Raw genomic sequence first — 560,438 nt, forward strand, 5'->3', positions numbered from 1 at the left:
TTTATTGTTTTTTATTAATATCTTGTTATCCTGTGACCTTAACTATAAATCAACTGGTGAATGTGGGCCCTAATACCTGTCCAAGTTGGTCAATAATACATTCACTTTTCTCATGTATAAATTGTTCTTTTTTACATTTCAAGTTTAATCAATACTTGTTTTATCAAAATTTTGTCAACATTTTGGTTTCAAAACTTATATTAATGAGGGAAGCCTGTATGCTTTTCAAGGCTTAACTGAGTATAAGTAAAATATTTGTTATTCAATTTCAGATTGATAACACTTAAAGTTTTGAACAGCATAGTTTTACTTGGAAAGTCCTGTTCATATGTAAAAGAAGCCAAAATGGAAGAAAAACTTTTTCAAAATCCATCGACTTCTGCACCAGGAAAACCTACAAGCAAAACAAATAATGTTTTTCACCCACCTACAGGTAGGTATTGGTTAGCTTAATGCTCATTATTCATTGCATTACTATATTGGGACTTTAATATATTGCATAGGAAACTTTTTTTATTTGTTGTCTCTATGATGTTAACATAATTTGTTTCCTGCATTGTGTTTTGCAATTAGAGAGAAAAATTTATCTTCTGATTTTTTTTTTTTTTTTTAAACATAGAATTGTTATTAGTTATTACTGAACTCACACTTCAGAGTAGTATGATTCGGTATGATTGATGTATAGTTTCTTTAGAAATTATTAAAACAAGGAATTATACATTTTTATGATTGTTTAGAATTTAACTGATTGTGTATTTCAATAATAAGTATACCATTTTTATAGAAATGTCATCAGAGAGGTCAAAGTTGCAATTCAAGCTGTTAGTATTAAAGGAGCTACAATTACGAGTGCTGTAGCTTAAGAAAAATTATTAAAAATAATAATACAAAATTTCTGTTTTATTTATCTGAGTAAGTGGCCATCTAGCAAGAGGTTTTCAGAGGTAAGGATGCCACCAGGATAGCACAAGGCAGGTCTTAGGTATGCCATAGTGGGAAGACAGCTTCTGTTATGGGTGTTAAGCTTTGTATGTATGTTGGATAATCCACAATGGAAACAGCTGGGTCAGGAGAGAGATGTGCAGTCGGGGCGCCCGAGCCTTTATTGGAAACAAAAAGATGACACAGAGGGTTGGAAGAAGGTCAACGTATTTTGAGGCTACGAGCGAGCAGTACATGGTTACAGGTCTCACAGGTTTTTGCAGTTGTTGTTAACTGAAACTACTCTTTACAACAGAGTTAGCTTATCAAATCTGAAGTCTGAATCAAAAATCACACCAAGGTTTTTGGTTTGCATTTTAACTTATGGTGACAGTTTTCCTGTTTGTTTGACAGACTATCCATACTTTTGGAACATCATATTAAAAGGACCTCTGATTTGTTTACATTTAACTGGAGAAAGTTATTAGTCATCCAACATTTTATTTATTCATATAATAGCAAGGTCAACCTCAAAAGGCTCATAAAAGAGATAAAAAGGAATTACTCCAAAAGGAGGTGTGCTGGGTTTTATGGCGTTTACAGTTTTTTCTTAATAAAGACAGAAAAGAATAGAACATTTCATGTAAGGAAGGGGATCAGAAGCAGAAGGTATGAATTTTTTTCATAAAACCTTCACAAATTTCATTAAGACATAGTGAGACTTTGGTAGACATGGTGGCTAACATGAAAGTCAATTGTACTAAACAGAACTCCATGTCCGTGTCAATTATTAGACATTTTTAAAATAATGTTTTATCCTAGCTGACAGCATATCCTTCTGAAATGTAGCCAGTTTATTTTTCAAAATGTTATAAGAGACTTACTGTTTATCCTTTTTCCATTTATGTTCTTCTAAAAGCTCAAGTTTTCCGTAGCTAGCCTTTAGTTCTGGACCATCTAAATTTTAAAAGGAGAAACAGAGTCCGGTTTATTTGGAGGAATAAAAAAGTCTCATTTGTTCCTCTGTTCTTCACTGACGAGAAATGCTCTCAACAGGACCAGTTAGAGGAGTACTTACACAAGTCTCTGCCAAATACCTAGCAGTAGAAGAATTTATAGACTGAGAGAACTGTTGTGGTTATGCTACCTGTGACCTGTGAAACTGAAAGGGCAGAGTCATATTAAAAGTAATTGGCCTGAAATCATCTTCAATTCAGTGCCAGTGATATATAACCCGAAGGACAGAATGCAATTAAGTGTATGGCCCTTATCATATGTGACATTATTTATAGACTGATAAAGGTTGAAAGAGTCCAGAATCTGAAAAAAAAAAAATTAACCACTGATTTAAAAGAAAAACAATCATGAATCTTAGAATTTACTAAAATAAATATATCAGTCATCACCATAAATAAAGATAAAAAGTTGGAAAAATGTGTTTATAAAGTCCTTGTTTGGTTTAGATGGTTTGAGCATTGTAACAAGGCGCTATATAGGCGTCTGACCCGACACAGAAGGACACAGAGGCACGTAATAAACCAATGGACTTTTTATTTTTCTTCACCCATGGGCGCACGTCTTCCCCATGACCCACAGGCAATACACAGTCCCACAAAGCACAAGTCCAACACAGCAACAATCCTTTATCCTCTCCCACCACTCCTCCTCAAGCTTAGTCCTCTTCCTCCCAACCCTGGCTTCCCGAGTGGTGGTGGCTGGCCCTTTTTATAGCCCACCCGGAAGCGTTCCAGGTGCTTGACCACCTGGTCCTAATTGCACTTCCAGGTGGGGCTGAAGATTCATCCAGCCTGGCTGCTGACTCCATGCACCTCCCCCTAGCGGCCACCCGAGCCCCCAACCAGGCTGTGGAAGACTCCATCTACCATGGAGCCATGCGACAGGTTGGGGGATCACCGTCCGCCAGGGAGGCTGCCACCAAGCGTCCCGGGGGAGGTATTGAGCTGCCCATGGTGGCTCCCCCGGAACAAATGCAGCAGGGGCGTCCCTGCCGGGCATGGGACCTGGCTGTCCTTCACAGCATATAACAGTGGAGTAGCGCCTTAAGTCGTCATTGCTTGTACCCCAAAAGTAGAATATTTTACAGCAGCAACATTTAAAACAGTTTTTAAAAATTATAGCAACTCCTCCACCTACCCCTCAGCCAGCGTACACAGGACAACTGGTAAAGCCACACTTCACAGGAGAAAGCTCTAGCAAAGGAGAAATTCACCAACCCAAAGCCAAGAGTGTGTTATAATTAAAACGTTCAGTCAATGTGACACAAAGTAATCATTCAAAACAAATGTATTGTTGGTGAGTGACTGTATATTTAGCCGTGCCATCTTCACTGAGGCAGAACCAGAATCTGGTGGCAGTATGTATCCCAGTTGTTACAAATTATTGTTGTGAACTCTGCCCTGCATATGTGCAGCTTTTGGCGAAGAATGCAGGAAGTTGAAGATGACTGATCCAGGAGAGTATTTGGGAGACAAACATATCACGATTTCAAGGAATGTTGTGAGATGAAGCGATTATGCCATAATTCGTTGCTTTTGGAAGCAGGGTTAGAAATCCATGGAAGTGCTCAGAAAATTGCCTAGATGTCTCTGAAGTGCTTACTTTCTTAGGCATCTTCTCCTATGGAAAGAGCAGGAAGGAGCAGAAATCACAATCTACTGAATTGCTTGACTTTTGAAAACTGGATTATATTGTTATAAATAGGTAGAAACTGTAAATGTATATTAACAAAAAAAAGTGAAACATTTATTCTCTTTTTTCGTTTTATAGCAGATGCTTCACAAGACTCATCAGAGTCTGTCACCAGCCAGCCAGTTCAGCGATCAAACATCAGTACCCCCATACTTCCAAACAGCAACTCTGACCAGTTCCTTACAACCCCAGATGGTGAGGAGAAGGACATAACCCAGGACAGATCTGAGCTGAAGCACAGAGCATCAAAGAAGGATTTACTGGAGATTGACAGATTTACAATATGTGGAAATCGCATTGATTAATAGATAACTTTCTACTAAAATAGCTCAGGAGTTTTGGCACGGCAAATAATATACTCTGGAGAATCGTTTGCCAGAGGTGATGGCAAAGTATTTATTAAGGTACAAATAATTTATTGTTCACTATAAACAAATGTTTATGTGTTCAGTTTTATCCTGACCTGAAGCATTTGGATGAATTCTACAATTAAAATAAACATTGGCATTTAAGTTACAAGAAGGCAGTCTCATTTTTCAGCTTGTCCTAGTAGGTGGACCAGTTATGACGCAGTACTCTGACTGCAATTGAGGCTGCAAAATAAATATCACTTTTTGAAGGATTGGTTACATCGGGCACTGTTCTTCCAGTAGGCTTTCGGAAGAGAAGGAAATGCCTGTGATGAAGAAAGAAAATAAAGTGATATTTGATGTTTAACTCTTTATGCTAAAGAGTTTCACGAAAACCAGACAAGCTCAGTAATATGGATTGCAAGCAAAATCAGTGCATCATTACAGTCAATCATGTTTTCATTTTCGGCCTTTTCCCCCCTTCATTTGACAAGGATGCTTTTGGCACTCGGAGTGAAGAATGTAAAGCCAAAGACATTGCTTAAGGTGAATGTAGAAGAAAACAATATTCCAGCTGGTAATGTAAGACTATCTAGCTTTGAAATGTTATTAACTTCAAAGTATAAATGCAAAGGATGGATCTTATATCAAATTATGTGTTTGTGAGTGAATGTACAAGTGTATGTGCATGTGTGCATATTCCTGCCGAATGCCAGTATGGAAGGTATTGTCAGTAGTCACTTTTTAATCTGTCTGTTTTAAGCCTTGATGAAAAGATTGTAGATGTGGGTACATACGTGCCCTTGTGCGATTATGCATTAACATGTATATAATCAAAAGCAATTATCACCTTCTATGACTTGTTCAATGTTGTTCGTCTACTTCTGAATGAACTGAGAGTATATGCAGTGTTTGCTGTAGGCTTTCATTCTGTTTTTTGCACTGATCTACCATACTGTCTTATTCTGAAACATACAAAAACATTTCTCAGGTGCTTTGTAATACTGAGCTTGCAAACAGAGTTTTAATCTGTGCCCTCAATGAGACATTAAGAAGACAGGTACTTGCTAAGTGAGCTGAGAATGCTTAAAACTCTATACAGTTTTGTAGAATTAAACTGAGGTTATAGGAACTTACATTTGCAGTTTGCTCAGTATATGTTGGTGCCTGCAGGGCAGACATTTATTGCAGTGTTTGAGGAGTCAAATCTTTTAAATGTCAGTTATGCGTTCCATTGCAGTTTTGTGTGGTTTACAATGTATAGTAACAGTATATTTCCTATTCCTAGGTTGTTTTTGCCATAGAAACACCGAAAATAAATCTGCCTTAAGACAATGAAACTGCAGATCTCACCCTTAGTAAGAGAACATTCAAAAAAAAAAAAAAGAAAGAAAAATTGGCACTTAATTAAACAAATGCAATGATCATACATTGACTGAAGCAGGCAGTTAGAGTTGCTTTTCTACCGCATATATTCCAGGTAATTTTGTAGTATACATTTTAGTTACAGAAATTAAAACCTATCAATATATAGCATACTCGTACCTTCCATTTTGTATGATCCATTTGCAAAAATGTTTGCATTTACTTCATTTCAAGCTTCAAGAAACTTGTCTGAAAGTTTTACTCTGTGATAAAAGGTTGGATTGTACTGTGCTTTAAATAGTAAATTCCGACATTTTTGTATAGTTTGAATGTCTTTGTAATTTGTGGTAAAGATAACTAAATTTTCATGATTAAAATAAAAGATTATGTAAATTTTTTAAAAATACAGCTATGCATCTTATTTTATAAGATTTTGGACTTTCTAGAATTGAATTCTGCATTTTGTCATGTACTACTTTTAATGCGGAAACCAGGTAAGACCCTCAGTGATGTGAATGCCAAGACCAAACACTCTTGCTGTGTTACTCCATAGCACTGAGAAGCCCTCTAGTTCAATCAGACATTGAAAGTGAAGAAACTGTAATGCCACAAGTGAATGTTTGCTGAAATGAACAGGTATGCCAACAAAAACCTAACTTTCACTGAACACACCATTAATGTTCTACAGTATCCAGTAATTGGATTTAACTGACATTAGTGTTTGAAGCAAGTCATTAAAAGCTTATCTCTGTGTATTTTCATGCCTCGAGCATTTCCCATTTATGGTTATGTTGGGAGCCTTCAGGTGCATTGGAGATGAGAAAGAAGAGCATTGACACCTTGAAAGAGGCTAAGGATGTTTTACCCAGGAATGCAGCATTGGTTCATTTGGGAACTGGGCTATTATCGCTATCCCAATTTAAGGCCAGTATCTTTGTTTTTTTTTGATTGGACCTGAGTATGCTGCCATGGATTTTTGCATATAGTTTTGTTATTTTTGTTCTTTGTGCATTTGGTTATAATGATTATTTATCATGCTCGACTAACATTTTTAAACATTTGACCAAGTGTTCAGGATTTGACTTTTACCCAAATTAATATGCAAATGCTACCATCAACTAACAACTGGCATGACACAACTTAGAATAAATGACCAAAGATAGGTAGGAAATGGCAACGAAGGGGAGATGTTCAAGTAAGAGCAAAACACTGGAACAACTAAACTAAAGAGAAACTCTAGAGGAAAAGCTACAAGATGGCTTTGAATGTGTTTAGAAACTCCTCATCAGATCTGGATGAGTTTACAGATGTCAAACAGGATTCTTTAAAAAAACTAGGGGGCTCTGCCCCCTGCTCACTTTGCTCACCCATCGCCGGGTCTGGTTTACCGGATATACAGTTTAAAGAGATTGTTATTTTTTGGGAATTGTTACATATGCATTATTTGCACTTTTACTTTAAAACTTTAGTAAAAACAATATTTGGAATTAACTTTCTTCAAGATCATATTGAATTTTGATTCCATGTTTGGACTTACATTGTCACAACGCAACGTATAACTGCCTGTGAATGAATATCGTTTCTTTCTCTCTAATAAATAAAATGACTTTCTCTAATGTTTTTTTCATGCTCTTTCTTCTTCGCTTTGTCGTGTCATCTTCAAGGTATAAAATTATTGTCCTGATAAAATTTATAAGAGCTGAGAGCGCAGGAAGTGAGTCTGACAAAAGCATTTACACGACTGATGTTAGATGACCGTGGTCTTGTTTGAAAATATTTGTAAGTAGGGCGTGACTTGAAAGAATCTCATGTTCAAAGTCTCCCTCTCACGGGACTAAATACCGCACCAGCGTTTTTGGAATCTTTTAATTCTCACTGGCAACACGAATCAGACGATGTACAAGTCTCCAACTTAAAAGTTTAAATCCAAACAATATAGTCAATCTTCATTCGCTGTTCCATTATTTCACCGAGTAATAATTTCTGTTTGTTTGTGCTAATGCGATCTTTACTATAATTTATTTTTTACTTTGGAATTTTTGCACTTTCGTTATCTCTAACCTGCTCTGTATGTGTACTGCGCCAATGTTTTGGAATTCTTTATGACGTTCTACTGTGTCATCTACTCTTTGTCCTTTATTTCCGGCCCCGGCCATGGTTAAATCTCTTTCTCGCGGGACGTATAAAATCACATCTCGTCTCCTTCCAAGATTTTGTTTTATAATAGAGAGATATGTGGAGAGCTATATGCTTACAAAAGCAATCTCCAAGAAACTATGGATCACAACAGGCATCAGAAATTTACTGAAAGCTTGCAGCCATGCATTTCATAATGGAGATATGAAATGTATAATAAAAGCAGATATGTACTCAGAAAAGCAATCAAACTGGGTAAATGTATGTATGAGAGTAAACTAGAGACCAAAATTAGCAGCTGTAATGATTCTCACAAAACTTTGGCAAGGATTGGTGATGGTTACGGACGTCTCATCTGAATGTACCCTTCCACATCAGCTTAATGCATTCCATTTCAGTTTTGATTGTGGTATCAAGCAGCTTGCTATTCGATTGACTGCAGCACTATGATTCATTCTTCTGTGTTGCTGTACATGACATAAGGAGGATTAAAAGTGAGTTAAAGCCCACAAGGTATCCAGTCTGGATTTATTTAGGACACATTTTAAAAACCTGCCAGCAACTAGTTGACATCTTCAGTGACATATTTTAATATTTCAGTATCTGTGGTCTCTGCCTGCTAAAAAACAGCAACAATTATCCCTGTGTCTTAAAAAAAACAAAAGTGGACAATCTTAATGACTGCAAACCAGTGGCACTCACTCCTATTGCGTTGAAGTGCTTTAAGAGACAGTTGCTAGGACATGTTGAGGTAGCCATGATCTCCAGTTTGCATATGGACACTACCGGCCCAAAGAGGATGCTTCATCCCTTGCACACATCATACCGTCCTGGTCCATCTGGATAATACAAACTGCTATACCACAGCCCGGTTTATAGATTACAGCTCAGTGTTTAATACTGTTGTACCAGCAATGCTGACCACCAGATTTCTCCATTTTTTACACCCTGCTGCCCTCTGCAACTTCATTTTGGATTCCCAAACTGGCAGACCTCAGCATATGCAGATTGACAGCACTGCATCCTCCATGCTGCCCCTCAACACAGCCACTTCTTACAGTATTGTGCTGAGCCCACACCTGTACTTTTTGCTCAACTATGACTGGCTAGACGCAGCTCTAACACCATTTGCCAATGACACCACCATCATAGGCCTGATCACCAACAATGACATAACAGCTTAAATTTTAACACAAAGCTGCCAGGACAACAATCTCACCCTTAAAGTCAGCAAAACCAAGGAGCTGGTCATAGAGTTTAAGGAAGCAGAAGGCAGACCAATTGCCATCTACACAGGAAGGAATGAACTAAAGTGGCCACAGTAGATTTCATCTCTTTTGAAAATGGTTCACCAATGTCTGTACTTCCTCAGATATCCAAGGACAGCTTGCATTCATCCATATTTTCTCACTAACAGGTGCACACTGGAGTCCATCCTCCCTTTCTGGTATGGCACCTGCTTGACTCTAGAAGTAAAGCCCTGCAGAGGGTGGTGAAGGTGGCAGAGAATATTACCAGCTGCCTTTAGTTCAGGGCTAATGCACCCCTTGCTATCTCAGAAAAGCAAACCGTATAAAAAAAGATTTCAACTAACCTGAAGTGCCATTTTTCTCACTGCACCCTTCTGGCAAGCAATGCAGGACCATTGGTGCTTATACTAGTAGATTCAGAGAAAGCTTATACCCACAAGTCATAAGGTTACTGAACAGTTAGTTGTAAGAGCAAATATTTGTAGCATAATGAATATTGTCTCTTTATTATATTAAAAAAAATCCTGGGATGAGACGAGACAAGACTTTTTCAGAGAGATAATTTCACGTCCCGCGAGACGAGACTTTGTGCCAAGAGATTTAACCACGCCCGGGGCCGCAAATAAAAGACAAAGAGTAGATGACAAAGTAGAACGTCATAAAGAGGTTCAAAAATGTTGGTGCGATACACATGCAGAGCAGGTTAAAGATAATGAAAGTACTAAAATTTGAAAGTCTCAAAAAAATGATAGTAAAGATAACATTAGCACAAACAAACGGAACTTAATACTTGGTGAAATAATGAAACAGCGAAAAGAGATCAAATATATTGTTCGGATTTAAACTTTAAGTCAGAGACTTGTAGATCATCTAATTTGTGTTGGCATCAGTGAAAAGTAGTGTTTCATCCCAACAAAGAGGCGTATCCGTGAGAATTAAAAGATTTATTGTTTGGTGAAAGTAAAATCCACATACGTGAGCGGCAGAAACGTTAAGTGGCTGGCGCGTAGTGCAGGCCAGGGATTTGGTGAGCGAAGCCCCCTAGTGTATAAAGATATAATACTTGTGATTGCCTGTTGTATATACAGTGCTGTGGAAAAAGTATTTGCCCCCTTCCTGATTTCTTATTTTTGTTTGCATATTTGTCATCAAACAAATTTAAATATTAGACAAAGAGAGCCCAAGTAAACACAAAATTCAGTTTTTAAGTGATGATTGTATTTATTAATGAAAAAAACTATCCAAACCTACATGGCCCTATGTGAAAATTAATTGCCCCCCCTCCCTTGTTAAAACTTGGAGTAACTGTGGTTAATCACATTTTTTGGAAAGCTGAGTTTAAATACTTTCTCACAGCACTGTAATTGTAAATATTTCTGTTGTATGCTATCTTTTGTTGGTATTGTATTGTTGTCAGCCCTTCTGAGGAGACATGTAGCTAAGAGTCATACTCTTCAGTTGTACTGAGATTAGCTTGATTTACTTACCTTGACTATTCAGGGGATGTCTGTTCAGTGCAAGGTATGACCAAGTGTGTCTACGGTACAGTGACTCCAAAGGGTCCACCTGCCTTTGATCTTTAAAATGACAACATTTCACCAAGCATCACTGCAAGCTGATTCTGAAGTTTTTTTGAGCATAGCTATACTTTTCTATAAGATATGTGCAAACCTGGATTTGCCTGCAGTGTACTGGGTGTTAGAGTAATGCCATTTGGTTTTGCACATGCAGACAAATCAGAAGAAAATATCAGATTTAGGACTGGCTGTTTACAAATAATGCAGCTTAACCGCTAAGACCAGTTTCATAGTTTCTCAAAGTCTACACGACAGAACTACAGAACTCCTGTGTCATTTTGGTTATGCCACCCACAAAATCTAAAAGCAAGAAATCATCATTTTATTCTTATTCTGCCCATTTATAGTTGCATCTGCAGCTTTACATCTTTGAGAAGAAGCCCATCAATTGGTATTTGTTTGCCCAGACCTTCCATATATTTTGGGATAGTAAGTAATTTCATCCAGCATGTGGAGGTGATAACTCTAGCCTCAGGCTTTATTACTAATTGGTCACCTACAAACTTCAGTTGATGCATACTGCAGACCCCAAAGCCTTATTTTTCAACACACATTAATGTACTAATAAACCAAATCCTGTAGTGCGTAGAGGCGTGCTTAGTGACTGTCAAGGCATTATAGTTTTAGGTCCCCAGAACAGATTGTAATGTTGAGGGCCAAATCCACTTAAAAAGAAATCAATTTTCTTGTACAGATGAGAAAAGTATCCATCTATCCTTTGTAGGAGGCGTACAGGATGGACAGGCATCCCGACAGGAAGTCGGAAAATCCTTTACCTGGACAGGAGGCCCAAGAATACAGAAAGGCATCCCGGCCAAGAAAAGGAAGGAGGTTGCACCCGGACAAGTCTGCTCTTGTGATGGATGGATGTACATCTCAGCTGGACGTGGTTCCAGAACCTTCCCTGGATGGGAGAAAAGGAAAGGACAGGGAAAAACTCTCACAGAAGGATATCTAGTTTCCTCAGGCAGCAGCCTTCCATGACGGTGCCCTGTAATCCAGGAACACAGTGGTGGGGACCATGGGTTTTGCAAGGGGACACTGCAGGGAGATGCACTCCCCAATTTATGGGACTTCAATATGACTCGGAAGTAATTCCATCGGGCAGCGGCCCTGGCACCGGAACTACTCCCGGGTCCTCAATAAAAGGGGCTGCACTCCTTATCCAGGAGAGTCAGAGCTGGGAGGACGTGGAGTAACATTCAGCTGGAGGAGGGCAGTGCGGTGGTTAGAGGAACTGTGGGGAGAGAGAGAAAGATTCATTATAATTGTGCTTGTGTAACTTTTGAGGAATTGTGTGTAATAAACGCACCATTATTTGAACTCGGGACTCTTTGTGTATTGGTGTTTGGGGCTCGCTGATGGCTCAGTTCCATTACACCTTCTTCTAACACATTTATGCCAGTGGAACACTGCATAACTTCTAGCTGGAGGGGATGTCAAATTTGACAACTACTGATCTTGTCGTCTAGGAATGTCAAATTACACAACGGAAATCTGAGGCATGACAAATTACATAGCTCCATGGCACCTTTCCAGCACATTCACACATTATCAAAGTTTTGCAAGCTTTCCCTCTTTTCTGACAGCCAATCCTGTTATATAAAAACGGTGACAGGGCAGATCCAAGCAACTATAGGCCAGTAAGCTAAACGTGCATCAGAGGAAAATTAATGGAAGGAATTATTAAAGATAAGATTGAGAAACACCTGGGAAGTACAGGAGTCATTCTGAACAGTCAGCATGGGTTCAGAAGAGGGAGGTCGTGTTTTACTAACATGCTGTAATTCTATGAGGAGGCAACAAAAGGATACGTTCAAAGTGGAGCTTATGATATTATTTATCTGGACTTGCAAAAAGCATTTGATAAGGTGCCACATGAGAGGTTGGCATCAAATTAAAAGAAGTGGGAGTTCAGGGTGATGTTTTTAGCTGGTGCAGAATTGGCTCAGACACAGGAAGCAGAGGGTGATGGTGTGACGAACCTCTTCAGAATTGGCCGATGTTAAGAGTGGTGTTCCACAGGGGTCAGTGCTAGGGCCGCTGCTATTTTTAATATATATAAATGATTTAGATAGGAATATAAGTAACAAGCTGGTTAAGTTTGCAGATGATACCACTGTAGGTGGATTGGCAGGTCATTTGGAATTCGTTGAATCATTAGAGAAGGACTTGGATAGCATACAGGCTCGTGCAGATTTGTGTCAAGTTTAATGTCAGTAAATGTAAAGTATTACACATAGGAAGTAAAATTTTTAGTTTGAATACACAACGGGCGGTCGGAAAATCAAGAGTACACCTTATGAGAAGGATTTAGGAGTCATAGTGGACTCTAAGCTATTGACTTCCCGACAGTGTTCAGAAGCCATTAAGAAGGCTAACAGAATGTTAGGTTATATAGCACCCTGATGTGTAGAGTGACAAGTCCAAGGAGGTTATGCTCAAACTTTATAATGCACTGGTGAGGCCTCATCTTGAGTACTGTGTGCAGTTTTGGTCTCCAGGCTACAAAAAGGACATAGCAGCACTAGAAAAGGTCCAGAGAAGAGCGACTAGGCTGATTCCAGGGATACAGGGGTTGAATTATGAGGAAAGATTAAAAGAGCTGAGCCTCTTTGGTTTAAGCAAAAGAAGATTAAGAGGTGACATGACTGAAGTGTTTAAAATTATGAAGGGAATTAGTACAGTGGATCGAGACTGTTATTTTAAAATGAGTTCATTAAGAACACGGGGACACAGTTGGAAACTTAAGGGTAAATTTCGCACCAACATTAGGACTTTTTTTGCACAGAAAACGATAGACACTTGGAATAAGCTACCAGGTAGTGTGGTAGACAGTAAGACTTTAGAGACTTTGAAAACTCGACTTGATGTTTTTTTAGAAGAATTAAGTGGATAGGACTGGCGAGCTTTGTTGGGCTGAATGGCCTGTTCTCGTCTAGAGTGTTCTAATGTTCTAAAATAATGTGCTGCCTGACAAAAATGGTGCTATATAAATGTTTTCCAGTTACAATAAGTTCAGCCACAATCTCTTAATTTTTTTTCTTTTTCCCATTCTATTGTAAAATGTAAAACACGACACATCAGACAGACAAGCCTCTCTTCTGTTTGCAAGGTCCAGAAAACACATATTCCTTGTTCCTGTTCGCTGTGTTCTGTGTATTGTACTTCAAAGTGAGCGCTCATTGTCTGTCAGCTCAATGTGCACAGACCCCACCCCTACGGATTAAGACAAAATTGAACTTCTTTTATTTTGTGGGAATGAGTTGCATAATAGTGTTGCAGAACATAATTGGTAGATGAAGTGTATTGAGTCATTGTTGCATATAAACTCCAAAATGGAGTACTTTATTTACACCAGCTGGTGGAGCCCCATGTACTTTGTTCAGTGCAACTTGGCAGACTGACAAAAATTGACACAGCAGTGAATATCATTTAGGTGTGTTTACATAACACATGTAGTCCATCATTTTCTAACCCACTTAGTCCTGAACAGGGTGGCAGGGGTCTGATGGAGCTTATTCCAGGCAGCATAGGGCTTAAGGCAGGAACCAACCCTGGACAGGGTGCCAGTCCATTGCAGGGCAAACACACACACACACACACCAAGCACACAACAGGGCCAGTTTAGAAACGCCAATTCACCTAACCTGCATGTCATTGAACTGTGGGAGGAAACTGGAGCACCCGCACATTTAAATATATTTTAATTTACACCAATCAGAATGCAGATAAATGGTACATTCTAGCAACATCCTTTATGCTATCAAATACAATGTATAGTCCCAAATTAGTTAAACATATTTAAAGTCTCAACTAAATACATGATTCATTGAAATAATATTTCTTATATGTAAACTATTATCACAGAACAAAGTATAAAGTTAAACGTTTTATGTATATATATGACCTTATTTTCTCATTCAAATATAATGGTACAAATGTCAGGCTGTTCCAGTTAAACAGGTATGCAGTTTCAGCTACATTTTCTCTTACACTAGTTGGCTTGAGTGGCCAGGTATGTCAGATTACATGACCGGCACCAACAAGATTGTGTGACAGTCGCCCCAACTTGGTATGATTATGTAAATGAAGTGTGTGACTAAATTTTGCTAGAAAAGTCACATAATATGAGAGGGTTTTTACCCAGTTAAGGGTCATGGGAGGCCAGTGCTTACAGCAGATCACAGGAATTTGACAGTCCCACTTACTCAATTGGGGCAAATTTGGAGTTAGGTTAGTGCCAGAGCCCCCTCTTGACCCGCGGTGGTGGTACATAGCTCAGATGATCCCAGAGAGAGATCCACAGATGTGCATGTGTGACAGTGTTTAATATGGTGTTACTGTATATTATGCCTGCAGCATATGCAGTGGTGTTCAAAGCATTTTATCCATTTTTGTTTTGGTCACTTATCTTAATGTGGCTCTTTGATTAGCTCTAGTTGGCATCTGAGTATAAGGTCTATTCTGTTGGTATGAGTTCATCTGCTAGATTGTCTCCTCATATAGGCTCTTATTATGAACCTACTCTTAAGTTCACTGCATGATTGGTCAGGCGGTGTGGCGCAGTGGTTACGGCTTTGGACTTCAAACCCTGTAGTTGTGAGTTCAAATCTCGCTACTGACACTGTGTGACCATGAGCAACTCACTTGACCTGCCTGTTCTCCAACTGAAAAACCAAAAGAAATGAAACTAATTGTATCATAAATGTTGGAAGTTGCCTGGCATTTTTGGCATGAAAATTCTGGTGGCTCATGCCAAAATTTCCTATATGTGTGCAGACGTCTGACATTAGCATTAACTCACTTCACTAATAATGTCTGTCCCTCTTTTGCTAATGACTAGCAAAACACAAAAATTCACGTACCTTATATGTCACAAATAGCAATCAAACAATGGTCTGATCTGTCTTGATCATCATCAGATCATTATCACATCCTCTGACATTGTTATCATCTTCAAAAAATATGGTCAAATAGATTTGAATTTTAAGTAAAGTATGGGTCTCACAAACAACTGGCTCCCAAGGAAATCTATTGGCTATGAACTGCCTAAATTGACATGGCAACCCCTCTAGTTTAGAATCAAATGGATTTGAGATGAAAAGCCAAGAGCTACTATAACATGGACAAAATGCCTAGACTACCTACACTGCAAAAAGCCGCACTAACTACTGTGCAGCCTGGTGCTTGCTGGTCAGTGTGGGGCCAGCAAACAATTGAAACATGATTTTCTGCATACAAACCTGCTCTTTCTACGCCAGGTTTCTGTGCTTCTTTGAAACAGGAGCATCCTACTGCTGGCTTCTGATGGGAGGAAAGTGGGGAAAAGTGAAGTATAATCATATTGAAGAAACAAGAAGTAGAAAAAAGAGACTGCAAGAGTAAGATCCTAAGAGGAACTGGTCACAGAGAGCAAGGTTAGTGGTGGAAATGTTTATGTGGACAGTTATAACCAAAAAGGGACTGATTTGCATAAGAGTCAGAAAGAAAGTGTTAGTTTTAGTGCAGCAGAGTGGCTGAAGAAATTAAATATAATCTGAAATCATCTTCAGATAGGGAAGAAATCCGGCCTGCTTTAAATGAAGTGGACATTTTAATGATAAATGTAGGTGATCATTGCAATGAAGAAAGATAACGGAGATGAAAATTAGTAGCAATTTGCGACTTGAAAAGAAACTGCTGTACCTGAAAGCAAAGAATGAATGGTGACAACAGTTTGGAATAAAAAGACAAAACCAGACTGCCATGGTTTCAGTTGGGGAAAAAAACGCTACACAGAATTAGACAAAAGAATGATGTCTTGAAGAATAAGAAAAAGAAGAAGACAATGATATTAAATTGTTTTTTCCCCAGTGTCATGCATGTGTGTCAGAGGGTCACCCTCCAAGTTCTTCCCAGGTATGTGCTACCACCCACAGCCAAGATGGGATGCTGCTACTAGCTGCCTTGTCTTCTTTCTCGTCCAAAGTGCAGAAAAACCACCCAGTGAGGACAACTGACCTTGCCCCTTCTGGCCCATAGGCCATAAAAGGGAGACCACCCGGAAGGAGGTGTCACTCCTGGTTTTGGTATTCTAAGCAGAAGAGCTCCACAGCCTGTTCATAAGCTCTTGCTTTATTGTAACTGAAATAGCCAGAGTTTTACTGGGAAGCCGTTTTTGTTTTCTCTTTTTGAGTGCCATCATGCGTTGTTTTTGTTATCCTTTTCTAGTATAAGGGAACAGCTGGGTTGACACCTCAAAAATTTGGGACTGCATCAGCCTATCATTTCACACCAGGATGACGACACTAGGTAAATACATTCATGACATTGAGCAAGACATTGATTGTGACTCTACAGTATGTGTATTTCATAATCTACGAATACACCAAGTTTTGTGAAGCTTTGTCAAACAGCAAAAACATTATATTCTTGTTTATGTATTTTTATTGTTGAAATTTCAACTTACAACCAGATGTCACTATTTCTGCTATCAGACAAAAATGCCTTGACAATGTACATCTTAAGATATCAACCTTTTCAGTTTCAGTGCTTGCCTTTTTACTGCTCAGTTTCACAGGCAATCAAGCAAATCTTAACTGTGGTAAGTGCAAGAAATCCAGAGCCAACCCTAGAAAGAATATCAGGGCACACTGATGCACATCCTTTATTTGTAATATATAATAAAGCGCTGCTGTCTGTCTGTCCAGTTTCTCTGAGCAATCTGAGCTTACCTTTGGTCTTATTGGTCAGTTTGGCTTTGGTGGATCAGTGGCAGGGATGATGACATGATATATTAGGGTTGTGGTGTTCATTTCCTGATTGTGACCATTTCTTTTTATATTTTTACAAAAAAGGAGTTAAAGTGGAGTATTCCAATGAGAACAAAGTGAAAAACACATTGAGTCACTAATTACTAACTAGGCACACCTCGAGTCACCTTCAAAGACAGGAAATATTCTCAAGCCTACAAATATTGTTTTCACAGCTGGTAATGGGGCCCATCTGCCGTTGAAATTAGTCAAAAAGCAGACAGGAGGCGTGCAAGAGGTCTCAAAATGACAGAGTTTAAGAAGCAGGCTTCGTCAGAATGTGATTAAGAAAGCAAGTGCCAGGCAAGAATACCGAAGATAGGCAGAGGAGGAATGCTGAACGTACACATATGGAAAGAGGATTCAAAGATTTTAAAATTTATTCTATTACACGTACCTGTGTTGGGCTGGTCACGTAGCTAGTCAAGAGTAAATTTAGAGTCATTAATCAACTGTATAGTGTATTCTTAGACTGTTAGATACAATCTACACAAACTGACTGGTCTGTAAGTTGTTCAGACATGCGTTGGAATGGGGAACTGAGTAAGAACCAGCCTGATGCTGCATACATGATAGTGTGTCACTTGGAAGCTGTCCTACCCAAAGAGCGGGGGATGAATTATGGGAAAAGATTAAAAGAGTTAAGCCTTTTCAGTTTTAGCAAAATACAGTAAGATTAAGAGGAGACATGATTGAAGTGTTTAAAATTATGAAGGGAATTCGTACAGTGGTTTGAGGCTGCTATTTTAAAATGAGTCCATTAAGAACACAGTGACATTATTGGAAACTTGTTCAGGGTAAATTAGGCACAAACATTGTGAAGTTTTCTTTACACAGAGAACCACAGACACATGGAATAAGTTAACAAGTAGTGTAGCCAGTAGGACTTTGGGGACTTTCAGAAGTACACCTGATGTTTCTTGGAAGAATTTAATCGATGGGTCTTTGTTGAGCTGAATGACTCATGTATTGTTCTCATGTTCTAAAAAACACCAACATCTCTTTTCTCTCTTAAACATTTCTCTCATCTCTCTTCCCAACTTACATCCAGCAAAGTTCATTTTGTCTAGGCACAGTAAATGTGTCTATAATCTTCTCACTGGAAAACTGATGTTTCTATCTCCTTTACATTCAATACAAAACAACGTATTTTTGTATAGCCCAAAATCACACAAGAAGTGCCGCAATGGGCTTTAACAGGCCCTGCCTTTTGACAGCCCCCCAGCCTTGACTCTCTAAGAAGACAAGGAAAAACTCAAAAAAAAAAACCCTAGTAGGGAAAAAAAATGGAAGAAACCTTCCGAAAGGCAGTTTAAAAAGAGACCCCTTTCCAAAAAGGTTGGGCATGCAGTGGGTGTCAAAAAGAAGGGGATCAATACAATACAATACACAGAACAAAACAAAAGTAATCCTCAATACAGTATAATAGTAAAATAAAAATACTACAAGTATAGAGCTGAATTTAACAGTAGATGATATCACGTAATGTAATATGATTTGGATTTGTTTAGAGTCAAGCTGCCTCTCCCAATTGGCCATTCCACAGCTGAAAGCGCTGGGCCAGCCAATCCGATGAAAGGACCCCTCTACCCAACGATTCCTGTGATCCTCCATCAGAGATGACTTTACCTTAGGCAGGCAAAACAACTTGGCAGGTGGCAGTGGCACCAAGAGCAACAATTGAGTACTGAGAAGAGAAACAGAATAGTTGAGAGTTAGTAACAAATTATAACTATCATATTGCTTATGTTTTAGTGGTAATGACCAACAACAGAGATGTAGTATGTACAGTTAATCAGCAGCTCTAGTCAGGATATGCTAAACTGAAGTAGTGAGTCTTCACCTGGGATATGAAAGATGTGACTGAAGGGGCATCTCTTATAGTAGCAGGCAGACCATTCCACAGTTTAGGGGCCCTGTAACTAAAAGCTTGACCTCTCACTGTTATTTTATCAATCCTTGGAATCATAAGCTGACCGACATCTTGAGATCTTAATGTACAATCTGGTTTGTAAGTCATGATAAGTTCAGACAAGTAAGACGGGCATTGGCCATTTAGGGCTTTATACATTACAAGGAGGATTTTCAAATCTGCCCTAAACTTAACTGGGAGCCAGTGTAAGTATTTAAGAACTGGAGTTATGTGTTCGTATTTTCTTATTCTTGTAATAATTCTTGCAGCAGCATTTTGGATTAACTGGAGGCTGTATAAAGAACAATTTGAACATTCAATGAACACTGCATTACAGTAGTCAATCCTACTAGAAATAAATGCATGAATTAATTTCTCAGAATCCTGTTAATTTAGAAAATGCCTTAATTTCCCAACATTTTTGAGATGGAAGAAACATGATTTGGACAACTTTATAATATGCGTTTGAAATGACACGTTAGAGTCAAAGATAACTCCTAGATTGCAGGCTTATTCAGTAAAATTAATGGTGATTACACCTGAGTTAAATGACAACAAAATATTGTTGCGATCAGCATCATTCCCTCCAATAACTAACATCTCTGTTTTATCTGTGTTTAAAGATAGGTAGTTCTCATCCATCCACTCCTTAGATTCACTAACACAACTAATTAAAAACAACATTGGAGAAACTTAATTTGATCTAAAAGAAATGTATAACTGGGTGTCATCTTCGTATGTGTGAAAATTAACATTATGTTTTCTAATGATACTTCCCAGTGGAAGAATGTAAAGTGAAAACAGTAAAGGTCCCAGTACTGAGCCCTGCGGGACACCATATTGAACTTCTGTGTATAATGATGGAGTACGGTCAGCACATTTCTGTATATATTGGAATCAATTTGATAAATAAGAACTAAACCAAGTGAGCACAGTGTCTGTAAGCCTTTTATTTTGGCAACCTTAATTTTTCTTTCTTAGGGGACTGTCTGTGGCAGTGGGGTATCTGGTTCCTATATTAGAGAATGGTGTACTCTGGTGCAACATCTGTGGGCCAAATATGTTCTTGTTATCATTGTCTGTTATGGCGTTTTATTTTGGGAGAAACCCCCAGATTATTATTTTTGCTTACAATTGCTAATGCTATAAATACTCCAATAAACAGTAATTCATGTTTTGCAGTGGTGGTACAGTATATCTTGTCTACTGACATCAGCTGTCAGTTTCTACCAAACACCATCAAGTGATCATACGTTCATTTCCACGGCTTTTTTAGCATTCTGAGCAAATCTGAATGCTTGGCACGACCAAATCGTTTATCAACTTTATCAACTGGCTTACATACATTTCAACAGCTGTGTCAGTGGGATTGCATCTCAGTTTGAGTTGGTTTCCTTTGGAGTGCATTATGTTCCAGTGATGGCATTGCCAACTTGCAGGAAGTAGGTTTGAGCTTGATGCTTCTGTAGCAGTTCCAAAAAAGAGAGAATTACAGAGAACTGAACTATTTTGCATTCTCATTGTGAAAGTTTAAATAAATACTGCTAATTAAAAGCTTCTTCGTGTTTTTTAGGATTGCAGATTATAGAATGTGAACCAGCCATTTTGTGAAGATATTGTGAAGTATGGGCAGACTTCCCATTCCCAGAACTCAGACCTTTTTACTGGTAAAACTTCATCAAATTGAAAAAATTCACAATCTTTTCTAGTAAATGATGCGAGAGGGGAAAATATAAATTAAGATGCTTCCTGAAGACCCGTTATTTTAAAATAATAATCGTTCCTTACAATCAAGTGCAGTTCTGTCACATTCCAAAAATCTAAGATGACTCATATGAGGTTTACAACTTAATTAATTTCTTCAAGCAAAATGATGAACGGAGTACTCAAGAAAACACGTAGTAGATAAGATGGAACCTAGGAAGAAGCCCTGCAGAAAGGGGCTATTGGAAGTCTAAAGGAAACAGCTCTCTCATTTACTCAAAGTAGACATGTTACATCCTTTTAAAAAGGGTGGATGTGGTGATTGCCATTCATATCTCAAATATTTGGAAATTAGAAACATCTTCTTTGAGCTTTGCTGAACTTTACCTTCTTCCACTTTACTTTTGCTGGTGGCCTCAGTTAGATACAGTGATGAGCCCTATTTATCTGTGCAATTCCTTCTCAGTGCTCAGCCAAAAAGGGGATATGGTGCATTACCACAGACTGCTTGCTACAATATTATTATCAACAAACAGTAGAATATAGAGCGGCTGATTTTCTTTTTTTAATATGTTGTCACCAAATTTCAATCAAGTTAGTTAGTGTTTTTTCGTGTTTCATATTCTGTATGTATACTCAGCAGTAAATGAATAAGAGCGTGGTCAGACACACCTAGTAGTGCTCTGAGATGGGATATGTAGACACCAGAAATGTTTCCATACCATTTGTCTCCAGTGTGTTGTCCCCACTAGTGTTAACATTCACACACTAATGGTAGTGTGGCAATATTGATTCCAGTTTTCATAAACTGAATCACCCATCACAGGTTTGTAACAGCCATGTAATTTGGTTTCCAGTTTCTGAACATTTTTAAAAATCAATTCAGCTACATCACCCTCATCACCACAGTTGTGCATAAACTGCTGTCACAAATATTTGATTAAACTCTGCTGTGAATAATATGGATTTAGTGCAACAGTGAACAGTTAAATATTCGTCATGCGGATGTGCTCTCTCTCACAGTGATATTATTACAGTAATCCCTCACCTATCGCGGGGGTTAAGTTCCAGAGCCCCCCCCCCGCGATAGGTGAAAATCCGCGAAGTAGCGACCTATATTTATTTTATTATTTATACATATTTTAAGGCTTTATAAACCCTTCCCACACTCTTATAAACACTTCCTATGCTCTTAAACACTTTCTGCATTCTTAAACACAGCAGACCAACACTGCACACTGCACGCAGCGATCAGACGTCAATGTGTCTGCACTCGCTTTGTGAAGGGGGGCAGCTGAACTCTCAGCAGAGCAGAAATTGACTTTGTGCTGCTTCTGCCAAAATGCCTGCTTGTCGCTCTGCGCGTTTGGAAGGAGGAGGAGGAGTGGAGGTGTGTGAGGGCTGAACACACGATCGCTCAAACCCCCCCCTCCCCGGAGGCGCAGTACGCTCCTGCCACTTCGCATTGTCAAGGGGGTGGGGAGCTGAATGAACGCTAAGGAGAAGTGGACTTTGTGCTGGCTTTGTGCTGCTTGTCGCTCTGCGTGTCAATAATTTAAAAGCCTGTACATCACCAATTTTCCTGTCTCACTGTCTTGTCTTGCGTGAAGTTAAAATGTTTTATAATAGTGAGATGTTACTCATATCCTTAGCCCGACATCCACATATCATATGTGTTAACAAAGTGTGTTTTATAAGTTTACATGTGTTTAAAGCATGTGGGATGGGTATTTTAAGGCCTAAACTATAAAAATGTTTATTTATATGGTCTTTCTATATCGCGGATTTTCTCCTGTTGCTGATGGGTCTGGAACATAACTTCCGCGATAGGCGGGCAATCACTTGTATTTAAAAACCTGCGAAGTCGTGAATCCGCGAAAAGTGAACCGCGAAGTAGCGAGGGATTACGGTACACCACTTTTTGTTAACGTACAGGCAGACCTCACTGCTTACCAGAAGGTGAGTTTCTGTCTTACCGTTCACAAATAAATCCATCTATTTCAACGCCTGTATCCATGTCAGTATTCTTAAACCAGGTCTCAGTAAAACACATTAAACAGCCTTCATGGTACTTTACAGATCTTATGCAGTTGCCCGTACCACATCCACTTTTTTCCGCAACGACTATGTATTTGTTCATAATAACCGTTGACAAAGGTGTTTTAAAACTTCTCCGCCTCAGACATACTCGAAGTCCACTTTTCTTTCCTAGCTTTTGGGGCTTTATAACTGTTAATTTGTCCGGGCGGCCTTTGGGGTGTGTGAGGCCTAGGGCTCACCAACCCCACGCGGGGCCGGTTACGTCAAACGCTGTTACCGGTATGTGAACTATATAAACTTGCGCGCGAATTTAATAAAAATAATGTTAACATACGATTTTCTCATTACAGTATTCAGCTAATTTTGTACAAGATAACGCGCGCACATTATCAAAATATAACGATATAATCTATTTTAAAAGTTCAATGCATAGTTCATGACAAAACCACGACAGTGCTAAATGCGCTGCGGTGTCATGCGGACATTAGCAGGGCTTCTTCTAGAAAAGTACCCAAATTGCAAGTATACTCCGAGTCTCGATATGCATGATGTCGTAGTCATAACTCACGTTGATGTCATGTCAGCCGGGTATCATTGGCGATATACTGTATGTTTTTATGCATTAATATTAGGATATGTTTATGGCCTGTAAATAAAATGTGAGTTTCAGTGTTTAGTTTAAGTGTGAAATTAACGTAAAGGTATCATCATGAAATCTCTTACCGGTTTCCAGGTTCAGAGACGAAAATCTACTTTTCTAGCCTTCCGATTGGAAAAGTCGTTGATGACACCTTCGTAGTCTAATCTGGATGCAATGTCTTTTTCTATATACTGTATATTATTGCCAGACCGCAAAGCCCGTCTTGAGACATGGTTGATCTATACTGCAGAATATAACTTGACAAATCCGCTCGAAAGGGACACGCGGACCTCAAAAGCGGGGCCTGGGGCGGGCGCCCTACTGGCCACCCCCAAACGCCGCTCTTGTGTCTTGTACATTAGCAGTACATGGTGCGTTACCGGTAGCTGGGCTCATTGACAGCCGCAAGTCCTCGCTATTGATAGATAGATAGATAGATAGATAGATAGATAGATAGATAGATACTTTATTATTCACATGAAGCGCACCAACCACGCACCTGGGATTTACTGTGTAGGTAGTAAAGTAACAGTCAAATTTGAAAACCTTCATAAACATTGCAAAGTGTCATATAAAAATAACTACTGACAGACTAGCAATAGAAAACAGAAGAAATGATTTAACAAGACCTAAAGACAAAAAATAGGCACAAGACATGGAGAGATGTACTGAGAGGTCTGCTACGGTGCAGTGACCAAGATGTAGCCCCAACGAAGAAGGCTTATGATTTAATAAAGAACCAGCTATTATTTGCATATGTAAAAGCTGTTGTCTGAATGGCTCATTATTTCTCTAATACGTGCAGGGCTGAGGGCACAGGGCATTACAATGTACAGTAATCAATATCTAGTCGGTACATTTCTATCTCCGGCACCTGCTCAGGCACCTTCCCTACTAGAAAGATTATATTCCAAGTTCCCAAAGCTAGTCTTCATTGCCAGGGTCTAGTCCGTATAGGTGTTCCCTGCCTAAGCTTGTGACTAAACTGGCATTGCACCCGAACCTCACCCATTTGTGCTGCTTGTAGTGAGCACACAAGAGGGAGCCACCTTGTGTCTTACGGCTGAGCCTGTCTGGATTATGCGAGTTGCCCGACCAACAGAAAAATCTCTCCCTTTGCAGAAAAATTGATCTGATGATGAAAATGTGATAGGTGGAGAAGGCTCCATTTGACCTACGTACAGTCAGAATTACAAAATAAAGATGAATAAACAAACTAACAGAAAGCTAAATGCACATTGTAGAAGGTTGTTTGTAGTACTAAATTTTGGATTAGATTCTCTCTTCGTTATGCTGGAATACCGAATGGAATGCTTGGTCTTGTATTGCAATAAACATAGAAAAGGGCGTATACTTGTACACTTGATATATGTATTTCATATTGTGTCCGTTTTTGCCGTACAGTACAGTACAATGAAAAATAAATTCCAAGGAGAGAAACAGAATTTTTAAAAATCAACAACGTTGTTCACCACATTAATATATAATCTAACTTGATTAAAATCTTTTAAAATGATAGTTGCTTGTGAGCAGTAAAACGAGCACGATCAAACCAAATAGACCATCAGAATACACAGCGCCTCACTCCAAAGGAACGAAGAGTACGGATAATATATTCAATTATCGTGACGCACATACTGTTCATTGGCTGTCACTCATAGTGGGGCAGGGCTCAGGGGAAGCGTTGTTGCTAACATGTGCGGATGATGGGTTCCGTGCCGAAGGCTTGAGCGCTCTGTGTTTTGTTTGCTGTTCTCTGCAGGAATTGCACTAAATGTAAGTGAATGTTCAAGTTGTTTTTTTCAGACCTGTTTGAGGAATAAAAGAACAATCACGTTGGGATCAATACAGTTATGTCTGACAATTTATCAATAATACGCGCACAGAGTGCAGAACAAACAAGCTTTGTTTGGTAAATTGCATGGAGTTGGAAAGTCAGACCCAGTTTGCGAACTCGTAGGCCAGTATGTCAGGATCCCAGTAGAGTCATTGGTCTTAGGCTGTTTATCGAGAATTAAAAAAAAAAAAAAGCTAAATTTGCCACAGAGACAAATGAAGTGCATCAGTGTAATGTGAATGGACAACTTGTTAGCTAGCTAGCAGGTGCCTTCAACAAGAAACAGAAGGGCAGTTTAGGTGCAAACTTGTGCTTGTGCTGTCAGGCGCAACTTTATTATTTTTGTCAAAATGTAACGTCGCCTCAAATTAAAATATGATCAAAGTCACTCAGACTATCAAATAAATTACATGCAGCTTTTTAGGGAGCTCTGATAAAATAAATGAATAAGAAAGGCTGCCGACTCTTAAGTATTGGCTGCCTTTCAGTTACGGTTAAACGGGATGCAGTGTGAATTTATCATTCCGTAGGAATAAGTAAATACTTAAATAAGTAAACTGAATTACCGTATGCCAGTCATTTTCGTGTACAGCTGAGACTGTGCTCGTGCAATGTGTTCCACGTTGTATTTTTTTTCTGTTTAATTTTGCTTTATGTTTTACCTTACCCTTACAGTGCTCTCCGGTAAGGATCGCGACGATTCACTGGTGATGATTTTTTTATTTTAAATTTATCGTAATCATTTTATAGAAATTGATTATACTAAACGAGAGTAAGTCGATTGTACTGATATTTAGTCATGCATCGTAACCACAGATAACGTAGAAAATTTTAACGGACACAGGAGTAAACTGTGGTCTTCTTTACTTAGTTGAGAACAGTGGCCCTTTGTTTTATATTCCATCTGTGGTTCCCAGGAGCTTAATTACATGGTTTGAGTAGATTAAATGGATACAGTCAAGCATTTCGAGACCCAACCCCCTCATCTGCCCAGTGCATTTACCAAAAGATAATTGAATCCACAGCTAGCAAAGCAGAAGAAAATATTCACATTTTTTACGTGGACTCCCATAAAAAAATTCTTGAATGGAGTAAAATTGAGTTAGCACAGAGGAGCCCGAGGACCCGAATCCTAAAACAGGAAAAAATAATCGGGGCGAGCAAATGTGCGCCACGGTGGTTAAAGGCTTTTAAACTGTAGCTAATGTGAAAATCAACAACTAATCGGAGTCCATTATCTAATTGCAAAATGTTTTTTTTTTTACTTTTACTGGTGTTGATATGAACCTTGCAGAGAACTTTTTGCATTTCTCAGGAGTGTCCAAATAGTTGTGTATTGAGTTTGCTATTTTTATTTTGAGATCAAGTAATTATGATTACTTTGCTCTGTTTTGGCTATATTATTAATTTACTAGCTGGTTTGAATTATACTGCAGCAAGATAATGTTATATAGTGTGCTTGGCTGTTAACGTGAAATGTGCTTTATAAAAATAAATTAAAGTAAGTTAATAAAGTGGCAATTGAATATGTGTATCCAATGCAGTAGTCTCCAGTGCTGCTGTACTTAGAATGTACAGACCCATCTAGAGTTAACATTTATCTTAGAATATGTGAGAACACTGTTATCTAGCTGTTATTTACTTCCTAAATTAGAGACATTATAAGGGACCTTTAAAAAGTAATCTGACTCGCCAATTAGTCCTCTCAAAACAGAACTAAGCTTCAATACACCATGCTTGAGTTTGTCCACCTCACTTTCCATCCCTTTTCTCAACTTTCTATTATAGGGTCTTTGGTGTGAATGAGCTTAGCTTAATGGTATTGAGTTCCAGGCCAACATTTTTTTAAATGTTCTAAGTACACTGTTATTTAGTATTTGTGGCGGGGTGTGGCATCAGCTATTCATGTTAACCAGTTTGGTAATCTCATTTTGACTAATTCCTTTTAATGAGCTTGATTGTTCAATTTCTTTCTAGATAAAATCCTACTTTGTGTTTTTTTTTTCTTCTCCTTTTTACAGAAATATAAAAGTGCTTCACACAGTGGCATAGACTATTTCTCAAAATAGACAGACAGATAATCAGTCTATCGAGTATATATATTTTAAACCTACATTCTTTCTGATTGTCACACACAGACTGAACAAGCAGAATAAGTTGTATCATTGTCAGTATGAGGTTTTTCTAATTGAAATAAAGAAGTAGTGGTCTTGACACATACGGCAATTAGTAAAAAGGGAACAGACGTTTCTATTTAAAAACAAATGCAAATTTAATCAGTACCAGGTATTCTAACGTTAGGAAATACGTACAATGTGTTCATCTATTTTGTCTTGGTTTTTTCAGACCCCAAAGGCAACAACCAATGCTGTACAGGTCAAGAGGTTAAAATTAAAATGAAAAGAGTTAGCAATGTTTTTAAAATATGAGTTACCAGCATCGAAGTTTGTAGCCTTTGGGTCGCTGAGGACAATGATTGAGAAACAAAACTTTAAAGTGTTATGCACCAGTTTAATTACAACTGCATTTTAAGTGGATGAACATTCTAAAATGAAGAAAAGTGGTGCAATACTGTTAAAGATGAGCAGAAGGAGGAGAGACCACTGAGTATAAAGACTTCACGAGTATTTTGTAACATTTCTGTGTATAATATAAAGGCATGTTCCTTAAATTTCTTACTGAACAGTAAATTCATCAATGGTAAATTAACTCTGGCAGTGTTCAAGAACACTAAAGGGTTAAAGGGTGTTTCCATCTATACTGTACACTTAAGTGTTAATTTAACACCACTGATTTGCTATGTGATGTCAATGCAGTGGTTCATACATTTGCTCTTCAGCTGAGGGAACATTCTTTCAGTTCTTGGCTCTAATATACAGTATGTATGAAGTTAATATTCTATATTTTGGGTGTTGATATATATGGGGTTATACATTATAATATTCTTTTTGTGTTTTATTTTTTTTTCCTTTCACATCCTACATGTTAGATTAAATGTCATCTTCCATATTTTAAATAGTTGACAAAGGTTTAATTTACTGCAGCTCAATCCAGCAAACTCAATAAGCTGGCCAGGAAGGTTGACTCTGTTGTGGTGGAGATTTAAGTGCCTTTCACATACATTGAGGAATCAATTATAATGTATGCTAGATTTCAGTTTACTATTTTTAATCAAATGATCTGACCAAACATCAGCGTCTTTCTACTGGAAATGCATGTGTGGTTGGTAAAATTGTTTACTGCATTTATATTCAAAATCAGTATATTATTTGATCCTAATTTTTTTTCTCCCTGCTATGCTTTACATGAAGTTTACTGCACATACTGACTAAGAAGTATTTTCATTTTTGTCTATGGAATAAAACAAGCGCAAATATAAAAATGATTAATGTCTACTGTGAATACAAATTGAACCATTATAGTTGTACCTTTTGCTGAAGGAGTTTCTAATTAAGTCGATTAAAAACAACAAAACATTTGGTGCAGATAAAGTATAAAAAAGAAGGGGCATCTTAATATATTGGGCAAAAAAGACCTGTGGGGTTGAGCTGAAATGACGCAGGCAAATAAAAAATATATCTGCAAAAGCCTCAAGCACTCCATCTGACACACACAAGCACACTTTAGCATGCCATTTTGAGGACAGCGTAATCCCACTATTATTGCAGCATTTAATGCAAACCCAGGGTTAATTTAATTTGTATTATAATTTGAAATAAGTTAAACTTTATAATTATGCCCTTTTCAGACATGCAGTCTGTTTAATACATTCCCTCAAAGCACCTTGAAATCAAAAGAAAATAAATGTATGGAAGAATAAAGCACTTTAACAATGAAGTGAAATGCATAGTGGAGAAGATTAGTCTAATGTTACAAACAGTGTTCATTAAGATTAAGGTCACAAAATAACCTATATGGACTATCTTTAGGTCTTACAGAATAACATGAATCTCACAGGGGAATTTTTTCACAGTGTTATAATTTGCATGTTAACTAGAAGTGTATTACCACATACTGTCTTTGGCGGCACTAGGCCAGTTAACACCACCAGAATCCCTTGTCATTTTTTTTTATCTTCTCTTTTTAATAATAATTTCCAACAGAAAGGAAGTCTAGTCTATGGCAGGCAGTAAAGCAGATGAAAATGATTCAACTTTAAATGTTATCCTCCAGCTTTGGAAGGAAAAGCATATGATTTTAGGATCTCTCTTTACTCCATGTTAAACTTTTTTAATTCTGCTTTTCTTTTTTCTGCAGTAACGTCTAGACACAAGTAGCCATAAAGAGCTAGATAGTTTTGACTTTTGCGCTTTGGTTTTGACGAAAGTTTTTCTGACTTTTGTTAATAAACACATGCTACATTTTCCTGAACAGATATTATCTTTCCGGTTCTGGTTACCCTGCCCTTGTGGGTGGCAACTTTTCCTCTGGACAGCAAGCCGTTTAAGGGGGTTGCCTGGAAAATGAAAGCAAGTGGAAATTGCCTATGCATCAGCCTAGCAAACTACCTTAGATAAAGCAACTGACACAACATAATGTAAGTGCAGAGTGAGTATCAGAAACTGTATCATAGGGCTAGCACCCTTGCTGTGAGTTGTTCCTGGGTAGGACATAAATAATTGCTTCATCCCAGCATCAAAAATAATACCCCCAAATTAAACAATTTTTCCTGATAAAATTCAAGGGCAGGGCTGAAAACTGCATCTAGAATTATACGTAATATTAGTGATAATTTAATAGGTATGACTTGTCATTTTCTTACTAAGTTTCAGCTTTGATGCTGATTTTTATCTAATGTTATGCATTTTACAGCTTCTACAAAGTAAGCCTTTGTGTGCCAACACTAAGTGCTGTCATTTTCTGTAGCTGTTGTATCACCGGCAACTGCAAAACCTGCTACTGCTCTAGAGAGGTGAGCAAAGGGAGGTCTGGGTCTGGAGAAAAAGATACAGTCAAGAAGTGAAGCAGAAACAAAATCAGTTCTAATGTGCTTTTGAGCCACATTCCTAAACCAATATCCAAGTCAGAAAATGGTGTTTCATTTCTTAAACTGGATTTTTTTTTTTTTTTAGAAAAGCACAAGCACAGTAGAAGGTCAGATATGTATTAACAATCATGTACAAAGAGTTTGGCAGTATCCAAAGTGATAGTAATCATAGAAAAATGCAAAATGATGTCACAGGAATTCCAAAATAAAACAGTAGCCCTAAATATAAGTTATTCATCGATAATAAAGATGCCATTAGATATTTAAAAACCAAAATAAAAAATTGAATGTAATAAAGAATATTTTTTCAGCCCAAAATACAGTAAATTAAAGAAACAAAAGACCTGGGGCCTCATGTATAAATGGTGCGTACGCACAAAAATTTTGTCCACTCAATCAGTCCATCAAGTGCTCCTTGTAGAACTGTTTGTACATATAAGTACAATTACCTCACTGTAAACTTGCGATACAGTTATAATATTGCACAACCTGAGCCACTTTATAAAACGCATATTTACATATGATGATGATATCATTTTTAAGATGAAATGCAGCAAAATATGTTTATTATATTATACAGATAAAACTTCAACTTAATTTAAATAATCTATATTGTTAATAAATAAACATGTAAGGACACGATGTTGCAGCGCTAGCAAGGAGCTGGCGCTCCGTTCATGGATTGTTCCTGCCTCTCGTTGTATTCTTGCTGGGACTGGTGCGACACTGGATGGATAGAATAATTAAACATGTACTACGAAGATATTTCAATGTTCCTTTAAAAGTTTTGAGGAATCTGCGTTCTAAGCTTGCAGATGGCTTAACGTCTATTACAGAGCTGATTGTGTGGCAATTTGGTATTTGGAGAAAGAAAAGTAAAAACAGGAATTGGGGGTTAGTACGTTTGAAAGAGACAGTACCTGCTACAATAAAGTATTTCATCGAAGGTCGCGCACGGCACAGCAAGCATCTTGCGTGAGACATGAACAATCACTGCGCCATCGTGTTACCATGTTTAATAGCATGCTTTAACTCCTATCATCATGAAAATGATATCACATATACATCTCAGTATTTTAATTATTCAGAGAGCTGTCATATTACGAATGTAATGGATTCTGTGTCTTGTCGGAGGAAGAGAAAGCCGGGAAGCACGTAGTGATTCACACACACAGAGCACATAGAAGATGAAATACAAAACAAAGCATTTAACATGCTACTTTAGTTACGATGGGATTTGAGAAACTAGTAAATTAAACGATTTTAAGATGAAGTTTATGATCTACTTTAATGATAAACTACGTGATTAAAGTGGAAATTTCAAGATTAAAGTTGACATTTAGAGCTTTTTACCCCACTGTGTGCCTATTTTTTTTTCTCTGTACCCTAATAAGCTTTCATATGACACTCAGATGGGGGGCTACAACTCTGCGACTTTGATATCTGACAACTTCTTTTTTATTTCAGGCACTGTGCGACTTTGTGAACTTGAACTTTCGAGTTTCTCCGACACACTATGTCACTCGATCAACTTCCTTTTGTTGTTTATACCACTGTTTAAACCAACAAATAGTATGTTTTTCCTTGCCTCCACTTGGTATTCGCTGCAATTCTTCTATTTTCCCTCGTGCTTTTGCCATTGTCTTTTCACAGAAGGCTGAGCTTAAGGGCTATTTATATTGATTTGCATATTCAAAGAGGTGTAATTCTGGGAGGAGTTTGGGCAGGATAGCAGGTGCGTGCACGTGCATTACTTTTCACACTGACCTGGATTTATGTAGCCGAAGAACGTGGAAGTTGGCGTTCGCACAGATTTATGCATCTGGATTTTTTTGTGCGTACGAACATTTTCGCTTTTGTGCTTACGCCATGTTATAGTGTGAGTTCTGTGCATGGCAATATACATGAGGCCCCAGGTCTCAGTGGCTTACAAACCCCAAAACACACTACGGCAAAAATTGGTCCACCCCAAGGATCGGGTGCCTCGGCACAGACAGAGTAATATAGTTTATGCAGTTAAGTGCCAAGAGGATTGCCCTGAATCATACATCGGGGAAACCAAACAACCACTGTCGAAGCGGATAGCAAAACACAGAAAAGCTACTTCGTCAGGCCAGGACTCCGCAGTCTATTTACATCTACAGGACAGTGGTCACTCATTCAATGATGAAGATGTGCACATCTTGGACAGGGAGGAACTCTGGTTTGAGCGAGGAGTCAAGGAGACCATTTACGTGAAAAAGAAATGACCATCTCAGAACTAAGGAGGGGGTCTAAAGGTACATCTTTCACCATCTTAAAATGCAGTGATTGCAGCCATTCCCCAACTCTCTGTGAATGGTACTCATGGCCATTGATCACTGGATAATTTGCATATCATTGATCACACGGCCCATTGTTAGTCAATGGTGCTAGTTTCGGTCATTATGCAAAGGTACTGTTTAAAAGGTTGGAGAAACCTACAGTCAACTGAGACTGAGGAAGTCACTTGGATGAGTGATGAAACGTATCGAAAAAACTGTCCAGATGAACAGAATCAACTTTCTAGGATTTCCTTACCTGGGTTATTGAGCATGCATCGAGACATTAATTGGACAGTATTAAAAGCAAATATGCTTTCAAAGGACAGACACCTGGCATTTGTGTCACTTTTCTTAAATTCCACAGCATTTTAGAATCTGTGGTATCAAACATTATTGGTAATGAATTATGAATCACAATCTATCTGTTCTTTCCAAAGATATACAATGAATACATTTGGATTTTTAAAAAATTCCTTAATGTGGCTCTCTCCAGTTCTTTTTGCCCAAAATAGACTCCAACAAACAAAATAAGGCCTAGGTATTTCTCTTAGTTATATGTACTAAAGCAGGGTAATAAAATTTAAACAAAATCCAAAGCAAGAATTATAATTAATACAGTATTCAAGCAAATTAAAGTAATAATGCAGTGCACAAGCCCTTTTAGCTATCTGTGTAAAAGCAGGATAATCTATATATCTTGAGTGTAGAAGAAGAAAATACAAAAAAGACAAAGGACAAAATGGCTTATCTTCTGCAAAAGGGACTCAATCGAGAGGCAGGAAACATTAATCTGTTCATGTGCATATCATCAAAATTATTCAAGTTAAAAACCCCAAGAATTTACCTTTTATTGCATTTTGTTTTGGCCTATCATTTCTTGACATATTTTAGAAGGGTAAAATAAATTGCATAGTCCAGTGTATTTCAACAGTCTTCCTAGGTGGTGTTGAGCATCCTTGTTTTTGGAGCACAATTTCTCATGTTAGCATTGTACAGCGAAATTTAAACTTTGTCTAACAAGAATATTAATGATAGTTTGATGCAAAAAAACTGGCAATAAGCACATCATCAAAGAGTAAAATATATGAACAAAACTGCAGAATGGTTGTGGTCTTTAATGATACTCTTTGTTTCAAAGGGAGTGTGTATTACTGCATAAATGTTCTGAACATGAGGGATCTGTGTAGCAGTAATATTCCAGATTGTCTTCATGATGTTTTCCTTTGCATTACTGAGCTGAGTGGTTGCTGTAGAAGGATGCACACAGTTTTTCTCTTTCTCAGTCCAGTATTCTTCCAACACTCCTAAATCACTCTCCATGTAAACGCAGACATACAGTGCATCCGGAAAGTATTCACAGCGCATCACTTTTTCCACATTTTGTTATGTTACAGCCTTATTCCAAAATGGATTAAATTAATTTTTTTCCTCAGAATTCTACACACAACACCCCATAATGACAACGTAAAAAAAGTTTACTTGAGGTTTTTGCAAATTTTATTAAAAATAAAAAAACTGAGACATCACATGTACATAAGTATTCACAGCCTTTGCCATGAAGCTCAAAATTGAGCTCAGGTGCATCCTGTTTCCCCTGATCATCCTTGAGATGTTTCTGCAGCTTATTTGGAGTCCACCTGTGGTAAATTCAGTTGATTGGACATGATTTGGAAAGACACCTGTCTATATAAGGTCCCACAGTTGACAGTTCATGTCAGAGCACAAACCAAGCATGAAGTCAAAGGAATTGTCTGTAGACCTCTGAGACAGGATTGTCTCAAGGCATAGATCTGGGCAAGGTTACAGAAAAAATTCTGCTGCTTTGAAGGTCCCAATGAGCACAGTGGCCTCCATCATCCGTAAGTGGAAGAAGTTCGAAACCACCAGGACTCTTCCTAGAGCTGGCCGGCCATCTAAACTGAGCGATCGGGGGAGAAGGGTCTTAGTTGGGGAGGTGACCAAGAACCCGATGGTCACTCTGTCAGAGCTCCAGAGGTCCTCTGTGGAGAGAGGAGAACCATCCAGAAGGACAACCATCTCTGCAGCAATCCACCAATCAGGCCTGTATGGTAGAGTAACCAGACGGAAGCCACTGCTTAGTAAAAGGCACATGGCAGCCCGCCAAAATTCTCTTGTCTGATGAGACAAAGATTGAACTCTTTGGTGTGAATGCCAGGCGTCTTGTTTGGAGGAAACCAGGCACCGCTCATCACCAGGCCAATACCATCCCTACAGTGAAGCGTGGTGGTGGCAGCATCATGCTGTGGGGATGTTTTTCAGCGGCAGGGACTGGGAGACTAGTCAGGATAAAGGGAAAGATGACTGCAGCAATGTACAGAGACATTCTGGATGAAAACCTGCTCCAGAGCGCTCTTGACCTCGGACTGGGGTGACGGTTCATCTTTCAGCAGGACAATGACCCTAAGCACACAGCCAAGATATCAAAGGAGTGGCTTCAGGACAACTCTGTGAATGTCCTTGAGTGGCCCAGCCAGAGCCCAGACTTGAATCCGATTGAACATCTCTGGAGAGATCTTAAAATGGCTGTGCACCAACGCTTCCCATCCAACCTGATGGAGCTTGAGAGGTGCTGCAAAGAGGAATGGGCGAAAACTGGCCAAGGATAGGTGTGCCAAGCTTGTGGCATCATATTCAAAAAGACTTGAGGCTGTAATTGCTGCCAAAGGTGCATCGACAAAGTATTGAGCAAAGGCTGTGAATACTTATGTACATGTGATTTCTCAGTTTTTTTTAATTATTAATAAATTTGCAAAAACCTCAAACTTTTTTCACATTGTGATTATGGGGTGTTGTGTGTAGAATTCTGAGGAAAAAAATTAATCCATTTTGGAATAAGGCTGTAACATAACAAAATGTGGAAAAAGTGATGCGTTGTGAATACTTTCCGGATGCACTGTAATTCATCCTAGGGCACCTATGGTTTTGGAGAAGTTTTTAGACAATGTAGCCCCTTCAGTTAAATACATCTTACTGCTGATTCATTGGTTTTCCTGTCTAAGTGAGGTTAGTGCTGGGGAAAGTTACTCTGAGATCATTTACCTGGCTTTTTGTAGTTGCTTTTTGTCATTACATTTTTAATAAATATATTAATGAACCTAAATTTCTTTTATCAGCATTCATTACCGATGCACATATTCAGACTATGGTATACCTGTATATAGCTGAATAAATTATTTGTTGTATAACAATATACGCATCTTTTATTTAAACTTTTAGGTTTATTTTGTAAACCTAATATATAATACAATAATATTTGTTATGTTTAACTATTAAGCTCCTGGTTTAAATAGCAAGTTTCTAAATTGACAGTGGAATTAATTCTGTGCTCTGTATTAATTAACATTCTAATACCTGCAAATGCTGCTGTTTTATTTATGAGACACTCTCATATCATATTTTATGGCGATGAGCCTTTGAAAGTGTCCAGTGGAAGCCATAGGTCCAAGTTTCTTGTGCAGTCATTACCTGCACTGGACTTGGTAAATGTGTGCTGCTTTATATTGTTCTGTCTTACACTCAGTTACATTTACCTAAAGTTATTGTCCTTTTTGTTTGGTGGTATGCACTTAAGGTGCTGGTCCAATTTTTATTCTTAGTTATTTTTCTGTATAATTTCCTTTTTTGCTCAAACTTTTCGTCTTTAAACATATCTCTCATTTTTTTGACAACAGAAAACGCATTGTCTGAAATTTCCTGACAAATTGCCTTTTGATTATAGCATATTTTCAATATCCGGCAATGTTTATTTTTTTACAAATCTATTACAGATTGCCTATCTTTCGTTATAGGCAGATTGCAATTCCTTGGCTGATCAGTAGAGGCCACTGTTTATTGTAATTGAAATTTTCTTTTTGTCATAGAGGCTGTTTATAGTAAGAAATGAAGCGACAGTTTCATCTACAATCTTGGGCATAAAGGGCAGATAAAGTGAGGTTAATTCATAAAAAAAAAAACTGTAATCCATTTTTACTCTATAAAGATAGTTAAAATGGATGACTAGAATTTTTTTCTTTAATTTTGCTTTTTAGTATGGTGTAATTGTGATTTTATGATGCCCTGTACGCAAATGTTCCAGCACTAGTTACCTTTTGATTAAAATGAATGTTCACTCTCCTGCAATACTTCTGTTCAGAAGGCCTGGCACAATTTTTATGGTTTACAGTGATGCAACCTTCTAGGAAGCATCTAGTGCTTGGCCATAATATACACTCATCTTTGGAAAGGAAAACCAGAGTACCTGGAGAAAATGCCACATGGGCATAGGCACTATGTGCAAACTACAAATACAATGACCAGAATAAAATTCAATTGCAGTCTTGTGAAACTGTAAGACAGCACTACTAACTGAGTGCTACTATTCCACCCATGCTTACTGTATTTGAAAACATCTTTATTTTTAGCCTTCTCTGTGCAACAAAGACAAGCTAAGCAAGTAGTCAATTACATTTTCATATATTTCACTACTATAAAGCAAATAGTATCATATAATAATTGTAATAATGATGTATACTTTGTGGTCTCTTGGTATTGTCCAGTAATTTTTGACAATACAGATGATAGGCATATACAGTACATAGTTTACTGTTGTATATCCTATATTTTATTGCATTAATCCTATTATAAATGACTGCTGCTGTAGTGCAAAATCCGTGAATTCGAAATAACTTGGAATGCAATAGCAGACTACAGTGTTTGGATAATGAATAATGTACTAAAAATTGCAAGCAATTTAACAGCTTCCAAGGATACCAATATGTTTTATGAATAATGTAATGGCAGCAGCATTTTAATTATTAACAATATAAATTTAGTACACAGTATTGTGATTTTTTTTTTGTCCCTTTAATTGAATATATTATGGTGAAAATAGTTTAAATCAGATTTTGTTAAACGATTTTTGCTATTAAAGGGTAGATTATACTGAAAGTACACATTCCGACTTAATATTCTATGGCTTGTTACCACTTTCATATCTGCATGACCTAATTAATATTATTTTAGATGTTTTCATAAATAACTATAGTACTATAGCCTTACTTAAAAACAAGCTTAAATTAAGTAAATTATATAATACCAGATTTTTCAAGAAATCCAAGAGAATAAAATATCCTCCCAAAAAAGATTTTTCTTTTCCTACTTGCGATATGTCTTAACTAATGCACACAAGGATAATGCTTTTACATTGTAAAATGGTGCTTTTTAATTAAAACAGACTTTTGTGTCTCTGTTGTGATGAAAAGTGAAAAGGGGGGTTGTTTTTGACAGTCATGGGTTTATTTTCCCTTTGTGGTTTATATGAAGTTGCATCTGAGATGGGCTTGATCAAAAAAGATTTCAATAATAATTTCAAATAGTGATGTTATTTTGTCAGCATACATACAGAGATAAAAGCTACTTTTAACTTTTTAAAATCAGTACTTGGTAAACCTGGTTACGGTCTTGTAAACTCCTGAACTACCAGAAATAACAATGTGTCACAAAGCAAGAAGTTGCTGTTTAAAAAAAAACCCTTTAACAAATTTATTTTTCTCTGTACTATATATAAATAAAACAGGGTTAAAAAGGGTAAAGTGCTACCTGCCAGGCTTAATTTCTGTCTGTAGCAATATATACAAAGGAGTTTTTCTTAAATTTAACTAGATTGTGCATTAAAGATAGCTTAACATGCACATGAGCCGCATATAACTCTGAAGTTCAGTTCTGTGATCTATGACCTTGTTCTCTACATAAAGTATGCTATAGTTACATGTTCTGTATGATTTTTTCCTTATTACTTTTTCTGCTTATTTGTTACTGACACTGGCAACTGCAGCTGAAGACAGAAATTGTAAAAGGCTTGGAAGGGCCTTGACTTCCTACATTCTGTTATCACGCAAGATGAGAACTTCTTCCTGTAAATAGATGCCTGACACACTGGCTCGTCCGTATTTTTCCATGAGGGGATACTGTGAACATAGAGGCGTAATGAATTCACTAAGTGACGTTTTAGGTGGTCTCAAAAGAATACAATGGATTTCTGCATGCTTCGGCTTCTCCAGCTTGCCTTTAGCCCATTGGAACTGTATTCAATTTGGTATTACTCTTCAGATTTTTATTACCCTAAGTTCTTGTCTATAAGCCGCGGCTTATCTAAGGAAAAAAGTTGTGAAAATGAAAAAATAGAATATCGGCTTATACATAAATCCGGCTTATACAGTAATCCCTCCTCCATCGCGGGGGTTGCGTTCCAGAGCCACCCGCGAAATAAGAAAATCCGCGAAGTAGAAACCATATGTTTATATGGTTATTTTTATATTGTCATGCTTGGGTCACAGATTTGCGCAGAAACACAGGAGGTTGTAGAGAGACAGGAACGTTATTCAAACACTGCAAACAAACATTTGTCTCTTTTTCAAAAGTTTAAACTGTGCTCCATGACAAGACAGAGATGACAGTTCTGTCTCACAATTAAAAGAATGCAAACATATCTTCCTCTTCAAAGGTGTGTGTGTCACATAGATAGAGAAAACAATCTCTAGCAAACAAATCAATGGTGCTGTTTGGCTTTTAAGTATGCGAAGCACCGCGGCACAAAGCTGTTGAAGGCGGCAGCTCACACCCCCTCCGTCAGGAGCAGACAAAGAGAGAGAGAGAGAGAGACAGAGAGACAGAGTTTGTTTTTCAGTCAAAAATCAATACGTGCCCTTCGAGCTTTTAAGTATGCGAAGCACTGTGCAGCATGTCTTTTCAGGAATCAGCTTTACAAAAGATAGCAACGTGAAGATAATCTTTCAGCATTTTTAGACGAGCGTCCGTATCGTCTAGGTGTGCGAACAGCCCCCCTGCTCAATCCCCATACGTCAGGATCATAGATAGTCAGCGCAAGAGTGAGAGAAAAGTAAGCAATCTAGCTTCTCAGCCATCTGCCAATAGCGTCCCTTGTATGAAATCAACTGGGCAAACCAACTGAGGAAGCATGTACCAGAAATTAAAAGACCCATTGTCCGCAGAAATCCGCGAACCAGCAAAAAATCCGCAATATATATTTAAATATGCTTACATATAAAATCACAATTTAAATGACCGCTACGCGCGCGTGTTGACTCGGCGACGCCCAGAGCAGAAAGAACGCGCTCCGGCCGCTCCAACCGCGCCATGCGGGGAGTGAGAGAGACGCCAATATCTCACACTCTCTCCCCCCTTAAAGAAATTAAATGGGTGCGAGTGAGACCACTGACCTCCCTCCCTTCTATTAGTTATAGGTTATAGTACGTTCGGCTTATCCATGAGTCCGGCTTATCTATGATACGATTTTATTTTAAAAATTCGTATGATTTTTGGTCTCCGGCTTATACATGAGTCCGGCTTATAGACAAGAACCTAGGGTATTAGCAATGACTGATTTGTCTTCTTAAATGTTGATTAATGCTACTCTGAAGGTGCCTTTTTCTCCAAATGTAAAGTAGATTCCCTAGTTCCCCATTGAAGACAAAACCACATATAATGCAGAAGGTTAAACTTCATTCGCAGGTCTGACTTTAATAAAGATCCAGTAATACATTCTGCAGTCTGATGGCCTAGGACATACTCAGGATAGACTCACTGAGAAGAGAAAACCAACATGATCACTCTGTGTGTCAGTGAAACTGCAGTATATCCCTAATCACTTTGTTCCGGGTTTGTTGACCATCCATTCCATATCCTTTATAAAAACCAACTTAATTCAGTTAGTGTTATGCTAACTTAGAAGAATATTCTATAAAAATTTTTGTCAAATATTGCTGTGTGGATGTTGTTTGCCAGGTTGGAATGAATAGCAATTCCTCAGTGGTAGCGTGCAAGTCAAATCAACAATTATCGGAAGCCAAGTTTGAAGATTTAGTAAAAGTTTACACATAGTTATTTGTTGAAATGTGAGGGTGTTTGTTGTTTTTTTACATATGGTGCCTGAATATGAAATGAAAAACTAAAATTTTGTGCTGGGTGTTTGTTTGCTCATTTTTTCTGTTTGCTGACAGTTTAAGTGAAGATCTTAGAATGTTTTTATTTTCAAAAATATTTAAAGAAGGGATGCTTAATACTTCAGATTATAATATCAGGTAATCATTTAAAAAACCTTTACACACTGACAGACACTCTTTATATTTGGTTACACTTTCATTATAACAATAAAGGAAAATTCTACAAATGTTTTTTTTTTTTCTTGCCTGAATGATGATGAAACATGTACTGGAATATGTCGATGTAGAGGAAAAAAAAATGTGACACTGAAAAGTAAATCTAATATTGAAGTTTAGAGATGTAAAATCATTAAAGTATTTAAGCACAAATGTAATTGGTCTGTCTGTGTCACTTTTTGAAGACTGTCTGTTTTGTTTGAAAATTGACCTAATACGAGAGTAAAATAGAGCCGAGTTTTTGAATCATTTTTATGGTGCTTGTTCCTTGCACAGTTGTAAAAGCAAAGATTGCAAAGATTGCAAATTTCACTTATGGGTGCATGGAACAAAAAAGATGTCCGCACAGTGTGTGCTATACCAACTGAAATGACATAGCTTGGAATTAGTGAGTGTGTATGTATGTGTCAGGTTTTAGTTATGTAACAGTTTAGGATTGGAAAAAACAATTGCCTTAATGCAGATATGTATTTATATGTGATACTTATTTTAAGAATTCAAATTTAGATAGATAGATAGATAGATAGATACTTTATTAATCCCAATGGGAAATTCACATTCAAATTTGTTTTTATTTATCTGCTCACAGAAGTGTTACAAGGCCAACAAGCTCAAAAAGTGTTATAGCTATGAGTGGTGCTTGTATATGATAGACTTTGACACGTGTTCTCTTGCTTCTATAAAGATGATGAATGCACACAGAAAAAATCCTCTAAATATGACTTAACTGCTTGTGCTTGTACCCATTAAGAAATAAGTCATTTTGATAAACCATTTCTACAGTTTGTAATTTTTTCTTTCTATGCTCTTACTTCATTTCCTCTTTTATGAAGACAATGCCTTAATTGTCTTCCGTTCTTAAGAAGCGCTGTCATCATCTTTGTGTTAATTGTTTATGGAATTGGGGTCTAGATTTATTAATTTTTTTATTTTGGAGGTAAGATTTTTTTCCATAAAACAGCAAAATGAACTTGTTTCATAAAGACACTTAGTCATCATACATGCACTTAATTTATTTAAACGTGTATTTGTATAATGCAGTCATTGACATTTTGACTTGTGTAACTGAAAATAAATAATGCTTAGTCATTTCTATCTAAATCCATATATCATAACACCAGAGCCACTTTAACTAGTAAACACTGAGAACTGATCATCATATTTTCATTTCATTCTTTAAAGCTCATTTTATAACAAGACATTTCAAATAAAGTTTATCCACAGGTGAGTTAATCCAGTATCTTAACATTTTGTGTTGTGATGTTGTTGCATTTGTATGCATTTGTGCATACTTTTCAGTATGGAAGGCAAATATTTCTGTATATTTGGTGAAGGGGTAGAGCTGCTTTCTCACAGTATGGCAACCAAGGTTCATGTCTCTATCCACTTTATGTGAAGTTTGCATGTTCTCCCCTTCTCTGTGTGGGTTTCCTCTGGATGCTCTGGTTTCCACCAAAGACTTGCTGGTTAGGTGGACTGATGACCTAGTGTGTGATCCCCTGCATACGACTGACACTCTATCTAGTGGAGAGTTCCTACCTTGTGCCCTATGCTTGCTGGGACTGGCTGTAGCCCCCCATGACCCTGCTCAGTAGAAGGTGAGCTTAGAAAATAGTATCCTCTAGTGTATTTCTTTATATAGTGAATGATTAACAAGGCTGGTATAGCTAGCTTATTTACACATACAGTATTAATACTATCTTTAGACTGGTATTTCTTATGCATCTGCTTCAAAGCAATATGATAAACTGACGACCTGAGTGTTAAGCCAGTGCAAAAAGTTAGAATCTTTTGGAATGAACACAGAAAAGCTAATTTCATTCTTCATGGAAATTTCATTTGAATGTCTTTTTTTTTCTTTCTTACAACTGTACATCTGTTACATTGAGAATTGAACTGTATATAAAGCATTAGTGATGATTTTATATAATTTCAAAAATGTCAGAGCAAGTTTTCTAGGAATAAGATATTATCACAACACTGCAGTTTATATTTTATGATGCATTAAAGTATTGTGCTTGATTCAAGCAGGTTTCATGGCAGGAAGAGGTACTAGAGACCGCATAGTCAATCTCAGGATAATAACTGAGAAAGCAAGAGAATTCAACCAAACATTGAACCTTTTTGCTTTATTGATTATTCAATGGCCTTTGACTCTCTTCACCATGATCAAATATGGATCATTATGTGCAGTATGGGATTTCTAGCACATATTATTCATCTGATTAGCAAACTGTGGAAGAAGTTGCAGTCATGTATCAGAATTGGAACAGAAGTCAGTGACTGGTTCAGAATATACTGGGTGGATACTCCTTACCTTCCACTGTAAATAGTAGTAATTTTCTGATGTTCAAATCCCAGATTGATGATTTGTTGAAAGCATATAGATTAAAAAGATAAGCTTGGCTAAATAACCTACTCACATCAGACCCTTTCATAGTATTCCCCGCTATGAAGCATTGTGACCTTAATTGTGCCCGTTTTCTTTCCAAGTTGCACTTTTGTACTTTAAATATCTTTGTGGACACTTGTGTGGGAATGAAAAGTATACACCTAATAAAATGGCTTCTCAATTTAATCTAATAGAAGGTGGGCTGTTCAGCACTGTTTACGAGTTTATCAGAGCATCTTTCATTATTTCTACTGAACTCTTGTTTATCTCTTAACTGCAGCATCTGTTATTTTGAGTGCTTCATCATAGGTTGCATTCACATGGGGCACAATAAACTATTACAATATACTGCCCCTTGCTGTTTCCTGAGCTACATGTCAGTACCATGGGGATAATTTTAATTAAATAAGCCAGTGTTATTTATTTATATGTTTGTGTGAGTTTACCATTGTGTTTGTTTTGCACTGTAATATATGTTCTTTCTGATGTAGATAAGTTTGCTTTTTTATTTTCATGGCCAGTTTAATCTTTCTGTGTTAAATGTCTATTCTGATTTATCAGCCTTATCAGATGCACGTCTGTTCTTGTTGATAATGTTTTCCATAAATATGGTGTAGTATCATTTAGGGTGCATAAAACTATTGGAATCACAATAAAAGTAGATTTCTCTGAAGCAAGAAAAGTAAATACCACACAAATAGAATTGTACTTAAAATACCCTTCACCCAATACTTGAATTGTTTGCTGATATTCAGCTTTTAGTTTGCTTTAAATTAGCCTGTACATGCATTTACATTACATTTGATTTATGATCTAAAGAAGCTAATTATGCATTTAAAAATAATGAACATTTTCAAAGGAACTATTCAGGAACTTATTCAGACATATAATCAAACCTTCTTAGTCTGCCTGAAAAACAATCCTACATGCATGCATACATGTATATACAGTACTTGTTTGTATGTTATTTATTAAAAACCTTTCCAAGTGTGTGGTGTATGCTGTACATGCACACTCAAATGTATGATATTTTGTTTAAACTGGCTTTTTTCTGTTTTAAACAAAAGTTAGAGTTCATTAGTAAGCTTTACAGTGCTGTGATGGAAGGTTAACAGAAAAAGATGCAGAGGACAGGAAGATATGGAAAAAGATCCGCTGTGGCAACCCCTAATGGGAGCAGCTGAAAGAAGAAGACAGTGCTGTGATGGAAGGTGCCTTTGAACATCTTGAGGAGATCAAAAGCCAGCTTAGGCAGCACTGAACATATGCAAGCTGCAGTGCGTCTGAAGTGTAAAGAGAGGGTTATTGAGGGGGATACTGATTAGTTTGAAAAATGTGTAAACCAAAATTACTTATGTGAAATGATACAAGAATGACATGATGAAGTAGCACTACTTGTGACGTAGGTTTAATTCCATGCCCAACCACTGTAATGGTGATGTTTGCCTGTTCTTTCTGTGCCGGCAGTGGTCTCGCATCTAGTGAGTTCAACTTAGCTTGGTAAAGTGAGCATGCATGTTATTTTTGCTTGAAGATTTTTTGAATCAGTTGACATTTTTGGAACAATCCCCTATAGTTATACACAAAGAATAATGGCCAGAACATAATTTACTTTTCAGAAAGCCTTTGATACAGTTGTGCTCTGAAGATTAAGTCTGAAACAAAATACTGGATTTTAATTGGGTGAAGGACAAGAGACAAACTACAAATAACAAGAGGATGCAGTTAATTGTAGAAAGATGCCAAGTGTTAAATGCAGGCAAAAGGGACATTCACGCTGTCTTCAGGAAAAAAACTCTGGATAAGATCTAGGAGTTAATGTTTATGCCAGATTTTCATTATTCAGGGACTGTGGAAAAAATTATTAAAAAAGGAAGTACATTATTAGGTTATATTAAGTTACTTCGGTTCTGTAATGCACTGATGAATCCGCCTCTGAAGTAAGGTGTACAGTTCTTGCCATGACTCTGCAAAAAAGATGTAGAAGTGTGCAGAGTAAACCAGTTTAGTGTATCCCCTTGCTGTCTGCGTTTTTTGAATGATCATACCCTCTGATGGACCGGCTTGCGCCCAGTTGTGTGAGACTAGACATTATCTGCCTGTTTATCTCTTATGAGCAAAGTTTGATGCAAAAATGTATCAGTACCTTTAGTGTCTATGATTTAGTCAAATGTCCATTATAAAATTTAGAATGAAAATGGCACATATGTGCACCTTTGTAATATTTCTTAGTGATTGTTTTCCAGGTTCTCTCAAAAACCATTAGGTACAGCTTTGCCATCTGATCTTGAAGATCTTGCATCCACTTTAAACCATTTAAGAGTTTTTGAAATCTCCAAAATTTCTAACCTGTTTTGCATTATCTCCAGTATGAAGACATTTTAAGCATAATACTATTTCTTTCTGTAAAGTGGCAATGTATCGAAATGACCGATGTTCGCCCATCTTTGATAAACAAACTGGATGCAGCATGGTATCCATGTGTTGAGTAACCTGTTTGTATTCCTGGCCTTGAATTGTTCCAAAGTATTCAGTCCTACTTTGGCATCCCTTCTTCTACATTTTTCTTCTAGCTGTAGCTGCATTCAGCACTTAGGGCTTATATCGTTTCACTTACATCTCCTTTGTCCTTTCATTCTCTTTTCTCTTTTACTATCTTCTTATATCCTATCAGAAAGCCGGTCTTGGATCTCTACTAGATATTTAAGGCTTCCTATACACCTCTACTCTTTATTTCTCTGTGGTCTGTGGGTCTCACATTATTGTCTCCTCTTTTCTGGGGTACAATGTTCAAAAATACCATATTTTCATCAAGAACTAAACATCAATTTACCTTAACTTGAGTTTGTGCATAGGTTATCTTAGCTTTTGTAAGCTACATTTAATGAGCTTCTGTCCAGATCCTTTCATGTCACTTTTGCTCACATGATGTCTTGGGGACATTTAAGCACATGTAATTGTTTTGTCTTCCTGTGCTGACATTGTGGTTTATAATCTAATACTCGTTCTGTAGTATTGTGAGTTCCTCCTTTGCCACATATTTTTACTCTTAGACCTTTCTAGACTCGCTGTTTCTGTGCACCTGCTTCTTTGGGCATAGTAGCTGCTTAATGTCTCCTTAGATGTAGATAAATGAACTCTGATTTGATTGTGGTAAAGAACAGACTGCCCACCTTTTATAATACCACTTATTTGGAGCTGTCTATGTCGTGAATAGGTGGAAATACAGTTAGTCAGTGCAAGACTGGGATTCTGATATTTCCACACTTAAATTTCTTATGAACACAAACTTTTGATGCAGTCACTCCCTTGGTTCGGTGTGGTAGCGTAGTTAGTTACCACTCTTGTGGTTCCTGGTTATGTTGTATGGCACAAAACATGGGATGGTTGAGAGGTGCTGTTTGGGTTTTTATATCACAAGTTGATTACTTCTCATTCTGACATGTTGATTGATTTTATTAATATTGATTGCAAAAAGTAACCCATAATTTTATTATGTTTTAGAAATGGACTAATTTAATGTACCTTGCAGAATCTTCCAGTACCTAAGAAATGCTAAATATCTGCTTATGTGTATAGGTGCAAATGTGCAGCATCTTTTAACAACCACTGAGTTAGTTTAGATTCCCCAGTTATGTAACACATTACATTTGTAGGAGGAAAACTCAAGTAGTCACAAGAGACATAAGCAAACCTCTTCTGAAAAGTGACCAGGCCAGGATTCAAGTTCAAACCCCAGAAGCTGCTAGGTAGCAACCCTTACCACAAGAGCACTCTACTACCATTTATAAGATTTTTAAACATTTTCATTTTAAATGAGCTTTGGCCTAGATTACAAGCTGTTTTGACCTTTTTTATTCATGAATCAGTTACCATCATATTAACTCAGCATCTCCATGTCTAATATGTTATTGTTACTTTTTGCTTTTCCACAGTTTGTTTTTTCTGATGATCCTTCCCTGTTGTACCATCCTGTCACATTCATCTACTGTAAGGAACCATGTTGTGACTGTGGTTCTCCAAACTGATCAAGTTCTGCCACTTCTTCACAACATTTACAAGATTAACCTCTTTTACATAAACAAAGCCTCTCAAATTCTTGTTCAAACTCTCGTACTTTCTAAATTGGATTACAGAAACTCCCCATTTGCAAATGTCATCCAACCTCTCTCATCTGTCGAGTCCTGTTGCCTGCCTGGTGTGTTCTGTCCTTTGCTACTCTTAGACTACCTTTCTGCATTTTGTTTTCTCCCGACTTATTTTTGCTGGGAACTATATCAGATTTTTTTTCTCCTGGCAGTACTTAGGTTTTTACTTTTTCCGGTCTTTGGTCTTTATGCGTCACTCTACTAATCCCACATTCTTCTTCAGCCTGCTTACATGTTGCGCCTCCTCTATTCAAATACACTTAAACAGATCACTCCTTCTTAGTTCATGTTTTCAGTTCGCTTCCTCTCAACATTACAGCCACCTCTGTCAAATGATATGCAGGTGCATTGAAAATTTACCTTATCGTGTGACTGCTTTACTTAGGATCAGAAAAGCTGTTATAAATCCAATCTGCTTTTAGCATATTGTGCCCTTGATTATAGGTTAATCTAATCTTGGTGCAAACTGTCTCAGTAGATTACCTGCACGCTAACAAAGATGGTGGTTTTTATGTGTTTTTAGCTTGTATTATTTTTCCAGGCTTTTGAAAGTATTATATAATTTGTGATATTCTTGGTTCTGTTCTTGAACCCATTACGTGCTGACTATGCTCCATATTTTCTCTGTGTTCTCCAGGGTATTTTTACATCTCAAAAATGAACACCTTTCCTTGGTGACTACCAGATGGCCAGAAATGATAATTGTGGAGTATGAGGTTGAGTGTTCCCATTGTTGGAGTGATGTCACATCCAGGGTTTCTTTCCTTACACCCACTTCATGTAGATTTAGACGCTGACTCCTCACTGTAACTTAATATATTAAAATGGATTTGCAAAATAAACAGGTGAATGAATATTAATAATGAATGATACTGTAATGATGTATCAGCCGAGGATGACATCAGTGCTGAGTTGGCAGCAGTATGAGCTGGCCTTCCATCTTCAAATTAGCAACTTCATTGCCAGACAAGCCTACCAAAGTTGCACCATTACTTACGAGTGTGGCTAAAGTGAGCGGTCTTCCTAAGTAGAGCAAGGTACCTAAAGGTGTGATACAATGAGTAAAAATCCATTGGGTCAATGCTGGCAAGCATAATGCAATGCAATATTAGTAAGAGAAGTGGGATAAGTAGATGATCTACAGTCACACTTGGCATAGTGCCGAGTGCTGTGGACACCCAAAAATGGACATGCTTGGCTCTTCTGAGTCGTTGATGGAGAGTCTTGACGCCGAGATTTGGGCCTGGAACATGGGCTGCTGCATTGCTAATTAAAGGAAGAAGGCCTTGAGACTACGACCTCTGCAGCTCAACACAAGAAGATTCAGCTGCCCATGTGTAATGGTCAGATCAGTGCTCAAAAGGGCAGCATTGAACACCTCTGATGTGCCACCTGACAACATAATGTTCAACACCCCTGCTGCTATCCCTTCATCACTGACTGCAGTGGAAAAGAAGAACATCCCATTATTTTGAAGAGTCTGTGTGCCATTAAAAGCAGTTGGAAGTGGGTATATTGGCAGCTGAGCTTTTAAATGGAGTAATGGCACTGACACTTACCTGAACTGGGGATGACATCAGCACTAAATCAGCGGCAGTATGAGTTGGCATTCCATGCTTAAATGAAAAACTTTACTGCCAGCTGCAGGAGAGCCTAAAGAAATGGCGAGCATGCAACATTTGCATAGTCACTAACTGTTGTAACTGAAATAAGCACTTATTATCGAACAGAAAACTACCTAAACAAGTGATGAACTGTGTAAAAACACATCGAATCAGTACAGGGAAGCACTGTGCAGTAATATGCCATTGTTTGTCGTCTTCTTCTGGCTTCTTCTTACTTCTTTCAGCTGCTCCTGATAGGGGTCACCACAGTGAATCTTCTTTTTGCATACCTTCCTATCCTCTGCATCTTGCTCTGTTACCCCTACCACTTACATGTCCTCTACTCACCACATCCATAAATCTTCTCTTAGGCGTTCCTCTTACCTGCCAGCTCCATCCTTAACATCCTTCTCCCAGTATACCCAGCATCTCTCCTCTGCACATGTCCAAACCAACACAATCTCACCTCTCAGACTTTGTCTCTCAACCGTCCAACCTGAGCTGACCCTCTAATGCACTCATTTCTAATCCTATCCATCTTTGACATACCCAATGCAAATATTAATATCTTTAACTCTGCCACCTCCAGCTGTCTCTCTTGTTTTTTGGTCAGTGCTACCGTCTCTAGCCCATATAACATAGATGGTCTCACTACCATCTTGTAGACCTTCCCTTTCACTGTTGCTGGTACCAGTGTTTATAAGAATTTTAATATACAGCATGGGCAAAAGTGGATTTATAGTTGTGATTATGTGAATCACAGTTTATTCTTTTTTATTATTTTATTTAAATGTATTATTTGTCTTATTATTATTAATCTGTGCTTGAGTGTAGCAAGTACTGTAGACTACAAGAATGTGTAAATAATGAAGGTTGGCAGTTTGAGCATTTACAAGATTGTACCCAAATACACTACCCCACACTTAAGATTCATTGTGGTAATGTACAGAACCAAAATTAGAAAAAAGTTCTTTCTGTCCAAATATTTATGGACCAACTGTAATTTATATAAAGAATGTTATTTGATATTGTGCAAAAACAGTAAATTATTATGTTTATATAATATATATTTTTTGATAGGCCATTTATTGTAATAATTCTTGCTGCAATTACTATTTGTAAATTTACTAGTTAGGACTTTAGGTACTTTACGAAATTTGTGGCATTTATGTGACTCTTGATGTGCAATATCTTTACTACAGTGTTTTCTTTTTTAAGTGAAGTGAGTTTTTTGGCCCTTTTATTTTAATCACCCCTGATTTTCTTCTGTGTTGCAGGGCTTCAGTTATGGTCAGCTTCCATCTTCTCCAGTAGAGGGAACTGCTCACCTAATGAACAGTTGTTTTCCATCAGTGCCAGAGATGTTGCAGTGCCTGTGTACTGCTAAGAGCTCCTACAGCAGTTCCCTTACCATTTAGATCAGAAGAGCTCAAACACTCCTACACTCGTGTTGATTCAGTGCAGGCAACGACTAAGGCATCCAGCCTTTCTTTTCATCATTGCTGATAAAAAAAAATAACCCGGGAGCATCTTGTGCCATGAATTTATATAAGCTACTCAGGACATAGAAAGTTTTCATTGAAGCTGGCTGATGATTTGGAGATAATTATCTGACAGATAAACAATCCTTATTTTTCCTGCAAAGGAACTACATCCTTCATCTGTTCATTTTTCCTTTTTGTGCTACTTTGTTTTGGTGGAAATATTTATTTTTTATATGAATGTTTCCAATCATGATGGGGAGAATGGGACTGGTCTTTGCACTGTTGTGGGGTTGTACTTTATGTGAAATGCCAAGCTCGGTGCATCAGACTGCGCAGGGAACTTTGAATTTTGGGGATGTTCCTGCTGTAGTTTATGAAACACATGCTTATTATGAACCAGGACCTATAGGAATCCTGTTTCACATGGTCCATGCTTTTCTGTATGTCGTGCAGCCTAATCCTTTCCCAAGAGGTAAGTATGCAGTGTTTTAATTATTTCTTAGTTTATTTTAAATCAAGAAATGCAAATATCAGATGTTTGTTTCTGCTGTTGTCTTAATCGGTTCAGATTCAGTGGTTTAAGCTTTATAATATAAATTAACTTTTCTTGGCTCATGGAATGTAGTAAAATAGTCTGGATTAAGTGAAATACATTTTTTAAATAGGATGCTGTTAAGATGTGCAATATTCTTTTTAATATTAATTGAGGGTACAAAGAACAGTTTTAATGGAATACTACCAACGGCGTTTTAGTGTATATTGTAAATTAAAAAGTATTTCCTTTGCATTAACAATGGGCTGTGCATTAATAATTTAGCTTGCATTTATGATGTTTTTGTCTCTTAATGATTCCATTCTGTTAATTAAAAAAAGGTTGATCCCTGACCATTTCTGAATCTTGCAGTTATTCTGTAGGGGGAATTTAAAAGTTAATAAAGAGAAATGGTGAAACTCGCGAGACTTCATAGAGTATATCTTATACAGCATTTAAACATGCTTTATATTACCCAGGTGAAGAAAGGCCAAGCAACAATAATACAGGCTTTACTTGTGTTCCATTTCAGTGCCCTTAATCAATTTAGAAAATCTCAGGATTAGGTGTGGCCTTCTGAGTCACCTGTCTAATTAGGTAATCCCCAAATCTCCTGAGCCATATGCCGCTGTGGTTAATTCACTGCTATCAATAGCTGCACACAGATTGTTTTCCTACATCAGTGAAGCTATCAAAAATGTATTACTTTTGTTCCAAAGTAAATCATGATAAAATACAATTTTAACAAGTGAGTGAAATCAGTATTTAAAATATTTCATCATTTTCTTTAGAGTGAATGGTGAAGAAGCCTTAAAATGTGGTTTAGATTGTGCTGTCAATTGATAATTCAAGCTTTCATTTGAAATAGTGTAAAGAACAGAGCAATATGTATTTGAAAGGTAACGATGAAAGTTTTTAGGGAATTATTTAAGGAAAACTCCGGTCAAAGTTGACAGAGTCCTTTTGATTCCATTTCATCCATAAAATAATAAATAAATGTCTGTCAAGGTAAAGTATGCAATTTATAATGTTATTTTGTAAATATTTTTGAATTTACTGTTACATGAAATTTATTTTACTTTAAGAATTAGTTGTGTACTGTACAGGAAAATATTCACTCCACACAGTGTAACAAATAATTTAACAAACAAAATTACTTGTTGAGTAAACTTTAATTATTGCTAGACTTTGTCAAAACTTAACACTATTTTGTAAAATTTGCAAATGTTTTAAGGTAGGGAGTGTTACTGAATTTGCCACTGAAGTTGTTTTGTACGAGTCCACTCTGGGGAAAATACAGAACCGTGTGGTCATAGAATCTCTAAATGAAAAAGAAATGGTATGCTGGGTAAAGTAATGTGGGAAAAGTACACACTTGAACATCAAGAAAGTGCTACAGTTTACATTTGTTAAAGAATATTTGAAACATTTGACAATTTCACATGTAACTTTCAACTGTGACATGTAAACATTACCATTAAAACATTATAGCGGGACCTCTAGAAATGTTTGGGGATCTCTAATGTTAGGTTAGGGTTAAACGATGGAGCCATGGTTAGTGCCGCTGCCTTTTGTCACCAGATTCCTGGATTTAACTCTTGGACCTTTCATTGTCTATTTGGAAATAGTATGTTCTCCATATGTCTGTGTGAGCTCTTCACAGGGTACCTGTTTTTTTTTTTTCTTCTGGTTATAAGAGTGTCTTGCAGAGGACTGGCTGTCTGTCCAGGTCTTTTTCCAGCTTTGCTGTTGATGCTGCTGGGATGCACTCTGGCCACTGTTGTTCTGATTTGGATTAACCAGGTTCCAGAATGGTTAAATATATCTAGATAAGATCTTGTGTATTCATTTTGATTAGGCAGTGTTACAAAAAATAAATTGCACAAAGAAATAGAAATATAATGCAATGAATGTGATGTTTCTTCCTAGCAGTATTGTGTTCCACACAGTGCCTGCATTGTACTAATTTTCTTGTACAGGTAAAAATGTAATTTAGTTATTTTTTCATTTATATCAAATTCATTATACCACAACTTTTTCACTTGGTATCAAAGGTTTGTGTGTGCTAGTTTTCTTTTTTGCTGCGGTAAGTTTGTTCTTCCTTATCGAGTTTGTAGACTGTTGCAATAAACCTAGTTTATAGCACTTTATTGAATGATCTGTGAAAAGCCACTAAACTGCATTTCTTCCATCTATCCATATTCTTATCCTCTTATTCCAAATTCACGGTCTCGGAGAAACTGAGTCTGTGCTGGCAACACTGCCTATTTGCGCACACATATCTTTTTCAATGTTTAAAGAAAACTGAAATGCCTGGAGGAAAATCCACGTAGACTCGGCAAGACTATGTAAAATGAACAGGGAGAGAGCAAGTTGAGATTCTGACCCAGTCGCCTGGTTTATGAGGTAACACGACAAAGTTTGCCATGCAGCCTGAAACCTCATATTGACTTTAGAAGTACATTGAAGGTCACTGACTTTCTAATGCACATTGACCATGTATAAAAATGTTTGTCATTCCTAAACTGCTCTTAGGATATTTTTGGTAAACTCCTTAAATTAAAACTGAAAGTCTACACTTCAAGCATATCATTGCTTTATTTCATATCCATTGTGATGACGTACAGAGCCAAAATTAACAAAGTTGTGTCACTGTCCAAATACATATGGACCTAACTGTATAATACTGGCAGGGCTAATTCTCATCTTGTGCTTATTGCTACAAAGAGAAAATATTCAGTATTATCAAAACATCCATCCATCCATTATCCAACCCGCTATGTACAATCACAGGGTAACGGGGGTCTGCTGGGATTGGCTCCAGCCAACACAGGGCGCAAGGCAGGAACAAATCCCAGGCAGGGTGCCAGCGCTCCGCAGGGCACACACCACACCCACACACCATTTACAATTTAGGATTGCCAATGCACCTAACCTGCATGTCTTTGGACTGTGGGAAGAAACCGGAGCACCCGGAGGAAACCCACGCAGACACAGGGAGAACATGGAAACTCCATGTAGGTAGGACCTGAGAAGTGAACCCAGGTCTCCTTACTGCAAGGCAGCAGTGCTACCACTGCACCACCGTGCTGCCCTATGATCAAAACAATTACATAGAATTTATCTGGTGTTCTTTAAGTGTTTTAAATAAAACAGCTCTTTTTTCCCTTGCAACTCTCTATATTTGAATGTAAAATGAAGATGTAGCTACACACACACACACAGTGACTTAGCCCTACCAAATCAACTTTATCCAACTTGCCACATATTTACCCACTGAACAAAAGGAACATCCTTCACGGACTGGTAAAATAGATCTAATATACTTTTTTGGTGTTTTTAATTGTTTGTATTTGCTGAGTAATATTCAAGATTCTACTTTTGCATGCCGTCATTTAACTTCTGTGGCTTCTTCCACTGTTTTCTGACTATATACTATGTGCAGATTTGCTAAATTCATGATTTTTTTTTTTTTTTTTTTTTAATTTTTCATTCAAGTCTACACACTTTTTAAAAGTCCTTGCACTATAGTACCTTTCACTGTTAGATCCATTCTCATTCCCTTATCAGCCCCATTTGAAAGGAGGTGTTTTTTTTGTACTGTACTCCATTTTATGCTTTCTTTGTATAGTTAATGAGATAACAAACTAATCAAATACTTCTTAGATTTTAAATTGATCCATAACATGCATCAAGTGTGAAACATTATTGAGAATTTGTTTCTATAATTTTTTTTTGTTTTAATGTATCAATTATCTCATTGATTATATGGATTGTATTGTATGGTGCATAGCAGCTGGCTCTGAAATAAATACACTGTAGATCTAGCTGTTGCCAAGGAAACAAGCTGCAAGTCTATGCATTAAATTCAAGTACGTTACATTTTTAATATATTTTCTGGCTTTACATATATTTTCATGATGTAACCCAGAAGCATCATTTTCTAGGAGAGATATAATAGTTGTCTCTTATTGAATGCTGTGCCCTTGAGCTCTCAGATTATTCAATTTATAACCAAGCTAACAAATCCCCATGTCACCGATGTATTTACTTTTTTTATTCTGTTTATCACAGATGACATTTTTAAGACAAAGGCTAAAGTTAGACTAAATGGCCTAGAGCATTCCAAATTCTAGAGAAACACTTTAAAATAAAAAACAGCCAAGAAAATGTCTTTTTGGTCAAGTATGAGAAATAGAATGCATGTTTAGTACTATTATTGGAAGTGACAGAAAAGAAAGCTAAATGCAGAAAATAATCACTTGGTTGGCAGTTTAGATAGCCTTCATAATTTCATGCTTAGTTTTTTTTTATACGCTGTTACATACTTTGTAATGTAAATAAACTGAGAATGAATGAACACTCACCGCACAAAAAATTGGTTTCTTCACAGCTGTAGTATATTGATGTGTAAAAAAGAACAATGTTGCTACGTTTCGGATGGTCACCTGATTATTCTACAGTGTTTCACAAGCAAGCTGGAGTTGTCCACTGTCATGGGTTTCAGTGGTTCTGTTCAGAGGATCCATATTCAGCTGGTATTTTTCTGCATTTTAACAAAAAGCTGTGTTTTCCTTCCTTATTCCAAAGATATTACTCCAACATTGTTCACATTACTGTATTGCCCTGATGACCCAAGTGAGTTTTGTGGTAAATGGGTGCCCAGTACATTATGGGTCCTACGCTGCATCTGCTGTAGTTCGTCACAATAAAAATAGTTTATGGATTTTAATCATTTTAGTTATTTGTCTGCGCCTGTTCTCGAATAGCTCATAAATGTTGTCACTGAATGAGGAAGTGGGTGCCGTTTAGTATGAACACAACTACATTGACTTTGAGCTTCTTTTTGTTTTAAGTTTAAAAATGTACTCATGCAGTAACTCGGCTATACCCAAGAAATCTGACACACAGTTTTATAAATGTCACATAATATATAACACACAATCCCAAAATACACCTTATGTAACATTTGCAAAAGAGTTAAAATACACTAAATCATTACCCTTATCCTACTGAATGGGTGGAAAAAATTTGGCCCCGTTATAAAATAGTTTCTCATAATAATTTAAATGCTGGAGATAAAACATGAACAAAGGCAGGAGCCCATCAGACTTATTTTAGAATGACCTTAATAAATTCTGGTCACATTCTGAAAATACTCTGCCCTGCTCCATGCAAAGATAATTGGATTTTTTTTCTTGTTGTTAGATAATATGTTACTTCGCCTTTGAGTTGTGGAGGATGCCTTGGATTCTTCTGGTTAGCAAAATCAGTTGATGTACATACAGTGTATTACAGGAAATCACTGAAAGTTTGTCACTGCATAATGTTGTCCCATTTGATGTTACTCAGGACAAAGTGCTTTTAGAGGATTATGAGCAATTGTTAAGTCTGCCACTTCCTGATAGATAAGACCATTTGGCAGGGAAGGTATTTGCTTAATTTGGGATATATGCCGTGGTGAGGGCAATACTAAATGTTGTTATACACAATTGGTGTCCAACGTTACTTTTAATATTGAAAGATGTATACAGTGTCAAATTTTAAAATGAATTGCATCATGTTATACACAGTTTAGTAAACAATGCAACTTTAAGCTTCTCTGTCTTGGTCATTTAGAGCAAGTTATAAAGTCCTACTTAAGCCTTTCATTCTATGCAAAATTGATTATTGAAACAGTTAAAATATATACAAATAAAGCATATTCTTTTAAAATTATTTCTCATGAGGAATAACCAATATTGTCTAGTGACCATATGCACAGTGTTACAATATATTTGATAACACCATATTTTTGCATGTGTTACCTTTTACTGAATTAATCCAATTCTTTAAAAATATTTTGTGATGACCAGATTATTCTAGTATTTTATTAATTAGAATAAGTACTTAATTTATCCAATTCCTGAAACCTCTTTTAACATTATCAGGGTGAAAGAAGTTGTAGGATATTATTACAACTCTCGATGCATGGTAGAAACTGTCACTGGAGTAGAAAGCTGTCCATCACAGGGGACAGTCAGTCTCGGGGAGGTTTGCACCAGGTTCATGTAAAGTCCACAATTAACCAATCATGGAAACCTTGGCATGTGAAGGCAAGTTTTTGTACCCGAAGAATGTCTGCACCATATGGACTAAGTCCAGATGGTGTCCAGGTCTGTGGCCCTGTTGAGGTAGCTGTCCTGAAAATCTCCCTGTAAATAGGACTACGGTTAGTAATTATGTGTAAACTATTTGGCTGTAGAAAACTCTTTGGCTAATTCTGGGCAGCATTTAACTAAGTCATATTTGATCATTTAAAAGCAAGGTTTGCATCAGATGTAGCTGAGCTGATTTCACAGCAGTTTTTGTATAATAACTATTCTTCTGGAACTGGTGACTATTTCTGATTGTTTTTTAGGCTAAACTCAACTGCCCATATACTGTATATCAGTATAAGTAGGGTTTACTATTGAGGAAAAAACAAATCTGTTTTTGAAATCATTAAATAGGCACTGTTGAGGTTTCTGGCTGTTTGATTCAAGGACATTTGTCATATCTGTAAACGTAGTCAAAATTGGTTTGATTTGTACAAATAATGGTGGTGTGATAAACTGTTTTGTTTAAAAGTATAAGAAAACAATGAGTAGTTTTATAGACTTGTGTCCTCCATGTAAATAAAGAGTATGGATTACAGGATTAGTCAAACAGTACAGATGTCTTGTCTGGCATAGCAGTATATTAATCTGTTGTGATACATACAGAACTGGGTCATTATCATTTCTATCTTTAGTGTGTCAAACAGTGATAGACCGGTGATCTGCACCCTTACTAGGATTAGCCTCTTTCTGCAAAGTAAATTAATCTGTAAATGATATTGGTAAAGTGGGTCAGTAAAGTATTTGGTTTTTGACACAGAATTTCAAAAAGTGCACCAAATATGTGAAATCAAACCGTGTGTATTGCCTTTCTATTAGAAACACTATCAATTAGCTCTTAAGAAGTAAAGTTATTTACTTGTATAGTGAGGTGAAAAAGTAAGAACCCACCCCGTACCTTCCTTTAGATCTACAGTTTTACATATTGAGATATAACATAACTAGAAATCATAGTAGGTATCACCAGTTCTTATCATTGGATAAATCTATCTTCAGGTGACAAACTGCATGTAACAGATTTTATTTTGCCTTTATTTGATCAATAGAAAATAGTTGACGTGTGTGTTTTTAAAATAAATAAATAAATAAAAATTTCACCCTTACTATTCCATAGTATTTAATATATTTATTACAGCCTTGTGCTGCTAATCAACTTCTCTTGGTTATTTGATGATCAGGAAATGCAACCGCCACAGCCATATTAAATAAAAGCCTTTGGCAGTTCTGTTGGGAGCATTGGAGCATCTGATTTATAATAAGCTAAAAGGGTAAAAGACATCTACAGAGATCACTGGCAGTGTTCCATGGTGTGGTTGTACCAGTAAAGTCACCCCATAATGAACACCCAGAAATTTACAAGCCTGAATGAACACAACAATTGTTGTTTATGAGTGTACCATCAGAAACAATCTGAATATGGAGAAACAGTCTAAACGTGCATGGCTTTCATGGGAGGGTAGCCAGGGCTTAGACCCTTTGTTACAGGAAGGACTTGGCAGCATCTCTTAGGTTTGATAAATTGCATCTGAGTGAATCACACTCTGGTAAAGTCTCTTCTAAATGAAACAAAGTGCAGATGTTTGGTAATTATGCACAACACTAAAAACTGTATCGTTACACATGGCTTTAATTTCAGCATGTGATGGCAGGAATTGTGTTTGTTATTTAAAAATTCAGCATGGTTTAACTTTAATACGGTGAGAAAATTACACTGCCGTTTCACAGCAAGCAAAATTTAAAAAAAAAAGCTTTTGTTATCGCCTTTGAAGCAGGAATCATCCTTGGATGGACACACATCCATACTTACTCATATTTAAAGTGATTAGCTCTATGCTTGTGTCTAGTATACAATGAAATGAGGTGCTTCATTTGTATATCCCAAAATAACATTTATTTAGTGCGTGTTTCAAAACCACTGTGTTTCTGTACATTTGTTGGGAACAGCTCATCCATTAATTAACCTGGCAAAGCTCCAATGACAAAAGTGTGATGTGTTAATGAAAGCACCTAATCACGGGAGGTGCATTTAGCAGGGCTGCTGAAACATTGAGCTCAATGTACTCAGACTTGTTTGAGAGCCAAGTCTGGTCACTTACATATAAGGCACCTTGAAAACAATCAGAGTCTTCTGAAATACCAGTATCTTCAATTGACAACTCTGATCAAGTTGGGACAAAATGTTAAAATATAGGAGGGAAAAATATGAAAAATTAAAGCATTACAAGTTCATGACATTTAAATTTAAATTTGACTTATCAATTAAATATTACTGTTTATTACATGACTACTTTGTTTACTGATGCAGACAGAAATCTTACAACAGTAAATGTTACAAAGCCAACAAAGTGATTTTCTGACAAACTTAATTTGAAAAGTGTGCTGTTACAAAAATTGTTTCAAAGAGTTTTTGTAGATGAAAATACCTTGAATAATGTTTGTATTCACCAATTCATGTATGCACTGCTATCATATTTGGGTTTTTTTAGCATTAATTTTAAGTAATACTTTTCAGTTAACTGAACAGAAAGTGTATGTGAATGAATTTGATGCATACACACAAGATCAATAAAGTTTAGTCTGTGATGTATCATATTGTTGTTCATACACCCTTCACTGAAATCATTGCCCATTTGTTTTTATATTGGAAGGATATATTAAGATTTACTAATTGTATAGTCCACCCCATCACCAGTTAATTTTTATATGAATAAGTTATGCACTATCAAGGAAACAATTTTGACACCCGCTGATCTGTATGTTTTTCATTTAGCAAAACCACTTGGTAGGAAGAAAGTAATATATGTAGTTACCAGTATTGCATAGTGTCACATGAGAAATTGTGTGCTCACTTAAAGAGCAGGGGATGAGAAATAGAAGGCAACCAAAAACAAAATGGGAGCATTCCCAGTTTTGCTTGTGTGCCATGAAAACCTGCTGTGTCACACACCATTACAATTTCATCACCAGTTGGTGGTGTTGACGTTAGGCAGAGTGTACTCTGGTGCTCTAATCAGTGTGAACATAAGATGCGGATGCTGCTTAAGACCATATAAATGTTTTCCTCTCTATTGTGTATACCTTTTTGTTTCTTTGCCCACTACGTATTTGTTAACGGGCATGGAACCTGGATGGTTCAGCTGTTGCTCAATCCCATACTTTGAAAGCCTTAATGAGTTTTGTGCTGTAATATAGCGTTTTTGGCACCACTAGTATACTCAACTATTCGCTGATTGACTGTGGCTCAGCCTTTGTTTTATTCAAATAGTATCGGCCTATATTGGCACTTTTTATCAGTTTTTAGATTTTTGAGTGACAGCTACTCTTTGATACCCCTGTGACTCATTTGTGCTGAATAGCCATTTCTGACAGCAGTTGCTGCCAGCATGTCTTTCACACACCTCCTTGTCACTTGTCTCTTTAGTGTTAACCATTCTGCATCCTGAATTGTGCACACACACAGAGTTCTCAAGTACGTGGCAGTCTGCTTCAGATTGCATTGTCTGAGTACATGATGCTGTCACTGACTGAGCAGTCACCTGTATAAGAAGTGATGATGTCCCTAAGGAAATGACCAGTCTGTGTAAAGAAAAATGAGAAACTTTGTCATTTTGAAGCAACAGACTGAATTGATGATGCATTGGTTATCCCAGAGCTGTGGGTCTTTCTCTGAATATTTCATTTTTCCTTCCACCTCCCAAAAGACAATGTGTGTAAGTGTGCTCCATACTTCTGACACCTCATCCAGAAATGGTTCCTGCTTTGTGCCCAGTGCTGCCAGAAGATAGGCTGTGATCTAGTGATTTGCAAGACCATTTTCTGGGCAGTCGCTCTAAAAGGGAGAAGGGGCATTTTATAGGACATAAATTTAATGCCCACTTTTATTGCTGCGTTTTTCATTTCATTGGAAACTTGGATATAACTTCAGTGACATTATGATATTCGTAGACTTGACAAGAAGTGTGTATTCATGATTGCTAATTATGTGAGATTTTCAGAAAAGTCATTACCCCCCCACTACTTTGCATGTGTTTTACTTCCCCAATATAACACATCTTAACAAGATGAAAAAGCTAATAAAAAATTCCCATCTAGTTGCATGAAATGCCAAATGGACCTTTTAAGGACCCAGTTTAAGGTTGCATCATAGCACATCAAATGAAAATGTTTTCTTACTCCTTAAAGTGCCAATTGTACAACAAATATTTAGAAAGCCACTACAATTGATCATCTAATGACCATTTTTTCTACCTTGAACTTTCAGCAAGTAATTATTATGATGCAGAACCCTGGAGGTACAATCTAAAATTGTTATATATACTATATGTATATATATACTATATACTATATGTGACAGTGGTTACGTCGCAGTCCTGTCAAAAAATAAATCATGTCACTGGAGACTTGATCTGTATTCAACAGATAGATAATAACTTGTTACTGGTGAGCTGTTACCTACTGGCTAAAGTGCAAGAAGCCAAAGGCTCAAATAAATAAAATGTGTTGTATAATTGGCAGTCATTGGCTGTGTAATGAGGACATTTTCATTTAGTTCAATAGGCTGTCAAAACTTAAAATGAAACTGAACTTTTCTAAATTTTCTTGCTGTTACAGCGGTACATGTAACAAGGAAAATAAACAACGAAATATACAATACACAACATCATCACAACATTATATACAGTCGTTGTGGAAATATATTGCACAGAAACCCCAATATATGAAACAAAATAGTAAAGTAGTATTAAATAAGTGTTTATAAATTAAACACAAAATAAAATAATGCAGATTGGGTGGAAGAGTTTAGAATCAGAGACTGTGTTAAATCATACTGACAGCAGTAGGAAAGAAATTGTATCTATGCCTAGTAGCTCTTGCCTTTAATGACCGATATTTTCCTTGATGGTAATAATTGAAAGAGATGGTTGCCCAGGTGAGTGTAGCCGTTCCTTATATTTCTGGCATGTTTTCTGACCTGTGATGCATACAGGACCTCAATCTACTCCAATTTCAGGCCTGCAATCGTTTCTACAGTCTGAATGACATCCTGTATTTTATGCTTCGAGTGAGCAGATGCATTGCCATATCAGAATGTTACAGATAAATGAGAAGGCTTTCAATAACATCTCTGTAAATGGTACCAGCTCTGATTGGGACAACTTAAAACTTTTTAAGTTGATGGAGAAAACAAATCTGCTCCTGAGTTTTTTTGATAAAACCAGTTATTTTCATCACATTTCAGACTGTGAGTGATATAATAATTATACTCTGTTCATAGTGACATCATTTATAACTAAGGGAATGGAAGACCAGGATGTACCAACTGACCAGCTGATCCAGCTGCGTCCGATTGTCCTAATCACAGGCAAGGATGAGGTGATATATCTGGACAGTGACATCAGCAGATTTGAACAGGTTAAAGATGGATCACTGGAGATGCAGTCATTGGTATAGAGCGAGAAAAGGAAAGGGGAAAATAAAACAATCCTGAGGGGACCCTGTGCTAAGGGTCAGGGGCACTGACTGATATTCACCCATTTTCACTGCCTGACATCTTTTCGTACAAAGTCATAAATCCAGCAATGTGTGGCATGGTCCACATTCATACTGAGAGGTTTGCTATATAGAAGCTCTGCTATGACTATGTTAAATTACTGAACTGAAAGCCACAAGTAAATCCTGAAATAAGTAGCTGAGGGGTCTAAGTGCTGCAGTTTGTAGTGGAGAGCTATGTGTACTTCATCTTCCACTGTTCTGTGTGCTTTCCAAGCAAACTGTTGTGGTTCAAGGAGATACTTTGTGACAGATTTGAGATGTTGAAGAATCAGATAATTTAAAGTTTCTTTAATATTACAGAGGTCAGGGCCACTGTCTTGTAATCATTCAGACAGGAAATATTTTGTTTTCTAGGCACAATAATTATTTTTGATTCTTTGAAACTGGCATGGACTTTTGCTTTGAGCAAAATCTGTGTAAATATAGGTGCTAACTGATGAGAAAAATGCTTTAGTGTGGTTGGGCAGATGTTATGTGGACCAGGAGAAGTGGCTTGTGATACACTGGTAGAAAATTTCGTATATAATTTTTACTGTTGTTTACCACATCAGGGCACCTTTGTGAATTGTTGCAGTAGACATGGGTTGGGGAGTCGGCGTTCTGTTACCTTCTGAAACAATGAGGCGTATTCTGGTACAACTGTGGTGATGGAAAAAGGTTGCCTCACATTCATATGATAAGCAAAGCGAAGAACTGGTTTGAAGAAAGGTACCTGGTCAGTGTACACAGGCTTCAGTTTGCTAGAGTGAAATTTGAATGTCCACATGCAATTAAGCAGCTTATCACCTACATGTCCTAATACTGATAGTGTGTTTTTTTGTGGGGATTGAATTTCTATTTAAAAAAAAAAAAAATATGTGGATCGGGACTGTGGACACTTTTTGTGACTGAAGACAGAGAAGAAAATTAAAATTAGTAAAAACCTTTTATTGATACATACCAGGCAAGGGTAAAATGACAGAGAAATACAGTCCTAGGACACCGCACTTCATCTGCCTCGAGCGCAGATGTCCTTGCTCTTTTATAGCTTTTCTAGTCTCCTGATCGTAGACCACGTAAGCAATAAAAATAGCGTCCTGACTCATTTTGTATTATTCCAATTGGTAAAGTCTTTACCCTAAAGGTACATTTTCTTGTCACACACATCATTGAAAGAAAACTTAGAGAAAGTATATATGCTTTTTGTCACGTACGCAAAACACAAACAAGTTTGATCATTCTGTCCTATTTTCTGTACTTACACACATACATTTTGTTCAATTACATCATTTTATGTTTTTACACTCCTCCCTTTTTGAACAAAATGATGTGGGCAGTAGAATTAAATTGAAATGGCTGATGAAGGGGAAGGGGGGGGGAAAGGGGATGGGGAGGAGAAAATGGAAGAAGCTATACGAGACATGTGCTCCTCATGTAGCATATATGCCCTTTCCATAGAGGCGGTAAAGTACTTAGATATTATGTAGCGAAACAAAGGGATAATACAACAACCAACCAGGAGGAGGAGGCAAAATGCCACAACCAAAGAAATAAAAACAGATCTTATCCATTGTCCCCAGGATCCGAAGGAGGATGCAAACCACTGATCCCAGGGATTTGTAATGCCAGAATTAGTGGCAAGTTCATTAGAGAGAGCAGTGAGACCTGCCAATGCACGAGTTATTGATCCATCTGGCGCGGTATTATTAGGAATATATGTACATGGCATGTGGTGTGGATAGAAGAATTTGGAATGGTCCTCTCCACCTAGGCTGATGCCAGTGTTTCCTCCGAGTATCTCGAACCAGGATCCAGGTGCCCAAGGGAATTGGTAAATCCTTAGAAGGTGGGCTGGTCCTCCAGGCTTGATTAACCTGCTGGTGGACTTCCTTCAACGAGGTTCGGAGACCTGCAAGACTAGAGAGAAGATCATTGTCCACAGTATGCAAATTCACATTTCCTACAACCATGCCAATGGGCATGGGACGTCCGGTCAGAATCTCAAACGGCGATAGTCCCAGTTGTCGGTGTGTCCGTCCCCTTAGTCCCATTAAAGCTAAGGGTAGTGCATCTGGCCATGATAAATTAGTTTGTTCACAAATTTTTGCGAGTTTAGCTTTTAAAGTGCCATTGCATCGTTCTACGATGCCTCCGCTTTGGGGATGGTATTTACAATAATGGTGCACATTAATTTGGAGCCAGGTGGTTAATTCATTTATAACGGAGTTCACAAAATGAGTGCCATTATCTGTTTGTAACTTTTGAGGGATACCCCATCTTGGAATAATCTCTTTAATTAGTGCTTTAGCTACTGTTTTGGCATCGTTGTGTTTTGAAGGGAAAGCCTCTACCCATCGGGAGAACACCTCAACAATCACAAGGCAATATCGATACCCTTTAGACGGGGTTAGTTCAATGAAATCCATTTGGAGGTGTTCAAACGGACCCATTGGATTAGGGGTAACGGCGGGACTTACCTGGGTACCTTTTCCCACATTAAACTTTTGACATATTGCACAGCGTCTGCAAAATTGCTCTGCATATGTAGAGAAACCTACAGCTTCCCAATGTTTTTCAACATCTCGAACCATGGCATCTCTACCTGCGTGATCGAGGCCATGGGCGATTTTTGCCATTCCTGGGAAAGAGGCTTTTGGGAGAAAAGGTTTGTTAGTGTGTTTATGAGTCCAGACTCCATCAGAGAGGGACCCTTCTTTGGACCATTTTCTCCTTTCGATATCCGTGGCTGTACTCTGTAAAGAAATAATTTGATTATCAGGGTCCTGGTCATTTCTCTGTTGGAATAAAGAAATTGGTGTGTTATTATATGCAGCCTCTTTAGCAAAGTGGTCAGCTAATTCATTTCCTTTGCTAACAGGATCCTGTTTTCCTGTGTGAGCTTGACATTTAACAATCGCTAGCTTCGATGGTTTGGTTATAGCTTCTAAAAGGGATTCGATCAATTTCTGATGTTGGATGGGTTTGCCAGTACTGGTCTTAAATCCCCTTAGTTTCCATAGTGCTCCATGATCATGGCAGACTCCAAAAGCATACCTGGAATCCGTATAAATTGTTACGATCTTCACTTCGGACAGCTGACACGCTCGAGTGAGTGCTACGAGTTCAGCTGCTTGTGCACTCAAGCTTGATGAAATTCGATTTGCTTCCAGCAGGCGGTCCCCTTGGACCACTGCGTAACTGGTTGAGGGTGCTCCATTTTTCAATCACAAGGAACATCCATCCACAAAAATCATTTCTCCAGTTTCTAAAGGTGTTTCCTGTAGATCTACTCTAGGTTTTACAACCTTTGCTATTTCATCATTTACATTTACATCATTTAGCAGACGCAATCGGCAATTATGTGGTTCTCCTTTGTTGTTAATTGGGAGAAGAGTGGCTGGATTTAAAGTGGAGCATCTTTCAATTGTAACATTTGACAAAGTACAGAGTACATTCTGATAGTGTATTGCCCTAGCAGTAGTGAGATGTGAAGTTTTGGCTTGTACTAGGATAGAATGTACAGCATGAGGCACTTTAACTGTTAGGGGGCTCATGAGAACTACATCCGTGCTTGCTAATACAGCTTCTGTTGTTGCAGCCACAGCACGAAGACACGGAGGAAGTGCTGCGGCCACTGGATCCAGTTTTTTAGAAAAATAAGCCACCGGTCTCTGTTTATCTCCGTGTTGTTGCGTCAGTACTGCATTCATAAATCCCTGCTTTTCGTCCACGAACAAAGTGAATGGACGAGAATGATCAGGCAAACCAAGCGCGGGGGCAGATAGAAGAGCAGTTTTTAAGTCACAGAGAACCTTCTCAGCCTGTTCATTCCATTGGACCTGGCCAGAGAGGGGGATGCCAGGAGTATTAGCCAATTGTTGCAACGGCTGTGCTCTTTCAGTAAAATTTAGAACCCACTGTCTGCAGTAGCCCAGAATACCTAAAACGGACATAACCTGTTGTTTTGTGACCGGTCTAGGAAGAGTTTGGATGGCTGTAATGCGATCGCTAGAGAGAGCTCTTGTTCCACACGTAATGTCATGACCTAGATATTTTACAGTTGTTTTGATTAGCTGCAGCTTAACTTTAGAAACTTTATGGCCATTGTCCCCCAAAAACAGCAACAATTTCTGGGTATCTTTTGCACAATCTTCTTCCGTAGCGCTACATAGCATTATGTCATCTACATACTGTATCAATGTACTACCTCTCTCCGGCCAAAAGCCTTCTAAATTTTGGGCAAGAGCTTGTCCATGTACACAAGGGGCTTCAGTGTATCCCTGAGGCATGACGGTCCATGTCCAACGGCGGTTTTGGAAAGGAAAAGCAAACCAAAATTGAGAATCAGGGTGTACAGGGATAGAAAAGAAAGCATTAGCTAGGTCAATAACGGAGAAGTACCGAGCGGAAGGAGGGATAGTAGAGAGGATAGTGGAAGGATTAGGGACGATAGGGGCCCTAGGGAAGATGGCAGAATTTACTTGTCGCAAGTCTTGTACGAAACGCCATGAACTGTCAGCCTTTTTTACAGGTAGAATGGGGGAATTGACTGGAGAGTATTCAATTGGAATAATGGCACCGCGTTTGACGAGATCGGAATGTACGGCGGAGATGCCAACCTCTGCTTCGGGAGACAGAGGATATTGGGCACGGTGCGGGCAGAAGGAGGATTTCGGGTGGATCACCAGAGGCTCACAATGGGCTATCCTTCCATAATCATTCTTTCCCTGGGACCATAGTGAATCAGGGAGCATAGAGAGCCAAGAAGGGAAAGTGGTTTGCAATGAACAAGCAAAAGAGGAAGGACGGCACAAAGCGCGATGTACTAAAAAATCAGTTTGAAGCACCACTTTAGTTATTAAACTGTCAGGAGTATCAAAAATACCTGGAGCAACTTGTAACCAGTCTGTTCTTCTACGGCATTGTTCTACCCATGGTCCTATTTCCCCCCATTTAACAGTGCGTGATTTAGCTAAGGAAATATGAGGCACTGAGCCGCCAAGATAAAATATATGTTGTGAGCATGTAAGATGAACAGAAGCAGCTGCCTTTGTGGATGAAATAAAAACACAGGAGATGTGAAGGGTTTCGGGGCGAGTACCAGAAGTAAGGAAAGATTGTAGCCAGGGGGTGTCTACTTCTATAGGGAAGTATTGGGCAGTACAGTGTAAAATGTCAGGGGCCTGTAAATTGGGAAAGAGACAGGGGGAAAAAGAGTGTAGGGCTTTGAGGAGAATGGTGTGTGGGGAAATATTTAAAGTCCAAGCTGCAAAAGAGGGTTTGGGGTAAGGGGCAATTTGACACAACAACTTGGGAGTAGAACAGAAAAAACCTTTGTCAGTCATAGAAATAGAAAGAGAAAGTTTTGTCATGAGATTTCTTCCTAAAAGGTTAACTGGACAGAGCTGATTTAAAAGAAAACGATGCAGTAAGGTATGTCCGCCAGGACGTGACTGGACTTGCAGAGGTTTTGATACTTGGAGAAGGTGAGGTTGTCCAGAAGCAGTAAGCACAGTAACAGTCTCGTTCGAGGCAGGGACCTTTGCCAGCGAGAGGGTAGATCGAGTGGCACCAGTGTCTATTAAGAAAATAGTCTCAGTGCCATCAACGAACAATGTCAGTAAAGGATCAGTCTCTGAATTATGGGTGAGCAAAGGTAGTTGAAAAGAGTGGCTGGAGGTCCCTGCGTTTTCCTATGGCCAGTATTGTTGGTCAGGGGTGTCAGAAAAAACAGGTGGAATAGGGGGAGGCGGGGGCTGTTGCTGTCTGTGAGGGCACTCCCGACGAAAATGTCCAGTTTCACCACAGGCGTAGCAAGAGTAGGAATTAACATTGGGATTAAAGGGAGAGGGAATAAAAGGATTCTTATTGTGGTCAGCAGGAGGAGCTCCAAAACCACCTCGTCCTCTTCCTCGTCCCCTTCCTCTAAGGCCATATCCTCGGCCTCGGTCAGGAGTATTCCTGGTATAATAGTTCATCTGTGCTGCCAATAATTTGGCATGAGAGTCCGATTCCTTCTGCTTAGCTTGTTTTTCGGCATGTTCAGCATGTCGTTTGACTTCATCAAACGCGGCACTTTCCCACCCAATACAGGAAGTGCGGACCTTGTTTTGTATATCAAGGCGCAAACCGGAAACAAAAGGTGGAACTGCAGCTCGGGTGCGGTCATCGACATTTTCCAAGCCCGAGTGATTAGCCATAAGGTCTTGAATTCTATGTGCCCATTCATCAACCGTCTCGTCTCTCTTTTGTTTTGCAGCAGAAATAAGGGACCAGTCCGTTCCTTTTTTATGTTTTTCTGCAATATTTTGTCTCAACGCCTCCCATTGTGGGTTAAATTCGCCTTCTCCACCAATCCCCTGTCCTCGAGTTAAAGCTGGGTTCCATACCCATGGAACGTCATTGCAGACACCCTTGCAAACAGTGGCCCATGTGGTCCCAAGCTTATCACCTACATGTCCTAATACTGATAGTGTGTTTTTTTGGGGGGATTGAATTTCTATTTAAAAAAAAAATGTGGATCGGGACCAACAAATCAGAGGTCATAGTTCTTAGCCCTAAATGGAATGCCTTGTCCGGGCTGGGTATGAGGTGCTGCCTCAAGTGGAAGAGTTTAGGTATCTTGGGATCTTGTTCACAAGTTAGGGAAAAAGGAAGCGGGAGATCAACAAGTGGATTGATGCAGCATCAACTGTTATGCAGACTTTTTGCCAGTCAGTCTTGATGTACAGGGAGCTGAGCCAAAAGGCAAAGCTCTCGATTTACCAATCTGTCTATTCTTCTACCCTCTCTTATGGCCATGTGCCATGGTTAGTGACTAAAAGAACTAGATCGTAAATAGTTTTGGATTGGTACTAATGTTTTGACTTTAATTTTAATACCAGTTTTTGGACCTCAGAACTGGTACTGAAACTGAAGCAAGTAATGGATAACCACCACCCCATCCTCGTACAAAGCTGTGCACCTACAAATGCACTTTTCACCTGTTGCATCACAAATTCACTTTGCCTCATTGCCTTGCTACAAGCTACAGTTGGAAGTCTAAAGCCAGTTAAAGTGGAGGGGGTGATTTTGGAGGATTGTTCAACACGAGTCTAGAGTGTGCCTTCCTGCTGGTCCAAACAAAATTTCATCCCCTGTCCATTTCCTCCCACTTGCTTTCTCTCGTGCCCACCTTGGGTTCCATTCCACTCCCAACCACATTCCTGCTTTTCCCTTTAAAAGGCTCTTGAGTTGGGTTCTTAGCATGTTTTTATTAAGGGGGTGGGGGGTCACACAGATGTGAGTACATTTGTTTATGATTTTTTTTTCCTTTTTTATAATACAGTTGATCTATTGATATCATTTTAAAAAAATTGCAAATAGATGAATAGATTAAGGGTGACCAGACATTCTCTTTTTTCTGATGATGTCATCTTTTTGAGACTCGAAGCAGTGGTCTGTCTGATACTGATAAAATATCAGAAATGGTGGGGTTTGATCATGATTACTACTTAGACTATGTAAATAAACAGCAGACCTTCAAATTATGGCCTATACATATGGGTTTTGTGGTCAGTGTTACTCAAGTGCGGCACGAAGTTTGTTTGAAAAAAAGTACACATGGAAATTTGACTCTAGTACTGTCTTCCTGATTAGTACAGATGACGGATATGGGTGTCACTGATACATTTTGATTAGAGAACTACTTAAAGTAGTTTATGATTTAGAGCTGGCTAATATAGAGCATTCTAAAAATTGTCTATGCACAGAGCTGTCAAATATAGCTTCAACACCCAAACTACTTTGGCATTTTTTATTTTTTGATGTAAAATATAGTGTGTCATATTTCATAGTTAGAACATCTGAAAGATTTACTGTACGTGGCAGATGGTATTATGTCAGATCTAAGATTAATTTGCAAGTGGGGATGTATGAAAAGTGTGTTAACTAACAGACTGTATTTAAAGGTGTTAATAGGACTGTCATCCTGTGACAGGGTTGTGACACACAAGGGCTGAGACGTTGCTGACGCACTTCTGGTGTTGGCAAGTTTTGCACTAGTTCTAAAAAAAAAAAAAAATACATGTATAGATGCATATAAAATGACCATGACAACAGCAGAAACCTGAGTAGTAAGCCAGCACTAGTCATAGTGAAAGATGCACATCAAATAAAGAATGTCATGCTTCTTATTTTAGCAGTCAGTAGGCAAATGAATACATTTTTTTTCCTTACTAAATGACAATTGTTACTTATTGTCGGCTCTTTTTGTGATTCATTTCATACTGAGCATTTTTCTCCAGTTTCTTTCTCTTCCTATAATAATTATAACAAGATGCAAGTAAACATTTACATGAATACATTCCAATAGGTGTTTTCCTCTCCACCACTGTCCTTCGCCTATTCGATTTCTTTGCAGGTATCAAACATTTGTGTTTAGTACATTTATTGAAGGGGTATGCACCTTGCATAAGCACCCATTGTAAGTGAATGCAGGCTCAATGTGTCTTACAATAAGCGGTCTCTGTGACAGAATGCTCTGTCGTAAAAAGGCCAAGTGTATTTTGATGGGCGATTTAGTTGGTGTTGTAAGCTTAAATATGGTGATGAGTTTGCAAAGTTATTTGTTGTTGTTTTATACATTATTACTTGATCAAACCACTTGATAGAAGTATTATGGGTAAATTGACTGACTTATTCTGTTATACAATTAATATGTGCCAGTATCTCTAAACAAAGAGTGTCTTCTTTTCAAGGACAACATAAAGAAAAACGATTAAATGCAGTTTGACAGGTTGACTGTTATGCTGCCAAGAAAAAGGAAATGTGGGCTTATCATTGTTGTGTTAGAGGATTAGCTGTTCGTAAATGTGAAACAAAAAGTCAATATATTGTTAAAGTAGTAATTGACAAGTTTTACTATATACTGTCATAAGGTTAAACAAATCATGTTCAGTATTGTGGAATACTTGAAGAGCACAAATTTAAATATTTATGTAAGTTGTTTGCAATATTTAATTACAGCTGAAAGTGAATGAGTTCTATATGAAAGTCTGCATTTGAACATATAGCTTGTATCAGTGAAGGACTATACTACACTACCACTTTCCCTCTTAACCCCTTTAGCTATGCTTCTCTACAAATTTCACTTTCAGAACTGTTGCTGTGCCTATACATATGGATATAGCAATGAATCCATATGATTCTATTGATCCATCCATTTATATACCCACTGTCACAAAAACGACCATAAAACGTTAAGATGGTTTGGGGCAGCCACCAGTATAATTGTTCCCGGCTGCAAAATTGATTCAAAAGAGTTGTCATATTTACATAACAGAGTCCAAAACAGAACTGATTCTCTATAGTATAGAGTCTATACACATGATGGCAGCATTAAAGGCCAGTGGAGGAAGTGATGTCATCAGGACTGGAACCGAAAGTGACGTCATTGGCTGCCCCAGAGCCGGGCGGGATTTCCCTAGAATGGTCTGCAAAAGATCGAGAGGGAGAATTAGTGCACTTCGCCACCCCCTGGTCTGGCATGGAATCACATGAACTCAAGCCCTTTAGTTGTCTCCTAAACATGCGTGTGTGACACCACACTTGCATTTCTGGGTTACAGTGATATCAGCACTGGCCATAAGGTAGGAACCAACCTTGAATGGAGTTAGCTCATGGCAGGACACACTTGTATTCACACTGACTCATACTAAGCTAGTTTAGAGTCGCACATCATCTTAATGTAAACTCCCCACCACTGTGACACCATGCTGCCCTATTTAATTTGGGAATAATTGCTTTGTATTTCCCAGTATGTATTTGGTGTTCTGATGCATCATAAGGAGATTTGGCTTTTCTACAAAAATGCTATTTTGTCTGTAGACTTACTCTACCATTCGAATGAAAGCAGCACATAATATGAATTTTTGCAGTGATCAAGGAGGCATGCCACAATCCTAACAGAATCTAGCAACTTCAACAAACATCTATATCATTTTAGTCAAAAATTTTATTTCCTTTGAGCTTATTTTACATTTCAATGTTAAATATAAATTGCATTACCCTAGTTTGTGTGAATTGCTTTGACACAGATTTTTGTTTCCCCATATTGTAGCTGTTTGGAATGTAAGCTGGAGATAGATGTGCTTTTCTCAAAGCTGAAGAGAAGCAGATTTAAAGAGGCTGTGTCTAAGATTAGTTGATGAGGTGAGAGAAGGTTGGGCTCAGAAGTGGAATTAATTATCCCGGTGTTAATGAGAGGTGTCATTGGTGTACTGACAGATTTAAATAGAAACCAGGAGGAGAGAAGTGCTGGAAAGGCAGGGAGACCGCCCTAGCTCAGGCCGAAGATGCATTTCAAGGGATTTTGAATAATTACTAAAGAGGACAGCCATGGTTAACAATGCATTGCTGAAGGGGATTTTTTTTTCCTATTAGCAGACCATGGATTGTGAAGCACTGAAACAGATTAAGCCCTAAAGAATTTCTATGCAGTATGTTACTATTGCTTTTGGTAATTTCAGAAGCGATAGGGTAATAATTCTAGCCTTATTTTTTCAAAGTCATAGAAACTGAGGAAAATGTTTTGATCAATAAAATCAACACTACACTGTGGCCTACGTGTGTAAATATTTCCTTTATGTGTGTTCTTTGGTGTTTTAGTAATTGACCTTTGTGACATTGCCCGCATCATGACAAGCAAAAGTAGACAAAGCTGTTGAGGTGATCTTTGAGCACTGGCCATAGTTTGACAGAGGGAATATTTCCACCTAGCACCTGTTCTTAGTCTAGTATGCTATTCCAGTTCTTTGGATTTTATTCAAATACAGGCAGACAGTTGTTCAGAGTCTTTTACTGCTTTTTTCCTTTTATTGTATTTTAGGGATTAGTAAATTTGTATCAGAAAAATACCTAATCGAATCACTGTATTTGACAGGTTACTTGGCCTGGCCTCTTTTTATGCAGAGTTTGAATGCACTCAGCATGTTGTGTGGTTTGTCTTTTTAGCATTTCCCCTATTATTGAAGTTAGTGAGCTGGCCGAACAGTAATCTCGATCACCCACCCAGTAATCCATATCCCTCCCACTCCAAGGATTTAGGGTAAAGGAATTGTACCATTCATTATTAAAGTAAATTGAATTCACTTGTCAAATTGCTGAGTTTTTTTCACCCCACTCGCCCCTAAAACAAATTAATTCCCTCAGCTATCACTTGCTGTCCATAATTATAATACAAGCGGACAAAAGTGTTCTGCCCTTTTACTGTAAGCAGGTTAGGTTGACATGTAACTCTACAATTGTCTCTCTGTGACTGATTGTGCCCTGTGATTGACTGGCAGCTTGCGGAGGATTTGTTCCTGCCTCATAGTCAAGGCAGTTGTGCCCATGTTATGGTCTTGTATTGGAGTAAGTATTTAAAAAAAAATGAAAAAATATATTTTGATTCCCATCCCTGTTTGAAGTGCACATATCAGCTTGCTGGGAATCTCTTGGAAGGGAATCATTTGATATTACCATAACCTGAAAAGCAACTTGATATATGTGGTATGTTTTAATCTCATCCTTACTTTCATACTTGTTCAGGAGGCAACTCCAGGTCATATGCTGAGCCATAAACAGATCTAAGTGGCACACAATTTCTAATCTTTAAAGGTTCAATACTTAATTTGTTTTGCCAGATGTTAAATATGCAAGTTTGGGTCAGCATATGTTTTACTACATAGCAAGATTTACGTCAGAAGCAATATTTAAAATATTAATGAATTTATTTCCTAGTAAGCATTACATATTGGGCTGTCTAACAATCTGTTCAAAAGACAAATGGCAAACTAGATCATTGTCACTCAAGTGTATATACTCAGTCGACCTCTGCTTTATTCCTCATGAGGCCCCTGTCTTTGCAAACAGATTAGTGGAGTGCACATGTTTCCATTTTAATGCATTGATTTTAATGAGCTTGTGACAGCATGGGATTGTTTTATTCACATCCGCCATATTCAATCAATGCCAAGGCAGCTTTTGAGTACAGAATCCAAATGCTTGCAAATGTTTATCAAGCTGATGTTCAGTCAACATTTGAGAGCTTTGCATTTTTAAGGTTAATTCTTTGTCTTTTGACACCTTTATTTCACAGTTAAGGGTCTAGGGTATGACCATAAATGTATATTTAATTCTTTAAGGATCTTTGTACATAAAGTAATAAAACTGTGTCTCCTCACTGGGTGGAACATCTAAAATATGTAAAAAAAAAAAAAAAAAACCAAAACCAACTGTGATTCAGCTGTATAAAATATGTAAACAATTGCAAATCACCATAGAGCTGCGTAATATGTGGTCTGCAGTTTGCTTATGTTTACACTTTGATTCACTTCTGTTTACAAACCCATAGCATAGTTTCCAGTATATTTACACACATGTAAGTAATACATAAAATTATGTGTAATGGCACAAAAAAAACACAGTTCTAACAAATGCAATGTGCATAGTTGAATATATAGCTGTAGATTTTATTTTATTACAGCGCATTGATTATAATTGCTGTTGTTTTTGTGTATAGTCATTCTTATGTCATCTTTCTGCATCGTGGGCTGCCAATCTCATACTGCAAAACACAACTGGGCTTTGAAATGCTACTGTGGAAAGACTTACTGAAAACCATATTTAATAATTTATAGTGTAGCTTGTTTTTTTTTTCCTTTTTTGTTCTCCTAAATTAGTTAACTATGTATTTTGATTGCTTGACTAGATTATTTTCTTTCTTAGTAGATGGTACACTCTGTAAATGTACTGGGTGCCTTGGAAAGGGAATAGATGGAGAGACTGGTATAGAGATAAAAAAAAATATTTCTTGGGGGAAAAAACATGCAGTGTTACCCCAGAACACTAGTAGGCACAAAGAAGGTATCAGGGACACAATTTAAGTGGCAACAAGTTGCCTTCCGAAAGGGAAGACAGGCCAAGCAAATGTCAGTTAGTGGACCAGTAGACGTGGGCACAGGGGTCCAAATAGGAAAGGATGGGATGATGCTTTCCTTTTTGATACACTGGACTGCTAAGAAACTGCACAAAGGTGGCTAATGGCTAAAGGGTGAAGTGGCAGTAAGAACGACGAGAGGGAATTCTAGCTTGATATTTCTGCAGAAAGATTAGTGCTGGAAAAGACTCAAAGGTGTGAGGAACTGGCCACTGTTGTATACAAGAGAGATGAAGTGTGATAAAATTGGCCACCATACATGACAGGTGGGCAAGGCATGGGGATGGTCATCTCTTTATTATAGGCAACAATTCAGGACCTGTGTAGAAAGGGCCAGGGGGACATCAGGATTTTTATCTTTGTTACGTTTGTACTTTGTGCTCTGTCTTTGTTTATTCCTTCCTTGTGTGATTTATGCAGTAAATTGACTATTTTGGTATTGGCCATCTTTGAGACTATTCTCAGTTGAGATGGAAAAGGGTGCACTCTTCTGTTTAAGCAGTTATCTTGTACAATTTACTATATTGTGTAGCTGGCTAAAAAATCCTGATTTTGTTAAGCAGTAAAAATTATTATGACAGAGAATGCCCAATGAATCAGCATTTTAAGATATTACAATTTTAGTAACATATTTGTTGAAACAGTGCATCACAGGAATGGACATACTGTTGAAATTTATGTTCATTGAGAGGTAGAATATTCATTTCAAAATGTCACAATACTGGGTGACAAATTATATGCTACAAATAAATTCAAGTGATTTCTCACTAGTTTATGTCACCTACAGTGACTCATTTTAAGCACTCAATTATATGCTGATGAAAATTGTCAGTAGGTGGGCAATGCTGTTTATGGTTGAGAGTCAGGAGCTCACGATATTTTACATTACATTACTTTAATGTTATATAACGTTATTGCAAAAGCAGATGCCACTTCTGTTGCTGTTGGCTTGATTTTCTTTTCTTGAAACTTCCCTTGATGACAGTAAAAATAATTTTTGTGAAGAGGGCAACACTGTAATCCCTTGGCCTCTGCTAAAGTATGATGGTGCACTTCTAGAGGTGTCAATCAGTATGTGACATCTTCTGACTTAACTGAAATGCAGTCCCACAGGTTGCTCAGATATATTAAAGAGCGTGCAGGAGGACTCGCCTTGTGGAGCTGCTATAGATGAATCTGACTGCACATAAATGATTATTTGCCTTTCATATTGTACTTTGTGAATGGTGATCCACATGATCCAGATAGAAGTGCACCTTTGGGTCTTATAGTTTGTGCAGGAGGTGTGCAGTTGCATGCATTTAAAATTCAGTAAGAAGTATTTTCACAAGGAAGTGTGGCTTTTCAATGTATATTCATTATACTTGTACCTTTTATTAATGTAAAATGTAAACACATATAACATGTAAAAGAACAAAATGGCATGCATTAAAATGTAAACGCACCAGGCAGTATATATACAATATATGGAAATGTACATATGAAAATGATGTTAGGAGAATGTATGCCAAAGAAGTTGCTGTTACGCTAAATGAAGTGTTTACCTGATACATTCAGGACCCTGACTGGAACAGGAGGCTGTGCTCCAGAAGTCCACATTGAAATCTATGACCACATACTGTACATCATCAGGATATTCTGTGTCAGAAGGGGGACACACTCAGAGAAAAGAATCTCATTCTCACTGTAAAATAAATAAGTGGAGTGTTAATATTGTGTGGCTTTTTTGTCACTGCCAGCCCTGTGGCCTTTGCTCAGATCAGTCTCATTCGGAATTGCAAGTCACAGAATATTCTGGGCAAAAATTTGATTTACTTTGTAACAAAGCTGCAACTTGGTCACAGTTTGACCTTTTAAGTAGTGATCCTAAACATTTCAAAAAAGAATTAGTGCACTGAAAGCTAAATTTTCATTTTACAATGGCCAAACTGAAAATGTATGCTGTTAATTGAAAACAGTAGCCTTTCCGTCTGGATCTTATCAATTATCTAGATTTATTGTCATTCACTCAGAAATTACCCTTGATCCTGCCCATTTGTAAGGACTACTAGATACAAAATTTTGACAGCTTCTGTATTTAAAATTTAAAAATGTGTTGCTCATTTAAATTTTTACCATATTTGGTCAATTTATATAACCAATTTTATCCCTGTTTTATATATTTGTAATCTTTATAAAAACAGCATGTACAGTAATTGCAGCCATTGGTGCTTCAACAGGCACAGTTTGAAACATGGCTTTGTTATTGTTGGTGGTATGGAATCTCCATGTTCTACTCTTTGTTGTTTGTATGGGTATTTTTCTGGTTGTCTTTATGAAAGCTAAAGACACATGTTTATTTGATTGGTAACTTTAAATTGTCCTACAACTAGTAAGTGTGGGTACATGGATTGGTATGGATAGGCAGTGATGTGGTGTACTAACTAACAAGCTGTTCAGTCCCCGTCTCTCTTTAACTGTTTGACCCTGAACAAGCCACTTAACCTCTTTGTGTCCTTAAAAACATATTTAAAGAGTTGCACTACATATTTGTGCTGTGTCTTTCTGTTTTGCATGCTGTCAAAAAGTGATATACTGTATAAACAAGAAGAGTTTTGTTTGAGTTTGGATTAAGTAAGTTTAGGAAGGAGGTGAATTGTTGGATAATCTATATCAAGGAGGCCATGGGCTAATTTATCAGCTGATTTCATAATATATGCTTATCCATAATGTAATCTGCTGATCCACTCAGGGTCATGCTGGTAACAAGTAACCTTGGCTAGGGCTGCAATCCATCGCAGGGTACACTGACTCATATAGGATCAATTTGCCATCACTAATTGCTTAACATGCATTTGGGACAAAATTTGGAATGCCTTAAAGAAAACCCAAGCAGTGCCTGGCCCAGGACTTAAACCTAAGTCACTAAAGCTGTGAGGGAACAGTGCTAACCAGTGATCCACTATGCTGCTCCAACTATATAAAAATGATGTTTAATTTTGTTGTTTGTTTTTTTTTTTCTTCTTCCAAATAATATTTCATTGTTTCCTTCAGATTACATCAGGTAACTCAGGTAACAGGTACTATTTTGCTTTCACTTGGAACTGCTATATACAAAAAAAGAACACCCAAACAAAATATAATAGAAATACAAGGAATTTAGACCTGGAAGAGCTGTACATGGTTTTTCTCCTTTGTTGACTGACATTAGAGTGTTAAGATTTTCCTGCCTACAGAAATGCGATTTGCAAATCTATGGGCTGAAATAATTGGTACTGTGTGATTTTTGGCAGGCAGGAATAGTTTGTAAACTGTAAGGACAAGCCAGACTGAAATTAGGAGGAAAAAATGCTGTTCATCTCAAATTCACATTAATCTCAACAAAAAGCTGAAGGTTTTGCTATTGAGACAAAATAAATACTTTTTTTTCGGTCTCATGTTAGATTGCATCCTAGCATGAGACACATTAGTAACATAATTTGATAGTATTGTTATTTTTATTTATTTATAGACTAGCCTCAATACATGCACATACTGACTGGAGCAATAAATTAAAGTAATTTCAAAGATTTATTAGAAATTCTTACTGTCCTGTAGTGGCCATCTTGTAAGACAATAAAGCATCCTTAGTTGCTTCTAGCACAGCCCAGACATTCCCATATAATCTTCTGGTGTATCCACACTCTGTTCCTCACACTGTGCCTTGGCCCAGATTATTTCTTCCAGCTGTAAGTCAATGGCCTAATGTCTTGAAGTTCATCACATGGAGTACCGGTACATGAGGCCATGGCTAGTCAGGAGCATGTAGAAGAAAATGAAATGCCTTGTTTTATAAGAAAGTTAATTTAAAATAATATGTTCAGGAATTTTTGTTTTATATTTGTAAAATATGAAAGCACAAACTAAAGCATTGCGTATTCCATTGAGAGATGAATTCTGTGCGTGTAAAGTGACATAGACTTGGATTTGTGATGATTAAGTTACAAAATGCATATAAAGCATCTCAAATACTTAACTCCAGCCCTGCAAAATAAGATATTGTCTATGAATACCACTGTAGTATACATTTCTATAAGAGTTCTCTCCTCGTGCTAAATATGCAAATAAAGGATTATAAATTCCAGATACCGTGCAGTTACAGAAACTCTGTGTTCTTTCTGTTTTTTTCTTTGTGGTTACTAGTCTTTGATTATTTTTTTTTTAACAATTTATTAGTGTTAAGATTTGATTTGATCCGACATTTGGCTTGTCACAAGAAATTTATACATGGATTTTAAGATGATGATATGCTACAGACAATACAAACCTGAGCGTTAACTCATCTTAAGTACCTTATGGACAAGCTGTAAAAATTGTAGAAAGCACAGAAAGAGGAAAAAGAATCTGTAGGCTACTATACATCTACAACTTCTCAAAATGTTAAAAGACTTGGAGGAACGTTAAGTGAGGAATATTAAAGATTCCCATAGTCCACTGATAGCATAGTGATACACCTTATTGAACTAGCAGTTTTTTGAAGATGGAAAGGGAAAGAGTTGAAATGAAACAGGTCTACCTGAATAAATCTGGGAATGTTCTATTACTTTCAGATAAGATGAAGGAACTGTCACTTGTCATGGTGAGTCATGCTGTGTTCAGGTACAATGATAGTTCGGGCATGTGTAGAACTAGCTTAAACTTCTTTTTGTAGGCAGTATTTTAATGCAAAACCAATTTCATCCAATACAATCGGACAGAGTGGAACAAAGGCAGGAAATGGAATGGGGAGATAAATGACATCATCTGGATTAATATTTATATTTCTCCCTTTGCAAATTGTGATTCAGCAACAGAAATGGCTCACTCTGTGACCAAATCTCTGAATATGTGGTGTGTTCAGCCATAGGATTTTGTAAGAAACAATGACAAACTTCCATCAATATGCATACTGTAAATGTTAAATACCTTTTAAATGTAACCCTGTGTCACAACAGGGCGATCTGACCACAACCTGATCCATTGTACTCCCACCTACCAGCCTGCTGTTGAACGTCAAAAGATTGTTATCATTCGCCAAGCCACAAGTTCTTGTGTTTTTGGAGATTGTTGTCTGCTATGATATTTCTATTTTTCTTGAGCCTCTGTAAAGTCTTAATTTCACCTTGGTGACAATTAAAGTATCTTTCTATCTATCCATCTATAAATGTAGGAGGACCTAACAATTTCCCGAATATGTCTTTAGCATGGTAGAAACATGTAGTTTTTGATTATGACTATAGGTATTGTGGAAGTTATAAAAAATAAAAACTTCCCCGAGGAAGACAGGACAAGTTCAATCAATTAGATTTTTATTCAGTCACAGATGAGTATGTGGATTCTACGTTGCAAGGTATAAGGGCAAAATGACATTTTTGTCCATTGGTTTTTATACCTTTTTCTTCCTTCCCCTTATTTCTTTAAATATTAACATAATATCGTTTACTTAAGCATTTTATTTAAGTACGCTAATGGGCCATCTGTTCTTATTTTTTTTCACTTGTCAGATGGACCCTAAAGAAGGAAAGGTCAGCTCTCTTGTGTCAAATAGACGCGTTCTTAAGAAACTGGAAATTGTCTTTGGTCAGCTTGCTGGACCCTGTCTTATGACAGACGCCTGTATGAATAATCTGCTGTTATAGAAAAACGGCTTTGTCAGCTATTAACCCTTGGTAGCTTGCAAGCAGTTAATTTTTCTTTCACAGTATCATAAGCCTACAGTCTTGTAATCAGTTCTGCAAGTGGCATCCCTGATTTGATTGTGTGTTTGTGACATTTATTCTACAAACACGTTCATGACATACTTTTTCAGCTTGGAGAAAAAAATAAATTAATTATGTCGGGTCATAATGAACATTAAGACAACAATGATCACATTTTTCAACATTGACAGACTAGTTAATAGTTTATTCTTGTAAAAAGACACTGAAATGTTCAGCCATCTGTGGGAAAGCACCAGGAAAAAATGGCCATAGCAGTGGAGCACATTGTCAGTCAAAGAGTTATTGACCAAAAACAATGTGGCTGTTATTTGTCAAACCCTCAAATTCACAAGATCTACAGTACCTCCCTTTGACTTCTTTTTATTTCCCTGAAATTAAAATTGAGACTGAAAGGGAGACTATTAGCTATTGTGAAAGAAATGCAAGAAAAAATTCACAAGAAACTTTAGACTCTGTAACAAAAGGTGAATACAGGAAATATTTCCAGGAGTGGACAAAGCACTGAGATAAGGGTACTTCATCTGAAAGGGAGCATTTTGAGAGTGACTAAAATGGAATTGCTGTAAGTTCTATACTTTGTTAAGCAATTCTGGGTTCCAATTATTGGGTCCTCCCTAGTATCTATCTATCGGTCTTATCAATCTGTAAATAAAAAAATAAAAACTGTTATTTTCTCAGTGGTTGACAATTTTATCTGTTCATATATTTTACCAATTTACTCAGTCTATGTATAGCCTGTATGTAAGACCTGACCTTGTTTTCTCTGTTTATAAAGTTTTCATTCATCAGAATTGTTGCCATTCTTGATTAATAGAAATGTTTTACTTTTAAGATGGTTCCTTTAATTGGAGTCATAACTTGCAAGCAGCCGTATCTGTTTACTCTTTGTGATCGATTTACTTCCACTGAGCTCAGATGATACACTCTTTGTCATTCCTGTCTTTGTGTCCTCTTATAGGTAAAACAGCCCCACTTGTATCATAACCATTTGTAGTGTCAATCATTTGAATAGTTCTAGTTGTATTTAAATTCCCTTATTGCAGCCACACATTATTTTTTTTCTAATTAATGCATTATTATAAATGAACACAGGTGTTAATACACTATTAATTAATACAGCTTCTCCTTTGAACTGTAGTTAAAAAAAATGTACGTACATTGAACTGATTAAAAATAAGCACATACCATTTAAGTGTACATAGTCTTGTTACTTTTCTTATTATTATAGTCTTATTTCTTTGCTGTTTGAGTGTGTTTTTTTTTTTTTTTTTTTTTTACTTCGACTCTTATTGAAAAGGCATGTGTAAGTATTTTGGCATTAAAGTAATAATTTTGGTGCCTTTATATTTTTAATTCTGAAGATCCAGGAAAACATTTTTTTAAATGCCCTTAAAAACCCCATATGATGTAGTGGTATAGCACTATCCTTTGATGGTGAGCACCATTGCACATTTCTTCATAGCCACATTCAGATACTTACTCAGAGCTGTACACTCTCAGTGGTGGAATCATCATATGAATGTGCACACTGTATGTTTTAATAAGGAATTGATAATTGTTTCTGTTAGTGTTTAAAAAGAGATGTGTAGGTTAATCAGCATGAAAAAATGATGTACTAGTTAGGACCAGTATTATGCCTAATGTGTTTTTGCTTTTTCAGCAGCAGAGGCATATATGTTAAGTGACTGCCAAATTAATGTTGGACACATTCTTGTTATTATATGGTATAAGGGTTCTGAGCAGTAACGCTTAAGCTGCAAATTAGCAATACAATAGTAAAACACATTTTTGTCCATAAAAGGTGTTGTGTTTGTCAGTGGTACTGAGAAAGAAATCCTGGCAGAGAGTCTTAAGATCAGTTAATTGTGTGTGTAGTTTACTATTTATATGTAACTATAATACATTGGAAGTATCCCCCCTTTTTAAATGGAGCAGCATTTAGCAGTAGAAGATTTAGTTCAGTTTGTTTTTAACCTCTCAATATGTGGCTCCTTCACATACCCACGAACACACATACAAGAATGGATTAGTATCTTTCCTGATCACTAGGGATGATTTATTTATAGAAATTTCAGTCTTAGTTACTATGGCAACCAGGTGTTAGTACCATAAGCTGCTGATAATCAGGGATTCATTTGGCAGTTTGATGTGCACAGCAAATCTTAGGCATTGAAAGACATTCTTCTTCCTGCAGGGCCTCAGCTGTCAGTTGAGAGAAACGGTCAGTGCACAAGATGGATTTAAGTGGTCCCAGTTAACTATTTTACAATATTAATGATTTATTTACCTCATTGCTTTAGCTATTCTTTCTGTATTACCAAGTTGTCTATTTGTTAATTATTGAAATCACTATTAAATGGTTGTAAAGCCCCCTTAATACATAATGCATTTGTATATGTTGCAGCACTTTCAGTTTTTTCTGCATTTTAATTTTCTAGCAACATGCTGCTGCCACTCAGTGTCATAAGGAAATATAATCCATATTAAATTGTGCAGCGATTCTTAAATGGGAAAAGATGAAAGTTTTCTATGCTTAAATTCCATTTTTTAAATTGAGATTTGCAAAATCCAGTTTTAAAAGGAAAAAAATATGCTCAGACTCAAACAATAAAACACACTTAAGTATTTAAAAGCATTTGTCTATATTACAAATCCCCTTTCCATCTTTTGATTTGCCATTTGTGTTCTGTGTGGCAGGCTTAAAGTTTAATGTAAAATGTTGGGTAAGGCTCCTCAGAAATACACCATTTTTTTTTTTTTCAGATATTTTTACATTTTACAGCTGCATATTACTTTGGGGAGAGAAAATGGGGGAAAATACTGTCAATTGAGAGCAAATCCAGCAACTTCTGCAATATCACTGCCTCACAAAATAAATTTAGCTAAATCCAACCAACTTGCAGGCGTGCTTCATGCATCCCTTTCCAGAAATGATCATGTCTTGTGTTTGCCAGTACGTATTCCTGTTTTGTTGATTGCTCCCATTGATATGCAGGCTTCTTTCTTTACAAACACACTCTGCCACTCAGTCCAACATAGTACTACATTTTTGAAGTCCTTATATTGGTGTTACCATGTTTTCAACTGTAGACACTACCCCCTCCATTCACTTGTTTGCCCGGATATTCAAATAAAAAATATAGGCAGGCACACTAATGGGGTGAAGATTATATGCTTGAGGATAAAGTAGGTGTTCAGTGGCTTGATGCATTTTTTGGTTTCCATTATTAACCTTTAAAGTAAACAAAGTCAACCATAATGATGCTTTTAATTAGAATTTTCTGCTCTTGCTTTTTCATTATTGTTAATGCTTACAAGAGCATGCTATATTTATAGTTGTGCTTACAGTATGGTTAATCAGAATCTTGGACTGAATCAATTATGCTCATAATATACATTGTATACAGAAAACAGAACAAATACCAGTCCTTCACGTTTCATCAAACACTGAATTCATCAGACATTGATACCTAGCTGTCAACTTATGCTGCATTTAAAATAGTTTTTGTTGAGGCCCACATTTAAACAAATTTCTGGATTTCACAGAAATTTAGGAACTCAAGCTAGTCAAAACTTCTTCCTTGTGTCAAATAATCATTGCATTTTCATCCCTATTTTAGTTCTGAACTGTTAATTTGCGTTATTGGTAAATGTTTTATTTAAACCAACCATAAGTACTCTTTTGTTGGATAATAAGAATAATGGAAAGTGCAAGGATATTAAAGTGCACCCTTTGGAAGTAAAAATAACACTATCAGTCTCCTCTTACATAGTAAATAAAACAGATTTATGGAGATGAAAGGAATATTTGGAAAGAAAATGCCACTTGTTTCAACCAGAAACTATTTTTACAAATGTTATATATGAATATTGGCAAAAAGTGGGCATTTTTTTTGGAAGAACGATTTTACTGAATAGGTTGCAAAATGTCATGTTAAAAGGTGCAGTCCATTTTGACTAGCAGATTGTGATTTTCTTCAGGCTTGCCATATGTAATTCAAGGAATTGAAATTTTTGTGGGTATTGCTTTCTTAATACCAAAAAAAAATACTATGAAGGGCAACAGAGACATCATATATTAGCTTTGTAACTTTTAACTACAAAGACAATACAGTAAAAGGCAAAGACATTAAAAACAGTAAACCATGACTTAAAGGATCAATAACTAAAGGAGCCTCAAACAGTTAACCATCTCCATCAACAAATTAAATTGATGCCAGCTAAGTATGGTCTTCCTCCCAATGTATATAGAAATATCCTCCAGGTTTTCCTCCCAACATACACAAAGATTTCTTCCATCGAGAATTTTTCTAGCCAAGATTTTTTCTCTAAGTGGGAGAGATTTGGGAATGGTGGATAGCAAAGGTCAACCTGTATATCTGCAGAATCAGTCATTAAGTGGTGCTGAATCTACACAACCTACTGGGTAATTCTTTGAGTTTTCCACCTAGCGAGCAAGTTATATTGGAGATGCCAGAGGCTGCTGACATGTATGCACTTTGACAAAAACAAACATACAAGGAGAAAGTCAGTATGAGAAATGTGCATCTTCATTTAAGCAATTTAATGTAAACCTTTTGTGTTCATAAGAGTTACTTAAGTTTTTTTTCTTCCGTGTTCCTGACTCACCAATACGAGAAAAATCCCACACATGTCAATGTCATTGTCAACTTTATTTATATAGCACATTTAAAACAACATCGGAATGCTGTGGCCAAAGTGCTTTACAATAATAGAATTAAAGAAAAACATACAATTAACATGAATGACATAAATAGAAATAAAATAAATGAACATAAATAAAATAAATAATAAATAGAAGTAATGTTACATAATCACAATGAGGAAACCATCAGTATTACTGAAGGTCACGGAATGCAAGTGAATAGAAATGAGTCTTTAATCTTGTTTTAAACAGTTCAATTGTAGACGACTCCTTTATGTGATGAGGTAAAGAGTTCCACAGGTGAGGAACAGCAGCTGCAAAAGTCCTGTCCCCCTTAGTTTTACACTTGGTACGAGGGACAACAAGAGACAACAGACCAGAAGATCTAAGCACTCTAGATGGCTGGTGTAAAACACACAATTCAGATAAACAGGCATGAGCAAGCCCATGTAAAGATTTAAAAACAAGCAACAAGATTTTAAAATCAATTCGAAAACTGACAGGCAGCCAGTGTAAAGAAGCTAATATTGGAGAAACAGAGTCATACTTTCTTGCCCCAACCAGAAAGCGAGTGGCAGCATTCTGGACCAACTGTAACCTGTGTATCAGGGATTTGCAAATCCCAGAATACAGTGAGTTGCAGTAATCAAGGTGAGAAAAAATAAAAGCATGAGTAGCTTTTTCTCAAGATCCCTAGAAGATAAAAAAGGTTTCATCTTACCTAATAGATGAAGCTAGAAAAAGCAACGCTTGATTACAGAATTAACCTGTTTCTCAAAAGAGAGGTTACTGTCAAAGATAACACCTAGATTGTGGACTTCGGGTTTGCAAAAAACAGAGAAAGAGCCGAGAAGTCCAAGACCAATTTGGACTTTAGCTGGACCCACTATAAGCATCTCTGTTTTATTTCGATTCAGATCAAGAAAATTATTAGCCATCCAGGATCTTAGTTCAGAAAGACAGTTGTGCAGTTGATTTATTGCAGAGTTGCAGATGGGAATATAAACCTGTGTATCATCAGCATAGCAGTGAAAAGAAATGTTAATTTTCCTAAATATAGCTCCAATAAGGTGAAGGTATATAGAGAATAAGATAGGACCCAAAATGAATACCTGAGGAACACCACATTTAAGAGGAGCAGTAGACGAAAAAGAGGAATTTAAAGTCACTGAAAAGTGTCTACCAGTTAGATATGACCTGAACCAGTTAAGAGCAGCCCCTTTAAGCCCAACAAGATGTTCAAGCTGCAACAGCAATATCTCGTGGTCAATAGTGTCAAAGGCAGCGGACAGGTCAAGGAGGACAAGGACCGCAGTGCCACCTGAGTCAGTAATAATAGAGATGTCATTGAATACTTTAAGGAGGGCCGTCTCAACACCATGATAACGCCTAAAGCCTGATTGGTAGATCTCAAATAAATTATTGGAGTTAAGGTGATCAAGGTGATATATAAATAATTATTTCTAATATTTTAGCCAGAAATGGCAATTGGGAAATCGGGCGAAAATTGTGTAAAACTACAGGATCTACTTCTGCCTTTTTTAGACCAGGACACACTGTAGCACAACCCCCGCACTAATAGAATCATTGATAATGGCTAGTAAAGATGGGCCCAAAACATCAAAGGCTTCCACTAAGAGACATGGTGGTACAATATCCAGAGGACTGGGGGCTGGTTTAAGGGTGTTAATAGTTCTTTTTAGCTGTGAAAGTGAGACAAGATCAAAAGATTTGAATACAATACCATGATTAACAGTAGGAAGTTTATAGTCAGTTGGAACAATACCACAGATAATTTTATCAATTTTACTGACAAAGAATGAAAGAAATTGCTCACATGAAAGAACAGTGCTATTTAATCCCATCCCATCACAGAATGAGGGTGAATGGCCGTATTAATTGAATTAAATAAGACCCTAGGATTCTTAGAATGATGGGAAACTAAATCAGCGAAGAAATCATGTTTAGATTTCTTAACTGCAACCTGGAAGTTGAACAGATAAGTCCTAAAAATCTGTTTAGAAACAATCGGACCATCTTTTTTCCAACGCCATTCCGCAGTTTGACAGGTGCGGCGCAGCGATCGTGTAGTTTCATTTAGCCAGGGAGCAGGTCTTCCCTTATTACAGCGTGTCTTGAGCAGAGCAATTGAGTCTAATACCGTTTTACAAGAAGAATTAAATTCTAAGACAGAATCATTGATACAATCATTTTGGACATGCACATCAAGACTAGAGAATATGGTTTTAAAATCGGATATAATAGAAGAATTTAAAAAGCTAGAGCAGTGTGAAGCACAATCAGTAGTAGGGACATCTACAGTAATATTCAAATCCATCATTATAGAAAAGTGATCAGTAAAAGAAACATTGCATAAATCAATATTATTAACTGAAATATCACGTGTAATATAGAGATCAAGGGTGTGACAGAGAGAGTGAGTTGGCATATTAATATGCTGGATAAAATCAAATGATTCCAATAGTGACAAAAAGTCATTAACCAAAGATTTTGATTGACAACAAACGTGAATGTTAAAATCGCCAACAATAAGTACTTTGTCATGGGAGAGGGTGATATCAGCCAGGAGATCAGAGAATTCAGAAATTAATATATTATTAATTACAGGAGGTCTATAAACCACAGCAAACAACAAATAAGGGGAGCTGCACACTTTGAAAAGTTGCAGTTCGAAGCTACTAAATGGACCCTTTGTAAGGCACCAATACAAGTACATACTTTTAAAAACAGTGGCAATGCCCCCACCAAGACGAGTCAGACGAGGAGAGTTTAAAAATGAATAACCTGATAGTACCAAGTCAGTAAAACATGAAGAGTCACCATTTACAATTCAGGTCTCAGTGATGAGAAAGAAATCCAGATTATTTGATATAATAAAGCCTTTCAGAATAAAAGTTTTATTAGACACTGATCTCGCGTTTAAGAGAGCAGCCTTGATAGAAGTAGAAGAGCTCGCTGCAGGATGAGCATGGTTGAGCTTGCGAAGATTAGCACCGTTTACTCCCCAAGAGCACACAGAGGAAAAGTGATGCCACCTTGAAATGGAGAAATTAAATCCAGTGTCCAGCGGCCATGAACCAGGGATGGAGTCCTGTGCAGGAGAAGATGGGTCGTAGGCAACTTGCAGGCATCGGGAAACCAAGCTCTGGGACTTAAGTCAGCGTTATTTAACAGCAATACCGGCTCTTTTTCCATGTTGACGGCGGGTGCGTTTGCGTCTCCGAGAGGCATTCAGCTCACTGATACAGGTAAACACCGGCGTCTAGGTGAAGATGTAAGCAGATAAATAAAACAAAGGTGGAGGATCACATAATATCCCAACAGGAGATGAAAATTGAGAGGAAAGCAAGCAAGAAAATATGTTAAGTATAGAATCACGATCGTAGGACAGTGGTCGTTGGGATAAACTAATACAAAAAAACAAAGATAAAACATATATTAGTGAGACGATCAGACGGCCAGCCACACCAGTCGGCGACATCTTTCTGATCATTGTGAAGTTCAGAGATGTGCTGTTCGACTTGTCTTGATGTCTAGCTATGCAAGACATCAAGCTTTTTGGGATTCCGACATGTATTTGGCCCTCTAGTTTTATGAACCGAACCCAGTGGTTCACCCCCTAATGAGAAACGAGGGGTCAAAGTTACTACTTTTCACAAAGCTTCAAAAAATGTGGATCAGTAATATAGGCATTTGTAGAGTCGCTTTATGCTATTTTGAGGTAGCTGATCACAAATATGATAATATTTTTGATATTTGATTCTTTACCAGTAGGCTATCGCATTAAAGGCCACACCCAGAAGGTTAAAAATGGCAAATTGTAAACATAAGATTGTTATGTATCATTATAGACTGTTTCAAAGTCAGTGATTACAAATATGTTTTTGTCATATTTTTGATTTTTTTTACTAGGGACCTAGCCCTCTATGGACCTCTATCAGAGGGTGAAAAATGGCTCATTTCTATTGCAATCGAGAAATTTAAAAACTTCAAACATTTAAATTAAAGCACACATTTTAATATTTGAAAAATTTGTATTCTTGTATTCAAGTATTCTTGTTAGTCACATACTTTTACCTCATGAAGTAAATCATTATATTTGTTATGAACACCCCAAATTTGGGTGGCTGATGCTAATTCACACTTTTTTTTTTCCTTTGTTTTTTTCTACTTCAGAATTACAACCTGTCATTACTGGATATCATTTTTATTATTGGACAATAACATTTCTGTTTTACCTATAAAAATGTGCCTTTATTGTTAAGGGTTTTTTTCTGTTTCCAGTAATTAAATACTTTGTTCATTTTTGACTTAACTGGATTTGAATGTTCTTCTTCTTTCAAGTTATGATGTTCTGTAAGGCCTGCTCTAGCATTGCTTTTCTTGGAAATATTGCTTTCGTCTTCAAATGTCTTAATGTAATCCCTAACAATTTATTGTATGTACTTTAGTGAATAACTGTATAAATGTTTTCTTTTAGTGTGCTTTATCATCTTGCTCACTTCCTTTCTTCAACATATTAATTCATGTCTAAATATTCATTTAAATTGAACTGCCATTTATAAGTGCAGTTTGCTATAGACTATTTATAAGAACAATATGAGTAAAAAATGAAAGAAAATGACATAAACACACATAACACATTAAAACATGAACAGAAAATCATCATACAGAATAAAAATCATAAATACAAGTTTAATCTTCTTTTTTTTTTTTAAATACTATTAAATGTTTTAGTTGTCAAGAGTTTCTTTAGTCTAATGTCCTAGGTCAGCCACACATGTGCATAATAGTGCAAGTATACCCACACAACCTCAGCAGCATCTCTGTGCTTACCTCTAATATTAGTTGGAAGAGGAGTCATAGTTTTGAAATCCCTAGAGCAAAATCCTCTGCCTCCTACAGTAGTTTTAGTTGAAACTTTTAAACAAATTTGAAATCGCAGTGTACCCACTAAAGTAATGGCATAAATATGTTTTGCAAGGTAAGGTTGGGAAAGTTATTTAAAATTTTATATGGGGAAAATGTGAATTTTGAAGTTGGCTACATGTAGAATTGAAAGCCAGAGAATCCTTTTTTGGTGAACAATTATTTATTTAGCATTTCCAAAATAGTAGCTGGAACAGAACTGCAAAAAAATCATTTTTCACATAAACCATACCCTGACAAATGCACACACGCACTCCTTCCACCACACCCAGAATTAGAGTTATACTTCATACAGTATTTATTGTCCACTGCCAATATCTAAATTTACGTTTACTACATTACATAGTTATTGTCTGTTTTTCTGTTTTTCACCTGCATTGTTATCATTCTTTAATTTAATATTATTTATTGTATCAGTATGCTGCTGCTGAAGAATGTGAATTTCCCATTGGGATTAATAAAGTATCTATCTATCTATCTATCTATCTATCTATCTATCTATCTATCTATCTATCTATCTATCTGTCTATCTGTCTATCTATCTATCTATCTATCTATCTATCTATCTATCTATCTATCTATCTATCTATCTATCTATCTATCTATCTATCTATCTATCTATCTATCAGAATTTTGAATCCATTTTACAGACTTTCTACAAGCAAAGACCCCACACTCTGCCCACAGAAAACACTTCATACCACTGCACTGTTTATATACCCACTTCTGAAAAAGCAAGCATTGGATTGAGTTTCTCACGATACCTTTACCACATGTGCCACACAACCATGCACCATCCCTTGCGTAATCCTATCGATTTGCCTTCAGCCATCACCTTGGACTCTTCAGCATCTTCTGTAATTCCATTTCACTTTTTGCCATTAAAACTAGATTATTGCCGTATAAGATGGTCAGGAAAGTCTAGTAAATATCAGGTATGCTGTTCTTCAGGTTGCATCCCAGTGTGTGAAGTGGTTAGTGCTTCTGGCTCTCCAAGCGAAAGTGTTGGGTTTGTATTTTTTTGTGATCAGTACCAGTTTAGGTGGCGTTTGCACATTCTTCTCTTGTCTGTGTTTTATTATGCTTTTTTTCTCCTTCATTGCAATGATGTGCATGTTAATTCAATAGGAAGTTGTAAACTGGGCCAGTATGAGAGTGTGTGTGCATGTCTATTGGCAAGTGTGTCCAGTGATACACTGATTGACTAGCCAAGGCTAAGTTTTGGGTTGATCCTGCTGCTACCAGTGTATCAACTGGCTTCGCAACACTAAAATTGAATCAAGCAGGTTCAATAAATTGGTGGATTGATATGTTTAATTTAGAATAAATAAATACAGCCTTCCATCTAAACATACATGTCTTTAATCCACTACATTCAATACATAAAGTTGCATTTATGCTTATGTATACTTAATTTAATAAACATTATTACACAATTGTAAACCAAAATTTATTTATACTTATTGTACTATGTTGGTTTGTTTTCCTGTGAAATTTAGTTAACCTTTTAATATGAACGTGCCATATATTGGAGTTGAGCCTTGGCATTTCAGTAGAAATGAGATTTTTGGATCATACTGGAAGTAACAAACAAAGCAAACATACTACAAACTTGCAGAGGCTAAGGGAGACCTGCTTGAAGAATAATAAGGAAATGTAAATTGTTTTCTGAACACTGACATTTTGCCAAATGCATTCTAAAAAATATAGAATGACATCTTCTAAACGATGCCACCTTGGGGTTGATTAAATTCTGACTGCTCAATGCATCTAAAATGAGGCAAGCTACATTACTTGGCCTGCTTATTTCAGCACTCGTTCTGGTAATTTATACAGTGAGAGAAGGAAATTTTAGAAACCACTTGCTAAGGGTCTTAAGGAATTTTAATTAGGATCTTGATTTACATTTAAAGAAATCTGTAAGCAATCTTGGGCCTTTTCTGAAGCTGTGTACAAGTCATTCTCTTTAAGAAACATGCAGGACACCAGAGTTTTAAGGTTTTCTGTCTTTTAGGTTGACATCTCTCTTTCAAAGGCAGAAAGTCACAGGGTTCTCCCTTCTGTAATCATTTTGTATAGCATTTCTTATAGTTTTAGTGAAAATTACGTCCTTTTTTTCCTTTTAATATTCAGCCTTTCTGCAGGTAGTCCTTCCGGTTTTTATAGCATGTTATAGTGACTTTATGTGCCAGATTTAAAAAAAAAAATACTAAATTAGCATGTTTGACTAGCTGACAGCATTATGCGGCTCCTTCTATGACCATTATTAACAGAGCATCTAATAAATATGTCTTATTCTAACTAGAGTTTTTATGTTTTCTATTGCTTCAAGTGATGCTTATATGTGTTTATTTGGATTATTCGTTTGCTTGTACACAGAGGCCACAAACTGGCCATTCTATTAAGTACATTTAGCTCTTATGCTTTTGATAAGTGGCACAATCATGTGCAGAGAAAACGGGTAGCATTGAATCATTTCTGTGTGGATTTGTGTGTTAAATCTTGATTTCTCCCCACATAGTCTGCTCTACCCTCTATCCTATTTTTTGTACATTTTTTAAAAAAAAAGGACTTTTACAAAGATATTGTGACTGCTGCCGCAGGGGGACGTAGCAACCCTTCAGAAACACCCTGTTAAACAAACTCTTTCAGTACCTCTTTGCAGGAACAGCCGTTGGCTTGCTGCGCAACATGTTCAAAGTGCGGAGCCACAAACATTTAAAAGAGGTCTCTCACTCTCTTGGCCATTGCTGCAGGCCCACTGGATCCCCATGATGAAGAAGAATTTGTATTCTTTTGAGCAGGAGTTGGGGCCGGTGTGTCACGATTAACAGCTGTTCCTTGTGAGGCCAGATCGCCTCTGTAAGAGACTTCTGTTTATTGCTGTTGTGCCAGTTACAAAGTTTCTACTCCTTGGAAAAACCTGCTAAACTCTCCTGTGCAACTTTGTGACCCAAGCTTGACAATATGTAGATTCCTTTTCTATTTTAAAATAGCTTGGCATGACTACTGAAAAGTGTACCTTGTGAGTTAATATTTTTATATTTGGACAATAATATTGATAATTTGTTTAAGCAGAAAGTGAAAAAAGCTCTGTGCAACTGCAAGTATAAATTTTTAGGAATATTATGTAGGTATTGATTGGCTATAGATGTTTTTGCTTATAAGAGATAGGAACAAGTTAAAATCAAATGCATCTACCACAAAGTACAAGCCTGTCTCTGAGTTATACTAACGTACCACACTATAGCCTGCCATTTCTGATGTCAAAAGCATGCTTTCTGAAAGCAGCTGATTTTGGAAACAGGGAGATACAAGACAAAGGGTTTCTTGGAGGCAAGATGACCACATTACACTTAACTTTATAAGATCAGTAAAAGTGCTGATCATAGAGAAGAGGAGGGAGAAGAAGTAAAACTGAAGGAGCTATAAGTCACCTCTGAAATTTTGTGTAACAGCAATTCAAGAACAGAGCTGCCTGGAGGAATAAGAATAGCACTTCAAAGTTGTCTGGTGTTGATTGTCACACTCTGCTTTCATATACGGCACTAGCTATTTGAATAATTCTTGAACACTAGAATCCCTGCAAAAATTTTGTTCTCTTATCGATCACCCTAGTTTTCCTGACATAAGTGAGGAAATTCATATGCCCTTATCACCTCATCAATTGCCAGCCAATAAGCGCTTTTATGAGAATAGAGAGAGTAGAGAAAATGTGTGTCAGGAAGGGCATACAGTTGGCTGATTGGGGAGGGGGTTGAGTGCAGGCTGTGTGCAGCTAATTGACACATTTGCAAAACAAATGTGATGAGGTGATAAGAGCATGAGAATTTCCTTGTGTATGTCAGGAAAACTAGGGTGTTAAAGGAGAATTACATTTTTCACAGGCTTTTGGTGAAACTAGTGTTAAGGATCACATTTTTTTTAAATCTGCTCTTCTGCCTGCATTTTGCTGTATTCCACCAATGAAGGCTGGGAATTGACAACCCTTTCATAGTATAGGTAAATAAGGGTGAGGATTGACACTTCCAATAGAAGGCAATATGGGAGGAGTAAAGCAGCATTGGACACGTGTGTGTTATTTATGCTAAAACTGTTGAGTTCATGTATAGAGTACTGTGGAGTGATGGGATTTGCCGAGATCACTCAGGATGAGTCTGTTTGTGTCTTTCTATGTATATGTTAAGGTTAAGTTGCAAGATTAGGCCAACTCAAAATGGACTGGGTGTGTTCCAAGAAATTCACAAGTGGACAGGACAAACAATATACAGGTGCATCTGGAATGTGACCCAAACCAAAAAATATCCCACCACCTGGTAAAGCTGTACTTGGAAATAAGACACTTGATGAAAGGGACCAGCGAATGCTTACATAACTTGTTCACAGTAACAGAAAAGATGCATCAACACTATAATTCCTGAAGCCTACGAAAAAACATGTAATCCTGGCCCACCTTAAATCCCTCTGCACCTTTCCATTCAGAGTCTTTTGTTTCATAAATGTATCTATAAGAACAAGCAGCAAGCAGCCTTCTATCCCATCCTCCTACCGCCACATAAAGGGCAAAAAAAACTTCCAGCTCAAGCCTTGATTATCTGGGAGTTAGGTACCTGGAGCTGTATAGGGTAAATAATATATTGTTATTTGGAACACATGCATTTCAGGTGTGTTCAGTGTATACAAAGATCTATGTACTGTAAGTGTAGGATGACAGGAAATGCAAGAAATATTGAACACATACCTAAAAGACTAACTTTTTCCATGTTTTAGTACTAATGACAAAATTTTGACATGAAGTGTATAATGTGTGAAGCCTGAAGTCCAAATATCAAGTAAGCACTTTCACAAAAGGTACAAGTATAACAAAACAAGTGTTTTTATTCAAGAACATAACCAAAGAAAAAAAAATCGGGTTAGTGTACTTCATTGACATGCGTGCTTTGGTAGTACAGTGGTAAGAACTGCTGACTCATAATCAACAGGTCGCAGGTTCGATCCTGGTCACTTCCCAGAATTAATGTTAATGTAGTGAGCTGCTCTTATTGTTATTATACAATAAAAACATAAATTTGATTTGAGTCTGTAACAGCCAGTGTAAATGTATGGTACTTGTAAAGGTTAGCATTTTTTTTTTTTTTTATCATTCAGTTTTATTCTCTCAGTCGCGCTCACGCTTACGCCAATCTGACACTGATGTTTTCAAATAAAGAGGCACTATAACAGAGGTGAACTTGGATGAGGTTTCTACATCAGAGAATGAGAACAGAAGCCCTCCCTGCAAGAAACGTTCACTCACATATAAGAACAATGCAGCTGCACCATGCGTAAAGGTGAAAGATGGTACCGTTTAGATGCAGCAACAGGTTGGGTATCATCCTGCCAGTCAGTCTGCCCCACACCTGTCTTTCAATGAAACAGCACGGCTTACAGAGCTCGCCAAGATAGCATGCAAAGTCCAGTTTGTGATTATGTTTTGTGATGGCCTTTATATAAAACAATTTATATGTTACTTGTATAAAAGCCAGATTGAATGTTATTTACCCTGATTTATTTACGTATCTTCCTACAGCGTAAAGTCACAAGTAAACTGCAGAGCTTCCTATGTTTGATCGACATAGGCATGCTCACAAAGTACATGTGTACTGAAGTGACTTTAGCTGTAGGTGGAAGCTCCTGTTGCACCCTATGCAACTGTGTTTGATCTTGTTCAGCAAAAGATCCCAGTCGCCCCACTGGAGAGAGACTTTCTAAGGTCATAAAGCTTATGAAACAGTTTCTGAACAAAGGCAGAACCGTAACAACAGTTGCGTGGATCATCTAATATACAAGTACAACAGTGACAACAAAGAGATATATCAGGTATCATTTTCAAACTTTGCCAGTTGTATGGGAGAAAACAACAGTGGTTTGAATGCTGTAACTAAAACAAGAACATGTGGAAGTAGTGAACTCAGAAACATTCAAATCTAAGATGTCCTATGCTACCTTATCATCATGACTAATCTGGTGCATCCCTTCATAGTAGGTTACCCATGTGCAAATGGGCTTCTCGGTAGGATAGGCATTCATGCTAATATGATAGGAAAATATGGGAAGGCTTCCAGTAGCATTCTTGTAAATTGGACTCTGTGGCCTCCTTAGTCAGCAGATCCAAGTCTGATTGAACCTGTATGAGATTGCATGAAATGAGCTGTTTGCATGAAAGAATCACTACTAGCAAATTTGCAACAACTCTTGGACACAATGGAAAGCTTCCCAGTTGCACACTTTTGAAACCTCATCAGAATAATTTTTTATGGAAATGGGACTTGAGTACATTTTACATAGGTGTACGTTATCTTCCCTTTCTGTATATTAACTGAAGCCCAAAGTGTAAGATGGTAATGGTTAGGTTTATATGTAGGCAAAGGTTTATATTTATCTTTTGGTATATATATATATAACCTCCTTGGCATTAACCCCAAACATGATTCAGGCTCAGATTTCTATGCAATTATGGGTGATCCTGAGTTGGTTTGGGATGAAGTGTAATAATATGCTTCATAGTGTTAAGCCTGAATTACTCTCAGGACAGTATTCTGCTGCCATCTAGGGATTAAAATAACATCATGCTGGAGAGAAAGAGAGCAATGCTATTTCTTATTTATCCTTTCTACCCCAATAGCTCTAAGGCCGGATTTATACTTCACGCGACGCATGCTGCAGCGGACACTCCTGCCACGCAAGCATTGTTGTGTTTATACTTGCGCGCATACTTTACGTAAGTCTGGAGGAATCCGCCAGGTGGCAGTGCGAGATATTATCACGGTGAGAACACTTTGTGTTCCTAATGCTTTAGCAGCTAAGTTTGGTACACTCTGGGGTGGGCTTAAACTGGAGAAGGACAAACAAATCGTAATTGCCTTTACCTCACTACTAGCACGTAGACTTATTTTGCTTAACTGGAAGAATCCTACCCCAGCACCTTTAAGTCAGTGGGTAACGGATGTCCTACAATTTGAAATTGGAAAAAATCAAATTATCAGTTAGGGGATCTGTTCAAAACTTTTTTAAAATATAACACTCTAGTCAATAACATTTTTGAATAAGCATCTATATCAGGGGAAAAAGATACTCTTCCTTCCTTGCTGCTTGTAATGATTTGCTTTGTTGGTTAGTTCTCCTCTCTTTCTCTTGTGTGGGGGTTGAATTTGGTTTAAGTTTAACTTGATTGTAAGGAATGTTATTTGCTTCAAATTAAAACCAATAAATATATCATGCTATAAGAATCATGACTATTTCTATGCATTCTGCTACTTTATAGTAACTCTGTGGTAACCCATCCATATAATGATTGGGGTGGAGCCTATGATGAAAGTGAAACTAATGCATGACCCACAAAAAGGTTTGGGGCAGCCACCTAGGTAATTTTTCCTGGCTGAAAAATTGTAGAAAGTAGTATATTGGTTTGATTCCAGAATAGAACTGAATTGCTGAGGTGAACATGGCAGTTTTAAGGAAAAGCAGAGGAAGTGACATTTGTAGGGCCAGAACCAGAAGTGGTATCATCATGGTGGGGGTTTGGGGGACCGGAACTGATGTTATCAGAAGTGACATCATCAAGGCCAGGTAGAATTTCCCCTAAGTGGTCTGCAGTGGTTATAGAGAGAAAGGATCAATACACTTCGCCACCCACTGGTCTGGCATGGAATTGCCCTCATTCAGGCCCTTTAGCTGCCTCCCATACACACATGTATGACGCTGGTAAATTTGGTTGTTTAATGCTCTACTAGGGTGTGAGAGAAACTGTGTGACAATAAGGCAAAATAAGTGCAGATAAGTGCAAAGACTAACCCCCTAAGCACTGTTCACAATGCTGCGACTTCCAGTGTTCGTGTCGGGAAATTTATAAGTCACTAAGCCTTGCGCTGTGGTAACATGTAATAACACAAGGTGTATATCAATTGTGTAGGTCAGGCACAGACATTCAGCCTTAGAAATATAAGAAAAAATATAAAACGTGCAAAGAAACACACTTGTATTGTCCTGATTGTAACATCAGGCTGTGTGTTAGTGACTGTTTCAAAACATATCTTACGAAGGACGTATACTAAATGTACACCAGTACAGCAGTGGAAACTAAACATACATTTTCTATTGTATTAATGTTGACGGCGGCATGGTGGCGCAGTGGGTAGCGCTGCTGCCTCGCAGTTGGGAGACCTGGAGACCCGGGTTCGCTTCCCGGGCCCTCCCTGCGTGGAGTTTGCATGTTCTCCCTGTGTCTGCGTGAGTTTCCTCCGGGCACTCCGGTTTCCTCCCACAGTCCAAAGACATGCTGGTTAGGTGGATTGGCGATTCTAAATTGGCCCTAGTGTATGCTTGGTGTGTGGGTGTGTTTGTGTGTGTCCTGCGGTGGGTTGGCACCCTGCCCGGGATTGGTTCCTGCCTTGTGCCCTGTGTTGGCTGGGATTGGCTCCAGCAGACCCCCGTGACCCTGTGTTCGGATTCAGCGGGTTGGAAAATGGATGGCTGGATGGATTAATGTTAATGTTGACTTTTGTTATATACGTTTCTGTTACATGTAATATTTTTTTCCTTGTTGACAAAAATTCAACATTTTTGGTTCATTTTTCCTGAGATAAACATATTGCTATGTAGGCTACTTGTATGACATGAGCAAAAAAGTCCTTGACCACAAAAGGTGTTTCTTATTTATGAATCTTTGCATGGATTTATGTCATGACTAGCTGTGCTACCCATTTAATTAGGCTGAAATCTAAATAATTAACATAGACCTCAGCATTACTGTTTGCAGTGCACCATGCAATGTGTATGTCTTTGTTATATGCCACTAGCTGTTCCCTGTGGCTCCGCCCGCATAGTAATGAAACAGGACAAACTTTAAAAATCAATAAACAAAAAGGTATCGCTAGCTAAGTGTAGGCAAGTTACGCTCCAAAGCGCAAAGTTAGACTGACTTCCCACTCCTGACATTGCGCTACTCCCCCCGTCTCAGATTAGCAAGAATATATCGCTCCTGCAAGCGAACTATGATCCTTAGTGCGATGAGAGAAGTCACAAAATCAACCGGAGTTTTCAAGCAAATTCTAGAAAAAACCTGATCTAAATCTGTTAAGTAGTTCTCTCATTCCCTAGCTAAGCGGATGTAAGATATGCCCCGAGGCTGGCGCGTGAGTGAGGAGGGCCCTCCACCCCTCTCCTCTCGGCCCGCTGCGTCTCTCTCAGATTCGCGCAACTAAATCGATACTGCAAGCGAAATTATATTTGGCGCGATGAGAGAGGTCTCAAAATCAACTGGAATGTTCAAGCAAATTATAGAAAATAACCGATCTAAATCCTTGTGAAAAGTGGACAGACAGACAGACACGTTGTATTTTATTGATATATATACAAACAGACAAATAGACACTTATGCTTTCATTAAGATGGGCAGTAATCCAACACTGCTCATAAGGAAATATACTTCTATAATTTTTTTGTGTAATATTTGTTGATCCTTTTACAACGTACTTGACCCTTACCTACAACCTTTTGTCAGGTTGAGTACAATTTCTTATTATATGCCACTGACAAATTATTTTAAATACCTTTGCTTTAATTATTTAAAAAATATGAAAACAACTACTGGTGGTTAGAATAGGCATGAATATTTTTTGACAGTAACATTTGTCAAGCCACGGTATCTGCAAATAATACTTTGAGTTACAGGCATATTTATTTATGCAGTAAGGATAATTCATGCACTAGTGTTATTTTCATTATCTTTTTATTGGTTTTGTTGCTCAATGATTAGCACTGTTTCTTTATCTCCAAGTATGTCAGTCATAAAAAATAACAAAAAAATAAAAAAAACATTCTTGCCAGGTTGGATAGTAAGTGTAAGTTGTCTTTTATAAGTGAGTGTTGGTTTGTGAAAGAATGTGCTCTAATGATTTACTGGCAGCTTTTTCAGGGATTGATGGATGGATGTATTATCATCAGTTGAATATTCTAATATATCCCTTCCCTGTATGTGTAGATGAAGTGGCAGCCACATAATAAGGTGCAATCTGTGAAGTGTCTAAGTAATTATTTGATTAAAGAAATTACATTAGTAAGATAATTCTATTTAAACAACAAAACAAACAATCCTACTACAAGCAAATGGTAGGAATTATTTCACATAAGCAAAACACAGCTCTTATTGGACAAAGGCACATGTTCTTACAGATGGTTTGACAGCTTTGAACTCAACAGATATTTGTAAAGTCGATGGTCCTTACTAGTTAAATCTTTATTCAGAATAGCCCTGGGGTAGGCAATGTCGGTCCTGGAGAGCCACAGTATGTGCAGGTTTTTGTTCCAACCCAGTTCCTTAACGAGAACTCAATTATTGCTGATGAAGCACATATTGCTTAAGTGACATTTTGATGCTTCATTTTAGTGGTCTTGCTTGTTAAGGTTCTCCAACCTTAATTGCTTATTTCAATCTTAAACTGCTGCATTCAGTATTTTAATTGCTCCTTATTAGCAATAAGATGTAAAAGACAAAGCAGCCAGCAGTTCTTCAGTTAGCTTTTTTCCAATTACATCTGTGTGTGTTCATCATGCACTGTTTGATTTAATAAAACACTTAATAGAAAAATGTGACAGACTGAAAATGATCTATTTTAGGCTTCAAATCATTTGGATGATATCCTTGGAAAGGAAAAAAATCTATGATATAAGAGCCTTACATTGCACAGACTAACCAGCCATAAAATTAAATAAGGTCTGAGATTGGCAATGATTGGTTTCTAAGTAAGCAATTGGGTTGAAATGAAAACCTGTAGCCACTGCAGCTCACCAGGACCGACATTGCCTACCCCTGACCTAGTCAATCTGCTCAATACCTGCTCAACAGCCCAGGTGCAAAGCCTCTGAAATGGTTATTTTTTTCTGTTTTCCAATATGTACATACAACAATAAAATAAATACATACAAATAAGACTTATCATTTTGAGAATTATTTAAACTATACATTTGTGTGTTTGTGCCCTTTGCAGTTGCTCTAGATTTATTGTCTAAGTAAAGCACAATCTTGGTATTGATATTAGACAGCTAACTGCCTTAAGGGTTTGGTGACCTCGTAGTCTTTGTAGTCTTCTTTATAGAGCTTTTCAAGTAAGTTCTGCTTATTAAGTTCTGCTTATTTTTATATAGCACTCATCACAGCAAACGTAATGCAACATAACATTCTCAAAGCAGCTTAATCCATTTCAGTGTTATTTTTAAATATTTACAATGTACCCTAACTGGTAATAAAATAAAAAAGTGGAGCTTTCATAGATTTCATAAAACTCTGGGCATGCTATAATAGATGGTTAATTACTTACAGTACATTGCAGAAGATTACAAAAGTCTTAGAAAAGCAATCCTAGCACCAAGATGTCATCATTCTTATTAATATTATGATTACCATTTTCCATGGAAAAGTACTCTTAACTAAAGAGCAGATGATCATATTTTGATGTACACAGCATAACATGGCATGGCAGTACTGGGCAAAAGGTAGAAGGCAGTCTTAGACAGGGAGGCAGAAAATTTCTAGGACCACATACGCACAGGACCAGTTTAGTTTTTTTTAGCAAATATCTTTGTGGATCTGGAAGGAAATCTATCAGATAATTTGAACAGATGTGGGATTAGACATTCAAACCGATGATGCTGGTTTAATTTCAATCTCTTCTATTTATTCCTCATTTTAAGTTAAAGTAACAAAAAAAAATTTCAAAACATTATAAAGTCATTGTATTTTTATACTACTTCTGCAATGTTTCTATTAATTAATTTAAATATTTGAAATTTAGAACTAAGATTAGCCAGAGGTATACCTTAAACAAAAGAGCAAATAATTATTCAGTGGGGAATGTGACATGCATGACAATACAATTTTTCGGTGAAAGTAGGATCCTCCTACTGCTTCATAGTTAGCTAACCAAAATATAAAAATGCTCCTTACTGCCTGGGTCTTAACCATATAAAACCATATAAGTAAAACCATAAACCTTACTTCATGTAAAAGGCAAAGAAGGCCAGACTTAGCCCTGTTTAACAGAGACTGCACAAGGTTTGATCTCAAATCCCACATTTTCCTTTCATCTATAACTACACTTAAAATCCAGCATATGAATTCTAGAGAAGATAAAGAATTCATGTGCTATAACTTTAGTAGCTGCTGTTTAGAGTCATTAAAAGAGACATGGTCCACTCCTGGTCAAATACTTAAATTAAATATATAACACAACCCTGAGGCTAGCCATAAGAAAGCACAGAGAAGCTAACCTTCACTGCCCTTCTATAGCTTGCTTTCTTTATACTGTATTTCATATTCATCAACATCACTGTGCACAAACAAGTACTCTATATATAAGGCAGTGCTCTTAGGGTAGTACACTCCTACTACTTGCCCTGAAACATGATTAATAAAACCAGACATAAGATGCTATAAGCATATTAGAAAAATAGTCAAAAGTTTTTTTAGTTTTCTTTCATCAGCAATGTAAATGCAATTTTGGTTTATTTATTTTACTATGGGTTAATTCAGGATTGTAGTCAAATGCATTTTGAGCAGTACAAATTATGCTGTCTTGATTGTTGGAGAAAAAGAACTGTCAGTGTTCAGTTTGTCACTAAATGCCATACTTGACAATGTGGTGCCATGCAAAAGGGTATAGAACACCTATAGAGTTCTAGTGCATGGTAATTATGATCTAAATACTGTAGTAGATATTATTTCTTTTTGTTTCTCAGGTTATATGACTGATTTTCTGAAGGTTAGGTTTTTGCATTAAAAATTATTGAATAAGTGATGCATTCTGCAGTGAACGCAAACATCTCAAGCTTGGAATATTTTGTTTAGATGCACTCATTTTATTTGAAAGCAATACACACTTCATAATTCAATAAGCCAGATAAAGTTTTGCTGTGTATCGGGTGCTCCGTGTAAGGCTTGTGTTAAATTTTCTGTTCCCTGCTAAACAAAAATAGCAAGAATGAAAAAGTATACAGTATAGTAGTTGAAACGCCAGTTGCTCTGTAAGTTGATAGAAGTTGACATTGTGAGCTTTTATGTTAGTAGAGGATGGTCAAAAATTTCAAATGCCTCAGTCAAATCATGATGTGATGATGACAGAAAGTTATAATCAGTAAATGAATAACTAATTTTTGGATACTTTGTAAGTTAAGGATGACTGGAAATTGACAGTAATATTGCAGGCCTAAAATGTCTACTACACTGGCACTCTACTCATACTCTAATCAGGTAATCATTTCTGCTTAACTGACAGTAATTAGTAATTGAATGCAAATCATATAAAAAAAAAAAAGTTTGAATTGAATTGCCTTTACTTGGATAGCTCGGCCAGTACAGATTAGTCTTCTTTGGGTTTATTTCCACAGTTTCAGAATACAAAGAATCCAGTAGCAGAACTTGAAATTAGAAACATATATTTTAATGATTAAAAAAAATAAACTTCTCTAATTTCTGGTTCTGCTACTGGGTTAAGCGCTTTGAGTAGTGAGAAAAGCGCTATATGAATCATTATTATTATTATTTTAATCGTTAAATTTGGATTTTGGCATTATGAATTTATTCATTGCTTCTTCTCAATTGCATAATTATTATTGATTGCAGTATTATTGACTGTACAGAGTCCAATTAAAATTCTTTAATTTCTAACCAACATGCAACACATCACCAGTTTCCAGTGATTTGTTTTATTTAATTGAAAGCACTGCTTTGGTCCTCAAAACCTTTTATAGCACACAAAAGTGCAATGTTTGATTAAAATTACACCAGAATTCAGTGAATGATAATGTTGTAAAATGTAGACTGTGTGAGGAATGTATGCAGTTGTTGTGCTCTAAGGCTGCTTGTTGTGCAACAGCTTTCTTCCTTTCTTAGCAAACAATGAATGCCCATGTTATCGTTTATTTCCTCTAGTCTTTTTTGTACTACTGATTCCAAATAAGTATATCTGGTTATGTTTATAACAACTATCTTGAGTGAGAATATTGACCGAATAAAAATGTTTATTGCTGAAATAACATTCTTTATGATGTGGACTGATTACAGAGTATCTGGTAAGTAGACACTTATTTTTTTCCCAGTTTGTCATTACAGAATTATTTCATTTTCAGCATAATTTGATTTTTTTTTTTTTAATTTTAACAATGAGCCAGATCTCTGTTATTCTCTGAGGAACTGTTATATAAATACATGTATATCCAGAGCATGTAACCATTTTCCCAATAATGTGTTATTAATATGTACCCTCCTATAAGACTAGTAGAGATCAGTTTGGGATTCATTGACCATCTCTTATTTATATTTCTCTTCTGGTTCGTCCTGCTTCAACTTCAAAACCGGTCCCACCCACACACAGCCGACACAGCATTTCTCGATTCCTATTCGTCATCTTCCATGTCATGCACTATACTGGCCTGCTGAGCGTAAGACATCCAACAAGTACTCGAGGTGCTGCCACAACGGTAAAGTAGCTTTACCACCCTTGCGGGAGCCACCTGTGTCTTTACAACAGCTTCTTACACAGCAAACATCAGAAGCTAAAAATTATCGTGAACACATTCGAGAATACAACCCTTCTCTAGTGTTTGCATCCATGGGTGCAGAGATAACTCAACCTCCTGGCCACGGACCATACTGTTTTAAAATACACAGGCAAATTTATCACCAAATCTCTCCACTACACGCTAACACTTCTACCTTTCCAGGATATGGACAGTTGTATGTTTTTGACACTGCGCAAGCTACTAAAGTACACTTACAAAATAAAGCAAATTCTGCATGCAGCGAAAATGTACTTCTCCAACTAGATTCCATGCTCAGAACAGTGCTGGGCGGTATACCGGTTCATACCGAAAACCGTTTTTAATTTTTTTTATGATATGGATTTTTCTTATACCGCAACACCGGTTTAAATTGCCTAAACGACGTTCGGAACGTGGCGCAGCGGGAAACTGTTCAAGTGGGGACCTTTTTCACTGCTACACCGCTAAACACAGATTTGTTGCACTAGGGCTCTTTTTCACTGCTACACCACCAAATAGTGGGCGGTAGCATAGGTATGCCGTGCGGTGAAAATGGACAAAGAGCCGAAAAAAAACAGTCACGTCTGTCGCCTGGAGATGCTTTAGTTTTAAAAGGTCAGATGTGTAAATACTGTTTCTATATTACTGGATAATACTGCAAGCCAAGTTATACTTGTTTTATTTGTTTTCAATACAGTGTAATGTACCTGGGTACTGTGTAATAGTGTGACAACATTTTGACTTTATTCTCGACATTTCCACTTTAATCTTGACGCTTATGACGAGAATATATTCTTTTGACTTTATTCTCGTAATTTGTCATTAAAGTAGAACATTGTAAACTAAACTTCATCATAAAATGAATATTTAATTTACTAGATTTTCTCAAACCCCGTCATAAGTTATATAGCACATTAAATGCTTTGTGTTAAGTGATTCATTCAGAGATGGGCGCAACTCTGAATGGATGGCATAATTAAACATGTATAACGAAGATATTTTTAAAGTTCTGAACACTCCGTGGGCTAAGTTTATAACTAGTTTTAATTTCACAAAGACGTGTATCGTGTGGTGATTGGTTATGTGGTTATGTGGTGAAAGAAAAAGGAAGGATAGGAACTGGGGTTTTGGTAGCCTACGTCAGATAGAGACAGCATGCATGCAATAAAGATAGCCCGCTCAGAAGAACATGCATTGAATTCAGTGTTCGTGTCTCCGACCAGCAGATCACAAACCCAACATTTACACAATATTTAAGTTAAACCTGTGCGATAGCTATTCATACATCCAGTTTTTTGGAGCCTCGTCACACCTGCCATAAAGTTCTCTACACTGAACATACACCTGGGGACCCCTTACTGCGAGGGAGCAGCACTACCGCCTCACTACCGTGCATGTGTAATACCTGCTTTAATGCATTTCATAATGAAAATGATATCAAGTATTTATCTTAGCATTCTAAATTTTCAGAAAGCAGGAATATCATGAAGTGAATGGATTCTGTATGGTGATTGCTGTCTTCTGTTAGTGCGGAGGAAGTCAGTTTAAGAAGCGTAGTGATTAACCACTGGGTCGGGGAACGTAACACAAAGCATTTAATGTGCTGCATTAATTTATGACGGGGTAAATTAAGTAATTGATTAAACATTGATTTTAGGAAGAAGTTTAGTTTACGACATTCTACTTTAATTATGAAGTAAACTATGAGAATAAAGTGGAAATGTCGACTTTAATCTCAACATAAACGACGAGAATAAAGTGGAAATGTTGACTTTGTTCTCGACATATAGTTTGTTTTTTTCTTCCCAGTATAGCTTAGCTTGAAGCAAGGTCCATATTAATGCAGTTTGCCTAAATGATGGTTCAGCTGGTACAGATGTCATCACCAAGTTGCACTTGTTGTATTTTATTTTAATTTGGTGAATACTGTGTAATGCACCTGGGCTTGAAGTCTTGAAGTAACAGTGCAACTATCAGTAATAATACTATTATTTATTTTATTGTTATTATTTATTAGTTTAAATATTATGCAGTTTAATGATGATAAAGTTGTTTAAAAAGTCACTTTAACGTGTCAGTGGACAGAGATTGTTAACATTAACAGAAAGTGTAGTTGGTTTACAAAAAATATTTACTATTTATTCCTTTTCTAAGACATATTCGGTGCAATACAATTTTTGACAAGCACTTCTAGATATTTTACTAAGTCTAAATGCCTCTTTGTATGGTTGAAAATATGTTGTCAAAATTATAGTTTGTTTTTGCAAAATTTGTTCAATAAAAAGGTTCTATATTTTGACTGCATCTGTCATGCAATGTGATACCTTCTCCATTAGTGCCACCCCCTTGAAAACTATCACTTTATGGGGCCATGCAAAACTGTATTAATACTTGTGTGCACATTAAAATGTTTTTTTTTTGTACAATGTACAATACTCTTGACAGTGGAATAGGTTATTCTTAGCCAGTAATTGCAGTGGAAAATGTGGTTAACATCCACTCATGCATGGGGAAAAAAATACCATTGAATACCGTGAAACCGGGATAATTAAGAAAAATACCGTGATATAGAATTTTGGTCATACCACCCACCCCTACTCAGAACCATCAACCCCTTCGCTAAATCATACAAACACATGCATGAAATCGCTCAGGCCAATCCAACAGCATCTGTACGAATGGTTTTCAAGGAAACCCCTAGGCAGGATTTATGACGATACAATGCCCCAACATGTCACACCGATGTTGCAGCGATTTTCGTCGGAGAAGATGGCAAAACGCCTGCCAAAAGGGACATTTGCATCTATCCCATAGGCAACTCCTGTAAACAGATTTCCACGCTCAATATGAATTGCGATCCTATGGTTTACCCACTTTTATTACCTTACGGAGACATTGGCTGGAACAAAGATTTACAACATGTTCCCGATAAAAGAACCGCCAAGCGAATAAGGCTTACTCAATGCCAATTTTACGCGTACAGATTAGCAATGAGGAATACATTTAGTATTTTACACTCCAGCGGTAAACTATTCCAACAGTATGTCGTAGATGCATATGTTAAAACAGAGGGCGCGCATCTCCACTATCTCAGATTACATCAACAAGATTTGCAGGTCGAACTATCAGACGCACTGCAAGCAAACGCTGAAAATAACGTTCCTGTAGGCAAAATGATCATATTACTGTCCACATTTCCAGGAAGTCCAAGATGCATGCAACAAAACTATCAGAATGCCATGGCCATAGTACATAAATTCGGAAAGCCTGATTTATTTATCACTTTCACATGTAATCCTGCTTGGCCGGAAATTCTATATGCACACAGCATCTTTCAAGAAGTATTTATTTCTTCTTGATTTCTGAATTCCTTTCTCACCGTTTTCCATTCCTATTCTTACACTGCCGTATGCTACGGCGGGCGTCGGCTAGTATTGTATATTTATATACAATTGACAAATGGGATCAGGTGGAGCTGAAAGAAATTGTCTAAAATTTGTAATTGTGAGAGAACAATGACTTATGGCTTCCAAATATCAAGAAAAAAATCACTTTTTTTCTTGATACTGATGACAATTTCAAAATGGGTTTGTTTTATATTTGTGCATCTTAAATCATCCAGTTGAGAAATTCTAAAAGAAGCATGTCCTCTGTTCTTTAGGAATATTACATGGCTTGGTAGCCTAACTCCATGGAGTAGTACATACCTGTTAGAAAAATAATATAAGAATCTGTAAGTAGCCAACTTCAACATTAAAATAAACCCAGATTTTGTTTGTATTCCATATATTATTTTCTCTTCTTCCTTCAGCTACTCCCGTTAGGGGTTGCCACAGCGGATAATCTTCTTCCATATCTTTCTGTCCTCTGCATCTTGTTCTGTTACACCCATCATCTGCATGTCCTCTGTCACCACATCCATACACCTTTGCTTAGGCCATCCTCTTTTCCTCTTGCCTGGCAGCTCTATCCTTAGCATCCTTCTCCCAATATACTCCACATCTCTCCTCTGCACATGTCCAAACCAACACAATCTTGCCTCTTTGACTTTGTCTCCCAACCTTCCAACTTGAGCTGACCCTCTAATGTACTCAGTTCTAATCCTATCCATCCTCGTCACATCAAGTGCAAATCTTAGCATCTTTAACTCTGTTACCTCCAGCTCCGTCTCCTGCTTTCTGGTCAATGCCACTGTATCCAACCTATATAACATAGCTGGTCTCACTACCGTCCTGTAGACCTTCCCTTTCATTCTTGCTGATACCCATCTGTCACAAATTACTCCTGACACTCTTCTCCACCCATTCCACCCTTCCTGCACTCTTTTTCACCTCTCTTCCACAATCCCCCTTACTCTGTACTGTTGATCCCAAATATTTAAACTCATCCACCTTCGCCAACTCTACTCCCTGCATCCTCACCGTTCCACTGACCTCCCTCTCATTTACACACATGTATTCTGTCTTGTTCCTACTGACGTTCATTCTTCTCCTCTCTAGAGCATATCTCCACCTCTCCAGGGTCTCCTCAACCTGCTCCCTACTATTGCTACAGATCACAATGTCATCAGCAAACATCATAGTCCACGTGGACTCCTGTCTAATCTCGTCTGTCAACCTGTCCATCACCATTGCAAATAAGAAAGGGGTCAGAGCTGATCCCTGATGTAATCCCACCTCCCACCTTGAATACATCTGTCACTCCTACCACAGACCTTACCACTGTCACACTTCCTCCTACATATCCTCTACAACTCTTACTTACTTTTCTGCCACTCCCGACTTCTTCATAGAATACCACAACTCCTCTCGAGGCACCCTGTCATATGCTTTCTCCAGGTCCACAAAGACGCAATGCAACTCCTTCTGGCCTTCTCTAAACTTCTCCATCAACATCCTCAGAGCAAACATTTCATCTGTGGCGCTCTTTCCTGGCATGAAACCATACTGCTGCTCACTAATCATCACCTCACTTCTTAACCTAGCTTCCACTACTGTTTCCCATAACTTCATGCTGTGACTCATCAATTTTATCCCCCTGTAGTTATTACAGTCCTGCACATCCCCCTTGTTCTTAAATATTGGCACCAGTACACTTCTTCTCCACTCCTCAGGCATCCTCTCACTTTCCAAGATTCCATTAAACAATCTGGTTAAAAACTCCACTGCCATCTCTCCTAAACACTTATATGCTTCCACAGGTATGTCATCTGGACCAATGACCTTTCCATTTTTCATCCTTTTCATAGCTGTCTTTACTTCCTTCTTGCTAATCCGTTGCACTTCCTGATTCACTATCTCCACATCATCCGACCTCTTCTCACTCTGTAGTTCTCTTCATTCATCAGCCTCTCAAAGTACTCTTTCCATCTGCTCAACACACTCTCCTCGCTTGTGAGTATGTTTCCATCTTTATCCTTTATCACCCTAACCTGCTGCACATCTTTCCCAGCTTGGTCCCTCTGTCTAGCCAATCGGTACAGGTCCTTTTCTCACTCCGTAGTGTCTAACCTTTCATACAACTCATCATACGCCTTTTCTTTAGCCTTCACCACCTCTCTCTTCACCTTGTATTTTATCCCCTTGCACTCCTGTCTATTTTCTGCATCCCTCTGACTATCCCACTTCTTCTTTGCCATCTTCTTCCTCTGTATACTCTCCTGTACTTCCCCATTCCACCACCAGGTTTCCTTTTACTCCTTCCTCTGTCCAGAAGTCAAGCCAAGCATTCTTCTTGCTGTCACCCTTACTAATTCTGCTGTAGTTTCCCTACTGTCTGGTAACTCTGCATTACCACCCAGTGCCTCATCTTCTCCATAAACTCAGCCTTGTAGTCTTCCTTTTTCAAATTCCACAATTTGATCCTTGGCTCAGCCTCACTCTCTTCCTCTTCTTGATCTCCAACGTCATCCTACAGACCACCATCCTACGCTGCTCAACTACACTTTCCCCTGCCACCACTTTGCAGTCTTCAATCTCCTTCAGATTGACTCTTCTGCATAGAATGTAATCTACCTTGGTGCATCTTCCTCCACTCTTGTACGTAAACCTATGTTCCTCCCTCTTCTTAAAATACGTATTTACCACAGCCATGTCCATCCTTTTGGCAAAATCCACTATCATCTGACCTTCTTCATTCCTGTCTTTGACACCATACCTACTCATCACCCCCTCATCTCCTCTGTTCCCTTCACCAGCATGTCCATTGAAATCCGCTCCAATCACCACTTTCTGTCCCTTGGGTACACTGTTCATCACTTCATCCAACTCACTCCAAAAATCTTCTTTCTCCTCCATCGCACACCCAACTTGCGGGGCATATGAACAAACAACATTCATCATCACACCTCCAATTTCCAGCTTCATAATCATTACTCTGTCTGACACTCTTTTCACCTCCAAAACACTCTTGACATACTGTTCCTTCAGAATAACCCTACGCCATTTCTCCTCCCATCCACACCATGCACGCACAATACACTATATCAACCTTCCTTCTCTCCATCATATCTGCTAACTCTCTCCCCTTACCAGTCATACTGCCAACATTCAAAGTTCCTACCCTCACTTCCACTCTCTTTAGTTTCCTCCTCTCCTCCTACCTGCAGGCACGTCTCCCCCCTCTTCTTCTCCTCCTCCTCCTTCTTTGATCAACAGTAGCCCAATTTCTGCCAGCACCCTGTTGGCTAACAGTACTTGTGGCGGTCGTTGTTAACCCAGGGCTCGACCAATCTGGTATGGAAATTTGTACTTGTTGTCCGCATATTGATTTGGCAAAATTTTACACCTGATGCCCTTCCTGACGTAACTCTCCCCATTTATCCGGGCTTAGGACTGGCACAAAGAAAAGCACTGGCTTGTGCATCCCCTGTGGCTGGGTTGTTTACCATATATTGCTGAGTTTAGTTTTACTTCTGATATTTTACAGTCTTTCTTTTGGTGTACTCCAGTCTTCTCTGACTCATGGGTTACCTTATTTGTCTAGATAAGGTTCAAGTTGTGTCCATTTTTATAGTCTGTAATTTTATTGTGAGCCATAAAAAATGTGATTGCTTGTCATATGATTATTTTTTCATGTTTTATAGTACATGCTCTTTTACTTTCTTTTCACTTGAAAATTATTTTAAGCTTCAAACCCTTTTTCTTTTTCACTTGTAAAAGCTGCTCTCCTTCATGTCTGAAACAGAAAGCTTTGTACTTGTCAAAGTGGCTCATTGCAGAGAAGGTAAAGGGGGTGGTGGAATGTGAAGAGTTTAGTGAGAGACTGCCAGGAGAAAAATTACTTACAGTCTGATTCTTTCTGAGATAAAGAGGTCACTATTTGGGGGAAAAAATAATTTGAGTGATCCTCTTACTTTGCATTCAGAAAAATGTGCTAGTGTGATTTAATATAAAGGGAAATTCAGAAATTAGAACTTTTGCCATAGCTTTTAAATGCTTACCTTTCACTATTTTCTTTTTAATGCACCTTTTTCTGTGGGCTTTGCTCTCATAGTGACAAGCAATGCAGACACTTGTCCAAATCACAGTGAATGCTAAAGAGGTGCAGCTACTTCACTGTCATTTTCATTTGTGTGCTTATTAGTAAGACTTTAGCACTTGATGCAGAATTTACTCAAAAAAAAAAAAGTGGTGTGAGTAAAGTTATAGATTGAATTCTTACAGGGATTTGAAATGGTTACACATATGTTCCTAAAATGTATCTGCTTCTTCAGTATGCTGTATCTTCATTTACATTTATAGAACAGTGCATCATATTACAACTTGATACATTTTTAATGTAGTAAAAGTAAATGTGCATTTTTTGGAAGTATATTAGATAAAGTTATACAAGAGGGCCAAATTCTAAAATCAGGCAGTGTCATGGGGACCAAGCCTTAATACTTTGTTGGTGAAGTGCTGCTACTGCCAAAAGTTCTGTGTTGTAGTATAATAGACCTGTTACTAGGCAAGTGTTGTGATGTGAGATTTTGCATATAACTTGATATTTTGTATGTCTTATGTGTTTGTAACTTAGGCAAAGCAATGTAATATTAGTGTTACATTATTGATAATAACAGCAATGGTTTGATGGTTTAAGAACCCCTCCCCCCAAACCAGGACTGAGACTCTGAATTTTACAGCAGGATTTGGGGGAAGTGCCTGAAACAAGTTTGGTAAATGTTTCTCTGAAGTCTCTCAACTCCCACACAAACCTAGGCTGCCTAACTTCCAAGCTTTACCTTAACATATGATTTGGGGGCAGGTGTGAAGATGTTCTATCACCCCATTGGTCTGAAGTATGGCTGTTTTGAACTGGCTTGTATCAGAAGCCTTTAAGTACCATAACATCCTATTGGCTCTACTCTACTTGCTCACTCCCTCACTCTCTCTCTCTTACCAACTGATGAAGGAGCAGCTCACACACACCATGAACTGAAAAGGGTAACACAATGAAGAGTACAGCTCGGCAGCCATATTGAGACAGGCATGCGGCCTGTTCTGAGAAAATCTGACCACCAATGATGCCTTAAATAGAGACATTTTTAAGTAACTAACAAGTCTGTGTGCTGCCTGAAACTACACATCATCATTTATCAGGGTGTATTGTTGCCAATATTCAAATGTACTGTACATATTGTTATTATTTATGAATATTATCAATAATACATTATTTTATGTGTAACTTAACTCCTGCTTGTCTTTTACTACACCTAATTGCCTGAGGTTATAGATGTAGAAGGGAAGTTGGGGAGAAGATATATGGGACAATACCTTATAAACAGTGGTAAGTCTGTGAGATTTGAGGCATTCTGACAAAGGCTACATATTAATAATACAAAAGGGAAAAGTTGAGCAATATATTACTCTACCAAGACAAAACAGCAAGTTACATGGCAATGCTTATCCATCTTTTATTTTATAGTTCCAGATTTTAGCATTCCACTGGTATAATAATGCTAAACAGCATTAAGTATATTTACCAAAAATATATATATAGTACTGTCCATATTCACAAGTGTGTTATAGAGAACAAGACTATCATCAAGAAGATCTGTACATATATGATTTCCTTCATTAAAAAAACAGAGCCAGCAGATAATACAGATTTTAAACACACCAAGAATCAAAATCAACACCAAACGTTTTAACCAGAAGCATAAGTAGAAGATCTTGGCATTTGACATGGTACTACATGTGCTCATTTTAACACTAAAATCCCTGAAGCTAACGAAAATATTTGTAATGCCGGCCCACCTTAAATTGCCCTCACACCTCGTCAGCAGCGTCTGTTTTGCAAATGTGTCAATTGGCACAAGCGGCAAGCAGCCTGCTATCCCATCCCTCACCGAGACAGCTGAAGTCAAGTCAGATGCAAAATTCTCAAAGCTGGGAGAAGGGTTTCTGGAATTGTATAGCGTAAATAATATATCATTATTTGGAATACAACGATCTGTGTAAATGTAGGATGACAGGAAATGCAAGGCAAGGAATGGTGAACACATAACTAAAGCAGAAACTTTTTTCATGTTATAGTAATAATTGACAAAATGTTGATGTGAAGTGTATAATATGTGAAGAATGAAGTCAAATATCAAACACTTTCAGAAAAGGTATAATAAAACAAGTGTGCTTTTATTGAAGAATATGACTGAAGAAAAGGAAATTGTGCAATTTGCATGTTACTGGCAATGTGTAAAATCTGAAGCCCAACTGTCAATTGATACGAAGTATATCCGTCCGTTTGGCTGGCGCAGAGGTAAGAACTGCTGCCTCATAATCAAGAGGTTGTGGGTTTGATTCCAGTTCCTTCTCGCATTTATTGTTTTGAGTAGTTAGCTGCTATTATTGTTACCATTACAGTATATAATAAAAACATACATTTGATTTGAGTCTGTAACAGCCTGTGTAAATTTATGGTACTCAAAAACACAGCTCAATCATTTCTCCTTGGTGTCTTGTTGAGCAAACAGACACCGTAGTGTCTATGGTGAATGTTACTTTTCCTCACACATGGACATTCACATCAATGCCATTTGAAAGATTTTTTTATTCAAGAATTCAAGAATAAAACTGAATAAAAAAAATTCTTCAAATAATATGCATTCTGCTAATATACACATTTGTAAAACAAAAGCAGGCTATCAGCGCAGTGATAAGGAGCTACAAGCTTCTTGGCATATATCAGGAAAATTTAAGGAATGTCAGGGATAACAAAAAAATAAGCTTCAAGAATTCTAGTGTTAATGACATTTACATGAGAAAAACTTGACTCACATGTGTAAGTGGATCCAAACATTCTCAAAATAGCAAGGCCAGACTTATGGTTGGATACTGATATTGACTATCCTGAGTAGTCCAAAAGTCCATTACACTCTACAACTGAAAGTGCTGCTTTAACGCAGAGGATGACCGCACATGAGCTGATTCCATTAGTAATGAGTTCTCATCAAGCAGAACTTCCTTGACTTGACTAGAACGCTAGTTTGATTGGAAAAAAGGGATCACGGGCAAACAGCAACATCTCATTAGGAATGTGGAAACCCTGAAATCTCTCTGCAAAATTTTCATTTTTTTTTTTTTTTTTTTTAAGGAAGTCTGTCATGATAGATGTAATGTGCGCTTTTGTAGATGTGCTGAAGAGTACTCAGAGCTGTGGAAAGTGCTGCAACTTCAGTGCCGTTGGGTCGAATTTGAAAAACCCAAGCTTTGTCTTGAAATCACGAAGATGCTTCATTAAGTCACAAACAGATTTCTCCTGCCCCTGTGATTATAGGTTCAAAAATTCAAGTTCTCTAAAATGTCACATAGAAAATGGATAATGGCCATAAATTGTTCATCCAGCATGTACTCCAAGAGTTACATGTCGGTTTATGTTTATTCTTGCCTAAGAAAGATGCAGTATCCTTGCAGAGTTCACAGAAGTGATTCATGACCTTTTCTTTGCCAAGCCATCTGACATCTTTCTGTACAAGTAAGCTGGCGTGTTCTGCTGACATGTCAGCTAGCAGCTGGTGAAAAAAACAGTGCTGCAGGCTGGAGGATGAGTGTATGAAAGTTGTAATACTCAGTCATAAGTGTCCAGGGTATTGTTCAGAGCACCACTGAGCTTTGCACGGAGAACTAGCTGATGAATGCTGCAATGTAAAAACTGGATGCAAGGGACTATTGCAGATAGCCTAGGTATCAGCCTTTGTTCTACACTGACCATAGCTGAGCCACTGTCGGTAAACAAGAGGATAACCTTTGGCAGATCTAGTTGATGTTTGTTAAAAATGAGACAATCTTTTGAAAAAAATCACCTCACCCACAGTGCAGTATATCCTTCCAATGTTATAAGTACAAGAAGTTCTTCTAGGAAACACACTCCATCAAAACCTCTCAAATAGGTGCATAGCTGTGTGACATCACTATGATTCATTGACTTGTCAACAGCAATTGACATTACTTTAGCATTTTGAAGAGCCTCCAAAGTGTTTTCCCAAACATTATTGGCAAGAGATTCTCCTCTGTGAAGAGCTGATGTATTGGAGAAGGGTACATTTCTAGTGAAGGAAGCCACACTTTCCCTAACTTTTATTGTCACCAATCATCACATCTACGATAGCTAACATGCAGTCTGTAAAAGACTTTTTGTGCCTGATCAGTATCCAAACTACATGCAGTGCAGCAATTGAGGATCACTACCATTCTGTACAGAAATAATCAAAGGTGTCATGGCTCTGTTGTAAAGATGCTAACAGTGACTGAACCTTCATTCTGATCCCACTGGAAAACTGAAAATGAACCACACTGCATCGTATAGCACCTCCTCACATTGTACTCTTTTATCAAAGCCATGCTTTCAATGCACAATAAACACGCCAGTTTAACACTTGTTTATTTTACTGAGCATTACAGGTATTTCTTGTTTGGTATTGTTACCGATCTTTTATTTTCTCACTTTAGAAAGGAAAATGTTGAATTAGTTGTTCAATAGCTTATGACACAAATATGCAAAATTGCTGGCACAAATTTTATTGCTAAGGTTCAAGGACTGGCTATGAAAATGGTAATTTTTTTTGTGGGAGTCAGGAGTGGACATTTTCATTTTGCAACCATCCATCCATCCATCCATATTCCAACCCGCTGAATCCGAACACAGGGTCACGGGGGTCTGCTGGAGCCAATCCCAGCCAACACAGGGCACAAGGCAAGGAACCAATCCTGGGCAGGGTGCCAACCCACCACACATTTTGCAACCAAAAGTGAACAATTAAAATGCAAGTTGAATTTCTGAAATAATTTGTGATGTGTAAGGTGTGACTGAAACTGATTGGTGATTATTTTTTCAAGTATTTCAGAGAGAAATGGTAAATTTGAAATGCGTCTATAATTATTAAGTATGTGTGAGTCTAGGTCTGACTTTTTAAGTAATGGTTTTGATGACTGACACTTTTATTGCATCAAAAGTATGAATAGCATGGAATTTAATGAATAGCATGTAATTTCCTAGTATTGTTAAATGCATGTATTCCAGCACATGAAAAACTAAAACTCTGTAATTCTAGCTGACAGTAATGCTCGCAGGCTGGTTTATAGTACAGTTAGTATACTTTTTGTGTATACATACAAGCTGATCTGATCAAAGAAAAATTGAAAGGAAGTAAGAGGCCTTGGCTGAAATACTGCATTATGCTCAGGTATGCTGTTTGTAAATGTTTACATCTTCAAAGATTCTTTGTTTGCTCTTGTCTTGAAAACAAGGATGATATTCTTATAATGGAAAAAAAGAAAAGGTAAAGCACAGCCTTCTCGCCATCCTGGGTAATTTGAATATCACTATTAAAATTTCAGAACGGAATGGTTTTTCACATATTTTGCTTGTGTATTCAAGTTTAATAATCTCTTGTGAAAATACCATAGGAATGGTCTATTGTACTATGTGGCAGAACACATTTTTATAGCCCCAGAATTTTAAATGCTTACTTCTGTATTTTCACAAATATAAAATCAATTTCCTTCATTTAAAATATTTACATTTTGTGAATTGAGTCAAGGCTTTTTCTTAGTAGGTTTAATGGCTTGACACATTTTTTTCCTTTGTATAATTTCAACTTCAATCAAAAAGAAGAAAAAATGTATGAAATATTGTAGTATATTAGGGAACTCAATTAAAATACTCAATACTGTATTTTCAAACTGTAAAAAGAACTTTCCTGTCATGTTCCTAACATGTCCCACAAATCTGCATAATATTGTGATATCTTCAGCAGTTCTCACCCCTAACAGAAAGTGAAAATTTGAAAAACTGTACCTAAACAGAGAAGCCTTATAGTGCTCCTGATGTCAAATGCATATGATTCTTTTCATGCCACTGAGAAGCTCTCTTTCTCTTTAGTCTGAGTGCCAGTCTTACTCCAGTCCTTAGTCTACTGTTGCTTAGAAGGTCTTTCTGGCAATTTACTGCAAATAATCATGGCTGTCTTCCCAAAAAAGCTAGAGATAAAGTGCACTAAGTCTCTCACTGTAATTCAGCTTCAGCCTTTGATATTAAGATACAGGTATTTGACTTTTCAAATCTGGTTAATTTTCTAAACACATTTTTTTATACTGCATATTAGAGTTAATTCAGGGAAAAAAAACGCAGATGTTCATTTTGTAAGAACATCCCCCCAGCATACAGTGTGACTCCATCTGCATACTTTCGGTCACTGGATATGTTTGTTTCTCCCAGGCTTACTTTATTTTTTTCCTTTGCTTAATTTCAAACAATAATTTGCTGTCAGAAGGCAGATGCAACATAAATAATACTGATCCATCCATCCTGCCTTCACAGTAATAATGAATAAACCCATGAATAAGGAATAAAAAACATTCAGACTTCATGTTATTAATGTCTGTTTATTTTATGGTAGCATATTTTTATTAACCAATTTAATTATCTTTTTGTGCTGCGTAACAATAATGAATGACTGTCTTTTGTGTAAGCTTTACCTCTTTAGTTACTGGACCAAATTCATTGTTCATTTTACATCTGGTTTCTAACAGATGTGGCCTGTCAGGACAGGCGAGAAACCCTTCAGCTTTAATAATTAATTTGAAAACCAGTCAATCAGTCTCCAGGTTAGTCTAGAGAGCCTAGAGAGTTTAATAATTTACTTTTAGAATTCGAGAACCTTAAAGAAAACATTGACTACACTCTGGTTTTACTGATGAATAGTGTCCAGGGCAGTATTTGCTTAAAAAGGCAAGACAAGCCTTTGATAAGCCAATTAAAAAGGCCAAATTTGTACTATTGTTATATAACATCTTGTCAATGTAGTGGAAATTTGCATTTCTATTTTTGTATACCTCTAAGGGATTGATAATGAACACAAGTGAACAGATGAATGCTTCAAATTTAATTTTTAAAATGCCTTATCTGTGCAGAGCTTTCTGATTACACACTGCGTTTCATGATATATTGTACATGTAAGGGAAGCTTTTTTTTCCCCTCTTTCAGTTGGGAATACTGCAATACATTGAATCATAGTTAGCTAGTATAGCAGTGCACATTTTAAAGTATAGGAATCCTTCTTTTCAAATTTCATTCATCTTTAGTTTACATAGCAATTTTATGTGCTATGAAAGTGAAGTAAAAATGCTCTTCTTTAACCGGTTTAGGGAAAAGAGATCTAGACTGTGAGCACTACAGAATTAAGTAACATTTAAAATTTGGCTAACTTGGGTAAGTTTGTTCTTATGACCACTACTTCTCAACAAGTAACCCAGTCCTCTGCTGAAAGTGACTACTGGCTTGTAGCACAATTTTTTTCCATGCAATTGCATGCAGCTTTTAATGTTTCAGCTTTGTTTTGCACTTGTCATTCATTGTCAGCCAGAGTAGTTTCACTGCTGATAAGCAAACCCATTGCTTTATGTTCTGATGTAATATCTGTTGAAATGAAATCACTGGATGGAATGGTGTTAATTGATGCCTAATAACAAATTGCCAACTTGTGTTAGTATTTCCTGACAATGTTAAAAGTGATGAGAAACAAAGTAGATGCCTTGTCAAGTCATTTTCAAGAAAGACTTCTGCATTAATCTTCTTCCTCCTGGTGAAAATATGCTTTGGTTAGTGGTTAGACCTCTAAATTCAGATGACATTGTAGTTTTGTTAGTTTTTTTTATACATTTTGTATGTTTTATTCTTTGTAGTTTTTTAATGGAATGTGATGCCATTGTAAGATTCCTCTCCTGATATTATCTAGAGCATCATGAATGCTTGCATAATTCTGTTGAAATGCTGTAATTGCTTCTGTGTTTGTGTATTACTGTGATTATCGGATGACGGCAGGTTAGTCCTCACCAACACATACACACACACGCCACACACACCTGGTATTCCAGTCATTATCAACATGAAGTGTTGATGTCTACCAGTAAGTGTTATCCTTTCATACACTTAACCGACTGTCTCTATGAAGGAAAACTATTATGAAGAGTTATTCGTATATATTTTGCATTTTGACAACATACTTGCCTGCTAATACAAATTCCAACTAGGTGGTCATAGCACACAGTATTCTTCAAGTGCTCAAACCAGTTCTGGTTCCTTCCCTACCATTAAACTGACACTCCATCTCACAAGGGTGAAGGGGTTCAGTAAGAATTTACCTAAATAAAATAAATCACAGATGTATTTATTCTTTAGTTGTCCAAAGCAAGGATAGCTTTATTGACACACACACACAGACTCCAGGTGCAAGGTTCTTGTGTCTTGCTCACTTCCAGACATGCCTTTTTGTAACAGTTTTTTGACCTTAAGAGATTCACACCTTGGTTAATATGTATCTTTATAAATACTGATTCTTGAAACAAACAACCCATTTATCGGAATAAACATGAGAAAACCTTAAGTCCATTCTGGACTGTACTTGTCAAACCCAAAGAAGCTTACACAAGCTGAAGTAGGTTTCATCTCCTCCTATTTAAAATAAATTTTTTCCCTCATTAATGTACACACAGCACCCCATATTGACAGACAAAAAAAAGAATTTTTGAAATTGTTGCAGATTTATTAAAAAAGAAAAACTGAAATATCACATGGTCCTAAGTATTCAGACCCTTTGCTGTGACACTCATATATTTAACTCCGGTGCTTTCCATTTCTTCTGATCATCCTTGAGATCACCTTCATTTGAGTCCAGCTGTGTTTGATTATACTGATTGGACTTGATTAGGAAAGCCACACACCTGTCTATAGAAGACCTTACAGCTCACAATGCATGTCAGAGCAAATGAGAATCATGAGGTCAAAGGAATTGCCTGAAGAGCTCAGAGACAGAATTGTGGCAAGGCACAGATCTGGCCAAGGTTACAAAAACATTTCTGCTGCACTTAAGGTTCCCAAGAGCACAGTGGCCTCCATAATCCTTAAATGGAAGACGTTTGGGACGACCAGAACCCTTCCTAGAGCTGGCCGTCCGGCCAAGCTGAGCTACCGGGGGAGAAGAGCCTTGGTGAGAGAGGTAAAGAAGAACCCAAAGATCACTTTGGCTGAGCTCCAGAGATGCAGTCAGGAGATGGGAGAAAGTTGTAGAAAGTCAACCATCACTGCAGCCCTCCACCAGTCAGGGCTTTATGGCAGAGTGGCCTGTCGGAAGCCTCTCCTCAGTGCAAGACACATGACAGCCCGCATGGAGTTTGCTAAAAGACACCTGAAGGACTCTGAGATGGTGAGAAATAAGATTCTCTGGTCTGATGAGACCAAGATAGAACTTTTTGGCCTTAATTCTAAGCGGTATGTGTGGAGACAACCAGGCACTGCTCATCACTTGTCCAATACAGTCCCCACAGTGAAGCATGGCGGTGGCAGCATCATGCTGTGGGGGTGTTTTTCAGCTGCAGGGACAGGACGACTGGTTGCAATCGAGGGAAAGATGAATGCGGCCAAGTACATGGATATCCTGGACAAAAACCTTCTCCAGAGTGCTAAGGACCTCAGACTGGGCCGAAGGTTTACCTTCCAACAAGACAACGACCATAAGCACACAGCTAAAATAACGAAGGAGTGGCTTCACAACAACTCTGTGACTGTTCTTGAATGGCCCAGCCAGAGCCCTGACTTAAACCCAATTGAGCATCTCTGGAGAGACCTAAAAATGGCTGTCCACCAACGTTTACCATCCAACCTGACAGAACTGGAGAGGATCTGCAAGGAGGAATGGCAGAGGATCCCCAAATCCAGGTGTGAAAAACTTGTTGCATTTTTCCCAAGAAGACTCATGGCTGTATTAGCTCAAAAGGGTGCTTCTACTAAATACTGAGCAAAGGGTCTGAATACTTAGGACCATGTGATATTTCAGTTTTTCTTTTTTAATAAATCTGCAACAATTTCAAAAATTCTTTTTTTTGTCTGTCAATATGGGGTGCTGTGTGTACATTAATGAGGAAAAAAATTAATTTAAATGATTTTAGCAAATGGCTGCAATATAACAAAGAGTGAAAAATTGAAGGGGGTCTGAATACTTTCCGTACCCACTATGTATGTGTATATATATATATATATATATATATATATATATATATATATATATATATATATATATATATGAAGTAAGCTATTCTATTAGCTTGAGTATCTTATCCAGCTATTAATTATTACTATGCTGAGCACTGCCAACTTAATGATTATGCAGACCATGTCAGGAGTTCTTTTCCCAAAAAGAGATTAAAATGAGCAAACATACTACATTTTTCTATGAGTGATTATATGACCGCAAATAGCATCGCATGCATGGTAAATTAAGCTTGTGAGCCGGGCGACAGTGGGAGCCATGTGACCATACCATTTACCCTGTGAGTGCGAGAGCTATGTTGGCCGTTAGGAGCGCCTGATATGGACCATTCCATTTTGGAGTCAGGGCACCCTTCTGTGGAAAGTCCTTTACGTGCACAAAGTTGGCTGGTGAGAAAGAGTGGCAAGACATAAAAGGACTGCCAGCTACTGCCTCTTTGACCTGTGAATAAGCAGAGCTTGGTGCTTTGGGTAATGCAAAGCAATAGTTATGCATTTCCTCAATCAAAAAATGAATATCAATTTGTTTAACAGTTAGTGGAGCCGATGCTGGCTAAAGCATTGGCTGGCCCATTTAAATTTTTTGTGGAGACAAACCAGTTGTTCTGTTCTGTCATCATTAACACCAGAGGGAGGTCATCTGTCCATTTCAAACCAGTCTCTGCCCACGCTTTGTTTAGCTTGGGTCTAACACTAGAATTACCAGAGCCTATGAAAAAACTCGTAAATCCGGCCAACCTTAAATCCCTTCGCACCTCTCCGTCAGCGTCTTTTGTCTTGTAAATGTGTCGATAAGCCAAAGCAGCAAGCAGCCTGCTAAACCATCCCCCAACCGCCTCAGAACGGGCAAGAAGTTCTTCCAGTTCCTGCCTTGATTGATTATCTGGGATTATCTGGACACCCGTGTTTGTGTGTCAGCTTTTACCTCTCCAGATCAGAGAATTTCCATTTCCATTGTCTCAAAACACCACTCACATCTACAGTTATTCCCAGTTTCAGATAAAAAGTAACCGCGTCAGATCTGGGGCTGGGGATGGGTGTTGTATCGTGATCGTGACTGAGAGAATAAAAGTGAAAAAAAAAACACTAACTTTTACAAGTACTATAAATTTACACCGGCTTTTACAGACACAAATCAAATGTATGTTTTTATTGTACAATATTAACAATAACAGTAGCTCACTACTCAAAACAGTAAATTTGCGGGGGAGCTGGTTTTGAACTCACGACCTCTGGATTATAAGTGTATCTTTTTGTGAAAGTGTTTATTTGATATTTGGCCATCAGCCTTCACACATTATACAGTTCATGTCTACATTTTGTCATTTATTACTAAAACATGAAACACGTTTCTGTTTTAACGATGTGTTTACATAGATTGTTGTAGACACAGAACACACATCAAATTATTTCCTCTTACAATTGTGGGTAGCTCATTCCCAGATAATCAATCAAGGCAGGAACTGGGAGAACTTCTTGCCCGTTATGAAGCGGTAAGGGGATGGTTTAGCAGGCTGCTTGCTGCTTGGGCCTAACAACACATTTACAAGACAAAAGACGCTGACAGAGAGGTGCGAAGGGATTTTTTACGGTGGGCTGGATTTACGAGTTTTTTCATTGCCGCTGGTAATTCTAGTATTAATGGTTCTGTTCATTTTTTCAACCATTCCTGCTGACTGTGGATGGTAGGAACAATTCAAATGATGCTTGATTTGTAATCCTTTGCAAATAAATATCTTTTATAACATTGTTTACAAAGTGAGTCCCACAATCACTTCAAATCATTGATACCCCAAACCTTAGAATTAACTCATTCAGCGAAACTTTGCTACAGAAATAGAATAAGCTTTTTTATATGGCATAGCCTCTACCCACTTAGTAAACTTATCTACAATTGCAAGCAAATACCCCACACCCATATATTTAGGCAGTTCAGCAAAATTAATTTTGTTATGCACAAAGGGGCTCCATGGGGTTGGATAAATTGCATCAGTCAATTTAGGTACCTTGTTTGTTACATTGTTGATATATATTGCAATGTTTCTGACCTATTGTTGAAAATTCTAGAGCAACCCAAGTCTGCTTGTGATTATACTACTGCTTGTATTCTACAGTATAAAGCTGAAATAATCCCTGACCAATAACTGAAATTACAGGGATTCCTTGGTAATTCGGATAAGAGTTGAATGTGTATTGTTGTTAGCTTTATTGGCACGTATTCAAATTGTTTTGCTAAATATGATGCAAATACCAAAAGAGTAGGGCCCGACAGTCGGACATAAACAAAGAAAATGCTTGAAACAAAGAACATGATAAATAAACCATTAAAAGATAGCAATCTATATATATATAATTCTTTTCGCGTTTGAAACGGAAATTATGTATGAACTGTTGAAACGGAAATTACGTATGACCACCGGGGAACAGGAAAAATATTCTTAATAAACCTGAGAGCGAATGGTGACATAGCTCTGGCTGTAGCGTCATGGGGAATCGCTTCTACATTATTAGATGGAGGCCGTACAGCACATTCGGTATTGCAACATACGCAAGGGCTCTGGAAAGGCAAAAGTCTTGCAAAATTCAAAGATAATAGTTTGGGATAAGTGCACCATGGCACATAAAAGAGCTTATGAAGCCTTGAACCGAACAATGCAAGATCTCAGAGATCCTACCAAAATAATGGGAGGTACTGTCGTTTTACTCGCAGGAGATTTTCGTCAAACTTTACCAGTTATTCCACGAGGGACACCAGCAGATGAACTTCACGCGTGTTTAAAATCCATGCTTGCCCCACGGTCAGTTATATGTCGCGTGTTCTCAGGTAGGTACACCAAAAAATGTATACATTTATGCACGTAATGGGCAAACAAAAAATGTAGTATACCCGAAAGCACTGCAGTAGTACTCAATGTATCTTTACTTCTTAAATGTTAATGTTTTACTGTTTAATAATTTATACGCTTCTTATATGTTGTTCAAATTCTTTTTATCAAAATACCAGTAACGGCGCACTGCATGATAATGTGCAGTGAATACACTTGAGCATTCATAGTATTCATCCTCTTTCTCTGTACATTTAGCATTCAATGCTCCGAGGTTGATGTGCTTGCTGCTTCCTGAGCAGCTCTTCTTTACTCTACCCTAGCAGCCCGCTGCTTCTCTTTCATCGGCATCTTTTCGCGTTAAAACTGATTAAGTTGTTGTGTTGCAATTACTTAGTATGTTTTCTTTAACCTTTCACTTATTCTGGCACTTAAGTCTTCAATCTGCCTCAAGAATGATTAGCGAAGGTGGTTGGGAATGAGAACGGCACCCGTACGCATCCGCTGCACGCTGCCGAGAGTTGATTCTACAATAAAATAAAGATAAAAAGAGTAGTAAAATCATCACCCCGAAAGCGGATAGTAGACGTCACGTAGTATATGTGTACCAAATTTCAAGTCAATAGGTGAAACTGTTTGCGAGCTACAGGTGATTTAAAATCCTGGACAGACAAACGAACAGCCACGGTAGCGTATCATAGAAGAAGATTTTACTGTTTTAATAATTTTTATTTATTTGCAATGTGCTTCTTATATATTACTTCATATTCTCATATGATAATGATGTTAATAATGTTTATATTGATTTCTATGTTATTTTAAGTGCTCTTTATTTGTTGAAAAATAAAATTGGCAATTAACAAACTTATTTTATAAATACTACATTTTATTTTTTTCCCATGCACTCCGTGAGCGAAGTCACTGGGTAATTAGCTAGTATATAATAACCAATAATTTTATGTCAGTTTCTGTGATTTATGGGCAAAGACAAAATGGAGGTTGCTGTTTAAAAAGGTTTGGAATTATGTTGCTTCTATGCTTCTGTGTTGTTTTAAGATTTTGATATCAAAGTATATTTTTGAGATAGCTGTATAGTTTTGTAGAACACTATGGTCTAGATTTCATTGCCTAAAGAAAGATTTAGCAATATCTGAAAGAAGAGAATATGGTTCTGTAAGTTCATTCACAATAATTTTTCTCATCCTTTGCAAAAAGAAGTGTTGCCCTCCCACTGTTAGCCCGGCTTGTTATTCAGAGAACATACGGTAAATGTACTGATGGGATGCACATCTAGCACATTTTCTGTGCTCTTGTTGCTCAGCCCTTCCACATGCTTCACATTAACATTAAGATTAATGAAAAATAATATTGACTAACCAACTGTGTGCTTTGGGACAATTGCTAGAGGAGATAATTGATTAAATTTTGTAGTTCAATAACATTAACCACAATAACCAACCAACCAAATAAATTTAAACATCAAAATGATACCAAATCCCCCATTTTCTCTCCTGTTGAATTGTTACATTAGTAAGCATACAGTTATAATCCTCCATAATTAAGTTCACTTGTATATTTAACTAGTAGGGCTTTACAGAAGAAAAAAATTACTTTTGTTTTCTTATTTAATGGAAACAATTAGAAACTAAAATGTATGTGTTTTAATGGAAAAAAACTAACCAGTGTAATTGTAGGCAATGTTGCTTTACTCAACTGAATATTAAATTTGAAGTGAAAGAAATGATTGTTTTGTGATTGCTGGCATGTAAAAATCCAAGAGAGCAGTTGGTGTATTTTTTCATAATCATTGGCGTGTAGTGTATGCTTACATTTTCTAGAGGAAAAGACAGCATGTGTTCATTCCTTTTTTATTAAGTGATTTTATCACTGGCATATTCACTTTTCTAATGTACTCATTTGCAGGCCCTTATTCTCCTTCATATTTACTTTTATAATGCAAATTTAGTAACCTTCTGAGATACTCTGTTTTGTTTTTACTTCAGTGTATGCATAATGCATGATTTTTCATATCAAAAGAGACATTATGCATTGGGGAGATGTGGTAATATATTTGTCAAACTTTTTTTTTTTTGTTTTGTTTTTTGTTCATTTTTATGGGGTTTTACTAAGGACTTTTGCTCTAGTAATTTTTAAAATCTGGTCCTTTTTAACCTTGGCCTTTTATTGACCTGATTAGTAACAGCGATTGTTAATGAAGCATCTATTGGTAATCATGTTCTTGTTCTCTAATGTAAGAAAGTGCTATAAGGCTTTTTAAGTTTACACAGCAAGAGTTTAAGAAATCCAATAATATAATGCACTAAGAAATGCGCAATGAACTTTCTGTCAAGTACTCTTTACAATAAAATCATCCCAGAAGGAACTAGGTTGGATGGAATGCCATCAAAATGGGTAAAATTAAGGCTACAAAATGTGTTATACATGTACCTTTTGTGAAAGTGTTTATTTGATATTTGGAAAATCTTGACACATTTATACACTTCATGTAAAAAGTTTGTCATTAGTACTATAACATGAAAAAGTTTCTGTTTTAGGTATGTGTTCAACATTTCTTGCCTCATATTTTCCTGTCATCCTACTGTACATTTACCCAGATCATTGTAGACACAGAACACACAAATGCATGTGTTCCAAATAACTGTATATTATTTACCCTGTACAACTCAAGGCACCTCACACCAAGATATATAGACTTGAACTGGGAGAACTTTTTGCCTGAGTTGAGCTGATGCAGTGGGGGAATGGGATAGCAGGCTGCTTGTGCTGATCATCACAATTGCAAAACAAAAGACGCTGATAGAGAGGTGCGAAGGAATTTAAGGTCACCCGGGATTATTCATTTTTTCCGTAGACTTCAGGGTTGCTAGAGTTAAAGTGTGTATGCATTTTTTGGACACCCTGTAATTTATTTTCATTAATCCAGGCTACTTCTGTTCATTTTCAGGGCCTGCTTAATTCATTCTTGGTCATTGGATGCCAGATCCTAATTTTGCAGCATTTTGAGCAAGACCAAAGCTTGGAAGCAGTGCTGATTTACTGTTGAACACAATGAAATGTCCATAGCCTTTCTCAGCTTAGACGCAATAGTTAATGCTGATATTTGGATTTTAGTAGTTAAACTAGAATACTATTTTCAGAAAACCCAGGTACAAATATAGGGAGAATGTGCAAACTGCATACAGAGAATAAGTGGGCTTTAAGTTAAATCCAGTTTCATGGGGCTATAAGGCAGCAGCAATAAACCTATAAGATTGATCAGGCATTTGTTATTCTGTGACAGTATTGAAATAATTGGTAAATAACTGCAGCAACAGTTCACTTACTGGTGGAATACTAGAAATGTGAGCTAATTATCTATCTATCTAATTTTCCATCATAGTTGAGCTATTTGTTTCAGATCATTTGCAGAGGCGTAGCTAGGGTTTTCAGCGCCTGGGGACAACTGAAGATTTCACGCCCCCTCCTATTTGCCAAAATGCAATGGGGAAGGGAAATTTGGCGCCCCCTGGATGCTGCGCCCGGGAACAGATGTCCCCCCTTGAACCCCTATAGCTATGCCACTGATCATTTCAGTGTGTTAAGTTACTGCTACGTGAATCTACCATCTTGTATTTGAATCCCACGTTTGGTCACTGTACATATCAAATTTGCCTTTTTTCCCTGTAGGCAACCAGTGGAGCATTGGACTATAAGTCCTGATCTGGTTTCCGCAAAAGCAAGATATGGGGAGGGCTCCAAAAGGAAGCTGGGAAGCAGGCCAGAAACGTACCAGGTCTGCCAGCAGAGGCAACTTTACCTTCAACCAGTCCCTGGAGCAACCTGCTGGCTTTAGTTAGAACAGGCCGCAATAATGGGAAGCTGGCAAAGCAGCTTTCACAAAATATCACAAAAGCCGTACAAGTGGAAGGGTGACTGTGAACATTCAACTTGTTATAAATGGGTCAACAAAGAATCTTTATAAATAAAAAAGATTTGCTATTCAAAAACAGTCTAGTAAAAAAGCACCCAAAGCACAGCGGGAACTAGAGATGAATAGAAACATAGTTATACAAAACTGAAATATTCTGAACATAAATATTATAAATATATAAAAAACACTTTCAGTTTAACAGAAAAGATATAAAAAGAAGCATAAACATAAAATTCATGACATTAACTGATAGGCATATAACACTATAAATCTGTAGTACTAGGGTTTTGTACAGTGTTACCCATTATGAATGTAGTGAGAAGTCAAGCAAAATGATACCTTTTATTGGCTAACTGAAAAGATTATAGCTTGCATATTGTAATCTTTTTAGCTGGCTAATAAAAGGTGTAATTTTGTTTTTTAGTTTAAGTTAAGATCTCATCCTCACTATATTCTGTTATGCAATTCAATTAAGAATATTTTCATTTGGTTAAACTTTATTGTGCCTATAGAGTATATATGTAAGACAGTTGCTAGTAAACAGGACCAGTTATGAGGGAAGTGAACCTGATAAATCAACATTTAGAATATATTCTCTATTTTTGGAAAGTTAAATAACAAATTCAGTTATTTAATATAAAGTAATGAAAACTGGACATGAATCAACCACCACGGGTCATTCCTGATTGCTGCCTATTAGCACTTTAGAATACAATACAATACAATTTAGAATAGAATAGATTGGAAGCCAACTTTGCCAAGATTGAAGAAGAGGGGGCTGTTTAAAGGATAATGAGCCACCAAGCAGTGGAGACCATTATGTATCTAGCTCAAAATGAAATTACCTCACAAACTGAAAAAGAACATACAGTATATCATGTTTAGACCAATTTTATATAAAGTATATATCTATTTTGAGTAGAGTTGAGTAGAACCGAAATCTAATTTCAGTCCATCAAAAGACATGATACTCATTCATATAAAATCAGTTTTAGATTTGCTGCATGTTTTGACCAAATGCTTTAAAATATGAAAAGGAAGCGAGGTAGTTTTCAATTAAGAGTTTTCAAATGGTGGGTGAACTTGGCCAGAAATGAAACCAAAAGTTATATAGTCAGTACCATGACAAAATCTTGGAGAAAAACAACACTGGCTAATAGGTGAATGTGGACAATTATGTTTAATTGAGGAAACCTGGAAGTCTGAGTAAAATGTAAGCGAAAGATGAACATTTTAGATCAATATGTTGGAATGGGTTCATTATATGTTTAACCTCCTTAGCGTTAGACCTGTGTGTCACTCAGGCTGTAAAAATGGTGCTAAAAGCATTGGTTACAAGTGTCATTCAGGCAACAGTATAGACGCATCTTACGTAAGAACCAAGGTTTATCTCAGATTATAAAAGTGCTAACAGCATTAGTTCCGAGTGTTACTTAGGCCACAGTATAGGCATGTCTTGCGTAAGTGTCAGACCCAAGTGTTACCTGGGCAACGGGGTAGATCCGTTTTCTCCTAGCCTTAATAATGGCATCTTGTAAAAAATGCATCTCATGAGCAGTGATGACGATGTGAATCTGTCTTCAGGCAGTGAAATTGAAACGGCCAGTGAAACCGAAACAGGATTCTAATGAATCAGAAAGTAGAGGTGTGAACCTTCACTGGTCTCACGATTCGATTCGATTACGATTATCATGTCAATGATTCGATTCAATATCTCGATGCATCACGATGCAGCCCATCAGTTTTCTACATTACATTATGTTTTCAAATACAAGCAGTGAGATGTAAGCTCACGTTTTTATTTAACAAAACCTGAAAATGTAAACAGAAATTGTGACAATTACATTAAATTGTAAACAGAAATGAATAATATAGACATAGCTTACATCTTGTATGAATATGGTCAGTCTTCAAAAATAAAACATTCTGCAGTGCTATGATATACAAAATAAAATCTAAAACAAACCGCACTGTATACAGGGCACTTCCTGAAAGTGCACAACATTACAAAGATACATTTACAAATTACAAGTTAGTCAATGTTCAGCATTTTGGACTTTTAAATATGAACACCAGTTGAACAACATGCTCTGGTTTGGGAGTGGATCTTTCTGCAGTGACCTCATCTCTGGCTGTGGGGAAAACCTGCTCTACAGAAACTACTATTGTGCAAAATACAAAATAAGAACTACACAAAATAAAATCTGTAACATCAACACTGGGCACTTTTTGAATGTGCAAAACATCACAAGCGCTGGTTTTAGCATTTGGGAATTTGTAGGTTTTTATGCAAGAACACCAGTTGATCTATGTGCTCTGGTTTGAGAGTGGATCTTTTTGCAGTGACCACAGGCATTTCTGGTTCACTTTCAAAAGGTGGCTGGCTGTAGTGGTGTGATGGAAGAATGTCGATATACTTTAGATTCTTCCCAGAAGTCTTGCAAGTGTGGCCACTTTAAGTGCCTGCTGAGAGGCAAGGTTCAGCTTATAGGCGAAGCATTTTATATGCTGGAATTTTCCGACTTGAGCTGCAGCCAACATGTTTGAAGCATTGTCCGTCACGAGCATCACATCTTTATCTGATAGCTGCCATTCTTCCACAGAATGAGACAGTAGCTCCGCCAGATGCATGCCTGTGTGAGACTCAAACACAGCTCTCGTCTGCAGCACATGGGACTTAATCTGCCAGTCCTCACTAATGTAATGTGCTATCACTGTAACACAAGACTCCGTTGCCACTGAAGTCCATGAATCACGTTATTGCTGTCCAACTAGCTTTGCTCATTGACGCTCTTATCTGGGCTCTGGTTTCGTGGTAAAGAGCCAGTATAACCTTTTCTGTAAAGTGGCTAAGCGACAGGACCTTGTACCGCAAGCCCCAGCGTTTTTAACAGGTGCTGAAACCCGCCGTTATCCACAACGGAATATGGCCGTAAATCTTTCGCTATGAAGGCTGCCACAGCCTGGGTTATTTTCTTCCCTTTCTCAGACTTGGGCGGTATTGTGGACAGAGTCGAGTAAATTCTTGCCTGTGCTGGGTTTGGGATTTCTGTGGCCGTTAGCATCTCAGGGTGGAAACAGCTAATGTGATTTCTTAAGTTGGTAGTGTTCCCAACATATTTAAATTTTTGTGTGTAAGGCTTTACACACCGCATATGACTTGTCCAGTTCATGCTTCCCAATCTGTTCATAAAATCCAAAATGAGTCCAAATATTAGCTTTTAAAATGTTTGGAGCGTTTTTAATCTCTCAGCCTCCCTCTGCCATGCTCTACCGGCGAGTATGCAGTGAGTGACGTCAGTGAGATGAGTTACTTCTACACGGAGCAGCACTGTACTCCGATCAGGCAGCCACAGTCACTACCAGGATGACTTTTTAACTAGATTTTTTTATGCCACAGCCAGAAAATCACCAATCAATGTCATTATGATATAATCGATTATGTTCTTCCACTGCATCGGTGCAGAATCGTCCACGTCTGCATCGCGATGCATCGATTATGTGATTAATTTCAATACCCCTATCAGAAAGTGGCGCGTCTCTCGCACACGTGCAGTGTTCTGTTTAGATGATGATGATGATGATGATTATTATTTGCATCATTATACTTTCTACACTTCTGACTTTGTACTTTTAGCGTTTTGCATGTTTTCCAGTAGAAAGATGAGTTTTAATAAAAATGTAATTTTTTAAGCCAAAAAATGCAATACGTTTTACATTATTCCATCCATCCATCATGGGTCACACCATTCCTAGCAAACATCTAATGTAATACAGGAACGATTCCAAGACAGGGTGCCAGCTTATCACAGGGTGAATTCGAGCACACACATACACTAGTAGCATCAATTTAACCATCACCAAATTCCCTGACCTTCATGCATTATGTTGAAAGCTAAACCATGCAGAAGAAACCCACCAGGAAAACACATGAACTCCAGGTAATTTGACACCTGGGATGTTGACCCCATTACTGAAAGGCAGCAGCACTTCTGCTGCACCACCATGCCCACACATGTGTAATTATTAACAGTATACATTATTTAAACAAAGTTAACAATTTATCAATAAAATATAATACACTTTAACACATTTCATCATAAAAGTTATATCAAGTATACATCCTAGTATTCTAAAGCACACCGGTCCAAGAGGGATAAATTGACTTAGAAGCCAGTCATCATCATGGGACAAAAAATCAGTATGATCTCTAAATATAGGCTCTCTTCTAATTCTTCCATTTGCGATGTCTTCTAGCAACACTAAAGAAGTCATGGTAGTTTTATATATTTTGACCACTCTGTGCACTATTATATTGTTACAGATTGATTACAATCAAGTGCCTTAATTTTGTAAATAATATGCAATTAATGTTGGTGTATTTGATAAAGCCTTCATCATGGATGCAAATATGTAGAAGAAAGAGAAAGGGCAGGCTCAGTAATTTGATGATCTCTGGCTTCCCTGGAGGCAGTTGTAAGGGAGAGAGTGCTCCACATCCTCTCTCTGCCACACTAACACACAGGACTTTCAGCCAACAAATTATTCAGTGTCAAGAAGCGTAAAACATAGGAAATTTGCCAAACAAGAGGAGAACAATCAGTCCATCAAGCATGTTTGTTTAGGTAATAGTTAAGCTGTCTCAATATGTCATCCATATTCTTCTTAAATGCTGACAAGGTCTCTGCTTCAACTATATGTTTCGGTAGTTTGTTCCAGAGTCTCTCAACTCTTTGTGTGAGAAGTGCTTCCTGGCTTCAGTTTTAAATGCTCTTCCCCTTAATTTCCACTGATGTCCTTGAGTACATGATTCACCCTTAAACTGAAAGAATGTTACTGGATGCAATGTCTTAGGAGATTCTGTATAACTGAATTGGGTTTGGGGTAGAAATCAACATATTAATTAAAGAAAGAAACCTATCTTCTTGTAGGATGAGTTTGATAAAACCTCTTTGATTAACCGGGCAGGAAGAAAGCTTTTCATTTTGTCATTTACTACTATTCAGCAAATGCTTGAACAGGGAGCATTCTTTACAACAATATGTTACAGCATGATAGATAGATAGATAGATAGATAGATAGATAGATAGATAGATAGATAGATAGATAGATAGATAGATAGATAGATAGATAGATAGATAGATAGATACTTTATTAATCCCTGTGAATGGTCAAAATAATAAATGTGTAGGTCTATTTTATAATCAAATTTAGTTTCAATCAATGCGTTTATTTACTCTTATTGGTTCATCAGCTTACACCCAAATGACTTATTAAAATTAAAGTCTATTTTACTGTATTCTTCTTATACCCTTTGGGTTAAGCCACCACCTTTGACATTTCTTTGTATAGAACAACTGTCCAATCTTGTTGAATAGAGAGGACGTCTGATCTCTTAGCCATCTTTCAGTATATTATGTGTATTACATTTTTGTCTCTGTTTTTCACTTGACCTATATCTGGTTTCCTGATATGCCTGAGCAGGTTTCTGACATTTATTAACTATTTAGGCTATTTGTTTAAGATGAATTCTATGTTACCTTAAAATTAATTTCTCACTAGTTCCCACTCAGTCTTCTCTACTCCAGACTAAACAGGTTTAATTCTCTGTGTCTGTGCAAATATATCTCCTGGTTCGTCCTGCTTCCACTTCAAAACCGGTCCCGCCCACACGCAGCCGACACGGCATTTCTCGATTCCTATTTGTCCTCTTCCATGTCATGCACTATACTGGCCTGCTGAGCATAATACATCCAACAAGTGCTCGAGGTGCTGCCACAACGGTAAAGTAGCTTTACCACCTTTGCGGGAGCCACCTGTGTCTTTACAACAGCTTCTTACACAGCAAACATCAGAAGTTAAAAAGTATCGTGAACACATTCGAGAATACAACTCTTCTCTAGCATTTGCTTCCATGGGTGCACAGATAACTCAACCTCCTGGCCACGGACCATACTGTTTTAAAATACACAGCCAAATTTATCACCAAATCTCTCCACTATACGCTAACACTTCTTCCTCTCCAGGATATGGACAGTTGTATGTTTTTGACACAGCGCAAGCTACTGAAGTACGATTACAAAATAAAGCAAACTCTGTATGCAGCGAAAATGTACTTCTCCAGCTAGATTCCATGCTCAGAACCATCAACCCCTTCGCTAAATCATGCAAACACATGCATGAAATCGCTCAGTCCAATCCAACAGCATCTGTACGAATGGTTTTCAAGGAAAACCCTAGGCAGGATTTACGACAATACAATGCCCCGACATGTCACACCGATGTTGCGGCAATTTTCGTCGGAGAAGATGGCGAACAGCCTTCCGAAAGAGACATTTGCATTTATCCCATAGGCAACTCCTGTAAACAGATTTCCACGCTCAATATGAATTGCGATCCTATGGTTTACCCACTTTTATTCCCTTATGGAGACATTGGCTGGCACAAAGATTTATGTGTTCCTGATAAAAGAACCGGCAAGTGAATAAGGCTTACTGAATGCCAATTTTACGCGTACAGATTAGCAATGAGGAATACATTCAGTATTTTGAACTCCAGCGGCAAACTATCGTCGTAGATGCGTATGTTAAAATAGTTGAGACGCGCGCCCTCTATGTCAGATTACATCAGCAAGATCTGCCCGTGGAACAATACAAAGGACTTTCAAACACAATGCAAGCAAACGCTGAAAATAACCACGTACGTGTAGGCAAAATGATCATATTACCATCCACATTTCCAGGAAGTCCAAGATACATGCAACAAAACTATCGGGATGCCATGGCCATAGTACGTAAATTTCGGAAAGCCTGATTTATTTATAACTTTCACATGTAATCCTGCTTGGCCGGAAATTCTACATGCACACTGTGTCTTTCAAGAAGTATTTATTTATTCTTGATTTCTGAATTCCTTTCTCACCGTTTTCCATTCCTGTTCTTACACCGCCGTATGCTACGGCGGGTGTCGGCTAGTATATATTTATTTACATAGCTAAATTTCCCCAAGGAACAAAGTTCTGTCTATCTCTTGAATAGGCTACATGTAGTTTCGCTGCTACAGACTTATTTGGAGACAACCATGTGTTACTTTTGCTTAACTCTGGGTGGGAATAATTAGACAGCTCACTAAGTGTCACATTTCTAACCCAATCCAATGCCTCCTGAAAGTGACGCACAAAGTAGGGGCAGTGATTTTTGAACTACAAAGAGCAATAGTGCTCTCATTAATATGATCCGACCAGGAGCAGGCTTCTCATTACTAAACTGCTACATTTGTGAATTACAAAATATGCATTTAATGTAAACTGTGTGTCACACCCTGTCAAAAGGTGGTGAAAATGACTTAAGTTAAGAGTTGATAGCAAAGAGCCACAGGAGTTGTAGATTTCAGTACTCAATACATCCAGATAAACAAGTGTGCCTAACAACATTAGTAGAAGCTCACAGGTGGCTGTACAGCACCCTCCGTCTCATGGCATGTCTAAACAAATAACTAAAGGAAGTAAATGATACTGTCTAACTGGAAATGAAAACATGACATAACAGAATAGCTGCAGTGTTTTAACACATCATATATCCATAAATAACAATTCTTTTCTAGACTGTTTTTGCTGTTATGACATAGTGATGCAATAGTCAAAACAACACAGATATACTGTAGTAGTAGACAGAAGCACTTCTCAAACACGAGGAACCATGTAGCTGTCTCTTCTGTTGCAGTGCTCATTAAAATGTGCAAATCGATCATTAAGCTTCAGTTAACTTGTGATACTGAGCTCCTGAACTGATAACAGCAATTTCAGCTTTTTATTTTCTCTCACCGTCTTTTTGTTCAGGTTCTTTTGCTTTCTCCCTGAAACCTGACAGTTTAAATTTCTGGGACTGGAGGAATTGGGGACAGGACACGTGCATATAAGCCTTTGCAATGCAGGATTTCACTGCTGTTCACTACAAACTTTTTAACGGGTTAACTCCGGACATGTTTTCTTATGTCTGGCCCCATAAGTATGTGACGCACTAAATGTGTCTCTTAGGGCTTGTTTCTGATTGTTTTTTGCAAAGTGAGTGACATACTTGGTAATGTCAGCTCGATTATTGTTAAAACAACAATTAAGATGTTATCGTAGGCGATATATACTGAACACCCATATGGGGGGTGGGTAAAAGTAGATTTAAAGTTGTGAGTACTCGAGGCTGGCAATTTAGGCACTTACAAAATTGTATCTAACTGCATTCTTCCATTGTATTAAAGTTTAGGTTAGGTTTAGTTATTGTAATGATCATAACTTGCATGTCTTTCTCCATAGTGGCAACTGTAAACCTACTTTTGCCCACCCCCTCTGTGTGTGTGTGTGTGTGTGTGTATGTATATAAATATATATACATACTAGCTGTAAAAAGCACGGGGTCCTATAAAGTATTGAAATCGTCAGAAAAAAAATGAAATGTAGAGATGTCAGGTAATTGGAAGGAACTACTCTAGGCATCTCTCTCCTAGGAGAATTTGTTTTGCAGATATGCTCGCTTCTCTTCTGTATTAGCGGCTAAGTGAGTGACTCTTCAGAGGTTTCGCTTTGCCAGTGTGCTGGCCTCGCTTGTGTATCCTCAGAGGTGGAGCCCTTACCCCGATTCCACCTCTCACTTCCAAGCCAGACTGACACACACACTTCCACGCATAGACGTTTATTTTTAAGATAGTGTGTGTGTGTGTGTGTGTGTGTATGTGTATATATATATATATATATATATATATATATATATATATATATATGTACACGTGTGTGTGTGTGTATATATATATATATTGTGGACGCTAGAGGCGCTGTTGCCCCGTTGAACCCACCAGACAGACGTCCAGGACACACGTTTAAAACACCAAGAATAATTTCTTTAATAATATTCTTCAATATCAGTACACAAAGCACTGCACACTCCACAATTCTCCAACAAACAATAGTACAAATAAACAATAACCAATCCTCCACTCCCAGCAGCTCCGTCACACTCCCACCCAACTCCGGCTCTCACTGCTGGGCTTCCCACAATCCTTTTAAAGTCCATTACCTGGAAGTATTCCTTCTCCGGGTCAAACGCCTTCTTCAAGTATCCCGGAGGTACTGCGGGTTTCCGTCCTCATGACTCCGAAGTACTTCTGGGTTAGCGTCATGGTAATATTCTCCAGGTTCTTGGTGAGCTCCCCCTGGAGGCACCCATGGCACCCAACAGGACTGAAGAGACTCCATGTCCCATACTGCCCTGCGCGAATCCGAGGAACCATTTCCATCCAGGGGAGCTGCCATCTAGCGTCCCAGGGGATGTAGTGCCCTGAAAAGGCTGGTTTCTTCAGTTGAGGGACATCCCGGCCGGACTGAAACACCAGCCGTCCATCACAATATACAGTGTGTATGTGTGTGTGTGTATATATATATATATATATATATATATATATAGTGATGAATGGCCGGCCACATATTCCGGCCCTCACCCCCAGGCCGCCAGGAGGAGCTCTCCCAACAGCGTGGACGTGCCCCGAGTTCCAGCAGCCCTGCTGGATACCTTGGGGGCCACCAGGAGTCGCTGTAGGGGGACTCGGAGGCTAGTATGTGCCCTATAACCCGGGAGTACGTCATGGTCACATGACAGGAAGAAATGACGTGCTCCCGGGGTGAAGAAAAGGACTGATTACCCTGACCCGGAAGGAATAAGGACTTGTGGGGTTTGAACAGGAACCACTTCCGGGTCAGGGGGTATAAAGGACTCCGGGGAAAGCCCAGACATGGAGCTGAGCTGGAAGGTAGGGTGGCGAAGTGTCTGGGCGAGGAGGAGAGAGTTTTGTATTGTTGAGAATTATTATATGAGTAGTGTGGTGTGTAGAGTGCTTGGTGCACAGTATTATTATTTAATAAATAATAATTTCACTTTTATCCGGTGTTTGGAGTGGTACCTGAGGGTTCAAGAGGTGGATCAAAGCCTTATCTGCTACAATAATATATATATATATAATATTATGTATATGTATGTATATATATGTATATGTATATATATATATGTATATGTGTATATATATGTTTATTATTATTATACTATATTATATTATGTTTACACGAATAAAGTTATTCTCTAGCTGAATAGTAATTATCCTACATTTCTCCTGTGGTAAGTGTAATGAAATGTTCAATATCCAGCTGTTTCCTGTAAAGAATAGTAGGTAGGTAGCTAACAGAGTCGTTATTGGCTTACTGTTTTTTTCTGTCAGGCAATCTCAAAGCTGAATTTGCATTTTCAAACAGTTTTCAACCTATTAGAAGCATTATTTTTGTAATAAAAACGAGAATTCTGTGCAATAAAAAAATTTAATGTGATACAGTGAACAACATAAAATTGTTAAAAATGCTTAAGAATTCATTTGAACCTCTTCAGGTAGATGTTTTCAGCAAACAAGTTGATAAACTGAAAGGCACAGGAGATTAAACCTGAACAGTAAACTAGTGCTTATATTTATGAAAGGTCAAAACAGAAAATCAAGCGTATCTATCATCTAAGCCTATACGTGAAACAAAAGTTCAAGTCAGAAGCCAGTAATTTCAAAGTTGTTGCCAAGAAATAAAACTAAGCTGTTGTAAAAAAGGTGTTGAGAATATCTACAATTTTAGATAAGGATTTCACCATGGCTTCCATTTATGTTATATTTCACCAAACACATGCAATGCGATTTTTAGATCCATGCCTTTTTGCAGTTGTGGTCATGCCACACTGACCATGTTACAAAATAATGGCACCCATAAGAAAAGCTAAATGACAACAAGATAAATTAAAAAATTAATAATAAAATAACAAATCCTAAAACAATTGTAAGGACAAAAAACGACAGTGCATTCTCCATGTTTATAAAAAAAAAACAAAAAAAAACAAAACAAAACAGGAAAATCACCAGGGGTCTCATGTATAACGCCGTGCGTAGAACTCGCACTATAACATGGTGTAAGCACAAAAGCGGGAATGTGCGTACGCACAGAAAAATCCAGATGCAGGAATCTGTACGTACGCAAACCTCCATGTTCTTCCGCTACATAAATCCCGATCAGCGTGAAAAGTAACGCACATGCACGCGCTTGCTGCCCCACCCCAACTCCTCCCAGAATTACGCCTCTTTGAATATGCAAATCAATATAAATAGCCCCTTACCTTCAGCGCTTCAGGAAGACAATGGCGAAAAAAAAAAAAAAACTTCAGTGAATGCGAAATGGAGGTCTTGCTAAGAGAAGTAGAGGCCAGGAAAAATGTTTTATTTGGTAGCTTAGGAAGTGGAATTAGTAACAAAAGGAAATTGATGGAGTGGCATAGCGTGGTGGATGCACTCAAAAGTGCTGGAGCAGAAACTCGCACTGTGACCGAAATAAAAAAGAAGTGGTCCGACATCAAAGTTGCTGTGAAAAGGAGTGTTGCAGGTCATCGTCTGCATGTCAGCACGACTGGAGGAGGTAGTGAACTCCCGGAGCTCACACCATTTGAGCAGCGAGTTGCTGCAATTATTGGCGACACACTCATTGCCGGCATTGTACCAGCAGGGGAGGGTGATTCTGACATCACCTCAGGTGATGGTGAGTTACCATTTCTTTTTTGATTACCATTATCCATACTCGTGTAAATAATTTGTATGTGAAATAAGACAATCAGGCTGCAGATGCTGTCTGGAATTAATTAACACTAGAATTACCAGAGCCTACGAAAAAACTTGTAGATCCGGCCCACCTTAAATCGCTACTTAAATCCGTTCACACCTCTCCGCCAGCATCCTTTGTCCTCTAAATGTGCTGATAAGAGACAAGCTGCCGGCTATTCCATTCCCCCACCGACTTAGAACGTGAGCGAACTTTTCCCATCTCATGCCTTGATTGATTATCTGGGAGTGAAGTGGAGTTTTACAGTGGAAATAATAGATCGTTATTTGGAACACACGCATTTCATGCGTGTTCCGTTTCTAAAGTAATCTGTGTAAACACATTGTTAAAACAGAAACTTTTTCATATTTTAGTAATAAATGTTACAAAATGTAGTAGGCATAAACTATAGAATGTGTAAAGCCCGAGTTCCAAAGATCAAATAAACACTTTCACAAAAGCTTCAAGGATGCTACAACAGCTTCCGTGGCGTAGCCCCTCCCGGTATTTTAAAAGGAGCATCCCACATGAAAATATAACGATCTCATTAACTGACAGTGCATACCAATTTATAAATTTTATGTCCGTTTGAGGTTAAAAAGAAAAAAAAAAAGCAACACATCATCCCCAGCGGGGAATCAAACTCAGGTCAGTGAAGCAAGCTGTTGTGCACTAAGAGGAAAATCTTAGCGCGCTACGCCACGGAAACTGTTGTATCATCCTTGAAGCTTTTGTGAAAGTGAAAGTGTTTATTTGATCTTTGGAACTCGGGCTTTACACATTCTATAGTTTATGCCTACTACATTTTGTAACATTTATTACTAAAATATGAAAAAGTTTCTGTTTTAACAATGTGTTTACACAGATTACTTTAGAAATGGAACACACATGAAATGTGTGTGTTCCAAATAACGATCTATTATTTCCACTGTAAAACTCCACTTTCACTCCCAGATAATCAATCAAGGCATGAGCTGGGAAAAGTTCGCTCACGTTCTAAGTCAGTGGGGGGATGGAATAGCCGGCTGCTGGCAGCTTGTCTCTTATCAGCACATTTAGAGGACAAAGGATGCTGGCGGAGAGGTGAGAACGGATTTAAGAAGCGATTTAAGGTGGGCCGGATCTACGAGTTTTTTCGTAGGCTCTGGTAATTCTAGTGTTAAATAGTAATTAATACAACAGTACAAAAGCTGACCCCAATGCTGAGGACGTGGCTCCAGGTGATGATGGTGCTGCGTCTGTGCCGACCACATCTTCGGGCGCTGGCTGCTCACACACCCCTGCCTCGGAAACCACTGTTCGATCATCTGGCCGTGTGCTGACTGATGCAGTTCTGGAATCCCAAAATGCATTGGTGGTTGCGGTGAGAGATGTAGTCAATGCACAACGGGATGTAGCCAATGAACTACGAAATATAAAGGCAGTATTGTGTGATATTAATCAAAAATTAAATGAATTTGTGAATAAATAAATGATGCATCTCCTTACCTGTTTTTACATTCTGTTAATTGCATTCATTCGACATTGTAATGATGTCCGGTGTGGCTGCTCATTTGGTGGACCAGGGTCCGGGTTCATCATACCGCATCTCTTCAGGTACGGGCAAGCTACGAATGAGTGCCATATTATGTAGAATGCTACATGCTTGCACGATGCGACACACTTTCTGTGGACTATAGAGCAGCACTCCACCAGTCTTATCCAGGCAGCGCCAATGGCCCTTAAGCTGCCCTATAGTACGTTCTACCACCGCCCGAGCCCAAGAGTGGAGGTCAGTATAACGTCACTCTTGTTCAGTCAGTGGGTTGGCGAGAGGGGTGAGGAGCCACGTCTTCAACGGGTACCCACTGTCACCTAAGTAATCGTGTTATATGGTTACATCGTACAGATAACGTACGGCTGTGATTAAAAGGTAATAAATGTCTTATCTTACCGAGAAGCCAACCATCACGCACCGCAACATTTTCAAGTTTGTTCCCCACACTACTATTTCTCAGGATGAATGAATCATGAGTTGAGCCAGGCCATCTCGCAACAACATTAGTGAGGCACATTTTTGCATCATTGATGATTTGCACATGAATAGAGTGAAAATGCTTTCTATTTACATAAACAAATTCATTCTGTGAAGGTGCCTTTATAGCAATGTGTGTGCAGTTGACCGCTCCGATGACATTTGGAAAACCGGACATTGCTGCAAATTGCGCTTTGATGTTTGCCTGTAAAACCAGAGTGTACGGAAATCTGATATATCTGCTTGACAAGCGGATAATACCATCCCATACAGCTGGCATGGCACGACTCGGTGATGACTGAGAAATACCGGATCGGTCAGCCAGTTCACGCTGAAAAGCTCCTGTAGCTAAAAATCCGAGAGTGGACAGAACTTGCAAAGGAGCAGGTAGAGCACAATTCCTCAAAGTCTGCCTTTGTAAAGCAGGTGCCATTTCAGCACACAGCTCCAAGAGGATCGCTCTTGGAAATCTAAACTGACTTAGTAGCCAGTCATCATCATGTGCCAAGAAATCCGTATGATCTCTGAATACGCGTTCTCTTCTAATCCTTCCATTTGCGATGTCCTCTTAACAACGCTAAAGCAGCCATGGCAGTGGAATAGTTTGGTCATTCTGTGCACAATTATATTGTTACAAATTGATTAGAATCAGGTGCCTTAAATTTATCAACAATATGCAGTTAGTTTCAGTGTATATGATACAGCCGTGTCAGGGATGTCGATCTAAAAATGAAAGGGAAACCACACAGGAACAGTAGTACTGCTTTGACGCTGGGTGCCGCCAGTCTGCAAAACTGAGCGGAGAACTTGTGTACGCCAGGGTTTGAGTTACCGTGGAAATGTGCATGACTTTACGCCAAGTTTAGGTTTTATACATCACGATTTGAGCGTGGAAACATTTGTACGCAACATTTCTGTGCGTACGCACTGTTTATACATGAGGCCCCTGGAGAATTTACTGAGCAGAAAAAAATTCAAGAAAACAGATTAACAGCTATAGTTTAATTATTTGTGTTATTAAATGGAAGTTTGAACTTCAGTGCATCCTTTATTAATGGCATCAAGTTGGTACAACTTTTCACACTGGTGGAAAGGCAGCTTGGAGTACTTTATCCAGGATTGTTCTGGACTCAGCCCCACTTCTCTCCTTTCATGTGCTGCCCCCCCCCGACCCCATCTGTCTACTTATATTACTAGTTAACAAGAGGCGTGCAGTAGTCACATGATGTGAGTTGTGAGGGAAAAAAAGGAACACTTCTCTCAGGATATGTTGAACAAACAGATTTTTTGGCCTTGTGACAGCTTCTAAGGTGTTGAATCCAGTACCTGTTTTTATGCATTTTATTTACTTTTGTTGATTTTAAGAATTGCAGAAATACAGTACTACATATTATTAATTTCTCATATGATACACCCTTCCCCAGTCATCTAGAGAGCAGGTGGAAAAAAAGTATGCAAGTAATCGGTCAAGGATACCAAAACATCTAAAAGGTTAGCAGTGTTTCACAATGTTTACTTTATTGAGGATAACCCTATTAAATCCCTACAGATGCAGCAGATTTTTTTTTTAATGTTACTTAAAATAGGACATCCTTTTCTGTTTGTGTAGGCTGTGTAAGTGATCACAGTTGAATGTTTATTAATCAATAATTTCCCATTGGATGTTACCCCAAACATAGCTATTAGAGGATTACTCAGAATTTAATTATGTCTAATAAGTAAGCAAAGATTTTATTCTTGTATTTTGATCAGGGAACATTATGCAGGTATGTAATCCAAAGAAGATGCCTGAAGACATAACTCACATTTGGGGTGTTGTCTCAGATACAGTTTGGGTAGTCCATGTTGACAGACAAATGTCTCCATTGTGCTGTCTCCTGGATTTGATATTGCATAACATTAATTTCCTTGAGGTGATCTTCCGCATGCATGGAATGTAGTTTATTATACTAGGTATTTAAGAACGGGTATCCCTGAGAATGGATACTTGCCATGTACAACTCTGAAGTTGAGTTTGATCATGTTTTGTAAAAACAGAACAAATGTATATTTTATTGTAAGTGCTTTTTTAAAGCACTTGTGTAGTTTGACTATATTGTAGATGAAAAGTTATACAGTAGAGTCTCGCTTATCCAGCATAAACGGGCTGGCAGAACGTCGGATAAGTGAAAATGTCGGATAATGGGAGGTGTTAAGAAAAAGCCTATTAAACGTCAAACTATGTTATAATTTTACACATTACGACCCTAATAATCATGTTTTACAACAAAACAGAAAAAAATTAACTGAAAAAATGAACTTAGCAACAAAAAATACACTACGCTCACACTTGCAACTTGCAGTTCTTGTTGCAGATTTGATGCGTTTTTTTTTATTTTTTTGTGGTGGGATGTCGGATAATACGGAATGTCGGATAAGCGAGACTCTACTGTATTTGAAACATAGAGAAGCTTTTCAAAGGGTACAAATACAGTATATTGGTAAACACACCTTTCTAAAGGTCCCAGTAACATACATAATACAAATGCTTCTGTTGTATTTTGCATATTTCTAATATTTTGGACTTCTTTACCTCTTGTACTTATTATATTATTTGACAACTACCTCACTCTTCACCATTCTTCTTGCCTAAATACAGTTATTTACTTGATGTCAATCTCCACTCTCATCATGAAATCTTTCTCAGTATTTGCTTGTATCTGTCTACATCTTTTCACTAAATTTATAAACTTTTCCTCTCCATGTGGCCACCTACCAAGTCTGTACTGTGTTACTGCATTGACAAGTATTAGGGAGTCACAAAAAACAATACAGTAATCCCTCGCTATATCGCACTTCGACTTTCGCGGCTTCACTCCATCGCGGATTTTATATGTAAGCATATTTAAATATATATCGCGGATTTTTTGCTGGTTCGCGGATTTCTGCGGACAATGGGTCTTTTAATTTCTGCTACACGCTTCCTCAGTTGGTTTGCCCAGTTGATTTCATACAAGGGACGCTATTGGCAGATGGCTGAGAAGCTACCCAACCACAGCGCGTATTATGTATTAAATAAAACTCCTCAAATATATTGTGAGCACGGGGGCTGTTCGCACCCCTAGAGGACACGGCCGCTCCTCAAAAAATGCTGAAAGATTACCTTCACACTGCTCCCTTCTTTGCTGGGCTTACATGTGGCTGCTTTGCAAGCGATATGCTTCCCGTATGGTGCTTCGCATACTTAAAAGATCAAACAGCACATATTGATTTTTGATTGTTTGCTTTCCTCTCTCTCTCTCTCTCTCTCGCTCGCTCTGACGTTCTCTGCTCCTGACGGGAGGGGGTGTGAGCAGAGGGGCTGTTCGCACACTGGCCTAGAGGATACGGACGCTCCTCTAAAAAATGCTGAAAAATGCTTGCTCCCTTCCTTGCAGCTACTTTGTCCGGCGGTGCTTCGCATACTTAAAAGCCAAACAGCCCTATTGATTTTTGACTGTTTGCTTTTTTCTCTCTCTCTCTCTCTCTCTCTCTCTCTGACGCGCACTCCTTTGAAGAGGAAGATATGTTTGCATTCTTTTAATTGTGAAACGGAAATGTCATCTCTGTCTTGTCATGGAGCACAGTTTAAACTTTTGAAAAAGAGACAAATGTTTGTTTGCAGTGTTTGAATAACGTTCCTGTCTCTCTACAACCTCCTGTGTTTACTGTGCAAATCTGTGACCCAAGCATGACAATATAAAAATAACCATATAAACATATGGTTTCTACTTCGTGGATTTTCACCTTTCACGGGGGGGTCTGGAATGCAACCCCCGCGATGGAGGAGGGATTACTGTACTTCAGTGCTAATTTGTTAATAAAGTTCTGAAAGCATAATGGTACCAGTCTTTTTTCAGTATCAGGAGTACCGAGAAAGTTGCTACTGCACTTATGCGTTACTGCAAGTTGACAAATTACTCTGAATGGCACAATAATACGTGATTAAAAACTGAGTAAATACTACATATAAAAATGTCTCACAGTGTTGATAACAGAGTACCACATCAGCACATGTTTAAAAGAAAAACGGCAGAGGTCATGTGTGGAAGTGCTTCTGTGTTTGTGCAGGAGAATTTCGGGTTACGAGAGCAGGAATCATACTTGTTGTTTATATATTTAAAAAAAAAAAAAAAAGAAAAGCAAAACAAACACAAACAGGCTAGTGCTAATGCCACCTTTATCGAATCAGTTCAGAAATACATTTGTTCATGCTTTGAAAGCCAAATAATGTTACTTATCAAACGAGGTGTAGTAGTTTAACTTGTCTTAATAAATGAACAGAAGCTTTGCATTCATTCTGAGTGTAGTAAACACTTCTACAGCAGTCCATCCATCCAAGCATCTGTCCATTGTCCATTTTCTAGCTAGTGTATACAGTTCAGTGTCATGGATCGTGGCGGGGGACCTCACGCATCAGTTACACATATAGGACTGTGGGACTGGCAACACTAAGAGCAGTTTAACTGTAGCACATAAATATTGACACAAGATTCAAATGAAGTGTCTATTAGACTTGTCTGCACTGGGAATGACATGAACAGCTCCATGTGTTAATACCAAAATAAAATTAATTTAGTGTTTCAGTGCTTCGAAGAAAAAGGTATATCTCCTTATTAATATAATTTTTTAATAAACAATATACTGAAAATCCCCCTGAGATTATAAACCCAATTTGTTGTAGCACTGTGGGGGTCCCCATCTCTGCCCCATATTGAAATTTAACCTTTGCATTGAATTTTGATGTTTATGAATTCCCAAAAAAAGTTTACTTAAGTGATAGTTGGGTAACTACTTGATGAATATACAGGTATTTTAAAGCTGTTGTTACTTTTAGTATTTACATATTTAGCACTGTATTACAGATAAAGGCATAATAATGTTCACTTCAATAAATGGAGGTACTTTAAGAAAAAGCCATTGAATGGTATTTCTGTTTTTGTTGTGGTATGAAAAGGTGTCGAGTTTTGTATATCTTCATTGGTATTCGTGCTGAATACAGACATTCTGGTATTGTGACATAAAAACCAAGGAATTTGAATTTTGTGAAATGTTTTGCATTAGTGTTTGTACTTAACACAATTATTGATTAATTTGTTGATTCTACTACTTGGAGTAATTATTATGTGAAACTTATGCTCTTCTGACTTTCACATAATGTCGGATTAGTGTAATGTTTATAGCCTGTAGTGTGCTTTAATGATGTTTTCACCTGCGGTAATAAGTCTATTACAGTTATGTATATGAAGTATACTTTTTTTATACACAGTGTAGTATAAAAACGGTTCTGCTTAGTCACCATCATTTTTTTGTATTTGATTTAATTGATTTTATTAAAATCAAACATTCAATACCAAAAAAAAGGTTTGAAACATCTTGAGAGGTCTGAGTGATCGAACACCACCTAGATCAACCCTGGAGTTTAGATGTTCTACCAGGAACCCTGAAACTCATTACCTGATGCTTTTGTTCAGACCTTTACAGAGCAGTGCATATTGGCATGTGGTTTCTGTTGGCGAAGTCGATTCAGATTTCCAAGAGGTATCTTCTTGGAGCTGTGTGCTGAAATGGAGCCGGCTTTATGAAGGCAGACATTGAGGAATGATGCCCTACGTGTTCCTTTGCAGCAAGTTCTTTCTACCCTTTGGTTTTTAGCCACAGGAGCTTTTCAACATGAACTGGCTGACCATGGGATGATATTATCTACTTGTCATCCCAATATATAATATTTCCGTATACTGTGGTTGAACAGACAAACATCAAAGTACAGCAACATCTGGTTTTCCAAATATAAACATAGCGGTTGACTGCACACAGTGTTATAATGCTGAAAACATGGCTTCTCACCCACCCAGCCAACGCACTGACTGAACAAGAGTTATGTTATAATGACCTTCAATCTCTGCCTTGGGCGGCAGTAAAATATATTATATGGCAGCTTAAGGGCTGTTGGTGCTGCCTGGATAAGACTAGTGGATCACTGCTGTATAGTCCACAGACATTGTGTCACATTGTGCAAGCATTGGCATGCTAAATAATGTGGCACACAATCGTGGCTTGCCGATACCTTAATAGATGAGGTATGATGAACCTGACCCTGACCCACTAAATTATCAGCCCAATCTGACAGCGTTACAACTTTGTTTGAATGTGATTAACAGAAAGAATGTTAAAATAGGTAATCAGATGCAGCATTTATTTTTTAACCAATTCATTTAATGTGTGTTCAGAATCACATAGTGCAGCATTTATATTCCTTAATTCCTTTCTCCACATCTCTTACAGCATCCAGTGTTGCATTTTGTAACTTCAGAACAGCGTTCGTCATCCACAGGTGATGCAACCCAGCCACAGGGGATGCACAAACCAGTGTGTTTCTTCATGCCAGTCCCAAACCTGGATAAATGGGGAGGGTTACGTCAGGAAGGGCATCCGGTGTAAAATTTTGCCAAATCAATATGCGGACAACGATACAAAATTTCCATACCGAATCGGTCGAGCCCTGGATTAACCATGACCGCCACCAGTAATCAATAGGGTGCTGGTGGAAATTGGGCTACTGTTGGCCGAAGGAGAAGAAGAGGGGGGAGATGTGTCCGGAGGCAGGAGAGAGGAGGAAGGTAAAGAGAGTGGAACTGAGGGTAGGAACTTTGAATGTTGGCAGTATGACTGGTAAGGGGATAGAGTTAGCAGATATGATGGAGAGAAAGAAGGTTGGTATATTGTGCGTGCAAGAGACTAAATGGAAGGGGAGTAAGGCCAGGTGGATCGGAGGTGGATTCAAATTGTTCTATCATGGTGTGAATAGGAGGAGAAATGGTATAGGGTTATTCTGAAGGAACAGTATGTCAAGAGTGTTTTGGAGGTGAAAAGAGTGTCAGACAGAGTAATGATTATGAAGCTGGAAATTGGAGGTATGATGATGAATGTTGTTTGTGCATATGCCCAACAAGACAACTAAAGTGAAGCAGAAGTGTTACTTAAGCAATAAGTGCTTCTTATTAAGCAACCGGATTAGAACAAAAACCTGCAGCCACTGCGGCCCTCCAGGACTGTGATTGAGGACCCCTTGGCTAGACAGAGGGACCGAGCTGGGAAAGATGTGCAGCAGGTTAGGGAAATAAAGGATAAAGATGGGAATGTACTCACAAGCGAGGAGAGTGTGTTGAGCAGATGGAAACAGGACTTTGAGAGGCTGATGAATAATGAGAATGAGAGTGAGAAGAGGTTGGATGATGTGGAGATAGTGAATCAGGAAGTGCAACGGATTAGCAAGGAGGAAGTAAGGACAGCTATGAAGAGGATGAAGAATGGTAAAGCCGTTGGTCCTGATGACATACCTACACAAGCATGGAGGAGTTTAGGAGAGATGGCAGTTGAGTTTTTAACCAGATTGTTTAATGGAATCTTGGAAAGTGAGAGGATGCCTGAGGAGTGGACAAGTGCACTGGTGCCGATATTTAAGATTAAGGGGGATGTGCAGGACTGTAATAACTACAGGGGAATAAAATTGATGAGCCACAGCATGAAGTTGTGGGAAAGAGTAGTGGAAGCTAGGTTAAGAAGGGAGGTGATGATTAGTGAGCAGCAGTATGGTTTCATGCCAAGAAAGAGAACCACAGATGCAATGTTTGCTCTGAGGGTGTTGATGGAGAAGTATAGAGAAGGCCAGAAAGAGATGCATTGTGTCTTTGTGGACCTGGAGAAAGCATATGACAGGGTGCCTCGAGAGGAGTTGTGGTATTGTATGAGGAAGTCGGGAGTAGCAGAGAAGTATGTAAGAGTTGTACAGGATATGTAGGAGGGAAGTGTGACTGTGGTGAGGTCTGCGGTAGGAGTGATTTGCATTCAAGGTGGAAGTGGGATTACATCAGGCATCGGCTCTGAGCCCTTTCTTATTTGCAATGGTGATGGACAGGTTGACAGACGAGACTTGACGGGAGTCCCCGTGGACTATGATGTTTGCTGATGACATTGTGATCTGTAGCGATAGTAGGAAGCAGGTTGAGGAGACCCTGGAGAGGTGGAGATATGCTCTAGAGAGGAGAGGAATGAAGGTCAGCAGGAACAAGACAGAATACATGTGAGTAAATGAGAGGAAGGTCAGTGGAATGGTGAGGATTCAGGGAATAGAGTTGGCGAAGGTGGATGAGTTTAAATACTTGGGATCAACCGTACAAAGTAATGGGGATTGTGAAAGAGGTGAAAAAGAGAGTGCAGGCTGGGTGGAATGGGTGGAGAAGAGTGTCAGGAGTGATCTGTGACAGACAGATATCAGCAAGAGTGAAAGGGAAGGTCTACAGGACGGTAGTGAGACCAGCTATGTTATATGGGTTGGAGATGGTGGCACTGACCAGAAAGCAGGAGGCAGAGCTGAAGGTGACAGAGTTAAAGATGCTAAGATTTGCACTGGGTGTGACGAGGATGGATAGGATTAGAACTGAGTACATTAGAGGGTCAGCTCCAGTTGGAAGGTTGGGAGACAAAGTCAAAGAGGCAAGATTGTGTTGGTTTGGACATGTGTAGAGGAGAGATGCTGATTATATTGGGAGAAGGATGCTAAGGATAGAGTTGCCAGGCAAGAGAAAAAGAGGATGGCCTAAGAGAAGGTTTATGGATGTGGTGAGAGAGGACATGCAAGTGATAGGTGTAACAGAACAAGATTGCAGAGGACATAACAATATGGAAGAAGATGATCTGCTGTGGCAACCCCTAACCGGAGCAGCCGAAAGAAGAAGAAGAAGAAGAACAGGGTCCATCAGCACAGGGCGAGATGGTCATCTGGCAGTTTCCAAGGGTCGGGGGATTTGGTGTGTGCGCAGCAGCACTATCACTGTGTGGAGTCACGTCCTTGGCATGGGTGTCACCTTTTGAAATTTTGTCAGAAACAGAACAGTAATACTGCATTTGCTGCCTGCTTGTTTGTCTTATTAAACATGCATATTATTTACACAAGTATGGGTAAGCGAAAGAAAAATGAAAACTCCCCATACCTTCTGATAAAATGCTGATTTTCAGTGTCTCACCAACAATTGTAGCGGCTCGCTGCTCAAGTGGTTTGAGCCCTGGAATTTCGGCCACCTTCTCTAGTGGTGTTGACCTCAGATGATGGGCTGCAACTCGCATTTTCAACATCGACTTTGATATTCAACCACTTTTTTTATTTTGGACACTTTGCGACTTTCTGATCTTGAACTTTTGAGTGCCTGCACCACACTGTGCCACTCCATCAATTTCCTTTTGTTGCTAATACCACTGTTTAAGAAACTGAATAGTATGTTTTTCAATGCCTCTACTTCACTGAGCAGACTACCATTTCACATTCACAGGAATTATTTTTTTACATGTGCTTTTGCAGTTGTCTTTTAACAAAACACTAAACGAAAGGGCTATTTATATTGATTTGCAAATTCTGGGGGGTGTCAGGGTAGGGCTGAAGGCTTGTGCATGTGCATTAAAACTCCCATTGATTGGGATTTATAAAGAGAAAATATGCAGAACTTTGCTTAAGCACAATATTATGCATCTGAATTTTTTTTTTGTGTATACTCGTTTCTAGTTTTGTCTGTACACCATGTTTCAGTGCCAGTTCTGTACAAAGCATTATACATGCCCGTGAGCAATACTTGTTTTAATTTTGTAGTAAGAGACTTAAAAAATAGAACAGGAATAGCAATGTTAACTTAGAATCATATGTGTATAATAGAGAAGTAGCCAGCATTGCTTTAAAAATTACACATTTGGCAGAGTTTGTAATAAACATTTTATATATCAGAGGTCAATATTTGAAATGACACCTTTAACAAGAAATGCACCATTTAGTTTTTGATTCTTATTGTGTTTATCTGGAGAAAAAAAAAACAAAAAACTTTAGCTTCATAATCTCATAAAGCCAACATTCCTTGCTTTTTTTTTTGTGATTATTTCAGGTTTGGTTAGCCCTGGCCTAGTTAATTATACTCACTTATTCATTTTTAGATTTTACTCTCTGGTACAAAGAAGAGGAACAGTACCTAACAGGTCTTCATGGAAATAACTACTATTCCATGCTCATCTTTTATTTTCCCACAAATTATTTATGCACTTACTGCAACATTTACTTTGCATCAATAAAAGTTTTAGATCATCTCAAATGGAACATGGTCGGAGCCATTTGCATCTTTCTAGTGTTCTGTGATTCTTAATGTATGTCATATGTTCATTTTTCTGTGAGAAATGTGTGACTCTTATTCCTCTGAGACATGCCTTATGGCTAGTAGTGCATCTAAAATTGACTAGATGTATAATTAGATAATTCAGAGCCTAAATTTTGGCCTCTGAATAGTAAATTCCTTCAAGGCATGCATCATATTAAATGAGCAACGATTTTAATAAACTGGGGCAGAGAGCATGTGTATAATATAGGTTTAATTAAGCAATAAGTGCTTTATAGAAATGTGTTATTGTAGTAATAATGATAATAATAGTGCATGTAATTTTTAGCACCTTCCTATATTCAAAGTACTTCAAAATTATTCAAAAGGGTATAGTAATAATTGTAGAAACACATAAAAAGCTCAGGAAACAATACTTGATGGAAACCAGTATCAAAATTTTAAGGTCCAAAATTAATGAGACTCAAAAGGTCTAGGTTGGAAAAAGATGCAATAAACAGAAATATCATGCAAAATACTTAAAGATCATAAACAACGTAATTTGTGATAACCTGTACCATCATGAACAATCAGACAGACACTGCCAACCAAGAAAAAAGGTAAGAATGTCACTTTTAAATCAAGCAATTCCCTGAAGAGATGTATTTTAAGTTCATTTTAGTTAGCAGATTCTGCCTTTCTTATTCAACTCACATAAGTCATATTTAGAAAGTTTCTTCCTTCTACCACCACCACAACAATATAACCTTGTTTTGCATGCTCATCTTCTCTTCTGATACAGAGAAGCTTGCCCATGGTTTCATTTCTTCCTGCACTGACTGCTGCAACTCTATATTGGTAGTTGCAACTTCTATTCTGTTGACTTGGCTTCAGCAGGTTCGAAACTCTGCTGTGGAAGTCCACTTTCAGTTCCTCAACATTAAGCTTTGTTCTGTTGCATCTTGACTACCTCCCTGTGCCTTACAGGATTGAATACAATATCATGTAACCTCTCAAGCTTTATGTGGCCTTGCACTAGTCTACATCAGGAAGCGCCTGCAGCACTACAGCCCTGTAAGTGTAATTAGGAAATTTTCACAGAGAAACACACGATAGGCTGACCAAAATCATATTGTATTCTTTCATGTACACTTGCAGGACCCAACAAAGTAGAGCAGCGGAGACCTAATTTTAGTGCTGCAAATGAGAATGAGGATGGTTTGGCGAGGTACAGGGATGAGCCCATAGAAAGTTGGCAGAAACTTTATATTAAAAAAAACATTATTGATCATTTTCTATTGTAGTTGTATTGAGTCCACCTATTTGAACATTGCTACAAGTCGGGTGATCATGCTTAATTGTCTTTACTTGCTTTTTACTGTAAAAGATGTTTAAACTTAAAAGTTACATATTTGCAGCTTAGAAATCTGACGATATGCTGAAATTCATGGAAGCGTATATAACTCACTTTAGCTAGTGTAGCAGTTCATTACAGTTACTGCCACATGAGGTAAGTGTTAATATGGTGCATGGTCTAGCAGTGGCTGGCTACTGTGGATTGCAATAGGGGGTCAAATGAATGTGCAGAGAACACTGATGACACCATCCAAACATTTCTTTGTGTGGGGGAAAAAAAACAAATTTAAACACAGACCAGACTGTTGTACCCTGAGCACATCTGAATATAAAAAAGACTGTTTGAAAACTCAAGCTGTTTGAAATGGAAAATTTAAACAGACAGAGCCCTATAAACATTTAGGAAAGAATTTCAGAAAATACATGTCACAGAAGTCCACAAGGCACTGTTCATACTTTTGTGGTAAGACAATAGTGTCTGTCTGTCTGTCTGTCCATAGAGCTTCTGTAAAAAAAACAAATATTCCCCTGGAGGCAAATAAAGATTGATTGATCAATAGATTAGAAGTGTTGGTCTGCCTGTCTGTCTGTCTGTCTAGTTATGTAATTCATCATTTGCATTGCATTACACAGGTAATTACAACATATCAGTAAAATCAGTTAGACTTTGTGGCCCTTGTTTATATCACTGCTGAGGAGCGCAGTGAAATTTCAGTATGCAGGGATCATTGATGTTTTTCAAGCAATTATTTTGGTTGAAACTTTCCATGCATTCAGATCAACAAATATGTAGACAAAATTCCAGTATATTAAAATGGATGACCTCACTCTCCCAGAGAATTGTCCACACACCTCCATTTTTTTGTATATTTTTTGCAGCAAGTGATATGTGGGGATATTTTTGAGGAGTAGCAAGTACACATAAGAAAATTGTGCAGCCACCACCTACAATATGAAAGGACAGTTATTTGCTTATGTTTATGTGCAAGTATGTGTCAGGTTTCACAGCCAGTTAATTTATGTTTAACTTGCGTGTTTTAACTGACACTGTTCCTGCTGGTCTGTCTGCCTTTTAAATACTGCTGTGAAGTCACGGTTGCAGTTCTGTACTGACTGGTAACGGTGGGTAATTGCACATGATTGTGCCAAACAACCACATAAAAGCCAGAGTGGGATGCAGTTATATTTTCACACTTTTACTATTTTGTTAGAATCACCAGATACTGTCTGAGTAAAATGTTGCTGCATGGCATTTAAAGACTGTGTGTATTGTTGATTCATATTTCTTCATTTAAAATGAAGCGATTATAAATAATGAATTGACTGGAGACTAGAATATAAAAAACAGACATGGCCAGTGCATGTACACTATAATATAAAATGTTGATATTTATTTGTCATGTGTACATTACTGTGTCTGAAAGATTAACAGCCTTCAAAAATGTTAGAAAAGTGCAGGAAAAGAAAGCCTGCATGTAACAGCTGTACTGTTGTGTGATAGGGAGTAGCACACAGCGTGGTTAGGCAGGGTTTCATGATTTTCACATAGATTGTCCATTTGTGATCAAAGAGTTGAATACTAGAGAGGCATATTTGCTGATGACAAATGGTGCAGGTTACTGCAATAGGTCACTAACTATAATTTCTCCTTACGTAAATGGCTAATAATATATGGTGTGGGAAGCAGCCCGGACACAGACAGACGGAAATCATTTTAAAGTCCAACACACGTTTATTTACATTAATAAAGTGCACAAACCCAGTGCCGCAGCACCAATCACCACAACAGTCCAGGCCAACCCACAATCTGCCTCGTCTCTTCAGGCCGCATCTTTCCTCTCCCAGACTTCGTCCTCTTCCACCCGACTCCAGCCCTGAATGAAGGGAGGCAGCCCCTTTTTATTGTCCCCCGGATGTGCTCCAGGTGTGCTCCGGCAATCCTCCACCGACACGCCCCAGTGTGGCGGAAGTGCCGGCTGTATCCCCGGAAGCACTCCGGGTGTCCCTGCTCCTCTTCCCCCCAGCACTTCCTGGTGTGGTGGAAGTGCTGGAGTCCAGGGCTCTCCAGGCATTGGAGCGCCCCCTGGCGGTGACCACTGGCCTCTACAGGGTTGAGCTTCAAAGCTTTGTACCCGTGGCCCCCATAGAAACCAGGGCAGTCGCCCCTTTGTGGTCTGGAGGATGCGTGAGCCCTCCTCTGGTCCTCCTGGGCGTCCCGGCTGGGTACCACCCCCAGCCGTGTGCCACAATGGATATCATCAGTTTTATTTCAAAAATACAATGTAAGTACTATAATAAGGCACTATACACACAATGATTACCACAAACATATGAGAGTTATTTTATAATACTGACCAGATAAGGGCGGAAAATAATTTTATGGCAGTTAGCAAAGTTACATTGCAAATTAGGAAATCCCCTTGTTGAGTCTTTGACTGCTTTCTTGTTTTCTTATCAAATGTTTATTAAACAAGTAAATGTAAGAAATAAACAATAAACAGTAATAGATAATTTTAGGTCCAGTAGATAAGAGTAACCCCTTCCCATACTAGTACTATGAGAAAGATCTAGTAGAAAAGAGAGGAGCGCTAATGACATATTTTCTTTATGGATTGCATTCATTCGTGTTTTCTTCTTATGTTTGTTATTATATTCTTATGTTTGCTGACAACCTATTCCATCATTGATTTTATAGAACCATTCATAACAAACATCATCCTAGTGCTGTATGCAAAACAAAAATCTTAAGCCACCCAAGAAACCTATTTTTAAAACATGCTATCTAGTCAGTAAGTGTTTATATGTTTGTGAAAATAAATATACAATAATAAACAACAAGAATGTCCGTGACGTTCTTTCACTGTGGCTGTTTGTTGTTCTTTTCCATGTCCAAGTGATCCCACACAATTTTAGTCAAGTTGAGGTCAGGGCTCTAAGGTGGTCTGTATAATACTGCTGTTATTCCAGCTCCAGACTTTGCTAAAAGTTGGTCTTAATTGTGTTTGCCATTTGTTTGGGTTGTTATTGTTTTAAAAAAAAAATCAATTTTTTTAATAATCATATTTCCAAACTGCTCCTCCGGTCACCCTGTTGGGTCAGTGACTGTTTTTTAACACAGCATGTTAAAGCACCAACAAGGGGGGAAGCCTGTCTGGATTTAGTATTTTGTAATAATCAGGATAGAATTGAGGGTGTAGAGGTGATTGAACCACTAGGGTCAAGTGACCATAATGTAATACAATTCTCAGTATTTTGTAAGAGTGCAGATGCAAGACTAAAATTGTTAAGTTGAATTTTGGTAGGGCTAATTTTGAGTAGATGCGACAATGTCTAAGTAGGATACACTGGGATAAGCTTTTAAGTGTTGATACAGTCAAGGAGCAGTGGAACAGGTTTTAAAATATTTTACATCTATTGCAGGACAGATACATACCTAAATTTGGAATTAATAGGAAACTAAAAAAAAAAACCCACGGTGGATTAATAAAGATTTAAAAAAGAAGTTGCAAAGGAAAAAACTGCTTTATAAGGCATGTAAGACTAATGACTGCAAAATGAATCGTAGAGCATATGAGAACATGAGGGCAACCATCAAGAGGGATATCGGGGAGGCTAAAAGACAGTTGGAGAGGAATATAGCAGATAAGGTGAAAGCCGACCCTAAGAGATTCTTTCAGTATTTTAGTAGTAAAAGAACAGTCAAGAAGGAGGTCAAGTGCATCAGAAATAGTAAAGGGGGATTAAAAGATACAGACAGTGAAATAGCGGATGCCCTAAACTTACATTTTTCTGAGGTGTTTAGAAGTGAGCAAGTGGATAAACTCCCAGAGGTAAACGAGACTACTAAGGAAGTACTGAGGGATTTGGAAATTGTAGAGGGAGAAGTGCTGCTCAGATTAAATAAGATGAAATCAAACAAATCACAAGGACCAGATAATATTTACCCTTGAATTCTTAAGGAGGCTAGTGAGTACATATATAAACCCTTGACACATATTTTTAGGAAGTCACTGCGCACTGGAGAGATTCTAAAGGACTGGAAAATGGCAAATATCATCCCATTATATAAAAAGGGTGACAGGGCAGATCCAAGCAACTATAGACCAGTAAGCTTAACATGAATCACAGGAAAATAAATGGAAGGAGTTATTAAGGATAAGATTGAGCAACACCTGGCAAGGACAGGAGTTATTCTGAACAGTCAGCATGGGTTCAGAAGAGGGAGGTTGTGTTTTACTAACATTCTGGAATTCTATGAGGTAGCAACAAAAGGATACAATCAAAGTGTAGCATATGATATTATTTATCTGGACTTTCAGAAAGCATTTGATAAGGTGCCACATGAGAGGTTGGGCATCAAATTAAAAGACGTGGGAGTTCAGGGTGATGTTTTTAGATGGGTGCAGAATTGGCTCAGACACAGGAAGCAGAGGGTGATGGTGTGAGGAACCTCTTCAGAATTGGCCGATGTTAAGAGTGGTGTTCCACAGGGGTCAGTGCTAGGGCCGCTGCTATTTTTAATAAATATATAATTTAGAGAGGAATATAAGTAACAAGGTGGTTACGTTTGCAGATGATACCAAGATGGTGGATTAGCAGATAATTTAGAATCTGTTATATAATTACAGAAGGCCTTGGATAGCATACAGGCTTGGGCAGAGTTGTGGCAGATGAAATTTAATATCAGTAAATGTAAACTATTACACGTAGGATGTAAAAATGTTAGTTTTGAATACACAATGGGCGGTCGGAAAATCGAGAGTACACCTTCTGATAAGGATTTAGGAGTCATAGTGGACTCTAAGTTATCAACTTCCCGACAGTGTTCATAAGCCATTAAGAAGGCTAACAGAATGTTAGGTTATATAGCACGGTGTGTGGAGTACAAGTCACAGGAGGTTCTGCTGAAGCTTTATAATGCACTGGTGAGGCCTCATCTTGAGTACTGTGTGCAGTTTTGGTCTCCAGGCCACAAAAAGGACATAGCAGCCCTAGAAAATGTCCAGAGAAGAGTGACTAGGCTGATTCCAGAGCTACAGGGGTTGAATTATGAGGAAAGATTAAAAGAGCTGAGCCTATACAGTTTAAGCAAAAGAAGGGAATCAGTACAGTGGATCGAGACTGTTATTTTAAAATGAGTTCATCAAGAACACGGGGACACAGTTGGAAACTTGTTAAGGGTAAATTTCACACAAACATTAGGAAGTTTTTCTTTACACAAAGAACGATAGACACTTGGAATAAGCTACCAAGTAGTGTGGTAGACAGTAAGACGCTGGGGTCTTTCAAAACTCGACTCGATGTTTTTTTGGAAGAAATAAGTGGATAGGACTGGCGAGCTTTGCTGGGCTGAATGGCCTGTTCTCGTCTAGAGTGTTCTAATGTGCACCATTAGCTCACCTCTTTCAGCTAAACAGTTGACCTTGTTAATTTGAATAAAATATACTGGGAACCAAACCTGTATAGTTCTAGTGTTTTCTGAGATGTTTGCAGAGTTTGGTAAACTCAAGTAATTCTTGTTAATTTCATATTTTATCAATGTTTATTTGTATTCAGTCTGATGTGACACAGTATAGTACTGTCCTGAGCAAATAAATACATTATAAGAGACATTAGAGTGAAATAACTGGTTGATGTGCCCTTGAAAAGATTAAAATTTGTTATTGTGGGGAAAAAGTGGCACAAGGAAATATGAATACTTATGCAAGTTCAATACCTCAACGTTTGGTTTTAAGATTCCTGCTAGCAATTTATTTTGACTTTAAGCAAAACTGAAAGAAATGTTATTGAGGTAAACAAGTCTGAGAAGGCGCAGGATTGCTGTGTACCTCAGGTGCCAGATGAACAGATGCTAAGCATTTACATAAGGAGAAGACAGCAAGATGTGTTAGTATAATAAGTCATTGCTTCTGTAGACGATCTTAATGTAAGAAATCCTTTTAACCTTCTGTTAATTCATGTCCATGCTGTAGCTATTACAATAAGTTGCATGCATGTGTTGCATGTGTACTTAGTGTTACATGTGCTATATCTCAGAATTAGTTGTAATGCTGATTTTTTTTTTTTGATTTGTGTATATAAATTCAGTTTTCTTACGGTTTACTGTTTATTACTGAGCCGAGTTTAAATTATTGTAAGTGTGGAATATTGTCAGATCATAACATCCAACCAATGTACGCCCAAAAAACAAGCAAAATGAACTTGGATAAGAAGATATTAAGTTAAGACATCAAGTTGAAACCTTTTATCTGCAGTAAGCTGGAATAAAAATATGAAATATCTGGATATTGAGAACTATATTAGTATGCTCATCCTTAAACAAAATACTGTATCTTATTTAACCCCTTTTTGTATTAAATGTGTCAAAATTTGATGAAGACTATATAGATAGATAGAGGATATGAATTACATATGGTGTAAAGTGTTGATTTGACATTTCAGCTCTTGTGAGCAAACATTTGAGAAGGTGATTTTCTGGGTAAATCATAAAACAACTATAAGAAATTTTACTTGTTAAAGATTTAATTCTCATATCTCTCCTCAAATATAAATCCATCCATCCATTTTCCAACCCGCTGAATCCGAACACAGGGTCACGGGGGTCTGCTGGAGCCAATCCCAGCCAACACAGGGCACAAGGCAGGAAACAATCCTGGGCAGGGTGCCAACCCACCGCAGGACACACACAAACACACCCACACACCAAGCACACACTAGGGCCAATTTAGAATCGCCAATCCACCTAACGTGCATGTCTTTTGACTGTGGGAGGAAACCGGAGCGCCCGGAGGAAACCCACGCAGACACGGGGAGAACATGCAAACTCCACGCAGGGAGGACCCGGGAAGCGAACCCAGGTCCCTAGGTCTCCCAACTGCGAGGCAGCAGCGCTACCCACTGCGCCACCGTGCTGCCTCCTCAAATATCTTTCAATTTCAAATATAAAAATATTGTCTGTTAAAACATCTGTTGTTTTAACAGTGTTTTATATAGAATAAATATTGCAGATCACTGGATGTACTGTTACATGAATTCATTGTCATAAAGGAGTATGGATTTGTACTTGCTTTTTGAGTGTCTCCATAAGAGAATGCCCTCCTTGGATGGACCCCAGCAAATTCCGAAACTATGATTTCTTGCTACCTTTTTTTTCTTTAAAAAAAAAAAAAAAAAAAAAAAACTTAATCCGATGCCTTTCCTTTTTAATAATGACAATGTGTTTGTACAGCCTTCAATTATGTGTGTTTTTTTATTTTTAAGGAATATGTAATTAGAAGTGAGCTATAAATGAGAAATTAAGTTCTTAGTTTTCATTAGAATAACACAAGTATAAAAGTTATCTATTATGAAACTCCTTCATAACCATCAGCACTTGCTCAAACGTGTCTGTTCAAAGCAGTACCCACTGCAATGACCTCCACCCCCCACCACCCCAGCCAACATGTCAACACAATCAAGCAGTCCCAAATCTGACCTTTTACGTACACTATATCTGTCTATCATTTACCAAAAATGGCTTTAACGACTACAACACACACACTCGCACTCTTCTCATACTTTGCTCTGTCTGCCCCATTTTCTGACGCAAGTATACCAACCCCAGCATTGCATCTCTTGTACACCTGATGAGCCCCAATTAAGGTGATGCACATTACGTGTACTCTTTGTATTTGTATATATATAATATAATATAGTAAAATAATCAGCCTTCACATGCACAAAAAGGTTTTCAGCAACCACTTGTATACTTGAGATTTGGCTGCAAAAAGAAAAAATAGGCTGCACAGTTGTGTATAGATTGAGTGCAAAACAGAACTGATTAACAGAGGAAAGATGGGTTTTAAGGTCGGTCAGGGGAAGTGACATCATCAGGCCCAGGAAGAATTTCTCATGTCTGATCTGCAGGAATAACAGAGAAAGGATTATTGCACTGTGCCACCCCCTGGCCTGGCATGGAATTATCTTCTTTTGACTCCTTTAGCGGTCTCCCATGTGCATGTGTGTGACAATATATATGTATATGTGTGTGTATATATACAAGGGGGTTTACCCCCTGCTCACTTCGCTCACCAACCCTCCTTGCCTGCGCTACGTGCCAGCCACTTCGCATCTCTGCTGCTTGTGTTGTGAAGGGGGGGGGCTGAACGCACCCCATGGAGGTGAGGTCGCTACTCTGAAACCCCCTCTTAAACGGTGATACAATGGGAAACAAATCCTGCTGCTGCGTGGCGCTTCGAACATTTAAAAGCCTGTACAGCAGCTGACTTTGTCATCTACTCTTTGTCTTTTATTTTCAGCCCCGGGTGTGGTTAAATCTCTTGGCACAAAGTCTCATCTCGTGGGACGTGAGTTCTTGATATTTTATAGTTTATAATTTAAAAACGGAATAAGAATCTGAAAATATAACAACATCACATTAAAGTTTGATAAATTCTGAAAAGAATGATACCAAACATATATATGTAAGTTTTAAAATAAGCCTGATTTAAAGAGTGACAAAAAGTCACATAAAACATCACGTAAAATTGTTGCACTTTTAGGCTTAGGATTTTATATATAATATATACATATATACAGTGGAACCTCGGTTTACGAGCATAATTCGTTCCGGAAACGTGCACGTAGTCCAAAGCACTCGTATATCAAAGTGAATTTCCCCATAAGAAATAATGGAAACTCAGATGATTTGTTCCACAACCCAAAACTATTCATATAAAAATGATTAATGCAAAATATAAAGTAAAAATACATAAAACAAATTAACTTGCACTTTACCTTTGAAAAGAATCATGGCTGGTGTGAGTGAGTTTCTAAACTCTTGTGGGATTGCACCGAACGGGATGACACGCTGAAGAGCGTCCCAAAGCAATCGCAGTCTCCCAGCACTGTAGCAATTCTCCGTAAAAGTGAATCCGAAAAGATTGCGGACATGCTATAAGCGCCTGCCGTCAATGGGTGATACAAGGAACAAGGAACATTATAAATGTGCAGGGCCCTGCCTGACTGCTGTGTCTGTGTATAAATAACCGCGATGTTGCTGTTTCAAGCTGAATAAAGCTTTTGTTGCTAAAGTACTGAGACTCGGCTTCATGTTTTAGGGTGCAAGACGGGGACTCGCACGTCACAGCACACAAGCGCGCGCACGCGCGAGCACACACACACACACACACACGAGCGCGCGCGTGCACACAGTAACAATGCTAATGCTGTAGTAAACACTATATGCTCGTATGGGTGTTGACTATATGAGTGAGGCACGCTGACTCAGACGGAGAATAGGAGACGATTGCCTACAATCCCGCAGTGAGAGAGAGAGAAGAACCATCAGCTCAGTTGTGATCACATGACGCTCAGCAGACAAACTACTCATACTGCAAGACCTCGCTCGTTTATCAAGTGAAAATTTATTAAAAATTTTTGCTCGTCTTGCAAAACACTCGTAAACCAACTTACTCGCAAACCGAGGTTCCACTGTATATATAATATAATATTGCATAGTTTACTGTCAAATAATGCATACAGTCAGGTCGGGACTCAGACTACGAATGCAATGAATGTAATTACTCCGATCTACAGGCTGTCAAATAAACAAACTTCACACCGTGGCACAGCGTAAAGGGACTTTGTATCTGATGCTGACATCCGAGGATCGATCCCCGCAAGGGGAGCAGTAGAGTGTGTACGCCTGATGAACCCAAATAAGGGCAAAACACGTGTCATGTACTCTTTGCATTATTTGACAGTAAACTATGCAACACTCCATGATCTGCTTCTCGCAACTGAAGATGGCCCTGTGGCGGATGTTTTCCAAATGGAAGACCAACCACATGCGTTACCTGGTAATTAACCACCCATACAATCAGGTCAGGACTCAGACTACAAATGCAATGAAATGCATATACATATAATATAATATAAATAAATGTAAAATAAATATTTACAGAGAGTAAATTGGTTTCCCATTTAGACAATGAAGAATGCAAACAATCCAATTTAATTGTGTAATGATAAAAAAAAAACAAAAAAACAGGTCATTCTATGCTTTCGTGTAGCATCAGTTAATTAGGCAGTCTCCAAAGTACAAATACATTGAATTTCCAGGGCTTGTTTGAATCCAACAGATTGATTCAAACCTGTCCATAGGTGTCCTAATGCGAGTATCTTGGGATATATTTTTGTCTTTGTTCTGCTTGAACTGCAGTAGGCTGGCCAAAGGAGAGATGCAGGGTTGGACTAACCCACAATTACTTAAGTTGAGATAACTTCTGTAGGTCAGAATTGTCCAGTGTTGGTTTTTACAGGATGCAGTGGATGCATGCTTTCCCTTCTGTTTGCACCCTAATTTGATTTTAGTATTTGCATTTAATATCTATTTATTTTTAAACAGATCGATTGTTCTAGTCCTTTTCTCAGAAACTAAAAATCATGCCACCTTTGCAATTGCACAAAACATGATTATTTCTGCTGTAATTTTAAGTATAAAGAAGGCTGCTTAGTTTTTTCCTTCATTTTGGTTTATTTGCTTTTTATAGATTTATTTACTTCCTTTCTTATTTCTTAGCCAACAGGCCATTTAACAGTGTGGTTTAAATAAAAACAGTAGTTGTCAGCAGACCAACTAATGTTTACCTCTGAGAGTGTTTTATTAAGGAGATAGATGAAAACAACTGATCCACTCATTTTCAAACCTATAAAAATATAAATAAAAATGATGCTTACTTTCAACAAAAGTATGACTTGACTTTGCCCTTCAAGTACCATTCTATTTGTTTTCTTGACTTTGCAGTATGACCTTTACTGTTCCAAGTTTTCACATTGTGTAGAGTTGACTCATCTTTATTTGGATTCATTGTGCTCAGAAGTTGATAACTGAAATGAATTTTTCAATGTCATATTTGTTTAAAAAAAAAATCACAATACAAAAATTCTTGTGAGAGTTCCTGCCAGATAGACTTGCCCTGGTAGAGCTGACCCTGCCTTGTCACAGTGAAAACAAAGATAATTTTGAATCTTGCTTTGCAATCAGTGTTGCCAAATGATTTTTCAGCATACTCTTCAAAGTCTGATCTTCACTACTTGTTCTATACAAAAACCAAAGGTTATGACTCCAGAGCTGCTGTTTGAAATCATTTTCTTTAGTGTTATCAAATAACAGTACATGGAGCTGTTGGGTATATCTAAAACAAATTACTCTGTGATAGTCTTTTGTGAAACTTGTAAAAATATAATTTACTGATGTTTTCCTGCTATAATTCTAGATTTATGAAAAGACACCCTTACAATAATTTTTTTTAAAGTGTCTGTTTTTTTTTACATAAAACATTTTCTGCCTGAATACTGATTCTCTTTTAATGTAAGCAATCTAATTTTGTTTCAGATCTCATCACCTCTGTAGCACAGCAGAGATATGGAGATGTTCGACAACAATATCAAAAGGTAATGTCGCGCTGCTGTGAGACCACTGTAATAAATAAAAAAAATTAACAAGTTTTGTAATTGATGAGAGAATCCTATGGTAAAGTTTAATTTATGTAAATGATTTAGTGCCTGTCTTTATTTTCAGTTTATGTAAAGCAGTGTTAAACCGTGTTATACTTCTGTATGGTTTAATCACACCAGGATGCTGTTTCTTCTGCTCCCAGAGTAGTTTGGTGTGCCTTTATCTAGTCATCTGTGTGCTTTTCATTGTGTCTGTGTCTAAACAATTTACATCCTGCTGTGCACATAATGTCCTATTTAGCTGTACTGCAGTTCATTTTAATTGGCATCTGCTCTTAATGGATATATTATCCTCAATTGCTTGTTAATGTATGAGAGCTTTAATTTTCTTTGCATTGTGAAACAATGTGTACGTAGACATTCAGCATTGCAACTGAAATAGAAAGACTACTTTGTACATTTTTATATGTCCTTTGCGCTTATTCTGTATTTGTGACTTCCAAAATGTGTTGAGTATCCCATGCTTGCAGTTCGATTTCAGTAAGCATTTTTTTGATCGTCGTAATGTCAGTTGTCTTGTCCTTAACTCTTTCTTTTCATCTTTCTGCTGACTTTTTTTTTCTGACTAATGTTGTTTCATTACACGCATTCTCCATGTCTGCTTTCTGAACAGCCAGAAAATGTTGTACTCACCCTCAAGGTAAACATTTGTGTTCTGCAATACTTGCTGTTTGCTTTTAGAAGTCCTGTACTAAGGCTACATTGGGCAGTATCTTAGGAATTAAAGCATAGCAGTACAGTTTCACATGTAGCATCATCTGTTCTGTCAGTTAATGAACGATCCGTGTCGTAACAAACTCACACACAATCACATATGGGCTACATTAGAAACACAGATTAACCAAAAGTACATGGGATGTGGGGACAAAAACTTGGGCATAGTTTGTTTGTGTAAATCACACTACCATTTGTTAGCATGCTGTATGTTATTAAAAATGCAGCATATTTGAATTAAAATAAAAATCAAGGACACAAGTATGATGGTGAGCAGAAAACACTACACACAAATACACAGAATTTATAAATATATAAACTATATATGATATATTCAAGTTTTTTTTTTTATACTGCTTCTTTAAAACATCTGAAGTACTTTGTCCAGATTTGCACTGTCTTAGGTCAGGTGCCCACCCAGCCCTGCTACAGGCACTCTATACTGTTTCACTGTGAAGGCAAATGACTATAATTTGAGCAGAATATCAAAAAAGTTTGAAAATAAAACCATTAATAGTAATGACACATCCATTCCAGGGTATACCAAGAATTACTAATAAAACTTGAAATGTTCTACTCATGTGTACAAGGAGGAATATATTGTGAATGGCTAAATGTAAATCTCATTTTTTTTCATCTGTTTTCTTAAGTCATTTCTAAAGTATTTTGTCTGAGCCCATATGCTTCAATCCAAATTAATCTTCCCAAAAAAATTTGACAAAGCTATAGTAACAATATTCATGCTTCGTTAGAATAATTGCACATCAGATAGTATTGTATGCTGATGCAAATCACTTGGGCCTTACATCGATAACCCTATGGTATATTGTGGCATTTGTGTATTGCTCCAATATTTGCATAAATCTCCACCAGGGACACTGGATTTCTTCCAAACACTTGGAGTTAGGTTGAAAAGTGGGCTGCGTGAGTGACCAGATATGTCTGCGAGTATACCAGAAAATGAGCCAGTTTGTCATCAGGAGCTTGAACCTGCACTGCACATATTCTTCTAGAACAGGCATCCATTTGGAAATAGATGAATAAATGAATGTCACTACTCTACACATGAGAACTCTTGCTCAAAGTAGGAATAATAAAAGCTATATACTACTGATTTTATTGTCCTCTCAACACAGCCAATTTATAGACAGTGACAATGTTATCTAAAACTTAAAGAAATACATCTTGTCCAATAACAAATGCAGGCATAATGTGAACACAATTGCCAGATGGGGGCAGTGAGCATTATGGCAAATTGTAACCAAGAAAAAAAGTAGCAATGGTAGTAATGGCAACAATAGACTGCCTGTTGGCTAATTTTCAGGCTTTTAGAAATTTGGATCGAGGTCTATTAACTGGTGATGTAATGTCCAGAAGATTACGATTTCATCTGAAGATTATTCAGAAATTAGTGTTCTTCAGCACCATTGTAATATGTGAAAATATCTGATAACAATTCTTTAAGATATACATTTCTAGTGCTTTGTAAAATATTTAAATTTACATGAGATGTTTGCATATATAATGCAAGCAGTAGATTTCAAGTTTGGACTCTGAAAATGTCTCCTGAAATAACAAATATTGCTTTCAAAGGTTATCTTCTTGATCAGGTGAGTTTGCAATGCACATTCAAAACAGAACAGTATGTGTAAATGTCCTTAGTAATGCTGCAGCATTTAAAAGTCTTGGTTTGAATACTTTTGCTGAACACATGTTGTACATGTACATGTCGAGACTGTTGTATTTCTAAGATACTGCCCTTATTTCTTTTTGTATGCATGTTTTTGGTGATAGTCTTAGTAAAATGCATTTTTGTGTAAATGTTTTGTTTTAATATTTGTTCATAGTAGATTAGTTTTCACCTTAATTATGTGAACATACTCTTAATGAAAAAGTATTTGTTTTTTTCCCCAGCAGGAGCATTGTGACTTTCTCATGTAAAGCCTATCTTTATCCAAATAACCTGCATGCTTATGTACTGTGAACCATTTTAGATTTATGTAGATTTTATATTAATATTAGTTTATTAAAATATTGTGGAAAAAATACTTTGTTGTAGTAGATTTTGTAAGAAGATCTTGGAATAATGACTAATTGGAGAAAGGGTTTTGTACTTTAAAACTGAGCAATTTGTTTCTGGACATTTCCAACAAGTCATGTCCTTATCTGTGCTACACCCATAGTAGGGACATTTGTGTTATTGTAACACTAAAGTGGAAGTAAATTTATGATTATTAATGGAGGATGGTTTTAAATCTCATCTCCATTTCACTTGATGCCGCCCATACTCTTATCTATGTCTCTACTGTGGCTGTTTATTAATTAAAAGCTTCTTTTGCTGTTTAATTACATCTTTTAGCTGAAGAGTTAATTAACACAATATCCTCTATTTTAAAAAAAAAATAAAATAAAGTTTTGTTATAGAAGTGTCTGATGTTGACTTTATTTTCACCATAGGACCTTCTATGTGTAGACCAGAGAATCCCAAACCTTTCACATTTGCTCCATTAAGTCACTCTTACCTGTCTGTCACGGAGATGAAGCTGTAGTCTGCAGCTCCACTTGTGGTAACCGTGAAGATTAACTTGGGGTGGCTGTGTCTACAGTTAAAGTACTTTCTCATTTTTCTTATCTATGGACCCCATGGAGCTTATTAGAAAGAAATTAAGACAACTCATAGAAGTTTATTCATTCATCATAGAATAGCATTCTGTAAAATACAATTCTTAATATATCAAAAGCCGAAGCAATAGTCTAGGCACGCAGTGCGCCTAGAGGGTCAGGTGACTCTTTCATCCTTGGGTTGTGGATCTGAGCTGATAGGTGATTGATATAGGATCACCTCAATGGAAAGAAAGAAAGAGAGAGATGACTAGCTGCTGAATGTACCTTATGTTTATGCTGGCCTTGTTCTTCCCTACTGTATCACTTGGACCAATATGGCATCATAGTTTAGAGGCCAGTTCCATTCGCATGTGTCTGCCTTATTGCATTTAAACAAGTCCTGGCTTGGCACAACCTATGTTCTCAAACCTTCTACCAGTCAGTGTTCCTCCCCTGGTTGTGGGCTAGAGTAAAATATTTATTTTATCTTTGTAGTCCTTAAACTGTGATTAATGTGCAAGTTCAGATGACACCAAGTTCCTCTTTTAACTAGTTCTGGCCTGTTAGGCAGATAGCAGAGCACGCAGACAAGGTGGTTATTATATAATGACTAAAAGGTTATGTGATAGTTATAAATCAAAACAAACACTGTGATACAGCCTATTTTCCTTTTTAATTAGTTTTAAGGTCCAGTTACCTGGGGTAGATGAGGTAGTGATGGAGAATACTCCCAAGCACGAATTGGCGTGGCAGCAACACAACATCAAGCTTTATATGGCGTTTTGTTTGGCTGACCAAGCAGTTTTGGGTAGGCTTATCAACAAGCACACACTGTGAGTGCCAAAGTGCAGATATTCCGGCATTACTCTGTGGCTGCAGTGGTTAGGACATCCACTTACCTCCCTTGAGTAGCAGAGGAAACCAAGATAGAAAGAGAGCAGGAATGTAGGTCATATTCAAATGACCAGCTAGTAGAGGTTGTCCTTTGACCACCTGGTGATAGAAGGAGAGGTTCTTCAGAGCATCTGTGTTACAGAAATTCTTGTGAGCATTCTTCTATGTAGTGTCATGGTTTCCAGTATTTTTGTGATGGTGTATTTCTCACTTTTTTGATTTCTAAAAACATTTCTTTTTATCCTCTTGATTGTGGTTTTTCGAAGAAAGAAGAAAACTTTGTTTTTCAGTATATCTACTTTATTATCATTTGGTCTGTATCTCCGTTTTCTCACTGAGTAATCAGCTTGGGTACAACTCCAGATACCCAGTTTCTGAGTGCTTGTAAGGGATACAGTGCAAAGTTTCCATTTAAACCTTTAACTTTTTATATAGTATGTACTTTATCAAAATAAGTATAGCAGTAAAATATTCTTTGCAACATGAAAGCATTTGCACCATTCAGTTGTCCAAAGTCCATTCTCATATCAAATAATGTTTAGGGATACAATCATCCTTGAATTTCTAGAGCAAGGGTTCCCAAACTTTTTTCAGCCGCAGACCCCTTTACCAAAAACTTTTAAAACCGTCGACCCCCTAATTACATGCAATGGTTTTTCATATCCGCACTTGCTTTGATATGTTCGATAAGACAATGAACAGACATGTTTGTGCTACATGTATTTTCACGCATTCTTACGTGTGACTCTTTTAATGACACATTTTACCTTTTCGTTCGCAAATTTGGTATGTAATGTGTTTTTTTTAAATGATTTTACTTCTTAATTAGGTACCTATTGGAATCATAGATATTTTGAAGTAACAAACAAATAGCAGTAGTAAGGGGGTCTATTTTTGCTGTCGTTGACCCCCAAATTTTTTCATTGAAACTATCGACCCCTAGAAAGTTCAAATCGACCCCAGGGGGTCAATATCGACCACTTTGGGAACCCTTGTTCTAGAGCATACTGAATAAGCTAAAATTTTGTTTAAACTTAAATCCCAGTATATATTAAAATGCTGTCCATTTATTTGTATTTACTCATTTTCCTTGCTTTAACTACAGTTTTTAACCTTCATTTTTCTAAAGTAACATTTTGGAAAATTGTGTTCATTTCAGTGTTAGCAGGTAATGTGTAGAAAAGTTTAATATACACTACCTAATATCTAAGTAATGCACAGCTCTCCTACGTTGTTTTTTAAACACTGGAAAAATGTGCTTTGATTTTAGAGGAAATAGAGGAGATACCTACAAAATATAAATAAATGCCTGTTTTGTTTTTTTTTATTTCTGTTTGTTTATTATTGTTGTAGTTACACAAAAGCAACTTTTTTAGTTGCTTTTTAATCAGTTATTGTGTAATGTTGACTTTTATGTTGAAAACTTCACACATCATATAATTTTGTAGTTTGGCACATGGAAATAACAAACATCTTTGGGGGAAAAATATCTTTGAACTTTAAAGTACATATTTCATTATTCTAACATTATTTTATTTATTTTTGTTTGCATGGCCTATAATCTCAAGGGAACTTGCCATTAGTATTGGGAACTGGAATTAGGGATACTGTGCCTCTATGTGCTGTAACAGACTAAGGGCTCGTTTGTACTTCACGCTCAGAATGTGTATGCGCACGCATCACTGCTGCCACGTGTTCCCAGTGTTCATTTGACTCGTCCTCTGAGCACATCCTCAGAAATTAACGTGACACGTGTACAAGTTGTAATACCAGCAAAAAGTCGGGGGGCGCAGTATGATAAAAGTCGTAATGTGACGTCAGAGCTTCTGTTTACTATCTACAAGTGACAAAAAGCTGCTTTGAGGATCCTCTGGGATCGATGTGCTTGCTTTGGTGTTTGATGAATGCTTCGATGTGGTGAAGCAAAATGCCAACATATAAAAGCACCACGAATGCATTTGTATTCAAGCATTGCATATTCCCCAACGTAATGACATGATACATTTTAAAAATCTCACATACCATCTTCTGTGTCGTCTTTTTTTTTTTTTTTTTTTTTTTGCACCTGCACAACATCATCAGAATGTATGGTAGCGTATTTTAGCCATAGAGAAATAAATTAAGGACATGGTGAAAAGGTGTATTTTGTGATTAAGGTGGAAACTCGAAATGTCCACTTTAATCCCGTAGTTTATTTTGTCATTAAAGCAGACAGTCATAAATGTCTTTTTAAAACCGACCCAGTTGTTAATCACTACGTGCTTCTGGGGCTTCCTCCTGAACGGAAAGCAGCAATCACCACACACAGAACACATTACATTTATGATATTCTAGCTCTCTGCACAGAATCCTTAGATGTATACATGATATCACTTTCATGATAAAATGCATTAATATATGTATGTTACATTTTACAGATAAGTCGTTAACTTCATTTAAATAATGAATACTGATAATAATTACACATGTTGTAGTGGCACGGTCTGCCTTGCAGGGAGTCACGTCGCTGGTGTTCCCTGCCTGGAGTTTGCATGTTTTCCTGGTGGGTTTCCACAGTGTGCTCTGGTTTCCTTCCAAAGACATGAAGGTTTGGGGATTTGGTGACACTAAAATGACGCTAGTGTATGTGTGTTCTTGTATTCACCTTGCGATGAGCTGATGCCCCATCCAGGGATTGTCTCTCGCCCGATGCTTTCAGGAATGGGCACATCCCAGGATTGATGGATTTAATCATTAAACATCCTTTTCAGGGATATTGTGGCAAGGTGTCCTGGGAATTTATTAGGTATTTCAGGCAATTCACAACACAGCGAAACCGAACGTTTTCTCACCGTGATGATATCTCGCACTGCCACCAGGTGGAATCTTCCAGATTTACATTAAGTACGTGTGCAAGTATGAACAGTAAAATGCTTGCATAGCAGTAGCGTCCGCTGAAGCATGCGTCTCATCACGTGAAGTATAAACCTGGCCTAACAGATGTTGATGTGAGGAGGAGCATCTGGTTTAAAAACCTTGCTGTGACATATACCCCAGAGTCAAGTAGCACAAAGCATGGGAATATGCATCCACACCTGTGTCCATAAACAGCAGGTTAGGTAACTTTGGGGCAACCTAGTTGAGAATGCTTTGTGGAAATCCTACAGTCTGTCTGGTTTATGTTATAGAGGTAAAAGGAATAGTATTTGTTGTACTGTAATGTTTTTTTCCTGTGTCTTTATGTAACATATAATATAAAATTTGTCCTGTGAAAAATTGCTGCATGGTTAGTTGCAAATTGTATTTTACAATTTTGAAAATGTTGTTACCTAGAATAAGCAATGCTCCATTTTAACAGTGCCTAGTGGTAGGGGAAAACAGAGTATGGTTGTACTATTGATTATTCTTCTATTTACTTTGTGGTGCTGGGATTTCTTTCAGTTGATTCAGCATTTGCAATTTGATATTTTTCTTAGAGTACTGAAATATTGGCTTACAGGTCACCTTCATCTTCTGCTTCACAAAAAAATAAAATAACAGTAATATTTTATATAAAGACGAGAGAATGCATTGCATCTACATACAAGATGGCATGTACAAGGTCTACAGGATGGATTTTTAAAAGGAAAAGAAAATACCTAAAGAGAAATCTGTGCTTGCTAAATAGTTGCTGAATGCATCAAAGAAGAGGGTGTGTGTCGGTTTGTGTTATACCTTCTTTGAGGGAATACATTACGTTAACATTGTGATCTTGTTTTGTTTTGAATTTATACTTTCCTGAATTAATTTTGCTTAGTAAAATTAAAGCAATGGTTTTTGGAATCCCTGAATTCAATTATTATGTCAATATTGTGATTTGACATACTTCTGTAGTGGTTTTGGCGGGTGGTGCTTTCATATTGTTTGGTTGGTAGGTATAGCTATGTAATTAGCACACCAGTTGGCATGACAGCATAAAAGGTCAGCCTGGTCATTCTGGTTCATTTGTGATTTACAACATTCTCAGAATCTCAGAATATTTTCACAATGTCTTTATTGTCATTGTAACAAATACAGTGAAATTAGGTGCAGTCCCTGTGGTGTCAAAATATAAATAAATATAATTACAAAAGGATTAGATAGATACTTTATTAATCCCAAGGGGAAATTCACATACTCCAGCAGCAGCATACTGATAAGGAAACAATATTAAATTAAAGAGTGATAAAATTAGAAAGGATAAGAAGAAATAAGGTAGAACACAAACATTCAACATAAGACCTTAATTGCACATGAACACTATTGCACAAGATGTCATCTATTGCACTGCTGTATTGGAGGTGATTAGGTGGCATTCAGTGCCGTAATAGCAACAGGATAGAAACTGTTATTCAGTCTATTTGTCTTTGTTTTGATGCTCCTGTATCTTTTGCCTGATGGCAACAGTTGGAACATATCATGAGCGGGGTTTGAGGAGTCTTTCAAGATGTTTTCCGCTTTCCTGAGGCAGCGAGAGCTGTGCAGTTCATCCAGAGAGGGTAAAGAGCAGCCGATGATCTGCTGGGCAATCCTTACGATCTGCTGAAGTGTTTTCCTCTGCGCTGTTGTGCAGCTGGAAAACCACACACAGAGGCAGTAGCACAGGATACTCTTAATAGAACAGCGATAGAAGGACACCAGCAGTTTTTGGGGGATGTTATTTTTCCTGAGGACTCAGGAAATAAAGTCTCTGCTGAGCCTTCTTCGCCAGCTCAGCTGTGTTCATACTCCAGGACAGGTCTTCCATGATATGGACTCCCAGGAAGTGGAAATCTGACACCCTCTCCACACAGTCCTCTCTGATATAAAGTGGTTTGACGTCCATTTTCTTTTCCCTGAAGTCCGCAATGAGCTCCTTGGTCTTAATTGTGTTCAGGAGCAGGTTGTTGTCAGTGCACCATGCTGTCAGCCGCTCCACTTCGTCCCTGTAGGTGGACTTATCCTCCCCAGAGATGAGCCCCACCACAGTGGTGTCTTCTGCAAATTTGACGATGGTGTTGCTGTGGTGGGCGGGGGCACAGTCGTGTGTACAGCATGAAGAGCAGGGGGCTTAGCACACAGCCCTGAAGAGAGCCGGTGCTGATGGCCGAGGAGAAGTGAGGGCCCACCCTAACCCTTTGTGTGCAGTCTGTCAGGAAGTCTTTAATCCATATACAGGTGGAATATGGGAGTCCCAGGGCTGGCAGCTTGCACAGCAATCTGTGAGGGAGGATGGTGTTAAATGCAGAGCTAAAATCAATAAAGAGGAGACGTGTGTAGCTCCCCTGGAGCTCCAGATGGGACAGGGTAGCATGGAGAGCAGCAGCAACAGCAACCTCAGTAGACCTGTTAGCCCTGTAAGCAAATTGGTATACATCAAAGGTGGGAAGGATGAAGGACATGATATGACTCCGGACCAGTTTCTCAAAACACTTCATCAACACTGGGATACGCGCTACTGGCCGATTAGTCATTCAGGCAGGTTATGGGTGATTTTTTTTGGTAAAGGGATTAAGATGGAGGATTTCAGACTGGGAGGAACTGAGGCCTGGGACACCTGGTGTGACAGATAAGGGGGTGTTGTCGTCCCCTTGAACCCTCAGACACCACGTCAGACACCAGATAAAAGTCCAGAGATTAATATCTATTATAATAATGTGCACAAAGCACATCCACTCTTCTATACTTAAATAAATCACAATAATGAACAATAATCAATCACAATTCACAAATCCTCAACTCCCAGCAGCTCAGTCACCCTTCCTCCCAACTCGGCTCACTGCTGGGATTTCCCATTGTCCTTTTAAAGTGCTTGACCCGGAAGTGTTTCTGATCCCTCAGTCCATGTGATTCTTAACACTTCCAGGTCAGGTGAAAAACTCCTTTTCTTCCTCCCGGAAGTACGTCATTTCTTCTGTCCCTGTGACTAGGACGTACGTCCGGGTTATAGTGCAAATAAAAATCCCTACGCCTCCCTGCAGCATCCTCTGGTGGCCCCCATGGTATCCAGCAGGGCTGTGAAGGAAAACTCCAATGTCCAGGATGCCCTGCTGGAATTCGGGGCACCTCCATATTGCCAGGGGGCTACCTCTGGCGACGTGAGGGTATTGGCCAGGATGAATGGCTGGCCATATCCCACAGTACAGTACAAATACCCAACCCGCACCCCTACCAGCGAAGAACCATGGTTCGAAGCTCCCAGCCCCGCAAGGGACGTCGTCCTCCAGGAGGAGCTATTGGTCGGGCCTTGGCAATGTCTGGAATACTCCCGGGAGAACCTAGGGGGAACATTATATAAGTAAGAGCTTTTATCCCCTGTCCTCCGAGAACAACTTCGCCATATGTGGCCCGGCTGGTGGCATTTGTAGCACAGCCGCCGTTCTCTTACTGGTCTCCCTCTGCGAGACTGGAAACAGTTTGGAAACTTTTGCTCTGCCCCTTTGTCCGCTGATGAGGGTTCCATCGCCACAGTTCAGCTCTCAGCTCCCTTCTCTATTTTGTCAGGAGACTCCCGTTTCTCTTTTAGGATCTCCTGTTTAATCTGGGGCTTATCCATAGTCTGAGTCTCTATGAAAAAGAGAGAGCCCTTTTACTGTCTGCATTCCCTTTGATTTATAAATGACCGGTGTTGGTGTCTTCAGGGTCGCATCGCTCAGGCAGACAGCACTATTCAGCTGCTCCGGCTCGATCGATCCTTCCACCAAGCACCCTGTCCACGTTCCCAACTCCCTTGTAGGGCTCGCAGCTACTTGGCACCCGCTATGGGTTTTATGGATTAATCGCGGGCCCGTGTCACTCTGTGTCCCTCTACTATGTACGGTACGGGTCTCGCTTACCTGTACCACCAAATTAATTAATACAGGCGGCTCCCGAGAAAATCGCCACAGGTACTCATCAAGCCTCTTAATAGGCGCTTCAGTTGCTGCTCCCAAGTCTGCGACGATCTTCTGGATTGTCTGCACAACCTGTAAGAAACTACGTACGGGCTCGAGCAATTTCACTAATTCCTGCACATCCAAAATATTATTTAAATTGGCCTAGGCAGGCTAGAGCCATCATTAGCCCTACCTCCCGGCCGGGAGCCAATGAGCATGCTTGCTCCTGGCACGTGCGCTGTTGGGCTGCGCACAGGCTTCTGGGAAATGGAGTTCTTTTCAGAGGACTGGGTCGCCATCTTTGGCTGACTGCGATCCGCCTGTATTAATTTGTTGGTGGACCGATCAGTCATTTCCCGGCCCTCCTTACCTTTTCGTGGGGTGAGCGGTACTTCGCTCGCCTCCCCCTTCCCCTTCGGAAAGTTGAAGTCCGTTTTTTCTTGGGCAAAGCCGTAAGCAGTATGACGCAGACCTCCTCCTTTCCCTTAATCCTTCGGGGTGGGTCACGTGTCCCTTGCCAGTACCCGACATGTGGAAGTCCTTCTCACTCGTCTGCTCCACGAATGTGAGCGCACCACCACCTTTGGGATTCTCTCCTGCCTCCTGCAGAACCTCCGGATGGACTTCTGGGAGGTATGTGCACAGGACAAAATGTGTTATTTTAAAAAGATTTTCAAGCACATCCCCGGCACATACCTTGTTGTAGACGTCCTCATCCGGAAGTTTCTCTCAAAACGCGTAACCACTCCATGGCTCGTCTTGAGTGTAGCCAACGTTAAGTGCGGGACCTCCGCTTGTGTAGCCGCTTTGCTTGGTCGTCTTCTTTTTTCCCATGATGGACTTGGTAAACGTGGGTTCTGGTGATTTTCTCTACGTATCGTGACGCTGTCTTCTTGGGGTCTCTGTCCACAGAAATTTTTCCTCAGGTCCTCTGCCAAACTGACGGCCAGAGAATCCTGCCAACTATGCCAATTGTGACAGATAGGGGGTGCTGTCGTTCCCTTGAACCCTCAGACACCACATCAGACACCAGATAAAAGTCCAAACATTAATATTTATTATAATAATGTGCACAAAGCACCTCCACTCCACTATGAAATAAATCACAATAATAAAAAATAGTCAATCACAATTCACAAATCCTCCACTCCCGGCAGCTCAGTCACCCTTCCTCCCAACTCGGCTCACTGCTGGGATTTTCCATAGTCCTTTTAAAGTGATTGACCTGGGAGTGTTTCTGATCCCTCAGTCCATGTGATTCTTAACACTTCCGGGTCAGGTGAAAAACTCCTTTTCTTCATCCCGAAAGTACGTCATTTCTTCTGTCCCGGTGACTAGGACGTACGTCCGCATTATGGTGCAAATAAAAATCCCTGTGCCTCCCTGCAGCGTCCTCTGGCAACCCCCATGGTATCCAGCAGGGCTGTGAAGGAAAACTCCAATGTCCAGATGCCCTGGTGGAATTCGGGGCACCTCCATGTTGCCAGGAGGGCTCCATCTGGCGACGTGGAGGTATTAGCCAGGATGAACGGCCGGCCATATCCCACACTGGTCTTTGTGTTCATGTCTGCCCATGCTCCCACATCTTCAGAGACATGCAGGTTAAAGATCTTTCCCAGCCAGCTGCTCTGTACAGTTCCTCAACACTTGTCCAGGGACACTGTCGGGACCTGCTGCCTTCCTAGGATTGACAGCCTGGAATGAGCGTCTCACCTCGTATTCCTCCACCCTAAGGGAGGGGGTGACGTTGTGAGTTGCTGCTGCGGGTGTAACAGCCGTCTCTGGTACTTCAATCTCAAAGCGAGCAAAGAAGTGGTTCAGCTCCTCTGCCATTGAGGTATCACCTTCAGCAGCTCCATGGTTGGTCCTGTAGTTGGTGAAGTGCTGGACTCCCTGCCAAACCTGCCTGTTGTTATTACTGTCCAGGTGCTCCTCACTCCTCCTCCTGTAGTACCTCTCAGCCTTTCTGATGCCTGTCTTCAGGTTGGACCATGTCATGCTGTAGAGAGCCTTGTCACCGCACCTAAAGGCAGTGTTCCTTTCCTTTAGCAGCCGATGAACCTCTCTTGTCATCCAGGACTTCTGGTTTGGATAGACATGGATATGTTTCTCCACTGTGACAGTGTCAGTGCAGGTTTTGATGTAACACGATACACTGTCGGTGTAGAGTTCCAGGACTGGACTTTCAAAAATGTCCCAGTTAGTCCTATTGAAGCAGTCCTGCAGCTACAGAGAGGCGTCATCAGGCCAGGTTGTGATGGATCTTGTGGTGGTAAGAGCAGATTTTCGGAGAGGGGTGAATGCAGGAATCATCAGCAGTGACATGTGGTCAGATTGGGCCAGGTATATGGAAGCTGTTTAGACTCTATAGCCCAGCTTGATGTTTGAGTAGACCTTGTCTAGTGTGTCGGCTCCTCTAGTAGCACACTTTATGTGCTGGTGGAGTTTGGGGAGCACCACTTTTAAATCCACGAGATTAAAGTCCCCCAATTATTATTGATGTACACACACACACACACCCTCCTCTGCTCTTACCAGAGTCTCTAGTCCTGTCGTAGCGCTACGACATATAGCCTATTAGCTCAATAGCCGAGTCCGGTATGCATGAATGAAGCCAGGATTCCATGAACACAAACAAGTTACTGTCCTTGATCATGCGTTCTGATGCAACCTGAAGCCTCAGTTCATCCATCTTGTTGACAATAGATCAGGTGTTAGCAAGGAAAAGGCTTGGAAGTGGAGGTTTGTGAGGCTGTCTCCGTAGTCTAGCTAGCGTGCTGGCCCTGCATCCTCGCTTCTGCTTCCTCTCTCTGCGCCTCCTTTGTCGTCGCCCTCTGGGGATGGTAATCCACGGGGAGCCGGGTGTCCTGGCTATATCCACCGGAACGCTGTGCGAGTGAATGAATTCCGCCGTAACACTCCCCTCACAGCAGACTCCGATCTTAAGAAGATCATCTCGGTTGTAGTATATGTTCGCCCAACAGGATGTAGAACGAACTAAAATCAACACACACAAAACAAAACTCCGAAGGGGAGAACACCAAGCCGCTGCAACTATGTGTGCTGCCATGGTTTTGGGTTGTGTTTTGTTGACTTGGCTTAAGATTGGTTAGTCTTCTCTGCAACAAACTCATTTAATCTGCACTGCAGAGCAATTAACTAGTGGATCTTGACATGTTCCAAACTGTTTTTGAAATTATATCATTTTCCTGCAATACTACCAAAAGGTGATAAATAATTAATTTAATACTGAATAGGATGAAACTATGGTTTTAAGCTGAAACCATGTTCACACGCTTGCCCTCACCTACTATACAGAGATGCTTGCTGCTTTGTACATTACAAGGGCTGCACCAGCTTACAAGAAAATGAAGGCAAATGAAAGCCATGGTCATTTTCGCACAGAATTGCTCTTCTGCTTCTAATGTGTTGTGTGGGGCTATTACAGTGTCCCCCACACATTTTAAAGCAAACATTACATTGACAGCTCAGTTATTACATTTAAAACAGCAAAGCCTCATTGTCATATTCTGTGGTATCTAACAGATTTCATGTGGGTTAAACACTGAGTAAATTATTTTGGGGGTTTCAGCTTATACTTTCTGTCTGAAAAGTAGAAGCTTGAAAAAGATTTGGAAATGATCAAGGATCTGGATATTTTAGGCCATCTGGGGTTTAACATGGTGATTTAATTTACTATGTAATCTATCACAGATAATGCAATGACATTTTTAATCATATGGCAACTGTTAACTTTTGTGAGATTGAAGAGTTTGTAGTAATTCTTATTTGGAAATAATGGAAGACATGCTGTATTATATTCTGAATATAGGCCTGCTTGGTGAAGTGAGACCCTTGCATCATAAATACAGATGACACGTGAGAGTCTAGAACCAAAAAGACTACTGAAAATCTAGCATTAATAACATTTAAAACGTGTACCTTTGCTACTATCAATGGAAAAAGAAAAGCTCATTAAATACATTGTTTTCTTACCTTAAAAATTATCTTCGGTTGTGCTTTTATTTAATGAGTTTGTATTGAGTATTTTAAATTATACATCATTGTGAAATCTTTAGTCTTTGGGAAGATTACATACAAAGACCTGTATCTTCACATTGGTGAAATCAAAGTCAAGTTCTCTAGTAACGTAAATCCCTGCAAAGTTTCATATGACAGTATAAAAATGTATGTTGCACACTGAATTATAAGTATTGGTATTTGTCTATTTATTTGGGCAACAGAGTAGTGTGGTGGTTAGTCTTACTGCTTCATAGATCCAGCATTCTGGGCTCGATTCCCACACCTGGGGCCTCATGCATAACGCCGTGTGTAGAATTTCCACTATAACATGACGTAAGCACAAAAGCCGAAATGTACTTACGCACAGAAAAATCCAGGTGCAGGAATCTGTGCGTTCGCCAACTTCCGCGTTCTTCCGCTACATAAATCCCGCTCAGCGTGGAAATAAATGCTTGCTGTCCCGCCCCAACTCCTCCCAGAATTACGCCTCTTTGAAAATGCAAATCAATATAAATAGCCCTTAAGCCCAGCGTTCTGTGAAAAGGCAATGGCAAAAGTACGAGGAAAAATAGAAGAATTTCAGCAAATACCAAATGGAGGCAAAGAAAAATTTACTATTTGTTGGTTTAAACAGTTATATAAGCAACAAAAGGAAGTTGATCGAGTGACATAGCGTGTCGGAGAAACTCGAAAGCTCAAGTTCACAAAGTCACACAGTGCCCGAAATAAAAAAAGTTGTCACATATCAAAGTCGGCGTGAAAAGGTGACTCGTAGCCCACCGTCTGAGTGTCATATGAAAGCTTATTAGGGTACAGTGAAAAAAAAGGCACACAGTGTGAAAAAAGCATGAAATGTCTAACTTTAATCTCGAAGTTTCCACTTTAATCACGTAGTTTATTTTGTCATTAAAGTAGAACATCATAAACTTCATCTTAAAATCGTTTAATTTACTAGTTTCTCAAATCCCATCGTAACTAAAGTAGCATGTTAAATGCTTTGTTGTGTACAGTAATCCCTCCTCCATCGCGGGGGTTGCGTTCCAGAGCCACCCGCGAAATAAGAAAATCCGCGAAGTAGAAACCATATGTTTATATGGTTATTTTTATATTGTCATGCTTGGGTCACAGATTTGCGCAGAAACACAGGAGGTTGTAGAGAGACAGGAACGTTATTCAAACACTGCAAACAAACATTTGTCTCTTTTTCAAAAGTTTAAACTGTGCTCCATGACAAGACAGAGATGACAGTTCCGTCTCACAATTAAAAGAATGCAAACATATCTTCCTCTTCAAAGGAGTGCGAGTCAGGAGCAGAGCATGTCAGAGAGAGAGAGAGAGACAAAAGCAAACAAATCAATAGGGCTGTTTGGCTTTTACGTATGCGAAGCACCGTGGCACAAAGCTGTTGAAGGCGGCAGCTCACACCCCCTCTGTCAGGAGCAGAGAGAGAGAGACAGATAAAAACAAACAGTGAAAAATCAATACGTGCCCTTTGAGCTTTTAAGTATGCAAAGCACCGTGCAGCATGTCGCTTCAGGAAGCAGCTTGCACAGAAGGTAGCAACGTGAAGATAATCTTTCAGCATTTTTAGACGAGCGTCCGTATCGTCTAGGTTTGCGAACAGCCCCCCTGCTCAATCCCCCTACATCAGGATCAGAGAAACTCAGCGCAAGAGAGGGAGAAAAGTAAGTTGGGTAGCTTCTCAGCCATCTGCCAATAGCGTCCCTTGTATGAAATCAACTGGGCAAACCAACTGAGGAAGCATGTACCAGAAATTAAAAGACCCATTGTCCGCAGAAATCCGCGAACCAGCAAAAAATCCGCGATATATATTTAAATATGCTTACATATAAAATCCGCGATGGAGTGAAGCTGCGAAAGGCGAAGCGCGATATAGCGAGGGATTACTGTATTTGATCTTATATGTGCTCTATGTGCCTGAATCACTATGTGCTCTTCCTCCGACAGGACACAGAATCCATTACGTTCGTAATATTACAGCTCTCTGAGTAATTAAAATACTGAGAAGTATACGTGATATCATTTTCATGATGATATGAGTTAAAGCATGTTATTAAACATAGGAACACGGTGGCGCAGTGATTGTTCATGTCTTACAGCAAGATGCTTGCTGCGCCATGCTCGACCTTCAATGAAATGCTTTATTACAGAAGTACTGTCTTTTTCAAATGTACTAACCCCCAATTCCTGTCCTTACTTTACTTTCTCCAAATACCCAATCGCCACACAATCAGCTCTGTAATAGACGTTAAGCCATCTGTAAGCTTAGAACGCAGATTCTTCAAAATTTTTAAGGAACATCGAAATATCTTCGTAATGTTTAATTATTCTATCCATCTATCCTTCCAGTGTCGTGCCAGCCACAGCATGAAAACAGAGCGAGGCAGGAACAATCAGTGAACAAAGCTCAAGCTCGCTAGCGCTGTAGCCCCGTGTAGTTAAAGTTAAAGTTTTATCTGTATAATATAATCAACATATTTTGCTGCATTTCATCTTAAAAATAATATCGTCATCATATGTAAATACGGGCTTTATAAAGTGGCTCAGGATGTGCAATATTATAACTGTATCATAAGTACAATTACCTCACGGTAACTTGTAAGTACAAACAGTTCTACAAGGAGCAATTGAGCCGCCATCATGGATGTGGATCTAAGAAAGGGTAACCACACAGGGTAACCACACAGGAACAGCAGCACTGCTTTGACGCTGGGTGCCGCCAGTCTGCAAAACCTAATGGAGAACTTGCGTACGACAGGGTATGAGGTACCATGGAAAAGTGCGTGGCTTTATGCCAAGTATAGGTTTTATACATCGCGATTTGAACGTGGAAATGTTATTACGCAACATTTCTGTGTGTACGCACCATTTATACATGAGGCCCCAGGTCTTTGTGTTCATGTCTGCTTATAGTCCCACATCTTCAGAGACATACAGGTTATGTTACCCGTGTGTGCACATGAATTGGCCTTTTGATGGACTGGCACCTTATCCAAAGCTGGTTACCACTGCTTAAAATGAATATAATATAAATATTACTGCATTATTCAAATTTTTAAAAGAATAAGTGTATATATTATTTCTATGGTAAACAGTTTTCTAAGCATCAAATAATTCAGTTTTCCTTAACTTTTCAAACATCATACTACAAATTTGTTTTTTATCGCAATCTGCCTCTAGTAAGTCACTGAAAAATAACATTTAAATGTTTTTGTACATGTTCCTTCTGGGTAAACTTCTAACTGGTAAATGGCACAGCGCTAAATCCCCTATGCATTGACTCCATGATAAAGACCAGAAAATGTAATTATGTGATCTTTGCAAATTCACACTCAATAATCATGTTTACTTTCTGTTTGTCATTTTTAATTCTCACTCTTCCTTATTACGTATAGCCAGATGCAGTCAACACCACCTCAGTTGTTGGTGTAGAAATATGCAGGAATACACTCTTCGTCCCATCAATAAAGATTTTTAAATTAGCAAGTGTATTCGACAAAATTCATGTGAAATTTACATTAAAGGTGAAATTATGCATCACCAAATAATATCTGCACTGATAAATACTGAAATAAGACACAAAGTAAGAAATGCTGAAAGCTACAGACTTCCCAATCATAACATGCCAAAATCAAACACGTCCCCTTAGGGATGGATGGTTATCATTTCTCTTTTTTGCACACTTGACAAGAAAGAGCAATTTTCAAATTGTGTTTTGCAAATGAAAAATACTTAACTAAGCTATAGTGATATAAATGCGATAACACCTGCATTGCAGTTCAAAAGTACTACACGGCACTGTTAAAATTTCTGGGCTGGCATAGTCCCAAGCAGATTAGAATGAACATAGTTTGTAGTGTCTCTCCTCTGCATTCTAGGGATTAATAAAATGTCACTGCTTGTGGTTAACATAAGCAGTATCATTCCCGCTAGGTGCCCTTATTGCAATAGGAGTTCAGTAAATTTCTCCGATTACAACAGGAAGGCTGTTGCAAGTTGCCATTTATTGTTGTCAAAAACATGTCATGATTAATGTATGTACCCCCACACATTACAAAAACTGAATGTAGTACCTTGGTCGGTTGGTTAGTGGCTTCCAGAACAGCAGGAATGATGGGGTTAGGAATGCCTGAGATATTCTTGACCTGTCAGGCAGTTCTCGGAGAAGTGACCATAGGTAGCAGATATAACCTGATGAAAAAGTCAAGTTCTTCAGTGCAAATACAGAGCCTTTGCCCATATCATATTAATTACTTTTGAGGTTTAATATGTTTGTCACAACAATGCATGTTAAAAAATGTAGTGACTCTGCTATGACTACCATGCAAAAGGTGGCTCATTGCTGAGATAGGATAAAGAATATTCTGGTGGAAATTTGCCTTAGAAATGAGGACTGGAAGCAGGAGCGATTGGTTTCCACTGTCTGTTTACACACCACCTATGTGTGCATAGATACCCAACTCTCCTGGAGAGGGATGAGAGAGAAGGAAGCATGTGGTGAAGGGGAAGCGACAAGTGTGATAGCATGACTGGGCGAACATTGTGAATTGGAGCAAAAGGAAAAAGAGCCTCAGTTTTAGTTCGCCATATATAACAACCCTTCCAACAGACCAAGCTAATGTAGCTCTGTGAAAGCCAGAACAGTGGGGGAGACTGTACATAGTTAACTGCATTCTCTGACTCACATGTCTTACGTTTCCTTTACCTGTGATGAAGTTATTACAATAATAATAGCTCAATGATATGATTTATTATACATGTGATTTGTCACTTAGCTGGTTGTGACTGCATTTCCATGTTTGATCAAGGGTGTCCCCACAATATTTCATTATGTATATGCAAATATTTCAATATCCAAATATATCAAAAATCCAAAATATTTCGGGTCCCAGACATTTTGTGTTAGGGATAATTTTGTGTCATTTGTCAATATTATATTTTCTGAGGTTTACTTAAACAGTTAAGATCACATCACCCATGACTCTGAATGCTGCATTTTGTATTACTGGTAAATCAATCTTTCATAAGTGCTCATTTGAAACAAATTTTCATGTTCATTAAAATGTTGCTTTTTGCTTACAGGCCATCTATTATGAACTTGGATTCATTATATGTGCATCTTTGGGCATACTGTTTATACTCATCGTGCCTGTGGTGGGGCTTTTCTTCTGCTTGTGCCGTTGCTGTGACAACTGTGGAGGAGAGATGCACCAAAGGCAGAAGAAGAATGCGGAATGCCAGAGAGGCTGCTTTGTAACATTTCTGTTTGTTACATCTGTCATGATATTGTAAGTTAGCCCATTTGATTATTTAATGAAACATTCTGGTTGGCAATCAGCAAAAAATCAACTTTCATACATCATCCATTAAAACGTTTTTAAAACTTACCCATCAAAGTGAATGTGTGTGTGTATGCGTGCACGTGTGCAGAGTACATGTATATACATAATATATCTATAATGAACAGATGATCACATAATAAGAATATACAGTTAACACACTTGTAGTCATAGAATTTTATTGTTTCCTATTTATTTGGACTCGTCACTTTGGAAGGGGGTTAGGAACCACAGACAACAAATAATTACATGTACTTTTTACTTGCGTTATTTAAACAATAAAAATTGTCTTTAAATGTATACTTAAATTGATATTTGTGATATCTGTTAAAAAATAAATTATAAACATCGTTGATTAGTTTTGCAGTGAACAACAATATCTTTTTGTATACCATATTTTCCCTGGAGGTTTGTAACACTTAGAATATCACCATTGTGATACTGTGTTAAATCCTCTGTTTTCTTGGTTTAATACAAAGCTTTTGTAAATAAATGTCAAAGTTTAAAAATATTCAGTTTCTTCACAGTCTTTCATGCATTCTTTCACACTCTCATCACTGTTGTTTGTTAGCCATACAATTGTACCATTATAATAAAATGAATTAATATAAGTGTCATATAATGTAAGGTCTGTGTGTTTTGGGAGGAGTTCTCCTATCAAGTAACATCCAAAGCTATGGACAGAAAAGAAAATAGAATGTATCATTTTACAGGAAATTGGAAATGATCTAATTCTTTTCTGTTGTCAAATTCCATTGAAATCTTCATATTCCTTTGTTTTCTTCTCACACTCTCTTACTTGCTTATTAATGTAAGCCTGTCAGGCATGTGTACTAACAAACGAAAGAACTTATACAGCTTTTTAACCTCTCAGTAAATCAGTGCCCTTCTATAATATTTATGAAAATTTAAATATAAAAATTTCATCATCTCTGGAAAAACAGTAAAAGAGAGCAAATGTTTAATTATATCTTAGAGTAATTAGGAATTTTATTTTAGTATTACTCAACTATTGAAATTGTAAACACATTTAAGCTAAAACATCTAGATTTTATTTTAAAGAAGGTTGTTTTGTTCAAAGTTTTAGATCAATAGTGATAACATACAGTAGTACTTGCATGAACTGGTCATTGCAAGGAATGGTTTGTGCTGCACTGTTTAGCTTCTCCAGGTGAACCAGACAAGGTGAGTACTGTTCAGTTTTTATGGCCTCTTGAAATATATCTGATTTATTTTGATTTTGATATTATATTTCCTTAACCTCAGATTGTCAAATTCAATATGTGAGTGAAGAGAGCCACGGTGAATGTTGGCTCACTCACAAAATTTTCAGATATCACTAACTGGAAATGACTGCAAGTTCAAGAACAAATGGTGGTCTTTCTTTGTGAAAATGGAAGGAACTATGCAATGCGTTACTTGGCTTATATACACACACGTAATCATAAGTATTGAATCACATACATGTTTTTTTGATGGTAGATGTGTACACACAAAGACAACTGAAAGTTTATTCTTGTATTTGCATTATCATACATTGCTAGGTGTATTGTTTCTGTAAAAGTATTGCAAGTGAGCTGCGTTCACTTTCACACTGCTTCATCCACAATGTGCCATCTTGCATGTTCTCCTTTCCCCACATAAAACTGATGTAGGCTGTGCATTTTGTATACTGACAGATTTGCTGGTATATCAGACAGTTGCCACACTTCAGGCAGAACTGAATCATGTGTTGTAAGTAAGGGCAGGCATACTTGTCGATGAACAGTTGTTGAAATGTTGATTCCCTTTTGCTGCTCCTGTAACAAATATATATACTAGATACTATTGCCTATTTTGAGAATGCTAACACTCGATTTCCAGGGGAAAAACAGTGTGACTGTTGATGTGATTTGTAAGCCTTTCACAAGCAATGTGAGAAAAGTCACTGCTGACAATATATTCACATAATTTTCCACAATGCTGGAAGTGAAGCCCTTTCAGTTTTATGCTTGGATGTAGTGGCAATGTATGTATGCTCACTTGTACTTTGTCATAAGAGATGTTTTGCTACTCTCCAAAATAGTTTATGTATGTGTTATATCGGCTCATGCTCGGATCTTAACCTGTTACATATGAATAAGAAGATGAAGGAGCTGATACAGCAGGGAGTACCAATGTTATTTTATTCAACTTCAAGCACAGACTTTGCATGACAAATAAGCTGCTTGCCCAAAAGACTGTGCCTACTTCGTACTAAAATGCAAACTAAATGAGACTGTAGCTGCCAACCCACTGTGAAAGGACACAAAAGATGGTCAAGGAGACCGACAGATACTGATTATGTGCAGAAGCAGTGCAGAACATACAAGCAGCAAAAAAAGTGAATTTAGAGCACCTTATTTGGTGCACAAGCACAGACTGTAAAAATGATAGCAGACTGGTGATGTACACAGCATTGTACTCAGTCTATCATATTGCCTGCCACTTACCTACATAATCCGTGAAATATGTAAATAAGAAAAATATTGTTTTGACTATAACATTTTGAATTAAATACTGAAATGGTTTTATGTCAAATCAGAGAGAAAAATTGAGTATCACTGCTCTCCTTGGGTATTTAAACTCTATATTTAAACTATAATAACCTCTTATAAACTTGTCCTTTAATATTTTTAAATTGATGCCCTTTGAGATTACTGACAGCATTAAGGGGTCTATAGCATACTGCTAAAATAAGGCCTGTTTCCCTAATGCTTTCCACATGAATCCAGATGTCCTCACTAAGATGTGGATCATCATCCAACTGAAGAAGACATGCATGTAAATTATGTCTATCCTTCCTAAAAAATGTGCAACCATCTGTTATACTCCTCCCCATCTTTGTTATTTAGCCAGGTTTAAGTTATTACTGTAATTTTATAATTATGCCCAGTTACATAAAACTCCAACTCATATACAGTAATCCCTCCTCCATCGCGGGGGTTGCGTTCCAGAGCCACCCGCGAAATAGGAAAATCCGCGAAGTAGAAACCATATGTTTATATGGTTATTTTTAGAATGTCATGCTTGGGTCACAGATTTGCGCAGAAACACAGGAGGTTGTAGAGAGACAGGAACGTTATTCAAACACTGCAAACAAACATTTGTCTCTTTTTCAAAAGTTTAAACTGTGCTCCATGACAAGACAGAGATGACAGTTCTGTCTCACAATTAAAAGAATGCAAACATATCTTCCTTTTCAAAGGAGTGCAAAGCAAGCAATCAAAAAAAAAAATCAATACGTGCCCTTTGAGCTTTTAAGTATGCGAAGCTCCGTTCAGCATGTCCTTCAGGAAGCAGCTGCACACAGCCCCCCTGCTCACACCCCCCTACGTCAGCGCAAGAGAGAGAGAGAGAGAGAGAGAGGGAGAGAGAAAGTAAGCTGGATAGCTTCTCAGCCATCTGCCAACAGCGTCCCTTGTATGAAATCAACTGGGCAAACCAACTGAGGAAGCATGTACCAGAAATTAAAAGACCTATTGTCCGCAGAAACCCGCGAAGCAGCGAAAAATCCGCGATATATATTTAAATATGCTTACATATAAAATCCGCGATGGAGTGAAGCCGCGAAAGGCGAAGCGCGATATAGCGAGGGATCACTGTACTTCTAACATTAAGGTATACTATTTTTAATGTGTTACTTATTTTACTTTTGCACCTAAAGTTTGGGCTGGAATTTATGTTTCTATGCATATTTGTTTTTGCGATATTTTATTTGTACCTTCATCTAATATCTTGAACCTGACCTGTCCTAAACTTCCTGCCCACCCGTTCCCTAATTTAAACAATCCTCAACTAACCTACTCCTCCCCATCATATTGGTGCCCTTGTGGTTCAAATCTAATGTGTCACAGCAGAACCGGTCCCATTTGTTTCAAAAGAACTCCTGATATACTATAAAAATATACCATTCTATCCTATACTAAGATTTGAGCCACGCGTTAAGCCATTTAATCTCCTCCACTCTAGCTGGCCTGGTAGAGGGCACAGATAAAACTACAGAGAAGACTACTTTGTTAGTTATGCTCCTCAGCCTAGCACCTAATTTTTTTATATTTGGATTGAAGTGCTTAAAGCCTGCCCTTAGGTGTGTCTTTTGTTCCAGCATGGACAATAACAAACGGATCCACCTCCTCCCTGGCCAAGAGCCTTTCCATCCTTGCAAGATGGTCTCCCACTTGTGTACACTGTCTGACTCTGGCACAAACCTGTGTTTCATTCCCTCTAATGATTGAGTCCCCCATTATCATAGTCCCTCTCTTTCTAGGATCTGGTTTTGAGATGGCTGGTTGGGGCTCCACGTGTGTGCCTGTGACCTTAAAGTTTTCAGAGTCACCGTTCAGCTCTGCAAGGCTAAAATGGTTTGATACATCAAATTCAGGGGTGCCTCCGGACAGTGTGCACCCTCTGTCTTGCACCTACATGTGACTGTGACCCACCCATCTCTACCTGTCTCGCCTGGAGTCTCTTACCATGTAAACTTGAGGGTACACACCATCTCCATAAAGGACAACTATGCCAGGTCATTTATTCTCTACTACAGTGCATATCAACCAACACTTTCTCCTCTAGTTCAGCGACCCTGAGCTTGAGGTGCTGGTTCAGCTGGCATCTCCTGCAGAAGTAACCTTCAAGGAGGGCCGGCTTTTCCAAAGCATCCTTCAAAAAGTCCAACATCCAACAGGACTGACATTTTACTGGCCTCATTTTTATAATTTGGATTTGGATTGCTAAACTACTCAACATGTTTTTATTAAATTTAAATGATTTAACTTAAATTATTAAAATTGATTTTAGATTAAAAGACTACCACCATTTTTATCCCCTTCTAGCCCCTTAAGCTCCTGTAATACACTCTCACTCTACTGCCTGCTGTGTGTCTTCCTATGAAGTTATTAAAGTTTACTTTTCCTTGTCTGTTTTTCAAACTTTGCACCCCTGTTATTACATACATAAATACTTTCAAGCTCTCTGCATCGATTGTGTTCCTTCCTATTCATGAACACTTACCCTGTTGCCCTCTTACTAGTGCTAACAATTGTTTACCAAGTAAAATCATTTACATACCACATCCTACTTACTAAGAAGACTCACTTACTGAATATCAGCCACATAACAGCTGGTCACCCCTGATCAACAACATTTATTTACATAGCACATTTTCATATAAATGGTGTAACTCAAAGTGCTTTACAAGATAAAGATAAAGAAAGAAAAATTTATAAAAAAAATGCAATACTAAATAACAAAGAATAAAATAAGGGTCTGATGGCTGGGAGGACAGAAAAAAACAACAAAAAAAAACTCCATATGGACAAAATCTGCAGGGTATTCTACGTAACGGGGCGAGATTATTTAAGGCTTTGTAAACCATAAGCAGTATTTTAAAGTTAATTCTGAATGGCACAGGTAACCAGTGTAACATCATCAGGGGCCTCATGTATAAACGATAGAAATGTTGCGTACTCCCGTTTCCACGCTCAAATTGCGATGTATAAAACCTAAATTTGGCGTAAAGCCACGCACATTTTCACAGTAGCTCAAACCCTGGAGTACGCAAGTTCTCCGCTCGGTTTTGCAAACTGGCAGCACCCAGCGTCAAAGCAGTGCTTTTGTTCCAGTGTGGTTTCCCTTTCTTTTTTAGATCCACATCCCTGACGTGGCTTTATCATATACACTTAAATTAACCGCATATTGTTTATTAGTTTAAGGCATCTAATTGTAATTAACCTGTAACAATATAATGGTCCACGGAATAGCCAAACTGTTCCAAATACCATAGCTGCTTTAGTGTTGTTACTGTCACTGCACCACCTTCTTCTTTCAGCTGCTCCCGTTAGGGGTTGCCACAGCGGATCATCTTTTTCCATATTACTCTCACTGCACCACTCGGAGTATTTATCCCACTTTTTCTGATTGTGGAATTACAGCTCTACAGCAGATGATCGGAAAGAGAATTAGCGGTATACAGCATCAAGCAAATGCTGCCTCAGTCATGCTGCTTATTTGAACTGCTTCAGAGCCTTTCCTGTACTGACTTCACAGTTCAGAAACAGTTTGATCCCAAGAACTGTAAATGCAATCAATCAGTCCATCAAGTGCTCCTTGTAGAACTGTTTGTACTTATTAGTACAATCACCTCACTGTAAATATGCGATAGTTATAATATTGCACAATCTGAGCCACTTTATAAAGCGCGTATTTACATATGATGACGATATCATTGTTAAGAGGAAATGCAACAAAATATGTTTGTTATACAGATAAAACTTTAACTTCATCTAAATAATCTATATTGTTAATAATTAAACATGTGAGGACACGGTGTTGCAGCGCTAGCAAGGAGCTGGCACTTCGTTCACGGATTGTTCCTGCCTTGCACTGTATTCTTGCTAGGACTGGCGTGACACTGGAAGGATAGATGGATAGAATAATTAAACATGTACTATGAAGATATTTCAATGTTCCTTAAAAGTTTTGAAGAATCGGCATTCTCAGCTTACAGATGGCTTAACGTCTATTACTGAGATGATTGTGTGGCGATTGGGTATTTGGCGAAAGAAAAAGAAGCACAGGAATTGGGGGTTAGTACGTTTGAAAGAGACAGTACTACTGCAATAAATTATTTCATCGAAGGCCGCGCACGGCGCAGCAAGCATCTTGCGTGAGGCATGAACAGTCACTGCGCCACTGTGTTCCCATGTTGAATACATTCTTTAATTCCTGTCATCATGAAAATTATATCACGTATACATCTCAGTATTTAAATTATTCAGAGAGCTGTAATATCACGAATGTAATGGATTCTGTGTCCTGTCAGAGGAAGAGAAAGTCCGTTTAAGAAGCACATAGTGATTCACACACACAGAGCACATAGAAGAACACCTATATAACAAAGCATTTAACGTGCTACTTTAGTTACGATGGTATTTGAGAAACTAAAAAATTAAATGATTTTAAGATGAAGTTTATGAAGTTCTACTTTAATGACAAAATAAACTACGTGATTAAAGTGGAAATTTCGAGGTTAAAGTTGACATTTTGAGCTTTTTTCCCCACTATGTGCCTATTTTTTTTTCTTTTCTCTGTATCCTAATAAGCTTTCATATCACACTCAGGCGGTGGGCTACGGCTCGCCTTTTCACAGCGACTTTGATATCTGACAACTTATTTTTTATGTGTGAATAATAAAAAAAAGTATGTCACTCAATCAGCTTCCTTTTGTTGTTTATACCACTGTTTAAACCAACAAATAGTAAGTTTTTTCCTTGCCTCCACTTGGTATTCGCTGAAATTCTTCTATTTTCCCCCGTGCTTTTGCCATTGCCTTTTCACAGAACAGTGAGCTTAAGGTCTATTTATATTGATTTGCATATTCAAATAGGCGTAATTCTGGGAGGAGCTGGGGTGTGGCAGCAGGTGCGTGCACGTGTGTTTCTTTTCACGCTGACCAGGATTTATGGAGCAGAAGAACGTGGAAGTTGGCGAACGCAGATTTATGCATCTGGATTTTTTTGTGCTTACGAACATTTCCGCTTTTGTTCATATGCCATGTTTTAGTGTGAATTCTACGCACTGCGTTATGCATGAGGCCCAAGAAGTGGAGAGATGTGCTTGGATTTTCTCTTCCTAGTTAAGATTCTGGCAACTGCATTCTGCACTAATTGTAACCAATGATCAGTGTTCCTTCACCAAGCCCCTCACTTTACTAGTGCCGTCTACCTGTATTTAAAGTAAGTGCTTTCTTCCGAACATGTATGTCATCTCTTTGTACCAGTGTTAATTCTTTACTGTACTTGTGCTATATAGTGGTCTATACATTTACTCCTTATATACCTTGTGGCAGGCAGCTGGTGTCCATTCCCAGCCGGAACGCCCCTGCACACTATATTCAGGGGGAGCAGCCCTGGACAGAGCAGTACCTCCCCCTGGATGCTAGATGGCCACCCCCCCTGGGGTGGAGCAGTGCCTCGGTTTCCCACAGGGCTCCCTGGGAATTGGAGTTGAGTGCAGCCCTGTTGGGTCCCGCTGGCACCGCCAAGGGGTGCTGTGTTTGGGACTCCTGAGCACGTGTGGGCAGCAGATTCATCACATCCGGAAATGCAGCCGGAACTCGGTGATCAAGCACCTGGAGCACTTCCGGGTGAACTATAAAAGGAGCCAGCGACCACCACTCAGCAGCCAGAGTCGGGTGGAGGAGGACAAGGTTGTTGGGGGAAGAGTGGTGGTGGTGCCAAAGAAGAGAAAGTGCGGTGGATTAATTGTGTGCCTTATTTGGGACTGTGTTGTGTTTGTGGATACGAGGAAGGTGTAGCCCACAGACGAAGAAAATAAAAAGTATCTTTTATTTTACACATGCCTCCCGTGTCCAATCTGTGTCGGGTCGGGCGCTATATAGCGTCTTCTTACAACCTTTGCTGCTTTGCTCTAAGGAATCGTTACTTTTAGCTATTCATCACTAGGACACTTACAGATTAGATGGTTTTTGCAAGCACTTCCTGCCCTGTGCCATACTGTGCCTTGTAGAAACTAGTTTTGAATACAAGTACATTTTCTAAACATTCAGCTACCTTTGCTCCTGTGCAGGTGAATAGGGGAAAAAAAAAAAAACCTTCTAAAGAGAAAACACTTTAAAAATTCCTACACACCTCCTTAGCAGCAACCAAAAGAACAACATTTTTAGGAGCAAAATTTGTATTTTAATTAACTCTCACAGAGCATTAACACAATAACACCAGCACTCCTTCTACTTCCACTTGCAAGGATGACGTCAGCAAGTCAGTCTTGGTATCCAGTCAGTCATGCTTTGAAGTTACCTTTCAACCCTTATCTGACTGTATTGGACACAAGGCAATAACCATCTCTGAATAAAGTACAAATTACATTACAAGGCAGACTCGAACACATGCATGCCTATTGGATATATTAAACATCTCCAGTTAACCTAATTTGTACATTTTCTCTGATGTGGAAGGCAATTAGCATACCCGTAGAGAACCCTTCAAACATGGCTTCAATATATAAACTCCATGTAGACGGCATCCCATCCAGATATTGAATCTAGGTTCTTGGGGACAGTAGGAGGTGCTAACTACTGTTCCACCACTCAAACACAGACCCTTGCACATCAAATAGTTTTTGTGCTTATTAAAAGCAATGTACCCCTCAGGCATTCACGTCAAATATTTTTTATATTTATTAAAAGAAGTATAACATTTCTTGATATGCGTTTTGTAATTAAAGGTTTGATGCCATGCCATCCGCCATTAAAATTCAGAGGTGACAAAATATCCAGAAATTCAAAATCATATTGCTAGCACCACAAAAATAGAATGAAGCAAAGGTAGGTAACTAAATCGGATTATATTTAAGAGAGTTATTAAGAGAAGATTTCCTGTTGGAGTGATGTTTGATTATTGTTAATTATCTGCAAAATGCAAATTCAAGTTATGGAAGTGACATTTTTCATGTAAAAAGTTGAAAAGAATGCTCCAAGTCTTAAGACTGAATTTATCATTTTCATAAATAAATATTTTTACACCTAATGCTAATTTTGCATAAGTAAATTATGCATGGCATCTGGTCAGAGTTACTTGTAACTTTGTAGTTAAAGTAGTTCTTCAAAAGTTAAAAATAGGAGGAAAGATGACTACATTAAGTCAGGTATGGTTAACTGTTTGGCTTCTGGGAAGGATTACAAGTTAGGCTGTTTTAATAATAAAATAAAGTTCACAGCAGGAGTCCCCAACTCTGCTCCTGGAGGGCCCCACTAGCAGTAGGTTTTCATTCTAACCCCTTTCTTAATTAGTGCATTGTTTTTGGTGCTAATTAACTTCTTTTGAATTAATTTTAATTGACTTGTCTTTTAAGATTTATTCCCCTGAATTTCTTCATCGTTCCTCTGAGCTGCTTCATTTCTTTCCTTAAATGGCACCCAAACAGAAATGAAAGTGAGTGAGCCAGCAGAAGACCAACTAAGTTAGGGCCTCAAACCAATTTCACTCCAACCAGTTGTTTGATTAGGAGCCAATTCTTGTTGTTAATTAAACCTGTTCTTTAATTCCATGGCTTGCTATTGAACAATGACAGCAGATATTGTTGATTTTCTCTTTTCTAAGTGCACTGTTCAAATGTTTTGGGGACCTGAGCAGACCAACATTCCTGAGACCTTAATCTTTCTTTATTTTCAGATATTGTATGATCGACACAGTTTGCTGGTCATGTTTTGGTTCATTTTGTATCTCATTATTGTTTGGCTGCTAATTACGGAAAAATAAACAATTAAGGGGTTTGAGTCTTCAAGAGCAAGTCAAATAAAATTATTTCAAAAGAGGTTAATTAGCAGCAAAAACAGGTCATTAATTAAGAAAAGAGTTAGAATGAAAACCTGCAGCCACTGTGGCCATCCAGGACTGAAGTTGGGGACCCCTGATTTACAGGTTAAAAATAAAAGGAATTACACAAAAACATATAGCACAGTGTTGTCAAAAACATAGACACTTGGAGTCTCCTGAAGTAAAATAACTGTCTTATTAGTTAGAAAGAATATGCTTAAAATAATACATTTCTTTGTGTTATTTTTTATGGGTGCAGTTAAATTAATAGAATCACATCAAGATTTTGTAGGCTTCAATTTGCAGCATGCTAGATCATCAACAATACTATAATGTAAAGACTGTGGCATTGACTTGTCCTTGAAAGAACTTTTTACATCTGGGCATTTACAGTACATATCCAGAATGATCAAAGATCTATTTCACTTTAAGTTTGGAAGTCTGTTACTTGTTTTGTTGCATCTCCATCACATAAGACCATATGCTCTGAGTTGGTTGCGGTCAGTCATCTTTCATATAGCACTGATTCAACAGAATTATAGCTTCTTGACCTAATGAACTCTTGAATGTAGGTGATGGTATTTGTGGTACCCGGCTGAGGTTCATGCCCGGCCGGGATGCCCAGGAGGACAGGAGGAGGGCTTGTGCATCCTCCAGAACATGAGGGGGCGCCCGCCCTGGTTGCTTTGGGGGCCACAGGTACAGAGCTTGGAAGCTCAACCCTGTAGGGGCCCGTGGTCACTGCCAAGGGGTGCCTAGATGCCTTGGGAGCCCTGGACCTCAGCAATTCCGCCACACCCAGAAGTGCTGGGGGGGAAGAGGATTGAGGACACCCGGAGGACTTCCAGATACACCGCCAGAGCTTCCGCCACACAGGGTTGTGGCTACAGAAGCTCCTCGGGATGCACCTGGAGTCCTTCCGGGGTGTATAAAAGGGGCCGCCTCCCTCCAGTCATTGGCAAGAGTCGGGTGGAAGTGGACGAAGCTTGGTGGAGAGGAGTGGAGGCGGACCAGAGACTGTGAGAAGGCATTGTGTTGTGGCCAAGGACTTGAGGGGTGATTGGTGCTGCAGCACTGGGTAATGTGCACTTGGACAATGTATAATATTGTAAATAAACGCGTGTTGGGTGAATTCAACATGTCTACCTGTCTGTGTCCGGGCTGTTCCCCACACATTTCATTTAAGCAGTAATTGTGTAATTACCTCAGTATTATCAATTTCAATTTGCCATGTGAATTTTTTAATGGAGTACTTTATAGAAGTAAATGTACTGTGTCTATGTGGTGTATGCATATGTCTTCATGGCTTTTCTTTGGATCCCCCTATTTTCTTCTTATTCCTGAAAACATGCAGATTAAATTTAATGGCACCTCCAGGCTAGCTGTGTATTCTTTAATGTGGGTACATTAGTGAATAGTATGGTTTTCCATTTCTCATATGCTGCTGAGGAAGGCTTCCTCTGACCATTTATTACATTAAGCAGGTTTCCAAAATGAATGAATCAATTCAAATGTAAAAATGTAGTTTGATTAATCCAATATTTTAATGATGTACAAGACCTTTCTTACCCTGATGTGGTGATGTGGTTGTGCTTTTTTTCTTTTAGACATTTCTCATAATAAATAGATAGATAGATAGACAGAATGTTAATTGTCCTTATTTATTTTTGATATTTGATTGTAGTCTGCACAACCTCCTTTCTAAAGTCTGGATATCCTAGCTAGTTTCTGTCTCATATTTGAGCCTGGGGGATGACACAGTTGTGTGCTGTTCCCCTATATGTTTCATTTGTATTTTATTGTACAGATTTATTAGATCTGTTGTTCTTTTTTTGACTTAATTTAGTTTAACGTAATGTAACATAGATTTGGCTTATACAAGACCCAACAGTGACCAACTCTGGAAAGTGACAAATAATTTTCATGTAACTCATGTTGCACAATACACATATTCATTATCCATTCGTATTCTCAGAACAAGCAAAATATATGCATTTTTTACTAAAGTAGTATTAACATCAAAAAATCTCCATGTAAAAGATAAACAAAAAGGGCACATTCCTATAATATTGTGCATTTGAATTAATGGTCAGACACACAGAATTGCGAGAATGTACCTTTCCTATTTATCTTTTACTAATTTTATCTCGTGTTGATAATATTTTAGCAAAAAAGGCTTGCATTTTGCACATTTTGAGAATTCAAACATGGATGTGGATTATGCAATACAAATTACATAAGAATATTTTTTATTTTTCTATGAACTTTTTGACATCATTCACCATTATGCAGAGTCTGTCACTGTTGGGTCCCACTCCGTTTGAATATCCGTTACATCTTTTCTCCACCAAAACAAAATTTCTCTCAGCTACCACTACAAACTACATGGAATAAGTAATGATTTTAATATATTAAAATCATTTTTGGGTGAGGTATTCCTTTATGGGTAATATTCCATCTTATGGTAATGGTATTACAAAAACTATGCAAGACTAGATTTTTTTTTTTTTCCCCAGTCTTACTCAGCATTTTTAAGAAAAAAAACAAGGAATTCTTCGGATCAGAGTTGTGATTGGATTATCAAGCAAATAAACCTGAGTACAAAATTGCTGCCCCACCTAGGTTCAATTATTTGTCAGATAACTAGATATTTGCCAATTTGAAAGAACCAAAATACTTTTTGTTCAATGTCTTACATGCCATACGGGGCTTTAATTGACAAAAAAATAATAGGTTGGATGATGGATAGCTTAAATAGATTAAAAAAATATTTTGATAGTAAACTGAAATATATAGTAACAAACATCAGAAAATAGTGAGCTGCATCTGTTTAGTTACATTTGAACCCTCTCAATACTGGTGCTTCACACTGCATCAGTCTATAAATACCTGTATGTTTCAGGTTTAGCTGAAATTGACACTCTCTAATTGCTGGGGGACTTTGTACTTTTATATTTGAATTTCTGAAGCATATGTGGTGTATGTTTTTGCCTTTTTTATTCTCTAGCTTATGGATTCTTTCTGAAGTAAAGTTTATACATCATCATTTGGGTGTAAAACACATCACATGTTGTAAGTAGCAGTGCAATAAAATGTTCTGTATGGTATTTAGAGCCTTTCAGAAATTAGAACTGTACAGTGTTTTCACTGGTTTTGATTTAGTGTGCTTCCCTTGAAAACAATGGGAGATGAAGCTTGGTTATATATACTGTATATATTTTAAGGTATGGCACAAGCAAAAAATAAGCCTAGAGCTACAAGTGAAGGTGAACATCAGACAAACCTATTCTGCCATCTCTGTTTGAATACAGCTTGCAAGCAGTTGTAAAGTGATAGCTTTGATGTTAATTACAGTATATAGAAGATATTCTTAGTAATATATTGCTACAGACCACAGTTTATGTGCCTGGTGGTTTGCTATTAGGCTAATATGATTTATGCATTGCATAAATTTATTATATCATTTTTGTTCTCCCACTCTGCATAAAATTTAGATGTTTACTTGGCCTCTCACCTCTTGTGGAGGTGGTAAAGCTCTTGCACAAAAGAAGTTGTTTGTTTTCTATTTCTGTTCAGGAAAGCTATTTCAGTATCCCATGTGCATTAAGAGGTACTTCAAAGTACAACATTGCAAGAGATTATTTACAGTGATAAAGAAAATAATTTAGAATAGAATGGCCTTTAACACCCAAGACACTCTTAGGTTTTTTGTGGTATGGAGTCTGAGAGGGTTGCATGTGTCACAGGGATGCTTTCTCCCCGGTGATTGAGCCACCACGACCTGCCACTTACTTGCAGTGCTGACACTCTGTGCAGTGGGCCTTGTGGTTTACTAAATAAAGGATTTTTCAGAGTAAGGTTCCCCCCCAAAGTTCAACATTGCCTTGTGTAGATGTCCATATGTCACTTTTTTCAGACCACCAGCTACAAATAAAAACTGAATTCCTTTAAATGTTAAAAGCATGAATAGGAAGTATTAAGAGTACACTCCAGATGTTTGGAATCAATTGTCATACTGACCTTTTTTATTTAATTCAGCAACAGCAATTAAAATATATTTAAATACATCAATAACTGAAAACTACTTAAGATATTACTTTTAATATTACTAGTATTTTGGGAACAAGTTACTTGATAATATGTTGATCATTGGTATGCAAATGCAAGGCATTCTAGTAATTAATTGTTTTATAATACCATTGTCAGAGCGCAATAAGTCTGCAGTATTTGACTCAAATGTTCCTCTGGAAAGTTTGAAGTTATGCTGCAGTTCCATGCATCCCTCTTTTATGGAAACTTAACAAGAAAGGTGCCCTCTTACAATTTGTCTGTATCCTTTGGATAGACTTGTACCCTTGACCAACCCGTTTTCTTTTTACTTTGCACTTTGCGTTCTCAGTTGTACAAGTTGTTGCTTCGTCTGTATGTTCATGGGGCAGAGTATGTCTTTGCTATGACATTTGTACCCTAAGGGTACAGCCCCAGCAATAACTCTGCTGTATGTGTGTCACTGCTATGCTGATCTAATACCTAAAGTAAAAAAGAAAATTAGAATTTGTGAACAGATCTTTTATGTTACTTTGACATTTTAGTGTCTAGGTACACGCCAGATTTGTATTGAATTATTTTTTGCATACAGAACATATAGAAGTGTGTTCTAATTAGATGACATTGTCCTATGAAATTTTTATTATTAGGTACTCCAGTTCTATATGGCAAATACAGTATGTCTCATTATTACCTGTAAGTTTCATTGGTGAAGTGTGTGTTTTCTGCCTCACTCCCCGCTGTCCATGCAACACAGCCGCAGAGAGCTTAAACAACTCGCACATCCACATAAAAACGACAAGGGGTGAGCTTTCTTGAAGGCTTTTACTGGACGTACCTCGTTGTAAACTGAAATATATACAAAAGAAACATACAAGTATATACAGGTGTACAACCAAAGACAATAAAGAATGATTTACAAAGCAATATATAGCAGACAGTATACATTAAACAATAAAGCTTTAAAAGACACTTACAAGGCGAGTGATTTCCACAGTTGGATCAAGACAAAGAGAAGCACGTAGACAGAGGTTCAGATTGCTGCGTACCACAACTAACTAGACCCAGGGGTTTATATACCTTAAAGATACGCTTCGGACATGACCGAAACAAGAGATAAAGGGGTGCCTATGTGAGACACATGGGGTGTATTGTATTCAAATGTTTATTATGAGACCTACATGTCTTTATGTGAGTTTCATAGACATTTATGGCACCACTGTGAGTGTGGGACGTGACTGACAGGTGTGTTAATAAATAACAAGATGAAGAGGGAGCACAGCTCAACAATAACAGCTAACGGCTAACAAGTTGTGGGGCAGAACAGTGTGCATAATGCATATGCTGCTTACTTATCATTAACATATTGTGGCCATTACCGTTACTGCTTCCAGAAGCTATTAATAATAAATACTCTACAAATATTGTACCATGTAAGTGGTAAAACTGATTACAATATGTAGGGTTGTGTAGGAATGCAGTTTTGTTGAGAATTAAGAAATTTGCATCTGATTTCAAAATAGACCATGATGTGTTTCAGTACATATGTATGTGGTTATAAGCAGATCTTCATCGTTGTAACATGTATAATACATACATGTGGATGTATCACTGCCGATAGGAACAGCAGCCAATGCTGCATCTACTGTATGGGTATTCAGTGCCCTACACTATATTGGCACCCCTTGAAAAAATTAGTAAGAAGGGTTAGAAAAAAATCACTTTTTGCTGAAGAACCGTCATCTTGTACTGAAAAAATGAGAAACATCTGACTTTTAATTGTAATAAGTTCATTCAAAGAAAAACAAAGCCCTCATCAAGAAATAAATATTTTAACCGAAACACATGTGCCACAATTGTTGGCACCCTTGGAAATTAATGTGAAACAATGTAACTGAATTGTTTCCCATTTAACTTGGACATTGTTAAGCTGATTGGAATATATAGCAACGTTCCAGCTGAAATCAATGATGAACTGGGATGCAAATGTGAGGAGACACAGAACCAAAATTCCTTGGGCAACCTTCATCATGGCAAAGAAAAGGGAACACTCAATCCAAATGAGGGAGAAATGTGTTGCCCTTCACAACTCTGGGAATGGTTATAAATAAAATAGCTACTTGCCTGAAAATGCCCATTTCTACAGTTAGGGCGATAATAATAAAGAAGTGATCATCAACTGGAACTGTGACAAATTTGCCTGGAAGAGGACCCAAGTTTATTTTACCCACACGGTATAGTGAAAAGGATGGTAGGAGAGGCAATAATATTTCCAAGGATCATTGTTGAGGAATTGCAAGAAAAACTATATTTCTGGGGTTATCAAGTCTCTAGAACCACCACCAGACGGCATCTCCATGCCAACAGATTATTTGGAAGGTATGCCAGAAAGAAGCCATTTCTGTCAATTGTCCACAAACACAAGTGCCTGGAGTGTATTAAATGTTACAACAACTTTGACTGGAACCATATTTTATGGTCTGACGAAACAAAAGTTTAACTTTTTGGAAATAAACACGCAAAGTGGGGTTGTTATAAAAAGAACGATGGCTATAATGAAAAGAACCTTGTCTGAACTGTGAAATACTGTGTAGGTTCTGTTATGTTGTGGGGCTATTTTTCCTCCAAAGGCCCTGGGAACATTGTTGGGGTACATGGGATCATGGATTCCATGAAATATCAGGAGATTATAAATCAAAACCTGGCTGCCTCCTCCAGGAAAATAAAACTGGGTTGTCATTGGATCTTCCTGCAGGATAATGATTCGAAACACATGTCCAAATTAACCCTGAAATGGTTAACTGACCACAAAATCAAAGTTCTGCCATGGCCATCTCAGTCCCCTGACCTGAACCTTATTGAAAACCTGTGGAGTGAACTGAAGAGGAGAGTACACAGAAGGGCCTAAGAAACATTTTTCAACAGTCCAGATGTTGCACGCTCTTGACAGTGATACAAGCAGTGATGTTGAGGAGCCTCTCATCAGCAGTGATGATGAAGTGACTTTCCCCTTAGGCAGTGAAATTGAAATGGACAGTGAAACCGAAAGCAATTCTGATGAATCCGAAAGTGACACTCGTGTTTGGGTTTCTTTTGCCCGTGCTTCAAATAAATCGGCACCACCTTGTTTTGATTTTGTAGGGCAATGAATGTTGACAACCAATACAATTGACTTACTTGAAAATATTTCTTGATGATGATGTGGTCGAAAGAATTGTTGACGCCAACAGTTACGCTGAACAGAGTCTTGTAAATGACTGTATACCTAAGCAATTTTCCAGTTCAAAGGTATATCACAAAAAAGACAGTATATATGGTATTAGCATCACTGTTATTCATTTCATATTTTTATTGTTCATTATTATTATTTGTATCATTATTATACTTTTTACACTGCTGGCTTTGTGCTTTTAGTGTTTAGCACATTCTATAGCAGAAAGATGAGAGTTAATAAAAATGTAATTTTTCAACCCAAAAAATGCAACGCTTTTTACTTGTTTTTTTGAGATAAAATGCAACACTAAGGAGGTAAAAGGACAGAAAAACTTCACTGTTCCGTGCCACATCATCTAACCTTAGCTATGGGGGATTCTTTGTAAGGGGAACCCTTGTGTTCACAATTGACAATAGTATGTTTGATACATTTTCAAAATGTATGATGAGGCAAAGACATCATAAAGATTTGGGGCAGCCACCCGTATAATATACCCTGTCTGCAAAAGGTTGAAATTTTAGAACTGATCATAGGTAAGCAAAATGGTGCCTTTAAAGTCCCGTAAAGGAAGTGACATCATCTTTAGGGTTGGGACTGTATGTGACGTCATCAGAGGCGCCGGAAAATGGAAGTGACGTCTTCAGAGGCATGGGATCCTGGTGGGATTTCCCAGGAATGGTCTGCAAGGAACTGAGATAGACAGTCAGCGCACCCCGCCGACCCCTGGTCTGATGTGGTATTACAATTACTCAAGCCCTTTAGCTGCCTCCTACTTGCACGTGTGTAACAATATTCCAAATATAAATGTGCATTTAAAATTCTCTGAGCATTATACTGTGTCATAAGACCATTAACATGTTCAGACGGGTTTAAAACAAAAACCTGCAGCCACTGTATCCCTCCAAGACTGAACTCAAGGTCCCTGCTATTGATTCCCCACTCCTACTTCTACTGTTTTCAGTTGCTAGTATTTACTACATCTTAACCTACAATTGCTTCGTCCTGAGTATGACGTTAAATTGCATCCAGCCCTGGATCCAGTCCTCATACTTGGGGGTTGGTGGCAGGATTGGAACTCCAGCCACTGTAAAAAAAAAAAAAAACAACACACACCTCACTCTGTTCCAGAGTGGTGCTGAAGTGTCACTCGTTGCACGTCTGCACTTAAAAAGGCAAGATATTTCTTTAAAATTAGATGATGTCAAGGATGGTTGCATCTTTGTCTGACCAAATTGTTCCATGCGAGTAGATTTGCCATGGGCACAATGTCAGAAGATGACATAGTTTTTACTTTTAACCTGTATAAAAAAGCAGGGCCGTCTTAATGCAAGAGCACGCTGGGCAGTTGCCCGGGGGCCCCATGCTAATCTATGTATGTTGTGACTTGCTGTCAATAAATAAATACTTTAGTAAATTATAAATATTTGTTATTGTGTTACAAGTGGACATTGGCATTTGACTCTGATTTAGTATCACGGTCATCTCTGCAACCTCATGTGCATGTATGTGGATGGATCTCACACACTGCATAACGTAAAAGCGTATATGTTAATGTCACTTTAACTCAATTCTCTGCAAAGAAATTTCGCAAATGTTTGTGTTGAACACTTGATAAATAATAAATAGTTCATAGTAATTTCACACTATGCCATCTCCGTCTGTATGGTTTACCAATTGAGTATCATTTATATGTGAAAATTTTTGTGTTTTTCCAGGCTCATGTTAAGATGGCCCCGTGAAAAAAGGCTGAGTTTTGTGTGCCTTACATTGTGTTCACTGTCAGAAGGAAATATTTATCATATGCCTTTTCTTTGGCTTTCACCACCTCTCTCTTCATCTTGCGCCTTATCTCCTTGTACTCTTGTCTACTTTCTGCATCTTTCTGACTATCCCACTTCTTCTTTGCCATCCTCTTCCTCTGTATACTCTCTTGTATTTCCTCATTCCACCACCAGGTTTACTTTTCCTCCTTCCTCTTTCCAGATGTCATGCCAAGCACTCTACTTGCTTTCACCCCTGCTACATCTGCTGTAGTTTCCCAGTTGTCTGGTAACTCTTCACTGCCACCCAGTGCCTGTCTCACCTCCTCCCGAAACTCAACCTTGCAGTCTTCCTTTTTCAACTTCCACCATTTGATCCTTGGCTCTGCCCTCACTCTCTTCCTCTTCTTGATCTCCAACGTCCTCCTACAGACCACCATCCTATGCTGCTTAACTACACTTTCCCCTGCCACCACTTTGCAGTCTTCAATCTCCTTCAGATTGACTCTTCTGCATAGGATGTAATTTACTGTGTGCATCTTCCTTCACTCTTGTACGTAACCCTATGTTCCTCCTTCTTAATACGTATATACCACAGCCATGTCCATCCTTTTGGCAAAATCCACTATCCTCTGACCTTCTTCATTCCTCTCCTTGACACCATACCTACCCATCACCTCCTCATCTTCACTGTTCCCTTCACCAATTGAAATCTGCTCCAATCACCACTTTCTGTCCCTTGGGTACACTGTTCATTACTTCATCCAACTCATTCCAAAAATCTTCTTTCTCACCCATTGCACACCCATCTTGCGGTGCATATGCACTAACAACATTCATCATCACACCTCCAATTTCCAGCTTCGTAATCATTACTTCACCTGACACTCTTTTCACCTCCAAAACACTCTTGACATACTGTTCCTTCAGAATAACTCCTACTCCATTTCTAGAAGGGTTATACTTAATTGTCTCCTGATTTTGAAATTAAAAAATGTTATTAAAATTAAATTTTATGGCAGGTTTAAATATAGTTTAGATGAAAATCTTATTAAATTGATTAATAACAGTGGCTCTATAGTAGTTATAAGTGGTAGTTTAGGAAACTGAGGTATATCAGATGACCAGAGTTTTAGCTTGCAGTTAATGAAGAAAATGTTTCTTTAGCAAGTAGTATTTATTACAAAGCTTTTTGAGTGATGGTACACTGTCTAATTGTGTCAGTACTAAACCAAAAACTAAGCGTAAGGTTTGTCAAGAAATAGGAAACAAGGATTGCTCCTGCCTTGTTCCCAGTCCCTACTGGCTTCTCAGTAACCCTGTTCTAGATAAATATGTTAGGAAATGAAGGATAGAAGGATGGAATACATGATTTGATTTAGGGTTGAAAATAATGAAGCTGGACTTTAGCATTAAGGACTGCATGAATGAGCATCTACAAAAAAATGAACAGGTAAAGGTTGCTCCCACAGGGGGAAAAAACATAGGAAAGAGGATTGGAAATGCACTGTTTCAACTGTGGTAGCCTTCATCAGCTGTGTTCTATATACAGAAAAAAAATGGGAAAACAAAGCTAAAAGAGGAATGAGAGACCAGAGAGGTTGCAGAAAGCAGCCATTCAAGGAGATTAAGTGATTAATTACAAGATTAGCTAGCCATTCAGCACTGGGGAAATGAGTGATGCAAGCCTGAGAATGAGCTTACATTCTTCTCTTCATCCTCAAAAAACTTTCAAAAGAGAACTCAAGACATATCAGTGTGAGTTATCAAGGAGTGTGAAATGGTCTGGAGTAGGGTTTGCAATGTGTTTGATCTGAACAGCTCAAATATGCTCCATAAAATATTCTGCAAGCCATCAGCATGTTTCACCTATGTACTGTAGGTAGCTGGATGTTTTTTGTAGGAAATACATTGCAAACATTTTCTGGACTGACAGGATACCTGTTATGTAATATTACATTTTTAAAGGGACCAAGTCAAGTATATTATTATTTATGGTGACAAATTTGAAGTGATATAATGGCTTCTTCCACAATAAATGCCCAGTGAGGGAAAATTGGCCCTGCTTTATGAAGAGAGCTACATGTATGGACAAGAGGTTTGCGTAAGTCAACAGAGGATGATCATATGTGGATCAGGGATACCTCCTATAACAATGGTTCCCAAACACGGCCCTAGGGACCCCCTGGGACAGCAGGTTTTTTTGTTCCAAACAACTTCTGATTTTAAGTGGACTCCTAGCCTAATTAAGTGAGCTGTTATTTCCCTGTTTATGTGTTTCAGGGTCAGTGGAGAAATTACGAAACTAAGCGCGTTAACACATTTTAATAAAAATTAAGCAGTTATATGTAGATTGTTTTTACAGTTTTTATTTATGTTCATCTTGATTTCCATTCTGCCTTTCCATTATTGACTAATCAGTGGGTTTGACACTGAAGCAGTTGCAGCCTTTCATCATTTAGTGTGGTTCGCCTGAGTGTCTATTTGCTTGTTTTTAATTGTCACTATTAGTATAAAATGAAGTGAGCAGACTTCACAGAATAAGGGAAAAATAATAGGAACACAAAAAAGAATAAAACATTTAAAGCCATTAAAAAAATAGATTTGTAAATAGATAGATAGAGATAGATAGATAGATACTTTATTAATCCCAATGGGAAATTCACATTCTTCAGCAGCAGCATACTGATACAATAAATAATATTAAATTAAAGAATGATAATAATGCAGGTGAAAAACAGACAATAACTATGTATAATGTTAAATGTTAACGTTTACCCCCCCGGATGGAATTAAAGAGTCGCATAGTTTGGGGGAGGAATGATCTCCTCAATCTGTCAGTGGAGCAGGACAGTGACAGCAGTCTGTCGCTGAAGCTGCTCTTCTGTCTGGAGAAGATACTATTAAGTGGATGCAGTGGATTCTCCATAATTGATAGGAGCCTGCTGAGCGCCCTTCGCTCTGCCACAGATGTTAAACTGTCCAGCTCCATGCCAACAATAGAGCCTGCCTTCCTCACCAGTTTGTCCAGACGTGAGGCGTCTTTCCTCTTAATGCTGCCTCCCCAGCACACCACTGCGTAGAAGAGGGCGCTCGCCACAACTGTCTGATAGAACATCTGCAGCATCTTATTGCAGATGTTGAAGGACGCCAGCCTTCTAAGGTAGTATAACCGGCTCTGTCCTTTCTTGCACAGCGCATCAGTATTGGCAGTCCAGTCTAATTTATCATCCAGCTGCACTCCCAGGATATTTATAGGTCTGCACCATCTGCACACAGTCACCTCTGATGATCACGGGGTCTATGAGGGGTCTGGGCCTCCTAAAATCCACCACCAGCTCTTTGGTTTGGTAAATGTCTTATAATGTAAAATCATACTAATGTGGTTTTTTAATGCACATTAAGAGAAGAGCAAAAAAATACTAGCTAACTGAATATGATCAGTTATCATCACTTACTGTGAATCTGTTTGGAACAAAATCCTGCAGCCACAGGTGGTCACTGGGAGCGAGTTTGGGAGCCACTGCTGTATAAGGATCCATAATAAAGTGTCTGTCTATCTATCTATCTATCTATCTATCTATCTATCTATCTATCTATCTATCTATCTATCTATCTATCTATCTATCTATCTATCTATCTATCTATCTATCTATCTATCTATCTGTACAATGGAAGGGAGAACAAGTGAGATGTGGATTTAATTTCTGCTTTTCATTTTTGTTTATATGTTATGAGTTCTGCTGTTGGCTTAGTTGATGGTACTTCCCACAGCAGAGAGTATATGCTTCCCATGTTATTGGGAAAATTCATTCTGAGTGCTTTATTATGGAAGTTAACTTAATCACTACATGTGCACCGGAATTTAAGGAACTGTGAATAAAGATGAGCGTTTTTGATTTGCTGAAGATTACAACTTCTGTAGAGAGGGTAACTGTATGAAATAGTTAGCTTGGGATGGTTTTAGGTCGTGGAACACTGATAGAGAGACTGACTGCAATGAGCAGTAGGGTTGTGTTATACGGTATGCAGTATATTACTGTGGATCTGAGGGATGGAAGGAAACTGATAAATCAGTCAATGATTTCTGAAGCATGCTAAGTGGACACCCACCTAGGGCCCTGCACCTTGAGGGATCTTGTGTCAGCTGAACAATGCCACCCTCACCACCCAATCAAACCCTCTTCTCAGATGCAGAGAAATAAAAAGATGAGGTTTAAATATTTTAATAAAATGCCACACAAATATCATCCTTTTAAACACATGAAATGACTGGGACAACGAATGTATCTTTCAAACTAGAAACACCACATTAACTGCATTATCAGTTACAGACTAAAAGTTATTACAGAATACGGCATAAATAAACTAGCTGGGGAGAGAAAAAGTTAGCCAGTGGAAAAGTGGCAAGCACAAACAGAGATCTGGACAAATTACCACCCTGGAGGTGAGAAAAGAAAAGGAGTTAGAAAGAGGGAGGATGCAAATCTGGCACTTAAGGGTCATACGAAATTGTAAAAAGCAGGAGTGAAGAAGAAAACCACACAGGCGATGATCTTGATACCAAAGGTGTTCGTCAGATACCTGAAAGTACCAATGACATAAGGGACAATTCTGCAGCCCAAATAGGTTGCTTATGAGGGCAGCTCAGCACTACTGTCAGTCATCACCACTCCACATCCCAGAACACTTGTCTTGTGATAACAAACTGCTACATCATTCCAGCCTAGGGTTCCACTTACCCTTTTTAGATGGCCCTGGGGATATCATATTTGTTTTCAGCAGTGAGAAAGTTAGCATTAGCAGGCATGTCATCTTTTGCTAAAGAGAAGGAAAATGGTAGACAGTACCTGTTGGTAATTGTCAGTAGAGCCCTTTGTGAAAGGAAGATAGGCAGCTGTGTTAGGGAGTTATTTCAAAGCTTCAGCAATGTGAAGTTTTTTTTTCAGACTATCAGTGTATTACCTTTGTCTGCTGTTCTTATTTTTTCCTGTTATGTGGCAGACCCACAAAGGATGTTGAATTTTAGGCAGAATTCCTTGGAAGGGACATTGTATTAGCAGCATCCATACAGAAAAATGATTGCTATGCTTGTATCAAACTTTCAGTAAATGATATTTTTTACTCTAAGTGTGAACCTTTTTGGGCAATAAAATATACAGTTGAGCCTGCAATGAAGAAGATCCAGCAGATTCTTTATTTTTATAGAAACCCAATAGAGCATTGTTTTAGACAGATGCTGTTCTAATACAATTGGCCAAACATTCAGTACCCAGTAAGAGAGTTGACCAGGCCACTTTGTTTTTGATTTTTAATAATTGCAGTTTTCACAAATACGGATATTTTAATACCATTTAAATGAAGGTACAGTGTTATAAAAACAGGGACATGTGTACAATCTATGGTATGCATATATAATATATACATTTTGTGTATAATATTTCTCTCTGTTTGTATGTGAATATATAACACACAATATATATCCATCCATTTTCCAACCCGCTGAATCCGAGCACAGGGTCACGGGGGTCTGCTGGAGCCAATCCCAGCCAACACAGGGCACAAGGCAGGACCCAATCCCGGGCAGGGTGCCAACCCACCGCAGGGCAATATATATAACTGTTATAAATGAAAGAGATACTTGGGGCTTTGGAAATAATTCACTGCATTCCACTGGTGAGGGATGTGTATTTCATAAAGTTATAGGTCCTACTTGATATTGTCCTGGATGAATACATCTTTGCTGGATTAATAACTCATAATTTGAAATCCTTGACAAGTTTCCGGGCAGATAACAATTAGACAGATTTGTTTTCTCAGTTGGGAAATATACACTAGCCAAAATAATGAGTTTTTGTCATGTTATTTCTATGTGTGATTACTTAAGGCCTCCTGACCAACTGTGGTTTTCCTCACACTTTCCTAAAGATGTGCTTGTTAAGGTTGATTGTCAATTTTACATTAGCCCGCTTTAAGTGCTGAGGGTGTGCATCAGTGGGCGGCTCTGCTTGGACTGACAGCCTGTTCAGAGTTTCCTGCTGGATACCAAACCTTTCAGGATAAGCGCAGACCCCCATGATTTTTAAATGGACTACTTGAGTTTAAGGTTGTTATTATTGCTGTAATGAAATGGACTAGTGTGTAAAAAGTGCTTTGTTTCTTATCAGTTGGCCAATTTAAATAATGCAGATAGGAAAAGTTTTTTTTTATTTTCAGTATACCTAAATTGAAAATTAATGAAGCTTTATTCTTTTCATCTTTGGCTCCAATAAAGAACATTATTAGTGTTATTTAACACCAGTTGGAATGCAAAAGGTAGATAAAAAGTCTATTTTGTATTATTAAGCCATCTTAAAATATGCCTATTGATTGATACATTTTTTCATTTTGCTGTTAAAGGCTATTGAAAGTTTTTGAACACACATGGGAAAATGACTTTGTCTGAATAGCTTGCTGTTCTGAATCTAATCACTGCTGTCTTCAAAGCACCTTTGTTCAGAAGAGATGGTTATGCTGACCTGCTACTCTCTGTGGACACCAGCCTTCAATATACAGAGTGGGAACACAAAGAAGTCTTTGTGAGTTAGAAACTGCCGGCATCTACTGTTGTATAGTTTAATATTTTTTTTTAAGGATTCAGGGCATCTCAAAAGAACTTTCTTGTAATCTGATTTTTTCACTAAATTATTTACTGTCTGCACTAGTGATTTTTAAGAAAGGCCTCTCAGTGGTACCTTTTAAATTGTACATTGTATGCTGGAATCAAACAATCAAAGTATATGTATATATACATTTACATACACGTACACATAAACCATGGATAGTATAAATATTCACCTGAACGTAAATTGCATAATGATTTACAGGTAGTATGCAAATTAGTAGAAAATATAATAAAAGGATGAAGTGATCTCTTTCAGAAATCCTGGACATGAATTGAAAAGCTTCTTTAGTCTCTTAATCTCAGGTCAACAAAACCATTACAGTGGAATAGCTGAAGAACACAATTGTTTGCACCATTCTTTAAACAGCCCCGACCCAGGCTTAACATTTCTTTGACATGTTTATGCTCTTTCTATCTGCATCTGCATAACATCTGATTGAGAGTCGAAAAATGCAAAGGTAGACAAAACAGACTTCATAAAACAATCTTCAGTCAGCTTTTTCTGTTCTAACACATCTTCCTTATGGTATTCTCTTTACTGTGGTTGAATAATTAGTGAATTTGTCCTAGGGAAACAAGAGCATCCAGGAAACATTTACACAGACAAAGAAGGAAATGCAGACAGACAGTAACCAAGACAGAAATTATTTGCATGATTCTGTGATGGAGCCATACAGACCTTTGTAGCTACACGAAAATGTGATGATATATCAATAACAGAAGCCTCGTTAAATCTAAGAAGTGTGGAAAAAGTTAATAAATTTAGAAAATATTGCACCCTGTCATTTTTCTGTATGGATTGTTCTGCCTTGTGCCCTATACTTGGTGGGACAGCTGCCTTTCAGTTTTGCTCAGGATAAAGCAAGTTTAAAAGATGATGTGGCAAAGTGATGGTCAAAACATCTTAAGAGGGAATGTAAATAAGAGGCTGATTAAAGTGGTGCTGATACAGTATGGATACAGTGCTTGGTTTAGAATAAAAAAATACAATAATAGACACATGACACTGGGAGTCTGTTACTAACCCCCAACACTGCTAGAAGGACCAGTAAGTGACTTGATAATTATATTAAAAAAGACATTTTAGAAGGAGATACCCTAGTCTTTAGAGATTTAATTACCCACATATAAAATGTGAAAACAAAGTAATGGAGGATCTATTGATCATAACACACACTGGTGTCCATTAATTCTAGAATTTGCTTGATGTGTTATTTGTTTGTTACAAACTAATATGGTGTAACATTAATCCAAATTCTTTAGCTGTTATTCATGCTAAGGTGCTTTCTAACAATAAACTTAAGCCATTGGCAGAAAAAACAGAATTAAAAAATTGCTGAAAAAGAACTGGTGGTACTTCTTGTTGTAATGTGAAGAGCCATGAAAGCGGTAGCTGGATCCCCCCAGAAGTCCAAATGCATGCTGCTATGCATATGCTATATTTGGGGGTGGAGGGGGGTTCGATTTTTCCGCACTATATTAGCTTGGGGGGTGTTTGCAATTGAAAGTGTAAAAGTTCAATGAAAAGACAGAAGGTTTTTCTAAATATATGTTGGTAATGTTCAGCAAAGTGCTGATATGGAGTACCAGTGAATACTACCCCACTTCAAGAGCTGGCTTTATGGGGAATGCTATGGGGAAACTTTAGCACTGGCTAATGGATATAAATGGTGAGAGAAACCAAAGAAAGGTATTATGCAATGATGTTACTTGGATTTTAAAGACATTTTTCAACTACTCTTGGATGCTTCAGCTGCATGAATTGTTTTGAAGAAAGCTAAAGTATTGAAAGTGATCAATGAAAAAAATGAAAAATTATCATCGGGGCAGCCTGAGAGACTATGAAGAAGTGAACTGAATGTTGCCTCTGTTAGGCAAATGAAACTTATGATGTTATACAAGTATTGTCACACAGAGTGATGCCCTTTTTGAATATCAATATTTAGACATGTTCAACACAGCTGCCAGAATGGTTTTCGCTTAATGCAAATGGTAGCAGCAGCTAACTCTTGTTCTTGGGGGATGGCTGAACTTGTAGCATTGCATTCACTGTACCAAAGTTGTGCAGAGACAAAGTGTTCAACAGAATTCATAGCTTCTAGACCAGTGTATTTGCTTTAAGTGCTCATCCTCAACTTCTGTCCATAAACCAGAGATTGGCTTTAGGTGTCAGCTTAAGAACAGCAGTAGTCTGAGGACCTCTGAAAGAGGTTCTCCTCACGATGTCACTGAATTACAGGAGAATCGGCAGCTGAAAGAAAGAGGAAATTTAATAACCATCAAAAATGGGAAGAGAGTAATTGCAAAAGCAGTGGTAGTGCTGCTGCTTTGCAGTAAGGAGACTGTGGAAGATTGTGGGTTCGCTTCCCGGTTCCTCCCTGTGTGGATAGCGCTTTGAGTACTGAGAAAAGCGCTATATAAATGTAATGAATTATTATTATTATTATTAAAACACAATAAACGCCATAGTCAAATTTTTGAAACTGCAGGTGAAGAAATATTTTTTATTGAGTCTACTACTTTCACAAAACTTGACACATCTTACTGTCCAGAGTGTTAAAATGTATGCTTTCATTCCCTTTCTGCAGATACCACCATACAGAATACATATTTTTCAGCCAATCGGCACCTTTCACACGTCCAACAAGGCAGTTTAAGGTACTGCATCACTGCTGATGGAGTTAACCAAGTGCTTCACTTACCTTTGTTAATTATTTAGACATTTGTTAATTATACTCTGAGGTGACTTTTTGTATTAGGCTTCAATAACAGCTTAACTCATTTTTAACTGCATATATACTGTACACTCTACTGAAATGCATATGCTGCATACTGAAATATTGCTTAAATTCTAGTGCCTAATGTTTGATATTTACTTGCTTTTCATGGTTTTTGCTTTTTGTCTGGCATTTTTGGAAACCCTGGCATATCTTCTTTTTTAACCTTCTGTATGTTTCACTGTGTGCTGGTTTTAGATATGATCTTTCAGAGTTTTCAGTTAATTTGTGTGCTCCATAGTCTTTGTTTACACTCCCAGCTGTGCTTTACAGGGCAGCATACTACACTGCAGTCCAGTGGCTCAGGTTTGGGGCTGATGCACACCTTAGATGTTGAATTTGACATTTTAATTTCTTTGAAGGTATTCTGTACATAAATTACTTTTTTCTGTTACTGTTGTATTAAAACATTTATAGGTGCTAAGAAATTAATAAGTGCTTGTAAAGTAAATGTGCAGACATGAGAATATGAAATGATCATATACTGTGTATTGGAGATTCAGTTTATTTGAATAATAATAGATCTTAATCCATCAGTTCAGTTTGATTAATTATTTATTAGACAGCGTTAAAAGTCTAAGGGCAGGCTGTATAAAACATAAAGTTATGCATTTTGCTTTTTAATTTTTCTGTCTTCCAGTGCTGGGGTACTTTGTGCATATGTAGCCAATCAAAACCTATCTAGTGAACTTAAAGGAGTCCGCCATCTTGTAAACAGCAACTTCAGAGATTTGCATATGCTGTTAAATCACACTCCTGCAGTAAGTAAACTCACAACTGTTAAATCATTTTATTTATTTGTAATTCTGTGTTTAGTAGAGTACAATGACAGATGATATAATTTTAAACGACGTTTTAATTCATTTTTAATTCACTGTTGTGAATGTTCCTTTTGTGGGTCTGCTACATATAATATAAGTAGAATGATACAGGGTAGTATAAATGTATAAATGATGTTACATTTCCCAGCATACAAGATGTTACAATTTAATTCTTGGAATGGCCATGTAGAGTTTCCGAAATTACAAAGTACTACTGAAATGTTGGAGCTGTTGAAAGTGGCATATGGTGAGAATGCTATGAAAAAAGTGTCATACGAGATTCAGTGAGGGGTGAGAAGATGTGAATGATAATGGCAGAAGTGGATCATCAATAATGAACAATGTCTGAAGCCATGAAGTACACAGTTTTTAAGACTTCTTGGCTAATAAATCAATTACCAGACTGGTTCATCCACCCTATTCACTTCATGTATCTCCTTGTGTTTCCTGGCTCTTCCTAAGAAATAACAATTGCCATGGAAGAACAAAGATTTTTTAGACATTTATGACATCCCGCATAACATGACAAAGGAACACAATGATATTCCAGAAACAGAGTTCCAAGTATGTATCCAGCAGTGGCAATAATGTCTAACTAAATGTATAGAGGAAGTAAATTATCACACTTGTGCACAAGATTCCAGTTGTGAAACTACCTCTTTAGTTTAGGCTGCACAGGAAAAACCTCAGAAACCCAGCATCAGATCTTGATGAGTATGCAAACATCATTAGAGGATTCATCAGAAATGTGTGGACAGCTACTGTATGTGCCTGCAAAGAAATTCTACATATTTCTAATAAAAAACTGTATATCACCAGTGGCATCAATAATTTACTGAATGTACACAGAATTGCATTTTGAAACATTGACATTGAAACATACAAGAAATGCAGATATGAACTTAGAAAACCAATCAAAATAACTAATCATCATTATTGGAGAAGTTCAACTGAAACAACTAATTAGCTGAAATCTTTAGTGACATCTTTAATATTTCATGGAATGATCTGTGACCTACTTCAAAGGGACAGTTATCCTAGTGCCTAACAAAACAAAATTGGACTGCTGGAATGACTACAGATATGTGGCACTCAGACTGGTTGTCATGAAGTGTTTGAGAGACAAGTGCTGGGAAACAGTAGAAAAACATTCCAAATAGTCATGACCACCTGAATATCATTACAACCAGACCACATAGGATGACATATCAGTTGCACTTCAATGACATTTTGGCACATCTGGATAATGCAAACTGTTAATGCCAGAGTCCTGTTTATGGACTATAGCTCAACATTTACAGTAAAACTCTTTTACAAACTAAGCTGAATATGAGACTCCTCAATTTATGACTCTACACAACTGTCTGCACTTGGATCTAGGGCTTCTAACACACAAACCTCTATATAAATAGATAGACAGAACTATTTGTCCAGAGGAGAAAATCTGGCTTTTTACAGAAGTTCATTAACACTAGAATCCCTGAAGCCTACAAAATCTTGTAATGTTGGGCCACCTTAACTTCCCTTGCACCTCCTCATCAGTGTCTTTTGTTTTGCAAAAGTGTCAATCAGCACTGGCAACAGGCAGCCTGGTATCCCATCCCCCTAAACCAAATCAACCCCAGCCCAAATGATGCAGCTTTAGATGTACACAAAGTCAAGTCTGTTTATCTGGGTGTGAGGTGCCTTGAATTGTATAGGGTAAATAGTATATCATTATTTGGAACACATACATTTCATGTGCGTTTCGTGTCTACAATGATCTGTGTAAATGTAGGATGACAGGAAATGTGAGGCAAGAAATGTTGAACACATAACTAGAACAGAAACTTTTTCATGTTCTACTAATTGGCAAAATGCTGACATGAAGTGTATAATGTGTGAAGACTGAAGCCCAAATATCAAATAAACACTTTCACAAAAGACACAGATATAACAAAACAAGTGCGCTTTTTTTCTAGAATTTCACCAAAGTAAAAGAAATTGGGATAGGGTGCGACACACACACACACACACATCTGCTTGGCTGGTGCAGAGGTAAGAACTGCTATCTCCAAGTTGAGAGATTGCGGGTTCGATCCCAGGTCCTTCATACATTACTCTTTTGAGTAGTGAGCATCTATTATTATTACTATTATGGGATAAAAACATATATTCGATTTGAGTCTGTAACAGCCGGTGTAAATTTATGTTACTTGTAAAAGTTAGCATTTTGTCTTATTATTCACTTTTATTCTCTTAGTCACATTCACGCTCCTTCCAATTGACCCTGTTAGTTTTTAAATAAAGGCGTGCTATAACAGAGGTGAGCTCAGATGAGGATGAGGGTTCAACATCGGAGAAACAGAACAGGAGCCCTCCCTGCAAGAAATGTCCACTCACACATAAGAATGATGCAGCTGCACCAGGCGTAAAGGTGAAAGATGGCTCCATTTAGATGCAGCAACAGGTTGGCCATCATCCTGCCACACGTATGTACTTCAACAAAACAGCAGGGCTCACAGAGCTTGCAGAGGTATTGTGCAAAGTTCCGTTTGTGATTATATTACTTGATGGTCTTTATATGAAAAACATTTATGTTACTTATATAAACGCCACATCGAATGTTGTTTACCTGTATTTATTTACTTATCTTCCTACAGCGTAAAGTCACAAATAGACTGCAGAGCTTCCTGTGTTTGATTGACATAGGCATGCTGACAAGGTTGGGCGTCATCCTGCCAGTGAATCTTCTTCTACACCAAAATAACATAAAATAAAGAAAACGTCTTCCTTGGCAGTTAATATAGTCTCTGATGAAGTGACCGTGTCCCTCAATATCATCCCCATGTGACTTGTACATCATTTCCCAGTCTGTTTTTAAGAAGTTTTCACTCAGAGCCATTTTAGCCTCCAGGCTCCACTTCCTCAGTATCCGGGTGGTAACAGGATGTCTTCTATTAATAATTAGCTTGTAGCCAGGAATAAGATGAATCCTGTTGTGGTCAGATCTGCCAAAAGATTCCAGTAGTTTACACTTAGTCATTTTTAGAATTTGAATAAAGCAGCTCCAGTTTATTTCCTCAAGTGGAACGTGACACAAACTGACGGATGTATGTGTGTATTGCTAAAATCACATCCCCCATGGTGACCCTCAGTGCACAAACTACACAGGGTAGTGTGCTGAGCCCCCTCTTTTGATCACCTTGTGGCTAGACACACTCCAGTTCCAACATTAAATTTGCTAATAACACCATGTCTGATATCACCATTATAAGGTTCACCACCAACAGTGATGAGATAAAGAAGAGGTTTATTTTGTCCCAAGACAACCATCTCATCCTAAATGTCAGCAAAATTAACAAGCTTACTGAAGAATTCAGAAAACAGATTACACTTCCACTTTTATCAGAAAGCATCAGAGAGAGCACCTCTAAAGTGCTCATTTTTGCACTTGACCAGGAATCACTTCTACTCTCTCAGAAGTCTGAAGATAGCTCACATTTGTTCTCACAAACCTTGCCATCTACACAGTGAAGTCCTTCACTGGCCATATCACATTCTATTGGAGTAGTATTGGGTAGAGTTTCAGTCCAGTCCGATAGACTTGTTCAGTTTGTCCATAACTCTTGAGGTTACATTACATCTATTTATTTGGCTGATGCCTTTATCCCAGGTGACTTACAACATTTATGATACAATTGGTTACATTTCTTTTGGTTTTCCAATTGGAGCACAGGCAGGTCAAGTGACTTGCTCAGGGTCACACAATGTCAGTAGATGATAACCTGAAGTTCAAAAAAATCTTTATACCCATATTCTAACAACAATTTTTCCAAAATAAAGATATAAACTAAGGACCATAGTTTATATCAAATTAAACTCTCCAGTGTCATTCTTTAAGGCAGCTTAAATTCATTGCTCTTTTTATCATTTTTTTCTTGTTTAATGTTGCTATTGGAGAAAGGTAAAACTGAAACAGAAAACAATATTTAAGTATTCATCTGCAGGAAAGAAAGATAATTCATCAAACAGATGAATATTACTGTTGCTGACAGTAGCTCATACTGTCAGAGCGTACAGTACATGTTAGTTGTACTCAAATCACAACTCTAAATATACAAATTAAACTGCTCTAATATAAGAAATATCACATCTCAAAATAAACACACACATATAGAATGACAAATGTACCAATAAAGCTTTGAGTGGCTTGAACCCTGCTTCTTCTTACACCTTGCTTCTAATTGCATCATCCACTGGTGAAGTGTAAAAAGGATTAATTAACATAATTAAATAACCTGCAATACCACATAAACGAAACAGATGTCCACTTTCTAAACTTAGCACTTACCTGACAAGACACCTCTGGCATGGAATGATGATGTTGGGCATCTTTATTAAATAATAAATAAGTCAGAAGTTGTGGTAACTGAAAAAAATTCCTCTGGAAAAATATTTTCAGGGTCAGCCAATTGCTCACTTTCGTCGTATTGCTTGGATAAGGTCTCAGCTTTCAAATTACAATCTCCATCACTATCGGAATTTACAAAAATAAAATGTACTAAAGAGTAGTAACCACATGGCTTGCCTAGTATTTAATCTTTTGTTTGATTTTAAATGCATTACATTTTAATGAACAGGCTAGATGACAAACAGATTCTTCTAGGCGTAGCATAATGACTAACCATTCTTAATTTCCAATTTCATTGATCCTTAGGGATAATTTCTTGAAAAAAAATTTAACTAAGACCTGGCTGTCATATTGTACTGGAGGCCCATCAGAAATGATCTTTTGAGTGTTATACAAATAAAACCATGTCTCTAAAGGAATACTGTAATTTAGTCAAAAGGCAAAGCTTTACATACAACTGAAATTCCTTATGTGTATATGCTTCATAAAAGATTTAAATCACTTTAGTTGTATTTAAATCCTGCCTTTACTATGATGTGAAATAGCATTCCCCGCTTAATGACAATAACATCAAGGCACAGTCGCATCATTTTGTCTGTTCACATCAAAGCTAGACATAAGAATAATAAGCCCCTTCCCTTCTCACAGTCTCCTTATACATGTATGGTTTGTCAGACTTTGAAGCAACAGACACAAGGGATTACATTAGCATAAAATATTAAACCCTATACAATATAGTTTATATTGAGAATTTATTTGCAGTTATGTAGACTGTTTTTGTGAATACAGCATTTAAATGTTTTGCTATTCAGTACATTAAGTAAGCAAACCTCTGTGCTTTAAACTGTGTAGTTAGTTGGTATCTTTAACTTTTGGTGATCCTGGAAATGCCCTCACTTCACATCAAAACATGGCATACATAAACCATGCCGTACAGTAGCTAGTTCTCAACATTTCTTCAGCTAACACTCTTGGTACAACAGACTCCTTAACAACCATCTTGTAGCAATTTCATTTCGTAGTTTTAATGATTTGCTAAGCATTTCCACCAAGGCTATTTTTCTTCATTACAGTTTAAACAATGTGTTTGCTTAGCATCAAAGTGTTCATAAACCGCACTTTGCTGTTAAAGTTGTATGTGTTCCTTTGTATACATTTAGTCTGTATGTAGGTGGACAGTTTTCAGCATTTTAGTAACCAAGGTGGCATGTCTTAACATAAAACTCAAAATATAAAAATCATGATGACCCTATAGTTGTGTGTAAATATTAAAAAATAACCTTGCAGTAATGACTTAATAAACTATACTAGCACACAGGTTACTTTTTGTGTGTCCTCCATTATTAGTACAATAGCTAATACAATTAGTACAGTACTATTTACAGCAATAATAAAATGTTAAAAGGAAGAGTCAAAACATGACTCTGCACTAATGGGGTTTATTGGTAAGGGAGATGAGACACAGAGTATATGGGTCAGGTGGAGAAGTTTCTTGGTGCAAAAAGAATTATCTGCAACTTAACATCAGCAAAACAAATGAATTGGTTATTGACTTTCACCGGAACCAAAGAATCTCTTGCATCTATTCAAGCTACAAGTACCTGGGGGTCCACATCAATGACAGACTGGAATGGTCTTGTAAAACAGAGGAGCTATTGAAGAAAGGGAAGAACAGACTCAGAGAAGACAGTGTTCCTTTAATATGGGTGGAGAATTCCTTCACATCTTCTACAACTCTGATGGCCAGTGCAGTGTGCTGGGCTGGTAACATCATTTCAAGGGATGTCCACCAAGTCAACAAGCTAATTAAAAGGGCAACGCTCAGTTATGGGATCCACTCTGGACCCTCTGGAGGTTGTAACAAAGGAAAGAGTTAATGAAACACTAAGTGCCATTATGAATAATGCTGCGCATCCTCTCTGTGACACACTAACTCTGAGTACTTTCAGCAGAAGTGTGTCAATAAATGCTGATGTGGCTCCTTTATTACAACAGCAGTACGCCTGTATAATGCCTCACTCTGACTGTGACTGTTTTTAGTGTTTTTATCTGGTTTTATTTATTTTTTATTAATTCTGGTGTGTATTTCACCATGTTGGTTGTTGATTGATATATTTATTTATTGAGCTTCTGTAAAAAGCTAAATTTACCCCCTTGGGACAAATAAAAATTGGTCTATCTATCTATCTATCTATCTATCTATCTATCTATCTATCTATCTATCTATCTATCTAGAAAGGAAACAACTGAAGAATGAATTATTTTTCAGTCATTTTCTGTAGCAAATGCTGATTTTTAATATCATTGCCTTAAAAACCAATAAGGTCAAGGTTGTGCTGTTGAAATAAAAATTGTAAGCATCCATATTATTTTAATAGAATGAAAGATGGATATGGAAAATACCTTAAGTAATTCTTAATCATCCCAATCTTTTCCCTTTGGAGTACAATAAACACATTGTATTTGCTTCTTTTTCTTTCAGCAAATTGAGTACATGGTCAGTCAGTACACTATTGCCAGGAGCAAAATTGTTTCTGACCTGGATAGTAAGTATAATGAAGAAATTTCTGTAATAACATTAATCATTTATGGCATTTCGTATGGACTGTTTGTGTATCTTTTTTTAAATAGTGGCTTAAAATGCTTTAATTGGATCTAGTATATGAAGTATGCACAATTCTGTATTGCTACTCAAAATGTGCCTGTTATCAGTGAAAGCAAATGTTATTTTGTATTGGCCTGTAGACACCTAGTATTTCAAATGAAAACCAGTTATATACACTTTTTTTTTTTATAAATTAACAAAAGTCACAGTAGTGGAAAAATCTGTAGTGCCAGATCAGTCTTCAGCTTTTTACTACATTCTTAGCTCTTCAGGATACCCTGGCTTTACAGCAGTAAATTGATTACAACTAAGTAACTGATTACAGTTGAAAAAACAAAACTTATGCAGTATTAACATACTGTATGTTATTTATGTTCACTTTATACATTCTTTCCTGTTTAGTGTAGTAATATTAGTTAATCTGGAGAATAGTTTATAGTTTTGTTGAAATTTAAATACAACAACAACAACAACATTTATTTATATAGCACATTTTCATACAAAAAGTAGCTCAAAGTGCTTTACATAATGAAGAAAAGAAAAATAAAAGACAAAGTCCATCCATCCATCCATCCATCCATTGTCTCCCGCTTATCCGAGGTCGGGTCGCGGGGGCAGCAGCTTGAGCAGAGATGCCCAGACTTCCCTCTCCCCGGCCACTTCTTCTAGCTCTTCCGGGAGAATCCCAAGGCGTTCCCAGGCCAGTCGAGAGACATAGTCCCTCCAACGTGTCCTGGGTCTTCCCCAGGGCCTCCTCCCGGTTAGACGTGCCCGGAACACCTCACCAGGGAGGCGTCCAGGAGGCATCCTGATCAGATGCCCAAGCCACCTCATCTGACTCCTCTCGATGCGGAGGAGCAACGGCTCTACTCTGAGCCCCTCCCGGATGACTGAGCTTCTCACCCTATCTTTAAGGGAAAGCCCAGACATCCTGCGGAGGAAACTCATTTCAGCCGCTTGTATTCGCGATCTCGTTCTTTCGGTCACTACCCATAGTTCATGACCATAGGTGAGGGTAGGAACATAGATCGACTGGTAAATTGAGAGCTTCGCCTTGCGGCTCAGCTCCTTTTTCACCACGGCAGACCGATGCAGAGCCCGCATTATTGTGGATGCCGCACCGATCCGCCTGTCGATCTCACACTCCATTCTTCCCTCACTCGTGAACAAGACCCCGAGATACTTGAACTCCTCCACTTGGGGCAGGATCTCGCTACCAACCCTGAGAGGGCACTCCACCCTTTTCCGGCTGAGGACCATGGTCTCGGATTTGGAGGTGCTGATTCTCATCCCAGCCGCTTCACACTCGGCTGCGAACCGATCCAGAGAGAGCTGAAGATCACGGCCTGATGAAGCAAACAGGACAACATCATCTGCAAAAAGCAGTGACCCAATCCTGAGCCCACCAAACCGGACCCCCTCAACGCCCTGGCTGCGCCTAGAAATTCTGTCCATAAAAGTTATGAACAGAATCGGTGACAAAGGGCAGCCCTGGCGGAGTCCAACTCTCACTGGAAATGGGTTCAACTTACTGCCGGCAATGCGGACCAGGCTCTGGCACCGATCGTACAGGGACCGAACAGCCCTTATCAGGGGGGCCGGTACCCCATACTCTCGGAGTACCCCCCACAGGATTCCCTGAGGGACACGGTCGAATGCCTTTTCCAAGTCCACAAAACACATGCAGACTGGTTGGGCAAACTCCCATGCACCCTCCAGGATCCTGCTAAGGGTATAGAGCTGGTCCACTGTTCCGCGACCAGGACGAAAACCACACTGTTCCTCCTGAATCCGAGGCTCGACTATCCGATGGACCCTCCTCTCCAGGACCCCTGAATAGACTTTTCCAGGGAGGCTGAGGAGTGTGATCCCTCTGTAGTTGGAGCACACCCTCCGATCCCCCTTCTTAAAGAGGGGGACCACCACCCCGGTCTGCCAATCCAGAGGCACTGTCCCTGATGTCCATGCGATGTTGCAGAGGCGTGTCAACCAAGACAGTCCTACAACATCCAGAGCCTTGAGGAACTCCGGGCGTATCTCATCCACCCCCAGGGCCTTGCCACCAAGGAGTTTTTTGACCACCTCGGTGACCTCAGTCCCAGAGATGGGGGAGCCCACCTCTGAGTCCCCAGGCTCTGCTTCCTCATTGGAAGGCATGTTAATGGGATTGAGGAGGTCTTCGAAGTACTCCCCCCACCGACCCACAACGTCCCAAGTCGAGGTCAGCAGCGCACCATCCCCACCATATACAGTGTTGACACTGCACTGCTTCCCCTTCCTGAGTCGCCGGATGGTGGACCAGAATCTCTTCGAAGCCGTCCGAAAGTCGTTCTCCATGGCCTCCCCAAACTCCTCCCACGCCCGAGTTTTTGCCTCAGCAACCACCAAAGCCGCATTCCGCTTGGCCTGGCGGTACCTATCAGCTGCCTCCAGGGTCCCACAGGACAAAAGGGTCCTGTAGGACTCCTTCTTCAGTTTGACGGCACCCTTCACCGCCGGTGTCCACCAACGGGTTCGGGGATTGCTGCCACAACAGGCACCGACCACCTTACGGCCACAGCTCCGGTCAGCTGCCTCAACAATAGAGGCACGGAACATGGCCCATTCAGACTCAATGTCCCCCACCTCCCTCGGGATGTGGTCGAAGTTCTGCCGGAGGTGGGAGTTGAAGCTACTTCTGACAGGGGGCTCTGCCAGACGTTCCCAGCAGACCCTCACAACACGTTTGGGCCTACCACGCCTGACCGGCATCCTCCCCCACCATCGAAGCCAACTCACCACCAGGTGGTGATCAGTTGACAGCTCCGCCCCTCTCTTCACCCGAGTGTCCAAGACATGTGGCCGCAAGTCCGACGATACGACCACAAAGTCGATCATCAAACTGAGGCCTAGGGTGTCCTGGTGCCAAGTGCCCCTCCCTATGCTTGAACATGGTGTTCGTTATGGACAATCCGTGACGAGCACAGAAGTCCAATAACAAAACACCGCTCGGGTTCAGATCGGGGGGGGCCATTCCTCCCAATCACGCCCTTCCAGGTCTCACTGTCATTGCCCACGTGAGCATTGAAGTCTCCCAGCAGAACGAGGGAGTCCCCAGAAGGTATGCCCTCTAGCACCCCATCCAGGGACTCCAAAAAGGGTGGGTACTCTGAACTGCTGTTCAGTGCATACGCACAAACAACAGTTAGGACCCGTCCCCCCACCCGAAGGCGAAGGGAGGCTACCCTCTTGTCCACCGGGGTAAACCCCAATGTACAGGCTCCAAGTCGGGGGGCAATAAGTATACCCACACCCGCTCGGCGCCTCTCACCGGGGGCAACTCCAGATTGGTAGAGAGTCCAGCCCCTCTCAAGGAGATTGGTTCCAGAGTCCAAGCTAGCCGGAACCTCTCAACTTCGCGCACTAGCTCAGGCTCCTTCCCCTTCAGAGAGGTGACATTCCACGTCCCAAGAGCCAGCTTCTGTAGCCGAGGATCGGACCGCCAAGGTCCCCGCCTTCGGCCACCACCCAACTCACACTGCACCCGACCTCCTTGGCCCCTCCCATAGGTGGTGAGCCCATGGGAAGGGGGACCCACGTTGCCTCTTCGGGCTATGCCCGGCCGAGCCCCATGGGAGCAGGCCCGGCCACCAGGCGCTCGCCATCGAGCCCCACCTCCAGGCCTGGCTCCAGTGTGGGGCCCCGGTGACCCGCGTCCAGGCAAGGGAAAACGCCGTCCAAAATTGTTTTCCATCATAGGAGGTTTTGTTTAACCGCTCTTTGTCTCATCCCTCACCTAGGACCAGTTTGCCTTGGGTGGCCCTACCAGGGGCATAAAGCCCTGGACAACAGAGCTCCTAGGATCATTGGGACACGCAAACCCCTCCACCACGATAAGGTGGCGGTTAAAGGAGGGGATAAAAGACAAAGTAAGAAATTAAAATAAGACAACATTAGTTAATATAGAAAAGGAGTAAGGTCCGATGGCCAGGGTGGACAGAAAAAACAAAAAAAAACTCCAGAAGGCTGGAGAAAAAAATAAAATCTGCAGGGGTTCCAGGCCACGAGACCGCCCAGTCCCCTCTGGGCATTCTACCTAACATAAATGAAATAGTCCTCTTTGTAGTTAGGGTTCTCACGGAGTCACTTGATGCTGATGGTCATACAGACTTCTGGCTTTTAATCCATCCATCATTGTTGGAACATCATGGTGCTTTTGGTAGATGGTGGTGGCTCAAGCCACCACCAACAGGACACCGGAAAAGGAAACAGAAGAGAGAGTAGGGGTTAGTACAGATTTTGAATGAATAGTTATTATAATGAATTGGATATACAGAGTATCAGGATTAAATTACAGTGAAGTTATGAGAAGGCCATGTTAAAATAATGTGTTTTCAGCAGTTTTTTAAAGTGCTCCACTGTATTAGCCTGCCGAATTCCTACTGGCAGGCTATTCCAGATTTTAGGTGCATAACAGCAGAAGGCCGCCTCACCACTTCTTTTAAGTTTTGCTCTTGGAATTCTAAGGAGACACTCAGTTGAGGATCTGAGGTTGCGATTTGGAATATAAGGTGTCAGACATTCCGATATATAAGACAGGGCGAGATTATTTAAGGCTTTATAAACCATAAGCAGAATTTTAAAGTCAATTCTAAATGACACAGGTAACCAGTGTAGTGACATCAAAACTGGAGAAATGTGTTCGGATTTTCTTTTCCTGGTAAGGATTCTAGCAGCTGCATTCTGCACTAGTTGCAAACGATTGATGTCTTTTTTGGGTAGTCCTGAGAGGAGTGCGTTACAGTAATCTAGCCGACTGAAAACAAACGCATGAACTAATTTCTCTGCATCTTTCGATGATATAAGAGGTCTAACTTTTGCTATGTTTCTTAGGTGAAAAAATGCTGTCTCTAGTGATCTGATTAATATGCGATTTAAAATTCAGATTACAATCAACGGTTACCCCTAAGCTTTTTACCTCCGTTTTGACTTTTAATCCTAATGCATCCAGTTTATTTCTAATAGCCTCATTGTATCCATTATTGCCAATCACTAAGATTTCGGTTTTCTCTTTGTTTAATTTGAGAAACTTACTATTCATCCATTCTGAGATACAGGTTAGACATTGTGTTAGCGAATCAAGAGATTCAGGGTCATCAGGTGCTATTGATAAATACAGCTATGTGTCATCAGCATAGCTGTGGTAGCTCACGTTATGTCTCGAGATAATCTGACCTAATGGAAGCATGTAGATTGAGAAGAGCAGCGGACCCAGGATAGAGCCTTGTGGAACACCATATAGGATATCATGTGTCTTTCAATTATAATTACCACAACTTACAAAGAATTTTCTCCCTGCCAGGTAGGATTCAAACCAATTTAAGACACTGCCAGAGAGGCCCACCCATTGACTAAGGCGATTTTTAAGAATATTATGATCAGATCTAAGAGGATGAGAACAGATAAATGGCCTCTGTCTGCATTTACCTGCAAGTCATTTACTACTTTAACGAGTGCAGTTTCTGTGCTGTGATTTGTTCTAAAACCTGACTGAAATTTATCAAGAATAGCATGTTTATTGAGGTGCTCATTTAACTGTATAATGACTGCCTTCTCTAGAATTTTACTTAAGAAAGGCAGGTTAGAGATAGGTCTATAATTTTCAAGAGCAGAGGGGTCGAGATTATTTTTCTTAAGTAGAGGTTTAACTACCACAGTCTTAAGACAGTCTGGGAAGACCCCCGTATCTAATGACGAATTTACTATGTCAAGAACATTATCAATAAGCACGCCCGATACTTCTTTGAAAAAATTTGTTGGTATTGGGTCAAGGGCACAGGTGGAGGGTTTCATTTGAGAAATTATTTTATGTAAATCAGGTAAATCTATCCTAGTGAAAGAAATTAATTTGTTTATTATGGAGTACTGGGGTTTAGGAGGATCCTTAGTGTTGGGGAGATATACTATGTTATTTCTAATATCATTAATTTTTTGATTGAAAAATACAGCGATAGCCTCACAGGTTTTACTGGAAGTACTTAGGAGGCATTCCTTTGAGTTACCTGGGTTTAACAGACGATCAATCATCGAAAATAAGACTCTGGGATTACTAGCATTGTTATTTATAATCTTAGAGAAATAGCAGCGCCTCTCAAGACGGACTGTGTTATTGTATTCTGTTATTTTAACTTTTAATATTTCATAGTCAATAGTTAGTTTAGTTTTCCTCCATTTACGCTCAGCTCTACAGCATGTTCTCTTTAAATCAGACACTCTTTGGGTCTTCCATGGTATAACAATGCTAGAAAATTTTTTAACTTTAGTTTCCTTGCATAATTTTTATTTTCAAAATATTTCAAATACTAACATGCATTTACTTTTCTTTTCACGTATTTTTTTTTTATGTAGATATAGGTCCTTTGCTTGGGAACAGAATTCATGAGCAACTAGCAAAAGATGTGTTCCCAGCTCTGGATGGTGCTTTGAACATGGCAGGAAGTATGTGATTCATATTCATTTCTATGTATTTAGGTCTTGTTTTTAAAATGTTAACAGTAATGACTTGTTTATTATGCACTTGTGTTTGTGTAATTGTTAATTCAGTATTTTTTTTATTTTTTATTTATTCCAAAAATAAAATCTTGAGTAGGACATAAAATAGAAATTCTCTGCAGATAATTTGTTTCTGTTTTACAGTACTGTGCTGAATTATTAGTTTAGTTTAAATATGAGACTAATTCTTTTTGTATGTTAACAGGGGTTTTGAACTGCAATGTTTTATCATGGTCACTGATTGCTTTGGAAACAATTTTTTGAATTTTAATAATACCTACACTCGTATAATATGTCAGTGAGTTTCTCAGTTCTCAAAGACTGCTTTAGCTGTATGGTTGCTCGGGCCATAGCCAGTATTGTGATAAAGAGATACTGTAGATCAGGGGTGGCGAACTCCAAGCATGGAGGGCCGCAGTGGCTACAGGTTTTCATTCTAACCCTTTTCCTAATCAGTGACCAGTTTTCACTGCATATTAACTTTTTCCCCATCACTTTAATAGCCCTGTTAGAAGAGTTCAGACCTCTGAATTGATTCCTTTCTTCATTAAATGACAGACAAGCAGAAATGAGATGTGAAACAAGCGAACAGATAACCAGCTAAACTGGGGCTTCAAACTCGAACCAATTTCACTCCAATCACTTTCTTAATGAGAAGCCAATTCTTGCTGTTAATTAAACCCATTATGTAATTCCATGGCTTGTTGCTGCTCTCATTCTGCCACAGCACACATTTCGAAAACTGTTGTTTTTCTGTTCTTTCTAAGAACACCGTCAAAATGTTTTGGTGACCTGAGAGATCAACCTTACCAAGACCATCACCTCTCTTTAATTTCAGATATTGTGTAATGGGCACAGGGGAGCTGGTCGTGTAGTGGCTTGTTTTATGTCTCATTATTGTTTGGCTGCTAATTAAAGAAAAAGAGACAACTATGGGGCCTGAGTCAAGTTATTAAAAGAAGTAATCAGCAGCAAAAACTGGTCAGTAATTAACAAGATGGTAAGAATGAAAACATGCAGCCACTTGGCACTCGAGGCCTGGAGTTCACCACCCCTGCTGTAGATCATCATGGTCTGCTTAGATTTCTCTGTTTTATATTTATGTCAGAATAGGCTAACATTACATACTAACTAAATTACATGGCTTTACTTGAGATTGCAGCAGTCAAGTAATATTAATTATCTGCATGTTAGCAAGTTGATGCTTCCCATTAAAAAACCTGAAATAATTTTCATCTAAATAATTATTATTAATGCGGTTATTTTCCAAAAATCTGCATTATAATATTGTCAATAGCCAGGGCTTATCTCGGATGCATCGGGAACAAGGCAGGAAGTGGAACCAAGCATGGGTCAGCTGCTTTAACATTGCAGGCCCTGTTCATGTTCACAACCTTCCTCATTTCAAAAAGTCAGTTTACAGATGACAATTTAATTTAGTTAAATTAATTTTATTTTTACACCCTACATATTGAATTACATTGAGTGAAGGAATAGAGTGCTTCAAAGATTGACGCGTGCAATATGTCAACAGTAAAATAAACCGTAATCCAGAGGTCAGTATATTTGATTAAAATTGTAGCAGAGCCTCTAGTGAGATAAAGATCTAGTAAGTTGGCAGTGGAGAAGAGAAAAAGGAATCTGTGGTAAAATCAGCCTTAGGGTTCATAAAAGCTGAGCACAAATTATCGAGTAGTGTGAAGGACTATTATGTTGAAAAATGTACAAGTGCTGACAATCTTATATATAAATGTCTATGCGTGGAAATGTGACTGTGTCTGTCTGTCCAGCCCGGAAGTGAGAGGTGGAGTCTGGGTAAGGGCTCCACCTCCGTGGAAACAATCTCGCTTAGCCACTAATACAGAAGTGAGGCGAGCATGTCAGCAAAATGTAACATCTGAAGAAAGAGTCCACACTTAGTTGCTAATACAGAAGCAAGGCAAACACATCGGCAAAACAGTATCCCTTTTACTTTTCCTCCCGCTGCTAATACACAAGTGATGCAAGCACGTCAGCAAAACGAAACCTCCTAGGAGAGAGATGCCCAGAGTAGTTCCTTTCAATTACCTGACATCTCTACATTTCAATTTTTTTTCTGACGATTTCAATACTTTCTAGGAAGCCCGGGCTTACACAGCTAGTAGTAAAATAACTAATGTTTTAAAAAATTTACCTTGATTCCCATTTACAGTGCATCCGGAAAGTATACACAGCGCATCACTTTTTCCACATTTTGTTATGTTACAGCCTTATTCCAAAATGGGTTAAATTAATTTTTTTCCTCAGAATTCTACACACAACACCCCATAATGACAACGTGAAAAAAGTTTGAGATTTTTGCAAATTTATTAAAAATAAAAAAATTGAGAAAGCACATGTACATAAGTATTCACAGCCTTTGCCATGAAGCTCAAAATTGAGCTCAGGTGCAAACCTGTTTCCTCTGATCATCCTTGAGATGTTTCTGCAACTTAATTGGAGTCCACCTGTGGTAAATTCAGTTGATTGGACATGATTTGGAAAGGCACACACCTGTCTATATAAGGTCCCACAGTTGACAGTTCATGTTCGGTACTCAAATGTGGCACTTGGTGCCACTGCCCACCTGCCAAGTTGTTTTGCCTGCCTAAGGAAAAGTCATCCCAGATGGAGGATCGCGGGAATCGTGGGAAAGAGGGGTCCTTTCATCGGATTGGCTGGCCCAGCACTGTTTCAGCCGTGGAATGGCCAAATGGGGGAGGCAGCTTGAAGGATGAGGTCTCCAGGACTCTATACAAATCCAAATCTTATTATGGGATATATCATCTACTGTTAAATTCTGCTCTGTACTTCTAAAATTTATATTTTTTATTTCTTACTATATTGAGAAATTGTTCTGTTCTGTGTACTGCATTGTATTGTATTGACCCCCTTCTTTTGACACCCACTGCACGCCCAACCTACTTGGAAAGGGGTCTCTCTTGAACTGCCTTTCCCAAGGTTTCTTCCATTTTTCCCTACTAGGTTTTTTTGGGAGTTTTTCCTTGTCTTCTTAGAGAGTCAAGGCTGGGGGGCTGTCAAGAGGCAGGGCCTGTTAAAGCCCATTGCGACACTTCCTGTGTGATTTTGGGCTATACAAAAATAAACTGTATTGTATTGTATTGTATGTCAGAGCACAAACCAAGCATGAAGTCAAAGGAATTGTCTGTAGACCTCTGAGACAGGATTGTCTCGAGGCACAAATCTGGGGAAGGTTGCAGAAACATTTCTGCTGCTTTGAAGGTCCCAGTGAGCACAGTGGCCTCCATCATCCGTAAGTGGAAGAAGTTTGAAACCACCAGGACTCTTCCTAGAGCTGGCCGGCCATCTAAACTGAGCGATCGGGGGAGAAGGGCCTTAGTCAGGGAGGTGACCAAGAACCCGATGGTCACTCTGTCAGAGCTCCAGAGGTCCTCTGTGGAGAGAGGAGAACCTTCCAGAAGGACAACCATCTCTGCAGCAATCCACCAATCATGCCTGTATGGTAGAGTGGTCAGACGGAAGCCACTCCTTAGTAAAAGGCACGTGGCAGCCCGCCTGGAGTTTGCCAAAAGGCACCTGAAGGACTCTCAGACCATGAAAGAAAATTCTCTGGTCTGATGAGACAAAGATTGAACTCTTTGGTGTGAATGCCAGGCGTCACGTTTGGAGGAAATCTGGCACCATCCCTACAATGAAGCATGGTGGTGGCAGCATCATGTTGTGGGGATGTTTTTCAGCGACAGGGACTGGGAGACTAGTCAGGATAAAGGGAAAGATGACTGCAGCAATGTACAGAGACATCCTGGATGAAAACCTGCTCCAGAGTGCTCTTGACCTCAGACTGGGGCGACGGTTCATCTTTCAGCAGGACAACGACCCTAAGCACACAGCCAAGATATCAAAGGAGTGGCTTCAGGACAATTCTGTGAATGTCCTTGAGTGGCCCAGTCAGAGCCCAGACTTGAATCTGATTGATCATCTCTGGAGAGCTCTTAAAATGGCTGTGCACCGACGCTTCCCATCCAACCTGATGGAGCTTGAGAGGTGCTGCAAAGAGGAATGGGCAAAACTGGCCAGGGATAGGTGTGCCAAGCTTGTGGCATCATATTCAACAAGACTTGAGGCTGTAATTGCTGCCAAAGGTGCATCGACAAAGTATTGAGCAAAGGCTGTGAATACTTATGTACCTGTGCTTTCTCAGTTTTTTTTTATTTTTAATAAATTTGCAAAAATCTCAAGTAAACTTTTTTCACGTTGTCATTATGGGGTGTTGTGTGTAGAATTCTGAGGAAAAAAATTAATTTAATCCATTTTGGAATAAGGCTGTAACATAACAAAATGTGGAAAAAGTGATGCGCTGTGAATACTTTCCGGATGCACTGTATACCCAAAATACACAGTTAAGTTAGAGGACTGTTTAAAAGTATAATTTTGAAATGAATGGTGACAGATTTTAGAGTCTGTGTAATAAATTTTTATTTATTCTTGGCAAATGTGCCTTTTTGCTTTGTGGCTGATTTACAGTGCAGTGCTGCTTCCATGGTGATGGCCTTGACTGCTATTACAACATTTTACATTGAAAAGCATTTCTTGGGCTTTGCCAGCTGTTTCACAATCTTTTTGGTACCATGATGCTCAAGTTAATGCAAGAAGACACGCAACACTTTTTTCTGACCACTGGATTTGAATGCAGCATAAAGCTTAGAGAAGGACTGGCACTGTCATTGTGTATTATCAACATTTAGTACAATTCTAAAACATACTATATAACTTCTTTCTATAGTCTACAGTGAGGTGTAATTGGATTGACTGCAAATATTATTAAGGTGTTCATCACAGACTCAGTCTTTATAACCAAGGAAATTCAACTTTATTGTGGTTTGTAAAATTACATTCTTTATATACTGACATTTCTGAGAAGCAGTTGTTTGTAATTCAGGGAAAGTCTGGACTTACGTGCTTTACTTAATATGAGAACATCAAATTCTGCACTTTTTGCTACATTAACATACATGTTTTGTGTGATTTAAACAAGAACATGATAAGGATGACCGGATTTAAGGTCCATGAATGTGGAATTTGGCCTTTTTATGAACTTTAAGCATTTGCTTCCAAAAAGGTCTTTGCACAGTGAAATTCAAATTGCAAAACAGCAGTAACAGAGATACATAATTTGATCAAAATACAGTATATGTTGAAATAAGAAAAAGGATATATGATTCAGGTCAGGTCATATTGGGGATCATTCAGTGGTACAGTGTGTTGCTGCACCCACCACACGATGAAACAGCTCGCGATTCTGGTTGGCAACCCTCCAGGCAGACACATGGTTCAGTCCCACCCCCCAGAGATGACCATCTATCTGCCTGTAGCCGGGTGTCACATGGGCGTCCCCTTCACCTGGTCAGGCCACTCAGGTGGGTCCTCTACAATGAGGATCCTGTCAGCCAGCTCACCCGCTGGGAATTGCGCCACATGGCCATAGTGCCCTAACTGACGCTCCCTGACAATACAGGTTATGTGTCTCATTCGAGACTCCATGAGCAACTGCTTATTTGACGCAAAGTCAAACCATCTTTACCCAAGGATTCTCCAAAGAGACACACTACTGAAGGAGTCCTGTCTTCATCTCTGGTCACTGATCAGAGCCTCCATTGACTCAGTGAGGATCACAGCATTGTCGGCAAAGTCAAGATCAGTGAATCTTTCTTCACCAATAGATGCCCCACAGCCGCTGGACCCCACAACTCTGGGCAACACCCAGTCCATGCAAGCAGTGAACAGAGTAGGAGCAAGAACACACCCCTGATGAACCCCAAAATCAAATGGAAAAAACGCAGAGGTTCTGTCTCCACTCTGCACAGCCTTCATAGTACCAGTACGCAGGCCAGCCATGATATCCAGCAACTTTGGGGGGATCCCGCAAAGTCTCAGGATGTCCCAGTGTGCAGCTCAATTGCTTTATGAAAATCAACAAAGTCTACAGAGAATATTCGTGTGTGGGCTCCATGAGAACCCTCAAGTGCCAGGATGCAGTCGATGGTAAAATTCTTAGGCGTAAAACCAGACTGCTCCGGTCACTGGTAGATGAGCAAGTGATCACGGAACCTATTGAAGATGACCCTAGAATGGACCTTACCCAGCACCGAGAGCAGTATTATCTCCCTGTAGTTGCTGCAATCCAGGCAATTACCCTTCCCTTTCCAGATAGGGATGAGGAGTCACTTTTTTCCAGTCTGTTGGGATAATAACTGTCTCCCAAATGGAAGCAAAGATTGCTTGCAACACAAAGAGGACAGCCTTACCACCAGTCTAGAGAAATTCACCCCGGAATTCACAGATACCTGCAGCAGGTGGTTCACACCTAATTGGAATATCACCCTCAAGAACTGAGCCAGAGAATCAGCTTTTAAATAGCTGCTCAAAGTAGTCAGCCCAACAGGTCACAATTGTAGTGTCATCCGTAAGGACCATTCCATCATCTGCCCTGGCTGTGACTCTCTGATGAACAGATTCAGATGTGCATAATGCTTCAATTCCTCAGCAAGCAAGACGTGGGTCACTAGACCATAGATGGTGTGTCACTTGCTCACAGATTCCTCTAACAAACGCCTCTTTATCTACCCTCAGAGCCCTCACATCTGTCCTTCTAAATTCCTGGTACTGACCTTGTAGAAAGTTGCCATCAAGCTGTACGTTGCAACTCCTGTTGATGATATTCAGGGTGCCCTGCGAGACGAAACACCTCATTCTGGACACACTGGTAACGCCAACACAACCCTCAGCAACCTTCAGGGTCTTGTCACGGAAGGTCTTCCACATCACATTAGGATCGGCCGTCTCACCCAAGTCTGTAAGTTCCTCACACAAACTGCATGCAAACTCATTAGAAACAGCCCAATCTTGCAGTCTGGCCAGATCCAGTCTCATTCTCCTAGAACGTGGTAGCCTACGAGACCTAAGCTGGATCTTCAGAATAGCAACAAGAAGTCTGTGGTCAGAATTCAAAACTGGGCACTTCTTTAGACCCTGCATTTTTGTAAGAGCCTCCAGTGTCTGCCCATGAGGATGTGATCGATCTCCTTCACTGCACCACCAATATTGGAGTACCAAGTCCAACAATGCAACTCAGGGTGCTGGAACCAGGATCCAGTGATCCGTAGTCCCTGACTTTTTGCAAAGTCAAGCAACATGGAGCCACTTTCACTTTGGTCGCCAGACCCTTGGGGACCAACAAAGTCTTCATAGCCAACCCTGTCTGTGCCAGGGGTCGCATTGAAATCACCTATGACCGGATGAGTGTCACCTCGTGGGCACCCATGAACCACTGAGTGAAGTTGCAAATAAAGTGACTCCCTCATTGAAACATCACTCAACATGGTTGGAGCATGTACTGAGACAACAGACCAGGCACCTAGAGAGTGCCTTAATCTGAGTCTCATATTATACTCATTGAAAGGAGTAACATCGGACACCATCGGAAGGAGCTGAGGAGCTGATTTACCACAGCAACAGTTACTCCTTCAGTATGAGAGCTGTTAGAGCAACCAGGCCAAGAAAAGATGTACCCATCTACAGAGGTCTAACCAGCCCCAGGTCTGCGCACCTCAAAGAAATGTGGAGTTTACGAGGCTCCTCGAACAGCATGGAAGATGGTCGTCATGCTGGACAGACAAGACGCGCCTACCCAGATGGGCTGCCTCAAATTGGGACCCAATTACTGCTGTGCAATGGGTGATGCCTCAGCTCCATACTAGTTCCGATCCTGAACAGGCTTGACCTTATTGGCTCTCCTGCGCTTTTGACTCCTCTGGGGAGGAGGCTCCCAAAGGCTTTTCCCCATCCCCTTCATAATGCAAGCTAACTTCCTGCAACTGGACGGCTGCAACAAAGCTACTCCTGCGGAGAGCAGTAAAAAATCCTGTCTGTTGTTTCAGAGCTGTGTGAAGTTTTTAACAGTGGCTTTTGTGCCAGTCCTGCCACCAACCCCCCAAGTTTTCCCTGCAAGTTGGAGGACCTTTTGCAGGGTGGATGCAGTTTAATGTCATACCTAGGACGTGATGATTCAACATGTTTGCTTTATTGCGTGCAACTAGTACACTTTTGCTATTCCTACCTTTTCGCAAGTTAGCTCCCCATCATTATATGTGTCAACCTCAGACCATTCTGAATTAATTGGCAACAAACTCAGAAAGGCACAGTGCAGCATAGCAATGCTGGTCCATGTCAACACCTGTGTGTCACATACCTCTAGTCGTTGTAGTTATCTGGTGGTGTATCTCAACTCCAAACAGATCATGTCTAAATCTTATCCTAAAGATGGTTAATTGTATTAACATCTAGTTACTAGGGAGAATACTGAATTAAGCTTAGTTCACTTACTAGTTACTAGAATAATACATCTGAACAAGTGTACAAGTGTCTACCACATCTGTCTGATTTAAAACAATATTCAGACAGTCTGTGACAGTTAAGTATAACTGTAAACATCTTAAGGACCTAACTCTTATCAAAATGTCACATACTACACTTTTACATGATCACAAGCAGCCTCCTGGCATCTGAACTGGTGATTACTTTGAATCATAAGGAGTTTTTTTCTATATCATAATACTCTCATGAGTGCAAATTAATGAGGACCAGAATTCATTCGAATAATGTTTTTCCTCAGTCTCTCTGTGTTTGTGTTTCATAGGCAATCTGAAAATCCATCATGTAGCCACAGTCCATTTATTTCCAACAACAAACAACAGCACATACATATCATCATCACTTGCGTTGGAATCTGTTGATTATGGTGTACTGTTTTGCTTTTTTTATTAATCGCTAAGGTGTTTTTTATCAATGCTAATTGTCTGTAAGTCATCTTGAATAAAGGCATGTGTTAATGGTGAGCGGCATGTTGATCATCACAATATTTAGCATATTTGATTGTTCCATTTGAGAAATGCAGCAAGGCTCTCACTGTCTTAGTTTAAATGACATTAAAGAGCTAGGGAATACCAATTACGTGTTGTAGCCACTGAACGCTCAGGAGCAGAGTAGAGCTCTTATCAACAAAAATGTATATTTGTACTATTATTGAGTATTTTGCTGATGGTTTTATCTAAGGCGACTTAAAAGTTTAGGATGCATAACAATCTTTTGCACATTTTCATGATTTGCTTGGGGGTCACACAGTGTATTGGAGGCATGAGTTGAACAAGCTGTGCCGCTGCCCCATAGTGACTACCTAAATAGATAAAAAGTACAATCCCATCGTGCACAACAAATTTAAGAAAAAAGTATAAGTCTGCTTGTGTACATGGAAAATATGAAACTTTCCTCTTAGAAATACTACATTACTTTTTCATGTTTGCTTTCATCCTACTCCTTACCAATTTGCTAACTGCCACTTTATGGTTTATATAATTTCTGAAATTAATATTGTAAATAATTTTAAACAAACTGTCTTAGCTGTTAATACTGAATATATCAGAACGCTGCATATTAATGCTGTAATATAGCAATGTGTCCTCAACCACCTATCTGGACATTGTTCAACTACTGAGTGTGGAATCTAATGAAAACTAAAGTAATTCCTGGCAATCACTGACCATGTTTTTTTCCACCCTTAAAATATATTACTGTATGCTCTGCTTTGCTTCTGAATCCATGAAAGGATTCCTCTAGTGTTCCTGCTAGTCTCTTGAATTCCTGTTAGTATTTTGTCAGGTTTTGTTTCTAAAGGTTTGGTAAATACAGTTATGTTTGTTAATTTATGTATGTTTAATAAGTGCCCATCTGACCTCTTGGTGTTTATTCAAAAAAGGCAGTTAATTGAGCACAAAGGAGGTTTCATTTTAAATGTATTCAAGTTTTATATAACAAAAGCAAACTGAATTGAACCTACTTACTTGTGTTTTTTGAAGGCCTTATATATGGTTATTGTCCCATTCAAATGAAATTACTTATATATTAAAACATTACAGTTATTTTCAATATGATTTTTAAATTAAGAAAACACTCTTTGTTTCAATAGTAACAAATCCTTTAAAAGTATATACACATATCTTCATTTAATTTACCCTAGGCCAGGGAGATAAAGTTCACATGTTCTCTGATTACCATAATAGTCACAGCTTCAGTCCTTTTTGAGTTCCTAAATATACCCCTCGGTGGAGACTTGTGTGTGTCCATTCCCAGGTCTTTTGTTTCAGGGTTAGGATCCATTTTCTTGAAACTCCTGATATGAGGAAGCAGGTTTATAACTGGATAGCTTGGCTTTATAATACACAAATAAGCTTTTTAATAAATGAATAGTTATCAATGTTAATCCTTCTACTTCCGTTTATTGTCCCAGACCTTTGGTTACAATGAGCATTGTTAAAGTATATCCTATTGCCCAGTTTGCTTGCGTGAAATATTGAAAAGGGTCATTTTTTTGTGCTCAAGTAACTTTGGAGAAAACTAGGCATCAGGAGCTCAGTTGATTTGGTATGTACTTTGTCTCTAGAAAAATATGAATTAGTATTAAGGAGCTTTCCACAATCTCTTTAAGATTACCTAAGAAAACAACAACAGCATTATAACCCTGTCAGTGACCAATGATGCCCTCATGAATTATTTTCTAACTTTTACCATCGTGATCTTCTTTGCTTCATCCTTTTCTTTCCCTTTTGGCTTGAAGTCAAAGTGGAAAGGGCTATTAAAGGTAATGGTAATTACAAGTAACAAGTGGTGTGAAGTGTGTATCTATTTTGTGTCTCTTGTTGTGTATTGTTTTATCCCCAGATCATATGAAAAATTGGTCTTTGCTATTTTTTGACCGCCTTTAGCATTTATGTTGTTATTTTTCCCCAACGTGTATCATTAAGAACGAACAAAACCCACCACTTTTTCCAAATTACTATTTTGGAAATACAAATACAAATTATAGTTAGGTGTTCAGTCATTTTTAGCTCTGATTAAACCTTTGGAATGAACATTGACATTGTAAAATATGCACAGGAATTCAAGTAATTGAAACTTATTTGGCTTTCCTTGTGTGATTTATTGTTTAACTAGGATAATCACAGCAATTGGAATCAGTTCATGGTAAAATGCAGTGGTATGCTTTGAATTTTTTTTTTTACTTAATCATATGTGATCAATCTGACTTCTACATATAATGTTAATTTTCCTCCAGACTTGAATACAGAAATATTACAGCTATAGAATATTGTGTATATCTTATCAGGGAGTGTTTCTGTTGAAAATTCAAAAACACATCTTTGAAAGGATTATTTTACAAACAAATGATCTTTTTCAGGGGGACTTCTATAGCAAATGTATTGGAAATCATTGTAGTTATTAGTCATCAAATCTATCCAAAATAAAGCAGTAACTAAATTATATGGAATGTACCTTTTCATTTTATAACATAATATTGACCCTATGGTTTTTGCATACTGTATATTCATGTATTCTTACATTAAAGATATGTTGTGTGTATGATGTGTATCATACTGTCCAGTATCTATGTACACTATCTTGCTGTGTAAAACTGTCATTTGTTAAAACCTTATTAAGAACACAGAAACAAGATGACAAAAGCTGAACTAAAAAGTTTTTGACTTGCATAATTCTTACAAGGAATCGGTGTCTAAGTAGAGAATTGACTTACAAGCTAGTGTGTTTTGTATACAAATTATTAAATCCACATTTAATTTATAAGAGCAATGAATACAGAGTAGCCCTGTGACCCTGGGAGAAGCAGGTTAGGTAAATGGATGGATGGATGAAAATAGAGTAACTATGGTTAATTACTGATCGTTAATAAATAATACAGCCCCAAAACCAGTTTCTTTAAAATGTCAGATTTAAATAATGTTTATGGCAATAAAAACAGAATTGCAGAGAACTAGAATTTGCTCAATACTTCTCTGGTTTCACTTGATCCACTTCTATATCAATACCACTTATGGATCTCCTGTGGAGTTTACTTGGGGGCTGACTGTTGCTCCAGTGTTACTGATCCTCCTTTTAGTTTGTAAATGGAGAAAAATTTAACCAAGTGTGTCATGTGTGCATTTGGCCACAGGCGCATAATAGGTTTAAGCTAAAGCCATTCTTTGGTCGTGGCCTGTGCTAAATGTTTTAAGTGTTAAGTATCCTTACCATGAAAGGTTAAAGTCAAGACATTACTAGAATAGGGTAGACACTAATTGCTTGTTTGCACAACAGTGGATTTACAGTTCATTTTTACTTGCAGAGGATACTTTTTAAAGCATGAGTTAAGGTAAGTTTTGTGACAATGGTTTGGGGTTCATACAGTGTACTAGCCATGTTATGAGAGTACAAGCAGTGTGTTGCTTGGAGAGTTTTAATTATGATAATAGTTATATAGAGCTAAAAATCTAAACAACAGACATGTGAGGACCAGACAAAGTTGCGGTTCATGTCTGAGAATATATTTGCAGCAGCAGACATTTAAAGAATTGTAGCTGTTTCTCACTGTTGGTAATTAGCCATTTTGTTCAGTTGGTTGCTCACCAAGAAGGCTTGGAATTTAAAGGAGCTGGCAGCCCAAAAAGCAATGCTGAGTAAACAGCTCTATAAACACTGCTACATGAGTGGAAGAATATTTGTTTCTTAAACTTTGGGACAATGACAGTGCTTTGGTCTAGGGGTGTGTCGTATTTTCCATTTGGGTTATGGAGGTACCTTTCATCCTGCTTTTGAGGCACAGGTTATTTTGAGCATGTGAGAGTTGATACTTCCTGTTCGCAAAGCTGTCAAGGACAAGAGCCTGTGTAGTAAGTGAGGTTTCATTCAGTGTGAGGTACTGTAGCACAACAAAAAGCTGATAACAGTATTTACATGGGGCCTACAAAGAAAGTGAAACATAACCGCAAATTGAATAGATATGAGACAATTACTGTAACAGTAAAGAAATGTATTCTTCCGTATGTGCGCTAAGCCTTTTATTTTCAGAGGTTAGCAGTTAATCACAATGTCCTTATATTTGTTATAATGTAACTGCTGAATTAATTGACTTAGGAGTGTTTAACTTTTTTGCTTTGTCCTTGTGCCAAACTCTTTTTATTCTAAAATCTCTAGTTTACCAATGGTATTTGCTTCCATGGTAGCATATTTTATTTTCATTGTACAGTTCAATTATAAATATCCTATTAAACTCAGAATTTTATCCAACTTCATAGTTTCAATCTATGTACTGAACCTCTTTTTTCTGTCTCTTTTATGCTGACTTAAAAACCAATAGAACCAACAACAAATATGTTTTTTTGTTTTCTTTAACGTATGCATCATAGACACTAGTGCATTTGTTATAATATTCATGAATCTTTTCTGTGCAGCTCAAATGAAATGTTTGGTATTTTTAATGTAGCCACTGTTGTGTTGATGAGTTGATGCCTTCATCATTCAATGGAGGTGATGGTTATAGGAGGACCAGGTTTGGACAGCAGGATGATTGTGGCATCTCTTCTAATCCTCGGTTTGGCAGAGCAACTTTCCAACCTGTGCTGTTTGGGCAGTGTCATCATGAAGGAGGAATGGGATATTCAATAGCTATCCACACATTTTTTCCCTGATTGACTACCACAAAAGTTAAAACGGAACAGGAGTAATATTGAAAAGTTATGTTGGCTTTTTGAGTAGTCATTAAGGACTGTACCTTCAACATCACTTAAAAAATAATAATAATCTTGCCAGCACTGTCATGGACACTGAATTGCTTTCGGGTTGGAGAATGCCATGCCTCTTGTTGTTGTGAATAATATCCCTTGGAGCTTGCTATAGTGATGTTTCATCCCCAGATAAGAAACACTTCTCCCAGGTTGAAATCATTTGCTTGAGATTCACCTTATGATGGTAGATGCAATGAGTTTCATTAGAGGGGTCCGCATTCTGTGTAGCTATTGTGCGCAGATGTTTCTCATCAGCTGATGCATAAGCAAGCCATATAGTGTCTGCTGTCAGTACTTTCACTCCTTAATTTTTCATTGCATTACACTCCACTGTGGCAACATTTTCTGCAGTCATTGTTCATGAAGATCTGCAAGCACTTGGGTCACCTTTAAGAGAAGTCTTTCCACAACTGCATCCTATATCTTAAGTATGGCACATGAAGGAGACTGCTCCTGGTGCACATTGACTAGGTGAGAATGACTCTCTGAAGGCATATGTTGTCTAGCATTAGAAATTCAATGATAGCGCAATTGGTGATTTTTCAGTTCATTCATTCAGTAACCCGTGAAAAGTAGTAATCATGAGAGAAAAAGTGCAGTGGCATTCGTATCTGTTTTTTTCACACCACCACGTGGAAGAGTTAGTGAAACACAGCAAAATTACATTTGATCTTCTTTTACTGGTGTATATGAAAGGGATCCAGGGTACGCTGAAAGAGTATTGGTACCAGAGACATAATGCTGCAGATAACCATGATGCACCACCAGTTTATATAAATTTACATTCACATAAGTTGAGATTCTGCATTTATATGTTAATTCAAATGTAAGCACCTTGTCAGTATATACCTGCCTGATTTATATTACTGGAAGGCACCTTAAAATATCCATCCATCCATTTTCCAACCCGCTGAATCCGAACACAGGGTCACGGGGGGTCTGCTGGAGCCAATCCCAGCCAACATAGGGCACAAGGCAGGAACCAATCCCGGGCAGGGTGCCAACCCACCGCAGGACACACACAAACATACCCACACACTATGGCCAATTTAGAATCACCAATCCACCTAACCTGCATGTCTTTGGACTGTGGGAGGAAACCGGAGCGCCCGGAGGAAACCCACGCAGACACGGGGAGAACATGCAAACTCCACGCAGGGAAGACCTGGGAAGTGAACCCGGGTCTCCTAACTGCGAGGCAGCAGCGCTACCACTGCACCACCGTGCCGCCCACACCTTAAAATATATAATACAAAATATTGTAATGTTTATTTTATTTTATACTTTTGTCCACTGTTGTAATTATGTAAAGTTTTAATTATATTTTTAAATAAAAGAATGATTTTTATCTGATTCTTTCTTCATTGTAATATATGATTTAGAAATGTAGCAGTCAGAATGATCACTTCTAATTGATACAGATAAGCTGAGTAGAAGTACATACGTTTAGGATGGCTTTAAAGGCTAATTTTATATTACATCTGCTCCTGGTCTTTGTTTTTTCTTTATTTCTTAAGGTGTTTTACATTTAACATTCCATTATAACATTCTTTTCTTAAATTGAATAAGTAAAGCACAACCAAATCTTTAAATTTACTTTTTTATGAAAAGCTTTATAGGTTAAAATGTGGTGGGTTTTGTGCAACAATTCTTAGATTAAAGTTTATTATTTGGATGTATTTGTAAAACTGACTTTATTAAACATTTCTTTATGTGTAGCAATGAGAGAAACCAAAGAATCTTTAGAGAATGTCAATTCCTCCTTGGAAGTGTTGAGAGAGGCAAACAAGGATCTCCAGCAGAAGTTGAGCAATGTACAAGCCAATTTACGAAACACACTGAATGACCCAGCCTGCTCAGCGCCAAATGTCTCCAGAACTTGCAGCAGCATCCGAAACTCATTGGTTCAGCTAAGCATTAATGCAAACTTCAATGGGGTATATATCTATATACTGTCTGTGTATATATATGCTGTATGTACAGTGTGTGTATATAATATATATGCGCATGTGTGTGTATATACAGTTTATGTATGTGTGTATATATATATATATATATATATATATATATATATATATATATATATATATATATATAGTAATACACACAACCCCCGATAAGCCACAACATTAAAACCACTTGCCTAATATACTGTAGGTCCCCTTCATGCTGCCAAAACAGCTCTGATCCTTTGAGACATGGACTGCACACAACCTCTGAAGGTGTCCTGTGGTATCTGGCACCAAGGTGTTAGCAGCAGATCCTTTGTGTCCTGTAAGTTGCATGGCATGATGGGGCCTCCATGGATCGGACATGTTTTCCAGCACATTCCACAGATGCTCATGTGGATTTTTGTGATGTTCCTCAGACCATTCCTGAACAGTTATTGCAGTGTGGCAGGGCACATTATCTTGCTGAAAGAGGCTGCCATCAGGGAATACTTTTGCCATGAAAGGGTGTACATGGTCTGCAACAACGTTTAGGTAGGTATGGTATGTGTCAATATGACATCCACATCCATGGTAAGACCCAAGGATTTCCATCAGAACATTGCCCAGAGCATCACACTGCCGCCACTGGCTTGCCTTATTCAAATAGTGCATCCTGCTCCTGGTAAGTGACGCATATGCACCTGGCCATCTACATGATCTAAAAGAAAGTGTGAATCATCAGATCATGCACCTTCTTCCATTTCTCCATGGTCTAGTTCTGATGCTCATGTTCCCATTGTAGATGCTGTTGGCAGTGGACGTGGGCATCGTGGGCACTCTGACAGCAAGCTGCAATGCATTGTGTGTTCTTATACCTTTCTCTCATGGCCAGCATTATGTTTTTTTTTGCTATTTGTACTACAGTAGCTCTTCTGTGAGATTGGAACAGACCGGCTACACTTTGCTCCCCACGCTCATCAATGAGCCTTGGTGCTCATAACTATTTCGCTGGTTTACCATTTGGACTGCTTTTGGTGGGTACTAACCACTGCATACTGGAACACCCCACAAGACCTGGCATTTTGGAAATTCTCTAACCCAGCTGTCTAACCATCACAATATGACCCCTGTCAAAGTCGCTCAGATCCTTCCGTGTGCCCACTTTTACTTCTTCCAACACTTCAAGAACTGACTGTTCACTTGCTGCCTAATATATCCCACGACTTGACAGGTGATATTGTAATGGGATAATCAATGTTATTTATTTCACCAGTCAGTGGTTTTGATGTTGTGGCTTATTTGTGTATATTATTTTTTTTTCTTTGTGTGGAGGCCTTGTTAAATATGGTAATTTATTATAATTTACGTTAAGGTTTTTCCATGTAAGGGCTGTGACCCATATAACATTTAACAACTACAAGGTTCATAAAATATGACTTTAACTACAATCTTTTGATTTTTTTTTTTGGTAAAAAAAGTGTTAAGTCAAAATCACATTTGTCTTTGTGTACATTCAAAGCAAAGACATTATGACTATTAGCAATGTAAATTAGCCAAACTAAAAATATAATTAAAATGTAATTAAAATCCACGCTGTCATTGCAATCAAATGTAATACATGCAAACAATGGATCAATGAAAACTGAAATATTTCTCAAAGGAGTGATATTCATCACTGTTGGTTTCTATTGCAGATCAGAATTCCAGAGTTCAAATAGCAAAACTAAAGAAACAACACAGCTCAATATATGTTTCAATCTAGTTTTGTTGTCTACATCCACAATTATTTTCCTCCTCTGCAAACATGCCACTCTTTCTGCAGAGCCCACCTTTCCTTCCTGTTTTTCACTATTATTCCTTTATATTTTCTCACAGTGGTTACCTCCCAGTCTTTCAGAATGACCATTCACTGATCATAGGTCTACAAAAATGTGTTTTAATTGTGAATAGTTATTTTTATGTACATTCATACACATCATAAAACATAATTAGAATGTTCCTATATTGTCATATTTAAATGCACAATTGAAAAGAAATTTAATTAAAATGTAACTTACTACACAATTTATTCATACTGTATATACAGTATTGTTCTAAATCAGTTTAACATGAAAATGTTTAGTCAGTCTAATATTTTAAACATGCAGTATATGTAAAGAAAACGACAATACATATTTACTGATTTACATATACCTTTTCTAGTTTTTGTCACTTCCAAGTTTTTATTTTTTGATCCTAAAATTTGTTTGGTGGCCTGTCATTTGTACAGTACACTTCTTCTGGAGTGTTCCTATGAATCATTCAGCAGTAGTCCTACATTTCTGTGTCCCCTTGATATCCTGATGCAAACTTTTACTCTGTTCTTCCCTCACTGCTATAAAGATTTTGAGGGAGTAATTCTAAATTCGAATCCAAAAGCCAAACTTTGAGACTTGTGTTGCAACCTAATTCCTTAAATTTAGCCAATAACTTTTTATATAATTTTTACACCGAAAATGAAAAAATATAGTTAAAATGTATCACACACTTTAAAATTATCAAACTAAAGTTCTGAAGCTGAAAGCTAATACATATGTTTTGTTTTATTTCATTACAGCTACCTGATGTGAATACACAACTTTCCAATGTGAAGAAAGTGCTGAAAACAGATCTTAGCAATATAGTTCAGAAGGTTAGTTCACTGTTTTATCATTTTTTTTTAAATATCACCTATACAGAGATATGTAGTGCTGTACGCACCATTTTTCTTACCGAATGTTTTCAAGTACAAGATAACTAACTGAAGCAGGATTCTGCATGGGCATGTAGGAGTTGCATTGTGTATGCATTTTGTTTGTATAGACATTAAACAGTCAAATACACACTTACAGCTTTGCATCAGTAAAATTGTACATTTCATATCTTCATTAGCATGCAGTCTGTTAATAACTTAATTGGTGTGATTGTTGTTTTTTTGTTTTTTCATCTTTGTATAAACCTAATGAAACAATTTCTTAAAATTTTGATCTTTTCAGGGGTATTCCATGTTTAATGACACTCCAAATATTGTTAAGAATCAGACCAAGAGCATTATAGCAGGTGAGCATTTTCTTTCTAAATTTTAATGTACCAGCTCATCATAGTTTAATTTTTAACCGATTGTGGTTAATATGTTTATTTATAAGGCAATACAGTGCAAGTCTTCACATTATTATTATTATTATTACTACTACCTTTATTATCACTGTTGAAGTTTTATAACATCAAATGGTTTTTTTTTCTTGTAAAGTGTAACACATGTTACAAGATGGTTTTACATTAAAAACTGATTTACTATTCCTTATGCAATACTGTTATGAATAATTCATATTTCTCATTAACTTCAGCCATTTTCAAACAGTACTTGATGAACAATCAATGATCCATACAAAACACACATGGAGGACACATTAATATTCACTATAACAATTACTTACAGCTTGTAACATTTATGTATTTAATTGTAAACATTGACAGGACATCAAGCATTAATGTAACCTTGTTTGATACAAACAGTGTGATGTTGACCTGTATGGTGCATTTAGACACATGCTTTTGATTGTTTGCTTTGATGTATACATTTTAAAATGGGGAAAATAAAAGCAACACAGCAATTGTATTATCAGTTTACAGTAAAAGTCCGTTTTTGAGTAAAACTAATAAATTTTTTAAACTGTGCTTATTGAAAAAACAGCAATATGCCATAGGTCTTTACATACATATACTGTGTGTGTGTGTGTATGTGTGTGTGTGTGTGTATATATATATATATATATATATATCTGGAGCTTTCTATTGCAGATGGCTATACTTATTTGTCTTTAGGCTTTAATTTAGTTTGTTAAATTATTTTACAATTCAATTTTTGCTAATCACCTAAAATTTTGTTGCTTTGTTTTTTTGGAATTGCTGGCCAAAATATTTCAGCTCTTCCACGTAAGTTGTGTAAATGTGTCATTGGTGTTTTATGATGTCACAAGTACTATATATGAAGAGTTTCATTAGAGTTTGCTATATGCACATTTAAGTAATTTCACTATGTAGTTTTGTGTCCTTGTGTATGAGGTGGCATTTATAACATTCTGGAAAAAAGGCTCAATATGTAAGGCTGTAGGATGTGTAATGCTTTTATGAAATTTAAATTTAAGAATGGGACTCTAAATCTTTGACCTTTTAACACCAGTGATTCTAAAAAAAAAATTAATATGGTTTTATCATGTACTGAGAAGTAACTCTTCATATATACAGTATGTGGTGTTTTTGTGTGTGTGTATATATATCTCTATATATAATCTTCATTTGGAACTTGATCTTTGTTTGTCCAAGAATGAATTAGAACAAGAAGCACTAGATGGCAGTATAGAGACAGCTAAAACATAGGCATTGCATTAAGAATCTCCTCCAGGCTTATAGTACTGAAGACTGTAGTACTCCAGTCACACCTCAAAACACAAACATTCAAACTAAACAAATTGTTGTGCTTTAAATTAACTAATCTTTATATATAATCTTCATTTGGATCTTGATCTTTGTTTGTCCGCGAATTCATGTTCCCCTGACACTGCCTTGGTTGTTACTTTTCTTTACAAACACTGTCAATACCACTCTTTGTGTTTAGATCTGGCGTCGACACCGTGCTTTGTGTTTAGATCTGGCGTCGACACCTGCTTCGTTGTCGAGCCTGTGTTTTTTTCTGTTTCTGTCCACCGTCGTTGGCAGCACTTCGTCCAAATCGAATGTTCACCCACTTCCTGGAGTCGGCAGAGTATATAAGTCGGACACACTTCTGTGATTTTCCATAAGTCTGCGTTTGGAGTTCAAGAAAGAAACATTGGTTCTTCCTTACTCTTTGGATTGCCACAAAGCAACCTGCGAGATTGGAGAAAGGTTGAGAAGAGATCGTGAGAGGAAACGACAGCGTCGTGAAAATGAAACTGACTGTGAACGGAGAGAAGCAGAAATGCTCCTCCACCACCACATAATTACTATTCGGGCAGTGATTCCGATTAGGCCGTTCCTATCGAATCAATGTCCAAGGGTTTTGTTTTGTAACTTTGTTTCCCTTATAAAAAATCATAATGCTGTGCGACGAAGGGCCCAGTTCACGACTGGCAGCCAATACCATTTTTGAACATTTGTGAAACAATATTAAGGAGTCTGAGTTTGTTTCACACTCCCTAGATTTTCATCAACTGTAAATTAAGTGCTCGGATTGAAATTGGTGTTTCAAGCTTTTCCAGTCTTACCTTAATGTAAAGCATGTATGATACTTGTGGCTCATGATTCTATATCTTGGTGAATGAGTGGGGCTTGACTCGTTTTCTCAAGACTAAAAACAGTTCATGTGTGTTCAATGAGTTCACGCTTGGCTTTTTATTGGAATTGTTATCTTTATTTAAACTTTTAACTATTTTTGATTACTGTAATTGTAAAATAATAAAAATAGATATTTAACCTTTTTTATATACTGAGATCTTTCATTATTAAATTATCACTGAAGATAAATATTTAAATCACCTTGCCTTTGTTGCATTGATATTTGAAAAATGTAATTTTCTGTTTACTTTCTTCAAGAAGAACAAAAAACTAGTTTCCACATGCATATGTCATAAATACTTGCAATTTTTAGCTTGCAGAAATATTAGAATATCTGTATCTAAAAATGTACTACATTTAAATGAGATATGGAGATCACCTTAAAAAATTAGCATGAACAGTCTACAATGACATAAATATGACTTATGTAAGTGTGATATGATAATGAAAAACTAGTCTAGCATTTGTAATCAAGTTTTGTCATAATTGTTTCACTTTATCCTCTGAACCTCTTCATGAGTAGAGGAAAGGAGGACACATGAGTCAGGAAATATAGTAAAACCAAAAAAAAAAATTTTACTATGGTGTGAGAATAAAAATGGGAGACAAATAGGGATAGTGCAGGGATGTACAGGTTAAAAAAATAACGTTATGAACTATATTATATGTTTCCCACTGTTCTGGCAGTGAGGATACTACCTTTAATGTGGAGAAATAAAGGGGACCCACTGTCCCCCAAACTGCTCCAGAAAAGGTGTTGCTATAATAATTGTAAAAATCATTAGAATGGTTTAAGGTGCTTTATTGTAAGACAAAATAATGAAAGCACTGTCAAATACACAAAGAATTAAATATTAAAAAACAGACACATAAAATCATGGTTCAGTTTTTGTTCAGAATCAGTTAAACTGTTAAAGTTCAGGTTGTGCTTAACTGCGTAATACACACAAGTCAACTCCACAGCTGTTACCTGCAGAGGAGGAGTCATTAATTAAAATGAAAATGTTTGTAGATTAGGCTTTTAAATGTCAAAAGAAAATACTGAAAAAAACTTATAAATGTGTTTCAGTTAATAATTTGTTTAGATGTTTTAAATTGCACATTGTAATAGAAAATATTTATGCATTATAAAACAAGTCTTACTATCTTAACCTTCAACCCAAATGGATAGAAATATTAGCATGATCAATTTACACCAATTATTGCCTAGTTTTATTGATTACACTATAATATAGGATAATGTGGGATATAATGTAGGCTATAGAGGTAACATACAATTAATTAAAGAACAATATACTATACTGCCTCAGGGAAGGACTGAGCAATAAGGTATCAAGTGCTTACGAGCAGTCGTCTGCTCTTTAGCTGCTCGATTCTTCCATGGGCAAATGAAAAAGCTTGACAGCAAACATATTTTTTGCATACACAGGGCTGACCCACTGACATTCTGTCTTCTATTCAGACCTATACCTTGAAAGCCACATACGTTTCAGGGGTAACCATTTTAGGACATCCTCCTTTGTCAAAACATGATCATTCCTCATTCACAACTTAATCCATACTTTTTCAAATTGGCATCCGTCCTCTAACCTCTGACAAAAACGTTTTACACATTCCTCCTTCTGGCAAAGCCCCTTCCTCCACTCCACTTCTGGTTCTTTAATGACACTTTAGGGTTCTTTACTGGGTTGTGTGGTTCCTCGTTGAGGTATTTCTTGACAAAAAAACATTAATTCTGGAAGGGTTCTTTGCATATGAAGTTGTTTGTGTTTTGAAAGACTATCCAAATATATGCAAAAAACTGAATCTTTAATATCTTTAGTATGTTTATCTTGGTTGGATACCAAGCAGAACACACGAATAGTTTAAGAAAACCTGAATACTATCAAATATAACATACAATGCTGTAATAGTGGTGTCCATGAATATAAAAATAAACAAAACATGCGGAAAATAATCAAAATTATTATTCTTTTCAGAATATGAATAATAATAAACATTACTTTAGAGCAAGCTGAATTCACAACAAAGTGAACATTTAACCTAGAGCTAACTAGGAAAAGCAGAACTAATGATTTGTAATTTTTAAAAAAGATCTATTTTTGTACAAAAAAAAAAAAACTTTGCTCATTAGCTCATTATTAATTTGCGTCCTTTCGTGCTGATACTTCTGCTTTTTTTGATAGCTTTCTGGATCTTAATTTAAAGCCGAAATGGTAAAATTGTATACATACTGTACTCTATTACAGGTTTATTTTATGTTATTCACTGATTGTTACTGGTTATAAAACAATAAGTATAGAGAATCACCAGTTACCCTCATACAATGATCATTGAAAGTGGTGAATGTTAATGCACACCGTTCACATATCCCACTGATATTTCTATTGGCATGATTTTGGATTGCTTTCTTCTTCATTGCAAATATGTTAACTAGCCAACCCGTGCCGCATAATTATTTATTGATGGATGAACACTTCCTGAATGACACAGTTGCCCAAATGGGGTGGGTTTGAGGATACGAGTGTGAGTGAATGAAAAGATGGAACTCTGGAGAGAGCAACATACAATTGTCCGTGACTGAAAACTGGTTTTGGCAGATACAGGCATATCTTTTTGAAAGTTTGTCCCTGCACCTTATTAATTGTCATTGCAAAGGCCAATCTAACAGGAAATTGTCTGCGTATAAAAGTAAAAGGCAAATTTGAATCTGATGGGGTCAGGCAAATCCGGGAAATAAGGACAGTTTGTGAGGTAGCAGCTGCAATTGTTTTACACGCCAGTACATTGCGGTGAATGCTGAGAACAGTCAGTCTAGTGTCTTTACAGAGACTTCTTGCTGGCATGAGGTTTCTGAGAAGCATGACGACTGAACCAATTTTAAGTTTGACTTTATGCGGAGGCATGCCAGTGGGAGTAATGGCTGCCCGGCGGGTCATGGGAATAACGCCGCCGAATCGGCAGTTGGCGTCATTTATGGTCGGAACTATGACGGTATGTGATCTTCTTCGAACCTCTGATTTTCGTTCTTGATTAATTAAAACATTCTTAGCAAATGCTTTTGCTCTCGCGCGAATTGTTGACATACGTGTGCCGTGGTCGGCTGCTTAGTGAATTGTTGGTGGGCGGGGCTCGGTCTTGCGTGCGTCTTGCTTGCCATGGAATAGTGAATTATATATATAGATAAACTATTCATTTTGTAGTTTTCACAAATCTTTAAAGTAGTTCATTTTAAAAATTTCTGTTATTGTGACTTGGACCTTTTGTCCTGTTTATTTGCAGATTAAATGGCATTTAAAAGGTACGCTTTCAGGTCAGATTAAACGATTGGTTGCTGCTGTTACAATAAAATTTCAGTACTTCAGCATCTTGGGTAGTGGTGGTGCCAGACTATTAGATAGGCCTGGAGAATAGTATACTGAGTGGTACAACTGACACAAGGCAGGTTGGTTCCATGCATTCATGGAGTTTACTCCAAATTCTGACTCATCATCTACATGTCACAGCAGATATTGAGGTCCAATACACAAGGCAATGTTTTTACACTTTTCAAGTCATTAATTTTTGGAATATTATTTCTAGTTAGTGCAGAGTAATTCAGCATAGTCTTTGGCTGCTGAAGACCATCTTCGCTTGAAGGTCCAAGTATTCAAATTAAAATGGAATTGGGACAGAGATCGGGGATTTATTGACAAGCAAAAGTCAATACAGTACAGAGAAAACAATACTCAAATAAACAAGCCCATGAAATTAAACAAAAATTGTAAAATCAAAAAACATAGTGAAAAAGCCAAAAACCAAAATAATTTCATGTAACCAGAACCAAAACTAGGACAAAATCATAGTCAAGTAACAAAAGAGTTAATTGCCAAAAATCAGGATGAAACACAACACAAGTTTTGTTTTGTTTTTTATATATCTACAAGTGTGGACAGACCAGGAAGTGCACAGCCCTGACCTTTATATCCTTAACCTTGCACCACACACTTCTGGTTGACCTTGGCCAACAACTGCTTGGCCACCAGATCAAACAAATTGCATAAAATGGCAGCACCCAATTCACAAACAAAATGGTGATCCTGCAAAAGATATTTAATTTTAAAGTTAAGAGCATATCTAAACAAAAAATAAATGAACTCATTGCCTTCCTTTGCCTCCCAAACCCTCAAAATTATAGTTTAGTTATTTGTAAGTGCCAAGGAACAACTGTCAGATAGTAAAATACATCATAGATCATGACAGTATCATTTAGATCATACTTCTTGCTCATTCTAATGTTTGAGCAAACAACAGTTAAATCTCTTGGCCATATGTGCATGGTGGGATGGGTTCTGATTCCTTACCTGACTGGGAGACCAGTAGGATGGAAGAACAGAGAGAGACACCTTGACAAGGCTTCTGGCTCCCCCAACACGATAGATGGCCACAGCCGGGCAAGTCAGAGTTAGGAGGAAGGAGGACAAAGCTCGCCTAGAAGTGCAGAGGAGAGAAAGGAAAGAAATGAGTTAGTGTGTATTGGAGACCCCTTGTGAAGGCTTTGTTGATAATAAATTATTTGAACTCAGGACTTGTCTGTGTGGTGTGCTGAATTGCAGAAACATATTTGGCTGTTTAGAGGAGCAGGTTATTTGTGTTAACAAGCAAGTTAATATCAGATCACTATATGATCCTCTAAAATAACAGCAACGGTAAAAGGGAAACTTTAAAACAAATCAGTACTGGATCATCTGTTTTTATTAACATTTATTATGTAAAGTGTAACGTTATTCATCACATATATATTTTGCATACTGTTTAAAATTGTTTGATGTAGCAATGGACTTTGATGAAAAATACATTGTAGACCTATTGAATAAACATTTTTATAGTGTATTAGTTGCATTTCGCAAGGTGTTATGACTTGTTTATGTGTACCTTTATTTTTTCCTGGTAATCTTCTGCTCAGATCTCTAAATATGTGTCAGTGATCCTTCTGTAATAGTCACTGTAAACATATTGTGATTTCAGGTGTCAAGACAATGCTGGACAGTATTGGAGCTAATATTACTGCACTGACCAAACAGTACCATATTCAGAATTTACTAGACAATTTAGCTTTAAATCTCAGTTATAGCCAGTCGTATGTTCAAGATTACTTTGCATTGATTGATCAATATGACTTTTACAGGTATGTAGAATGTTTTTTATAACTAATCCATATGGAAAAATGTTTGTCTGAAGAAAAATAAATGTAGTATCTATATTTTGGTTTCATTAAATATTAATATAACCTCACTGAAACAATACATTGCTTTATTACTGATAATGTAAACTTACTAATTAAAATTCTTACTGAGACCCCATACTGTAGGTCTTACATTTAAATAATGTATGATTAAGTTCATTTTATTTTATAACTGACTTCTCTCTGCTTATGTTGATGCTTTTGTGATATTTTTTCCCCCCAGTGCTGTTTTTTTAATTTATTGTACCCCTGCTGTTATGTTTTAATTTTTTGTCTTGTAAGATTTATACATTGCTGATTATACAAGTACACATATGACATTCAGCTTTGAATGTAAGGGCAGTTAAAATGCAAGTGAAATATACAGTGGAAAATTATAATAGGCAGCTGCATTCTGAACACAATTGAGGCTTTGTCATTGAATGTAACATCACAAAACACCTTAAATAGTGTGATATGTGATCTGACCTGTGGGGTGAGGTGATGTGTGCTTGTTTCTAAGTGCAATGTAAAGTAAAAATGATATACATTTAAAGTATGACGGGCTTGCTTTTAGGAAATATTTTTCTAATCTTAATAATTATGAAATGTTGGAATGTTCCTAGCAAAAGTCAAACAGTGATGGTCCATGCTGCTTTTTACAACACTAATGGTGTATCTCCATATAGCAGAGCAATATGTCATTCTTTTTTCTTATACAAAAACATAGGTGGCTGGGATGCCTTGTGATGTGCTGCCTGGTAGCTCTAATCTTGGCCTTCAACTTCCTGGGGATATTATGTGGCTATTGTGGATATGACAAACATGCATCTCCCACCACCCGTGGCTGCATTTCCAACACAGGGGGTAACCTGCTTATGGCGTACGTACACAGATTCTGTGCACTTTTGACTATATGTAATGTACAACTGAAAATCTTCTAGATTCCCCAAGAAAGAAAAATCTTTTGAACATCTGAAGGCATTGTTTTGATGATAATTGTATGTGTTCTTGAAGTTTAAAGCACTTTTCCCATGTTATGAATGGTGGAATCTCTTTTACCAAACATATTATAGCTGAATATGGTTTCATCTGATTTCATTAAAGTTGTATTTCAGCTAAAGCATTAAATAGACTGCCAAAATATCATTAACATGGCTTTGAATTGTTAACATTTTTATTATTGCTGTATAGCAACACAAAAATTCTCTGCCTTTTTTATTAGGTGTGCAAGATTCTCACTTTTTATATTTTTACACAGATTTCTTATAATTGTTTTGTGAGTCTTGCCTCATGGTGTAATTCCTGGCTTTTCAAGAAGACTTGATTCCTTGCTCTTTGAGTTTAATTCTTCATAGCAAGGTCTCTGCTCCATGTATAATATCCTTAAGTGTCAGATCTTTTACATTTCAGACAATTTCCTATGAAGTGACCTCAGAGACTGAAGAAATTTACAAAAATAGTTACATTGGGAAAACTGAGGATAATGACTAAATGCCCTGCCCAGTGCAGATAAAGAAAAACATTCAGCAGCACCTTAATGCAATAAACATGTGAAGGGGTTGGGTTGGTATAAAGAGTATTATCAATTTTGTTGTCACCAGACATCACAGTGGAGCAAACTACAGCATCATGGCAGCATTGGGGGGGATAAAAAGTTTGTGCCTCCCCTTTGGCAGTATTCAGTCTCTGCATAGCATTAATATACGATATCTTAACTGATGCTCTCAGGAAAAAAATCCTTGATCCTTCTAAGAGTTATTTCCAGGAAGGAAAGTAGGCGACACATCTACATTCATTTGTTTAAAAAAAAAAAAAAAACTGGTGGTCAAGTACCTAAGACCACTGCCCTATAACCAGGTCAGCTGAGCAGACAGTATACACCACCACCAATGCCACACATGCAGAACAACAGTTTTATATCCTCATAGCTTACAGAGGTCTGCTCTGCATCGAACAGTCTGCAGAGTTTGAGAGTTGCAGTCCTCTACATGATGGGTAGCTAAACATTAAAATGGGAGCAAACAGCAGTGCATGTTTTAGCAATCCTGTAGCAAAGCCTGCACCAGGAAAAGAGAAAAGGACATGTTTTTCTCCTTGCTTAAACTTTTTTCTCCTCGACTCAGTGCTTTGCTAAAGCATATTCAAGTCTCTTTATGTCTCCAGTTAAGATCTGAATAATGCTGGCTGTTTACTGAATGTTATTTTGCCATTATAATTTATATCTGGTAACAGTCATGAGTAACTTAAAAATATAAGCTATACAATATGAAGTGAGTAATTTTCCATGTATATATTTAACTGTGTTTAGAGCTACAGTTACAGTAATTGTAGACTGTATGATGATATCACAGGCACAGCAGTCAAAATTCATATGTTAGATTAGGCAGGCATCATTATCCCAGAGGGAAATTTCTTTGCAGTAGGAAAGCACAAAAGTATAAGGCATTGTTACACAGATCCAATAAAATAAACAACAATGCAAAAACTGATATCCAGTGTTATCATATATATACACAATCAAGATTAGTACAAAGAAGAATGGTGAATTACTTTTAACAGTACATCATGTGACATGAACGATATCTTCATTGTCCATGTTACTGTGCCCATGAAAATGGTATTTGCAGTGGCAGGAACGCTTTGGAGTACTGTGTATTGTATTTTAGAAACAGTTGTGTGAATCTCGTGTCACATTAAGTTGCAGATAGCTTTCTGCGCAGGTAAATGTATTTGTGTTTTTTAACGATCTAAAATCTTTTTTTCTTTTTTTTTTTTGCTTCTAGGGGTGCTGGCTTTAGCTTCATTTTCTCCTGGCTATTGATGTCCATAGTAGTAATCACATTTACAATTGGAGGGAATTTTGAAAAGCTAGTCTGTGAGCCTTTTCATAACAAAGCTTTATTTAAGGTAGGATGTAGTTAGTATTGCTTAGTGTAAAACGCCTTTTATTGGATATTGCACAAATCTTAAGAAAAGCCAATGCATGAACTGTTGTTCTTCTTTTATTCCATTGATTAAGTCAAGTTCCTATTTCTCGTGATAATTTAGCTAATGGTGTCCTAGAACAGGGGTTTTCAATCTCAGTCCTGGGGACCCACTGTGGCTGCAGGTTTTTTGTTCCAGCCAGATTTATAATCAGTAACAATAACTGATAACACTGACCTCGTTTAATGAGCTGGTATTTCTTACCCTTCTGTTATCCTACATTAAGTAAAGCACAGCAACATGATTTTTACATTTATAAGACATTTAGAAATATTTATAGATTTTTGCTATAGATTTAAATGCATAACTCTTTTGCTGATTTAATTATATTTTACCCTTTTTCTGTGTAGTTTTCTCCTTTCATTGTATATTAATAATGACAATTAAAAATGAGCAGAGCAGACACCGAGGATAGCAACACTGAATCATGAAAGGCTGCGACTACTTTAGCATCAGATACTCTAATTAGTAAATATTGGAGTAATTAAATAAATAGAACACCTGGAAAAGTAGAATGAAAATCAAGATGAAAATATTGTTAAAAAGAAAAAAAAGAATTATTCCCATATAACTGATTAGTATATTTGAATATATATATAGTATATATTTTTTTACCAAACTTAGTTTTCTAATTTCTATATTGTTCCCAAAACACAGAACTTAGGAAATAACACATCACTTAATTAGCCCAGGAGTCCAGTTAAAAACAGAAGCTGGTTGGAACAAAAACCTGCAGCCACAGAGTACCCCCAGGACCCAGTCTGAAAACCCTTGTCCTAGAATGATATTGTTAAGGAGCAACTTCATTTAAAACATAACTATTGCATTCTACATTGTTTGCTACAATAAATCATATGGAGACATTTTTTTATTCCCTTTACCATGATCTTCATTTTGACTTTTTTCTAACAGCTTTTTTTTGTAATGTGGTCTTAAGTAATCATATGTTTCAGTTTTCTAGGTTTCTCTTAAAACTTGGTACACTTGCAATCTTAGTAAGGGAACAGAAAGTTGCAATTTTTCCTGAAGGGGTAATAAAAGTGGACGCAACTTGAGCAACTGATTATCATTACAGTCAATTCACACAATGCAAAAGAATAGAGTACAGTCAGTCCGTATGTGCAGATTCTTCCAAACTGTTATGGAAGCAGAGTACAATTCTTTGTGCAACAGGCTGCACAGCTGTGGAAATATGAGGTTTCAAAGAATATGCATAAATGGTACATCTCTGTAATTTCAGTTGGTTTATCATAGTGGCTAATAACTATGTGCTTATACTTTTAGAAGCATTCATTCATTCTAAAACACCTACCAATTGCAAATCTTCAGGTTGCAGTGATACTGAGATAAGTAACGGAGTATCTGGGTTTTCCTAGGGAAGTACTACGGTATATGAAGCATTTTGCATTAGGCTGACTATATGAAGTAGATTACTGAGTCCCAATAAATGAGTTATAAAAATTCCCCAAAAGCTATAGGATGTGAACTGAATTGCTTTAATATGTTAAAAAAAAAAATCCAAAACACTAAAACTAATTGCTACAGCAAAAGGGTGTGGAAAACTGCATTTTATTTATCTTCCAACAAAAATACATGCATGGTTTAATTTTTCTTTATTTAAGATACCCATTTTATTTATTTATTTATTTTAACAATTTAAAACTTTTTTTGAAAACAGCAACCAGGAATATTCTCATAGTATACAGTATGTCAAGGAATAAATCCATCCATGTAGGGAAACATTTTCTTTGTGATACACCATAATACATCCACAGATGTTCTTGTTTAGAGTTCTGCTAATAGTGCTTCACTTTTGACAATGAGATTGTTAGATCTTTTACAAAAAATAAAGATTAAATTGTTCCAGGATATCAATATTACTCCCTTGATAGGCATAATAGTTATCCTGTATGTCAGAAAGGTTAAACCTCAATCTTTAAGAGGAGTTCAGATGTTTTCACTAGGGCGGAGAATTGATTAAGAAAAAATTATATACATTTATGCAATTAATTAGTTAATTACAATTAAATGCATCTAACATTAAAACATGTAATTATAAAATTAATACATAAATCATAAAGTAAATACACACTGAATCACAAAATTAATATAGAATCAACAGAAAGGAATTTTAAAAATGGCATAGTTTAAACTTAAACCTGAACTTTTAACAAAATACTACTTGAGCAACTATTGCATGAATTTGAATGGCTTCCTAAAAGGCACATTGAAAAGAAGGCAATAAGATAACAAGACCAATGTTTTAATCCTGAAATTGGCATAGCGTATGTGACACTGACGTGTCAAAGTAAAAAGTGATTGCAACTGATTTAATTGAAAGAATACGCATCTCTTAAATGGGCATACATTAAAACCTATGTTGAAACTCCTTAAATACTATCCTCAATTGTTTATCATCATCAATGATTGAAAATTATACTCTACAAGAGTGCTTTGTCTTTGAACTGCAATCTCCAAGCTGATTTTTTTGCCACCCCCATCCTGTACCTTAGGACACCCTGGCATGTCAAAGAGATGTAATGCTTTTGTGGTTGGTAGAATCGTGGTGTGCCTTGGGATTTTTTGGGTTACAACAAGTGTGCCACCTTAGAAAAACAGATGGAAAACACGGCTCTACCTACACCTTTGCTCTTCACACACAAAAAAGTTCTCCATAGCTGCTATCTCTCTTAAAAACTGACACTGTGCATTACTTGGATGGTTATGCTGCGTTCTTTGCATAAATTAGTGAAATTACTGCAAACTGCAATAATGGGTAGGGATAATCATTACATTTCTACTTCATAAAATTTTGTTATTACATTAGGGCAGTCAGCACTGCAAGCTATCTGACAGACCAGTGAGTTAAATACAGAGGTACTAGAGTCTTATTTTAGTTTCTAGTGCCACTCAAAGATAATTTACTTGCCACTTATGTGATATGACATTGATTCGATCTTCTTACAAAAACATGAAATGGAAAAAAGAGAGTGTAAATTTTACCATCACAACTTTTCTCTAGCATTGCACCGGGACCGCAGTAAACCCCTTCCCCACCTACTCCCCTGAACCCATGTCAGTATGTATAAATCAGGAATTGAACACCAGTGAAAAGTGTTGACATGTGGCATATCTTTGTGAACCGCATAATACAAAATAAACCTTTAAAATGAAAATTTAACTTCATCATTTTTTTTTAAATTAGTATGTAAATATGGTACTGGATATGTGTTTAATTCTTAGGTGCACACTTACTTTTTTGTATTATTGTTTTGCAATGTTTAAAAAAAAAAAAAACATGACCAAAGCACTGCCTGAGGCTTTTGTCTCATGGCCGGCCCTGGATGAGACCTGTTTATCGCATTAAAAAAAAAAAAAAAAAAAAAAGGTCACATTAATTCCAAAAGTTAATGCATGAACTTTCACAGGCCTAGTTTTTACACATTTTAAGGTAAATATACTGCACCAGACTGCAGTGGGCTGGCGCCCTGCCCAGGGTTTATTTCCTGCCTTGCGCCCTGTGTTGGCAGGGATTGGCTCCAGCAGACCCCCGTGACCCTGTAGTTAGGATATAGCGGGTTGGATGATGGATGGATATTGCACCAGAGTGGATATGTTCAGAAAGTAAGTGTCCTTTTAAAGTAAATTGTTAGAAATGGGTGAAGCCATGAAAGTTGTACCCTTTCTTCCCAAGCAAAAATTTCAATACCATCAATATCACTTGGTGCACAAATCTATTTGGGCATTTGGATTGCTCATATAATGAAGATAGCAGTGAATGAATGCTGTGCAAGTTTGAGTTTAATAATAATTAAACTTATTTTAATAATTAAAATTACTGGATGTTAATGATCAATTTTTGCAGCTAATCTGTTGTTTTTATGTTACATTGAAGGCTGAAGATTCTTTTAACCATGTCTAAATATTTTTTATTGTTCTTACAAATACAACTTGATTTGGCTTTCTCCAGTAGCTGTTACTCTGAGTAACTGCAGTTTTACGGCTAAACATTTAACCATCTCAAAAATTGTGACAGAACAAGGGAAATGAATAAATACATACATATACAGTATGTATGCTACAAAAGCAATAGAGGATCTGTGCCTTCTGCACATCGTCCTGGTGTCTCTTTTAGATGCACATTCTTACTTTTTAATTCAGTTCAGTTCAATTCAGTTTTTTATGTAGCAGACTTTACTGAGCAATGGCTCAGAACACCTCATATTTACAATCTATATATTATAACATACTAAGGATTGTCTGTCTATCGTGCAAAAACTTGCAAATCTCTGAGCTTTGAGCCTTGATCTTGGTCATAGTTGACAGCTTATGCCACGATTTGTACATGCAGGCTACCAGGAAGTTGAGCTTCGGGTCCTTGTCATGGCAAGCACCAATGCGACCATGCTCCTCATGGTCCTTCAGTGATGTGGGCATGTGCCATGGCTGATAGGAACAGCACAGTAGGAGCTTTCGATTCTTCTCGTATCAGGCTGTGATGAGGACGGATGACATTGGTTACAAGACAAAGGAATTGCACAGTGGTACAGACTGCTGACAGGAAATGCTCCGCAATACATGCCACTGTGGCAGTGAGGCACATTGCATAGGCAGACTGAAAGTAACACTCCGAGCATATTAAAAAGGTTCGTCAAGTACACGCCATATCTGTCTGGAAAATAACCGACGCACCATCGAATGGTAATGAAAGATATTGCAGCAACCTCGGCAGATTAACCACAGGTGCTGTATTTCTTGAAAGGTGGATTCTTGTGCTTCTGTGTGATTAACCAGTGTAACAGAAAGCTGATCTTGGGACACAAGCAGAATTTCTACAATGTATATATTGTTTAACTTGTTGCTGAATGTTTTGAAAAGTAGTGCATTATAACTCAATAGATTATAGATATATTGTGTACACACTATTACGCCAGTTTTCTTTTAGGTATATTTATTTTTTTACCCACTAATAATTCATCTTCTCCCTTGTTTGAAAAATTAAAGTCAGAAAATATAAGAGAAAAGACTAAGAGTACACTGAGCCAAAAATAAAACATTTTATTCAAGAAAGACTGTCATATATTATGGAATGGCTGTTTTAACCCCCACTGAGTAAAAATTGATTTTTTTATAGTTTCAAATTATAAAGTGCATTACTAGACAGAGGGTGGTATAGAATTATTCCAGCTGAATAAAATTATGTTGTGAACCAACTATATAAAAGGGCAATTACATTAAACTGAACAATGAGCAGGCGAGTTCCATCTGGCATAACTACAATGATAATGATGTGTGGATGAGGATTTATTAAGATGTCAGAGTGTCTGATAGCAAAATAAAAATAGAATTCCCGTAGGTTCTTTTAAGGTGCATCTGATCCTGGGTACATTTTAGTCTGAGCATGGCAAGGTGAATATAATGAGGAAACGTATTCTTGGGTGAGCAGCCTTTTATTGACTGCCTAAGCACATAAATTTGTTTGTGATACATTTGATTAAAGAGTCTAATAGGCAAAATCTTTAACTCACAATAATAATGAGAGTACTATATATGATCTACCTCTGTTGTGAAAGCTGAGAGTTCCAAATATATTATTTTTGTAAATAGAACCAGTTTGTATTTTTGTCATAATATACAAAGTACAGTAGTTTATAAATACAATGCCTTTTACCAGTCAGAATAATGAAAACAAAAATCTACGCATGTGCCACCATGTGCCTATAATGATACTGTATACAGTCAGTGGGCAATGGAAAATGAATTTATGCATAGACTACTAGCTTGTGCACGTTTATTACACCCATTCAGACTAACCTGTTGGGTGGTAGTTTTGTATTAGACCCTGGACTGCTATAAAATTAACATGGCAAGAATAAATTTAAAGTTATTTAAGTTTTCAGCGTAAAATTATACCCATGTATTTAAACCAGTTCACACATGTGCATTGTTAGCTATGTTATAGTCAAAGTGATTGAAAGCACATAGTGCAATTGATCATCTTAGATGCCTGACCCACTCTTTTGTGAGAAAACAGTGTCATTAAAATCCTTAACACTACCTCTGCATTTGCTTACAAGAAAAACTTTATTCATTAATGAAGCTGCAGGTAAGATTGCTGTATTCAGATCAGTTCACTTTAAAACTCATTATTTAGTTCAAGCTCATTGTGTTACAATGTAAACACTTCTTTAAGCTGTCCTGGATATTTTACTCTGCTGCTTTGAACTGTCAGAAATCGCAGTTCAGTTGCTACCTCCTCCCTCTCTTTTGAACTTCATAAAAATTTGTCCTCCATATTTCTTTTATATCAGCACATTAAATACATTATTTCAGATCTTTTCTTTTCTGCTTTTTCCTCTAAGTGAAAAAAATCATTCATTCGTTCACTTATTTTATAAACTATTGCATCCCAAAGCACTGCCAGGAGATATTAAATTCATTTGGCAATTGATAATAAAAAAATTTATATTTTTTTCCTGAAAGATCTGCTTCATTGGGTAATATATAGAATAGGCCCCAGTCTTCAGTATTTCACTGTATACGATATGTGACTCTCAAAACTATAGCTGGCTTCTGCACCTGAATATTTTCCTGTTTTATAAATATTTGCCTAATTTTTAATTGCTTTTGATGCTTGTTTTTTTTGTAATCAAAGCAAAGATAATTCACATGGCTTATTGGTATTGGTTGCTTAACATGTAAGGTCTAGAGCATTTTTCACTCGTTTTGATGAATTTTCGTAACCTAGTGTTGTAACACTTGTTTTAGACAAGCTGACATGGTTAGGTTGATCTCATTTGTAAGTTGCTATGGATAAAAGCCTCTGCTAAATTAATAAATGTTAATATGTGTGTGCAATATGTTTGAATGTGTCAAAGGATTGAGATATTTGTCTACATTAACCTAGTTATCACAAAGCATTAACATATGTTCATGAAAATCTTCATCCCATGATGAATAAGGAATGAAATTTAAGGTACAGCTTTGCACCACTAAACAAATCAGACATTTGGTTACAGGATGATGAAACTGATAAAACTGTTGCATAACATTTAAAATATGTTTAAAGGCTTTAGTGAAATGTAACTTTCTGTCTTCTTTAGGTTATAGACACACCATATCTTATAAACCCAGTCTGGAAAAATTTTCTTCCTGGCTTTCTGTATCAGGACCCTGAGATTAACTTAACTTTTGAAAGCCTATATAGGTAAGTACTGTAATGATGTGATGGCTGGACAGCCTCAATTTAGTTCATCTGTTCTAGTCCCATCCCAGTATTCAGGAGGATCCGATATCGTTTAGTTGCGGATGTACTGCAGTGGCCAAGTTTTATGTCTTGTCAAAGTTTCAGAAGACCATTTTCTGATTAATGCAGGTTCTTCACAAGTAACTCCCAGATATCCACTTTTCCACATTCATTGACAGGTGTGAAATACTGCAGGAGATATGTTGTGATGCTTTAGGGTAGTTTTTATAACAGCACTTTTTTCCAAATTAAAATACTTTTACTGTAGTAGTAAAATTTTTGTTTTTATTCCAGTTTAAGATTTGTACCTTATTTGTGTTTTTTAATGAGCCATTTCAAGTGATGCTGCCTGATTTTTGTGGCTTGAAGCAATGTTCCCTTGCAACTCCAGAGTCCTGAATTCAGAATCTGTCTCAGGTACTCTCTATATACTGTAGAGTTTTCATGTTCTCTCTGGGTGTGAGTTTTCTGCAGATGCTCCAGTTTTCGTTCACTTCCAAAAGACATGCATTTTACATTGATTAGTGGCTCTAAACCGGACTAATGTGAATGAATAGCAAATGACTGGTTTTTTATTTGAGTTGGGTGCTGCTCATGCAGTCTCTAGTATTTTTCTAAAACAAATGTTTTTTTTCCCCTAACATATTTTAATTTAATTGTAATTGCTGGTATGTACTTGTTTTGATTTTTGGTAATTCTTACACTGTATGTCTGCGCTCAGTTTGCATACTTAGCAGGAAAAAGTTGAGCATTTTCTTTTATTTTAATAAACTGCTTTTCAGCTCCACTACTTCCATCTCTTAATGTTTGTGTCTTTGTTTGAAATAAATAAAGTCCTTAGCACTGTATTTCATCATCCACATTCATTGTGACCTCTAAGCCTTGATTAAAGTTTATTTTTTATTTTACATAAAAAGTTTGTTGTTTAACCTGCTAAATACGTTGTTAGTGTTCTTATACAGTACATTAGATCACTTCCTTTACCCGTAAAAGCAAACATTTTGGAATTATAAGACTGAGACTTAGAAAAGTCTCATCTTATTTGCACTTCAAAATGATTCTGTTTCTACATTGTCTGCCAGAGGCCAATGAATCCAGACAGTTTTTATCTCTCTAGATGTTTTATGTATTATTTTGTTAATAGTTAGTTTTAGTGCAAATATACTGTATACTTATGTTGGTGAAATTTGTGTAAGTGTGCTAATACTGCCAAGGCAAAATTATAGGAATTTACTTTCTGTTCCTTCGTAACTCCTTACTACCGCTTTTTATTTATGAGCAATTTGAGAAAACCCTGTTCATCATTAATTCTTCTGTATCAGTTCAATGATTATAGAGTTGAACTGAGCCTGGAAAAGAACATGGCAGACATTTATACCTTTCATGTCCATTTTAATCACATTCATTTCTTTAAATAATTTGCAATGTTGTTTTTCAGTCCTGTCAAATAATAATTTAAGAGAAATTATGATCCACAATACTTTTTCACTGTTTCTTAGTTGATGTTCCTATCTGATCAGTAGAGAAAAGCTGCTCGTCATGTTGTGCAAATAACATATTACTTTAAAGTCACAGTTCACTTATGTAAGAATGCATTGTTTAGCTTTTGATTATCCTTGCAAGTAACAAATGCACATCTACAACAGTTGGTTAAAATACTGCTTTTTTAACAAGTAAATATTAGCTATGCCAGAGATGAAAGAAACATCCTCCACCAGATGGCAACATTTGCTCACAGAATATGAGATGGGAAATCTTACCTCAAGGATCTTAACCTCCATGCATTACTCCAAGTCTTGTAAATTGTCAAATATGTTTCAATACAGGATTTCATATTTGTTGGCATTTATACTGAACAATGTGCGTGTGTTTTGTGTTTAATTAGTGAATGCAAACAGAACAATGGAGTCTACGGAGCCCTCCAGCTGGAGCATATTTTCAATGTTAGCAAATTTTTAAATACAAGTATAGTAAGTACTCTTTATTCTTTTTTAGCATATTTGAGTACTAGAGCACTGTGTGTTATTTATGTGTCTTTATTATCTGTCTTGAGAATTAAAGTTAAATTAATAAATACATACAGTATATGTTTACACTAATGGGTCAAAAATGTATCTGCTTCTTGGCCAACTGATCCTGCAAATCATCATTGGATATTCCAGAACATAGTGCGATGCAGACAAAGATTGTGAACTCTGACTTTGGGTCTGACACTGGTGCCAAAGAGATCCGCTATAAGGCCCTACTCCAGTGTATGCAGGAATAACATTAAAATGTGAATTAGCTGAATGTCAATGCTTGGGTAGGGCAAGAGCATTTTAACTTGCCATTTAATTTCACCTTTGATATGCCTCACAGCAGTCACAATTTCCATTCATCATGATGTTATATCTATAATGTTTAATGACTGAGGTATGAGTCAATCAAATACATTTGGCAAATAGTAGATCTGTAAGTAAATGGTAAATTACTTGCATTAATCTTTCCACTCTTAGTATTTAGAGGTTGAAACATAAATTTGTTTGAATCAATTTGAGTTTAGCAGAAATTGATCCCCCCCTTACTTTTTATTTATAGCACTGGAATATCCAAGATGCAGTAAGAATGTTGACTGAAAAATCTAAACTTTATATTCCATAGCACAAATGAAATACATAGCCTTAAAGTTGCCTTGGTTCCTATTACTTTACATACATGAGTGACACCATGTATTACAGGTATTAGTTTAGTGGAATGTGAAATGTGAAATGTTGCTATACAAAGGAAGGACAAAACTGTTCAAAAGAACTTTAGAGGAGCTGGCTTGGAATGCAAAATGTAGGCACTGGTAAGAGCTGTTATGCAGTAAAAAGGTGGAGAGAATGAGAAACGGATCTAAGAGCAGCGTGGACTATGTAAAATGACATTTTTAACACACGAAAGTGAAAATTAAACTTTTAAATCTGAAGTAATTGTTATTAGGACTTTACGTGGATGGTAATTATTATTATTATTGTTTTACTAGTACACCAAGAATGTTCTCGACATGCTAGGAAATATAAATGTCAATATGAGTGCAGTCATCCTACTTGAAGATGCTGGAAGACAAAATCTGATCAATTTTACTCAAACAGGAATTGGGAGCATTAACTACCCTGCATACTTGGCAGAGGTAAGTCTGAGGTTAAATGTTAAATGGACTTGGCAGTGCTTAATAAATGTCTTTCTTAATTTATTTTATGGTCATCTAAAATACAATTTAAAAACTTCACAGTTCATCATTAAATCATTCAAATCAATCATTAAATTTTCACACACACACACACAAATATATAGTTTTATATATTTATATATATATATATATATATATATATATATATATTTTTTTTTTTTTTTTTTTTTTTTTTTTTTTTTTTCATAGTACATTCAGTAGAACTGTATACTACAGTATCTGTTTCAATGTGACTTTTAAACTGGGACAGACAAATAGGTCTTTAGCCAGGATTTTAAAGTTTGCTTTCCATTGTCTTCTATTTATTACTTTTAATAACTGACAAAAATGTGCATGGATGTCTTTTTGCAGTGAAAATTATACTTATTCATTTTTTTTTATAGATCTAGTAACACTTCTACAACAGCTTTCATTACTGAAATGAATAAACCTTTACAATTTGAGATTAGGTATTGGAGCAAGATCTGCAACTAATGCATAACTGATTTGTAAAGATATAGCCAAACATATGGTAATAACGTATTACTTGAAGTTATAAAGTTTAAGCAATATACACTATCAATTTACTAATGATTATTTAATCATTGTATAATGTTCGAGCTAATTAAAAGGGCAGGCACATTCAACCCCCTGGAGGTAGTAGCAATGGAGAGAATGAAAAGAAAAATGACTGCCATTATGAATAACGTATTAAAGAAAGTTATTATAAAGCATTACCAAAATTCTTAAATGTTATCGCTTAAAGTACAGACTACCTTATGTCAATATGTATTATCATGTGCTGTGTTTATGCAGCAAAAAATTAGTAGAACAGAATTTAATTTATATCATGATTTTGTCTTTGATTGAATTATTTACAGTATTTATATTATGTCCTGTTGGAAGTAACTGATTACTGCAGTGCATGTTTTTTTTCCTTTTATAGATTAATAAAGGCATAACAAAAGTTGATCTGTTATCCTTTGCAAATGACCTTGAAGCACAAGCTGACCAGCTGGTACAGTACATTTTTTGTTATTTGTGATATTTTTCTAAATGTAAATTGTAACAAAGGTAAATTGAAAGGCCTATATCATTTGAATGAATCACCTAGTCTGTTTAATTTTAAAAAAAGTGTTTTCTCAAACATTTTGCTTTTTCATTTTGTGTAGTTTTTCTTTTCTTTTCTTTTGTGATGAAAGTATGAAAGCACAGGTAGAAAAAATTGAGTACTGTGTGGACAGCATGTTTATAGCACTGCAGCGAATATTTTATTTCATAAACATATACTGTACAGTACAAATAACTAAGCAATGGTTTATAGAGCTGTTTAATGGGAATGTCTCCGCTGAATGGATTTACTGCCATTTTTCCATTTGCTGATGTTGTTTGGAATGGCAAACTTAGTTTCAAGGTTGAACCATACACATTTTTAAATATAATATATTTAAAATACTGTAAACACCCTGTGTGTATGTGTGTGTATATATATATATATATATATTAGACTTGAATGAATTTTATTTGCAATTATTTAGGCAAAGGGTGCCCTGGAAAATGCATTAAAGGGACATGCAAGCAACATCCGATCAATTCATAGCCAGCAAGTCATCCCAATGGAACAAGCCATGGTAAAACTTTTTTTTTTTTCTTTTCCAGCTACAGATAGTAAACAGATCAAATTTTATGATTTGGCATTTTTTGTTTTTTCATTCATGTAGTCTTCATCTGTAAATTTTTTCCAGCTGCTTTATGATAGTTATTTTTAACTTTTGTCCATGTCGTTTACAAGTCAAGTGATATGTACATAAGTTATTCACATCAATTCCATTACTACTTTTTAACTGTCAGTACAATTTGGAAAGCAAATGTCTTTCTTTAGAGAAAACATTTCAACTAAAATATACTTAAAAAAAAAAAAAACAGTAAAAATGTTGACTGCTCAAATACAAACAATAATCTCCTTGAATAACAGTAACATTGGTCAGATCATGTGCTGTGAATGCAATAACAAATTGGTCAGTGCAAACATGTATTTTCAAATTTTAAAAATGTTTAAAATTTTACTAGTATTCCAGGACACTGTAAGAGATTGTTATATTTGGAGATGACAGGTGTTTTTATGAACAAGAATTCAAACAATATCACATACATTGTGACATCATTATGTTTAATTAATAGTGGACCTTTTTTGCAAATATTTACTTGGACATTATTTACAATAATTAGGTTCCACATGGGGCATGTGTGAGTCATGTGAATATGATAGAAGCAAGTTCTCTGTTTACAGTGTTATATTTTACACAAACCTTTCATAGAGAGAATTCATTACACAATGAAAACTTCATTACAATATAATATGAGTAAAAAGAGAAGCATGTCCTTTTTGAAAATGCTGTCGTAAGTTCAATGCTTCTGACTCTGGCATTATTAGCTGTCACACTCTATAGCAGAGCCATCCATTTCTGCTGGTATCAGATAACAGATTATACGTTAATGCCACCCAGTTTTAGGGTCCTCATTACAAATTCATTAATGCTCAAATATTTTATATAATACAATATTCTAAAACCTGCTTAATCTAATTTATGGTCTTGAAAGGGACAGAGCCTGCTCTGGTAACACTGAATTTATCAATATTAACATGATCATAAAATGACACCAGATCTATGAATTAATGTTATTGTCAGCAGGTAATTGTTTTTGAACATCTGCTGACTGAAAGTTCTGTACAGAAAGTTCAGTATTCTTTTTAAAATAATTGGGACCATTCATGACCATTATAGCCATCTGACAAATGTTCACTGTGTATACTAAAGTATGCAAACACCTATCCAAATTATTGGGTTCAGGTTTTCAGCTGCACCCATTGATAACAGAGGTATAAAATCAAGCACACAGCCCGGCAATTTCTATAAATAAATGGTGTCATTAGAATGGGTTAATACTGAAGAACTCTTTGACTTGAAACATGGCACTGTCGTAAAATACCAACTTTGCCACAAGTCAGTATGTGTAATTTCTGCTCTGTTAGATTTCACTGGTCAACTGTAAGTGCTGCTTTTGTGAGGTAGAAGTGTTTAGGAAGAACAGTGGCTCAGCCACAAAGTGGCAGGCTACACAAACTCACAGAGCAGGGCCGCCAAGGGCTGAAGCGCATAGCATGTAAAAATCTCATATCCAGGTGTTGCATCATTCACAACAGGGTTCCACACTGCCTCTGGAAACAACATTAGCACAAAAACTGTGCATTGGGAGCTTTGTGAAGTGGGTTTCAATGGTCAATCAGCTACATGCAAGATTAAGATGATTATGCACAATGCCATGTTTCGGCAAGAGTGGTGTAAAGCACACCACCATTGGACTCTGGAATAGTGGAAATGTGTTCTCTGAAGTGACTAATTATAATTATAATTTTTACTGGCAGTAAAATGGACAAATCAGGACTTGGACAATGCCAGGACAATGCTACCTTTCAGATGGCATAATGCATGCTATAAATTTTGGTGGAGGAGGGATAATGGTCTGGAGCTGTTTTTCAGGGTTTGAGCCAGACCCCTTGGTTCCAGTAAGGGGTACTGTTAACGCTACAGCATACAAAGATATTTTTGACAATTTTGTACTTCCAACTTCATGGCAAAAGTTTGGGGAAGGCCCTTTTCTGTTCTAGCATGTCTGTGCTCCTGTGCACAAAGCCAGGTCCATAAAGATATGGAGGAACCTAAGTGGCAGGTCAAAGCCTTTACCTCAACCCTAAAGAACTGAAATGTTGATTGTGAGCCTGGTCTTCTCGTTCAACAGCAGTATGCTGTTTTGACTAAATGGGCACAAATTCCTACAGACACACTTCAAAATGTTGTGGAAAGCCTCCTCAAAAGAGTGAAAGCTGTTATAACTACTGGGGGGCCAACTCCCAATGCCCATAATTTTAGAATGTGATTTGATTGATAGATAGATAATCCCATGGGGAAATTCACATACTCCAGCAGCAGATTTGCAACAAGCTCATACAAGTGTGATAGGTATTCATCAAGTTTAAAAGAAAAAAACAGATTCATAAACAATATGTTTGTCTCATACAGTACCTTGAATTGATACTTACTGTATATATTGCACATGTCCCGTTAGCAGCTTCGTTTATTGTTTGTATATTTTTTCAAATTTTTTCTTCTCTTTTCTGCTAAATAGAGTAGCAAAATCACTGACTTTCTAAAAAAAATGTATACAGTAATCCCTCGCTGTATCGCGCTTCGCCTTACGCGGCTTCACTCTATCGCGGATTTTATATGTAAGCATATTTAAATATATATCGCGGATTTTTTGCTGGTTCGCGGATTTCTGCGGACAATGGGTCTTTTAATTTCTGGTACATGCTTCCTCAGTTGGTTTGCCCAGTTGATTTCATACAAGGGACGCTATTGGCAGATGGCTGAGAAGCTACCCAACGTACTTTTCTCTCTCTCTCTCTTGCGCTGACTTTCTCTGATCCTGATGTAGGGGGTGTGAGCAGGGGGGCTGTTCGCACACCTAGACGATACGGATGCTCGTCTCAAAATGCTGAAAGATTATCTTCACGTTTCTACCTTCTGTGTGCAGCTGCTTCGTGAAGCGACATGCTGCATGGTGCTTCGCATACTTAAAAGCTCAAAGGGCACGTATTGATTTTTGACTTTGTTTTTCTCTGTCTCTCTCTCTCTCTCTCTCTCTCTCTCTCTCTCCCTCTCCCTGCTCCTGACGGAGGGGGTGTGAGCTGCCGCCTTCAACAGCTTTGTACCGGCAGTGCTTCGCATACTTAAAAGCCAAACAGCCCTATTGATTTGTTTGCTTTCCTCTCTTGCCTGAAGAAGGGGCCTGAGTTGCCTTGAAAGCTTGCATATTGTAATCTTTTTAGTTAGCCAATAAAAGGTGTCATTTTGCTTGGCTTTTCTCTACTGTCTGTTTCTGACAGTCTGTGCTCCTGACGCGCACTCCTTTGAAGAGGAAGATATGTTTGCATTCTTTTAATTGTGAGACAGAACTGTCATCTCTGTCTTGTCATGATAGATAGATAGATAGATAGATAGATAGATAGATAGATAGATAGATAGATAGATAGATAGATAGATAGATAGATAGATAGATAGATAGATAGATAGATAGATAGATAGATACTTTATTAATCCCGATGGGAAATTCACATGGAGCACAGTTTAAACTTTTGAAAAAGAGACAAATGTTTGTTTGCAGTGTTTGAATAACGTTCCTGTCTCTCTACAACCTCCTGTGTTTCTGCGTAAATCTGTGACCCAAGCATGACAATATAAAAATAACCATATAAACATATGGTTTCTACTTCGCGGATTTTCTTATTTCGCGGGTGGCTCTGGAACGCAACCCCCGCGATGGAGGAGGGATTACTGTACATGTAAAAGAAATTCTATCCACTAACATAATGAAGTATACACTGTCTACATGTGCTGCTTTTAAAACGTGGCTCTAAGGTTACTATTAACAAAATTCTTATTTGCTAAAACAAGTACTTTAAATAGAAATTTCAAATTTTCTTCATTAACGTTCATGCATTCATATAAAGCTAATCTATTCCTTTTTATACTTTTTCAGTTTAATAGAGTAGAATGTCTTCATCTCATTTTGTGTGAATAAAACATGTAAATCTGACTTTATGCAATCTGGCAAGGAAACATATAATGAACCCAAAAGAATGCAAAAGTTAAAATCTGTGGTGGCATGCTTTATTTCTTTAATCACACAACAAAGAGTAATGCATGTTCCTCCTGAAGTTTTGCTCTGCCTCAGTCATTGTAGCACATGGTTAAATTATTAGGAACAAGACAGTCCCCTCTATACTTTCCTACTTATCACAGCATGAAATAACGCAAGAAGGACAGAGAAAAGTGCCCAGCACTCCTGCTCAAACTCACTCACTTCAGGGCAAGCTGACAGGAGTAAAAATGAAACATACTGCTCCTTTATTGTGACTCCAATGCTCCCATTCTGTCTCACCTAAACATTATATATTATCATGCACCTACCAATGATGTGTTTGGAAGAGCATTCATTTCCAGCTCTGACTTTATTAGACTTGTGCAGGTTGGTGAGCCTACCTCTGCTGTAGCTTCTCACCTACAGAGTCTAAGTCACCTGCAAAATAACATAACTGTACATGGGTTTGTTGTATTTAAAGCTACTGATTCATATATGGTATGGTATTTTCAAAGCTAAGTTAGATCAATTCAGAGATATTTTACTGTGTATGATTATCCACAACAGGAATGTATCCCTCATTCAAGAAAAAGTTTCACTCTACTTTGTGTGCTTTATTTCTTGAGTATATTCAAAGCTAAATGATGTCAAATGCTAGTATGAAAGCATTTTTAATCAGGATATCTGTGTTTGGGTAGACAATTTACAGCAATCATTGTTTACATGCTCTTTCCTCCATTTTACTCTTCGTTCACTGCACATTTATAATATAAAGCTGTCTTATTTTTCTTTGTAATTTTTTTTTTTTTATCGTTACCTTGCTTTTATATTAAATGACTGTGAAGAAATATGTTCAAGCAAAGGTGAGTTATTTCCACATTTGACATGCTGTGTATATTATCCAGTTACCCTATTACTTTTAGATCCCCGTAAATCTGTCCTGATGGTGTGAAATAAATGTTGTCTTTCCCTGTAGTTAAACTTGACATCATTTGATAATTTCCTAAATACTTTTACTGTTACTTAAAAATGACGACAACATCTTATTTGTCTGTATTGTAATTTTAAATAGATTTAAGTAGTCAGCTGTGATTGGTAAATATGTTTTTTTTATTATTAATCTTTAATTCAATGGTTTCAAATGAGTCTTTGCATTGTGGTAGCTCCGTGTTACTGTAAATCCATAACATTAAGCAAGGTTTGATTGCGTATTGCATAGTAATTGTCTTTTAATCTCACAAGAGAGAAAATGTATTTAAGCCATTAATGTCCATGCATGCTATGCATGTTTATGCAGTGACCATGCCCAACAAATTCCTTCACTCATGCAGTATTTCTTACCTCGGTGCATTATAGTTACCCTGGTTCAAAGGGCATTATGGAGACCCAAGGCATGAAATGACTGGTCAAGAGACAGCCACAAATCCCATTGAGAGTTTGTATTAGGGGAGTTTCACATGAACCTTAAAAAACATCCAGTGCAACCTTTTGTTAGGGTTTAGTATAAAAACAGCATTCAGCCCTCTCACAATACACATTCACTTCTCTTGTGGTGGTTGAAGTGGTTCCCTAGTGTCTATGTAAAGCACTTTATAAATGTAATTAATATTATTATTAACAGGATGACAAATAAAAATTAATTATTCTTGGGTGATGGTGCAGGCGGCTCCTTGCTCCCTCTTCATTTTTGGGAACCTCTTGAACCCGACAAAGTTGATAACGTAACCGGATGGGCATGGTGATGGGGAGAAAACACACATGAAGCAAGGGGAAGGTGCAAAGTGCTCAGTTCTTTTATTAAAAACAAATCAAAGTGCAGTGCTCAAAAAATAGTTCAACAAATAAATAATCCAATTAAAAACAACGGTTAAGTGGAAGTTAAAATCAAAATAGAAAACACATCCATTAAAATGAGGTTAAAACCAGCTGACAGGGAACTATCCTTTTTTAAAACCTGGTGCCTTGATCTTTTAACTGGCAGCTTTTCTGCTTATCCCGTGCGGGTCTTGCAGCAGAGGAGTTGCCCCATCAACAGACACAGCTGACTTTCCTCAGGTCCGGGTCCCGTGGCTATGGAAAGTTTCCCTCTCTGGACGTCAGCTTGGGTAAACAACAGCCAGGGCACTCACACTGGGGCTCTCTTCCCAATCCTCCTCGACCACCACTGCATTCCCAGTCTTGCGCAACTGCCCCCTGAGTGTCGGCCACACACTCCTCTTCAGGGCTCACTTCCCAGCTGCCTGCTTTCTCTCCCTTAAGGGCTGCGCTCTCCAGCTCACTCACTCCAGCACCGGTTCCTTCTGCCTCTTGCCTTCTTCTGTCTTTCACCCTTTAACCTTCGCTTTTCTTCTTGTTTTCCTTTCTCGATTCCTCCCTTCTCGCACTTGCTCTTCCCTTTTAAACTGGGGATGTGGCACAGCTGTGGTAATGAACAGCTTCCGGCATCAATTAGGGTTGCAGATGACCCTACACCTGGGCACTAAGTGCAGGGCTGTCCGCTCCCACATTGCACATGGGAACCGCTTGCTATGCTGCCACCCCCAAAAAAACAAACAAAGACAAGAGTGTGGCGATTATTTATTTAAAAACACCAAACAACCACCGACCTCACTTTACCACATCTCCAGTAAGATCACAGAAGCCCTGTTTTTAAAAACTAGAAATTTGCGTTGGTATGTGAGTGGGAACTGTTTTCTGTAATACAATATACTTATTTAATTTTTGCTTGCTTGTTTAATCATCTGTCATGCTGTCTGATGTGATACTTCATGTACTATCTTCCCTTGATAATAAAAAGTGTATTTTGAAATATATTGTTATATGCACTTAACTTGTAGAGTATAGCTATTAAAGAGTGTAAAACTAACTTGCACACTATCATCATAGTTTCTACTTTTTCAGTTAGCAGTTCTGGAGCACCTGCTTATTTTCTGTGTGTTACTTCCTTACAGAGGACATTGAGTCAGAACATCCAGTTCTTGCAGAGAACCGCCTCAGACCTCCCAGTAAGTCCATCAGTTCTGTACATTTCTGTTCTGAAGCTACAGCAGTTTTCACTTTCCCCGTCATTAGTATCCCTGCTTTGAAATACCTAAATTTCCCTTGAAATTACTCAGCCTTTCAGAAAGATTTCTTTCTGCTTCCTTCTTAGGATAAGACTATAAATATTTACTGTGAACAGTTGTCAGACTTGGCTAAACATGTTGTATAATGTAGAAGTTTATATCTGTGTAAGAAATGATCGTATTGTAGCCTAAAACATCCCTGTAGTCTCAAACATTTGCAAGTCATACAGCCAGGTTTTTTGGGTGTTCTGAAGGCTTTACCCTTACCAAAGTACAAGGGGAGTAGACTGTAGAGTCACACAATCTCCTTTCTTTAGACATATTATTTATATATATATATATATTTTAGATAGAAATTAAAGTATTTTAAATAGTTAATGCAAATTTCATATCTTCCTTTACCTTCTATCAGTAGCCATATTAGGTTTAGGAGCTAACTCTTTTATCTACTGTGATGTACAATTCAAATAAAACACATTACTGGGCTTTGCATCTTGAAAACTATAACTTCAAATCTACCTTAAGTCTCATAAATATAATTTACTAACTTAAAACTCTGAATTATTATGTCATAAACTTGGCATTCACAAAAAATGTTGAACTGAACAATGCACATCTGAGTAATTGTTTTGAGTTTGCTGGCCAAAGGTTATTGATATTGTATATGGAAAGAGACTCTGTGCTCAAAATTCTAGTCTTTTTTCCCAAATGCTGGCACACATCAAATGACATCATTCTGACCAATTAGTATTTAAATTAGGAGTTGTAATTATAAAATTTAAATTCATAATTATGGAAAATGATTTTAAGATAAAATTAAGATAGTAGGTAATAATAATGAAATACTTACAGTTAGGTCCATAAATATTTAGACAGAGACAACTTTTTTCTAATTTTGGTTCTGTACATTACCACAATGAATTTTAAATGAAACAACTCTGATGCAGTTGAAGTCCGTCGTTATGTCATTATCAATTAAGCAGATAAAAGGCCTGGAGTTGATTTGAGGTGTGGTGCTTGCATGTGGAAGATTTTGCTTTGAACAGACAACATTCGGTCAAAGGAGCTCTCCATGCAGGTGAAAGAAGCCATCCTTAAGCTGCGAAAACAGAAAAAACCCATCCAAGAAATTGCTCCAATATTACGAGTGGCAAAATCTACAGTTTGGTACATCCTGAGAAAGAAAGTAAGCACTGGTGAACTCAGCAACACAAAAAGACCTGGACGTCCACGGAAGACAAGAGTGGTGGATGATCGCAGAATCATTTCCATGGTGAAGAGAAACTCCTTCACAACAGCCAACCAAGTGAACAACACTCTCCAGGGGGTAGGGTATTGATATCCAAGTCTACCATAAAGAGAAGACTGCATGAAAGTAAATACAGAGGGTGCACTGCAAGGTGCAAGCCACTCCTAAGCCTCAAGAATAGAAAGGCTAGATTGGACTGCTGAAGAACATCTAAAAAAGACAGTTCTGGAAAAACATTCTTTGGACAGATGAAACCAAGATCAACCTCTACCAGAATGATGGCAAGAAAAAATATGGAGAAGGCGTGGAACAGCTCATTATCCAAAGCATACCACATCATCTGTAAAACACGGTGGAGGCAGTGTGATGGCTTGGGCATGCAAGGCTGCCAGTGGCACTGGGACACTAGTGTTTATTGATGATGTGACTCAGGACAGAAACAGCCGAATGAATTCTGAGGTGTTCAGAGACATACTGTCTGCTCAAATCCAGCTAAATGCAGTCAAATTGATTGGGTGGCGTTTCATGATACAGATGAACAATGACCCAAAACATACAGCCAAAGCAACCCAGGAGTTTATTAAAACAAAGAAGTGGAAAATTCTTGAATGGCCAAGTCAGTCACCTGATCTTAACCCAATTGAGCATGCATTTCACTTGTTGAAGACTAAACCTCAGACAGAAAGGCCCACAAACAAACAGCAACTGAAAGCCGCTGCAGTAAAGGCCTGGCAGAGCATTAAAAAGGAGGAAACCCAGCATCTGCTGATGTCCATGAGTTCAAGACTTCAGGCTGTCATTGCCAGCAAAGGGTTTTCAACCAAGTATTAGAAATGAACATTTTATTTCCAGTTATTTAATTTGTCCAATTACTTTTGAGCCCCTGAAATGAAGGGATTGTGTTAAAAAAAAATGCTTTGGTTGCCTCACATTTTTATGCAATCGTTTTGTTCACCCCACTGAATTAAAGCTGAAAGTCTGCACTTCAAGTGCATCTGAGTTGTTTCATTTAAAATTTATCGTGGTAATGTACAGAACCAAAATTAGAAAAAAGTTGTCTCTGTCCAAATATTTATGGACCTAACTAACTGTAGTTATTAGATATTAGGTCATAATTGTGAGTTAAGTTTTGACTTTTTTTTTCTTATTTTAATCTAATGTATAAAGATGGCTGTTTTGCATTTCTACATTTGCACCACCGGCAGGTTAAGTGACTAGCTAGCTAAGTTTCATACCATCTAGGAGTAAATTTACATTTACCTCTTTGTCTGATGCTTTTATCCAAGGTGACTGACTACATTTGTGATACAATTGGTTTCATTTCTTTTGGTTTAACAAATGGAATACAGGCAGGTCATGTGAGTTGCTCATGGTCACACAGTGTCATCAGCAAGATTTGAAGCAACAACCTCAGGGTGTGAAATCCAAAACCTTAACCACTACACCACACTGCCTGTTTATGGATGGTACTAAAGTCAAACACCACAGCCACCAGGCCATGCATCATTTTTCCCATTCCCTCAATCTAAAATGAACCTTGAGTGCCATAACCTTCAGTTTAATGTCAGATCATTTTAAAAACTCTCCTTCTGATTTATAGAGTCCAAAACATCTACCCATCTGTCTTCACTATAATATTTAACACCGTATCTATCTGCCAGACACCTGAGATCTTCTGTTGCTAACCCACACATTTTGTTCCACATCTACTGTATACTGAAAAAGGTGTACTGAATTCTCTTTTAGCTTCATGGCCGCATACTAGAAATGTTCACTGTCGGTCTGACCATGCTGATGCCAACTTTACCATGCTAAATATCGACACTTAGTGTCACTTCACTTTACTGTACACTCAGTTAATTTTTCTGTCTTTCACAAGACATTTTTACACACTCCCTACTGTTATTTTTTTTAATGTGATGTCATTTGAATTAACTTGTTTTGCAATTTAACATAATGTGCTTTGCAAAGGAAAATTTTTAAAGTAAAGGACAATAGTTGTCTCCTAGAAATACTAATTAACCTTGCCAACTACGTTTTCGCAATGAATCCATTATAATGCTATCCAAATACAGTACTTACATTTTCCCTTCTTGCTGTTAGTTATTAGAATTCGTATTTTCACAATTTCAAAATACCTTTTATTGTTCCAGTTTGCTTTCAATAATAGTTTCTGTACAAATTAGGGAGAATTGTAGCTGCTTAAAAATGAATGCATTTAAAAAATATATACATGTAGTAACATCATACTAATGTTGATATTTTGTTTACTAGACTAAAGTGAATGATGTTCTCAGCTCCATAGCTGCAGCACAATACCTTGTCTCCCAAAATGCAACCTATGTCATCATTCAGGTAAAGTGATTTCTACCCTTTTAATTTTAGTTTCTAGGTTTTTCGCAAACTTAGTCATGTTTCTTTAATTCTTATAATTCTGTAGGAAACTGAAAATTACATGGATGTGATAGTCAGTTACTTTATACAGTACCTTAACTGGGTCAAGAATTCAGTAAGTATTCAAACTTGGCTTGATTTTTTTTTTTCAGTCTCTCTAACGTGATTTTATATAAATATGCAGTGTGTGTGTGTACGTTTGTGTGTGTGTGTGTGTATATATATATATATATATATATATATATATATATATATAGTGGGGAACAGCCCGGACACAGACAGGTAGACGTGGTTTTAAATGTACCACACACGTTTATTTACAACTACTTACACAAGGATCACAACACAACCCAGTGCCGCAGCACCAATCACCCCTAGTCCAGGCCTTTCTCTCCAATGCCTTTTCTGACCGCCTCCACTCCTCTCCTCTAGGCTTCGTTCTCTTCCACCCGACTCCAGCTTACGAATGGAGGGAGGCGGCCCCTTTTATATTCACCCGGACGTGCTCCAGGTGCCTCCCGATGAGCTTCCGCCGGCCCTTCCTGGTGTGGCGGAAGTACCGGCTGCACACCCAGAAGCACTCCAGGTGTCCCTGGTCTTTGTCCCTCCAGCACTTCTGGGTGTAGTGGACGTGCTGAGGGCCAGGGCTCTTCAGGCATCCAGGCGCCCCCTGGTGGACCATGGGCACCTATAGGGTTGAGTTTCCAAGCTCTGTTCTTGTGGTCCCAATACCATCCAGGGCGGCTGCCCTCTTGTGGTCTGGAGGAGGCGTAGTCCCTATTCCAGCTCTTCCGGGCATCCCAACTGGGTACCACCCCCAGCCGCTTGCCACAATATATATATATATATATATATATTTGCAGTTGGAGATCCACGAAGGGAGAAAAAACGAATCATGTATCATAAAATAGTTTTATTCCTGAGCTTTCAACCCCTATCAGGGGTCTTCATCAGAGGATAATGCGTAGTCTTACAAGAATCAAAGGCAATATATACCCCCCACATATAGTGAGGGGGGGGGTGGAGGTGACTAAGTCAGTATGATCGGGGGGGGGGTTGTATAGTTTAATTATTGTGTACATGTCTTTCTTAAGTTGGCATATGCTGGATTTATGTCCAAGTGTTTGTTGATGGCGTTCTTTTTGACGTTTGTCCTATGTATACAGCTGAGCAAGAATTGCATGGAATACTATAAACTGCGTTTCGTGTTTTGGCTGTCGATTTCTTGTTTTTAGCATTAAACAGGACCATGCGCAGATTGTTCGTGGGTGTATGTGCTATTCTGATGCCCCACTTGGTCAGGGTGCGTGCCGTGCCTTCTGACACATTATGGTGATACGGGAGTGAATGCCAGGTGGGGTGGGGGTTCTGATTTAAGTCGATTGTATGCTGATTCCTTTGGCGTCTGCTATGTAGACTCCAATTAATGAATGTTTTTGAGTATCCGTTCGAGGTGAAAAGTTGGAACAGATAGCGTCTCATAAAACTATTTTATGATACGTGATTCGTTTTTTCTATCTTCATGGATCTCCAACTGCAAATATGTAAACCGTATCACAGACCTTCTCTTCCATATATGTATATATAGATAGATATAGATATATATATATATATATATATATATATATATATAATACAGTGCATCCGGAAAGTATTCTGAGCGCATTTTATTTGTGATTTTTGCAAATTTATTAAAAATAAAAAAACTGAGAAATCACACGTACATAAGTATTCACTGCCTTTGCTCAATACTTTGTCGATGCACCTTTGGCAGCAATTACAGCCTCAAGTCTTTTTGAATATGATGCCACAAGCTTGGCACACCTATCCTTGGCCAGTTTCGCCCATTCCTCTTTGCAGCACCTTTCAAGCTCCATCAGGTTGGATGGGAAGCGTCGGTGCACAGCCATTTTAAGATCTCTCCAGAGATGTTCAATCGGATTCAAGTCTGGGCTCTGGCTGGGCCACTCTAGGACATTCACAGAGTTGTCCTGAAGCCACTCCTTTGATATCTTGGCTGTGTGCTTAGGGTCGTTGTCCTGCTGAAAGATGAATCGTCGCCCCAGTCTGAGGTCAAGAGCGCTCTGGAGCAGGTTTTCATCCAGGATGTCTCTGTACATTGCTGCAGTCATCTTTCCCTTTATCCTAAATAGTCTCCCAGTTCCTGCCGCTGAAAAACATCCCCACAGCATGATGCTGCCACCACCATGCTTCACTGTAGGGATGGTATTGGCCTGGTGATGAGCGGTGCCTGGTTTCCTCCAAACGTGACGCCTGGCATTCACACCAAAGAGTTCAATCTTTGTCTCATCAGACCAGAGAATTTTCTTTCTCATGGTCTGAGAGTCCTTCAGGTGCCTTTTGGCAAACTCCAGGCAGGCTGCCATGTGCCTTTTACTAAGGAGTGGCTTCCGTCTGGCCATTCTACCATACAGGCCTGATTGGTGGATTGCTGCAGATATGGTTGTCCTTCTGGAAGGTTCTCCTTTCTCCATAGAGGACCTCTGGAGCTCTGACAGAGTAACTATCGTGTTCTTGGTTACCTCCCTGACTAAGGCCCTTCTCCCCCGATCGCTCAGTTTAGATGGCCGGCCAGCTCTAGGAAGAGTCCTGGTGGTTTCGAACTTCTTCCACTTATGGATGATGGAGGCCACTGTGCTCATTGGGACCCTCAAAGCAGCAGAAATTTTTCTGTAACCTTCCCCAAATTTGTGCCTTGAGACAATCCTGTCTCAGAGGTCTACAGACAATTCCTTTGACTTCATGCTTGGTTTGTGCTCTGACATGAACTGTCAACTGTGGGACCTTGTATAGACAGATGTGTGCCTTTCCAAATCATGTCCAATCAACTGAATTTACCACAGGTGGACTCCAATTAAGCTGCAGAAACATCTCAAGGATGATCAGGGGAAACAGGATGCACCTGAGCTCAATTTTGAGCTTCATGGCAAAGGCTGTGAATACTTATGTACATGTGCTTTCTCAATTTTTGTATTTTTAATAAATTTGCACAAATCTCAAGTAAACTTTTTTCACGTTGTCATTATGGGGTGTTTTGTGTAGAATTCTGATGACAAAAATGAATATAATCCATTTTGGAATAAGGCTGTAACATAACAAAATGTGGAAAAAGTGATGCGCTGGGAATACTTTCCGGATGCACTCTATGTACACACACATATATATTATAGTCAATATACACTACAATGTTCTTTTATATAGTTATATACTGTACACTATATATATATAGTAATAGAGGGTATGAACTGATTGGTATCCTCGCCTTTATAATAGAAAATCCCCATGGACATATGGTCATCCTGGTGGGGATGGTGTTCAATCTCTTTCCCAGTCGGGATGATAAAATAATGAAAGTATTTTTATTGACAGGGTGTTTATGAGCGATCTCTGTAGCAAAGGACAACAACCAGTACAGACCAGAGTCTGCTACTAATGGAATTTTACTGAAGTACTTCAGAGTGAAATAGAGAGGACATGTTGAGGGTTCCTTTTCCCTTTGCCCTCCAAGTATTCATACAGCCCACTCATCTCCAAAGTTTCCTTCAACTACTGGCTTTTCTTTCTCCATCTCCCCCACATGAAGCAATCTTCTAGCTTCACTTCTTCCCAACCCCCAGCTCATATGAGAAAAGCATTGGAGATTCTTTTAAAGATAGACCTAAGAGTAGCCCACATGTTTGTGAAGAAATTCTAGGATTTGAAACTAAAGCTGGGTTGTGATCCAGCTTTCTATGCAGACAGGGTTGCCCATTGAAACTACATCTCCCAGGCAGCTCCTAGTGAGACTAAAGTGTTGTGGCAGCGTAAGGCTGCTGGCCTCTGTTGAGCTGTGGGTGGAATTACCATGCTTTCCCAGCTGTCTTGTCAACATTTTATTTTCCCATCCAGAGAATATTCATTTTGTCCCCGTTGGGATGGAGAATCCTTATACATAAACATATATATGTGTATGTGTGTTTTATTTGAAAACTACACAAGTCTGCCTCATTTTTAACATGCTGTCCATTGAAAATATTGATGACTCCCTTTTTTAAAAAAAAATATGCATTTTTGTAAAATTAACTTTTATAACCTGCCTCTTATGATTTTTTTTTTTTTTTTTTTTTTACAGCTGTCATTTGAAGTTGCTACATGCAAACCGATTGCTAATGTTGTCGATACTGCTGACATTTTCATTTGCAACTTTGTTGTTGATTCACTGGTGAGAGTTTTTTTCCACATTTGCTTGCTTAATATACAATATATTGTTCCTCAAACTAGAATATTTTGCTGAGTTATGCATAATGTACACAAACTAGAATATGGGTCATGTCAAACTTTTACGAGGTTAATGAACTTAAATCACGTAGGGTTTCAGATAGCAATTGGAACGGTCCTCTGAGGCTTGAAAAGCCAAAGCGGCAAGTGTTAAATTAGCATTCTGCCTAAGTGAGCTAATTAGAATTAATGGTACAGCAGTCTCCCTGACAGGTGCTACAGTATTTTATTCATTTTATTATTATTTTTATCTGAGAAACTGCCATGAAATCAGTCATAGCATGGTAACATTTTTGGTCTGCCTCACTTTTAAATGTGTGCACAAGTATTAACTGTGTGCCTATTAAGAAGATCAAAACATCATAGCAATTTTGTTATTTAAAATGATGACTGAAATATTTATTTTTAATTATTATTTTTCAGAATACATTTTGGTTTGGCTTGGGATGCAGTACAGTGTTTTTAATTCCTAGTATTGTAATTTCAGTGAAGTTAGCCAAATTCTATCGCAGAATGGATACAGAGGATGTTTATGATGAGTAAGTAATAAGTCTGCAATTTCTTTTGCACTTTTCTGCTTTTTTAAATGTACTATTCTTACAGTTGCTTTCAAAGATGAATCATTTTTAATTTGTTATACTGTGTTGTAACATGTACTATGTTTGCATTTTATGTGAATCTGTGACGGTTATGACCCAAGCTGTTTTTCATGGATAATTACTGTTCATATTTCAGTATATAGCTGAATTGTGAAAACTTTAAAGATGCTTTTACAGTAATACACTCTCTAAGGCATGTTAAATATAAGTTTACAATGGCTGTTACAGAGTATTTTTTTACCACTGATAAGTGAATGGATTTCGTTTTCATCATCCGTCAGCAGAGTTTTTATGATTGTGTTAGTAATGTCAGATGACTGTAACCTCTGGTAAACTGAGTCATGGATATTGTCTATGTAGTTTACTGCCTTGAAACACACCCTTGAAATGGTCAAATGTACACTTCGTGGTATTTATTGGAGTGCATTGGCAGAACTACATGTTATAAAGTAAAGCAGCACTGTATGTTTTTATGCACATTTCAATCTGAAATGAAGTCCGTGCAGTATGAAAATCTTGTTACCACTTTCACATATTCTCTTAACATCCTAACATAATTAGGACCAAAGATGCCTAAAGACATATAAATGTGTTCTTGATTTAAATGTTGGTCACTTTAACTTTTTTATGCATCGTTTGTTTTGGTTTTTTTCTCTCATTACACATTTGTTTCTCACATCATCCGAGTACAACTAAAGGTCACCATCTGGGGTGTGTTCTAGTTGTTTATTTAAATGGTGGTCTGCATCTCATAATATTAAAGACCTCCACATAGGAAGGACTAAAACCTCTTGTATTTGTCCCCCAAGCACTACAGTTTGGTGAGTACTGCTGCAGTCATCTCAGGCTGTAACCTGTGGGAAATAGCCCGGACACAGACGGATGGACATCGTTTACAATCCAACACACGTTTATTTACAATTTATAGTTCAAGTGACTTAAGCACAACCCAGTGCCGCAGCACCAATCACCCTCAGTCCAGGCCTCTGTCCACAATTTCGTCTCTTCAGGCTGCCTCTTTCCTCTCCCAGACCTCGTCCTCTTCCACCCGACTCCAGCCCTGAATGAAGGGAGGCGGCCCCTTTTATTATCCCCTGGATGTGCTCCAGGTGTGCTCCAGCAATCTTCCACTGACACGCCCCAGCACTCCGGGTGTCCCTGCTCCTCCAACCCCCCCACCCCCAGCACTTCCTGGTGTGGCGGAAGTGCTGAGGTCCAGGGCTCTCCAGGCATTGGAGCGCCCCCTGGCGGTGACCACGGGCCCCTACCGGGGCAGACGGCCCCTCGTGGTCTGGAGGAGGTGTGAGCCCTCCTCCGTTCCTTTTGGGCGTCCCGGCTGGGTACCACCCCGAGCCACGTGCCACAAACCTATAGGCACACACAGTAAAATAACAAAAACAATGCTTGAAAGGAATATTCCGACAGCTTGTTCGTTGTGACGGAAGGCCCCTGAAAGAATCAAAGCCTGTGCTGTATGTTGCAACTTGTAATTTTCATAGCACGTTATCTTGTGTGTGTCACAGTTTCTTGAGGACGGTCTAGAGCTAAAACAGCTGGATGGGAAAATACCAGACTTGAAACTTAAGCCCGTTATGAGATGACGATGTGCTGGTTAGTTTTTGAGCCAAATCGTGGCAAGAGAAAGAGACACTCTAGAGGAACCCTCAAATACTGTAATTCTGCAATTAATTATGAATTCTTCTTGTCAATTGCTATCGTAAGGACCTATTTTATGATCAGAAAGATCAGGATCAGAGCGGTAAAGAATTACTGAAATGTTATAGAATAGATCGGGTAACTTGGTTCCTAGGGCGCAAATCCTACAGATGTTTACATCTGAATTTTTCATTTTTTTTCATATGTGGATTCCACTTTCATGTTGTATTTTTTATTTATCACTTTTTTTTTTTTGGCCATGTCATGTTTTGTTCATGTGACACTGTTTTGGAGCGTCACGTGACCGTAGTTATTTCGCTGATTTTGTCATGAAAGTGATAACATATAAACATGTTGGTTCACTTCATGCACACTCCCATGGTGGGCACAGTCTTTTTCAAATTAATCCGTAGTGCAGTGATTTTCAGAATGCAAGTAGGCCTAACGCTGGGTTTGTGCTTCTAGTTTCAACTTCTGTTTGCTCTTAACTTCTAATCAATATCTTGTCCCCTCTGTTTTGATTTTCAGTTATTTCTGATCTCACGGTTTTGGCGTCTTGCTTTATCTGACCACATCTCATTCTTAATGGTTACCATCTCCTTGTCAATCGCTACTTCACAACAGTACTTGGACACACCTTGTGTTCCTACACCCATACCAACTTTAACATTTCTAATAAATGCAATAAGCAACTTACTGTACTTTGGCAATGAAATGTACAGTATCTAGTTCTGAGTTAGTAATGGCTTAGATGTGTTCACTGACTGCTACTCCTGTCCAAGGGCATCCTGTAAGCTTTTGGTTTTGTTTTTTGCCTTTGCAGTTGACTTTCTACCATACATATTTGGAGTGAAAACTGCAAAAAGATGCCATTGTCAATAGGCCATTCCTTTCAGCTATCTCTCCATTTTGACAAGAACAGGAATAGCTTGTCAATCCGCATTCATCTAACTTTTGCAAAATATCATCCATCAAGTTTTGAAGGTCCCCCAAGTAATCTATCTATAGTACTACTTGGCAAGGTTGTTTCCCACATTTACCTTGTTTTTCAGTGCCACATTGATTTTAAAAACATTTTTATAGGTTGGTAGAAAGTTATCCCACATACCAAAAAGTCAAACAAAAAGAATAATAAATGGATATGGTAAGCTTGTTGCTATATTACTATTTGTTCATATTTTGGGTTGCAGCTAAAATTCAGGTGCCTTTTGTGCTTAAACTGAAAATTTCACACATCTGTCTTGATAATACAAAAGTCATACTGAAATCATGAAATAAAGTAAATCACTTTTGGAAATTACAATATAATGATAAGCATAATAAATTAAATGAGGAAACACATTAATAATGGAATTCATTTTTTTTGTTTGAAATGCTGTACTGTTAAGTCTTCCTTATATCATGCTTTCTTTATCATCATTATATGATGTAGTAATGGTTTTAAGAAAGATCATAGATTTTAACAATCATTTTTGTCTCATATTGTCTTTTGTTTTTATACTATTTGGCTTTCTGCTGATTCATTATAGCACAACATGCATTACTTTTAAACAGAAGTTTAATTTTTATGTATACTGTAGATTATCTTGCACTTATATTTAATGTGGTTCATTAGTCTGTGTTCATAATCATGTATCCATTTTCCATAGATACTGTATATCATAGCAATTGTGAGTGACACTGTAATGTTTACCAATGTTTGATTTTAATGGAGCGCACAGTACTATATTAACTGATCTAAAGTAAGATTCAGCAACAACGTTTTTTCTTTTATTTTTTTGTTAATCATCAAATTATATATTTTAGTTCAAAGTTTGAGATACTGATGTATTTCTTAGTTTTTCTTTTTATTATAAAACAAGCTGTGATTATAATCTTAGATTGATGTAGACTCTCCAGCTTATTGTAGGTACTGTAACATGCATACTTAATGTTATAGAAAAAAATAGAGTAACTTTTTGATAAACATGGCAGATTTTCAGGAGACCAAAGTATTTTAAGAACATTTTAAAAAAACAGATTTGTGTAAAATAGAATAATATTAATTAATAGCAATTATACATCTTGGCTCAGGGCTGCATAAAGTGAGTTTCTGACTCTGACAAAGGACTGCATACGATTCATTTGGATCTCACATAACATGAAGTAAAAAAGCATCCTGGTGTATAAAATAGGCTTATATGCTGGATGGCGTAAAATTCATGTTTCTATACGCCTTTGGAAACTTTACTATATGTTACATTTGAAACTTGTGTGTGCTTCTAGATATGTTTGTACGTTGCTGTTACAGTATTATTATGGGGTATCTTTTTCACAATTACAAATAAAGGTTATAGATCCTCCTGCTCACACGTAATGCTTTCCTATTTTTCCCTTTTACCTTTGCTTCAGTAGTAACCTGATTTTCTGTCTTCCTTGCAGTTCCTCTGTCTCAGGGACTTGGCACTTTACTTTGTGATAACCATTTCTACTGATTCTACTGCATTTCCATTCCATTTTTCAGTCTTCAGTCTTGCCATCTTTTTATATGCACACTGCACTTTAAAGAAAATCAAACTTCCTTCCCTGCTATTTTTTTTTTCTCGCACTGCTGATCTACTTTTTTTTTTGCTAATAATTTTGAAAAGCAGTAAATGTTTAAGTGTAAATGGTCTTGCACTATAAAGTACTGTTGCTGAACCCATTGCAAAAGTACTATATTCTCAGTGTTAATGTTACAGAGTGTTAATATTTTGCTTTTTTGTATCTTTATAGCAATGAGACTATTACCATGAAAACGTAAGATTTTTTTTTGACATTTTTACTTAATTTTGCCAATGATAACATTGCAGAGTCAGTCATTTTTTTGTAAATAGTGGTTTTTTTCCCCCTTACTAACAAATTTATATGCATATATATCTGGTGCTAAAATTAGGTGAAGGGAAAATGTATGTTATTTCACTGCAGTATAAACTAAAATTATACTGCTCTGTATAAAGTCTTCAGAATTTCTGATACAAGTCATGTAATTAATAGAGGACAGCTGTATTGTAAGTGCTAAAGATATTATTAGTGTTTTCTTTTTTTCCTGCTATTATTTTTAAGTTACAGCATGGATTCTGTTTTATTCTCATAATGTCTTAGGGCTGAAGGTAGAATAATACAGAAATATCCATTCTCATTTTTTTTTGCCATGTTTATTTTATATGTTTTAAATTATGTGGAATTTGGTATAAATGGTTATCATAATGATCTTTTACATGGTATTCAAAATCTTTTCGTGACCAGGTAATTACTATTCCAGTATATTGTCATGCATTTTGGAAGCATTTTGTTTAGTGTTTTTAGTATTAAATCTTAAAGCTAATATCTCCTTGCACATATACAGTGTTATTGGTATGATTGATAAAAACTGTATTGACTATGGCACTTGGTCCTGTACAGTGAGGTGCCCAACCTACAATGTATGAAATTAGCTGCGTCTTTTAGTTTTCACTTCAGTTCCTCATTTATTTATTTATTAGCCATTCTATTACTGAAGTGTACAAATTCTAATTCGTCATTTTGTCAGCAGATTTTTTTTTTATCAAGTGCACTTTAATACTCTTTAATGAATAGTGGAAAAATAGATGAACTACATCAACTTAAATATATTCCATTATCAAAAATATATAAATAAGAAAAACAATATTTACTTGGTGTATTATGTTCATGGCCCTTGCTGTCAAGTAATCAATTATCTAAACACATAACGTCCACCTTCATTGGTATATTGGTTAGTCACATTCATTTGTTTAAAGGATATTGGGGGTTTGAGCCTCCCACATTTTTTCCAAATTATAAAATGAGTTGCTTAACTTACAACTCTGGTAAGGGGGAACTTGACACCAATGAGGCTTTGCAATGTTTGTAAACTCCGTTATGCTTTGTTGCATTTCTGTGCAATTTGTTTTACTTTCTTGCCGGTAACTGTTGTTCAGATTTCCTGCTGAGAAAATCACCAGGTATACACTGGCATATCCAAAGTTTTCAAGTTTTTGGTTATGTTACATTAGAAAAATTATATTAACAGAATTTGCACTGTTTCTTGATTGGCCATTCTGAAGTTTAATAGAGAGTAATATAAATTTGTGGTAAGCATCCTTAACATTTCTGTTGATTTTAATACCCCTCACACATACCTGCTTAATATAATAATTAATTTCATATATTAACTATATTCTATTATTCATTACTGTTTCAATGGTGCATTTGAAAAAAAGACTTTCTTAAATTGGTGTTGTAGAATTTCAAGAAGCCTAAATGTGCTTAAGTGCTTAAAAATTGTATTAAGATGATGTAGTAAAATCAGAAAACAAGTTTACTTTATGGACAGAAGATGAATTACTATGAAGTTCTAATTAAATACTGTTAGAAGTCACCTAATGAGTTGATATGCCAATAATTTGACCCAGAATTGTTTTCACATTGATAGCATCACTTCATATGATACTATGACTAGATTTCCTCAAGCTTCTGCCCCGCCAAGACAAGCTGAATGGTGAGGCTGTTCCAAGTTTTATTGGGCGTTTTTAAGGTACTTTACAAAGTATACATTTCTACCCATTTTTATTATGGCACTCAAACTCATTCTCAAATATTCATATTTAATAAGTACAAAATTAGAATTTCATCTTCTATTGCAATCAAAATATTTTCAGTCTGCAAATTTTTCCTTTAGAACTTTTTTTTTTTTTTTACTTTTAGTTGCAATCTTTCTTATTATGTTCATCATGATTTTCGAACCTGTGTACAGAAAAGCAACTCCGAACGATTTAACTTAAACTACCTGGAAAAAGTGACACATCACCTGAAAAGTGTTATATCTCTTGAAGTTTGTCAACCAGTGAAAACCTAGTCCTGGTTTCAGTGCCTTTACCTATCCGTTATCACTAAAGATTGTTCTTTGCAATGTGTGACTTAAGGAAAAAAAGTAAATGCAATTTTGTTCATTAAGACGCTTTATCAAAAATATCTTGATGTAGCTATGTCTATCTATCATTCACATACATTAACTAGAAATAATCTTTTCCCACTGCTTCTGATGTATTTCAGTGACATTTATACCTGGGCTAAGCTGTTCCTGAATTCTTTATTTCTTCTTTGTATCTTATTCTGTTGACTGAGTGTTTGGATAATTTTTGTACATCAAAATCTTTTTTGGTTCAGCTTCAGTTTTTAACTCAATAATACCAAATGGTCTCAAATCATAATTGTTGGATAGTACTTCTTGGTTGTTTTAGCCTTTTTTAAAAAGGTCTTTTATTTTGCCAATGAAAGAGATGTTCATTCCAGTTGTGTACCAGACCATGTAAAGGTGATACTCCTGTCCAGTGTTAGATTGTATCAGAGAATTCTTATGTATGTTGAAGATCATGTTTGCATTAAAGCAGTTGTCAATTGGACTTGTTTCTGCACTCCTGTTAATTTTTGTAAGTGCTGCCCTACGTCGAGTTACTTACGTGAGACACAACAATAATGGTCACAACTACATGAGGCTGAAAGATGGCATGAGGTTTTAAGATTTGTCCAGAGTACGCAGTTTAACTTTTGACATCTGTTTTTATTCTCTTTTAAGAAGAAGAAAGAGGACTATTACACGCTGGTTTATACACGTAGAGTACTGTGTTTATTCTCACTTTGATGGTGGTCTTCTTTACCTTGACAGTAGTTATAGCAAACGATGCCTTTTATCCTTTGATGTGAATTGGGGGTCCTTGAGTACGGACTACATTGAGCATTTTTTACTTCAGCATATAAGTTGGTGGGAGAGCCAGTCTGATTTAGACTTAATTTCCAAATGATCCATAGTAAGATGTGAATTATTAATTTTAAACTCCTTTAATATTGCTGTCTGCATCAAAACTTGATCTTCTGATTAACTGTGGAATCTCTTGTTATTCTTGGTATGATGCGTGACCACCCTACTGTGCAGTAAAGCCAAGTTTTTTTGTTTTTTTTTTGTGGCCAACTGGAACCTTTAGACATCTCTGATTTTTCTAACCACTTGTCCCTGGATTTCTGAACCCACTACAAACTTTGCAGTTTAAGAGTTTAAAAAAAATTAAATTTAAGTTAACAATGGCGAGAGTTATTCTTCCAGGTCTACTTGTTAGATAATGTTGCCTTATTAACAGCACTGAAGTGTCTTATCAGAATTCCATATGTTGACACGTTTCAGGTGGTGGTGTTTCTTTTTCCGTGCAAGGTTGCTCATTTTAGAACATTACAAAATTATTAATTGTCATTAATCAAACTGATAAAAAGCTGACATGTACAACTCAATAAAAAGAATACTGCAGCAGCACAGATAAAGCAACTTTGGTAAAAAAAAATACACATGTTGAAAAGAAAATAGTGTTTTGAGTTTGGATGATCCACTTCAGGACCTTCTTGGTCCAGTCAATGATGGATTGTCATTTCAATGCGCTTCTTGATCTGTGGCCAATTCATGTTACGTGTATAACTGAACCTTTGCTTAGTTTGATTCCTTGTATTTATTTTTTTTAATGCGTCGAGAAACTCTTAGCAAAGACCAAAATAGTATGTTCAGTTACTCAAACCTTTTTAGAATTTGAGTAATTTATTTAAGTAAAACGTTTTCATTTTTAATTGTTTAATGTATTTTCTTCAGAACATTATATACAGTATGTCACATCGTCATTTGATTCTGCAAAACAGCTGTGGATTTACAACAAGATATTATATTAGCTAGGTCATACAATTAGAACTTTGTGCTATCTTAAACAATACTTATTAGTAATTAAAAAAAAGTATTAAATGTTCAAAAGAAATTATTTGTTTTATAAATACTGTATTCTTATGATTGTTTTTCCTCAAAAAAGAAAAGTGTATATACAGACGCTTACCAATATGTTATTTCAGCAAAGGAGATGCTGAGACTGAATCCGCATGTTTACCTCCCCTCCTTATCTAGTAGAAATCCTAAATCCTACCCTTTTCCTCAAGTGTATCCCATTCTTCAACAAGTGAAAACCTTTGTCCTGGATTTAAACTTAGCTGAGCTTAAGTGTATGGGAGGAGGATGATAACTGTACTTTTTCATAGCTTCAGTGATTCCACATTAGTTAGTTCAAAAGTGTAATGTGAGTGCTTAACCATATAATGAAATTGGTCCAAGTGGTTAATGTGTTTTCTCTGATTTCTTCATGAAACAAAGATTGAATAAGACATGCAGCAGAACTCATTTTATCTTGTGAGCTGGTTAAAATGAAAATGTGTTTCGCCAGTTTGTAGATGTTGGCATCAGTTTGCTTGCTTCATTACTTTCAATTAAATTTCATATTTAAGCCATTACTTCATTTTTTTGTTATAACTATTTGTAATGATAAATAATTTACAAGTAATTTCCTACCTTTCATGCAGCTCTTTGGAAAACTGGTAGAAGACACTGGCATTTCCTCAATGGTGAGACAAGTATTATTTTCTTTTAGGAAAATATTTAAAAATATACATATGTGCTTTTTGAGATAAAGGTATAGGGTCATATTTGAAACTAGAAGTGCTTTTTTGTTTCTCTCATAAATTCTTTTACTATTAACATTCTATACAGATACAATGTACTGTATATTTTTAGTCACGTTTTTGAAAAATTCTTAGGCATGTTCAGAATACAGTATAAATGCAGACCTGATAGAGTTCACCCTTTGAAAGAAATGTATGAACTGCATTGGCAAAACAATGATACAACTGTGTTTTGTTCCCAGAGTCATTACACAGTAGTGGCAGTTTTGAATAAGTATTTTCTTTCCCACAAGGTTCAAGGGACAATCATCCCTCAGACAGGCTCTTTGAATAAAAACCTCTTACAGTGGCATGAATCTTTCCATTCACTTTGTATCATTCTTCATAGAACATGGACATTCATACTATGGAGAAGTGAAAAACTTTAATACATAATGAAATTGTGTTTATGCTGCAAGATGAGTAAATTCATTGAACAGTTCTTTTCATTTGCTACATCTTAGTCTCATATAAATGTGTCTAAGATTTTTTTTATAAATAAAATAAAATTGTGTATTTGTGCAGAAGGCAGTTGTGAACTATTGCCATGCACTGTTGATGTGTTGGTCATGTTCTGCAACAGCTGACAGCTGCATGGCAAACAATCCCTGATGTATCCATAAGGATGGCCTTAGGTTTAATTAGAACAGTCACATTTTATAGACGCGTCAAATTTTATTTATGTTATGGATATATCAAATGTTTACTCTTTGCTAAAATTTTTGTGTTTATCTACTAATATTAAATGGACTTTGGGAACAAAAAAATGTACGCATAATAGCTTTTATTAAGTGATAACAGAGGGAAGGCAGAACTGCCAACATATATAGAAGCCTACCTGACTTCACATGGGTTAGGTGCTCTCTAAAAACTATCCTATTTAAACCACAATTCATTCTTTTTTCATTTTTTTCTGGCCATAATGCCTCCCTCCTCTTTGGCTCCGTCTTTTACAGTACCAGTTCTAACCTTGATAAGCTATCTATACCAGAGTTCAGTGCTTCAATATAGCCAAGTTGAATGACTTCATGAAATTCTACCAGTCCATCCATCATTCACCTTTTAATGTGGTGACATTATAAAATCGAATTCTTGACTTTCTCTATATCTAAACAGTTGGTCTCAGCTCCTGCTTTTTTGGCTTGGCCTTGTCTGACCCTTCATCTGTCTCATGCACATCCACCTCTGACAGCCTTTTATCAGCCAGCTACCCAGTTAAGTTAGCCCTGAAAAATCATGTGTTTAGCCTTTTCAATCGTTACGGGGGACAGCCAGTGAAAGACTGAGTGGTTTGCAAATCATACATGCATAATTCTTATTTTTGCATATTAAAGATGTTTTTATTTCGCTCTTTTGTTTTGGTAGGAGGACAAGTTAAAATATTTCTCTGGAGACAAATTGCTACTTCTGCCTGCATGAAAAATCTGAAGAGCTGCTGGGAAGACAGTAATAGGAATTCTCCTTTGAGCAAAAGATCTTATTGAGTTTTAAAGTAAATAAAAAGTGAAGTGTCCAAATCTGGTTTATAGAATTAAGCACATACTGTACATACTGATTTCACACAGTCAAAAATTAAAAAAAGGACTAAAAATGCTTGCACTGTACAGCAGCTAACCATCTTCTACTAGACTTATGTTTTTAAGTTTGAAGCATTTTACAATATTGCTGTCTTTATATCACAGCCAGCCAGAGTACCCATAGACTTAGATTTGTGGGTTTGTCATTTTTTTATGAAATAGATTTAAATATTGACCCTCCCAGCACGTGTGTATCATAGGAACAAGAAAAAACAGATGTAGAGATTTTGTACATTTTCAAGTATGTTTGAACTTGTATATATTTTGTTAAAGTAGTTCTTTTTATATTGCTTGGTTAGGAAGAATACACATTGTACCATACAGTTTATATACAACAATAGTTTCAAGTATTTGGCACTGAAGTAACACTTAATCAATCAACCATCAGTGTTCTTTGAATTAGGATGTTTGTAGTAGATTGTAGAATCACATAACAAACAAGAAAGAAGAAATGTGACAGGTTTACACTGCTGCCCCAGAATGTGCACATCACATACCCTTTAGCCAGATGGCGTGGAGCTGGGCATCTCAAATGGTACTTCTCTTTAAGTCTATAACTGACTAGCACTAATAGTCTCAATAAAAACTGAGCATTGCTGTATGTTTTTAGTCAGCTGGAGCATTGGCAGTGTAACCTTTGGACAGTCAGTGTTTGTTATTTTGCCAAATGAACAAAACAATTGAGAGACAATCAAGTTAGCTGCTTTAAATATTATTTTTGTTCAGAATAATGATTAGTGAACTACACCTTAATGCAAATATGTGTGTGTGTATATGTATATGTATATATATATATATATATATATATATACACACACACACAGTAGATATTCACCACACTATACAGTGTTAAAAGAAAGAAATCCACATTTTCAGTTATTTTAACTGTGTTATTTAATGGAAGGTTGTTTATATAAAATTCTACTTTCAGAAATTATATCTGAGCATTAAACACTTAAAAAACTCCCATGTTGTGCTGTACAGTTGTTTTTATGGGTTGCTAATCATAAGTCTTTTTCCCAATCCCCCCAAACCCAAAAAGACTTGTGAGTGATAAATAAAGATCATCTAAAATATTCAAAATGAATCAGTTTTGAAGGTAACTATTATTTGTGACAATGCTCTTTGAAACTGGCAATTGTGGAAAAAAAATCTATTAACATCAGTTTAATCCAAAAGGAGCCATGCATATCATTGATGAATTAAAGATATATATTAAAATAATAGAAAAAAATATTTTAAAAAAAAATGTTCTTTTTATTTCTAAATATGCATTAAATACTATCAATGTTGTCATTGTTTTGTAAAGCTTTTTTTTTTTTTTTTAAGTATGAGAACTTCATTTTGTGCAAGGACATCATACATCTCACAGACCACCATTCCTTAATCTGCACCACTGATTTTTCATTGAATACTACATAACCCTTTCCTTTTATTTAAATAAATGTTTTGCAGAAGTAGGAATAATACCCACAAACATAAAGGTGTAAGGTTGGAGAAGGGAAATCCTAAGTATTTAGGACGGAGCTAAAAACTAGTATCAGGATGTACCCTTCACAGTTAATCCTACTAATGTAGAAAAGCTTGCTTTCCAGCATCCATGTGGTGTGGGCTCCCGTTAGGAGGTGATTGTCCTATTATGCACAGTTAGGTTCAAGATATGCCTTTAGAAAAAATATCTTTATTTCAGTCACGGAAGAGATGTGGGATGCCAAAAAAGGTAGAGCTTTGCTTTATATAGGGGAAGGCTAAACAGCTAAGATGCAATTCCAAATCTGTAAAGTAGAAATTGGGAGACATTTCATGTACCACCAGAGAGTGCTGCTACCAGTGACCCTTGGTTTTACAAGGCTGCTCTCACAATACAATTAATTCCATGGATGCTGTAGACATGAACCTTAGAATGGACACCTGGTTGTAGGAGCAGTCGCCAAAATAGAGGAAGTGAGGGTTATGTGCACACTTTTAGACAGTGTGTGCTCTTTTTGTCTAGGTATGTCCAGAAGAGAGTCAGAGGTGTGGTTTACTGTTTTGTTAACCTTTTTTTGTGTTAATTAATAGCCATCTGGGAGCGAGATCCTGCCACAAGTGGAGGAGTTCAAGTATTTCGGGGTCTTGTTCACGAGTGAGGGAAGAATGGAGCGTGAGATCAACAGGCGGGCTCTGCATCGGTCTGTCATGGTGAAAAAGGAGCTGAGCCGTAAGGCAAAGCTCTCAATTTACCAGTCGATCTATGTTCCTACCCTCACCTATGGTCATGAGCTATGGGTAGTGACCGAAAGAACGAGATCGCGAATACAAGCGGCTAAAATAAGTTTCCTCCGCAGGGTGTCTGGGCTTTCCCTTAAAGATAGGGTGAGAAGCTCAGTCTTCCGGGAGGGGCTCAGAGTAGAGCTGCTGCTCCTCCGCATCGAGAGGAGTCAGATGAGGTGGCTCGGGCATCTGATGAGGATGCCTCCTGGACGCCTCCCTGGTGAGGTGTTCCGGGCACGTCCAACCGGGAGGAGGCCCCGGGGAAGACCCCAGACACGCTGGAGGGACTATGTCTCTCCAGAGCTAGAAGAAGTGGCCGGGGAGAGGGAAGTCTGGGCATCTCTGCTCAAGCTGCTGCCCCCGCGACCTGACTTCGGATAAGCAGAAGAGGGTGGATGGATGGATATATATATATAATAATATATATATATATAATATATATATATATAATATACTGTATTTATGTGTATATATAATATATATATAATACAGGTTATATATTTAAGAATGAATCTCGAAAGACATATTGTGCCCTTGAAATTCAGCTGCTGCATAGTACGTGATTTCCTGGGTTTTTGGGATCCAAGTTCAAGGCTACGCATGTCTTAATCCTCTAAGCATTCATTAACGTTACCTTCTGAAATCATCACCTTTTACCTATTGTGACAAGTTATTAACTTGAAGAAGTGTTAGTTAAGTTCTCTTGAATTGTGGTATCAAGCTACAAGAATCCAAACCCATTTTTCCATTAACTTTATACAGGTAAGTCCATGTTTTGTTTTGTTTTTTGTTTTTGTTTCCTTGCGTGACCTATAGTATGCACATTTGTTAGTTATAAAACAATGCAACTTAATATGTGTAGTGTAATGAACATACACACTGTAACAGATATTTAAATAGTAACAGTGGCAAAAGCTATTGATTCTGTTTTGTTGGTCAAACATAGCTGTTGTCATTAGGGGTGGAAATCAGCCGAGACCTCTCAATGCAATATTACAACCATTTATGCCTGCTGCTATGATATATATTATGATTTTTCTGTGTATTGCAATTCAGAATTTCTATTTATTGCTGATTTGTTTTATTGAAAAGAGAATTTCTCTCCAACTTGACATTAAGTCATAACATATTTTAAAAAGTGTTTTTGAAAACTTCATAACTCTATCCATACCCAAAGAAATGTATGAAATTAAGAAATAACCCTCCAATTCTCACCCCTCTCCCTTCAGAATAATCAATGGACAAAAAATGCAGTTGTTAGGAAAAAAAGTACACACCCTGCACTTGTACGCACACACTCTCTGAGGGAAGCACTGCTATATGCCGAATGCACAGTCAGCTACTGAAAAGAAATACATTTTAAACCATACTGTGAGCCTATAATATCTGACAGACATTTATCAATTTCAGTTCACCTGAGGTGCTTGCTGCTGCTCCACTGCTGCAGCTTTGTGGACCATTCTTGTCTCTCGTTCTCTGACAGAAATGGTATTGGCTTAAATCTTGCATCAATGGCTGATGCCACATAAAGTTTGGCCATCTCCTGCTCACTTGCATACCGTTTCTTTGAGTCTTGGTGAAGAGCATCTGTTGTACCTCTGACAAAGAGGTGATCTCCCAGACTCCCATGTGTCTCTAGCAGAAGCTGTGAAGTAGGACAATGACCAAGAGTGTAGGGTTACTGTCATCTGATATAACACAAGTGGCCACTTTTAATGTCTTCAGTGACTGTACCAGTGCTTCTGGATTTATTACATCCGACTCTGTGAAAGTCATGATCTCCTCCTTGTTCTTCCTCACCTCAGGCGACAGTAGTGCTGCAGTGATTGCTGGTTACTGCTCAAAGAATTGTTGAACAATGTCAAGTGCACTGTTCCACCGGGTTGGCACTTCGGTAATCAGCCTCAGCCTGGGAGATCCAACCATTTCTGCTTTTGCTGTAAAGTTTGAAAAAAAAAACTGTGACAAGTACTTATTCTTCCTAATTCAATGTGTCTGCATACTGTAGCATTTAACAGGAGAAAAGCAGGGCATCTGAGCTGCAACAAGCACTTTCGCCTTGTTGCTGGTGACCAACACTGGCTCTTTTTATTTACATCCCCATTCCTTTGTGACATTATGAAGTAGCTCAGCCTTGTTAGCCCCGGTATGACTTTCATGGACAACTAGGGTTTGTAGGACTTAGGTAGATAAGTACCATTCTTCAGTTATGTGATGTGATGTTACTGTAACATAACATTGTTTGGCTCGCGAAGTCCATTAATCAAATGTCAGGGCAACTCTCTTAGTTTTACAGAGTAACTGTTTTAATTCCAATTTAACCTCATTGTGTATTTCGGGGACTGCTGTTACAGAGAAAAAGCAATGCGATGGAATAACGTATCTTGCCTCGAGAGTATAAGTCATACTGCGGAATCCTGCATTTTCTACTACAGTGTATGGACAAAGGTCCTTGCAAATAAAATATGCAACAGTTGTCCTTTTTGCCTTATCACAAGTACTGGAGAATTTATTTAAAGCTATGTCCACAGTTTGTTTCTTAATTGGCATCACTTCCGGATTAGTGCGATCAGAGTTTGTCTTTGGGTGATGTTGAGCGAGATGCACATGAATATTAATAGTATTACCACAGTACATGACTTTGCTGCGGCAAATTTTGCATATGGCCGTAGTTATCTCAAGTTCTCCATTTACTTGGTGAAATACAAAGTGAGTCCAGGCCTTAGATTTAAATTGTGATGCTTCTGCAAAAATCTGACAACAACCTCCATCAGCTCTGTTCTCTTTTTGAACTCTCTTCAGGGCACACATTCCGTCAGCAAAATGTGGCCGTATGTGGCAGCCATGATTGGTCATTATTGCAGCTGTATAAGTAAATGTATGTACTACACATTCTGGCTTTGATAACTACATCAGTAAACTGTCATCGTGGCAATGGCAAATGCCTGCATGTATGCAATTGATATTTAACTGTCTATAGTAATTAGTCATATGGTATGGTCTACAAGTGGTTGCACAGTTTTATTTTGCTGATGGGAATGTCAGCACTTTTTTTTTTCCTTTAAAAGTTGATGTTTTAATCAGACTGGCGATTCAATAATCACCAAACCTCAGAATTGTGATTTGTAAATTAATCGATTTTTTTCACCCACCCCAAAACACAGAAGTCACTAACCTTTTGTCATTGTTTTCACGAAATTGAAGACATTGACCACACTAACTCAAAAGCAGAAGCCACTCATAAATAGATGTTTGTTTTTATTGTTTGTTTTGAAGGCTAATCTGTCTTGGGTCTTTAGTTTACATAGATATACATACATTTTATTTTGTGTTTAAATGCATTTTGTGTCAAAGACTGGGTGCTACCCTGGGCCTTCTTTTAAAGTACAACTTTGTTGATGTCACACATCTCACAGGTGCACACTACGCTAACAGGCAATGCTTCACATCCACAGTAACAAATTATGAACATGGAGAGCAATTTTAATAAATAATCAAAAAGACATAAAAACATACCTGAACAAAACGAAATACCAAAATCGGATGTTAATATGTTCCTTACAGTGTCACTGCACCACGTGTACACATCACAAGAAGCTTGATCTGACCAGTATGGGTTAAATGCACCATCAATCTATGTTGTTCCCCATAACTGTCAGCCCCAGAGGTTTTATGTGTAGTGAATTTATAATTTCTCTTCTGAGTTTTCAGTTGGCCTTAACTTAATACAGTATATTCTTACTTTACCGTTTTCTTGTTTATATGTAGGAGCTTTAAAAATCAAATTTCTAATGTATTTAAACATTTCCATTGTGGATCACTAGGGCGCATACTGCCACCCTTACCCCGACACAGACAGGCAGAACACGAATTGCCACACAGCACACCTTTATTTATAGGTGGGGTAGCGCTTTCTTCGCTCCCCACAACAGCATAATGTTCACAAGACAAAAGGACAGTCTTCTTTCTTTCTTTTTCTCTCCACTTCCACTCGTCTCCCGGCAAGTTTTGTCCATTTCCTCCTGACTATGGCACCCCGAATGGATTGATGCGGCTCCTTTTATTCAACTCCTGGTGGCTCATCAGTATTACCTGGAATCACTCCCAGGTGTGATGAAAATCCACTGTAGGACTCTGCAGCTCCCCCTGGCAGCCCCCACGGAACCCAACGGATTTGTACCAAAGTCCCAGCGTGCCCTGCAGGAGTCCCTGGTGCCACAGCCACCCAGAATGGCTGCACTCTAGCATCCCAGGGGAGGTAGTGCCTCACAAATGCTCTGTCCCCCAGTCCTTTCATCCAGCTGGCACCCTGGCCGGGCAGTGGCCAAGGCCGTCTGTCACACCATGTACAGGTGCATAATTGTGCTCAACACAGTGTTGGTGTTTATTTCCATTTTATTTTGTGTTTAACTGCATACTGTATTTAAAGGTGTATATGACAATAAATTATTATATATCTCTTATGTCAATAATTTTTTTGAATACTCATATATTCCTGAAATATGTTAGGTAAAAAATATATATATTATTCTATTTTGCTTTTAAACTGTTTCTTCAACTTGTAGTACTTGTAGTACATTTAGTACTGGACATTTGATTTTAAGAATTAGACTGTAAAGTGCTCATGTAAACAAATTATTGTCATATAAAGCATGAGGGCTGATTGAAAAATGTTGAAACCTTATCTTTGATTCCGCATCTGAAGATTCCTTTTGATCTGTTGTAATAAAGGGACAGAAACGTATAAAGTTTTGGGGTTTCTGGCCCTGTATACTGTACAGAAATATTAAATAAACAAAAAATTCAGTCAGTGCTCTGACATGCGGTCATTACAAAGAACCCCCTCGCAGGCATAACTTAAATAAGGAGGGACCGGAAACTGATGAATGGAATGCTGGGAGGAACCGAAGTGGATTATGGGAGTCGTGACGTCATCAAGGCGAGACCAGATTAAGGGATGGAATGCGGAAGTGGCAGCGCGTGGGTTAGTGAGTCCGGGGAAAGTTATGGCGGCGTTGTTTCTGTCTTTCTGTGGGAACAAGAGAAAGAAAGGTTAGTACCCCGCCTTAATCCCCTGGCACGATGTGTTACACTACTCCTCGGGTCTTTCTGCGGCTCCCCAAGCATGCATGTGACATGACCCCCCCTTCAGCCCAGACCGAGAGGTCGAGAACCCGGGAGAGAGCGTCAGTGTTGGCTTGCAGGTTACCCCGACGATAAGTGACAGCAAACTTGTAGGGCTGAAGGTCCAAAAACCACCTGGTAACTCGGAGATTCGACTCCTTGTGTACAGCCATCCACTGGAGAGCGGCATGGTCTGAGGTAGTAGCTCAGGTGCGTTACCGCCCACATGATGGCCAAGGCTTCCCGCTCCAACGCAGCATATCTGGTCTCCCGATCCAGCAGTTTCCAGCTCAGGTAACTCACGGGGTGCTCAACACCGTCGTTGCTCTGGCTCAGCACGGCCTAGCCCTGTGTCCGAAGCATCTGTCTGGATGGTAAAAGGGAGAGAAAAATCAGGAGTTCTCAACATTGGTGCCGCGGTCAGGGCCGTCTTTAGGTCACTGAATGCTTGTTCCGTTAGGTGATCCCATGCCACATACAAAGGGGCCCTTTTCTTCTTCAAATTTGTCAAGGGTGCAGCTCTCTCGGAGAAACGGGGTACAAACCAGCGGTAGTAACTCACTAACCCCAAGAAGGCTTGCACCTGTTTCTTGGTTATCGGACGGGGCCATTCCAGGATGTCTTTAATTTTTGAACATTGTGGTTTCCTCCGCCCACCAGGTAGCCCAAATATTTGGCTTTGTTAAATCCAAAGAAACATTTACGCGGATTAATACGGAAGCCAGCCTTCGCTAGCGTTAAGAGGACGGCATAAACCTGCAAGATATGTTCCTCCCAGGTGCCAGAATAGATGACCACGTCATCCAGGTAGGCGGCACAATAGGACTGGTGGGCATTTAGCACTCTTGTCTACCAGACTCTGGAAGGTTGCCGGGGCTCCATGCAGCCCAAATGGGAGGACCTTGTATTGCTAATGCCCGCTAGGGGTGCTGAAGGCTGATTTCTCTTTAGTGGATGCCGTTAAGGGAATCTGCCAGTATCCCTTAGTCATGTCAAGAGTAGTCAGGTAATGAGCCGTACCCAAGCGCTCAATGAGCTCGTCCACTCGGGGCATGCGGTAGGTGTCAAATTTGGAGACCTGGTTAAGATGCCTAAAGTCATTACAGAATCTCCATGAGCCATCAGGTTTGTAAACGAGGACGATGGGACTGGACCAGGGGCTGTGACTCTCCTCGATAACATCCATATCAAGCATCTTTTGGACTTCCAGCTCCACCTCGGCCCGTTTTGCTTCCGGGAGGCAATAAGGCCGCTCCTTTACCACCACCCCCGGGTCTGTCACAATGTCATGCTCAATCTGCGAGGTGCGGCCTGGCGTCTCACTGACTACTTCCGGGATGGATAGGATCGCACTTTCCAGCTCCTGCCTCTGATGGGGCGTCAAATTGGGGCCGAGGTTAAGGATTGTTTTTTCTGAGAAAAGGGAGTTTCACCAAATAGTCGACGAGTCCCTTTCTCTTTTTTACCTCGTACGGGCCCTGCCAATGGGCTAACAATTTGGAGTGGGAAGTAGGCACGAGTACCATTACACGATCCCCCGGCTGAAACACCCGGAGGGTGGTGTTTCGATTATAATTTCGTGCCTGCGCAGCCTGAGCTTTCGACATGTGCTCTTTTAGAAGAGGTCGAATTTTCTCTAACCTTTCGCGACATATTCTAAAATATTGGTGGAGGGAAGCGCCTCCCCTTCCCATCCTTCTTTAACAATATCTAATATGCCCCGGGGTTGGCGGCCATACAATAGTTCAAACGGGGGGAAAAACCCGTGGAGGCTTGAGGTACCTCCAGATAAGCAAAAAGGACAAGAGGCAAAAGTTGGTCCCAGTTCCTACCGTCCGCGTCGACTACCTTGCGGAGCATCTGTTTAAGGGTTTGGTTAAAACGTTCCACTAACCCATCCGTCTGGGTATGATAAACAGACGTTTTCAGATGCTTAATTCGGAGTAACTTGGCAACCTTCCTGAACGTATCCGAAGTAAAGGGTGTACCTTGGTCCGTGAGGACTTCTTTAGGTATGTCCACTCGGGAGAAAAGGGCTATCAATTCCCGTGCGACATTCTTTGTAGTAGCGGAGCACAATGGAACCGCCTCTGGGTACCGAGTCGCGTAATCCACCATGACTAAAATATATTTATGGCCACGTGTCGAAGGCATCAGGGGTCCTACAAGATCGACTCCGATCCTCTCAAAAGGGATATCAATAAGGGGAAACGGAACAAGAGGAGCACGGTCCCTCCTGGGTATCTGATGTAACTGACAGTCTGGACATGACTGACAGAAATGACGGACCTCCTCGTTAATTTTGGGCCAATAGAATCGGAGCTTTATTCTCTCCAGCGTTTTTTCGGCCCCCGAGGTGGGCGCCAAGGAGGTGGGCGTGAGCCAGTTCACAGACCTCCCGCCGGTAGACCCGTGGCACTAGCAACAACTTCCGTACCTCGCCTTCGTGATCTGCGACTCGATACAACAGATCATTGTTTAAGACAAAGTAGGGTCCCGGTGGTATGGGAGCGACCGGTGTATTGCCGTCAACTGAAACGATAGCATTCCGGGCAAACTTTAGAGAGTCATCGTTCCATTGCTCTTTTAAATGACGCGGGCGTGGACTTAAACTGATGGTCCATGCGGCTTAAAGGATTGGCTGGAGCCGGAGGGTTGTCATCGACCCACTCTGGTTGCACTTCCGGGTCAAGGTCTGTCAGCAAAAAGTCATCCCCCCGGACCCCTGCGTCATCATTAGTTGCCGATGTGCATGGCGTGAGGACGGCGCCTTGTCCATCCATAATTAAACCCAACCCGGTGGCAGGAGTGGTGGTTTTTCTACCGCAATTGTTTTCAGACCAGTCTTGTCCTAAAATAACTGGAAAGGGCGGGTCGGGTAGCACGGCCACCAGAAGCCGTGCAAAGTACAGTACCTCTCTCCTATTGCCCAGGTGCATCTCCACGTTTTGCAGACAGGCGGGTAGGGTGTGCCCGACTTCGCCGTACTTGAAACAGCAAGGCAAAGCTGGGGCTCTTTCTTTCGGCTTACCGGGAGCCTCCGATGTGCAGCAGAAGGGCTGAGGAGTAGCGACACGTCCCTGTCGGGTACTACGAGCAGACCTCTCCAGCCCCCCAACTCGGTTCACCGCTAGTTGACACTCCAGTACGTCTAACAGGCTTTTCATATCCTTAAAGGGGTGTTGTCGGACCTGTTGGGCGAGATAATCTGGCATGCCGTTAATAAAGCGTTCACAGGCCACTTGTTCGACTATTTGCTGACCTTGGTTGACATCTGGCCTCAGCCAGTGCCCCATTTTGCCCCAGAATTCAAAACCCTGGGCCCGGCCTGGGTGATCGGGATCATACCTCCAGTGCCTCCACTCACTCGCCTGTTGGTCCCACGTGACGCCGTAGCGGCTTAGGATTTCAGCCTTTAGGAGGTCATACACAGTGGCTTCCTCGATGGGGAGGTCATGATAAGCCTTCTGCGCTATACCCTTCAGGTACGGCGCCAGTATGGACACCCACTCCGCGCACAGCTATTGATTTCAAGAGGCAGTTCTCTTGAAAGTGGACAAATATGCCTCTATATCATCCGCGTCTGTGAGCGGTACAATCGGAGGGGGTAGAAGCTCCGCGGGCTCCAGTCTAGCCGCTTCGGCGGCTGCCACGAGCCATGTCTTGCTCTCTGCCAGCTCCTGCTTCGTGGCAGCTTGCTCCAACTGTAGGACCTGAAGCTGGCCCGCCAAACTGCTCAGAACGGAGTTTAGGTCCTGTCCTTCTGACATTTCTTTGGACGATTAATCCTGCTGGCTACGCCACTGTAATAAAGGGACAGAAACGTATAAAGGTTTGGGGTTTTCGGCCCCATATACTGTACAGAAATATTAAATAAACAAAAAATTCGGTCAGTACTCTGACATGCGGTCATTACAAAGAACCTCCTCGTAGGCATAGAGGGAACTTAAATAAGGAGGGACCGAAAACTGATGAATGGAATGCTGGGAGGAACCGAAATGGATTATAAGAGTCGTGACATCATCAAGGTGAGACCAGAGGAAGGGATGGAATGCAGAAGTGGCAGCGCGTGGGTTAGTGAGTCCGGGAAAGTTTTGGTGGCGTTGTTTCTATCTTTCTGTGGGAACAAGAGAAAGATAGGTTAGTACCCCGCCTTAATCCCCTGGCACGATGTGTTACACTATTCGTCGGGTCTTTCTGCTGCTCCCCAAGCGCGCGTGCGTGACATAGTGTAAATTTTACTTCTCTGAGTCCTTCCCTTCCCACAATATTCACTTCTTGCAGCGTTGCAAAATCTGCTGAAAGATGTGTAGTAGTGAATTTTTGGCTTCGTCTTCAAGGCAGTAGCCATCACTTCTTTCACAACTTTGACAATAAAATTTCCTTTCTTGCAAATTTTTTCTAAGTTTAGGAAATGCCATTGGCCTTCTTGGTTGCTTGACTGAAAATTTCCAACTATTTTTATTTTATTTTTTTTTTATTAATTTTAATTAAAATCAAATAACAATCAATTAATATTCAAATCAAACTTAACAAAAACAAATTCCAACTCCCACCCAAAAGGAAGAAAGAGAGGAGAGCCAACCAACAAAGCAAATCTTTGAAGCAGCAAGGAAGGAAGAGTATCCTTTTCCCTGATATAGAAGCTTATTCTAAAATGTTATGGATTAGATCCTGCTATATTTTTAAGAAGTCTTGAACACATCTTCATGAGTGAGAATTTAATTTTTTCTAATTCCAGATCGTTACCTAATGACTTAAAAGTGGTAGGTTGAGATTTTTCCAATTGAGCAAGATAATTCTATGTGCTAGTAGTGAAGGAAAGGCAATAACAATTTGTTTGTCCTTCTCCACTTTATGCCCATCTGGGAGTACACTGAACACAGCAATTAATGGGTTAGGAGTGACTGCAACACCAAGATAGGCATTCAAACATTTTTGCCTAAAACAATATTAATTTGGTGCACATCAACAACCATGTGGTCCAGTGAGGCTGGAGCTAGATTGTATTGTTCACAGGCTGAATCTTGCCCTGGAAACATTTTGGACACTTTTAAATGAGATAAATGCATTCAATAGAAGATTTTATGTTGAATGATTGAGTGCTTTGTGCATATGTAGCTAGAGTGTATTCTGTGTGTAGCTGCCTTCCACTCCTTTTCTGAAATGTTAAGTGAAAGATCCTTTCCCCATTGTGCCATGGAATGTTTGAAAAGAAAATACTTTAAAATGTTTTTATAAATTGTAGAGATGCTATCTGAGTCTTCAAGACTGATCGATATTTCTTCTGTAATAGAAATAGGTGGAAGGTGAAGAAAATTCGGCAGATTCAGTTTAGCAAAGTTTCTAGCTTGAAAGTAGTGAAAAAATTGTTAATGAGAAGTTAAATTTGAAGCGTAATTGCTCGTACGATGCAAAAACATTATCAATATCCAGTGGAACCTCGGTTCACGAACGTCTCAGTACACGTACAAATCGGTTTACGAGAAAGCTGCTGTGTATGACCTCCTAAAGGCTGAAATCCTAAGCCGCTACAGCGTCACGTCGGACCAGCAGGCGAGTGAGTGGAGGCACTGGAGGTATGACCCCGATCGCCCGGCCCGGGCCCAAGTTTGCCAAACTTTTGCCTCGGTTCACGACCACACACTCTGTATACGAACAAGCCAGTTTCCCTTTCGGTTTGTACATGTTCAGTCTCTCCCTGTGCATTTCCTGTGCAGCAAGCAAAAGAGAGAGCGCAAAAGAGCGCAACACACACACACAAAGAGGCAGCGCGAGAGAGAGACTCATAAGGTAGGAAGGCAGTTAAAGAATGCACTGGGCTTGATTTTGTTTTCACTTCTGTTTACAGCGATCAGTTCATAGCGTGCATTGTTGCAATGTTACTTTTCTTGGTGGTTTATTAAATTATGGATTTTTTCAAATGTTCATTTTTTTTCCTGTGCTTAAAACTCATTAAAAAAAGAAAGTGTTTTTAGCCAGCGGTTGGTAGCGCTATAGCGCGAACTATTTCAGTGTTAGTTTTCTCTGTTGTTCAAGGTTTTCTCAGTGTTATTCAATGTTTTTACATTTAGTTTACTATTACACTGTGCATTCTATGGTTTGATTAACTATTTTTTTGCTTAAAAAATTAAAAAATACAGTAATCCCTCACTTATCGCGGGAGATAGGTTCCAAGGCCGACCGCAATAACTGAATTTCCGCGAAGTAGGGACACCATATTTATTTAATTATTTAACGTGTATTTGGACGTTTTTAAACCCTCCCTGTATTGTTTAAAACCCACCCTTTACTCTATTAATAACAGGGACAACTGCTAAGCAATATGAAATCGGTAGATAAGTTTACACTTACTGTATAGCGAAGTACACGTAGCAGCTTGTAGGCGGTCATGACATCGTCGACCTTGTTGTAAAGATTCCTAAAGCAGATTCCATCCAGACTACTGCCTTATCACGTCTACTTGCAACTCATTTTGCGCCCTGGTTAAAGGACACTGCGGCCGTAGATCTTATATGCTTTTCCTCCTTTTTAAATAAAAAAAATCGTGGACTCATTGATGCCTGCAGCGATGTAGCTGTTCCCTTCCTTCAACATATCCAAAACTTTTACCTTTTCTGCAATCATTTGCATCTTCTGTTGGCGCTTGGACACGGCCCCTGAAGCAGTAGCACGTTAATGGTGAATGAGTGAGATAAGACTTCCTGGTTAATGCAACACTCCGTCGCTGAGCCAATCAGCAGCACACAGGAACTTAACTGCGTGCTCTGATTGGGTAGCTTCTCAGCTATCCGCCAATAGCATCTCTTGTATGAAATCAATTGGGCAAACCAACTGAGGAAGCAAGTACCAGAAGTAAAAAGACCCATTGTCTGCAGAAACCCGCGAAGCAGCGAAAAATCCGCGTTATATATTTAGATATGCTTACATATAAAATCCGCAAAGTCGTGAATCCGCGAAAAGTGAACCGTGAAGTAGCGAGGGATTACTGTATATACATACAGTTCGCTGCGGTGGGTTGGCACCCTGCCCGGGATTGGTTCCTGCCTTGTGCCCTGTGTTAGCTGGGATTGGCTCCAGCAGACCCCCGTGACCCTGTGTTCGGATTCAGCGGGTTGGAAAATGGATGGATAGATACATACAGTTTGTATGGCCTGGAACGGATTAATTGTATTTACATACAATCCTATGGGGGAAATTGCTTCGGTTCACGACCAAATCGGTTTACGACCAGGTTTTGGAATGAATTATGGTCGTGAACCGAGGTTCCACTGCACAAGTCTCTAAATGTTTTAATCTCAGACATTTTCCAAGCATTAAATACTGTGTATGTTTTAGAGGGTTGAAAAGAGTGGTCATGTAGAGGTGCAGCAGATATGAGCTTCTCTGTCTTAAAGTGCTTCCTACATTGGTTTTATACTCAGAGAAAATGAATGGCAATTTGATTATTAGTGTATTGATGATAATTTGTATTTACTGGGGCATAGAGCAGGGAATATAAAGAAGTACTGCAAGATTTTATTTCTATTGCAGATCATGCTTATGTATATTCATTGATTTGTGTTAATGCAGGTCTTCATAGCCTGTATATTTGCCACCCAGGAATAAGATTGAAAGTTAGGCATTGGCATACATCCTTCAGCTTTAGGTCATTATAAAGTCGCCCTTTGGATGCGTGGATGTTTAGAATTCCAAATAAGTGAGGTTATGGTTTAGTCTAATTTCTTAAAAAAGATTTGTTAATGTATATGGGGATGGTGTGAAATAGGAAAAGAAGCTTGGGAAGGATGTTTATGTTAACAGTGTTGATTCTACCTGCTAAAGTGAGATGAAGGGAGGACTATCTATTCACATCTTGTTTAATTTTGTCCATGCAGACAGCAAAATTTTATTGAAAAAGACCTATATATTGTGATATTTACATCTAGATATTTAAAATGATTTGATAAGGTAAATGGGAAGGTATTCAGTCTAGTGTTGTGTGCTAGAGAGTTCACTGGAAAAAGCACAAGTTAATTCAAATTAATTTTGAGTTCAGATATCTCTGTTAGTGCTATTAGGACTGCTGGCATGGAATTTTGTGGGTCAGAAATATACAGTGTACGATATCATCTGCATATAGTGATATTTTCTGATCAAGTCCTTCTCTGAAAATCCCCTTTATCTCTGATTCATTTTCGAAAGTAAACAGACAATGGCTGTGTTGTGGTCTCAAAAAGCATTGGTGATAGGGGACATCCTTTTTGAGAACCACATTCTAGTCTGAAATAACGTTGTTAATATGAACTGAGACTTCTGGACTAGTATAGAGTAGTTTGAACCATGCACATATGTTTGGGCAGAACCCAAACCTGTGCAATGTAGTGAATAGGTAGTGCCATTCAACCACGTGAAATGCTTTTTCTGCATCTAAAAATAACATCTCTGGGGTGTTAGATTTAATGGATAAATATATTCTATTAAACAAATGTTGAAGATTAGAATGTCTCCCTTTAATAAATACAGTTTGGTCCTGTAATATTACAGAAGAAAGCACTTTCTCAATCCTTCTAGACAGAACTTTGGAGAGTATCTTAACATCATTATTCAGGAGTGAGATTGGTCCATTGATGCACATTGTAGTAAGTCCTTAATTTTCTTAGGAAAGAAGGAAATTAATGCTTGCCATAAAGTTTGAGGTAAAATTTTGTTTTTAGCTTCTGTAAACATTGCTAATAATATTGGAGCTAAATTATTTCAAAGTGTTTTATAAAATTCCACTGTGTAGCCATCAGGCCAGCTGCTTTCCCACTCTGATGTGAGTTTATAGTATCTAGTAGTTCTGAGAGATTCAGAGCTTTATCCAGTTCCACAGCACTGAGTATATAGCTATGGTATCTGTAATGAGTCAAAGAACTCATTAGATTGTGAGGGAAATATAAGGATCTTTGGTACTCTCTAAATGTATGGATTATATTTTTATGGTGTATGATTTTATCTCTGTCAATGTTGATAATTGATGTTATTGCATTGTGGAGTTCCTGCTTGTGGATTTGTTAAGTTAAAATCTTATTGGCCTTCTCTCAGTGCTCATAATAATGATGTTGCAATTTAAAGATGAACTAATCTATTTCTTTAGTAGTCAAGAGGTTAAATTCTAATTGCAAAACCTCCTTTTTTCCTTTAAAGTGCCTCATTTGGAGACCTGATGTATTCTAGATCTATTCTGGTAATTTCACTGATTAACTTGGATGCCTTCTTGGTTTCCAATTTATTTTTGTGAGAAAGATATGAAATAATCTGTCCTCTTAAAATTGCCTTTACAGTTTTCCTGTGTATATCTGCAGAAACCACTGGCATGGATTTGTCTCCAGAAAATAATCAGTTTGCTTGGATATGAATTATGTACAGTGCTCATCCGCTAATGACAATGGGTTAAGATACCAGCTACAAGAGGAGTGTGTAGGACATAGTAAGTTAAGCTCCATGATCAGAAGGGTGTGGTCGGAGATAACAATAGTGTTGCACTTACATGATTTGATTATGGACAAAGAATTATTGTCTATTAAGAAATAATCAATTCTTGAGTGCCAATGATGAGCTTGTGAGAAGAAGGAATATGCTTTAAGGTCAGGATTTAAAAACCTTCATGGGTCTGGTAAGTTCTGATACATTATAAACTTAATTATTTTTACTGTATTTGATGTTATCACTGCTGTAGCTGCTGAAGGCCTATTCAGGTCTGGATATAAAACACAGTCTCCGGCCATTATAATTTTATGAGTGTTCGCATTAGGAATGGATGCGAATAAATTTTGGATGATATCTCTATCATCCTTGTTAGGTGCATAAATATTTATCAGAATCACTTTAGTATTAAATAAATTGCCCATCACCATGAAATAGCACCCTTCAGGAACACATATTATGTTTGATGCTACAAATGGGATAGTTCTGTGTATTAAAATTCCCACACCCCTAATTTTCTTTGTATAGCCAAAGTGAAAGAAAAATTTGGCAAATCTCTTTGCAACCGAAACTGGTCCTTACTTATTATGTAAGTATCCAGTAAAAATACTATCTCAGCACTTAAACCTGTTAAGTGAGTGAATACTTTCTCTTTAATTTATGATTGAGACCTTTGACATTCCTGCTCATAAAGTTGACTGTTTGGTCATAAAAACATTGTTTGTGAACTTTTGTTAACATTTTCTAGTCTTAAGCTAGTACATTTTACATATGATAGCTTTGACCTAGATTTCATATTACTGCTGTGCGTTCAGTCTCAGAAAACCTTCATGCATACCATTAGCTGTTCATATTAGTACTGATAATTGAGACGTTTGAGAAGTGTTGGGAATCAAATTCTGTGCAACACAAACACCTTATCTGATAAGCACCCAAGAGTTGAGCAGAAAGAATGCTTGGAGATGTGAGACGTTCAAATAGACACTCTTCAATTCCTACTACAAAAAGATTGAACAAAAAGATTGATCTCCAGCACCTGTTGGACCTCTTTCAGTAAGACTGGAAAATTAAAACGTTATACTCACAGAGATAGATAAGCTTGTCATTCATCTTTTTGCAGTCAATCATGTTTTCTTAAGTAGGCCTTTCATTTACCTTTGCAGCTTGCAACAGCACATTCAGCTGTTAATGATGTCAAAGTGTTCTGAGTTGATACAGATAATAATATAATAATTAATAATAATAATAATGATAATAATCTCTGAACTTTTATCATTATAATACTTGACATACCATGTGACCAGTGTAGGCAGATTTTGCATGAAAAACTCCAGATATGGAGGTTTATTTATTGGATGCTTTCTAAAGTGGAGAAAATGATGTGGCTGTCTGAGGAGAGCAACGGACAACCAAGTACTCCTCTCTTCTCCAAAAGGTTTATAGTTCGTGTAAAGTCTGGCACTGTCAATTTTGAAATTGTAAAGACTGGAGCTTTAAGATGATCTGTCTCTGTATATAGATATGACTTGCCTTTCTCAGCAGAAGAGCTGCCAAGGACACCCATATGGTGTCTGTGAGCTCAAGAACAGGGAGGCCTCTGCTGGTCAGGCATGCTTAAAGAAGTATTAGTACTGGAAATTCCAAAAAATGTACTGTTGGTGCCAAGGTATGTGGACTACCTAAACTATGTCTATGATGATATTGTCAGTTGATAAAAGAATCTTGTTATATAAGCTGGTTATATACAGAAGCACTTGAAAACCACAAGGACCCACAATGTTAAACTCATGCCTTTGTTCAGCTTGGAATGGGTGAATACTGCCCAGCACCTCACCTTATATTCTGTTATCTCTTTGAAAAGAAGGTATTGAATCGGTGCACAATGTTGTTTTTTATCTCCTAGATATTACTCTCAAGTCCATCCTTCCATTATCCAACCTGCTATATCCTAACACAGGGACACGGGGGGTCTGCTGGAGCCAATCCCAGCCAACACAGGGCACAAGGCAGGAGACAAACCCCGGGCAGGGTGCCAGCCCACCGCAGTTACTCTCAAGTGTTCTTGGCAAGACTTGTGTTTCACCCTGTTTGTGTCGGGATTTAGGGAGCAATATGCCCCATGGTGTACCACACCAAGTATTTGAAACACTCGCCTTCTCTTGATAGAGCCTTCCCAAACAGCTTCATGATCCCAAGTTGAATGTGGACTGGAGGTAGAAGTACTTTCTTTGGGTCCACGAGATGTACCCTCACAACGTTTTTACTTCCGGTTTCCAATGCCACTCACCTTGGCCAGTCCCTTCTTGCCCAGTGTTGGCTTCTGTTTCAACTGTCCCACTCACATAAGAAACAGGGATACTTGGTATATCCTCCTTGCTTGTCCCAAAAGCATTGATAGGACTTTTAAATCCCTGCATATAGTCCATTCATGGTCCATGTTTTTCAACTTTGACAGAATCAAATTCAAATTCTCTTAGTACTCTTTCAAGTGTACTGAACGACCAATGGATAATGAGGCAAACTTACTGCCATTGTGAAGAAGCACTGCCTTTAGGCTTCATTTTGATGAGTCAATGAACAACCGGCATTCTTTCCTATTGTACTCCAAAAAGAACATTTTCATCAGCCCAGGAACATCGTTGCATTAGACCAATTCACCGTCTTGAGAAAAATATGGAACAAAATCTTCATCTTGGTTGCTGTACCATGAGAATGATGAACAATTTTTTTTCCTTCTGCTTTGAGCCTAGCAACTCTGCTGACTCCGTAGGAAGATCTAAATCTTTGACGAGATCATTGAGTTCAGGCTGTGTGAACAGTTGATGCTTGTTGGTATCAGCACTGAACTCTTCACTAGAATCGCTGTCTTCATGATCAGTGCCATCAGGAATGGAGACATCCTCTAACGAACTTGGTGGAGTTGGCACAGGAATACCAGGACCATGAGGAACAGGATGCATAGCAGATGGGAGAGTTGAGTACGAAATTTTTTTTTTTGTTTTTCAAGTTGTACCCTTCGACGTTACAAGACTAAAAATGGCAGTCATTGCTGTGATTGTGAGGCTTCCTCCAGACCATAGGCACCCCAAAATGAAAAGATTTTTTTTTTTTTACCTTGGGGCCACAATTGAAGCTCTTCCATGCAAATATAGCAGACTTTGTGGAGCCCACAAATTGTCCTGATCACCAACTTTCACTCCAATATATGCAAAATAAACTTTCTTAACGAAGACAGTGATGTTCCTCTGCTGTGTTTTCACAAAATAGTTTCCACGTATGTAACAAAAACTGTCAGGTGAAGTGCAATGACCTTGAGTAGCCATATTCATGAGAGAACAGCAATTTAGCTCTTCTTCCTTTGTCTTGAACCCTATCTTTGCATGCATTTACACATCCTTTGTCTTATTTATTATTCTGTCATGACTCCTGCTGGTTGAAAAAGAAAAATAGTCATTTGGTTAGAAAAGTTCTGAATAACTCTGTGTGATTACAGTATGGACCATCAGGGAATAATAAGAAACGGCCAAGATGAATATGGTGATTTTTGGGAAAACCTTACATGATGGAGAAACAATGGATGTCATTTTTGGATTCAGCACCCCAAAAAAAATTATCAGTTGAAAACGTTGAAAAACATGTTTTCATCTCGGGCCCATATTATGAATTATTCCATCTACTACTGACTTCACTAGGTCATATGGTTAAGGTCTCCTAAAGTACTGACCTTTTTGGGGGGAAGATATTTGCTTATCTGCCAGATAGCCTCAAGCATAAAATTATTTGTAATGTTTTAACAGTGTTGTGTAACAGTAAACTATCAATGATTTCTACACTATTTAGCATGCAAACTGATTTTGCTTGACTTTAACAAATCCTATGCATTCTTCAAATTCAATGGCAAAGCAAGGTCTTGTTTTATCCCGAAAAGAATTTTTTTTTCAGAATTTAGCATAATTGTATACATTTTATTTTGTAGTGAATCTAATAGGATCCTACTTTTTTATTTATGCTTTACCTCTTGTACGAATTGACTCGGCAGGCAGACGACTCTGAGAAGCCAAGAAAGTCTGGGGTGCCATGCCAGTGGACTTGCTTAATAACTAAAAATACATCTGCAAATGGCTCAAAAAAATGCATGCAAAGGTTCATTTTCATGGCAGCCATCTGCAGTAGGAGCTCTGCTCTCTTAATTTGTCAGCTTGGTATCTGACACCACCTTCCCAAAACGAGACGGCTCTATATTTCAGGGAACGGAATGGGCAGAGTTTCTTTGGTGGGGATGGGGTCAGTTGTCTCTCTTGGGTGTTTGTTCTTGGCTGTGGAGGAGGAAGGATATAAGGTTAGTGTCGGCACCCCTATTGTTCAGGGTGGTATTGCTTACCTCGTCAGAGCCAGGAAGATGGTTACCAGACGTGCATGCGTGACACTCTGTTGTTCTAGTCTGTATGAAGAACTATTTAATAATAGCCCTTTTTATTTTTTTTCCTTCAGAGTATTTGCCCTCTGATACAGGAGTCTATCAGACATGCATAAATATGTTGCAGCCTTGAGGTAATGTACCAAAAATCAAGCACTGGCACTTTCTCCTAAATACCGAGCACTTCACTTTAATATGACCAAAGTATTGTAATTAGTGATTGAAAGGTCCATTATACTTCAATTGATCGTTGGACGTGAAAATGTAATAAATATATCCTCTAAGATCCACCATGACGGACAATATCGCAGAAGTCCTGCACAGTAGGTGTTGTTTAACTAATGTTGTAAATTCTATTGTGCTGGAGTCATGTTGGCCAATATAAGCTAATATGTGTAGACTTCAGCATTTACGCAATGGTTACACATGAGACCTACTATATAAATGAATTATTATTATTATTATTATTACTACAAAAAACATAATTTAATAAAAGCAGTTTGAGAGGATTCAACTTTAGTCAGAACTAATGAGCAGGAGAAAGGTTTGAACAGACAGACGCTCTAGTATACTGACTATTTTATCCACAGCATTATTCTGAATGGTACAGTGGACAGTAAAGTGACACAAGGCACTCACACTTGTATGCTGTGACATGTGTGATGGTGACCACATATGACACAGAGGTGAATGCACATGTGGTCATGTCTTCACAACCAATACGAAACCATGAACGCTCTTTCGTTGACTGTTTGAAGTGTTCACTTACAACTCTATAGTTAACTGAAAATATGAGTGCAAAATTCACCAGTAAGTGAGACTCTAACTTCAGTTTTTAAATCCCTTTACCTTCTCAATTATGAAATATGAGAAGCACACTGGACCCCCTGGAGGTAGTAGAAAAAGAAAGAATTAAAACAGTGCCATTATGAACAATACTGTACATCCTCTTTCTGACACATTAGCACCAAGTACTTTCAGCCAACAAATTACTCATCAAAAGTGTGTCAAGAAACACTACTGGGACTCCTTTATAGCAACAGCAATACGTCGGCAGTCCCAGTGAGGCATTATGCCAAGTTAGAGGTTTTCTTTTTTTGATAATTCTGACGTGTATTTATTTTTTTATTGAGCTTTTGTAAAAGCTAAATTTCCCCCTTGGGACAAATATTTATCTAAAAATATCTTTCTACCGTCCAGCTACATTTAGAGTTGATTCTGAAATCCTCCTTTTCACAGATAACATGATAAATGGTTTAGGTGCCTGCAGCCTTACAGAACGTACTAATGCCTGTACTCAAGATATTCATTGAGATGTCAAGATATGGGGCTGCCTTAAAACTTCAAGAATAAATAAACGTGTGGTGTAGGAAGCAAAGCCTTTAGCTATCAGGCACCCAAACTCTGGAATGATCAATCTACCAATGTTACAGAAGCCATTCTCAGCACTTGAATCAAGGGTGAAGACTCATTATTTTGGCCTGGCATACTACTGCTGGGTTTTGTTTTTTGTTTTTTACACTGCCGTCTGCTAAATTTCTACCTCTACTTTCACTAAAGCAATCTAGAAATGCATGAAAAGTGTTCTTGTCTTAGTGTGAGACTTGCTGGCCCCTTGATTGGAGTAACTCCAAGAAACATATGCGTCAACATATCATTATACAACACCTCAAATTTGATGGGGGTGGGAACTTTGGAGATTTTGTGTCTCATAAGGAAGCCTTTCAACTAATGTAAATTCACAGATCTTTCATTTCTGTGTGAAGCTGCCTTAATACAGTTTGATTTCTTTCAAAATATATACAATTTGTATTGCTTTTTGTTCCAGAAACCATACAAAAATGTTGCCTTGGAAACCCAGTATAAAATGAACAAATACATTGGTGCAGTATGTTGAGGATCTGAAAATCTCACGACATACTGTATTTGGAGTGGGACAGTTGCTGCTCAGAATGTTTGTTAGTGACAGCTTGATGACATGAAATAAAAAGGTTTGCAAGCTGTAGTTATGTTTAGACAACTTTGTACTTTAGGTTAATAATCAGTTTAAGATATTCTACCTAGCAAAAAAGCATCCTCTTGTCCAGTTTAAACGGAGTCATATTATGAGCCAATTCCAAGATGGGTGCTTTTGCTTCTAGATGGACTGACCACACGTAATCTTCCTGTAGTTAAGTGTATTGCCTGCCAAGTTTGACTCATTTACTGAAATAATAAAACATACATAAACACACACTCTCAGACATGAACAGCATTTCACAGCATATCCCTCCATCAAGCAACCATTTTCAATATGAGAGCACCTACTGCCATTGTCATGTCTGTCTTTTTGTATTAAACAACCCTGGATCTCCGGTAAATGATGTTGTTCACATTTGGCACACTTATCCTTCTAAGAAGTTAGTCAGGAAAGTTTAATTTCCATTGAGTTATTGTAACTACTGCACACTGCATACATTTTTGAAACTTCAAAAAATCCCATTGTAAAGCACTAGTGAGTTCTCAAACTTTAGTATTAAAACCAAAAAATATTCTGAGTACCCTAAATTACAGATTAGTTTACTGTTCGAATTTTACCTTGAGAGTGGTAACTTCATCTTATATACTTTATATATTCTTTTACTTCTTTAACAGCCCCTCTTGATCGTAAAATAGGGAAATATTGGCAGATTCTTGTCTACATCTTGAAAGAATAGCAGCTAAGATACACAATGGTTGTAATTGTTAAAAAATTGCAATAAAATTGTGTAGAAATGAATAAAAGACATTAATGTTTATTTTTGTCATTTGTATGAATATTGTACCTGATAAGCAGACCAGAGCATGATGGCAAAAATGGTTGGAGTACCATTATGGCACAACTGAAAAGATCGCTGACTTAAAGTCGCAACGTTCTCTGATGCGTTTCTCTCTGAGATTTCACTTGGGAGCAGTTTCAGTCTTGACTCCTGCTTGTGAAGCAACTGCCACCTCCCTAGGTTCTCCGATTTAATGGTGTCCTGACAGGAAGGGACAGGGCCAACTATTGCCATCAGGGCCAGACATGGGTGCCATCACTGGACATCATCGTTGGGGCTGCAAGTGGAAAAGATACCGTTAGATACAGCGCAGTCTCTTGTCCTTGGGTGGTATCGCATCCCTCAGTCAAGCCTGGAAGAAGACCCCACCCAGGCACACAAGCATGACATTATGTATGTATGTGTATATATACAGATATATATATATATATACACACATACAGTATATATATAATAGAGAGAGAGAGATGTTGTAGCGGTCCGGTGCTGCTAAGATTCATTTATTCATTTTATTCATGTTTTTGGTGGAGATTCCAGGGACGCACCCGGCCTTGGCCCATTCTGCACACACTCACAAGCAGAAACAAAAAACAACAGGTAATAAAACAATTAAAGAATGTATTAAACACTAATAAACGAAATATAACTACACACTAAAAAAATCCCACCCCAGTCCCCTTATGGCGATATACAATAAACACAAACAAACAACAACAATAAACGCTCAAGACAATGTCCTTACACAGTCCAATACAGTAAAAGCAGGTGAAATAATATGGTGTGAAGATGAGAATCCCGAGAACAGCTTCTGTAGAAAATGAATGAAGTAGTCCTACCGGTAGTCCGGAGCAGCGAGAGGTCAGATTTCCAGGAACGCTCCTTTTGAAAATGCATGACAATTAATCCACCATTATAACATGACAGGCAGGCAAGAGACAGCCCATTCATCTAACGCGAAATGATCCTGGGCACAACTGACTTTTTAGACAACACGTTGGCCAAGATACACAAAACACCAATCTCATTTTGCTCTGTCAGGACTCTCTCTTAAATTTTCCCGCTGGCCTCTTTCATCCCCAGCAATCCCTATGTGGGTAACACTTGGGCTGCTGGGAAGTGAAGTTCTCCCCACGGTAGCACTGCTACAATGTGTTGTATAGTACCTGCCAAATAATACAAAGAGTAAAGGACATGTGTTTGCCCTAATTGGGGCTCATCAGGTATTATACAACACGTCTATGATCTTCTTCTCACAACTGAGAGGGCATGGAGGATGTTTGCCGCCTGGCCAACCAACCACAAGTGTTACCTTGTGGGTAACCACCCAAATCAGATTCTAATCGGACCTACAGATGTATAGATGTATATAGATGTTGTTTTTGGTGATGTCCTTGTGTTGTGTTTTTGTATTTGTTTTTCTCTTGAGTGCCACTACTTTGTGTTGTCTTGTTGTCATGATGTTGCTTGGATAGTTGCCATCCATGTGAGTACTGACATCATGGTTGCCATGAACTTTAGAAAATGGGCTTGTTCACCACCAGGTCTTAGTTTGCCAGAGACAGTACTACAAAGTCCCACTCTCTGCAGCAACGGCATTCATCATAGCTATGCATTATATTACATTTTCCACATTTGTGTCACAAATTGTCATCTGTCCTGATACTTGCTGTACCTTCATATTGAAAGTTTTCCTCCTTGTCTCTCTGTTTTCTCAGTGGTATATTCTGCCTCACACAGGTATGGTTAAGTAGCAAGGCAAATATTTCCTCATCCTCACAATAGGATTTGTCATGCTGCTTACAAAGATTAAGATTTAACCAGAAAAAAAATATAATTTGACTGCTCCAAAGGTTGCTTAAGAGTAAAGCAACGAAGTGAAGAGGACATCCATAGTTCTTTAAAAATACTGATTTTTTTCAATATGCATGGAATCTAACGATGAGAATCTATGCACAGGAACATTCTAAGATTTGACGTAAATGTATTCTGTATGTTTTTTAATATTTAGTCTCGTGCCCCACAGACTGGTACTGTAAGCCACTAGAGAAAGATATTTTACTTTTTTAATTTATAATGTTTCGCTTAACACATTTACTCTGCAAATGAATGTATACCACCATTGTGAGAAAATAACTTTGACAAATGCTGCATAAAGTGTCAAACAGCTGTACTTAAGTAAAGCAGAGACATGTTTGTGAAAAGTGGCTCACGTAATCATTGCCCATGAGCAAATTATGCAAGTCGATGTTTTAAAGTACCTGATATTAAGTTCCCTTAAGTATAAGAAACACAAATAAATGTAGGATCACTCCCTGATTTATTTATATGTAACTTCAAATAATTCAAGTAGACTTCTTTTTGTGTGCGAGTCATATTACAATCACTAAGATATACGTCAAGTAACTGTGCTGTGAAGCTGTGACATTCAGTGCGAGACAACGTTTTACTGATTATATCCTATTTCAGTGGGATAGGCACAGTAATGTAGGAGAGGCATGCAGGCATCCTCCACTTTAAGCAGGAGCTAATCCTTTCCTGAAAATGCCTTTGTAAAGTGGATTTTAATAGCATGAATACCTAATTACTGTTAGATAGATAGATAGATAGATAGATAGATAGATAGATAGATAGATACTTTATTAATCCCAAGGGGAAATTCACATACTCCAGCAGCAGCACTTGAAATTATTACTTGAAATGGGAAATATTTCCAAGGGTTCCCAGGCCCCAGTATGGTCCCCATTTTTGTTTAAATAACACTAAAGTATATGAATATTGACAGAATTAGTTTAGTAATAATAATCAATACAAACACTAAAAGCATTGTTCTTCATTAAGTAATGTTTGATAAATGCTTTATATAGACTATCACTCCTTGTTTCACATTTAAGGAAAAGGCCTTTCAGTTTTTCTTTGGCTTTTCCAACTAGCTCACAATCAGTCTAAGAGTCGCAGGATAATGAAAGACGACATGTGAGCAACAGACACGACAGGGTGAGTGAACCACAACATGTGGACACTTGAGTACAGCTTGCTGCAGCTCTGCGGATCAGCCCCATCACATTTAGCAGGCTGCTGTGAGGACAGTGTATGAAGGTGGTAGCATCAGCTATGGAAATAACTGAAACTGGGATAACATGCCACCACCAATGAGCCCTGGGTGTTAATGTCTGAATCGCACATTTGAAAAATTGTCCCAGATGTTTTGTATATGCCAATTTTCCTAAAGCAGGGGAACTGACAGAGTAAAGCAATGTGTATATTTACATAGCACTTTTCTGGTTTAGTATTTCAGTAACAAATATATTGGATTAAAAGTAGTCATTTGCGTTTGAAAATGTAGTTAAGTAAAAGTGAAAGTAAGACAGAAAGTATACTCCACTAAAGTGTATGTTTTCTCAACACATACTTGGGTACGGCAGCAAAGTATTTCTACTTCATTGCTATACAACACTGACTTTGACTTTACAAATACCGAACATTTGATCAGGTACCAAGGATATTACATGATATACTAAGCAGCTTCTCAGTTTGATGCCACAAATGCCATCAATCCAAGACCAGTCCTGCTTTCTGTGCTCCTCTTACTCCATGGAAACTCATCTGCTGTTCCAAGTGAAAGGTTCTGCAAACTTAATAAAAAAGCTTTTAACAGTATGGCTAAGGACAGATTTTCTTGCAGGTAATCCAGCATATTTCATTTATCCACATATTTGTAATGGCAGTGATGAGAATAGAAAACAAATTATAAAATTAGTGAAATTCTACACGTCTTAATGCACATGAAGAAGTCAGGGAAGGCAGCATTTCAAGAGAATAACAATTATGCAGTGTGTGATTATGATGAGGGAAATATTTTTCAAGGAGCAGAATATAAACCTATCTTAATATGGTGTACTATCTCTATTCCATCTGTAGTAAAAGCTATGGAAGCACTGCACAAACCATTTGATGGTGTTTTAATGAAAGCAAATGGACAAAGCCAGACACATAAAAGGTTGCTTTCAGTTAACTGTATCAGCTGAACAGGCTAATGAATTTGCTTTTAAATTCCACATACGCAGTATAAAAGTTGCAACAACAAATCGATGGCGATGGCATGACCTTATGTGGTACAGATTCTGGCGTCAACTAGACTGGCCTCATTATATGCTTTCTTTGGCCGAGCGATCGACACACCCAACTTGCACAGCTCCGGCCTCCCAGTGTTTCGATGTTCACTTGAGCTTGGCAGAAAAACGAATAAAATCAGGAAAAGATTTGTGCATACAGCTGCCCACCAGATGCCAGAAACACTTAGGTGTATGGCTTTTTTTCTTCTTGATTATACATCCCTTTTTAGCCCAGGGAAAGCTGTTTCAAATTAGGATTAATGTATATAAATATATATAATATGATATAACCAGTGGGTGCTGGACTTAATAAATCAGTTCTGAGCTATCAATTATAGTCTAATTGCTCATTCATGGGATATTTTAGGGGGTGGCCACTCCATGAAAGGTTTCTTTGTGAGTTTGGGTTATAAATATATGAGAAGTACAGGCTGAGTGCGCCACACATGTAATACTTCTTTACATGCTCTCACTTCTCAGGCCATCGCTTTCACCATGAAACCTCGGATCTGTGTGCTTTTTGTCTTTGTGTATTACTTCTGGGCAGCTGAAGGACAACGCAAAAGAAGCAGCAATGAAGAGCCAGTTAAATTCAACACCAAATCTAAGGACAACTGTGAAATGTTGCTGAGTGGCAAAGATGAACTGAAGCTCAGGGTTGAATGCAAAAACCAAAGCAAGCACTACTGGTGTGAATATGCTGGCAAACCATCCCTGTGCCGCCCCTTTAATGGAAATCCCAAACTGTACTGGCACCAGATTAGCCTTGTTCTCCGCAAGACCACCAATGCCTGTCAGGCCACAGAAGTGCTCAAACCAAGCATGTGCCACAAGGCTCCTGCTGAAGCCCACATGAAACAAACAGCCTCCAGTCTAAAGCAGATCACTCCGAAGCCAGCTAAAGCTACCCCAGGAAAGCCAGGTGCAAAAGCACCTCCAGCAAACAAGACTCCAAAAGCAGTGCACACTACTACTGCTAAACCCACTGCTGTAGCCGCCAGTGGCCCAAGTGAGGTGGACAAGATGGCACAGGAGTACTGCTGGGAATCGCTTCAGGGCGTCTGCTCCTTTTTCATAGGTCTCTTCAAGGGCTGAAGGCGCAGGTGAGGAGGTCCGGAAGGTGTTTTTCAGAGACACATAAAACGTACACGCTAGAAAATGTATATTGTAGTGTAAATATAATTTAGGTTGCTTATATAAAAGATCGAGATCACAAACGACTGTGGCAGATGGAGTGGACGTGAAACTCGTAGTAAACTAGCATGGTATTGCCCGACCTCGTGTGTGTGTGTGTGTCTCAGGGGACTCGGTATACAGCCACGAACAAACAGTATCTGGTACCTCGCATTCTGTTGTAAATTATAACACCTGATGTCGGATTGTTTGGTAAAGTGAATGTATATGTTTACAGTTTGTTTCGACGTCATATTTCAGATACCGTACATTAAAGTTGCGAACGGTAAATCAAGCATCCTATATATTTAATTGTATACACGATCATTGTTGACTTACTCATCTGATATTCGTATTTTAAGTGAGACTGGGATCAAGGTTAACGAACGCCGCCATCCTTCCATATCCTGTAATCGAACTGGGCCCCTCCAGCCAGTAGAGAGCTGACAAAAGAGCGACTCCGCTGAAAGAGATACTTGACCATTCACTGCACGTTAACGAGCTCGGTCTTAATCTGAACGCTGCTACAGTATTTCATTTGCATCCCGACTGCACTGTGAGTCCCTGTTGCCTGACGGTTTCTTACAACCTTCACACTTTGCCTACATTGCAATAGCGGGATGTTGATATCGGGGTAACGCTTTTTAAGGGGCACTACCCCACAACTCCAGAACACAGTCTGCATGCCTTCAAAATTTTATCGATGTGAGATGGACTAACGAACCGATCCCGATCTCTCCAGTTACGAATGTAAACTGACCGAGCAGGTCTGGAAATGAATAAAAGAAAGCTACTCATGGAAGGCTTCAGAATCTCTATTATTAATGCATTAATGTTTTTGTCAGATATAAGCAAAAATACATGTTATTATTGCAGATCTCTCAAATGAATACACTGCAAGGAAAGGTGAGCAACTTTAATGTCACTAAATAGGCACGTTTTGACAGCCCCGGCGTACGCATTAGTCCGTTCCCGGCGCAGCGAGTCCAGCACATTTGGGGAGTTGTGAGGAAGCACTCCTGCCACTATGCCACTGCACTGCCTTCATCTTTTCACCCATTTTATACTGTAAATATAAAAACAGGTGTTGCACCTTTAAAAAAAAAAGTTAAGTTGGCGTTGAGGAATCAAGAGAATATTAAATAGGCAAATCTTGACTTCATTGTCTTCTTCAGGTGGGACTCAACAGACAAACATTTTGCACAAATTAATGTTGTCCTGCTGCATTTCAGACAGACAGAGGGATATAAACTGTCAAAAGATGTAAACTTGATATTCTTATGTTTTAAAATCCGGTGATGTCAGGTTGGGGAGCATGCACTGGTACAGCGTGTTGCCGCACCCACCACACGACAAAACAGCTCAGGATCCTGGTTGGCAACCCCCCAGGCGGACACGCAGTCCAGTCCCACCATCCAGAATTGACCCCCTGTCTGCCGCAGCCAGGTGTTATATGGGCGCCCCTTGAACTGGTCCAGCCAATCGGGTCCTCAACAATGAGGATCCTGTGAGTCGGATCACCCTCTGGGAATTGCGCCACATGGCCATAGTGCCGTAACTGACGCTCCCTCACAATGCAGGCAATGTGCCTCATTCGGGACTCCATGAGCAACCGCTCATTCAACACAAAGTTAAACCAGCTGTAACCTAAGGATTCTCAGAAGACAGAATATCCTCGTCTCGAGTCACTGGATAGAGTCCATGTCTCGCAGCCATCTAGCAAGACAGGAAGCACCAGGACTCTAAAGACTTGGACCTTCGTCCTTTTGCATAGATGTCAGGAGTGTCACACACCCCTTTTCAGCGACCTCATGACCCCCCATGCTCTCCCAGTCCATCTACTGACTTTTAAAGATTTAAAAAAATTTAAAATACTGACAGTAAAATCCTAAGAGGTACTGAATATGAAACATAGTGCATGAACTTGTGTGTGATGGGCTCCACTGCGTTTCCCTCTGTTGCAGGCTTACTAATAGCTAATTTAACAATATGGTGCTGCTCTTCCTTTTAGATCTGCCTGACTTCAGGTTGCATGTTAACAAATACAATTAGGGATACACCATCAATCCCTGAGTCGATATGAATGCTCTGTAGCATATTTCAGTATAACCAGTAAAATTGTTTATTTTAATGTATACGTACTAAATCTTGTGTATCTGTAAATTGTAATCAAGTTTATGTATAAATAGATGAATGAGAATGGACTACTTTAACAATTTTGACCTTTGCCACATACCTGTCAAGTACAGTAAAATTTACATACTTTTAACTCTCTTTATGTTTTTTCTTAGTGATTTTAAATGGCAACATAATTCTGCAGCCATGAATATTTTCGCTGAATGTTTTAACTTTCTCAAATAACAGCTCAGCTGACAAAGCAGCAGCAGGCTGGGGAGAAGACAATGTGGGCTTTGCTTTTTAGGTTTGAGAAAGGCAGAAAGTACTGGTCTCGCTGACTACCTTTTAAATGAATAATTAAATTAACTGTATTATACTTTTTTAATCAAAGTCCTACCACAACAGCAGGTTTTGCCTACTGCTATTTAGGTGTTGCTTGCATTTACAGCAAAAAATGGCTGCAGAGCAAGTTCTCTACCTGGAAAACATTACTGTGATAAGTCTGGCTTTCGTGGTTGGTAAGTAATAGTGGTCTAGCATTTTGACAGCAGGCCCACTATCAATACATTAAAAAATAACATCATCAGTCAATTCTTATATGGTTTGTGGTACATCTATAGATATTATGGAGTCAAACGTGTAATAAATAAATCAGTCTTTACTTTTAAGTGGAAAGTGAAAGCCCTGTGTCTATGATTACCAACACAACTATCAGTTATTAAAACACTTGTCAGGTTAGAGCCACAAACTAGAACATTCAACTTTGTTAACAGGCTTCAGTCACAGTTCCCTAAAGGTGTTTTCTATGTATGTCTCCTTGTCACTCTTCCACATTTCTAACACTTTCCTGGTGACATGCATTGTCTCAGTTATAACACATATGTAACTGCAACTTTAAACAAAAATCAAAAAGCAACTTTCTACAAATATCCATCTTTGTGAGCTTTGAAGTTAACTATCCAAACAACAACAACAAAAAAGTGCTGCTTTCATCAAAACGTACAGTAATTACAACCAGTGAGCAGCTCGCTCAGACCGTGGAGTTGTGACGGACATTTGTAACCGATCACTTGTCAACAAAATATAACTGAGCTGAAGACAAATAGAGCAATTACTCAATCCCAAACCTGGATATTTAATCACTGACTGCATAATTCTTTGTATTCAAAGTATTTCTTCTTAACTAAAGAAACTTTTCATGTAAATTCTCAGAGGTAGTAAGAGTGTTTGGTCATGACTAATTATGGTTTCATGATCTTTTGAAACATTTAAGGAAATCAAGCAGATGTTTTTTGTTTTCTATAATATCTTTCAAAATGATTATCATCACATGAAGCAATGACAAAGGCATTGCAATGCAGCACAAGAATACAGGAAAAATCAATTCAACTTCTGGGTCTAACAAGAAAAACAAACTAAACTTAAATAAAAAACAACAGTTTATGAGAATATCTGAGTGTCAACAACCAATCATTTACTTACAAATATGATCCTGAAGGTGTTAAAGAGGATTTGCTGATCACTCTCTGAGTCTGTTCTGCGTGTGCCTGTCCAGAACACTGTAAGTGGCTAACATGGCCTAGTGATAAAGACATTAGATGTTAAGTTTGCCTGTTTAGTCCTCACCTTCAGCTCACTGTGTGAAACTGAGCAGGTCATTGAACTTACCTGTCTGACAAGAGCATCCCCATAAATGTGTGCCTGCCTTGCATGAATAATTAAATAAAATGTGTCAGTTTATCTCTGAAATAAGGTCTGAGGTCAATGTACACCAATGATGCAGTTTCTCTGAAACATTCCATTTTTTTTGTTTTACAGGTCAAAAGTGAGTGCAGAAGGTTTTTCTGAAGGCAACATTTACAGGGTACAAAGATGCAGTACTCAGCCATTCTTATATTTCATTGTGAACACACAACTTTTTATTAGTTTAACAATTCAAGACTCGCCATTCTGTCAATGAAGCTTTCTAGTTTTAGCTGTGTGTGCATGTGTGTATATATGAATGTAAATCTGATATTCTTATCACACTTTAAGCAAATAGATATAGTCTTATATAAAAATATATTTCTTTTTTAATTTTTTATTTTGCTGTTGTATTGATAGAAATATCGTAAATTTTACAAAATGTGTATAACTGTGCTAGCACTTTGATTAGATTGAATTGTTTAATGATTAAGATCAATTACATTGAACAAAATTACAAGGTAACAGCATCCATTTATAGTGATAAGGACTTTTTAGAAAAATATACATAAATTTACATAGTGACACTTTTATATAGATATTGTGTTGGATGATGTCACAACACATTTTATATAAAAACGATGAAAGTTTTCTTATTAAACAGCATTTTTAAATTCTTACACTCTTACTACTGCTCTGCTGTCTTTTGTGACTCCATGTATATACTGAACTTGGCCTGTTTATTGGATTTAAAAAAAGTATGTATTGCTTGTGTTTACTTATATTTTATAGTAACTCCATAATGTTTCTTTTTGACATTTCTTTACTATTTTTATTTGTACATGAAGATCGTGAAATGCTTTGTCAGAGTACAACTGCAAAAGTTATAAATACTGTAGATAAAAGTTACTTCTGCTTCTTTTTATTTTATTTTTTTTCACCTGGAAAATGTTTCACAGTTTATATATGTTATACAGCACAGCTGAGACTGTAGAATTTCTAATATATGACAAATACTGTAACTCTTGCATGTTTTTATTCCATACTTAGATACTAAGGCCTTCATTGCAGACTTAGTGTGTAAACAAGCTAATAACATCTCTGAGAACACAAACAAGAATGTTTAGTATACGTTGTCAGTTACACAGTAATCCATTTATTTTTCTGAGAAAAGTTTTGTTGTTTTTCTAGTACACATAAGCCAAAGCCCAACATAGCAACACTGATCATAAGACAAAAGCAACTTTGCACAATGGTTCTTTGGACTGCCATTTTGTAGAAAGGCCTGCATTCACTCATTTAATGCCAATGAATCCAAAGTCCCCAAAGAGAAAGTAAATATCAATTAATCCAACTCAATGAACCAACTCAATTGTCAGGCACCAAGCATCAACTAATTCAGAATTGGACTTCAGTCTACCACAGGGCACACTTACCTATGTTAAGGTGCCAAATTTAATGCAACTCTAATTTCCTGTAATGTGGAATGAAAACTGAGTACACCTGAGAAAATTATGAGAAGGCTAGAGCTGCGATACTGCAGTGTTATACAAGGGTCATCCTGCCACCGCCAATGTTGATAACACCCGTTGTTAATTATAAAGTAAATAAAGTTAATTATGCAATTTAATCATGATTTTACCCCAACACCAAAATTAAAAAATGGACCCGTAAAACATGTTTGCTTATTGTGCCCATAAGGGGGCAATGTTGACTTGGGAAACAATATTTTTAAAGCCTTTGTTAGAAAACCGTTTTTTTTCTATTAGACATTGAGAAGCAATTTATTAATGTAATTTGGTGATTTTGTGTGCAGAATGCTTTTTTTTGGAGTTGATGGGTGCAACTGTTAGATTTTATTCTAAGGTAGTATGTATGCGTAACAAGCTTTTGGAAGAGCAGATATATGGGTTTCAGGGATTTTACTGATTTACTTTATTTTATGCATAAGAATCATGCTAATTCTTTTACAAAGATATACAGAAATATTCTGTGCTTAATTTCAGTTTTAATAAAATGTTCATATGCTTTTAGATTTTTTTTATTAACAGTAAAAGTGTATAACTAATTAGAATTGTTTCTTCTTAAACAATAATACAAAATTACAGTTTACAATAAAGGTGGAAACAAATGTGGTAGCTATTAAAATTCCAGATACGAAAACTTAAGTATCAAAAATGTATTGCAATGATATAAAGCAAGCCATGCCTGTATTTGGTTCAGAAGAAATAAACATGCTGACATGCAGTGTCTTAAATTGCATTATTACAAATGGAGTACAGCTGCAGAATTTATCATTTGGGGTGTACACACCTTCTGAGACTATCACTAAAGTACACTTGCTCTTGGAATAAAACCATATATATAAAATCAGTAGACCATGTGATCCTGAATTACATGAACCAGGTTTGAGAATGCATTATAGCTAGTAAAGAGAAATGTCTTTAAGAGCCAAGAGCGTTACTTTTTTTTCCTCATGACTGCTGAGTTTCATGGAATGTCCTCAGGACATATTGTATTTGCTTTTATTTTTCAATTTGAATTGTGTTTTATTATTGTGCTTTAAATAAAATTATTTTAAAATGAAAAAAATTGAATAATACAATCATATGCAAAAAATCTAATCTTAGTTGGGGCTATGCAACATACATCAGAGAAGACCTGCAAAAATTCCAGTATTCTTTGCTCCCTTAAAGGTAGCTAAAGTCAGAAATGCATTGTCCACAAGACATAATGCTCATCTTAATTATCACCCACCACTGTAGTAAATATTAAAAAGCTATCAAGGAAGCCTATGTGTGTACCACTGACTTTGCTGAAAAAAAAGCCATCTTACTGATGCTCCTGTTTCAAAGAAGTGCAGAATCCTGGTCTGAAAAGAACAGAAGAACTGGTATGTATGTTGAAAATTGTCATTTTTTTAATTGTTTGCCAATCTCACACTAACCAACAACAATTTGGCCACATGGTAGCTAATGATGCTACTGGATGTGTAGTATGCTACAGTTCAAGTTGTGTCATATGTGTATTCTGTGTATTTTTCCCCATTTAAATGTGGCGTTTTCTTTTTCCTATCATCTTGAAGTGTTTCCACTTCCATTTAGGCAGTTCATAGTCAATATATTTTGTTTTGTTGTGAACCTTTCACTTTACTTATAGTTTAAATCAACACAGCTGTATTTTTTCAGATGGTAAGGATCAGAGGATATTTCAATAATCTAATACCAGTCGATACAAACCAGGCACCACAATGCCATTGTTTGATTGTTTTTTTTTGTGACGTGAAAGTTGTGTAACATGTTTCATAAGTCATTAGCAAAAGAGAAATGGATGTTATTAGTGAGGTAAGTTAATGTTTATGTTAGAGAAGTCTAGCAAGGCATGCAAATTCATACACCTTTCAAGTTCACACACCTGGAATGAAGACAATTTCACATTCTACAAAAAGCTAATTTTTTTATATAAAAGCAACTTCATTGAGTATATGATAGAAAATTAGAGAATAAAAATGCATAAGAAGATCAAGTCAAGGCTTATGTCCCTCAACCCTTAATGGAGAAACACCAAAGATTAAACCACAAAATTATAATGCAATGTCTAAGTATATACAGTGATGTATTACAGTATATGCTAATTAATGTATCCATATCTAAATTTGATTATTCCAATTTGGGATCACAGGATGGCAAAATCAACCCTGGATAAAACAGCACACATGACACACTCATGCAAACACTCATTTTCATTCATAGTGGGTCAATCTGGAGTTGTCAATTCAACTAAATAAAATATTTTTGAGAGGAAATGCAAAGTAGCAATGGAAGAAAATGCAGGCACATGGAGAAAGTGCAAGTTTGAACTTGACAATTACTTGGCCAGAATTCAAACCACATTAAACTAATGAAGAAGACAAATGAATCTAAACCTGATTTGCATAATGTTATACTTTTATAAGGTTAATATTGTCATGTTGTATGAATACCAATAAATTCTTATATGCATGTGTTAGTGAACATCTGACCTGTCACCACTCTGTGCTGCTATTGCTTCTATGGATCAATATTGAAAAAAAACGAGTGGTAAACAGTCCTAAAAATTAAGTAGTTTTCTTACCTACTTTTATCCAGTTTAGGGCAAAACTAAGACAGAGCTTTTCCTAGACATATCAGGCACAGGACACAAAACATTGGTGTATGAGGTGTGTCAAGTGTCAGTCATTTAAATATGATTTGGTAATCTTTCCTGCCTGTTTGTTTATTCTGGGTCATTTTGCTGGGGTTGGGGGTGCTTTTATGATTATCCAAGACCACAATGCTACAATACCATGTAGTGTGAGTTGTCATACAATTTAATGTGTGTGGCCATGTGCAGCATCTTGTAATATTACACTTGCCATTTTCCCCTAAATGCCTAGGACAAGGTTAACTCATCTGCTGTTGTGAACTTTGCTACAATTGCCAGATTTACATATTTCTTTGCCAACCTTTTGCCGTTCTCCTGCCAACTATTTGTCGTATGACGTAAATTGTCCTGGATATGACATAAGCTGCTTTTAACCAGATAGTAGAAGGGTGCTGCTGTTCAAGGCTCTGTGCTTCATCTGGAGCAAAGCCTTTTGAAGAACAAATGAATTGCACAAATGTGAATGAAATGAGATGTCTAGGAGTTGTTGTGGGTACTAGGGCACCTTCTAGAATGAGAGTTACTTGTAGTCATCTGGTCGATGCTGAGACCCCAATGGGCATGACCAGATTAAAGGTGAGTGGGGAAAAGGTCAATAACATGTAAAATCAAGCAAATATAATTAAATATTTTAAAACAATGTAGTTATCCATTGATACATGAAAAGAATAGGATGATCAATGGAAAGGATAGGTGAAGAATTTCTGATAAAGGCACTTGAACATTACAGATACTACATAATAGATCTTTATGTGGTGAGAAAATGAGGATGTAGCATTACACAAAACATCATATACTCTGGCCATCCTGAAAAGAGAAAAAATGTGGAGTAATTACTACTGAGCAAAGCTGAAAAGGCATCACTAATAAGGTTTAATCCAGTAAGTGACTGTATTTTAACAGCCAGGTATAATGGCAGCTCATTTAAACTCAAGGTCATCCAAGTTTAAGCACCCACAACAAATGTGAAGAAAGATAAGAAAGATGATCTGGATGAAATGTTCGGCAGCCAGCTATAAGATCAAATTAATCTGAGTTATTATCTCAAAAGATGAATTTTTAATTGCCAACATTCTCTTCAAGCATAAGCCAAGTCGAAAATGGACAGGAACTCAAGAGACTATGTCACCAAGAATATGATTGACTTTCTTTTGATAAAAAGAAATGGAAGAGTTCAATCAAAAATACTATAGTTTTCCAAAAGTGGACTTTAGTCTTAACATAATATTGGCTATAAGTGGGTCAGTTTCTCTAAAGAGACAAAAGCTGCTAAATAACAAGAGACTGATTTTGATTATATACAATTCAAAGAGGATAACACCAGGATGAATTATAAAGTTAACACTGGAGGAAGATTCACAACCCTGTTGGATAAAGAGCTTAAGAGCAACTTAAGCATTTAGGAAGCAAAAAAAAAGAAACGAAAAGAAAAGAAACAATCAGCAAGAAGAAACAAGTAAGAAAACCATGGATAACTAGAAAAACATTTAAGTTATATGAAGAAGAAAAGATAAAAAATTGTGTAAGTGGCACTATACAACTTGCAAAAAAAAGTAAAGAAGATGATAAAAAAGAGGAATATGAATTAGCTTAACATCAAGTATGCTGAGATAGAATTGAACATCAGAAAGAACAACACAAGAAGTGCTTTAAAACAGATAAGGAACATATTAAGCGAGAAGTCATTAAGATCAAATGTGGTCAAATCAAGTTATAAAAGAGAAGCATGAAAGATGGAAAAAATACTGCAAAGAACTCTTCAGAAAAGGTCTGTATTATGACCACACTGGAATGACAGATGAACTCAAAACAATATCACCACCAGAAGAATATGCAGCTGATATTCTGAGAGAAGAAGTAGAGTTAGTGATTCAGGAACTGGAAAATAATAAAGCGTCTAGGCTAGACAACATACTGTACCAGCGAAACTCCTCAAGTATGGTGGAGATGTAAAGACAGATGTCATGTTAAATCTTTCCTGGAAAATATGACAGACAGGCAAAATATCATCAAAATTGGCAGAAAGTCTCTTAATTCTACTTCAAAAAATGAGAAATATGACGGAATGCTTGAATTATCGTACAATTTCTCTGACAAATATTGCAAGCAAAGTACTGCTCAAAATCATTAAAAAAAGGTTTAATTCATACAGTATGTGATCAATTTCAATAGTGAAGAATAAATTGGAATGAGAAATGGAAGACTTACGATTGAGCAGATGTTTAGCTAACTGTTAACTGAAAAAACAATCAAACATAACCAAAACTTTACAACTGCTTTATTCCATTTACAAAATCATTTGACAGCATTGGTCACGAGTGTATGGGAGGATTTTTAAAAAAAATGCCAATAAACATAATAAATTTAATTAATAACTTATACGACCCCTCAGAATCAGCAGTATTAGCGGGACAACTGACTGATTTCTTTCACAGAACAGCAGACTGTAGACAAAGCTAATTCTGTTGCCAGCTTTGTTCTTATCTACTTGACTGAAGCTCTGGATGAATTTACAAATGTCAATAACAAAGAAAACTAAACAAATAACCTGTTTCCAATCAGCCTAAAATTTGCTGACAATATTGATTTCATTAATAAAAAAAACAACAAAAACTAGTTGAGCTTGTTGCAGTAGTCAGCAAAAAGTATGGAATGACCATCAAACAAAAAGAAGACCCCAAAACTATGGTGTTTTGTATAAAAAAAAAATAAGCTGGAGATAACTTTGAATGGATATAAATTGAATAATGATGAAAGTTTTAAATATTTTGGGTAAAAATGCATTTTTGGTAACAATTGCTCAATATAAATAATGAATAGGATATCTTTAGCTTACTGCCTATTTAAAACTATTTGGAAAAATCTAAATGTAACTATTAAAACAAAAAAGAAAAATTTAGAAGTGTGCATAATTTTTAACTTTGTTATAGGGCTCTGAGCTATGGACAATGAAGATAGAAAACACAAAATAACATAAGGGCTTTTGAGATGAAATGTTAACATGGATGTTTGGAATCAGAAGACAAGATAGAGTATGCAACAGAAAAATATTGAGAAGAATAAGGAAAACAGCAGACAAAGCTGGTGTGAATAGAAGGAGAGAGGAGAGGGGAGGTTGGGAACATGCACTGATACAGGGTGTTGCCGTACCCACCACACGACGAACCACCTCAGGACCCCAGCAGATAGATGAAATGGTCATGTGAGCAGAATGAGGACATAGACCTAGTTAAGATGGTCTAATAACATCAAAGAAAATGTAAAAGAAAAATGGATCTTTATTCAGAGAGTTGGTATACAAGATGCAATCCAGAATTCTTGAGAGAGAAAGTTGGAGAGAATTGTGTAACTCATTGGTGATTCAATGGACTGTCAATCTAAGGTGGGCCACGAGTTATGAATGAATTTTTGCTGGCTTTTTTGCTTCTTGTTTGTGTTTTTGCACACATTTTATTAATTTACAGTAAACTTTCTGAAACGTCCGAATGAACGTAGTGTTAATTTTAGCTCAGTGTCTATGGAATAGATTTTGACATAGAGTAACATGACATAACTCACCTGTTACCTTGCATTACAATACACTTTATATACAAGAGACTCGCAAAGAGACATTTAAAAAAAAAAAAAGAATTAGCCACAGACTATTTAGCTGGGAAACTTTTTTTGTTGATTGGGGTTGAGTTGCAAGAAAGTTATTAAATTAATACATATCCATCCATCCATCCATTTTCCAACCCGCTGAATCTGAACACAGGGTCACGGGGGTCTGCTGGAGCCAATTCCAGCCAACACAGGGCACAAGGCAGGAACCAATCCCGGGCAGGGTGCCAACCCACCGCAGTAATACATATCTGTATTATTATAATATTAGTTTTAACAAACCATTGGACCCTTTATTGCCACGTACTGTTTTTAACTCTTTCATACTGTACACATGTATATTACAGAGATGAAAACAATGTGAACTGTTTTATTAAGCACAAAATCTGTGCTCTGTTTTGCGCATTGTATTTACCCCATTTTTGACATCCATTGCCCACCCAACCTACCAGGAAAGGGGACTCTCTCTGAATTGCCTTTCCCAAGTTTTCTTCCATTTTTTTATTTTCCCTGCAAGTGTATTTTTTTGAGGATTTTTTTCTTGTCTTCTTAGGGAGTCAAGGTGTGGTTTTCGCTATCAAAAATCAGGGCTTTAGCTCATTCCTTGTGTGATTTTGGGCTATGCAAGAAATAAATTGTTGTCGTTTCAAAAGTAGAAAGATTTATAGAATGTAACTACCAAGTTCTGAAAAATAAAATATTGACGTTGTACTCATGCTGACATGGATATGTACAAAAATACATACAGTCCAAACCAATAAAGAATTTTCCAAAGCCAACAATAAAACTTCTAGATAGCCTGTTATATGAACCCAGGAAACAAGCTAAATCAGTGTTCACACTCAAGATCATTTGACTTTTCTTAAAACAGTAGATGGCATTTTCCTACACAGACAAAAACAAAGCTAGCAGTACATAGATTTATTTTGTTAGTTTTATATCCCACCCTGCATACCGAATATGGGAGATCATCACAAAAGAAATGTAATAAAAGCAGAAATGTGTCAGTGCTGTTTCATTAGTGATGATGCACTAGAATGTGTACAGAAAGAACTATTTGCAGATCAAATAAGTTCACTGAGTGTGCTTTTTAATTTTAAAGAGAATGAGCAAACAGGACTAGCACATGGAGTATTCATTATATGTTTGAGAATGTATTTGTCATCTTTAGCTATATATGGTGATATGGTGATTGAATAGTCTTTTGGATGAATATTATAAGAGTAATAAGAAGTCATGGGTCACCTTAACTGTTGGACCACACAGGTAATTGTAGGACTCCATTCCAGATTGCTGCTTGAGATGTGCTTGTATTACTTTCACTAATCATTTAATTTATTTAATCACTGTTCTTAATAAAGACATGATTAATATACAGACAAATATATGAGTGGTTAGCCATATCCCATAATAAAGTAGTTTATGAAGTTATCTTGATCTTAACCATTCTGGCATGTTATACCTTCTTCCTATAAAAATCTCTGTTGTAATGTCCAATGGTGTATGATAATATCAAATAAGCAGGTAGTGGCTGAGTAACAATTTTAAGTAACAGCATCAAAAGGGAAGTGATGAACTGTTATTTTGCTAACCAGAGGATTATAACTTGTGTATTTTTTCCATACAGGACTCAAATGGTTTAAAACTGTGAAAATATAGAAAGGATGTGTTAAAATATATACACAGAATAAGCTAATAACACATTTTTTTCTAATGGTAAGGGAGGAAGATGCAAATTTAATAAGTCCACAAACAGAATAATTAAGTGTGAGAATTTCAAAACGCTGTTTTTTTGTGTTTTTTAATTACTTAATCAGGTACTATTCCTTGTTTTACCATGTAGTGCAACTACATAAAAGGTCAGAATAGTGAAAATACTTCTATTGGAAACAGCTTTAACACTTGGGAAAAAGACTAAATAACCCACATCAATCACAGGCTATTCCCATTAAACACTAGCTAATTATAAAGCTGATGGGTATTATGGATGTTTATGCTCCTTTTGCTATTTAATGACCGAAAGCAAATTCTAAATCCAGGTATCCCAGCCAATGTTCACCTTGACATTTTTTCCCCTACCAATTCTTCACATTTGGAACTGAAATCATCGCCAGGTAAGATAAAAAAACGCAAATTACTTCTTTCAATGTTTTTTTTAAGTTAATATTTAGTAGAGTCTCTAAAAATATCATGAACATGAATGCTAACAAAATGTCCATAAACATATTCCTGGTTTGTTTTTGCCTGCTTGCTTGCTGTGCGATACTGCCCAGATGCTTTAATTGCCCTGCTTGCTTTGAGTCTCTGCTCTGTTTCACTGAGGTATTTGATTGCTTTTCAAAATGTTGAGCTATTCTGAAAACCTTAGATAGTACTCATTCTGAAAATTAATGTACTGAGATTCAATTCACCTCACTCTTCTGTAGGCCCCACAAAGAGTGCTGCACAGCCTGTAGGATTCAATAACAGTGCATGCATGCATTCATTCATTCATTCTTACTTTTTTTTAATTACTGGGTCATCTGAAACCAAAGCTTAGCCTAGAGGTAATCTAATTGCTGAAGTATAAGTCAGACATTTACAGGTTCAGTCCTCATCACTGATACATTGTTTGACCCTGAGGAAGTCATCTCTGTTTGAATTCTAACTGTAAAAAATACATATGTAAACAGCTGTAATGTAGCTGGAATACTGTGCATTACAGAAAGGTACTAAGTAAAATGAAGGGTGACTGAATTGTTTTGGGGAGTAATGAGAAAGTTTCTTCTATATTCTGTGCAAACTTTTACTGGCCTACCATTGAGCAAAATAAAACACAAAATAACACATCCACTTCATTTACTTAATGCACATAGACTCAGGTTCTCCAAAATGCTGTATTGAACAATCTCAGCAGAATCAGGCAATAATGCAATAAAAGACACATATACTCTGGTACTTCACTTCTCCTTCCACATTAGAAAAATGTGCCATTTAGGTTAATTAATTATTCTACATTTGGGTATACACATTACCAAGGCTGATTCCTGCTATGTGTCTGATTCTCCCAGGATAAACTAAAGTGACCCTAAACTGAATTAAGAATGTCTTGCTATAGTTGCCTTTTTCCTATTTGTGTTCTCTCAAAGCTGCACGTTTTGAGTTTTTTGCTTAAATGTTGTAAAGGGGTTTTTCTCTTGTAGCGGGAGACTAAGAGAATGCACTTACTCCTGTGATGTGGAGTTGGAGAAGTTATTTTAAAAACAAAGTAGAAGTGTTTGAGCTGTAATAATACATAGTAATTACTTACATGTATACAGTGATTTTCTAGCTAATTAAAGTGATTTACATAGACAATGGAGAAGCACTTCAACAATCTCCAAAGTGCAGCATACACCTGGTTGAAGTGACAGTAGCCATTCTTGTGCCACTATTAGGTAGTGAAGGGGTGAGAGAAAGACCAGGAATGATTAGGGGGTCAAAACAGACAAGGCCATAATGGGCAATTTAGCCAGAATTTTTTTGAATGATCTTTTGTGACCACAGAGAGTCAGGATTTATGTCTCATTTGAAGGAAGGCATCATTTTTACAGCATTGTTCGGTCACTACACTAGGGCGTTAGGATCCACACACAGACCACAGGGTAACCGCAGTCTCCTGGCCTCACCAGCAGCTCTTCCATCAGCAACCCAAGCTTTCCTGGTTGGTCCCCCCCATTCAAGTGCCGGCCAGGCCCAAACATGCTTGGCTTACCTGTGCTGAAGTGCAGGTGATATGAGTGCTGGTTAGGAAGGTCACACTATAGAAAACAAAGAGTTTACACACAGGAAGCAATATTTCTAAATCAAAAGCATTTTTACTTTCGGGAATCTTTTTAAAGGGATTGGATCAAAAATTAACAGAGGGATATAAGGAAACAAGCAAAAACAAAGCATTTTTAGAAGTATGAATACAAAAGCAATCTTCCAGATGCCTTGAAAAAAAAACCTTCAAGCAAAGGTCCATGTTCTCACAATATCAAAAAAAAAATCAAAAACAGGGAGCAAATTATCTTTTGGCATTTGAGTATTCAAAGCTGATCATTTTTTGGAGGCAATATGCACCTCTGGACGGAAAAACAAAGGTAGGGTGTACAGCCAGTGAATAAAGACTTAAGAAATGTTTTAGTTTGGCCTGCTAAAAAAAAATGCTAATTCGAGATGGGGTCACTAAGATAGCCAGAAGTGGACAGTTTTTATTTTGAAATATAAGAGTATTTTAAATACTGTATTATAATTTAAATAGTCAGTTTTCAACTTTTTATAGATACCCCAAGCTGCTTATAAACGTACCAAACAAGTGCTTTGAAATTAAGTTAAAAACAGAACACTGACATGGATTACTTTCTACTATTCTTGTTCCGCGAAACCCAAGAAAGGTATGGATAATTATTATCATTATTATTAATGTAATAATAACATCCTTTCCACAACGTCAAAACGTCTTGCACTGCAACTATTATGTACAGGCAAATAACAGCGAATATAAAAACCACATCATGGTAAAAAGCAACAAAACTCAATTTGTTATTTTTAAAAGTACGTAAATGGATATACTTTTTAACAAATGGATTAGATGGGCTTAAGACTCTTACGTTAGAAAATGATTAACACACAGAGCATCCTCCAGCCCCTTACTCTCTTTTACTTCTTCCCTCAATACACGCCCTCTCTTCTTTACACTTCTTTCTGGCTTGGTGACAAAGGGAAACCCTTTACGTCCAATGGGACTGTACTTGTTCTGGCGGCTCCAAGAAAGCGCTGCCGGGCGGTGAGCTGTTAGCAAAGGAATGAAACGAGCGCGCAGCCACGCTCTCCCGCCTGTGGTGTAATATCGGCCGACCGGCTAGTAGGCGGGACAGCGACTATAAATGGAGGCGAGGCGCGTCCCTGGGGTATCGGACCACCTCACGCACAGCTCAGGCGCACAGGTAGGCACTCCGTGTTCATCCTTTATTTCTTTTTCAACGGGGTTTTGTGAAACTGTGAAATTATGAAAAACCGTAGCAGCCAAGAAAAAAAGGTGTAGCAGTAGCCCATGAATGAGACTGACAAGGAAACCAACCAAAGCGCCGTCATTACAGAGCCGAAAGCGCGCTTTTATCATTTACTACGCACGTGCATCTCACTCATTCAAGAGGAGTTTAGGACGTTAGGAGGTTTATTTACCAACTATTGAAATGTCTTTTTATGCTAATGTAAGAAATATATGCTATTTGCTATGTTGTGCATAATATGAACATGTAAGTTCACGTGGAATTTCACAGTGATATCATGTGCTGTATTTACATAAGATGCAGGTGCATTCTAGTGTACGTGGACTGATTTTTAAATGTATTCAAATACAAATCATATAGGGTACTGTACATATCAAATCTTAATACTTATAAACTAACACATTTGGATACGTGGAGGCAGCAGACAATACAATAAATCTATATACTTTATGTGTGTGTGTATATATATAACTAATCTCTCGCTCTGTATTCTCTCTCTCTCTATATATATACGTACTGTATATATTTTTTTTATAGAAATATATATACTATACATATTTATCTTTCTCTCTCTCTCTCTCGCTCTACACATTTTAGTAAGACTTCGACAGATGAACAGTTCAGACACAGTGTATATAATGTGGAGGCTAAAACAATATTTTAAAACCTGTGATGCAGTTGCTGCCTGATCAAGTAATTGATTCTGCCTGTGCTCTAAATGTAATAAAATATCTACAACTAGGTAAAATATTGTTTAAAAATAATAATCTTTTTAATCGCTTTCAGTATGAAATAGACGCTCAATAAATACTCGTTAACCAAGACACAAAATATTGAAATGTACATATACGGTTGCCAGTACATTGCCATTTGTGTAAATGATCCAGTCTGTACATAAATATGAACCGCTGTGCAGAGACCAGTGACCACACAGTATTTGAAATGATCTGTCTTGTCTTGTCTGTCTTTAAACCTTTACTGAAGGATCTCAGTGTTATAGATAGATAGATACTTTATTAATCCCAAGGGGAAATTCACAATTTTTTTTAACATTTTTTTTTTAAGAAAAAGGTTGCCGTACTAAGCTGATTAACGCCAAGGCAGTCATGTTAATGAAAAGCATCGCCGTGATCCTGGTCCTCGCCTGCGTCTCGCAGCTGCTCCTCGTGGTCGAGTGTCAAAAGCAGGAGGGCGAAAAGAAGCGTAAGAAGGAGGGGAAGGACAAAGAGCAAACCGATGCGCGCAAGGAGGCACCAGCCGAGAAACCTGCCAAGGGCGGCAAAGCGGCGATGGAAGGCAAGTTCTCCAAAAAAGACAAAGAACAGTGCAGCTGGCGGGCGACCGAGGGGACCCCGTATTCCTTGCACGTGAGCTGTGAAAAGGGAGGGGACAGATATACGTGCACATACACCGGGAATCCGGCTGCATGTTCACAGTACGCATCGGATCGGAAATCATACTGGAAGCAAATGTCACGGGCTTTAAAAAAACAGAAGAACCTGTGCAAGGACGCCTCATCTGTCCTCAAGGTCCCATTATGCAAGAAAGCACCTCAAGAGTCCCACTTTAAAATGACCACAGAGTCAACAGAGGTCCAGAAACCAGTACCATCAGCAGACCTATCCATGAAAGCCATTGACGCAGGGGCGACACCCAGTTCACACTGCACCGAAGAAATCGATCAAAAGAAGCTGGCCGAGGAGTACTGCAGTGGCTCTTGGACCTCCTTCTGCAACTTCTTCATATCCATGGTTCAGACCAAGGACTGCTGAAAAAATTCAAATGTCCACAAAGCACTTCTGACTACTACATATTATTCGAGTTGTGTTCTTGTATTAATGAGTGGAGGTGTTCCCCCTTTCCTGTAGTTATTTGTGTTATATACAGAACAAAAAAGCCATTTTATGACAAATTTTATTTTTTATTGCTAACATTTCTAAAAACAAAACATGCACTGGTGTTTTTTAAATTGTTTTTATTTAAAATGCAACCTTTTATTATTACTTGTAGTTTCAATAATAATTAAAAATGATTGTGAGGTATATGTTATTTAAACTGTGTAAATAAAGCTTTTTGTAGTACTTTTTCTCTTTGTTTTAGTGTGTAATTAAGGTTGGACAACAACAAGGGAAGATAAAAATTAAAAACAACAACCTAAGACTGACATGTAAAGTCGCTATATCAGACATACTAACTAACATACAGGTTATTTTCACAAAAGCAGGAAGTGGGATGGAGTTTGAATGGTATTGCCTTTTTCAATATGTAATCTTCTTTCGGCTGCTCCCGTTAGGGGTTGCCACAGCGGATCATCTTCTTCCATATCTTTCTGTCCTCTGCATCCTGTTCTGTTAAATTTTCTATATGTAATCGTGTTCTAAAACCTGTAAGGAACAAATCAGTGTTGAATAGTTTTTAACCTGTGGGATGAAATGACCTCAGCAATAAAATGGTGTATGCAATGTTTTATCCTAACTTAAAAAAATCCACATGCTGCATTTATCATTCATTATTGTAGTTGTAATATGTTGAAATTTCATTTTACTTTGCCATTAATTCTGTCTGTGAATTATCATTATCTCAAGAGTTATAAAACATGCTGCTATGAGGTAATGAAACGTTTACAGTTTGGCTTTTATTCTTCAGTCAGATGTTTGAATGACTATAAAGTACACATAATACTTTATTGGTTTGTTATCTTGGTTGCATTTCTTACTGTTTCTTTTTAGTTGTTTAAACATGAAAGGAAAGTTAATATTATTTTACTAGTAACAGGGGTACTCATCAACAACACTTGTTTTATTAAAATGTATGGTCTCTTAAATATATTGTGTAATGATTTGTGAAATGCAATCTGTCATGCTCTTAAAAAGACAGCAGTCAGCCCTCTCGGAAATAATGATCATTTATAAAGCAATCACATGGAAATCTGAAATTCTGCCAATAATGTTCTTTTCCTGTGTTATACAGTACTTCACATTCCTCTACGCAATGTAGGTTGTCATCTGGCTGGCTGTACACTTTGTGCTCAGAGGCAGCACTAGTTATACAGCTCCTGGAATTCTCAAATGACACTCCTCCTTTTTGACTTTGAAGACTAAGATAATCATTAGACATGCCATAGCCTGCTTTGTGCAGAGCTTTATTTGTAGACTGAAATGCAATGACGAAATTATGGTTGGTTAAAATTCATCTTTTGAATTATGCTGATCCATTTTTATATCTATGGTTCTGTTGTGTTTCAAAGTATTTAAGACTTTATTCATTTTTTAGACATCAAGTTCAAGTTTACTGACATGTATACACAGCAACAATAATAATACTTCCATGTCCTTCACAAACTAGTGATAATAGCATAATACAAAAAACAGACAATGAACAGGACACAGACCATAAATGCAACACCCCATTCATTAAATAAAAAGAACACACATGAGATGATATACACTCATTCAGTAGTTTTTATGAGGGGCTGCTGAGTAACCCTATGACCTGAGAATAAAACTGTCGTTGAATCTAAATGTGTGAGTGCTGGTGGTCTTGTACTGTCTGAGAATGGAGGAGGAATAAAAGTGACTGCAGGACAGCTAAAGTTTTCAGTAATACTGTACACATTTTTAAGTCAGGAAGAATTATGTTGGCACCTGTTACATATACCACACAAAACTTATAAGAGGAAGGGGACAAAGGTCATTTTGGTTTCCTTAAATTCACATATAAACAAGTCATACTTTTTAATGGGAACTTGCCCGTGCTGTATTTGGAAATAATATTGGTAGCACATTAGCAGTTTGAATTGGTTTGATTTATAGAAATATGAGAGATTACTGTATATAGAGTTCAGCCTTCCTTTTTGTTGAAAATAAATGGACCACCTCAGAGTTCCTAAACTGCAGTGCAATGCAGTCTTGAGTCCCTCGAGTGGTGGTAGCATACAATACTTTGCGTGTCCTGTGTGCATAATCTACTGCCAGAAAGAACTGAGCATACATTAATATGGTAATAAGATCATTTGGCAAACTGGTAAAGCATTTGGCCAGCTTTATTAGTTTAGAAAATTATTCTAAGCAGTATTTGCACAATATAATGAAATAGTGTGCAGAATGTCTTAAACCCATAAGTGTATTAAAAAACGGATGGAAGCAATGATGGTCTTAAAATAGAGTTAACAAGGAATGCAAGAAGCAGGCATAAGGTTATTTTTTGAGAAGGTTTGTTAAGTACACAAACAAAGTCATGGGCAACTATGATATGTTTAAAAGAGAAATAAAAATGCAGTGATAAAATAGCCCATCTTAGAACCAATGTTTAAAAACAATAAATGTCAAAAAGAAAAATCACACTGTTCATTTTTTGTGTAAAGACTTATTTGGTGAAATTAGACTAAGTCTCTCCATATGGCTAGTAAGAGGTAAAATACTGCCTGCAGTAGTGTTTAGAGTTAACATTCTCTGTTCATATTTGACTCTCCATTTACAGGTGGTGTTTGAATATTTTGTATAGTGTTAAATATGGGCGATTCTTTCACATACAAATATAGTCGGTGTGAGATGTTTTTTTTTCTAGGTATTGCTAACACCCAACAGACAAGCTTGTTAGGTTAATTGGCAAGTTTAAATTGGCCTAGTCTAAAAGAGTATGTCTGTGTGAATGAGTATGGCGTGTGATGGAGTGGCCAGCCCATCCATGGGTGGTTCCTATCTCACGCCCTAATGTTCCTTGTGTTCTTAAAGTGTAATTAACCAGGTTCTATAAATGGATGGACAGATATGCAATATTACAAACTAATTTTTGTTTGAGACATATCTATACTATACGTTCTTTATAAAGATTAGAGATTAATCACTATCCACCCCCCCCAAAAAAAAAAACTTGGAAAGACATTTGTCATGTTTCCAGTCTAAACATTTTTAAAAGGGGCAATTTAAAAAACAGATGCAACTAAATTAGATCATGGGGCAAACTTACAGTGACTGCAGATTTAAGGTAAGTGTCTGGGTGTCAGAAAAGGACTTTTTACAGTATAAAACTATGAATTGTACTGTGTACTTAAAGATCCTCACAGCTGTCAAGAGTTGGCAGATGCAAATTAATTCTTGGCTATCTTTATTAAGAAGCAGAATAAGCTGCAGTCATTATTTTCAATGGAGGCCAATGCTGAAGCAACGTTCCTTTTCAAGGTGTGCAAAATGTGTAACACTTAGGACCACACATTTACCAGTAATACTGGAAGAATTCATAACCAGTAATTATCAATGCACAGCAGTTATCCAGTTACCACCATGAAGCTTTGTCTCAATATAACATTTCAGCACAATTTAAGACACATTTACTGTACAGTTATATTCATTCATGTTTATTTTCTCTTGTGAAAACAGAACAGTCTATGACATTTAGGAAGATTAAGAAGAAGAAGAATTGAACAATATTATTATGTGATTGAGAAAGTTGGAAAAACATAACTTGTCTCTTGGAAATTGTACTGGTGGATGGGTGAGCTCTACCTTTCAGTTTGAACAAGAAATCCCAGTGTTGCAATAGGAGTATTTCCGCTGTTTGGGGTATAAATCATATAGCAATGTTGTATATGAAATTTCCTTTGCTTTCAAATAGTAGAGGTTATGTTCCTGCACTGATCTCAAATATTGTTTGTTTCTTTTTTTTTCCTTTTTTTCTCATCATGGAAGTTTGTGAGAACAAAAGGCCACCCTTTTCTTCAGGATGGACACAAGTTTCAGTTTTATGACACATTTTTCAAGTAAATTCCTGGGTTTTTTGTATATGAAAAATGAAATGATTTGTATACACACAGTGTCATAGCTAGTTCTGCCTTTCAGAGAACTAAAGCTTAAATTTTCAACTATGTAACCAGAGAGACTGGAGAGAACAAGGCAAGTCCATCTTTGAGAATTTCATGAAAAACTTTATGTAACTTTATGTTGATTACATCTGGGTTTTAACCTTTGTTTTTCCTGATGTGTGTTTCATCCCTGATACAGTTCTGCGTTGGAATTTGAAATCTACTTTAAGACAAGCTTTTACATATGTTTTTGAAATGACTAGCAACTCGATAATAAGCATTTGCAATATCCCTGATGCAGATCACTGGGAGTCACTTAAATTATACTTTCCGGCGTCCTTGCAGACCCTATCTACACAATTAATTCGATGAAGGCATTCATTGTAGCCATTCTCCTATTAGCCAAAATATTATTGCAACGCCAGCTTGAACACATTGTTTGATTCGACCATGTTTTTAGTTTAAACTAGAGTTTCTGAATGAGTATACAATTGTTTTTTGTAACATTTGGAAAACCTGTCATAAATGTTTGTATTTACATAATGTCTAAACATTTTTGAAAAAGGGAGGTTTAATTCCATAAATAAATATGAAGGCTTGCAACAAGCACTGTAATTCCGCTGTATATTCTTTGTCATTCACAAATTAGACAGTTTGGTGCAAATTGGCTGCATTTTTGAAGCAGAATTTACTATGGCTTAAGAGATCTCTTTCAATGAAACACTTTAGCCACCCCAACCACAACAGAGAGCAAGCACACCATATAGACTGTTGTTGCCTGTATGGGGGCATCTAAAAACTCTAATCCCCAGACACAACCGCACTTAACACCACTTGTGTGTTTTTTCCCTGATTCCAAATTGTCTGGCAGAGCAAGAAGGCTCCTTTTTAAGCTAACCTGGAAGTGATTCCAGCACATCAGTATCTTAGCTAGGAGGCACTTCAGTGCCAGGTAACACCTTCACCACTTTGGAGTGCCTGCCCTCTGCACTTCCCTCCAGCGACACCAAAAAAACTCAGCAGGGCAGACCATCAGAACTACAACTCCTGTGCAGCCCTGCACATCCCAAAACAGGAGCCATACCTGAAGGATGTTGCTACTCACTATACTGGGAGAACACATTGTCCTGGGGAGGTATTCGCCTTTTCTATCCTTCCATTATAATGGCCTCCAGGCTGGGTAATGGACCTTACACCCATACCAGCAGGGCTGTCAGTCCAAACCTGCCTCATATGAAACTTCATAGGAGCAATTTCATCTGAGCTACTTCTGATATTGTAATGTGCTTTTGCCCTTTCTTTAGGAAACAGTTAAAGTATTTCTAAATGTATTCCACTGAAAAGGAAAAAAATGAGTTATTTAGCAATTAAAAGAAAAACATTATAGCTTACCTATATTTGTCATGCCTTGTTCAGACCATAATTCATTTTTCTTGCTTTAACATCATGTAGCTTCTTCACTGCTTTCTTTTGGTACACTTCAATTTCAGGCACTTCTTTGTCAATAATGTATTTAGTAATGATATATAGACTTATAATATGAGTATTATGTCTTTCAGTCATGACTTCTCCCAAATAAGCAGAGATTATAAAAGCATTTTTTTATTTTCTCAATTGAAATAAGAAGACAGTTTAAGGGTCACCACACAGATACAGGTAATGTTACACGTGTAAAGAAGTGCAAAAACATTGTCGCAGGTGGCTGGGTGGGGGTGACCCAGCCGGGATGCCCCGGAGGACCAGAAGAGGGCTTATGCCTTCTCCAGATCACATGGAGGCGACCGCCCTGGCGGCTATGGGGACCACGGGTACAGAGCATGGAAGCTCATCCCTGTAGGGGCCTGTGGTCACCACCAGGGGGCGCCCGGATGCCTTGGGAGCCCTGGACCTCAGCACTTCTGTCACACCCGGAAGTGCTGGGGGGAAGAGGATCAGAGACACCCGGAGTGCTTCCGGGTACGCAGCCGGCACTTCTGCCACACTGGGGAGTGCTGGTGGAAGATTGCTGGGAAGCACCTGGAGCACATCCGGGTGAGGATAAAAGGGGCTGCCTCCCTTCATTCAGGACTGGAGTCGGGTGGAAGAAGGATGAGGTCTGGTAGGAGGCAAGGAGGTGGCCTGAAGAGAGAGAAGGCATTGTGTGTTGGCCAGGACTTTGGGGACTTGGGGACTGAGGAGCACTGAACTGTAAATATGGTGATTGTAAATAAACGTGTATGGGGTGATTCAAACGTGTCTACCTGTCTTTGTCCGGATCATGTTCCACAACATATATCAACAGTTTTAATCAATATATATGCATATAATTGTTGATATTCTCATTTGATCTCACTTCATTTTCTGTACACTTCCTGATAAAGGTTGCCATAGTAACAAAATGAGTCGATCAGATCGGATTTCACCAGGTTTACTAGCAGTCTCCAGCTCTAGGTGGGGAATTCCCATGCATTCCCAGTTTAAATTAAAAAATTCTCTCCATGTTTTGGATCTATTTGGGGATTCTTTCCAGTGGGATTGCTCTGCATACTTCCCAATGAAGCACCTGAACAAAGTTCTCAAACTTGCTCCTCTAGCTCTTAATAGAGAGGAGGAGAAACAGGTCTACTATGAACACCTCCTGGACAGTGTTCCTTTCCCATCCCTGGTGCTTTTGTATCTAATGGTTGGGTTACACTGCTACCTTTATCATGTTAATTCTTGGCATGTGAGTTTATAGTGGATTGGGGGTTAACTACCATCACCTATAGCAAAAACCATCTCAGAGCTTTGTTTATTTCTTTCAAAACCATGGATACTAGCCTGCATCATTTGACAATGTAGCTTGTCCACACATGGGGCAAGAATAGCCTGCAACCTTATGTGTTACAGGTATTTTTTAATATATGTATTCCTAATGACTATTAGCCCCAAGGGTTTATTTTTTATTGAATATGCGTTATCTGATTTTCCCCCCAACATTTCATTGTTAGCAGGGCTTGGCCTTATATGTAATTCTAAAAGCTTGTGGAATTTCTTGAAGTGGTTATAATATGGTATTGACACACCATGTCAATTTCAGACAATGAATACAGTGATTCTACTTGTCCCTACTTCTCAGTCTATTTTAATTATGCTATCATAATTCCTGTGGAGTTAAAGTGAAGTTAGGGGAAGTAAATTATTTTGTCTTCACTCCTTAATGTTCAAGAATTGCGAAGACATGAAGGTCTGCATTACGTTGAGAGGCTATAAAAAATTCCAGAGCCACCAATAGAACATGCGTATCAGCAAAAATTTATAGATACATTTACAAACATTATGAATGATTAACTAGGTCTTCCTAATGTTAATAATTATATTCAAAGCCACTAGAAGAATGTTTTGAGGATAAGGACATATAGAATAAAAATATTAAGTGAGTTATAGGAGCATGGTAGTGCAGTAGTTGGTACAATGTGTCTCATGACTTCAGGGATATAGATCTGTTCCTTAGTTTTGTCACTGTCTGTGTCGAGTTTGCATATTCTCACTGTGTGCACAACTTTTCTTCAGGTACTCTATGTATGCATGATAGATTGCTGCATATCTTTAAACTGATTCATTATGCAGAAGTTTAGATGTGTGCCTATGTGTTCTTGGCAATGGACCGGTGTCGCATTCAGGGTTAGTTCATATGCCATTGTCTGAGATACATGTTGTATGTTTTGAGGCTGTTGGTCCCCTGTGCTGATTGTATGCCACTTTGTTACAAAAAAAGTGCTTGTTATGAGAATAGGGGATCCTCTACAACATCATTTGCTGAGGATTCTGTGTTAAACCTTATGTGTATAGTAGCACATCGAGTTTGTAGGACATCCAGCACACAAGAATAATCTTGCACTTATTGTGGTATTACTATTACTGTTTCCCCATTGACATTAATCTTAGAAACACCTTCCATGTGGCGGACATAAAGTGTTGTTGGAAGGAGAGGAAATTTCTGCAGGTAAAGTTGTACTCAAATTAGGTTGGGTAGACTTTATTATCCTAAAGGTAAATTTGTTTGGAGCAGGAAAGTACAAAAACAGGAAGTTTGTTACAGAGATCCCATAGACAAACAAAGACACAGCATTTGACAACCAATGTTGTTGCATAAACACTCAAGATTAGAACAAATAAGAATAATTATTTTCAACAGTACAGAAAACAATAATATGGAATTTAATATTTGGCAGCATCCCTACTAGTAACAGAATTTAAAATGCGTATAGCCCTTGGAATAAAGGAGTTCTGATACCTGTTGCTCTTTACCTTTGGAAACCTAAATCTGCATCCTGATGGCAAGAGCTGGAATTTAGAGAAAAGAGGATGGCTACTGTCTGACAGATTTAAGTTGCTTTTCTTTCTAACCTGTTTGCAATAAATTTCAGTGATAGAGGTCTGCTGTAACTAATAATTTTTTTGCTAATTTTTATAATGTTGTTAAGATGGTTTATGTTCTTATTGCTGTGGTTGCCAAACCAACAGATAAAAGCAAATGTAACAATGGATTCAATAACAGACTTGTAAAAAAAGTGTTATTATGGTTTTGTCCACTTTAAAACAATTGAGTTTCCTAAGAAAGAAAAATTGTGACTGCCTCTTTTTTTTTAACATTTTATTGATTTTATTAAAATCAAAAAACATTCCATACAAGCAAGTCAAGTTTAACAAAACCCAAGAGAAATAGAGCTAGGCCAAAAGAGTAAATTAATAAATGAATAAAAATAAATAGAATAAAAAACAGCATAATGCTTATTGTAAAATGTTATTGATTAGATTCTGCCAGGTTTTGAAAAAGTTTTGTACAGATTCTCTAAGTGAGAATTTGAATTTTTCCAATTTCAGATAATATATAACATCAGTTACCCACTGACTTAAAATAGATGAGTTAGGATTCTTCCAATTGAGCAAAATATACATCAATAGTGTAGTAAAGGCAATTACAGTTTGTTTGTCCTTCTCCACTTTAAGCCCCTCTGGAAGTACACCAAACACAGCTGTTACTGGGTTAGGAGGGATTGTGACATCAAGGCTGTTTGAAAGGCATTTAAAGATTTTGGTCCAGAATGATGTTAATTTGGTGTACACCCAAAACCTATGGCTCAATGAGGCTAGAACTTGACTGCAATGTTCGCAGATTGGATCTTGCACTGGAAACATTTTGGACAATATTAAACGAGACAGATGTGCTCAATATATAATTTAAAGTTGAATAATTGTATGCTTTACACATATGGAGCTCGAGTGAATTCTGTACATTGCTACCTTCCACTACTTTTCTGAGGTGTTGAGTGAGAGATCCTTTTCCCACTGTACTCTGGGATCTTTGAAAGGAAGGGGCTTCAAAATGTTTTTATATTTTACAGAAATGTTGACTTGAGTCTTCAAGAGAGATCAATATTTTTTCCGGAATAGTGGTACGTGGGAGGTAAGGAAAATTAATAAAGTTTCTAATTTGAAGGTCGTGAAAAAAATGTGTTGCTGCAAAGTTACATTTGGAGTGTAACTGTTCGTAGGATGCAAAGACGTTGTACAGATCTCTAAGTGATTTAATTCCGAATGTTTTCCAGACATTAAAACTAGGTACGTTTAAGAGGGTGGAAAAAGGTGGTTATTATGCAGAGATGCCACAGATAAAACTTCTCTGTCTTAAAATATTTCTTAGATTGGTTCCATATTCTGAGTGAGTGAAGCACAATTGAGTTGTTAGTATTGTATATAGTATTGGAGATGACTAGTACTTATTGGGGTACAAAGCAAGGAATATAAAGAAGTAAAAAAAGGAGGATGGGGCTACTGTTTGACAGAATTGAGTTGCTTTTCTTTCTAACCTGTTTACAATAAATTTCAGTGATAGAGGTCTGCTGTAACTAATAATTTTTCTGCTAATTTTTATAATGTTGTTAAGATGGTTTACAATCTGTAACAATCTGTGGTTGCCAAACCAACAGATAATAGTAAATGTAACAATGGATTCAATAACAGACTTATAAAAAAAGTGTTATGGTTTTGTCCACTTTAAAACAACTGAGTTTCCTAAGAAAGAAAAGTTGTGACTGCCTCTTTTTACAAATTTTCTCTGGGTTAAGATTGAAGTTTAGTTTGTTATGAATGATAATCCCCAGATATTTACATTGCTCTACCATCTCCACTGTCTCCCTTTAATTAAAACTGAGACAGTGGATGGTGGTGATATCCTGAAATCTACCACTATATCTTTTGTCTCAAAAATATTTAGTTGTGAATTGGAGTGATCACACCATTGTACAAACTAATCAATAGATCCTCAGCTATCTTCCTTATCTTGTAAAAGACTCACAATGACAGAGTCATCTGCAACTTTCAAGATATGTCTACACCTGATGTCTTTTTTATGTAACATAAACAAAAGAGGAGATAGATAGCATCCTTGCGGCATACCAACAGATGTACTTAGGCTATCAGAGAAATAGCTATTGACACTCACTCTTTGTGTTCTGTTAAAAAGTCCACAATCCACCTCGCCAAGTTAGAGTCCAAACAGAAATGAGCAATCAACAAAAATGTGGGTCTGGATCATGCTAAAAACTGACAAAATGTCTATACATAGCAATCTTGTATGGTTTTTTGAACCTTCCAAGTGCTCACATAGTAAATTCTAAAGTGTTGCTGTGGTGTCCGCCATGCCTCTCTTTGCTCTGTATGCAAATCGGTAAGGGTCCAGAAGATCCTCAATTTTTTAAGTAGTTGTCTCTTAATTAACTTCTCAAAGGATTACATAATATGAGAAGTTAATGCCACTGGTCTAAAGTCACTTAATGTTTTGTGGTGTGCAGTTTTTGCCAATGGAATACAAATTGCCTGTTTCCAGAGGCTGGACACTTACTGTGAATCCAAGGACATTTCAGATATGGATTGGAATACTGGAGAGAGCTCCTCTATATACAGTAGTAGTGAAGCAGATGGCCAATTATTCTGCCTGGACCCAAGCGCTTTTGATATTTGTTTGTTAGATAACCTTTCTAACATCCTTCTAGTCAAAGATGGTCTGACTCTTGGCTCCAGTCCTCAGTCTGTTCTTTTGTGGACTTACTTCTGAAGCAAAATCCTGTTTATCAAATCTTGAATATAACTCATTCAAGTTTTATGCCAATTGATAGTCAGATTTGACCTCTGCCAGTTAAACTTGATTATTGATTTTTTTAATGCCATGATATAAAACCAACCATGTTAATAAAACAAAAAAATAATTGTATAAAAAGTCTGAGAACTAAAAGGCTGTTGGTAATTTTTCACTACTTCTTTCATTTTTTGTAAAATAACATTCCATAGCATTCTCAGATAGGTCAGCGCTTGTCTCCACCCCTCCGGCACCATGATTAGTGAATATTACTACCTTACTAGTGCACGTAATAATTCCCCTGTACCTGTGACAATATTGACCCTATGAAGCTATAGAACTATGACCTATTAGCAGCATGCACAATACATATGATGTTCTACCATAACATTAGTTAAATATCTCTTTTGCTTGTGCTCAAGTTTTTAAATGTATTATAATACTTTCTGCAGTGGGTTGGCACCCTGCCCGGGATTGGTTCCTGCCTTGTGCCCTGTGTTGGCTGGGATTGGCTCTGGCAGACCCCCGTGACCCTGTGTTCGGATTCAGTGGGTTGGAAAATGGATGGATTATAATACTTTAGTACTTAAAGTATATACATAATTTTGCACCAGTATGTTTCTTGCTGTTTGGGGAAAATCATTTCCTGTAGGCGATTCTTACATGTTTTGCTAAATCAGTTTTCCAAAGCAGCTTTCCACCAACTGTACTGCTCATGTCGTAGTTCCCCCCAGTCACCATGTTCAGTTAAGATGTGCCACTCAGGGTCTTAAGTTCCATTTTCTGAGTTACCCACTTTGTCAAGAGATGCCCGTTCCCAGTCTCTAATATCCCACCCTCTTCAAAGTAATTGTAAGCATCATCTGGCTTATACTAGGATTAACAGAGACAGCCTATATTAATGCAGTTATGACCCAGGTGGTTCAAGGGCTTCAGACCAAATTTTTTTTCCGTGAGATGTAGTGTAATAGCATTGGGATTTGGCTCGCTATAACATAATGGTTCATATGTCAATTGACTACAGTAAATGCATTAAATGGTGGTTATTTGAACTGTTAATACCTCATTACCTTTTTAACATTTTCATTTTCCCAATTTACATTAAAGAAAAGAAGCAGAGTGCCTGCAATATATATATATATATATATATATATATATATATATATATATATATATATATATATATATATATATATATATATATATATTTATATATATAATATATACTGTAATATATATATATTAAAAAAAAACATGCTATTGGGGAATCACCTTTCTGACTCTGCTGAGGTAAGTGATACTTTCCTGGTCAAGAGGGGATGTTGTTGCTAACTGTACCTTCTCTTTCATCCACATACCCACGAATGCTGCGTAGCCCCGCCTACAGCACTCAGATTGGGTTCCACCCCTTCTGTTTTGCTATAAAAGTAAGCAGTCCTCGGAAGGTGGTGTCTCATTTTGACCCTTGCCTCAGCAAAGACAGAGTTCCTGCTGGCAGAGCTTTTGCCAAAGACCTAGCAGGCTAATAAGAGCTGTCTTTATTTTGTGTTGTATACATTTTTCCTGTTATTTTTTCTTGTGCCAGTTAAATGGGGCAGCCTGGCTGGGGCAAAGTACTAGGTTTTGTATTGTCTGTCTACCTGGTCAGTATACAGTATATATAATTTTTTTTCTGCTTATTTATTCTGTAATTATGGAGTGATTCAGAGTTTATGGGGCTAGTAAATATTAAACCAAACTGAAGTTTCCAGTTCAAAATACCCCTTTGCCGGTTTTATTTTTCTTTTTTATTTCATGTTTGGAAACTACATACAGTACATTGTTGTGCTAAGAAATGTGGATATATGTGGCCCTTTGCTGCAAGGGTAGCAGAAGTTTTAAATACATCAACAAATTTACCCAAGGGGCTGTAGAAACCTTTGACACATTGTAATGAAAAATTTGGGTTAAGAAAATGAATGGATGGATAAATGAATGAATGAATGGGTAGATGAACATCCTCTAAACATTACACAATGTGGAGCAGTTTTAAATGACTTATGCATCAAAAGTGATGTTTTTCTAAATCAGTTTTTCTGATTTTTCAGCACAAATGTTATTCAGCACATACTGTATATATATTTTTAAGTTCAAATTTATCAAGTGTATGGAGTAGGCTAAGCGGCTGGGATGGGAATCAGCACCTCCAAATCCGAGACCATGGTCCTCAGCCGGAAAAGGGTGGAGTGCCCTCTCAGGGTTGGGAGCGAGATCCTGCCCCAAGTGGAGGAGTTCAAGTATCTCGGGGTCTTGTTCACGAATGAGGGAAGAATGGAGCGTGAGATCGACAGGCGGGCTCTGCATCGGTCTGTCGTGGTGAAAAAGGAGCTGAGCCGTAAGGCAAAGCTCTCAATTTTCAGTACCAGTCAATCTATGTTCCTACCCTCACCTATGGTCATGAGCTATGGGTAGTGACCGAAAGAATGAGATCGCGAATACAAGAGGCTGAAATGAGTTTCCTCCGCAGGGTGTCTGGGCTCTCCCTTATAGATAGGGTGAGAAGCTCGGTCATCCGGGAGGGGCTTAGAGTAGAGCCGCTGCTCCTCCACATCGAGAGGAGTCAGATGAGGTGGCTCGGGCATCTGATCAGGATGCCTCCTGGACGCCTCCCTGGTGAGGTGTTCCGGGCACGTCCAACCGGGAGGAGGCCCCGGGGAAGACCCAGGACGCGCTGGAGGGACTATGTCTCCCGGCTGGCCTGGGAACGCCTTGGGATTCTCCCAGAAGAGCTAGAAGAAGTGGCCGGGGAGAGGGAAGTCTGGGCATCTCTGCTCAAGCTGCTGCCCCCGCGACCCGACCTCGGATTAGCGGAAGAGGATGGATGGATGTATGGAGTACTGTGTAACAGACATGGAACACGTCACCACTCTCCAAGCGTATGAAAACTATTGCATGAATTCTGTTGCACAAACTTATTTGTCTGTTAGTTTTCGTAATAGTATTAAAAATAAAATCTGTTATAAAAAATGGAGAATTCTGATATTTTGATAATGAAACATTTAAATGGCTCCTGCATCCTCATTGTAATTTACTATGTACAGTTTGTAATAATTTGGCAATATAAATTTGGCAATAATATTTTTCAGGCTTTATTTATGATTTAGGTGTTTCCCCATTGCTATAATGAAATCTTTTATGAAAACAATAAATCTGTCAGTTTTTCTACTGTCAATAAATAATTATAGGGAAAAATAAGTCACTTCATTTTGAATCAAAAATTGAGCAGCCAGCTAGTAATAATCTTTCAAGACATATTAGACAACTTTAGCAAAGCAGAAGAAATAAAAAGAATGTACACTGCCTGGCCAAAAAAAAAGTTGCACCTGGATTTAACTAAGCAAATAGGTACGAGCCTCCTATTGGATAATTACTGCATGGGCAATTATCTTTCAGCTGGCAACAAGTTATTTACGTAACCCCAACTGGTGCAATGAGTTGCTTCTCATTTCTTAAACAACCATGTCGAAAGACACATCTTGTGGTCGTGGAAAAGATGTTAGTCTGTTTGAGAAGGGTCAAATCATTGGCATGCATCAAGCAGAGAAAACATCTAAGGAGATTGCAGAAACTACTAAAATTGGGTTAAGAACTGTCCAACGCATTATTAAAAACTGGAAGGATAGTGGGGACCCACCGTCTTCGAGGAAGAAATGTAGCTGGAAAAAAATCCTGAATGATCGTGATCTGCGATCACTTAAACGTTTGGTGAAATCAAATCGAAGAAAAACAACAGTAGAACTCAGGTCTATGTTTAATAGTGAAGGTAAGAGCATTTCCACATGCACAATGTGAAGGGAACTCAAGGGATTGGGACTGAACAGCTGTGTAGCCGTAAGAAAACCACTAATCAGTGAGGCAAACCGGAAGAAAAGGCTTCAATTTGCTAGGAGCATAAAGATTGGACTCTGGAGCAATGGAAGAAGGTCATGTGGTCTGATGAGTCCAGATTTATCCTGTTCCAGAGTGATGGACACATCAGGGTAAGAAGAGAGGCAGATGAAGTGATGCACCAATCATGCCTAGTGCCTACTGTAGACTGTGATCTTGGTGAAAAATTAATGCAACACTGGATGGAACTAAATCTTGTGACATTGCAGAAGCTTATCGAAACAATGCCACAGCGAATGCATGCCGTAATCAAAGCTAAAGGCGGTCCAACGAAATATTAGAGTGTGTGACCTTTTTTTTTGGTGGCGACTTTTTTTTTGGCCAGGCAGTGTATTTTTTAATGTACTTGAATTATTGTATAGGCATGTTCTAACAACACTTCTAAAAGGAGTCTCTATCATTTTGAGTCAAGTATTTAATTATTCTTTTTATTGAAATAGTTGAGTGATATTTTTTTCAGAATTTCTCACTTTGCAGCATTATACTTCACACTATTGGGCATTATTTACAGGTTTAAAATAATGGAAAAGCTTTGTTTTTTCACCAAAAAGAAGTGGTGTAAAGCACTTTAGGTATTGTATTCATCTCTTGTGTAGTACCATTGTAATATGCTGATTTTGAGAAAAGAATGAAACTTTATGAATTTTTTGCATATATTTCAAAATTTGCTTTATTTCTGCAGCAGCTGTCAAAAATCTCATTCAAGTTTATTCACAGGTTTGTGCAAAACTCCCAAGCACATGCATACACGGAGTCCTACCTCTTTTCCAAAATCACTCCTAACTGCAATATAAAAGCAATGTCTTTTATAAAACTAAGGGGCTCTGCCCCCCTGCTCGCTTTGCTCCCCAACCCCGGGCAGGCGCTATGCACTAGTCACTTTGCGGCTCTGCCACTCGCGTATGGGGAAGCGGAAGTTCAATTTAAACAGATTGTTATTTTCATGGGAATTATTACATATGCATAATAGAACTAACTATTTTACATTACAGCGAGTAATTAACCATAGTAAAACATAATAAATTGAAAGAAAATTATGTTTTATGTTGTGTTAGAGGCTTTCGTTGTGTTATATGTTTTCGTTCTGTTTGGCATCGAAATTAACACTTTTTAAACTTACACTTTTACTGTAAAACTTCAGTAAAAACAATTTTTTTAATTAACTTTTCGTCAATATCGTATTGAATTTTGATTCCGTGTTTGGACTTGCATCGTGACAATGCAACATATAACTGCCCATGAGTGAATATTGTTTCTTTCTCTCTAATAAATAAACCGACTTTTTTGAATGTTTATCCCTGTGATTAGTTAATTGTCACAGCAAAAGCTATTCTATCTGGAAACTGTAAATGTTTTAATACAAATGGCATATCAAGATCTCCTTTGGTGTCTGTTATCCGTGGAAGATGTACTACATTACTTTTCTTGTCGCCTGTTAAAATTTTACATGTCAGAATTGTTCGACCAGTTTTGAATACAACTAATCTTGTCCTAATGTATAGCCCATCACTCAGACATAAATTACGCAATAACATCCTTCTTTCAACAGTAATTCGGCCGGTGGAAGACTGGACGGTGTTAATGGTTGTAGATATTCTACGGGATATTGTAAGTTGATGTTTTCATCTTCCGCACCATCACCACCAACTGTTTCAGCATAGTCTATTGATACGCATTTAACCAATTTGTCATCTAATGAATGTCAATTTTCATGTTAATTCATTTGACTTCATCATTTCTCGGTGAGCGCCTCCTGAAGGGGGTATACAGGACATTTTTTATGATGGCATCGGATTTGCCACCATCCTATTTTCCACAATAGCTTCCAGTGTGCTCAGGGTTTGCTCTGTAATGGAGCAGACTTTCCTTGACGTTTGTTCATTCATTGTGCCTCTTTTGAGCTCAAGTTGCTTTCCCAGGAGACTGTGGCGTAGAAGAACACACTGGCTACTTAAGACTGATAGAACATTTCCAGCAGGCTGCTGCATACATCAAAAGACCCAAATCTCTTTAGCAAATACTGTCTTGTCTGACACTTGTTGTACAACACCACTGTGTTGCCAGACAAGTCCCGTTTGTTGTTTATGTGAACCCCCAGGTACTTGTAGCTTTGTACCACCTCCATGTTTTGCCCCTCTTATGGTTGAAATGATGGTTCAAGGATACATGTGGGTACTTTACAATTCTAGTAACTTTAATTAATACACTCTTAGTGTGTTATTTACATGTGTTTGCTTGGGGTTTGACAAAAACTGGCCATTAAACCCAACATTGCTTGTCATAAAACTCTGTTACTTACTTAATGCTTTAAAATGTAGTTGTCCTCAGATTTGACAGCCATCAAGTTGCTATCCTCAACTACAGAGCTTGGTAGCTTGTTCCATGTGTATGCATTTCTTAAAGTAGTAAAATTCTTCCTCCAGTCTAACTTGCACCTGTATCTTTTGTAAGAGTTGGTTTTAATATAACAACTTCCAACTAATATGGTCCCCCTATTATTTTAACAACTTCTATCATACCACATCTCAATCTCCATTTACTAAATCTAAATGTTCCTTTCACATCATAAACTTTTGATGAGCATAGGAAATTGTGTTAGTGTTTCTTTTGCTAGACTAGTACTAATCTGTATAAACAGGACTGGTTCTTAATTTTGCCTGATTTGTCTGGCATAAACTTCAAAACCACACTCTAATTGAGAAAATTATAGAACAGGCTTGATTTTAATTTGTCATTTACTTTGGCTATATTTAAATTCTAAACCCATTTATCTCTAATTTGAAACAGAATCAGAAAACTTTATTAATCCCTAAGGAGATTATTTATGAATGTTGCAATTGATCAGTTTACATATCTAAAAACTAAACAATATTTTCCAAGAAAAGCCCCAGAATAGATAATAACAGAAAGGCTTTCATCTAGTCCATAATAGTTATATTGTTAAAAATGTTGTGAAATACCCGTGCCAAATGTGTACTTTAACATGATCAGAGGTTTCAAAGTTCAGTCACTTTGAAAGTTTTCCAGGTGTCAAAATTTAGAGTACTTTTCATTCTAACTTAAAAAACAAAGGAAAACTAAAACGATTGGCTGTTTACTAAAATGCATATTGTGTTCTGTTGCGTTGGAATTGTAAGCATTGCATTTGGGTCAAGGTCCACATCCACATTGCAGACATTTATTTCTATACATCTTGTAGTTTGATTCACCTGAATGATAAGACAAATTAACTCTTGCCACGTGTTATGCTATAAATAGCTCCCTCCTAACCACGCTGGAATGATAAAGTACTACTTTTTCCTATTATTACACCTTGGATTGTAAAATCTTGTTGCTCTGCCATATTTTCTTTCACTCTGCAGGCTGTTAATGAACTTGCCAGGTCTCCATTTGCTCAAGCCTTTAAAGCACAGATTGTGAATTAGACTGTGACCTTTGCAACTCAGAATTCCAGTCCATGAAATAGTGACCTTTAACACCTTCATTTTATATGAGAATGCAACGAGTCTAACAATATCAGCTGTGTATTTTTCCATTTTGTACAATCCTCTTGAACAATATATTGTATTTCCACAAATTGTGGTATTTTCCTATGTACTTTGGGATAATAATCACTTCAAAGATGACATATAAAATAAAAATTTTTGGAAAAAATGAAAACAAAAAAATCATATCTATCTCTGCCTTGTATTGCCACTAATAACTGTCAAGTAATGACTTAATTTTAGTCAGTAAGCAGAGCAATGATTAACACTTACCAAAAGCAGTAAAAAGAGCTGTTACATTGTGTAGACCTAAACTTCACATCGCCTCATCCATTCATTTTCAGCGCCTGCTTTTTTTTTTTTTTTAATCCTGGTAATGGCTGTTTGGCAGAAGAACCCATTTTGCCTTTGGTACCACTCACAGCAAGTAAAGAGTGAGTGACCATTCAGCCAGCATGAAAGCGATTGTGTAGACTGTGGGAGGACACCATACTTTCCTGGAAAGCCCTCACAAACACAGGGCTAGTAAGTAAACACCACAATGATAGGCACCCCATCTGGGACCCAAGCCATAATGCAAGCATTGTGATAAGGCAACACTAACTCCAGATATTACATGTATCATTTGGCATATACATATCAGTAGTAATTACCCAAATCTAAAAGTATTTCAGAAGACATCGGATTAAATGTTTTTTTATTTTCCTTTTTATTGAACATTTTAAGTAAACATAAATTTTCAATAAACATACAATCATTATACTGTGCGGTTTTCCTACAGGTTACTTACAAGCCACATACTGGGTGCCAGTTGTGGGAATCTGTCAGAGGTTTAATTTGACTTTGAGTAGCAGAGTGAAAAACAATGAGTGTTGTTTAAAAATATGCACCTAACAACTGTTCTGAGTATTCTGAGTTTTGTACCGTAAAGGGTATTTACAATTATGTACTCTTACTGGGAGAGTTCATTACTCACACGGGATGTGACCGACATACCTGGAAAGACCTGATTTGGAAGAAGTTCCTGTCTGGTCTGAATCTGATGAGTAAATTGTAATTAGAGTTTTGTGCTAGTCGTGGCTTATTTTTAAATTCCTTTTTTATGTCCTTTTTGTTCATTTTTGTCCTTAAGTTATCATTTATGTTAATGTTCTTATTTATGTTTATTATTTGCATAATTGTTTTTTATCACTTTTGTTTTTTCTTTTTTTTTTTTGTATTGATGCTTGTTCTGCTGTGTCTCTTGTGTTTTGTGGGTAGTTCCCCAATAGGTAGGGCAACCTGCCCATCTCTGTTGAGGAACTATTGCACCTCCCTACAAAGGCAAATGAGAAATGCAGTCCCTTACTTTCCATTGAATATGCTTGGTGGCTTGGTGAGTTGTCCTTTTGTTTATTGCTACTCTTTAGATTAACTGTTTGTTTTTGATATTTTCTGTCTCTGTCTTAGGGATTTAGTTTTCTGGTTTATGTCTAGAGACTTGTTTGGTTCGGACTGCCTTTAGACAATTCCTTAATGATGAGGTAAATGGAATGATGATTGAATCAACTGAAATGACTGTAACTACTATGTAATTACCTGTATAAGTACAGTGCAACTACGAGTTATTACTCCGTATTTACTGTGTAATACAAAGTAACACTACAGTTAATTACTCAGTTGTCATAGTTATTCCAAAGTTTATATAATTACAATGTAACAATTTATCACTGATCCAAAAAAGTGTACTTACATAGTTACATTGTATCTGTACTTTCAAAATGTAATAAAAACATCAGGGTATGTAACTACAAATATGTAACAGATGTTCCATGGTCTGGGCAATTGTAATGGAGAATTGCAGTGATAACTGCATAGGTTTTCGATGATAATTTAAAAATCTTTTTTAAATGGTGAAAACACCTTTGCAAAATGGTTAATGCTTTTGCCTAATGGATCCATTATCCTATGATGGAATTCTGTCTGGAGATATGTGTGCAAAATTTGTATGTTCTACCCATAGCAATAAGATGTAAAACGGGGGTAGGCAATGTCGGTCCTGGTGAGCCGCAGTGGCTACAGGTTTTCATTCCAACCCAATTGCTTAATTAGAAACCAATCATTGCCAATCTCAGACCTTATTTAATTTTATGGCTTGTTAGTCTGTGCAATGTAAGGCTTTTATATCGTAGATTTTTTTCCTTTCCAAGGATATCATCCAAATGATTTGAAGCCTAAAACAGATCATTTTCAGTCTGTCACATTTTTCTATTAAGTGTTTTATTAAATCAAACCGTGCATGATGAACACACACAGATGTAATTGGAAAAAAGCTAGCTGGAGAACTGCTGGCTGCTTTGTCTTTTACATCTTATAGCTAATAAGGAGCAATTAAAACACTGAATGCAGCAGTTTAAGATTGAAATAAGCAATTAAGGTTGGAGAACCTTAACAAGCGACACCACTAAAATGAAGCATTAAAATGTCACTTAAGCAATATGTGCTTCATCAGCAATAATTGAGTTCTCGTTAAGGAACTGGGTTGGAACAAAAACCTGCACATACTGTGGCACTCCAGGACCGACGTTGCCTACCCCTGGCCTAGCCTCTGTCTTTGTAGAGTCTGCACAAGCGATGTAGAAGCATATTGTAAATGAATTTGAAAAATAAATGAATGGAAGAATATGGGGTATTACAATGACATCTAGCAGCTGTCCAGCAGCATTCTAATCAATATGTGGCCAGCATAATAATAATTACCTTTGTAATGGGGAATATTTTATAAAACACAGAGCCAATCTTTTATATAAATTTAAATATGCCATCATTTTTTAAATGATCGATTTTGTGTGATTATATGCCAAAGCTCCATTTCACAATTAAACTAAGCAAGCCTTGGAAATCTTGCTGTATTTTGCAACAATATCATTGCACATTATAAAACTGTGTGGTGAGATACTTTACACAAATGGAAATTTCTAAATTCATACAGAAAATATTTATCTCTGGTTGTTTCTTAAAAGCCATTTTAAATCAAACATGGACTTATCCTACAATAGTGGACACAACAGTAATGCCTCTAACCAATTTAAAACATTGCAATGTGTCAGTGTTGTAAAATAAGTCACCCTCGGACACACAAACAGATTTGGGGCAGCCACTCATATATTGTACCTAGCTTCATAGGATAATTGAAATTGCACAGATGTGTTCAGGATGAGTTCTCAACATGAACTGATGAGTAGTGGCAAAGATGGCAGCTTTAAAAGTCATCAAAGGAAGTGATGTTATCTATGTCGGAACCAGAAGTGACATCACTCTTGGGGCCAGAACCTGAAATGACGTCTTATTGGGAGTCGGGCCAGAAGTGATGTCACTCTTGGTGGTGGAACCGGAAGTGATGTCTTGTATGAGAAATCAGGCAGATTTTCCCGTGTTAGGTCTGCAGGGAAAATAGAGAAAGGTTTAGTGCACACCGCAGCCCCCTGGCCTGGCGTGGAATTACCTTCTTTCGGTCCACTCAGCTTTCTCCTACTCGCACGTGTGTGACAATGTGTAATTTTCATGTTCTCTGCATGTTTGTGTGTTTTCTCTGCTAACACCTGTTTCCTTTAGCACCCAAAGAGATATGCATGTTAGATTACATGGAAACTGTAATCTGGTCTAATGCATGTGAGTGTAATATGTGGGTGAATATGCACCAGGATGGAGTTGGATCCCAAGCAGGCCTGGGCTCTTCAATGTGCACAATGATTCCTGGATAGCCTTCAGCTCCTTATCACCCTTTAATGGAAAAAGCAGTATAAAATTTTGCATCAAAGGGGATTCTGATAAAATTGAGTAAATGACATAGGTAATCTTAGCGGTCCCCAACAAAAAAATTACATTACTTCAGACAGTCGAATATCAGTAAAATATATAAAGTAGCATTGCAAGATACATTTGAAAAAGTTTGAATATAATATTTTTATTGGGTACCTAACAGAACAAATTAAACTGACACTAATTAAATCTTAATAATTGCACTTTGTAATATGAGCTCTAATTTTATTAAAGGCATATATTTTAATATAATGTGATGTTGTATACTATGTTAAAATACATATTTTCGATAGGATGTGAAGTATTTTCTCTTTAACCGACCTTTAAAAGAATCAAAGCAAACAAATGAAGAGTTGGAGTCCCAAAAGAGTCACCATTTAATTTCCTGTTTAAAATAAGGCTGGGAAAGCAGCAAAAAGCAATGCATGAGGCATGTTGCACCTTTCTTTGGTAGTGAAATGCTTCTAGAATTAAGGAGCTCAGCTTCTGGTGGAGAGAATGTTTAAATACTCCCCAGATAAGAAGTTGTAAGGTTTAAATGTTCTATCTTTTGGATCAAATATAGCTATAATCTGGTACCACCATCCTATCATGTTGTCAACTATCTAATAAGAAGAAAGTAAAAACTTTTAGTAAATTTATCTTGACTTGTTGTTTCTTGTCTCTTATCCTTACCAAAGGTTTTGCATTGCTCAATCTACCTCAGTTCTTATTTGTGTAAACTATACTGTCCTATGTACTGAAAATGAAAATAATTCTTTCCTGATCATTGAGTACAAGTATATGGTTTACTTTAATGCATCTTTGTAACTTCTGCCACTATGAAAATGAAATGCTTGAAACATATTAATACTATACATCTAAACAAGCTCATTAAAATTCAATAAAAACAACTAATACAATCATAATAATATAATGATAATACTGTAATTTGGTAAACAATATAACAAAATTAATATTTCAGAGCATAGTCCGTGCACAGTTCTACAACATATTATTTGCATTTTTTGTTTTATGCATTTCCTCCCTCTACCAAACACTTCTTTTATCTCACAGATTTCTTTCAAATGAGTCATGCAACATTTTTTCCTATCATTGCCTTATCTACTTTTGACCTCTCCCTCTATTTTTTAATCTTTCTGCATCTGTTGCAATGTAAATAAATGAGTAATGCAGTGAAAGAAAAGTCCACAACTGTAGAACATCGCCTCAGGAGTGGACCTTTCAAAGCCTGCTTGCTTATTACCTCAGATACTTGTATATTACGAGCAGCTGCATGCCGGATACCCAAAAAAGCTCTTAATTTAAAGTAGTTTGTCACTACAATCCTCAAGAATGTCAGATTATAATATGCCACAGATTATACTTTCATCATCACTTCTATTTGCAGTTAAATATGTGGCTTAAGAGAATGTCTGTTCATGTTACAGTATAAAATATAACATTCAAGAAAACAACTATTTGTTACTATATCATGTTTAAACATTATTACTAAGACTATGAATTGTGCACACTTTGTATATCTCCATTCTTAATATTATTATTATTGGTATACCAATATTTTAAGTATATTTCTGCTTACTGTAAACTGAGCTGCATAGAATCCTGCCTGAAAGGCTGTGCTTTTTCTTTAAATCAATTAAAATAACATCATTAGTTACTACAAGTTGGACCAGCACCTTGCATGCTGCCTATTCCTTATATAAAGTACTGATAATTCACTCAATAGGACTTATATGTTCTTAGCGTCAAATAATCTGGTTGACATTTACACTAGTAGTTCATAGTCAAATGTCTGTTTGACATTCATATAAGAGAATATGAAAATGAATTTTGTATTGTGAGTTCAAGTAGCATGTAGTAACTTTATTTTGTTAAATTTGTATATGTGGAATTATCTTTCTATCTATGTATCTATCTATCAAAGGTTAATGTTGAAATAGTGCCTCTCATAATGTTGATCCTTCAGTGTCTCTGCTGACTTCCATGGCTGCTATGGTGTAACACTGTGAAAACAGGTCTCTTGCAAATGGAATATAACTAGTTCCCAAATTTAATTATTGATGTTTCCTACAGACCAAAAGTAATCACAGTCAAGGGTGTAAAATCAAAAGAAGCTATTTGTAAAGAACACTAGAAATGAATTATTCATAACTGTCCATGTTAACAGCTTGTGTTGCCTCACAGAAAAGTTAAAAAATAAACCTAGGTTTGCTGTGTTCTGGATTTTCAGTTCACTTTCATTTTTATATATGTTTTAGGAACTGGAAAGAACATAAGAGACATTTTTATCTTTAACTGTCTGAAGCACAGAGAAGTACCAGTAAATAATTTGACTTATTACATGTTTTGCCAAAAAAAACCCAGCCACAGGGTATGCAGAAATCAGTGTATTTTTACTTCCCAGTCCCAAGCCCGGATAAATGTGGAGGGTTATGTCAGGAAGGGCATCCAGTGTAAACTTTTGCCAGATCAATATGCGGACAACAATACAGATTTCCATACCGGATTGGTCGAGGCCCAGGTCAACAACGGCTGCCACCAGTACTGTTAGCCAGTAAATAGCAGTAAAGAGTTACCAGACAGCTGAGCAACTACAGCAAAAGTAGTACGTGTGACAGCAAAAAAGGTGCTTGGGGTGACATCTAGAATGGGGAAATGCAGGAGAGTATACAGTGGAAGAGGTTGGCAAAGAAGAAGTGGGATAGTCAGAGTGATGAAGAAAGTAGACAGGAGTACAAGGAGATAAGGCACAAGGTGAAGAGAGAGGTGGTGAAAGCTAAATATAAGCCATATGATGAGCTATATGAGGTTAGACACTGAGGATAGAGAATAGGTCCTGTACCGATTGGCTAGACAGAGGGACTGAGCTGGGAAAGATGTGTAGCAGGTTAGGGTGATAAAGGATAAATGTGGAAACATACAAACGAGGAGAATGTGTTGAGCAGATGGAAAGAGTACTTTGAGAGGCTGATGAATGAAGAGAACGAAAGAGAAAAGGTTGGATAATGTGGCGATAATGAACCAGGAAGTGCAACGGATTAGCAAGGAATAAGTAAAGACAGCTATGAAGAGGATGAAGAATGAAAAGTCCGTTGGTCCAGATAACATACCTGTGAAACATGGAGGTGTTTAGAAGAGATGGTAGTGGAGTTTTTAACCAGATTGTTTAATGCAATGAGTGCCTGATGAGTGTTGAAGAAGTGTACTGGTACCAATTTTTAAGAGTAAAGGCGATATGCAGAGCTGTAGTAACTACAGAGGAATGAAACTGATGAGCCACATTATGAAGTTATGGGAAAGAGTAGTGGAAGCTAGGGTTAAGAAGGGAGTTGATGATTAGTGAGCAGCAGTATGCTTGCTCTGAGGGTGTTGATGGAGAAGTATAGAGAAGGCCAGAGGGAGTTAGATTGCATTTTTGTGGACCTGGAGAAAGCATATGATAGAGTGCCTAGAGAGGAGTTGTGGTATTGTATGAAGAAGTTGGGAGTGGCACAGAAATATGTAAGAGTTGTGATAGTGGGGAGGTCTGCTGTAGGAGTGATGGATGCATTCAAGGTGGATTGGGGATTACATCAGGGATCGGCTCTGAGCCTTTTCTTAATTGCAGTGGTGATGGACAGGTTGACAGACGAGATTAGACAGGAGTCCCCGTTGACTATGATGTTTTGCTGATGACATTGTGATCTGTAGCGAGAGTAGGGAGCAGGTTGAGGAGACCCTGGAGAGGTGGGGATATGCTTTAGAGAGGAGAGGAATGAAGGTCAGTAGAAACAAGACAGAATACATGTGTGTAAATGAGAGGGAGGTCAGTGGAATGGTGAGGATGCAGGGAGTAGAGCTGGCAAAGGGAGATGAGTTTTAATACTTGGGATCAACAATACAGAATAACAGGATTGTGGAAGAGAGGTGAAAAAGGGTGAAATGGGTGGAGAAGAGTTTCAGAAGTAATTTGTGACTGACAGGTATCAGCAAGAGTGAAAGGGTAGGTCTATAGGACGGTAGTGACACCAGCTATGTTATATGGGTTGGAGACGGTGGCACTAACCAAAAAACAGGAGACCGAGCTGGAGGTGGCAGAGTTAAAGATGTTAAGATTTGCGTTGGGTGTGATGAGGATGGACAGGATTAGAAATGAGTACATTAGAGGGTCAGCTCAGGTTGGACGGTTTGGAGACAAAATCAGAGAGGTGAGATTGCATTGGTTTGGACATGTGTAGAGGAGAGATGCTGGGTATTTTGAGAAAAGAATGCTAAGGATAGAGCTGCCGGATAAGAGAAAAAGAGGATGACCTAAGAGAAGGTTTATGGATGTGGTGAGAGAGGACATGCAGGTGATGGGAGCAAGAAGTAGAGGACAAAGATATGGAAAAAGATAACCCACTGTGGCAACCCCTAACAGGGACAGCCAAAAGAAGAAGATAATAAGAGTACAAGTGACTGTGTGACTTTTTTCAGTTATTATTGTCTATTTGACTACAAAACAGAGACAAGAATTCACATGTATGCATCAGCATTTAATAATGTCAATTACAATGCTTGGAGACGACTCTCCAGGCTGAAAATGCTCCCGTGGCCCTGAAAGGTGATGTGGAGGAAAACCAGCAGCACGGTGAAATGCACAGCCTGTTATCTCTTCAAATGGCTGAATCTCACAACAACATTTAGCTTTTTTCCTTTTTTTCTTTCATAAATTGACAGTAATATGCTATTTTGAAATATGTTTATAATATCAAGACACTTTCAACATTAAAAAATGGAACATATTCTATAAGTGCAGGTTTATACATGCATGTGCTAGCTACTTATTTTTTAAAAATCATAAAATATGCTTCACTTTAAAATACAGTTTCATGTGTCAAATTAATATATACCTTGATTCTAACAAAATAACTTCAACTTGAAAAATACCCAACTTGTCCTTTAAGGTGCTTACAGGAAAACAGATACATAAAATAGCAAAACAATGATGATACCAAAATAACATCCATCCATCCATCCATCTTCCAACCCGCTGAATCCGAACACAGGGTCACGGGGGTCTGCTGGAGCCAATCCCAGCCAGCACAGGGCACAAGGCAGGAACCAATCCACTGCAGGACACACACAAACATACCCACACACCAAGCACACACTAGGGCCAATTTAGAATCGCCAATCCACCTAACCTGCATGTCTTTGGACTGTGGGAGGAAACCCACGCAGACACGGGGAGAACATGCAAACTCCACGCAGGGAGAACCCGGGAAGCGAACCCGGGTCCCCAGGTCTCCCAACTGTGAGGCAGCAGCGCTACCCACTGCGCCACCGTGCCGCCCACCAAAATAACAATAAAAATATAATAAAAATTAGAAACGTAAAGGAGCAAAAGGTAATGCAATAAACAAATCAACAGTTTACATTTTCCGCTAAAATTAGCAGCCCTGTGGTTGATGTGCGCTACACCCTAGAGGTGACCCAACTTGCACAGTTTCTTGCAGGCCTGCTTAACATTTCTACAGTTTTTTTCACCCAAAGTATATTACTGTCTCAGTTATGAACAGTTTATTCTTTAAAGTGACTTAATTAGCAAGTAAATAAAAGTACAGCCTTCACTTTGTTAATAAATATTAAAAAATACTCAGTTATAATAGAAAGATTAAGAATTCCATGCTGAAAGGAGTACTATTTTTTAAACCTGCAGACTGAAACAGGGCATTTCTGTGTGTGCTAGCCCTATGTGCGCTACATATTAATTTTGATGCTCACTCCATTCTTTTTTCCTTACAGGAATTAACAAAGAAGATGCAATGTTAACAGTGATGCTAAAAGGTGCTACATCTCAACACTGATACTTCATTTTCCTAATAGCATAACTCCCCCATGGCTTTGTAAATAATGCTGATCAGATCTGAAGCCTTTGAACAGTTCATTCTGTGTGGTTTCATTTGTTGGCACACACTGCCAAGGAAATAAAGTATATATTACATTAGGGCTTCATTCTTTACAAATGAGGTGCTTTGGAAGAGCAATGACCCTGATCAGTGAATTCTCAGGAAAGCCATTTTCAATTGATGCTTGTGTGCACCTTACGAAAATAACCAATGTGTATAGCAATCTCAGATAGGCAAACTTTACAGCACTCATTATCATGATCAAATCCACAGACAGTGAAAATGTAGCTGAAAATTGGGTGTGAGAATAAGGAATGAGTCCTTTTCTAACATTCACCTTTTTTATTCATTAGTCCCTGCCATCTCAGCAGTTACAGTAGGTGTTTATTTTCTAGAGACAGAGCCGTAAAATAATGAGACACATATTAAGGCAGTTCAGACACCTGTTTGAAAATAAATGCTGTGTTATTTTCTTCAATTTTTCATTGAAGGTGGTTTAGTAATTATTAATAAAAAAATTCATTAAAGAAGACAAACAGATAACATTAAATGTAAATGAATGCACAAACTTTCAAATGCCAGTGATTTCCCTATGAATACCAATGCTTTATGTATAGCTGTACATAATAATATTGTAAATGAATAATGCATATGAAATAATATTAAAACAAACATCACATATCACAGCTCACTCCTTACCTGCAGGCTAGGGTACCTATCTAGCTCTAGAAGGTGTAATGAAAATCCAAGTACTCCCTTGTAATGCTCACAGTTTTACAAAAGAATGGCAGCTAGCTTACCTTGTTGTTTACAGCATACATTAATAAAATGTGTGTATTGTCATGTGTTACTATGTGAGCATCAGCATACGCATTCACTAATATGTACTGCTATAATCAAACATTCATTTAAACCAATGAATCGGCTTATCTTGACAAAATATAACTCTTACATGTGACAAAATTGCAAAAAAAACATGTTTATGAGACATTTTGACGGTGGCGCAGTGGTAGCACTGCTGCCTTGCACTTAGGAGACCCAGGTTCGCTTCCCAGGTCCTCCCTGCATGGAGTTTGCATGTTCTCCCCGTGTCTGCATGGGTTTCCTCTCACAGTCCAAAGACATGCAGGTTAGGTGGATTGGCGATTCTAAATTGTCCCTCGTGTGTGCTTGGTGTGTGGGTGTGTGTGTGTGTGCTCCCTGCGGTGGGCTGTCGCCCTGCCCAGGGTTTGTTTCCTCCCCTTCGCCCTGTGTTGGCTGGGATTGGCATCAACAGACCCCCGTGACTCTGTAGTTAGGATATAGCGGATTGGATAATGGATGGATGATTGACTAAATAGCGGGTAAAAATGTTACCAGGGGTTATGTTTTGTTTGATTTGCTGAATTTTAAAAGATAAGGTGCTGGTAAAAATGCACGTTTCAATGTATGGTCGAATAACCCTAACCCTAATTAAATACTTAAGCTGAGATAAACAATGCAACTTTTAAAAGGACAAAACTAAAATGAAATCTAATATTTATGTTAAAGTACTTTGGCAAATTGCTTTAGAATTGCCTTCAGCCTTCACAGGTCCGTGCCTTGTAAAAACACAGTCATATGTGTCAAAGTCATATATTTGTGGCGGAAAATGTGGAAATAATCGGCCATTATTTAAGTAAAATTTCTAAGTTTAAAAATTAATTAGATTACTGAGGCTCATGTTCAATTCTTGAATTAATGAATGTTCATATTTAATTTTCCTTCTTAATTACACATTTATGTAATTACTGGGTGGTGCGGTGATAGCGCTGCTGCCTTGCAGTAAGGAGACTTGGGTTCATTTCCTGGGTCCTCCCTACGTGGAGTTTGCATGTTCTCCCCGTGTCTACGTGGGTTTCCTCCGGGTACTCCGGTTTCCTCCCACAGTCCAAAGACATGCAGGTTAGGTGCATTGGCGATCCTAAATTGTTTCTAGTGTGTGCTTGGTGTGTGTGTGTGTGTGCCCTGCAGTGGGCTGGTGCCCTGCTCGGGATTTGTTCCTGCCTTGCGCCCTGTGTTGGCTGGGATTGGCTCCAGCAGACCCCCGTGGCCCTGTAGTTAGGATATGGCGGGTTGGATAATGGATGGATGTAATTACCTGTGGTAGCCACTTAAAATATCATTGTTGGTAGCAAGCTGCATTTTAATTGAAGGGGAAGTTTTCTCATAAGTGCACACCTATCATGTTGAAAGGTCCCCTGATATAGTATGTGTTGGTTAGAGCACAGTTTAATTTGCAAATTTCTATAACTTGTAGACATCATTAACATTCTGGATTTTCTCCTCATCACACCTGAAATTTCAATGGGCAATGTACCTTCTTGAGCTTGACTGTGCACAGTGGATTGTTTTTTTGTGGGGGGGATGGGGGCAGTTTACAGTGTTAAGGTTTGGTTCCAGAAAGCAGTTGACCCTCAGCAGGTCCAGCAAAAACCTGCTACGATACTGTATGCTCATTTGTGTGTTTGAACATGTGTTAATCTATAAGCATAAAATTCCATTAATAGAATGTCACAGATTATTTCTAAACAGCTCTTGCATGCTATCTACTACTAGCATATACATGTTCATCTAGTTCACATGTTTTCTATCATTGTTTTGCATAACTGAAAACACCCAAGTGTCTATATGTGCTTTCTCAACATAATAGTGTAGGTCTGAAATAATAAAACAAAGTGGCAGATTATCTGTGGATTGCATAGTGTATATCAAAGTGTCAGTTATGTTGATTGGATCTACTGAACCATTTTCCCATTCATTTCTTATATATCTCTTACTGTTGTTATTTCTTTGTATCTCTGGAATTGACACTTTTTTCACCTCTTAATTGTTCTGCAATTTCATCTTCTTAATGCCCTCATCATCTGTACACTCTCGACTTGTTTTGCTGTGGAAATGCAGCACTTTGCTCAGAGTTCTGTACCTCAGAGTTTCTATTTCCCTGAAAGGTAGCTTCTGACCAACATTGTGTACTTTCAGCCAATGAATTATTCAGCAAATGCGTGTCAAGAAACACTAATGGGGCTCTTTTATAACATTAGCAATACACCTGTATAATACCTCACTGAAACTATTACTGCTAATTTAGAGGTTTTCTTTCTTTTTAAAGTTTTCCCTCCTTTTTAGTCATTATCTTTCTATCTATTTGTTTTCAACATGCTTCTTCTCTTTTGCTCAGTTTCTGCTTTTCTCATTCTTGCAACAGTTGTTCCGGTTCAAATATGCAGATCCTTTATTTAGCCGTGTTTAACAGCTACCATCCAATTATCATTTCAGTGCAAGCAGTTTGGTATAACAGCTATGGCCCTGCACTTCAAACCACATTGTGGCTGCCTGACCCAGAGACAGTCTTAACCTGCCTCTGTTCCAATTGCAAAAATAAATAAATAAAATAAAATCTGTAAACTGCTGCAATGTGCCCATATCTTGTAAGACGGCCTTGGAAAAAGATAATAGTCAAATGCACAATGTTAATTCAAAATAATTTGTATCACTCTACAGGATCTGAGTAGCTCTTCAGAAAGCATATTTTTAATATTTCTAGTTAAATCAAGACTTTGTCTCAACTCTTACCCAGCATTTTCAGTGGCTTTCTTTCTTTCTTTCTTTCTTTCTTTCTTTCTTTCTTTCTTTCTTTCTTTCTTTCTTTCTTTCTTTCTTTCTTTCTTTCTTTCTTTCTTTCTTTTAAGTAGATGTACAAGTTGGATTTTCATCTGTCTTTCTTGGATATAATGTTGCCTTAACTCACCAAAGAAAACATTCTCCCAATGCATTGGAATGGTTCTGTCAGATTGACTGGAATTTAGTACTGTTTAATGTGTTCCAACATTTGTGACGACATGCTGGTATTTCTTAAAGAACTGAGAAGCTGCTCCTTACACCCTCACTTGTAAGCTTTCTTTGAGGATCTACTGTATATTTGGCCTGCTCCTCTTCGAGGTATATATGGTTTTTCTGGGCCATTTGATATGCCAGTATAACCTAAAATTCCAAGTTTATGAAGATGATATTTAGTGGTAATTGAAAATAACTCCAATATCCATTTCAGTAATGGAAAAGCAATGTTCTGCATTTTCCAGAACAAGTAATTGAAGTTTGAAAGTATTTGTAGTACGACTATTCCACATTTCATTATACTGTTTTGCTGTATATACTGTACATACATACATTCTCAGATCCACTGTATCCAATTCAGAAGTTATTTAAATTAAGTAATTTGTGGTTAGCATTCTCGCCTCACAGTTCTAGAGATCTAGGTTTAGTTCACAGCTTCATTGTTTCAGTGTGGAACTTGAATATTATTCCCATCACTTTCTTGGATATTTCAGCAACCCAAAGATATGCCTGTCAAGTTGATTGGTTACTCTAAATTAGCTTGGTGTGAGTGAGTGTGAATGCATGTCTGAGTGTACCCTTCAACAAACTGGTGTCCTGTCTTAGTTTGGGTCTATTACTGGTGGGACAGGCAACTTGCAACCCTATAATACTAAAAGACAATTGAGGAAATGGATACATAATGTTAATTGGTTTGTAATTGTGTCATTGTTTGTATAGGCATGAACTTTACCTGGTTGTTACTCTGTGGGCAGTGTGATCTAAAACATTATGTCAGTGGAGTAGCTTCCAATCTGGCCCCCTGAAATCCAACATTCTTGCAAGCTGATGGCATATTTTAACCCAAAGAAGATCACCAAAACCTGTATTTCCAGAATAAAGAAAAGAAAGAAGGTAAAGAATAAACTTGCATCAACCAAAAATCATATGATAAAAGAATTATACCATTTATCTGTATGCTAGCTAGTGTGCTTGAAATGCTTCGTATTCATTATATGTAAAATAATCTAGCTGATTAAAGGAGGCACACTGTTAGATTTCTTCAGTCTGCCATGTTGCATTAAACAAAGTACGTGTTGGCTGCACCAGCTGGTGTAAATTAAGGATGGCCATGTTTGGAGGTAATATATAATGATGACTCAACCGACATTTGTTTTTTAAACTATGTATTTTTCACAACAGCTTTAGTGCCTTGAAACCTCAGATGTCTTGACATTTTTCCACATGCAATGGGTTTGGGCTGGATGTGTAGATATTCCAAAACATTTGGTGAGTGTTGTTTAAAAATTAATTTTGTGCTTTTGAAAATTTCACTGCTGCAGTCTTCTGTGATAAATAGGGTTTAATCAAAAGGGAAAACTGTTTGTGATACCACTTGTCTGCTTAAAACCAAGCTGATAATGTCTCAGGGAGTCATTAGGAAGCAGCAGAGCTTGCCAGTGAGAATGAATAATGCCAGTGGTTACTGGCTCACGTGGCGTCTCAACTAGTGAAATTGTTCTTGAGTGTAGCTAGGTTGAATAATGTCCTGGGGAGTTAGTCCTCCATGCCTGTACTTTCCTTAACTCATGACTGCAGACTTTCCCATGTATACGGGTTTGACAATAAACTGTGGTTGCCTGTGGCAGAGACAACTTGCAGGAAAGTGAACATTCTAAAGTTGTTTGGTTTTAAGATAAAGGGTCTCACTATCGAGTGACAAAAAAACACATGGGACCATACTACACTGAGATCAGTACAAAAGATAATAAAGTTAGGGATAAATTTAGTATGTACTATGGTGTATGTGACCCTGCTGAAGCCTTATTCATGGAAAGGCTTCCAGCAGCAAGGCAGAAGTAGGATGCATCCGTCTTGTAAGACAGTGTACTGGTTTAGAAAAGGAAATATTACAGGGTAGTAGATTCAGATAAAAGAGTAAATATTTCATAGACTGCAGTGGGAAAGTTTTAAATAGGAGTTATTTTTACTTTTGTCTCCATTATAATGAACTGTAAAAAATGCGGAAAAATAGTAAAATTACTTTAAAAGAGTAAAAAGGGGTTAAAAGAAATTATGCAGATCAGGAAAATGTAGAACAGTAAAGTTTAATTGAGGAGTACTTTTGAAGCCAGTACATACGAATGCTGATTCTAATGAAAGGGGGTTACTAATATGAGCAATAAAAGAAAAATTGCCTGCACAAAATGTATTTTATACTCAGTTCAGTGTCCAAGACAGGAGAATAATTCCAAATTTTAATGAGCCCATGTGAGTTTTCGCAGGGTACTCAAGCTTCCTTTAATATTTCAAAGACAGCCTTCAATAAATACTGTGTTGTGACTCAGGCCCAAAATGCACAAAGGGGCTAAAAACCTTAAAAGTCAAACAAAGGCCTAATAGCTCAAAAAGGCCTGAGCCCTAATAACTGAAAAGGACCAAAAAGGCAAAAATCCAAAAAGAGTGAGGTGAACTAGCAAAAGCACTGTCCTAAACAACTAAATTATTAAATATTGAATTTAATCTAATTTATTACATGAAAAAAGATTCCAACAAATGGATATGGAAAATAATACAAGTTCCAAACTCAAAAAATTTCACAAAAAATCCCAAAGAAAACTAAACACCAATCATCAAGCTAACAAAGGAAGGCATGATTTTAAACGATCAAAAGTAGCCCACTAAACCAAAAGAGAAATCCAAAAATGAAAACCAACAGTTCAAAGACCAAAGTAGCAATCAAATATATTCTAAAGAGCTAAAAGCTTACAAAACAAATAGGAAAGAAGCTGAACAACAAACAGAAGAGGTAGCTAGTGCCTCAGCAAAGGACCCGTGGCATTAGGTGAATTAACTAGAGTTCTTCAAGTCATACTTGAAGGCACTAACTAGTGAGAAAAGAGATCACAGCTAAATTATAAACAATACATTAAACATAGGCAGAGAACAAAAAAGGGAACAATGACAAAATTAAAAGAACAAAAACAAAACACACAAATGTGATGGATTGACACCTAATACCCCAGGGCAGGCCTAAATTATTTGATAATCTACAATAAAAAAATCAAAATGTTGGAAAATAGTCTCTTCCAATAGTGTCTTCTATGAAAAGCACTTTATAAAAAAAATGGTAGAAGTCAACGCTTCTGATAATATCCAGCATGTTACTTCAAGTTATACTTATATGGGATTTGATAAAAGCTTACAGCTGAAGTTGGCTTTTATTATTATTATTATTATTATCATTATTATTATTATAATTATAGAATTTCTTAAATGAACCTCTCCACAGAATTCTTTATCAAATAGTGAAAGATTTATGTGAAATGAAAGACAAAGTCAGGGCTGACTTTTATTTCAAATTGATAAATGTGAAAATCAAATACATGTTATTTTTAGATTACCTTTTAATTATAAAGTTGCTGTGATGAAGAAAGGAGATGGCAATCTTTCTTGCAAGTCATTCTACATTTCTAAAGACATACCAAGACAGGTTCAGACACACAAGCTCCACCGTTAGTTCAAAGCCTAAGTTAGGGCGTTTGGAATTCACTCAAGATTTAATGAAATGGTAATGGATAAAGCCCACTGACTACACTTTCTATTGTCACTCAATCAACCCTAAAGTGTCTCTTTGACTACAGCACAATTCAAATTAATGATTACATTAAGTTTTTATGTCTTTCATACTTCCACTCGCTCTAAGGTAGAATATAATTGTAGTTTGGAAAATGATCATCAGGGACTCTCCAATTTTACTGCCAAGGTGACAAAACGTGCAGAAAATGAAAGAACCAGGAGATAACTATAAACAAATTATCAGTTTGAAACGTGCAACGGTCTTAGCCACAAAAGTTATTTGAATCAAAATAACAAAGCATAAAAACAATAACCAAAACTCTTCATAAAGATGTGACTCCTCACTCAGTCATTTGGAATACCTTAAGCAGCAACAAAGATGTTCTACACAATCCAAAATCTTGGACAATATTGTACCAGAATTCAGTCTAACATAGGGGGAACCATAATGATATCATATGCCATGTGACTTCCTCATCACATGACTAGCAATGATGCTATTGCCAACAACAAACAGACAGAAGCCATACAAAATGGTGACGCCCGCAGAAAAAAAAACATGATGATAAAAATGAAAAACATTTTCAAAATGAACAGAGAGACAAATGCATAATTAAAATGAATTCTACATAGTTAAAAAAGAAAAAAATACATTGATCACAGTGTCCATCAGGTCTCTATCATAGCTTCAGTTTGTTTAAGAACATTTAACATCTTTAACGTGATTTCCAGGTTTCCCACTTTTACTTGACTATAACCACAGGCACAGCTCCCCAAGCTACTGCTAACCTGAAAAATCCCTCACTGTATCATTCAGCACGGCTGTTGTTTTGGTTTAAGGCAGAGAGAAATGATTGTAAAAAGATAACCTATCTGGAAATTATGCAAAATAGTATTAGCTTATAAAAGCCTTTCTAGTGTGTGGTGAAGCGTGTGGTTAACACTCACATATTTTTGTTGGATCATAAATAACTTTGCCCTGTGGGCTTTTGTAGAGGTCTTCCCTTCCCTTAGAGGTCTGTTTGCCTTTGGTCGGTTTCGGTTTCTGTACTTTCAGTGGTAAAGAACCACACCTCTTGACTGATGTCACTCCTAATTTGAGGAGGAATGTGTTGGATAAAACCAGCATGATATTTTGAACCTAGGTTTTATTGAATTATTTTCAACCATTCTGTTTTGTGATTGATTTTGTATTAAACAAACTTTCTTTTTCTGCTTGATTGTTAGATTTTGCTTATTTTCAATTTGATCCACTTCTTTTGAATCCAGTGGACGTTTGCTTATATGAGGCAGTGTGCAAACATCAATGAATAAAACACTGTGAACATTTCTTCAGAGAAACTGAAAGAACAATCATCAATTTAATCTTTTTTTGTCAAACTCCATGCAACTCTACAGCCATCTACTTCTGAATACTGGCTGCAAAAAAGTCTATCTTCAATCTAGTTGGCAAGTACAATAACCCTTTTTTAACTCATTCTGTCTTAATTCATTAGGCAATAGGTATGTGGCAAACTGAGTCACACTGTTGGGCATATAATCTGCAATCACACCTTTGTCGTGCTGTCATTATCCTCCTTCCTAACTATAAAGAATTAAACTTCACTAGGTAGCACCAGAAAGCACACTAACAAAACAGTTGTTGTTTATGAACAGTGTGAAGTACAAATGAGGAAGAGGAGAACCAAAGAAAAGTGGGGCTGCCAACTGGACAACCCAGTTTACTGTCAATGTCCATAGAGATGGAACAAAAATGGGCATGTGGTGGCACAACAGAAATGAGGCGCCACAGCTGCCTTTCTTATCTTCTGCGGCTTTTCAAAATTTTTGGTTCTCTCAACCAGGTCTGGGTCGAGGGGTTCTGTCATGCAGGATTGCATTCCTCAGACTGAGATGGCATCTTTCAGAAGCCCTCAAATTTATTTCATCCACACTGAACAAGGCATGGTTTAGGTGCCCTCACTGGCTGCCTTCTTGGATCTATGGAGCAGAAAAGAGACCGCATTATTTGCGATGGTGCCCCCTCTGTCCCAGCGGGTTATTGCATACCTTGTCTAAGCTTGGAAGGTGTCCCTCAGGAACCCATGCATGATAACAGTTAACAATTTTATTTAGGACATAGGTGTTCTACAGGGTGGTCCAGATCTAATTATGCATTACATTAAAAGTTGCATAGTTAGATCTGGACCACCCTATAGTTTTTTTTTCTTGTTTAGTTTTCTACTTTTTTCTACTTTTTTGGTATTTTTGTGAAGACTTGATTTAAACATCTGTTAAAGAAATATTGATGTCATTACAAGGTAAGTATTTTATGTGTAAGCCCAATAATTTGTGCTCTTTTTAAGTAAACTTGCTTATTTTTTATTTTGCTCCCACTTATCTTTGACTCAAAGGGAAAAGGTTGAGGGCCCTGGCTTATTGAGTATAATAAACGAAAAGTAAAAACAAAAAAAGTCTAGAAATGTAACTACTTTGCAAACTGTGCCTTAAAAAATAGATTTTTTTCTTAGAAAAGGCAGAGCCTCAAAACTATCAGGAATTACCGTTAGAAAGTAAGAAGCTAATATTAGCATTACCAGGTCACAGGGAGAGGTTAACATTACAGCAGTCTTGAATGGGCACCACACAACTACCCAGAAATGAGAATCTAATGCTAGTGAATTCGAGAATAATTAAAATGGAGCTCAAACCTCGTCTTATGATCAGCAACAGAAACCTTACAGCACTTCTGTAGACCCTCCATTATGGAGAACAGGTACATATTAAGTTAGGGACAATACTATTTGACAAGAGTGTTTATTTTAGAAAGAAGCCAATTTGACCTTTGCTTATTTTTATTCCCATTTTTTTGCATTCTATTCAGATTTATACATTATCCTGCTTTTTGAATCACAGGAGATTTAATTTGGCTTTTTTGACAATGATCATCAGAAAAAGATTCTTTAATGTTAATATGAAAATGGGATTTCTATAGAATGATCAAAATTAATTACAAATAGAAGGCGCAAAATAATTGGTGTATAAGTATTCACTTTGCAGTTCTTAATGATTGATTTAACTGGACTCCAAGGGACATTAAGTGACAGACATTTTTCTTCAAAACCTCAAAGGGAGGTGGTGAACATTTTTATTTAGGCACTGTAAAAGGCATTGTACTTTGCTTTATTCTGTGTAGTTTCTAAAATTTGCGCTGTAAGAATGTAATACTGTAGTAATTGAAATTCATTTTCTATTTAATACTCTTATTTCTTGTGGTACACTCTGTTCATCCTGCTTTAATACATATAATTACAAGTGATGTGACTTGGCCTTATTTTGATTGTTTGGGCTAAAAGAACTGGATGAAGAACATTTTTAAAAAGCTGAGTAAACATATGTTGTTGTTTACCCAGTTTCTAAATTTTACGTATGTGATTCATGAATCATTAAAAATTATAATTAAGTTCACAGATTCAAATAGGCTTAGTCTCACTTGGACCAAGCTGGCAGTAGTGTGAGTATTATGTTTTTTGATTTCTCCAGCACCTTCAGTACTATCCATAACTCGGAGATATGCAGGTGGATGAGTCTATGGTTTCCTGGATAATGGAGTGATGGGCCAACCACTGTTTGTGAGCCTCAAGGACTGTCTCACTGATATGAATGTGAGTGGAACTCCACAAGGAACAGTCCTCTCTCCTTGTCTCTTCACTCTGTACGCCTTAGACTAAAATATATCACCAGGTTATGTTATTTGCAGAACTTCTCAGATAATTACTTATGGGATTAATTGATGAAGAGGGAATGAAAAAGAGTATAGGACCCAGGTGGAGAACTGTGTGTCTTGGTACAAAGAGAATTGTCTGCATCTTAACATCAGCAAAACCAAGGAACTGGTTATTGAATTTTGCCACACCAAAGAGCCTCTTTGTCCGGTCACTATTCAAGGGGTGGATGTAGAGGTGGTCCACTCCTACAAGTACTTGGAGGTTCCATATTAATGACAGGTTGGACTGGTCTCGTAGTACAGAAGAATTATACACGAAAAGGTAGAGCCGTCTCTTTTTCCTTAGGAGATGGTGTTCCTTCAAAATGACATCCTTCAAATCTTCTATAACTCTGTGATGGCCAGTTCAGCTTTTTATGATGAGGTGTACTGAGCCATTAACATCACTTCAAGAGAGAGTCCACCAAATAAACAAGATAATTAAAAGGGTAGGCTCAGTTATGAGGTACTCTGGACCACCTAGAGGTAGTATCAACAAAGAGAATAAATACAAAATGGAGTGACATTATGTGCAATACTTCACATTCTCTCTCTGTGACACACTAACACTGAGTACTTTCAGCCAACAAATTTTTCTGCAGAGGTGTGTCAGGAAACACTACTGGGGTTCCTTTATACCAGGGGTCCCCAACCCCCGGTCCGCGGCCCACTACCGGGCTGCAGCCATCTGACAGCCGGGCCGCGAGAGAACTGCCAGCAATGGAGACTCACTCAGACTTTTTAGAACGCTTGGCGGGCAGGGCTTTGCAGCGGCGCAGAAAGAGGAGAGACCGAGGTGATAGAGTATTACAACAAAGTATTATATGGTCTCGACAGTTTCCCCATATGACACGAGTCTATAGAAATTTCGTTACTACGAAGTACATTCAGCAGATAGTTTCATTACAACGAAGTGACCTTGAAATGCTTGAATGAATCATCCACAGAGCAGTTAGTTCTGTGGTCGCAGCTCAGTTGTACACATTTGCACAACGATCCCCAGACAGAAACAATGTAAAAAAAAAAATTCTTTCTTCGAACTTTCTTTGTACTGTTTTTTATTTTATGTTTTTGTTTTCTGTGGTTTTCAGTGATACCTTTTGCTTATTGCTTGTCAACATTTGAAAAACGTCCATTGGAATTTAACTCATTGTCACCCTCCTATAGAAACGGCAGACACGAAAAAACGATAGCAGTGTTAATGTTTGTGATGTGCAATCTGTTGGAATGACAAATGCAATGCATATATCTTTGTTATATGCAAAAAAAGAAGAAAAATCACGGGTTGCAAACGTATGCGAACTGCTTAATAACTTCATATTAATAGAAATGTAATGTAAATTGTGTATAAAACTGCCCTACAAACCCGCCTCGAATCCTCAACCCCCCAAAACCGGTCCCTGGAAAAATTTGCTTTTAGTAAAGTGGTCTTTGCTGTCAAAAAGGTCGGGGACCACTGCTTTATGCCATCAGCAATACTTCTGAATAATGCCTCACTGTGACTATGACAGCCAAGTCTATCTATCTATCTATCTATCTATCTATCTATCTATCTATCTATCTATCTATCTATCTATCTATCTATCTATCTATCTATCTATCTATCTATCTATCTATCTATCTATCTATCTATCTATCTATTAGGAACTAACCTTTATGGATCTTCATTTAAGAATTTAAGAAAAAGGATACAGATCCCAGGCATCTGAGCCTAGGACGTTTATCTTTATTACTCTCTGATTTAATTGCGTATGGTGTAGTATATTCCATTTATTTTGTCTCTGCGTGTGTGTTTATGAGGGCACTAGAGGTGCTGATGCCCAGGGGCACCATAGATTCTTCATCAGGTCCTTCTGGTGCCACTGCACAGGGTTAGTTCCCAGCTTACTTTGAGTGCTGTCAGGATAGCACTGGATAAGAAGGTTAGAAATCTGAATTATTGTTATTGACATTATTATTATTATTTGTAATTCTTGTAAAATTTTTCATTCCCTATTTCTGATATACAGTCCTTTAAAATAGCATGTTGTGTGGATTCCTTTTATAAATTAGTCTTACCATTATCTTAAATTTCAGCTGCCTATGTATAGAAAATGCCTTGTATTCACTTTTCCCTGTAGGAGGAACCGTTCAGACTGTATTTTAATATAATGTGAAGGAAAGCACAATATAATGAATAAGTGGCTTTGTTCAGACACACCACCTAAATCTTTAATAGTCTGTTTTCTTTTCTGTCAAAGCCTAATTTTTTTTATTAAGTAGATGAAACAATTTCTGCTATAAAATTAATTCCAGAACAGCCTACAGTATTCAGTTCAGGTGTGTCTACTATTGAGACAGCATTAATCATTTGGCTCTTGTATATGTTATTTGCTGATTTGAAACAATGAACTAAGTCATAATTGGGTGTACCCTAGTTTTTACTGTGTTGTATTGCAGTGTTTCCCATGCTCAGGAAAGGCATGTGGTTATGTAAACAGTAAAATACTCCAAATGAGTTTTTTATCTATCAATTTCTTTATTTATGATGCCACAGGTAAGTATGAGTCATAGTTACCTGCAGGCATATCTGTCTAAGTGCGCTAATTAAATGTATTCACTTAGTTTTCTTCTGAAAAGTAGGCATACTGTAACTGTCTTGGTGAACAGTTAGTAGATATAGCAATTCATGCAAGATATGGAGTATTTAGGAAATGGGTGCCAGACATTAGGGTTTGGGTATCTGGTTCACATTTCCAAATTTCTTTATAGCCTAAGCATGTAAAGCTATACTTCAGAACTGTTAAACATGCATTGATAACTAAAAGGGGGGGGGGGGGGGGGGGGGGGCATTACGGGGATTGGTTCATTTTGTAATATCATTTATGAGCATTTACACAATGAGGATTTTCAGTTGTTATGTAATGCCATATATGATAAAATGGGAAAGCCAAACATCTGTATTGTAACATGGTAAGGTATGTTCTGGAACATGTGCCAAAAGATTTTTCACCTAACCGCACAACCCCATGCTTTACACTTTGGAGACTGCCTCTACTGACTAAAACACAGTTTCTTCCACTACCTGAGAAATGAGAATTTCCTGTTTATGAATCAGTCAGGTGATTATAAGGAGACGATCACCATGTTTTCATTAAACCAATTGCTTTTCAAGTTGGATTTATCTCCTGATCGTTAGGAACGCCTCTCGGGTGTGTACATGTAATTCAACACTTCACAAGCACTTGGGGGTATTTGATTTAAGAAGGAATTAAAGAGAAATACTACAAGCCTAATTTGCAGTTTCCTCTGCACACAACAAAAGCTGCACCTTCTAGTTGACCTTTAAAAAAGCTGAAAGCATAACTTCTCCTAATTCTTCCCTGCCACATTAAGTTTGTGCTTTCTACAATCCACATGTTGTGACCTGCAAGTTTGTTAGTTTATTGTGTTAGACAAAAATGCCATTATGGAAAAAATGTAAGTTACATGACTAACATAACACTTTTGAAAATGTTATTTCTAAATGTTTGATTTTATACCATTATGAATATTATCTTTGCATATCATAATATGCAATTCCTAGTTGTCTGTATTTTTTTAGACTCCGGAGAGTTCAGGATAGCTTTTATCAGGTTTAAAATATACTGTAAATTTAATATGTTAATAACTATGTTTTTTTTTTGAGGAAAGTGATGTACAGTATTTTTAAAAAATATGGTTGTCCAGCACAGTGTAAAAGTAAAGACTTTAGGGACTTTTCACAAAGATACTTTGTGAAAAGTGTTACAGAAAGCAGTGAATGATATAGTATTGGAGAAAGTGAATTGGGCAAAAGGAGAAGACAACTGAACCCCACATGACTTAAAGACCAACCACAACTGGAGGTGAACAAAGAAAGAAGAGGAATGAAAGGAAAATGTGGACCGTATCAACTGAAGCCAAAAATATCAAACATATCTCCAAAATTGCTGATACCCTGGTGAGTCCAGGATGGAAAAGAGATTATTTATCCATTGAGTCTAAGAGCCTCATTGTAAAAGATTAGAGTGTGAGAGTGTCTATCAGGATAATCGCCTAACTGCCTTTCTATCCAGCACCATTTCCCAACACTGTAAGAAGCAAAGCTGGGATTTTAGAATAGAAATAGAGGGTTGAAACTGAGAAACAGGATGGTGGGATAGCAGTTGGGTTAATCGAACAGTCTGCCATTGGACCAATGGAAGAAATATGTGGTTGAATGGTTTATTCATTTTTTCTGGTTGCTATTTGATGTTATGGTCTGGTATTCTTAAAGCCCGAGGCCAAAAATGGCCAAATGAACATATCACAAGTTTAACATTAGTGATTCTGCCCAAATTCAGCTTGTCTGCAGTGTTAAATATGAACAGTACTATGTAACATAAAATTCTGTGGGGGAAAAAAAAACAAAAATGGAAATTAAGTTTTTGCATTTTTCATCGATAAAACATCCATAACATATATAACAATATGATTTAAATAAAAAAAACACACTTTCTTGGGAAGTAAGTAAATAAATATGTACCTCTGCTGTAAAGTTCTAGGCCGGGTTTGGGTACTGGTGGTTACTGCACCTTTCCTCTCCATTTTGTTTCTTTCCGTCTTTTTGCTGTGGTCCATTCTAAGAGGTGGCTACGCTGGACAACCAAGGAGAAAAATATTCAAGCTCCCATCACTTGCAAGACATTGCCATGGTTCTTCAGCTAAAGCAAAATAAGCCAATGGAATTTCTAACAAAAAGAAGCATCACTGTAGCCTTGCACCTGCTTACAAATAAAAAAGCACTGTGAATGTAAAATACAGCCAGTGAATTGGGAAGAAAAAAATGTAAAAATAAAAATGAATGTACACTTAGTTTAAATCAGGATAAATACATTGGTTCATCATCTGCAGGCACAGATGAATCATATCACTCCTCCTCACTGCTATTAAGAGAAGGCTGAAACATCTTCATATATCCAAGTAATCTATCTTAATACATAATTCGCCTGCCTCCTCACTCACTCACTCACTCACTCACTCACTCACTCACTCACTCACGTCCGTCCGAAGCTGAATGCGCAGTCGCCTTCTGCGCACGTCCGAAGCCGAATGTGCAGTCGCCTTCTGCGCAGCTGCCCGAAAAACCCTACGAGACCGACATCCAATCCCAACATCGCGGCAGGCGGCAGATTTACGGCCGCAAAAATTCAAAGAGAAAGACAACTTCGATTAAAGCTCTAGAGGCCTGAAAGGCGATTTCGACTACTGCTCGAGGCCTAATTACGCATTCTGATTCAATTACGCATTCATTCAATACACCTATATCAGGTTTGTGGTGCTTATACTTATTACTATTCCATATTGTACTGGAACATTCATCATTCAATATTATACTATAGGCCTGGAAAATTCATCAACTAACAGTACAAGCCTGTACAGTAATGAGTAAAGCGGACTACAATCATTACAAAACAACTTCTTCGTTACTTATCATTTGTTCTTCATACACTGCTGACACAAACTTCTGCCCGTTTCATCTTGCGTTGTCGAAACGGGCTCTTTGTCTAGTAATTAATAAAGTATGAAAAAAGGCATTGCTAATGTTTTAACTAGGGCTCATTGATGTGCTGCCAGTGATACATCGAGTCCCTATTTTTTGTTTTGAAATTAAAAAAAATATATAATTCTTGCTCTTTTCATTTTTTGTTGCTTCTTAATGGGAACTAGGTCAAAAGTAACTGACAAAAAGGAAGCTTGAATGCTAGCATTTAGGACCAAGAATATTCCTTCCCATAAGGATGACTTTGAATTAGTGGCAATGCTTATGTTCTACTGAAGGTCACCGTGCAAATCACTCGTTAAAAAAGAAATCTCAGTATAATATTTAACTATTTACTGTATTCAGTCTATTAGCTGGTTAACTCTTTGTTTGGTTTACAAGTTTGTGTTTACTCAAATGTAGTGGTGCTCACTCTTCCACAGCTCATCTGTAAGACCATGTTTGTGTACGTCAGTGGTTTGGAGTTCAGCAGCGCCCCAACTGGTTGAAACAGTTTTGTCCACCAAAGTTGGAATAGGTGAATTATGTCTATTCTCCTTGCAGATTAAAGACATTCAACAGTATACCATTAGGTACGTAAGTATTTGAAACAGGCTTTGGAGGGTGTCATTCATTTGTGACTAATTCACCCTTATCAGCAGGAGTGACCCAGTTGCTGCACACCTAGAGGCTCATTCAGTTCCATAAAGCAACTCTTTCTTTCATTTCTACACAGTTTCACTTTGGATATTAAATGTTCTAGGATTACAGCCTAGGTCTGGATGCAAAATGAAAGTCTTATGTGCCATGCCAAAAAGAAAGAAATTCTACTGTGATACAGGGAGTTGGCTTCAATTTTGACCTTTTTCAAAATCCTTTTTAATTATTAATCTGTATGTTCATTTTTATGGACATTTATTCTGCTGTTTCTTCTTAACAGAAAAATCAATCAGTAGAGTACACATCTATGACCCTTATAGACATTGGCCAAATAGCAAAGAGGTAAGTCAAAGAGTGAGTGAATGACATGCAAGTACAGGTCTAATAGGATGTCTTAGGTGACTGTCCAGAAATGTAGCAGAGGTGTTGGGCTTCAGGATAGTCAAGAATAATCTTGGTATATGAAAAGGGATTGAAACAGAATGTCAGGGTGATTATGCTGTTTAATGTCCTGGAGAATGAAGTGAGCACTGTAGCTTTGTCAAAGTTTTTGAGCCAGACTATCCAATGATCAGATCTAGAGATGTGTTTGATTCCAGCCCATAAATAAACAGACTTCCATTCAGTGTGTAGGAGCCAGTATGCTGTTGGCTAAGGTTTGGACAGAGTATGCATTTTGTTTTGTACTTTAACTTGACATCTTGATTGTTTTCATTCAGAAAATGTAGTCTTGTATTAGTACTTTAAATAAAATGTTAATTTTTGTTAAGACAATGTGTTGTTGACTATGCCCTCTTTGTTAAGCTCACTATCCAGAACGACGAGTGGGGCATGGCTTTGGTCCAAATAAAGCTATGTCTGAGTAGTAGCATTTTTTGGGATGTGATCAACACCTTAAACAACCCTTCAGCATGACATGTTTGTTATTTTCCAAGATTTTGCCATCTTCCTAATGATGGCACTTTGCACAGTTTTATGGTGATTCTGATCAACAGCCATATTGAACTATAGCCCAGACATACCAGCTGAATGGGAAAAGCTGGGCTTGGCTCAGTGGTGGCTTGAGAGTTTTATGTGGATATTACATGATATGAATTACCTGCCCTCAGGCTGCACAGAATTGTGTTTTGGCAAAACTGGTAAACCCTACTCTTATTGTAAGGCCATTGTACTGTATAATCACACCTTTGTTAAGAAATTCTAGAAACTGAGGGATATAATTGATCTTGTCTGCCTTCAGTGGATCTTATTATTTCAGTCATTCTGATGTTGAAAATGACTCTCCAAGGTATAATGCTTCAGAAAATAAAAAAAATCTTTTAAGTAAAGATCATGTACAGCACAAGCATAGTATATCTTCAGTACAAGCGTTTCAGTGCAAACTGTATAAATCCTGGGTTTCAGAACATTTCAGAGAGGATATCAGCAATTCCAGCTTTTGTAGACTGCTGCCAGTGCCATGCTAGTTTTTTCTGTGTGTACAGTAAACACTTTGATTAACAGGACTTTTGCTTTACCTGTATTTGCTTCTGAAAGCACCTTGCCAGGTTCAAAATGTTCTCTAAAATACACAAAAATAACACACAATAGAGTGCAGGGCTGCTTACTTGTTTGGTGCATATAGGAATAGACGGATGTAAATGATGACTGATTTCTGAAGAATAGAATACAGGCGACAGTGACTATTGTGTTTAGCACTTCTACATAAAGTATATTGCTTTTTACTGCTATGTTTTTTCAGAATTCAATATTTTTTATGTTTTGCATGGAAAATCAGCTGTATATTTTGTTATAAATTTATTGCTAACAAATTGATCCTAGGAAAAAAAAGCACAGCATTCTAATGGAAGATAAGCAAAAATATATTTATGCCAAGCATTTATTTAACAGGTATAAAATTAATGACAATAATAATAACAGTATTATTGTAAGAAGAACCTGCATCTTCACTGAATTTTAGATGTTCATCCATCATCAAGCATAGCTAATGGGCAGAGTTACTGTGGTTATACCATGAGCCACAGCAAGCTTGAAAACCTTATCATATTATGATTATGTAGTCATTTGCCAACACAGCTTCAACAAGTACTGTATATGTTTCAGCCAAATTTCAAAAACAAAGGCACATACTGTATTTCATTTAGCTTTGGCTTTTAATCAATTAAATGAAATTGTGTATGGCTGCACAGATAATAATGTGTAAACATCACCAAGATTGTGTGAAAGTCATGAACATACTGTATATTGTACATCTTTTAGAGTAGCAAAACTGTTTTTCTCTGTGAAATAGTTTTCTTTAAATGACAGAGTTTAATGTGAAATTTTGAACTGCCACATAACCCTCTTCTGATAAAAATATGTTCAATAAGATGTAATGATTAAACAATTTGTCTGTTACTGTTCCTCACATCTCCAAACTGGCCCCTCTACGTGTGGGTGTGGGAGTATTCATAAGTGTGCTCTATGACACTGTACACGTGATCTGGCCAGATTCTGTCACAGACATAGGGACCTTTCGGTACCAACTTATCCAATCAGATAAAAGTGTTCTGTCACTCTGCCAGTTCATCGCAGGCCACACTGAGGATTACATCCTTATCAATCTAATACACACTGTATCAGTGCAAACTACTATGCTACTCTGCTGCTGTCATTGTCACTTCATTTTCATTGTAAATTGCAATGTGGAAGCATTATATGCTTTTACATTGCATATAGTTTAAACAATTTACTTTAAAAAATACTCAGTCCAAACATGGTATTTACAAAAACATTAACAAAGCCAAAGATGAAAGATAGTGACAAAAGGTCTTGACCAGATGAATTGTTTACTAAATTTCTTTGCCACATGCTTGGTACTTTACTGTCCTCCGTGTTACATTTGATTTCAGGTTTTCTGACAGTTAACTTCACAATTTGCACATTCCTTGTTTAACCCTATAGTTAAATCAACTGTGTCAGATAAGGTCTGATTGAAGGGAATTTGTGAAATAATAAGCAATGAGATTTCTATGCCATACACTGAAAGAAATGTGACAACTGTTCTGCCTCAGCCCAGTTTCTGGAAGCCATGCAAAATTCATGTTGAAACATGAGGCATGCTGTTATCTGAGTTAATTTAATGGGATTAAACATAGCTTCAAGTTAAGATAACAGTTTTTATAATGTAATAGTGTGAAAATGGATGCAATCAAAAACAATTAGTCACACTTAGTATTATCAGAAAGCATATTGCAAAAAAATAAAATAGATGTTGAATTTTATTCAGAAGTACTATACTGCACTTCAGTGGGCTGATGCCCTGCCCGGGGTTTGTTTCCTGCCTTGCGCCCTGTGTTGGCTGGGATTCGCTCCAGCAGACCTCCGTGACCCTGTAGTTAGGATATAGCGGGTTGGATAATGAATGGATGGATAGATGGTACTATACTGCAAATTATACATTTCTCTACTTAAATATTATTAAGTTTTACTTAATTATTAATTAAAAACAAGGTTGGCTATACTTTTAAAAATCCTTTTTCATAATGCGATGTACATTTAAAATATGATGTCTTTGTATTAAAAAAGGTATCAGAATGATGGAGAAAAGCAAAACTATCAGACAAGCTGTATCATATGAATAGTCTAGGTTTTGCATCATTGGAAGCCAAGGCCTATCCTGCCAGGACTGATGACAAAGCAGAAACCAAACTTGCATGGGACCACAGTCCATTACAAGGCAGACTCACACTGTCTAATACAGAGCTAATTTAACCTAACACAACTTGAAAACCTGGAAAGAAAACAAGGTGAAGGTGCAGACTTTACACTGGAAAAAGTCAGGCCAGAATAACTGAACCTTTTCTTCTGAAGCTGTCAGACAGGAGAAATAGCACTCATTATCAAAACTAATAACTAAGAATTGAAAAAGATATTTTGTTGCATTTTCCTGTACCCCCCCTCTAAATGTATTATGTGATAGATGCATATAAGTTTCAAAATGTATTTCCTTATCCAGTCAAAGGTGGCTAATGTATAATAAAAGTCTTGGTAACTGTTTTGCTTCCAGCTAGTGGCTGGTTTTACTTTAATGACAATAAAATATGTGTATCTAATTAATTTGCCTGTATATTGCAATGTTGAGTAATGAGCACACATACTGTAATTGCAGTATCAACATTTACACAGTTATCCTACTTCTATGCATGTATTTCTTTTAAAAACACCATGTGTAGACTAAAATAACATTTTTTGTGGCCATATGTCTATTCAAAATGTTCCATTTAAAATCAGCACTTGTGAAATGGTAAATTTCTAGAAATTGTGGCTACTGTAAATATTTCAAGAGAAGCTAGCACCAATTCCCACTTACAGTACTGCCAAATGTGAAAGAGAGATTAATAATGTTCTCCTCTGTGTTATTCAAGCATCTTCCATGCATTTCTAAAAGTTTTAATGTTACAGGCCTTAAGAGATGTGGTCATTCTTAATGCCAATGTATTTTTCAAGAGGTGAACACCAAATGAGCATGAGAGATAATATGAGTAATCTGTCAAAGTGTAACTGTTCTGTGTACTTTATTGTATTACTGCACCATTTTAATTTCACTTTTTTGGTAATGCACTAACCAACTACCCCAGTATGATATTAGTGGTGAACATAGACAGCCAATCAGCCAACAGGTTTTAGAAATTTCATAGGAAGTGAACTAATGCCTCCATTTCTTCCAAAGCATATCATTGGTAAAGTTCTATTGTATAAAATGGAAAGCCCAATGTCAAATAATCTCTGATTATACTCATAGTACAATTTGTTTTAATATTCTAGTATTAGTCAAAATCAAAGAGCAAAAGTGGATAGAATATTCACAGACCAGCATTGTAAAATTGACATGAATTTGTTTTGTTGTTTAGGGTCTTTTGGTGACCTTTGTTTTCTCATTTATATTCTTTATTGTGTAGACTTAATGAAAACGCCTCAGATCCCATACACGTACCACTCTGTAGTCAGATACAATACTTCAGTCCAGCACTTCCTCCTCCCTTCCCTTATTTATCTATTAGGCAATTAGACAGAGTGAAAAAACAGGCAGGAGAAGGAGCTACACTTTTAAGAATGTATTATAGATTAATACATTTTATTATAAGAAATGTCACAGTATTATAATGCACGGAGGATTCTTTTTTTATTTATAAAGTACTAGGGTGCTTTGCCCCCTGCTTGCCAACTCCTCCCCCCGCCTGCGCTACGTGCCGTTGTGAAAAGGTGGCTGAATGCACCCCAAGGAGACGCAGTTGCTCCTCCGAATCCCCTCTTAAACAGTGATACAATGGGAAACAAATACATTTTTTTTTTACCTCCTCTTTGCTTGATCAGCTGCTGGCTTGCTGCTGCTGCCATGCTGCGTGATCTGCATCTCGTGCAACGCTTCGAATGTTTAAAAGCCTGTACAGCAGCTGTCCTTTTGTTTCACTGCCCTGTCTCTCTTGTCCTCCAGACATCCTCAAACACTATTCGATCTTTTTTAATTGTTCTGTTATTTTACAGAGTAATATTTTCCATTTGTTTGCGCTAATGCGATCTTTACCATCATTTTTTTGTGGCTTTCGAATTTTCCTACTTCCATTATCTCTAACCTGCTCTGCATGTGTATCGTGCCAATGTTTTTGAATTCTGTACAACGTTCTACTTTGTCTTTTTCCAACCCCGGGTATTGGTAAATCTTTGGCACAAAGTCTAGGCTCGCGGGATGGGCTGATTATTACTTTCCTTATTTTCAGAATTTGCACATAGATTATTTTTGTTCTTTTTTGCGTTCTTTTCTCTCCAATGCTTTTGGGTCTCTTTTCGATGTGCTGCTCTTTCTTCTTTGCTTAGTCGTTGACGTGTCATCTAGAACGTATAAAATTTTTAAGAGCTGAGAGCACAGGAAGTGTGTCTGCCAAAAGCATTCCAACAACTGAGAGGTTAGCTGACTGTGCTCTTGTTTGAAAATGGTTGTAAGTAGGGCATGACTTGACCGTCTTGAGGGATGTGAAAGTGTCTCTCTGTCTCTCTTCAAAAGATCTCATCTAATTGCTGGAAAAAAAGTCTTGTCACAAATTTTTTTTTTATAATAGAGAGATGTTTTATTGTTTAATTAGGTAGATTTTCTTCTTTGATTGAACACTTGGCTAATTGATTTCACTTATTTGTAATTGTTGCACTGTTTAAATGATTGGGTATTTTTCACATGTTTGTAATTGTTGTATTTGATTGGGTGGGATTTGGATTGAAGTGGGTGCAGTTAACAAAGAAAAGGGGAGACACTTTGAGGCAGAGAAGACGGAAGGCTGCTGGATTTGGTTCAATGAATGGAAACAAAAAGGAGAGGAACAGAATAAAAACAAAAAAAAAACAAAAAACAGAGAAACGGTTGCAGGATGTCATAGAAGAGCTGCGAGTGGCTACAGGGGAGACAATAACACCAAATTGTTGTTACCAAATGGTGTGAATTGAAACTGGTGTGGTTAAACTTGTGGAAGCAAGAAGCCGCCAGCTTAAAAGTTAAGTATTATTAAATCCTGAGAGAGGAGCCAAAGACAATAGTAAATTGGCATCCCATTTGATTGGGAACTGGCAGCTCTGAATCTGAAGATGTTTAGACACCTGCTTTCTTTTCTGTTGCAGTTTTACCCAGGAGAAGAGGATCACTCTCGAGTGGATGACAGTAACATCAGAGTGGTCTTGGGGAATCTCTGGTGGCTGGAGGATCAGGCTAAAGATTGCAGGCAGTGATGGAGTGTTTTTTTGGGACTACACAGATTTAAAAAAAAAAAAGAAAAGAAAGGGAGGTTTTTCTTAATGGTATATAATAATTTTAATGTTTTAAATAAATCTTTTATAAGAGGTGGATCAGGCTGTTGCTGCATTATTGTTTGTGCCTGTCAAACCAAAGAGGAAATAATAGGGTGAAGAAAGTTTCAGGGTCTTAGTGCCCATCATCTCACTAGGTGGCATAGTCAGGACTTCAAAATTATGTGACACTAATGTCATACAAGCAGATAGAATGTGGCTTTGTAAAACAAGACTATTTAACCTGATAATGCTAGATGTATAGTTTCAGGTGGTGCAATAACTTATAATTGCATTTGATTCAGCTCATCATCAGCACAGGCCGAGGCAGCCTGCTTTCTTTAATTTGTTACTTCCATCAGACTCCATGTCATTCAGTCTTTCAGAGGCCTTCTGGAATTTAGTAATTGATCTGTATTGTTAGGGAAGGAAGCAGAGAGAAAGACATAACTGAGCTTTTATATTTTTAACATGGCAGAAAAAATGTGTTGCTATTCTGTTATCTAAAGTTAAGGAACTGTCTGATATTTAATTAAGAGCTTAGCTGTTAGCCTTGAGCCTTACCTTGAAAACACAGTGAAACCTTCAGTGCTTACATTACAGTAGAAGCAGTGCTTGGGGGGTAACATTTCTTACTTTATTCCAGAGCATCTGAATTCAGGTTGATTTTTGATCATCAGTCTACTGTTTTCTGAGTTCTATCCTATGGAAGTTTAAAGTAAGATAACGAAGGAGTGTTTTTTCCCTGCTGCCTGCATTGCAGGTATTATGAGCAAAAAATGCTTGGTCTAGATAGTTTTTTTTTCCCTTAACATAATCTTATGAAATTCAAAAGCAGGTGTTGGAAGAGCCACCGTGACTCTTATCTGCAATGTTTTTAAAAAATGTTGTTCAAACACAGACAAATGATAATAGGAACAGTAAGACACAGAATGTGTGGAATGTGACTTTCTTTCATATAGCCAGGAGGGCAGAATATTATTAATTGTTGTTCTAATGCACCCACAAGAAGACTCACAGCAAATATTAACCTTACAGCCTGCATTTCTTTGTGGTTGCAACCACCATTCCAAGAACAATAAAGACATCAAAGAGAAGTGATTTATATTGTGACATTCTATAAGGACATTTTGGTTCAGCATTTGTGGTTCAAAAAGAAATTTTGTTAAGCTAGTGGATAGAAGATATGTGAGGTGAAGTTGTCTTAAGTATCTTTATAAATTACCTTCTACTAGAGGCAAAATAGCAGAACTAACAGGCTTCATTTACAGAGCTCTAAAGTTTAATAGACTGAAAGTAGGAGGTTAAAATAAAACCTATTAAAGGGATGCAAGAGACTTGGTGAATTTAAACTGTTTTTTAAGAATATAGACGTTGCCAATGATACTTTCAAAATGTTTGATATCTAGAATAGCATGTCGGCAAGGACTTGTGTGACCATCTGTCTGTATATTCATAAATTGATTTCAATATGTGTGCCCCATGTACTAATGATATTCCTGTTTTCTTACTGATATAATGTCCTCAGAATACCGAAAAGCTGATTACCTAAATTCCTATTCAAGCATGCAGAAAAGGATGTTAAAAAAGCAGGAGATGCATTTAACAAGAGATCAAACATAATCAAATAATCCTCTTTAATAAAATCCCTGTGTGTGTCCATGTGTCCGTGTGTGTGTGTCTTCTGGTGAAATGCGCATGCGCAGGGCACTCTTTAATAAAGGACATCATTGCTGGGGAGAGTGCTGATTGGGTACTCGCGGCCGCGCACATAAAATCCATTGCTGGGGAGATGCCACACATACAATAATCAGCTGCACGCCATCACAGATTAAAATACTTGCTGGGGAACTGTACAGTACTTGCTGGAGAGACGCCACAGCCACGATTATCAGCTGCACGCCACACATTACATCAGTTCCTGGGGAGACTCTGCTGATTGCCCATTGTTGTGATAGAAAATTAAACGCATATTACGGACAAGGCGGAAGTACAGGGAAGGGCGGAATGAGTGGCAGAGTCACCGGCCTCTAGCAGATGCTTCAAAGGCTGCCTGACGCGTCACAGAAGACAGAGAGGGCGGAACCTATAAAATATCGCGCGGCCGATCCAATCGGATTTCGGTAAATGAGGTAACACCTAACACATAAGGCATGAAAAATCCAATCGGGTACTGAGACGCGGAGACCAGCTTCCCCAAAGAGGTGGGATTACTGTTTGTTGTTGTGCAAGTGTTCACTCTGAGGATGTCAGATATGTGATTAAGAAGCTTGGCCCGGTAAAGTGTCAGTCGTTGAAGGGGTTTTCCTAAATATACGAATTTTCATGATATTACAATAGGATGACTTTTAAAAGTAGATTTATTTTCGCACACATAAAATCTGTTGCTGGGGAGACGCCACACATACAATAATCAGCTGCACGCCAGCACAGATTAAAATACTTGCTGGGGAACTGCACAGTACTTGCTGGAGAGACGCCACAGCAAGTTAAAATAAAGAGACGCAGGATAGGAGATCTTCAAACAGACACAACACATCAATCAACAGCCACTGAGGAGAGGATAAATGTAATATCAATTATACTTACTATATTGTCATATACGTTTCTATTTTATTTTTATTATTATTTTACTTTAGCCGCCTTGCAAAAATATTTTTGACAAAAAAACATTAAGGACTGTCCTAGCACCCGTTATTGTAACGGGCTTAATGTCTAGTATTAATAATAACAGCAGAAGATCAAGAACCAGGGAGCCAAACTAAAACAAGTTAACTTCAAAACCTAATACAGAAAACAAGACTTGGAGTTAAAATAAACAAGCAGAAGCTCCTGACTGAAATTCGGAAAACTTTCCTGTAAGTATCAATAACAAAAGAGAAGTTGAATTTTTAAAATTTTGAATCAAAACCTGGATGCGGATGCTAGCACGCCACCATATTATATATGCATGGTGCTGTGGAGTAACAATAAAGACACATTAACAGCAAATGTCAACAAAGCCCACAAAACAAATACCCAAAATGACAATATGATTATGTCAAAACAATAAAAATATTCAACAATTCAACTAATTATCTGACTTCTAAAACTAATTGGCTGCATCAGTGATGGTTTATTTGTAAATGCTAATACAATCAATTATTTTGTGTTTTATTTTTATAATTATTTTAGACCACTTTGCAGTGCTCTGTTTTCATTTTGATATTAAAGTATATTTTTCTGTTAGTGTCAAAAAAGCTAATTAAATCCATTGTGATTCAAATTTTCCATGTTAATAAAAGTTAAGTGTTGCGATGTCTCTGTTATTCCAACAGATGGCGCAACACAAACATTAACACTGATTTTAGGAAACCCATACCTGTACATTACAGCGTATACAGATATATGCATTGCATGGTGCAATGCAAATGTTAACACTAAAGTCTACATTGATTATTTAGATTTCAACCTGTCTTAATATGAGAAAACTTCTAAGAAGGTGCATACTTTTTACAGGCATTGTATCTTTGTTATGTGCAACATTTTGGCTTAATAATTGATTTCAGACTCATTGTTTGAGGTGTTATTGCTACTCTGCCATCCAAAAACCTGAGGGTTGAAAAAAGTATCATGGTAAAACAATTGAAGAATCAGTGTAGAGAACATCAAGTCTTTGGTCACTGGCTGAAGCACAATATTTTATTTTTATAAGCAAGGTAAATGATAGAGTTTAAATTTCAGTCATGCTTGAGCTTCTGTGAGAGAAAATGCAAGCCACTTTATTCTATTGACACATGGATACATTTTTGTGTTGAGGTGCTCAGGGTGCTTCATTTTAACATTTTTTTAAAATGGGGTCTCTTGTTTTATGGATGAAATATAGAGGGAGTGGTTTCGCACTGTATTACCTATATACTTTCACTTTTTGAAAATACTTTTGAATTAGGCACTTAAACACACACAGACATGTTTCTGGCTGTTCCTTCAGATTCATGATCATGATGATTTTTCTGAGCAGAGATCCAAATCAGGTCTTTTTGTCTTGTGTGATTGTGTTAATACATCTGAAAGGGCACTTTTGGTGATGCAACAATAAAAATTCAAGATATATTCTTATGCCTTTTTTCAAAATAACTTCAGTTTTGTGACTAAAACTCTTTTCATCAGGGATCTGAAACTGCTGAGAGTTCAAACTCTGGATACATCAGTGCTGACTGGGATGTAGCTCACATGTGTTGTCCTGCAGTCCACAGTGAATTTTTTGCCTTGGTGTTGTTTTCATTATATCAGTTTGTCAGCCCACATTCCAATATATGGTCTTATTGCTGCTGACATTGAGGGCATTTACTGGGGTATCACTGTGCTAATATGTGCTCTCCTTTTGTCCTGAGGGCTTTGTAATACCATCATGTTATTATAGGCATATTTAAAGATGTGTTTGTTACTTTATTTGTCTGTGCAGTCATGGATGAAAAGTGCTTACAGTGTGGTGCTGAGGCAACAGTTTTGAGGGGCTCCGATGCTGAAAATCTTTATAGATGAGGTTTTGTTGGCTATCTTAGCCACCTTCACTTTGACTGTTAGGAAGACCAATGTCAAGTTGTAAGTGAAGTAGCAACGGCCCAAACATCTAAGTTTCTAAGCTTGATAAGTGTGAACAGTTGTTCAATAACATTATTATATTTTGTATTTCTCCCTTGTCAATATGTCCAAAAGCAATGTGTAGGAATTGTGTAGAAGAGTGATGGTGTCATTTAGTGACTGGTAATATGATACGAAATGTTGTGCTGGCCCTAATGTGCTGGAGAATAGACTTTACAAGCATTTCATGGCCATAAAAGTGAGGACCACCTGGTGACAGCTTTTCAGACTTGTCACTTTGGTCTTCTTGAATATGGCTATACGGTGGATTAGCATGGAGGTAATACACCCAGGATCACCTATATTTTTAAAGCTCAGTAAATACTGCAGTTTGCTGATATGCCAAGTTTCTGAGACTGAAGAATGAAGCATCGTTTCAGTGGCTTTATGGAGCTTTATTTTCATAAAGATCCTACTCATGTGATATGCATTAAATCACAATAATGGAGGAAGAGCACTCAAAGTTTTCTTAAAATAAAAAAAAAAATCAATTAAAAGAATCTAAAACTGTAATGGAAAATGTTCCAAGAAAAGCCACTCAAATAATTCATTTTCATATTTTGTAATTTATACAGTAAATATGACTAGCAGAACTAATTATAATAGAGTATTACTTTATTGTAGTATGATTCTATCAAAACATGGCACTTGATCATAATATCATAATTATACACATACTGTATATAAATAATTATGTACAAATGAAATATCTTTATATGATCAATTTATTTTAAATGTATATAACATATGGCCAGTTTTATAATAGTGCACAGCACACTAGCCTCTCATGATGCAGTGATGGCCATCTGTTTTCACAAAATTGTGATGCTGTTCTTCCAAGTTCATCTGGCATAAGGCGCTATGAGCACAAGGTCAGGGTTCAATCTTAGGTATGGAAGAGCTGTGGCAGTGGCTAGCTGGGTGTTAATGCTAATTTGCTGTTGTGAGCTATGAGTAATGTACTGTAGATATTAATACACTGAGTTAGTTTATTTTGAGGGCCTAAACATGCTTTACTGTAGCCCTGGCAAAATTTATTATTATTGCTGTCATAACAGCCTTTATTCCTAGTGAACTAAAACATTTTTCTCTTAGAGCTTAAAAGAAAAAATGTTTTAACGTGACTGGAAAAATCTGTTTTAGCCTTATGCTTAAAGGCATAAACACCATAAAGCACCATAGGTCAGAGGTGTCCACATTTTCATTTCACAATGGTCACAAGTCCCTGCTGGTTTTAATGGAATCCCATCTCTTAATTAGAGACCTAGGCAAACCTTTTTCTGAAATGCTTGTTAACTACGCATTGAGTTTCCCTTTTTTTAACTCAGTTGCCTGCTTTACCTTGAACTTTCTCCAGAGAATTCAGTCTTGCTCCACAGACCAATGATGCTGTTCATCTCAATTGCGTAGAAGAACACCTCTGAAACAGGGCTGCAGCAACATTGATAAGATTTATTAAGTATCCGCCAAAAATTTTATGGCAGTTGTAGACCACCAGGGGGTGTACCGTTCCCCAAACCCCGACACAGACAGGCTGAGACACCAGATCAATATTTTATTCCAGTGGGGAAGCGCTTTTCTTTTGCTCCCCACTTCACAGCACAGTACAAAAGCACCAACTAATATAGCACAGTCCTTTTCTTCCTCTCTCTTTCTCTTCTTCTTCTCTCTCTCTGTCGCCTCCACTCCTCCTTGCAAGCTTTGTCCTACACCTCCCAAATCTGGTTCTTCGACTGGTGGTAAAGCGGCTCCAGGTGTTTCTTGCCCTTCTTCCGGCTGCAATTCTGGGTATGGCAGAACTGGTGCTCCAAAGGGTTCAGCTGTAGCTGTAGCACCCACAGAGCCCAACAGGCCTGCTCAATACTACAACTGCCAGCATGCCCTGCGGGGACCTGTTGCATAGTAGTAGCCCAGGTGGGCTGCTCTTAGTGTCTTGGGGAAAATACTGTCTCAAAGAGGTTCTCTTCCTCGGTCCTTCCATCCAGCCAGCGTTCCAGCCGGGTAATGATCCTGGCCATCCATCACACAGTATTATAAGTGCACCAAAGAACAGCACTGTAAACCAACACTGTTCCATATACCGATCAGCTGCAAGATTCAAACAACTGACAGGTGAAGTGAATAACATTGATTATCTTGTTACAATGGTACCTCTCGGGGGAGGGGGGGGGGGGGGGGGGGGGGTATATTAGGCAGTCAGTGAAGGTGATGTGTTGGAAGCTGGAACAATGAGCAAGTGAAAGGATCTTAACAACTTTGACAAGGGCCAAATTGTGATGATGGGTTAGAGCATCTCCAAAACAGCAAGTCTGGTGGGGTACTAACTGGTATACAGTGGCTGATACCTACCAAAAGTGGTTCAAGGAATTACTGTACGACTGGTGAACAGGTGACAGGGTCATAGGCGCCCAAGGCTCATTAATGCATGTGGAGAGTGAAGACTAGCTCATCTGGTCTCATCAAACGCAAGAACTACTTTTCCTCAAATTGCTAAAAATCTTAATTCTAGCCATGACAGAAAGGTGTCAGAATAAACTGCACATCACTGCTTGTTGCATCTGGGGCTGCAAAGCCACAGACTGTACAGAATGTTCATGTTGACCCCTGTCCATCACCAAAAGTCTTTACAATGGGCATGTGAGCATCTGAACTGGACCTTCGAGCAATGGAAGAAGGTGACCTGGTCTGATTAAACCATGTTTTCTTTTAAGTCATGTGAATGGCCAGGTGCATGTGCATTGTTTACTTGGTAAAGAGATGGCATCAGAATACAATATGCGAAGAAGGCAATCTGGCAGAGGCAGTGTGATGCTCTGGGCAATGTTCTGCTAGGAAACCTTGGGTCCTAGCATTCATTTGGATGTTACTTTGACATGTACCACCCATGTAAAAATTGTTGCAGACCACATACCATTTCATAGCAATGGTATTCCCTGATGACAGTGGCCTCTTTCAGCAAGATAATGCACCCTGCCTCAATGCAAAAATTGTTCAAGAATAATTTGAGGAACATGACAGAGTTCAAGGTGTTGATTTGGTCACCAAATTCCCTAGATCTCAATCTGATTGAGCATCTTTGAGATGTGCTGAGATAAGCAAGACCGACTTAGGGAGTCCCCACCTTGCAACTTACAGGACTTAAAGGATTTGCTGCTAATGTCTTGGTATCAGACACCACAGGACAACTTCAGAGGTCTTGTGGAGTCCATACCTTGACTGACCTTGGCTGCTTTGGTGGCATGAGGGGGACCTACACAATACTAGGCAGGTGGTTTTAATGTTGTGGCTTTTCGTTGTATATCAGATATGCTGTCATGTTCATTGACATCTCCTGTTTACTCCAGAATTAATATTTGTGTGACTATGTTTGTGTGTGTCCGTCAGAGTCCAGAAATGGCTAGTGATGCACAGATAGACACTGGAATGCTGAACTGCAGTGAGTGAATATGGAAAAATATGGTTTTGTTTATTTAGTGATTAATCAATCACTATTAATTTTATATAGCAACATTATCAACATGGAGCATCACATTTTCCTTTACAAGGATAACAAGATTGTATTAAAACATCAATAGTATACAATGTAATAGTATACAATGCTATATACTGTATACCCTGCCGTTCTTTCTTATATTCTGTAAGTGCCTTGAGCATGGGAAAGGCGCTATAAAAATAAAATGTATTACAGTATTATTATTATTATCAAGTACAAAATTTAAACTGTACACTATAAAAAAATGAAATAAACAGATGAAATGGACCACTGGAAGATGCATGATGAACCTTGAACATACCTGGAAGGTATTAAACAGCAAGTATCAGACATATATATTTAAATGCAGGGGAACTACAGCATAAAATTACTAAATAGTCTCCATATCTAAGAGAAAAGAAGTACTGAGAAATGCTGAATAAGAGTGTCAACTTCGTATATTGTACAATGAAAAAGTGAAATGACATGGACTACAAAATGTCATAATTAAGAGACAGTAAATTAAAAAATGTATGTTTTAGTTTGTATAACAATGACAGATCAGGAGAGGCCTTGGGAACAAACCCAAGGATACAGCTGAAGAAATCAAGGACCACAAAACTTAATTAGTTTTACGTCAAAGCCCAGGACAAAATGTGGCTAGATAACACAGCTCAATTAATACTGAAAGCATAGCAACTCTCTCTGTATGCCTGCCAATGTGGGCCTCTTTTTTTCTGGCACACATGCAGTCCATTCTGCCACCTCTTACACTACATATATATATATACTGTATATATAAATATATATAATACAGTATATATATAATATAGGACTGCTTTCTGGAGTAGTGGTGGCATGTATCTACACAGTGAGTGAGCTGCTGACCCATTCCAGCCATTTAGGTTAATCTTGAAGCCCTGAATTTGATTTGGTTTTGTTTTTCTCTAGAAATAAATCTAGTTAATTAATGCTGTGTACAACTTCTAAAATAAATCATGCTTTCAATATCAACATCTGTGTCACTTTGGTGGAGGGGTTAATGGTGCTGTCTCACAGTTCTGGAGTACTTGGTTTGAATCCTAACACAGGCAATACCTGTGTGGAGTTTGCATGTTCTCCCCATGTATGCTGGGAATTTCCTAAAATTTGAAGGTCCCCTCTGCCATGTCCCATATTTGTGAGGGGTTTGCATGTTCTAACCAAGTCTGTGTGGGCTTCCTCTAGATACATCAGTTTCCTCCTACATCTTAAAGTTACACAGGTTAAACTGATTGGCAGTGATGACTATAAATTGGCTCAACATGAGAAAAATACATTTCAGTTCTTTCTAAGGTCCTATACTGGAACATGTGGGTTTGCAAAAATGGATGAATGGGTGGTCTTTCTATTTAGAAAAATACAGTGATAGTTCTCTGTAGCACACAAATAAATGGCTCATGTGAATGCCTTGCAAAAACAGGCATACATACAGTATATGCAGTACACTTATTTTAAATTGTGTAAGGTAGTGCGATTTAGCCTGTCAGTTTTTACCTTACAGTGATTTGATTTACACAGCATACTGACAAGATTTCCTTGTTTTAGTTTTCTACTCTAGATGTGTCAAAATAAATTGTGTGAAAAAAGTGTGTTATTTCATGTTCTCACTTTGGTATATCTTGGAGAATGGAAGTGTGAAAATGGGAAGGGAATCAAAGCAACATCTGTGGCATTAACCAACATCTGTTGTGTTCCTGTGTGCACAGACTATTAACATAAAACTGAGGTGTTTCTTTAAGACCTCCACGCAAATATTTAATTTTAGCTGTCGTGCCAACATGAAAGTTAATCCTTCCTTGCTCATTTGCAATGTTTTTTTTTTTTTTTTTAACATTTTTCCAGAAGAATATCAAAGATCAAAACACAAAAATTCCTTTACAAAAAGACAGGGCCTAACTTGTTGGCTTGAGTAGTTGTGGGCAGAAATAAGCATTTACTCTAACTGTGTGAGTAGCCCCTGCAGGGAAATATTTTTTATGTCATGGAAAGGAAAATATCCTCCAAGACAAGCAGCACACATTTATGTAAAACTTGTGTTTTTAGGTAACATCTGAATCAGTAAATCATTCTTTTTCTGATCAGTGGAAATGATATTGAACATAAAAAAATATTAGTTACTCATTTTTGTTATTAAGATTCATAATAAAATGCATGGTTTGGGAAACCATTTTATTGTTAACACTGTTGCCATTCAGGTCCAGATTACTGGAGCCAAATTGTGGCCTGGACACCATCCCTGTAAAGAACACAGTGTGTTCTCAAAATCTCTATGTGTACTTTTTAAAGTGGACTCTGATTTTCTTCCAGTATTCCAGATATTCCAGTGCTAAATGGTGGTTACTCGCTGACCCTATGTTAGTGCAAGTGTGTGTGCATTAAGGTGCCTTTACTGGGCTGGTCACTTCCTTGTGCCTGTGTTGCTGGAAAAGGTTTGGTCCTCTACATCTCTGAACTGAGTTAAATCAGTTTGAAAACGTGGATATTAAGGAGTAGGTACATATTTATTATTTTTATTATCTAATAGTTTGCACCTTTAGGATGATAGCTGAATAAATGAAGTTCATCCTTGAAGATCAATAAGAAAAGGTACATGGAATTCATTGTAAATGTTTATGAAAAAAGTTATTATAATTATATTAGATCGGAGTAGTCTGTTTTCTTTTTTAGTGCATTACCTAATGAGTAGCTTAAATAAACAATATTAAGAATAATAAATCCACATCTTTGGGAGCCATTCTTACTGAATTTACTTTGAGTATAAAGTTAACTACTAAAACATTAACTGCAGTGTTAATCTAAACTGTTTTTTTTTAATAATGGCATAATTTACTGATCTTTAAATAAATATTAAAAACAAGAAATATTTTAAGTGAAAATAACTTAAAAAACTGACTTTGTCTTCTTTTTCTTCTTCCTTATCTTCATCTTTTCCCACTTCTATGCAGGGTCAATGTGCTTGATCAGCCTTCTCCATACAGCTCAGTCCTGCACCTTCTCCCCAGTCGGATCTTTTTCAGACAGATCTTCTTTTACTTTATCCATCCATCTCTGCTTTGACCCCCTGCTTTCTCTTCCCCTATACTTCCATTCCCATCACTCTTTTGCCCACATATTCATGATCTGTCCTCGTCACATATCCATACTACTTGAACACTACTTTCCTGTACTTTCTTTCATATCTCTCTCACTTTTGTTGTACCTCTGATTGTCTTATTTCTTATTCTGTCCTTTTTTGTAACTCCACACATCCATCTCAACATTCTCATTTCTGCCACATCTAACTTCTTCTCCTGTGCTCCCTTTATTGTCCATGTCTCTGCTCCACACATCATTGCTGGTTTTACCACTGTCTTAAAAACTGTACCTTTAGCCTTCACCGTAATTCTTCTTTCACACAGTACTCGTGATACTGTCTTCTAATTGTTCCATCCGCACTGCACTCTGTGGGTTATCTCTGCATCTAGTATTCCATCCCAGGCTTTAATTGATTCTAGATATTTAAATTATTCCTCTGTTTTCAATGTAGCCACCAGGAGGGCAAACCAGGCCAACTTGGTACTGGTCCCAGCTCAGGATAAACAGGGAGGTTAGCATCAGCAAGGGCATCCAACTTTAAAAGTTTAGCCAAAATCTTAATGATGGAATCATTCCAAACAGCTCTTGGTTGACTTAGAGTATATAGATACTTATTTTAATATATACAGTGGTGTGAAAAACTATTTGCCCCCTTCCTGATTTCTTATTCTTTTGCATGTTTGTCACACAAAATGTTTCTGATCATCAAACACATTTAACCATTAGTCAAATATAACACAAGTAAACACAAAATGCAGTTTGTAAATGGTGGTTTTTATTATTTAGGGAGAAAAAAAAATCCAAACCTACATGGCCCTGTGTGAAAAAGTAATTGCCCCCTGAACCTAATAACTGGTTGGGCCACCCTTAGCAGCAATAACTGCAATCAAGCGTTTGCGATAACTTGCAATGAGTCTTTTACAGCGCTCTGGAGGAATTTTGGCCCACTCATCTTTGCAAAATTGTTGTAATTCAGCTTTATTTGAGGGTTTTCTAGCATGAACCGCCTTTTTAAGGTCATGCCATAGCATCTCAATTGGATTCAGGTCAGGACTTTGACTAGGCCACTCCAAAGTCTTCATTTTGTTTTTCTTCAGCCATTCAGAGGTGGATTTGCTGGTGTGTTTTGGGTCATTGTCCTGTTGCAGCACCCAAGATCGCTTCAGCTTGAGTTGACGAACAGATGGCCGGACATTCTCCTTCAGGATTTTGTGGTAGACAGTAAAATTCATGGTTCCATCTATCACAGCAAGCCTTCCAGGTCCTGAAGCAGCAAAACAACCCCAGACCATCACACTACCACCACCATATTTTACTGTTGGTATGATGTTCTTTTTCTGAAATGCTGTGTTCCTTTTACGCCAGATGTAACAGGACATTTGCCTTCCAAAAAGTTCAACTTTTGACTCATCAGTCCACAAGGTATTTTCCCAAAAGTCTTGGCAATCATTGAGATGTTTCTTAGCAAAATTGAGACGAGCCCTAATGTTCTTTTTGCTTAACAGTGGTTTGCGTCTTGGAAATCTGCCATGCAGGCCGTTTTTGCCCAGTCTCTTTCTTATGGTGGAGTCGTGAACACTGACCTTAATTGAGGCAAGTGAGGCCTACAGTTCTTTAGACGTTGTCTTGGGGTCTTTTGTGACCTCCCGGATGAGTCGTCTCTGCGCTCTTGGGGTAATTTTGGTCGGCCGGCCACTCCTGGGAAGGTTCACCACTGTTCCATGTTTTTGCCATTTGTGGATAATGGCTCTCACTGTGGTTCGCTGGAGTCCCAAAGCTTTAGAAATGGCTTTATAACCTTTACCAGACTGATAGATCTCAATTACTTCTGTTCTCATTTGTTCCTGAATTTCTTTGGATCTTGGCATGATGTCTAGCTTTTGAGGTGCTTTTGGTCTACTTCTCTGTGTCAGGCAGCTCCTATTTAAGTGATTTCTTGATTGAAACAGGTGTGGCAGTAATCAGGCCTGGGGGTGGCTACGGAAATTGAACTCAGGTGTGATACACCACAGTTAGGTTATTTTTTAACAAGGGGGCAATTACTTTTTCACACAGGGCCATGTAGGTTTGGATTTTTTTTCTCCCTAAATAATAAACACCATCATTTAAAAACTGCATTTTGTGTTTACTTGTGTTATATTTGACTAATGGTTAAATGTGTTTGATGATCAGAAACATTTTGTGTGACAAACATGCAAAAGAATAAGAAATCAGGAAGGGGGCAAATAGTTTTTCACACCACTGTAGGTGGAAATAAGCCAAGATTACTGTTTTTTAGCTGTTTACTGCTAAGGTGCTTATTTAATTTTTGCTCTAATGACATTTCTGTCTTGGGACAGATGCTGATTAGATTAAGTGGATTAAGCAGGATTATTAATGGATATATGGATAATAGTAATAACACACATTTTGAAGATGTTGAATGTGTGTGTGAATAATTGTTGTTTCTTATTGATGCTTTGTAACATATTTGTTTTGGCATGAGAAGCTTTCTAAGACCTTGCTGTGTTGCTGGGGCGTGGGTGGCTCTCTGTTGACACTGGATACAGCATCACAAATGAAAATAATACAGTACATTTAGAAGTTCCCCTTTAGGCTTTTAGCAAGTCACACCACATCAGTCCATGCTGAAACAATTCTTTTAAACTTCTCATTACAAGGACAGCCCTGCCTGTTAAAGCTGTTTGCTGAAGTGTGACGCTACTAAATGTCAAGGTGATGATCCTTTTACATCAGAAAAGAAATGCATGTGATACACTAAGTGTTTCTAGTCCACATATCCAAATATAGTGAAAGATGACATAGATAACTGTCACTTGAAAAAATGAGAAAAGAAATATAATCAGATATATTAATTCTGCTGATAAAGTCCTATTTGACTGATGAAGCTGAATATGGATCTATCTATCTATCTATCTATCTATCTATCTATCTATCTATCTATCTATCTATCTATCTATCTATCTATCTATCTATCTATCTATCTATCTATCTATCTATCTATCTCATTGCTAAGTTACACAAATTACATTAAAGTTTTGCATGAATCATCTCAGCAGTATTATGTACAAGGCAGCAGGAAATAACCTTCAGCACCACCAGCCCATCACAGGAAGACTTGCACTCACACCAGCCAATTTTTGAATCACCAGATTTGTATTAAATCGAAGATGGCTTTTTTTTTGGAGAAGGAGTTGGCTGACCTGCGTTGTACTAGAGAACTGGCGGACTTGGCCCAGGTGTCCTTTAGAGAGATAGTGTGCACCCCCAAGGTGGAGCAGGAATGTTTCCAGACCAGACATGTAGAAATAGGTGGGTCACAGTCACAAGACATAAGGTAACGGGTGCATATTGTCCGGGGGCATCAACACCAGAATTAGAAGTGTCAAACTGTTATCATGTCCTTGCAGAGCTGGACAGTGTCTCTGATAATTCTGAAGTGGTAGGCAGGGATGAGGAGCCCCAACGGGCCACCTCAAAACCAGTTCCCAAAAAGTGAGAGGTAGTAATAGTTGGGGACTCAATCATTAGGGGTATTGAAGCACAGGTGTGCTCCAGAGAGAGAGAGTCTCACACGGTGTGTTGCCTTCTGGGAGCACAGGTGGGAGACCTCCCTGGAAGGGTGGATAGGCTCTTGGCCAGAGCGGGGGTGGATCCAGTTGTCATTGTCCATGTTGGAACAAATGACATACTGTACATAAGGGTAGTCTGTCAGTTCTGCGATCCAAATTCAAACAGTTAGGTGCCTAGCTGAGGAGCAGAACTGACAAGGTAGTCTTCTCCAAAGTTCTGCCTGTGCCACGTGCCAGTCCAGGTAAGACAGAGGAGATTAGAAGGCTTAACTTGTGGCTCAAATCTTGGTGCAGGGTAGAAGGGTATAGGTTTATGGGGCATTGGTACTCCTTTTGGAACAGATGGGACCTGTTCCGACGTGACGGGTTACATCTGAACTGGAGGGGCACCAATGTATTGGGGAGGTGTATGTGTAGGCTAGTTGAGGATTGTTTAAACTAGGTAACGGGGCGGGGGGGGTTGGTGGGGGTGGGGGTGGTTCAGGGAGTTTAGAACAGGCCAGGTTTAGATATATATGTGGAGGAACAAACAATGGTGTAGAAATAAAAATGCATAGTAATGTAAATTCTAAGGAAACATTTAAATGTAGAAGGAGTACCACATTAAAAATAGTTTGCCTTAATGCTAAAAGTATCAAAAATAAGGTAAGTGAGTTGGAGTTGTATGTAGCAGAGTATAATTATGATATTATAGCAATAACGGAAACCTGGCTAAATAACAAAGATGGGGATGAGTGTAACATAGAGGGATACACATTTTTAGGAAGGATAGACAGAACAGAAAAGGAGGTGGGGTTGCTGTTTATGCCAAACAGGATTTAAATGTAAGTCCTCTTCAGTTGGATGATGAGCCCCATCTTAGTGAGTACATGTCGCTTCGCCTGGAAAATATTAGGGAAAGAGGTCTTATTTTAGGAGTGTGTTATAGACCACCCAATTCAGACAGTAATTCCAACACACGTTTTTAGTAATATTAAAAAGGCAAGTTTACAGGAAGATATTATACTTATGGGGGACTTTAATTATCCAAATATTAACTGGGATAACCTTGCAGATGGAGGAGCACAAGAGCAGGAGCTTTTAGAAGTAATCAGTGACTGATTTTTAACACAGCATGTTAAAGCACCAACACGGGGTGAAGCCTGTCTAGATTTAGTATTCTGTAATAATCATAATAGAATTGAGGGTGTACAGGTGATCGAACCACTAGGATCAAGTGACCATAATGTAATACAATTCTCAGTATTTTGTAAGAGTGCAGATGCAAAGACTAAAACTGTTAAGTTGAACTTTGGTAGGGCTAATTTTGAGCAAATGTGAAAAATGGCTAAGTAGGATACACTGGGATAAGCTTTTAAGTGTGGAGACAGTCAAGGAGCAGTGGAACAGGTTTAAAAATGTTTTATATGTAATGCAGAACAGATACATACCTAAATTTGGAATTATTAGGAAATTAAAAAAAACTCCACAGTGGATTAATAAATATTTAAAAAAGAAGTTGCAAAGGAAAAAACTGCTTTATAAGGCATATAAGACTAATGACCGCAACGTGAATCGTAGAGCATATGAAAACATGAGGGCAACCATTAAGAAGGATATTAGGGAGGCTAAAAGACAGTTGGAGAGGAATATAGCAGATAAGGCAAAAGAAGACCCTAAGAGATTCTTTCAGTATTTTAGTAGTAAAAGAATAGACAAGGAGGAGGTGAAACGCATCAGAAATAGGAAAGGGGAATTAAAAGATACAGACAGTGAAATAGTGGATGCCCTAAACTTACATTTTTCTGAGGTGTTTATAAGTGAGCAAGTGGATAACCTCCCAGAGGTAACAGGGACTACTAAGGAGGTACTGAGGGATTTGGAAATTGTAGTGGGAGAAGTGCTGCTCAGATTAAATAAGATGAAATCAAACAAATCACCAGGACTAGATAATATTTATCCTCGAGTTCTTAAGGAGGCTAGTGAGTACATATATAAACCCTTGACACATATTTTTAGGAAGTCACTGTGCGCTGGAGAGATTCCGAAGGACTGGAAAATGGCAAATATCATCCCATTATATAAAAAGGGTGACAGGGCAGATCCAAGCAAGTTTAGGCCAGTAAGCTTAGCATGCATCACAGGAAAATTAATGGAAGGAATTATTAAGGATAAGATTGAGCAACACCTGGCAAGGATAGGAGTTATTCTGAACAGTCAGCATGGGTTTAGAAGAGGGAGGTCGTGTTTTACTAACATGCTGGAATTCTATGAGGAGGCAACAAAAGGATATGATCAAAGTGGAGCATATGATATTATTTATCTTGACTTTCAGAAAACATTTGATAAGGTGCCACATGAGAGGTTGGGCATCAAAGTAAAAGAGGTGGGAGTTCAGAGTGATGTTTTTAGATGGCTGCAGAATTGGCTCAGACACAGGAAGCAGATGGTGATGGTGCTAGGAACCTCTTCAGAATTGGCCGATGTTAAGAGTGGTGTTCGACGGAGGTCATTGCTAGGGCCGCTGTTATTTTTAATATATATAAATGATTTAGATAGGAATATAAGTAACAAGCTGGTTAAGTTTGCAGATGATACCAAGAATAGGTGGATTAGCAGATAATTTGGAATCTATTATATCATAACAGAAGAACTTGGATAGCATACAGGCTTGGGCAGATTTGTGGCAGATGAAATTTAATGTCAGTAAATGTAAAGTATTACACATAGGAAGTAAAAATGTTAGGTTTGAATACACAATGGGTGATCGGAAAATCGAGAGTACACCTTATGAGAAGGATTTAGGAGTCATAGAGGACTCTAAGCTATCGACTTCCCAACAGTGTTCATAAGCCATTAAGAAGGCTAACAGAATGTTAGGTTATATAGCACGATGTGTGAAGTACAAGTCCAAGGAGGTTTTGCTCAAGCTTTATAATGCACTGGTGAGGCCTCATCTTGAGTACTGTGTGCAGTTTTGGTCTCCAGGCTACAAAAAGGACATAGCAGCACTAGAAAATGTCCAGAGAAGAGTGACTAGGCTGATTCCAGGGCTACAGGGGTTGAATTATGAGGAAAGATTAAAAGAGCTGAGCCTATACAGTTTAAGCAAAAGAAGATTAAGAGGTGACATGATTGAAGTGGTTAAAATTATGAAGGGCATCAGTACAGTGGATCAAGACTGTTATTTTAAAATGAGTTCATCAACAACACGGAGACACAGTTGGAAACTTGTTAAGGGCAAATTTCGCACAAAAATTAGGAAGTTTTTCTTTACACAAAGAATGATAGACACTTTGAATAAGCTACCAAGTAGTGTGGTAGACAGTAAGACGTTATGGACTTTCAAAACTCGACTTGATGTTTTTTTGGAAGAAATAAGTGGAAAGGACTGGGAAGCTTTGTTGGGCTGAATGGCTTGTTCTCGTCTAGAGTGTTCTAATGTTCTAATGTACACCCATTTTTATAGATGCATCCATGGGCAGAAGGAGAGGTTGTGGGTGTTGCCCAACCTTCTCAAAGTGTTTTGACTCTTAACCACAACACTCTCCAGTTGGTGGGTCAGCAGTGGTGACTAAGTCACAGCTCCTCTCCTCCAGTGTTCTAGCTAGTGTCGTCTCTGTTATGCAAGAGCCAACAGGAGATCATTTTTAAAATTTCCTTCAGCCTTCAGGCTTGTTTTTGAAGAGTATTTCTTTTTCCTTTCCCGCACAAAGATGTCTTTGAGTGTTGTGAACACTTTTTCATGATGCCACTTATATCTCCCCTTGGTCAGCACCATTTTGCACCCTGTCAGGATTTGCACCATGATTTCTTTTCCCCCACAAAGCCTGCAGACAGTTCCCGCCTCCATTCCCCACAGTGCAAGTTGGCTGGAGTTGGGAAGGTGACATACACTGGTCTGAGAAGAAAGGAAATTCATTCATGACCAGTTCAGTCCATGTGATAGTTCTCTTAAGAAAGTACCATCTTGTCCAAGCACCTTGAGTTACAAACTTGATGATATTAGCTCTTCTTCCCTCCTCTTCAAGCCATTGGACTTCATTCTGGATCATGGCTCTCTTTTTTCTGAGTGGACATTGACCACAGTTTGAGATATCATGTGCCTAGGCCTTGTTTTCCAATTCAAGGGTGTCCAATGATGTCTCTGGTCTTAAGAGAACATTCTGCCTGGATGATTGCAGTGCTAACGGCTCAATTCCACTCAGATTTTGTTCTTATACCAGCTTCCCTGGTGAGCTGGTCTTGGGATTCTCCATATGTCAAAGAGTTTCTGTACTTGGCAGGTTTGAACTCCTTTGCAACCGAAGACAATGGGATCTGGAGCTATCTAGACCTTATGCAGAGCCCAATATATGTAAATTTTCAGAATTTTCCCAGCCATCTATGAAGGTGTTTGTTTATCTTTCTCTCCACTCCATCTACAGATGTTATAGGCATCATGTTGAGGAGCCATATAAGTCTTCGAAACAGACCATGGTGGTAAATACAACACTTGAATTCTCCTGGCACTAACCTGCTTGTACTTGTGAATGAATGCCTGAAGAAAAATCTATGCACAGAATGTGTGAACTCCACACCGATAGTAACCAGGCTATGATTCAAGCCCAGGTTCTTGGAGATGTGACACCACTGCATCTCAACGCCACCATGGTATGGCATAACATATTCTAAAATCCATAACTTATATTTTATTACCAATCCATTAATCAGTCACATTTCAGTTTATATTGCATCTTTCATTGCAACACCCATACACAAAACACCCATACACATATAATTTGTTTTCATTCCTGGTGTTTTCTAATCGGTAATCCCAAGGTTAGGGTAACATTCAGAAAAGATGGAAATGCATTGCACCCCATACAATTATAAGATCACGAAATTATCACAATTAGGTAACTGAGTTACTGGGTGGTTCTTACAAGTAACATTAGAATTGTTTGCAAAAAATGTCAATAATCACCTCTATAAACACTTTAAAAATAATAATAAAAATAAATGTAATAAGAATACATTTTAGAACAGCTAAATGCAGTGAGATAGTAGGCAGGATAGTACAAGTAGTATGCAATTAGATTGATTTCTTATGAAGAACATATGTACTTCATGTATAAATAAATAATTTTATGGGTGTCACGCAAGACTTAGATGGACTTAGATGACTCACAAAAAGTCAAAAGTAACCTAGGATAAGCTTATCTGAAGAGAAGGGTGTTACAGGGTTGAGTTGCAAAAAACTGTAGATCATTAAAGCCCATGTGTGTTTTTATAATGGCAAACAACATCCAAGTAGCTGGCACCATGAATTTGGCAGAGCATTTTATAGGTGAAGAGTTAAACATGAAGTTAAGAAAATGAACATCCCATGCCTGCCTGCAAAATATGATCCCTATACTGTCTTTAGAATAGAATATTACTGATTTTCTGCAGCAATACTCACATTTTTGCTTTATGTCATAAACTAAGCTCAAGATTATACCTGGTTTTAGGTAGATCCTTAGTATCATGTAGAAAATATAAAAAGGGTAATGTTTTGTAGCAGCACTGCTTAAAATGGCCTACATCTACAAAAAGGGATATGTTTAGTTTGTAACAGCACTGCTTAAAATGGCCTGCATCTCCGAGTGGTCACAGAGGTATAATGCTATTGAGCAGTTTCAGAGGATGCAGGGACTGCTGGGAAGAAGATTAATCAGGAAAGCTCTTTAAAAAGGAGCCTAGAAAGAAACTGAGAAAAGGTTTATCTTCAGTCTGTTTTTTGTTTCTATTCCTCACCCATGCTATTCAATTACAAACTACCACTACCTTGGATTAGGGTTTCATCTGGATGTATGTGCTGTCCTGTGCCTGTTTGCTGGTGTGAATTCATCTTGCTTGGCTTTGTCTTCATCTGAGGAGCACTCCCAATCACATCAAATCCTCACACTGTAACAGGAACCTGGTAGGACAAAACTTTATGTTAATTCAGCTTGCCATATCCATCATCATCTGACCCTGCTATACTGTACTGTTTTGGACTTTGTTGTCAGTGTATTTTGTTTGTTGTGTAGTATATATAAATAATTATCACCGTCGGGGAATTGGGGTGGGCGTTTTCTGCAATATTATGTATTCATTTTTTGCTTAATATATCCTTTATTAACTTTAATATCTCTCAATTCTTTGTGACACTAATCAGTTTTTGGCTGAGTGTGTTCCTGCTGTCCCTACAATAAAATAAACATCATCTTCTTTGGACGGTGTGAATCTTAGTAGTCCCGTGACTGCTACAAGTTATTGACCAGTGTATAACAGCTGACCCCTTACCCAGCTGGCAGCCACACTACTAGGACCTGTGGCCTGGATAAATTGCTGAGAAAACCTACCTATACCAAGCCGTACCTCTGACAAATATATATATATATATATCCCTCCACCAAAGCAGCAGAGTGAAAACAACCCATATACAATAACAAAACCTCCCTTGCCCCTGCAAACATATAACAAACACAAAACACAAATAATATCAATGGATGAGTACTGAATGACAATGAACGTGAAATTGAGTCTGGGTAAATCACTGTCCAGAATACAGATAACTAATCAAAAATGGATGTGTTTGAATCTCCCAAGTAAAACAGAACAACTCACCGTGCTTCCTCAGCGAATGGTGGATAATAATGTCCAACCCCAGAGTTTCTGGTGCTGTCATGATTTCAGCGGAATGAGAATCAAACTGGAACAAGGTGCGATGTAAATAATAGCAGAATAGCAGGTTGTCGATACTTGAACTCTCTGTCTCTCTCTCCTTCCTCCTTCTTCTTTCCCTCCTGATCGTTTAAATAAAGAAGAGACAGATGTAGCTGAAAAACCTCCGGTATTGACGTGTCCAGGAGTCGCTGCCTCCCCACAACATCCTTCCCCGTTTCTCATTAAGGGGACGACATTTAAACAGACACATATTAGTTTAAACGGGGGGCTGTGACGAGATGCAACTGGGTGCAAACATTATAAACAACAATACCTATGTGGCCCCTCTACAAGTGAGAATAGTGAGAATAAGCTGGCTTGAATTTATTACTGTCCCATAACTCCAGTCATGTGTTCAAATCCTGGTACATTTACTGTCTGTGCAGAGTTCGCGCATTCTCTGTGTCTTCAATGATTTTCCTTCCACAGACAACTGCATTAGGGTTACTGGGGACTCTGAACTTGACTCTCATTTCTGTCAGTGTGAGGCACACATGAATGTGAACCCCAATGAAGTAGCACCCCTATTGCTTTGACATATCTTGGTAGAATTGAGAAAAACAGAGTAAAGGAAAATAAGTAGATACGTACATAAACTTAATAAGATCAATGTATTTTTATATTTGTTTTCTTTTGTTTGAATTTATTCTGTTTCTCCTTTTTCTGCACTTTTACACAGGTTTTTATTACATGCATCCACTTCTCCATTCACCAAAACCAATTCTGGTGATTCTTTCTGGATAGGGAAGTTTAACATGAGAAATTATTAAAATCTATCCCTCCTTCTGTCCATTTTGGTACCTGCTCAATCTATTACAGAATTGTTGGAGCCAGACTTTACCTTGGCAGCACTGGCCACAATCAATTATAAGGGTGCTAGTTCATTGTCATGAACACTCATGCACACACACATACTCAATTATACGGGCCAGTGCACATCTGTGGAATAACTGAAATGGAAGTAATTACTTGGGGATACTAAAGTATCAAGAATGTTGACAGAGGTCCAAGTGCCTCATGTATAAACCGTGTGTACGCACAAAAATGTTGCGTACACCCGTTTCCACGCTCACATCGCAATGTATAAAAACGAAACTTGGCATAAAGACACACACATTTTCACACCAGGTCAATCCCTTGCACACACAAGTTCTCTGCTTGTTTTTGCAAACTGGAGGCACCCAGCGTCAAAGCAGTGCTACTGTTCCTGTGTGGTTTCCCTTTATTTTTTAGATTCACATCCCTGATGCGGCTTTATCAAATACACTGAAATTAACTGCATATCATTTATTAGTTTAAGGCATCTGGTTGTAATCAACCCATAACCATATAACGGTGCACACAATGGCCAAACTATTCCAAATACTATAGATCCTTTAGCGTTGTCACTGTCAGTACACCACTCAGAGTATTTAATCCACTGTATCTGAGGGTGGAATCACAGCTCTACAGCAGCTGATCGGAAAGCTCTACTGCAGATTGTTTCAAGAGCGGGGAGAAATATTGGACACACTGCCTCAGCCAAGAGCACAGTCTATTTGAACTTTCCACATTTCAGCAAACGCTTCAGAGCCTTTCCTGTACAGACCTCGCAGTTCAGAAACAGTTTCATCCCAAGCGCTATAAATGCACTCAATCAGTCCATCAAGTGCTCCCGGTAGAACTGCTTGTACTTATAAGTACAATTGCCTCACTGTAAACTTGCATTACAGTTGTAATATTGCACAACCCGAGCCACTTAAGTTTTCATATTGTATATTTTTCACTGTTTTTTTATCCTATTATTATTATTGTTGTTGTTGTTATTTTACCATTTTATAGGAAAATAAGTTTATGGAGGATTTGCATATTGAATCTCAGTGTACCATACAATAACTATAAAGGAATTCAATTAATTCAATAGAAGAGAGCGCATATTTACAGATGATGACGACTGACTTCTAAGTTGATTTAGATTTCCAGGTGCTATCTTCGTGAAGTTCTTGATATCATTTTTAAAGATGAAATGTGTTAAAGTATATATATTACATTATACAGATATATTTTAAACTTCATTTAAATAATGTATATAGTTAATGATTAAATATGTGAGGACTGCGTCAGCATTGAGTTGGTGCCCAGTTCAGGGATTGTTCTTGCCTCATGCTGTATGCTGGCTGGGATTGGCACAACCCTGGGTGGATAGATGCATGGAAAAATTAAACAAGTACTACGAAGATATTTCAAAGTTCCTTAAAAGTTTTGAAGAATCTATGTTCTAAGCTTACAGATTGCTTGACATTTATTAAAGAGCTGCTTGTGTGGCGATTGGTTATTTGGAAAAAGAAAAGGAAGGATGGGAATTGGGGTTTAGTACGTTTGAAAAGAGACAGTACTGCTGCAATAAATTATTTCATTGAGGGTCGTGCACAGGGTAGCAAGCATCTTGCGGGAGGCAGGAACAATCTCTGGAAGGGGCGCCAGCTCGTCGCTACCACTGCGCCAACATGCCTCAATGTTTTATACATGCTTTAATTTCTGTCATCATTAAAATGATATCAATTATACATCTTAGTATTTAAATTGTTCAGAGAGCTGTAACATCTTGAATGTAATGTATTCTGTGTCCTGTCGGCGTAAGAGAAAGCCCGTTCAAGAAGCGTGTACTGATTCATAGAGTACATAGAATACGAAGCATTTAATGTGCTACTTTAGTTACGATGGGGATTTGACAAACTATTAAATTAAACAATTTAAAGATGAAGTTTATGATGTTCTACTTTAATGACAAAATAAACTATGTAATTAAAGTGTAAATTTCTACCTTTATTTCACACTGCGTCCCAGTTTTTTTTCTTTTCTCTGTACCCTAATACGCTTCCATATGACACTCAGATGGTGGATTACGACTCGCCTTTTCACAGGGACTTTGATATCTGACCACTTCTTATTTATTTTGGGCACTGTGCGACTTTCTGAACTTGAACTTTTAAGTTTCTCCACCACTCTGTCACTCGATCATCTTCCTTTTGTTGTTTATATCACTGCTTAAACCAACAAATAGTATGTTTTTCCTTGCCTCTACTTGGTATTCGCTGAAATTCTTTCCCTGTGCTTTTGCCATTGTCTTTTCACGTAATGCAAAACATAATGGGCTATTTAAATTGATTTGTATATTCAAAGAGGCATAATTCTGGGAAGAGTTGGGGTGGAGCAACAGATGTGTGCACGAACGTTACTTTTCGCCCTGACTGGGATTTATGGAGTGTAATATCGTGGAAGTTGCCGTACTCACAGATTTATATATCTGGATTTTTTATGCATACGCACATTTCCGCTTTTGTCTGTATGCCATGTTTTAGTGTGAATTCTGCGTGTATTTTATCATTGGCTACGTTCCAAAATGTATCTGAAATTCTGATTTAAAGGTCCTCTCCCCACTGCTGCTATAGATCATCTACCATGCTTTTTGAAAAAAAAAGACTGGACTGGTATATTTAATGTTTTTCATACATTATTTTTTTAATTTAATTATAAGTTGATTAGTATTGTACATGACATTTATATCATATTTAGATGCTGAAGCTGAATAAGTGTGTGGTCATTTTGTTGAGTGTGGTTTCCTTGTTTACAGATGATCAAGAATTGGAAAAAATAGTACTTTCTGAGACTGACTTGTGCAGCTAATATGGAGTTACAGAGCTGCTTCTGCACTGCCTTCATTTATTTAAGATACGTTTGTCATAGTAGTAGTAATATTGTCAAATGTACATAGTGCTGTACTTGTATGTCTGACCAACAGGCAACATGTCTTCACTCTCTAATGCCATATTTAATAAGAATGTTTAAAAATTCAAAACTTTGTTATAATTAAAAGTAAACACAAATCAGCTTACCTGACACATTCATTACTCTCTGTTTCTATGCTTCTATTATCTGAAAATCTCATGTAAAAATGTGGCTGTATTTATATTGTAAGAGGCAGCCATGTGGGTAGTCAAGGCGAAGACACAGAACAAAATCTTGGATGGTAGCTGTTTAATAGAAACTGCTCAAAAAAAAAAGATCGTGGATCAAGGGTAGCATTTTACTAGAATCGCAGGAACTGTGTCCTCTGTGTTTGTCAGATTAGGATCTGACACCACCTTCCAGGAATGAGTTGTTCTTATATTCTGAGAACTGGAATTGGAGGAGTTTCTCAGGTGGTAGATGGGATCAATCATCCATTATGGCTGTTTTTTTCTTGGCTGTGGGGATGAAAGTAGAATATGGTGTTAGCGTCAGTACTCTCTCTCATCCCGTGGTGGTATTGCTTAACTCGTTAGAACCAGGAAGGTGGTTCCCAGACATACATGAGTGATAACATCCAATAGTATACTGCTTCCATATTCATTCTATAATTATGCCCTACATAAACAAATAACAGAAAAACATTTTGTGCAGACTGCACATTTTTGGAGAGATGAACAAGTGATTTTGATTTGGGTTTGTGCTGGATTTTGTGGCAACAATGAGTGGGTCACTCTTGTAGGTTTATTATACAAAACATTACAGGTACTTGTGTTGCTGCTCCTCAGCTATTTGTTTATATTTTGTGTTTTTTTACTCTCAGCAATAATTAATATTGCTAGTACTTCCTGGAATGCTCTTGGTTTACATCCTCCATGTCATAGTAAGTACTGCTGAATATATTCCTTCACATGCATTTTGCAGGACATATAACTTAATAATAAATGTTATTATATTGTGGCTGAATTCATCCTCTACAACTAAAACCTGTGGCTTTATTACATCATCTTTTGACGATAATATTATTGATTAGGTTTTTGGTGATAAATGTCATTATGCTTGAATTTTCACTGATTTCAGTGGAAAGAAAACTGCATTAATTACAAACCCGGACTGGTGAATGGGGAGGACCCACAACAATCTAGGATTAATATGCATGGTAAAACATGTATGCACAGAGGATGCCATGGAAGCAGACATTCTGATTGCATTAGAATAACAAAGGGCTCTGGGGTCAATGCAAAGAGGCCACACAAAGGAACAAGTGAGACCCTACTGTGTTACAAATACCATAATATAACCTCACATTGCAATTTAAGGAAAATAAGCAAGTCTTGCAAAAAAATGCAAAACCAATAAAGGCTAGGTCACAAAATTCAAATGACTAATTATAAAAGGCTTGATGTCAAGAGACATGTAATGTATCAGCATATCCTGTTGGTCATCATTTATAACACTAGTGATTCCTGCATGCAGTTTTGATCTCCTGGCTATAAAAACACCTAGCAGCATTAGAACAATCCAGAAAAGAGCGACTGGGTGGATTCCAGGACTGCAATAGATGAGTTTTGAAGAAAAGAAAGGAGTTGACCTTTTTCAGTTTAAACAAACAGAGATTAAGAGGTGACATGATTGAAGTGTTTAAAATTATGAAAGGGATTAGTACAGTGGATCGAGGCTGTTATTTTAAAATGAGTTCAACAAGAACACGGGGACAGAGTTGGAAACTTGTTAAGGGTAAATTCTGCACAAACATTAGGAAGTTTTTCTTCATACAGAGAACTACAGACAAATGGAATAAGTTACCAAGTAGTGTGGCAGACAGAAGAACTTTAGGGACCTTCAAAACTCAACTGTCATTTTTGAAAGAATTTGATGGATAGGATTGGTGGACTTTGTTAGGATGAATGGCCTATTGTCATCAAACATTTTCTAATTTTAACATGATGGTACAGTAGGATCTTAGTGTTTCTATTATGATTTTAGTTACTTTGTAAGGTGTCTTGAGATGATCATATTGTGAATGGTGCATTATTCAATTAAAGATAAGGTGTTTGAGTTATTGTTTGATGGAGTTTGTGTGTGGACTGATATTTTATGATATTTTGCATCATATAGTCATAGAAATCAAAGTCAATTTATATTTTCAATGAACCTTCAGTTTTTTTAAACATGTTGCACATACCCATAAGACCTAGCAGGAGCTGGAGTAAGTAATAGTGGCTATGAAGGTGGACATGAAACGACAAGATCACAGGTACAGCACAAGGTCAGTATCTGGTTCTAGTCAAATTGCTTAATCCACCTGCATACATAGAGGGCTCTGTGCCAACATGCCTGCCCCCAGTTGTGCCCAAATACCAGCCCAGGTAACAATCACAGTACTTCTACTTACCTTTGAGCTCCTTTTCAACTAATCATGTATAATATTCTTTGGCTGTTGTAATTACTAATGCTTTCAGGGTAAATTCACATAATTACATGTTAGAAGATAAAAGTGGGGTGGGGTCCTAATTCACTTCTGGAGGGCTGTAGGGTTTTTTTTTCCCATTCCACCTTCACATTTAACAAGTTTAATTTTTTAATTGTTTATTAATGGCACTCATTGGCCTGTAAATTTCTCTGGGCCTTATTTTTAAACTTAGTGCAACTAGAAGCATAAATAAAATGAAGAAAGCAAAGTATTTAGTGTGCATGAATAAAGCTGATCAAGTTAGTTACTTGAAATTATAGAGATGAAATGAAATGCTGGCAAGTATTTTAAAAATAAAGTCCAGTGCTTTTAGAAACTGCCCCGCCTCATTTGTGTTATATGTTACAGCAGCACCCCCTTGTGGCTGTAAAGAGATAAATGATGAGTCAACTGTATAACTGCAACAGTCAATGAGACAGGTTGCTATATTAGTACATCCATTATGTATTACCAGACCTATTTAATCCAGTTTAGAGCTTTGGAAATCAGAAATTAACCAGTCACTGCTTTTTTCGTGTATATGCATTCTCTCCATATCTGAATGTCATATTCTCAGAATTTTCCTTCCACATCACAGAGATATGCTTTTAGATTGATTTGTAAGTGAGAGTAGATGTGTCAGCAAGTGTACCCTATGGTGGATCATCAAACAGTACATAAAGAACAATACATGGATAAACCCTTACCATCATACTGTATATAAAAGAACGTAATTATCTAGTCCTTCCAAAGTCCTAAGGGAATGTTGGTCAATTTCATTTAAAAAGTATGAAGCATATTTTATGATTAATTCTAAATTTCTAAGGCAGTATATGCAAGGAATGAATCTATACAAAGCTAAACTGCAGAGATGTTTTTTCAATCTGTAATTGTATGCTGTCATTAAAAAGACTCGGTGCTGCTAATGCTGTCTTATGTAGAAGTTTGATTGTATTATTTCACAAATTAAGCACTGTTCTAAATAGTATTCTGTTTGTTTTGTTTATTGTGCTTGTTCTAAACACTATTCCAAATTAATAGCTTGTAAAAAATAATAAGATTCACCTGCCAGTGGCGTAGTGTAGTGGGGGCCGGCAGGGGCGGCCAGCCCCGGGCGGCACTTTTAGGGGGCGGCAAAATTTCACAATAAATAATAATGATATCTTGTAAAAATTTGAACCATACCTAAATAAGGGGGCAGCGGAATTTTCCTCCGCCCCGGGCAGATGACACCCATGTTACGCTATTGTCACCTGCTCAGTTACATAAATGGCCTGCTCCTCCAAATAGCTACTAATGTGGCTGCAGTATACTGTATTTATCATGAGCATAAGGTTATGTGATTTAGCTCTTGTTGGACCAAACATTAGAATAGACAAGACAGAGTATGTGACCTAAGTGAGTTTGTTTCTTCTTGCTGTTTGTGGTGGTTCCAGCATCTCAAAAACTCCCTCTGGGATTTTCATACACTATAGTCTGTAGAGTTTAAAGAGCATGTTGTGACAAACAAATGGCAACTCTGTAAGGAAAAAACATTTTGTCACTGAGAGGTTAGAAAAGAATGGCCAGAGTACAGAAATCCTCAAGTAGTAACATCTGTTTATAACAGTGATGCACTGAAGGACATCTTAGAATGCTCAAGTTATCAGACTTTAACGTGGATGGGCTACAGCAGCAGAAGACCACACCAGGTTACTCTTCTGTCATCTAAGAACAAGAACATCAAGCTACAAAGGGCATGTGATTGCCTAAACTAGATAATTAAAGATTGAGAAAATATTATCTGGTCAGATGAATCTCGATTTCTACTACTAACAGAATTTGACTTAAACAACATTTTGCAATTAACAGAAAAGCATTTAATTAAGAAATAAACACTGTGAGGGATTGCCGGCCATATATTCCGGCCTACACCTACAAGCTGCCAGATGGAGCCCTCCTTGCAGCATGGAGGTGCCCCGAATGCCAGCAGGGAATCATGGACCTTAGAGTTTTTCTTCACAGCCCTGCTGGATACCATGGGGGCCGCCAGGAGTCGCTGCAGGGAGGCCCAGGGATTTATGCTTTCCGTATAGGCCGGAAGTATTTCCAAGTCACGGGAATGGAAGAAATGATATACTTCCGGGCTGAAGAAAAGGAGAAGTTTTTACCTGACCTGGAAGTGATAGAAAGTCACATGGACTGAGGGACAGAACCACTTCCGGGTCAAGGACTATAAGAGGATTGTGGGAAACGTTGAGCTGAGCTGGGTGGAAGGGTGGCAACACGTCTGGGAGTGGAGGATTAATTATTGATTGTATTATTGTGTATTATATGAGTATAGTGGCGTGTAGAGTGCTTGGTGCACATTATTATTATAAAATAAAGTCATATTGGACTTTTACCTGGTGTCTGACGTTTGGTCTGAGGGTTCAAGGGGTCGACAGTGCCTCTATCTGTCACAACACATTTGCTCTCTATAAGAAAGAAAGGAAAAAACTTCTAAGACGTACAAAGGTTATAATATTTTGACCGGCCATAAAAGTAATGAAATACCTGTACCCACTGTACTTATTGTGTACCCACTGTGATAAACTAGCATAAGACAAAATGTGCTACAAGAAATAGATATCTGTAAAAGAATGCTGTTCAAGGCCTGTGACAGAGCCCTCTATCACACTGAGCAGGACATTATGCCAAATCAGTTAAATTCATGCTAGCAAGCAAAAATAAATATGATTGACTAGTTTAGCCTTTTGATGCAAACACTAAGTTAAGCCCTTGGAATGTACATTCGTGGATAGCCAAAGTAGAGTTATCACTCACTGACCTCCATGAGGCCTTCACGTCAAGGGTAAGGATGGGAGTAGCATTATCTCTTGTCTGTTTGAGTGGTTACTGTTTTTCCATCATTTATTTATAAAAGTCAATAAAATGCTCACATAGGTCTAGGTAATTTTGATGGGTAACGTGGCCTAAAATCTCCATCAACTCTTAAAGGAGGTTCATGCAAAGTTTAGAATAACCTCAATTCTTCAAAAATACAGAGCAAAAAGAAAAGATACGCACACAGACAGGCTTTTCACTTTTCATGGTTGACTTATGCAGACCACATTTGCTATCACATGAGACAGATTTTGTTTGTCAAATCCAGTCTGTTTCTCTTCTTATTGCTAAATAATCTGCTAAATATAAAGCTGAGCTGTGGGGGTGAGGTTGTTATGGGATTCTTGTGGTGGCGGCAGAGAATAGTGTTGAGATAATGAAATAAATATCTAACTGCCCCCCTGCTGTTGTTGCTCATGCTTTGGGAGTTTTCAGTCTCACTAGCATCCTTGTCATTGAGATCAATGATTTTGTGCTTTCCTTATTTGTATATTCTTTTTATTGCAGACTTTCCAGGGGACCCTTTAAGTGCCACATTTGCATCCTTACTCTTCTGCCTCACTTTTTTTACACCCCAGGAATCGCAATGCCCAAGTATTGATCACGTTCAATGCTGGGATTGGCACTGAGGGAAGTCATTCTATTTACAGTATCACCTCAAAACCACAACAAAGGGATCACAAATAACACCAATTGATCACACCACAGTTCATACTTAGCTTGCATTCAAGAATCTTTCAGCATACAAATCCACTGTCAGGAGACCCATGATGAAAGTTGACAGACATGAGCACAGCAGTTAGATGGGGTACTCTCAATGCTCTGGCTGTTATCTTCTACAGATTTTGTAAGAGTGAGCAAAAGTTTGGAGTTTGGTAGGTTAAGGAGAGCAACAAGTTAAAAGTCCCAGAGTTCAGCAGTGCTCCAACATGCCTGAGATCTCTCAGCTGAGGGCACTCAAATGCATGTGTGTGGTAAAACTTTGTGAAACTTTAAGATAACACTGTTTGATTTAATAAACCAATCAATGTCTGACTAAGAAATTTGCCCCATCATGCTGAACAAAGAAACTTACCTATGTTTCTCCTAGTACAGCTCAAGGAATATTTTTGCATAGTGTAATAATTAAAACAAAAACAAGAATGTATAAAAAAAGGAAGGTAACATAACAATAACAATAAGTTGAAACGGTACATGAAAAAATAAACAGGTTACTTAAGCGCAAAGCTAATTAAATGCATAGACTACAATAAAACATTAAATATTTATTAATTTTCATGGCTGTGTATACATTCACTATAGTAATTTATCCTGATTTCTACTTCTGCTGGCCATTTTTCAAATGACTTTTTCTTCCATCTTAGTTATGCTACATTCTGTCATAAATTTTAGTTTGCAGATGATCGTGTGCGATGGACATGCCCCCGATTTTGAATAGTGCATCTGCTCTCCCACTTATTTTAGATTTCATGTTGCGTAAAAAATAAAAAATTTTTGTGTCTCTTTATTGAAATACTTAAACACGCATGGCCCAGGGTGGCCTCCAGTGTTGATTCAGTTTTGACTTGAAGTCATTCTTTCTTTCTCTACGATTCAACTTATTTTAGTAGATGTCTAGAAGGTCTTTTTGCTAACCTCTTCCATTTCCTCAAATTGTCTTATATAACTCAGTTGAGCAAAGTGCTCCTCTCACTTTTATTTCCTTTACATTAATTTTTCAAAGTGTATTCACTAATCTCTGTTAACTTGTACAGTAAGTTTGACTGACTATTAGGACTGCTAGTGATCAAGAATTTTGTTAATAAATGTCATCTACAGAAGGGAGGATTCTATATACTGTATGTTACTATGAAGATTAAGAATGCCTACAATTTTGGATCTGTAAATTGTCACAAAATGCAATACTGTACATCACTAGAAAAGTACAATAAATATATTGAAGCAACTGGCCGAGTTTAAGCATCAAAAAATAATGCCTCATTGTTAAGGCATAAAAGCATTATTCATATGCAACATCCTTGAAACACCAAGTACAGATAGCATATCTACACAACCTGGTAACTAGAAGGCAGACTGCATTTAAACTTTGATGAGCAAGTGTGCAACATTTAAATCATTTTATTCTTTTACTGGTGCAACTGACTGATAGATAACTAGTCATTCTTAAATTGTGTAGATGGTCAAGGAAAATATCCATCTCTCAGTCTGTCTATCCTGGTAAAATTGTACACATAGTAGGAATCAAACATCAGTGGGCTATCAGTCCAACAAACGGGGTTGTTATGAAATTAGAAGTTTTGTCTTCTGGGAAAAGGATGCTAAGGATAGAGCTGCCAGGCAACAGGAAAAGAGGGAGGCCTAAGAGAAGGTTTATGGATGTGGTGAGAGAAGGCATGCAGATAATGGTCATAACAGAACAAGATGCAGAGGACAGGAAGATATGGAAAAAGATAATCCACTGTGGAGACCCCTAACGAGAGCAGCCAAAAGAAGAAGAAGAAGTCTTCAGGCAAAGCTCTGATTAAGTGATTGGGAAATGAAAAGCACTAATGAGAGAAGGCAGAAGCAAAGTCACAAACAGACATTTGGTCTGAATACCAGGAGAAGCTAAAATAACAATTTCAAATACAAACTCCAGTTACGAATCACGGTTAGTCATCCATAAAAATTAAGTGTTTCATAGTGAATCCAATACTCAGCCATGCAGTGAGGTAAAAACAAAAATAGCAATGACTGTAGAACCACATGAAATAAAATGGCCTTGGCAAAATAAAATACTTTATAACTCTCAAAAGCAAAATGCGCAAAGATAAATTGTGCAAAAATGTATTCCAGGAGTCTATAAACCCAGATTATAACAAGAACATTCATAATGGCTAACACGGTACAACACCCTAGTACAGTACTATTAATCCTGAAGAAACTCTTGATATAGTTTTACTTATATCATATAATGAACACTGGATATTATCTTTGAGTCAGCCTTGTTATCTTACATTACTTCTGTTTGTTTACTTTTTTTAATCTGCTGGTATTAAATCATAAATCTTCCAACAGTGCTGTCGGAAATTTTGTATACATAGTTAACAGGTACATACTGTATGTAATTCCAATGTGCGTCAGTAGAGGCCACTGTATGTATACAAATATTGAGAGAAACACTTCTTCATAGTTATTCATGGGTAGCACTGGTTAAAACCAAGAGTAACACTAAACCAATTTTTATTTTTAATTACCATAAAGTATATGAAAAATTAACATAAACAAGTGAAAACATGAAAATGAAGAAAGATTGTAATACAAGGTAAATACATTTTAATATATTTTTATCATATATTTTATTTAATCAGCAGCAATATTTTGTGTTTCTGCAGTGAAAAGAAACATAATTGTATGATGGCAATTGTTATTTTTTGTATTTTATTAAGTAAAAAGATGAGCTGTGTCAACATCTAATTAGCCTTGAAATCAAAACCGGTGAACTATTACAGTCTGTAATGAAACAAACCTTCCAGTTTATAAAGCACTGGGACTTTTTTCTGACCAAGTGGTACAATTTTAATTCTGTTCCCGGTCACTTTGTAGTCACGAATCCTGCTCTTGTGATTCTGCATGTTTCTGCAGAGATTTGTGCAAGGAAGTCTTTTGAATCTGATCACTAATCAAATTCAAACTTTAATTATCAATCATTCTGCATGCCCTCTTGCCCACTCAAAATCTTGGTGATCTTCTCTAATGTCTTTCATTCCAACATTTTCTGGTCCATAGAGCCTGTAATGGGGTGTACTGTACTCTGATTTCATTTTCATTTATCATTTGAGAGATGTGCTAAACACATCTTGGAAATCCAAAATACTTGCAAGTTATTTTACATTACATTATTAATTCTAAAAAACATCACTTGACAACATATGAAGTTAGGAATTTCAGAGGAGTTTCATTAAGTCATAGGCTCCCAAACTAGTGTATAAGCCATTCTCGTTTGTCAAAAACCAAAACCTTTCTTTTGCCCTGTAGACAAATGCATCTAAGACAGGAGTGGGATCTGTGATAACTCTGATTGTAAAAGGACAACATCACCATCAACAAGCTGATCTGGACACCTCTACAGAGCAGATCCTTATGTACCTGTTGAAGCCGGAGGTTCTTAAATTTTAAAATGGGGTTTTAGTATTATCAGTTGGGGATGATGTTTATTTTGGCTGCGGTCAGTGCTTGGAAAATAATGGAGTTCAGTCTTAAGGTAATGAGGGCCAGTAGCTACTTCCCCTTATACAGTGATTCCCCCATCTATCATGGACGTTACGTTCCAGACTCATCAGCGATAGGTGAAAATCCGCGATATAGAAAGACCACATAAATAAACATTTTTTTATAGTTTAAGCCTTAAAATACTCCTCCCACACACTTTAAACACATGTAAACTTGTAATGGCAAGCGACGTCCGCGTAACGATTTCCTTCCCGAAGCATATCCAGGAGTTTTACCTTCTCCTGAATGATCAAGGTCTTCCTCTGGCGCTTAGGCTCACTACTACCAGAAGACTTGGAAGATGCAGGACACTTGGGAGCCATCGTAGGGCTTAAAACAATACCAAAAGTTCACAAAAAGTTTGCTCACAACAATCGGACCACAAGCAAAGTACGTGATACGCAGAGAACTGAGATGTGTCGGGGACCCACACTCGCTGTTCTTGCGAGATTACACCACATTAGCAGTAGCCAATCAGAGCCCAAGAGAATGAAAATCCCGCTCTGATTGGTTGAGTCTCCTCTTTCAGCCAATAATGGGCCTTGTAAGAAATCATCTGGGTACTGTAACGCGAACCTCTTTGTCTACTGTAGTGTACAATGTACGTATAAAATTAGATATGTTTCACAGAAAAATCTGCGATACAGTGGGGGGTGCGATAGCTGACCCGCGATATAGCAGGGGATCACTGTACTTCACAATACCAGAATAATTCTTTGCAAAGACTTTTGGCACAATACCACAGACACTGTTTGTCATTGCATTTACTTGTTTACTCTCTGTATTTTTGGAGGTACAGTGAGGAGTGGTTCAGTTCAAGGTTGGGACCATATGCATACTCTGATGATGACATCTTTAACAAGCACAACAGGAGGTGTGAAGACTATCTGAAGATTGAATGTCAAAGTAATATCAAAGCCCTGACTTCACTCAAAAATGCTTGACTGGTGCACAGCTTGTACTGGGCAACAGCAGTATAGAGAGGTTAGCTGCATTCACATGCTATCAGACTATTTTCAGTTACCGGTTGTGACGTTTCACCATGGAAGAATATAAAGCATATACCGTAAACACTGGTTAAAAACACATGGAAACAGAAAATAAATATTACCAACAGATTCCTTGATCTTCGAAACTACAGGAACTATGCCTAAATAACTTTGAAGGCCAAGGGATAGTTAGAAAAAAATGTAAACCATCAGACTGATCACGACAATCTGCTTTCCTACTAATGTGAATACCATCAGGCATTTAAATGCTGGTATCCACAGCACAAGAAGAAGTCTGATGTCCTGAAAGTAAGAGGACAGATTCTGTAGACTCACAGTAAACCTGACTGCAGCAAGTGCATACCACTTGGTCACACAGCTTGAACATACCGTGCAATTATTTGATGCTATGCCCGTATGAACAATTTGGACGTGTGTGTTTCCCAAACCTTTTCCTTGCTTAACAGCCTAGTGCAGCCTTACTGAAGTCAGAACTGATTGACATTGAAATGGCAGAAAAAAAATTGTTTTGTTATAAATTTCCAGAGGGAAAATAATGACCTGCATTTAATTTTTCAAAAACTATAAACTTGTCCATCTTTCTAAAACCTGAAGGCAACTCACCTACCTGTCTCATCTGAAACACTTTACTTCTTATTGCACCTGAAATGCTTTTCTCTGGTCATACATCCTTCTGCCAGAAAATATTTGCTCGAACTTCCCAAATACAGGGAACAAGGTCAAATGAATGTGTTTTGGCTTACTTCACAATACCAGAAACTTGCATTTCCTGTTGTTAATAGTAAATGTCTTCTACGTTTCACCCATGGAGACCACACAAAATAAAAAAATGGGCAGAGGAGCACAGCTTAGCGTAATTGATGCCTCATTTGTTCATTGTTTTATCAGTACCTGTGTACTTTCAGAGCCCCCTTAGGAATGCACAAATGTACCCACCCAATCACCATTCAATGGGCAGAATCCAGTATCAGGGAACCCATGAAATCACCAATGTCCAGAACACACCATGACATTCTTAAAGTGATATGCTTCAATTTTTGGCACAGGGGGCCACAGTATAGGCAGGAAGCTGCTGCTGGACAGTCCATATAGACACCCGGAAAACAACACTACACAGACATTGTGGGACTCAAACCTATGATACTGCGGTGGCAACACTAATTAATTTATTGCTACATCACTCATCGATGACAATACGAAACATTTTTGGTCCAGTCCTGCATTTAAGTTTTCCCCTCTATTCAGAATTGGTCACTAAGCTTTTTGATTCATAGACATAGACATGGCAAAGATTAGTCAGGGTTTGCAGGAGACCTAGTCTGTCTTCATTACGAAGACAAACTGACCTGCTCCAATCCTGTAATCACCCTGTGTATCCAGCAGGGGGTGTTAGCTTCCTTGTTGGAATGAGTTCTTTTGTAATTGTGGCATACAGTATTACATAACCTGAATCTACTGTATATAGGTATGATACTAAAAGGCGATATCCCTCCCTTAGTGATACGGTGGTAAGAAATCACACAGGAGAAATAACTTAGCTTTCTTTAATGCCGGCTTACACTGCATTACAGACAAAGGAAGCCAATGGCAAGAACCCAGTTCGGGAGTGGGGGCCCGATGTATAGAGTCTGCCATTTTCGTGGCTGAGTTGGAAGGATTTTCAGGATCGGTTGACGTTATCTCTCATCTGTCCATCGGCTTCAAAGGTGTGCCGGGCAATGTTCCAAGGCTTTATACTCTTTCTTCATGTGCAGACCCCCACTTAGGTGAATCATGCCATTCCAAACAAGGCCAAGAAGATACAGTTCATGCTGAGTTTGACCCACAGAAATAGTATACAATGGTCATCAGTCTGACTGCCCATTTTGCAGTTGTCCCTAACTTGTCTTGTCTTAAAATGCTTGCCTACCAGTTCTTATATGGTGAACTCCTGTGCAAATTCCGGCTCTGTACATGTGAGTAGAAAAAGGCAGATTTATAAAATATATTTGCACAGACCACAGTGACATATTAAAGTTATACATTTATTACACCCTGGTGACTAATAGGAGCTCACGCAGCTCAGCAATAATGAAGCATGTTCCGATATTCAGCCCTCATGTCTTGTTGAGATTTCTCAACTACCTTAGCACACAACCTACTTTGAGGTGCAGTTGATCCAGAGGCAAGACATATGGATCAAGTGAAACTCGATAGGACAATTGTCCATATCACCTTCCACTGCAATGCCAATCGAATCAATGCTTGTATGTCTTCTTGTATTACCCTCCATCATGGTCAGAACCTCCTCATTCATCACACCAATATCTGTGTTTTTGGGACACAGAATCGCTCTTTTTACAAGTACTGTAGTTTCATCAACTCCGTGGCAGCTGCCAAAAATTTCACCTACTAAGCTACAAGACACATGGCTGGACAGGCAGACAAACACACACCTTTAGTATTTTATTACAATAGTTACAACAATCAGAATAAGAAATAAAATATTCTAAATAAAGTGTCATTCCTTCCATAAAGCACACTATTGATTGTAGATGCCCACTAGCAAATATATAGTGCTAATAATTTATTATTTCACTTATATAGGCAACTTTTATTGAGGTGATCTCAGTTTTTATTTTTTTCTAGATATTTATTCATAGAAAATCTAACCTTCATTAGTTTATATTCTAAGTTAGACTATACCAGAAAACCCGCAAAGTATGTAAAAATAGGTGCAGTGGTTTTGATGAACTAACAGACAGAAATATATTTTATATATTTAGATACTGTATAAGAACAATTAGGGCGGCACGGTGGCGCAGTGGGTAGCATTGCTGCCTCGCAGTTAGGAGACCCGGGTTCGCTTCCCTGGTCCTCCCTGCGTGGAGTTTGCATGTTCTCCCCGTGTCTGTGTGGGTTTCCTCCGGGTGCTCCGGTTTCCTCCCACAGTCTAAAAACATGCAAGTTAGGTGCATTGGCGATTCTAAATTGTCCCTAGTGTGTGCTTGGTGTGTGTGTACCCTGCCCGGGGTTTGTTTCCTGCCTTGCACCCTGTGTTGGCTGGGATTGGCTCCAGCAGACCCCCGTGACCCTGTAGTTAGGATATAGTGGGTTGGATAATGGATGGATAAGAACAATTGTGATGTAGTGTTTGCATTAGAATCTGAAGACAGCTGTTTGAAATACATCAATTTATTAACTTTCTGAACTAATTTTTTCAATAACAGGTAGGTATGTGAGGATTAGCCTGGCAGCACCACACATAAGACATGGGCTGATGCTGTTTGAGACGCCAGTCTATGTTACACCACACATTGCAATTTATTCATATCAATTAAATTAGGACGTTTTGGAACTCCGGACGCAAACCAATGCTTCTGGAAGCTTCCAGTTCCTGCAGACTCCACAGTGATGGCTGCAAATTAGATTTGGGTTTGAGCACTTTGAGGCCCATTGCTAAAAATATCAAATACTAAAACATAAATGTAAAAATATGGGAGGCTGTTATTTTACAAAGTGCTTTTCAAATTTCAATTGTTTTTAATCACCTATCCATGTGGCTGTCAAGGCCCTCTCTAATTTAACAAAAGACAAACTCATGATCCAACTTGCCAAAACTGGCCCCTTTCTGCAATTTTATTTTCAAACGTAAACATCCTTTGTTTAATTTCTGCTACCTGCATTTCAAGTGACTCCCTTTTTCTGAGAAAACCTGCCTACGCATTTGAGCTTTCATTAGAGTGTCAGTCTTTTCCAGTCGGTGTTAAATAATGCAGTAGAAATATATCGAACAATAAAAAGTATGTTACAATATCACTCAAAGGAGCACTTTTATATTTAATATTTTAACCACAAGAATAATCTAAATGATCCCCACGCTGTAGGCAATGCACTTAATGAAGCTGTAAAAAATCCTTTTTAAGGATTGGGATGTTCTTCATTATTTTAGTTTTTGTAACTCAGAATTAAAGCCTAATTGTTTTCAAGCAACAGTACACATTAGGCACTGGGCACACACTTATTGCTGGGCAAAGGACAAAACACTTGAACGTGAGAGAGAGAGTGACAGAATTTGCCTTGACATATCATTTTGGCGCAAAACATGCAGCAAAGTTTCAAATCAGAATCAGAATCAGAACAAACACATGAGCATTAGTACATTTTTTGTTTATTGACAAGTTCTTGGCTTTTCAGCAGTGTCCAGGTGACTTGGCTCAGAGAAAACATGCCCAATGGCTTGATGGAAATCTCAGTAGTAGCCTGGTGTTAAAAACACAGCACCAAATACAGAGGAGAAGTTTGGTAACTGCTTCTTACCTTCTTATTCAAACATTGTTTGCAGAAATGAGTCCACTGTAAAGTTGATGGGGATGCTGTAAACCAGTGGGTCACAAGTTACTATTGTTTATAATGGTAGTAAGGCACAGTGGGTTACGAGGTGGGTCACTTCTGCGACAACTGACCTTGCCAGCCCAATTCCATTGTGACGATCCCATTTGAGCCACCAAGGCAGAAAACCCTCACTCTGAAGATTGAGCTCGATTCACCATGGGTTGGTGGGTCACGATGACACTTGCATGAAAAATGTAAAGAGCTTTATAAAATGTTCCAGTTACAGGGAGCTTTATGGACAAAGTAGTTGTTTAAAGCAGTGTTTCTCAGCCTTTTTAGTGACCCACTTTTTCTCATATAACACGCATAAATTCTTTTTAGGCATCCTGGTTTTCTTGGACACATTTAGAAATTATGAAATCAATAGTACAATATAGTATAGGAAGGCACAGTGAGTGCTATGATTATTTTCATCTTATTGACTCTTTTTCCTCATGTAAAAAATGTATACAATTTTAGTCAGTTACTTTACAACATGTAAAAACACACAGCATGTAAAATTTATTTACTAAATAAACTTTTTATTAAAATACATCAGATTTTTACATTTTTTGTTATTGTAAACAAACTGTAACTATGTTACAGCAGCTATGTCCACATTTATTATTCTGCTTCACAGTATTAAAAATCAGCATTGATTTAATAAACAGGATAAAAAGAATGATAAAATTAGGAATTAGGATTTCTGTTTTGATTTAGAAATGTAAAGTGCTTAAAACTGAAGAAAACTACTTTTTTATTATTATCCTTCTCATTCTTTGAACAGATTTTTTTTTACCTGAGGAGCAAGAATGTATAGTTACTGAAATGTGTTACTTACATACCCAACTTCTCTTGTAATGCAAATCTTACAGCTTAGATCAATGTACATGTGAATTTTTGGAATCATTTATACTATATAAGAAGAAATAGAATTAAACAATTGCTTCTATAAGAAAATGTATATTTAATTGAAATTTACATTAGTCCATTTTATTAATAAAAAACCTTCAAAAATAAATGCTACAAACAGTGTAAACAAGGACAAAAATTTTAGTGTCTTTTTTTTTTTTTTTTGTTGCAATTTTATACTTACAAAATGTTAGATGCTAAAAAATTTTCTCATTTCTATACAAGGGTGAACACATATTAGAAAATATCAAATACAAGATTCTTCCAACATATTTGATTCAGTAAAAATGAACACGATTACAAAGGTCCCATGGTAACTTCAGTGCCTTGGACTTGTTTCATTTCCAGAAATTAAAAACAGTTACAGGACTGAGCGCTGCTGATGCACTGCTTCACCTCTGTGCTGTTAGATTAACAAAAAAGACCACTTGGTCACATTCATTGTCAAACAGAGGACAGTAACTTTACAGATGCTGACAAAGTTTACCTACCTTTTTAGAGCTGTACACTTATATCTTATATTGGATCCTGACAAAACACTTCTTAATTCACGTATGGAACTGCTTTCACACATGTTCCTTGAGAGGAGGAGATGAAAGAGAGGACAATTAACTTGAGAAATCTTGGTGGCAGCTGACCGATTATTACTATTACTGACTATATCCTCACATTTATAATCAGTTTACAAGAGTTGCAATGTAGTGTACTGATCGTGCATTGCCGCACCCACCACATGCTGAACCACCTGGATTGGGACCCGAGTGCAGTGGGTGACACCTCAGCACCATACTGGAACAATGTGAGGTTTTTTTTTACAATGACTGGAGTGCCAATCCTGCCACCAACCACCCAGGTTTCCCCTGCAAGTTGGAAGACCTGCTTGCAGATTAACCTCATACCCAGGATGAAGCAATTGCAGGTCAAGGGCCTTGCTCTAGGGCTCAATGGAGTTGAGTTACTTCTTGCGTTTATGGGATATGAACTGGCAATCTTCTGATTGCCAGTGCAGATTCCTTGCCTCAGAGCCACCACTCCGCCCCAATGGTGAGAAAAGTGCTATATAAATGTAAAGAATTATTATTATTATTAATGTAGTAAACGAACTGAAAATATTTTTAAAAAGAAGACGGGATTAGCATAAAGAAAAAATAGGCCCAGCCGTAGCAACTATTCTAAGTCCAGTTTAGCACAATTGATATTTAGGTAAACCAAACAGTTTTGAAGACTGGAAGTACAAATGATGCAAAACAGAAAAACTAAAAACACACAGAATTAATACAATTTTCCACTGGAAAAATCTGAAGATCAGAAATATATATGATGTCACAACCAAGCAAAACTAAAGGAAAACACCAATAAAATATCCATTTTCAAAAATGGCAGGAACCAACCCTGACTATGGATGCCCATTATTTATTGCAGGGTACATTCAAGCACACATCCATACAATAAAACTCTTTCAACATCAAAAAAAAGACATGGGATGCAGCAAACCCCATCATTATTAATGACCACGAGTAATGGCTAAAAGGATATGAAAGTGTGTGCAAAAATGAGATTCCTTTGAACATGTTTTGAGATATATGAGAGCCAAGGAACAAAGACTCTTCTTTTTTTGATCAAGAGGAACTGGTAAAGGTGTTTTGGGCATTTTCTAAAAGTTTCCCTGGGTATCATGCATAGGCCACTGGGTGAAGGCAAAGGACATGGTGGGTGAATTTTGTCTCTTGGCTGGACTGTGGGCACATGGGAATTCACCAGACATCTCTGCATCTTTGCTATTAGATAAAGGATAGCATAGTGCAACTCTACATGTTGCTACTTTTACTGTTATTAAGACAAGTAGATGGAGAAAGAAGTGAAATAAAGATAACTATTTTGGAAAAAATACAATAACAGATGTAAAAAACAAATACAATTACCTGTCTGGTGGACTGTCAACAAGCAAAATATTAACTTCATCAATATTCTTTGAGTTTAGTTTCCTGGATTCAGTATTTGCAAACAAACTTCAGGAAAACATGAAAAAATAAAAGTTAAGATTTTACATACTAAGTTGATAATATAAGTTGTACTATATGCAATTAATTCTTCAAACTACATTTTGAATTTTTATATAAAATGCATACAAATGATAAAACAATATAATTTAAAACTTATTCGTTGATTACAAATTCAAAGAATGATTTTCTCAAATTTTACTGTAAGCGAAATTGTTAAGCTTGTAATTAAATAATTCAAATCAAATACAAAGAAACAGAGTAAGCTTATTAACCTGCTAACTATTTATGTGCAATACCTTAAATCTATCTAGTCATATTTTCTCTGAACTTCTGTCCTATAGTATGCAAGATGCTAAAGGCGATGGTGGCAGCAATGGTTTTGAAGAGAGACTACATAATGGATGTGAATCAAGCCTGTTTCATGACACACACATGAACTCTTATACACAACCAACCATTAGCCTGATAGCATGTTTCATGTAGCAGAGGAAACCCGAGATCCAGCATACATTCAAACTATCAGATGATGAACTTTCAGGCATCCATTTCAAATGCAGCCCTAAAGAGTAGTTCTTATAAATTCATTCATAAGCTACAATCAGCTTGCTTCTTCTGTATTCATTTATACTGAGTGACCACTTGCAATTGGTGGTGCACACAGCTAGGCTAAACAGAGGAAAGCTGCAACATGGCTAACAGAAACTTTCTTTAGCTAAGTGGCAGAACTAGAAGCTCTGATTCCAGAAAAACGTGCTCGCATACCACCTTTGCCATGTCAGGAAGCATGACTTGACACAGACAGAGAGAGTGGCAGCATCACCATAAGCGATTCCTTGCCAGTAACATCAGTTCATTAAGAACAACTGCTTTAAGGAGTATGGTATTTTTTACTTAAAACTATTCTTGGCAATCACAACATATATTAATTTTCCATGGTAGGTAATACTTTATTCATAAATTTAAAAAAAACTAATTGTGGACCAGAAGAAACATAAAATAAAAATATTAAAACATATTCAATAAGTACTTTGTAAAACCATGCAGTCAACATAGCACTTTTCACACATGCAGAACATTTTGTGGCCCTATAAATAAATTGTTAGTCAAAGTTTGTGTGTTGTGCTCCATGGTGAAATGCCACTATACTTTTTGCTTTTCAGTGATAGGAGTGAAACCTGATTGGATTGTCCGCTACCATATGCCACCAGAGACTCAGTACTGTGAGTTGTTCATTCTGTAAATTTTTGACCCTGAAATTATAAAAAAAAAACATTTTAGGACTATTTTTGAATCTTGTTCCCTTAACCACCTTGGCTTTAACCCTGAGAGTGACTTAAAATAAACTAGCTGTGTAAGCCCGTGCTATAAAAAGCCAGGGATACGAGAGACTATTGAAATTGTCAGAAAAAAATTGAAATGTAGAGATGTCAGGTAATTGAAAGGAACTACTCTGGGCATCTCTCTCCTAGGAGGATTTGTTTTGCAGACGTGCTCGTATTGCTTGTGCATTAGCGGCAGGAGGAGAAGTAAAAGGGATACCGTTTTGCCGATGTTAGTGGCTAAGTGACTTTGGCTTTCTTGTGAGGTCTCGTTATGTTGACGTACTGGCCTCGCTTGTGTTATTAGTGGCTAAGTAAATTATCTGTGTCCTTGGAGGCAGAGCCCTTACCCTGACTCCACCTCTCACTTCCAGGCCGGATAGACACACACACTTCCATGCATAGACATTTATATATAATTGATTACTCGCTATAATAGCAGATAGATTAATCATTTACAAAATAATCGTTGGTGGCAGCCCTTGCTGATACTGTGAAAAATAGCTTTACAACTGGTGCAGAATCCTTACACTATCAGGTTTTATCCATATGTTGAAAAATGCTCATTGAACCTCATCTCATTATTTTTTTCCCATTACTCTACCTACATTCCTCTGGTCTTTACAGTCCAGTCCAATTTACCTCATGTTTACAAACATTCACACACATTATGGCTTTTATTTAGTCCCTTTTTTCAGGTCTTTATTTATAGAACGAGAATTTATAAAATCCTGTTTTTACTTTTGTTATTCTGGGGTTTTGAGTGTTGCTTGGTGTACAGAAAAAGTAAAAGTTTATATAATTTTGGCCTAAGACTGCAATATAGCAATATGTTAAAAATGTAAAGCAGTCTAAATACTTTCTGAATCCACTGTATGTGCACTTGATATTTTGTAGACTCTACTCAAATGTGTCCACAGACAAGTTTTTTCTTTGATGTGACTATTGTAGTTTTTAAATTTTCTAGAGGACTAGTTTTTTTACCCATATGCTAGATTCACTCTCCACTCATTATCACTACTGAGACTTTCCTATCCTTGATTCTGGTTACTCCTTCCCTGTACCAGAAAGCTGCCACCATCCAACCTTAAGCCTCCCACTACTGATAGAAGAGGTAACTACTAAAGATTATTAATAAAACTGTAGTGGTTACCAAGGACCTCTTACTGGCTCTGGCTGCATAGCATACCAACTTCAAATTTATCAAATTTAAAAGACAAGGTATCCTGGATATCTCCTAATCTTCTATTCCCTAGTGTGTACATGGTAAAACTCTAGTATTCCTATTTTGTGTACTTTTGCTGCCCTTGAAAATAAAAAAACACATTTGAAAGCAATTTACCTGCTATCACTGAAAGGGTCGCTAATGGAACCATTTAACATCACAGAAACATTACCACAGGCAATGCTGGCAAACTGCAATACAAACAAGATAATTGTGATTGTTCTTGCAAAAAGCATACTTTAATACCATTGTTCTGAAAATTTGCAAATGAACTAATTATTTTTGTTAAATAACAGAATGATTAACATGTAGCCTCCTCCTCTACGGTAATACTTTGGATTTTACTCGAACAAGCAAAATATATGCCTGTTTTTCTTCAATTTTCAAATAGTCACTGAGTGCATTTACATGTTCATGGTTTCTTAAAAACCCCTGTTTACATGTGCAAGTCTACTTATAGAGCCCCACCTTGGCAGAATAGTCTGATGTCATACACTGCACAAAAAAGAATTAAACATCATCATCAGCTGCTGTGAATCTGGAAACAACCAGTGTTTCTTGAGCAGTGTGGGGAATGTTACTTTTAAAAGTAACTTACTCTAGTTACATTACTCATTACTTACAAAAACATACCTAAATATGTTATACAGCTACTTATTATAAAATGCAATGCATTACAGCCAGTGTGTTGCTTTTGTGTTACCTTTTATTTTGTTATATGCAAAACTGCATGTTTGACTGGCCAGCATTTGTTATTAAATCCTAAGCTCATAAATTAACTTTCATGGAACGGATTTTATAATGGTTTTATAACTACATATAGTCCTTCATGTGCTGTGAAGTAAATAACATCAATCCCATTTTAATACTCTTGACCTGAGTCCCCAAAGATTCACGATATCAACACTAGCCACTACACTATCTGATCACACTGTTTCAACAAATTTACAGCAAATAGCTGGATTAAAACTAAGCTGACACTTTATTAATATGTTTCTGTTACCGGATTGCATGCAGCAAGCTCGTTCCTGCTTGGCTGTGCGATTAAGACCTGCAAAGGAGCGGTGCATAGGATGTTTGCTTCTTGCGTTACACCCAGTGCTGCTGGAATAATGCAAGTGTTTTTACTTCAATATAAGAAGTATTGTGCTAAATTATTGATTACTTTACACAAATATTTGGACTATGCAGCACATGTTGCTTTTAACGCATCACCCCCAACACTGCTTCTTGTGCTCCTGATCTTAACACTGTACAGCACATTCAGTTCATCAACATAAACTTAGTGAATTGTAAAATGCTAAGTCAGATTATTTCAACCAGGAGAAGGAATAATGAAATCTCCCAAGCATTTGCCTCTGGAAATTAATCTTTGTGGAAACTTCCACCATTTTCTACCCATGGCGATGCTAACACATACGCAGCCTAACTGAGTGAAACAAACTTTGTTTACTGTAACTTGGTTAAGGGTTAACATAATTCGCTGAGAAATCTATGTGTTAACCTATTTTTTTAGAGACCAATATCCCAGTTTCTCTAACTGTAATAAAGGAATATATGGCATTTTTTAAAAACCAGGATTCTGTGCATAGCCAAGTAATTGAAGTACATGTAAATACACTCATTTGTTTCACACCCCTACCTGAGCACATTTACTGAATGCAGAAATATCTTTTATTTATTTTTTTGTTCTTTAATAAGAAGATGTAAAAATACAGATTGTAAAATCCAAATTCTAGAGGAAACATATTTGCTCAAGCTACCCTTATCAACATTCTGCTGCTTACCAAAACAGAAATATTTAAGAACTACCAAAGTGGTGCTTGAAACAAGAATGCAAACTATTAATTTGTGAATTATTAGAGCATAAAAAATAAGAAAGCGAATTACAAGGTATTAATTACATATATTCCGTGCATCAGTGTTATTGGCTTTCAGTAAATCAGTTTAATCTATCATAGTATTTTATAAGCACAATTATTATTTTAATAAAAATGTTTGAAGTTTGAAGAAATACATCATTACATACATATAATGAAGCTCTTTTCCAAAAGGACTTTACTGAATTCAGTTCACAGTCATTCCAGCCAGGGCAAGAAGAATAATCCATTTCTAAGAAATAATTTCAAATTTCAAGGATAAATTACAGATAAAATGGCTTCAGTTATATTACAGCAGTGCAATATTATTGGCATGTAAATCAGTCTAAATCATAAATTAAGTTTTAAATATAGCATTTGGTTAAATCTGTATCAACAGGAAATTTTGAATCATATTTATTACCTACCTTTCATACCTACTCTGCTACACCATTTCAGTCCATCCATCATGTAACCAACAAGAGAATCTTCCAAAGTCATGACACATTTTGAAGGGTTAATGACATTAATGTTCATATAAACACTGGAGACAAAATGGGCAATTTCCTTTGTCTTGCTCCAAAAAAGAAACTATAAAGTAAACAAGAATGATAATTTAACATACAGGAGTCATACTTAACACAACTTCTGCACAAATGTTTTGATAGCTTTCATATAAAATCAACTTCAGACTCTATGACAAAAATAAGAACTCTGTGATAGATTAAGCTTCAGATGGTTTAGGATTAGAATTTCCATCTATGTGTATTTCATTATACTTAAGAAGAATTTTACTGTTTTTCAGCTTATTACTCAAAACACTGGAAGTACCCAATCCAATCTTAGCAGTAACCAGAAGGTAACAAAATAAAGACATCTATATGTAAGTATTGATCGACTGACTGTTTGATTAACTATGGTTTTCCTCCAGCGCCCCCAGAAATGTGCTAGTTAGGCTGACTGGCAATTCCAAATAGCCCCTGCATAAGTGGGTGTATGTGCAATAGGGCCCTGTGATCAAATGGCACCTCATCTGGGGCTGTTTACCACCTTGTCACCCTGAATTTGATTCTGCACCACATATTTAAGAATCTTCCATATGCCTAATTTTGTGTTTCTTTAACTTGGTTTTTAAGATTTTCATTATCATCATCATAATGTTAATACTACTTTTCCAAATGTTCTAGTTACTTAATCCTTAATTTAATAATAATAACATTAGTGGGTCTGATGCTGAAAAGTTGCAGCCTTTCAGCATCCAGTTTCATTTGCTCAGGTATATGATCTGCTTTTAACTGTCAATATTAAGATACAATTAAAGGAGCAAAACTAAACAAAAAATGGAAACTGATAGGAAAACAACAAAAGAATACTGTACTAACCGAATCCACACATAAATTAAAATTTATGGTGGCAATTAAATAAATTTCAAATGGGTAGTGTGGTAAGCATAGATGCTTCTTCATGAATCCAGTACCCTGGGTTTGTTGTTTGTGTGGAGTCTACACATTCTTCTAGTGTCTGTGTGAGTTTTCCTCTGGTTATTCTGTTTTTTTTTTTTACTAACATCCCAAAGATGTGATGATCAGATAAACTGGCAAACTGGTCCTCTGACGATGCGGGTTCGGCTCCATGCTTCCATCGGCTGTTAGGGAGCCCTTGAACCCAACACCGTCGGTAATGTCACCGATGAGCTAGACAGTGAGGCAATAAACAATTGAGCAAGGGGATGATGTATTAAATGTGCAAAGTGCTTTTATTAACAATCAAAACAATCCATGTTCTAATAAAGTGCAGTAGTGCATTCAATAAATCTTTAAATAATCCTTAAAACAGTTGTGAAGTGGAGGTTTAAAATACACAAAAACAACAATCCTTTACCACGAGGTTAAAACGTCAACAGGAAGCAGTCTTTAAAAACAGATGACAATCCCCGGTGCTTCTTCTCTGTTAGCGTCAGCGTCTCACCTGCTTCTCCCATGCGGGCTCTGCAACAGGCGAGACGCTCTTAATGCAGCTGACCTTCTCTACACTGTCCTGCTTCAGCTGTTTGGCTCGCCTCACTGACCTCTGGCTCCGGTAGGCTCCTCCAGACAGCGACTTGGGTTCCATAGCGACCAGAGCGCACACGCTGGGGAATACACACCCCAAGCCCCAACTCCCGCTGCCTTCCGTGGAGAGTCATCCACCTTCCGGTCACTCTTGCCCTTCAGAATACTCTGCGAGAGCGACCACTGCTGCTACTCCTCGGGTGTCGGCCATACACCCAAGCTACCTGTTCAGCTGCCCACGAGTATACACTAGCTCGCTCTCCCGCACCGACTTTCTCCTCCTGCTACTTCTTGCCGTCTCCTGCAACCTCCGTTTCTTTCCCTTTTACTTCTCCTCTCTAACCAGCTCGCACTTCTCTTTATATGCCGAGAGGACATAGCAGTTGCAGCCCATTAGCCACAGGAACAATCACGGATGTGGGCAGTCTCCCACCTGTGCACTTAGGTGAGAAATGCCCACACCGCAGACCGCCCTGCGGCTTGCTACAGTTACCCCGCCCCCTCGCTAAGCCGCGAGCGCGGCGATTATTTATTTAAATAAAAACGGCCTTTGCTGGGAGAGCTGTGGACCAATAACACCACAGGTCCCTATTAGGACTGGCACTCTATCCATGATTAGTGAGGGCTTTTTAAATTGGATTAAGTTGACAGACGATATGGGTTGACACTCTTGCATACAGTATTCCTTTCCTGGGAGGCTGAGAAGTGTAATCTCTGGGAAACAAACCCTCTGGCCCCCATTCTTAAATACATGGACCACCATACAAGTCTGTCATTCAAAGGATGCTTTATCTGCTATCCTTGAAACATTTAATTGATGTGTTAACCATGCTATCTCAACAATGTCCAGTATTTTCAATACCTCTGGTCAGATTTCATCCATCCCAGCAGCCTTATCACCATGAAGTCCTTGTCCCCAGTGATTAGACCCTCCACAGAGCATGTCCAACGCTACCGCCTGGTAGGAGAGGCATGTCTACCAAATCGAGGAGTTCCCTAAAGTGTTCCTTCACCACTCAACAAATTCCCCAGATGAGGTAAACACATCTCTATCCCTGCTTAACACACTGTGGGTAAAGTCACACCTTCCCCTCCTGAGGCATCAAATAGTTTGCCAGAAAAACCTCAAGGCCATCCAGTAGTTTTTCTCAATGGCATTTCCAAATCCTTCTATGCTCAAGCTTTTGCTTCCATAACTACTTTTGCAACAGCCTTCTTAGCCTGTCAGTATCTCTCGTCCAAGTCAGGAGATCCCACAGACATAATTTCCCTGAAGCTCACGTTCTTCAGTCTGACAGCTTCCTTCACCTCTGGTGTATACCATTGGGTCCTATAGTTGTCACCATGACATGCCCCAATTGCTTTAAGACCAAATCTTTTTAGCAGCTGCTTCCACAACTGAGGTCTTGAAAAGAATATTAGACGTCCATGTTTTAACAGAAACGCACATATTGATAACCCTACAACAGTATGGGCATTTTTTGGAAAGATGTGTGTCTCTGGACACTGTAACTTGAAAATGAGTAGACAGATCCTGCAGACAACCTGCAGTTGTTAGTTCTAAGTTTTTTGTTTTGGTTTTTAGTAAATACTATACTTTAGTTAATTCAAACTGAATACTGTGTTCAGGTTGTAAATATGAAGGATGACATGTACTGACCAAATGAGATTTTGTTTTCTCTTCACCTATGAAAGATATTTCTGGGAAAAGGTGATTATGGTAAATGGTAGATTGACTGAAGGGGTGTAAAAACAGCATAACAGCCTGTATAGAGCAGTTATGCTTCTTCTTATATATATGATGGCTTGATAAGGTTGTTAGTTTTAAAAGACGCTAAAAGGGCATATCTAGAAGATCATACATGAATAAAGTAAATGAATTATTAATAAATACATATGTAAAACCAATGTTGCAGGAATTAGTATTATTTTCTTCTATCCAAATTAGTTTAATTGAACAACACATCATTATTAATATATCATTATTTTATGAAGCACCTTTCAGCTTCTACTCAATTGTTCTTTTAAGAATTTACAACTTTTTGTATGGAATGTTGTGTTATTACAATAAAATCAACAAAAGTAAAAAAAGAAAAAGAATTTACAACTTTTTGTAAACACTGCTCATTTGCTAAGAAATGTACATAAAATTAGGAAACATTAATAAATCTCACCTTATTACAAGATATGTTCTGCCGTGCTGCTTCCATAAAGAAATCATAATCATTCATTGTAATATTGCAAGGATCCTTTCCAATTACTGAGTTAAGAAATCTATTTTTAATTTCCTCACAGTCACGAGAACTAAAAAAAACAGGGAACAACAAATGTAATAAATAATTAGTATGTCACTGTGATTTATGTTTTACGGTAATAAAATACATATTTAGCTTATAATTGCATAGATATATCAAAATATTATAGCTTGTGCTAAGAGTAGGAGATGCTATATAAGCTGAAAATCAAGGCCCTTTTGAAATGTAAACAACTAGCAAAAAAGACGAAAACAGAATGAGAGCTGAAGGCCAAAACATGGTAAGAATCTTTGATTAGAGACAGAGGCAGAGAAAGATGTGTGGGGGGAGAAGACAGGAGGGTTGAGAGAGAAGGACTTATATCGGAGTTGTGTTACTTATTGGTAAAAGGGGGCAGCTGTAACACTCAGTTGGTGCTATGCATTTGTCTTCATGAGATAACAACTAAGTGCTTTCTTTCTGGAAGTTAAATGTCATCCAACCTATTTATGTACAAGCAGTACAAACTGTAAACACTGAGAATGTGTTCTCCAGAGCTACAATGTTTATTAATGTCGCACCAAAAAAAACACAATTAAGTTTGTTACAGCTTAGGAAAATCTGTGCAAAGAAATCTTTAAATGTTGTTTTACAATTACAAAAAAAAAAACCAAAATATGTTTTATAAACTTTAAAATGCAAATAACAGGAATGAATACTTTCAATAGTGGAGTTCCAAGGATAGATTTAGTAACCTCTTCAAGGTCACAGAAAGCAATCTTATCTAATGCCTATAGTATACTGGTTACTGGTTTACAGCTCTTTGTTTCTTTGTACAGCTCTTTATCAAAAAGATGAGTTCTTCCACTGACAGAAAAATGAACAATTTGCACTCTTTATTGGTTCATTAAAAAATAATGCCTCACATTTGACATCTAAACACATTAGGCATATCAATGATTAATTGTGGTTTGCTTAATTTACATTATGAGTTTAAGCAAAATAGTTCTAATTTGTGATAAAAATTGTAAGTGCCTTGGTGAATTGCACAACCTGATAAAGAACTATTAGACATTTAATTGAACAGACGCATGGGAGGAGTATTTAAGCCACACATCAGAGCTACAGATTCTGAAAGAAATTTCACTTTTCTTTTAACTCACTAGAAGTAAGTCAGAAATGTGAACTAATAAAGAACAATGCAGAATAAATACAGAAGACATTGGTAATGTAATCAGTTTAAATTACAAAATAAGCAAGACGACAGTGTAAAGTTCAAAGAAAAGTTACCATATTTCCAAACAACAAAATAATATAAAATAAATGATAATATTAACACACAAAATGGAAAAGTTGTTGTGGACATGTTATGAAATGTTACTGAAATATTTTTTGAGGTAATGATACATTTTTTTTTAAATCTAAAAGATTCCGTGCCTTTTTCTCAAAGAAGATATTAATAAGGAATAATTTCATTTTATACCTAATTTTAATAGATTATTGTTGGAGATATATGTAATTCCTAAAACGGTGTCAGCTGCGTAATTTGGACCAATAAACAATTAATTACTGATTTTTGATATGACTTACATACTGTAGATAATTATTCTTCTGCATATATTTTTTCTGTAAAACACTGATGGGATCAAGATGAAACAAAAAAGATAAAGGTGGAATGCGGCTGATTTGCATTTTTGACAGGCTACCATCCATGCTATTCTACAATTGCTGCAGACCAGCACTAATATTACCCTTTTCTTATTATTAAGTGTGAAACATCATTACAGTTTTCTGATTTTGTTTCACCATTAAAAAACTTTCAGGCATGGTTGGATCACTGCAATGAGATTGATACATTAGTGAAAACTGGTTGTCTGTAAATAGCCAAGAATTTCATGTTAGTCACTCAGTGAGTCTAACAGTGGCATTTAGCTTTATAGGGACTAGCTGTGCTACCCGTCTAAGACAGACTGAAGACAAAGTAGTCAATGTACACCTCAGCGTTAACATTTGCAGTGCATATGTTTCTGTAATATCAACAACAACAACATTTATTTATATAGCACATTTTCATACAAAAAGTAGCTCAAAGTGCTTTACATAGTGAAAAAAAGAAAAATAAAAGACAAAATAAGAAATTAAAATAAGACAACATTAGTTAATATAGAAGAGGAGTAAGGTCCGATGGCCAGGGTGGACAGAAAAAACAAAAAAAAACTCCAGAAGGCTGGAGAAAAAAATAAAATCTGTAGGGGTTCCAGACCACGAGACCGCTCAGTCCCCTCTGGGCATTCTAGCTAACATAAATGAAATAGTCCTCTTTGTAGTTAGGTTGTTGTTGTTGTTTTTGTAATATGCCATTTGATTTGGATTTCCTGCGGTGGATTGGCACCCTGCCCAGGATTGGTTCCCTGCCTTGTGCCCTGTGTTGGCTGGGATTGGCTCCGGCAGACCCCCGTGACCCTGTGTTCGGATTCAGCGGGTTGGAAAATGGATGGATGGATGGATTTGGATTTCTAAAAGTAGTGTTACTGTGTGTGATGTGCCATCTATTGGAAGCACAGAGATATAGCAGCCGGATAGACTCACAGACATCCTTTGATTAAGGTGAATGCCAAATAGATGCCTTTATCCAAGGTCACTTACAAGATCAAGTTACAAATTCAAATTTATTGTCACATGTAGATACAATATTACAATACAATTCTTAGCTGCATGTCTCTCAATGACTAGTGACAGTAGTGCAATAAATTCCAACAACATAAACAGTCCTGTACTTAGCAGTATAAGTGCCTGTTGAGTAATCCTATTATACATGTTTGAAAAGTGTCCTTCAGTCTAGTGGTATGAGTGATAAGATGTCTATACCATTTGTCAGAACACAGAATGGAGGAATGAAATTCTGCAGGATGGCTGAGGGCTTTAATAATACAGCTTACCTTTGTAAAGCAAATTGGTTTATGCCCTAAACAGATGGCAGCTACAGTAGCTGTCAATAATATTCTGTGCCACCTTAACCATCCTTTGCAGTGGTTTATGATCTTGAGCTGAGCAGGTCGCTTACCAGTATGTAATGTAGCCAATGGGCATGGACCACTGATGGACATATTACAACTGTTAAGCTACTTGCTCATGGCCATACCTTCACGAGAAGGCAATGAAGTACAGTGCCCAGGCCACTACAGTAGACCGCCCACACAAGACATGTTACCAACCAATACAGTTGATGGAAAAAGCTTTGGTAGTAAATTAAGTTACCTTAATTTGAATCCCACATTTCATCTGGAGGCAAGGTCACCAATTGTATCAATATACATTTTACTGAGAAGATGCAAAAATTTAAAACCCAGGTAGACATAGATAATAGAGTAATAGTTGCAACTGATTTTTGTATTTTACAAAAACCAGAGGGCACCACAGTGGTACAGTGGTAGCACTGCTGCCTCGTTGATTGAGACCAGGGTTTGTGACCCTGGTCCTCCCTGCATGGAGTTTGCATGTTCTCCCTGTGTCTGATGGTGTTTCTTCTGGTGTTCTGGTTTCCTTCAACAGTCCAAAGACATGCAGGTTGGGTTGACCAGCGACACTAATCTGGAACTAATGTGTGTGTGTGTATGTGAGTGTATTCCCCAGCAATGAACTGGTGCTTTGTCCAGGGCTTGTTCCTACCTTGTGCCCTGTGCGTGGTGGGATAGGTTCTAGCCATCCGCAACAGTGCACTGGATAAGTGAGATTAAAAAATGGCATGGTATGGTACAAACAACTGAGAGATCTATAAAAAATGCCACTCCATAGATAAAGATCAGCAGGTAAAAATGGTGAAACTACAGTCACAGAGTTTCCAAGGCAGGATGTACAGCTAACAGCCTTATTGAGACACGAACCTATGCAGTGTACGTTTGACAACTCACAGGCAAAATGGTTGTCTGTGTGTGTATTAATGATAAAGTAAGAAATGTTGGCACTGATTCACCAATCCTCATGAGCTTGCCTTGCGAATCTGTTCTGCCCATACACATCAACTTCCAGTCCTTTACAGATTTATGTGTACCATAATGTTACCAGACTCAGGCCTAGGGGAACCCAGGCCAGGTACAAGCCACAGTTGCTACAGGGGGTAGCCACAGCGATATTATGCCAAAAGCATAAAAGAAGCAGGCAGCACTTTGGAGTCTCTGACCATACTTTCTCTTTTTTTTTATTTCTGATTTACCCAGAGTACTAGGGTGTTCTGCTTCAGTCTCTGCCTAGATTAACATGATGATCACTTAAACAATGGTACCTATCAATGTTCTCTTCTGAACAATAGTGTAAACACATTTTCTTTGATTAAACAGTTGTCAGCTATGAAGAAGTACATATATCATTGTATGCTGATTACAAACCAGTGTCCCCAGAACTTGTTAATAGCACTTTGGTCAGCAGCTGTTGTATGTAAAGTGCTTTATAAATAAAGTTGACTTGACTTGACTTGACTTCAAAGGAGGCAGGCAGTTGTATATTGATGAGACACCAAACAAAGCAGTCCGATATTCAAAGCAGATGACTCTTTGCAAGAGGGGTAAATATATATGTCCTGCAGACAGTCATCAACAATAACCTGTAACAATTATTCAGGACATTTGCCTTTTTACTTATCTCAGTCTCAAACAAAGGATGCCTATTGCCCCTTCATCTCTTGGCTTTAACTGCACATTTATTATTTAAATGTGTTTTCCCTAAAAGCAACACATAGAAATGTTCTTTTCTTGAAAACACCAATTTATATTCCATTACAATAACTGTGAATGTAGTGAAAAGCCAAGCAAAATGACCCCTTTTATTGGCTAACTAAAAAGATTACAATATGCAAGCTTTCGAGGCAACTCTGGCCCCTTCTTCAGGCCAGATGTAATAACTGTGAATAAAGACTACATAAGCATGCTTGGACAATCAGTGCCATCAGAGCTGATGTTCTCAACTGCCGGCCTGACAGTTGCCATACTTAACTATGAGTGACTCCCAAATGTGTTAATATGCTTTTGTTACTAAACACAACTGCATTAAACATTTTATGGTAACTTGAGAGATGATCAAAAACATGTTTTCAATTAACAGTAAAACAAATTCTTCTACAAAATATTTTTAAATTAAAAACCATTCCTGAGAAATGCATCATTGATTTTTTTTGTTATTAGATTTTCTGTTTTAAACTATTATTTATACATATGAAATTTGATTGCTCTCCTAAAACACATAAATGTAGATAAACTCCCCTGGGCTAGTTTGCTTTATTACTTAATCAAATCTGCCCAGAAATGCCAGGTCCAGACAAGGCAGAATCTTCCTATTGATTCCCAGGTTTAACAGGTACTGTAGGAGCAGAACACTCACCACATTGCTGCATGGAATGTTATAGGAATCCATTACAGAGTAAATGAGTATCACGGTTGCAAAGCTGTACAATTGCACATCTTTTCTTATTCTTGTTTATTTGAACCCTTGACTGGATAACTGTCCATCACAGTGCAGGGTCATACACAGCCACACCCAATAAAACTGAACTTTGCACAGGTGAAAATATTAATACCACTGCTACAGACAGATTTTTTAAAAAAAAATTATTTTACTCTTTACAGTTTTAGGTATATTAAACACAGTTTCTTTGTACATCTGACTGTGACAGAATTTAGGCCATTGTAAAACTACATTTTCTATACGTTATCAATGAAGTACCTACCAGTTTAGGTAAGTTATTGACATATGGAACGATAACTTTAGGAAACCATGAACCCCCCTCCATAAATAGTGCCTGAGGCAACAAGCCTATGACTCTGGTGCTGTAAGCAAACAACACTAACTTCTGCCCCACTGCATATGAATAGTCATAGCAGATATTGGTTGCAAGTTTCTACATTAATCTGCATTTAAATTGAAGTGTACAGATTAATTATTTTACACAAAATATAACAGAACCAGATGTTAAATCTGAGCCAGACCATATGGATCCAGGCCTCTGTTCCATACATGGGACAGCTAGTTCACTTAACCATTGTTTCATTAACACTCTGTTCTTATCTTATGTGCTTCTCTACCTCTCAACTTTCTCCCTCCAATCATTTGAATTCTTTGTAATCTCGCCTGAAGAAGGGATCCGAGTTGCCTTGAAAGCTTGCATATTGTAATCGTTTTAGTTAGCCAATAAAATGTGACATTTTCCTTGACTTCTCATTGGAATCACCAAAACAATTCTGGGGTCCATCTTCAGTCCTGGAAGCCCTGGGTTCATCCTCCTAAAGCTTCCTATACTGGCCTTATGCATTCCTACAATTCTGAGTCTCGGCTGTTACTTAAAGGGTCAGGCAACTCCCCTGTTGTGCAATGCAAAAATTCGGATAGGATCCTGAAGATGGGCGTCAAGTAAGGGACCCTGAAGTTGCGTGTTAATTAAGGAGTACTTGTGTTCAAAATGGTTCAGTGGTTTGCACTACTAACCCTCCGCTCCAGGAGACTGGGTTCAAAACACCTGCTTTTACTTATATGGTCTGTATGAACTTTTTTCTTCACATGCCAGTTGTGAAATAACTTATAATGAAAACAGGAACTATGTGCTGATTAAATCTAATTCTTAATATGTGAACAAGTTCCCTGTTAAATGGCTATGAATATTGATCCTTCTTGTGTCCTTTATATAGTACCATTTATGCAGACCCTTTATTATTCCCTTTATAACTTAAGTAAAATAATAAGACAGCTGGAAAAATTTGACGTGAGCAGTTCCGCTTTCGTTTTTCTGCTGAATATAACAATCATCATCACTTTCATATTGTTTATTACTGCTTTTGCTCAAGACTGAAATGCTTAAACACAACCACAGGAATCTCAAGAACAACTGCCTTGCAGAAACAAACGTCTTTTTTCAGTTTAACATTCCCCTGCTTTCTTTTTGTAATTCCTTCCATCCAGTGACAGAAAGTAAAAAAGTTAACAAACTTACTGAAGGAAGGCATATGACTCGGAGCATTTGACTACTTTCTCTTAAATGTTTGTAAGATTGCTTTCAATACATTAACATGTGCTGATCTACTGTAGCATATTTTTTGAAATCAGCTAAAAGCTCCATTTCAGAGCTTCAAAGTAGGATAATGTGCAAGCGGTACAGCGTGTGAAAGATAACACGATTAATGCCGTAATGATCACGGTCCCCTGGGCACATAAGTGACCAAAGTAGCGTGCATTCTAGGGTCTCCTAAATTCCACAACACAAACAACAACACCGTCCATTTTAAAATCCTGTTGATTTGTCTAAAGTCACGCCGATCGAGTACTTTCCACTTTCTATGCAGCATTCCGCAAAAAGAATAACGCGAAATTAGAACAGAACACGTGCGGACTATAATTGAGATGCAGCCCATCACCTAAGTCGGCGTGCTGCAGTCACTCTAAAGCTGAGCAAACTTGGACGGTAAACGCCTTTCAGAAAGAAAGAAAGAAAGAAAGAAAGAGGGGGGAGAGAGAGAGGTGGATAATGATAACTTTTAAACAGAGTTCCCCGTACTTACCCCAGACTCTCGTGCTCCTGAACATAGACACGGCATCTGCGGACGATAATGTCAGCCAGGTTTTTACTCGTGCCCTCTGCGCTTGTACGTTGTCTAGGAATAAATACCAGAATTAAAGCGACGACGAAGACCAGGATAACCAACAGGCAGCACGCTAACACAATGATAGGGTTTCTTCTGCGGCTCGAGGCTCTCCGGGGGGACGACATTTCTAATGCCCCTTCGTTGTCCCTTCTCGGACTGTAGTGTTGTGGTGATACGCGTTTTATGTTTTGTTATCCTCAGCAAGTGTAGAGCGTTAACAGGTCAGCACACGCGCTTAAAACACAAGTCAACCTAGTTCAGACAGAGCTTCTCTTTCGGCGCCTCTCATCTTGCTGTGTCGTCGTTTTTTTCCCCTCGGATTTTAAAGCCGAAATGAAGAACTCAAAGCCCGACAGGGTTTGTAAAGATGCAGGTTTGTTTTCTTCCTGAACTGCGCGGAATTGGTAGATTGAGCGCTTAAAGCGCACAAGTGATCAGGTAAATAGAAGCGCGATGAGGGGATGGGCTGTACCAGTGTAATTTGAGACCGAGAGGATGGCATCTGCTGCGGGTCTATCCAATGGCAGTAAAAGTGGAACGCCTTGTCCATGGGGTCTTCCCGATGGAAATGATCATTGCTAATCGCTCGCTGAAGCCCCTCGAGGTGTCGTGCATAGCACAGCTGCCTTGCACCTGCGGAATCCACACTTTCAGTCTCCACCCAGTCTTTGCGAAGTTGGACCATTGTTTCTGTGTTTGTTTTTGTGCGAACATTGCTTTCATTCCAGACACGGTTTGGAGAAGTTAATTGTGAGTTCTGGTGGGTTTGAGTGCTGGTGCTTGTGTGATGGTGTCCTGAGATGGGCTGGTGTCCACTTCCAGGTAAGGAAGATAAAAAGAGGCAAGGCATAATGATTTAGCGCTGCTGCCTCGCAGTTAGGAGATCCGGGTTCGCTTCCCAGGTCCTTCCCTGCGTGGAGTTTGCATGTTCTCCCCGTGTCTGCGTGGGTTTCCTCCGGGCGCTCCGCTTTCCTCCCACAGTCCAAGGACATGCAGGTTAGGTGGATTGGCGATTCTAAATTGGCCCTAGTGTGTGCTTGGTGTGTGGGTGTGTTTGTGTGTGTCCAGCGGTGGGCTGGCACCCTGCCCGGGATTGGTTCCTGCCTTGTGCCCTGTGTTGGCTGGGATTGGCTCTAGCAGACCCCCTTGACCCTGTGTTCGGATTCAGCAGGTTGGAAAAATTAATGGATGGATCTTTTTTCTAAGGTGGATTGCCTCTTTTTCAGGAATAAAAATACTGAATGGAGTCTGATTTCTTTTTCCAAAGAGCTGTATTTTTTGCAGCTGCTACTACATGGTAGGGCCAAGTCAAAACAACAACAATCTTGCTTTTTCTCACATATCCTGCCAGGTCTTGAATGTTTACTTTTATAAACACTGCCTTCTAACACATTACATCTCAACAGAGGGTGGTAATTATGCATATAGGTGTTTTATTCATTCTAGTATAATGAACATTTCATCCAATAATTTAAGACTTAAGTGAGAGCATAACTTTACAGTACTTACTCTTTCACAAAAGAAACGTCCTCATTTCTATCATTGCAAATTTGCTGCCTAGATAATGCACAAACAAGTTAACAATATATTTTTAGATAATCACAAAATCTTCAAAACACCTTGGTAGGATAGTAGAATGACACATTGTCCATGAACTGGTGCAAGTGGATCATCTTCCACAGGAGAAAGTGTTTTCTCATTTGTTCCAGTTTCTAACAGGATTAGTGTTTGAGTTTTGCCCAAACTAAGTCAAGTTCTCTTTAGCTAAACAAACCTCAGCTTTCTGTGGTATTAGAGTAGCTGGTACATGGGGGGAATGAGCCAGAGAGTGCATTCAATTCAGGGAATGCACCATTAGGAGGTTCTTGGAATGAGAGGCACAGTGGGTGAGTTAGTAGGAAGTGGAGAAGCGTATCTCCTTTAGATGATTACAATGGACATCTTGTAACCTGGTAGATTCTAAGGCCAGGTTTATACTTTGAGAGACGCGTGCACCTGTGGATGCAACTGCTACGCAAGCAGTGAACTGTTTATAGAGGTGCGTATACTTTACATAAATCTGGAAGATTCCACCAGGTGGCAGTGCGAGATAACATCGTGATGAGAAAACGTTTGGCTTCACTGTGTTGTGAATTGCCAGAGACGTCCATTAAGTTCCGGGGACACCTTGCCACAATATCTCTGAAAAGGATGGATGTGTAATGATTACATCCATTAATCTAGGGATGTGCCCATTCCAGCAAGCATCGGGCGAGAAGTAGAAACAATCCCTGGACGGGGCATCAGCTCATCGCAAGAAGAATACAAGCACACACACACACTAGCGTCATTTTAGCATCACCAAATCTCCAAACCTTCATGTCTTCGGAAGGTAACCGGAGCACACTATGGAAACCCACCAGGAAAACATGCAAACTCCAGGCAGGGAACACCAGGGATGTGACTCCCTGCGAGGCAGCAGCGCTTCCACTCCACTACCGTGCTGCCCCCCCACATGTGTAATTATTGACAGTATTCATTATTTAAATGAAGTTAATGATTTATCTGTAAAATGTATACATACATTAATGCATTTCATCATGAAAATGATATCAAGTATAAATCTAAGGATTTTAAATGTGCAGAGAGCTGGAATATCATACATTTAATGAGTTCTGTCTGGCAATTGCTGCTTGCCGCTGCTGTCAGTTCAGGAGGATGCCCCAGAAGCACATAGCGATTAACAACTGGGTCAGTTTAAGATGATGTTTACGATGTTCTACTTCAATGAGAAAATAAAGTATAGGATTGAAGTCGAAATTTCCACTTTAATTACAAAATAGACCTTTTCACTGTGTCCCTAATTTTTTTCTCTGTGGCTCAAATACACTGCCGTATATTCTGATTCTGTACAGAAGATGGTATGTGAGACCTTTAAAATATATTGTGTCCTTACGATGGGGAATATATGATGCTTAAATATAAAAGCACCATGAACGCATTTGCATGTTTACGTTTTGCTTCACCACATCAAATCACTCATCAAACACTGAAGCGTGCACTTCGATCCTGTAGGATTTGCAAAGCGGCTTTCTGTCACATGTAGATAGTAAACAGAGACTCTGACGTCACGTTCTGACTTGATCACACTGCACCTCCCGATTTTTTGCTGGTACAGTAATCCCTCCTCCATCGCGGGGGTTGCGTTCCAGAGCCACCCGTGAAATAAGAAAATCCGCGAAGTAGAAACCATATGTTTATATGGTTATTTTTATATTGTCATGCTTGGGTCACAGATTTGCGCAGAAACACAGGAGGTTGTAGAGAGACAGGAACGTTATTCAAACACTGCAAACAAACATTTGTCTCTTTTTCAAAAGTTTAAACTGTGCTCCATGACAAGACAGAGAAGACAGTTCCGTCTCACAATTAAAAGAATGCAAACATATCATCCTCTTCAAAGGAAACAGAGAGGAAAGCAAACAAATCAATAGGGCTGTTTGACTTTTAAGTATGCGAAGCACCACCGGTACAAAGCTGTTGAAGGCGGCAGCTCACACCCCCTCCGTCAGGAGCAGGGAGAGAGAGAGAGAGAGAGAGAGAGACAGAGATAAACAAAGTCAAAAATCAATACGTGCCCTTTGAGCTTTTTAGTATGCGAAGCACCGTGCAGCATGTCGCTTCACGAAGCAGCTGCACACAGAAGGTAGCAACGTGAAGATAATCTTTCAGCATTTTTAGACGAGCGTCCGTATCGTCTAGGTGTGCGAACAGCCCCCCTGCTCACACCCCCTACGTCAGGATCAGAGAAAGTCAGCGCAAGAGAGAGAGAGAGAAAGTAAGTTGGGTAGCTTCTCAGCCATCTGCCAATAGCGTCCCTTGTATGAAATCAACTGGGCAAACCAACTGAGGAAGCATGTACCAGAAATTGAAAGACCCATTGTCCTCAGAAATCCGCGAACCAGCAAAAAATCCGCGATATATATTTAAATATGCTTACATATAAAATCCGTGATAGAGTGAAGCCGCGAAAGGCGAAGCGCGATATAGTGAGGGATCACTGTACTGCAACCCGTGCACACATCGCGTTCATTTCTGAGGATGTGCTCAGACGACGCGTGAAATGAATGCTGGGAGTGCATGGCAGCCATGATTTGTGCGCGTACGCATTCTGAACGTGAAGAATAAACCAGCCCTAAAAGGTACCATATATGATAACTGACACCAAAACAATCCATGGAAGAACCGTTGTGCTCCACAATTTCATATGGTCCTTTCCAGTGGCAGTGCCAAATCAAAACAAAAATCTTGCTTTCTCTAACATATCCTCCCAGGTCTTGAATGCTTAACTTTATAAACACTACTTTCTAGTCAGTCAGTCATTGTCAAACCCCCTATATCCTAACACAGGGTCACGGGGGTCTGCTGGAGCCAATCCCAGCCAACACAGGGCACAAGGCAGGACCAAATACCGGGCATGGTGCCAGCCCACCACAGGGCACACACACACACCCACACACCAAGCACACACTAGGGGCAATTTAGGATTGGCAATGCACCTAACCTGCATGTCTTTTGAACCGGAGCACCTGGAGGAAACCCATGCAGACACGGGGAGAACATGCAAACTCTAACACATTATAATTTAACAGGGTAATGCACATTGTAAGTCTGACTGTAAATATTTTTTTCATTCTCATATAATGAACATTTACTGTTCCACATGTCTCTTAAGTGAAAGCAAAACCTTGATTAACACACACAAGTAAGAATTCAACTGTGCTGTATATATGTGATTATACAACCTCCACTTTTAGGTCTTGAATTGTTCCCGTTGTTGCCAGAATAGATTCCAGCCCTATGACTTTGTACTGTAATAAATGGGTGCACACAATAGATAAGCCAGCGTACTTACAAAGAAATAGTGTGAATATATGTTGGTCTATTTGCTGTGCTTGCTTGCAGCATGGGTGACAGAATTACATATTGGCATGCTCTGAGCTGTTTACTTTGGTGGAGAGTAGACTAAGTTATTCATTCATCCATGCAGTCATCCACTCCCTCATGGAGCTAGAGCATGCCCAGGAAATTAAGTACAATGATTCTCATAAACAACACTTTGTTACCTAAGGCAGCAGTGATGAGATTTTGGTCTATCCATCACAGAACACATCTTAGACCTACAGTGGATTAATTTATATCCTCCTGTTTACCTAATACACATGTATTTGTACCTGTGAGAAATGAAAAAGATGAAGGCAGAACATGCAGACTCTTCACAAGCTACAGGGTGAGGCAGAAAGGACGGACATCTTTGAAATGGCTAGAACTCACCACTAGGTGGAGTGACAGATGTGCGGTAGGTGGCGTTAGGTTCGCGAAGTCTTAGCATTTTTTTATTTTCTTTTTAGTTGAAGCCACAGAGCCGTGGACGATAGAACACCACGTTTTTGCGTACAACTGTTTTGTCAAGAACAACCAATCTATTACCACAGTTCAGCGTGAGTTTCATTGCCATTTCAATATCCACAGAAATAAAGCTGTTCCTGCTCGTAACACTATCCTACGTTGGGTTAAAGCACTTCATACACGAGGTACACTAATGAACAAAAGACCGCCAGGGGCTACACGAACTGCACGTACCCCTGAAAATGTGGAAAGCGTACGACTAGCCCTGCTGCGCAGTCCAAGTCGATCTGCTCGGAAGCATTCTTCTGAACTTGGCCTCAGTAATCGTTCGGAGCGCTATATCAAGATGATAAACAACTTCTTTTTACCTGAATTATGACGAAAATGTATTCTCATCCAGCGTGTGTGGTTTCAACAGGATGGGGTGACAGCCCACACAGCTAGAGCATCAATAGATGTTATTCGCCCTCTTTTCCCTGGTCATCTCATTTCCAGGTTTGGTGACATTCATTGGGCTCCTCGGTCCCCTGACTTATCCATGTGCGATTATTTCTTGTGGGGTCACCTCAAGGCACATGTATGCGAGCATAAGCCCCGTACATTGGAGGAACTGAAGGAAGCCATTCGTGTGGAAGTCGCCCAAATCGACAGAGCGATGTTGAAAAGAGTGGAGGCCAACTTCCATGAACGCCTTCAGAAATGCATCAGTGGTAACGGACACCACATGGGAGATGTTGTTTTCCACACTTGATTTTGTCAAATGCTATTTCAATATGAACTCAAATCTTTCAATAAATTTCTTTGTAAGAAAAAATTAACAATTTTGTGATTTTGTAAAAAAACGTCTGTCCTTTCTGCCTCACCCTGTATAATCAAGTCGAGTTTTAATCCCTGACCCCTACACAAGCCTGTAAAATTAAACTCATATACAATTGTTTTAATTGTGTATACTGTAGTTTTTATTTGCCTTCAAAAACATGATAAAAATACAGTATACTTAGAATGTATCTGTCACGTCACGTTTAAGTTAAAAATTGAAAAGAAATTTAATTAAGATGTAACAAGTTGCACAATACTTTCATGTATACAATCCATATTGCTAACCGAGAATGGTAAACCGGATATGGACGCAGGGACCTGCCCGTGGACGCAGGAGACATAGTGCACAGGCGCCACACAAAGCGCCCCTCCCCAGAGTGAAACGGGAGAGACTACAAACCGTCTGACATGCCGCAAGCAGGATAAAGCAAGGTCAGAAATAAAAGACAGAGTAGGAAACAAAGTAAAACGTCATAAAGAGGTTAAAGAACGGGGCCAAACACATGGAGAGCAGGTTATAGATGATGAAAACGGGAATGCAACAGCTTCAAAAAAACCTAGGCACGAAACACATGCACAGCGAGATACAGAATATAAAGGCAGAAAAAACGACAGTTAAATGTCCACACCACACAGCGGAGGCAGACCCGGAAGGTGCAGGCGCCTACATCGTGCGTCGGAAGGCGCGGGAAAGTACGAAAGGCAAAGGCGCCTAAACAGCATGGTAAAACCCGACATAATACGGAAGGCGCAGGCGTTGCCTCCATATTGTGAGTGGCACTACTGCATAGTGAAGGCGCAGGCGTCACCGCCATATTGTGCGTGGCACTACTGCGGAGTGAAGTTAGGAAAAATGTGCTGCTTGGGATCGTACAAAACGCCGAACGCGACCCAACGTCTGAAACTAAGGAGGCAAAGCAGGGACGGGTTCAAACTGAACGAGCTCGACTGACGGATATTCGCCTACAACGCACGTCTCAAACCACAGAAGCAGGGCAAGCACGGGTTCAAAACAACGCAAGCTCCTACAACGCGCGTCTGAAACTACGGCTGCCCAGCGGGCACGGCTTCAAAACGCCAGGGGTAGGCGAAGCCCCCTTGTATTGTTCTAAATCAGTTTAACATGATGTTGTGATGTAAGATTTTGAATATAACTTGATAAATATTTTGTATGTCTTTATTTGTAATTTAGGCAAAGCAATGTTACATTAGTGAGAAGCATTCATGTTTACAACCCCTCCCCTCCACCAGGAATGGGTCTCTTAATTTTACGAAAGAGTTTTGGTGGGGGATATGCCTTAAACCAGTTTAGCAAGTGTTTCTCTGCTAAAGTCTTTCAACCCCCACAAGAAAGCCAGGTTGCCTAACTGCCAAGCTTTACCTTAACATATGGTCTTGGGGGGTGGCAGGTGTTAAGATGCTCTATTACCTCATTGGTCTGTAGTATGGCTGTTTGGAATTGGCTTGGATCAGAAGCTTTTAAGTACCATGATGCCCTATTGGCTGTAGGGGTTGGACAGAGAATCTATAAATCTGCTTGCTCAACCACACTCTCTCTCTCTCTTACTAACATATGATGAAAAAGCATCTCTCACCATGAACTGACAAAAACAACACAATGAAGAGCACAGCCCAGCAGCCATATTGGAACAAGCATACGGCCTGTTCTGAAGAAAGCTGAGCACCAGTGATGCCTTAACTAGAGACATTTTAAATAACTACAAGTCTGTGTGCCGCCTGAATAACTACACATCACCATTTAATTAGGTTGTATGGTTGCCAATATTCAAATGTACTTTGCATATTGTTATTATTTATGAATACTACCAATAATACATTGTTTAAATTGTAACTTAACTCCTGCTTGTCTTTTACTACACCTAATTGCCTGAGGTTATAGATATAGAAGGGAAGATGGGGATAAGTTATATACTATAATACCTTAAGTCTATAATACCTTAAGTGGTAAGTCTGTGAGATTAGGCGTTCTGACAAAGGCTACTTATTAATAATACAATAGGGGAAAGTAGTGCAATATATTACTCTACCAAGACAAAACATGAAAATATTTAGTTCAATATTATTAAACATAAATGTAAAGAAAATAGCAATACATAGTCATTAACCTACATAAAAAAGTATCTAGTTTTTGTCACTTCTTAGTTTTTTTTTTTGATCCAATACTTTGTTCAGTGCATTGTCATTTATAAACTATTTTTGGTTCATTCCCATGAATTATTCGCCATTGGTCCACCATCATATTGACATCCCTATGACCCTGGTACCTTTTCATGTCCTTGATATCCTGATGGAATCTTTCACTCTGCCCTTCTCAGGGAAAAATTCCAAATGCAAATACAAAAAAACTTTGAGATTCATGTTGCAGCCCAATTCTTTTAACATAACTAATACATTTTTCACAGTTTCCTAAAAATTTTAAAATTAATTATTTGAATGATACCCAAGCCTCTCAGACTCTGCATCAGAAATTAGTTTTTGAATATCAAATCTGGCAAAATGTGCTCTTTCAGTTTAGCCTAGAAAATATTAATATGATACCTAAAATGGGCTTTTGATAGGGCTTTGACAGACTGCTTCATTAAACCACGTTTAATATGAAGCACAGTGGTAGCTGCACTTTATTTGGATCCACTAAGCTAGGTCAGATGATGTTTTTGGCACCAAGTTGTAGCTTTTTGAATTCAATGTCAATTCCTGACTCCACTGTCCCACTCACGGAGAAAACATGAAATTTGAATGGCCTGAATGCTGAACCAATAAAGGATGCCAAAATGTGTTTTGTAATGCAACAGAGACCAATGGTTTTCTTTTTTGAATTCAGTGCCCGAAATGACATAAAAATACATACAATGATCAAAACAGCTTTTTCAGTGTATATTTCTGCAATGGTTCTTTAATGCCATTTTACTGGGTGGTGTGGTAGCTCGTAGAACTATTTACTTGACAAAGAACTGTTTCATTCATATGGAATTAGTTCTTTGGGCTTTAAAAAGATTAAAAAGAAAAGATATGTGTTCAAAACAGATATCTTTAATGTATTGTTAGGCGAAGCAGGATAATGACGGAAAAGCTAGCATAACCTGTGCTATTATATACACAGAGTCCTTTTCAGATTATGAATATTTTGGTATTTCACAAATCCAATGTCATCTCTTAATGGCTATTTCTGGAGCCTGTTATGGATCAAAATAAGTAAAGGTTCTTTCTGGAAACTTCATGTGAATGGCTGTTTTGAGGACCAAAATTTGTTCCCCTATGGCACGTTAAAGAACCACTTTGGCACCTTTTTAAAAATGTAGAGCTGTGAGACAGCACTACTAAATACTGTACTCCATCCCTGTGACAGTGTGTCGGCGCCACGCTTCCAGTGCAAAAAAAGGTGCCAAGTGCTTTTATTACAATAAAGTCAAACAAAAAGTGTTCAAAAGTGCAGTGCTCAAAAACCTTCATCAAATAATTAAATAATCCATAAAAAGTCTGTGACGGTGGAGGTTAAAATTAATCCAAATAAATATCCATAGAAATTAGCTTAAAAACAGCAGGAAGCAGTCTTCTAAAATCCCAAGCCCAGGCGCATCCCTTTAAAACAGACATCTTTTCGGCTTATCCTATTTGGAACTTGCAGCATGGAGAGACACCAACCAACAGGCACAGACAATCTTCAATTCTGGCTTGTGTCCCCACTGCCCATCCCATGGCGATCCTCAGGGCACTGCCAAGTCTTCACTCCCTGAGCCTCCCTCTGCCATCCCCGGCCTTATGGGGTAGTCCCTCTGGAGTACTCATGTTGCTCCTGCTCTGGGATGCCCACGCAAGGCCAGGTATGGCAGAGGGAGGCCGAGGGAGTGGAGGCTTGGTGACATTGCACTGGGTTGGGAGAAGGTCAGAGCCTTCCAATGCACCTGGGGTCTTGTGGAGGGGGGTGTGATCAGTGGCGCCGTGCATATTTTAAATAAATAAATAATTGGACACAGTCATGCTAGGGAGTGGAGTAGGTTTGAGCGATTGACTGAGAAGATGGCTCATCTCCTGGTTGGTGAGAGGTGGTCAGCCAACTGTGCTTTTCCTTGCCGGCATGTGTGGACAGTCTGATCGTCTCATAATCAGTCCGGGGCGGTAATCAGGCAATCGCACCTGCAACTACTCTCAAGCACATAAAAGTGGAGTGCAAGGGAGAAATGAGGGAGATTTGAAGGAAAAACAGAAAAAAGGATGGAGGTTAATATGAGGAGAAGAGAGGCAAGAGCAGGAGTGAGCCGGTGTAAGAGAGAAGCAGGCAGACGGGAATGGAGCCCAAGGGAGGAGAATGTGTGGCTAATGCTAAGGAGGGGGCTTGGGGAACACTCCTGTTGAAAAAGTAAGGAGCAGGAGTGACCATTATGCTGCTGTCCTCTCGTCAGGTGGAGCCATGATTGGCAGCAATGAGCGAAGAGCAGAGCAGGGTCCAGTGGCTCCCTGTGGAACGCCTTGGATTGGGCAGCAGGGACACAGCCCAGGATTAAAGGGTGTCTGTGCCTGTTGGTTGATGTCTCTATGTGCTGCGAGGTCTGAGTAGGATAAACTGGAGAGGCGTTGGTTTTTAAAGGAAAGCACCTGGGATTGAGAATTTTAAAGGAGACTGATGTCAGAAGGGGACCTTGTTTTTTGATTTTCTGGATAATCCAGTTACTGATTGTGTCAGGGTTGTCTGCAGGATGTAGGTATTTGCTGTCATGCAAAGGAATCACCAGTCTGGCTGGTTGAGTATACAAACAATACCAAGTTGTGATAAAAGACCTACTCCTTTCTTGGAGGATGTGTGTATTTACCTGACTTGGAGATTACATGTCTGACACTATTGGTTTCTAATTAGCATATCTGTACTTATTCATGATTGGTAACAATTCTTTTTGTTAACTTGTGTTTTCATTAATTGTTAAACCCAGGAAATGTGTCATTGTTTAATCTGATTGTCCAGAACTGATAATGGCAGGGACTGAAGGAGATTTAAACTCCTGGGCAGGAGAAGAGAGGAGGGAACAGTCCACAGAAAACGCTGCCAAGACACTCGGACAGAGCACAGGGGCTCACAGGCAGACAAGGGTACGTGGTTGGCACGACGTGAGGCACAAGGACTGCAACACTTCCAGGGAGGAAGAGACAGCTCCACAAGGAGACGCCGGTTGTGGGTCCAGCGAGAGAGGGAAGCCGCATGAAAGGACCAAGCAAAGCTGGCAGATGAGAAATGAGGCGTGCCTAGGTCCCAGCAACACAAGGAGCCCAGAGTGGAAAAAAAAAAGGAACGACAAAGAAACGCCGACAGGGATTCAACAATTTGACACAACTTCTGTTGGGAAACGAGTGTCCGGTGAACAGAGGACATGCATCCATAGACAGTTGAACGACTAAGTGTTGGGGTAACACAGTGCGCAAACTGGACTCTGCACCACTAAAGGTTGTATCCTCCAATTCTTGCTTTTAACAGACTTTTAGAGTGTGGGCTGTGTATTTTCCTTTTAAAAAAAGGAAATTCATTCCTGATATGTTTAGATTTTGTTATGTTCGTTTATCTTTTTAATGTACCTTATATTATCTTGTGTAATAGAACTTACTGTTGCTTTTTTCTGAAATTACTGTTGTGTCTTTCATTGTGTGTTTACTCACCACCCAATTTATAGAAACCTGTGTGCTAATTTTCAGTAAATTTCAAGAGTTCCCAGTCTCTTAATAAAACTGGGTGGCGTAGTCGGATATTTTAATGGTGTCTAAGTTAGATTACCTGTAAGTGTGACCAGACACCTGTGACACTCCTGCATTGTTTTAACCTCGTTTTTAATGGATTATTTATTTGATTGATTTTAACTTCAAATGCACTTTGTTTTGTTTTTTTTTGGATTATTTATTTATTGAATATTTGGAACACTGCACTTTGGACACTGTTTGACTGTTTTTAATAAAAGCACTATGTCACTGTCACCTACCCTTGCTTTGTGTGCATTTCTCCTCCTCTGACAAGATCATACTGGTCATGACAATCGACAGTATCAGGTTCAACAGACTCCTGAACGCAAAAGGGAGCATGGAGCTGACCTGCATTGTCACATTCCTTAACTAATGAAAGCAACATTCATTGAATGTGCATGAAATTAATTATTTTCTACCTAACACATTTGGCAGTTATTATAGTAATTATTGCTTCTGACAAATTATTTGCTCGAAATAATGTAATGGTTACATGACAGTTTGTCTCAATGGTAAAAATTAAAACAGAAGTAACGATATCTCAAACACTAATCACCATTTAAAAAATTAAGATTAGGTGTCAATTTCATGTTTGTCAATGTGATATCAATTTCAGGATGTGCAATAGTTAGCATTGTTGTCTTAATGATTAAAACGCCTGAGTTCATTTCCTGGGCTTGATCATCATCCATGGTGCATTTGTATATTATTCGTGTCTTCTCAAAGATTGTTTTCAAGTATTCTGGTTTCTGCCCACATGCCAAAGATGTAAATTTTGGGTTGTTTGTTAAGTATGAATTTCCTGGGCCTGGGTCTGGGTCTTAGTTCCTGAGTGTGTTTCGAGATGGACTGCTGTCCCATCTGGGACTTGTTCTACTGTTTTGCCCGATGTTGCTGGGATAAGTAATGTGTAACCTTTAAGGAACAGCATTATCAGACAAGATAAAATGGATGGTGCTTACTTAATATTTTTTTTGCTAGATCTTTCATTGTGTAATTAATTAATCATTACTTTTTGTTTTGTTGCCATTTAAAACTAATCTACTCTTTGAGATTAAATATGTGCTCACTTATCTAGAGGGGCACACCATGACAGTAAATCCATTCCCTGTCAATGCACAATGTTAACAAACACATTCCATAAAGTCACTTTGGATTTTTCAGAATGAAACAACTAGATTTTCTTCACATAATGTCTGTAGTGATCATTGTACGCATAATAACACTCCAAAGCTGAATGTGTGATTTCTGGATTGAGGATGTGGCCCCTAATTGTCCATCTCCAAATGTCTAGGGTGTGGTAAATTAGAGACATTAATAACATAAAGCTGGGGACTGCATTGGTTACAGGAAAATGAAAAACACATTGCTGATCGCCTTCAAGTAAAGAATCAACCCTAAGGTCTACAAATTTTAGATCACCATCATTACTTCTTTACTTTGCTCTGTCTTCAGCTGTTCTCCTCATCTGCTCATATGCTGTTCCTTTCTGAACATCATCTAACACTGTCGTCCTTTTTGTTGCTCTTGGTTTCATGGAACAGGAATCTTTATTCTATCACATCCTTAATCAGGTCATCCCTTCTCAGCACAAGCCCAATTCATGTTTTCTTACTCTTCATAACTGATGCGTCCATGCTCTTTTCCTACCTGACACTGGACCTCTTCATTTGTTTTACATTCCATCCAAACTAATTTCATTATTCTTTGCTGGATCCACTTTTTGAAAGCTCCTGGCCTCTTTATGTCTTCCTTTTGTATCATCCATGAATTACATGCATATATCACTTAACTCCCAACATAACATTTTATTATTTTCTTCTTCAAGTTTTTCTGAAAATATTTAGTTTGTAGCTCTTTTTCTTTCAGAATTCTTCTGTGGCAACTACAGTTTTTGTTCTGATTTATTTATAACAGCAGTCACCTGAAGTGATAAAACAACCCAAGTAGTGGACCTCTTCAATCTCTTCCAACCTTTCAGTTCAAGCAGTATTATTTAGTCTTCAGCTCTCTCTTTTCAATGGCTTCATCACTTTAGTCTTGTTATATTTAAGTTCATGCCAAAAATCTTTGATATTTCATTTAGCTTGGTAACTAAACCTTGTAGTCCTTGCTGTATTGCCATCTGCAAATCTGCACAGTTTTACTGTTTTCCCACCAATCAAAGTGCCTTTTACGAGGCCTTCCCACACTTTATTTATCGCTGTTTCTGCATACACATTGAAAAATGCTGAAGACAATATGTAACCCTGTCTTACACCTCCTTCAATCACTGCATCATCTGATTCACCATCAGCTATTTTTAAAGTTTTTTTTCAACCCACATACAAAGCAATCAACCTGTCTTTCTAGTCCATTCTAAACATTTTGAGAACAGTAATTAAAATATTCCAGTTTCCTCTTTCAAAGGAGTTCTCAAAATCTATGAAACACACAAACACGTTTTGGTTAAATTCCTTTCACAGATCATTCTCATTATGCCAATCGATCTTTATCTTCCATGTCCTTTGCAAAATGCAAGTTGATCATTTAAAATGTAAGTAATGTAATTTAATAATTTTCAGCATAATTTTTGAGATGTGTGTATTGTCAGGCTGATTGTTCCAAAATCTGATAATCCAACCATGTTTGATTTCTACACTAATGATTTCATGAATTCTTCAGGGCATTCTTTTCTCATAGATCATTTTGCAGAGTTGGATCAGATCATTTTTTTTCTCCTCCTAAGAGTTTTACAATTTATGAATTTTTGAATCATCTATCAGTTCCTTCTGCCTTCCCTGTCTTCATACTTTTCATTGCTGCATTAATAGGAATAATAGGAATAAGTAATAATAATAATAATTAATAGGAAGCATTAGGATTAAAAGTCAAAACGGAGGTAAAAAGCTTAGGGGTAACTGTTGACTGTAATCTAAATTTTAAATCGCATATTAATCAGATCACTAGGACAGCATTTTTTCACTTAAGAAACATAGCAAAAGTTAGACCTCTTATATCATTGAAAGATGCTGAGAAATTAGTTCACGCGTTTGTTTTCAGTCGTCTAGATTACTGTAACGCACTCCTCTCAGGACTACCCAAAAAAGACATAAATCAATTGCAACTAGTGCAGAATGCAGCTGCTACAATCCTAACTAGGAAAAGAAAATCCAAGCACATCTCTCCAGTTTGATGTCACTACACTGGTTACCTGTGTCATTCAGGATTGACTTTAAAATTCTGCTTATGGTTTATAAAGCCTTAAATAATCTCGCCCCATCCTATATATCGGAATGTCTGACGTCTTATATTCCAAATCGCAACCTCAGATCCTCAACTGAGTGTCTACTTAGAATTCCAAGAGCAAAGCTTAAAAGAAGTGGTGAGGTGGCCTTCTGCTGTTATGCACCTAAAATCTGGAATTAGGAATTCGCCAGGCTAATACAGTGGAGCACTTTAAAAAACTGCTGAAAACACATTACTTTAACATGGCCTTTTCATAACTTCACTGTAATTTAATCCTGATACTCTGTATATCCAATTCATTATAATAACTATTCATGGTGGCTCTAAAATCTGTACTAACCCCTACTCTCTCTTCTGTTTCCTTTTCCGGTGTCCTTTTGGTGGTGGCACATCTACTCAAAGTACCATGATGTTCCAAAAATGATGGATGGATTAAAAGCCAGAAGTCTGTATGACCATCAGCATCAAGTGACTCCGTGAGAACCCTAACTACAAAGAGGACTATTTCATTTATGTTAGGTAGAATGCCCAGGGGGGACTGAGCGGTCTCGTGGCCTGGAACCCCTGCAGATTTTGTTTTTTTCTCCAGCTTTCTGGAGTTTTTTTTTTGTTTTGTTTTTTCTGTCCACCCTGGCCATCAGACCTTACTCCTTTTCTATGTTAACTAATGTTGCCTTATTTTAATTTCTTATTTTGTCTTTTATTTTTCTTTTCTTCATTATGTAAAGCACTTTGAGCTACGTTTTGTATGAAAATGTGCTATCTAAATAAATGTTGTTGTTGTTGTTGAATAGCAGGATTTTTGTCTACAGTTTATTTTTATTCTCTTCTATCTCAGTTCTTCTTGGTTTTTCTTGTTTATCATCATGTTTTTTTGATGTACTCCTTCCACTTTTCTCTTATCTTTGCTGCTTCTTGTACTTGCACGACACCCTTGCACTATTTTGATGACACTCTTTGCTGGCTTCTTATCAAGAAACACTGCCACTTTTCTCTGGCTGTCCTTACGGCTCTCCACTCTGTTCTGGCTAGAATGTTAAACTTCATCTACTGAGAAAGGTAAGGGGAAACCACCTCACCTCAACTATCTTTTCCTGATATGGCAGAATTGAGGATATACTCATTTAAATCAAGGTTTTCTATTCTGAAGTTATGTTTTGATGGGTAATTCCAGAGATACCATCCACAAAAATGTTTAGTCAATCCTCTATCATTGAGCATCTCTATCATAGGTTTTTTTTTCCTCATGGAACTCTTGGCCATGGTTATTTTTTGCCATAACCTGATAATGGCACTTTTGCTGTCCTCACCAGAGGCCCACTTGAGATATTTATTATGCACAATCTTTTTTGCAGGTAATTTATTTAGAAATTTTGGTACTTAGCTTGCATGCCTGTGATATGTTTTGTGTAGTATTTCATGGGCCAGGTGCGGGCGATAAGGTTATGGAATGTAAAATTCCTTTTAGTTATAGTACCTTGGGACTATTAAGTCTGAATGTTTGGTTATGAAAGCCAAAACCCAAACATGTCACTCATATTACACATTATTTTCAGAAATTGTCCTAGGATTGTTTCTGTTAAAGATTTTGCATGAAAATTGATTTCAACCTGGTGGTTCGGTGGTGCAGATAGTCGGGTACAGTGATGTGCACACTGATAAACTGTACATTTAGAGATGACCATTTTCTCTGCACAAACTCCTTATAGCATTTTTTGCATTGCAGGAGCTAAACTACAAAGAGGGAGTATTTTAATAATATTCCACAACTGTCAGTCAGAAGGTTGCAGAATACAGATCTCAGGTAAGTCTATCTCTATCACTACACTCTAGGGTACATGAATGTTTTTGGTCCTGCCAAAGATCATGATGCACAATCTTCTCTTCCTTACATACAAGCCACCATTGTGTGCCCCACACAAGCATCAGACATCAAAAATATTTACAACATAGAACAATGTCTAAATAATCAGTTTCATTATTGCATAGCTTAATGTAATATTCATACAGTATCACCGTGCTGTTACACACTTCATTTTCTTCAAAATAAAAAAATGGTTAAAAATAATATGCTAATATTATGTTAAAACAATCCTTAATGACATCATGAACAATAGTAATATCCATCCATCCATTTTCCAACCCGCTGAATCCGAACACAGGGTCACGGGGGTCTGCTGGAGCCAATCCCAGCCAACACAGGGCACAAGGCAGGGAACCAATCCTGGGCAGGGTGCCAACCCACCACAGGACACACACAAACACACCCACACACCAAGCACACACTAGGGCCAATTTAGAATCACCAATCCACCTAACCAGCATGTCTTTGGACTGTGGGAGGAAACCCACGCAGACACGGGGAGAACATGCAATCTCCACGCAGGTAGGACCCGGGAAGCGAACCCGGGTCTCCTAACTGCGAGGCAGCAGCGCTACCACTGCGCCACCGTGCCGCAATAGTAATATGGAAGATCATAAAAATGATTTATATTTTACCATTGGATGGATATGAAGGAAAGCTATAATGATGTACATACGATGAGGGAGGCCTCTAAATCTTGAGCCATACACCATGTACAGATGTTATACAAACAGACAATCAAAACTCTCTTGACTATTGTCTGTCCGCTGGAAGGAAGTGGTGCAGCTGGTTTTTACTATAGCCATGCGATAGAGTCACAGGTCATATGTGCAGCTGGTTAAAATTATAGTTTATAAACAACACAAGAGGGAAATCTGGCATCTCACATTAGATCATTCATGAAAGCCACCTTAAGGCAGTAGTCCAAAGGATATGATGTGGATGGAGGATAAACAACTGCAGAGTACAGGACCCAACAATTGACTTGGTGACTTTTTCAGGGATTGTGCTTAAATGTTTTGCTGCACAAATTCCTTCTCCATTTCAGTTTTCTCTAATGACTGCAATTCAGACCAAGTTTATACTCGATTCCATGTGTTATTTACTTGAATTTCCTCTGCAAGATCTGAAACTGAGAGCATAGGCAGTGCTGTAAGTGTACCTTTTGACAAAGGAGAGACACTTTTTCACTTCCCGTTGGCACTCGCCCATAACCATTTGTGACTTTAAATATGCCTTTTTTGAATATGCATAATCTAATCACTATAAAAATTTGGCCATATTCCTCATTGACAACTTCACTACAAACCATAGGAGAACATGAAAAATAAAACTTCAGTGAATGTGAACTTGAACTTATAGAACTTGTGAACTTCAGTGAATGTGAACTTATTGGCTGAAGTAGAGAACCAGAAAAAGTAAATAAAATCACAAATAAAAGAAAAAAAGAGTGGGATCAAGTGACAGTAGTTAAGTGGAGAAAGCAATAGCAATATACCATCATACAGTGCTCAGACCACCACCAGTACCCCAGTGTGAATTGATACAGGCTGTATGCGCAAATCTGTAAGATATTAGGAACATTCTTACTGAAGCTGTTAAAAAACAGTCATTTTGACATGTAAATGTCAGGGCTGCAATACATAATAATCTCACATACAAAATTCAAATGTCTTTGATTTGCCATTTTGAAGTTGTCAAGACAGACAGGAGATGGGTCATTGGCAAGCTCATCTTGGCATGTCTCAGGTAGCAGTGGCAGTCCATGTTTCTGCTCTGTGTTGTGGAGTACTGCACAAGGCATAACACAATGTGGCAAACCTTTGTGGGGCTGTACTGCAGTGTGCTGCCCAACGAGTCCAAACAGCACCATGTTCCTCGTAATGAACCAATGGCCATTCTATCATCTATCATGTGCAGGATTGCCTTTCATTTTACCTTTTCTCTTGTGATGTACCCACTATCACCTGAAAGTTTGGAGAAGCAAAAAATGGCAAATGATGGAATATGACTACAGTAAGGAAAAGGATAGACATTATACTATTTTTACCCCTGTAGGTGCAACCATATTTAAATTTTGTGCCATAGTGCTTCAGTCTGAAATAGATGGGATTACTGAATAATTTACACAACAACTAGATTAAAGTTCTGCATCCATTCATCCAGGTTTTTAGTGTTGTGTGAAACTGCACAACTGGGTTTCTGGATCAAACACAGTCCTTCACAGGTAACATTCAAGTATACTGGTCCAGTTTTAGTCAGTTACTCTCCCCAGTGTTCTGAGATGCTGGGCAAAAAACTGAATTCCTAGAAAAAAAACACATATATACGTTTAGGGAGGACATTCTCAGTCATCACAAAGTGTTGTCAGGTTAGGATTTAAATCTCAGAATCTCAGTCCACTACAGTGGTGATCTAATGAGTGCACAATTCTAGAAATGCTATCTTTAAAATAATAATCGTAATCACCCCGGACTTAGGCTTTCTCTGTAATTTCAGCAATGTGATTACAGAAACTAGCAGTGATGCCTTTCCACCTTTAGAGTCATTACTTTGGCTTATTGGTTACAATCTTGAACATTGTTTAAATATCTTTTTATAATTACTAATTCAAAGCATCTCAGCTGTAACTGCATGGAATGCTTCTTTCAAATAGTGGACACCCAGAAGACACAATATGAATGCATTAGTTAATGGTAAAAAAAAAAATTAAACAGACAAAGAAAAATTATTGTTTACCACTGCTGTTTCACAGTTTCATGAAGCCAGGGTGACTTGTTTTTCAAGTTTCAGTTCACATGAACTTAAATTCATGGTGGAATGACTTGCGACTCTGAATTGTCATGGTATGATTTTCTTTATGTCAGCACATGGGCATCTCCTGGTGGGCTACTGGTATTTTTAAACATTAATATTAGGAAACAAAATGACAACCTCTTTAACATGCCAGTCTATCATAGGGCATACATTCATAGAATGAATCGCCAGTCATCCTAACATATATGTCTTTGAAGATGAGGAACTAAAACTTACATAGACTGGGGATTATGTGCAGACATTACGCAGACAATATCTGGGCACCCAAATTTAAATTTGTGATATTGGGTCCATCAGGCAAGCTTATCAATCTGCTACCATGCAATACATTAATTCTTTAATATGTGAATAATACGGTTGCAGTAAAAACTTAACACACTAGCTACTGAAACCCTCAGTTCCTGTGCCATGATTCAGTTTCTTCTCATTAAGATCTGCACAATTACAAACTTTTAGATTTCCATTTATATGCAGAGCATATATGCACTGAGTGATGAATGGGTGCATCCTTGCACACTTACTGTGAAATAGAAATCCTTTCTCTTTCACTCCTTGTATCCATCCTGTTAAAAAGTCAATCATCTAAAAATCTCAAAACCTTGAATCAATATTTTTGTAAAACATTAAGAATTAAACACATGAACAGAGTTCATAAAATAATAGCTTAGCATGTGTCTTAATACCATATAAGTGTATACGGAAAGCTAAGTGATAGCAGTTTTTGGTCTGATAAGGAAAATTAAATGTATTGATTTATTCCCATATTTATCATTCTGAATGTCTCCTTTAGTTTTTTGAATGATTTTATTACCAATTGCATGAAGACCACTGTTTTTTTCTGGAATAACTGTTGCCTTTTTCCATAGTTTTGCAGCTTTCTACTGTTCCAGATATAATTTTATAATATGGTATACATTTGACTTGAGCTGCTATTCAGAGCTTCCACTACTATGACTTTAATTTGCTAATTAATTATTTATCATTTTTATATCACTGCATTCTGAAAGAAGAAACATGCTTTTGTTTTTTTTTAAATTTAAATCTATAGTTAACAACCACATTCTTTCTCCTAGACACAAACCAATGAGATCACTCTCCTGTTGCCGTGCATGCTGAGTTCCACTGGCTGTCGGTACTGGTCTTGGGCCCATCTCCTGGCCCCCTCCTTTTGCCTACATTTTGTGTTTGGCCAAACCTGCCAGTGTTTGTTGCTAAGCAACATTAATCAGGCAGTACAGTAGTCCTGTGATGAGAGAACATGGCGGATAAAAGATGGACTGTGGCAACGGCATACTTCTCAATCTAGCATCATATCCCTCTTTTCAAGCTTTCTTGATGGTTCACATATTTTCTGAAGCTCTGTTTTCATTTTGGCCTTGTTTTATTTTGGTGTTGCATCTTTTTAAATACCTTTGAATGATTTTTGTGCCTGCATTCTTTCCTTTAACCATAATGTTTTTTTTTTGACTAGCCTGATGGATTATGGGGGTTGTGTAGGACAACGGACAGATTTGGGAATGAGACTGGCATCCCATTCAGGTTGAATGCAGCTACCTTTTCTGAGCAGGAAACTTTCATAGTTCATGGTCTGTAAGAGGCCATATATTCCCCAAGTATGGTGGGTGGTAGCATTCCCCTATGTTGCTCCCATTCAGTCACCCACAGAGGTGTATGGGAACTGTTGATCCAGTGGGCAGTCCTGCTGGGTTCCATGGGTGCTGCCAGGGGGAGCTACCAGGTAGAGGCTTCCCACTCTTAGGAAAGACATCTACCAGATCCAGGAGTGGTTCTTGGGAACATTGTTGTGGCATGGGAGGTACTCCTGAGTCTAGCATAAAAAGGATGCTGTGCCACCTCGTTCATGGATTTAGAATCTGTGTAAAGTATATGGTTTACAATAAATCAATATATCTGAGTATGGGAGTGTGCTTGGTCTAGTTGTTTCTTGTGTTTGGGACCGTACAGGTCACAAGGTAAATTAAATACAGTTTATTGTTTGCCTATTTGCCATAGCTTCTGTCCTGCCTGCTCATCTTGGTTTGCACCTTAACACAGCTTTTCAGGGTGATACATTGCTGTGCAGTCCTATTAATCAGCTTTTTCAGCAGGGAAGCCAGCGCTAAGTTCATGCTTCTGCGTCTGTGGATATGTGAAGCCAATGTACCCCAGACACTGGCTCATTCAGCTAACTTCAAGTGGTTAGCTAAAGGCCTAGCAGGAAGGACCGATTACAGGTGGCAGGTGCTCAGCTCCAGCCATCAAGTCTTGAAGCAGGTTGTGGTCATGCCACTGTGTTATACTTTATCTGGATTTTAATAATAATAAATAATAATAATTCTTTACATTTATTTTTGTTTACAAATTATCCTGGCTGAAGAAAAATTTCACTACTGCACATTAACTTCTCTTTTGGTATGAAAACAGTGAAATAACAAATACTTATAATACAAATATCTTTTTTCCTATCCCATTCCTAACTAACCAGAATGTGATAGTAATTACAGGGACTTCTTAAAAAACCGGTGGGACTGCAGTCTATTACAATAGACAGATATATGGAGTTGCATTAGCATTTAATGTAAGTGCTCTGTATTCTGTTTCTTATTCATATTAATGTAATATTTTCTTTTAAAAGCATTTATGGTTCTTACACTCATTCTCTTATTATTTATCCAACACTATGTCCTTATCCAAAACTCACTTTTTTCGCTCGACAACAGCTATAATAATATGTTTTTTCATTAAGGCTTTGTGACTTTAAGTGTAGTGAGAAGTCTAGCAAAATGACACCTTTTATTGTGCTAACTAAAAAGATTACAATATGCAAGCTTTGGAAGCAACTCAGGCCCCTTCTTCAGGCAAGATGTAATCTTGACTTTAAGTGAAGTAATTTTCTCCTAATGCAAGTTATATACACGTATTGTATAGTATGTATGTTGCAAATGGATAGTATATGTAAGTAGAGATAAAGTTACAAGCACATCATATACAGTATCAGTGATATATTGACTACTTATTTTCATTACTTGCTACAAGCACTTGCATCAGAAAATATTTCAGTCCTTTCTTCCTTTACTTGTAAAATCTCAAATGCAATTATTAAATAATTTAAACTCATTAACAAGCAAATAAAAATTATTTGATGTAATTAATTCAGTTTTATTCACAAATCTATATTAGACTGAGTTATATATAAGTAAACCCACTTAATCGAGATCACAGGAAACTGATGCCTATCCCAGTAATATTGTGTTTAGGCACACTCTCTTACTCTCTTATACAATACCCGTTAACATATTACACTCATCTTAGAGATAAGGAGAATAAAGCAAAGAACAGCAATAATTGATAAGTTTTATTACTTGCATAGAGTTAAATTGAAAACAAAACCTAGACATTTGTAGGTACCTTTGATTGAGTGTACACATCTTGTAGTTGTATATCAGCACTAAAGATTACGAAGTGCCAGTGCTAAATATAGGTTGTCATGCCCATGCAGGTAACAGGTTGGGTGCAACACAGTTACAGATGCTTTTTACTTCTTTGGCTCAAGAATGGAGAAAGAAACCACCAAGGACCTCTGACATCACGTCTGTTCTGCCTCAGGAAGTCCCACCCCTTCTGTCCAGATTGCTATATACAGGTAAACGTGAAAAAAATCAGAGGTTGGCAATTATTCGTGAATCTATCTCTGAAGGAGCAGCTTCAGTGTCCTCAGAAGCAAAATATTGGCTCATTGTCTTCTAAACTTCAGACCAAGATGGTCCTTTGTATAATTAAAGATTTAAGTAAGCCTCCAATTAAACGGAGATTCCATCCCAGACCCAAATCTTTTATCTTGTCCTTTTTTTCTTGTTACAATATGTAGCATACATAAGTTAGTAAGAACAACTGACTAAAAACTCATTTACAGCAACTTTGACTTTTTTTCTAAAACCAGAATTGTAAAAGTATGTAGGGATAAAGTATTTACAGTTTATGCATCTCTGATTGTAACCAAAAATCATATCACAACATAAATCAATCAAGCATTTCACTGGTTCATTGATTCTTGCTGACTTTGATCTCAAGTCTTGACGAATTAATTTGAAATGCAGCACCTCAATTAGCTAGTCATACCTCATAGTTTTTTTTACATTCTATAATGGAAAAGGGAACTGCTGTAAAATCAGTTAGGACTGTCTTCAAAGCTCACATGCACTATCGATCGAAAGTTTTAGGACACCTCTGTGTTTCCAGTTTTTCTTTAAATTTAATCAGTTGAAATGCAATGAATGACCTAAAATAGTGAAAAGTTAAGCAATAAACTGACAGAGGTTTAAATTTAAAGTTTAGGTTAGCAAAAACTGAAAAACAGGAAATGTCAGAATATTGCAGATGGGCCTTCTTCAGGGAACAACTAATCGGTTACAACCTACAGATGTGCAGCAATTAAAGTAAATTAAGCCTTACTAGTTGAAGCAAACAAGTTACACGGGTGTCACAACTTTTGTTGATTACTTAAAAACACTCTGTCTTAAACTGAGGTGTTCACAGTGTCAATGAGGTAATGAAAGGAATGCTATCAGAATTATATTCATTTAACTATTTTGGGGCTGCATTCACAATTAGTAGGGAAAAATAGTTGATCTGCCATCCTATAACTGCATACTTCTACGCTCTGATGTACAGTCAAAGCGCTGAGTACAAACAAGAAAGCTGATAAACCCTGTTTGCCCCATCATCACTACTTCAGCAGCCTTAATTGGTCACAGGTGAGTTGTTTTTTTTTGCAATTATTGCATAGTAATGTGATGTTGTTTTTCCATAATTGGGAAAATGTAAAGGGGCAGGTTTTCTGATTGAGCAAAATTAAATAAAACTTAAGACATTTTAAAAGACGGTGCAGTTCTTGCAAATATAATTGTACACTAGCCGACCCCCGCGGCTTTGCCCACGTAGAAGTGAAACAGGACAGCGAGGAGGGCCCTGCCTGGCTCCCTACTCCTGACATCATGCTTCCTCCTCCCCTCGGCCCACATCCTCTGTTTTGGATTAGCGCGAATATATCGCTTCTGCAAGCGAACTACGATTCTTAGCTTGATGAGAGAAGTCACAATATCAACCGGAATGTTCAGGCAAATTCTAGAAAAAAAGCCAGATCTAAATCTGTTAAGTAATTCTCTTGTTTGCTAGCAAAGAGAATGTAAGATACGTTCTGAGTGAGGAGGGCCTTGTCTCTCTCGGATTTGCGCAAATAAATCGGTACCCGCAAGTGAACTATAATACTTAACGTGATGAGAGAGGTCGCAAAATCAATCGGAATGTTCGAGCAAATTATAGAAAAAAACCCAATCTAAATCCGTTAAGTAGTTCTCTCGTGAAAAGCAGACAGACAGACTTTGGATTTTAAATGTATATAGAGATGTCATTTCAATGAACCATACTGAATGTTAAGATGCCAAGCGAAGAAAACAGTGTGCAATCTATTGTTGACAGCAGATGCTTTCTAGAGAAAACGGGACTTCCCTGATGGACATACCCAATTATGTACAGTTTCAGAGCAATAAAAAATGCAACAAAAATTTCCCCAGTTATGCAATATCATATTGTTCACTTTATATACAGTTCTGATGAATTCATACCGAAAAAGGGAAGTGTTAATTTCAATCTGGCTGGGAAGATGAAGTAAAGCAAAATCATAAATGTTGGTTCCCTTCATCCAGATGTATAAGTAAATGTAGCTTTAAAGGAGATGTGTGGTGGTTCTGTTGCCTTATAGATTAGAATCAAAATCATAAAAACTTGATTAATTGCCCGGGAAATTATTTATCTTACAACTGTACAATAGACAAAGGCACAAGTAACACTAAGAGCAAGTATAAAAAAATAAGCATGTAAAATAAAAAAAAGAATATAAATATCAAAATAAAGTATGATAAGACCTCATTCACTAAGCCCTACAGGTATATAGTGAATGAAATACAATAAATACAATGCATGTGAATATCTTACAAAATCCCTAGTATACTAAACAGCAATAGCACACTGAGCTTGAAGTATTTCTCATAATAATATTGCACATTAAGTGAAACATTGCACATGCTGAGAACAAAATGTTACTCACATGAAATGAACAGATAGGTTATTGCACATCTATGTAGTTGAATATGTACTGGGATATCCATTAGAGATAAAGGGAACAGCTTATATGATTCACTGGAAGAGGAGTTATAGAGTCTGATGGCTGTGGGGAGGAAGGATTTCCTGTAATGCTCAGAGGATCACTTTATGCTAGTCAGTCTACTGTTGAAAATGCTCCTCTGTCTAGCCACAACACTATGAATTGTGTGATTAGCATTTTCAATAATAGACTGAAGTCTAGACAACTTTGTCCTATCTGCTACAGTCTCCAAGCTGCCCAGTTTCCCTCCTACCACAGAGCTAGCCTTCTGAATTAATTTGTTTTTCTGCCACTTTCATGTTGCCTCCCCAGTACACCACAGCGAAACAAATAGCACTGGCATCCACACACTCATAAAACATCCACAGAATAGTGTTGCAGACCCTAAAAGAAATACAGCCTACTTTGACCCTTCCTATATATGGCCAGTGAGTTCCTGAACCAATCGAGCTTACTGTTCATATACGTCCCTAGATACTTGTATTCTTGAACAATCTCCACATCCACGCTCCTACTAGACAGTAGAGTAACTGGAGACTGTGAACCTTCTTAAATCCACCACCAGTTCTTTAGTTTTACTGGTGTTGACCTCCAGTTGATTGAGCTCACACCTGCCAACAAAACAGTCCACTACTTTCCTATATTCCTTCTCATCACCATGCCTGATATTTCCCACCATTGCAGAGTCATATGAGAATTTCTGCAGAAGGGAACCCTTGGTGTTGTTGCTAAAATCTGTAGTGTACAAGGTGAAAAGGAACAGAATATGCCTTTCACTTGAGTTTGTCTTGCAGAACTTCTTGCCTTGTTTTGTTCTTGCTCAGTACATACTGTACCTGGGAATGTATGAACATGACTTTGCACTTTTTGGCATTTTTCATGTTATATTAACATTTGTTCACTTTATGTATGTTTTGGTACCGGGGCATTATATGTCGATGGTGCCATAAGGCATGCCATAGGTATAGTGTTGCTATGACACAGCATTGCAGCCAAGCTTTGGTATAAACTTGTAGCAAACATGCCTGAAGAAGGGGCCTGAGTTGCCTCGAAAGCTTGCATATTGTAATCTTTTTAGTTAGCCAATAAAAGGTGTCATTTTGCTTGGCTTTTCTTTTCATTCTTTCTTTCAGAAAGCTGTCTACTCCCTGTCTAAAGTGCAGTCGCCTCTTGTACTCAATGTGAGGTCATACCACCATTATCAACAGTAATTGCAAATACACCTTCTGTGCAATTATTGATTAGACTCTCACAGCACAGTGCATAAATTTTGTCCCACTCCTCCTGGCACAACTGCTTTAGGCTAAGTGATATTTGTCAGTCTTCACCATGATGTATTTATTATAAATTCTGCCAGAACAACACAGTAAGGTTTAGATCTGATTTTGAGTAAGCCATTCTTTCTTCTTAATCCATTGTCATGCATATTTATGTTGGTTGCAGATCATTGTCTTGCTGTTTGACCCCTCAGATTAATCTTTAGCTCATTAGAGCCTAACATTGGTCTGAAAACTCAACTGATAACAGAGCAGAATTCATTTTTCCTTCAGTTAAAGAATAACTGGTATTTTTCAAGTAGTACTAGGATGTTCTACCGTGTTAGCCATTATGGCTGTAGTGAGAAGTCAAGTAACATGACACCTTTTATTGGCTAACTAAAAAAAATTACAATATGCAAGCTTTCGAGGCAACTCAGACCCCCTTCTTCATGCAAGATGTAATTTCTTCACAATCATGGTATATATTAATTTTCCACATAAAATTGTGTTGTAAAGTGAAGCTTTATTTATACATTTTAAAAATAGTCATTTGCTGCCACTTGCAATGGAGAAAAGGGTACAAAGGTCCATCGGTGAATGAAAATGTCTCAAAACCATTTTTCAAGTCAAAAATGTCATCAAGTAGAACTACTGGTTAATCACTGTCAATGTGTGCAATTGATGGATTAAAAAAATTTATGATTAACTTTTTTAAAGCAACCCATAAATGCATTAATTTAAACCAGTTTTTCTGACTGTGCTTCACATGTTGTCAATGAAGCAGAGCCAAATGAATCCAAGCCAGTTAATACTAGTGAGTCACTGGCGATTGATCATTTCCTATGTTGTTTCTTATGACAATCTTAATCCACAAACACCAGTAGGGCTTCTCCCATTTAACAGAGCAGTGCTTCCTAAACTCAGTCCTGGGGACCCACTGTGGCTGCAGGTTTTTGTTCCAACCATCTTCTGTTTTTTAAATTGGACAAATGCGCTAGTTAAGTGAACTGTTATTTCCCCACGTTCTGTGTTTTGGGAGCAATATAGAAATTAGAAAACTAAGTTTGGTAAAAAAAAAAATGTACCAAGCAGTTATATGGGAATAACGTATTTTTCAATCAATATTTTCACCTTGATGTTCATTCTACTTTTCCAGGTGTTCTAATTGTTTAATTAATCTATTATTTACTACTTAGTGGGTCTGACGCTAAAGTAGTTGCAACCTTTCATGACTCAGTGCTGTTTGCCTGGGTGTCTGCTCTGCTAGTTTTTATTTGTCATTAATAAGATACAATGACTGCGGTGGGTTGGCACCCTGCCCAGGATTGGTTTCCCTGCCTTGTGCCCTGTGGTTGGCTGGGATTGGCTCCAGCAGACCCCCGTGACCCTGTGTTCGGATTCAGCGGGTTGGAAAATGGATGGATGGAAGATACAATGAAGGGGGAAAAACTGCACAGAGAAAGAGCAAATATAATGAAATCAACAAAAGAGAGTTCAGCATTTAAATCTAAAGCAAAAGCAGAAATATTTCTAAATGTCTTATAAATGTGAGAATCATGCTGCTGTGCTTTTCTGAATGTAGAATTAGAGAAGAGAAAAAAATACCAGCTAATTAAATGAGTGTTATCAGTTGTTTTCAGTTATTTATGAATCTGATTGGAACAAAAACCTGCAGCCACTGTGGGTCCCCAGGACCGAGTTTGGGAAGCACTGTAATAGAGAACTGGCTCACTTACGCACGTACAATTTTAACTGGACACAAATTTAAATGGGAATCAGAGCAAGTAAAATTCAGAGCTAATACTAAAAGTGCCAGAGAACTGGCTGAATTGTGGCTATCCAATGAAAATGCCATTAACAGACATTTGGACATGAATCCAGCATATGCAGGCTTGAAAAGAAGAACCTGCACATAATGAATAAGACGTTGTGAACAACACCCTCCAAACCCCACCTCATTAATTCCACCCCCCACAACAACCAGCTACCCTCCCCTCCTTATTTGCTATTATTACCTTGGATTCCTGTATGCCCAATCATTTTCCTCTGATGATGATTCCTGATGGGAGTCGAAAGCTTAGGAATAAAAAAATATTTTAAAATACATGATTCACTTTCTTCCTTTGTGGATTTCGAGCTACAAATATGCAAACCGTATTGATGTGGTGAGAGAGGACATGCAGGTGATGAGTGTAACAGAGTAAGATGCAGAGGACGGAAAGATATGGACGAAGATGATTCTGCTGTGGCAACCCCTAACGGGAGCAGCCGAAAGAAGAAGAAGAAGAATATATACAGTGCATCCGGAAAGTATTCACAGCACATCACTTTTTCCACATTTTATTATGTTACAGCCTTATTCCAAAATGGATTAAATTCATTTTTTTCCTCAGAATTCTACACACAACACCCCATAATGACAATGTGAAAAACGTTTACTTGAGATTTTTGCAAATTTATTAAAAATAAAAAAATGGAGAAAGCACATGTACATAAGTATTCACAGCCTTTGCCATGAAGCTCGAAATTGAGCTCAGGTGCATCCTGTTTCCCCTGATCATCCTTGAAATGTTTCTGCAGCTTAATTGGAGTCCACCTGTGGTAAATTCAGTTGATTGGGACATGATTTGGAAAGGCACACACCTGTCTATATAAGGTCCCACAGTTGACAGTTCATGTCAGAGCACAAACCAAGCATGAAGTCAAAGGAATTGTCTGTAGAACTCCGAGACAGGATTGTCTCGAGGCACATATCCTGGGGAAGGTTACAGAAAAAATTTCTGCTGCTTTTGAAGGTCCCAATGAGCACAGTGGCCTCCATCATCCGTAAGTGGAAGAAGTTCGAAACCACCAGGACTCTTCCTAGAGCTGGCTGGGCCATCTAAACTGAGCGATCAGGGGAGAAGGGCCTTAGTCAGGGAGGTGACCAAGAACCCGATGGTCACTCTGTCAGAGCTCCAGAGGTCCTCTGTGGAGAGAGGAGAACCTTCCAGAAGGACAACCATCTCTGCAGCAATCCACCAGTCAGGCCTGTATGGTAGAGTGGCCAGACGGAAACCACTCCTTAGTAAAAGGCACATGGCAGCCCACCTGGAGTTTGCCAAAAGGCACCTGAAGGGACTCTCAGACCATGAGAAAGAAAAATTCTCTGGTCTGATGAGACAAAGATTGAACTCTTTGGTGTGAATGCCAGGCGTCACGTTTGGAGGAAACCTGGCACCATCCCTACAGTGGAGCATGGTGGTGGCAGCATCATGCTGTGGGGATGTTTTTCAGCGGCAGGAACTGGGAGATTAGTCAGGATAAAGGGAAAGATGACTGCAGCAATGTACAGAGACATCCTAGATGAAAACCTGCTCCAGAGCGCTCTTGACCTCAGACTGGGGCGACGGTTCATCTTTCAGCAGGACAACAACCCTAAGCACACAGCCAAGATATCAAAAGAGTGGCTTCAGGACAACTCTGTGAATGTCCTTGAGTGGCCCAGCCAGAGCCCAGACTTGAATCCGATTGAACATCTCTGGAGAGATCTTAAAATGGCTGTGCACCGACGCTTCCCATCCAACCTGAATGGAGCTTGAGAGGTGCTGCAAAGAGGAATGGGCAAAACTTGCCAAGGATAGGTGTGCCAAGCTTGTGGCATCATATTCAACAAGACCTGAGGCTGTAATTGCTGCCAAAGGTGCATCGACAAAATATTGAGCAAAGGCTGTGAATACTTATGTACAGGTGATTTCTCAGTTTTTTTATTTTTAATAAATTTGCAAAAACCTCAAGTAAACTTTTTTCACGTTGTCATTATGGGGTGTTGTGTGCAGAATTCTGAGGGAAAAAAATGAATTTAATCCATTTTGGAATAAGGCTGTAACATAAAAGGTGGAAAAAGTGATGTGCTGTGAATACTTTCTGGATGCACTGAAATATAAAACCATTTCCTTCACAGTGGCATTTTATCTATCAAACACAACTTTTGTCCATCAGACATATTTCATCATCCCAGAAAAGCTTAGAAGGAAGCTAAACGGATTCATATAATGCATAGTTGGTAAATCAAAATTCCTTATGTAAAAAGTATGTGGAGGGCGGCACGGTGGCGCAGTGGGTAGCGCTGCTGCCTCGCAGTTGGGAGACCTGGGGACCTGGGTTCGCTTCCCGGGTCCTCCCTGCATGGAGTTTGCATGTTCTCCCCATGTCTGCATGGGTTTCCTCCGGGCGCTCCGGTTTCCTCCCACAGTCCGAAGACATGCAGGTTAGGTGGATTGGCGATTCTACATTGTCCCTAGTGTGTGCTTGGTGTGTGGGTGTGTTTGTGTGTGTCCTGTGGTGGGTTGGCACCCTGCCCAGGATTGGTTCCCTGCCTTGTGCCCTGTGTTGGCTGGGATTGGCTCCAGCAGACCCCCGTGACCCTGTGTTCAGATTCAGCGGGTTGGAAAATGGATGGAAAAAGTATGTGGAACTACACCATACCCAATATAAACACAGAAACAAAATACAATGATTGCTATTATAATGCACTGGGCAGAAACCAGGATCAAAAACAGGCTTTGGTCAGCTGTTGTTGGGATCTTTGACTATTAGAAAAGGTAGCTGTCCAGTTTTCTCTCAAACAAAAAAAAAAAACATTATTTGAACTTGAGCTTGATTTGTTTATTTCTATTTTGACTGCAGTGACTGCTGCCAACCTCCAAAATGCCTTCTTATATAAGCTACAGTGTCATGGCACATGCATAGTTCCATCCATCCATCCATCCATCCATCCAACCAACCTCTTCCGCTTATCCGAGGTTGGGTCGTGGGGGCAGCAACTTGAGCAGAGATGCCCAGGCTTCCCTCTCCCTGGCCACTTCTTCTAGCTCTTCCGGGGGAATCTCAAGACGTTCCCAGGCCAGCCGAGAGACATAGTCCCTCCAGCATGTCCTGGGTGTTCCCTCGGGCCTCCTTCCGGTTGGACGTGCCCGGAACACCTCACCAGGGAGGCGTCCAGGGGGCATCCTGATCAGATGCCCGAGCCACCTCATCTGACTCCTCTTGATGCGGAGGAGCAGCGGCTCTACTCTGAGCCCCTCCCGGATGACTGGGCTTCTCACCCTATCTTTAAGGGAGAGCCCAGACACCCTGCGGAGGAAACTCATATCAGCTGCTTGTATTCGCGATCTCGTTCTTTGGGTCACTACCCATAGCTCATGACCATAGGTGAGGGTAGGAACGTAGATCGACTGGTAAATTTCACCACGACAGACCGATGCAGAGCCCGCATTACTGCGGATGCCGCACCAATCCGCCTGTCGATCTCACGCTCCATTCTTCCCTCACTCGTGAACAAGATCCTGAGATACTTGAGCTCCTCCACTTGGGGCAGGATCTTGCTACCAACCCTGAAAGGGCACTCCATCCTTTTCCGGCTGAGGACCATGGTCTCAGATTTGGATATACAGTAACATGCATAGTTAAGGTACTATAGTCTTAATGAACTCCTGCATTCCAAGTTAACAAACAGTACATTTAGGAAGACTGAGACATGGACCTGCCTCTCTGCACCTTGCCTTTTTTAAACTTATCCCCCTAGTTCTGCCTTGTATGTAACCACTGCTGTCACTCTATGGGACAGCAATGCAATGCTCTCCAGAAATGTCAGCTCTTGTCCAGGACCCAGGGGCAACAGACACCACTTCTATTTGATGTTAATTGTTTTTTAAACTTGGTATATTCAAATCATTACATGCTTAATTTTTATATCTGAATACTTCATATAACCATCACAAGTCATTACAATAACACATAATGCTATTTGGCTTTTAAGTTAATACTGGCCTTTTCAGCATATGGGGCGGTGGGGGCCGCACCCCATTCATTCTCAGTGGGCAGCTTGGTGCGTGGCAAGCAGTGACCCGGGGTCCGTAGTCACTGGGGCCACAGCTACTGCTTGTGTGCAGGACGGAGGCTTAATGGGGTGTTTCACTGCCTGGCCACCACACAGCCTTGCATTGTCCCTCAAACAGCTGCCCCATTTGTTCTCGGTGGGCAGCTGGTGATGCTGCAAGTGGTGACCCAGTTGTGACTGAACGGAGGCCATTGAGGGTGAATGGGGCAGCAGGGGGCAGCATTGTAGTCAGCCTCACGTGGCTTCCTGTTGAATGGGGGCGGTGGTAGGCAATTCACTACCCGCCTTTGGACTCATCCTGCATTTGGACACTGCAGGCAGCATACTGTATGCAAGTGGAGGTGACTGTGTGGTGGATGGGTGGTGAACCACCCCTCGCTGCCCCCATTCATTTCCAATAGCAAGCCTGCTTGTACTGTTACGCACATAGCAGTAAGTTGTCTCTTGTCAGTAAACCAGACATGCTGACGAGGGGTGCCTTCATACCGTGATAGCGTGTACAGTGCTGTACAGAAGAGCTCATCTAAACCTTTTGTCTTCACCCTTAAACAATGTCTCTGAAACACAAATCTGATGCAAGTGCTGGTGATACAGTAAAGAAGAGAAAAACCATCACCATGGAAAATAAAGTAGAAATAATATAAAGGTCAGAGAGAGGTGAAACTCCATCATTCATTGGCAGAGCACTTGGTTACAGTCGGTCAACAATAGCATTTATTAAAATAATGTACCTGTGCCGACTTACATACAAATTCAACTTAAGAACAAACCTACAGTCCCTATCTCGTACGTAACCCGGGGACTGCCTGTATGGTAGTCCAGTCCGTCACAGGGCACTGTGCATGTAAACTATAGCCACATACACTATATGGCCAAAAGTATCATTAAGTTCATGTGTTTCAGCCACACCCATTGTTAACATGTACATAAAATCAATGACATAGCCAGGCAATCACCATTGATAAACATTGGCTGTATAGTGGGTCATATTGAAGAGCTCAGTGACTTTAAACATGGCACCGTCATAGGATTCCATCTTTGACACAAGTTAGTACAGTATGTGAAATTTCTGCTCTTTTAGATCTGCCCCAATAAAAGTGCTTTTATTGTAAAATGGAAGTGTCTTGGAACAACAACAGTAGTAGATGATGTAATCTGAAAAAAATGAATGGGAAAGCAAGTACTGAGTTGCATAGAGCATAGAAATTGCCTATCCCCTTTTGCATCACCCACAATAGAATTCCAAATTGCCTTTGGGAGCAACATCAGCACAAGAACTGCATGTTGGGAGCTTCATGAAATGGATGTTCATGGCCAAGCAACTGGACAAAAGCCTAAGATCACTATGTACAATACCAAGCACCAGCTGGAGTGGTGTAAAGCATCTCACCATCGGACTTCAGAGAAGTGGAAATGTGTTCTTTGGAGAGATTAAACACACTTCACTGTCTGATAGTTTAACTGATGACTATGGGTTTGGCAGATGCCATGAGAATGCTTCCTCCCAGACTGTGTAGTGTGTCTATTATACAGTTTGGTGGAAGAGGGATAATGGTCTGGAACTTTTTTTCATGGTTTGGGCTAGGCCACATAGTTCCAGTGAAGGAAGCTGTTAGTGCTACAGAATACAAAAACATTTTAGACGATTGTATGCTTCCAATGGTGTGCTTCCAAGTTTGTGGCAACAGTTTTAGGGAAGGTCATACCCTTAAGATGATTGACACAGAATTTGGAATAAGCATTGTTCTTCAGAAACTGTAAAGGATGTTTCTAGCACCAGTGCACATTTTTGCTATGAAAATCATACAAACTGACCACATTTTACACTAAAAGAAAGAAGGTTCTCAAACTATAGAAAATCATTGTTCAAATAGCTCTTTGTTTCTAGATATGCTGTAGATTACTGAGTAAGATTAAGGTTGATGAGACGTATGTAATCCAAAAAAGTCTGGAAAATTTTATTTGCAAACAATATTTTTTATTTGTTCAACTTAAAAGATTCCATGGTTATATAGCTCCCTGGGAATTTTAATGAGTATGTTTATTCTCTTTCTTCTTCTTTGGTTTCAAGTCAAGTGTTTCACATTCTGTTTAGTCGTTTCTCTGGAAATCATACATTGTTAAGAATGTGTGCTACGTGGGTGGGGTTGTGTGAGGGATAATGAACAGAGGAGATAAGAGAGACAAATAGTAGTGTTCTTGTGTTAGGATATAGCGGGTTGGATAATGGATAGATGGATATCTTTGAACCTGCTCTGCATGTGTATGGTGCCAACATTTTTAACGTCTTTATGAAGTTCTACTGTGTCTTTTACTCTTTGTCTTTTATTTCTGACCCCGTTTGGACCTGCAAGGTTTTCAATTCCACTTGTTCTGGGCTGATTATTACTTTCCTTGCCTATGTCACCGTGTCATTCTTTCAATGGATGTCAGTATGACATGACTTGACCGTGATTTGACCGTGTCGCTGGAAGTGAAAGTGTCTCTCTTCAGAAGATCACCTCGTTGCAAGTTTTTTTTTATAAAAGAGAAATAATGTTTAAGTAAGTTTTGAGGGAAATGTTGGAAGCAGAACTTGGCCATTCTGACTCATGTTGTCAGAACAAATATACAGAACAAGCAAGTGTCCAGCCAAGTGTGGTTTGCTTTCAAATGACTTTAACAGTAAATATTATGAATAATAATCACACAGCAGCCATATTTTTATGAATAATAATTTATTTAAGAAATGGAATGAAAGTATTATGTGCAAAACTAAATGAAAACTGTCTAAGAGCCACTGTTCAGTATTCACTTGCAGTGGTACTCTCCCCCCCCCCCCCCCCCTTCACACATGGCTGGTATCTTCTGGGCAGTCACCGGTCTCTGTGGTGTCACTGTCATGGATGTCAAAGGTATCACTTGTGACAATGGATTCCAACTGGCCAAAGATGGTCACCCTCTCCTTGCTGTGATGGCAGCTGTGTTTGTCTGAATTAGATAAGAAAATAATTAATTATAATGTCAAACATACATTAAAACATGATATTCAGTGAAATATTAAATATGGTAAACAGTAGAAATTGATTCTTACCAGGATCAGAGAGGATGCTAGCTGTGCCTGAAACTGTCTCCTGTTCAGCACCTCTTTCTTTAGAAAATTGAGAGCTTTACAGTCCCTAGAGTATGATCAAGTGTGAAAAATTTCAGACCACTTACATCCCCACATTCCAGAACATTCACACCATTCCCTGAACAATGTACCATGCATGCACTCCCCAAAGTAGTTACATCCCCACTTTACAGAACATTTGCACCTGCATTGCCCTCCCAAAGCTTTCCAAAACCATTGTCTGTCTTGTGCAACAAGCAGATATATGGGTAAACAAAGAAAAAAAAGAAAATCCCAATTAGCTCTATTTTTACTGATAACATACAGGCACAGTTTCAAATACTGGTACTGAAAGAGCTCGAAATACAGCAACCAGAAATAATTCATAGCTTCAGAATTACCCAAATCTTGTCTGAACTATAAATCTTGACAAATAACACACATTTAAACATTGTGTAATGTAACAATCAAATATATTGTATTTCTATATATATTAATACTTTATTTAAGCATAAGAATCTCTCCAGTTCAGTTAAATTTGATGGCTGACGAGCATGGACAGCCTGTTTCAAATCATCCCATAGACTTTTGATGATATTCAAGTAAGGGAACTGTGACAGCCATTCCAGAACATTGTACTTCTCCCTCTGCATGAGGCTACACAAGCCTTTGTAGATTTCGAACTGTGTTTTGGGTCATTGTCAACCCTTGCGTAACTTCAACTTTGTGACTGATGCTTGAACATTATCCTGAAGAATTTGTTGATATTGGGTTGAATTCATCTGACCCTCGACTTTAACAAGGGACCCAGTCCCTGAACTAGCCACACAGCCCCACAGCATGATGGAACCTCCACCAAATTTGACAGTAGGTAGCAGGTGTTTTTCTTGGAATGTGGTGTTCTTCTTCCGCCATGCAAAGTGCTTTTTGTTATGACCAAATAACTCAATTTTTGTCTCATCAGTCCAAAGCACTTTGTTCCAAAATTAATCTGGCTTGTCTAAATGAGCATTTGCATACAACAAGCGACTCTGTTTGTGGCGTGAGTGCAGAAAGGGCTTCTTTCTCATCATCCTGCCATACAGATGTTCTTTGTGCAAATTGCGCTGAATTGTAAAACGTTGTACAGATACACCATCTGCAGCAAGATGTTCTTGCAGGTCTTTGGAGGTGATCTGTGGGTTGTCTGTAACCATTCTCACAATCCTGCGCATATGCCGCTCCTTTATTTTTCTTGGCCTGCCAGACCTGGGTTTAATAGCAACTGTGCCTGTGGCCTTCCATTTCCTGATTACATTCCTTACAGTTGAAACTGACAGTTTAAACCTCTGAGATAGCTTTTTGTAGCCTTCCCCTAAACCATGATACTGAACAATCTTTGTTTTCAGATCTTTTGAGAGTTGCTTTGAGGATCCCATGCTGTCACTCTTCAGAGGAGAGTCAAAGGGAAGCACAACTTGCAATTGACCACTTTAAATACCTTTTCTCATGATTGGACACACCTGTCTATGAAGTTCAAGGCTTAACGAGCTAATCCAACCAATTTGGTGTTGTAAGTAATCAGTATTGAGCAGTTACATGCATTTAAATCAGCAAAATTACAAGGGCATCCAAATTGTTGCACAGCCAGTTTTTCACATTTGATTTAATTTCATATAACTAAATACTGCTTCACTAAAAATCTTTGTTCGGAAAACACCCCAGTACTCAGATGTTCCTAGCAAATGAAAGACATACCACTGTTATCTTTTTTTTGTTGAAAGTAGAGTAAATTATTATGCAGGCTGAGAGGGGTTCCCAAACTTTTTCATATGACTGTATATAAATATCCAATGACATTGCAAGGCTGAACAATAGTGCCCATTGACCATGCAAATGTGGTCTTTCAAAAAAAAAGTGAAAAACTAAATGTGTTTTTGGGAGAGTTAAATGTAATGTTGTAATTTTGAGACACCGGGTCTTACAGGGTTTTAACATAATGCACTGCAGAACAACAATCAATGAACCATTAAAGGACCTGCTTCCCATCTTCAAATATATAGGCTGAGGGTGGTCCTTCAGCAGTAATATCAGGGCGGCCCCGTCTCTTGGGGTTCCAGCCACATAATACATGGAACAAAGCTGAACACATAATACATACATAGTAAATCAATAAACAGCCTATTAATAACAAAAATACACTGATACAATAAACATCAGAAAAATAATAATTTACAATATACAAAGAAGACACAGAACAAAATCAACTAGGGAACTCCCACACACACACACACACACACACACACACATTCAAGGATATACAGAACACTGCAGGGTCAATTGATCCAGACCATCATCTGAAAACAGGATTACAGCCTTCAGCAGGAAGACAAGAAACAGTTAAATTAAGCATAAAATAAATCCATCCATCCATCCATCCATTATCCAACCCGCTGAATCCAAACACAGGGTCACGGGGGTCTGCTGGAGCCAATCCCAGCCAACACAGGGCACAAGGCAGGGAACCAATCCTGGGCAGGGTGCCAACCCACCGCAGGACACACACAAACACACCCACACACCAAGCACACACTAGGGCCAATTTAGAATCGCCAATCCACCTAACCTGCATGTCTTTGGACTGTGGGAGGAAACCGGAGCGCCCGGAGGAAACCCACGCAGACACGGGGAGAACATGCAAACTCCACGCAGGGAGGACCTGGGAAGCGAACCCAGGTCCCCAGGTCTCCCAACTGTGAGGCAGCAGCGCTACCCACTGCGCCACCATGCCGCCCCATAAAATAAATAATTGGAAAAATATTTCTTAAGAAGACAAAGCTGAGGGACCTTATAAACATTTCAATAATAATTTTATTTACAGAAGGAAGTGTATTATTTATTTTGCACAATATCAGTGGTGGCTGTGCCCCACTGGCCCTTAATGCAGTAACACCACTTCTAGGATTATCAGGGGATGTCAGATTACACGTCACTGCGTCATTACTTTCTAGTTCAGTTTCAAATTTCCAAAGTATTGCAAATTTGATGCATTTTAGCACTCAATTGACAACTACCTGACAGTGCCATTGGCTGTACTAATGTTTTCCAGATATCATGGGTTCGGCTGCAGTCCCAGTCCATCTTTTTTCATTCTACTGTGGTATGACAAACAGAAGACATCAGAAAGTCTAGCCTTTTTGTCTGTTTTTGTGGTCCACAGTACCCGTTTTTTTTGTTTCATTGCAGCTGCATTGTCTGCACTGTACTATTGAGTGAGCGGTCTTTGGCTGTCAGCTCTCTCTCTCACACACACACACACACACAAGCCCACCTTGTAACTTCAGACAAAGTTAAACCCATTTGATTTTTTTTTTAAGCGAGTCATAGACCAGTCTGAGTGAGTCACCAGCAATGTTACACTTTAAAATTGGTGGTCACAGAAGTGCACAGCAACTTCCCACTGACACGCACAGACTAAGTAAATGAAGACTACGATTGAAAACCGCTGGAATAGTTTTGTAGTGTGATGGGTGTTTTAAGCAGGCAGAAATGTACTGTTTTATTTTTTTCGGGTAATGTGTTTGGAAAGTAAACTTTTGATCTAAAATATTAGATATGTACAAATTTCCCTGTGTTATATGGTTTTATTAAAGGTACAGTGATTCAGACCCATTAAAAGGAATTTGCTCAAACATTCAATGGGAAATGTCTGAACAACCTCAGTAAATAAGAGACTGGTAGTAGGAGATATGACTAAAGGCTCGGCTTAATGTGAAACATTAACAGCAAACAGGAACTTTGAATGTGAAACACAATTAATTTTGGCACTGCACAATAAACTCCTTCTCTTCTCCTCCTCAGCAAGCTTTGTCTCCCTCCTCCTGACTCTGGTTGCCCGAGTAGTCTCGGCCACGGTTTTCAAACTGTGGTACGTGTACCACTGGTGGTACTTCAAGTCATGCCAAGTGGTACTCGTGTGGTCCTTTATTTTCCACGAATTGATGTTGCTAGAATGCCAATATGTTGCATATAATCATATATAAGTATACTACTGTAAATGCGTGGAAGACTCCAAGCCGGCTTTTATTAGCGCGGGCACCCATTTCCCGAAAACTCGTTACCTACTCACGTCTTTGGTCCGAAACTGGAATAGCACAGAAATAGACAACAAATTTCGTCCAGCCGGTGAATCACCAGAAGTTGGAGCAAATGGATTATTATGCCCCCAGCACCCAAGCTTAAACCCTCGCAGGTCTTATCTCAAGTCTACCCTTTCTCAAAGTGGATTGCGAAATGACCTTTTCATGTCTGTTTCTTGAAAAAACAAAAGAATTTGGGGGGAATTGACATCTGGCTTCTCAGCAGTCTCATTTCTTCAGTTCGATTTATGGTTTGTCTCAAGGTAGGTGGTGCGTTTCCTATCTGCGTGCAAAGTGATTTACCCGCTGTTTACCCATTTTACCGTGTTGTGTCCTGTGCAGTTCTTTCAAGATGGACAAATTCGTTATCAGAAAAGTGGCAACATCTGTGCAAGAATCACAAAGAGGCGGTTCGAACAGCAAAGTTTCTGGTGCTACTGAAACAATATTTCCGCCGAATGCTGAGCGACGAGATACAACGAAAGAACCACCAAAAAAGAAAATAAAAACAGCCCAACCAAATCGCAAGTACAGCGAAGACTATTTGCAATGGGGGTTTTATTACATTGAAAGCGACACTCATCAGCAGCCTGTGTGCGTTATCTGCAATGAGGTACTGTCGAACCAGTGTATGAAGCCATCCTTAACAGGTGGTTGAGAAGATAATTGCAGCTAAGGAGTTTTCGATGCAGTTGGATGAAAGTTTTTGTTCGTGTTCCAGATTCTGAAGATATTATCGAACATATTTTGTTTTGTCGATCTTTACCTGAGAGAACAACTGGTGAGGAAATTTTCAAACATATCAATGATTTCTTTCACGAACATGATATTCTTTGGCTTTGGTGCATTGCAATTTGTTCAGATGGAGCAGCAGCAATGACAGGAAGAACAGCTGGTTTCATTGCGAGAGCAAGGCAACAAAATAATTCGATAGTTTCTTCTCATTGTATCCTGCATAGACATGCGCTGGCATCGAAGAGAATGAGTGAGATTTTGCAGAAGACCTTGAATGATGCTGTAAAAATGATTAATTACATCAAGAGCCGCCCTTTGAATGCGCGGTTGTTCCATCAATTGTGCCAAGAAATAGGTTCTGACCATAAGACGTTGCTTTTCCATATAGAAGTTCGATGGCTTTCAAGAGGAAAAGTTCTGATGAGGATTTTTGAGCTCTGTGATGAGGTGTATCTCTTCCTGAAAGATTCGTCATCTCTTGCAGAGAAGTTTGAAGATGTGTCATGGGTTTGCCGCCTTGGTTACCTTGCAGACGTGTTTAAAAAATTAAACGAACCGAACGTGTCTCTCCAGGGTTATGGACACAACATTTTTACAATGGAAGAGAAAGTTTCAGCTTTTCATAAGAAACTCTATTTCTGGATGAATCGGGTCGCAAATGGAAACTTGGAAATGTTTCCGATTCTCTCGAATTTCTAGCAATGAATGCTGCCGTCAATACAAGGGAAATACAGAAAGTTATTACTAACCATCTGAAGAAGCTCCATTCGGAATTTGTATCATATTTTCCATTCTTGACGTCAAGAAGCGATGTTGGAAAGCACTGGATTACATCGCCGTTTAATATGGAGAACATTATTTATATTTACATTTACATCATTTAGCAGACGCTCTTATCCAGAGCAACTTACAACAGTGTTTGTTAGTTTTTTTCGCATACCCCTTGGGGTCAGAGCGCAGGGTCAGCCATTGTACAGCGCCCCCTGGAGCAATTACAGGTTAAGGGCCTTGCTCAAGGGCCCCAGCAGAGTAGGATCTCTTTTGGCACTGACGGGGATTCGAACCGGCAACCTTCGGGATACCAGCGCAGATCCTTAGCCTCAGATCCACCACTCCGCCATCTTTCCATCCAGCAGCAAGAGATATGGATAGATATGACAGATAATCAGCATTTCCAAGAAATATTCAAAGAAAAATCAGTGACAGAATTCTGGAGTCAAGTGAGGAAAGAGCATGATGAACTCGGTGCTAACGGCTATTACAGCTCTGCTACCCTTCGGCTCGACGTATCTATGCGAAAAGGCCTTTTCTTCCATGATAAGCATAAAGACGAAACCAAGCAATTGTTTGTATTTGGAATACAATCTGGTGGTCTCGGTAAGCACACTTTCTCCATGGATCCAGAACCTGATGGCAAAAAAAAGCGCACGTTTTGCACTAAGCGTGGCTGTAAGAGTGAGTAACCTTACAAGTGATAATGTATTTTGCATGTGAACAAAGTTATTAAAATTCTTCTCGTGAGCGAGAATCTGCTGTCAAATAACCGCGCATATGACTTTTCAGTTGTTTTACCTGTTTATCGCACTTTTTTAAAACGATTCTTTAATTAGTTTAATATCACTTTAACGTCATTATTATAGTCATTATAGTCATTATAGTGACTTTTTGTTCAAAACAACACGGGCGTAAATTAACGATTCATTGACAGTAGTACTTCAGTTTACTGGTCCTCGCAGAGTGGTACTTGTTCAAAAAAGTTTGAAAACCATGGATATAAGGAACCCAGAAGTGCTCCAGGTGCTTGTTGACCTAATTCTGGCAGCACCTCTGGGTGTGGTGGAACAGCTGCTTTCCAAGGCTCATCAGCAGCTGCATCACCCCCTGGTAGCACCGCTGCAATGCATGGGGGCTGCCATCTAGAGTCCCAGGGGAGGTAATGCCATGACCAGGCTTGCTCCCCCGATCCTTCCAATGCAGAGGTGTCCCGGACGGGTAAGGATCCCGGCCATCTGTGACAGCGTATTGTATAACTTGTAAAGGTCAAAATGTTTGTTTACTTATACACATATTATACCCTAAGCCTGAACTCGATGGATTAAATAAAAAACTGCATAGCATGATGAGGCTAAGAGACTATTCAGAAGAACCCTGCAAATGTATTGCCAAAAAGTTTTTTTGATCTCTTAGCTTCAAAATTAACATTCATAGTACAAAGAAAGCAGTAATTGTTTAAGTTTGTTCTCAGACAAAGTAGTGGGGTGTTGTACCATGTTAAGCATTATGGATGCAATGAGAAGTCAAGCAAAATGACACCTTTTATTGACTAACTAAAAAGATTACAATATGCAAGCTTTCGAGGCAGCTCAGGCCCCTTCTTCAGGCAAGATACTTCTTATTGTAATATGGAGACCACAATTACACAAAATACCTCAGACAAGGCCTCAGTAGTGTGATATATAGCTTAAGTAAACCTCTTTTGATTTGCACTCTTGTGATAAAATGATATCCACGGCTTGGGCGCAGGTTAAATATATAATACAGTCTTGGAACATGCAGGCTCGGGATTGGGTGCAGGGTGTGGCTGCGCTTCACTGCAGGGATGTTTGAGATGCCTGGCTGGGTGTGAATACATGTCCAAATGGGAGCGTCAGTCAGGTGCTTTATTTATTGCCTGTGGTAATGTGCCTTACTGGCATTAGAAAACAAAAATTAGTTTTGTATCCTCTGCAGGGTAATGACAGAGGCATTTGTTAGGAAAAAAGGACAAAAAGTATAAAAAATAAAAGCTAGCCTTTTTGTCCATTTACAAAGCACAGAGGGACATCTTCACTGATGATATGAGCGCCTTCTGGGGAGCATCGCGGCGGGTCTCGTGTAGAGTGAAAAGGAAGCTCTGCCATTAACCGGCTGGGATGGCGTTGTGTGTCTTCCACTCGTGCGCGTGCCTCCTGCGATATGTAACGCTAGAAGAGTAAGAGAAAGTGTGAAGCACCTTAGTATTGGTTTGCCACGGTTTAGAAAAGGGATCCCGTATCGGCAGTTGTCTGGGCAGTAGCTCGGGGAAGGGAAGAAAAAAAAAATGCTTACTTTCAGTTTGAGGAGAGAAGCGCAGTTGTATCTCAAAGGCCGGAACAGCTATGCGCATGTGCACTTTTATAGTAAATTGTGCGGGGCAAGAGACGCCACTCTACGTAGACATGCCCACGTCATCACTTGCCTGTGGAGGGATGACTTTCAATGGCTTAATTGGCTGGCACGATGACACCGAATACAAAAGGGAATTTCCGGCCTCTAGATGGGGTCTTCTGGCTAGATCGTGCAGAGAGAGAGGTACTTGGTAGAACATTGTCTTGAGTTTACCAAGCACTATGGCTTGTGTCTTGATTACTGTAAATATATATTTTTTCCTCGTATAAATATCTCTGGATTAGCTTTGGTGGAGGTATTTATTTGGTTGTGGTTAATGGTGAACTGTTTAATTTTGTATATACACTTTTTCTTTTTCTGAATTTTGAATATTTTTCTTAGTAAACCCGTATTATACACTGTTTGGAGGAGCAGCTTCCTGACTGGGATTTCTGTGGAGGAAGACAGCTTTATTTTTGTGTATATATGAGTTTCATTAATTTGTGTGCATTTTTCTTTTTGTTTGGGACTTTCAGTCAGCTCTGTAAATGCTATAAATAGTCATAATTTTTGGGCTCCATTTTATAAATGTTTTGTGTGTCCTTTGCGGTATTGGACTGTGTATTGATATATATTTTTTGCAGGACGTTATTTTTGTTTTTCTTGAAGTGCACCTGTAAATAAAACCTTGCTTTATTTTTGCAAAAACCCAACCCTATTGTGTCTGTGTCTCCCTGTCTTACACCATCACGCTCGGTCCCACATACTAGACACCTAGAGTGTAGGCTGGTGTCTCCCAATTCCCACTACACGGGGTGTCACATTGCCTTGTATGGAGCGGCGGTTTACACCTGCACCCAATCAAGCAGAGATAAAAAAGAGCCTGCACTGGACAGTGAGAGGGAAAAAAATCATCTGGAAAAAATTAGATCAGAGGAAGGAGAAGGAAAAATTCCCTGATGAATGGAGGCAAAGAAAGGAAGCAGAGGTTAAAGTACGGGAGAAGAAGCAGGCAGGAGAGAGAGAGATAGAGAGAAAATGAACTGATGTAGAGAACAGAAGCAGGTGGATGGGAGTGGAGCCCCAAGGAGGAGCATGTGGCTATTGGTCAAGAGGGGACTGTGGGTCGCTCTTACTGAACAACCAAGTAGCAGAAGCGACCATTACACTCTAGAGATGATCTCACCAGGTGGAGCCAATGGCAGTGGTGGTAGTACAGAGCACTCAGGCCGAGTGGAGCCACGACCGGCAGCTGTTTGGGCAGAGTAGTGCTCGGTGGTTGCCCGGGGACATTTGGCCGCATGAAATGGGTTACTGCACCTGTTGGTTGACGTCTCTCTCTGAGCTGCAAGATAGGATAGGATAAGCTGGGGAGGCATCAGTTTTAAAGGGAGGCTTGTGGATTTTAACTGACAGTTTTGTGCACTTTTATTTTTTAACCTCGTTTAAATTTTTTTTAGATGAATTTTTAACCTCCACATCATCTTTATTTTATTTTATTATTTATTTGATATTTTCAGCGCTGTACTCCTTGGACACTGAGATTTTTGATTTTTTTTAATAAAAGCATTGAGCACTTTTACACCCCCTTGCTTGGCTGTGTGAGTGTCCTCATTTGTCGACTACTTCCAGTCATGACTGTCAACAGTGTTGTGTTCAAGAGGCTCCCAAAATGGAAGTGGGAGCATGGAGCTAACCCGCACTGTCACAACTCCACACATCATGCTGTGTAGCATAACATCCCCCCCTCCTCAGTGGCTTCTGTACATCAATGAAACCACTACAATACTTAAAGTGTAAAATCAGCAGTGTGAAATGAACACCCCTTCTTTCTAGAGTGTGACAAAACAAACACTTTAAGTGCCGATTTCAAATGGTCTCCCATTGTCCCTTCAGAATTAACATTTTTACTTCCGATTTGTAATACTTTACATTTGCTTATAAATCATGTTCCGCAAATTTGCACATGTCTGAATTCTAGATTATCCACTTTGGTATATATATACAGTTAGGTCCATAAATATTTGGACAGAGACAACTTTTTTCTAATTTTGGTTCTGTACATTACCACAATGAATTTTATTTTTTTTTAAATTTTATTTATTAATTTTATTGTAATCATTCCATACAAATAGATCAATTTATAACAAAAAAAAATTGAAGACAAATCAAACACCACCCCTGAGAAGGAGAGCTTAGCCAAAGGAGAATTGCTTAGGGCTTTTTAATAAGGCAACAATAAACAAAAGAAAGCAAGAAATATATATAGGTAAATAAAAAATGGGGAAGGGAAGTAAATGCAGTAATAGTTATTTCTCTTATTCTAAATTATTATTGATTAGATCCTGCCAGGTTTTGAGAACTGAGAATTTGATTTTTTCCAATTTCAAATAATATAAAACACTTATCAGTGGAGACTTAGGATTCTTCCAATTTAACAGAATAAGTCTGCGTGGCAAAAATGTAGTGAATGCAATCACCGTTTGCTTGTCCTTCTCCACTTCAAGTCCATCTGGAAGAACACCAAACACAGCTGTTAATGGGTTAGGAGGGATTGTGACCCCAAGGCTGTCTGAAAGGCACTTAAAAATTTTGGTCCAAAATGATGTTAGTTTGGTGCAGGCCCAGAACATGTGACCCAGTGAGGCAGGAGCTTGGTTGCAGCATTCGCAGGTTGGATCTTGTCCTGGAAACATTTTGGACAGTTTTAAGCGAGACAGATGAGCTCGTTATATAATTTTTAGTTGAATAATTGTATGCTTTGCGCATATGGAGCTGGAGTGAATTCTCTGCTTTGCTACCTTCCACTCCTTTTCTGATATATTGATTAAGAGATCTTCTTCCCAATGTCCTCTTGGGTCTTTGAAAGGTAGGGACTCTAATAAGATTTTATATAATGCGGAAATGGTGTTTAATTCCTTGAAATGTAGCAGTATTTTTTCCAGCATGGTGGAGGGTACGAGGTGAGGAAAATTGGGCAGTTTCTGTTTAACAAAATTTCTAATTTGAAGATAGTGAAAGAAATGTGTAGCTGGGAGGTTGAATTTGGAACGTAATTGTTCAAAAGATGCAAATATGTTGTCTATATAAAGATCTCTGAGCATTTTAATCCCAAAACTTTTCCAGGTCTTAAAAACCGGATATGTTTGCGAGGGTTGAAAGAGGTGGTTCTCTTGCAGAGGTGCCACGGATAAAAGATTTTCCATCTTAAAATGCTTTCTAAGTTGGTTCCATTTTCTGAGTGAGTAAAGCACAATTGGGTTATTAGTATATTTGCGATAACTTGCATTTATTGGAGCGCAGAGCAGGGAGTATAAAGAAGTACTACAGTATTTTACTTCTATTGCGGACCAGGCTTGTGTATGTTCATTTTTTTGTGTCCAGGTTTTTATGGCTTGTATGTTTGCTGCCCAGTAATAAAACTGAAAATTAGGTAAAGCCATGCCACCTTCTGCCTGAGGTCTTTGTAGGGTCGCTCTTCGGATACGTGGGTGTTTTGAGTTCCAAATGAATGAGGTTATTGTTGAATCTAATTGCTTAAAAAACGATTTATTGATATATATTGGAATGTTTTGAAGTAAAAAAAGTTTAGGAAGTATATTCATCTTAACAACGTTAATTCTTCCGGCTAGAGTGAGATGAAGGTTTGACCATCTATGCAAGTCTTGATTAATTTATTTCCATACAGACAGCAAAATTTTGTTGATAAAGAGCTTTATTTTACTTGTGATATTTACCCCTAGGTATTTAAACTGATCTGCTATGGTAAAAGGTAGGGTGTCCAATCTAATATCATATGCGTATACTTTTGTTCAGATTAATTCTAAGACCAGATATCTTTTGAAATTCTGTGAGTGCTGTTAAAACTGCAGGCACAGTGTTTTCTGGGTCTGATATATATAAAACCATATCATCTGCATATAGAGAAATTTTCTGTTCCAGTCCTTCTCTGATAATCCCCTTTATCTGATAAGAATTTCGACAGTGAACCGCCAGTGGTTCAATGGCGATTGCAAACAACAGTAGTGACAAGGGACATCCTTGTCTGGTACCATGTTCTAGCTTAAAGTAGTCTGAACAAATGTTGTTAATACAAACTGAAGCTTCTGGATTGGTATACGGTAGTTTGATCCATGCACAAATAATCGGGCCAAACCCAAATTTCTCCAATGCAGTGAAAAGGTAGTTCCATTCAATCATATCAAATGCTTTTTCTGTGTCTAATGTTAGTAATATCTCTGGGGTGTTTGATTTTGCTGGTGAATATATAACATTAAACAAGCGTTAGAGATTGGAAGATAGGTGTCGGCCTTTAATAAATCCAGTTTGATCCTGTGATATTACCGAGGGCAGCACTTTCTCCATCCTTCTAGCTAGAATTTTTGAGAGTATCTTAACATCATTATTCAGGAGTGAAACTGGTCTGTATGATGCACATTGTAACAAGTCCTTATTTTGTTTAGGAAAGACGATGATTAATGCTTGACGAAATGTTTGAGGTAGTATTTGGTTGTCTCTAGCTTCTGTAAATGTTACCAATAAGAGGGGAGCTAGCAAAGTAGAGAATTTCTTATAAAATTCTACAGGGTAACCATCAGGGCCTGCTGATTTCCCGCTTTGAAGTGACTTTATAGCATCTAGTAATTCTGTTAGCATCAGAGGTTTATCCAGTTCCTCAGCACTTAAAGCATCTATTTGTGGTGTCTGTAATGTATCCAGAAATGCATTAGATTGTGTGTTGTCTTCTTTGAACTCAGTGGAATATAAGGACTTATAATAATCTGTAAATGCGTGCATTATATTTTTATGGTCAATGATTTCTTCTCCATTCGTGTTGGTGATTACTGGTATTGCATTGCAAACTTCTTGTTTGTGAATTTTTGAGCTAAAAGCTTATTAGCTTTTTCTCCGTGTTCATAATAATGATTTCTTGACTTATAAATAAGTTGTTCAGTTTCTTTAGTTGTTAAGATGTTGAGTTCTGTATGCAGGGCCTGCCTTTTCCTGTGAAGAGCTTCACTTGGGCGCCTGGCTTGTTCTTCATCTATTCTAGTAATTTCACTTCTTAGCTCTGACACTTTATTGGTTTCTAATTTATTTCTGTGGGAAAGATATGAAATAATCTGTCCTCTTAAGAAGGCCTTTAGAGTTTCCCAGAGTGTTCCTGCACAAACCTCTGTGGGCGTGTTTGTCTCTAGGAAGAAGCTGATTTGTTTGGATATAAATTCTGTGCAGTTCTCGTCTGCTAATAGAAGAGGGTTAAGACGCCATCTACGAGGTGAGTGTGAGGGGCTTAATGATTTTAGCTCCAAGACTAGAGGGGCATGGTCGGAGATAACAATTGTGTCATATTTGCACGATTTAATCATAGGCAGGAAATTATTATCTATAAAAAAATAATCAATTCTTGAGTAGCTATGATGCACTGGTGAGTAGAACGAATATGATCTTGAGTTTGGGTTAAGAAACCTCCAGGGGTCTGATAAGTTGTGGTCAGTTAAAAACTGTGTAATTGTCTTTGCAGTGTTAGATGTCGTCTCCCCTGTCACAGGAGTCCTATCTAAGAGTGGATTTAAAACACAATTAAAGTCCCCAGCCATTATAATTTTATGAGTGTTCACATTGGGAATGGATGCAAATAGATTTTGCATGAATTTCTTATCTTCGACATTGGGTGCATAAACATTTATCAAAATCATTTTGCTGTTAAATAAGTTGCCCATGACCATCACATATCTCCCTTCGGGGTCCGATACTACATTTGATGCTACAAATGGAACTGTTTGGTGTATGAGAATTCCCACCCCTCTAGTTTTCTTTATAAAGCTAGAATGGAACATTTGGCCAGTCCAGTCTTTTTGTAGTCTGAACTGATCCTTGCTTAGTAAGTGGGTCTCCTGTAAAAATACTATTTTAGCGTTTAAGCCTGTTAGGTAAGAGCATACTTTCTTTCTCTTTAATTCATGATTCAGGCCTTTAACATTCCAGCTCACAAAGTTAACTGTCCCATCATGGAGACATTGATTCTGAGTTTTTAATGTCATTTTATAGTCTTAACTGGTAGTAAGGAAGTTTTAATCTTAATTTCAAAATTCCCCATGAGTTATTGCATTTTAGCCTGTTGTTGCATTGATATTTATAGTTATAAGGATTAGAAGAATAGATTAGATATAGCCTGCTCTCCTTCTCTCCCCCCTTTATCCCCCCCCCCCCAATTTTGCCTCCCCACATGAGGCTTGATCCCACTTCGCGATGTCCCGGTCCTCTGACATACAAAGAGACAGAGCACGTCCAAAACAAAACAAACCCCACCCCACAGTGGCGTTAGAGAATTAAAACAAAGAGATATCTATTGCAGCTGAATTCAAAATACTATCTGCCGAAAATATAATCATTAACAGTCTTTAAGCTTAAAATAATCTTCAGCAATTTTAAGATATTAAGATAATAAAAGAATGAACCCTGGGAATGATTTTAAAAAGTAGTCTAGGTTAAACATAGTAAATCCTATTGTAATAGTATAATGTAATAGTATAAATGTAATAGTGATGTAATAGTAGAAATAGCAATAAACCAAGAGTATGATGTTAAACAGTCTACTTTAAGGTAGTAAAAAAAAATAAAAAATACCAAACCCTACTTTAATTACTTCCACACTTCCACACTCACGTCTATAACTCTAATTAAGGCATAAACATATAATGTCCAGATAAAGAAAAGGATGTATAATTATAATACCAGTCTCTTTAAAAGTGGATCCGACAGCAGATGATAGGTCCTTCCCATGCCTTGACAGAATACGGCTCCTTATTAACTTTCAAAAGAGTGTCATGAAATAGGCCATGAAATAGCCTTTGAGTCAATTGTCCAATTACTTTTGAGCCCCTGAAATGAAGGGATTGTGTTAAAAAAATGCTTTAGTTGCCTCACATTTTTATGCAATCGTTTTGTTCACCCCACTGAATTAAAGCTGAAAGTCTGCACTCCAACTGCATCTGAGTTGTTTCATTTAAAATTCATTGTGGTAATGTATAGAACCAAAATTAGAAAAAAGTTGTCTCTGTCCAAATATTTATGGACCTAACTGTATATATATATATATATATATATATATATATATATAATAAGATGCTGCAGATGTTCTATCAGACGGTTATGGCGAGCGCCCTCTTTTATGCGGTGGTGTGCTGTGGTGGCAGCATTAAGAACAAAGACGCCTCACGCCTGGACAAACTGGTGAGGAAGGCAGGCTCTATTGTGGGCATGGAGCTGGACACTTTAACATCTGTGGCAGAGCGACGGGCGCTAAGCAGGCTCCTATCAATTATGGAGAATCCACTGCATCCACTAAACAGTGTCATCTCCAGACAGAAGAGCAGCTTCAGCGACAGACTGCTGTCACTGTCCTGCTCCACTGACAGATTGAGGAGATCGTTCCTCCCCCAAACTATGCGACTCTTCAATTCCACCCAAGGGGGTAAACGTTAACATTATAAAAAGTTATTGTCTGTTTTTACCTGCATTATTATCAATCTTTAATTTAATATTGTTTTTTTGTATCAGTATGCTGCTGCTTGAGAATGTGAATTTCCCCTTGGGATTAATAAATTATCTATCTATCTATCTATCTATCTATCTATCTATCTATCTATCTATCTATCTATCTATCTATCTATCTATCTATCTATCTATCTATCTATCTATCTATCTATCTATCTATCTATCTATCTATCTATCTACCCTAGGTTCTTGTCTATAAGCCGGACTCGTGTATAAGCCGGAGACCAAAAATCATACGAATTTTTAAAATAAAATCTTATCATAGATAAGCTGGACTCATGGATAAGCCGAACGTACTATAACCTATAACTAATAGAAGGGAGGGAGGTCAGTGGTCTCACTCGCGCCCATTTAATTTCTTTAAGGGGGGAGAGAGTGTGAGATATTGGCGTCTCTCTCACTCCCCGCATGGCGCGGTTGGAGCGGCCGGAGCGCGTTCTTTCTGCTCTGGGCGTCGCCGAGTCAACACGCGCGCGTAGCGGTCATTTAAATTGTGATTTTATATGTAAGCATATTTAAATATATATCGCGGATTTTTTGCTGGTTCGCGGATTTCTGCGGACGATGGGTCTTTTAATTTCTGGTACATGCTTCCTCAGTTGGTTTGCCCAGTTGATTTCATACAAGGGACGCTATTGGCAGATGGCTGAGAAGCTAGATTGCTTACTTTTCTCTCTCTCTTGCACTGACTATCTGTGATCCTGACGTATGGGGATTGAGCAGGGGGGCTGTTCGCACACCTAGACGATACGGATGCTCGTCTAAAAATGCTGAAAGATTATCTTCACGTTGCTATCTTTTGTGCAGCTGCTTCCTGAAACGACATGCTGCACAGTGCTTCGCATACTTAAAAGCTCGAAGGGCACGTATTGATTTTTGACTGAAAAACAAACTCTGTCTCTCTCTCTCTCTCTCTCTCTCTCTCTCTCTCTCTCTCTCTCTCTCTCCCTGCTCCTGACGGAGGGGGTGTGAGCTGCCGCCTTCAACAGCTTTGTGCCGCGGTGCTTCGCATACGTAAAAGCCAAACAGCACCATTGATTTGTTTGCTAGAGATTGTTTTCTCTATCTATGTGACATTCTGTGCTCCTGACACGCACTCCTTTGAAGAGGAAGATATGTTTGCATTCTTTTAATTGTGAGACAGAACTGTCATCTCTGTCTTGTCATGGAGCACAGTTTAAACTTTTGAAAAAGAGACAAATGTTTGTTTGCAGTGTTTGAATAACGTTCCTGTCTCTCTACAACCTCCTGTGTTTCTGCGCAAATCTGTGACCCAAGCATGACAATATAAAAATAACCATATAAACATATGGTTTCTACTTCGCGGATTTTCTTATTTCGTGGGTGACTCTGGAACACAACCCCCGCGATGGAGGAGGGATTACTGTATAAGCCGGACTTATGTATAAGCCGATATTCTATTTTTTCATTTTCACAACTTTTTTCCTTAGATAAGCCGCGGCTTATAGACAAGAACTTAGGGTAATATATATATATATATATATATATATATATATATATATATATATATATATATATATATATATATATATATACAGTGGTGTGAAAAACTATTTGCCCCCTTCCTGATTTCTTATTCTTTTGCATGTTTGTCACACAAAATGTTTCTGATCATCAAACACATTTAACCATTAGTCAAATATAACACAAGTAAACACAAAATGCAGTTTGTAAATGGTGGTTTTTATTATTTAGGGAGAAAAAAAATCCAAACCTACATGGCCCTGTGTGAAAAAGTAATTGCCCCCTGAACCTAATAACTGGTTGGGCCACCCTTAGCAGCAATAACTGCAATCAAGCTTTTGCGATAACTTGCAATGAGTCTATTACAGAGCTCTGGAGGAATTTTGGCCCACTCATCTTTGCAAAATTGTTGTAATTCAGCTTTATTTGAGGGTTTTCTAGCATGAACCGCCTTTTTAAGGTCATGCCATAGCATCTCAATTGGATTCAGGTCAGGACTTTGACTAGGCCACTCCAAAGTCTTCATTTTGTTTTTCTTCAGCCATTCAGAGGTGGATTTGCTGGTGTGTTTTGGGTCATTGTTCTGTTGCAGCACCCAAGATCGCTTCAGCTTGAGTTGACGAACAGATGGCCGGACATTCTCCTTCAGGATTTTTTGGTAGACAGTAGAATTCATGGTTCCATCTATCACAGCAAGCCTTCCAGGTCCTGAAGCAGCAAAACAACCCCAGACCATCACACTACCACCACCATATTTTACTGTTGGTATGATGTTCTTTTTCTGAAATGCTGTGTTCCTTTTACGCCAGATGTAACGGGACATTTGCCTTCCAAAAAGTTCAACTTTTGTCTCATCAGTCCACAAGGTATTTTCCCAAAAGTCTTGGCAATCATTGAGATGTTTCTTAGCAAAATTGAGACGAGCCCTAATGTTCTTTTCGCTTAACAGTGGTTTGCGTCTTGGACATCTGCCATGCAGGCCATTTTTGCCCGGTCTCTTTCTTATGGTGGAGTCGTGAACACTGACCTTAATTGAGGCAAGTGAGGCCTGCAGTTCTTTAGACGTTGTCCTGGGGTCTTTTGTGACTTCTCGGATGAGTCGTCTCTGCGCTCTTGGGGTAATTTTGGTCGGCCGGCCACTCCTGGGAAGGTTCACCACTGTTCCATGTTTTTGCCATTTGTGGATAATGGCTCTCACTGTGGTTCGCTGGAGTCCCAAAGCTTTAGAAATAGCTTTATAACCTTTACCAGACTGATAGATCTCAATTACTTCTGTTCTCATTTGTTCCTGAATTTCTTTGGATCTTGGCATGATGTCTAGCTTTTGAGGTGCTTTTGGTCTACTTCTCTGTGTCAGGCAGCTCCTATTTAAGTGATTTCTTGATTGAAACAGGTGTGGCAGTAATCAGGCCTGGGGGTGGCTACGGAAATTGAACTCAGGTGTGATACACCACAGTTAGGTTTTTTTTTAACAAGGGGGCAATTACTTTTTCACACAGGGCCATGTAAGTTTGGATTTTTTTTCTCCCTAAATAATAAAAACCATCATTTAAAAACTGCATTTTGTGTTTACTTGTGTTATATTTGACTAATGGTTAAATGTGTTTGATGATCAGAAACATTTTGTGTGACAAACATGCAAAAGAATAAGAAATCAGGAAGGGGGCAAATAGTTTTTCACACCACTGTATATATATATATATATATATATATATATATATATATATATATATATATATATATATATATATAGTGGTCCCCAGGGGGCAGCTGCAGGTGCCCAAACTCCCAACACTGCAGGCTTAGACACGAGTTCACAAAGCACAATGGGCTTTTTATTTGTGTGAAACATGTCCACAGTAATCATTTCCCACAAACCACAACTCTGTTTTTCACAAACAGCACTTTCTTTAGCTCTTTTTGTCTCTTCCTCCTATATACAATATATTAATAAGGCCAACAGCCTTAGCAATTATACATGGAGACACAGCTTTTAACATCTGATAATTCTGAAAACATTCTGATTAGCATAACACTTTGTTAATGGTTCTTATGGTTCTTAAGCCAGTTTCACACTCTTTTTCAAGTTGCATTTTAAATTCCTCCTCTTTTATAGTTTTATCAGTAGTGTTTCATCTAGGACCTTATCAAAAGCTTCTGTATAGCTCTCTTACATTTCAGAATTCTAGCAAACAATAGAGCGAAAACTAAACCTGTAACACAGCTCCTCACATAGCAACAAGTAACATGAGTGATTTTGAGAGGGCAACAACATGGCAAAAAATATGTTATTTATTTATTTCCTTTTTAATGTGATGCCCATTAGTTCAGTTGAATTGGAAGAAAAATACCAAAATGCTGAGAATGTTCTCTTTATGCAGCAACTATATCAGGCTCCCAATTAATTTTTCACCATTAACAGAGTAAGTTGACCTACCATAGCTGTAGATGTACAAAAATATGTAGAACCTACTGGCATTTGTGAACTTGCCTGATTTAAAAATGCCAAGAAATAAATAAGCATAAATGTTAATGGGATAGTGGGATGCAGAACAGTGGAGTTGGTACACAAACCTTTCGACTCCGACTCCTCAATTTGTGGTACCTCCGATTCCGACTCAACTACTCTTTTTGTAATTTTAAGCCAATATACAGTTGTGGTCAAAAGTTTGGGGTCACAGAAATTTGCATGTTTTTTATATAATTTGTACAATTTTTTATAAAGATACAATTAAATTGATTTTAAAATAAAGCCAATGCATTATTAATGTGTACAATGGCTATTACTGCTTGGAATGACTGATTTTTAATTTATTTTTCACATATGGCTGCAAATCCTCATTTTTAGCAGCAATTCCTTCAGTGTTCTAATTGTCAACTGCTTTAGCTTATCGTTAATAAATCATGTTTTAGTGTTAAATGATTATTAGAGAAACCCAAATGCATTAGCATTACTGAAACCTGTTATACTGTTCACTTGTGTTATGCGATACTGGCATTCCTAAAGTTCAGTTCTAAGTTCAAAAATAGCCAAAATGAATCAGCTTTCTCGAGAAACATGTCAGTTTTTTTTTGGCAAAATGAAGGTTATTCCATGTGACAAATTGTCATAAAACTGAAGATTTCATTAAAGGGTGTCTGTCACTGTCTTGAGACTCCTGTAACCCAAAAAATTGCTTCTGATTCTGACTCCACGACTCCATGACTTTGACTCCACAGCCCTGGTGGAATTGCAATTGGTGCAGTCAAATGTTGGTTAAATCAGCAGTCCATATTAAGGGAATAAAAGCTTTCCTTGAACAAATTTTGACCGTTCAGAAAACAAAGCAGTAACATGAATGATGAGCTTTGCACAAACATTTTATTATGTTACATCACCTGATGTTGCATTGGAAATAAAGCTATTCTGCTGTAAAAGACCATTTAAGAATTTGATGGTTTTATGACAGAATTACAGAATTTGAACAATTTAACAACAATATAACTTATGGTTATAATGCTAGATTAAGATTTTTAAATTACCCCAGGTGTACTTAACTTATATCTGACAATCTCCAACATAAAGCTTCTTACACAATTGTCACAATTAAGATTGCTGTCATAGGTAACATACAATCAAATTACAATGCCATTAATTATTATCCTACAGCAATACACATCTCGACCTGTACAGCACATCCTTCTTTGCACAAGTGTTATGTCTTGTCTCATTTTACTATTTCTAGGGAACCTGTGCTGTTAATAAAAAGGAATGCATGAACCTACTTAAGTATTTTTCTTTAGAATTTTGAAAAAAAGGTTCCTGAGTATCAAATAACTTTTCATTCTTAAGGCATGGTCTTTTTTGACAGACTGCTTTTAACAGAATGTTTGATATTATCTCCTCTTCTGACACAGCGCCCCATTGTCATTATTTTAACAGGTGTACTGAGCACATCTGTAAATGTGCTAAGTGGATTGATCTGTGATACATTCATCCACACATCTTCTGATCCCATTTATTCTATAGGTCATACAGAATAGGCTAACAGTGCTGGTTAGGCCACACATCCATTTGAGGTCACAAGCTATAAAGATGTTTACAATTTTACACATATATCTTACAATCCATTTTTTTTTGCAATAATAATAATAATAATAATAATTCATTAAAGCGAACCCACAATCTTCCACAGTATATAATTATATTTAATTGCAATACTATGAGATTGTTATCCAACTTTAACCAAAACTAGCATGTAAATAGTCAAAGGTTTAATGCAATAGCCCTAGAAATGGTCAAGTCAAGGCGTAAGTCTATGTGATATTCTTAATTGAGGTTTGATTGAGTAGCTGACATTATACACCTTTTATCCTGAAAAGATCATGTCTAGACCTCAATTAACTGTGCATACTGAACTATTTCTAACTTTTTGAATATCTGAGTATCTCTGAGTGATTACTTCATATTACATCTTTCACTTTTCCAGCTTTTAATTTGGTAGGGAAAGCAGGGTTCTAATCTGATTTGAATAACATGAAGTATTCTATGTCTTATCTATCTGTAATTTACTCATCACAATTGTAAATGAACCTAGTTATGTTCGCAGTCAGAGGAGACCAAAGCTTAACCAGTCAGCATTAGGTGCAAGGCAGTTCAACTCAGGAGTTCCGTTGACAATCTTATCTCTTCACATCTGTGAACAGGGAAGCTGGGTCCTGAAAATCAAAGTGTGGCTTATTTATCCCCTGACCTTTCAGGAAAAGATTGCAGTGTTATGCAGCATATAATGATGATGGACTGTCACAAACGTACGTGAACTGTAAAAGTAAAAAAAAAACAAACAAACAAACTTTGAATTGTTCAATTTTGTTTACTATTAAGGAATTTAAAAAGTTCACCATCACATTACTAGGGCCCACTAAGGGGGTAGCCATTAGAGCATGTCCTGCATTCAAGCTGGTAAAAAGACAAAAAGAGAGTAGAGAGATGATGCAGACAGAGATCTGGCACAAGATAAAGTTGGAGTGGATGGCAGAAACAGTGGGGAAAAAAGCAGCAGCAGATATGGACACAGTGGGAAGAAGCCAAAGAAAGGAGAATTACACACAACCAAGACGTGGTTAGTGGAGGGGAGCAGATTAAGGTTCCTACTGAGTAGCATTTGTTATATTCTCCCAAACTCCACAAATCTTGTAATATGGAAAATGAAGAGACACTCAAGCTGTACACTGTATGGAAAGTCAGCCGTCTTGCAAAATATCCTGTCTTCATTAAGAACTGCATTGGTAGAGGGGAGATATTGATAGAAGCATGATAGGATGCTAGCATCATTGACAAGGTTTCTGGAGGAGACAATACAGAATAGAGATGCAAGAAAATCCATAGACAAACTGAGGCTTATCCAGTTTATTAAGACTGGAGAAAAGGCCTTTAATACCTGCAACAGTGGCCTATTAGCTATAGCATAGACTGGGAAGTGAGGATGGATATCTATTCTCGATTCACCTTTGCATGGGATATAGTCAATAAAGCATTATGCCAGAATTGACAGTGACATGGAAGGATCGTATAGAGAAAACTCAGTAAATATTTTACACTTTCTGATGAGTGGGTAGAAAATAGATGGAAAGTAATATGCTGAACAATAGAAGTTGGAGTCAACGATTTTCCTGGGCATTCACTATGGAGAACATAGAGGACCATGGGCATTAGAGGACAGCAATGCATTAAACTGTGCAACACAGTGGGCTAAGAAGCAGGGAGAGCATTACAATGAAGAAGAGAGAGGAGCAGTAGTCCAAGTCAAACCAGAAGAACCTGGCCAGCACACACTTCAGAAAAAATTGTGACAGTGCTGAAACATCTAATGGAAAAGGAAACCACCTAATGAGCCAGTTTGCAACTACCGGTATATATTCCAGCTGTATGTAAGTAAAAAAAAATAAAAATGCAAAATTTTAAACTCAAAAAACAAACAAAAAAAATAATTGGAATAATTGGCAAAAGAGTTAACACAAGCCAAAATGAAAAAATCCAAAATTCTAAATCCTAAATATCTTCTTCTTCTATCGACTGCTCCCATTAGGGGTGTCCACAGTGGATCATCTTCTTCCATATCTTTCTGTCCTTTACATCTTGTTCTGTTACACCCATCACCTGCATGTCCTCTCTCACCACATCCATAAACCTTCTCTTAGGCCTTCCTCTTTTTCTTTTGTCTGGCAGCTCTATCCTTAGCATCCTTTTCCCAGTATACCCAGCATCTCTCCTCTGCACATGTCCAAACCAACGCAATCTGTCCAACCTGTGCTGACCCTCCTATATATTTTTTTCTAGTCCTGTCCATCCACGTCACACCCAATGCAAATCTTAGCATCTTTATTTCTGCCACCTCCAGCTCTGCCTCCTGTGTTTTGGGTAAGTGCCACTGTCTCCAACCCATAAAACATAGTTGGTCTCACTACCATCCTGTAGACCTTCCCTTTCACTCTTTTCAAACCCATCTGTCACAAATCACTCCTGACACTCTTCTACACCCATTCCACCCTGCCTGCACTCTCTTTTTCACCTCTCTTCCACAATCCTTGTTACTCTGTACTGTTGATCCCAAGTAAACTCATCCAACTTCGCAAACTGTACTCCTTGCATCCTCACCATTCCACTGACCTCCCTCACATTCACACACATGTATTCTGTCTTGTTCTTACTGACCTTCATTCCTCTCCTCTCTAGAACATATCTCCACCTCTCCAAGGTCTCCTGAACCTGCTCCCTACTATTGCTACAGATCACAATGTCATCAGCAAACATCATAGTCAACGGGGACTCCTGTCTAATCTGTCAACCTGTCCATCACCATTGCAATTAAGTAAAGGCTCAGAGTTGATCCCTGATGTAATCCTACCTCCACGATGAATGCATCTGTCACTTCTACAGTGTACCTCACCACTGTCACACTTCCCTCGTACATATACCATACAACTCTTACATACTTCTCTGCAACTCATGACTTCCTCATACAATACCACAACTCCTCTCGAGGCACCCTGTCATATGCTTTCTCCAGGTCCACAAAGATGCAATGCAACTCCTTCTGGCCTTCCCTATACTTCTTCATCAACACCCTAAGAGCAAACATTGCAATCATTGGTGCTTTTTCTTATCATGAAATCCTAAATATAAAGTAACAAAAATTAAAACATTGCAAAACGTAATGCTCCAAGACCTCAAAACATACTCAAAAGAGAGACAAAGAACAAAAGTCATGCCAGCATATTAGTGCCACAGCAAGTTAGATGTGGTAGCAGGTATTCTAAAGAGAACTATCAAGTAATTGATGATCTAATTAAGGAAACCTCTGATTACCTTAATTAATTAGGACTGGGGTAAACACAAATGAAACTCAGAGTAAATGGCAAAAATGACAAAAACAAAAATGGCAAGGGAATAGAAGTACAGTTCAAACATAGACACCTTTTCCTCCATCCATCTTCTAACCTACTCGCAGAGCTCACAGTTATGGTGGTGTTGGGTGTAAAAATAGAAACAAAAACACTGTATAAGACATCAGTCCACCACAAAGCGCACTCTCTAGGCCAATATATATTATCACCCTAAAATAGGCTCATTGTTCTGCATTACCCAGTTTTCCCCAATGGGGGAAGTGTTCACTTGAAGCACTTGACTATTTGAGGGTCTGGTTTGAAGGAGTGGGTTTGAAATTATAGGCGAGAAGGAGTTTTATAGTATGTATGGTATGATGAGGATATTGATGGACTTACTGACTGCATTATTGAGTACTTTCATGTTGGTGTAGGTGCTGTTATTCCATCAAGGACTGTTTGCTGATACCCTATCAACAAAGCATTAGTCACATTTGAACTGAAGGCTCAACTTAACCAACAAAAAAGAGCCTTAGGAGCTGATAATGATGGTGATGGGGAAGGGATTTTGGGGAAGTATGAAGAGGGTAGAAAGAGAACTCAAGGAAAATACTGAGGAGGCTATAGAAAACTACAGGAGAGAGCTTAGGGCCAAGTTGAAACTAAAAAAGTGTGGAAAGGAATGAAAAATATCACTGGCTTTAAACATTTTGATTTTAGACCAGCTCTGGTAAGTGCACAGTGGGCTAATGACTTAAATCAATTAAATGAACAGATTTGACTGTGGCCTTTCTGCTCATGGTTTACACACTCATGTGTCTGGGCAGTCTGTGAGGTCCATCTCTCAGTCCGTCAGTATCCACCGACTGAGGCTGATCCTACAAAGCTCTATGGAAAACATCTAGTGTGACACCTGTCCCCAAGATTATATAGATCAAAAGTCTTAACTGACTATCAATCAGTGGCTTTGACTTCACACATTATGAAGACCTTGGAAAGGATACCATTGTAACACAGCACTGGGCCCTCTGCAGTTTGCCTATCAGGATCACACAGAAGCGGACAATGTTATCATATATTTGCTGAATATAGCCTACCCCCATCTGGAGAAGCAGGGTAGCATGATGAGAATATTGTTTTTTGACTTCTCTAGAGTATTCAACTCCATACAGCCCAAACTACTGGGTGAGAAGATCCAGTCAATGAGGGCTGATTCTCTCTTTGTGTCCTGGATAACGGACTACTTAAGTTTCAGACCACAGTTTGTAAGGCTTAAAAACTGTGTATCTGACATGGTCATAAGACACATTGGGGTCTCACAGGGAATGGTACTGGCTGCTTTTGTGTTTACCCTGTACACCTTTAGACTTTCAATACATTACTGAATCAAATCAACTACAGAAATGTTCTGATGCTACTGCCATAGTTGGGCGCATCAGCAATGGACAGGAAAATCAATGCAAGAAACCTGTGGAGTTCTTTGTTGAATGGTGTAAATCGAACCACCTACACTTCAACATCAAAAAGAAAAATGAGATTATACTTCAGGAACATCTTGACGGTGGATCTGAACAACAGGCTTGAGTGGAGTACCAACATGGAGGTTGTAGACAGAAAAAAATAAGGTCATCTCTATTTCCTGATGAGGCCAAGGTCATTTGATGTATGCAAGCCACTCTTACATAATTTCTATCAGTCTGTAGTCTTCTGGGGAAACAGCATTAGTGCAGGTGATGGCAACAGACTAAATAAACTGATCAGAGAGGTTGGTTCTAGCTTGGAAATCAGTTTGGACTCACTGGTGGAAGTGGTACAGTAGTCATCATTGAGGAAGCTGCAGTCTATCCTGGACAATGACTCTCACCCCATATATGAGATTTTGACTAAATAGAGGAGTGCATTCAGTAACAGACTAAGACAACTGCATTGGTCCCAGGAACCATATATGAGGTCATTTCCACCCTCAGCCATCAGGATGTATAATGGGTCACCTCACTTTTCTGGTGGTCTTGTTCCCTGTGTGCTGCATAGTACTGAACTGCTCTAGTAGATACCATTAGGAAAGGTAGGCAATTGCCTTGGGCCCCCCAGCTACCAAGGGCCCCATAAAACACCTCAAACTTATGGTTAGAAATGTTTGTTTTGTTTTTATATACTTTTCGCCTATTAATTTTGACTTTCAAAAAATATATATGCTATGCAAAATGCCTACTAAAGAATGTCTCAGACCCCACCGCTAGATTGCAAGCGAATAGGAGCTCCCAGCAGTGCCATCCCAGGTTGCTGAAGTGATGCTGCTGCTACATGCAAGACAACCTTCCAGGATCCTTCGACTTCCACTGGATGTGGTAACAGAACTGAGGAAGATAACAGTATTGATAATAATAAACAGATAGTAAGTAGCAGTCACCTTACTGACCAACTTGAAGATGACCCAGTGCTCTAGCCAAAACAGCTGTCGGATAAAGAGCACTGCTCAGTGAAGAGGGGACCAGTTCAGGTCAAGGACAGAATTTTTACAAAAAATCAAGAGGGGCACAGATTAACAAGCGGTAACTATCACGTGCAGATGAGGAATGGAGAAAAGATAAGCAGGTCAAGACTATAAGAAGACTATTAACAACTTTTATCAGAGAGTCTGCTGGAAAACCAAGGGAAATGATGGCAACCAATGACAGATCTTCCATCTGTACTCACTGAATAGACAAAGTACAGTGTTATCGCACAGAGGTCATATAGTTAATGAAACTAAGATTTTACAGTTGGTGCATTTGCAAAACTGAGTGTGTTTTGTGATTTGTTACCTATGCAATTCCAGGTAAATCGACATCATTCTACATCAAATTACCAACTGGTCTTTCTTGAATAATTAAGGACTGAAAAATTGTGATTGCAGGGTTTGTGGAGGGCCCCATGTCTGTGTTTGCCTTAGGCCCCAAAATGACTAAAACTACCCCATATCTTAACAGACAATGACGTTTTGTGCATTATGCTAAGCCAATATCATCTAGTATTGTAAAACTGTAACTTCTAAGTATGTGCAATTCTAATTATTTTGCACTTAGTAAATTCTTATACTTTGTTAATGTACTTACAGATACAGTACTTCATGTCATTTTGTACCTTTTTAGCTAATCTAAGGCTATAATTCTTGTTATATGTGCCTTTTTGTCTGCTACTGTAACCCTGCAAGTTCCTTCAAGATAAATTTCTATCTATCTATCTATCTATCTATCTATCTATCTATCTATCTATCTATCTATCTATCTATCTATCTATCTATCTATCTATCTATCTATCTATCTATCTATCTATCTATCTATCTATCTATCTATCTATCTATCTATCTATCTATCTATCTATCTATCTATCTATCTATCATTTTCACCTGAATTAGTGCACCTGATTCTGTCTATCTATATGTTTAGAATTTGTTTGAAAACTCCATACACACAGGATAAACCCTGTACATTGCACTAGACATTGACTGCCTGAGATCCAAAGTTGGGACTCCTGACGTATGCATCAGCAGTGCACCAGTGTGAGTGATACATATTTCTCACAAGTTAAAGTGAAATTTTTACTTTAGAAATGCCCCTCCATGAGATTCTTGAGCCAAATCAAATTCTGTCTCATGATGCAGTCCATCATGGATATTTTCCCAAGCAGAAATCAGCAGTAGTGAAAAATAGTGTGTCTGTTAGTTGCTGACTATGCTTTTGTTAACTGCTATTGACAATAAAACATTATGAAATGATTGATTACTGTCATTTGTAACAGCCCAAGTTATTGTGTGTTTCCAGGCTTGCCTTTTGGCACTGTGTAATGTTTCATAGCTCAGCATATCGTCAGTTTGTTTTTCTGGTAGCAGGTGACTGTGTTCCTTAAATAGACATGCTTTCAATCCTGCAGACTACTGTTTTGTCTTCTTTGTTTTTCTTTCTTTCTTCATTGCTCTAGTCTGCCAGAGTCCACAGAGCTGTAAGTCACATCTCTGACTTGGTCCCTCTGAGAGGTGGGAAGTTGGCACTGCTAACAAAAGGCCAACAGTGGTAAACCAGCTATTGTTCATCAGCCAAAAATCCTTTATGTGATAAAAATCTTTGGATGCAAGTGAGCAAAATTATTATACTTCATTGTTTTTTTTTTTCAGGAGTCACTTTCTGTAGCTTTCTTATTGTATGGTAATGCCTTTGATTTTCATTTTTTCAAAAGTACTGTAGCTTGTCATGGGCCAGTTTTTAAAAAAGCCATTAATTGAGACAACTGCTTCTTTTAGTGATTACCTTTGGCAAATGTTACAAATTTCACAAGAAGTACTTTGACTTGCCAGTAGTTTCACCAGAAAAAAGTTATACTGGTCAATTAGTTTAATATACATTATGTTTGTTTCCCAACTGTTCCCTGTGTCTTTTACTCTGAACACTTAGAAGGATGGAACATCAATGTATTTATCCAGATTGTGAAGTTATATTTAATCATCCTATCTATCTATTTTTTGTACCTGATCTTCCCAGTGCAGGATTGTGTAGGATCAGAGTAGACAGATAGCATCACACATGACATGTCACACATGCGTACCAGAGGATCATCTTCCTGACACTAGCAGTCTTGTCTACTTTTTACCTCACAGCCTTGAAAAAGTCAAGGAAGCCCCTCCCCTTCTTGTCTACTCAGTGTAAAAGGGAGATGCTTCTGGAAGGTGGCATCTCATTTTGGACCTGATATCACTAGAGAGAGAGAGAGAGAGAGAGAGAGAGTCACTAGACTGACCAGTTTAAAATGGACAACTGCCCCAGCTATATAGCGCCATTGAGTATGTGTTTTGTTTAAATTTTTGATTTCTTTTGTTAGAATTTTATGGGGATTTCTCCAGTTTGTGCTACAATCATTCAAATTTGCGCCGCTTCATCATTCACCCCACTGTAATAGATACTTCATTTATCCTCATGGGAAAATTACAACTTTACAGAAGCTTAAGAGAGGAAATATATATAATATTTATAAAATATAATAAACAACAAACCCCCAAATGCACATAAAAACATCTAGCTTGGATACTGGAGAATTGCTGCTATCAATAATAAGCTTGTAGGGTGATCAGACCTGTCCAGATGTTCATTTGAAGGCATTACCATTTCAATACAGCGGTCTGTAAAAGAACATGTTATTAGAAGTTTGCTCAGAATTACTCACCATTAAGAGTCCTGATATCAGAGTGAAACAGTTTAAAAATAAACATCAACAGGATGATACACCTCCCTCCAAGGCTGTAACATGGACAAATTCAGTCAGTATTTCAAAGTCTACATCACACGTTTTGGCTTCAATTGTAATGTGCTTGCATCTTATGTTTCTCATAAGTCTTCGGGCTCTTTCCTGCTTTTTCCACTCCATCTGATCATATACAGTATCTCAACAGTATCGGGCACGAGGCAGAGCCAGCACCCAGTGTGGTGCCCATCTGGGCACAGTCAAGCACACACCCACACTCACACATATGAGACAAGTTCAGAGTAGCCAGTTATCCAGTCCCGCTTGTTTTTGGGATGTGCACTCAATGTGTCACCCCTTTTATTATTTACTTATTGGGGGTATTGTGTGCTGTTCTTCTTTTGTGTTGTTTTATAAATGATCATAGTCATGTTAGGTAGGGAATTTTTGCAGTTTCTTTTTGCTAATCTTTTAACTTTGGGTATGACACCAAGATATTTTGTTGTAATAAAATATCTCTGTTGATTGCTCTGTTCTGATGTGTTAATTGGCATAACCTTGCTACCGTAATTATTTATGATCATAAGTCATACATTTTCAGACTGATATTTGTAATTTATGCTTTTGGTAAAGGAGCTATACTATCTAAAATGTGCACAACCATCTTTCCATGCCTCTTTCCTCTTGGGCATGAACATTAGAACAGTAGAGCACACTAGACGAGAACAGGCCATTCAGCCCAACAAAGCTCGCCAGTCCTATCCACTTTTTCTTTCAAAAAACATCAAGTCAAGTTTTGAAAGTCCCTAAGGTCTTACTGTCTACCACACTACTTGGTAGCTTATTCCAAGTGTCTATCATTTTTTGTGTAAGGAAAAACTTCCTAATGTTTGTGCAAAATTTACCCTTAACAAGTTGCCAACTATGTCCCTGTGTTCTTGATGAACTCATTTTAAAATAACAGTCTCGATCCACTGTACTGTGTAATTTTAAACACTTCAATCTTCTTTTGCTTAAACTGTATAGGCTCAGCTCTTTTAATCGTTCCTCATAATTCAACTCCTGTAGCCTTGGAATCAGCCTAGTCGCTCTTCTCATGGTTGCAGCTACCCTCTGTATATAATGGTTGTCGTTCATTTGTACGTTATAATATAAATGCTGCTATTAACAGTTTCAGTCTTAAAAAAATAGTATGTCCAGTACTGAGAGGAGAAAACTCTGAGTTGTCATGGAAGAAATGGTATGCAGGAAGGTGAGAGCAACTGGGATGAACGTTTCAGGCTCTGCTCCAACACAAGAGTTTTAAAAATATGCAGATGCCTTGTTCAGAAAAACAAACACACATTACTATTTTAATAGCACATACCGCACCCATTTTCAAACTCTGCCATCAGAATAGCACAGTGGGTAGTGTGGCATTTCACATTGCTGGAATGCTGGTTATATTCCAGGCTGGAGTATGAACTGTATGAAAGCCTCATGTTATCCTGACTTCCTGCAGCAGTTCAGATCTTCTCCCTGTATCCAATGACGTCGATGGATGAATGTAAATTAGTTCAATCACAGTGAATATGAATGTGGGCACAACTGTGCTCTGTGATGAACTAGAATCCAACCATGATTGAAAGGAAATTGCTTCAGCTCCCTTATCTTGCTAGTAAGGCTTGCCAAGGTCTCATCTCACAATGTTGTTTTGCCAATAGCAATTATGAAACTGATGCATGAGGACTGAAAAATTACCCTTGGCTAATAATCAGACGGGCCAGCACACCATGCTTACACCAAGGTTGTCCATGAAAACTTTTCTTTAATGATATTACACAGCTTATAATATATCAAAATAAAAAATTACGACCACCATGTCTCAAATGATATTTACAATTTTTGTGGAGATTTAAAATGTATCTATCTTTTTGTTAGATGATTAATAACGAAGTGATACATGTTTGTTAATTAGAAACTATACGCTCATCTAGTTTGAGAGAGAGTGGTGATGAACATGTGTACCTTATGATGGACTAGAGTGCCATCCTGGGTTGTTTCTTATCCTGAATCATCAAAACTGCCTGGTTAAATATTTGATATTCATGTAAATTATGTGTACACTCAAGGGCCTTGAGTTTGAATGACTCTCTGTGTGGAGTTTATAACTAACCCTATATTGTGTGTGTTAACCAGTTTTTCTTCCAAATCCCAAAGCAGTGCCGGTTAGATTCACTTGTAATTCTGTATAGGCCAAATGTCAGAATCTATGACTGTTGTATGTGTTGGCACTAGTGTTGATACTAAAATTTTGATTTTGGTGCCAGTACAAACTTTTGCACCTCAAATGATACCAAACCAACTCACATTTAACAAAACCTGCCATTTCATTGCACAACAACCCTGACTCCCAGCTTCTCCTCCGCACTTCAATCTCCAAGTATCTGAGGCAGCACGATTGCCACACTATTCTCTTTGGGAGATTCAAGCGCACTGACATACAAAACGGAATTCCCCTTTGAGAGTTCTGAGCACACAAATATGCAAGCATTGCTTCAAAGCGGTGGTGTCAGGGCAGAGCACAAGGTGCAGGTACGCAACCATTAATTTCCAATACTGATTTTAGAATAAAACTGGTATAGTATTGTTTTAAAAATTTGGTAGTTTGGTGCAATTTAGTGCCAATGTATTGCACAACACTAGTTACCATGGCACTTTGTTTTGGTCCCTGCCTTGTACCGTATATAATGGTGCTAGGATAGAGTCTAACCCCTGTTATCGCAATATGGACAGATGAATGGATGGAAATGTGTATTTATGTGTGCACGTAAAACCTAGTGGCCACTTTTCTGGTTCACCTGTCTTGTTCCTGGTAGGCCCTTATTTGTGTCAAGTACAGCCTGAACTCTACAGAGTATGGATTCAACAAGGTGCTGGAAACATTTTGCTGAGTAAGTAGTATGGTGAAGCTCCTGCCAATTTTTGAGAACACATTCATCCTGCCAGCTTCCATTTCCACCTAATCTTAAGGATGCTGTTCTTGATTGAGATGTGAGGACTGTGCAGGCATTTTAAGTAAATCAACGTCACTGTCATGTTTATTGAACTAGCTTGAAATGATGTATGCTATGTGGCATGGCACATGAACCTACAGGAAGTATGCAGTTGAAAAGGGTAGAATGTGCCCATAAAGGGATACACAGGTCAACAACAATGTTTAGGTGTGTTGTGACATTCAAAATGGCACATATTTGGATTTAAAAAGACTAATTTGTACCATGGAAACATTCTCCACATCATTATATTACTGCATGCCGCATGTACTTAAGACACATATCAGTATGTACCCATGGATTCATTTTACTTAAACTAAATTCTGATCCTGCCATCTGTATATTGCAGCAAAAATCCAGATGTTTCTACTGTGGGGTCATCTTCCTGGTCTTAATGGGCAGGAGTAGAACAAAGCATGGTCTATTGTACTATTGTGGCCCCTGCACTTCTGCACCAATGAGTTGTGTGATCAGAGATACCCTTCTGCATACCACTGTTGTAAAGACATGTTATTTCAATATTTGTGGATTTGTTTAGCGTAAATGGGTATGGCCTTCCCCTCTGTCATCTCCATTAAAAAACAGAACTGCTGCTCACTTGATGATTTTGTTTATTGCTCTTTTTCAGTAAATGTTACACTACATTGTATGAGGGATGCTTCATCTGAGATGCTAGATTACCATGTTTAACGCCTTCAATCATACTAGAGTTGCCTGGATCATACGTCTTCCACATTCTGATGTTTGGCTTAATAGCAACTAGACCTCTTGACTATATTATATCTGCATGCTGTATATAGTGAGATGGAGGCATAAAACAAGTTTTATGGAGGAGAAGACTACCGGGTTAATAGGATAGTGTTCCTAAAAATGGTTACTGTCTACATATACTAACAGGCTGTCTAGCTGGCAAAGCGAAAGGCATAATGCTGGGGATGAGTATACTGTAGCAGGCATTGCATTATAAAAAAGGAAACCACACTGGTGACTGGAGTGATCATACAAGTGCCACTGTACTTTAACATCTGCTGGGTGGGGTTATGGAAGTAGATTCTCTGTTTACACTAAGTTATAGATTGTAGTTATAGGAGAAAGGATGAAAACTAGGAAACATTTGTCACATCTGTACATGGCAGAAGAGGTTTTCTCTTTAGAATAATTAAGATCCCACGGCCTATATTGAACACCAGGCAGTATGGGAGCTGCCAAGTCTGCCTTCCCTTTTCTTATCAATGATACAGGACTACTGTATTTGGAGCTAACAGAAAATGCACTGATAGGATGGCAACTGGCCTTTCAAATAGTCATCCTGACCTGAAGATTTTGTAGGATGGGATGTCAATGAGCTATCTGGTACTTGGCATGGACCATGGCCCAGATGAGATGCTGGAGAGCCATCTTATCTCAAATGGAGTCCATTTAGGGGTTGGAAGAGGTCACACCCAGGACAAGACATTGAAGGCTGCTGAAGTAGATTCCTGAGCCAGTAGTCAATCCTCTGGACCTCTCGGAAGCAGCATGAGGCTGCAGCTGTGTCCCAGCCACAGTTGTGGGTACCTGGCCATTCAAAGGAGTTCTGAACAACATGAGGGACTACTAAGCTTGATGGCCAGTGCTCTGGAAGTCTTCTAGGGTATGCTTCTGAAAAGACCTCTGGTCTCTCAGCTGGATGAGCTTGGAATGGTGAGCAAAATGGAGTCAATGGCTCATTTGGGAAATAGGTCGATTGTAGATGAGGGAAGGAGCTGGAATGTATACAGGATGCAAACTACTACGTATTGTAATAGGCAGTTAACTGAGCATTTCTCATTTCCACTTTTTTGTGTAAACCTGTGCCCTTGTACATCCATGAAAACTTTTTTCCCCTTAAAATAAGCTCCTTTGTTTCTGTATTTTGGTGGGTGAGTGTTATTCTGGCTTGGGGTCTCATCCAGAGAACAGCTAATGGCCATAAAATATATAACAATTATGGTTACAAATTACAGTGACATACAAATTAAAGAACTAAAAAGAAAAATAAGTACTTTATTTGCTTCTATAAATACAACATTTCACTATTGTGGATTATACTAGTGTTCATTCACTTTTGCTAACAATTGTAGTTTAATAAAAATGTCTATCTTACTCATTGTTAATTTCCTATGGAACTTCAAATGTTGCATAATTATTTGTGACTTTCATTAGTTTCATAATGCAACTTAGCAGAAGTAACACTAACTATAAATATAGGGAAAAGGGGTATCATAAGTTTCCCTGAATAATGCTAAATAGAAAATAAAGAATAATAAATGAACACAAGACTAATGTGTTTATTAGATTTACATTTGTGTATTTAAAGATTTGAATTTCCTGAAGCATTAATAGAATTTACTAGACTTTAATAGTAGCTGAAGCAGCAATATATTTCAGACAGCCTGAATACCTTAAAGCCTACCATAATAAGTAATATTACTACATCATTGCTCAGGTATAAAACATTATTGTGATACAACTTTATGTGTGTGAAAACTGATAACCAGAAAAGATATACATCTGTCTGTGAAGATATGAAAAATAGAGATTTGAAAGTGAGAAAGTCCTGAGCGCCAATGATTTTCCACCACCTGCCATCCTCTACCTTTAACAAGAACAAGCACACTTTTAGTTTGGTAGTCCAATACTGAGATGGGTGTGCCTTTCAATGTGATCATCAGCGTTTTCTAGACAGCATTTGTGAAATAAACAAAGAAGAGCCAGAACATGGAAGTCATGTTGCATGAGGTAGACATGAAAAGTGAGAGAAACTGGCAGTGACATAGGTAAGGTGAAACAGTAGGTGATAGAAATAGCACCATGAATAGTCCATGTAAACTCTCTTGTGCTGCTTTCCATAATTAAACTGTGTTTGATTTCAGTTTGTCCACTATATCACTTTAACAAAGTTAACTCCTTACAGAAACAGGGCACAAACAATACTATTCAAACCTTCCAAGGCCTGTGGATGCTGAATTGTGATTTGGACAATCACACAAGTACACCAGTGATCCCTCTGTAATCCAACTCATGTCAGCCTGCCTCAGAAATTTCAGAGCATGACCAAGCAACCAGCATTTGCTAAAAGCAGTTCTGTGTATCAAGCAGGATAATTTAGAAGTATTAATTAGTCTTGGAAAAATCTTCATTTTCCCCCACTATCAAATGTGACTAATTCCTCATCATACTTCTCACTCTTAATACTATTGCTTACAATGATTGCTAGTTGTAAACCATTGTATGACATTTAATCACCAATCGCATCAATTCTATTCAAAACAGACAATATCTAAACAATATAATGTCTTGTGATAGTGAAGCTCTTGTCTAAGGTAATGTACTTTATTGGCAAAATATCTTATAATAGCCATCCTCTCCATGAAAGATTGCCTCAAATAAAACACATGATGAGTAGCTCAACACTTCACATAAAGAAAAACACTTTTTTTTTTGGAAGTTACAGAGTCAGTCAAAGTCAAAGTCATAGTGAACTTTATTGTCATCTCAACCATATACAAGTATACAGATAGACGAAATTGCGAAGCTCCGGGTCCACAGTGCACAAACATGATGTGCAAATAATAAATTAAAAATAGAATTAAAATTAAAATTTAAAATAAAAACACAAACAAGACAAGACATTGTGCAAAGACAAGACAAAGAAGTCGCAGCAATATTGACGTGTAGTCAGCAATATGAACATTGATGCAATGTATGGTATTTGCAATCTAGATACATAAATATAGTCAATAGATATGTAATATAATAAATAAATAATAGATATAGATAATACAGAAATGATCAGTGTATGATAATAGTTGTTTACGACATGTGTAAACAATGACAGGTCAGAATGTTTCACAGCAGAAGGATATCAAGAGTGTCAAAATACTTAAAGATCAGTAGGAGATTTTCAGTTCTTCTCTACATGCACACTCGTCTTTGCAGGAAAGTGGCTTGCATGTACAAAAGTTCTGTTTTTAGAGGTGGTTGAGGCCGTGTGGAAGATCCCAGGGTGCAGCATGGTGTTAAGGAGTCTAACAGCTTGGGGGTAAAAACTGTCCTGCAGCCTGGCAGATCTGGCTTTGATGCTGCAGTATCTTCTCTTGGATGGCAGAAGTGTGAAAAGTCCATGTGAGAGGTGTAAGGGGTCCTGCACAATGCTACAGGCCTTGCGGACACTGCATTTGTAAAATATGTCCTGTAGTGAAGGGAGAGGCACCCCAGTAATTATCTCTGTTGTCTTCACTATCATTCAGTGATGACTAGTTTTGATATTAGAGTTTGTAATTAGTTGCTTACTATTAAATGAATTTCTTCCTGTATCATTTAGGTATGTTTGTATATAACACAAAAAAGCACCTACTGAGATAGCCATGACTGTTTTTCTGTCCTTGCCAGTGGGCTGATTTTCTTGAAACATGGCACACTTAGCCGTCAAGGAAATTTCTCAGGGCATTTAAATATTTGTTGAGACACAGTATCTTGAACACAACTCTCTGTACACATTTTTGAAATTTCAAAATCTCCTGTTGAAAAGCACTGATGAATTTGTAAACTTGTCTGTCCTAAAACCGAGAGACATTTTTCAATTTTACCTTCAGAGCAGTTACTTCAGCTTGTTCTTTTTTGCCTCCTTTGACAGTCACTCTTGACTAAAGAACAGTGAAACACCTGCAGTCATGCACACTGAAGCAAGTAAACGTTGCTGCAGGACAAGGTATGAGATGAGGTCATATGTAGACGATGTTGGAGGGGCAAGTTTTACCATATAAGAAAGGTACAATGTTAGATGTGTATTTATTTATTAATTCATTAATAATTATATTCCTTTTTATGGAATATGGTATTGACATTATTTATTTGTTGACCTCCCTTCAAGTTAAGTACTATCTCTTACTGTTCCAGAACGAAAGACTCATTACAGTCTAACAGTATCCTTCTGCCACCACCAGATCCCACGGTCATCTCTGTGGCTGCATGGTGTCTTGTGCGAACCTTAGCCGCAGCAGCTCACTTTTCCTGTTCCTTGAAATCAAAGCAGGCAACATAATGTTCTTGGCCGTAAATGTAAAACAATAAAAGCAATTTAACTTATTTAGAAATGCATGAAAGATGGCTTGATGACATTTTATGCAACAGTGGCTGAGCGTGCACATGGTATTGCCATTACACTTATAAGACAGATGCACTTAGAAATTTGAAAGAAAAGACAAATGTTGTATGTTATAACATCTCAGCAATCACTTGGGATTAAATGACAGGTTGCAGGCTGTCTGAATGAGCTTGGCTGTGCAGGATGTGCTGCTCAAGATAGGAGATAATGAATGATCAGCTAATAAGCTGTATGTATACAGGAGGATGAGTGTGGTGGGAGTAAGGGGTGAGGCTTTAACTAATTAGAGGTACGAATGGGAAGCATGGAGCACAATGGCCAGTGCATGAGTTGTATGGTTTAATAAATCAATAAAGCATTACACTGTGTGATCAAGGTCCCTTGTTTTTGTAGCCAATAAGATGTATCCTTTTGTATTATAACTGATATATGCAAATCTGATATGTGAGCTAAGTGGGTATAAATAAGGCTCTCGGCTCAGGGACAATTCCTCCTACTGTTCCGTTAGCTGCAGGGATATCCCTTTTTGGGAAAAGAAATAAAGATGGATGACAAGCTTCCTCCTGCTTAGTTTTTTGGGGTATTTATTTCGATTAAATTTCTACCACTGTGGACACCTTCTTCGCTCCAACAAGGTAAGCACTGACTCTCTGAGACATGGGCAGATGCTATCACTAACACCTTCTGCCTTTCTATCCATAGACCTGAAGACCACTGGCAGCACTGACATCATTCCCTCAAGTTTCAAAAGCCCTATCTCTTCCACCCTGTGCTCCACATAGACACACTCCAAACCAGAAATTGGCGTTCATCAGCAAACCCACAACTGAGAGTGACAGAGCTCCTCTGCAGACACCAGTATTATACCATTTTATCATTCTGTTAATGACTCAGACTGTTCTTACTTTTCATTACCTTGACTTTGACAACCTCATTATATGGGGTTATGCCGTGAGGGTACCACAACCCTTTTGCCACGTTCTGCTTCTTCATTACAGACTAAAAACAAGATCATGGCTGTAAGATCTAAGGATTATAATAATTTAATATTTCTCTGACACTGTAATTTACCAGTGAAGTGCCACCATATATCATGTTCAGATGATAGCCAACAATTTTAGCTTGAGACATCAGCACCTATTTTAATTCTCCATTTTATGTTAAAGAAATTTGATCTACAATTAGTATCAGGCACTCCATATCCAGTACCAACTAACAACAGCACATTGATCTTTTCATCACTTGAGTTGGCATTAAAACAGTTCTGCCTACATGATATTGTAAAATGGTATTAAAGACATTTTATGTACACTACTAGTATCTGTAGGCATGTCCTATTATCATTTATTTCAATATGACTGCTGTTACAGTGGCTCCAGCTGCCAGACAACCCTACCCTGAATAAGCAAGTTAGGAAAATAAATAGGTGGATGTTACACAATATACAATAAACAAAGTCTTCAATTAAGTGAATAGAAAATGTAAAAAATGCTCCAGTTTTTAAACCTGGTAACTAAGTCTTCATATACACCTGAATGTCACATCATGTGTGCATTCTCTTTTACTGACATGCATTATTCAGAGTGCACTAATAATGAAGCTAAAAGTTGTGTGGAATTCTTTCATCTGCAAGCATCTTAGCAGAGGTGAAAGGCATGAGTGTTTTGTTCTAATAATGATGCTGCTGTAGAAAATCTGAAAACATGTTTAGACTATGTTTATTTGCTGTTTCTCTTTTATGATTTTCTAGTTCTGTGGAATTCTTTTATCTGCAAGCATCTTAGCAGAGGTGAAAGGCATGAGTGTTTTGTTCTAATAATGATGTTGAAAGCATGTTTGGACTATGTTTATTTTCTGTTTTTCTTTTATGATTTTCTAGTTCTGTGGAATTCTTTTATCTGTAAGCATCTTAGGAGAGGTGAAAGGCATGAGTGTTTTGTTCTAATAATGAAAACATGTTTGGACTATGTTTATTTGCTGTTTTTCTTTGGTGATTTGTTAATATTGTTATGTTTATCTATTGGTTAGTATTCAAGCATTGTGTAGTAAAGTTTGTGTTTTGTGGGTGGAACCCCAAATGGTAGTTCCATCATAATGTCACTACTTTAGGACCACCCTCAGCCTCCATATCGACATTGAGGAGATGGTCCCAGTAGTATACCATTGGAGTTCAAGGGGTGGACATCTTTCTTGTGGGTATTATTTTATTTGGATTTTCCTGATTTATTGAATTTTGCTTGTGGTTATCGGATTTTACTGTTTGAATTGTGGATTTGGACATGTTTGCCTTGGATTTCCTTTTTTTGGCAGATCCTAAAAATTTGGAATCCTATTATGTGATATAATCTACTCTTTCATTTTACTCTATTCTTGTATTATTACTATTGAACTACTGTATTGTGTTGAGGATTACTTGTGTTCTGTTCTGTGTTTTTGTATTTACTCCATTGTTCGACACCCACTGCACTCCCAACCTACCTGAGTAGTGAGAAATGCACTATGTAAATGTAAAGAATTATTATTATTATTATTATTATTCTTACCTGGAAAGGAGTCCCTCTCTGAATTACCTTTCCTGAAATTTCTTCCATTTTTTTCTACAAAGGTTTTATTTGTGGAGTTTTTTCTTGTCTTCTTAGAGAGTCAAGGCTGGGGGCTGTCAAAAGACAAGGCCTGTTAAAGCCTTTTGCGGCACTCCTTGTGTGATTTTGGGCTATACAAAAATAAACTGTATTGTATTTTATTGTATTGTATCCTTTTGACTTATTCTTTGCCTTTTCTTTTTCTTTGTCTCTTATTTAATTATTTTTAAAGAAATAAATCATTCATTTATAAAGATTCTTCTTCTGTTGTTTCTTTAAGCATGAAGTGTGTGTGGTTTCCTCACCATTGAAGTGGATTTTTGTATATCTGGAACATTAAAAAGTATTTTTGCACTGCTAAAGGCATGTTCCACATTTTTGGGCCGGAGTAGGCCTTGAAGCTTGCCTCTTGAGTTTGGGTGCAGGTTGCCTGGGGTGAACCCTGTGTCTGAGGTTAACCAGTGAAGGTACTAGTCTGACTATAATCACATTCCAGAGGCCTGCGTCCATTTGACCATTTTGTATTACTTGTTCTCAACTTTAGAGATTTATTGTATTATTTTTGTTTCTTGAATCAAGTGGATTTGATTTTTTTGAGTTCTGTAGTTCTGTCCATATTTTGAACATTTTGGACTTTCTATATTTATTTCAGTTGTGGCATTGCTAATTTGGACCAACTACTGCATGGAGGTATCCTGTATCATCTTATGGCACCTCCTATTCACTAGGGGCACCAGGACTGCTTTCCATTCTCTTCAATGCCAACATTCCTATGTCTTGCTAGCTGTTAAGAATGTAAAGAAAAGATAATTCCTAATGTACAGTACTGTATGTGCACATGACTACATATGAATAGTTAGAGCTAAGCAACAGAAATAAAATATAACTTTTTCTTTAAGAAGGTTTAAAGCAAGTACAGCTATTGGTAGCTTTATTTCAAAGGCATTAATGACAATCATTGAAAAATGATGTACCACATTTTATGTTTGACTACTAATGCATGAATGATGGCTGCCTACACAGATACAATAAGGCCAGGAATGCTTTTATATCAGTACAAAAACAAAAACAACAAAAAAAAAAAACTGAATAAAACTCATCAAAAATGTAATGTGGCCTGGTGAGGTGGTGACTGGTATAGAAGCTCACCCCGGTGTTGATGAAGTGTTTTGAGAGACTGGTCCAGAGTCATATCATGTCCTTCATCTCTCCCACCTTTGATGTACACCAATTTGTCTTACAAGGCTAACAGGTCTACTGAGGACGCTGTTGCTGCTGCTCTTCATGCTACCCCTGTACACAGGGCCGGATTTTCCTATAGGCTAACTAGGCTTCAGCCTAGGGCCTCAAGATCAAGAGGGGCCTACATTCAAATTGTTAGCAAAATTTTATTATCTCATGTAATTTAGAAACTTAAAAATGGAAGGTGAAACGGCCTCATAAGTGGAATAGCCTAGGGCCTCTTTTCATATAAATCCAGCCCTGCCTGTACAATCTGGAGCACCAGGGGAGCTACACACGTCTCCTCTTTATTGATTTTAGCTCTGCTTTTAACACTATCCTCCCTCACAGATTGGTGTGCAAGCTGCTAGCCCTGGGACTTCCGTGTTCCACCTGTATATGGATTAAAGACTTCCTGACAGACCACACATAAAGGGTTAGGGTGGGCCCTCACTTCTCCATCAGCATCAGCACTGGCTCTCCTCAGGGGTGTGTGCTGAGCCCCCTGCTCTTCACGCTGTACACACATGATTGCGCCCCCTCCCACCACAGCAACACCATCGTCAAATTTGCAGACAACACTACTGTGGTGGGGCTCATCTCTGGGGAGGATGAATCCGCCTACAGGGACGAAGTGGAGTGGCTGACAGTATGGTGCACTGACAACAACCTGCTCCTGACCACAAGTAAGACCAAGGAGCTTGTTGTGGACTTCAGGAAAAAGAAAATGGACATCAAACCACTTTACATCAGAGAGGACTGTGTGGAGAGGGTGTCAGACTTCTGTTTCCTGGGAGTCCACATCACAGAAGACCTGTCCTTGGGTGTGAACACAGCTGAGCTGGCGAAGAAGGCTCAGCAGAGACTTTATTTCCTGAGAGTCCTCAGGAAAAATAACATCCCCCAAAAACTGCTGGTGCCCTTCTATCGCTGTTCTTTTGAGAGTATCCTGTGATACTGCCTCTGCGTGTGGTTTTCCAGCTGCACAACAGCACAGAGGAAAACACTTCAGCGGATCGTAAAGACTGCCCAGCAGATCATCAGCTGCTCTTTACCCTCTCTGGATGAACTGCACAGCTCTCGCTGCCTCAAGAAAGTGGAAAACATCTTGAAAGACTCCTCAAACCCCGCTCATGACATGTTCCAACTGTTGCCATCAGGCAAGAGATATAGGAGCATCAAAAGAAAGACTAACAGACTGAATAACAGTTTCTACCCTGTTGCTATTTGGGTACTGAATGCCACCTAATCAGATCCAATGCAGCAGTGCAATAGATGGCATCTTGTGCAATAATAGTGTTCATGTGCAATTAAGGTCTTATGTTGAATGTTTGTGTTCTACCTTATTTCTTCTTATCCTTTCTTATCCTTTTTTTAATTATATTTTATTTATATTTTGACACCACAGGGACTTAACCTAATTTTGTTGTATTTGTTACAATGACAATAAAGATATTCTGAAAAAGTGTTTTGAGACACTCCTGGAAATGTGCCTGGGCTAAGATACCTTTTGGCGAGACCTTGCAAGGACTAACTGAATTTGTATGGGCTTCTTCTCAGCCTTGTGCTTTCCTCCCATAGATATGCATTCAGGCTGATGGTGGTCTCCAAACTACTCTGGTGTGTGTATAATTTGTGACATATTTGCCTGCACCGTAATTGACTATTTGCTCCAATTTTGATAGCCCGTGTTTCCCCAAAATGTTAAATATCATTAAAGTGGTGGGAACATACAGTATGTAACAGACAAAAAAATGTATTAAAAGTATTAAAGTGAAATGACAAAACAGTATTAAAATAAATTAAAATTTTAGAATATTCAGAATATTTAATCAGTGCCCACAGTCATGTTAGCGTTGAGTTTAAAAATGCAGAGTAGTTGCTTATTGGAAAGTATATATATGCATCATTATATAAAAATAGCTTAATGTTTTACTAAATGTGATTAATTCTCTTACAAATATAACTCAATAAAAGTACAGTAGATTGCAGCACTGAAATATCTTATCAAAGTTGATCCTAAATGTCTTCTTCATTATCTTTCCATGAGTAGATAGATCTCCATGATTTTGAAGTTTTGGGACAGGCTCCAGCTTTGCTGCGACCCTGATCAGGATAAGCAGGTTTGGAAAATGGATGGATGGATATTCCAGGTTTACTGTGATCATTTCCTTTTTGGAGGGTAACTGATTACTGCTATTGATTGTTGTTGTGTACTGCTGCCCTCTGCTGGCAGTCAATAAGCATAATGATAAATAGATACGGTAGATAGATAGACAGATAGATAGATACTTTATTAATCCCCAAGGGGAAATTCACATACTCCAGCAGCAGCATACTGATAAAAAAATAATATTAAATTAAAGAGTGATAAAAATGCAGGTATAACAGACAGTAACTTTGTATAATGTTAACGTTTACCCCCCCGGTGGAACTGAAGAGTTGCATAGTGTGGGAGATAATGTGTGGAGAACTTGCTTTTTATTCCAATCAGAGAATCATTGTATTAAAAAAAAATATTTTGCAACTTAATGTGCACACAGCAACATTGTTTAGTGTGATTATGAATGTTAAAACAGTCTACATGTCAAATAAAATACAATGGACTTATTTGTCTCAAATGAGTGATTATGGGTGAGTGTTCAAGTTTGACGGGAAAGCACTCATCCATGGCTGATCACTGCACTATGTGGCAAGCTTCAGGGATGAGCTCTGACACGAGATTGCAAGTTCCAAAAATACATAGATTATTTAAAACAACTGAAAAATAATTTTAAATTTGCACATGGCACAGACACATTCTGGATGGCTAGGAAAATACAAAAATTATAGTAGTCACAAAGCTCTGCAATTTTAATGTAAAACACAAAATTTTTAAAAAATCACATTAAAGCAGTTTCATTTTAAGTAAATGTAGAAAAATCGGTCTATTTTAAATGAATACCTTCTCAGGTAGGGCTCCACAATAGGTTGTCTAGGTCTGTTCACTGCCTTGCACTCGGTGCTGCTGGGATAGGCATGGACCATCCATGACTATAAATAGAATTAAGCGGGTTTAAGAATTGCTGATGGCTGCTTGACTAACATTCTTAGGTAACACAGTGCAAAGAAGAGCAGGAACTTTATTAAGGTACTGTAGCTGAAAGAAGATGTGTTTTAAGAAATTTCAGAAAAAGACTCAATATATCAAAGTACATCTGCAGTTCAATACAAATAAGTTTACAGGTTTCCAGAACTGGCATTGTCATAATTTCTCAAATCTTTAATAGTGAGTGACTATCACTTTTCATATATGATATTATAACAGATATATTCACAGTCTTGTCACCCGGCTATAGATTACCAAATTCCATGTTTTTTTGTTTTTTTTTGTACCACTCACATTCACTTTTAATTTATAGCTTTTTATTAACTTGTAAGAGAAAATGATTCTATTTTGTTTCTCTATGTGGAAAGCAAACTTATGGAAACTATTTCATTTTCTGCAGCTTTAAGGCACCATTTTGATTCGTACCAAATCCATGAAAGAAAAAGTGCGTAAATGGATCATTGATGTCTACTACTAAAGAAACTGAAAATATAAATTCCAAATGAGACATTTTCCCAAAAAACTTTAAGTCTCAAAACATATTCATTTCACCACATGCACTGAAATCATCCTTACCTGAAATGTGTGTTTAATGATTCCAATTCATCAAGCTCTTTGTTTTGTGTAAGGCGTTTTAGAAACAGTTTTATTTTCATGGAGATCGTTGTTTCATTGTTCTAATAACCACTCTTATTTAAGTAGCCTCCCATGATTAGTTCAAAGACTTATAATGCTTTCTTCATTAAGTTTTTTCTTTACTGTCCTGGGAGACCTATAAAAGTTTTTCAATTTGTGGGGAAGAATATGTAATAATAATGTAGATAATTATTATTATTATTATTATTTCAGATCTCCTGTGTGAAGGACTAAGAGGTTGTTGTATTTTTCATTGTAATTTTACACTTATTTCACTTTATATTCAACATTGCTTGCTTTTTAACTTTTTATTTGGCTGAATTTTATTTAAATATGTAGTATCCCACATCCCAGCCATTCCATTTTTACAGTGATCCAGAGGTCCAGAGAAACAAATCCCACTTTAATTCTAAAAATTGGAACAATTAACCATCTGAACAATGTAATATGTTTGCAGTGAAAACTCTGAACATGTTGTGGACTAGGAGTCCCAAAGTACGTAGTCCTAAAAGCACTTCCAAAAATGCCCACTAGAGGGGGATTTCAACATCAAACCCTGGCTAGTAGTGAGGGCAAACTCTGAGTCTTTATAAAGTAAAAGATTTATTATCAATAAAATGTTTGTTTTTACTATGAAGCTCTGAGGAACACAAGTCATATATGATTTGCAAGCAAGGCAAACCAAGAAAAACAATGTTTCAAAAACACAATCAAAAGGTGAAGTCAAAAACATTGCAATAAGTCAAAACAAGTAATCACAGTAAGCACAGCAAAACACAAATAAAATCTCTGCTCCCAGGCACATTCAAAATGAACTGCCAGAAACCGTAGGAGACCCTCCGGATTTATAGGGCAAAGGGAAGTTCCTGTCAGTGATTGGCAGGGGGGCCCTCCTCTTGGGGAACCACCCACAAAGCACATGGAACATAATACAGGCCGATTACATGCATAAGCAAAGAATTAATGCACTTAATCAACAAAGTAATATTAGCATAAGTAAAGAATCAAAGAAAGACATAAAACATGAATTTCCACCCCAGCCAGGGGAGGAAGGATAATCATAAAGATATTAATGTTAATTATCCTTATCATGAAACCTGGCTAAGAAATGACAGAAATGATATGATATGAATATAAAGTAATGGCTAACTCTTCTCAATAACATCACAGAATCATTGAAAGCCAAATGCTTTCAAGCCACAAAGTACAAAACACAGCTTTGTTTTCAACACAACATGAAAGTTGCCAAAGAGTGACATACACAAAACACAAAAAAAGCTTTTGTCTTTCACCTTCCACTTACCATTCACTCTCTAAGTGCTGATTCATCCATTTTTTGCTAATGCATGAAGCTATTTCACTTTCTTCAAGCAGTCATCCTTAAGTCTCCTGAATCATCAATGTCCAGGTTTAAATACGGAGCAGGGAAGTCCAATGATGGTGTCAGTAGTCTAGGCTTCAGCCTGCATCTCTTTAGTGGCTCACCACTTAGGTAAGATATCTTTTTCCTGACACAAATTATCTTTTACATCATTTTCACTAAACCTGTGACTTTAGTTTCTATCACTGGAAAAACACCTGCTTGATTCCTTTCTCTTAACAAGCCACCAGCTATTAGTATAACTTATTGAGATTTTAGTATGAACCTGAATCTGTAATTTTATTAACTTCAGCAGTTATGATGAACACACTGAAGCAGTCGCATCTGGAAATAACAGAGGTAATAAATAATAAGCATTTCCTCTAATTATGGTTGCTCTCTCTCCTGTAAATTCTCTATGTTCTCTCTATATGATGTGAGAAAGAGACTATTTGCTTATTCTTAATATTTCTAGGGTGGTGAGAAGTGTAAGAGAACTCTGAAATATGACACAATTATGAAAAAGTATTCTGCGGTGGGTTGGCACCCTGCCCAGGATTGTTTCCTGCCTTGTGCCCTGTGTTGGCTGGGATTGGCTCCAGCAGACCCCCGTGACCCTGTGTTCGGATTCAGCGGGTTGGAAAATGGATGGATGGATGGATGGGTTGGCACCCTGCCCAGGATTGTTTCCTGCCTTGTGTCCTGTGTTGGCTGGGATTGGCTCCAGCAGACCCCCGTGACCCTGTGTTCGGATTCAGCGGGTTGGAAAATGGATGGATGGATGAAAAAGTATTATTGATGGGAAATGCAAAGCAAGGTTTAGCCTTGAACCTGTGTATTCCAGTTCTCTGAACAGATGTCTGCTTTTCCTCTCCTCTTTGTGGTTTGTTCTCTTCTATGCAAACTCAGCTTTGAAATTCCCCTTTGAGGTTCTTTCTTTGTGTAAGCTTAAGACTTGCACAATGCTGTTCCCAGAATTTTCTTTAAATAACGTGCTTGTAATTATTATGAAATTGAGTTTCCTTCAAGACAAAAATAGGCATGAGGCCTCCAAAAGCTTCTATAAAGCAGGCCGGGATCTTTGCTGGTCAATCCAGCAGAGTCTGACCTTAACCCAGACTGGCCCCAGATAGTACCTGCTGGCTTCAGATGGGGAAGGCCCTAAAATGGGGATCTAGCAAAACAAAATATAACAAAAGCCCTACAAAAGGAGGAATGGTCATAAAACCTCAGCTCATATTAAAATGGCAAGCAAAAATCTTTATAAATGAATGATTTATTGCCAACAACAACAGAAAAAGTAGAAAATGCAAAGAAAGGTTTAAAGAACAAAAAGAGGTATGCAGGAGTTGCCTAAGGATGTACTCACACTAGACATGTTTGTTCCATACCGTGCCTGAGCACTATTGTTCTCCCTCCCTACTCCCCCACCGGCATGCACTCACACTGCACTTCAATGTTCTGGGCCTTGGCACATTTCATCATCACCATGAGACTTTGTAAAGCCAAAACACGAACCGAACATGGAGTGACTGCATGCATGTCATAAAGATTTTCCTTATTTTGTGTTTTTTTTTTTTGGAGTCACATAGAGCGGGATAAAACTCTACCCTCTTAAAGTTTTATTGAGTGCATTTTGCTGTTAATTGTGCTGCATGTACAAAATATTTTATGGAGACTAATGATGTTAGTGAGGAATTTACAGCTTTTCATGCCAACTGCAATTCACATTCATCTGTAAAGTGAGAATAAAAACCTGTTTTTAACTCAAATGGTATCAAATTAAATGACAATGCATCATTGATGTCATGTCTGTGATCTGTGCTCAGGCACATTTAGTGATCACACTGTTCCCGAATCCTAATGAACCATGCCCGGTCCCACCTCAGGGCATGGTATGGTTGGTCCAACACAGAGCAATCACACTACTCAAACGAATTAGACTTTAAAGTTGTTATATGTGGACAAACGTGCGTGGGCATGGAACAAATTGGTAGTGTGAGTACAACTTAAAGGCAACCCTAAACAAAAAAGTCTAAATCCACAGCCCAGAAGTCAGAATAATTAAAACTGAAGCAAAAGCCACAGAAAACAGAAAGTCCAAAATGAAATCGCGATAGTCACTAAAAATGCCAAAAAACAAATATTCCCACCTCTTGAGCCTTCTCAGCCAATTTAAATTACCCAAGGGAGAGCTCAGGAGTGGTGAGATCAAGGTGGCCCCTACCCCTGAGGCACCACCTGCAAAGAACAAAGAACACAACTACAGTGATACCAGTCTATCATGGAAGTTACATTCCAGACCCATGAGTGATAGGTGAAAATCCACGATATAGAAAGACCATATAAATAAACATTTTTTTAATAGTTTAAGCCTTAAAATACCCCTCCCACACACTTTAAACACATGTAAACTTGTAATGGTGAGCGACGTCTGCGTAACGCTTTCCTTCCTGAAGCATATCCAGGAGTTATACCCTCTCCTGAATGGTCAAGGTCTTCCTCTGGCACTTAGGCTCACTACTACCAGAAGGCTTAGAAGATGCAGGACACTTGGGAGCCATCATAGGGCTTAAAACAAAATGAAAAGTTCACAAAAAGTTTGCTCATAACAATTGGACCACAAGCAAAGTACGCGGGCCAGTAATGGGCTTTGTAAGAAATCATCTGGGTGCTGTAACGTGAAACTCTTTGTCTGCTGAAAACTGTATGCTTTGTTATGAATTGGCTGCAAAGTACACTACAGGTAGGATGTACTTATTGAATTTTTCCTTGATATAGCGGGGGCATGATAGCTGAACTGCGATACAGCGGGGGATCACTGTACATTTAATGGGCTAATACACAATTACAAAATTACATACGAAATAAACAAAAATAACATACACACTTAAAAAATAACAATTCAAAATTCTGGTTTTATTGTACTATAATATTTTATTAATTTTATATTGTGACTGTTGTTATTAATGTCCTTGTGTGCCTTGAAAGTTGCCTATAAATAAAATAATTATTATTAAAACCCGCATTATAACATATAATGCACATAACTCAAACAAATGTATGACAGTTATATGTAGTGTGTGTTTTTTCTTGGGAAGTACCTAATGAGATGTTCTTAGGATCTAACAAAAGGTACTGACTTGTTTGTTCAGTAGATGGCACATCGTTGAGTATGATGCAGCACATACAGTAATGTAAATACAACTAACAATACTCATAAACAATCATTGTAAAATTGCTTAGTAAAAGTGGGAAAACATTTTTTTCTTATGCCAATACAAAAATATTTGTTAAATATTAAATTACCAATATATGTATATATTGAAATCTTTCCATGGACAGGTATTTATGATGTTTACTGCAGGATTCTGAATCGAGCCATCTAACAATTATCTGAAATTTGAAAATTATAATAAACAAGGGGGGCTTTTCACCCTGCTCACTTCGCTCCCCAACCCCCAGGTAGCGCTAGACACTTTGCGGTTCTGCCGCTCGCGTATGGGGATGTGGATGTACAATTTAAACAGATTGTTATTTTCATGGGAATTGTTACATATGCATAATAGAACTATGGTAACTATTTTACATTACAGCGAGTAATTAACCATATTAAAAAACAGTAAATCGTAATAATTTGAAAGTAAATTATATTTCATGTTGCGTTAGAGTTATTTGTTGCGTTATAAGATTTTGTACTCTTTGGATTTAAAATTAACATGCAAATACTTTTTAAACTTACACTTTTACTGTAAAACTTAAGTAAAAACAATTTTTTGAATTAAATTTTCATCAATATCACATTGAGTTTTGATTCTGTGTTTGGACTTACATTGTGACAACGCAAAGTATAACTGCCCGTGATTACATTTTTTTTCTTTCTCTCTAATAAATAAACTGACTTTTTCAAATGTTTGTCCCTGTGATTTGTTAATTGTCTTTGCAAAAGCTATTCTAACAGGAAACTGTTAACGTTTTAATACGAATGGCATATCAAGACCTCATTTGGTGTCTAATGTTATTTGGGAAAGATGTACTACATTACCTTTCTTGAATACATCCTTCTTTCAACAATAATTTGGGCGGTGGAAGACCGTAAGGTGTTAACGATTGTAGATATTCTATGGGATACTGTAAGTATTCATCTTCCTCATGATCACCACCAACTATTTCAGCATATTCTATTGATAAGCATTTAACCAATTTGCCATGTAACCGATCGACAATTTTCACATTAATTTGTTTGACTTCATCGTTTCTTGCCCATGTACACATTTCTTCTGTTGATAGCCCTTTGGGATGAAATTCTTCAAAAAGATTTGGACATAATAAGTTTTCTTTTATTGGGAACTTAAAGTGAGGAAAACATAATAAAATTAGAAGATTTCCCATAAGAATGCAACCATTAGCATTGCCTCAGATTTTCTGTTTCCTATATAGGTTTATTCTCATATTTACAGAAGGGTTGGTAGAATTCATTCATAAATTGTTTAATCTAAAGGACCTGCATAAAAAACTTGACTTGAAAGATAAGCCTTTACTTTTAGTCTTGTGTGTTTTTATTATAAAGCAACTGAGTGAATAAAGTATCTCAAATCCTATATTACCTTAGGATATTTCATATTGTTATTGGTCTTTCTATGAAATAAAGATTGATTCATTGCTCCAAAGAGTTAAAAGATAAGAAAGCAATTTATCCACTCTGATTTACATGCCAAAAACTGAGATTTCTACAGCAAATAAAATGTACAAATGTTTGAATTTCTGATAAAGAAGAATGGTAATGAGAATGTTCTGTAGTAAGAATGAAGTGTAGCTTAGAGCCACCAAGACCCAGAACAGACTAAACTTGAGAAGTACATGATCTTTCCTTCATCCATTTTCTAACCTACTTATTCAGTTTAGGGTTGCAAGGAGCCAGTGTCTGTTCCCAGCAGCACTGGGTGATATGTGGGAACCAACCCTAAATGGGGAGCCAATTCATTACTAGGCACACTGATATACAGTACACTGGGCATTGTTTAAAGCCTCTTACAAACTTAACAGACATTTCGTTCGAATGCAAGCACTAAATTCTGAAAGAAAACCCAAGCAGATACAAAGAAAATAAGAAAATTCTCTCAGATTAGACATCAATACTGGAGTTTTTTTTTTCCAAGATTGTTTCAGGAACTGAAAGCATGATTGAAAAAGTGGTATGGAAAAGGCGTAAGTTAAGCTGATGTCTGGTTTCTATTAAGTAAAATTAAGTTATGTATTTAAATGTTTTCTTGTGTTTAATAGCTTCAGAGACAAGGTGATGTGTTACATGGTTGGCCATGCAATATTTTCACTGTACTGTACTGTACTGTACTTTGTATGCAGGACAATACTACTGCTACCACTATAACTACTGCTAACACAGATAGGCAGTTCCTGAACAAGGATTTCAAAAACACAATGTAATAAATGGTTTGAGTATACTGTACACAGCAGTAGAGAAAACAGTTTTAAAACATCAATATACCAACTGTGTACTGTATTTACCTGCCAGACCAAGTTATCCTGCCTGTTATTGGTCATCAGGACATGAATAATTAAAGATCAGACATTATCAGGTAACTTCAAAGTATCAAAAACGTTTTTATTGGCTTGATGCATTATTTTTTTGAATATTCTTGTCCTCTAAAATTAGAATGTCAACCTAATAATCAGTCACTTCTAAACTATACTGCAGTATGGCACTGCTAAACTTATGTTTGCCGAAAATGTCTTCCATAACCCAGATTTACACCACTAATGTGTTATTAGAACACTAGGGGGCTCCACCCCCTGCTCGCTTCGCTCGCCAATCCCTGGTGTTGGGGCATGACAAAGAGTGAGATGTATGAATGAGATATAGAATAGTGTGAAGGTGTGGATGATGCATATAGAAAGCAAACAATAAAGTGCTTGGCACAGTGTAATGGTTTATTGGAATATTTCTTTGTACACAACATTAGTAGTAAAGATGGTGTCTTGTCCTTGAATGAGTCTTCCTTGGCATGGAGCATTTATAATTTTAACTTTAACGTCAGATGAACGTCGAACACGTGAGAAGGCAACATAAAGTTGTCCATGTCCAAAAACGGGTTCAGAGGTAGATGCCAACCTTGTCCATGGTTTGTCCTTGTGATTTGTTGATGGTAATGGCAAATGCAGGTTTAATGGGGAACTGTCGGCGTTTCAATGTAAAAGGTAATTCCAGGTCAGAACTTGTAAGGTCAATTCAATAGCATGATTATTGTTCCGTTTTTAAGGCTAAGATTGTGTTGTGGTAATCCGGCTGGGTTAATAGTGTTTAAATATTCTAAGGGGAAATTAAGATGGTCATTGTCGTCATCAGAGTCAACTTTGTCAGAGCTTAGAAAGAGTCGTGCCTCTCTAGGAAGTAATGCAATGACCTGGTTATTTATGTGATCCACATTAATATTTTTTGGACATAATATAGTGCGTTGTGTTAAAAGGGGTATTTGGTCTAATGAGATTGCTGTTCCAAATATCTCTGTAACTAAGTTGTCGCAGATAAAGGATTGAGGAATTGTAATAATATCTGGGTGAAGTCCATCTGTATTGGTGAGTGTACCATCTCCCAGTTGTAATAACCAATTGTTATAATGTGGATCTGGACATCGCATGTTTTGTATTAACTGTATCGTTTGAAAGCAATGCCAATTGTCTGCGTATTTTAAGGTGGACTGAACAATAGCTGAGCGCATGGCATGTGGAACAATAGCTAAGCACTGTCTAAAATCTCCTCCTAATAAAAGTACCTTTCCTCCAAAGGGAATATTATTATTCATCAACGTTTGTAGAAGTTTATGAATGGTGTTGAGTAAGTGACTGGATGCCATTGTACATTCATCAATAATTAACAGTTTTGCAAGACGGATGTCACGGGCATTGCTACTGTTCATGTTCATAGTGGATACCGATTTGTAGGATCTAATGCAGTTCATAAAGTTTTTACTTTCAGGTACATCAAATGACATTCATTAATCCCAATGAATTTTCCTGAATAGTGGACTCATTATTGAACGCGTTGTGAGCTAAGTGGCGCAAGCATTTAGCAGGTGTCTGGCGTTGATGTCCGTGACGTGTATCTTTTGCTTGTGCCGTTTGAGAGGCGCGTCGTTGCATGTCCAGTATTTGGGACGTGCTGTTTTGGAGCTGTAATCGAATCGGCTGTGCTGTGTGAGAAGTCCGTTGTAGTCTACGTCGTGCATTGTTTGTATCGAGCCTTGCCTGTTTTTGTATGTCGGTCAGTCGAGCTTTCTCTTTTTGGAGCCTTGCCTGCTTGTTTTCCGGCATTTCAGATGCGCGTTGTAGACGTCTGCGTTTATTTATGTTGTCTCTTCGCTGCCGTTTTTGTATGTCTGAGACGCGAGGTGTATTTTGTTTTTTCATGCGGGTTCGTGTGTTTGGTCCCGTTATCCGAGCCGTATCGTTTTGTACCCGTGATCGTGAATTCATGACTTGTTTGTTCTTCATCGTGAGAAATATGGATAAGTAATAAGGAGGATCGCACTCACTGTTAATATGGAGCTTTTTCTGCGGTTGAACGGTTAATTGTGCTTCATTGTAATGAGATCCACCTATGCTCCTTAGTGTGAAGGTGTTGAGATGACGTATGTTTAATACGGACGATTCCTTCAGAAATGGGGCTTTGGGTGTCATTTCTTATTGATGTTAGTGTGGTCGTGGGTCTGAATCGTCGTTTTTGTGAACGTTTCGTGTGCTATGTCCGTAGTCTGTCCCGTTTCGTGTCCAATGGGCTTTGTGTGGCGCTCACGGACTCTTTTTTTTTGTGTGCTAGGGGCTTGTTGAATCCTCCTCTTTGTGTGCGTCCCGTTTCGTGTGCAATGGGATTCATGCGGCGTTGTGTGCGTCGCCGGCATCTGAGGGGGGGGGGGGGGGGTGTTGCTTGGAGGGGGTGGTGGGATTTGTGGGGCGCGAGCGGCTTCTTTTTTTTGTGTGCTAGGGGCTTGTTGAATCCTCCTCTTTGTGTGTGTCCCGTCCGTTGCTTGTAGGGGGGGGGGGTTGCTTGGAGGGGGGGGGGGGGATTTGTGGGGCGCGAGCGGCTTCTTTTTTTTGTGTGCTAGTGGCTTGTTGAATCCTCCTCTTTGTGTGTGTCTTGGAGGGGGGGGGGTGGGATTTGTGGGGCGCGAGCGGCTTCTTTTTTTTTATGTGCTAGGGGCTTGTGGAATCCTTCTCTTTGTGTGTGTGTCCCGTTTTGAGTGCAATGGGTTTCGTGCGGCGCTGTGTGCGTCGCCGGTGTCTGACTCCTTTTTTCTGTGGTCGCGGCACCTCATTTCTTGGGGCGCCTGCGCAGTACGTCTTTTGCGTCCACAGCCCATGGCCGGATGTCCCTGCGTCCATCTGGTTTACCATTCTCGGTTAGTAATGTGGATTAGAACAATCTGGACAAGAACAGGCCATTCAGCCCAACAAAGATTGCCAGTCCTATCCACTTATTTCTTCCAAAAAAACATCAAGTCGAGTTTTGAAAGTCCCTAAAGTCTTACTGTCTACCACACTACTTGGTAGCTTATTCCAAGTGTCTATTGTTCTTTGTGTAAAGAGAAAATTCCAAATGTTTGTGCAAAATTTACCCTTAACAAGTTTCCAACTGTGTCCCCGTGTTCTTGATGAACTCATTTTAAAATAACAGTCTCGATCCACTGTACTAATTCCATTCATAATTTTAAACACTTCAGTCATGTTACCTCTTAATCTTCTTTTGCTTAAACCAAAGAGCTCTTTTAATCTTTCCTCATAATTCAACCCCTGTAGCCCTGGAATCAGCCTAGTCGCTCTTCTCTGGACCTTTTCTAGTGCTGCAATGTCCTTTTTGTAGCCTGGAGACCAAAACTGCACACAGTACTCAAGATGAGGCCTCACCAGTGCATTATAAAGGTTGAGCAGAACCTCCTGTGACTTGCACTCCACACATCGTGCTATATAACCTAACATTCTGTTAGCCTTCTTAACTGTCGGGAAGTTGATAGCTTAGAGTCCACTATGACTCCTAAATCCTTCTCATAAGGTGTACTCTCGATTTTCCGGTCGCCCATTGTGTATTCAAACCTAACATTTTTACTTCCTATGTGTTATACTTTACATTTACTGACATTAAAATTAATCTGCCTCAAGTCTGCCCAAGCCTGCATGTGCTCCAAATCTCTCTGTAATGATATAACGGATTCCAAATTACCTGCTAATCCATCTATCTTGGTATCATCTGCAAACTTAATCAGCTTGTTACTTATATTCCAATCTAAATAATTTATATATATTAAAAATATCAGCGGCCCTAGCACTGACCACTGTGGAACATCACTCTTAACATCGGCCAGTTCTGATGAGGTTCCTCACACCATCACCATCTGCTTCCTGTGATTGAGCCAATTCTGCAACCATCTAAAAACATCACCCTGACCTCCCACTTCTTTTAGTTTGATGCCCATCCTCTCATGTTGCACCTTATCAAATGCTTTCTGACAGTCAAGATAAATAATATCATATGCTCCACTTTGATTATAATCATATGCTCCACTTTGATAATTTCTTTTGAAATGAAAGATCAAATTTTGCAAAACATTTCATTGCATTTCAATACATTTAAGCAGTTAACTAAATATGATAAAGGTAGTACAACCCTATTTCTGTGCTTTGATCAAAGAAACTATTGCATCGACTTGAAGATATATTGATTCTCATAGATGACATGGGATATTTGGCATCAGGGCTCTGATGCATGGTTCCTTACCTGGCCAGGATGCCATTATAATGGAAAGATGTGGAGGTGATACCTTTCCCAGTTAGGAGGTTGTCATGGTGGAAGGAGAGAGACTTCTTCCCAGGGCCATGTGTTCCTTCAATATGATGGGTGACAGCGTTCCACTAGTAGGGCTCCCTTTTAGACACCCACAGGGCTACAATAGGAGTTGTATTTGTAGTGGGCAGTCCTGTTGGGGACCTTGGGTACCACTGAAGGAAGCTGCTGGGAGCAGGCTCCCCCAGTCATTGAGACATTCTGCCTGACCCGGAAGTGCTTCCACGTGGCATACAGGTCGAGACTGAAAAGGAGCTACTCTACCTTCCCAGGGGAGTCGGAGTTGGGTGGAAGAGTCTAACCTGTAAGGAGAGGAGGAGAAAGAACACAAAAAAGAAAAGAATTGTGAATTGTGATTTTTTTTTTTTTTTTTTGTTCTTTATTTCGCCTTATACAATTTCTTGTATTAGGAATTTGGTAGTTTTCGCATACCCCTTGGGGTCAGAGCGCAGGGTCAGCCATTGTACAGCGCCCCTGGAGCAATTACAGGTTAAGGGCCTTGCTCAAGGGCCCAGCAGAGCAGTGGCCTTTTTGGCAGTGACGGGGATTCGAACCGGCAACCTTCGGGATACCAGCGCAGCTCCTTAGCCGCAGAGCCACCACTCCGCCCTAAAGAAGAACCTGGGAAGAACCTGTAAGAAGGTACTGTTATTGTATAAAAATAAGTATTTTACATCCAGTGTGTTGTGGAGTTAATTGTGTTAAAGGTTTTGGGCTCAGTGACTCCAACAAATACAAAAATGACCCAAATGATAAATTATAGAATCTAGAGTCTATCTTGGCAACATCATTCACATGGCAAGAAACAGCTTGTGTCAGATGCCAGTCCATCACAAGGCACGCACTTACTATTCCTAAGGCAGTTTTGACTTCCTTATCTGCACATGATTGTGATAATGGAAAAAAAACAGGAAAATCTGGGGAAAAGTCCACACAGACAGTGAAAAGACTGAAGTTTAAACCTAGTCTTGTGTAGCTTTGGTGCAGAACTAACCACTGTGACTCCATGTCATCTAGCTAAATTTGTGTTCTCATTTAAAAGCTAAATATTATATACACTTACATTAACTAATACATTTTAAAAGTGCACTACAAAGGCTTGGCAGCTATTAAAGAAAGTGCTTAAGGCAGACATGTTGATTCTGTAGTTTCAGCCAGCAGATCTTGAGTGATTTCTCCAAAATACTGTCATATGCCAGATTAATGTAAAATACCTAATGCATTTACTTTCATGTACAAGACTAACTGAAAAGCATCATTGGGTTTATTTATATCTTTTGTATTCATGGTCAATGTTTTTCCAAGGTTCTTTTGCTCAATATTTAATGTTAAAGAGGAAAACACATGCTGAGAATGACATTGGAGAGGGCAAATATTTCAAGGGAATAACAACAGCCAACACAAGTAATAGTCAATGCTGACTAGATAAGGACCAAGGAGAAGGAAAGTATACTGGGACTGTCATGTTGCCAGGTGTGTTCTTAGCAAGGCTGTGTGTCTGACTTCTTCCTTACATTTTTATGTCTAATAATTAGTATTTCTATTTAAATTGTTTAAATTATATCTATGCCTAAATAATTATTTTAGCAAAATGATTTCAGTGTGCATGTGAAGAAATTGGATTAAACTCTTTTACTTTTCGCTAGGAACATTGTGTAATACAGTATATGTCGGGAGAGTACTATAATTTGGTGTTATGTGAGTACGGATATCCCTGTTTTATCTACTAAAAGACATCTTCTCTGTAAGCCTTGACTATGCTTTGCAAACTAAAAGATGGCTACAACTAGTCCTGCAGGAAAAAATGAATGAGTCATCAGCTAAATCAGAGATAAATCACTTCTTGTGAAAGAGATACCACAATGCCAGCAGTCATACTTAGTCTTGACAACTGCCATAGTGTTCAGTATTATGATCCACCCTAATGCTTCAGTATTTTAGGACTTGAGATCATTTGTGTTCTTACTTCATGGACTTTTTGCCCAAATGGATTACCTGGTCTGAAATATCTCTTAACTGCCTTTTCCGTCCTAATTTGTGAATTATGTGAATTATTCGAGTTCTACTTGACTGTAGGTGATCCAATCTGCATGGCTCTCATTTTTATCTCTGTTGCCTTCTTAGAGTGACAACAGCATATTAATAATCACTCTTTGTAGGTGATAACTTGAATATTTGGCATGGTTCATATCTAGATTAATTATGGGTTGAAGGAGAATCATAGTAAATTTAAACTTTTGGTCTGCTTTTAGATATTTGGTTATTCAAGTCAACAATGATAAATTATTTACATACTGCTCTTTATTTATTACAGAATGTTTAATTAGGAAGGAAAAAAATCTGAAGAGGGTATAAATAAAGCCCCTTATAGTCTTAGCCAACCTTCTGGAAAAGTCTTCTCACATTAATAAATCAAAGATCACTAATTGCATTCCCGGGACATCCACTGTACAGCTTATTGCTCCTCTCCCAAAGTAGGGTTCCCTTCTCTCTCCTTCTGCCCTTCTGGTTCTTGTCCCTATTCTGTGCTTTATTAGCATCTCCTTAGCCACCAGTCAAACTATAACATCATATGCATACCCTGTACATTCCCTTACATGACACAGCAGTGTACCTAATCTTTTTATGTCATCAGAAATTATTTCAATTTGTTGAGCATATTCTTTACTGTTTACATTCACAACATTCTATTTCAACTTTTTTAGCCTTTACTTTTTGTAGATACCAACCAGGACATTCTATTCATGTGTTCCATTCCCTAAACATTCAATGCAATACCAAAGAAACAAGCCCAAAGAAAAAAAAAAACCCTTCACTGACACATGAATTTAATCCAAACCTCACACAGACAATGCCTAGAGCAGGGATTTCAGGAAGTCAGTACCACTAATTGCTATACCACCACTTATAATTATCCTTAAATTACACAGTTTACACTCTGTTTTTCCTCAACTGAAGATCACAGAGACCTGCAGTCTATCCCAGCACTCAGCCTGTATTCTGCAAGGAGCATTATACTGAATTGAATACTTTGCCATCCATTCACCATAGGACTGCAAGGTGCCTAGAGTCTACCCTAGCAGACTTAAGAAATAAGAATATACTCTACTCCAGATGGGGTAACAGTTACTTTGCTTGTGGCATATTTCATAATTGCAGTTTTATTCACTGGAGTTACAGCATGCATTCCTCTTTCAGAGCTCTTTATCAGTATGATAACACAGAACGTACTAAAAGTAACAACAGAAGAAAATTCCACATCTGAAACTGATATAACAATTTTATGCTGCAAAAGTAACCATGACATTCATTGTCAGTCCTAGTTCATTCGGCACCTGTGCTGATAAGTTACCCTTACAAATTATTGTTATTGAAGGGCATTGGACATTTTATGTGGTTAGAGAATCTGTTAACAATTATCTCAGTGTATTCTCAGAATAATGACTAAAAACAAAAAGGGAATTATTTTTCAGCCCAGTACACCCCTATGCACATACTGAATGACACTCAATTCACACAATAAAAATGGTACCTCCGAGCAATGCCAGTGCTCATTGTGTGATTCAGCACATTCAAATCATGAATGGAGTAAGCAGGGTGCATGCCAGCTCTGATGCTGATGTTTTCTAGAACAAGAACACAGTGGGCCAAAATAGTATTTGATTTATAACAACAACATTTATTGATATAGTACGGTACATTTTCACACACACTATGTAGTTCAAAGTGCTTTATAAGACACGAAAAAACAATCAAGATTAGGTAATAATATTAAAGAATAGATAACAAAAAACAAAAGGTAATGTTAGATGGCTGTGAGGTCAGAAAAAAGCAAAAAAACTCTACTTAGGCTGGAGAAAAAACAAAATCTTCAGTGGTTCCAAGGCCAAAGTACGACATTCTGCCTAACATAAATGATCCTAAATCAGTTCTCTTTGTTTTCAGGCTTCACATGATAGGATTTGATGAAGTTGGTCTCATGGACAGCTGAGACACCCATTTACGACTATGTTTTACAATAATTACAGGAAATGTAGCTAGAACAGGATTGATGGATGCAATAAGTAAATACTTTTGAGAGCAGCACTTTGAAGCCCTATATTTGAAGCCTTTTCCTATGTTCTTATTAATTCAGAGGATGGTTTCCACTGGGATTGGTCACCTACATCAATGAAGAGACAGAGAAATTCTCACTAATGTGGCTCTGCTGGTTTTTAGCTGTTATTTCCATGGTTAAATAGTGACCTCTTGTGGGCTACTACAGTCAGTGTCCGTAGTTACCTGTATATGGTCAGTGGAACAAGAGGCTAGTTCAACAGTACTCAACTCCATTCTTGGGCAGGTTTTCATTCCAGCCAGTTTTGCAGTTAGAAGCTAGGCCTGACAGATACTTGGTATATAATTATATGTTATACAGTATATGTTATATGTTTTGTGATCTTAAACAGATTTGTGCCTTTTTGTCCTTCTCTTCTTTCTCATTCACTCCAATACAATGTATGAACTGTGACAGATAGAGGCTCCGTCGACCCCTTGAACCCTCAGACCAGATGTCAGACACCAGATAAAAGTCCAAATATTTAATTTATTATTATAAATAAGTGCACAAAACACCCTCCACTCCACTATCATCATACAATACACAATAAACAATAACCAATCCTCCACTCCCAGACGCTTAGCCATCCTACCTCCCAACTCAGCTCGTCATCTGGGATTACCCAAGGTCCTTTTATATTCCCTGACCCGGAAATGTGTTCAATCCCTCAGTCCATGTGATTCCTTATCACTTCTGGGTCAGATAAAAATCCTCTTCTTCATCCCGGAAGTATGTCGTTCCTTTTGTCCATGTGACCAGGACGCACTTCTGGGTTATAGGGCACGTAGTATTCCCTGAGCCTCCCTACAGCGTCCCTTGGTGGTCCCCATGGTATCCAGCAGGGCTGGTTATAAAAACTACAAGGTCTATGAGGCCTTGTTGGAATTCGGGGAACTTCCATGCTGCTGGGAGAGCTCCATCTGGCGGCCTGGGGGTATTGGCCAGGATGACTGGCCGGCCATATACCACAGAACATACAATAGATTCTTTATGATACATGTACACAGGTTTAAAGGAAAACACATTATGGAGAGCTGGTGGTTCATTTGGCATTTTTCAACTCAGCTCAGATCTTGTTGTCACACTTCGATAATGGGAAAAGATTGATGTGAATACCTTAGGAATAATTGAATATAATGACAAAGAAAGTTTTTTTGTGGGAGATTAAACAAGTGAGAAATTACAAAGTGAGTGAGAAGGGAAAGCAAAGGAGACATAGATGCTAAAGGACTTCAGGACTGATCTCATTTTAGGTAGAAAAAAAGCTAGAAGGGATGACTGAAATGTCCAAAGAGTAGAATCATCAAAGATATCCTCAAGCATCATGATTCCTCTACACTTTCATGGAAAGAAAGCAGTTGGGCGGTCTACAATGCACTGGGCCAAATTCTGAAAATTTGGAATATGAGATTGCCAAATCAGAGAAGAACCTAGGTGTATTCACCTCCACTTTGTTCCATATATTTACGTTTGTCCTATTTGGTGACCACAGGACTGCATCTCTTCTTTTTGAGGATGATGTGGTCCTGCTGGCTTCATCAGATTTTGACCTTAGATATGTACTGGGGTGGTTTGCAACCAAGAGTGAAACTGAAGGGATAGCAAGTCAGCACTTCCAAGCCCCAGGTCATGTTCTCAGGTGGAAAAGGGCAGATTGCCATCTCCAAGTTGGGAATGAGATGATCCCTCAAGTGGAAAAGTTTAAGTATCTTGGAATCTTGTTCACAGGTAAGGGATAAAGGGAGCAGGAGAGCGAGAGGTGAATTAGATCAGCATCTGCAGTCATGTGGATGTTGTACCAGTCAGTCATGGTGAAAAGGGAGCTGAGCCGAAAGGGAAAGCTTTCGATTTACCAGTTGATCTACATTACTACCCTCATCTATGGTTGTGAGGTGTGGGTAGTGACCGAAAGAAATAGATTGCACATACAAGCGGCAGACATAACTATCCTTCACAGGGAACCTGTGATCATGATCTCTAAGAACTGATGCTGACAAGACAAGAGCCAGGAGAACAAGAAAACATCCTGACTTCAGGGGCTTGTTTATCAGTAACTTACAAGGACATGAGAACTGTTCACTAGTCACCTACTCCTGTAATTAACTGTGTATTTAAGAAGTGTAGTCTACAACTGTAATTCAGTCATCACCTTCTTTGCAACAGAGATGGCCCTCTGACTTTATCTTTGGCAGAATTTAAGGACCAGAAATCCATAAAGCTGCTCTGTGACAATACTCATTGTAAAATCTTCTTCTTTCGGCTGCTCCCGTTAGGGGTTGCCACAGTTGTTCATCTTCTTCCATATCTTTCTGCCCTCTGCATCTTGTTTTGTTACACCCATTACCTGCATGTCCTCTCTCACCACATCCATAAACCTTCGCTTAGGCCTTCCTCTTTTGCTCATCCCTGGCAGCTCTATCCTTAGCATCCTTCTCCCAATATACCCAGCATCTCGCCTCTCTGACTTTGTCTCCCAACCGTCCAACTTGAGCTGACCCTCTAATGTACTCATTTCTAATCCTATCCATCCTCATCACACCCAATGTAAATCTTAGCATCTTTATCTCTGCCACCTCCAGCTGTGTCTATAGCTTTCTGGTCAGTGCCACCGTATCTAACCCATATAACATAGCTGGTCTCACTACCATCCTTTAGACTTTCCCTTTCACTCTTGCTGATACCCATCTGTCACAAATCACTCCTGACACTCTCCTCCACCCATTCCACCCTGGCTGCACTCTCTTCTTCACCTCTCTTCCACAATCCCCATTACTCTGTACTGTTGATCCCAAGTATTTAAACTCATCCACATTTGCCAACTCTATTCCTTGCATCTTCACCATTCCACTGACCTCCCTCTCATTTACACACATGTATTCTTTCTTGTTCCTACTGACCTTCACTCCTCTCCTCTCCAGAGCATATCTCCACCTCTCCAGGGTCTCCTCAACCTGCTCCCTACTATCACTACAGATCACAATGTCATCAGCAAACATCATAGTCAAAATGGGGACTCCTGTCTAATCTCATCTGTCAACCTGTCCATCACCGTTGCAATTAAGAAAGGGCTCAGAGCTGATCCCTGATGTAATCCCACCTCCAACTTGAATGCATCCGTCACTCCTACCGCAGACCTCACCACGGTCACACTTTCTTTGTACATATCCTGTACAACTCTTACGTACTTCTCTGCCACTCCCGACTTCCTCATACAATACCACAGCTCCTCTCAAGGCACCCTGTCATATGCTTTCTCCAGGTCCACAAAGACACAATGCAACTCTTTCTGGCCTTCTCTATACTTCTCCATCAACACCCTTAGAGCAAACATCGCATCTGTGGTGCTCTTTCTTGGCATGAAACCATACTGCTGCTCACTAATTATCACCTCACTTCTTAACCTAGCTTCCACTACCTTTTCCCATAACTTCACGCTGTGGCTCATCAATTTTATCCCCCTGTAGTATCTACAGTCCTGCACATCCCCTTTATTCTTAAATATAGGCACTAGTACACTCCTTCTCCACTCCTCAGGCATCCTCTCACTTTCCAAGATTCCATTAAACAATCTGGTTAAAAACTCCACTGTCATCTCACCTACACACCTCCATTCTTCCACAGGCATGTCATCTGGACCAACAGACTTTTCTGTTTTCAGCGAATGTCTGTGATATGGTTTGCATATTTATAGGTAGAAATCCACAAAGGGAGAAGATGAGTCCCATATTTTAAAACAGTTAAAATAAAAAACAGTTTTTTATTCCTAATCTTTCAACCCCTACCAGGACTCATCATCAGAGGAAATGATTAGACATACAAGAATCAAAGGCAATTTTTAGCAAATGAGGTATACGGGGTTAGGTGGGGGGATTAGTAGGTGTGGTTCTGAGGGTGTTGGTTATAAAGTCTTCATTTTAAGCCTGCATATGCTGGATTCATGTCCAAGTGTCTGTTAATGGCATTTTCATTTCATAGTCACGATTCAGCCAGCTCTCTGGCACTTTTAGTATTAGCTCTGCATTTTACCTACACCATAATCCTGTTGATAGTGTATCCAATTGAACTTGTAGTACGTATATCAGAGACTGTGGGCCCTTCCTTCTGCCAGCATTGCGATGTTCTTGTGTACGTGCTTCAAGCATGTATACAAGATAAGCTAATAAACATAGAAGCTTTGATACAGAATACTTTCTCATAACTTTAGAGTGTAAGGCTGTACTTTTTTCTGTTCTTCAGATTTTTACCCTTCATTTTAAAGTGGAGTCTGTAGTAGTCATTTGCTCTGTGTGTCACTGAGGCCTTGAAGTTGAAATGTGTAACACTCCGAGTATTTTGTCTAGGTCCCCCAACCCTCCATAATCAGACCCTGCTTACATTCATATATTTTGAATTGTGTATTTGCCTCAAAGCACCTCTTTAAGATATTTATTATTATTTTTTATCTTGTGTGCATTTTGCATGTTTAGTCTGTGTATGTATTTTTGACATGGTGTTTTTTTTTGGCGGGGGGACACTGCTCTGCTACAATATACTGTCCAAACTAATGGGCATTCAGGGATTTATAACACTACACCATGTACTAATTTTGTTTACAGGGACCTGTGACGATGTGGGTTCTACTGTACGCTCCCATCTCCGTTTTGGGAGCGCTTGAACCGGACAGTGTCGGTAATGTCATCAGATGAGCTGGACAGTGAAGATATCATGAAGCAAGGGGATGGTGCAAAAAAGGTGCAAAAGTGCTTTTATTAATAACAACAAAATCAACAGTGTCCAAATAAATAGTGCAATCCAAAAATTCATAATAAATAATCCATTAAAGAGGTAAAAACCACAGACGTTTAAAACTAGGCTAAAAACGAGATTAAAATCCTGCTGACGACATTGGAGTCACAACAGCCAAGCTCAACTTCTTCCCAGTCTCTCCAGCTCTTCCAAGGTATGCTCAGCAGGAGAGACTTCAGCCACCGCGGTCCTTATATCTCGCTTAATCTCGCTCCATTTTATATATCGGAATGTCTGACACCTTATATTCCAAATCGTAACCTCAGATCCTCAACTGAGTGTCTCCTTAGAATTCCAAGAGCAAAACTTAAAAGAAGTGGTGAGGCGGCCTTCTGCTGTTATGCACCTAAAATCTGGAATAGCCTGCCAGTAGGAATTCGCCAGGCTAATACAGTGGAGCACTTTAAAAAACTGCTGAAAACACATTATTTTAACATGGCCTTCTCATAACTTCACTGTAATTTAATCCTGATACTCTGTATATCCAATTCATTATAATAACTATTCATTCAAAATCTGTACTAACCCCTACTCGCTCTTCTGTTTCCTTTTCCGGTGTCCTTTTCCACCACCATCTACCCAAAGCTCCATGATGTTCCAACAATGGATGGATTAAAAGCCAGAAGTCTGTATGACCATCAGCATCAAGTGACTCCGTGAGAACCCTAACTACAAAGAGGACTATTTCATTTATGTTAGGTAGAATGCCCAGGGGGGACTGGGCGGTCTCGTGGCCTGGAACCCCTGCAGATTTTATTTTTTTCTCCATCCATCTGGAGTTTTTTTTTTGTTTTTTCTGTCCATCCTGGCCATCGGACCTTACTCCTTTTCTATGTTAACTAATGTTATCTTATTTTAATTTTGTATTTTGTCTTTTATTTTTCTTTTCTTCATTATGTAAAGCACTTTGAGCTACTTTTTGTATGAAAATGTGCTATATAAATAAATGTTGTTGTTGTTGTTGTTATACTACCGACCCCGTCCTGGCTGCCTCCGCCGGCGTTTACCTGACCGCCCGGGGTCGGTTGTCCTCCCGTCTTCCTTCTCGCACTCGAATTCGTCCCTCGGATCACTAGGGCGGACTTGTCCCCGATCGTACCCACTCTTCTATTAACTCAGTGGGCACAATCCTGTCCCACGAGCGCCGATCAGTCGCTGGAACCCTGACCGTGCTGACCTTTCTCTTCCTCAGCTGGTCCACTGCCTCTTCTTCTTCTTCCCATTTCCACCTGGCGCTTCTCCTGCTTATCCTGGGGACGTTGCTGAGGTATGCCGATTAGCAGTTCCCGTTCCCGGCTTCAATTACGGATGCGGACGACTCATCACCTGTGCACATAAGCAAACAAACGTCCGTATCACGAAGTGTCCGGGAACCGCTCCGGTCACACTACCACACCCCCTTTTTAAACTGCGAGTGCGAAGATTATTTATTTAAAAACCGGGTTTTTATTCTGAGCCGTGACCTGAGCTATATCACAGGCCCATCCACAATTCCGATTTTCAGGCTTGTGGTAAATGAACTACCATATCATGTCCTTTGCTTTACCCTAATACAACATCACTGCCCACGTACGTTTTAACCTATAATGATAGGCCTACACTTTAACTTTTAGGACAATGCAGAATATTAGACATGAGTTGCTGAATTTAAAGTGAACAATCAGTGGGTATCGTATTGTCATTCGTGTTCTTTTCATTTATATTTTAAACTGAAAAAATT

At 38.1% G+C, this 560,438-nt stretch overlaps 5 protein-coding genes across 17 annotated transcripts in view; 4 read left to right on the forward strand and 1 right to left on the reverse strand.

The window, feature by feature from the left end:
* tapt1b (transmembrane anterior posterior transformation 1b) overlaps positions 1 to 5,753 on the forward strand; it is a 95,555-nt gene extending 89,802 nt beyond the window's left edge. For 2 of the 3 annotated variants that reach the window (XM_051928269.1, XM_028801785.2), the window contains 2 exons: positions 273 to 433; positions 3,709 to 5,753. In XM_051928269.1, coding sequence (XP_051784229.1) covers positions 273 to 433; positions 3,709 to 3,935 — 388 coding nt within the window. In that variant the 3' untranslated portion in view covers positions 3,936 to 5,753. The remainder of the gene's footprint in view (positions 1 to 272; positions 434 to 3,708) is intronic. The other variant, XM_051928270.1, reaches the window with a different exon arrangement.
* A 19,325-nt stretch (positions 5,754 to 25,078) lies between these two features.
* Positions 25,079 to 298,888, forward strand: LOC114651810 (prominin-1-A-like). 11 transcript variants are annotated; one of them, XM_051928258.1, is made up of 31 exons: positions 25,079 to 25,174; positions 50,124 to 50,802; positions 166,236 to 166,294; positions 166,971 to 166,997; positions 186,547 to 186,752; positions 216,261 to 216,381; positions 223,317 to 223,380; positions 229,827 to 229,916; positions 240,640 to 240,663; positions 245,360 to 245,577; positions 248,168 to 248,242; positions 248,586 to 248,649; positions 255,913 to 256,072; positions 256,839 to 256,991; positions 258,895 to 259,018; positions 266,200 to 266,303; positions 268,228 to 268,312; positions 269,347 to 269,493; positions 270,479 to 270,550; positions 271,071 to 271,163; positions 276,081 to 276,098; positions 278,187 to 278,240; positions 281,824 to 281,904; positions 281,990 to 282,058; positions 286,076 to 286,165; positions 286,645 to 286,760; positions 291,231 to 291,254; positions 292,930 to 293,031; positions 295,881 to 295,922; positions 297,384 to 298,359; positions 298,420 to 298,888. In XM_051928258.1, the coding sequence occupies exons 2-28, from the start codon at positions 50,568 to 50,570 to the stop codon at positions 292,997 to 292,999; spliced, it is 2,643 nt and encodes an 880-aa protein (XP_051784218.1). In that variant the 5' UTR covers positions 25,079 to 25,174; positions 50,124 to 50,567; the 3' UTR covers positions 293,000 to 293,031; positions 295,881 to 295,922; positions 297,384 to 298,359; positions 298,420 to 298,888. The 11 variants fall into 11 exon arrangements, with proteins under 11 accessions (XP_051784218.1, XP_051784224.1, XP_051784219.1 ...); XM_051928264.1 differs by lacking the exon at positions 292,930 to 293,031; XM_051928259.1 differs by lacking the exon at positions 276,081 to 276,098.
* Positions 298,889 to 326,166: 27,278 nt separating this feature from the next.
* Positions 326,167 to 331,408, forward strand: LOC114652635 (fibroblast growth factor-binding protein 2-like). Its single transcript, XM_028802990.2, has 2 exons — positions 326,167 to 326,849; positions 330,856 to 331,408. The coding sequence occupies exon 1, from the start codon at positions 326,242 to 326,244 to the stop codon at positions 326,839 to 326,841; it is 600 nt and encodes a 199-aa protein (XP_028658823.1). The 5' UTR covers positions 326,167 to 326,241; the 3' UTR covers positions 326,842 to 326,849; positions 330,856 to 331,408.
* An 11,892-nt stretch (positions 331,409 to 343,300) lies between these two features.
* Positions 343,301 to 345,603, forward strand: LOC114651811 (fibroblast growth factor-binding protein 1-like). The gene is made up of 2 exons (XM_028801793.2): positions 343,301 to 343,451; positions 344,583 to 345,603. The coding sequence occupies exon 2, from the start codon at positions 344,624 to 344,626 to the stop codon at positions 345,287 to 345,289; it is 666 nt and encodes a 221-aa protein (XP_028657626.2). The 5' UTR covers positions 343,301 to 343,451; positions 344,583 to 344,623; the 3' UTR covers positions 345,290 to 345,603.
* A 92,768-nt stretch (positions 345,604 to 438,371) lies between these two features.
* On the reverse strand, positions 438,372 to 457,632 carry LOC114651812 (ADP-ribosyl cyclase/cyclic ADP-ribose hydrolase 1). Its single transcript, XM_028801794.2, has 8 exons — positions 456,993 to 457,632; positions 449,392 to 449,521; positions 445,595 to 445,757; positions 445,337 to 445,419; positions 443,425 to 443,498; positions 440,683 to 440,769; positions 439,252 to 439,338; positions 438,372 to 439,163 (listed from the first exon to the last, which is right to left on the reverse strand). The coding sequence occupies exons 1-8, from the start codon at positions 457,199 to 457,201 to the stop codon at positions 439,112 to 439,114; spliced, it is 885 nt and encodes a 294-aa protein (XP_028657627.1). The 5' UTR covers positions 457,202 to 457,632; the 3' UTR covers positions 438,372 to 439,111.
* Between the last annotated feature and the right edge of the window lie 102,806 nt (positions 457,633 to 560,438).

Source organism: Erpetoichthys calabaricus, chromosome 5 (genome assembly GCF_900747795.2).
Source record: "Erpetoichthys calabaricus chromosome 5, fErpCal1.3, whole genome shotgun sequence".
Taxonomy (NCBI): domain Eukaryota; kingdom Metazoa; phylum Chordata; class Cladistia; order Polypteriformes; family Polypteridae; genus Erpetoichthys; species Erpetoichthys calabaricus.

Excerpts from the sequence above, each read along its gene's own strand:
- LOC114651810 (XM_051928258.1), top strand. The coding sequence starts at position 50,568 with ATGTTTCCAATCATGATGGGGAGAATGGGACTGGTCTTTGCACTGTTG. Across the intron at positions 248,243-248,585 it reads TTAGCAATATAGTTCAGAAG|GGGTATTCCATGTTTAATGA; the intron begins GTTAGTTCACTG and ends TGATCTTTTCAG. Across the intron at positions 259,019-266,199 it reads ATAACAAAGCTTTATTTAAG|GTTATAGACACACCATATCT; the intron begins GTAGGATGTAGT and ends TGTCTTCTTTAG.
- LOC114651812 (XM_028801794.2), bottom strand. The coding sequence starts at position 457,201 with ATGTCGTCCCCCCGGAGAGCCTCGAGCCGCAGAAGAAACCCTATCATT. Across the intron at positions 449,522-456,992 it reads CAGGAGCACGAGAGTCTGGG|TTCTCGTGACTGTGAGGAAA; the intron begins GTAAGTACGGGG and ends TGTTTTTTTTAG. Across the intron at positions 443,499-445,336 it reads GGAAAAGAGCTTCATTATAT|TTTGCCAGCATTGCCTGTGG; the intron begins GTATGTAATGAT and ends TTTGTATTGCAG.
- LOC114652635 (XM_028802990.2), top strand. The coding sequence starts at position 326,242 with ATGAAACCTCGGATCTGTGTGCTTTTTGTCTTTGTGTATTACTTCTGG.
- LOC114651811 (XM_028801793.2), top strand. The coding sequence starts at position 344,624 with ATGTTAATGAAAAGCATCGCCGTGATCCTGGTCCTCGCCTGCGTCTCG.